The following is a 576716-nucleotide window of genomic DNA, read 5'->3' as shown; positions in this document are numbered from 1 at the left end:
AGGGACTGAAAGTGTTCACTGCCAAGGAATTGCCAAATCACAAGGTGAGGCTATATTTAACATTAATGATGTTTCCAAGCAGTTTTCCCACGTGTTTGTACCAATGTACACTCCTGAATCTGTATATGAGAATTTCAGTCATTGTCCAACAACTTCATCAGCATTTGGAATCACTAGAAAAAGACTCTCAGCAAGAATCTTCTCACTGTATATTCTTCTATACCCTTTGATTCTAGAATATGTATATAAATATATGTTCTATTCATAAACAAATAAAAAATTCTATGAAAGCATAACAAAAATGCAAGTAACAATCGGGAACACATTATTCTACATTTTTCCTTTATAGAGATAGATGGCTTACAGACTTCAGACATGACATACAAAACAAAAACCAGTGCAATGATGTTACCAGGGCATTTACACACTTGCCTGTTGTCCTTTAAAAAGAATCACAAACTTCCAGAGAGAAGAAAAAGGACAAATGTTTACTAGTAAAATAGCTATGAGTGTAAAACTTTCACACAGAACTTTCAGTCTGGAAATCCTAGAATTATAAACAATGATGTGTGGTGTCCTCAGCAAATGCCACCTCTTTATGTGAGAGATTCCATTTCCCTCATCAATAAAACAGGATGCATTACTGCCCAAATGAACTCAATCAATGTTTTCATCACCTACCTAGCAGGTACGGGACACACACAATTATAAGAGGTGGTCTTTACTCTCAGGAAGCTCATAATTCCAGTAAAGAAGAAGAAAGACGGGAGATGTATAGTCACGGCAGACTGTGAGAAGCACCGTAATCCAGATACGCCAAACACACCACAAGAGCCAAGGAAGTGTAGACAGATGCACAGAGCAGAAAGATGACCAGAAAAATATTGTTGAGTTGTGTATCTTGTTGTTTTAGCCTACTCCCGTCTCCACCCCACTCCATCCCATCCCACCCCATCCCACCACTCCCACCCTACCCCCACCCACGTGCTAGTGAATGAACTCAGGGCTTCATATTTGCCAGGCAAGTGCTCTACTACTGAGCTATAGCCCTAGTCCTGAGCTGAATTTTAAGGAATCAGTGAGAATTACTTTAATTGTAAAAGGAGAAGTGTGGTGATATTTTATTTGTGCTGAAATGTGGTGATATTTTATTTGTGCTTTAATAAATAAAGTTTGCCTGGAGATCAGAGGAAATAGCAAGCCATTTTATGTAAACAAAGAAGTCAGGCAGTGTAGCACATGCCCTAAATCCTCTCACTTAGCAGGCAGGATCTCTGTGTGTTCAAGGCCACACTAGGGAACAGAGCCAAGCGTGGTCACACATACCTTTAATTCCAGTACCAACCACAGAGTTCTGGAGGCCTGTACAGAGAGGAAGTGACAGAGCTGGCCAGGAAGAGGAAGTGATGTAGCTAGACAGAGAACAAATCAGATGGCAGAACAACAAGGCATATAAGCCTGGGTAGACAGGAAGTCGCTCTCTTTGGAAGCTGCGGAGTTGGTGAGGTGAGGTTAGCTCGTGGTTAGTCCTATTCCTCTGGTCTTTCTCTCTGGCTTTAACCCAAATTTCTGGCTCTGTGTTTTTTATTTATTAAGACCATTTAGAAATTCATCTACAAGGAAGTGTGTTGTATATTCCACACAGACAGAGCAGCATACACAAGGCCACAGAAGCCACAATGTGCTTAGTACTGCAATACTGCCGTATTATTGGAGTACAAAGTACGTTTGCCACTGGAAAATGGCTCAGCACGTAAAGGCACTTGCTGTGCAAACATGAATCCAAGTTCAATCCTGAGAACCCACGTAAAAGGTGGAAGGAGACAAACCATGCCACAAAGTTGTCTTTGACTTCCACGTGTGGACTGGGGTGCTTGTGCCCCCTCATTGTACACACACACACACACACACACACACACACAAATGCAATAGTGATAATTAGGATTTTAATTAAACATTTTGAAAATTGTGCATTTGGGGTGATAAACAAGGAAGGCTAGGGAAACAAGGATGGGACAGGAACATCATTACAGTATTTGCTTCTAAAGGAAGGAACTTTTATCTTTATCTTGAAAGTTTTGACAAGCCACTGGAAAATCTTAAGCAAAGAAATAAGGTGATTTTCAGAATGGAAAGATGATGGAGGTTTTTGTATACTGCTTGTTTGGCTAAAGAGCCAGAAAGGGAAGAAATAAAGGGGGGAAAGGGATGTCACTGGGAAATAAGAATGGTAAAGAAAAAAAGGTAAAAAGAGACAGAGAAAGGAACTGGCCTCACGATTTTAAAGGTTTATTTATTATTTTATGTGTATGTGCACCTGAGTATATGCATGCATGTCATGTGCACGCAGGTGCCTGTGATAAAGCTAACTGCTAAACATGACTGCTAATGGACACAGATTTCCTGTCTTTGGCTAATGCTATACCTAGACACATATTCTGGCAGAATGATCCTATTTCCACTGGCACTGTCTGAACACCCAAATACGAGAAAGTACCCAGTATCCTTCAGGAATTGAGATTCGAGATAAGTTGTGGCATGTTCAAAAAATTAAGAATAAATGACTTAAAAACATGCAAAACTGTGGATGAATTTCTTAAGTATAATTATGTATGCAAGACGCAGATATGCATGTATCTTAAATAGTTTTCATGATATAAAGTCCTAAACCAGACAAAATGAATCTACGTCATGTGAAATGAGGAGAGGTTACTCTTGGGAATGAAAAAAAAAAAACTATATCAAGGAAAACAGGACTTCAGGACAAAATAAACAAAGACATTCTGGTGGCTTTAAGTTATGTTACTTTAAAGGGATTTTTCCGTAGGAGGTGGTAAACACTAGCTTGTAGTTGGGGACATTAATGACTACCGAAAGGGGAGGGTTTGAGTTGGGCCAACCCCTTTTAACTGCCACAGAATCTAGCATTTCTAGTAAGTGGCTCACGCCTTTGAGCTAACTCGCCCTAGTATTTCCTCTGCTGTGAGACACATGGCTTAGAACAGTACCCAAACAGCAAGATACAGAGGGAACTTGGACTCTGCCTTCTGCAGGTGGTACTGGCATCCTCCCTGGCTGGTCAACTCCCCCAAAGAAGCCAAAGTCACCTGAGACATGAGAAATGTCAAGGACTTTACAAAGCCGTCACTCTCTCCTGGCTAATGGGAGAAACCACAGCAAGGCTAAGGGAATAGGGCCCATGAGAGAAAGATCTAGAAGCCTCTCTCTCTGTGTGTCACTGCCAAGCCTGTTATATCACAAGAAGTCTCCCCCAAGAGGACTGGAATGGACATTAAGCTTGGTCACACCAAAGATGGCCACTGCCTGGGATCTCACTGCGGTCATCTTGGCTGATCACTGGCATTGAAAGAGAGACCTTGAGAAAGATATAAGCACCCTGCAGAACGAGCAGAGGCCCAGGAACTGTGTACAAAGTGTACAGGCAGCAAAAGACCAGCTGGGGGCTGGGAAATGTGGGAAGGTTGCACCAAATCAGTCTTCTTCCAACTTTTTGCCCAAGTCCCATAGGCACAAACACGTATTTATGTCTTGTGCACCAAATCAGAGTCATCACCTGCTGTAGTTTGAGTGCCACTCACTCTCACCAATAATAACGGGCACTTAGTTCTCAACGGCAGGACCTGGCAGACACTGATTGTGATGTGACCACCCTCACGAAGTCATTAATACTTATCTCATGGAATGGTTTGGGCCTCACAGGAGCAGATTAGTTCACTTGAGCAGGTTGTTATAAAAGAGTAAAGCTCGCCACTTGCCCATCATTTTTGTCTTCTCTTGCTATGTAACATCTCTCTCTGTGTACCATGTGGCCATCAATAGGAGCCACTGAAGTGCTAGACTCCAGACCTGTGGACTAAATAAACCCGTTTTGCTTCATAAAGTTCTCAGCCTTGGGTATTTTGATACAGAAATGCAAAACAGACATAACTTATTAAGACATAATAAGTTACAAGACATACTATCACTTTGCCAGTGAGGAAGAAAAAGCATACCTATTATAATTTATGAGACTTATTATGATTTCAGAGTGCTGTACATATTCAAATTTTTATTTAGAGTAGATAGAATATATTTTTGTTTTTTAAATTCTACAACTACATTTATTTACTTTTTTTTTTGTGTGTGTGTGTGCACATTTGCCATGTTGCCTAGGTAGAGGTCAGAGGACAACTTATGGGAGTTGGTTCTTTCTTTCTACTCTGTTTGAATTTAGGTCATCAGGTTTGGGATCAAGCGCCTCTACCCACTGAACTCATATATCTAGCCCTGGAACAAAATCTTCAACAGCAATACCAAGCTTTATTATGAAGAAGCCACTCTAGTATTAATACACTTTGGTATTTAGTACTCTATCCTATCCTATTCTATCCTGTTCTGTCCTACCCTACCCTCCCCTACCCTACTCTACTCTACTCTACTCTACTCTACTCTACTCTACTCTACTCTATTCTATTCTATTCTATTTGTTCTTCTCCAAATAATGGCCATGGTTCTTTAAATTGCTTTCATAATCTATTAATGAATTTCAATCTGTAGGTTGAAAAGGAACATGGTCACAGGCAAAGCATAAGACTTTCCTGAGAACCTGAGGCATTTCACTGAGTCTACTGGTCACACAATAGGACCCAAATGGTAAGTACTTTGCAATTTATTATACGCGTCTCTGAGCTGGACTGCCTGGAAACCCAGGAAGGACCAACACGTAGACATTGCTATGGGAATAATGCACGACAGTGCTCCTGTTGGTGTGCTCTGCTATAATTAAGCCATGAGACATGTCAGCCAGGGCATTTCTGAGTGCTGATTGCAGCATACCTCCTGTATGTTGTAAGGTGTGTGTCCAAAATTAGAGTGGCTGAAAGCCTCTCCAAAAAGTATAGTAATCCTTCTCTGAAACACCCCTGCCCAGGGTGGTAGGCTACTATTTGTGTCAGCCTGCTCAGGTGGGAAGTACACTAACTTTTGTTTTACAAGTCTCTACATATCCAAGTACAGTAGCCAGTTAGAACACTGCACTGTGGCCCCAACTTAAACAGCTTAGAATTCAGTCTGTGCCATCCACTCAAGAGCCTAGGGAGAAATCAGAGGAGCGGTGCTTTGCTCGCACATTGCTGGAACCCTCTGCTATGAGCTACTCATCATGGTGGCGGGGGTGGGAATGTGCCTTGTGTCACACAGATAACCCATTGAAATTCCAGACAGGTTGAACATTTTGTCAGGAGCACAGCAGTAGTGGACCTATGGGTGAGGTCAGAAATAAAAAACAAAACAAAACTTGCTTTTCCAAAGAGTTTCCAGGAGTGTACTCTTTCCAGCAGCTCAGTACACACTGCATAAGCTTACATAGGATTAGCCTGAGCAGAGAAAAGTATTTCTTACTCTTCCTGATTGTTATAAAGTTCCATGTATATCACCTTGAAGATAAAAAAAAAAAATTGAACATCCTCCCACAGGGCAAAGGCATCAATGAAGATAGAACACACAGCAAGAAAAAAATAGTGATCCCCAAACCCAAAACCAGAGTCTTAAAACCTGGAACTTAAAAGGTGGAAGAAGAGTTTCAGTTGGTCTCAAGAACTCTTCTGCTTTCCTTGGGAGATCATGTCCATTGCTGCCCTCTCATAGAAGCTAAGATCTTCCGGATGTTTAGAACCACAACAACAGATTCTTAGGGCTGCGAAGAATTATGGTACAGGCTGTTCATTGCACAAGGGCATCCAGCCAAGAAGATGAGTAAGGCCAAATCCCAGCCTCCACTCCTTCACTCCAATTGTGCATCTTGGGTCAGAATGACTTCTGTCGGGAGGGAGAGGCACTATATGGATTTGTGAAGAGGTCCTATGAATGTGGAGAAAGGGACTGTAATGGGCATCAGTCCACCACACCTTGGATTGCAAGCCACTCTCCACCTACCCCATGGAATAATATGGTATTTTAATTCAGGAAGTGGAGCGTGAGCCCAGTTGTGCATAGACTCGTGATATGTCTGAAATGCAGCTCCAAAACCCAGTTTCAGCCTATTGTTTAGAAATTGCTTTTAAAAATCCTCATGTAACTTGATGAGAGCTGAGGGCTAAGGAGGTCAAACTAGAGAAAGTAATATGTTTTTATACCTTAAAGTATGTTCAAACTAGACTGATGGTCATTAAAATGGACTGTACTTTGGCAGAAATCCTCCCAGGGCCTCCAGCTCTGACCTCAAATCCTAAATTACATAAAGGATATTTCTCCCATCTGGAAAACTCTGAGTTTCCATTATACAACCAGAAGATTGACTATTTCAGTTATTAATCAACTTGATGGATCACTGATAGAAAAGTCAAACAGCAACCACCGTTAGCATAGGCAGTCACTCTTCTAAGAAATGCCAGGCTGGAAACTACATGTTGAAACTCCCCAGTTCTGCCCTGGCCCAACTTCCAGCAAGTTCTCCTGCTTTGTCACAGGACTGTGTGGACTCATGCAAATGGAAATATGTGCTGTTTAACAGACCCACCCTGGTCCTTGTTCCTCTGCTCCTTTCTTTCCCCAGGGGAACGTCATCCCTTGGTTGCTTTTGGGTGACTGTTGATAAACTTCCTTCTCCCTGGAGCCTTTCTCCGTTCCCACAGTGGGAGCCTAGCTCTTGGTCTTTGTGATTGTGGGAACATGCTTACTGCTGTCTCACTTAGAAGTTCTCATCCAGGCTCTTCAGTCTCATCCACCCCCACCGCCCTCTACACACACACACACACACACACACACACACACACACACACACACACACACACACACACCATGGCTAGATTCTCTTCATCTGGGACTTCATGTTGAGATTTCCCAGAAATCCTATCTCTCTGTGATTCTTTCCTCTCTCAAATATTTCCCATTCCCAACACTCCATTGCAACTTCCATAATATTCACACTTCTTTGTTTACCTGTTACTCATCAGTCTCTCCTACTAAATTTTGATCTCCAGTGAGGGCAGGCACTTAATTCCTTTTTCTTTTCTACTCATTCTTATTCACAGAGTAGGTCAGTACTCAAACGCTTGTTGAATGAAGGTATGAAGAAACCTCAAAACATTTAGTTTTTACTTCTAGGTAAAACTTTATACCTTATTGCCCAAATCAGAACACATTTAAGGATGAATGAAAATGCTGATTATTAGTTATGTTAAGATGAAAATGCATAAGCCATGCCATATGATCACCATCTATAGTCTTTCCTGATTTTTTTTCCATCTTTAATAATTAAGTTCACAAGATTCACTGTGTCTTTGGACACACAACCATTTTTGTTGAAGTTCTTCCTCTTCTGGATCAAATATTTTCCTTGATGTTTGCATAGGACAGCTTCAGCCCTGACAGTGATATCAGGCTTCCAGAAGACAGAGTAGGGAGATGGCTTGGAGGGTTTGTAAAGCCTTTGCCAAGCAAGTTTGGGGACCTGAGTTTGAATCCCCCAAACCTACTTAAAAGCTAGACAATAATGCACACCTATAACCCCAATATTTGTATAGCAAAATGGGAGGGTGAGATAGGAGACTTCCTGGAAGCTTGTGGGCCTGCCTATCTGTCTGGTGTAAGCAGAGGCAAACAACAGAGAGACCCTGCCTCAAATTACATAACAGTGAAAATTCACACTTAAAGTTATCCTCATATGCATATATATATATATGTATATATATACATATATATGCACTACGGCGTGTGTGTGTGTGTGTGTGTGTGTGTGTGTGTGTTTGCACATAAAAGGTGAAAACTGACACTCATGATTATTCGTATATATATACACACGCACACACACACATATGCATCATGGCATGTGTGCGTGTTTGCACTAATGCACATGAACACATACATATCACACATAGTATAAACATAGGTAAGGTTGTTTTTAAAGATGGAGTATTCTTCCTTAGTATGGTCTTAATCATGATATCAGTGATAACAATGGCCCCAGTGAGCTGGAAGAAGAAGCTACATCATCTCAAAGCTAGTGAATGACCACTTAAATATTCAGATAAATCTTACTGCAGGACAGCCAGTGTCCATGCCACGTTTAACAGGCCGGGTAACTCTGCCATACCTTCCTCTAGCCTGGGACGAGGAAGAAGAGAGACATCAGAGAAAAGGCTAGCTGGTGGGGAATATTAGTCACTTCTCTTGTTGCTGAGACCAAATACATGGAAAGAAACAAATTAAGGAAGGAGGATTTATGGATTTATTTTGGCTTGTGGTTTACGGGGATACAGTCCATCATGGTGGGAAGTCATGATGGCAAGAGCAGGTGAGGCAGCTTGTCACAGTGTGTCCACAAGCGGCAAGCAGAATGAGATGGATGCTGATGCTTCACTGGCTTCCCCCTCTCCCCTTAGGGTTCTGCATGGGACCTCAGCCCATGGATGGAGCTGCCTCTCAGAGTGGGTCCTCCCTTCTCTTCTATGGAAAGACACACACCCTGAAGTCTGTCTTGTGGGTGATTCCAAACCCAGTCAAGGTGACAGTGAAGATCAGCCGTCACAAGGAAGAAGAGCCCTTGAATTCAAACCCCTCTACACCATAACTGGGAACAGCAAAGAGATTTGCAGCTAAGAGAAACAAAGGGGTCTGAGATAAGTCCCTCTGCTTGGCGTTCCTCAGTCTGCTTTTCAGCTGAGTGACTGAAAGCGTCATACTTGGAGCATTGTCTGCATAAAAGACATAAACATTCTTAACTCTAACAAGTGAACTATCACTACAGCACCTAGCACAGCATGTGATAAGTGCTTAGTAGATCTTGTCATAACATAATCATTATGTATCAAGTCCTGTCATTTTTAACAAAATACTAACATCTTAATATAGCAATAAACTCAAGCGTCCTAGGTTTAAATTCTACTGGTACCATTAACTACCCAGGTAGCCTTTGGGGAGGTATGTAACGGCTGCCAGCCTCAGAAGTCACATCTGTTGATTGAAAGTAAATGAGATCATGCATATGAAATATTATCCCTGAAGATTACCGTATAGTATTATATAATAATAAGCTGTGGAGTAGAATTTTCTAGACATACAGGTGCTAAACCAGAAACTGCAGGAAGTAGAATCTGGGGAGGCACTTGTGGGACCCACATAAGAGTTCCCAGAAGTGAGGCCGGGCGGTGGTGGCGCACGCCTTTAATCCCAGCACTCGGGAGGCAGAGCCAGGCGGATCTCTGTGAGTTCGAGGCCAGCCTGGGCTACCAAGTGAGTTCCAGGACAGGCGCAAAGCTACACAGAGAAACCCTGTCTCGAAAAACCAAAAAAAAAAAAAAAAAAAAAAAAAAAAAAGAGTTCCCAGAAGTGACCATTCATTCATTCATTCATTCAGACAGGGTCTCTCACAAACTTGTCTAGATCGCTGGCTTGCAAGACCTAGGGTCTTCTTCTCTGCCTCCCCAACACTGGATTACAAGCATGTATTGCTGTCACCAGCTTTTACATGGGTGCTGAGATATGCACTCAGGTTCTCATGTGTATGTGACAGAAATCTTACTGACTGAGTCATCTCTCCACCCTGAATTTTACAGAGTCGGTTTCCTAACATTCACATTCTCGTGTTTCTCTTCTTAATATTAACTGGATTACACAATTCACCTTGGTCTGAAACACTTAAAATTTCCCTCTGGTGACCCTAAAGAGGCAACTCCATCAGCCTAGAAGGCTTTTCTGACAGCACACGCTATTTGATTAACCAGGAATGTCTTGTCCTTGCAAAAGCTGTGTGGCTGTTTTAAAACAATGCTGCTAATGACCTTCTTGAATATCTGACTCACTCTATTCTGTAAAACTTCAAACATTAAAAACTCATTTGTAAATCCCAACTTTAATGGTTCTTCAATTTGCAGAAATTGGCTCGGGACACAAAGACCATCCATACCCTTCATCTAAGCCTGTGCACTTTGTGACAAAGCTCTGGCGGTTGTGACATTTGATGACCTGGGACCAATTTCACGCATGCAAATTGGTTCAGTCCTGAAGGATACCTAAATTCATTTGCTTGTGAAAATAGGTGATTTTAAATATCCAGATTGGTGACCCTTTGGGCACTGGGAATGACACCAGGTGATGTGAGAAATGCTTTTCAAAGTCAAAATTGTCCCCTTTTCTGTGAAAACCAAAAAGGCCCCATTTGAGTGCTAAACGAATAACTAGACAGAGTCCTTTGAAATAGAAAGAAATGCCACCAAGTGCAGAGAAAGAAGCATTACTCAAAAAGTTGTAGCAGGGGAAAGGGAAAGGAAATGAAAAGGGAAGAGACGGAATTCAGATTTCACTGGGCATCCCCTACTTTATCCTCACTCGGACCCACCCCCATTGCCCACACATGCCCATCCATTAAGAACAGCAAGACTAGGATACCACATCCTGACTGAAAGGTCAAGAAGCTGCAAGCATCTCTCAGGTCCTTTTGATAGGGCAAGAAATTTCTATGAAACAATCAGTCATTGAAAACCAGATGTTTTGCAAAACCAAGGCCTGTACAAGGCAGCCTCTCCCCTCATGGAGATTGGAGTCTGACAGGAAGTTGTAATAAACCTGGGAGGGAAAAGGGAATGTCACACAAAGGAACTCAGCAAATTCCTATTCGAGAAAACTGTGCTTTGCCTAGCCCCAGCCACACATTAAATCACTTCAGAGCTTCAGAAAAGTCACCACAACCCCAAGATTATTCCTGTTTGTGCAAAATAGGGTCTGGAAAATTACTACACACACACACACACACACACACACACACACACACACACACACACACACACACACAAGCCTAGTTTATGTAAGGACCCACTGGTCAAAAGATGAGACATTTTCTCCAAGAAATCGCGATTCACTCAATGGCTAGGTTTGTGCTAAAGTAGCGTGCTGTGCTGTGGTGGGGGTGGTGAGTGCTTTTCCAATGCTTCATGCTTCCTGTATCCCAGTGAAGTGTTCAGAATGGCTACTTGTATCTTACAGTGGCAGTGGCTGAAAGGGGAGTTTTTCCCTAGAACCCACTTTACTTCTAGTCTGACCTAAGTTCCTACTCGTTTCTTGGCTGATATGTTTTGTAGCCTGTGTCCTGAAAAGAAAATCTAAGTACACAGCCCAGGTAATCCTTAAACACAGACAAGCAAAGAAAGTCACCTCACTTACCCTTACAATCTGCTCAGACCAACCCTGATACCTGGAGTTAGACATAAAGCCCCTAACCCTGATGGATCCGTTGTTGTTTGCCCATTTCCCACTGGTAGAATTCACTAATGAAAAGCCCATTCAATCTTCCAGCTTCCCATGGAGAGATAAATAAAGTGGACTCTGTTTTCATTATTGTCATTATATTTATCATCCTGGCTAAAGAGGGGTCAGAAAGCCATGACCACATCTTCCCCTGCCCAGCTATTATTATTACCCAAAACACAGCAGCACGCATCCAAAAGGATTTCTCAATACCATTGAAACAGCTGAGATAAAAAGGACTGTGGTCCTGGGACTCTCATTCCCAGCATCATTTCTTAGGAAGTCAGTTTGCTGGTTTCTGCCCTGTGTCTCTTCTGAAGGTTCACCATCTTTCAATGCACATTGAATGGAATATTTTTTAATCATTTCAACCATTTCGTGCCATTCAAAGCCTAAAATAAATGGCCCCTGATTTCCAACTCTGAGGACATGTGGCCGTAGGTCATGCTGCCCTGCAGAATGTTAGTGCTATGTAACACATATTCAGGTCATTTTATATAACCACTCATCCCCCATAATCCAGTTCCATCTGGGATCAATTCAGCCCATGACAGTGACATTCTTCTTTTGGGACTCTTGTTCAGGTCTAGTATTCTCAGTTCAACATTTAGGAAACCCCACTTCTCCAGAAATGCTAAGTTGCAAGATCTGGGACAAAATCAAGAGTAAGATAGAGTCAAACAGAGCCAATTGAATCTATCCAGGAATGATGAGAAGACACTTATTTTGTGTTACATAAAAGAGCTGAAGTCATGTTTTTTCATACCACCACCTGGACCTAAATTCAAGACAAGTCAAACATTTGCCAAAGGAATCTGAGTCATGGTGAATATTTCCTGTCTCAGTGACCAGCAGGCCATGTTAAAACAAGCCCCAACTTCTTCTGGAAGGCTTGTTCCACTTCCCACATGAAGGATAATGTAAGAATTCTGTAAGGTCATTTTCCCCATTAGTCAGGGAACAGCCTTGCCAACTGGGAGTCCTCACATGTCTTGCAACATGCTGTCATTGGAAGGGAGATGTCAAACTCCAGGGCAAATGGAAATGTATTGTATAGGCCAAATTGCACTCGTCCCTTGCATAGGGACTGTCCCCAGACAGACTTGGCAGCATCAGAGCACATCTGAAATAAGTTTCCTTCAGCTGTTAACCTGTGGCCACACTTGGAAGAATACTCACAGCAAACAAGCTCTCTCCTTCTACCACCATCACCACCAGGAACCTGATTCTGCCTGCCTTTACTCCCTGAGGGATGGCTGACTTCCTCCTCATCACCACAGGTGGGGATGTGAATTGCTGGGTACCAACTCTTAAGTGAAGAAACAGAAACTCACCTGCTATTTCCCTAAGATTCTCAGGAAAATGGAAGTTAACATGTGACTTTTCCCACTCAAAAGCAGGATTTCTCTCTGCAGTCTCCCAGTGCACAGGCTCTGTTCACTGTCTTAAAATGCCCCTTTTGCTTTTATTTCCCCCCTTAGAGCTTATCTCCTTTTCAAATTCTCCTATGGCTTCCTATTACCTGCTGATAAAGTATCTCGTTTGCCCCTCACTCCAAGTCCTGAGCCATAACCCTCTAAGCTGAATTCTCAGATTTGATTTCATTTGTTTTCAGAAACCCTTCCAGCCTTCACTTGATTGGAATGCCTCTGATCCCTTCCACTCTACTTCCTAAGTTTGCCGTTCTGGATGAAAGGGAATCCTGTGCTATTCTGTCTCACCTCATCCACCTACATCCTATCAACTGAGGGAGTCCTTTTTTTCCCCTAAGTTGCTGTATCAGGTTGAAGGTCTTGGGCTGCAATACCAGACAGGGAGCTGGGTATCTTCAATCGGTGATTTTATTTTATAGCAAACATCACAGACACTCAGGGCTCCAGTTAGACCCCAGACTGCTGCTCCCAAGACCTCCATCAGCATAGGAACAGGATCTAAAACTCTGAATTTCCAACAAGTTTTCTCCCAGTGCTGTTGGTAGCTAGTCACACTTTGAGAACTGCTGGCTTATGTCATTGGGAATGTGTTGCCTCATTCAAGGAATTGGTCATAGTGATTTTCAAACTTGTCTGTGTAACAGAAACAACTGGGAGATTTTTTTTTTAATCCCTAATGATCACACATTCCAACCTGACATTTAAATTCAATTCTGGGATGAGACCAAGGCAAGAAGAGTACAAATCCAACCAAGTTTTAGTCTATTGGTCTAACAGTAAGGGTTGCACTTTCTTGGTTACTCCATCAGTTAGACAACATCATGGTGGACTATGCTTCTCTCTCTTCTGCCTTCCTCTGGTAGCCATCCTTGATAATGTTTTCCTCCTTCATCATCACAAATTGCTTATACCTTTATGTATTTATATATTCAAACTCCACCTTTCCAAAAGCTTCCAATGCTTGGAAGGAAAGCAGGAGGTATTCCTTTCATTTGTCTTGACCTGAACTGAATTATATGACTAGCCCTAATCCAATCACTAAGAAGGGAATGAAGTACTTTTATCATGCTTCTGATTCTTAGCCCCAGGGAACCCTGAAAACTGCCATACATTGGAACACAAACTCAATCAATTCAGAGTGCACAGGATGGGACCCAGATATGAGGAGTTTGAAACTGTTCCTTGGGATATTCTAAAATGCAGGCTGTTTAGAATCATTGACTTTGACCAACCACAATTCATTCATTGCAACTGTAAAGATGCCCACCTAGCCTTTGGGAAAATTTAGTTCTTATACTTAAACAAAATTAAAACTATTTATACAGACAAGAAGCATCAGTCCTGGGCAGAAAGTGCATGAGCCATCCAGATGCTGATATGTACAGCTAATCCCAAGTGCCTGGAGTTCACACCCCCAACAAGAACAGCACCCTGACAAGTACTTATCTCTGTACCTTGCCCAAAGTAGGTATTCAGTACAGGTTTACTTATTAATTGTTTTGCTGATCTGCTGGGAGATTCACTGGTTGTGTGGAGTTCCATTGCCAGGACATAGATTCCACTGCGACCTGCCAGAAGGACGGATATGTCTCCTTTTGAAGTAAGAGATGACATTGAGACTAGGGCTCCCTCTGCTCCTTCATTAGTAAAGATGCTTCTTGACCTTGCCATGGTTTTATGTAACAGAAATTCCACGCTCCTGGTATAAACACATGGCCTGACCCGGACCACGTCAGAACAACAGTTCATATATGCCTGCTTTTGTTCTCAGCATAGTAAAGTCAAAGTGTATCCCTCAAAGTCCACGTAAGGAAATCATCACTGGGGTTCTTTTATGGGATGCCTAATTGAGGACGTTTGCCCCCTCGGCCGTGAACCTGATATTTCCCTGTTGCCCTTACAGGAGAAGTAGTAGAAGACAAGTTGAAAAGACAAGCCATCACCTTTAAACTAAAAGAGTTCGTGGGGAGAGGGCGAGACTGGTTGTGGCTTTAGAAGCGGAAACTCTTTTCTTCAGCAAGATCCTGTGCAGAACTCAGCTTCTCATTCATAACTCCTGCAGCAGGAAACGTGGAGTGGGGTAAGAGGGACTGCCCCGTGCAGGACTCATTGGCCTGTTAACCTGTGGGCTGTTTCACACTGGGCTGAACAAAGAGGTTCTACAGGCCAGGTAAGGTAGTCATTTGGAACTCTTTGCTTCAAGATGGGAGAGATGGTACTTGCTAACTAATCATTCCTTTCCCTGTAATAAAAAGACATTACATTCTGTTACACAAAACTCCATTCTCACGGAATGCTGTTGCTTCTGACTTCTTTTCTTTCCAGGCTCATAAGTAGGCTGGCCACCCCTTATTAATTACCTGATTGTTTAGTAACCAGAGACATTTACTGCTGGAAGACCTTATATTCCTTTGCTAGTAGGACCATCTCAGCTCCAGCAAGTAATGGAATCACATTCACTGCTGTGACCGGCCTCAGAGGACCATTGCTCTCCTGTCTTTTACTCTGAATTGAAAATCCTTGCCTCCTTACTACCTCACAAATGAGAGATTTTTGCAAACCTGTAATTTCAGGGTTGACTTTTGAAGGATTTGGGGAGAAAGTGTGAAATAGTGTGGTCTGGTGGAAATCAGCACACAAACTAACACTCTTCTGAGAGGCAAGGGAATCCCAGTTGATAAACTTTGGAGGCCCCTGGCTGGCAGTCAGCCACACAGTGTAGATTTCGCCTGTGTGTATGTTCAACAACCTTATTTGAGAGCTGTGCAAAGCCAGAGTAGCTTTATGAGGCCAAAGAAGAAGCTGACATTTGCTCTGCCAATTGGCGGTTCCTATAAATTTTGCAAAGACCCTTGCCACACTGTTTATAGACAGACAGCATCCAAGTGCCGAAGTGAGGATCAGATTCCCTTTCCAAAACTTCATTAAGTTATAGAAAAAGCTCAAGTCCAATTGTTACCCTTTTCCCATGAAGATTATTCATAAAATGTGAAATGCCACTACAAGGCATTGAAGATGGGAGCAGTGGAGGGTGTACGTCCCTGAGGCCAACCTTAGCGCTGCTCATTGCCTGGGTTGACGGTCATCCATCCAGGCTCCCAAAGACACCAGCATTTCTCCCCTAAGAATTCTGTCCAAATATAAAACGATATAGAATTTACCTCAAACATTAAAAAAAAAAGTGTAACAAACTTCACTTTCCCTTCCTTTGTAAAATCTGCTATTGCTCAGGGTTCAGGGAGGGGACAGGCTCCAGAGTTGAGAATTTCGGGCTTCTTAGCCACATCTGCTTGGTGGATGGATGACCCATAAGGAAAAGTAGTTCTACTAGTTACTCTCTTACTTCTTGTCTCAGAAGGCAAGAAGAGAAGGTAGCGAAGTTTCTCCTTACTCCAGTCCAATTGCCACCCTGTCTGTCTAGCTGATTAATTCCTCAAATACCTAAGGAGAGGAAGCAGATAAAATCATACCTGAAAGATTGAAGGAACGTGAAGGCTTTCTATCCTGGCTGTTTTCTAAAGGTTTGAAGCAAAATAATGCTCGCTTCCCCGACCCTGCCTCTTTTCTCCTAGTGGGGAGATCTGGGAGAATGTTTGAAGTGAGTATGTGCAGAATGACACTCTGGTAGCTTTCTGAGGTATGGAAGGACTGACTGCCTAGGAGCTTAGACAGGAGGAGGCTGGTCAGGGAGGCCCTGGAAAAGAAGGCAAGGCTAAGCCCTGCTCTGGCATTCCCAAGTGCTTACAGGTGTAGATGACTTATTCAAGTTTTATTCTCATCTCTCAGTCTGGAAAATGGATGACATCATAGATCTACTCAAGGTTTCCAGCACAGGTGGCTAGTTGGAGACTGCCAATAGGAAACGTTGACTGCTCATGAACCTGGCTTCCCAGACTGACAGAATCACCCAAACTTCTTCATTTGCCAAGTGTTTCCCAGGCCACACACCATAAGGTCTGCCATTCTGACTTTTGTTTGTTTGTTTGTTGTCTTATTTTTCAGGCTTTGTTAGTTTGCTAGAAACTGTGAAAAGAGACTATGGATGTGCAAAGTGAAGCCCAGTTGTACATTTGAAACTTTATTTTTGGTAGAGAAACCTGGATGTTAACTAGGAAGCAACTGGAAGTAACATTTTACTTGTTAGCAACTTAACTCTCTCCCTGGTTGTATCTTCATTTTACCTGTCTGTCGCCTGTTGGCTTTGTCAGCCAAGATGGAAAGACTCAATGTGCTAATTTGAAAAGTCTTTTTTTAAAGTTATATCAACAGAACTTTCATACAGTGTTGCATGTCTATAGGTCAGATGTTCATATCTTGGCTGACTATAAAGTTTATTGAAAATGCACTGCCACCGCCTTGAGTAATTCAGCTAGGAACAACTTTCAGGTTTCTTTGAGTATGCTCCTTAACTATTGTCACTATGGATGCTATACCTTGCATTTGTCATTTGCACTTTGAAGCAAGCCCATAAATAAGGGCTGCCTTCCTTGTTTGCACTCAGCATTTCTGCTACTCCCTCCTTATTTGATTTGTAGGGAAGAAACCAACCTCAAGAGGCACAGCTTGATGCTTAGAGCAGGATGGTCATCCACACCTGTAATTCTGAACAGTGATTTCTGAGAACTGTACTTCACATTTCTGCTTAAGGATACTTAACTACACAAGAAATATTTGTATCATAACAAATTCCCATAAGCTACACTTCTAGATAAGAAAGTGTTTTATTCTGGAACCCTCTTCTTTTTGTGTCTCGAAATAATAGACTATTAATGGATTAGTAGATCTTGGAAGTCAAGGAATGATACTAGTGAAATGTCCTAAGATGCCTAATTTCTCTTGTTTTATCCAACCCTCGACTTTTGATCCATTCAAAATCCTGGTATATGGGGGCTGAATTATAGGGTAGCAAGAAATATCCCTCTATGACTATCTACAGGGTAATCTACTCCCCCGAATGTTCCATATAGGTCTAACCCTAGTAAGTGCTCATTGGAGTCTCTACTCGGTCATCTGGATGTGAAGTAAGATCTCAAAGATTAGAAACACAAACTGTAGACTATTGGAAAGACAGTGACTCACAGGCTTCATGACTATTTGTTTCCAAGTGGCAGGAAGTAAACATTCTCTAATAATCATGTAGTGGCTTTCATTTTCTACGGTATCCCATGTATCTTGTGATTAGAGTGTGGGTTCCTTTTCAATACTACTGTTAAAAGAAGTATTGGAAGTGAGCTAGCTACCAAGTTGGGATTGAATTTTTCAATATTAAAAGAACCCTGAGAAATTGTCTAGTAAATTGTTCAGCTGAGAAAACAGGCTCAGTGAAGGCTGTTCCTATGGTTAGTGTTAGTCATCAGCTGGACACATAGGAGGCGGGCCTCTAGTCCCACCTGTGAGGGAGTGTCTAGATGGAAGTCAACCTCTGAGCATGTCTGTGGGGGATTGTCCTGACTGTGTTCATTGATGTGGGATGACCTTAATTGTGTACAGGAGCTTTCTCTTAGCAGGAGATTCAGAAGTGCATGAGAAGAGACAAGGAGCTGAGCCCAACAATGCATACATAATGTATGTATGGATTACTTCATCGCTTTTTGCTCTTCACTGTGGATGTCATGTGACCAGCTACTTCAAATGCTCGCCATCTTAACTTCCTTGCAATGAACTGTAACATGGAATTGTGAGTGAAATAAATCCTTTCTCTCTTCAGTTACTTTTGCTAGTGTACTCTATCGCAGCCATGAGAAATGAAACCAAAATAAGATGTACGTTAAATGAAATTTTCAGCTTTGAATAAGTAAACAACAATAAGTAATTGAGTAAGCAACTTTATTCATAAGCTTGGTAAGATGTTCTTACAAAAAGGTAGTGTGTTCTTAGATTACAGAGAGAAGACAAAATTTATATCTACTCTATCCCCACTTCCCCTAAAAGTGAAGCTTAGATCTGAGATGCCCATGAATATAAAAGAGAGCATCAGAATTACATAGATTTCCAATGTTCAAAACCACCACAAACGATCATGGGTAATATCTTAACTAACTTCTCTGAATCTAGACATGGTCTCAGAAAAATGATACCAGTTGTCCCAGGACAAAGAACAAAACACCCTTCAGATTTCAACATAAAGAGTCCTCAACAGAATCATTTCTTGGTAAGAAATGAAATTGATACTGATAACTTAGAAGCAGCACTTGTAGCTAAGAAAACAAATACATTCCTAAAGATGAAAAGACATTAATTTTCCCCTTTGAAAAAGAGGGAAGGGTGTTCAATCCCTTTCAACCAGATCTATCATATAGGGGTTGGGCTATTAGTATATGTGCTGATTAATTTAAACCATATTTGATAATATTGAAAAAGCCAGTTCTAACCAGAATGACTGAAGGCCTCTGGAATATTCCACAGGCCCAGTGGAGATGAAAATACCCCAAACCATTTAGAGATAAGACCTTGTGGACTTACGGTTCTCCCTAAACTGTGAAGCAGAACTGATGGCCAAGGTGAAGCCAATGAACCCAACAGCCTCACAGGTCACCTACAGTTTCTTTTCATCTCGATTCCTAGTCCAGAGCCCACAGAGATTATTAATGCCTATCAAATTGCCCAGAAATAGTCCTCAAAGTGGAAGAAAGGATGCTTGCTTTGAATTAATTAAATTAAGGGGCATCTCCTGAGGCCAGTGAAGCCTTTATTGAAATGTGTGAGGAAGAGCTAAAACAATCAAGTGGACTTCTTTTTCCTGTGCTTTGTTTCTCTCTATTTCCTTGAAAAGGTAATCTGCACCGAGGTTTGCGCCTACCAGTGTCAGCAGAGAAGAGGGGCATCATCCATAAAACAAAGAGAAGATGAATCTGTGAGAAGTAGTATTTGAAAAGTATGAGGTAGAACACTTGGCTGAATAGGAAGGGAGAACTGGAGGAATTTTATGATGTCACTTATTGACTCTAGTGACTCAGTATATACCTACCATGTGTAAGGGCTTGATGGAGAGGCTATGAAAGAATTACCAACTACAGGAAGATGTTCCAAATAGACCAAAACTAATAGGGAGACAAGTAAACAGCTTTATTAATAAGGACTATGTGTAACAGCACTACATCATATAGCTAGGTTATGAAAGAGCTATAGATTCGTGTACATGTGAGTACTTATACACATGTGTGAATGTACATTCATACATAAACATTAACCTAACACTGAATGCTAAGCCAACAAGGAATTTTCCAAAGTCACATAAATAAATGGTGAAATGGGTGAGATTTGACTCAAGGAGTATGAAATTACAGCTCTCTGATATCTTATTTTCTTTGACTGTAGGTACCCCAGTAGTAGTTTGAAGGAAAATTGCCCCCAAAGGGAGTGACACTATTAGAAGGTGTGGTCTTGTTGAAGTAGGTGTGGCCTTGTTGGAGGAAGTGTGTCACTGGAGGGGTGGGCTTTGAGTTCTCTTTTACTCAAGCTTCACTCTGTGAGTCTCAGTTTATTTCTTGTTTTCTTTTGATCAAGATGTAACCGGCACATGTCTGCCTGCACGCCACCATGTTCCCCACCATGATGATAATAGACCAAACCTCTGAAACTGTGAGCTGCCACTTCAATTAATGTTTTCCATTTTAAGAGTTGCTGTGGTCATGGTATCTCTTCACAGCAAGAGAAACTCTAACATAGATACCCCCTTTGTCTTTTCTGTGTGTTAATACACACATAAGAAGATGTTCATGAAAATATAATTTATATAGTATGTTATTTTAAAGACCTAAGTGTTCTACTAGATGGAATTGGTTAAATACATGTTGATATATTCATGGGAGAGAACACTATATAGCTGTGAAAATTATATTTTCAAAAATTTGTATGAATGCTAGGTAATGAGTAGAATGAGCAGACAACAAATTTTGTGTGTACAGTTTGATGCCAATTTGTTAATTATAAGTTAATACCTGAAATCCAAAATACTCTGAAGTCTGCAATATTCTGAGCACTAATAGGAAGTTACATGTGGAAAATTCCGTCTGATCTCATGTGACAGGTCATACTCAAAACACAAGTGCACCAAAAACATTGTATGAAATCACCTTCAGGCTATATGTATCAGGTACATATGAAGCAAATGAATTTCCTATTTAGACTTGAGTCCCAGTCCCAGGACACTTTATTATATAATGTGCAAATATCCTAATCTTTAAAAAAAATCTGAAGTCACAAGCACTCAAGTGATGGCTATTCAACTCTATTATGAGGCTATTGGAGACAATTTGATTCTTATTGTATAGAAGAATGAGTAAAGAAATGTTGGCTCAGTTATCCAACGAGAAAGCACAACCAATTCCAAATGAAAAGGGTCTCCACGCCAGGTGGTGGTGGTGGTGCACGCCTTTAATCCCAGCACTTGGGAGGCAGAAGCAGGCGGATCTCTGTGAGTTCGAGGCCAGCCTGGTCTACAAAGCAAGTTCCAGGAAAGGCTCAAAACTACACAGAGTAACCCTGTCTTGAAAAAAAAAACAACAACAACAACAACAAACAAACAAAGGGTCTCCAAGTAGCTGCGTGGGTGCCTCTGAAAATAATGCGGACCAGAAAGAAAAAGGTCCATGAGGAGATGAATACAGTTCTCAACTCCTTCACATTCTTACTGGCATTTAGTTAAACTCCTTCTCTAAAGATACCTTTGGTCATCCATCATGGAGTTAGTTTTTGCCTGTCTCTCTTGCCTGGATGAACCCACTCCAGTTGTTGGTCTGGTCTGACTTCGTGTCTATGGGAATCTATGTCAAAATACTTATAGCTCCGTTTGAATAGGAAAGGGTTTTTGAAGGAGTGGTTCCCAGCTATGCTCACCTGAACTCTGTTGTTTAGTTCAAGGCTATCTTTTTGTAAACAATGAGTATCATCTCAATGCACCAGGCCAGGTGATTTTGTTAAAGGAAGTCTGCAGAATTTTGACAGGCAATGGGTACACAGCTTTAAAAGGAAAACAAACACCAGGAAGATGATCAACTAAAAATATTTTTAGAGAAACGCCTTTGTCAAAAAGAGGGGAATGTGAAAGAAATATGAACACTGTCAAAATCAAAATAGAGTCACTCTGACAACTCCAAGGCAAAAGAACAAAAGAAAGAGGAAGGAAGGCAAGAAAGAAAGAAATGAATAAAGGAAAGAAAGAAATGAATAAAGGAAGGAAAGAAATGAATAAAGGAAGGAAGGCAAGATAGAAATGAATAAAGGAAGGAAAGAAGGAAGGAAGGAAGGATAAAGAGAATACAGGTAGGAGGGTATGAAGGTATATTTAGACATGATTGTTCGACAGTAACTACCTCAAAAAGGTCTTTCAGGACTGTCAGATAGCATAGAGACATTTCTATGAATGTCTTATGAATGCAAAAGACATTTCTACACGTGTTTCTGCGAGGCAATATCAGTTCCACCCTGGACTAACATCACTCTTAGGATTCATCACTGTTACCAGGTATTACTGTTTCAAAATATCTGATGCAAACCTCATTTTTGTCTTAAAAACTTTTCTTGCCTCAACCTCCTATAGTATTTCCAGAGTTCACTGTGGTTTACATATTCCCACTTTAAATGCTCTGCTATTTCCAAGGAAATGTCAGTGTTCTTTTGAGAATCTCTAGCTGATTCTTTTTCATTCAGGTTGACACTTCTAACTCATTTTGAATTGAACACATTTTAAGTCAAAAGTGCATCACATCCATGCTACTAAGCATCACCATTTAGCAGCACAGTACACCAGTGTCTTGTCAGCATGCCTCCATGGTCATCTGGCTAGCTGAGAGCTGTTCCTCACTGCCACTGCCTAGCACCATAAATGGTAATCACACTATATGTCCCATTACATATCACTAGCCTCGGTGAAAAAACTTAATTTTTTTTATATCTAATCCCAGTTAAATTAATCCACTTTTACAGCATTGCAAAGCTGAGATATCATTGTTAAGTCATGTATATTGTTTGTGCAAAACTTTTAAATGTCCAGAAGCAATAAACATTGTTTTATGTAATACTTACATGGAGAAAAACAGTAACAAAGGTGCATGGAAACTATACCAGTTCAAATGGTACTGTTTGGTTTTTCATAGGAAGGAGAAAGAATACAATAGGTTTTAGATGGATCTGCTTTGTTTATAAAGAAAGAACGGAGGCAAATGAGGAAAAACGTTAACATTTGTTCAATCTGAGTGATGTGCATAAGGTTTCCTTTACTACTGTCTCTGCATTTGGAGTATTTAATGTCATAAAATATAGAGAAAACCATACACATTGAAAGCGACAATCGGGCCTGGGAATTGAAGCAATCACGATTGGTGGAATAATGTAAACCATTGTAATTTTATTCTCGAAGATTTTCTGTATTTATCAGATTTTCTGTCCAGTGAGACGTTAAATAAAAGTCATCAAAATGTCTTCTTGGAAAGAACCAGTGTTTGGGTGGAGAGAATTGCCATGAGAGGTGGAGAACGCTCCTGTGGGACATTGGTGACTCAGTTGTTTGAAGCAATTTCCACACTTGCTGGGCAGTGTGGCTTCATCTTCAGACACAGGCTGCATGCTCCCTAAACAGGCCTGTTTTTTCTGGTAACCTTCTAACACAGACACCCCAGGCCTTGTATTCAGATGGTGCTGGATGAGGGCGCTGTATTCTTTGGTCCATTGGCTAATGTGACTAAGTTCCTAATGGAATGGGTCAGGACAGTTGAAAAGAACATGCCTTCTCTGGTGTTTCTCTCTTCCCTCTATCTGCTGCTTGGGGTATCTTGAAATCCTCCTTTGAGATGGTCGAGTCATTGTATGGAAGGACCCTGGGCTGGGTCCCAATGCATTACCAAGTTAAGAAGAGTACCCCAAACAGAAATATACTCACTGGATTTTTCAAGGACAAGGGAAACGTCTGAAGATGTGTGTTACAATGACTCCAGCCAATAGGGGAACTTTCCTTAGAATCCCTTCAAGTTTTGACAGTCAGTGACTGCTAAGAGGTACCTGGTCCATTCATTCATCTCTTAATGAAATCCACTCATCTCAGAGGCAAACTAACAAAACCATACATTCTGTATCTATCCAAAAGGAAGGGATTAGTACTCCAATGGATGAGTTGAAAGGATGATGGACAGCAGAGCCAAGAAAAAATTAAAAGTAAATTTAAGTTGTGCAAGACATGAGACTGTGTTGTGATGTTAAGAAGAGAATTTATTCCATATTTGATCTCTCTGTAGCCCTCCAGCCTTGCATGCTATAGATACTTACCTAATCAATTCTTTTTGAGTGAGTGCCTGAATGCTGCTGTCAATGACGGAAACTATCTGCGGTTGGTAAAATTACTCAATCCAACTGCTTGATTGACAGTTTTCAAGTCTTCCCAGATGCAGTTGCTGTAACAGAACTGTCTTAGACCTCAAACTGGTGATTGGCCCAAGTTGGGCATGGATCAAGGCAGGACTAAAAACTGCTCATATTGACCCATCAACTCTGAGTCCAGCAGAGCTATGGGAGACACTGCAGCCACTTTTGAAGTCCTATCAAAGGTAGCAACAGTCACAGCTTCAACTCAGTTACATTTGTCAATCAAGTAGTCACCTTTGAGGTTATCATTATGATAGTCTCAGGTTTTAAATGTTTTAAATGTCTCAGGAATATGCGGGGAGAGCTGCTGTGCAAGTAACTAAATGAAATGATGCTCCTGAAGTTCAGGCCCTGACAAATCCACCCTTCTTTCCAGTCACAGAAACCACAGTAGCTGCCATGGTGTCTGCAGAAGCCACCACATCTGATCCTGGGGGTCACCATGTTACCAAGATGGCTTCAGGAGTCTTTCCTTCAGCCATGACGGCTCACATGTCTCTTTGAGCTGTCATGTCAGGCTCTCCAGATGTCTCCCCACCTTGTCGATGTCGATCTACTCTAGAGAGAATTGTCTCCTATACTCATGACAGGCAACCTGGACAGGCAGGCTCAGTGAACCTGTACAGAAGAACTCTGTGGCTAAGCAGAGAGGCCTTACAGTTAGTAAACAGAATGCACTATGCATGTGTCACCTGACCTTCTGTGGCTATCTAAGCCTTTAAGCCCTGCCCCAACCCAACCCACCACCAAGCCCAGCACTGCCAAGCACTGCCATGTATACTACTACAGCACAAGCCCCATTAAAGCCTCATTGGGCAATCCATGCTTTTCTCTCCAATAGAGCAGGCTGAGCTAGCTGTACCAAGAATGGATGACGCCGGGCGGTGGTGGCGCACGCCTTTAATCCCAGCACTTGGGAGGCAGAGGCAGGCGGATCTCTGTGAGTTCGAGTCCAGCCTGGGCTACAGAGTGGGTTCTAGGAAAGGTGCAAAGCTACACAGAGAAACCTTGTCTGGAAAAAAAAAAAAAAAAAAAAGAATGGATGACATCAGAGGCTGCTAACTTGAGTTGTCAAAAAGCTCCTAAGAGCAGCTTGGAAGCAAAAACTACAGAAGGTAAATGGCTACAGAGAGCAAAGGACTCCAAAAAGACCTGCAGCAAGCAACTGGCCCTAGCCACTGGATGAGTCCCAGAGGGCATCTGGGAACTACTTGCTCTGACTGCTGAATGGCCGTCCTGAGTGGCTGGGAGCTGAGCTATGCTCAGAGCTGTAAGAGGAAGTGCTGAACTCTGCCTATTCTCATGTTCTGTGTAAGCTGAGTAGACCCCTCAGCCCAGCCTTGACAAGATGACTCGAGCACCCATCACTTCGTCGACTCATCTGTGAAGTAAGGGTGAGCATCAGGAAGGCCATGGTAGCAATGAAGAAATCGAGGCTTCTGAAACTGAAGGCATGGCCCAGAGGGACACTCCCTTGCATGCCATCTCTTTGAAATCAACCCCTCCCCAACCTGCAGTGAGGCTTCAGAAGACAGTTCTCCAGTTTTTATTAGGAGCACTGGTGGCTTTGTTAAAATTCACATTTGGGAAACACTCTCCACATATACACATACGCTACTTAAAGGGAAATGGAATCTGTCTGGTTTTGATTCAATTACACCCAACTTGTTAGCATTGTTATATTTATAAGCACCAGCCAGCATCCTCTCACCCCCAAGGAACTCTGTTTTAAAAGCTCCATTTTTAAGTCTAGAGTGCTTTTTCTTTCTTTCTTCTCTTTCTTTCTTCTCTTTCTTTCTCTTTAATTTGCTGAAAGGAAACTGAACTTTAGCAGTAGTTTGAGTTTAGATTTATTCTTAGTACATGACTAACTTCCAATGAAATTGGTAAAAAAATAGACTTTGCCAGTCCTGTTTTTAAAATTTCAGCTCAATTTAATTTAACCTTGAGAAAAGAAAAAAAACAAAAACTTTAACGTTTACAAGCCAAGAGAACATTTGCATGCTCTGGTGCTGTTTCGCTGGGTTGTGGAACTGTCGCCTTGTCAAAATTCTGGTTAGCCACTTGAATGAAAAGTGAAGACATTTACTACAAATTTGCATGGCAATGCCTCTCTGTTGACCCAATCTTCATTTGATTTGGTAGAGGATTTTGGTAGAAATTGCTAAGTAGTTTCATTCACAAAGACAGACTTGGGAAATGACATATAATTATCCAAACCTATACTCAACATGAGAGAAAGCAGAAAGGAGTTGGACGCTCATCTTACTTTAGAGGGCTTCCAGAGTTTTCTACTGAGGAGACGGGGCCTTATTCACTGATATATCATCTTACCCACCAACCCCCCAAAGTAAACAGCGCCACAAGACAATGCAGTTTACTTTCCATTGTGTAGTAATAGGCTTTGTCTGCTATTTTGAAGCTAACAATCGCTCATTGTCTGTGCTGCAGCAAGGTTTAGAAATCAAATTTTCTCACTGGTTCCTGGGAGGAAAGAAACCCTTAAAGCAAAAGAAGAAGTCGTTCCCACATGTGGAGCAGCCGTTCCACTCACTAAGGTTTTGTATTTATTTGTGTTACTGGGAGATGAGCTTACAGCAGCATAGATCTGTGTGTCAATCTCAGACGAGAGAGGCAGTCTCCACTCAAATTTGTGTTGGAAACATATGCAGTTCAGGTGCACTTTCTGGGCACGTTGGTAGATTTGGGCAGGTTTGAATTAAGTACTCATTTGCAAAGAAGAAGCATGTCTTTTCTTCATTTGCACAGAAGGAATTAGACCTTCCCATCTCCCAGCTACCTACCTTACTACTGTCTGGAAGGCAGTGGGTGAATGGCAAACTGCTGGGTTACTTATGTGTGTGTGTGCATGTGTGAGTGTACACACATGCCTGGAGTGTGCCCAGTTGAATTGCATATTTGTACACATAAATATGGAGGCCAGATCTTTTTTTAAAAAGCCATCATTTCTCAGGAACCATCTACCTTGTTCTTTTGAGACAGGGTCTCTCTGTGGGACTGGAGGCACACTGATTAGCTAAGCAAACAGAGATCTGCCTAAGATTACAAACATCTGCCACTACCCCAAGCTTTTTTAAAAAAAAAAACTAGATGGGTTCTGGGAATGAACTCAGGTTCTCATGCTTCCATGTCAAGGATTTTGAGTTATCTGCTCAGCCCAAGAACTGCTAATTTATATCTCTGGTTTGACAGCTTTTTGAGCCAAGTAAGGGAGACTGGTACAAATCAGTCTGGTGGGTATCTATATCCATGTTTTCATATAGCCAAAAGAGCCACAGAACATGTGGATGAAGGTGATAAACATTCTTTGGAATGATCCCTTGTTTATCTTCAGTAGGTCAGTGGCACCCAAAGAGAGAGCCTGCCTACTCAAAGCAAATTATATAAAAACGATGGGAATGGAAATTCCCCAAGTACTAACAGAAGTGAAGTCTGGGAGGGGTGGAATCATATTTATGCTTTATTTGTTTTCTTTCTTTTTCTGAAGTTTTATACAACAAGCTTGTGTATATTTTAAGTTTTTGTTTACAATGAAAGATGAGTATGTTCTTTTAAAAAAGTTCAACCTATAAAGAAGTATATTGAACAAAATGTGAGAGTTCTTTCCATGCATCCCTTAACCTACAGACAGTTTTGTATATAAACCTCCACATTCTGGCACAGATGTCTAACTGAACTCCACAGAGGACCTAGAAAAGATGTCTTCCTCTAGTTTTCCCTATAAACATGCTATGCAGATTCACTCTGACTTCCTTGGCCACTCATGTATTAACTCTCCCAGTTCCCTCACATCCCAAACTGTCTGCAGACCTTCTAGCTCTCTATGCATACAGCAGGCTCTGGCAACCTGAGATCATCCTCCAATCGAAGATTCAGGTCCCAGCAAGGAAAGAGAAGGCTTTGTCCCAGATCAGGTGTATGAATATGAGCAAGAGATCATAAAGATGGGAGTGGCTGACTGATGGCATCTCTTCGGGCGGGGCCTCTTAAGATCTTGGCTGGCTCCCTCTCATGAGACCCAAGGGGATAGATAGCTGGTGTATGGCTGCTGTCACTGTTAGAGGAAGTGCAGCCACTCTGAGATGGCTCCATCCATGTGAGCTACCACCATCTGTGACTTAGAGGAGCCTCCTGACAGCAGACAGACTTGAATTAGAGTGTGTACCTGTATGAACTCCAGCATCCCAAGAGATTGCCTTGAAATTGCCCATATTTAGATGAAGCTAACATTACTATACTCATTCAGTCCTTTTGAAGTTGGTGAAGGCTGATAGTTGCAGTCGATGCCTGTGTTCCAAGTCCAATTTAGATTGTTTTGGAAGAGTAGGCATTGTCAATTTCGTTCTTCTATATATTTTGGGGCCATAGACAAAGCTGAAAAAGAATATTATTGGGCTATCTTGTTATAAACCTCAAAACACCGTATGATTTCCGTAAGTTGCACCATGTTAATGTTCTGAAAATGGTCTCAGTTATCAATGACTCTGTGATCTTTTTGTGTTAGAGGATGGTGAGAGCTGCCTCATTCTTTTTTAATGGCGCTATATCACACCAATCAGCAAATTAAATAGTAGTGAATTTAATTGCTTCCCCATTGACAAAGTTCTTATAATCACTGCTTACATGAATTTTTTGTAGTCACATTTTTGGAGCGAAGCCAAAGATGTAGACGAGACAAACGTTGCTGGAGACTGCCAAAGCACCTCGAGGAGGAATCTATTAATCCTCACCATCTCCAGCAACACACGAGAATGCCCACTTCCCCACACCCGCACTCAACGTGTTCGTAGATCTTCGTCTTTGCTGTGCCAGAAGTGAGCTCACTGCTATTTCATTCTGTATTGTCCTGTTACTAATGAGGTGAGACATCATTCCTCACATTGGTACATTTGTGTCTGTGCTCGGTGAATTGCCTGATCATATATCCTACATCCAGCTTGGGGATTCTGAGGACCTTAGAGCTTTAAATAAGGGGAAGACAGCAAAGTCATAAAGAAAAGGTGAATTATAGCCACTTCATGAGAACTTGGCTCCCTTCTATCAAGACAAGACACTGGAGGTTTCATCGCTTAGATCCTATCACTATTTCTTCCAAAACTCCGCAAGCCTGAATCTGAAATGGGCTGTCTTCCCACACTGAACACATATTAGTAAGATTCCAACCCGTTCTTTGTATGTGACTGACAGCATGCTCAAACAGTCAAGCTATGAAGCCCAAGTGACTTCATCTACGCCTCCTGCACCCTTGGCCTTATTTTTGTACATATTAAAAATCATTAGAGCCATATTGGGTTTAGAAGAAGAACCAAAGCCTGCTATGGAATATCTACCAGTCGTGGCAACATGTCTTTAGACGGGTTAGGTATTCAGTGAAAATATTCCACTTACAGGGTAGGAAAGACATTTGCCAAATAGCCCCAAGGTAATGCATGGAAGAATGGGCAGATGGTTTGAGGCATATCAGGAATAAGATTTGCAAAATAAGATTAAGGTTCTGCTGGAAAGCAACTGTAGTCATTGTAAACAGATGGAACACACCCGCCTTTTGCCACGGGGCAGAGGGGGAAAGGAGCCTGCATCGCCACCTGTGAATTAAAGTTGGCTCACCTAGACACATGGCCTCCGGAGTTTATACAGACCGTGTCCGCTTGTGTGGACCGCACGACGCCTTCCAGGTATGCTGAAGCAGGGAGACTGCATTCAAATTCTCGACAACCTGGTGGTGTTGGCTCTGCTTCGGCTATGTTTGGCAAGTTCATCCGCACCCTGCCTATGTGAACGTAACTACTTCAGGATTTGACCTGTCCATTGGAGAGACCTAGCCTGCTTATTCTAGGACATGTACTTGGGATTACAGGGATCAGATTCTCAACCGAGGAAACAATGGGCTCTCTCCCTCATTTGATTCATCTATATGCTCAGTGAGCCAAACCCCAGGCTTTGAAGGTACAAGGAATAAGTCTGCTTCTGCCGTAGGTTTTAAAATCTCAAATCTCTCTCTTAAAATTCAACTAAGATTTAGAAAGAATGCTCCTTCTGGGGGACATTTTGGCATTTCCCAGGAGAAGTGGCGATGTGGATCTGATGCTCATGACACGAGACAAAGGTACTCACCAAAATAGACAGGGACGCTCAAGGTGGCAATGGAGTTGAGCTCATTTCTCTGCTCCTGACTGTGGATGTGACGTGACTGTGTGCCTTGTGACTTGGACTGTCACCTGGAACTGTGAGCTGAAACAAATCCCTTTTCCCTGTAAATTACTTTTTCAGGATATTTTATATTAAGGTAAAGATATAAAATATAGAAATTGAACCCTGTTCTGGGGTGGGACTGTTCCCTTGGTCTGTCATCGATGCCCTATCTGGGATAAGCAAGTTTCTGCTCACACCATCTCCAGAAAAAAGTTACACAATGACTCACGGCTTTTCCACGTGGGGATTCTGTACCAGTCATCTCGAAATGTTGTCCTAAAACCAGCTGTGTGCCTGTCACATTTGACAGTCACTTAAGGTCACCGAGACTTTGAAGAATTCACTCTATCAGTAAAGTGTGGGTTTTGGATGAGAATTAGAACAATGGAAGGTTACTTACTTATGTTTGAAATACACTCTTCCATTTCAGAGATTTACCTTTTGATTTGCATTTTTCTCCACCATTTTATTATGAAAGTTGTCAAAAATACAGACCATTGGAAGAATTGTGGTCAACAAGTAACATTTTGATGTGTTTGCTTTCTCATAGATCTATACAACTCAAGTTTACTAGTACATCAACCCATTTCTCCAACATATTCCAAAGTTAAGTCGCAAGCATCGATCAATATGCTTCATTGTTAAACACTTCAGCATGCATACTGCAAACCAGGGTTCGATAATTGTTCATTGTTCCTTTTTTAATTAAAATTTACATTGAAAATATATTCAAGTTGAACTGTGCCATATCATGGCTTTCCAGTGTCTCTCTGCAGCTCTTGCTACAGACAGACTATCAACCATGTAACCAGACGTAAGGAGAAAACACAATGTGATGTACCGGCTGACAGTGTTGCTTTCAGGAAATGTGAATGGTTTTTCATCTGACTTTTATGAGTTCACAAACACTGTCTGACATGAGAAGTCAATAAAGATTACAATGTGGATCAGAAATGCCCCCCCCCTCTTTTTTTCTAACCTTCTGAATAAGTTTAAGTGGTGACTTCCCTGAAACAACAACGAAGAAAACAGCTCCTATACTGTCAAGCAGCCTACTGTGAATCAGGTTTTCTCAGTATTAAGTAACTGTGCTGTAAAGCTTAGCAATAAACAGGGCATCACTGGAGACCCCAGTTGGACCATAACCGTAAGTGCTGGTTTCCAATGTTTCTGAGTATAAGGAAAGCCTCATTGCCTATGTCCATTGACCGGTAGGTAACCAGGAAGAGTGCAAACATGTAAAATGGTATTTGTCATCAGTTCTTGTCTATTTAGATAGAAGAAGACTTCACTTGAAAAAGTAATCCTGCTGTTGAAACGAAAGCTTTAAGACGTGAATCTAACCCATCTCCCTTAGCTCAGAGATTGAGAAACGCGAGGCAGAAGAACCAGAATTTCTGCTTCTTTTTTGTTCCAGGCCCATGCTGCTGTGCTCTGGAAGCGCCGAGCTCCTTGTGTGTTCCACGCCATGCTGGGTTTCATAGAGTTTAGTAAAGTCAGATGCCCCCCTCCCCTGTCCCACCCCGCTCCTCACTCCAGCCAAAAAGCCCCAGAGGTTATAAGTGTGACAGAGAGAAAGGTATTAAAGTAGGTGAGGCAGAGATGGTGTAGGTTCTCGATGTCTACACTGCAGATGTGCCCTTGGAACCAGAAATGGGATGGAACAGCTGGTCGCGGGGAGGGGGGGAGGAGGGAAAAGACACTTGACAGCTTTGCCAGGATGCACTTCATGTACAAAGACTTGGCGAGCCATTTCTACGGAGCTTGTCCGACGGTGCCCTTGGGAGCTGTTACAGTTAATTATTTAATTTACTGTGGGAAAATCCTAAACCTTCCACATTTCCATCAACCTGGTTTCCAGACCTTAGGATTTTACCTTCTCATTGGACAAATGCCAACTCTAAATAAAGCCAAACCTCTTGCTAATCTAGACCGCACCAGGGATTGTCCTCTTTAAACTGAGACTGGGAATTATGGAAGTGGAGACAAGATAAGAGCAAGGCAGGGTTTCCTTTAACAAGATAATTGTGCTGCAGGGTGGTGAGATGTGACTCCACGACCAAGGTTGGGTCAAGTGCAGGAGGTGGAGGACAGCAGCTGGATCTGGTTAACTTGGCCCTTGCATCCCACAGCAAGATGTCCTCCTTCTAAAGTGATAAGTATTAGCCACATTACACAGATTATTTAATTTTCTAAGATCTTGGTTTTTGGCATTGTTCAGATTTGGTTCCCTAATACTGGAAGCTCTGGGCCTCCTGGTTCACTGCTTTGAAAATATAAAACATATGACAGGGAAATTCCAGTGAATGTAATAAGAAATTATGCTTATTCAAAACTACCAGTCAATTCAAGTGCACTGCAATATGTGTTTGGTACCACATGTCCAAAACCTGTAAAATGTAGGTGTTGTTTACTCAAACAGTTTGCTGGGCTTGCAGGCAAGGCATGAAAAAATGTCTGCATTCACTCTTTCTGTAACTGTACACTGCCCTTTTTTCTAACCTGGAACTAGCTATTACGGGGCCCGGAGAAAGCTCTTATATAATCCACTTGCTGGAAGGACTTGAAGCTGACTTTTTCATACCATTGCTATGCAGCCCCAAGAAGTCTCATTGGGACAGTTCATGAGACACATGTTCCTGAACAGTTTACTCATTCTCAAAAATAATGCCGCTCTCCTGAACCCTGACTTTATTCATCAGAAAGCTAGATCATGCCGTGTCAATTGGTGTCTGCCCCTAAAAAGCGACCCTGCTCACACTCCAATCATATGTCTGGGTGCCAAGTTGGACCATATTGTTGTGTTCTGGGTTTCTGTTGCTTCTTTTCTTTTTCTTTTTCTTTTTCTTTTTTCCCTAAATTGTCTCCTAGCGATGTTTCTGAGCAATATTCATATAAGCCCAGCAGAAGTACATGAATAACTGGGGTAGTTATTTCTTTTGTAGAGGACGAAAAAGTTCTGAGAGAGAAAAGAACTTACCACCTTTTCTCCAATGATCAATGGAGGTTTCATGAAGAACTAAGCTGTGCACAAAATTACAGTGTTTTAATTTAGAGCAAAATGAATCTTTAATTCTATAAAAGAAAATGAACATTGATGTCACACCTCAGTGGCTCGATGCCGCAGAGACATCTCAGAAGCCCTGTAACTGAATACCAGGTACTTTAAGACTGGAGGAGGGGTCCATGTCAAGTCATAGCTCAACCTGTTTTCACCGGAAGTTCTTTGCTGTTTGACAGTTTATAGCAGCCTCCTGGAGACACTAGCTAGTGTCCAGTGAATTCTCCTGTGCATGCAGCTGAAAGGAAGTGAGCAAACTAAAGACATCAGAATTCAATATAGATCCTTTAGAGTCCTGGGATGTGCCTGGGTCCCTAGCGTCTGCCTTGAGCTGACAAATCAAATTAACCACCTTCCGGGAAGCAGCAGGTGACCAAGTCCATTTAGCTAGTCAACATTTTCTTGTCATCTTTGATGGATGAGCTATTCATGGAATTCCTCTTCTCTCTGAGATGGCCCTTACTCAGATTCCTATTAAGCATCATGTATGCAGCCCACATGACGAGAACGGGGCTCTTGATGCAGCAGGATAATGCCTCCTGAAATTGATTATATTGGTGGTCCAGCTTTCAATGCGAGCTGAGCTTAGGCTATCGATCTGTTCGCAAAGTGTTTCCTTTAATCACTTAACTGGCCATCTTTGAAGATCTTTGAGCTGGCTTCCTGCCCCAGGCTAAACATTAGAACTGAATCACAGATCCATTCCTAAGATGATTTGAGCCAGAGGCATGGTAGAAGTCCTTAGCTGGATGCCCTGCAGATGGTGGAATTGCTATGCAAATAAGGTTTATAAGGAGAGCAGGGAGCATAACTGGTCTAGGAGTTCAGACCAAATCTTTGGAAATAGGACTCCTGGGTCTGTGGACTTGTGAGGGAAAGCGAGTGAGACAAGACAGAAAGGGTACAGGCCCAGCCAGGCAGCCAGTGGGTGAGAAGCCTCTTTCCAAAATGCTCAAGAGGACCCTGTTAACAGGTGCTCTATAACCAACAGCCAGCTCTGTCAACAAGGAATCAAGCATCTTCACAGACAAGGAGAAATCCAGGAAGTCCCAGCTTACTGCAGTGCCCCACTGTGCTGGTCCAGGTATCTCACACAGGACTGGTCTCTGCCGATTTGGTTCAAGGCGGCTCCTGAAGATCACATGACCCAGAGTTCACCTGCATCTTTGTTAATCAGATCCAACTACTAAGAGGACACTGGCCAGTTACTATGGGATGTATGACTACAATCCAGTGATGAAGGTGGGCCTCTGAGCCCAGTCATCAACCAGGGTTCATGTAGACTTTCTGTTGCAATGAACTTTTATCTATTGAACATGGCTACAACATAGAAAATGCTCTTGAATTCTCAGGGTTGCTCTCTCTCTCTCATTCTGTATATATGTATGTATATGGTGTGTGTGTGTGTGTGTGTGTGTGTGTGTGTGTGTGTGTGTGTGTGTGAGTCTCATGACAGAGCAATGTGAAGAAAAGCTCAAGTTCCACAGCCAGAAAGACCTCAGTTCGAATCTTGGCTTTCCAGCTCCTTGTTCTTTTACCTTGAACAGGTTATTTCTCTTTTTGAAACATCACATTTTCCATCTATAAAAGGAGTCAACACCATGCATGTCTGGTGATTACTGTACTTGAAAAGCAGGTTAGATGATGCTGCAAAAATCCACGCACAACACAGTGCCTTAAACACAGTAAGAGCTCAGTGTGCTGGGACTAATAGTGTCTTCGTTACAGAGTTTTCTCAGTATCTAAGTTACATGCAGAAGCATGTGTGAGCACATACACACACACACATATGCACATAAACACATGCAAATACACACACATTCACACACACGAACAGATTTCTTGTGTCCTATTACTTCTAGTTTCTGCAAAATTGAAGTTCTTACTTATGAGCAATGTGGACTTATTTTATTGCTGAAAAGTAAAAAATCTTGAAAATACTTAGCCAGGGCTCTGGATGTATGGTTGGCCACTTCCTCAGGTTTAGAGATGGGTTCAAAGTTGAAGAATGGGGCAGGATAGCTGAGTGGGAAGTTCAAGCGGCAACACCATATTTAGGCATTTCTTGAAATTCTGTCTTCCTCAATAGAATCTTCCTTACATAAAAAGGATATCTAGTGGAAGAGCCATTTCCTAGATGCAGACACTCAGACTGAAGTATGAGGCTACCTCACCAGTGAGGGGAAGGGTGGGGAATGGAAGCTGAAGCCCCCATTGACCATATAGAAACATCCATAGTTATTGTGATTTAACTGTGTAACAGCAAACCTGAATACATCTCTGTCTAATCTTTCTCAGTTTCGTGAATGGGATGATTATTTTTCCTCTCTGAAAGTATGACCATCAAGCAGCAGCCTTTCAAATTGTGTATATTGTGCACACACACATAGGTGCACAAGGGTACGTGTTTATGTGTCAAGGCCAAAGGATACCTTCAGGTAGCATCCTCAGAAAAACTGTCCATCTCCTCTAATCAGGGTTTCTCATTGGCCTGCAGTTCACCAATTAGGCCACACTAGCTGGCCATTGAGCCCAAGGATACTTCTGTCTCTGCCTCCCCACCATGAGGAATGCAAGCATGTTCCACTATGTTCAGTGTTTTATGTGGGTGCCAGGGCTGGATCACAGGTCTTCATGTTTGTGAGGCGAGTACTTTACTCACTGAGCATCTCTCCAAGCCCAGAACGAGGCTTTTCTGAGAGCCTGAAGTCAAGGAGACAAGAAAGGAGAACAAGTTTGCAGGATCATGTGGGGAGAACAGGATTTTCAGACATTTTCCTCAACCCCCAGAGCAATATATATGAATATTATACCTATGAAAGCAGACATCCATATCCACCACACAAATACATCATGCCCCGTTCTTGGCAGGCACCCAACTAGCCCCAGCTGCAGGTTTAAGCAAAACCTCCTAGCAGCCACTTGTGGTGGCCATGAAATCCGATCAGAGGAGAATCATATTCCTCATACCTGTTCAACTTTGAAACCAAAGTCATAGAGCAACAAACGACTGTATTCCCAGGTTGCTGATGCACCGAGTCCAGTGACGGCAAAGCCGGCGTGGATTTATAAACTGGTGTCAACCGAAGTTAAAGTGGGGATTTTCAGAGCCTATGCTTCATAGAAATCAGGAAGGGACTGTAACCACATGCCAACCTCTCTCAGGTTGGTGAAGATACTCTACAGCAGAAAGCAAAGCAGCATGTGCCAAGCTCTAAGACTTCTGAAACGGCCAGGCGAGCACAGAAAATTCAGCCCAGCTCAAGGACAGCCAGAATTTCCACAAAGCTGAAACTCCCTCCTCCTTCCCCTCCAGTCTCTATAGAATTTCTGTTCAATCCAAGCCATGCTATATAGGCAGAAGCATAAGCTGAGACGTCAGCCGTGGTGAAGGGAAGACTCAAGAGAAAGGTAAGGCAAAATTCTTGCCTTCTAGAGCTTAACACACACACACACACACACACACACACACATGCAACACACACACACACACAACACACACACACACACCAGAATACACACAGACTCATACACATCAGAATACACAGAGACACACAGATACCCACACCACAAATAACACAAACACAGAGAGAAACACAACATGAGAATACACATAAACACACACACACAGAGAAACACACACATGCACACATGGTCACACACACACACACACACACACACACACACACACAATACAGGTATGCACACACACCTAAAATGGATTAGAGAAATCTCCATCGATAATGGGGACTGAAACTAGGTCTTCGTATTCATTTGTTCATTCATGAATGTTTCCCATTCATTCATTCATTCATTCATTCAATCGCTTAGTCCTCCAATAGTCACAGCCTGTGTGCTACCATTTACCAGATATCTGCGGCATGGTCATGAGCAAACCAAGACACAGGACCTGAAGCCATGGGGCTGTCACCTGGCTTTCACCTAGTTTCCTCATAGAGCCCATGGTGACGTTTATTGTCTCTTTGCTTTCACCTTTTACACACTCTAGTCAGTCACGGGTTGTCATTCCTCATGGCGTTCCCAATAATCACACCCAGGGCCTCTGCTTTTGCAGGACGACCCGGGATCAGACCCTGGTCACAACTTACATGTGTGCTGTCCTTTCATTCTTGAATCAGTCTTACAAAAAAAATGGTTCCACAAAGCTGATACTCCCTTAGAGCTTGGAGATTATGCCCAGAGAGGTGAGAATTGTACTCACATCACACAACTTGAAAGGCTTCCAATACAGGTGTCACTAGTCTATGCCGGGTTCCCGGAAGACCCGATTGTGTTGCTCCAGGGCTTTAAACAAAATTTCATTAGAATAAAGAGGTAATCTGTTGTTGGTAGGTTTAAAGTTTTTATGCCTTCCTTTTGTAGCTATCAAAAGCAGTTAATCTTGTCAAGTGGATCAACCTTATTTCTCATTGTCCAACAAATGAACAACAGGTTTTTTTTTTCTTTTTAGAGCTAGAAAATTTTTAAATAAATATTAAAACCTAACTCTATATGATTTTTTAAATGAAATGTCTTCCTCTAAAGGCTGATCCAAAGAAAGAGAACAGTTACTCCAAAACACTTCTCCCCCACTACCTCTACCCCCCATCCCACTAAATACGCAACCTCAAGGCCACCATCAGCACACTTGGCAGGAGGTTCCCATGAGCCCCGAAACTCTGCTGCTCAACCCAATCCTCCCTAAGGTGGCCTGGCAGGGGAGGGGAGACCTACCATGATACCCTGACATTTTTCCATGGCTTCTTTGAAGGAACAGCTGGGCCATAATAGAAGGTTACTCGGGGATACCCACAGGTTTGACAGGACCCCATAATTTTAAACAGGGTGGACACTAAATCCATCCAACTCCGGAATGTTACTACTCTCACAGGAACCTGGGCGAAGGTTCTGGTGCTGGCCTATAAATCTCTCTGGCCTAAAATACCCAAAATTAGTTTCTGTGCTGTGGGAACATAAAAATGATATGGCTTTTTTCTTTGACATGTCAGTTAATAAAGAGTGGGAGGTGGAGCCCGGATGCTGACTGCCATGTCTCAGAAGGGTTTACCCCTTAAAAATGGGAAGCGCTTTAATTACCTGTTGGTTTTGTTATATGTGTATGTTATATGTTTTAGGGGTAAAGGGGTCTTATGGACACTCAGGAAATTATATCATTAATTATGCCTGTCAGGATGTTATGTAGCCCAAAGTAATTGAAAATTCTTAGGGTTGATTCTCTTGTTTGTTTTGCTTCCCATTTTCCAACTGTTTTTAAAAGATTGTTCCTAGGTTTCCAGAGACTCTAAGCATTTGGTTAATGAAGAGAGTAAATTATTTTTGTCGGGAATAATTCAACAAAGCAACTGCAGAGGCTCTCTCTCTGTAGTTGACTTTGAATCTTGTTAATTGATGGCTTGCTTAAAGGAGAATTTACTTTCCCAGAGTGTGTGTGTTCCTTAACCTAATATTAATGTCAATTTGAATTCCTGAGCCATGGGGGAAGAGAGGGTGATATGGGAGGGAACTGGGATTTGGGATGCAGATAGGCATTACTCACTTACACCGAGAGACAGGATTATACATCTGGAGTGCCATCTCCTGATGCTGAAACCCCTGGCTATTCAGATAATAGAGTTCGGCCAGCTCTAGGCTACATCAACCAGCAGGTAACCCTCATGGGTGAATGAAGAAAATGGCATTCTGGTTTTGAGTCATATTCTATCTGATTGTTCCAGATCCCATGTCTCTTTTGACCTCTTTGGGTGGGAGAATCATTCTCACATCTTTGGAAGATAAACTCTACCATAAGCACCTCTACTATGCGTCCAACCAGATAGAACTGGCTTTCAGGAAACCCCAAGAGAAGCAGCCACTTAAAGGATATAGAAAAGAGATAGGGTTCTGACTGGCTGGGAAAAGAGAAAAAACATAGACATTTAATCCAGTGAGATAGTCCTAAAGGCTCAGCAGGGCTATTTCCTCCTCATTGCTCAGGTTGCCATCTATGGTCACTGCCACGCTTATTCCAGGAAAAAAGATCCAGAAGTATTTCCATATGGAAGGAGAAAGAGCCTTTAGAACAGTAGTGGCTTCAAAGAATGGAAGAGATTCTGACCCACACTGCAGGTGGGAATATAAATTAATACAAACTTCCTGGAAACCTACTTGGCATAATGTTAAGAAATGAATAAAAACGTTCACACAATCTAAATCAGTAACTTACCTTAAGGAAATAATCAGAGATGGGGATATAGATTTATGTTCAGGAATGTTTATTACTACATTATCACACACACACACACACACACACACACACACACACACACACACACACACACAAATACATACACACATGCTTCAGGAACAAACTAGATATAGACAACAGAAGATTGCCTAAATAGATTCTAATATATACCATGGAATTTGAAAGGGTTGTTAAAAGTCATGTTTTGGAAAATAGTTAATGGCATGGGAAAAATATCCATGTTGCTTGACCAAACTGGGGGACTGTGGTTGTTTTTATTTTCTTTTGTATAATTATCTGTGTTTTCCAAATTTTGATAATGAGCAAGAATTACTTATAAGCACAGAAAAAGATATCACTGAAGAACAAAAAGAAAGAATATTGTTCCCATGCTTCAGTCCAACAATGATTTGAGCTTCATGTTCTTCTCCAGGAGGAACGCGGGATGCTCTGATGTTTGGAAGATGTGCACTAGACATCTACACCGAAACTGACATTGATGTGATGTCCTAGTTCCTTTTCTCTGCAGTCTCCCTGAAAGGAACCCGGGAGAGCATCCTATGGATGCTACTGATGGGTAGCCTCAGATGAACAATCCAAAACTGGTGTGGAGATGGGTGCCTTTATAGCAAATGTCAAGAGGATGCTTCATTTCTTGAGGTCTTTAAGGGTTGCCTAGCAAGGTCACATCCCATTGACGGTGGCCTTAGTCTGAAAGGCAGAACACTAGTTATTAAACAGAGCCAACTGCCCCTCAGCACTGGCCGCCAGTGTAATTGGTGTCTCGCTTTCCCATGCCCTTGTTCCAGGAAATGATTTGGTTGTGTTTGGAGTTTCTGTAAACGGCAGTCACCCTGCTAGAGAAGGTCCATGTCCACTTCCCCCTTACTAAAGTCAGTATGTATTTATCACAAGATAATTCTCCCCCTTCTACCCTCTGGGTTTATACTAGGCCATGTCAGTCACATCACAGGGGGCATGTGGAAGAAGATAAAACTTCCTAAACATGAGAAAAGTTCTGTTGTTAGCCAAATCCCAGGCCCACTTTGCCAGACATTTTTCTCTGAAATTTTCAAGGCCACGTGTTCGAACTGGAAATTTAATACACATGTTTCTGATTCATATGTACACTCAATGCATCAAAATATCATCTCTTTGAAGTCCAAATGGCCTTTTTATAGACTTCTTCCCTAGGAATGGAAACTTGTGCTTAGCCAAGAACTAACAAATTCGAACCCTCCAAAGACAGAGTTCCTTTCAAGGTTCCCAACTTCAGGAGATTGAACTAGACTTTGAAACAAACCCTCCACTCCCCCCAGTTACCACAACATGATCATAAATTTCAAGGCGCTTCACCGTACTGTGCCTTCTTGGTCTTATTCCCATGCATTCATGAAGTCTCCCAGTAGAAGCCAAGTGCTGAAGAGTTGTCTTCCAGGGAATTACCACAACAATGTGGTGAGAAAGACTGATCAGAAGAAGGGAGTCCCCTCCTCTCAGGAACCTGAGAAGAAAATCAAGTGATTGGCCAGATGTGAGAGTGTGGAGACAGAGCCAACTCGAGACCCAGGATGGGATTCCAGCTCTCCTCAGGAACCCTGACAGTAAAACATCAGAACTTCCGTGAATCTATTCCCAAATGGTACACTGTAGACGGGGCTCCAGACCTCCTCTCAATAGATACAATTCTAAGTCCATGTCACCTCTTCAAATCTCCTTTCTGAAGACAATTGGAAACATAAATCAATGCTGTCAAAACTGGAAGTTGGGGAAGAGGATTGGGAAAGATAAGAGAACATTATCCATTTCATGCAATGTTTCCATTGCTAAGTCCTGCCCGCCAGCTGGGCTCCAGAGCCCTGGGCCAGGGAAGGGAGGGGGTGTCTGAGCTAAGCAGACAGGGTCCTCTCTTTGCCTCTAAACTCTTCTATGAGCTGTAGATCCACCACGATGCTTGGCATTTAGTAATCAGCAGTCTTCTATTGACTCAACTGAATGTGTTTATCTAAATAAAATGTAATGGACTACTCTATTTTTCCTTTGAAAATCCCTCCTTTGTCTTTTCATTCACTTATACTTACAACATTTGACTGGAGACTAGCTAGGAGCACCAGCTCCCCAATGTATCCACCATTAAGCCACATTTAGTGAAAATAAATCAAATCTCTATCTTAAGCAATTGGCCTGCTCTCTGTCATTAATCACTTCAAGTGAGCAGATGAACAGTCATTTGCAAATGGGCATAAAATACAGGGACTGTGGCTGAAATTTCCCCTAAGCTTGCCTTGTAAAAATAATAACTGAAGATGTTTATCAGTTCAAAGATAAATGTACCTAAAACATATATACTCATGTCCATGTTAGAAAGGGAAAATTGTGGTTCGACATTCATCCTTTTTCAAATGGCTTCCTAAGGAATGCCACCAACCAAAACCATAATGGTCTTCCGTGGAACATGCAAAGTCAACATGGTGTGCAAGTTGATTTTTAGAGAATTGCTTATCAAAGCTTTGTCAACTCCAGAGCCATAAATAAGATTTCTTCACGATTCAGTTTCCTTGGTGGAATCTACATTTATAAATTGTTAGAAAGCTGACAAAGAGCAAGACCACCAATTCCTGTTCAAATAATGGCATTGCAGTAACAGCCATATGTTTCAGAGAAGCCGGTCACGTGCTACTTCTGTTATCCAGATGGGAAAACTGAAACAGGTGGCCTATTCCATAATGTGCCAGCAAGCCAGATTTAGATCCTGAAGGTCAGCATCTCCTGGCCATGGTTTAAACCTCTGAGTAGCATCACATCCCAAAGTTCTTCCTTCTTCTTCTTCTTCTTCTTCTTCTTCTTCTTCTTCTTCTTCTTCTTCTTCTTCTTCTTCTTCTTCTTCTTCTTCCCAAAGGACTGTGAGAGGCCTTAGGTACAGATGGTCTGGTTCTGTGGCTTTTCAAAAACTGTCCAGCAACCAATCCTTCCCATTCATTAAAATTCTATGCAAATATCCAGGGTGTCAAATCTATGATCCCAGGGATGATCTGGCTGAAGGTCAAGAGTCAGAGGACAGAAACCCCTTTTTCCATTTTATCCTGAATGGACTTAGACTGGCCAGAACACCTCAAAGCAGAGATTGAAAACCTGTGAAATAGTTTATTCCTCAAAAAATCCCCAGAGTTGGACGGTTTGTCTTGGGTCTTAGCTAATGAGAGAATCGGGCCTAAAGCTGGCTGTCTTCATTTTGTTGACGGCTACATCCAGTCCCCCACACCAAACCCCATTAGTAGAAGATTGTTTTCTGAATCAACAAACCCATCACTGCCACTCTGCAGACACCAGAGTCAAAAGTAAAATGATTAATGTGTGCAAGAACGAACTTCTTAGAACAAGAAGAAATCGTAAATAGAAGGTAGTAGAATAGTTTAGATCAAGAATTGGCAAACACTTTCCATAAACAGCCAGATAGTAAATAGTTTATGCTTTGCAAGCCATATGGTCTCTGTCGCAGTATTACAACCCTCACTGCAGCCAGAGACAACATGTAAGCGAACGAGCATGGCTGTGTTCCAATAAAACTTTATTCGTGGAGTCTGAAATGTGAATTTCATATAATTTTCACATGTCACAAAATATTATTCTCTTAATTCCTCCTTCCCAATTTAAAGATGTAATAAGCTGTTAGTATCTCAAAGGCTACAGAAACACAGGCAGATGTCTAGATTTGGCACACAGATGAAGTTTGTCAACCCCAGTGTAAAAGAAAAGTTTGCTTCACAAAACTTAACGCAGACGTGAATGGAATATGAAGGTTCTTTGAGAGACATTCTCAGAAGAGCTCAGACAATGTAGTCACTCTCTGGGCATTAGTATTCAAGAGCCAGAGGCTGAGCAAATCTCCACTGGGGCAGCAGCTGTGGCTCCTTGCCTCTGGTTGAGAACCTGTAGGATCTGCGCTCAGAGAGCTTGGTGAATATATGATGCACACGAAAGCAGAAAGGTCCTCGAGGAACCAGAACTCAAGGCTCCATATATCAGACGCTGACCATCGAAGACTGTAGCTCAGTTCACACTGCTTGAACAGCAAGCCTAGAATTCACTCACTTAGTTAAGTCAGAATCATTCATTCATTGGTGTGCCTCCAGGCAGGACATGTCCAACAGAGTACCATCTGCAGAGCTCTGGTGGAACCAGACTGAGGCCCTAACCTGAGCTCACAGGTAAGTTGCAGAGAAGGGATTCAAGCTCAGGCATGTTTTGGTACTAGACAGCTTGGAGTTTTCCTTTTAAAATTGCCACATTGGGTTCTTCAAAAGGGGATGACTCATAACATTCATAAAAGAGGGAAAAGAGAAAAGTAAAATCTTTCTATATTCGATTATTTTTTTAGAAAAATGAAAGGTTGGTTTACCTCTAAGGTATTTACATTCAATAGGTAGTATTTTAATAGCTTTGTTTTGTTTTTGTTTAAGGAACCTAAAGAGAACAGGCTTTAAGCCCCAAGTCTTGCAAATCATCTGCAGGTAAGTCATTTCACTTTTCCTAACCTCAGTCTTTTCATATATGAAGTAGATATACTAGCACCTAACTTTATAGAAAGAAAGAAATACAGTATCACTAAGCCTCGATCACAGCGTCTAACAAATTCAAGAATGGCCATGACGGTAGGTGGTAATGTGCAGCTGACCTTAAAAATGTGATTTTTATCTTTATCACAGAGATATTTGTACATCATGTTCATTGTGACTCTGTTCACAAGAGTTAGGAAGTGTCCACCAACTGATAAGTGAATAATGAAAATGTGGTACATATGTACAATGGAATTTTATTCAACTGTAAGGAAAAATGAAATGAAATTTATGGGGGAAAATGGACAGAACTGGAAAATATCATACTAAGTGAGACAACCCAGGCTTATCAAGATAAACCACATGTCCTCTCTCACGTGTGGATCCTAGCTTTGAATTTTTACATTTGTGAGTTTAATTCAGAGTCTGAAGAGGTCAGGAAGAGGGACCAAGAGCATGATAAAATGGGAGGGGAAGAGGCCTTAAGGTGTGTGTGTGCTGGGGGGAGGGGAATACTAGAACACATGCGGTATGAAAGTACCGGGTGGGGGGCTGGGGGGGGGGATGGCAGAGGTCAACGCTTAACTGGTCAAAGTGCTGAGAACAATTAGCTGTTGAGTACTCAGCCCTAAATGGGACAACAATATCTGCGAGGATGAGGAAATATCACAGGAGAAAGGGAGAAAAGAATGTAAGACAAGGAAAATGGAAAGAATATTATGAAATGTTACCTTAGTCATGGCATGGCCATTGTACTCATGAATTCACAACAACTCTAGTTACTTGCACAAATCCTGCACAAGATCAAGCCAGTTAATAATTCCAACATGGCTGGAAGAGGGGTCTATGGGACTCCGCCACTAGCTGCAGAACTCTTGACAATTGACGGCCACTGGTGGAGGTGGAGTCATTTTTCTTTGAAGATGTGGTCACTGGTAGGTTGCCCAGGTGCACGTTAGCAGCACTAGTTGGACCCAGTGACTTAGAAAAAAGAAAAAGGAAAGAGGACAGGAAGGCGGGAGGGACATGTGTTAGGGAAGGTAAGATCCTGGGGAGGTGAGAGGGGAAAGTTAGGGGTACATGTGATCAAGATATATTGTATATGTATAAAATTATCAAAGAAGAGATTTTAAAATATTTTTAAGCGTGATTTGTGTAACATTGAATCTCACAAATGTAACCATCTTTGCAGAAATGAATACAGTTTAAAGAGATAGTGTGCCCCTCCTATTGGCCGTTAGACTCTTGAACCAATGGTCCCCAGGTATAGGAATTTTCCTGAGAATCTCATACTAGGAAAAAGGAAAGCCTGGAGCCCTGACATCAGTCAGAAGAGGAACTTGTCTCCCAAGAGATTTCACACAGCCCTGACAGCTTGTCAGCTCACCTTGCAGGGTAGCCTGGAGCTGAGATGGTGCAAAGTGGGACCACACCTTGACAGGATTGGCTATGCATCCTTCCTGCTGTCTGTTTAAACCTAAACCCCACGCAAGGACCCCAAAGACAGACTTAGGGAGTCATTGGGCCTGTTTATTTGCTCCTCTTCCCAATGTGGCCACACTGAATAGATCTCCTTTCTCTGCTTTTCACTGTCACTTGTCTCTTTAATTGGTTTATTGGGGATGGATGGCCTAGCCTAGCTCCTTAGAGTTGCCAGAGCCAAGCTTTGATACTAAAAACAATGGTAACATAAACAAAAGTGGAAAAGTCCACCATGCAGAATGGCAGTCTTTTAATACAATGGGCTATGTTGGTAGAAGTTAGACTCTGAAGACTAGATTTGGCTGAAAGAATATTTACACAGAGCATGAGCACTCTGGATGGCTGGTCAGGGATGATCTATCTGCCAGTAATCAACGTCTTTGGGAAACAGGAAGAACTGTAAACATCACTGTGTGAGAAGCAGGGAGTGAGCTCGTCTGAAGACAAGCCGCAACTGCACAATTTCAAGATGACGTTTTATTTCATCTAAAAGAAATAATTGCACTTATTAAGGTAGTGTTCCCCAATGGATCCGGATCTTGAACCAAATTTCTATCTGTATAACAATTATAAGCAAGAACTGTTTGACTGGGGAAGCCAGAATCTTAAACCTGTTTCCAAACTGTGTCCTAACCCCAACAAAAGGATTTAGGTACTGACACCATCAACGCCATTGAAATCAAATGTTTATTCTTATGATGACTGTGTATATTCATGAGTTCTATTTTTTCTTCTCTTTTTATAGTTATAGATCAAGTGTGTGTGTGTGTGTGTGTGTGTGTGTGTGTGTGTGTGTGTGTGTGTGTATACGTTGTTGTTGTGTAGGTTATAGGAAAACAACTAGGGCTAGCCTCGCCTTCCTTAAAATAACAGAACAGGTTATTTTGACTGATGTTGATTTGATTGATGGAGTCAATAAAATACATCAAAATCACTCACTCTGATTTACTTCACCCTGGGGGTATTAGTAGGGAAGCAAATTCCCCAAACGAAAGCTACATTGCAACCTTACCCTGGCTCGGGCTTCGGTCCAGGCCGATTCAATAGACACACCTCTCTCCTATCAGAACCCTAAAGAGCTATTCATGTTTACAGATCACTGTAGATACAGCCTCATGAAGGCCCACAGCCAATCAGCCTTTTCTCGCCCTCCTATGAGAGGTGCAAAGCAACGTTCTACCACTGGTGTGAGTGCAGAGGTGGATGTACAAAGCTGATTTACACGGGGTGGGGTGGGGACGCTTTAAAAATGTGGTTCTCTTATTCTTAAGTCTTTCTATTGAACATTATATCCAACATCAAAAAAGACACAGCCTGCCTATCCTCTGTGTGTCTTTTCATGTCGAGCAATCCTAATATTTTGAGAAATAAACACTTCCGTCAATAGGCCTGCTGGGAACTGCGGAGTCAAAAAAAAAAAAATTTCTATCATCTCTTAAGTTTGTTTAGGTGTTGGCTGTTTTATGGAATTCCTATCATGTGGCATGACATTAACACATGCAAGTAGAGAAATCAACCTTAGGCCTGCGAGAGATGATTGACACAATTAACCTTAAAAAGATAAACGTAGGGAAAGGAGCACCACACAGAATGGGTGTGACCCGAGTGAAGCCACGTGATTAACTTAGAGAAGACATCCCAGCGAATATGTGGCAGAGCCCAGGTTTAAAGCTAGGATGGTCCTGCCCCCAAGCCCATGCTGTTTCTACAGCACCATAACAGTTTTCCAAAGGCAGAGCCATGAATGCCTGCCAATGCTGTCACACAAGCACATGACCTATAGACAGGATAGTGTCTACAAAGAGTCCTAAAGCATGGCATCACAAAAATGGAGGACGGAACACTAAATGTGAATCGTTCCAATAGAAAAACAAGACCAGAAAGTCGAAAGTCCCCTGAAGTCCATGTCAAAGACAGCAATGGATGAGTCCCTGGAGCCTGGGGTCCAACACGGCTCTGTCAAGCGCCACTTTCTGTAATCGTTCACAAATTTAACAGCCAACCTCAGCAATAATCTCTATGGCCTCATAAATCCAGGTCCACAAAATCAAGCAAATTTCACGATGTTCTGTGCCATTCCATATATTGAATTTCATCATCTGGTGAAGGTTGGGTTCTTCCCCAGGAATAATGGAAGCAATTTAACCACCTGCATTAGTGCTTTCAACTTCAAAATCAATTTTATTAGGTACACGCACTAGGCAGTGGCCAAGATTATGCATTTTGAATACCATTTGCTGATGGTTAAAGTGGAATCTACAGCAGGATTCGAGTATGGCCACTATCCCCTCCTAAACCCAGTGAAACATGATCACAACTGGACTCCTGCCTAGATTTGTTCCCCACACAGTGCCTCAGAGAGCACCTGTCAATCATTTGGAACTGGTACTTGTGCTAAAACCAAGCAGCAAACTCCAACCTACAGTCTTCAGCTAGCAGGACAGGCCACAGAGACTTCGCACAGAACTTCTGTCCCTACCCCTTGTCCCTACCAAAGGTTTTCTGAAAACCTGCCAGAAAATGACTTAGGCTCTAGAAGGAAGAGAGCTTACCCTCCGACCTCAACACTTCAAACCTGACTTCACACCAGTTTAAAACACTTCATGGCACCTTTCCATTCATCCGGTGCTCTGCGTGTTCCTTTCTGTCCTGAATTCTGTCTTTAGCGCAGCCGACACATGCTGCGGGGACTCACAGCTGTCTCCAGAGAGGAGCCCTGTACTTTTTAAACAGCCTTGCTTTGTGACCTGACCTGCAGGCCGGCTGCATACTTCGGTGTTCTGACAGCTAGTCATGTCTTTTGTCCCAGGCACACGGATACGGCAGGGTAGGGAAAGTTCACACTGAGCGCTCACATTTCAAAATGTAAATAGATGGCTCAGTCCGGAGGCCCAGTGCACTTAAGCTGGGAAGACAAAACCTCCCCAAAAAAAGGAGAGGGGTCCAAAGAGGGCTTTTCAGAGACCCCTGCAGGACACAGGGGCTCTGGTAGCCACACCTGGAAGGCCAAATGAGGCAGCTCCACAAGGGACAGGGACCAGATGCCTCATGAGGAGGGGACATATGGTTTTCTTTATCCTCATTCCTTCCTGAGCTGTGGTCCCAGGTTTCTTTCTGCCTTACCTCTTTTCCCTCCTAAGCCCTGCTTCTCCCATCCCTACTTCACCTCTGTCTTCTTTTTTCACTCTCCTCTCCTCCGTGCTTCTTTTTCTTCCTCTTTTTTCTCATAGATGCAATCCAGCAGTTCCTGTTTTCCTTCTCTTTGGAACTCGGTTGCTTCCTTGCAGTTTTCCAAAAATGCTCATAACTGGTTCCATCCCTCGTGTCTAAGGCTCTTCATGGCAATCACCACCTTACTAATTCTACCTGCCTTTAGTGGGCTGTCTTCACAATCATCACACTCTGAACTTTACTAACACATGTAGATTTAGGGATGGGGTAGGCAGGGTTCTGAATTCCGTCACCCCTTAAATACCAACTACAAATGACTAGTGTGTTGTCTTCCTTTCCCTACAACTGTCTAATTTTTATTTTACTTTTTGATATTTTAACTCATTACATTTTCACGATTTTACAAGATGGGTAGTATGTGTTGGTTGTATAAAAGAATGTAACTAGAAAGATCACCTGCAATTCACCCTCCAGAGAATATTGCCGTTTGTGATTGACTTGATAAACGCCACTTCAAGAAAGGTGCTGTTCTTGATCTTACAGAGCCTACATCCAGTGAGGAAAAAAATCAATAAACAAATACAATATAGCATATTAAGAAAAGAACCATTAGATGGAAAATACCAGAAATAAATACCAAAGTTTGAATTGTATACTGTCTGGGGACATTGGGAGGAAGTCTACCACTGCCTTGCCCATCTAACAGGAAGTGTGAATCATCTCATTGTTTAGTGTATATACCTGTGTACGTTACTTACAAGTGGTAGTTGTCAACTTGACATAATCAAGAACCAACTGGGGTTAAAAGTGTCAATGAGAGACTGTCTAGTCAGGTTGGTCTGTGGGCATGTTTGTGAGTACCCTGATTATTTAATTCAGGAGGGAAGACTTGCCCACTGTGGGTGGTACCATTCCCTAGGTTGAGGGTCCTGAACTATGTAAAGTGAAGAAAGTGATTTGAATGCAAGCATATATACATTAATTCCTTCCTCTCTGATGTGGAGTGAGCAACAGCTTCAAGCTTTTGCAGCATTGTCTTCCCTCCACTGATGAATTGTATTCTGGAACTGTTGGTCAAATAAACGCTTTCTCCCTTGTGAGAAAGAGAGAGAGAGAGAGAGAGAGAGAGAGAGAGAGAGAGAGAGAGAGAGAGAAGGCCAATGATTTGTGCTTCTGGAAAATCTCCTGAAGAAAAATAACATCCTGAAAAACAAATAGAAATTGGCCAAAATACAAAATAGGGAAGGGGAAGACAAAAGACAACAATCCTAAAGACAGAGAGCTGGGCACATTCAGAGAAATAAAGGGACTCAATGTGACTGAAAGCTATAGACAACGTCAGTCAACAGACTTAGAGAGTAAGGGGACAGGCACTGGGCCTATGAGCCCCGTGACAATGTTTCCAGAGAGGTGATGTGAACAATGGAGGAAATTAAGGGATGGGAATGGCATGACCTACCTACACTTTGGGTAGACCAATGAGCCTAATGATGAAACTACAATGTCCAATAAACACTGCTTTTTAAAAGTCTCTCTCTTTTTCTCTCTCTCTCTCTCTCTCTCTCTCTCTCTCTCTCTCTCTCTCTCTGTGTGTGTGTGTGTGTGTGTGTGTGTGAATACAGGTATGTGTATGCTGTAGCACAAGCAGAAGTCAAAGGACGACTTTGAGTGTCAGTCTTCACCGTCTACAGTGCCTGAGACAGGGTCTCTTCATTGTTTACCACTACATTTTCCAGGTGAGTTGGACCATGACCTTCCAGGAATTCTCCCATCTCATTTTAGGAGCACTGGCATTGCTGTCCTGTGCTGCTGAGCCTGGCTTTATGTGGCTCTCCCATCTCTGTAGGAGCACTGGGGCTACTGTCCTATGCTACCATGTCTGGCTTGGTGCAGCTTCTGGGGATTCAAACTCAGGTCCTCATGCTTGCCCAGCAAGCTTCTACTCATCCCAAGCACCACTTTTACACAGAACTTTCAGCTTAGAAAACAGAAGAAGGGGAAAGGGAGGGAGGGAGGGATGAGTAAGAGAGAGAATTGAGGGAAGTTACTTGGTTCCCAGTTGTGACCAAATCCCTGACAAGAAGCAACACAGCAGAAAGGATTTATTTGGCTCACGGTTTCCAGGGGGGAAAGTCCATCATGCCAGGGGAGTTAGAAGGCTTGCAGCTACAGCAGCAGGAACCTGCTTGTGTCTGGGCCAATCAGGAAGCAGAGAGGGGAAAAGAGAGGAGAGAATGTCTATGCTCAGCTCCTTTCTCTTTTATGCATTTTCACTCAGTCTGAGACCCCCAGTCTATGTGACACACAACTGTACTTCAATGTAATAACAAAAACAAAAACAAACAAACAAAAAACCTGCATCTGGTGTCCCATGTCTGTAATCTCATCAATAAGGAAGCGAAGGCAAGAGTTCGAGGCTAGCCTGAACCACATAGAGAGTATCACAAATAGTGAGACCCCATCTCAGTGTGGTTGATGGGGCTGGCAAAATGGTTCAGGGGGTAAAAATGGTTGTCATGCATGTCTGACAACCTGAGTCCAATCCCTAGAACTCACAGTGGTGTCCTCTGATCTCCACATTCTCTCTCTCTCTCTCTCTCTCTCTCTCTCTCTCTCTCTCTCTCTCTCTCTCTCTCTCCCCACACACACGGAAGACAGACATGCAATTAACAATAAATAAGGATTTTAAATTTTTATAAAAGAAAAAAAAAACACTGGATCCAAATGACTAAATTAGATTCCCAGTTGTGAGTGCCTTACAACCTGCTGTTTGAAATTCAATACACCAGCCACGAAAAACACCCAGGGGATACCTACCATGACATATTGAAACATTTGAATTTCATTTATAACAATAAAGTAAAAAGCTCAAAAGTCTCCTTTTTGCACTATTTAGACACCACCAAAATACAAAGAATTCAGAAAACAATGAAACTGCTAAAAAGGATATGTTGTGTACTCTGACTTGATTTTTAATAACTTTACAGCTGCTTTCAATTCAAATTTTTTATTGAATCTTCTGTATTAATCTATACTTTGCTGCCAATCATTTTGTGAAGAAATGCACAATTTTGAATGTGCTTGTCTATTTTTTTTCCCACATAGTGTGCGAGCAACAGTTCCTTCTTACGGAAATAGCCAGGAGCTGGTGGGAAACATGTAACCAAAACTCCTTTTTCTGGCTGAATCTTTCCAACTGGCCTTCCCCATGCTCTTTGGGACACTCATGACAATGTGTTCTCAAAATCTCCAAGCCCCACAAGAAGGCTCTGGAGGCAAGAGAGGTACTATCCAAGTAGGGCTGACTACAATCAACATTTACTCATTCATAAATTGGTCGGGTGCTTGGCTTGTGAAGTCAGCCACATGCATTTCTATTCATTGTTGTTATCTTTCTCAAGCAAAGGGTAGTTTCTAAGTTTTCTTGCATCTGAGTTTTGTTTTCTGAACAGCAGATTGTTATATATAAGGCAGATGTCTTCCAGCACATTTCTTGGCTGATATATTTTCTCCGTGATTCCATGAGAGTTTTCTTCACATTCTACAAAGTGGTAGGATCTCCAAAGGAAGACAGTCTAGGCAGCTCAGAAAAGCATTTTCTATTTTTGTGGGATTAGAAGTATCCATCTACCATGGGCCACAGATGCCATGGCTTGGCTTGAGTCCCCTGAATGCATCGCTGGGGAACAGATAAAGGTCTTAGGAGCTTTGTGGTCTTTTCTGAAACTTAGATTGCATCAGTTTCAAAGAATGTCTGACTTCGTCTGGCTGTCCAGAATATCTGCCTAAGTCCCCTTCACTCTTCACATCTGTCTAAACAAGGGCAGAGGGCATGTTGAGTATGATGCAAAGCCAAGAGATAGTATATGGCTCGGGGTGAAAACTCAGAGTCCAAGCAAGAATGACTCCAGACGAACTCAACCTGCTCTCTACAACAGCAGAATTTAAATGTTCTGTCTGCTAAAAGTACATTTGAAAGATGAAATCTTTCCATATGGCTTCATTTTCTTCTATATAAAAGGGTTAGACTAAATTCTGATTTTTGAAAAACACAGCGCTTCGTGTACATAGTGCTGAGACTTGCACTGAACTCATCTGGAAAAAATACAAGCTACTATAACAAACGCCAAATGCCAGAAGTAGCCAGTCTCAGTCTAGTGAAAAGCACAGAAGGGGAAATTTGCTCTGTATAGGTGACAGCAAATAGAGAAAAATCAAATACATCACACCCGAAGTGAACACTGGGAAATTCTAAAATGCATTTTTTATAATTAAAAAAAACTCAGAATCTTCACATGGACCTATTATAGAAGCTTACAGCTGATAGTGATATTACTCAAACTAGACTATGCGTTTATATTAGCTATTTCAATTTAATTCTTGAGAGAAAGAAACTATTGTCCGGGGAAAAGCACACTGTAACACAAAGCTTTGAATCTCAAGTGGAGAGAATCAGCAAAACACACACACACACACACACACACACACACACACACACACACACACACACACACAAATTTAGTGCTGGAGGCTCAAAAACCCACCTTTTATGAGTATATTATAGCAAATGTGTATAGGACGATACTTTCTTTTGGAATACTATACAGCTGCAAACAAAAGTCACATTTCTGTTGGTTGTTTGTCAAATGGCCATATTGTTATACAGGTGAGAGTCTGGTAGGGTCTGGACACCACCAGGAAAAGAGACAGATGAAATAAGAGGGTCAAACCTGTAGCATGAATCTTAAAGAGTCTTATTAATAAAATCAAACCTGAGGCCAATTATTGGGGTGAACACTGGAAGATCAGAGAAGCAGAACAAGCCACAGCTTCCTCACCTCACCAATTCCTCAGCTGGTCCTGTTTCCTCAGACTGGAAGCCTCTCAGTCCTCATCCCAATGGCTCTCAGCTGAACTGCTTCTTGAAAGCCTGAAAGCTTAACCAGCCAAAAGCTTCTAGTTTCTGGTCTTCACACCTTATAAACCTTTCTGCTTTCTGCCATCACTCCCTGGAATTAAAGGCTCACTTTCTGGGATTAAAGGCGTGAGTCACCATGCTTGGCTGTATCCTTGAACAGATGGATTTCTGCCTCTGGAATGCTAGGATTAAAGGTGTGAGTGCCACCATTTTCTAGCCTATGTATCTAGTGGCTGTTCTGTTCTCTGACCCCAGATAAGTTTATTAGGGTGTACAATATTTTGGGGAACACAGTATCACTACACAAACACCTCTCCTATTTTTGGTAGAGTAAATCCAACGTAAGAGAAAAAGAGAACTATTTCTGAGATCAAAGTTAGTATGTTCTAATACAAAGGAACGTATACTCTCTTTTTGTTGTTGGGGTTTGTTGTTACTGTTGTTTTGTTTTGAGTTTTTTGTTGTTGTTTTGGTTTTTTTTGTTTTTGTTTTTTTGTTTTTGTTTTTGTTTTTCCACACAGGGTTTCTCTGTATAACAGCCCTGGTTGTCCTGGAACTCACAGAGATCTGCCCCTGCCCCTGCCCCTGCCCCTGCCCCTGCCCCTGCCCCTGGCCCTGCACCTGCCCCTGCCCCTGCCTCCTGAGTGCTGAGATTGAAGGCATGAGCCACCACACCAGGCTTGGTGTTGGTTTTTTATTGTTGTCTTGTTTTGTTTGGGGTTGTTTTTAATTTTCTGTTTTGAGATAGGATCTCCTATGCCCAGGCTTCCCTTGAACTCTGTGTAGCCAAGTCTGACCTTGAACTACTGATTCTCCTGTCTCACCTCCCTGGTGCTGGGATTGTAGGTGTGCACAACCACACCCAGGTTATGAAGTACTGGGGATCCAACTCAAGGCTTTATGTACACTAGGCAAGCAATTTACCAATTGCCCTACACTCCTAGGCCCCTTCTTACTGTAGTGTGTGTGTGTGTACATGTGTGTGGGCATATATATGAGTATGGAGGCCAAAGCACAACCTTGGGATCATTCTTCAGGTTTTATCTCCTTTTTTTTTTTTTTTTATTTTGAGACAGTCTTTCCCTAGCCTAGAACTTGCCAGGTAGACCAGGCTGATTGACCAGCAAGAGCTTAGGTCCCCCCCACTCCCAGTGCTGGGATGACAAGTGCATACCTCTAGGCCTGGCTGTTTTTAACACGTGTTCTGAAGATGTGCAAGCATTTCATTGACAGAGCCATCTCTGTATACCCACCCCCTTTCTTTAATGTGTTCTCTCTCTCTCTCTCTCTCTCTCTCTCTCTCTCTCTCTCTCTCTCTCTCCCCTCTCTCTGTTCAGGTCAGAACTTTATTTTGGTTGTAACATAAAGAAACATTTCACAGAGAACCTGAATTGCTCCAGGCTTTAGAAAACACTTCATGGACTAATGAGCATAATTCCCCTGTCTCAGCTCTTTCAGATAGCAAACTTGTTCTATTTCCTTCCATGTGCCACCAGATTCCACCCCCTTCCCCTGCCACTATTTCTCCCACTTTGTTTTGTCTTTCCCTTCAGTAAACTCAACACCCCGGTAATTCAATCTCTACTCAATGTCATGGTTGAATCAAATGACTGTCACTCAAAATATAAGCCACAGCTTGAACTACAGCATGGTTGAGTGATCAGGGCAAATATCCACAAATCTGGAATTTCTGGGGCTTTAGCCATGGAACTGTTAAGTGGCTTTATATAAGATCTCCACCTCCAGGGAACAGGTCAAATCCTGTTTGTACTGACTGGGACCAGGCAGGGGGAGACCCTGGGGAGAAACCCTCCACCTGCAACTCTGCTGTTGATGGAGAGCTAGTGGTGAAGGGATTCCAGCAGCCTTGGGACCATACCCCTGACCTCACAAAATGGAGACAGGAATTAGCAAATAATGGGAAAGCTTAACAAAATGTCACTTTCACACCAAGGTAGCAGTTGGAAAAGACAGAGAGGGAGCCCTGTTTAAAGATGGCTTTACTCACACAGTATAAATATTCAGGTTTCCCAGGAGGAAAAAAAAAATCATTTCCATTCCTACCACTAGCTCTACTTAAACAAGTTTGAAGGCCAATAAAAACACAGTGCTGGTTTACAAGGGTGAGGAGAAGTGGACGAAGATGGTGAATCTTCCTTGGGTTCAGAAGTTTAAAGAGAAAATCCTAAGCACAGAAAATGACAAGTTGTATTGATGGTTTTTTTTTTTTATAACAATTCAAGATATGAACCAGGCCCAAGCATACTGTACAAATATTTTTAGACGAAAAGTAGAGACCACTCGGAGGACTAGGGTAGAGGAACACCTGGAGAAACAGATTGCACTCCTGAGCTGGAAGTTACACATACATGAACACACAAACAACCACAGCCTGTGAGCCTGCTGGCCCTTTGCTGTACTGCCTGAGGAGGGTTGAAAGGAGCCCAGAGGAGTTGAAACTGGGGTGAGGAAAATGGGCTGACAAGATCCAGAGCTGAGAGGCCCCATCAGAGATCAGAAACTTTCGCCTAGCAAATTCACTACAAAGTCGGAGACAGGAGACAGACAACTCCTCACCCCATCCTATCACAGAGTCGACACTACATACATTTTTGTAGAATTGAATTGTTAGAGCAAACTGGGTTCGGATGAAGAGCTGGGATTTTTCAAATCCAAAGACCTGCTCAAGCTGAGTGGTTTGGGCAGGAAAGGACTCCAGAATTGAGCAGACTCCTGTGTGACTGACTGAGAGAGAAATGAGAGGGAAAGCCAACAGCAAGAGAAAAAAAAATGATCACAATCAAATGGATGTGGACCATTTAAGTAATTGGGTCAAAGGATAGTAAATGCAGTTCAATTTAGGATAATGTTCAATAAATCGCTTTAAGAAATAACCTAGGGAATACAGGTTAAATGGAACAGCCGTGTAGGAGATTGATCTGCAAGATACAATAAAGAAAATCATTGAAACTAGCCCCCAGAGGATAGCCAGCGTTGCTGAAAAGGTCACAGCTACTCTAACAGCAAGAATTCAGATAGAAAAAAAAATGCAGATAAATTCCCCCCGCCAGACCCAGAGCAGCTGCCCTCATTCACGAACCCTTTTCTGCTGTCCCATGCTAATGAAGACTCACTCAGTTCCTAGACGTTCTGCAAGCTTAATATATTTTAATATTGTTGTGGGCCTTTCCAAATTTTCCTCTTTGGGGAGGGGCTTAGAAAAGTTGGCAATTTGATTCACAGATTTAAAAACTCAAGGTACAAATGTGTAACCTACTTGTCAAATTCTTTATTGGATCACCCTGAGATCCTTGTGCCACAGCTGAAGGGGTCTCCCCTGAAGACATGGGCACAGCATGAAGACAATGCCAGCTAAGAAGGTGAAATGAAAGTAAACCTAGCTTATGCTTGCTTCAGGGATGGAGGGAGTTGGCGGTCATTTGATTGGCATTTGGCTATTTGAATTTAAGCAGGGCTCCTTTAGTTATGAGCAGGAAAGTTTGGAATAGTAGTTCATTTCAATGAACTTCTGCTAAGTATGTGGTGGGCACTGTGTGGGTTCTAGGGCTATTCCTCAGTGAGTGTCACATGTGTTAATGTGTGCATTCACAAGCGCGCGCGCGCGCGCACACACACACACACACACACACACACACTGCAGTAAATACAGCAAGGATAATTTCTGCTGTATGTAAGACATTCTCTCACACATTCTCTGAGTATTAAGTTTAGGAATATATTTAGAGTAATAGATGTAAAACTCAAGAAATTAGAAAAGAAAGGAATGGTTTATGTCTTTAAGATCCAAACAAAGGAAAGATGGGATGAGACACTCCAGTCATTATGCTAAACAAAAACTGGTCTGTTTTCCGGGAAACCAACAGTGTGAGCAATGCATTGCAGCCAACTTCTTTCCATGACTCAGGCTGTCCTTTCGCCCTGGCTGTGGATGAGTTCACTCTGCAGACAGCTGGCATTCACCTGAGTTCCTTAAGGCTAACTCCATCAGAATACCTAGGTATCTGGATACCACTGGCTCAGGAAAACATTGCAGAAGAGGTCAACTCTATGAATCAGGGTTGGCCTTGGATTCTGCTTTTCACTTGACCAGATGATACTTAGCATCTCTGGCCCTCAAACTCCCCATGAACATGATAGGAATAAAGACACAGCCCCGGCCAGGTCTGGGGGCTGGGCTTCCTCATACCAAAGGAAGCACTATATAGCACATGGAGCCCAAGCCATAGTTGTACTCAGTAAATATTAAGAATCGTTGCATGCCACCACACCTGCCAAGTCGTGAGAGAATTTGTGGGAAGGATTGTCTTCCTTCAGTTCATTCTTTCACTGGAATGTCCCTGGTGTGTAGTCAACCATGGAAGGACCTCAATTCGCCAGGGCATTTCAAGAGCTACCTAAGTTGGTTTCTTGTGAGTAAAGGCCTAGATGATTTGCAGTAAGAAAGACCATTCCTCCTTCCAGGAAATACATTTAGTGCTGCCTTTCCCTAAATAATATTGGGAAAGAATCTTCTGCTGTATTCTATACTTGATTTTGTTTGAACCGATTCCTTTTTTTACGTGTGTGTATGTGTGTGCATGCATCTTATTGTGTGTTTAGGTGTACCTGTGTATAGGGGTGCACATGTGTGAGCATGCATGAAAGACCAGAAGATGACTTTGGGTGTCATTCCTTATCAGGGTCTCTCACTGGCCTGGATTTCACCCAGTAAACTAGATTGGCTGGCCAGTAATCTCCAGAGATCTCTGGTCTCCACTTCCCCAGTGCTGGGATGAGGAGTGTGCAGCACCACGATAGCTTTGTCACGGGCATTTGAAGAGTGATACTCAGGTTCTCATGTTTTCAGGGCATTCATTTTACCAACTAAACCATCGCTACATCCCGGACACGAAGCATTCTTAGTCATCATGAAAGACATAGAAGTAGTGGAGTTGGTCATAGAAAAGGAATGACAAGTAGAGGGAAGAATAGTACCCTGAGCTCCCTGACAACAGTGGAAGGGTCAACAGTGACGAGCTTAAGCAACCGGCCAATGACACACAGCACTTTAGAAGGAAAGTGGCAGCACAGTGGCCATCACTTCTATAATATAACCGGGTGTGTCTTTCCCTTTCAGACCCTTAACATCTATCATTTAGCAACACCCAGAGGTTACAGCACCTGAAAACACTGTGGTGGGCTCTCCATAACGTGTTCTAAATGAATAAGCTTAAGACAAGTCAAATCCATAGTACATGGCAGTTCAATAAAAACTGCATGCATGCACAAACACACTCCTCTCTCTCTCTCCCCTACTCCTCTCCCTCTCTCTTCTCCCTCCCTCTCTCTCTCTCTCCCTCATCCCCTCCCCAGAAATATCTAATTCCACTATTAAAAAAAAAAGTTTTGTTCCAAGCTAGCAAAAATTCTAAAATTAGTTCCACTACTCCTATCCAATCATTATCTTACAACATTTTCTTGGTCTCTTTTTTTAAAAGGATAATTTGCCATCCATTCTTAAAAGCAGTTTTCTCCAAAAAAAAAAAATTGATTTCATCATGATTCAAACTTACAACATTTTTAGTAAAGAAACACTAGATAAACACTAGGAGAGCTAATTCTTTGAGCCAAACAACCGAACAGATGTGAGTCCTACCACTTCCTACCTTTCCAAAAGACGTGATTAATGGAGAATTATAGGAATACTCTAATTCTTGTTGAAAAGCTTGATCGATTTATTGGTGCCTGCAGCCAAACGATAACCAGGTCCATGTTTCAAATCACTGAAGAGAACCCAGAATCTGGGGCTCATCATGGTTCTCTCCTTCACTGCAAGTTGTGTGCCAAGAATATTTCCTTCCAGCTCAGCAATCCTCCTTCCTTTCTACATAAATTCTACATACTTTTCCCTTGCTCCTGCCTTGGTTAAGATTTTTTGTGGCAGCCTTGCAAATGATTTCTGTCTTTAGAAGATTCCTTAAAGTTACACCATGTCTCTGCTCCCCATGCTTGAAATGGTTTCCACTTTCTACCAGAATGAGACCTTCCACTAATGTGTCAGGTCAGCATCACTCCCCCAGTAAGCCATCGCTGACCCAGTTATGTCTAGACCAGGTTAGGCTCTCCTGCCCTGTGTTCTCACAGAATTCTGTCTCCCCAGTACTTCATTTTCACACATTGTTATTAATTTCTACTTAATTGTCTGTCTTTCCAACTAGAGTTTAACACCCTGAGGAAAATATTATATATTTGCAATCTGGTGGCTGTTAAGTAGATGAAAATTCTAAAGTTTTATCAGCCCTTATGGTCCAAATTTTATTTCCCCTCATGAGATAAACCACAGTGTTTTTATTAATTGTCCTCTGTAGCTATTTCAGCCTTTCTTCTTTTAGTAGTTGAATTATAGGAGGTAAGGAACATATAACTAGTGAAGTTTTCAGCTTCTCTTGCAGCTATACTCTGGTGAACAATGAGAGTTGACAGGTACAGCTTCTAGCTTGTATCATTTTTTTTTAAAGTTTATTTTCCATTTTCCCTTTCCTGTTCATAAAGTCTAGAATGCAAATGGTGGTTGTCAATCAGCATCATCTAGGGAGATAAAGATACAAGAAGATAGAACACGGGCTGGAGAGATGGCTCAGTGGTTAAGGGCACTGGCTGTTCTTCCAGAGGTCCTGAGTTCAACTCCCAGCAACCACATGGTGGCTTACAACCATCTGTAATGAGATCTTATGCCCTCACCTGGTGTACAGTCATACATGCAGACATAGCACTGTATACATAATAAATAAATCTTTTAAAAAAGAAGAAGAAGAAGAAGAAGAAGAAGAAGAAGAAGAAGAAGAAGAAGAAGAAGATAGAACACAAGACAAAGGAAATCTAATCCCTGAGTGACCTCGAAGAGTCAAACCACCAGTCTACCCAGACCGCTACTCATTTGACACTAACCTACATCAAAGCAAACTTTTATTGATATTTCTGAATTTTCTTCTCTCTCTTTTTCTCTCTCCCACCCTCCTCATTATATATTCACATATTCATCATACCAACTTACCTTAATTACTTATTTGCATCAATTTCTGATTCCTATAGCTTAACTTTGTCTACAAACAGGATATTTTTGAAGTTTTTTTATACAAGCATCCAAGTATGTTTTAGGGATACCATTATGTATACAGGGAGTTCTCAATCATTTAGTATTTGTGTCATTACTATCTATCAATAAATACTGCAATAGAGTATAATACCCATGTTTACCATCTGCACTATAGAGATGCTTTGTTTACTCAACTCATGGCTGCCATACTAATTTGGAATTAAAGAAAAATGTGTTAATTTAGATAGGTTGCCCCTCTATCACTGTGGAACATGAAGAGTTTTATGTCAACAGTACATTCAGCAAGAGCTAACATTTTGTGATGCCTTTTATCCATCCATAAAGCCTCGGAGGCCGAAAGTAAGAGAAGGACAACTCACTTTTGCAGAGTGCTATTGGAAGCAGTCTTTGGATATCAAGTCACACCTTGTATATTTGGGTTTTTAGAAAGTTGACACTTGCTGTTAGAACTAATAAATCACAAAAGGGCATCGCAATGGATGTTTTCATAACACTAATGCCCCAAAGGCTGAAAGAATTCTTACAGTGGCTGGCAAGGATTGCTTTACCTTGCAAAGTTTTTCAGACACTCTAGCAATCACACATTAAGAGTTGGACTCAGCCTTTGCCATGATTGCTGCAGTGGATGTAGGTTTCTTTAAGTGTCCCAAATGAGCCAGGTAAAAATAGACCCTAAAACTACTACCTAGAGTCTTGTCCAGGAGCCAGAGATCCTCTCTTCTACGGGTCAGCTTTGCTTTCTTTGAGTTAGAGCCACAGTGGATGTCATGTTTCCCGGGACTCGTCTCTATGGATAATAATACTACTTTCTTCGGGTTATTTAAGCAAATGTCACCTTCCCAGTGAACCCCACTCTGGCCACCATGTCTAAAACCCCAGGTCTCCCTGATACTTTGCCCTTGCAGCATTATCTGGTGCAGCATACATTTTACAGGTGCCTCTGGTCTATAACCTGTTCCCCTGAATAGACCACAAACTCCATGAGGGCAGGGAGGTAGTAATCGTTGCTTGGTGTTATATTCTAATACCTACACAAGGCACAACAAAGAAGAGAGGCTTTCAGGATACTTGTGAACTGATGAGTGCAAGAAAGGGGATTTGTACATTTTCATTAGGCACCACAGCTCTACATCCTCTGCTCCTGGAGGTTGCTCACACGTTCTGACAGTGCGAGCCCTGTGAGCCACCAGAAAGTCCCTTGATTGCTTTCTTTGTATTGTTTCACATATAACCTGTGGTCAGTACATCAAGAAGTGAGATATCATTATACAAAGGGCAAGTCTCAGTTCAGATGCCCTTAAATAATAATAACAATAATAACAACAACAATAATGGTATTCAGCCTAGCGTAATGGTGTATATATATAGTCCTAGTGGTTCAGGACACTGAGGCAGGAAGATTGCTTGAGCCCAAGAAGTTCAATACCTGCCTGAGCACCATAGAGACTTTCTCTCAAAAAATCCCAGAAGAACAAAGTTTGTTTTGTTTTGTTTTAATAGACTTGCCTTCCATTTTAGGTTGAATTTTTGTCCATTAAATAGATGTTTGTATTGCCAGAACGTGTGACCTGTTTTGAAATTAGGGCCTTTCTAAATGTAAACAAGTCAGAAAGAGATAATTAGGGTGGCTCTCAATCTACTCTGACTGGTATTCTGACAGAAGGGGAAATAATACAGAGATGGACATGCACAGGGGAAGCCATATAAAGACACACCAGGAAGATGTGGTGTGTAACTATAGAATGGTGGAGCTACAGGCTAAGGGATGCCATAAAGATCCCCATCAAGCTCCAGAAGCTGAGAGAGGCAAGAAATAACTTTCCTTTGGGCCATCAGAGAACACACCACCCTACTTTTGTGATGTGAGACAATACATTTCTGCTGCTTTTGGCCACCTAGACCCTTAACCCTAAAAACTGAAGAAACCTTATGCAGGCTTGACAAGGACTCAGATGCTATGGTCAGCTCATTTCTCTACCTCCAGTCTTAGCTATGAGTGAGCAAGCCCAGGATAAACTACTCACGTGCTACCAAGCTGACCATAAGCAGCCTCGAGGACTTCAGTCTTTTTTTCATGCCTACAAAAGAATTTGGCTCTTCCTACAGCTGACTGAAGTCTGGGGTTTGGGTTTGATTCTTGACTGATTTTAGACATGCGCCAAACAGTAAATCAGAGGCTGTATCTAAGGAGACCCACTGTACCAGTGGCTCTAAGGCAACAGAAGCCTAGACGTAGAGATGGGAAGGAACCAAATATGCATCGATGGCTGTTGGCACCCACATGGATCCTCTCAGCACGCAATGTGCTCAGCAAGGCTGCTTATAGTAAATGCCTGTCAGCAATCTCCACGTCCCACTCCATGCCCTCAGAAGCACTCATCAACTCCCAGTTAAAAGGAAAATAACAGATAAATATGTCAGCATCCTTACTCTATGGTCAGATAGCTCTGAGGTGTTCTAGAATGATACCAGAGTTTCCCAGGGGTGTTGAGCTTAGTTGTTCACACTGGTTGGTTAATATATTATCTTAGTCCATTCAGGCAGTTTTACCAATATATTGCCTTATAAGCAACAAAAATGTTTTTCTAACACTCCCAGGTTCCAAGGTCAAGGCACCAACAGATGAGTGTCTGGTAAGGCCCATTCCCTCACAGAAAGCCATCTTATCATTGCATCCTCACACAGTAGAGTGCAGAGAGTTCTCAGAGCTCTCTGTTACAAGGTTAACTCTCGGTTAAGAGGAGAGCTCCCTTCCTCACAGTCTAAGCATCTTCCTTAAACCAACACATTTGGTCAGAAGTTCTACTTACAAACATTAACAGTAAACACATACTTACTCAGATCATAACTCATTCCTTTCATACATTTTCTTCCCCTGTCTTATGTAGCCCCATATGTCTGACCCCACAACACACACACACACACACACACACACACACACACACACACACACACACACACACGCACACACACACACATGCACGCACGCACGCACGCACGCACGCATGAGCACGGTTACATGCGCACAACTAGTATTTCAGTATTGTATTGAGGTTTTTGGATCAGTTCTGCTGACAAGGGCATTCATATCAGTAGAAGATCCAACAAATTGCTAGAGATAGAACTTAGAGTTCCGTGAGGATAGATAGAGAAAGACTGGGACTAGAAAGTCAACCAATTGGTGTCCACCGGAGTCAGTTACTGTTTCTTCTTCTCAGTTCATTATAACCAAGCGCTTTCCTGCAGCTCTGATGAGCAGATAAAAGCACAGAATTGTCATCAGGCCAGGAAGCTTAGACAGTGGGCTCCTTCTTTGCTATGGTGTCTCCCGCCTTCTGTTTTCTAATCGGGAGTGGTTTTCCTTTATCATGTCTAAAGATCCCATTTAATGAAGACTGAGAATGCCAACCTGTGTCTCTCAAGAGTGTCTTTCCAGGAAACCAGGACATGGCATAAGGGAGATCCATCTTAAACCTCTTTCCAAGAAGGCCTGCTGCTAACGGTATCAGAAGGCATACTCAACCGCGTTCCCCATCATTTTACCCAGAGGATAATATTAGACGTGAAAAATCCAAGTTGGAAAGATGCATAGACCATGAACATTTTTAAGTGCCCAGAAACCATGTCTTCCTATCTGAACTAACATGAAAATGTGCTCTCCAGCCATCCAGTGGGGAGGCTCAGGAGTGGTTGCTTTAAGGCAGTCAGCCTTGCCGAGCCCTGAGCCTGAACAGTCTATGGGTGTCAAGCCTCCTCCAATCTCTGCAGAATGTTATGCCACTGTCCCCAATGGCAGAGAAATCACCCCTGGGAAAATCCACTGTGTCTCGAGCAAGCAAAGGCCGTGCTTTGCAAGTGCTGTGGGACGCATCCCTCCGGTTCTCCTTTGTTCTCTGAGTGTAAGCAGATGTTGAACATTCTTCTCATTATCTTGGGATACTGTATAATATTATTATGGTGTCAGGCTATTAGAGGCAGCAGCAACAGCCTTAATTGAGGCTTAGAGCTGAATAGTAAGCATGTAACCTTACTTCAGGGTGTTTGCAAATGCTTTCTGGAAGCAGTTTACAAAGATGTTTTCAATTGTTGAAAACAAGGACCGGTCGGGCCAAGATCAAGTAAGAGTTTCTTAAGATATGGGCACAATAAACGTATTTCTTAGGATCTCAATTTTTTTTTTTCAGCCAGAAGCACAGAAAATCTGTGGGCCAGAAAGCCTCATGCCTGCCACTTCCTGGACTAGTCCAGGGAAAATCTAATGAAACGCTGCGAAAGTTATACTCAGATCTACCGTGATCTCACGGCTGCAAAATTCCACTCTTTCTTTGAAGTGATTTTTACTATGATAATAATTATCTGTCCATGAGTCTGGACTTGGCACTGGCCTATCGCTAGGGATGGGGATTGGGGCACATACGCTTGTGGCCAATTCTCAGCAAGGAAGCACCACACAGAGGCTGTCCATCAATCTTGACCGAGTCATTTGTCTCTCTATACCTGAAGTGACTGGTCTTATACTCCCCTGGTGAATTACAGCTCCCAGATACTTGGTAAGGACTCAACATGATTCTGATGCACAGAGTGGAAGACAGGAAAACCACGTCACCCCAGATTGGTTCCAGGCACAAACTATTAAATGGCCGTTTGAGTCTCCTTTACTGGGTAAAGGAAAACAGAAACAGTGCTTTTTAAAGTGTATTCTGACTGAACAGAGTCCAGCATGCATGGACCTATCTCCCAGGCAGAGGGTGATGCAGGCCACGTTTTTTCTAAAGTCTGCTCTCAAAGAACCCATTCCACTGGACGTAAGAGATTTTTTTTTTTTTTTTGGTTTTGTTTTCTTTTAAAAAATGGATTTTTTTAAAATCACGTACACAGAAAGGAAAAAGCATGGTGTGTTTGGCTTGTTGCTTGATGGTGACCACAGGCAAATTTAGGTGGAAAAAAAATCCAGGATGAACAGTTATAAACTCTAAATGATACAGGGCTTAGAATCTAATTTAGGAATTTTAAATCATGTCTTTCAAAGGAATTTATAATGGAGTAAAAGGTCCAGAGTATTCCTCCCTTCGAGCCTTTTCAACTCTTGAGAATTCTTTTCCATTTTTCCCTAATAAAAAAAAAATCAAAAGACTAAAAGACTGATTTCAAGCAGCTTTTCCATACAGTAAAGCAGGGAAAGAGGAAGAGGTGGGGGCTTAAAAAAAATCATCTTATATTTGTTTTGTTCTGTAGAACCCATTGACAACAATTTGCATAAAATATTATTTAAATAAGTCTTCTTTGAAAAATAAGCGCAATTCAAAGTTGCTAGTTCAATTAGATTTATTACTCAACTGCATCCTTATATTCCCAATAAATCTGCTTTAATGAACTTTTTAACAGGATTGTAACATCAAGATCTTTTTAACAAGTAAAATGACAACCAATACTTGGTACAGCCCATATTTTTCTCTTTTACATCCACTCTGTCCCCGATATTATAATATTGTTGTTGTTGTTATTACATGGTGGAGAATAAACCTACAGCCTTGTGCATGTTGAGTAAATGCTCTAACACTGAACTATATCTACAGCCCATTTTTATTATTAATATTTTAAATTTTGAGACAAGGTATCACTATGTTACCCAGGCTATCCTTAAACCCTTACATTCACTCTGTAACCCAGACAGGCCTTGAACTTACAATCCTGTTATCATCCCCCTGAATTAACTTTTTGCAATTAACTTTTTGGTTTCTGAATTAACATTTTGCAATTATATTAAGGTAAATGACTGAAATTATATATATTCTGAAAGTATATATTCAAAAGAAGGCCACCATGACCAAGATGGTGTGACATGAAACGTAAGTCAAATCTAGCTTGGCAATATTAGCTCTACCACTGTGACATCATGCAAGGGACTTAGCTTCTCTGAACCTTGGAGCTCACATCTGCTAAACAAGGACAATATTATCCACTTCAAAAACTTGAAAGTTAAAAAGAGACTGTTTGGGCATATATTTACTCCAGTGCTAGCCACTTGGCACTTTATTAAACAAGTTAATAGAGATCTCTAGTTGCCAGGCACATGTATAAATTAAGTTTAAAAGCTGGGGTCTAAACTCTAGGCAGTTCAGTTCTATAAACTAAAGACTAAACCACTATGTGGATGAGGTTCATTACGCTCTTAACTGGGGACTCATAAACAGTAAATTATTGCCACAATTGAGACTGTATCAGTAAGCTATTGCTATGTGACAAAACATCCCAACCAAAATATAGTGGCTTAAAAAAAAACGAAAATCAATACTTCTCATTATTCTATAGGTCTCCTGGGTAGCTCTAGTGTTGGGTTATGCTCAGCTGACCTTAACTGGGCTCACTTGTGTGCCTATAGTTAGCTGTCAACTGGCTTCCAGCTAACTGATTTGGGATGGCCACAAAATACCTAAATTTTTCTTATGTGTTTTTCTCTGTCTCTTAGTGACTAGCCTAGTCATGTTACCATGGCTTGACCAAGAATCAACAATAGAAAAAGTCTGTGCCCAGAGTACAAGCTTTATATTGCATTTGACATCCAACTATCCAAAGAAAGCTGTGTGGCTGACTCCAAAGGCAACAGTTGGGTCAAAATACCTCTCCATACTACAAGCGTTTAATAATTGGGACCATTGATACAATTAGTCTACCACAGAAATACTTAAAGTTATAGGAGTAGCAGAATTAAACCTGAAAAATTAATCTCTCAGGAAATACATACCAAAAAACTGTAAGAATCCATGAAGAATTAACGTGCCTAAAATTTCTTTAGGAATACTTAATACAATACAACATAAAATTAAATTATTAACATTTAATAGGGGATCACATTTCTAAATAATTCCACATGTATGTTTACACTTCACTGTCACGGTGTCCCAGGGGCACTTGCCAGGCTTTCTCTAATAGTATCCATTTAGCATCTGTAGGGACTACATTTTTTTATTTTTATAGCACAGATTATGCTAGTGAAAGTGGCAAACATGGGAATATTATGGGTTATTGTAAGAGTGAATTGGTTTTCAAGAGAATCCATCCTAGGTGGGCCAAATTACACAGCTCTGTAATCCCAGATAGGCTGAGGCAGGAGAATCACAAGTTCAATGGCTGCTTGGGTGACTTAGCAAGACACTGCCTCAAAACAAAAATTTTAAAAGAGGGGCTGGACAGATAGATGGATTAGTGGTTGAAAGCATTTGCTGCTCTTGCAGAGGACCCAAGTCCGGTTCCAAGTACCCACATGGCAACTCACAACCTCTTGTAACTCCTGTCCCAGGTGATCATATGCCCTCTTCTGACCTCTGAGGGCTTGCTCCAGCCTTCAAGTGGTGCACACACATGCACTCAGGCACATACACATAAATGCATAAAATAAATAAATATCTTTAAAGGTAAAAGATCTGGGGAGCTAGCTTAGTGGTAAAGTACTAGCCTGCCTCACTCACCTAAGACCCAGTACTGAAAAAAAAATACTGCTGACCATGATGATAATGGTAACAGACTAAAATTCAATTTGTAGAATATCCCATAAAATTAGGAGCCCAAAGTCAGCATTTTTGGATGCAAGAACAAGATGGCATTATTTTAGGGTACTGAGTAAAATGTTCTTCCTGCTAACATGGGTATAGCTATATTATATAGAATAGAACCAGATTACATAAATGTCACTTGAGACAAGACTAACCATAAAGGTTTCTCTCTCTAACATAGCAAAATGGACTTATTGTCTGTTACCCTGAACAAAAGGAAGATTCTTGAACTAAGATATTTGAATGTGTAGTATAATACCACTGCCATCTCTACAGCACTGAAAAGATTACAGTCCTGTGCTTTAATCTTTCTCATTTGTAAAATGAGTATTTCTTTCACAGGGTTGTTACAGGGAGCCAACAGTTGAATATTCTGTAAAGTGCTTACAACACCACCTGTAACATAGCCCTTCATAATGGTTGTTTTTACCATTGGTATCATTAAAGCGAGACCGTTGAGGGCCAAGTCTTTGACATCTGCTGACACAGTCCCAGCGACCGAGCAGATTGCGTGAAGTCACACAAAAAAAGAAGAGACAGAAGCACACCAGTGACAGTGGTACAAGCTTAACTTAGGGGGAGGAGACCTGCAATGGGAAAACACCAGAGCATTTGCTGTCCACACAGACTGGGTGATTATAGAAAAGGAATGGGGGCACGGGGAGAATGAGACTGAGAATTTCCTCTTTTAGGCTCTTTGGCCATTTCTGAAAGTAACCAAGGGGAGGTAAATAAAAGATTGCCAAGTCACCAACAAACATCCCCATGGCTGGTCTTCACTAGGGTTGATAGGAGAGGGCGGGAATCTGCGGAAACAAGTTATTTTCATTCCGGAAACTAAATGACTGTAGTATTGGGAACTGTCACCATTCAACCAAAATGGAGGAGCTTTACAAAATAGCGTGGCACTGGCCACACTAAATACAGACTCTAAAGGCTCCAGTTTGGGAAATGTTCTTTCATTCGTCAGACACTGGCATCCCCTATGGAGGCACACTATCACATCCCAGTTCTAAGAGACACTAAATGATCCCATTGTATGGCCCGAATGTGAATGTCCACCACAGGCTCACTGTGAATTCTTCATGCCCAGTTGGTGGCACTACTCTGTAAGGTTGTAGAAACTTTAGGGGGTGGGGCCTAACTGGAGAAAGTAGGTCACTGAGAGCTGGTCCTTGGGGATATCACGCCCTTGGGCTCTTCTTCCTTCTCTCTGTTTCCCTGCCACCAAGATAACAAACTGCTCGGCCCTGTCACACCCTCCCCTGCAGGATGTACCAGCACCTCTGCAATCATGAGCCCAGATAAATCTTTGTTTTTTAAGTTGTTCCTGTTGGTTATTTGATCATAGCAATAATGGAGTATCTGACACAGAAACCAACAGAAGAAAAGGGCACTAGAGTAGCTAAGAATGAAGTAGAAGATGTTTTACAAATGCTTAGGACTGTGAAAAGATCTGGGGTTTGAAGGGTCGGTAAGGGGGTTGAGAGAGGTGATGTAATAGGCAATGACAAGGTTTCAGAGTAGATGGCAGAGCCAGAAAGTACACTGGTCCTGCCGGGCCACCCTCTGCCTTCAGCTGGTCATTCTTCTGGGGATCTTTTCTGTAAATGAGTAAATCTCCTGGTATTACTGTTTGTTTTATAGTAAACATTGTTAGAATGTATTTTCACAGTACTTTGAAGGAGACATATGTACTTTGCAAAGGTGGTATGGGAAGCATGGAAAAAAGTATTCTAGAAACTTTTTTTTTCTTTTGGTTTTTTGAGACAGGGTTTCTCTGTGTAGTTTTGGTGCCTTTCCTGGATCTCACTCTGTAGACCAGGCTGGCCTAGAACTCACAGAGATCCACCTGCCTCTGCCTCCCGAGGGCTGGGATTAAAGGCATGCACCACCGCCGCCCGGCTCTAGAAACCCTTTGGCATAGATGAGGCAAGACAATGAGCAAATTGTGAGAATTAGTGTGGTGCCTCTTTGCTTTGAACAGAGCAATCAGCTTGTCAGCAAGCAGTTAACAAAAATCACTATCGAAATGAGACCACAGCTAGGCGGTTGCTGCTTTACTTGCAAGAACACTTGAAGGGTTGCCTAGAACCCAGTCGACTGACTGTGTGATGGATCTCCATTCTCACTTGTGTGAACCAAGAAAATCTGCAAAAGGCAGCCAGCTTTCAGGCACTTAGTGTGCTAAGCTTCCCATCAAGGCGTGTTCTTTGAAAAGACACTCTAACTTAATAAAAGCCTGAACTGGAAAACATTGCAATAGAATGACTGTGTAAGAACCAATGCTAAGATGTAGCAAAGGAGAAACCAGATACCTACTTGAAATAAAATATAATTTGTAATTAATTAGTCCGGTCTATATACACAATGAGATTAAAACTGATCTCACTAGAGGAATCTTGTCAAAATCATTTCAATGTTCTTCTCTAGAATCCATTTTCATTTTTAATTTACATAAAATTGTTGTTTGGGCGGTTGACTCTTTGCTTGTTTTTACTCCTTGGGAAGAAAGCAAAGGAAAAGCTAAGCCCAGCTTATGTTTGTATTATTCTGAAATCCCTTGGAGAGGCATCAAAGAGAGTTTACCTTAGTGACAGGTCTCATGCAACAATCCCCATGGTTCTAAATAAGGGCAGGGCAATGAAAGCAGACAAAAGAAGGCAAAGATGCAGAAAGAAAAAGAAGGGGGAAATAGAAAGCAATTTAATATGGCACTTAAAAAAAAACACAGGGCACTGAGTGTTCTTGAGAGCTCCATTGACATTGAGTCACCTATTCTGGGAAAAGAAATCCCGTCTCCAGAAACCACAGCACACATTCATTTATATTTAGGCAATATGTATTGAGAACCTAAGATCAGCACTATCATGGCCTTGTCTTCCAAGAGTGCCCAGTAGTAGGAAACGCATACACATTAGCTAATAATGACGACCTGCAATGGGAAGACAGTACTGGCTGCTTACTCTCCAAGTCGCAGTCATTTGTGTGGTGAGATAGATGTTAGATTCCTGCACATGTAACTATTTGATCAGCTGGCAGCTCTGTGCTAAAGGCAATCCAAGATCTAGATTCATTCCATCCTGTGGCTTCAACATCTTCAACACTTGGTTTCCCAAGTTATATTAAGAACACAAATAGGGAGCTAGGGAGATGGTTCAGCCATTATGTTCATGTGTTGCCCTTGCAGAAGACCTGAGTTCAGTTCCCAACACCCACAGGTGACTCACAACCACCTATAACTCCAGTTCCCGGGGATTGGGACCCTCTTCTGTCCTCTGTGGACAACTACATACTTACTAACATTTAATCACACACATGCATATAACTTAAAAATGATTTTTAAAATAAAAAAGAACACAATAATTAGTGTTAGTGGTCAAAGGAAATATTATCCCCACAGATTTCATAAACATCAAGGGGGTAGTGGGTAAGCATTGTGAAAACCTACAAATACCACAACTTAGATGAAATAATAAGTCATTCATAAAAAAAAGAAAACACAAACACCTTACTAATATTGACATAAAAATGAAGTTTAAAACAAAAATCCTGAATAGGCCTATAGCCATTAAGTAAATTGCAGTTACTATTCAAAACGTTCCCATAAATAAAACTCCAAGCCCAGATGGTTTCACTGGTCAATTCTGGTAAATATTTATGGAGGAAATAACTCCACAAACACTTTTAGAGAATAGAGGAGGACAGAACACTTCCAAACTCATTTTATGAGACCAACTTAACCTTAATAGCCAAACTAAAAACACTATAAAAAATGAAAATTACAAAACTTCACTGGGCTTCATCTCATTCCAGCCAGCTGAAAGAGGAAAGAGAGGTGATGTGTTTGTATAAGAGGGGCTTTCAGGGGCCAGGCTTGGAGATAGGGGACTCTGATGCGGAATATTACTTTGACTATGAAGAGATGTGTTACATTTGTTTATGCTGCAGAATATTTCTTTAGCTATGCAAAGGTGTGTTATATTTTTTAAGCTGCATTTGTTTAATTATATAAAGATGTGTTGCTGCTTCACCTTGCCTGCCTAAGGCACCTGATTGGGCTAATAAAAAGCTGAACGGCCAATAACTAGGCAGAGGAAGGATAGGTGAGGCTGGTGGGCAGAGAGAATAAGTGGGAGGAGGAATCTAGGCTAGAAAGAACAAAAGAGAGAGAATGAGGGAAAAAAGAGAGGGAGACACCTGGGGCCAGCCATCCAGGCAGCCACCAGACAACAGTCATGGAAGAAGCAGGGGAAAGTAGGACGTACAGAATGATAGAAAGGTAAAAAGCCCTGAGGCATAACATAGATGAAAAGAGATTAAAGTAAGTTATAAGAGATATTGGGAGAAGCCTAAGCTAGGGCCGAGCATTCATAACTAATAAGAGGTCTCTGTGTCATGATTTGGGAGCTGGCTGGTGACTCAAAAGAAAGCCTGCTACGGCATGCTGTATTCATTCACATCTTTCAGGCAGACTTCAGCAAGTTGTCTACAAACAGTAGACAAAGTGGGGCAATGTGGTCTGTGTACCCTCAAAATAAAAATGAAGTATATTTGGTGGAGCTAACAATACAATGCAATAAATTAAAATGAAATCAATAAAAATGATTTTAGAGGGCTGATTAAGAACAAGGAAAAGACTGACTGACTGAATGAATGAATGAATGGGCTGTTGGCTGCTGTTGTATATGAACTCGCTTAAAACTGCCTCCCCCTAGCTCCAGATGAGGTAGTATGTGTAGCAAAAGGGACTCTGCTTTACAAGTCACTGACGCACTCTGCTCAGAGTTAACTTGTGGCTAACAGTTGGGTGTGCACTCGCTCAGCTTTTCTGTGGGGACTTGGCAGCAAGCCTGGCCTAGAATTAAACATTTTGGTTCCAGTTCTACATTAGGCTAGCAGAATTCTGCTGTAGTCATTGAGCCCACCCCAACCCGAACTGCCTTCCTTTGTGTCTTTGAGAGGGTGGGAACAGGAGGGACTTGGGGAAGCCAAAAATACATCCTAGTTGGATTTTATGACAAACATTGTGTGGTCTGCCTGTGTACATGAAAAGCTGGTAGAGTTTGTTTTAAAAGACAGGAACTTGTCTTGTTCAAATGTAAGCCACAGCCTCCTCCTCACTGACTAAGGCTCCCATATTCCATAGATCTGTTTTCTCTTATTTACATTCCTCATGCTACTATTTTTCGTTCCTCACTTCCCAGCTTACCACAATATGCCCTATTTCCCTCTGAAGAGCTAAAAGGAAGACACATCTTCAAGCAGTTTCTGAGCATGGCCCAACCTAAACTGTCATTCTCTGAAAATCAAAGTGACTATTGCGTTCAAACACCAGCAGACCACTATAGAAAAGAGGTGTTCATATGGTACTACGGTCAAGAAAGCTGGCGCACAATGACACCCACCCCGCCCCCAGGTCCTCCTAGCTCTTCTGTAATTGCTTCAGTCACCTGATGGCATTTGCAAGCACGGTTCTACTCATTTCCCTGTCCATCACCAGAATCACTTCCACCCTAAAATTCTCTCTGTCCCAGATTCCCTGAGACTTCACAAGCATGGAGAGCAGAGCCACAGAAGGTCTTCCCCAAGTTCCTTGAGGAACCTAGCATGGTATCAGAATAGCCTTCTTGATGCCTCATACATTTCTTGCTGGTGGTGAGATTATCTTCATGAGACACTTGTCTTCAAAGTCAAGTTAAGCATTGAAAGTGTCTTTTATTACTTCTAATGTGTATCAGGTTCTTCTCCAGCTAAAATTTAAGTTCCTTTGGGGAAAACCATGTAAAGTTGTTTTGGAATTTCCACAGATTCACACATGGCCTCATACATAGTTGATACTCAATAAATAGGTGTTTTTTTTTTTAAATTTAGGTCAAACAGGAGTATAACTCCAAATTAAAAGGCAAACATTTCCAAGAAAGACAACAGTGTCAATTTTCTATATCATTAAGTAGCAGCATTTTAATGGTGTTTTAATTAAGACTAAGAATAAAAGAGGAAGCAGGAAACTCAGTAGTGAGAAGAGGGGAGTAGGGAAAAAGGAATCCCTCCCAGATAGGGGGCGTGCTACCATAAGAGACACTTGGTCTTTTCCTTGCATTATTTACAATGGGACTATCAGAGTTCGGAGAACAAACTGCTCCATGGTTGCTAGCACAGCTGAAAAGGCCTTGTGGAGGGAGGGAGACTGAGGGTGAGCCTTGAAGGACTACACTTCGTATTAGTCATCGTTCTCTAGAATAATGGAACTTACAGAATGAATATATATATGGAGAGAGAGAATGGGGGGAAGGAGACTTATTAGAATAATTTATAGGCTTCGGTTCAGCTAGTCCAACAGTGGCTGGTTACTAATGGAAAACACAAGAATCTAACAGTTGCTCAATCCATGAGGCTGGGTGTCTCAGCTGATCTTCAATAGACACTGGAATTCCAAAGAACTGGGTTCTAAGGCCAGTGAAGGATTGGACTTGCTAGTGAGGCAAGGGCAGGCAGGCAAAGAACAAAGCTTTCTTCTCCCACATCCTTATATAGGCTTCCAGCTGAGGTGTGGCCCAGATTAAAGGTGTGTGGTGATATTTCATTTGTGCTGAAATGTGGTGATGTTTTATTTGTGCGTTAATAAATAAAGCTTGCCTGGAGATCAGAGGAAAAAGGCCAGCCACTATAAGTAAACGAAGAAGTCAGGCAGTGGCAGCACACACCCTTAATCCTATCACTTGGCACGCAGGATCTCTGTGTGTTCAAGGCCACACTGGAAACAGAGCCAGGTGTGGTGGCACACGCCTTAAATTCCAAAACTAGTTAACCATGGAGGTCTGGAGGTCTGTACAGACAGACAGAAATTGACAGAGCTGGGTAGGAAGAGGAAGTGATGTAGCTGGACAGAGAGAGCAAATCAGATGGCAGAACAGCAAGGCATATAGGCGTGGGTAGACAGGAAGTTGTGGCATTTTGGAAGCTGCAGAGTTGGTGAGGTAAGGTTGGCTGGTGGCTTTCCCTATTTCCCTGATCTCTCTAAGGCTTTCACCCCTATATCTGGCTCTGTGTTTTTTTATTTAATAAGACCATTTAGAAATTCATCTACAAAGCTGTGTCTTCCTTGCTCAAGATCAGATTAGAAGTGGATCTTCCCACTTCAAATTAAGCAAAACAATCCCTCACTGGTATGTCCTCCATTTTTGAATTTTAGTTAATCCCAGATATAATCAAGCTGACGACCAAAAATAAACATCACACAGTTTGATCAGGTAGATGAGTCAAGGAGAGCTTCTCTGTCCAGAGACCAGCACAAGCAAAGACAAGAGAGCAAGATGAAGTTGCTAAAATGGGGTCTTGAAAACAACTGAAAGAGACCAAAACTGTTAGGGAAATGTGTGGGTGTGTGGTGGGACCATTACAGTGTGGTCCAGTCAAGGGGAGCTTGGAAAGCCTAGGTATGGGATAGAAGGGTATTAAAGACTTACATGCTGGGAGAGGCCCAGGTAGAAGTTTAACTTGGAGAATGCTTCCACCCACCAAGGGGACTATCACCCAGCCCTGACGTTGCTCACCATTTTCCTGTGCAGCTTCTTTGTGAGATCAAGTGCTGTTTGATCAGTTGGAATCTAATCTTTTTAACCTCAATCTGACTGCCAATTAACTTACTCTTCATAGTCCCATCTTATATTTGACAGTCTGCAGTGGCCGAGCTTATTTCTTTATTGTTTGTATAAAGGTCTTTTTTTCTCTCTCTCATTTTGGTTTATCTGAGCAATCTGATGATTTGGAACAAGACAGATAGAATGAATATCTATTATAAAGGAAATTTATAAGATTGGCTTGTGCTATTGCATAAGCTGTTGCCTACTGGACTAGGTAGTCCAATGTGTCCATTGGCTGATGGAGAAGCTGAGAACCCAGGAGCTACTCCATCTATTGGCTGATGGAGAAGCTGAGAACCCAGAAGCTGCTCCGTCTACGGCACTGGACCCCTCTGCAGTCCCACTCTGGCACAGAAGGTCTGAAGGATTCCTGCCTTCGCTCCACACTGGAAGACTGAAGGGGCTGGGTTCTGATTTCAGGGAAGGATAGATGCAGCAGCGGCAACAGGATAGACACACTCCTTAGCAAAAGGAAACTGCAGGCAAGCAAGCAGCCCTAGTGGCCCCCTGGAGCCCCTCTGTACCGGGCCATCGCCGCCCATTTTGTTCCAAGTTTTAAAAAAATCGCATACAAAGAAGGGCAGAGTAACTATGTCTGTTATCTCAGTGCTCAAGAGGCCAGGACAGGAGGATTTATATGAGTTTATCCTGAGCTACATAGTGAGTTCCAGACCAGCCTCAACCGGTATGAGACTCAAAAAAAAATTGTCTCAAAAAATGCAAAATAAAAAATACAAAACATAAATCTCTCATAGAAAAACAAAGTTAAGAATAATTTGGCTACCATCACACTAGTGTTACCAAAAAATAAAAATGTGCCAGGCCCCGGGATATATATGTGAAAGGGAACAGCACATAAGAGAAAGATCATCAAAATGAAGTGGCATCTGGGGCTTCAGAAGAAATCCAGATCAAAAGGAGCCTTCCACCTCCTGCTCCGATCTCCCAGAACCCTGACTCATGTTCTGAGGAAACCCAAAGAAAGGGCCCACATGGAGAGGAACAGGGCTGGTTAACAGAATGAACTGTTAGCCACAGCAGGGCACCAACCCACCAGCCATGTGCATGAGATATTGAGAAGCACATCATCAGGTCTCAGCCGGGGCAACTTCACTGATAGTAGGAGAGCAGAGACAAGGCGTCTTTCCCAAGGGGGAATATCTCAGCCCTAAGAATCTTAGTGTGCTAATCTATTAACCAGATAACACAGTCAGTACGTTGATAGTTGATATAGTACTAAAATATCTTATACCTTTAAAAGATGAGGCTTCTTGTAAAAAGAGAAGATACCAGGCATGACAGCAAATGCCTGCCTTCCAGCACTCAGGAGACTAAGGCAGAAAGATGATGAATTCAAGTCCACCCTGGGCTACTCAGCAAGACTGCCTCAACAGTAACAAAGATAATAATGAGGGAGGAGAATGAGGAAGAGGAGGAGGAGAATGAGGAAGAGGGGGAACAGGAACAAAAAGTTGACAGAGTGAAGAGAGTGGGAACTCCAGGCACTAGAGAGATCTCGAAAGGTTAGATGGGAAATTACAAATTTCAGAACATGAAGACCTCTCTTTAACATCCCTATTTAAACCTGACTCTAGAGCCTGGAATTCGGGTCAAATAGCCATCTACTCATCAACTGTGGTGGTTAATCCCAATTGTCAGATGGACGAGATCTAGAGTCACTGGGAAGCAGGGTGTCAGGGATTGTGGTATAGGTTAGTTGAGGTGAGAAGACCGGTCCATTGTGGGGGGCACCATTCCCTGGGCTGGAATCCCGAATTATATAAATGGAGAAAATGAGATGAGTAGTGCCATTCCTTGCTTTCTGTTACTTGACTGTATATACAACCAGCTCCCTCAAGCTCCCACTGTCCTAACTTCCCCACTATAATGGGCTCTAATATAAACTGTGAACTATCGTAGTAACAGAAAAGTAACTGAGATAACCTACTTTATCTTATATGTAGGTAATGTCTACTCCTCCCTCTTGCAGAAGAGATGGGCAAAAATATTGGGACACAAAAGGACAGGTGTTCTTGACTGTTAATCCTCTAAACTAGTGTTTCTGAGAATATATTATGCACACAAGTAACTTGACAATATTATTTGAATGTGTTTTTTATTTGGGTGTAGTAAGATAGAGCCTGAGTCTTTATGTATCAAATCCTAAATGATAACTTGTGTTACCAGTCTATAGACTACACTTCAGACAGTAGAAACTTGTTCACCACATTAGTGTGGACTTCAATGCCTCTTACAGGCAACTCCCTCCACAAATACTGAGCCTGCTGCAAAGACTGTTTCACTGCCGCACATCACTTTCCCCACCACCGTTATTGTCACCTCAATTAACATCTCCATCCCTATCAGCTCCACTATCAACATCACCTTTACTACTGCTCTCAACCCCCAATGCTACCTCCATCACCACTTCTCCCTCTATTGCCATCAACTCCAAAACCAACACCATTAACACCAAAAACACCGAGTCATCTCTATTGCCTCAGCATTGCCCTTTACAGACCACCACAACCACTTAGATGGCAAATTATTGATTTAGCCAAATTGACTCTTCTTTGGCATCCAAGAGATGACTCAACCAATAGGTAAGGTCAATGAAACTGTGATCATTAAGAACTAGTGGTTTAACAAGCACTTCCATAACATCAGGGAATCCTAGATCCCCCTGAAATATGGAGCCCATCTGATCAAAACAGCTGAAGCACAGAACGAGATTCAAGAAAAAGGCAAGTCCTAACAACAATAGTATGGCTGTCATGAAACCATGGCCAAAACAGCCACCTTCACTTAATCATGTTTGGTCTTACAGAAGAGTTCAAACACTTGGAAGGATGAGAAGCTATAAGCAGGTGGGCTTAGCCTCCCGTTGAAACAGGTAACTCCCCAGCTGCATACAATGAAAAACAGAAAGCTAGGGTTTCTTTCTTTCTCACTCTTTTCCTTTCCCCAACATTTCTAGGATGAGCTGCCAGACAAGCTTAATGGGTGTGTCTATCAAACCCTTAATTCCCTGGTGAATATAACTTTCATCCTATGAAATGAGCAATCTGCCCAAGCAGTAGCAGTATGAAGTTCAAAAACATGTGCCTGGCTAGGTAAGGGTGATCCATATCCACAATGTGGGCAGCAGTGATTTCCTTGTCTAAGCTCCTCAAATGAGCGAGGCTAGGAAGGCAGCAAGTGGGCCCCACCGATGGGAACCTTCTGGGGCGTCAGTAGTGATTACAATGGAGTTCTCTAATTGCTTGTGTGTTTTATTAAGTAGATCCCATTAGAGTCTAAAATCACATGCCATGTTTAAATGTTATTTCTGTAAACTATACAAAACTATAATTCTCCAGTAGAGGCAGGGCGGGGGGAAGAGGCCGTCAAATAAGGAACGATATGAAATGAAATCGTTCCCCTCCTTTGCGAGACAGATGTTATTTTTGGCTCTACTGTATAATGCATTCCATACTCTAGTCTCTTTTTAAGCAAGCAGTAGGAATAGCACATGCTTGCATATAGTGCACCAAAATCCATTATCAGGAAAACTTATTTTTGCTAACATTGACAACCCTTCAGGTCCCTGGTGCAGAAAACCCAAGCTGCCAGCTACAAAGGGAACACATTATGCCAAGGTAGGAATTTTTTTTTCATCTATTCAAAGCGTTTCTTCGATAGAAATGAAGCCATATACTTTCTTTAGACTGTCCTGAGGGCTGACAAATGATTTTTTTCCTCGCTTACCTTTCCTGTGGAGCTCATGTTCTTTTATACTGACAGATATTATAAGATTTGGGTTTTCTTTTATCACCTTTAGAAAAAGGTAGAGAAAGGAAACAAATATGGCACAAACTTACACAGAAAAGAAGTACTTCATCACACCGACTGGGTATTCTCGTTGCATTTATCTTGAAAAAAAAAAGTTTAATGCTGTGTAAATATCAGATGAAACTAGTTAGCTCCAGGGCAGAAAAACTAACCTCTGTATTGAAATATGATGAGAAGAATGCAACCAGAAATGAGTGAAATGTACTGATTGAAGGAGGCCAGGCTTGCCAAACAGTGTGTGGAGGGAGAGACAAATGGTTATCATTAGGTAGATTTAGTATTCAGTTCTTTATGATAGAGAAGCTGATGTTCACTTAAATAATTTGGCCCCAGCCAGTGGGGAGAGCTCTCAGGGTCTGTGAAGGCATTCATTTTATTTTGAGTTTTTAAAGCTGCAAGCATGCCCTCAGCAGCCTGGGGTCAGTGCCCGCTATGATAAGAACTGCCAAATACTAAAAAAGCACAGGCACAGGGGGCAGAGAGTGGTTCCCTGTAAACACTGTTACTCTCCTCTGTGTGGAAGAATAGCAATAGCAACAACTGGGATCTTGTGGTGCCCCAGGATGCCTTATAAGTTCAAGGAAAGTTCTGGAACCATCTGAGTGGCTTTTCACAATGGAGGAAAGCAGAGATCATGATGCACTCAAAGTCAGGGAAAGGATAGTCAGAAAGTAGGAGCAATAGCTTCACAGTTATTTCTCTCTGGGACCATCCACATCTGGGAGTCCAGTTCCCATTACCATCCAAGACAAGACTGGCTATCCTAGAGTGGGGTGGAGTAGAGTACCGCCCTATGATGATTAATCTTGGCTGCTAACCTGGTTGTATCTGGAATCAACTAAGGGGCATGCCTCTGGACTAGTCTTTGAGGGAAGTTCTGGGAAGGGTTAACTGAGGAGAGATGATCCCCAGCCTGGGTGGAACCTCCTAGCAGCAGCCCAGATGTAAAGCGGTCTGAGGACAAACTAAGGCCACGTGCTTGCTTACTGACCCTTCTTGCTAGTGAGCACGTCCATATCCTGCTGCACCTGTAGCTGTCTGTCATCCTTTCCTGACACCAGAACCCATTCTCTTCAGTCTCCCAAGGTGAACTGAAGACCAGCAGGTCTCCAGAAATCCTCTAGTCCTTGGCACCATGTGAGTATTGCTGAGGCATCAATTTAATAGACTAACCAGCCTCTGGGGTCTCAGCCTCCCCAGCAGCAGGTACCCAGCCCTTATCATGTAAGCCAATATCATAAATCTCCTTTATAATATATATTTATTCTTATATGTCTGACACTGTAGAGAGTTCCAATAAGTCCCTGGCTCTCCTATACAAACCTGGCAGGAGGAAGACCTTGAATACCACCATGGTACTGGGGAAACTCTTCTGCTATAAGCAGCCAATCTTTCTTGCTGGTGGTTAGAACCCACAGACGGTCAGACGTCTACTTGGGGGCAGGTCACTTACAGCTTAAGGAGACAGTGCCTGGACACAGCAAAGACTTTCATCCCAAATACTTGCATTTCTTTCTGCCTGTAGACTCAAGACTTTGCTTGACTCTTGAGCCAACAAGGCCTAGAAGCTGATGGATGAATCAGCTTTCATGTCCCTGGGTAGAACTGTTCAGCATATTCTAGCCAGTGCCTCAGAAGGGCTGCAATGGGACTAACTGTCCCAATGTAAAGCATTCTTCAATGTTCCTTTTACTTCTCCCCTCAAGTCTTCCCACTGCTTATACCTTCAAGCAACTTCCCAGGCAGACACATGCTGAACTCTTCATCTCAAAGTCTGCTTCTGAAGGGCAACTGAACTAACACAGCTGCTGTGAGCAACTCCAAGTAATATGAAGCTACCTTTGTAAGAATCTGACACCAATGGGGTTAGAGCAGTGCTTCTCCACCTTCCTAATGCTGCAACCCTTTAATATAGTTTCTCGTGGTGTGGTGACCCCCATCCATAAAATTATTTTCATTACTACTTCATAACTGTAATTTTGCTACTGTTATGAATCAGTGTAAATATCTGTGTTTTCCAGCGGTCTTAGGCAACCCATGAAAGGATCCGTCAACTCCAAATGGGTTGCAACCCACAGGTTGAAAATCACTGGGTGAGAGAGATGGCACAGTGGTTAAAAGCACTGGCTGCTCTTCCAGGGGACGGTGGTTCGATTCCCAGTACCCACATGGCATCTTATAACTATCAGCAACTCCAGTTCAGTATTATATGATCTTATTGGTATTATTTGTTATATAAACTTCCAGTATTATTAAGCTCCATATTTTGCTTAATCTTGACTGTCAGCTCAATACGATTTAAAATCACCATGGGAACAGTTACCTGGGAATGCCTGTGAGGAATTAATCTAGATGAGGTTAATTAAGACTGGAAGACGCACCTTAAATGTGGGTGGTGCTGTTCCATGGGTTAGGATCTAGGACTGGATAAAAGGAGGCGAATAGACAAGCCCAAGCAGTCATTCTCTGATTCCTGACTGTGGACACAATGTGCACAGGCTCTTCCTGCCTCCGCTGCCACCGTCCCTGATAAATCTTACCTGGAACTGTAAGGCAAAAGAAGCCCTTCCTTCCTCAAGTTGCGTTTCTCAAGTATTTTGTCTCAGCAAAGAGACAAGTATCTAATGCAAGCTCATGCCCAATCACATGACTAAACATTCCCCAAATAACTGTAGCCCAATAGCCGATCACAGTCTAAGATAGCACCTGCAGCCACGGTCTTCCTTACCACGGGCATTGGAATTTGGACTGAATATTTTACATGCACACTGTCAGGGTCTTTTTGTTAGATCTTGATGTCGCAGATCATGTGTGATTAGAAGAGAAATTGATCCCCTAAGCTCTCTGAAAGGTTTTAGTGAAGTAAAATTTCACACCCAACTCAGCTACATATGTAAATATTTGTCAGCAAGTAGACAGAAAGCAACCAAGCCATCCCAGCTTCCCGTGCTATTCAGAGTATCAACCTCCACCTGCAAGAAGCATTCACCTGAGACTAATGGATAGCATTGCATAACAGGACTCAGCTGGCCAGCAGGGACCTTGTGAATCAGTTGCTGGACAAAGGACCCTTTAGGGTTACACAGTTAAATGTGCTAGGCCGGCTCCCACCGTTTAACAGAGACAAGTATGAGCATCTCTTCCCAAAACCTGCCTCAATGGCTGTTTACCTCTGTGCCCTGTTTGTTGACTTTTCAGCCTCCATCAGTCTCAGGTATTGATAAGAAAGTCCAGTGTACATCCATCTCTATCACTCCTCAGAGGCTCTGACTACTGCACCTTACTTACTATGCTTGGAACAGGGGGCGTTTATCAGCTTACCTTGTTGAAGCCAACAGGTTAGGAAATTTGAACACAATCTCTGGAATGGCACACACTAGGTAGGGGTTGTTCTATGGTGCCGAAAAGGGCTGGGAATGTGACCACGTAGGCAAAAGTGACCCACCCAAATCTTCCTAAGACCTCCTGTTTACAGAGAATGCACTAGAAGTGAGACACAAATTATATAGGGTGCGAACAGAAGCGAGAGTGCTCACCTCACGGACACAAGTGTGATCATGCGGGCACAGCTTCACTACTCTGAGGTGTATGTACAATCACATTCCATTCTCAGAGCTCATTCACAAAAGGATTTCCCCCTAAAGGAAGAAACAAGTTTTTAAATTTTTTTTAAAAAACAGTGTGTTTACTATGCAATCCAGAGTAGCCTTGAACTTGAACCCTCGTGAGAGCTAGGATCATAAAATATGCACGGCAACACCCAGATCCAGCCAATTCCAGATGGGGGATGTGAATTTTGTACGTGTGTGAGGGTGTGTATGTCCATGTGTCCTTATGTGTATGGAGCCATGTTGAGTGTCTTCGCCTGTTGCTTTCCACCTTATTTTTTTGAGGCAGGTTCTCTCATTGGACCTGAAGCTCGCCAATTCAATAAGGGGGGATGATCAGCAAGCTCCCGTCCCCAGAGATCCACCAGTCTCCACCCCCTTCCCAGCACTGGGATTACAGATCTACATGCCCACCTTTTGACATAGGTTCTAGGGGTCTGAACTCAGATCCTACTGCCTGCACAGCAAACATGTTACTGACAAGCAAGTGCCCAGGCCCAATACCAGATTTGTGACAGTGCATTCACAAAGGGCCCAGACAGCTAGGGTTTTTACACAACCCCTAGTGTGGACCATTCCGTAGATTGTGTTCAAATTTCCTAACCTGTTGACTTCAACAAGATAAGCTGATAAACACCACCTGTTCCAAGCATAGTAAGTCAGGTTCAGTAGTCAGAGCCTCTGAGGAGTGATAGAGATGGATGTACTCTGGACTTTCTTATTAATACCTGAGACTGATGGAGGCTAAAAGGTGAACCAGCAAGGCCCAGGGGGAAACAGCCCTGGAACACAAAACCAGAACAAAAGACCTTTGCAAAGAACAGCTTTGGATTTTGTAGAGCAGTTACACCACACCTTTACTTATTCTTTAATTCTTTGCAATCATTTCTTACTTTTATCCTTATTAATTCTATAACAACACATTCTTTGAGTTTATTTTCTCAGTTGTATCTAGTGCTTTGATTTCAAAGATTAGTTCACTTATTTTTTAATCCTGTTTGTTTTTCCTAATAAGTACAATTATGATAACTATTTCTCCAAGTATGGTTATATCATTGGTTTTTAATATGTACTTTATAAATCATTTTTATTTATTTTCCTTCAATTTAAGTGTTTCAAAGAAGTAGACTTACTGTCTTACTCTCAAGGATTATGGTTCAAAGAGCATACTTGAATTTCTTTCATTTCGCCTAGGGTTTATTGCTTCTGGTTTTAATGCTTGTATGTTCAGAAAACATTGCCCATGTGACCTATTGTTTCAAATTTATTAACTTTCTATAATGCACAATCAGTTTTTCCTGATTTTTTAATGTACTCTTGAAAGAACAAATACTGTTTGTTAGTTATATTTATTAAGTCAAATTTATCTCAAGTCCTTATATTCTTATTTTTAATATACTGATTTATTGATTCCTAACAATGTATGTTAAAGGCCACTCTGATTGTGAAGCCTCCCATTTATCCTCACATTTTCTATTTGTTTATATATTTAGAAGCCCATGTTGTCAGGGTCATAAAGGTTTGTTTGATTAATACACCCTTATATCAATCTTAGTAATTACTGACTTGTACTATCTTCAGTCTGACATTATTATTGCCAAATTTGTTCTATTTTGGTTCTTGCTTTCCTTTTATACTTTTTTTTCCATTTCTTTCATTCCAACCTTTGGTGGCTTCATTCTAGTTGGAGGAGAAAGCAGAACACGCTGTTCTGGGCAGTGTAACCTCCAGCCTGTCTCCTGTGAACTGGGTGAAAACAGAGCGTGCTCTCCCTCAGGCAGAAGAACTTCAGTCAGTCTCCCAGTGAGAGATACATTGATTCACCTGGGGGTCACAGCCACCAGGACTATCCCAGACTCTCCATGTTGACTATCCCTGCCTAAAAGCACACACATGGGGTTGCTCATTGCCTGGTTATAAAAGGTGTAAAGGGGGAGAGACAGTCAGTAAACTCAGATGCTTCTCTCCGGAGCCCTACCTAGTCACCCTGAAGGTGTCCCCGGGCATCCTTGGAACCATGTTCACCTTTGCAGAAATTATTTCTTACATGTGTTTTAAGTTGTGAGTTACTTTTCTTTCTTTCTTTTGCTCTGGTTGGTTGGTTGGTTGGTTGGTTGGTTGGTTGGTTGGTTGGTTGGTTTTTTTGAGACAGGGTTTCTCTGAATAGCCAAAGCTGTTGGCTGTCCTAAAACTAGCTCTACAGTCCAGGCTGGCCTCAAACTCAGAGATCCACCTGCCTCTGCCTCCGCAGTGCTGGGATTAAAGGCATGTGCCACCATGCCCAGCTAGTGAGTTCCTTTTCAATCTGACCTCAGTTATCCTCACCTTTCTTAAGATCATAAAATGGTTTTTGGCTAACATTCCCTTATTGTTGACAATATTGTAGGGGTTTAAGAGCAGGGTGTGGGATCTTGATATTGAACCTCAAACCTTGCACATACTAGACAAGCACTTACCATGGAGCCACATTCTTGACCTTTTGCAATTAAAAGGAAGGGGGTAAGCAGGGTCTCACTAAGTTGCGCAATCTGACCTTGAACTTGTGATCCTCCTCCTTCAATGTATTGGGTAGCTGGGATTAAAAATCTAAACCACCAGGCCAACATGGCTTTAAAGCAATATTTTTGTCATCTTTCTATACTTAAAGTAGGTTAAAGAAGCTGCAAGAGTTTCTATAATACGTTATATTTCCAGTTATTTCTTTAGCTCAAAAGGGGATCCTGGAGCAAAATACAAAAACATTTTAGGGACCTGATATACACTAGCAATTGCTTTCTAGAAGAATTATAAAAATTTACACTGCTGTCAGAAACTTTGCTTATTTCTTAGGACAGAGGCAAAGTTGGATGTTAAATTGTGAGTTTGGTAAAAGTACAAGTGACTGTGGATGTAGCTCAGTTGGTAGAGTGTTGACCTAGCATGTACAAAACCTTGGATTTGATCAGCACTACATACGTAACCTGGGAATGCTGACGGAGGCCTGTGACATAGGCCTGTAATCCCAGCATTCAGGAACTGAAGGAAGGATGATCAGAAGTTCAATGTCATCCTGGACTACATAGTAAATTTTAGTCTAGCCTAAGATACATGAGACCTAGCTGAGAAAAAATTAAGTACAAATAATATATAATAAACTGTGTGCATTTCAAGTATATAATTTGGTAAGTTTGGGCACAAGTGAAATTATCATTATGATCAAGAAGGTGGATACATGAACAACCTCCAGTATTTCCTTCTATCATTTTGCACTCGCTCTCTCTCTGCTCCCGGCCTGATTCCCTCTGCCTTCCTTGGATAACCACAGGTTCTGATTTTCAACAATATTGAATAATTTGTACTTTCTAAAAGTCCATATAAATAGAAAAATAGATAAAAAATATAAATCTCTAGTATTCCAGCATAGTTATTTTGAGATTACCCGTGTTATTGCATATATCAAGAGTTCACTCTTTGTTCATGGCCATGGTGATGTTTTGTTATAAGAATATACAAATTGTCGGGCCTGGTGGTGCATCCTGTAATCCTAGCACTTAAGAACTAAGACAGGAAGAGTGCAGGTTCAAGGCCAGCCTTGCTGCAGGTTGATAGGAGTTGCCTGGGAGACTATCTCAACCATAAATAAAATAAAATGGATACGTGGCAATTCATGTATTCACTTTTCCTTTGTTTTGACTTGGATTCTCTCTCTTACCTAAAGAAATACTGCTGGGGACAAAACCCCACATAACATAACTTAGACCATCTGAGACATACTGTTTATATATCTGAAGTATACTGTTTAATACTGTCAAGTATATTCACATTATTAAGAAACCTATCTCCAGAGAACTTTCATTTTGCGAATCTGAAATTCTGTGCCCTTTGAGCAGTCGTGTTTCTTTTGCCTCCTCCAAGTTCCTGGTAACTGCCATTCTGCTTTCTATTTTTACAAATTTGTCTGCTTTGTTCACGTCCTACGAGTCAAGTCCTGTAGTATTCATTGCTTTATGACTCACTTACTCTACACAATGTCCCTAAGACCCATCCATGTCATGCTGACTGACAGGATTTCCTTCATCCTTCAAGAAGATGATTAATACAGAGAGTAATAGCTGATTAAAGTGTTGGGGTGACTGTGGAGTGCTCAGACCCAAACCCCACAGCTATGTATTGTTCCACCTGGTAAGGATCGGGAAATAGGGTGGAAGAAAGGGAAGTAAGAACTTAGAACTGAAGGATGGTGGGAACCATCGTGAAATTCTGTCTTCTGGACATGGCATGATCATTGTGCTCATGAACTCGGGGAAGCTGTGGCTACAAACACGGAAGCTTTACAAGTTGGGGTCCGTTGACATTCCAGCACAGATAGGGGAAGGAGCTCATGAGCCCCCTTTTGATTCCCTCAGAACATCAGAGGATGTCAGTGGTAGCTGGAGGAGATGCAAGCATGTCTTCAGTAGTGTAGCCACTGATGGATAAATTGTCTGGGCTGCAGTTAACAACACCCACACTCATGCTCATGCGAGCAACTCTAATTAAGGTCCATCAACATCAACGACATCAGCAACAAAAACAGCTACATGAAAGTAGGAAAGGAACTCACTGAGGAAAGTCAGGGGACTAATGAGAGGGATCGAGAGAAGGTGAGAGAGGAAACAACCCAAATACATATATGCATGTATGCAATTGTCAAAGAATAAACCAATCAATTAAAAAATAATAGAGCATTGACATAATATGTGATGATCCCATGGTTTTTAACAGTTGTATAATTAGATTTCCAAAAAAAGTTCATAACAGGAGCACATATGAAGTAGCAACAAAATAATTTTATGGTCAAGGGTCACCACAACATGAGGAACTGTATTAAAGGGTCGCAGCATTAGGAAGGTTGAGAACCTCTGACTTAAAGTAACAGAAATTCATTCTCTCCCCACTTAGGAAGCTGGAAACCCAAAGACAAGATGCTAGTGTGTTTCAGAAGCCTCTCTGACCAAAGGTTAAGAACAAGACTAATTGTGCCTGGGTGTCACCTGCCATCACGTGTCAATCAAGACTATCCTGTTTACAATTGATTTTTTGTTTGTTTGTTTATATTTCAATAGTTTTATTGCTGTGTCTCCAAGTTCACTAATCTTTGTTTCTTCGGAGTTTAATCTTCCACTAATGCTATATAATGTATCTTTCACCTTTCCTAATGTTGCTCTCAGTGCTCAAAGTATGATTTGGACTTTTCTTTCATATGGCAACTTTTTGTTTGGGCACATGGGCTGTTTTAATACTTGCTTTAAATTTGCTGTCTACTAATGATAACATTTTGTCAATTCTAGGTCAGTATTGATTTTTTTCTCATTACAGATTATTTCCCTACTTTTTTTCATGCCTGTTAACTTTTTAAAAATCACATTCTAGCTGTTATAAGTTGGCTGTTGTTTGGTCCGGATATTTTGGCATCTCCACCAATACTTCTGAGCTTTATTCTGGGAGACAATTCAATTACAGAGAAATAGTCTTGCTCTTCTTTGTTGTTGCTTTCTAGTGTCCTTGGGAAGGACAGGGGCAGCATGTGGCCTAGAGCTAATTAGGTCTCTCCTCTGAAGCAAGACTTCCCTGAGAGTTTACCCAGGGCCCCGTGAACCAACGGCAAGGCTCTGCAGTCTGACTGTGGCAACGGCACTATCCCTGCCCTGTGTGAGAAGCAAGCATTACTCCTTGTAGCCCTTCCAAGTGGTCCTTCTCCTGTCCTGGTAGTTACCTCATCGGCACTGGCCACTACCTTGAAAATTATTATCTCCTGTATTATGTCCTTCTTGGTTTCGGTTGAGAGAGAAAACCAAACTTTCTCGCTCTGTCTTGACAGTAACAACAAACTTCTTTTTTGGTGTGAGTAGCTTTGCTTCAAATAACTCCACTATGAAGCACAGATAGGATGCAAAATCCCTGTGGATGGTGAGCTGGGAATGGATTGCAGCCTAACACAGCCTGTCCATATTGCTGCTGCTTCAGAGAGCTCAGCAGTCCCAAGGCTCTCTCCTGGCTCTTAGAGATGCACGGGTCTAATTAAAAAGTCACATGATCAAACTCTTCATTTCTGCACTTGAAGAAACCCAGAGTCGAGATATTTATGTTACCTGCCCATGGTCACATAGTTAACACCTAACCCAGTGGTTCTCAACCTTCCTAATGCTGGGACCCTTTAATACAGTTCCTCGTGTTGTGGTGACCCCCCCAACCATAACATTATTTTCATTGCTACTTCATAACTATAATTTTGCTACTGTTATGAATTGTCATGGAAATATCTGATATGCAGGATATCTAATATATGACCCCGAAGAAGTTGCAACCCACAGGAAGTTGCAACCCACAGGTTGAGAACCTGGGCCTAGACCATAAGATAAAAGGGAATACTGGCTACATCTGAGTAAAGGCCTCATTGCTAGATCTACCTTGGTATTTTTAAGTTTCAAGAAGCCTATGATAATAACAAAAGGGAAAGCCTGGAACTTCACAGATGATCTGATACCTATTGCTCCCCATTATGCCTTCCCTTTGGAGTTCAGTTTATTTCCCAAAGTCCCATCTCCTTGGGAAGGCCTTCAAGTCCAAGGCTTCACTCATAGTCCCTCTAGCAAAGACCAAACAGAATATCAGTACCTCAGAGCTGAAGACTAGCCCAAGCCTCTGAGTCACAAGCAGGTATTGTGTCTACACTTCCTTTCTATCGTAACATCTAAAATCCAGCAGAGTGGTATTCTCAGTGATGCCCCAGATGTTTAAAGAGAGATTCCCCCAGAATGGTGTTTGTGACTATTGTCAAAAATTCCTGGGAACACGGGGGTCTCGATCTCTCATTCACATGGCACAGATTCCGCTTTGCCTTAAACTTCCTGAAGGAGTACAGTGCTTGGGAAAGGGTTGATCAAATAGAAGTGAATGCTCTGAACCCCCACTGAGACGATGAGACAGGAAGGACCCAGGTGCCAAAAGCAGCTCCCTCAGACGTTGACATACTGGATGAGTCTGGATTTGCCACTCAATGAATCTCAAATTCCTTGATTTAAACAGTACTCACAGAACCTGCCCCTGCTTGCCTTCCCGAGAACCTGGGAGCTATAGCTGAATTTTAAAAAACAATTTGTAAATTCCTTGGAGCTCCGTGGAGATAGGATAACATAAATACATGGTACTACTATTGTTAAACATACTTAAATATGGTTAAACTCTCTCTCTCTCTCTCTCTCTCTCTCTCTCTCTCTCTCTCTCTCTCTCTCTCTCTCTCTCTCTCTCTCTCTCTCTCTCTCTCTCTCTCTCACACACACACACACACACACACACACACACACACACACACACACACGCTAACTATCCTTGAATATTTACAATTTTACACCAAGAGGGATTATCTGCAGATTTCTTAGTGTTTTCTCCAATCAATGTTTCAAACTGCGGAATGGGTAAGTGGTCTGGAATCTCACTATACTATATTTCCCTAGAGCTCAGGACTTGGGATCTATTTAAAACACCTTTCACATGGGTGGGAACCGAAGAAATCTCATCACAATGTTATTACTCCTCCACCACCACCACCACCACGTCACTGGATTTCCTCGGAAGTGGTGTCAGTGTGAGACTTCAGCACAGGAAGTACAGTCATCCAGTGACTAGTGACTTGGTTTGAACTTGGAGGCTGCTGCTTAGGGCTGTCCTAGTGTCAGTGAACCATCTGACTTGTCCTATCAACACAGTTAAGTGGGAAGACACAACCAGGAGGCAGAAGGAGAATGAAAATATGCTGACAAGAAGGTCTAACATACTTGTCAATTGAATTTTGTGTTTAGTTCTGAGCAATCAGGGAAAAATGATAAATGTAGATTCCACAACTTCCATGTTTGGGAAGGAAATACTTTCTTTTCCTTGAGGTTATGTTTGTGGTTGTCATCGCCAGCTTAGTTGAGTAGATAAAGTAACCTCAGTTTCATAGAATCATCTCCACCACCACCCCAAAATAAAAAAAAAAAAAAATCCCCTCCCATTGTATCCTAAGTAAGAACTAAACATTCAGATGCCTCCATTTCTCATGGCCAGTGAAATGTCACCATGAGGTCACCCAACCCCACACAGCCAAGGAAATCAGAGCCCAGAGACATTAAATAATATTTCAGAGGCCACCCAGCTAGCCATGACCGGCAGACAGATTAAAAACTTGAGGGTTCCTGACCTCAAGGTCAGCCCCTGGTTTTAGATAACACTTTCTGAGGCTGAAGACACGAGGTACACACACGCATGAGGGTCGGTGTACAGGAACGTAAGAGCTGAACAAAGCCCAAGAGGAACCGAAAGGCAGGGATGCACCCGGCTCTTCCTGGGCACGTGAGCCTTCCTCTCACTCCATCCTCTTCCTGTCACCACAGCTGTGGTTTCAACTGATGAATTAGGTGTGAGGCTAACTTCCCCTTCTGTGAAGAACTTCCCCCCCCCAGTGGGACAGAAGAATCCGGGTGTCTGCGAGATGGTACAGGGTGTTGTTCAAGACACTGATGGGTGACACCTTGCTAGGAAACTCCAGCAGGGTAAGGGCTGGGAAAACATCTGTCTCCAGTGGAGATGGTGACAGCCCCCCACGAGCCTCAGACACAACCCAGGCCTATCAACCCCCAGCTGAAGGAATCTTATCTCTGAGAGGAGGCGCCTCCAGGGAATGGGGTCACCCAAACAGTGTGACCCCAGAGAAAACATTAAGAATACACTTGACAGCAATTTGCAGGAACAGCTTCCTCGTGTTCTAGCCTCAGGAACAGAGTACAAAAGGACCTTTCTACCAGAATCAGTTTTCACCGGTCCTGTCTCTGAAGGTCCTGTGATCTGCAGTTGAGGGCAAGGATGTCTGAGAGAAGTGATAGAACACAAATCTGAGACACCCCAAAAATCCATGCATCACCCTGTAAAGAGGTTTTTGTTTTAAAATCAAAACAATTTGCCTACCTCCCAATACACCCCAGTTCCCATCCAAGTCTTTACCCCCACCAGCCAGGGGGAACAACACTCCTAATAAGCATCTCAAAGTGGTCGTTTTACTTCCACAGTATCTGTACTGCGCCCTAGAACTGAAAGGAATCGTAAGGGCCTCACACTAGAAAAGCAGTACATGTACCGTAGCTAGTTAGTGAAGAGGAGAGGGCTTGGCGCTCCCAACTCTTGCCTTGCTGCTCTCTTATTTCAACTGATGTTTGCTGTGTGCTTAAAAAAAAAAAAAAAAAAAATTAGAAAACATGGTCAGCCATGCCCTGGCTCTGAAACCTTCTGGCTCAGAAACGACATACATCCTTTCTGTTCCCATTCCACGAGACATCTAAGCAAGTCACTAGCCATGACCAATTTCGACAAGCAGGCATGGATTATCCTCTCAAAGAAAGGGCATGGAATATTTGTGAACAGTGAGACATCCTCCATGAGATCCCCAGACAAGCCTTGGTTTCATCCCGATTCTCTGAGTTAGGACCAGCACACGAATCATCCGGTAAAAGCAGCAGCCACGCTCCTCTTTCCTCCACGCAAGCCAGAACATCCTGAAAACATGGACTCTGATGAGGAATGCAGGCCTGACAATTCGCACAGAGTCCTTTAAACCCCTGAATCCTTGAAGCAAATGACCTAAGTTTTCCACATATACCCAAATACTCAACCAGATGGGTCTGTTTCTAAGGATGAAACACGCCACCAGGGTACCACCTACATCTGCCCCCTCTAGCATTCTAGAGCCCAGAACCGGAGTGGCGGTAAGCCCTTCTCTTCCCCCATCTTCCTGTACACACCTTTCCATTACTTAAGGTATATCCATGGCTCTCATTGTTTTAAATCAAGAAATGACCGCCCTCACCACTCTTCCAGTACCAGGCACATTGCTTCTCTTTTAGTGCCCTCAAGTCCCCATGCTTCTCCCACCCAGGGCACCACGTCATGTGCTCCCCACTGTCTAGGCTGCTCTTCCTGCCCTCTTCATCAGGTGATTTTTTTCCTCTCTCTAGTGCAGTGGTTCTCAGCCTTCCTGATGCTGTGACCCCTTAATACAGTTCCTCATGTTGTGGTGACCCCCAATCATAAAATGATTTCCCTGCTACTTCGTAACTGCAATCCGCTACCGTTATGAATTATAATGTAAATATCTAATTTGCAGGATAGCTGATCTGTGACCTCTGTGAAAGGGTCATTCAACCCCCCAAAGGGGTCGAAACTCAGAGGCTGAGAATCACTGCTCTAGATCTTGCTTTGCCACTGTCTTAAGAAAGTTTTCCTTGACCCTCCTCTCAGCAAGTCAGTGTCTACATTACACATGCAACAAATCCCTAGTGGACTCCTCAGTTCCGTGCTGGAGACGTAAAGGCAATGAAACCATTGATGTGTCCGAGAGGGACGGTAGAGAGACCAAAACAAACAAACCAAAACACCTCTGTGAGGTCTGATAGGTGCTAAAAGCAACAAATACAGAGAGTAAGGATTCCAGGGAGGGCACGATTTTAGATAAAGTGATCGGGGAAAACGCCCCCCAAAGGAAAGACTTACCTGAGCGCTAAATGAAGTGAAGGACAGCGCCATGCTACCTAGAGGGCAAAAGCCAGTAACAAGAATAAGAAGTGCAAAGATCTTGAAGACGGAATGTCAGAACTATAGTAGTTATGATTGATTTCATCACTTTGCATCTTATCTCATCACTACTATCATCATATAAAACGTCACTTGTGTTATCTGATTGGTAAGCTCCTTGTTCTTCTACAGTGTTACTCCTAAAGGTATACGGACAGGGGTTCTTAATTCCATGTTGAACACTGAATCCCCTCGTGTTGGGCCTGGTGCCTACCTAGCACACACCAGGTCCTTGATGGTGAGCGTTCGTATAATTAAATGAACAAGTGATGGTTAAATGCACAAATGGTAAAGCAGCTCCCTAGATGACCACAGATCACAGGTGTTGCTTGGCCTCCACCCTTGTCCACTTGGAACTTACCTCCAAATCCCAAGAGCTGCCTCTCCGCAAATCTCCACCAATGACATTGGTGGTGGTGGTGGTGGTGGTGGTGGTGGTGGTGGTGGTGGTGGTTTTTGTTATTGTTGACCAAGATAGCATGTTTGGCTAATGAGCTCCAGAGAGTCAATGCCTCATCCCTATACTGGTGACTAATAGAGTCTTAAGAGAAATAGGCAGCAGCTCCCTCATTCCTCAAATGGGATTTCTCTAAAGACAGAGCCATCTCAATTCTGAGAAATCTCTTGCATTTTGGGGGTTTTGGCAATATTCGGACTTCGGGGGTTTGGGAAATATTTGAACTTTGGGGGTTTTAGTAATGTTCGAACTTGGGGGCTTTGGCAATGTTTGGAGGCCTTCTGAATTGTCACAGAGGCTTAGAGAAGAAGGGGAGGAGATTCTACTTGTGTAGCAATCAGAGGTCTGTTTGCTACTAAACATCTAGCAACCCCAGAGATAGTTGTCTGCAAGAGAGGTTTACCAATCTCAAAACAAAATCACTGGTTCTGAAGCGAGAAATCCTACCCTGAGGCTCCTGTCCTCCACAGCCTCCCAGCATTTTCCAGCAAAGAACAGCTCCAGTTGCTCAAGGTTTGATACGCATCAGTTACTGGCTTTCTTCCCTGCCCTGCCTCTCTTCCATACCCTCTGGGGGTGTTTCCTACGGTCGACTACCAAATAAATGGCTTGCCTTTACATCTCATTTCTGAGGGAATCCTTACCATGACCATCCCTCAAACCTCATCTTCCTCAGCGGCCACCCACTCCTTAGAGCCTTGGAGCTGCTTTAGAAGGTCCCACGGAGTAAGCAGCTCACAAAGACATCTGAAAGGAGCATCAGGGAGACAAGGAGAGTTGGTGCCATTCTATGGAGACTCCAGCTCAGCAGAACCGAGTCTTGCTCCTACGTCTGGAGTACCTCACCATGGAGGAGGTACCTGGGCCAGGACAATACAAAGAAGCTTCTAGACGTGTGTAATCCTGCCCCTGGAGCTCACAGGACCCCTCCTGGGAACACGTCTCATGCTTGAGTTATACCTAGTTTCCCCATGTCTCTCATGACTTTGCTTGTTGCATGGTTGTTGACGACTCTTTGAATCCTAGCCTTCCATGACTAGGAAACAAGCAAACCAAACCCTACCATTCCATGTCCCCACCCCTATGACAAAGCCTTGTGTCTTCTGCTCAGAGCCCGCCCCCCCCACCTCTGTCACTGTCCCCAACAGTCCCAACTTAACAGTGCCGGACAGAGCAGCACCATGGCAGGCTTCTCTGTCCCTTCCCCCTTTTGGTGATCCACCCTCATGGTTCACTTCAGATTTAAATTCGGCACATCTCTCATTTTTATCCCCTAGAAACAAAGAAAAAAAATCAATACGTTTGCTCATTTTCTCAAGATTGACTCAGGTCCAAGTCCGTAACACCTCCATCATCACCACCACCACCACCCCCCATTGAAACACATGAACAAATGCATTCAATCACTGGTTCTATACCGAATACACTACATTAAGGGTAATGGAGAAAAAGATGTAAACTTTCCCTCCTATTTAACAAACATTTTAAGGCATGGGATTTCTTTTTGGACCAACTTTATCAGTAAGGTTCCTGTCACTGTAACAAAATACTGGAGACAATCAATGTATAGAGAACTGGTTTATTTCATGAGTTTGCAGGTTATATAGTCTGTGGTTGGCTACATTGGCCCTGTGGAGACGCAGTACAACATAACAGGAGCACCTAGCCTCACTGGGGAAACCCTCCCCTGTCAGAGCGGAGTTGTTACACTTGCACTGGGGAACCTGTCCCTGGAGCAGGGCTATGAGCTGCTTACAGTGACTTGGTGACATTCCTTGGCTCTTGACTGCCAGGATACCTTTCCATCCAATCTGTGATGCTCACAATGGGGGATATGGCTCAGCAGTAGAGGGCCTGCTGAGCATGCACAGGGCCTTCATTTCAATCCCCAGTACCACAAACAACAACAAAATTAGAATTTGGGTTATTTTCTTTAAGCATCAAAGCTTTGAGAAGAGAGCGGTTTCTTGATATGGTGGTTTGAAAGAAAATAGCCCCCAAAGGGAGTGGCACTATTAGGAGGTGTGGAGGAACTGTGTCATTGTGGGGGTGGGCTTTGAGGTCTCCATTGCTCGAGGTACACTCAGTGCAGTACACAGTTCACTTCCTGTTACCTGCAGATCAAGATGTAGAACCCTCAGCTCCTTCTCCAGCATCATGTCTGCCTGCGTGCCACCATGCTTCCCACCCTGATTGGTAATGAACTAAACCTCTGAAACTGTAAGCAAACCCCAATTAAATGTTATGAGCTGCCATGGTCATGGTGTCTCTTCACAGCAATAGAAACCCTAACTAAGACACTTGGCATTGGTAATTTCAATCTGGCTGGGGTGACTAAGGCATATTGTGTGAACATTCAAGGATCTCGAATACTGGGACTTGGGCACTTTTTTTTTCCCTAAATAATTCAGCAATAGTGTGCTTGGAAGAAAGTTTCCAAAGCCTTGTGAAATTACTATGTATTTGCTCAAGTGAGTCTCAGTAGCCATGAAATCCTAGTTGCCTTGGGAATGAGACAGTCTGTTATTTGAAAACCATGCCATATTTCCAAACGAGAAGGGTTATAGCCGTCATCGCTTGGATATAGTCATCCATGCTGACATGCAGGTGAGGTAACTCTCTCAGAGGGCATTTTGATTTTGTAACTAACTTCCTTCTAGAGTAGTTGAACTGAGGAGGGTAGAGCTTTTAGAAAAGGAGATCCTTTCTTGTCCATTCCTCTTCTGGTTCTCTTGCCCAGGGAGTAAGCCATACAGGCCAAGCCAAGTGGACCCTGAATCTAAAATCTAGAATTCTAAATATAAGAATTCTAGAGGCATACCCTTTGATACACTCATCAATATAGAAGCTAGCTGATCTGCTATCACAGTATGTGCAACTGTTACTTAAGTAAGAAGTAACCACCAAGCATGGTATGTTCCCACAAATGAACAACTGGGTAAGACAGGATCTATGAGTCCTATGCCCTGGAATCTTGTCATAACTAATTTCATGTGTCACTTGGCTCAGCTGTGGTATCCAGTTAATTCATCAAACACCAGTCTAGATAGGTATTTTCTAAATGTGGTCAACATGTACAATCAGTAGACTTAAAGTAAAGCAGGGTTCCCACCATGAGATGAGCAGGCCTCACTCAACCAACTGAAGATTATGATGGCGAGTGGTGAAGTTACTACAATACATTGCAGAAACCTTTTTATTTCGAGCTGCCAGCCTATCCTGTGGATTTGGGACTCCAGATGGTAATATCAAGTTTTTTAAAATTTGTTTTTAACCATGTATATGTGGAGGTGGAGGGATGGTTCAGGTATGCACCGCCCTTACAGAGGACCCAAGTTTGGTTCCTAGAACCCACATTGGGCAGCGCATGGCCACATGTAACTCTAGTTCCAAGTAATCCAGCACTCTCTTCTGGCCTCCATTAACATTGCATTTGTGTGCACAGAGCCACACATAGATAAATATACTAAAATAATTAAAATTTTCAAATTATGTGTATAAGTGTATAACTGTATGGGTATGTGTATGTGAGTGCAGGTGTTCCCAGAGGTCAGAAGAAGGCATTGGATCCCCTGGAGCTGGACTTAAAGGCAGTTGTGAGATGTCAGACATAGCTTCTGGAACCACTGGATGTCAGGCAGGAAATAAACTTGGGTTCTCTGAAAGATCAGTACAAGCTCTGAACCACTGGGCCAGCTGTATTTTATTACCTCTTTCTTGAGTGTCTGGCCTTTTGGCCTACCCTGCAGGTTGAAACTTGTTGGCTTCCAAGAACTTATGAGTCATGAGCCAATACCCCTTGTCTCTTCCTCTTCCTCTGTATACATGGAGAGACTAGACAGAGAGACAAACAGAGAGAGACAGAGACAGAAATAGAGACAGAGAGACTATTATTAACTCAGATATGCTCTATATAAATATATATACAAAAGGTTTATGTATGTCTTTGTATTTAGAAAGGCGTATGTGTGGATGTAGATCTATCCCTGTTCTCTGCAGAATTCTGCCTACTGCAGCCTCTGAGACCGCAGCCCCTCAGAGAGCCGGGTCTGCTAAGGACCCTCCCTGTCCCCAGGCCTCTCTCTGGAAGAGCAGTGACCGGGAACAATCCAAAGGAGGCCGAAAGCTCTCGGGGCAGGAACTTCCTTCAACTCATTTTCCAGGTCTTTGTAAAACTTCTAATTACTAATGCAAGCTCATAAAATGAGCTATTTTAGGAAAATAACCAAACAGAAAGGATAAGGCTTTGGGGGACAGAATCTAAAAGTGATTTAATGATCATTTTAATCCCTTAAAATGTGCTTTTCCATGCAGGCTTCCACTGAATCTGGAAATACCTCTCAGGAATATGGTCATAAATACAATTATTAAGTTCTAGTTATTTGAAGTAAATGGAATAAAACAGAGGAGAAAGAATCAGGCGTTGTTCCACCACCAGAGCCCATGTGATTTCACAGGAGTTCTCTAGGTCCCTGGAATTTGTGCTTTTTAAAATAATTTATGCCATTCAATGATATTAAAGTAAAGTGGATATCTAAAAATAGTTCAGACGAGAACTTGGTGTTTTCATGAGCGGGCCCAGAGTTGAAAACAGTGTACATGTGTGCGTGCACACACACACACACACACACACACACACAGAGGACATAACCTTCTTCTTTCTCCCCATGCTGTATTGCACCAATTAAATATGTGTCATGAACTCATAAGAGATAAATGAACACATAAGGATTGTCATCTGCCATTTTCTGTCCTTCCCTCCCATCCCCTTGATTTTCCCAGCAGAGTCACCTGAAGAATTTGACCCAACTATTTCCTTTGCTTTGTGAACACCTCAAAGACCCAGACAAGCAGATCATTATTACCTCCAAAATGATCATGAATCTCACAGAATTCCCACTCTATCCAACTCTGAGAGACTCTTCTTGTCAATGTATATTTCCGAACTTGGCATTTTCTAGCACCATTTACTTTCACGTCTGCCCTTGTTCTGTTGGAGTCCTGTCCTTGACCTGGCCAAAGAGGTACTTTTGTTTTAGTGTTTCCGTCTGTCCGCAGTTGTGTGATTCCAAGGGACATCTTTAAGAAATCCTGGTAGAACAGCCCCAGTCGTCTGCTGCTTGTGACAATGACGACATCTTTCATGAAGGGAACCATGGAAAAAGAGGAGAAGAAGAGACTAGGGAGATATGGAGGGGGAAGGGGAGAAGGGAACAAGAAGCAAAGGAACCTGCAAGTCTCATGCAGGCAGGACCCCAATCTCATTCACCTTTGAATCTCTACCTATCAACATCCTGCCTAGCACATAGGAAGTACCTATTCCATGTAGCTAGAGTTTTCCTGCCTGGCCCACAGTCAGGACAAATCTCTATCACCTGCCAGTCCCACAGCCGCTCAGACCCAACCAAGTAAACACAGAGACTTATATTGCTTACAAACTGTATGGCCGTGGCAGGCTTCTTGCTAACTGTTCTTACAGCTTAAATTAATCCATTTCTATTAATCTATACCTTGCCACATGGCTCGTGGCTTACCGGCATCTTCACATGCTGTTTGTCATCGTGGCGACGGGCAGTGTCTCTCTGACTCAGCCTTCCACTTCCCAGCTTTATTCTCCTCCTTGTCCCGCCTACACTTCCTGCCTGGCCACTGGCCAATCAGTGATCTATTTATTGACCAATCAGCAACACACTTGACATACAGACCGCCCCACAGCACTTCCATGTCTGGGCTGCCATATGATATGAAGAAGGATGGAAAGGAGAAAACCTATAGGAGAAAGGAAGAATGGAGGGAGGGAAAGAGGAAGGGGAAGGAAGTGGAAAGAGAGGGACAGGAGGGACAAGACAGGACTGTCCCTGGCGGTGTGCAGAAACATTAAATAACGCACACTTTCTGGATTCATGATGACTGGCTTGAATTCCAGTCCTGAAACTCACTGTCACCTTGGGCAAGCTTGTTAATCCTTCTTATCCTACTGTCCTCATCGGTAAGATTATTATAGCTCCTACCTCACTGAGCCGCCATGAGGATTCAATTTAACAATACAAATAAACAACGGTCCAGCAGCAATGCGAACTATGATCCTCCTCCTCATCGCGTATCTTCATGGTGGCGTGAACACAGCACCTCCTAAAGCTGCTACATCCTTGATCTTGGAACTGGGTCTCCCATTCTGAAAATAACCTTGATTTGGTAACCTGTGACCATTAAGAAATCTGTCTGGAGGGTATTCATCAGCTGGTCCCAGGAGGTAGTTTTAACAGGCTGACTTCATGTCAAACAGTGCTTTAAGACACGGTGAAGCACACTAGAAAGGATTGGATGTTTATAGTTTAATTGACTAATTTAACATTGCTTCTCCATGTTCATGGAAGCCGTACTCTAAGAATATGAAAAAGATGTATCTTTTATCATAGAATTGATTGAGGGCAGGGAATTTTCTGTCCCTGAATTAACAGTGGAATGATGGTCCCTTGCATTCCAGGATACTTCCCACAGTCCAAACCCACACAAGTCAGTCAAGGATCAGAGCTTACCAGCACTCACTCACCTGACAATCACACTTCCTTTGTAGCGTGGAGGAATTCCCTTCCTGACGGCAAATGTTCTTCAGGGACGTGCCTGCTGGGCTGGGCACTGTCTCATGGGCACTCAGGGGAACTGACCCAGTAAGCCTGCTCAGAAGCAGATGACCACCATCTCAATCAGAGTAGAGAGCTCAGAGGGGGTTTCTAGAGAGAGAAGATAGATGATGAGAATATTCAGAAGGAGGCCTAAGATGTATATTTGAAGACCACACTTGTCATAGTTTTTCCCATTCAACAATATAACAAATTCTTTCTTTAAAAAAAAAAAACAGGCATGCTGAGTCACCGTCTAGTCACACATCTGTCTCACAAAATCACCACCCTTGGGTTATAATATTTCATTGGTCTTCACCCCGCCTATACATCTCCTAGCCCATGGGCGCTAGTCTCATTATATGACTTTTCACCCATATGAAAACTAGCCAAATGATCAAGACTTGTTTTCAGAATAAAAGAAAGAATAGCAACCGCCTGTGCCATGGCAAATAGGCCTTGAAGATTGCATTAGGTGCCAAGGCTGAGTCAGACCAATGCAGCCAGGACAATGCGCTACACTCATCAGAACCTTCAGTTTGGATGTCCACTGGCATCTTAGTATTGACAGTTTACAAGGTCACATTTTGCGTGATAGTTTGATTAAAGCTAAAACCACACCAAGTTCCCATTATCCCCATGAGGCATGCAAGCTCCTGTCCACTTGCACTGACCAGCAATTCTCCCCCTGACCCTGCTTCCTCTGCACTGTCTTCCAGATCTTGGAAGCTGAGGTTCTTGAAACAAGGACTTGAGATGTAGCAACGGTATCGCCTGCTGTAGTAGGCAGATCAATGTCATACTGTCCCTAAGGTGCCCACCTCCTCAACTGTGGGACTTACGGCTTTATTTATTACACTACACAGCAAGGAAAAAATACAATTTGAATATATAACTAAGGCTATTAGTTATTTTATTTTACAATAAGAAGTAGGGCTGGGGATATTACTCAGTGGGTATAGTGTTTGCCTAGCATGCACAAAGTCCTGAGTTTGATCCCGAGCCCTATATAAACAAGGAGGGTGGCACATGCCTATAAGTCTATACTCAGGAAATGAAGGCAGGAGGATCTGAAATTCAAGGTGATCCTCGGTTACATGGTGAGTGTAGGGCCAACCTGGGCTACATGAAATCCTGTCTCAGGGCACTAAAAGTGAATGGGAAGGCAGAAAAGTCAGAACAAGAGAGGCAGGAAAGTGCTGTGGCCTCCTCTCAGGTTTTCAGACTCAATAGCTCTGGGTGAAAGCTGGAGATTTCGCCTTCTTAGCAAGTCTCCAGGTTATTTTCTGGGGCTGTTGTAACAAATTAGCCAATTGCTGCTGATTTTGAAGATGGAAGTGGCATCCCGGGACAGAAGCCACAGGATGGATGTGGCAGCCTCGAGAACCTGCCATATTAAAGGAAACAGAGATTTCCCAGAGCCTCCAGACAGGAACATATTTCTGCCAATATGATGCCGTAAGACCCATCTTGGACTTCTGACCTCCGTAAATTTAGTAAATGTATAGTGATTTAGGCCACTAAGTTTGTGGTCATTAGTCACAGCAGCACTAGCAAACTAATACACTGGAGATGTTGTTAAAAAGACAAACTCTCCAGCTGCACCTAATATCAATTAAATCAGAAGTTTGGAGGGTGGGGCCCAGTCTGTCTCTCAACAAGCCTCAGGGGCTTCTGATGCATGCTACAGTTTGAGAATCACGCACTAGACTAAGCAATCACAATCATCCTCTGAAGAAAACACATCCAGACACAGATCCCCAAGGAAACTCAACACGAGCAGCTAATGACTTGATTAACCACGATAAAATCTACCAGGCCTGGGCTCTGCCATGACATGCATACAGCAGGGAACCTAACCAAATCTCTGGTGATTCAACCTCCTTGGGGCTCCAGGTCCTCATCTGGAAGACCAGTGGTAAACGTGCCTGCATCCCAGAGCCTTTTCGGGAAGTCTCTTTTGGAATTTGTTTATTATCCCAGCCAGAGTTTCGGCCACAGCAATCACTTACCTCTTCCTCACTGCCCTGAAGTGATATGTGTAGGCAAGGGCCAGAGCCGAGAACCGAAGAGTTCAGATGCCCCATTCTTAGATGAAGAGAAGGATTTGGTAGAAGGGCCAGGAGTTTTTGAGCTTGTTTTTATTTTGTGTGTGTGTGTGTGTGTGTGTGTGTGTGTGTGTGTGTGTGTGTGTGTGTGTGTTTATGTGTATGCACATCTGTGTATGGATGCATATGTGTATGTGTGCATGCATATGTGTAGGACCGTCTCTGATATTGTTCCTCAGGTGCCATTCACTTTATTTTTCTTTTTTAATTAGGACAGGATCTCTCTGTCCTAGCATGGACCTCACCAAGTAAGCTAGGCTGGCTGGCCAGCAAGCCCCAGCGATCTTCCTGTCTCTGCCTCTCCAGCACTGGTATTACAAGCGTGTGCCACCATGCATGGCTCTTTTATTTTTACATGATTTCTTGGGATGAAAATCAGGTCTCTGGGCTTACAAGGCAAAAACCCTTTACCAACTGAGCTCTTTCCAGGCTGGAGTAAAGGCTCGTATTGTCCACAAAGTTGGGTCCATGAGCCAAAGTGTGTGTGCTTGCACAACTATCTCAACATGGTCACTAAGTGGTCAGTCAACCTGTGCTTGAGTTCTCCAAAGAATTCCCCACCTCCAATGGCACACTCTTCCGTTCTGAGAGGTTCTATTGTCATACATCGGGTCCCTTCATCTGGTGACCAATTTTCTTTGGACCTCATGTTTAGTTTTATTTGCACCTACACTATGGTTTTAGTTGCACACTCACATGCAAGAGTGAACTATGGCTATCTTGTAGGCTCACTGGGTGCATTCATGTGTTTTCTCAGGGCTGTTGGCCTCCATTGACCTCAGAGGGAGGCATGTGTGTAAGCTGGGCAGGAGGTAGGCATGGGCCCTGCAAAAGGCAAAGTGCTTTAAAAGCCTTTGATGAAAGGCATTAAGGCTTGAAAGGGTTGTTTCTGAAATACTATACCTCCCTTTTAAGAACTCTTAAGATCTTGAGGGCGATACTCTCTCACCCCAGAAGAATTCAAGCATGAATGTTCTCAGAGCCACCAATTAAGAATCCAATTCCATGTCCCCAGATGCTCATTTCCGCCAAAATTACCAACTTGGGTCTTTTTTTTTTCCCCTTCAAGGAAGAAACTAAGCAATGCTGAATATGATCTCAGAGCTAAATAGCCACTACATGGTATTAACAAATTGAGATGTAAAAGCTCAACAGCTCTATCTAATATGCATAAACTGTAAATAGAAAGAAAACCCCAAGGCACTCTTATATTACTAATTTATTAACCCAATTGTTTTACATAGCTAAATTATGTGTCAGGCACAATACCTACCCTCCTGGGACTTAGAGATTCTGTTTAAATGTCAACTCACCTACATCTGTATAGTCTTATGGCTCAAATCATCTCACAAAATAATTTAGAGAAATTCAATTTATTGAACTGGAATGCACTGAATCTTTGACTCAGAGAGCCACATGATGTTATTTTTTATCCTTAGAGATAGATGCTAGAAATCTAAGACAAAGTCCTCAGTGGTTTTTAGTTGCTGCATGTTAAATATATAATAGAATTCTGTTCTTATTCATATTTTTTGAGGCAGGTTCTCACTATGTAGCCCTGGCTGGTCTGGAACTCACTGTGTAGACCAGGTGAGTCTCTGACTCACAAATATCCATCTACTTCTGCTTCTTGAGTTCTTTAAAGGTGGACACCATTTTGCACAACTTCTTATCCATTTTTTAAATGGAAATTATTGACTTGCATGTCAAGAAGAGGTTATTTAGTAGAGTGCATTGGACTTTTCTGTCCCACTCTATGTTCATTTCACCCAAAGTTCAGACCTGGTAGCCAATGTCACTGGCTGTTGGCAATAATTTTTGAGCCTGCATCATTCCCTGTGACCTCCACCCACTTCTAGGAGCCAGAGTGCTTACTCCACTCAGTGACGAAGTATAAACTATCAACTACTAGCATTCCACTAGTCCCTGTCATCACCCCAAAGTGTTATACTTACCTATGGGTTGATCTCCATACCTATGGGTTGATCTCCATACCTATGGGTTGGTCTCCATACCTATGGGTTGATCTTCACACCTATGGGTTGATCTTCACACCTATGGGTTGATCTTCACACCTATGGGTTGATCTTCACAACCATGGGTTGATCTCCACACCTATGGGTTGGTCTCCACTCCTATGGATTGGTCTCCACACCTATGAGTTGATTTCCATACCCAGTTATGAAAAATCAGATGTTTCAGATGTTAGAACTCTATGAAAGGAGAAGAACTATCCTTCTGGATCATGATGCTGACTGTGACAGAGATCCAAAGAAAGGCTTTAGTAAGACAGATTCCATCTTTGATGAGCCCTTAGAACATCATCCCAAAAAAATACTTCATTACAAAACTTATCCCATGTCCTGCCCTAAAGCAAAAAGAAACCCTCTCAGGCCCTTCCACATCAAGCATAAATGTATAATTCTTGTAAATTTATAGCTTCTCTAATCTTGAAAAGTGGGAAACAAAAGTATAATTTTCATTAAGCAGAGTAGGACTTCCTTATATGACATTGTCTTTCTTAATAACTGGGTTTCTTCCAAACAGAACCAATAGGTTATGTGTGTGTATATTGAGAGAGAGAAGGAAATTGACTTTTAGGAGTTGGCTACCATGATTGTGGAAGCTAGAACATCTGAAATCTTCAGGGCAGGTCAACTGACCAAAAGACTGTTGTATCTTTGATGTTGCTGCTGACATGCAAAGGCAGTTAGTTAGGAGACAGATTTCCCTTTTCCAGAAACCTCAGGCTTTTTTCCTTAAGACCTTCAAGGAATTGCTTGAGGCTCATTCACATAATAGAGACTAACCCACTTTATTCAAAAACTACCAATTTAAATGCTAATCATACCAAAATTATATACACAAAAACATTTTTAAAGTGGGTGCTATACATACTCTGATCTAACTAATTTAACATGCAAAATTGATTGTCCCATCTTACAAAGGATGGTCCATTAGAAATTCAGGGCTCATAAACTCTTTATGGTAGCATCCTCCTGACCTTTCCCTTCCAGGCTAAATAAGCCTGGCCCTTTGACTCTGTTCTAATAGATGGCAGTCTCTGCCCTCCTCATTCCCTCCTAGGCCCTCACCTCCCTGGATTCACACTTAGCTTTTATTTCTCTATAGCTTCCTGGTCTAGATGCGTTGTTGCTTTCTCATGGCCCAGTGCTTAGGTTCAAACACAAGGCATTGTATGAGGGAACCGAACTCAGTCTTCCACACTGGAAAATCAGTGTTTTCTACTTAGTTACCCAAGATCTTAATTAGTTGGTGGGGATTTGTTGACTTTGGGGAGCTCTGTGCCCCCTTTCTGCATTATACCTAGAGTCTAGCACCTACTGTTCTATCTGAATAATTTTTTTTGGCATTCTTTTTCTACAGATTCAACACCTTTATCTTTTTAGAACAAGAAACTAATTTAAAGCTGTTTCTTGCATCATGCTATACCCTGAGGAAGAATCTAGGCTAAGAGGGAGAAATGGCTAAAATTTTCGCTGTAACTCGACTTTAATGCCATGGGGATACTCAACGGCTCTGCAGCCCAGAGACAGAGAAGTCCACATGGAGAGGAATGGACTTGCCAGTCCCACCTCACCAACTACATGACTCAACACTTTCAAAGTAAATCATCTAGTTTCTGTCAAGCCTTCAAATGATTCCTCAAACCACCTTGAAGACATTGTTGAGCAGAGAAAAACCACTTCTAATGTGCCCTGTCTGAATGCCTGGCCTGTAATTGATAACCAGTAGATACTATACTGTACACTATTATAGAAAGGACGGTGTAAAAATGATTTTTAAAGTAAAAATAATAATATATCATCAGTTCAAAGTAAGAGTTATTTCTGTAGAGGATAGTAAACAAAAGGTAAACACAAAAATAATTGCTAAGGAATTAGTAAAACTTTAAGCTTCCTTTGGATGATATTCATTAGGATGGATGGATGGATGGATGGATGGATGGATGGATGGATGGATGAATGATACATAGACAAAGAGACTATTATGGTTCAGTGATGGTAATTCTGTGTATGAGTATGTATTTAATTCAACTAGATTGTGTTAACATAACTTTAAGCACATGTGGCCCAACAAATAGGAACTTAACTTCAACCTAATAATTTTGAAGATGCTTCCTCCCTTCATTCAACATGTTCTTCCAGGTTCACACCCTGAAGAAGTTCTTATATCAGAAGACAGGTACAATATGAGTAGGAGTATTTCATAAGATCAAAAGTCCAACCTCATAAATAAGTAACTACAGATATAGAGCCAAAAGAAATTCCCACAACAATAAGATGTTCAAGGACTTAGTGTGAAACAAAAACAACAGGATAGAAATCATTACATTTCTGTGAAGTCAGATAGTCAAAAATAAACAATATATTGGTTAAAGTTCCCAGGTTTCTCCCTTCCTTGCTCTGCATATAGAAATGCCACATTTGTGGACTAAATATTCTGTGACATCATACCCTCATACAAGCAGCTCTCCAACTCATATTCCATGTTGATGGGCCTAACATGCAATTGCACAGGGTTCAATGAGCAAAGTGTTGGACTAAGTACCAGTAGGCAGGATGCTGGGTGGGCCTGCAACCTCCCCCCACCCCCGGTGAATTATTTCCTTTCTCCTCCCAGATGAACCCCAGGGCTAACATGAGCTACTGTGTTTCTAAATGGCTGTTTCCTGAATTTCCTGATTGGTTAAAGAAGAGGTTACATGCCTACTCAGAGGGAAAAAAAATACAGCAAAGACCTCTAGTGAAATGATAGTCAAGTAATCTCTCCCTCTACCATTTATTATTTTGTATTCTGTTAAAAACACAGCACATATTGTTGGGTCTGGTATATCATTAAATGGTTAGATTTACAACATCTTAATGTTAAATCTAAACCTTGGTATCTTACAGGACAGATCTATATATTTATTACCAAGAAGTAGTTATTCCAGAAGACCTAATTGGGTGCCTGCACTCATTATTTTTCTTGTTGCCGTGGAAAATGCCTGATAAAAGCAACTGAAGGGAAGAAGGCTCATACTGGCTCCGTTTTAGGATGTACACAGCAAGGAAGTGTAGCATGGGGCATGTACAGTAGCTGGTCACATCATATCTACAGTCAGACAGAGAGCAGAGAGCTTTAAATGCTTGTACTTAGTGGCCTTCAATTTTTCCCCCTTTTTCCTTTTTTATTCATGCTGGGGCACTGTCCATAGGATAATGGTACCCACATTCAGGGTGGATGTCCCCTTCTCAGTTAAACCTCTCTGGAAAAACCCTAGCAAATATGGTCAGCGGTGTGTCTCCCAGGTGATTCCAAGCCCAGTCAAGTGGAACGTGAACGCCAATCACCACAGTGCCTCAGTTGCTCCTGCTTCAGAACCACATGATCCCATCCAACTATGAGAAGCTGACAAAGGGGTGTGGGGAACAAATGCAAACAAACAAACAAAACTACCTTGAAATTCATCAACTACCAGTAAAGACAAATCACAGGGAGAAGTCACCGATTGAGGATGTTTTCTGCAAGAGGCAGAAATGGATGGCGATTTTCACAAGAACCTGGGCAGGCGACAGCTCCTTCTCTTCCCTGACATCCTTGCTGTGTCTTCAGCACTCAGGGAAGGACTGCTTGGGCTACTCTGCTATATAAGCTTCTGCTACTTCCCTCTCCATCCTCCACCCAGTCCTTATACATGGTTTAGTCAACTACAAGTCAAATGTTCACACCAAACATTGTTGCTGCAGCCCACCTCCTCCCAATGTCCTGAGCAAGACAAATTTCAGGTAGAAATGTCTGCCGAACACACCCTTTTGTACAAAGTTAGTCCTGCCTATGACAATGTGTTGTACAATATTCAGGAGGGCAGAGGAGATGGGTCCTCTGGCCAACAATAGTGCAGAGTATCTTAAAGGATCAGCCATTGAATGTTCATCACATTCTGGGCTTATCTCTGTCCCAACTCATTTTCATTTTCAAATAAAGTTTGCCAGTCCCTGCACTAAAGAATAATGGGAGGAAACAATCATTTTTAGAACATATGTAGGCTTAATAGTCTCCACATAGTTCCTCCAACTGATCATATTAATGAGATACCAAAGATTCAAAATCACCGAGATTTTTTTTTTACAAGGTGCAGTTTTAGTGCACGCTCCTGGGGTGTGCTTGTTCCATGGAAATGAAAGCTGTCATTCCTCCTTATCTTTCCCTCCTGTGCTTCTTCAAGGGGATCTGAACTCCCAAGAGAACTGCGCAGCCCTAACGTGTCAATTTCTAGACATTCTAGTTGAGTTTGAAATGAGAAGATTTTTAAGTGTTACCAGGAAAGATAAGTAATATTCTCCGTGGGAGAGAGAAGTCAGCTCAGGAAGGGGCAAAATGTTTCTGCTGCAGCTGGCCCCGAAAGTAATCGTTCCTTCCACTCACAAAACTGATTTTGATTTTGCTCAGCCTACTCCTGTTGCAAATAGCTTCTTCATTTGTTTATGGGATTGCTACTAAACATACCAGCTCTCCCCACCCATGGTCTGGAAAATAATTCTCTTGGATTTTTTTTATAAACAAGTTAAATGGAAGAGACTCAAAGAACTCTCTCTCTCTCTCTCTCTCTCTCTCTCTCTCTCTCTCTCTCTCTCTCTCTCTCTCTCCCCCTCTTCTCTTCTCTTCTCTTCTCCTCTCCTCTCATTTCCCTCCCTCCTTTTCCCTCCCTCTCTCTCCCTCTCCCTCCCTCTTCCTCTGAAATTATACACAGACCCTAAACCCCAGCATGCTAAGAATTCAAACTAATCCATCCCATGCTCAGTACTGGGGCTGCTGTTGTTGCACATGCTCAGAACTGAGGGAAACAGGCATCATCTTATTAGTGAGCTTGTCCACACCAAGTGGAATCCCTTCATTTCCCTGTGTGGCCACTTAAAAGAAAAGAATGCAGAATTTGATGGGCTTAGATTCTCTTTCACTCAGGATTCTGTTCTCTTTATGAGCAGACCTTGAAGGCCAGTGCATGTCTACTCCCCACAGCTCCCTATGCCTCTGGCTAGGACTCAAGTGCATCTACTCCTTACCTTTGTACTGAGAAACTAGACAAAAGTCTATTGATAATGTCTGAGAATCAAAAAGTCTAGAAAGGGTAACCCAGAGCAGGTTTTCAAGTTAGGAACAAGTTCCTCTTTAGAAAAACAGCTAATATACATGTTCACCGAATTGAGGTCAACAAGAGAAAATGGGACCTCATCAAACTAACAAGCTTCCATATAGCAAAGGAAACAATCAATCAAACGAAAAAGAATCCCACAGAGTAGGAGGCAATCTTTGCCGTCTATGCATCTGATGGAAGATTAATATCAAGAATATATAAAGAACTCAAAAAAAAAAAAAAAAACAGAGTCAAGAAAACAAATGACCAAGTGAAAAAAATGGGCTACGGATCTGAACAGAGAATTCTCAAAAGAATAAATAAAAATTGCTAAGGAATATTTTTAAATGTGATCAACATCCCTAGCAATAAGAGAAATGCAAATGACAACTGCTTTGAGATTTCATTTTAGCCCAGTGATGGTGACTAGGATTAAGACAGCAACAGACACAATGCTGATGAGGATTCGGAAAGAGATGCTCTCTCCTTCACAGTTGGTGGGATTGCGAGTTCCTGCAGCCATTAAGGAAATCAGTGTGGAGAGTTCACAGAAAGCTAAAAGTGACTCTACCATACAACCTAGCCATACCACTTCTTAGCATATGCCAAAAGGACTCAACATCCATACTTGGGTGAGTCAAACGCATTGGCTCCTTCAATAGCTGGGAAATGGAAACAAGCTACATATCCATCAACTGATGAATGGATAACAGAAATTTGATACACATATACTACGGAATTATATCCAGCTGTAAAGAAAAGGAGATCAAGAAATTTGAAGGTAAATGGGTAGAACTAGAATACATTATACTATGTTAGTCCAGACCCAAAAAGATAAATGCCATGTGTCTCTTATTTGTGGATTTGTCTCTTATTTGTGGATCTGAATCTTTAGCTGTGAGTATATAACCTGGGAAAACCTCAGAAACAAGAAAGTAAAAAAGGACTGTGTGGTGAGTGGAGGAGCTCTAGAGAGACGGAGAGTAGCAAACACGTGTTATGAAGGGAGAAATGGAAAGACGAATGGTATTTGCCTGGGAAGGGGGTAGGGAGGATAATACAGAGGGAAGGAAATGGATGAGGAATAAATAGCACTAAGGATGTTGGGAAAAGTCATAGGGGATCATATTACTTTATGTTTACTTAAAAATACACATAAATATATGTGTGCACATATAGACACAATTTATATGAAATTTAACACTGCAGTGATAATTCTCTCCCTAAGAGCCATGGACAATCTAACAAAAACTCTAGTGCCAGGCATGGTAAACCTCCCTTTGAGTTGTTGGACAGGGGAGTCCAAGTGACTCCCCAAACAATTTGGACTATTGCCACTGCCCTTGCTTGCCTCTCAGAACTTGAAGATAAGTCCCTGTGGCTGAAGACATCACACACTTCAACCTCATGACTTGGAGGACTACACATGGAGCTGACCTGGACGCCTCCTCCCTGAACCGGCTCTCAGTGTCAAAGGTTCTGTGCAAACTGCTGGGGGAGAAAAAACAATCGGTAGTCCTACCCAGCTGTAAAGCCCGTGGCCCACACAATGGTCAGATGGCAAGATGTCCCCAATGGTGCAATCGTGGCATTTTTAACTTGGGAATAATAAACATCTGTCTAATTGAACTTCAGGCCCATTCAACAGGAGGGAATTCACACCCGGCACTCTAAACCTAGCCTGTGACAAATGGTTCAAGAGTCGTGGACCCTAGATGAGAAACCACTATTGCCACTTTCCTAAACTAACATTTTATTCTCAATATTTATCCTTACATCCATGGACAAGTGCAGATCTCACTGCTCATTAAAGAAGCTTCCTTTGGCAGCAGAGGCCATAACAAAAATCCATAGTTGATCAAAATGCAGAGAACAACCGGACCATCGGGTGCTCAACCCTAATGGATACATCTACAACACAACCCCTACACTCAAGGGTCAGGGAGCATCACAGAAGAGGAGGAGAGAAGACTGTAAGAGCCAGAGGACCAGGACACCTGCTGGGAGATAGTGCTTTCTTTATATAACAGGAAGGCTGCACCCAGGAAACCTCACAAACGTGGTCACCTAAACAAAACCTGGAGAACGATACCATCAACTGGCATGCCAGCATGGATGGGGGGATCTCACCAGGCCCCAGCTCTAGATGAAAAGTGACACAGCATTAGAGGGGAAATCAGTTCTCTCCAGGGATGAGAACCCTGATAGATTATCTGATCCCAAGTGGTCAGTCCTAAACAAATGCACATGCTAGCAACACTACAAGGGCCTAGCAGACTATATTTATATCTATAGATGTGTGTGTGTGTATGAGTGTGCAAAAATAGTTTAAAAGGTCATGAATTTTAAAGGGAAGAGGGAGGAGTTGTATAGGAGTGAGGGAGAAATGAAAATTATATAAATACAATACTCATTTATGAAATTTTGAAAAAAAATTAAAAAAGAAATTTAAAACAATAGCCTGGTGGTACATCCTATAATCCCAGACATTCAGCAAGCCAAGGATGGAAGATGGCAGGTTCAAGGCCTGTGTGCACTGTAGAGTGAGCTGACACCCGGGCTGGGCAAATTAGTTAGAACTTCCAACACAATTAAAGGGAAGGATGAAAGAACTTACGAGAAACAGAAGTGATCTGGGCCTCTCGGCCTCACAGAGGCTCCCTTTCAGTCCTCAGAAAACAAATGCCTCAGACTCATTGCGACCTTTCAGTTCCTTCCTTTAGTGTCAGCTAACATCCGACAAGCCAAAACATGTCATTCTTGGCATCCCACAATTCTCCCCAGCGTGTGTGAGCTTTAATTGTGGTATGACATCCCTGAAATGTTTCTATTATAAAACACATCACCTTTCCCGAAGGAGACTCCAATCAAAATGCAAAAGAAAACAATTACAGGGTTATTCAAACAAGAAATACATGGCGGGTCATAAACATAAATTAAGGCAATCAAGAGAAAAATAAAATTTAATGAGGACAAAAAGGAAAAACAACACAGGGACTCCTTGTCTACAGAGGAAGTAAGAAGCCCTCCACTCCAATTCCAACCTGCATCCTACGCCCTGCCCAGCAGCCTGGGGGTCTTGTTTGGTGACACTTCACTTGGACAACCTCTAGCAAGTAAGGAGGGTTCATGCAGGGACAAATTGATGATCTGGCTCTGAGGAAATAAAAACTCTGATTTGTGATGGTTGTTCAATTCCAACGGAACGAAAACTCCCACTATCCACCTATTTCAAATTACCAACAGTTTCATAACGGGCCATTGAAATTCCTGAACATATGAGCTAGTTCCTGCATACCCTGGGTGTCTGGAATGTGAGCAGCAGCTGCTCTAACTCTAGATAGCCATCAGTAGGTAAGGAACAGGGCCTTTGAATGGAACTGGATAAATCTTAGGAGACCCCCACCACCACCACCAAGCTAGCACACCAGTGATGGTGCACATATTCATTACTGCCAAGAACCCGAAGGTCGAACCCATTTGCTGGCTTTGCGGGTGGAATCAAGGAAAGATGTGTGGTTCAGGAAGAAAGTGGGACTCCGGCGGGCATTTTCCAGACACTGGTGAGCAGAGAGGAACTGATTTCAGAAGAGCTGTGGGCATAGAGGAGAGGAAAGCTTTGTAAAGGGAAAGATGGGCACTAAGGGGTGACGGTGAAGGAAATACAGCACAGTGAAACTCCGAAAAGAGGAGCCAGAAACAACTGACTCCTATCACAGCTTTACCTTCAACTCACCTGTCTCTGCCACCGAACTCTCCGAGAAGTCCCACTTAGTTCCCAAAAGAAGTAGCCATGGAGGAAAGAGTTTCTGTCTGGTGTGACCTGTCCCTACCCTGAGAACCACGACCACACAAGGGCCAGGCATGGTCACTCAAACCTATAATCCCCTCATGGCACCCAGAAGGCTAAGACAAGAGAACTGCACAGACTTTAGGATAGCTTGGGCTACAGAGTGAGTTTCTGAGTTATACTCTATCTAAAGAAAAGAAAGAAGGAACGTGAACTCAAGTTGATAGTGCCTCTTTACACATGTGGAACAGCTTTGGAATGGGGGAAGATGTCTTAAAAGACCAGAGGAAAGAAGTCCCCAAAGCAACGTGACTTCGGGTGAATAGATGTGATGATCTGAGGGAATGAGACAAAGCGGCAAAAACAGGTCTTTGAGATCCTAAGTTGTTCCCCCTTTGAATAGGGCTTTGTGGTTTAGTAAACAGAGTGTGCTTCCCATTCCCCTGGGCCCCAGGAACTGGACCCCCACTTCCCCAGATACTCTAAAAAAAACTTGGCTCTCCCAATTGCTTCCCAAGTGAGTCACACACACACACACACACACACACACACACACACACACACACACACACACACTCCTCTTATTGTTACAAGTTTACTAGATAACTCAAGGAAGAGGAGAGCTGCTAAAAATGGGCCATGAGAAAATGTTAGTTACAGAAATACATTTTGTTAAGATAAGACAGAAGCAAAACAGTTCAGTTATTGTGAACTCCTAGGCATCTTATTCTTTTGGAAAAACATCAGTGTACTGAAGGGTTCGTACTTCCTGTTTGTGCATCTATCTGTGGAAATGTCTGGTCATATTTAGAATCATTGAGCAGAAATCGCTTTAAATATTATATTCTACAAATAATCGAGCTCATTTTAGTTTTCATGGTTATGGCTTTTTACTGAATTAAAACTATTAGCTTTTTTAGTGTGTGTACAGTGTATGTGCATGTGTGCATATGAGTGTTAATGTGTGCATGCCACAGTGAAGGTGTGGTGGTCAGAACTAGAACCCGAGTCCTCATGCTCATGAAGCAAGTGCTTTTCCCACTGAACCATCATCTCTCGATCCCCAACTTGGTTTTTAATATAGAAATTTTAAATTTAAAAATCTTCAGTAAAATGAACAAATATGCTTATCAAATACCAATCTCCCCTTCCCAGCTTCCGCTGGCACCTTCCTTATTCCTGCTCTAGGAATCCCCAGTCTCCCATCCTGACGACTGAGCTGCTGGGATGTTAAGCTGAAGTAGATTTAGCCCTGTACTGTGGCCAGGTCTACTGGTATTTTAAAGAACTTGCTAGCAAGGCTTCTCACTAGAAGTGGTGGATTTTTTTTCAAGATTCATTCATAAATAGATATGAGAGACATATAAAGAGCTGTATTTTAAGGAATTGGCCCACACCATTGCAGCTGGCAAGTCGGTTTTGTCAGGTAGACCAGCAGGCTAGAAAGTCAACAGTAATTGACGTCGCAATTCTCGAGGCAGAGTATCTTCCCCAGGAACCTCAGCTCTTGCTCTTGAGGTTGTCAGCTGATTAGATGAGGCCCAGGGGACAGTATCAAGAGTTGTCAATCACATTCACAAAATGCCTTCTTAGCCACATCTGCAGCAGTGTTGAACCAAATAGCAGTACCAGGGCCAAAATGGCACGTAGGATTAGCTCCCCTTCTCAGGAATAGGAATGTCGTTCAGTGGGAAAGAGCTCACCAACTCCCTAGCTCTAGCCCTGGATTACTCTATGACTCATGTCTCCCACCCCAGGGTCTGTGGTTGCATTAATTTGGTAGTTGCTATATTAGCCCATATCATATCTACTCTCTGTGGCTCATTTCTCCCTGTTTGATTATGCAGAATGGTTCTGGATTTTTGTTTTGTTTTGTTTTGGTTTTTTTGAGGCTCTGTCTCACCCATCCTTTATCTGCATTAATATCTGGGTAGATAGGGACAAATTCAGTTTCCCAGAGGGTCCATCTGTATCATCAGTTCCCTGTAAGAAGCTATGGACCAAGCTTAAAAGACAGGGTGTCCACTGCAAGTCATCTACGGACTCTGGTCTATGCTATTCTGCTTTGGAACCTGACCATCTGTTACCCTTAGGAGCCCTCTAGCCATTCACTGTGGCAAGGGACTCTCGGGAAGTCCCATACTAGCTCTTGTAGAGTCTTCCTGAGCGTGACATATTCCATTCACAGCTCAGCTCATTAACTGAAACAGGTTACATGACCACACGACCTACTAGAAGCAGGGAACCACCCCCCTCCCCATGTGATAAAAGAAAATGTGGAAAGATGTCGTGGTGGCCAGAATTGACTGCTACCAACTGACTGCTTACTGAGTCCTTTCAACTGACCCACAGTTCAGAGGCGCACACACACGCCAAGTCCCAGGAAGGGTGAGGCTTTGTCTGAGCTGACCGCCAGCCCTCCTCCACCCTCCCAGGTTCTCCTGATCCTCCACCAGACATTGTCACAACCCCCTCTGCCCACTTGTTCATGCCTCTGTCTTTACCTTTCCTACCACACACACTCAAAAACGACTTTCCAAAACCAGTGCTACAACTTCATAACAAACCATGCTTTGTGCTATACCCACAGTGTTGATATTTTTTCCTAGGCTTTGATTTTCCTTACAGGAATTAACTTTTTAGCTAAAAATTGTTTTTTTTAGTCCACTCAAAAGTATTACTTCCATGCAGGTTTTATAACTTCATGCTAGAAACCCACTTGAGACCAGTGACCAACTGCCCAAGTATCTAGCTTGTCCTTGTGTTTCTAAAAAATATGATGAGAATTATTAAAAATTAAGTTTTTTGTAAATTTATAAATAATTTTATACATTTATAAATAAATTTTTATATATTTAGAAATAATTTTAACCTAAAAAACTAATGAGAAGATGCTATATATAAGATATAATATGAATAATAATATTCTATAATCAAAATAATGCCAACTTTATGAAACAAAATGTTTCTATGTACCACTTTCAGTGATTTAAAAATACTTCAAAATAGTAGAGAATTGCTTTCAGAAAATGAAAGGAGAATTAATATTTTTAAAATAGGAGTGTGTGTGTGCTCATAATTAGAAAAAATTAAGGTTAAGTCCTCATGGATTTTTTTATCCATCCATTACCTTTCTAAAATTTTAATTGCATTTATTTATTTGTTTGTTTACTTATTGGGTGTGTTTGTGTGTGTATGCAAACACGCATGTGCACACGGGGAGAAGGATGCTCATATGACAAAGAGCACATTTTGAAATCAGAGGACAGCTTCTGAGAGCCCACTCTTTTGCCATGTGAGCCCTGGGCACCAAACTCAGGTGTCAAGCTTGAGCGCACACGACTTTACCCACTGAACCATCTTGCTGGCCCCAATTCAGGCCCAGTGCCTTTTAAATCACTATCATAGACCAAATTGTTTCCTTACATGTCATTAAACTCGATTATGAAGTAACGAAAGTCTATCTTATCCTGTTTAAGTAACTGAGGAGGGAGAAAAGGTGGGGGCTGGAAGGGTGCTAAAAGAAGGAAGCAGCCATCATAGATGATTACAGCCACCCTGGAAAACTAGCCAGTCACAGGAACTGCCCCATCGCCAAACCCCCTACTGCCCCCACAGAACCTACCAATGGGAAGGCTTCTACCCTCCTTCCGGAGGTTAAAGCTCTGTGAGCACAGAGGGTGCTGGGAAGTGGAGGTAGTATGTGTGACAGACACAGCACACGGGGCCACCCTGCCCAGTAAGGTGTCCCCTTCAAAGCCTAGACACCACCACAGGCCATCACCTAAGGGTGAGGCAGCGTTCTTGTGTGTCCTGTTGGCTGCAAGTTCTCAAAATGGGTGGAGCCTGTGGCCAGCGTCTTTGTGCAGCAATTTACCCGTGTTGATTTGAACATAAGAGAACGCTGTGCACAGCTCTATCAGATGTGCAGTTCCTGTATGTTCTGAGATATCTTTTTTTCTATAAACTGAGCCAGGAATGTGAGCCCTCAAGGCCCAAATACTTCCTATGGCCCACAAAAAAGAGGAGATAGGGAGACACAGGCTGCTAACTTTATGCATTATTGTATGTCAAAAGCTAACAAAAGCTGTTTTTAAAAGACTTATTTAGGTGTGGCGCACGCCTTTAATCCCAGCACTCGGGAGGCAGAGCCAGGCGGATCTCTGTGAGTTCAAGGCCAGCCTGGTCTACAGAGCAAGATGCAGAACAGGCACCAAAACTACATAGAGAAACCCTGTCTCAAAAAACCAAAAAAAAAAAACCTTACTTATTTTTATTGATGTATACATGTACATATGTGTGCAGGTGCCTGCGGAGTCCAGAAGAGGGCACTAGACCCTATCAGAGCTAGAGTTACAGGCAGTTGTGAGCTGTACATGGGAGTGTTAGGAACCATCTCCAGTCCTCTACAAGCAGAACACACTCTTAACCACTGAGCCATCTCTCCAGCTCCAGGTGCCAGCTCTCATGGTTAATGTGTTGACTTGAGGACACAGTCAGGAGGTGGCCATGGCAAGACCAGACGAGGCCAACAGGCTTGCAGTCCCCACTCAAATGAAATCCATTTGCGTGGTGATCTCCCTCCTAAGATACACCATCCTTTGCTGGGCCTTGTTAAGTGACTGACTCAACAGCACCCAATGCAGCATTTAAAGGCAGCCTCTGGGCATGTGTTTAAGCAAACATTAAGTTTTCAACAATCCCATTTCCACACACTCTAATAGATGCCAACGTTTTAAGTCTCCCAGAGTATCACTACCAGGGAAGCGCTGGGAATCATCCTGGGGAGAAGGCAAGAGAGAGAGCCAGACTCTACTCTTGCTCCTTGGGACCACTCCCCCACTGGGCTTGTCTGAGCACCCAAGCACACTCATACCTCCATGGACACAGCCTGGCCACCTCCTAACCCTGCTGACTGCCCTACAGGCAGCCTCAAACAGCTACAGACACCTTAGATCTTCAGAAACTCTGGCTTTCAAGTCTTGCCTTGGATTTTGGTCAACGTCCAAACTGGAAGCTTAGCTTAATTGGGGGTGGGGTGTGTGTGTGGGGCGGAGCCATGGAGTCAACCCTTCCAGCTGACACCAAACCCTAATAAAGGAAGTGCAGAGCCCGTGCACACCAGTCCAGACTCGAACTTCCTTTCCCTTGCTCAGCCTGGGGCCAAACTCGGCAGCCTAATTACCGTCATTCACATTCCAAGTGCCTTAGCAACTAGGCGGCTGCCTCGAGCAGCAGGTGGAGCTGCTATACTAGCTCCTCAGAGAGTTGCAGGAGACTCCCAGGTGAGGCAACAGACTGTCTCTAATCTATCAGCTCCCAGCCGGACAGCCTGGGTAAGGCTCTGAGGAGAACACTAAGGGTACCACTAAGATCAGCTTGCTGGAAAGAGGAGGAGGGTGTGAAAGAGGAGAAAGGGCTCCTGGAATTTTCTAGACCAGACACCACAGGAGGAAACTTGGTTACATTTGTATGTGTACTAATAATGTAGTTTTTTTTTAATTATCTGTATTCTATGAAGCCTGTCTATCTTAGAGGTGTTTGTTGGCCAGGAGCGCCCCCCACCCCCCACCCCCAGGATTACCTAATTCCTAGGGAGAGCAAAAATGTTCCATTGGGCACCATATTTCACATGCAGCCAAGAAATCTTCCTTTATTCCCATCCCTGACTAGTTGTTTGACTCTCACCACCAAGCCCGTCCTTCTCCTGACCTAAATCACTCCAGGGCCACCAAAGTTAGAGCCCAGCACCAGCCAAAGTGACTCAAACCTATCAGGTCTAAACGGTTCTGCGTGCCCTGTCTCTGTTTCCCTGCGGAATCTACGATAGACTCTTCAGGCTGCTTCCCCCTCTCATTCAGACTCTTCACCTGTGGAATATTCCTCTACACTGTGTGAATATATGTTGCTGTGGTTGGTTTAATAAAGAAGCTGACCGGCCAATAACTGGACCGGGTAAGTTTAGGGGGAGTGCCAAACAAAGAATGCTGGGAAGAAGAAGGGCAGAGTCAGAGTAGGTCTACAAGCCCCACTCTTCAAAAATAAAATCTTTAAACTGGCAGTTCAAATGCCAATAATTTTCCCAGATTTACATATGCATGCATTATATTATATAGTACACATGAAAAATACCAAATGAATGTTATATAGTATCAAAGTAGTTCAAAGTAGCAAGAAAACACTAAGAATGTAAATAAAAGTCAACAAAGAGGACTAGAGAGATACCTCAGTCCTTAAGAGTAGATATTGCTCTTGCAGAGGTTCCAGGTTCAGCTCCCAGCACTCACATGATGGCTCACAACCGTTCATAACTCTAGTTATCTAGGGGATCTAACACTCTTCTGACACCTGCAGACACAAGCATGCACATGATACACATGCATACATGCAGGCAAAACACTCTGACACATAAAGTAATAAAATCAACTCTTTTTTTTTTAAAAAAAAAAAAAAGTGAAAGTCGAGATAGAGCCAATAACAGCTAAAAGAAACAGGTCTGAATGTTCAGGGTCAGGGCTCAAGACTGAGGTTCACATCAACCAGGGAACATACTCTCTTGAAACACACCCCTGTGGTTTCTTCCAGACAGGAGGAACCCCTCTAGCTGGTAGGTACTGACTTTCAGCCCTTTGCCTCGGGCTGCTATTGCCTCCCTCTCAAAAGCACAGCCCAGCCTCATGCACCAGCCCCTTTGCTAATGCCACCATTTCAATGGCCATCATACTCAAAGTCATGTTTCTTTTTTGTATTTTAATTATTAAGAAATTTCAAAGTCATGTTCCTATGAGACTTGACAACGTTCATGAGACTCCATATACTGTCAGCCCATTCAGTCCATTACCCAACAACTGCTTGAGTATCCAGATGACCCAGTCCCAAGAGAATACACTTCTGAGGAGGTCACTCTGGGGCTAACGACTGTGCTGAATGGCCATGCCTTGTCATTCTTTAGTAAATATTGGGAGGCCATTAAGAAAACTACTCCAGAGGGCAGTCTTGCCGTCTTGCCAACCAGAGCAGGGCTGGACCAGCAATGCTCCCCACTGGCTTTTGATCTGTCTCCAGAAAGTTTTCATTGACTGTGTTATATGTGATTGGCTTTCCCTCAAGAACAGAAAAATTTCTAAAGAATTCTCCGTTTCCCATTAGATTAAAAACAAAACAAAACATGTTTCCACTTTTGTTTATTTACTTACTTGACTCTTATGTTTGTTCAATGCTTGTTTTATTGTCCTTTTCTAGGTTCATGACAGGAGAATGTGCTTTGATGGGAACTTCCTGGTAGACAGAGTTCTTTGTTACTCCTAAGGCACCATGACATGGAATGAGTGTAAACTTAAAAATTAGAATTACTTGGGTTTCTGTTACATTGACTAAATTACCTAATACCCCCTCAGAGGGTTGAGATTAAATAACATGGGTAAAATCCTTACCGTGATGCTAGTACATCATAGATGCTCAAAATATTACCCTTTCAAATACCTGCTCTAAAAACAATGCAATGATAGAGTACTTAGCCTCAGATCAATAGTAAACTGTTTAATAATTGACTCTTTAAAGGGATGTTAGCCAGGATGTATTAATTTATGTTGTCATGGCAAAAATCCCAATAGCGTAGTAGCTCAAAACAATAAAAGTTTGTTTCCTGCTCATATTATATCAATAATGCAGAGGTTGGGAGCTCTGCTCCACTGTGATAGTCTGAAAGAAAATGCCTCCCCAAGGGAGTGGCACTATTAGGAGGTACGGTCTTGTTGGAGTAGGTGTGGTCTTAATGGAGAAAGTGTGTCACTTCAGGAGTGGGCTTTGAGGTCTCCTATGCTCAAACTATTCCCAATGTCACAGACCAATTCCTGCTGCCTGTGAGTCAAGATGTAAGAAATCTCAGCTCCTGCTCCAGCACTATGTCTGCCTGCAAGCCATGTCCCACCATGATGATAATGGACTGGACTTCTGAACTATAAGTGAGCCATTCCAATTAAATATTTTCCTTTATAAGAGTTCCTGTGGTCATGGTGTCTCTTCACAGCAATAGAAGTCCTAACTGAGACATCCACCTCACACCTGTTCAAAGACCCAGGCTAACAGAGACTTTACTACATGAACTATCTATCACTCATTGTCTTAGGAGAGCAAGGAAAAGGTTAAGTGTTGCATCCCCCCCTTAAATATGCTTTAGTACAACTCCACTCACATACTGGTCAGACAGAGACATATGGTTATACACAATTTCAAAGGGACAGGAATAGGATATCCCTGTAACCCAAAAGTATAATGGAACTAGAGATTGATGGAAATGCTCATATCTCATGTAGAAGGAACAGAAAGTTATCTCAGCCAGAATGAGAGGCTGCTATGTGCTAGTTCTGAGACCCCAGAGCTGGTGCCTTCTGGAAAGAAGTTACTCAATGTTATCACTGTTAGCAGGAGAGAAAAGGGGGTGAGTTGAGCAAGGCAGAGAATGAGATTGAGTCAGTGACAGATCATGTTGTGATAAGGAATTTAGATATTATTCGGGTTTTAGTGTTTGGGGATGGAGAGTTTGAAGAGGAAGTTGCATTGAAAGGTTCTGTGTAAAAGAGTGACAGGGTCAGAATTATTTGCTCATCTGTTCAATCAACTTTTTGTTTATTGGGTGTCTACTAAGAGCAAAGCATTATTGTTGGAGTTGAGAATATAGTGTTGAATAGAGTTATCTCCATTTTAGAGTTCAAGTTCTGACATCATTGCAGGCACTCCAGCAGGGTCTAGGAATAGACGGGAAAAGGCCAGTTGAAACAGGAAGCAGAGATGCTAGGGAAGAAAGTGTGGTAAAACACAGATGAGTAATTGCACCAGCCTAAACAATAGCAGTGAGGCCAAAGAAGAGGGGACAGATGAAGGAAGTGCCAGAACTCAGTGAAAGAATAAAGAAGTATGGGGGCTTATCGATGACCCTGTCGCCCCCTTAGACATGGATGTCACTGCCATTTACCAAGTCAGAACCTAGAAGCAGATGCGGCTCTATAGGGTGGTGAGGTTTGCCAGGGATACACTGATTTTTTCCCACAGGAGTTCAAGCTGGTATACACTGAAAAGGTATATTTGGGAGTGGGCAGAAGGGAGGAAATAGCACAGGGGGGCTCCTACATCACATAGTGGGGTGTCAGGGTTGTAGAGGACTGAAAACCAACACCATCGATGTCCAGAGGAAAGAAAACCGTAGTGAACAACACATTCAACAGATAGGTATCCATGTGTTATAAACAACTTTGCTCATAGCAGCATTTGGGGGAGATTGTTGGTGACTAATCATTTGAGTATTTCCTGAGCTTAAAATTACTCTTCTTCAAGAATCTGAATCCACCGGAAAAGAAAAAGTACCATAAAGGAATCTATTTGAACATTTGCCAGAGCCGTCACCAAAGTACTATGCTGATAATTATTCTTCAAAGAAAAGGGAAAGCAGTTAAGGACACTGACTTCACAAATATAAAGGTTCAACCTATACAAAAGTGTTTGCAGAGTGGAGACTGTCATGGGCCATAGAAAATGTTTAAGGAAACAAAATTCACTTGGAAACTAAAAATGATCACTAATGAAACAATCACTGGAAAAACAGGAGATTAATGTTGAAGACTTTCCCAGCAAGTGTATAAAAAAAAATAAAGAAACAGAAAAGGAGAATAAAAAGATTAAAAATTTGGACAATCAATCCTGGAAGACCAACTGCTGACTTTTAGAAATTCTAGAAAGAGACTGGAAGAAATTATCAACAAACAGTCCCTCAGAAAGTTCAAAAATTGTAGAATAGTTTTCTAAAATGCAAGGACCTTCCTCAGTGCTTACATAGTGACCTCAAACAACACTGCAGCAGAAAACATAACCAGGAGATTTCATAACATCTAAATTCTGAGCATTAAACTAAGATCTCCCAGGGAGAAAAGAACCCAACATCAAGGAGGTGAGGAAGGAACACGCTTTAAGAGAGAAATGAGAATTATGATTTCATCAGAAGGTGGGTCACAGACCAAACCCCAACTGTCCTAGTTAGGGTCTCTATTGCTGTGAAGAGACACCATGACCATGGCAACTCTTATAGAGGAAAACATTTAACTGAGGTGGCAGCCTACAATTTCAGAGGTTTAGTCCATTATCATCATGGTGGGGAGCGTGGAGGCATGAAAGCAGGCATGGTGCTGGAGCAGGAGCTGAGATTTCTTGACTCACAGACAACAGGAAGCTGTCTGTGACACTGGAAGTAGCTTGAGCATGTGAGACCTCAAAGTCCACCTCACAGTGATGCACTTCCTCCAACAATGCCACACCTACTCCAACAAGACCACACCTCCTAATAGTGCTACTCCTTTTGAGGGCCATTTTCTTTCAAAACATCACACCAACATAAAACAAGGATTCCAGAAGAAATCATATGAGAAAAAATCTCTGTGAAGTTTACTTAGGCAAAGATTTCTTTGACAAGAGGCAAAACTCACTACCTATAAAAATCATGACTATCCTGGATGTAGGTAACTTGGAGACACCGCCACCAAAGTCTGTAAGCAAATCAAAGCTTATGACAAGAGTCTCAACAAGTGTAGCTGGCACACATCTTGTAACAAAAGCACACAGGGCTCTCCTTCCAAGAACAAAAAGAAAAACTAAGAAAGTGAACTTTTAGATGAGTAAAATGCAAACAAGGGCATTTTACAAACCAGGATGTATCACTGACTAATAAGCATAGGGAAGTGCTTAACACGATTACTGACTAAGAAATGCAAAATATTTCAAGGAGCTATCACTCCTCTCTCACAAGGAGGCTGAGTTAAAAGGGCTGACAATGTAGCTACCAGCACCCTAATACATAGAAGGAGTGGAGCCATCTCTGGGAAACTATCCAATCACTGCAGAGTGTGACCTAGCCCAGCAATTCCAATCCCAGGTATTTACCTGAAGAAAAGAGTACATACATCATCTAAAAGACATGTACAAGGATGTTCATAACAGCTTTATTCACAGTTGCCCACATCGGGAAACAACCCAAACATCTATCAAGAGAACAGATAAACTGGGGAATACTACACAGCACAAAAATAAATGTACAACTAATATTCACAATGACATGGTGAATTTCATAGACAAAAGCATGAATAGACTGGACTTGAATAGCATTGAGATATTGCTAGCGAAGTTCATTAGCTAAATAAGGCAGGCTTAAAAGAATGTGACTTCATATTTGAAGTATAGGTAAAGCTTCTGGGCATGTAGTGCACACTTGTAATCAAACCACTCAGGGTGCAAAGACAGAAAGTTCATGAGTTTGAAGACATTCTGGGCTAGTTAGTTAGTTAGTTAGTTAGTTAGTTAGTTAGTTAGTTAGTTAGTTAGTGTTAGTTAGCTAACACTATTTGCAGATAAATTGAAGAAAATAGAAAATAAAAGTACTGAGTGAGGTAACCCAGAGGCAGAAACAAAAACCCCAAATATTCTTTCATTTGTGGATCCCCCCTCTAAACATTTAGATTTGAGTGTATAACCTGGAGTAACCGCTAAAACCAGGAGAGCACAAAGGGATAATGGGATGGGGACTCTCTAGAGAAGGGTGGTGGGACATGTGTGCTCTAAAGGGGGAATAAGAAAATGGGAGGACTTAACTGGGAAGAGTATGAGTATATACACGCATATAAATACTTCTATATATATAGTTTAAATGCATTTATGCAACATGGGGTGATAATGCTCTCCCCAAGATCCATAGATGATTAAACAAATCCCCTGTGACGAAAATGGTAAGCCTCTCTTTGAATTTTCATCCAGGGGAGTCCAAGAGACTCCCCAGACAATATGGACTATTGCCACTACCCTTGCTTGCCTCTCAGAATTTGAAGATAAGTCCCTGTGGCTGAAGACATCACACACTTCAACCTCATGACTTGGAGGACTACACATGGAGCTGACCTGGACGCCTCCTCCCTGAGAACCGGCTCTCAGTGTCAAAGGTTCTGTGCAAACTGCTGGGGGAGAAAAAACAATTGGTAGTCCTACCCAGCTGTAAAGCCCGTGGCCCACACAATGGTCAGATGGCAAGATGTTCCCAATGGTGCAATTGTGGCATTTTTAACTTGGGAATAATAAACATCTGTCTAATTGAATTCCAGGCCATTCAATAGGAGGGAATTCACACCTGGCTCTCTAAACCTAGCCTGCTACCCATGGCTGAAGCGTGGTGGACCCTAGTTGGGAACCCATTATTGCTACTTTCCTAAACTAACATTTTATTCTCAATATTTATCCTTACATCCATGGATAAGTGCAGATCTCACTGCTCATGAAAGAAGCTTCCTTTTGCAGCAGAGACCATAACAAAAATCCACAGCTGATCAAAATGCAGAGAGTAACTGACCAGAGCATGCTCCTAAATAACAGACTTAGGAAAATCCAAAGCACAGAATGAGTCCAGCGAAGTTCTCCACAGCTCTGCCAACAGAGCCCTGGGCTTGACCCTGAACAGCATAGACTCATCTTGGGAGGTTATTTATTTTGATGTAAACTCAACGGTGGGTCACGAAGGGAAAAAAAAAAGCTATAAAGTACATTTCAGGAAATTGAGTCTGCTATGTGAAAGGATTTGTACACATCTTTGAGGAAAATTCTTCATTATCACCCATACGTGGGCGTGAAAGAGCAACTAAAGAATCAGTTGTCCAGCTGCAGCCGAATGCGCCTTTAGATAACTCAGGTAATAGCACACCCAAAGAACCTCTTCCAAGCCTTGTTGAAAAGAACTCCCACTATTCTGTTAGCATCAGCAACATCAGAGTCCTCGTCATGACTAGTTTTCAAACCTGACTCATTTGAAAATCAATTCAAACGTCCCCCTCCAGACTCCCCTACTTCCTAGTAAATTTTATTAAGCAATAACTTCACTTCAAACATTATTCATTTGGAAACTTCAGACAAAACCAGTCCAATTCATGGTACTGTGGATTCCCCCAAAGAAATCAACATACCCCTCACATTTAGTCACAGAGAAAATCTCTGAGATCTGTTGTCTCTAGAGTGTTACCTCCTCCAGAAAGGGATCTTGTATCAGAAAGCAATACCCTAGCAGAGATGAAACTTTGTCATTAATAAAGCCACGTGACCCCAGCCATGCTTCAAGCATTCTGGGTTCACGACCTACAGTTACAGCCAGACTTCATGGCTGGCTCCTGAAGAGAGCTGTTAGCTTTCCTGTGGAAGGTCTGAAGCTTAGTCAAGGGCTTCCTGCCCTGATTTGGCCAGTATAGGAGGATACACTGGTAATGGTGGTACAGGAGCTGCTGTCATCTCCGCCTGGGTGCTCTGGAAAGTATTATCCTACCCAAAGAGGATGAAAGTCTCTTTAAAAGCGTTTATCCTAGTCTACTCAGGGACTGAAGACAAAACCCATAACACATGGGAAGGACCAATATCCCACTCACACTGACTGATATTATCTGGTGTTCTTTCAAAAACATTTGCTTGTAAAAGGAAAGTGTGTTCCCATCTTCCATAGCCCACACCCCCAGAGCTAGTCATCTTTCCTTTCATCTCAAGATCTCATCTGTAAAATGAAGAGCTGAGTGAAATTATTGTTGAGCTCCTATATCACCTAGTAATGACAGCCGTCAACAAGTATCACATCCCAGAATTTCACATTTATGCACACACACACACACACACACACACACACACACACACACACACACACTGCACACAATCTCACAAACATTTAGTTGTTCATTCAGTAGTTATTGTTTGCTATAATGAACATTCTGGTCTTGAAGATATATCAGAAAACAACAAGGATGAAGACCCATATGCATGTAGCTTAGTTTCCATCAGTAGTGAAAGTGAAGTAACAAACCAGTACATGCCTTGTGGTAACAATGGCTACAGAGAGACATAAAGAGACAGAGACAGACAAAAAGAGTCAAATAGTGAGTTCTATTGTATATAGGACTAGGAACAGCCCCTTGAATGTTGATATTATAGAGCAGAGCTCTGTAAGATGTGTAGTAGGGGAGGAAGCCATTGGATAACTGTGGCAAGGGAGATCCGAGTGGGAGCAACACCATATCCAAAGGCACCAGAAAGACTCACCTCGACCTGTTCAATATTCAAGGGACTGAATGGACATTAGCACAGCCGTGTGAAAAGTCAGAATAGCATCACTAGGGGTTTGGAAGAGTTACCCTCATTCACGGTGAGATGGAAACCACAGGAGGGTTCTAACCTTTGGCAAGACAAGATGACCTACACATGCTGTTCCCACTGTTCTCTGTGACAGAAGCTTATGCGGCCATGAATAAAAGCAGAGTGACCAGACAGGACCTTATGGCAACAATCCAATTGAGGAATGATGGTGGTTTGGACCAGGTGGTGACAGGTGGGACTCACAAGCATGGGCTGTATGAAGGGATGAGCGACTGGATCTGCTACTATGCAGTCTGAGGGTGAGAACGAGAAGGGCCAAAGACAATGTCAAGGTTATTGATGTAAATGAATGAAAAGATGAAGTTTGTGTAACTAGGGAAGGTGTGGAATAAATCTATTTGAGAGAGGAGCAGCTAGGGATCTGGATGCTTAATTTTAGATACATGAGTTCCAAGCAGCTTTTAGATGCTTTATGGAAGAGTGATGTGAACACCTCCAGCTTCACAATCTTCTTTGAAGAACTTAAATACAAGCTTCTCTGAAAATGCTCCTATTTTTCACTTAAAAACTCCCTAGAAACTACCTGCACAGAAGGCATGCTGGGAAACATTTAACCACCTGTTTTCCAGTGAGAAAAACAAATCCCTCATTTGCAATATCTGCCAATTTCCATGGTGTAAATACTCCCACTGTGACCTACCAGGGAATGCAGAGAAAAGAGAGATTTTCCCAAACTGGGAGTAGCAGGCTCAGTGTGTTCCCATGGTAGCCTCTTCGCCTACCCTCTGGCCTCCCCTCAAAAGACTCAGTAAGGGAGGAAGCAGGAGGCCTTCAGAGGTGGGAAGGGAGGCTGATGGCTTTAAGTTGTTACCCTTTAAACACCTTTGCAGGGCTTTAGAAACAGGAATTGTGAGAAAGCCCGAGGCATTTCTATTATAAACAGCTGCCTTATTGTAACACATAGATTCGAGATCTGACTTTAATTATCTCTAATGCAAAACAAATTTGCTCTCGAATTTCAGTGGGGGGTAGAATGGGACAGAGGAGGAAGGGATCCCTAGTCCTCGCAAGGGTCCTCAAGTCATTTATAAAAAGGAGAACATCTTTTATATATTTTTTTTTGTTTCCTGGTTTCTGAACTCAATATTCCTTTCTGAATGAGTCAGGGAAAAGTTGAATTGCTTGTTAATTTGAGGGGAGGGAGAAAAAAATGCTTAAGGCTCTAACCTGCCCAGAGAGAAAAAAAAAACGACATTAGGTTTCCATTAGCAAATTCTGTTGTCTGGTCAGCAAATTAATTCTTAGGAAAGGCTTTCTTTCCTCTCCCTCCCTGCAACAGGGTTCCTTACCTGCTCTACAGTTATAGTCAGATGGGGTTATCTTAGATGTTCATGCTGAGGCCCCACACTGAAAGATTCAGGTTTCACTCATATAGGGTAAGACCAACAACCCCCTTTGCAATTCTAATGTGTAGCCAGACCTGAGAATCTCACACTAGAAACTCAAGTCATGAGTGGTTGGTTGGTCAATCTCTTTTCTGAGAAAAGCAGTCACAAACACAGACGTGGACCAGTGAAACAGTTGCCTGAAGACTGGGAACTGGCCAGGTTCTGGTTCTGTTTCTGCCATTTGATGCTGGAAAACCTACTAAGCAATATAGGTTTTTTTTCCAGACAGGGTTTCTCTATGTAGCTTTGTGCCTTTCCTGGAACTCACTTGGTAGCCCAGGCTGGCAATATAGATTTTAGAGGACAGGTATCCACTAGGCTAATAAAATTAAGGGAGCTATGGCATAAGAGTTTCACCTGGGCATCCACTCAGGAAGCCACCTGCAGGACCTGAGCAAGCATGCGTATTTGGAAAGAATGGCAGCCATATTGGTTACTGACTGTAGCTAATCAAATCTGGTTAAGGACTACCAGAACAACACAAGGCGAGGCCCAATGATATGCTCCAAATGGAATCTGTGTTTGGCACAGAGAGGCACATTGATACCCATTCTTAGCTTTCACCAGTTTCTCACACCATTGTTGAATTTCCTGCATTTTCTATCTCACAAGAATGGAACAGAACTAATGCTCTTCAAACCCCCAAATTTGGCATAGACCAGTTATCAGCAGTCAATGGTCAGTTGTACCAAAGCTCTCACAATGGAAGTCTGCATTGTCTCTTCCTTCGCCTGTCCTTTCGATCAGAGCAATCCCATCTCCTCTCTCCAGCACATGTATATAGACGCTCCCCACTCACAGGTGGATACCACAGGGGCACCACAAGAACAAAGAACACACACCAGAAAACAGGCAGAGTGGATGCAGAAATGGATGCAGGGCCTGGTTGTCCAATGGAAAGATCACAACAACTCAGGAACAAGTGTCTAGGAAGCTCTTCAATCAAAGGACGCTGCCCTGCCCAGGGGCATGCCGCAGGATGAGCTGCTGATGCACCTGAAGGGCAGAGTCACTGAAGGAGGCATAAACATCCCCAGGAAACAATAGCTGCTTCCACTCCATGCACCAGAGACCAACCAGCCTAACTACATTTTCGGGGGAGGTTGGAGGACAGAGTGCTGAAATGCCAGTGGTAGCAGAGGCTTTGGACTCAAGGAAAGCAAACAAAATGGAAGCTTTGTCTTTTAAATCGCCACAGAGGAATAATGCAAAAGAAAGAAATAGAGGGAGGAAGGGAGGGAGGGAGGGAGGGAGGGAGGGAGGGAGGAAGGAAGGAAGGAAGGAAGGAAAGAAAGAAAGAAAGAAAGAAAGAAAGAAAGAAAGAAAGAAAGAAAGAAAGAAAGAAAGAAAGAAAGAAAGAGAAAGAGAAGAGTAGAAATCTTTAGTTGGGGCTTTGGTCTGGACAGCCAGATTTGGTGGTGGAGGCAGTAGGGATATGAGTAAAAAAAATCCAATGCTTTTATCAAGAGAGCAGGTCAATGCTGCCAAATGAGACAGGGGACAGGCGTCTGTGTTTTCCTTACCTCTCTCTTTCTCTAAGAACACATGTTACAAATTTCATGGAATTGATGGCGCAGTGACTGTTAGGGCCACCTGTTAACCCTTTCCCAAACATAGCACAGGTCCTCTGCCTACTGTGCTCCCTCTCACCATCAGGAGCGAGCTTTCATGTTGTCTCCCTCGGAAAGCCTCCCCGGCCTCTCTGAGACAGTCTGTGGCCCATCTCCTTCACCCCCCCCCCCCCAGGCCTCGTCCATGCTCTCTGAAGACACGTGGTCATGTTGTTATCTAAGCCCATGTCAATCCCCTCAAGGATACAGGGGTCCAGGAAGAGACAAGCCAGGCCTCACATCTCATCTGTGGTACCTGGTACCTCCCCATAAAGGGAACCAGGGAGAAGGGACACACTTAGGAGAAGATCACAAAGGGGCCACTGATCCATAAAGGACTCTTCATCACCAGGAGAGCGGCCGCCCTTGAGGGAGACATTCCTACAGGCAGCCCATCATCTTTTCTGGAAGTTTGGAAGCGTTGTCAGCAAGATTGCTGCCAACCTCCTTTGTGTCTCTCTCTATTTATACCTTGGGGCCAGGAGACGAGAGGACGCTGTCTTTCCTAAGGACGGTGGTCTCCGCCCAATGCCTTCTCTGTGTTTTTTTTTCTTGGCAAGAATCCTCAGAGTTTAGGTTTCCTCTTGAGAGTAGTCACTGAGAAGGAAATTCCTTCAAAAAGAATTCTCCTGCTGTTTCCAAGGAAATTGACAGAAATTCTAAATATCAGCTTTGTAGTCCTTAAGTCACCAAAACTCACCCTTAAGCAAAGTAACTAGAGCTGACTCAAAATTTTTCAATAAAGTGTTCAGGGGGATAGAAATTAAGAAGTAGGAGCATTCTTTTTAAGTTCAAGGGAGAGGATGTAAGAGCATCAATTCTTTGTATTTTTACTGCATCGTGGGGGTAATGGGGAAAAAAAGAGGACTCGGTAAAATACTTGGGCTTATAATAATGGGGCTAAAGACACACACACACACACACACACACACACACACACACACACACACACACACACGATGTAAAACATAATAACCCAATTTGTTAAAAACTTCAGCACATTACCCTTTTGAGAAATGAAGCAATGGCCACAATAAGAATACACGTATGAGTGACAGGCAGATCTGTATTGACTCCCAAGCCATAAACTACCATCATTGTTACTTTGAGAAAATTCTATGACTTAGCTATAAAGTGAGCCTGACACAGGGCTTCCTGTGCACATAAAAGAACTTAGGCCGTGCCAGGCATGGAGCAGATAGGAAGTGAGCACCGGCAGGGTTACTAGCAGACGCCTCAGAACCATCAGCATCATCAACATTGTGGCAAGAAAGAGCTGAGTATCAGGAATCTAGGAAGGAAGGGAAAGACGGCATGAAGGCATGAGCAATCTCCTGAGTTTTCCCCTGGCTTCATCATGCTGACCAAATGCATCAGCCTTTCTTTCTGAACGATCCTGACTAATCAAAGAAAGATCCAACTGAAGTCATGGAATTTACCAGGAAAGGTTCTACTGCATCCCACCAAGCCTTCCAAACTCATGGTTGAGACAGAAAAGCGTTTCTCTGGTGAATATTCAGTTGCCAACAGAACTCCACCTTCTCAGAGTTTAGTTCTATAAGCTCTGAATTGGGCACTGGCTTCAAGAGGGCTAAAGAACCTGCTAAGAAAAGATTTCATTCTAGAAGTTACTTCAGAGAGGTTTTTCCTTGTCAGACCTCCCCAGGTGTGGCGGAACAGAATAATTATAGAATGAGGCCTCTCGGTAGACCATTTCACAAAATGCCAGTGTCAAGTACCAATCCCAAGTTCATGAACTAGAGTTGAAGAGATTATTCAGTCAGTAGGACTAAGTCCTCCTCCATTTCACTGTAGCTTTTCAGGCACTAAAACACAGATATACGAGCACATGGCATGAGGCACGCATGTGTGTGCACATGCTCTCATGCCTGTGTGAGCACAGGCAACAAGAGTGGGTATGTGGACAGTGATGTGTCCCCGACCTGGGTCTGTCTGTCATGTTAAGGGTACCCCAGGCTTATATAAGGCTTATATACCCCATGCTGAGAAAGAAAGAAGGTAACTGAGCCAACTCCAAGCATCAATACTGATCACGGGGAAGATGCAAATAACTTCAAATGACAATTCACATTATGGCAACCCTCACTTTTCTCTGGCTTTAAAATGAGTAATAGAGATTGGTATGTGGGTCAGGATTTTTTATTTATTTATTATTCCCTTCTGGAGCTAATCAATCTTTAGTTGCTTTCTTTTTAAATAGAAATTGCAATATAATTGCATTGTAAGACGAAGTGATGATTGACAAATTATAGTCAGTAAGAGAAAGAAGCTATGCTTATATGACAAATGTGCTGGATGAAAGAGAGGATAATTGTAGATAATTATGGCTCATCTTGTGTCCATCTCCATCTTATAGACGTGACTCGTCACAGCTATACGGGTACAGGTAACAGTGAACACCAAATGTGTGTATGTGTGGACATATGTGTATGTGACTGTGACTGTCTCAGTTACTTTTGTATTGCTGTGACAAAACACCCTGACCAAGGCAACCCATAAAAGAAAACACTTAATTGAGCATATGGTTTCAGAGGGTCAGAGTCCATGTTGGCAGAGCAAAGGCATGGTGGCAGGAACAACTGAGAGCTCTCTTCCTGATGCACATGCAAGAGGCAGGAACAGTGAGAGTCGTTTGAAATCTCAAAGCCTAGCGCTGGTAACACACCTCCTCCAGCAAGCTCACACCTCCTAATCTCTCCCAAAGAGTTCCAACTGGAGACTTTGGGAGTAATTCAAACATGTGAGCCTGTGGTAGACATGTTTGTTCAAACCACCGCAGTGTCTAAGCATGTGTCTATTGTGTGTATGCATAGATGATAGATAGTACGCAGATAGCTTCTTACATACAGATCACATATGAACACATACAAAAGCATTGAACAATTCATGCATGCGAACAATATGTGTGTGATCTTAGGAAGTTTCCTCTGCACAAAGGATTGTCTCATGAGCCCTGTCTGTGCTGACATACGGCCTTGTTTTAGGAAACATGTTTTCCATTTACATGGTTTATTATCCCCTGGTTGTTTCTTTCCTCAAATAAAGAAACCCTGAATCTCTCTCCCTTTCCTTCCTCTACATCACCTGTCACTGGGGTGACAAACCTCCCCAACATGCTTGGAGGACCACCACTCCTGTGTGTAGACATCTCAGAGTAGCCTGTCTCAGCCCTAAGTGACTCCCTGTGGATGCCAAAATCTTTCTCCACAGGGCTTCTCTCTGCACTGGCAGAGAAGAGATTTTGGTGAAAAGGCTCATGCAGACAGCTTCTATGGGACCTACAACATCTGGATCCAATAACGCCTTGTAATAAAGTACCTCCTGTAGTCTGAGATCAAGTCACATCTCCATCCGCAGTGGAAGTCATCAGTCTCCCTACATTACAGTCTCTTAAGAGGGTATGGATTTAAGTTCTGTCTTTTCTACAAACGGCCCTGGAACCCTCGAGAAAATGGGGGAGATTCTCTTGTCTACTAAAGGACTGTGTCTCAGTCCACTTTCCTGGAGCAACATATACAGTCAGTCTTCTCTGATCATGTGTCTCTCTTCTGCCTGGGAGATGCCCTGTGAGCAGAGGATGGAGTATTCTCAAAGGGAAGAGTGACTTTGCTGCCTATACCCCTTTTCTAGTCATGCTCTAAGTAAGGTCAATAGCTTTCCCTAGAGGACCCAAGGGGATGTTCTTAAGATACCTCCATCACCTTGTCTGTCCCCTGAAACCTCCTCCAGGGCTCTCCCTAATATCTGAAATCCCCCAGCCTCTGCCCAGAGGCCTTGCCATGTCCTGTAGAGTCCAGAATCCTGAAGTCTCCCTCTCAGTTCTCATTAACCTTTATCAGTTTTCTGAGACCTCTAGTCCTAGAAGTGAAAGGCTATGATGTATTAGAATTATTGTCTAATACATTTCCTAGCCAAAAAAAAAGAGTTATTCTTTATCAAGAAGATAATCTGTAGAAGGTAAAAGTGGAGGAGAGATTTCAAGAACTCAATATAGGCTGAAGACAAGCTGGTGAAGGGCAAGGGGGTACTTTGACCCTCCCATGCCACCCTATGTAGTTGGCCATCAACTCCACATCCAGCAAAGTTAAGAGAGATCATGGACCCCTGAGAAGCATATCTTTGAAAAGACAAAGTTAAGTGTTCTGGAACTCTCTCAGAACCACACATGTAGATGCTTTGGCTCCCACATGGAATGTGGGCTTCTTTGCCTAGCAGCACGGGAGTCCAGCAGACAAAAAGCACTTCAGGGCCCAGCAAGCCTCCTGAGCTTTCCCTGGGGCCATCACCAAGGAGCCAGAGTGCATGGAGCTCAGAGGCCAAGTAATCAAAACCACTTCTGGCAGGAATACAAGGGCCATTGGGAAGCTAAGTGAGAGCCTGCCTGGCTGACTTGAGTCTGGAAGGAAGAAGGGGACAAGAAAATTGTGTAGTCAATTGTTAGCAAACAGGCAAGACCCAAGGCTTTGGTCTTAATCAGGTTCCATGAGAAGAAGTTCTGGCATGGTGCATGCCTGGGACCTGCCAAGCCTTGAGTAATGGGAACAAACAGGAGGAAGGAGGAGGAGGAGGGCCGAGAGCAACTGGTGGGGGGAGGGAGGTTAGGCTGTCTCGGTGGTGCCAAACATCTGGGTAAACTGTCAAATGTTCAAGCCCATAGCTGGCCATTTGTGTCTACCGAACAGCAAACACCTCGTCTGGAAATGTCTAGGTCATAGCATGATGAATTTCAACAGCCATTCGAACGTTGCTCAAGGGTATAACCAAGCTTTATTTACTTCAAGTGTCTCCACTTAGTACATGTTTGGCACCTAGTCGGTACTCTGCATGTGTGGAAGGTAAGAAGGGAGGCAGGTTGACCAAATAATTCATCGTCTAAACCAGAATAACCTGGAGAAGAGAGAGTGCTGATACTGGCCCAGGACAATGTGACCACCCTGCTTCATGGTCAGATTTGTGTGGAACAATGAGGCACTAAGAAGGACATGCTTTTGTTGCTGTTTCTCCAAAGGCTATGCTAGACAAGCTTGGTGCGCACAAGGAAAGGCAGGAGTGTCCCTGGGACTGGAGGAGAATTCGAGGTAGAGTAACATCAGGAAGCGGGAGCAGCTTCAGTCCATGTGGAAACAGTGATTTGCGTGAGTAATTCAATCTGATTGATGTTTCAAAAGACCTGCCTGCAGCCATGTGGACAACAAGCGGTAGGACTCGTGGGCAGACCCATTCGTTAGTCAGCTCTCTGTTACTATGACAAAACACCCAAAGGAAACAACTTCAAAGAGAAAAGCTTTATTCTGGTTCATGGCTTCAGAGGTTTTGGTCCAGCGTGACTTGGCATCAAGCTGCTGGCCTATGTTGAGGTAGAACATCGTGGTGGGGAGCATGTGATGGAGAGAAGTTGCTCACTTCAGAGTAAGAGAGATGCAGAAAGAGAAAAAGGAAATGGGGCATAGTTGTATGGTCCCCACAGCATAGCCCCCAAGGACCCTTCCAACATAGCTTCCATCTCTTAAGTTTCCATCACTTTCCAATAGCTCCTCAAACTATGAACCCACCAATGGACTCACCCATTGATGAGCTCAGAGCCCCCATGGTCTAAGCACTACTCAGAAGCCCCTGAGCACTGCTGTGCTAGGGACGAGGCGTTTACACATGTGCCTTTAGGACACACATTCCAGACCTAAACCACAACATTAGCATCAGCCCATTGTGGTTGTCTCAAGAGCCCCATGGCTTGGGCTGATGGATATTAGGAAGGATACCACAGATGTGGTAGAAGGAAGGGGCTTGTCTTAGAATAACTAGGCAAGGCTGAGTTGACAGGGCTTTGCTAACACAGTAGCCATGAGTGGTAAGGTAAAGGAAGCATAAGGGTGGCTGCAGACAGCTATGCTAATGCATATGCTGGCATCCTTTACCAACCTAGGAAAATCAAGGGAAGTCAGTCGCCTCGGAACATCCTCATTGGCCTTCCTATATACAGAGTCACAGCACACTTGACTGCTTTCTGTCTCTTCCTCCTCTTGATCTCCCTCATAGCTCTTGTCACTATCTGAATTGTTTATGGGTTTATCTGGTTAATAACCATCTCCTTTACCAGGTTGCCAGCCCACTGAAAACATGAATTCTCCCTTCATATCAATGTCTTGCACAGCACTCGTGTCTAATCATGCTTAGCAGGTTTCAATCCTGTCTAACTCTAGAACATCTGGATCTATAAAGCTAGGGGACATTGGACAGGTAAGTTTCTGGGCCTCTCTTGTCTCTCATCATTACAGTGAGAGATTTGGATGAGATGCCTAAGGTCCCTTCCATCTCAAACCTCCTAGCACATTTCCTTCCTCCTCAGGACCAGGCGTGTACCCAGTGTCCCCATTTTTCCAGAGCTTGTTTGCTGGGGTGCAACCGCTCTTTCTTTTTCTACATTTCTATCCCTATTACTCATGCTTGGCACATGAAGTCTACACAAGAGGCCAGAGTGCCTTTGCACTAACAGTGACTAATTCGGCAACCTTCTGACAAAAGAGCTCACAAGTTTATCCTCTCGTTTCCTCTTTCCCTCTTCAAACTCCATGTCCAAGAGGGAGCTTTGGAAGGAGTTCATGAAAGCTGCCAACAGCTCTATAATCCCTGGACCTTCCTGACCTTGTACTTGACCCGCTAGAATCTCACACTTCCCTGACCTTTCCTTTCTCCGTGCTAACAGGAAAGAAAGAGCATAGAAAAAAAAAGAAACTGACAGATAACCCCTAACTCCATGTTAGTCACTAATTAAAAAACCCTTTGAGCAGCTAATGAGACGCAGAAGTCAGCACAAGAATGTTGTGTTCAGGCTGGGTTGGTAGAGTTCCTACTGTAGCTGCGTATAATCGCATAGCTTATGCTGAGGGACAACCTTTATCCAGAAAAAAAAAAACAAATCCCTGAAAGCCAGCACAGAAACTTGACTTTGTACTTGACTTCCATGGCCCACAGGGACAGCTGGGAACTACACCCTGCGGCTGTTTCCTGGCCATGAACCCCAAGTTCTGTCCCATGGCTGCCCATCGCTGGCCTCTATTTCCAAACGTGATAGGTGCGTTTATACTAAATACGCATGAAGTCAGCAAAAGCCAATCTCCACAAGAGATCAACTCTGCTCCATTTTTATGCCCCTTCCCAATCTACATCTTCTACCCTGCTCCCTGACCTCTCTTGAGCTATCTCAGGCTAATCCAAGGCAGAAGTCTCCTCTCACAAAGCCCTGTCCCAACCTCCTATTGGAAGCTATGTGATCAGCCAAAGCTAGTAACTGTTTTCTCGGCTGAATGCTCTCTTAGTTACTTCGCTGCTCCTAAGTCTGTGGAGAATCTTAGCTAAATCTCCAAGTCTCTTCAGGCTTGCTTTGCTCAATTTGAAGAAGGGATTAACAGAATTGGTAGCAACAAATGCAATCCCTTCCAAATCTACTCTGAACTCTCCTCACCTCTCACCTACACCTACAGCAGAGGCATGTCTGCCTCTAAGTGTGGACAACTGCACTTTCCTAGATACAGATTTTCTCCATAGCTGTGATTCCAGGTATATCATGCCTCTGCTCAGAATCCTGCAGTTCCCCTCCCATTCATCCCAAGGAAAAACCAAATCCATAGAATGCCCCAGAATCCCTCTACCAGTGCAGGTTGTCTTAGCCTGTTGATGCTACTACAAGGCTCTGAGACCAGGGGATTTGGAACACAGAAATGGCTTCTCCCATTGTTCTTGAGGTCCCAAGGTCAAAATGCCGACAGGTTCATTGTCTGATCGGATCCGGGTCTCTGCTTCCAAGGCAGAACCATAAATACTGTGTCCTCTGGAGCAGGCAACAACTGTTCTCACACATGGTAGAAAGGAATGAAAGCGGCCAAAAGAGGACAAAGTCATTACCTTAAGCCCTTCTAAAAGATACTGATTCCATTCATGAGGACAGAGGCCTTGGCGTGGTCATCTCCTAAGAGCTTACCTTTAATTGGGGATAAATTTCCAGCATTAAATTGAGGGACACAACATACAAATCATTGCAGAATTATAGCCAATAACTTCTCTAACACCAGGCATGCCTCAGGGATTTCACATTCAGAAAAAGCACATACTGGCTGTGTCTCTGACTAAAATAATCTTCCCCAAGTAACAGATAGCTTACTATGTCTATGCCTTCAAATCTGCCCAAACGGCCGTGGCAGAAACCCGCCCCCCCATTTACAATGTCAACCTCCACCAAGCTATCCAGCCCCTTTCCTTACTCTTTTATTTCTCTGAATCTCATGATAACGTTTACTTCTCTACTCTCCCTGGTTTTCATGTCTCTAATGAAATTTAAATGCCAAGAGGGAAGGAAATTGGGTCTCTGTTCTTGAGTGTGACTAGAACAGCGACAGCCATTTAATGTTATTGAATAGATTACTTTGTTAGAAGCTTGCCAAGGGCTGGGGAGACAGCCCAGTTAGTAAACTGAAAGCACGAGGACATGAGTTCAGCCCCCAGAACCTGTATTTTTTGGTTTGTGTTTGGTTGTTGTTGTTTTTATTGAAGCCCAATATGGTGGCAAGTGTTTATAATCCCAACTTTGGGAAAGAGGAGACAGGTGGATCTCTTGACTCACTGGCTGCGCTGGCCACTTTTTAAAGTCAAGTGGACCTGAGCTAGAATTATTTGGAAAGAGGGAGCCTCAACTGAGAAAATGCTCCCACCAAATTGGCCTGTGAGCAAGCCTATAGTACATTTTCTTGATCTATGATAGGGCCCAGTTCACGGTGGCTAGTGCCACCCTGGGGCTGGTGGTCCTGGGTGCTGTAAAAAGGCAAGTTGAGCAAACTGTAAGGAGTAAGCCACTAAGCAGCACTCGTCCATGGCCTCTACATCAGCTCCTGCGTCTGGGTTCCTGCCTTCAGTTCCTGACCTGACCTCCCTTAGTGAGAACCTGTGCTATGAAACTGTAAGCTGAAATAAACTCTTTCCTCCTCAAGTTGCTTTTGGTCATGACATTTTCTCACAGCAATAGAAATCCTAACTAAGATACTGGCCAACCAATGCAGCTTACTGGGAGAGTTCCAGGCCCATGAGAGACTCTATTTCAAAAATAAAAAGGTAAATGGAAAAATATTCAAGGTTGTACACACATATATAAACATGCATACACACATACACATAGTCCTACTAGTGCACAGAAAAATGTGTGCACACAGAGCAGGGGAGAGAGGGAGATAGGGAGAAGGAAAGGGAGAGGGAGAGGAAGAGAGAGAGAGTTCACCAATAGTTACAAGTACATAAAGTTCACCAATGGTTAAGACTTATATCTGCTACATTTGCATCTCAGATTAACTTTTTAATTTTAAGCTATATAATTTTTAGGTTTCTTCTTTGTTTACACTTCAATATGTAAAAATGGGAAAAGTTAATTGGAGCTACTTTGTAGGATTTCCAGTGAGAAATCCATGGAGTGCCCTCAGCACAGTGCCTGGAATACACAGAGTTCTCTTCGGATGGCGTCTATTATCTTCAACCTTGGTGGGTAAATTAAACATTTGGAAACAATCAAAAGGCCACCTGGACTGAAGCTTGGTAAATAAAATGGGTAAATAGTGTCTGTGCTCAAAAGCAGGATGGGAAGAGAATGCAATATAAGTGGTTGTCTTCTGTGGTTCATAAACCAGCTCAAAAAAACAATTCTGGGAAAGAGGGGAGAGAGAGCTATATTCACTGCTTAAGCAATAATATCCAAATGTGACCACCTGGAAGTGTGACACACTCTTGGCTACGTACATTCTGACTTATGTGTTGGTCCCAATGAGCCCTAACAGTAGGTCAACACATCTGCATGTTTCTCCTGCTCCATGTCTCCCTTCCTATCACTTTTCTGTAGCAGAGAATCAAGTGCTCTGAGTATCTGGGTCAAGAACCTGTAGAGAGAGCATGCCAAAGAAACTGTGGGGAGGAGGTCACAGAAAGTGATACTCTGAACCAGACCACTTAGTAACCTGAGTGTCTTGAAGGTCTGGAAATCCAATATGGGAGCAGCAATCAGACATGGGGATGACTCCTTTGTGGAACAGGCTTTCTGGGGTACAGGGGGAAGAGTGAAGAGTTCTCTCAAGAGGGCTAGCATCTAAAACCCTATTAGTGTCTACAGCCTTCATCTTCCTCTCATTCAGCACATCAGAAAACATGGGGTGAGGGTCTATGTCCCGAATGACACTCAGCTCTGCTTCCCTAAGGTGCCAAGGGTAGGCTCTTCCATGTCAGTAGTTCCATTACCCTCCTCCAAGACCAAACATACTCTTCAAATTATATTAGCAGCTCAATGAGGGACCACAGACACCATCCTTCTTTGTTTTAGAAAGGAAGTTGCTGCGTCCCATAAAGAAGGATGCTGGTGTGACAGACACCAGTGGTAACCCACTCATGACCCCTGGACTCCCCTCCAGAGGCCTCCTGCTAACAGTTCTACTGCTAGCATCTTCTGTCCAAGGGTATTCTTGGACAGCAAGAGCATGCTCAGCCCACAGACAGAACACCCGATATGCTGAGTGTTGATAGGTCAGAAATGACCCCACCTATTTGCATAATGTAAGATGGTTCTACGGTTTCTTAGAGGGCCTCAGTTCTAGACATGGTGATGACTCAGCAGTCCCATAGGCAGATCTGCACATAGCATCCTCTCTGTTAGCTTTCTTCTTTCCCTTGCTCACTTCCTCATTGCCAGGGTGGCAGCCACCTGCTGCCTCAGTGCCCTATATAAGTGCAGGTGTGAGAGTGAGCTTCCACGGCTTTCAAGAGCAAACCTTAAACAGGCGATTTGTGAACCTGTTCTTAAACACAACTATTATTGAAAATGAATGCATGTAAACTGCTACATTCTGAATGTCCTCCAAAAGTTATGTGTTAAAGCTTAATTCCCACTGTGGTGATATTAAAGGGGGGAGGTTGGGGGGGCCGGCGGCGGCGGGCGGGCTTTGGGGAACTAAGTCACGAGGTTGGAGCTCTTCTATAGCCATTAAGGGGGCTTCAAAGAATTACCTTAGAGACTTTTTCATGCTTCTGCCTTCCACCACAGGACATAGCATTGCCTCCATCATCATGCAAAGAACACCTTCACTAGACACAGAAAGCAGGTACCTGGTCTTGGAATTTCTAGCCTCTGGAATAATGAGAAACAAATTTCTATAGTTTATAAATTACTTAATCTGTGATGTTTTGTTGTTGATATAACCTCACAATTATGTTTCAAATGTTAATAAATATTTCACATTCTAGTTACTGCATTTTTCTATTGCCTATGCTCTAAGGTTATTAACACAGACTGTATTATTTGACAGAATATATATATATATATATATATATATATATATATATATATATCTTTTCTCAATTCCACACTCATCTACTTTGTATGGATAACTTGAAACCAGTCACAGTGAAATATTAACACTGAAAATGAGCCAATGCTGTAACCCCTGGTTTGAGCTACTTACTGCTCTTTCAAGTCAAAGTGGAGAAGAAAATGTTAGTCATTGGAAATCATTAGCTGGGACACACTGTTGTACTTCTAGAGTGGGGCTGGGGAGACACAACAGTTCAGAGTTTAAGCACTGTGAGGAAGGCAGCCCTGATGAGAAATGGGTGCCAGATGCAGGAGATCAGTTATATTCATACCATAAATATACCCCAAACAGTTTAAATATCAGTTGTATTCATGCCATAAATACACCAAAAAACAGTTGAAGCAAGTCATCTTGCTATTGGAAGAAAGAATTATAAATACAGAAAAGGGAAAAACTACGATTCCTAGTGTTGGTTTAGCATTGAGAACATTTGTGTGAACTTGTGGTTTTCCAGTGAGAAGCTGATGTGCACACATGCATGCCCAACCTTCAGCAATCGGGAGGGTCTGGAACAGCAGCACCCATTCACGATGAGCATATCTCTCATTCCGATCCTCATGTATCATTACTCGTTTCTGCTAAAGGGACCAAGGCTTCTTGAAGAACTAATTGTTCTCAAGGCTGAAAACCAGTGTGAATGATAGATCATCGACCAAACCAGGGACAATTTGAGCACCAGAATAAATAGTTAATTAAAATGTAAACTAATTCATCAGAATAGAAAACCACAAGGACTAAACCAATGTGAATAAGTGGATGAATAAACTGAATGTTAGATCAGAAATGAAATGTTTACATGGTCTCAGAACACCTCCTCGTGGAAAACATATCGGTTATACATGGGGAGAGAAGCTTTATCTTGGAAAAGCCTGACCACTTTTGTTCACTTACTCAAATGAGTAAAGCACAGACCTTGGTACCGCTTGATGGAGGGCAATGAGAAGCACAAAATATGACCTTGGTGACGTCACTGCCAAAAACACATACTCTGAAGACAGTCCCAAGGAAACCTCATGCAACTCCGACCTGAGACGTGCTATAAAACAATTGATACTTCAATGCCACGGCAGTAGAAGCCAACTATGTCCCAACCTGAAGGAAGCCTAAGAAGCATGGAATCTCAATGTTGCCAGGGATCCTGAATGACGTCCTTGCTTCTGGGACATTATTAACACAACCTGCCTAATGTGAGTGATGTGTGGGGGTTAGATGCTAGCAAGGTGTCAACCAGCCTCGGTCATGTTTTCTTTATAGAAGAAAATGTCTCTTTGTAGGAAAAACCTTCTATAATATTTAGAATTACAGGGGACAAGGTTGTGAATCTGCTCTTGAAGGGATTCAGGATAAAATTTTGTCATGCTGGTCTTCCAGCTTTTTTGGAAAGTTTGGGATTGTTTCCAAATTCTAAGAGGAAAGGCTGGTTCTATAAACTGACATCCACATGTCACCTCAGCAGAAGGAGAGAAGGGAAAGTACAGGGAACACTATGTAGGGAGCAGGGATCCCTCCAGAGTTGTGAGCTAGTCATTTAAAAGCCATGTTTGTTTCCATTAGAGAGAAGGAAAAGATGCTCCCCGTATGTGCCTAAGATGTGGAGAGTCGGTTTATCTGCCTGAAAGAGATGCTGACATTTTGTCATCCTCATTAACAACCTCATTCATAGCAAGACTAAAAATGCCTGAAACTGGCCGGGCGGTGGTGGCGCACGCCTTTAATCCCAGCACTTGGGAGGCAGAGGCAGGTGGATCTCTGTGAGTTCGAGGCCAGCCTGGACTACCAAGTGAGTTCCAGGAAAGGCGCAAAGCTACACAGAGAAACCCTGTCTCGAAAAATCCAAAAAAAAAAAAAAAAAAAATGCCTGAAAGTGAGCAATCACCAGGAAGAAAAGCCACCAGCAACTGCTCGATACACAACATGTTAAAGACAAAAAAGGCTCTCTGCCTCTCCATCATCATCCTGCTGATTCCTCACAAGGCTCCTGAAAGGCAGCCTTCACAGTGAGTCAAAAAACAAGAGACCCCAGTATAATCTCATCGTTCCCCAATAGTCTCCAAGAGCACAGGGCATGATGTTGTGCCCCAGTTCCATATGTGGGTAAGGAGTGTGTGGTAGCCACTAGGAAAACCCTAGGTGGGCAGCAGACACCAAGAGAAGATCATGAAAAATACTCTTGTTTGGCTTGTAGTGGCTTCTTGAGAAAAGCAGAGCTCCTGGGAGGATTGGCAACCAGGGGTGGGGTGCTTCCGATAGCAGACTCATTGGTGGATCCTCACGGCCAGAAAACCCAACAACAGTGAAAAAGCACTGGGGATAGGCATGAGCCAAAGTTTTGATCAATGGCTAGCAACCTGGGCTGTACATTGAAATTACCTGGAGGAGAGGAGTGGGTGCAATCTTTGTACCTACACCCTAGATGTAGAGACAGGAGGCCCCGGGGTTTTCTACATCCCCTGGAAAATTCTAATATACTTCATAGGCTGGGAGCCATAGCTCTGTTACAACGAATTTTGTTATTAATAATCTTGAAAAAAAAAAGACAAGAAAGGTTTAGCTGAGCATGAGTCTGAACTCCGAAGAATAACATGGAGGAAGTGCGAACACATTAGCGGGAGCTGAGGAATGAATTCATTTGCTAGGTACAAGAATACACACAGGGATAGAGATGGGGATTATTCATCTTCTTGGAGTACTTCAAGGTGATTTTTCCAAAGCTGGTGATGGCCACGGGTACACCTTATTCATGCTTCCTCACCTTGGTTCTTCTTGCAAGGAAATACAGAAAATTCCAAAGCTGGCAGACCCAGTAGGATATTGAACTGGAGTATTCGCTCCTATGCGTGTTCCTGAGCCAGCTAAACCTAACCATTACAGTATTTCTATCCACCCATTGGCAACAGTGTGTCAATAACTCAGAAAGCAATCAGAGGATTCTTTCTTTGAAATATTCACATTATTCAGCCTAAATATTGCTTTCAACTCTCATCTTGCTTCCAAATTATTTTTAGTGTTTCCCCACTATTCACATTAAAAGAAAAAAAAAAGATTTAATGTATCTGCTTGAAAGTCAAGGTCGCTCACTCTCTGTTTCCAACCTAATTGTTCATCTTTATCGCTCTCTCCCTGCCAGGACAAGTTATCTTTCGCTATCCCAAAATTCTCTGACCCAGTTCGGCTTCTACATGCTTCTTCTTCTTCTTCTTCTTCAAAAGTACGTTTGTAAAAGTTTTCATTTTAAAGGTAATTATTGGTTAACTGTTTTCCCACTAAAGATAATAATGAATATTTAGTCCATAGATAAGAGAATGCTTAAACGTATACAGATATATATATATATATATATATATATATATAATGTCATATAAATAAACACACACATATACATAATGTCATATATATAAACATATATATGGGTGTGTGTTTTCTACTGATTGAAAAGAAAATATCAACCATATTATTGTCAACAAGCATCTCGATAAGCTGATTTGCCCTTGGCTCTAAGCCTTTACCATGCCACTTGGCGACATATCAAAAACTAGAGCATATTCCCCTGTTCCTTTCTCATCTCTTCCTTCGGCCAATGGGCAGATGTGCATAAAAAGCAGCACCCCAGTGTCTCCACTTCTCCTTCTGCTCTTCTGTGGTAGCTTGACTCAAGGCTTGGAGGACGAGCAGCCCATGGAGCAGTGGCTCGAACCATCCAAGAGCCAGTCAGCACCCCGACAAGTCTAAGGAGAACTCAGCTGATGTTAGGACACTCCCACCCCCCAGCTAAGACCCCTGGAATCCAGCTGAACCTTGCAACTGATAATGGTTAGCCCATCTGGACTTAGAAGAACTGCCCAAATAGGTCAGCCTAAACTGCCATTCTCAGATTCATGAATTTAGCAAACACTGACAGTTTGTAGCATAGGGCATTCTGGTAACAGACATCTAATATAATTGCCCCCCCAGATCTACATTGCAATCATTTCAATGAGGTGAAAACAATCAAACAAAGACTAGCTACATACCTAGTGCTGGGGCCCAGTCTCTGCTGGGTGGTTCACCACTGTGTCTGGCAGAGGACGGTCTAGGGGTTGGAGTATATGTGCTGGACAAAGAAAACATCTGGTCGTAACAGCTCCTCTGCTCTCACAGTTTCACGGAGCCACTAACTTGCAAACTTTCTGAAACTTAGAAGTGATCCATTGCTATCATTTACTTCAGTTTATTTTCCCGTTCCGAGTCAAAAATCATGAGCCAGTGCACACGAAACCACGAAGGAAAAAGTTCTTCTGCAAACGGCTTCCCCAAACAGTAGGATGACTCTGCCCATTGTGCGAAGCCATCTCTCTCTCCAGCTGCCAGGCTGCTTCTGTGAGAGCCTGGGAGTAGCCAGCTCCAGTAGCTAGTGTAAAAGCTAATCTTAGAAAACACGCATCACTTCTCCAACCCCGTAATTAAGACCAGAAATCCGTAACTGAGACATTCATAAAAATGGGGTTTCCAAGTGCCAGTTTTGCCTGAGCCTTCTCTAAAATGGGCCAACCTTGGGGAGGCCTGTCTGGGACAGAATGGGCAGGAGGGTGGGCTCTGGGTGGTCAATGAGCTAGCGAGGCAGTCACAACCTGGGACCTTCCAAAGCCTCCTCCCCTTCTGGGCTCACAGCTCAGTCCTTCTCTATCAAGTGTCAAAGCTGACTGACACCTAGCAGATCAAGAGAGGAACAAATTCCTCTGGGTGGCTTTTTAGGGTTCCCTTTTTATTCATGTCTCCAGTGGCCACCCGTAAATGAGAACAATTTTTAACTTCTTCAATGATATTTCTATTTCACCCATGTCATCTTGCACAGATGGGGCCCGTTTCAATCAATGCTTTCCAGTCCCGATACTTGGATTAAAGTCAGAGGCAGTTATTAAACTTATTTAGACTGTGCTTATTACTGAGTCCTGGTTTATTAACATGTTTATTTAGACATGGGCCTAAAGAGGACTGGAAGGCCCAATCTCTCCTGCTCAAAATGCAAACTTTGCTTCTGACTCCAGGCCTAGCAATTTGTCTGGATGAAGTGCTGTTATTGGCAGGTTCTCCTTGGATACACTTTAGGAGTCTCTGTCTTTGATATCACCATGAGGGTAAAACTGCCATATCCACATATGTCTTCAATTGCTACAATATTCATTTCCCTGCTTCCCACCATGGAGACTTTTTCAATCTGTTTAATACTAAGAAGGAGCCAGGTTGCTATTTTAGATCTAACTATGAAATATTTATTGAGGTCTAATTTGCCCAGAGCTATTTGAAACCCTTGAGCCTTAGGAATTGGATTTTTTATTTTTATTTTTATTTTTTTAGAAAAGCGCAGACCCAGAAATTGATCTCATAATGGGAGGAGAGAAGGAGAAAGCCACTTTGATTTGAAGGCTCTGCACACTGGGGCTCCTGCATTAGAAGCCCCTGGAGGGCAAGATGGTAGCTCCGGAACACTTTGTAGAATTCTCTTCAGTCTATGCACACCAGAGCGCATTCTTGAGATCCTACGTCACAAAGCTGGCATTTGACACGATGGAGATCAGTGCCCTACCCAAGCTCACCCAGGGAGACAGCGTCAGAATCAGCGCTGCTTTCCTCTGCTCGCCAAGCCTCCAGCAAACAACTGTGGATGGCATCCACTCAGAGCAGTGGTTCTCAACCTGTGGGTCACAGACCCTTGGGCCTTGAATGACCCTTTCACAGGAGTCTCATATCAGATATTTACATGACGATTCATAACAACTACAGTCATGAAGTAGCAACAAAATAATTCTATGGTTGGGGAATCACCACAGGATGAGGAACTGTATTAAAGGGTCGCAGCGTTAGGAAGGTTGAGAACCCACTGGGTTAGAGCCTGGGACAGAGTGGCACATGAGTCAGAGTGCAACATCTCATAGTCAGTTCCTCTGCTCAGGCACCAGTATTCTTGATGTACAGAGGTTCTCCAACGTGAAGAGCCCATGGCCCACACTACAGTTTCTTAGCCTCAGTTCCAAATGACACTTTTATTTGGGATACAGTCACCCATAAAGGCAGCTTTGTTCAGCTTTATCACACACTTTGACCATATTCCCCCCACCCCCGCCATCCACCCTCCTCTTCTCCCTCTGCTTCTTCCCTCTGACTAATCTCCCACTTTTCTCCAGGGTCACTTATGCGCCCATGTCCATATCTGTACCCATCTGAAGTCTAAGGTCCACAAATGTGACGTCAGCCTGAGTCTGGCTTTTTTCAGCTAATATAGCTCTGGGAAATGACACATAACTTCATTCTTCATGACTGAATAAAACACTATTGTGTTTCTTTATCCATTTCATCACTCTTAAAAAAAAAAAAACCCAAACAGCTCGATCAATAAATAGGCTAATAAGATAAACAGACAGTTCTCTAAAGTCAAGTAAAAAAAAAAAAAAAAAAGGCCAATAAACACATGAAAAAAAAAATGTTCAACATCCTTAGCCATCATGGGAAAATGCAAAATGCAATTAAAACTACAATCACAGTCTGTTGCAACCTAGTCAGAAAGGCTACCATAAAGAAAGCAAGAAACAGCAAAGGTGGGAACCTGTGGGAACTAGGGAACGCTTACCCACTGCTGGACAAGAGTAAAGTAAGTCACCCCAGCCACGGTTCACATCTTGGGATTCTTGTTTCCCAGCATCTTTGGCCCCTAGTGGCTTCTAATTGATTCTCTTGACATTGCCAAATAACCCCTCGACAGCAAAGCCACCCAGCTTTGGGATCGTTGGTTTAAAGGGAAGCCTATCCCCGTGCAGCCTTGAGTGGCATGATGGATTTGTATTAATGATGAAAAAGACAGAAGGTCTGAAGATTCAAAGGGGAAAATGGACATTTTTATTCGTCACTGAATGCTGCAGGTGTATAACCCGTTTATTAGTGCAAATTATGTTCGACCATCTTAGAATGTAACATAATTAATGTCTGGTGGTTAATAAATATTTCATGCATGTGGTATGTGTGCATGTAGATTTGTGTCCATATGTATGTGGCCACACGTGTGTGCAGATGCACATGCATGAATGTGTTTGAGCGTTTGTGCCTGTGGAGACCTGGAGGTGCTCTCCACCTTGTTTGTTAAGCAGAGCCTCTCTGAATCCAGTACTCACTGGTTCCAACTATTCTAGCTTTCCAGCTTGTCCCCAGGGTCCCCTTTCTCTGCCTCCTAACTGCTGGAATTACACGCAGCCCCTTCCCTGCCCAGCTCCTTATGTGGATTCTGGCCATCTCAACTCCGGTCCTCACACTCACATAGCAACAACTTATCTATACCACATCTGTACCGTCTTCACAGCCCCCTAATCTCCAATTAGTACAAATCTTCTAAATCACCCATGTTTTGTTCAGATAACTTTCCTTGATTTTTCTCACTCTGACTGCACTATAGGCATGTTTTTCCTATGTGGTCCTTTAAAAAACTCGTAGCCTAAAAAGAACACCAAAGATACAAACAGAGCAAAAGCAATACCTCGAAATAAAAAAAAAAATAAGTAAAAAAGGAAGTCTTATTGACATCTGTCTTAGCCAGTGTTCTATTTATTGCTATAAAGAAATACCATGACCATGGCAACTCTTATTTTTTTTCATTTTTATTTATTTATTTTTCTATTATCAGTTTGATACAGTATAAATTCTTATCCTAATAGTGAAATATTTCATTGAGGCTTGCCCAGTAATTGAGTAAAACCAAAACTTATTATAAGCCACAGTCATCCTAGGGTCTCCCCTGCTGTATATATATAGCTTCCCTGGTTCTGGGGGTTGCAGTCTGATTGTTCTTTGCTTTATATCTAGAATCCACTTATGAGTGAGTACATACCATGTTTGTCCTTCTGGGTTTGGGTTACCTCACTCGGGATGATATTTTCTAGTGCCATCCATTTGTCTGCAAATTTCATGCTGTCATTGTTTTTCTCTGCTAAGTAGTACTCCATTGTGTATATGTACCACATTTTCTTAATCCATTCTTCAGCTGATGGGCATCTAGCTTGTTTCCAGGTTCTGGCTATTACAAATAGTGCCATGGCAACTCTTATAAAGGAAAATATTTAACTGGGGCTGACTTACAGTTTCAGAGGTTTAGTTCATTATTGCCATGGCAGGACACAGGCAGACATGGTTCTGAAGAGGTAGCTGAGAGTTCTACATCTGGATCAACAGGCAGCAGTAAAGAGAGAGACACTGGGCCTGGCTTGAGTATTTGAAACCCCAAAGCCCACCCCCAGTGACGCACTTTCTTCAACAAGTCCACACCCATTCCAACAAGGCCACACCTCCTAATCCCTGTCAAGTAGTGCTACTCCCTAATAACCAAGCATTCCAATATATGAGCCTATGGGAGACATTCTTATTCAAACCACCACCGCATCTGATATGTTACCAAGATCCAACTCATTTGGATTTATGAGCAGACACCTGGGGTGCATTAGTTTGGATGCGCCTTTCCCGGCAGTGGTTATAGAGAAAGGAACAAAAGACTAGGTATTTCATAGTCCCAGCTACATTTCATTCCAAATTCCCATCGTGAAGAAATGCCAAGAGTCTGGGTCATATAGCAATTTGTAGTTTTATTCCAGTTTCAATTTGAAGTAGGGTGTCTGAGACCTGGTCAAAGGCACACAGCCAACCGACCAGCATTCACTGCAGGGCCCTGGTCTGCTGCTCTTTACTCACCAGAGAAGCATACTATGTACCTGGCAGATAATGTTCCAGATTTTGTTTCTATATTTAAAAGCATGGCCCAGTGAGGGGGGGGAAAATGGCCTGGTGAGTAAGGGCTGACTTCAGGGAAAGTTGGAAAAGCAGTTAGCTGTAGTTGGTAAGGCCTAAAGGGGTCAGAATAGGGACATTCAGTTCTCAGTGGAATCAAGAATCCAGAGGAAACCAAGGACTTACACATTCTCTTATTTTCACTACCTTCACATGTAGGGAGTCAGAATGGATTGGAATTTAGCCATTTGGGATACTAAGCGGCAAGCACACCCTCACTTACTCAGGAGCAGGTACAGGGGTCTGCTAAGCCAAGGTCCGGCCTGATGGGCTCTGGATGGCCCAAGACCACAGGCTTCAGGAGGGAAGAGACAAAGGCAGAAGCCAAGGATCTTTGAGATCTGCCTTCCCAGAAAGCACTTGGGAAACGTGGGGACAGAGGACTCCTGCCACAGTGAGTTCACTGCAGGCTGGTAGACACAAAAGGACACTCTGAAGCCAAGGATAGACCTAAGACCTCCTGTTTGCTTCAAGTGCAGATGAACATTAGCTGCAGAAGGCAAGATCCGAGGTGGGAAAAGCACACCAGGCCTGGAGGGACCTGGGAAATGACCTTCCCAGGGACTAGTAGAAGGCCTGAAGGTGTTGGTTCTCCAGCAAGACCACAGACCAGAAAGAATAGCCATCCCCAAGACCCACCAACCCCTTCTGATCTACTACCCTGAGAGGAACATCATGACCCCACAAAGAACACAGACCCAGCAATGCCTTGGGCGATACAACTTCCTGTCACCTGCCCCCTCCCTAAAACCTGGATGCAGACAGCAGCTGCATATCTTATTTCAGAGGGGCTGCGGAGCGCATCACCTGCTTAATTACATTCCCAGAAGCCGCAGACTTCTGGCTGGTTATGACTTTCCCCTGGGCCAGCATGAAGATGCTTGCACTTGGTTCCGTGGCCTTTCACAAGCTGGAGAGGATCCTCCAGCTGTTTGTCAGGAGCAGTCTCTCCGCAGGTGCCTTCTTCAGCGCTGTTTACACTTCCTAACAGTCCTGCTTGTAACAACACAGCAAAGTGCATGTTTATAAATGGGGAAACATCATTTTGGAGAAGTTAAGCAATTTGCCCAAGGTTACACAATCCGTAAGTAATTTGCCTGGGACAGAACCAAGTCTAAATCCTGGGTTCTGTCTATGACAGTAAGGGATGTTCAAGATCTAAGAAAGATGAAATGTTTAGGACAAGTGTAAACAAGAGGCTAAGCCACTCTTGCTGAGTATTATGGGCCCAGACCTAGCAGCTGGGCCAAAGCCATAGCTCAACACACCACCCACCATGTTGATGCCCATGGCACCCTGAGAGCATCCCTAAAAGTGTGAGCATACCCCACCCCTTAGCCTGAACTTCCAGCCCTGACCTCAGATCTTTGGGATTTTCCAGCTTTGGTGCTGCCGGCCACTCAAAGAAAACCAGCTCGCATCCCCACCCGAGACTTTCGGGTCAAAAACGGTGAGGCCTTCTTGGAGTTGGAAGGCCAACATACAGAATTAACTTGAACACTTGTTCAGAGCCTCATCTCTTAGTTTTGTTGTGGCTGACTTAGCAAATTGCTCCAATTTAGTGGTCCAAAACAAGGGGAGTTTATTATCTTACAGCTATATTTAGGAGTCTGACACAGTTCTCACAGGCTACCCTTGTCATATGCCTGGTACCACTTGCTGGAGGCTCTGGCAGAGAATTCTTTGCCTTGCCTTGGTTCTGCTTTGAGGCTGTCTGCCCTCCATGACTCTTGGCCCCCTTTCTCCATCTGCAAAGTCAGCCAGAGTGAGTTGCATCTCTACCTGCCATCATATTTTTTCCATGGTCTTGTGGCCCCATGATGCTCTTCTGTGTCCCTTTCCACCTTGAGAAACCGCTGGTTCCATTGGGTCTCTCCACTCAAGCTTCTCACGTCAAACCCATCTGCAAACTCCTTTCACCATGAAAGATAACATGATCCCAGGGCTTGGTAACTAAGGGTGGATCTCTGGAGTTCCCTTGGGTCTGACACCTCACACACCCCTGAAGGCTAGAAGCTCTCCTCAGGGTCCCTCTTATACACAGAAGCACTGACAGCTTTACAACTCTGGCCAGGAGCCACCTTGGACTAGGAGTGAGTGGAGGACAGGACCACCCTTCCTCATTAGCCAATAGCTGACTTGAGCTGACTGCTCAAGAATCAGTACCAATTTGGCCGAGGGAGAGCCTCTCCCAGCTGCCTTTGAACCCCATGACCTCAATTGCTCACACATGCCTGTCTAGTGCTTTACTGTTTAATTCAACCCTCCTGGCCATGACTCCCCACCCTATTCCTGCAGGTGGCACAGAGCTCAGCCATCATTTTCCCAGTAGAGTCCGTCGGTCTTCAGTAGCAGCAGCAATACCGTTTATGGTGACCAGTTTGTAAAGGATGCTGCTAGGGGACGTCTGTGTAATCACCCTAGAAATGAAACTGTGCCAAACCACCCAGCATCTCAGGCATCCACACCCACAGGTGAAGGAACCGCCCTCTCCGGGAAGCATGGGGTGGCTCAACCATCAGGGTAAAACTGCCAAACTGGCTAAATAACAAAATAACTCTGGCAAAGGGTTGTCACAGGGAAAACTGCCATGCCTCTCAGCGTCTGGGTCCTGCCACCTCTCTAGTGTCCCCCTGGGTACTGCCCCAGCCTTCTGGTCATGATGAGCCACCACAGCTTACCCTCATCCCCAAGGGTGAGTTAACAATATTTTTGATGAGTCAGTTAGTAAAGCCTCAAGTCAACAAAGACTCAGCCCCAGGTTCACAGAGCTTATAAATGAGAAAGCCAAGTTGAACCAAGTCTGGCTCCTAAAAATCATGTACTTCCTGCTCCATTGCACACGATCCAAAGGGTGATGGCACGGCACAGGCCTTCTCCAAGCCACCAGGAATAACCACTAAAATCACAGCCACCTAGCCTGCCAAGGGCACACAAATTCCAGGCAGCCTGCGGAGCAGTGGTGGTGCACGCCTTTAATCCCAGCACTCGGGAGGCAGAGGCAGGTAAATCTCTGTGAGTTCAAGGCCAGCCTGGTCTACAGAGTGAGGTCCAGGACAGGCACCCAAACTACACAGAGAAAACCTGTCTCAAAAAACCAATAATAATAATAATAACAATAACAATAATTCCAGGCAGCCCTTTCCTTTTCATATCCCCTTCTTTGTGTGAACTTTAGGATCCATGTTTTTGCGGCAGAAGTTGTCATTTTTAAGGTTGCATCATCTCAAGGTTTGAGTATAAAGAAGGGATGGTGGTCAGACACCTAGAGGAACTTACCCAAACACTGAGGTCTGGGTTATATCATTGTATTAAATTTCTGGAACCTAGAAAGAATGAGATGAGAAAAGAGAAGGACTGGATGGTCTTTCCTTGGAATCCTCCACAGTAGTCTTCAGACTGAGAGCTTAACTCATACTATGCACAAATTTCTCCAGACAATGGAAGAAAGCGCTTGCATCCTCTGCACTACCCGGTCTGGTCATTCCTCTGCAGATTCAGATACCCCAGGTGCCTGGCACAGACTGTTTGCTGCCCCTTATCTAAGGGAGCCAATGAACCAGGTTCCTCCGAGTGGGAATCAGAGGCACTGGGACTACTCAGTAAACACACATTTCTGGCGCCAGCCCCATTTCTCATCCACTAAACGTGGCATGGGAACTGGACATATATATTTCTAGCACATTCCCACATGATGCTTCTGAGCTGGAGACCACACTCTAGGGACCACACTCTCAGAATGGCATCCCTGGATTGATGTCAGATTTGGACTTCCTCCCATCCAATAGCCTACACCATTCCCCAGGGTCTGAGATGGCCCAGGGCACCTTTCCCAGATTGTCGTCGAACTTCCTCTCCAGGTCTTGTTGGGATCTTCCATAAAAGAAATTCAGCGTCTCCCCACCTCCTCCAAGATTAGCTCCTGGCTTTTCTCTGAAAAAATGCTAATCCCAAGAGCTAACTCAGAATGTGAGCTGCCTGCTTACCAAGCTGCAACCGTGCTTGGCACTAAAGTTGGCTTAACCATTGCTCACCTGCTGACTTCTCAGGATTTCCTTGTCCCACCCTCGGCCAGCCTCAAGCCTTTCAAGTTGAGTCCTGAATGTTCCTTATTTGCCAGTTGAGGAATTTGGGGTTTCTTCCTGTGTCTACTGCCTTTGGGAAGATCCCCGGCTCCCGCTGTCCTCCATCACACACCTGAGCCAGACTAAGTGGTAAGGACATCTCAAACTGCCTGCCCACAGACGGGGGAGTTTGTCACTGAGGGTAAGAATTGTTGGTACATAACAAAAACAAAAAGCAGTTGAGTTCACTGCATCACTGTTTTTTAATTCTCTACGGGTAACTCTCTCCAAATTGCCGACACCTGTGGGCAGGATCGCTCCCAACACACACCTGGGGACACCTAGGCCATACAGGGCTTCTGTTCTAGAAACTTTTAAGAGAAGAGTCACTGACACAGTCTCTAAGGAGAAGGAATCTGGAGACAGCCCCATCTGTGCCAAGAAGGGAGATGTTACTGACAACTCTCCCCACTTCCGTACTCAGGCCCTCTCCATGCTTTAAAAATCACCTGCACGCTTGCTCCATGTTCCCTGTTCTGGACACAGCACTGCCATCTACACCTGCCCTTCTTCCTGCAGGATCGGTCAGTAGGTCTGTTCCAATGACCTTCCATGCAAGGCAAGCCCTCTTTCGACGTTACCAAAAGGGCAGAACTCTAGGAAGACTGGTGTCTGTTCCTGGAAGATCGTTGTAGTGGGTAGCCATTCCAGCTTTGATCTGGAAGTTCCAACCCCCATTGAGGCTTCCGTAACTGTCATGCCTACAAGGCGGGGCCAAGGGAGGCGCCTGGAGACCCGAGATCCGAATGGGCGAGCTCTCTCTGTTCCTGGACCCTGGACCATGGAGGTTGACTGAGCAGAGCTCCAGAGAACACCGCCGGATTGCAATACACCTTCCCCAGACCCTGCGACCTACCTATCCCTTCATTTGTAAGTTACGCCACTAATAAACTTTCCTTTTAACTACGTGGAGTGGCCTTAATAATTTCACCAATAGATCACGGTCCATGAGCGCCATGAAGCAACGAAAGGTCCCAAGGAAGATGACGTGGGAAAGGTAAGCCCTGGCTACGACCTCTCAGGCCTTCCTAGGCAAAGTGACAGCCCTAGGACACCATCTGTCTTAGTTAGGGTCCTCTTGCAGCGAAGAGACACCGTGACCATGGCAACGCTTATAAAGGAAAACATTTAATGGGTGGCCTACAGTTCAGAGGTTCAGGACATGGCATCATGCAGGCAGACATGGTGCTGGGAAAAGGAGCTAAGAGTTCTACATCTTGATCCACAGACAGCAAAAGGAGTCTGTGATACTGGGCACGGCTTGAGCACATGAAACTTCAAAGCCCACAGCCACGGTGACACATTTCTTCCAACAAAGCCACACCTACTCCAACAAGGCCACACCTCCTAATAATGCCACTCCCTATGGGGACCATTTTCTTTCAAACCACTACACCATCTTTGAATATCTAAACTAAACAACCTGAGCCCCATCCCATGGAAGTATAGAATCCCCTTTGAAACTTCTAAGGCTGAGGGACTTGCAGTCTCTTGGCCACATCACACTTAAATTTTCTTTTCCAGGCACCCTGGGTCTGCCTATCATCTTAATGCCTGCGTGTCTGGCTGCTCCATACATCTGTTTGCAACCTTGACCCACGGACACTGTCCCTTCCCCACCGCATTCCCCAAATGACAAAGACCCCCTGTCATAGTTTTACTAAAGTTTAGGCAGAACAGAAAATATTTTTAAATTAAAAATCACTTATCAGTGTTTTAAAGTTGCTGTCACTGACACAGGGAACTAAAGACAACCCTCCTAGGGCGGAGAGGATTGCTCAGTGGGTAAGACCATTTGTTCTGCAAACAGGAGGACCTGAGCTTGAGTCCCCAAAACGCATGTCTGGGTTCAGTAGTGCATATCTGTAAGTTCAGTTCCCCTGTGGAGTGATGGGAAGCAGACACGAGAGATTCTCTAGAAGCTTGGAGATGCAACTGAAAAAAACAAGAAAGCCTGTCTCAAACAAAGTAGAAGGAAACTGACACACAATGCTGTCCGTGGCACATGTATAAGCAGAGAGAGAGAGAGGAGAGAGAGAGAGAGAGAGAGAGAGAGAGAGAGAGAGAGAGAGAGAGAGAGAGAAGAAAAGGGGAGGTGAACAGCAAGGTTGCATTGGCTCCTCTGTTCTATATGCAATGGTAGAAATACCACATTGAGCATCATCAGTAATATTGAATCATCAATACATGTAAGAAAAAGTTAAAATTAATTTAAAAATAAAATACATTGTGATTGCGCCTCTACCACGTGCACCTTCTCCAGCCACATCTCTCTCTCCTCATTTTCTCCCACATCTGAATGGTGATTTCTCCTTCATCTCCCCACCCTGCAGAGGGGAAGTGGAAAACTCCCACTGCCGCTACAGACATGGTTAACTCTGAACCTCTCCTTTCTCGGGCCATGGGAGCCTTGTTAACTCGTCTGCTTATTAAGGCTTCCTTGGCCAAGGACTGCCTTTCCCTGGCATGAATTCTGCAGCTCCCTGGGCACCGAAGAGCTGCAAGAATCATTTCTGTTTTGGAATATCCCTGTCATATAATCAATTTCCTCTTCTGCCTAAAGCCTCATGTTGATTCCTAAACCATAAGAATCTGGTCTTAGTGCCAATTCACTTTTCTCAATTACTTACAAATACATATGAATTCATATATATATATATATATATATATATGAATATATAACATTGTGAAACCTTTCACAAATGATTGAAAAACCAAAACACGATCCCATCACTCATAGGCACTTCCATTTTCGAATGCTCCGTTCCAATCTGTCTGCCCACACATATGGTTGAGTCATTTATATTTTCTTCTGCTGCTCTTTCATTTTGCATGATCCTAGTTCATGTCTCCATTGCTATTGTTCAAAATGCTGTACGATACTCTCCTGAATCAATGCCTCCCTTTAGCTCCACACTTCCCATCCTGAAAGCGGGGGAACGTGGTCTACCCGGCTTACCGGTAACTAACTTATGAGTTACTAGTCTCACTGTTACCAAATATCTGCCAGGAAGCAACTGAAATGATTTATTTTGGCTTATGGTTCAAGCAGTTGTAACCCAGAAGTGACAGTGGCAGGAACCTGAGGCAGCTGGTCACACTGTATCTGCAGTTACAAAGCAGAGAGAAGACAGAAAGTGGACACCGAATCTCAAGATCGGCACTTAGGAACTGACTTCTTCCTGCAAGGCTCTACCTTCCACAACCTTCCAAATTGGTGCTACCAGCTTGAGTCCAAATGCTAAAACATGGGAGTCTACAGGGAGTCATTTCACATTCAAGCCATAACACTGATGGATTCCAAACAATGTTAATTAACGCCTGGCAGACAGTAGGCGCTCAATGCATCTTTGTTGAATGGGCGTATGAATTAGTGAGACATTCAGACAGTGATTTCTTCATGTCAATTCCGCACACAGAGCAATCAAGTTGGCCTACGTGTGCCCAGACTGTAACTTCTTAATGCTGACAGAATGCAATAGACATCTTTATGTATATAATATTTTTCTCTGACTTAGTTGTTTCCTTGATAGAAAAAAAATAGTGACAACAGCACCTCTAGGCCTTTTGGGCAAGATCAAGTGTTAAAACAGTAGTAGTGTTAGCTGTAGTTACAAATATATTCGGGGGTTTCTTTTCTGTTGCTGTGATTAAACACTCTGACCAAAAACAACTTAGGGAAAAGTGTTTTTTGGCTTACACTTCCAGGTCACAGTCCATTATTGAGGGAGCAGGAACTTAGACAGAAACCATGCAAGAAAACTGATCTGGGGCTTGCTCAGGCTCACGCTTAGCCAGCTTTCTAATACAACCCTGAACCACCTACCTAGGGATGGTATTGCCCACAGTGGACTGAGCTTCCCTGCATCAATTAACAATTAAGACAATCCTCCACAGGCTTGCTCACAGGCCAATCTGATCTGGGTAATTTCTCAACTGAAGCTTCTCTCAGACGGCTCTCGTCTGGACCAAGGTGACAGTCAAAGCTAACTAGGGCAAACTGCTAACATACAGTGGATGGACGCTGCATGCCAGACTCTGTGCTCAGCACTTTACATTATTACATCATTGGCTTCTCACAACATCCCTACAAGAAAGGTGCTAATTATCTCCTTTGTACAGACGAAGAAACAGAACTGATTCATTTGCCCAAAGTCACAGTTTGTTCAGGGAAGAAGTGGGATTTTAACAAGGCCTATCTCAGTCCAGATTCTGAGGACTTAAGCCCTTTCAGTGACATAAGATCAAATTGAAGGATGAACAGCTGGCTCTCAGCACATATAGCCACATTGCTTTAGGAAAGGACTATGTTCTTTATACACAAAAATTAAAGGTTTGTGTATTCTTATATATTTGTAAGATGTATATATTGAGGGTTTTTTAATCAAGAACAATAAGCGTTACCTTTCAATTACAATATAAATCAATTATCACTTAAAGTAATAATTGACTTATTTGGACTTAAATATGCCTTTATACTATTTGTCATTTGCTCTATTCTCTCTCTTTAATCTAGATGATCTTACATTTTTAATTTCATCTTCCCCTTTGTTTAGCTAGGTAGGTATATAATCTTGGAGTCACTTTAGAGGCTACTAAAGAAAAGTTTCTGTTATAAAGTCCTCCGACTTTCAATAAGCACAAGGAATGAGCTCATGTTTCTAGACACCCATTAGCCAACCGAAATAACTCCCATCCTTGGGGCAATTCTGCCCAGATGGTCCTGGGGACACAGACTTGGATGCCCTGGATAGAGGCAGTAGAATTCCCAAGGCATGGGCACTGCTGAGCTCTGTCTCTAAAATATTAAGCAGTTCCTGTTGTTCTCAAGGGAGCTGAATCCAATACAAACAAGAAGGCATATCACTCGATACCCAAATGCATATGCAATCAGTCTGAAGATACAACCTGATCACAGGCTGAAGACAGCGATAGCCCCAACCCTAGTCCAGCCACAAACAAGCCCAGCCTGCCTTGTGATGACCTCAGAAACCCTGGAAGGACTCTGAGAAACAGAACCACCCTTCCATGATCTGTTTTGAACTGTTGCTCAGATGTCTCTATATGATATGACCTCTCTTCAGGCCAGACATTGGAGCTGGAACAAGAATAGCCAAAGATCCCTTATTCTTATATTTAGAGCAGTGGTTCTCAACCTCCCTAATGTGATGACCCTTTCATACTGTTCCTTATGTTGTAGTGACCCCTAACCATAAAATTATTTGTGTTGCTACTTCATAACTGTAATTTTGCTACTGTTAGGAATTATAACGTGAATAACTGATATGCAGAATATCTATGAAAGGGTTGTTTGACCCCCCCAGGGGTCATGACCCACAGATTGAGAACCACTGATTTAGATGATGGTGTGATAAGTTAAGATGTTCTAAAAACTTTAAGAAGAACATGAAACCATGCTACAAACAGCTGGAGCAAAAGGGGTCTGAAAATGACCTCTAAAACATCCCTCACCTCTTCTCTCCCTTCAACGTGTGTGGTGTTGGTGAACAACATGTACGTTCAACACTTGGTGTGGGATAGCAATCATCAAGGACCCGAAGTACACAGTGCAGGCAGTACAGCAGTAAAATAATCCAGGAATTACTAAAACTGACCCCCAAGCACCACATTTGTGACCATGGACACAAATAATGTGACCAGAAAAGCATGCCTGGCCAGCCAGCTTGAAAGCAAGGCCTTGCTGCCTTGTCTGGAATCAGAAAGGTCATTTTGAGGTTAAGCCCAAGTGAATGGTCCATCATGAGATAAACACAGCACAAGCTGGGGCGATGTGCAATGTTATTCTTTCACCTTCTTCCTGGAATTTCAGAGATTGTACAAAACCTGGAATACAAAAGTGGACAAAAATAACTCAACAGAACAAAATCGTGTTTATGGAGAAATATGTACTTAGAGATTCAAAGAAGAAGAAAAAAATCATACTTTAGCTATGGCTGTGGCTTCTTTCATCCCTCATCCATGCAGTTCTCCTTCCCTCAGAAAGGTTGGCCTATAGTTTTCCTTATTTTTCTTTTCTACAGGATCTTATCATTTTTCAAGCTCTTTCACCTAAGCACACACAAACAAAAAACAAGTGGATAATCTCACTGGATGAGAGGGTAGGAAAGCCAGAAAACTCAGAGATTTTCAAACTTTATTAAAAACAAAGAATCTAACTGTGAATAAGTCTTAGCTGTAAGCTGTATCACACATCAGCTGCTACAACGGAACTCACTCTGTAGACCATGCTGGCCTTGAACTCACAGAGCTCTGCCTGTCTCTGCCCCTCGAGTGCTGGGAATAAAGGTGTGTGCCACCACCATCCGGCTTGACTAAACTTTTATAGTTATACATTATATCTACCACCACTAGTGCCACTACCAACCCACCACAACCATCCCAAACATCATCATCATTAATACCATCACAGTCACCAGCATAAATACCACCATCAACATCCATTATCAAACACCCATTACCATCATTGCTATACCATTATCATGTTACCCCCATGGCCACCATGATCACTGTCTTAGGATTTCTATTGCTGTGAAGAGACACCATGACCATGACAACTCTTATACATGAGAATATTTAATTAAGGCTCACTCACAGTTCAGAGGTTTAGTTCATTATAGTTATGGTAGGACATGGCAGCATGCAGGGAGACAAGGAGCTGAGAGTTCTATATCTTAATCCACAGGCAGCAGGAGACTGTGTACCACACTGGGCATAGCTTGAGCATATGAGACCTCAAAGCCTACCTCCAACAAAGCCACATCTCCAAATAGTGTCACTCCTTGTAGGCCAAGCTTTGAAACACAAGAGTCTATGGGGGCCATACCTATTCAAACCACCATAACCATTAAGACCACCATGACTACAGTCATCATCACCACCATCATCCCTAACACCACCACCATCACCATTAATCCCTAACATCACCACAGTCACCAGCACACAACCACCATCCTCAACATCCCATCCTCACCATACAGCCACCACTACCACCACCATGATCATCATTGCCATCACTGCCATACCACCACTACAGACACCACTTGCCACCACAATCCTCACTAGAACACCATATCCTCACCACCCACACTGCCATCGCCACTGTGGTCACAGTCATTACCGCTATTCCAGCTGCCGCCACCACAACAGCCATCTCTTCAGTCCCTCCTAATCTCCTTTCATCTTCATAACAATAGCACCAACTTCATGAGATCATTCCTATTTTACAAACGAAGAGAGAATCATTGAGTGGTTATCAGCTATGGAGAGATTTAAGCCCATGGCCAACTTCAAATTTCCAGTCCTTTTACTATACTACACAGCCTCAGAAGCTGTGTTTCTCAAAGCAAAAGAAAGCAATCAGCAGTCGGTGAACAAAAAGGCCGGAAAGAGCCAAAGCTGTGCTGATGCTAAGAGGTGGGCAAGAGGCAGCACAGCTAGAAGGCGTTAAGAGGTGGAGAAGGGAGGAATTCCATGAGATCCCTCAGAGCAGAGATGGGGAGTACCTTACAGGGAGCAGCTCTGATCCAAAGCCTACTTAGAGTTCAATCAGAAAGTGGGCTTTGCTCCTTCAGGTCCCCAGAGGATCATCCACCCTGTGGAGGCAAAAATCAGGGTCTGAATAGCCAGAGAGTGAAAACAGTTGAGTGTCAGGAGTGACCCCGAACACCTGCTGCTGGTGTCCTGGGTGAGGGCGGCACACATCCCTGCCTGCAGCTGAAAAGCCTGGGGGAGCGACTTGCGAGGGCCCAAGTCACACCCTCAGGACCCCTGTTACTTTTTAGTGTTTCTCATTCTTCCTAGAGTGCAGGAAAGTTTGCAGTTTCCCTGTGGTTGAGCCTCTGGAGTTCCCTCACACTGGAGCTTAATTAGCTGGGCTCTTGAACTAAGTGTCTTTGGATGCTAGATGGCAGTAAAGTGAATGAGATTCCTCCCAAGGATGGAAATAAGATGCATCGAGCTTTGGACCAAAGTATCTATCTGCAGTTTGTTTGAGGAATGGCAAAGTAAAGCATCCCCAAGCTGAAGCCAGGAAGGAAAACAGTAAAGCTGAAGGAGATAGCTGCAGTTTGCCTGAGAGACTGACCGAGACTCGAGCAGGAGGTGAAGTTGGAATAGCCAAAGACTTAACGGAACGAGGGAACTTAAGAACAGCAGCCAAAACTGTTAGCACTTACTTAATAATCATGGTATACCAGGCACTAGGCTCACTTTTAATTGTTTTATTTTCAGTTGAGTGTAAGTGTGATGTGGTGATGGTGTGTGTGTGTGTGTGTGTGTGTGTGTGTGTGTGTGTGTGTGTGTACACACGTGTGCAGGTGTGCTCAGAGGTCCAAGGAGGTCATCAGAACCTCTAGTGCTGTAGTTATAAGTGGTTGTGAGCCACCTGATGTACACATGGCGTAAACCTTGGATTATATTTTAGTATGCCTGTTTAATGTAGATAGTTGTGATGGCAGTGATAATGATGGTGATGGTGATGATGATGATGGTGGTGGTGGTGGTGATGATGATGATGGTGGTGGTGGTGATGGTGTGGTGGTGGTGGTAGTGATGATGGTGGTGATGATGGTGGTGTTGGTGGTGATGATGGTGATGATGATGGTGGTGATGATGATGATGGTGATGATGATGATGGTGGTGGTGATGATGGTGGTGGTGGTGGTGATGGTGGTGGTAGTGATGATGGTGATGATGATGGTGGTGGTGGTGATGATGGTGGTGGTGGTGGTGGTGATGATGATGATGGTGGTGGTGGTGGTGATGATGGTGATGATGATGGTGGTGATGATGATGATGGTGATGATGGTGGTGGTGGTGGTGATGATGGTGGTGGTGGTGATGATGGTGGTGGTGGTGGTGATGATGGTGATGATGGTGGTGGTGGTGGTGATGATGGTGGTGGTGGTGGTGATGATGGTGATGATGATGGTGGTGATGATGATGATGGTGGTGGTGGTGGTGATGATGGTGATGATGATGGTGGTGATGATGGTGATGATGATGGTGGTGGTGGTGATGGTGGTGGTGGTGGTGATGATGGTGGTGGTGATGGTGGTGATGATGATGATGGTGATGATGATGGTGGTGATGATGGTGATGATGGTGGTGGTGGTGATGACAGCAGCTCTTACACAGTGTTAGCCTATCCTAGGTACTATATTTTACTCACCTTGCCTATTTGAACTTCACATTCACTCTCTAAGTTGGGTTCTACCATTTTTACACTTTTGAGTTCTACCTCTTTTACACTTTAGAGAATGAAAGTACAGAGAATTAAAGCCTTACCCAATCTCACATCGTTTCTATGGGTAGAGCTGAGCATTTGAGCCCTAAAAGCCTGCACAAACACTATGGAATAACCAATTTTGTAAAGATTTATTTTCTTTTAAATTACATGTGTATGTGTGCACATGAGTGATGGGCTCCCCTGGAGGTGGAGTTACAAGCCGACACAAGCTACTTGAGGTGGGTGCTGGAAGCAGAACTTGAGTTTTCTGCAAGATTAACCTGTGCCTTTAACCACTGAACCATCTCTCCATGCCCTAGGTTAAGTTCTTTACATACACTCATTATTCTCAAGGTAACAGTATCCAATGGATCCTGATATTTTTCCATATTTTAGCTTAGTTCTTAAACACCCCCCTAAAGCCCAAATGTTGAAAGTTTTGTCCCCTGTTACTGGTGTTATTGGGATGGTATTCCCTTTGGGAGATGAAGCTTAGTACAAGTTAGGGGACTAGGAGCTTGAGTTTGAAGGAGATACTTGAACTCCAGTCCCTGATTGTGTATCTAAATTGTTTTAGTATTAATAAAAAAAAGATTGGAGTCAGATATTGGGGTAAAAACCTGATAGCTCCAAAGAGCAGCAGAGGAACAATCAACTGACCCTGGCTCTCCATGCTTCCCAGATCAAAAAGGTCAAGAATCTCTCTAAACTCCTCCCCATATCTTCCTGTGCCCCTCTACCTGGGTCCTCCAAAACCTCTAGGACTAATTCAGATCGGCCAATCGCTGACTCCGCCCTCTGAATCAAGGCAGACTTTATTGGCAATCTCAGAGTGTCAGTAGGAACAAATATCCGGCACCAAGTCTCTTCCCTCTGTTTCCCCAATGCCATGAGGCCAGCAGGACTCTTCTCTGTGCACTCCCTGCCACAATGTGCAGGCTAGCCACCAGCCCAAAGCACCATGGCCGGTTGATTGTGGATGGAAATCTCTGAGACTGAACATTTCAGCTTGAATGTTCTCTCAAGTATCTGTCACAGCCGTGTAACTCAAATACACTCCATTGTATAGATTGAAGAAGCAAGTAGAGTACCCCCAATCTCTCTGGAAGCTGCAGAGATGAGGGAACTGTGCTTGAAGTGCTTCCTCACGTTATCATATCTTACTATCCCAACCTAGATTTGGGGGTCTCCACAGGTGGAATATACCAAGAGAAACTTTAATACAACTTGGTATAGAGACAGAAGGAGGCTTCCAAATGCTCACTCTTCCCCAACACCTCTCAAGCCTTCGAGTGCAGAGGCCCCACCGAGTCACATGTGATGACCTTTCCAAATAGTTTCATATATATCCATCCACCTAAGACCCAAACCAACATTGTCCCGCGAGCTGAGTCTGAAAATGACATGTAAATAGAAGAAAAGGGCAAAGCCAGCCACACTGTAGGCCGGGCAAAACATCTCAGATTATTTATTTCAAGCATTTTGCAATTGGCAAGACCCAAACCACATTTTTCCAAGCATTCCCTCCCCCTCCCACCCCCACCACAACAGCCCTATTTACATCCCTGACCCATGTGTATTTCCCGCAAAAATACGGTCCATATGTCTCTGATCCATTTACACTTAACTCATCAAATTATTGTCTGCTAAAAGTAGTGTGGTACCTACCCATAAAGCCTCCTGTCTGTGAGGCCATCAGAAGGCTTTATGTCTCTTTTTCTCAGAAATGGGAAACTGTGTTTAGTCAAGGGCAAATGAAATTGGAAAGGCTGGCGATGGCAGGGTGGTTCACAGCATGGCAGGGCCACAAGGAGAAATGGCATTCCAAGATCCTGGAAGACCAAGCCCAGGATCGGGATCAAGTTTGTGTTCAGTCTTGTTGGCAGTCCCTCTGTATGCTGCAGTCCCTAAGGTGACTGAGAATGTAATGGAGAGTGAGTAGCTAGTCTCTGACCTGGGTCATTGGTGATCCACGGTATCGATGGCTTTGGCAGAACTAAGTCACATGGATTCGATTTCAACCATGGAAGCTTAAGAACTTGCAAGGACAGCTTTTCTATTTTCCTTCAGATGCACACACACAAACACATGCAAACACGCAACACACACACACACACACACACACACACACACACACACACACACACACATACACATACACACACACCCCAAACCCAACACTTCTCAAAACAAACAATTACATCTGATATGGTTTAACTCATCCATGTTTTTTTGGCTTTAGCAAAAGGGGTCTAGTTTTGTTTTATTTTTTTCTAATTGCTTAAGTTCAGCTAACTTAGTGTCCCTTAGGAAAACTGATCTATGTAAATGTGATTTAACTAAAGGAGGGTTGAGCTTTCCACATGTGTTTTCCATTTCCTAATCTCCCTGAGCTCTGTACATGGTAAGCAGACTGAAAACGATGGTGGTCTCATTTCAACATCAATTTTTATACATTTTATCTCTCAAGAATGCTGAACGATGCTGGAGAGAATCTCACTTCCTATTTCCAGACAGCCAGAAGCCAGGATTCGTGGAAATTTGGACAGTGCGTTAAGTTGAATGCATGGGAGGAAGCCCCCAAGGATGGTGGCAACCCTCTATGATGTCTACCTTGTTACAATTGGCTAGAAGGCTAGTCAAGACTCATTTGAAATATTCGACTTCCCTGAGTCATGTCAACAAGCATTTACAAATTGCAGGCTGTATTAGTTTTCTCACTGTGTGTGGTGAACAACCACAACTTCTGTTGCTTAAAGTGACTCATGTGTGTTACTTCCTAGTCTCCGAGTATCAGGAGCCCAGGCACAACTGATCAGGAACTCATACAGCTGGAATTGAGGTACTGCTTGGCTGTGTTCCCATCTGAAGGCTCAACTGAGGAAGCCACTTGTAAGCACATTCGGGTGTTGGCAGACACCATTTCCTTGTGGCTAGGTAACAGGGCTTCCTTTTTTCTTCCTAACTATGGGTTGAGAATTGTTCTTTACTCCTCGGAGTCTCCTGCAGGTCCTTCCCCTGTGGTTCCTTCCATGGGCCCTTTTAAAACACTTTCAAAGCCATCAGGATCCCTTTCTCCTCTATCAAGAAGGACCCAGATCTTTTTAAAGGACTTTCACCCAATTAAGACAGGCTCACCCTCACTTTAGATTAACTCTACACCACCTAATCTGGGACCTGAGTTTTATCTACAAAGCCCCTTGGCCTTATCCGTATAACAACTAAATCACAAAGTAACAACCATCTTAATCCCAGATCCTTGTCCCTATCCTCATACATCTTACAGGGTATGTACATCACCAGGGCATCTTGGGAGCTGTCTTAGAATTCAGTTCTGCATACCACACCTCCTTTATGCAAGAGTGTAGCGATATTTTTGGTGAGTCCTACCTTCAAGAAGCACATAAGTAATGAGGTGGTTGATCTGCAGCCAATCACTATTCTGTGAGTTTCATCCTATAATAGAATCGTCTTTGGTGCTCATAAATAGCACAGAGGTGGGTTCGGGAGGAAGACTGCAAGACACTTGGCAGGCAAAGGGGGGAAGGGAGTAGGTGGATTAAATAGGATTGACTTGAAATAGAACAGTGGGCTTAACAAGCTACCACTAATTTGATTTCACTGAGATATCAGCAATGTGCTGGGTATTCTTAGGTGGTTTCTCATTTTTTTACTTCTTTTAAAAACAAGGAAACTAGTTACTCAAAGTCTGCTTTATGGACCAGATGTGCGTGTGTGTGTGTGTGTGTGTGTGTGTGTGTGTGTGTGTGTGTGTGTGTGAGAGAGAGAGAGAGAGAGAGAGAGAGAGAGAGAGGGAGAGGGGGGGATGGAAGGAGGGAGAGTGGGGGAGGAAGGAGGGAGAGAGATTACACACTTACAGTAAAATAACACTAAGGAGGGAATATGTATAATAAATGAACACTCTAGGTCTTTGGGAAGGTACGCCCCTGGTCCCTTCAGTAGGAATACACCCTTCCATTCATGAAGGAATCATTCAATCCAGAAGGGTAGAAGAGAGACCACGCCCACAGTCACAAAAGCAACAGATGCCATGGTGACTCCTGATTCCCACAGTAGCCACCGAAGTTGGCAACAGAGCTAGACACCTCACAGTGCCTTGAGGGTCACATGACCCACTACACACAGAGAGCGGGCATTTGTCTGCCAGTGGAGAAAGGTTCATATTTGGAACTCAAAGTTTCTGACTTTGCTGCCACAATCTGTAAACACAGGGTCAGAGAAAACATGTCTATAGGAAGTAAAGTAGCGTTATGCCAACCCCCAAATATCTCTTGAGGCTTCGGAGACAACAATACCACAGTCGTAATAATGCAACTGCCCTGCATGTAGCTCTGCCCTGGGTGTTTCCCTTCCTTCTCAGCAGCTGGATGCCTTTTCCAGTGATGGATGGCCCAGTGGCCTTCCTGGAGAGCAGTGTGGCAGAGAGAAGACTTGGGGATATAATGCCAGGAGGCCTGGACCCCAGGCTTGATTCAGCTTCTTCTCTCTTTCCCAGCATCACTGGAGGACAAAGGAATTTTCCACAGGATGGATAAGTGAGTTCCCCAGACAACACAAGATGTTTAGTGGCCACAATGCATTTGGACTTTTATTGTTTAAATATGGAGAGTTCTCCTAAGATGTGGAATCCATTAGACCATGGGCCCTGTAGCCAGGATTTCTGGGTTTGAATTCCAGCCTCACCACATGCTTGCTGTGTGGTGCCGGGCAAGGGACTGAACTTCTCTGTGACTCTGTGAATAACCATAGCTCCTGTTTCATGAAGTAGCTGTTGGAGGTCAAGTAACTGAAAAATGTCAAATGCATCCATGGGATTTGGCAGGGAGAAATCATTTCAGTGTGTGCTGGACAAGGAGCTCAGTTGTTAAGACCATGGACTGCTCTTGCAGAGGGCACCAATTCACTTCCCAGACCTGCATGGCAGCACATGATTACCTGGAACTATAGCTCCAAGGAAGCCAGTGCTCTGGATTCCCCAAACACATGCATGCCTGTGCAAAAATCCATACACGCAGACACACCACGTGTACAGAATTGAAAATAGACCAAATCTTTTTTTTAAGAAATCATTTCAGCATTATCATTTTATTATTGGGCAAAATGTCAGGCTGACAGGAAGGCTCAGCTGGTAAAGGTGCTCACCATGCAAACCCAGCAGCACAAGTTCAATCCCCAGAACCCGGGTAAAGAGGGAAGGAAATAACCTGCTACACAGAGTTGTCCTGTGGCCTCCACACTCATGCTGTAGCACGCATATACACATACACACACGGGACACATCATACACATACACACACACAAAAGATTAATTAATAGCATTTATAATAAATTGAATAAGAAGGCCTCCCACAGGCTCATATGTCTGAATATTATCCCCCGTCAGTAGAATTATTGGGAAGGATTAGGAGGTGTGGCCTTGTTGGAGGAGGTGTATCACTGGGGGTAGGCTTTGAGGTTTCAAAAGCCCATACCATTGCATGTTAGCTCTCTCTGCCTTATGTGGCTTGAGATGTGTTTCAGCGCCAGCTCCAGCACCATGCTTACCTGCTTGTTGCCACGCTCCCTGCTTTGATAGTCATGGACTCTAACCCTCTGGAACTGTGAGCCCAAATTAAATGCTTTTTTTTATAACTTCCCTTTGTTGTGGTATCTTTGCAGTAACAGAAAAGTAACTAAGACAACATTTTAAAAATAAATATATACGGAGAGCTGATGTACACATACAATGAAGCTTTGTTCGGCCACGAATGAAATGATGTCACTTCAGGATCATGGACGGAGCCATACGTCATCACGAAATGCAGTTAAGCTAGGCTCAGAGAAGAAAATGTTGCATGTTTCCTCTCATTCAGAACCAAGAATTCTAAACTAATAATGTATGTGATATATGTTTGAGACACACATGTAGAAAGAGGACTCCTTAGGAAGGGGATCAGTGGGAAGAACACAAAAAAGGGTAATGGGGAGAAAATGATGACCATAGTACATTATATATGTGTATTAAATTCAGTCAATTAATATACTAGTAAGAAGTATAAGATGTAAAGTACTTGTGAGGCCTATGCACATGCATGTATAAATACATATACTATAAACAGCTACACACTAGCGCTCATTAAGTACATACTATGTAGTCACATACACAGATACACATGTTTATATATGCACATATATATGCACTATATGTGACTACATTAAAATAAGTAAATATATTATAAAAGTATATGTAAATGTATACATAAAGAGCCACCGGCATGTATGAGGGAAGTCACACTGACCTGGAGTGACCTCCAAAGATGCTGCGTTTGCTCTGTGACTAGCTCTGTCCTTCCCTCACTGATCTGGTTGCTAGCAACCGTGCATGGCTGTGTCTGCCTGACAACATCTGCAATGAGCTGCCCCATTCTTCTGGGGTTGGGAAACCAGATGACACGCCGCATCAGGACGAGGCTAAATGAGCAGGCAGAGCTCTGCGAGCAGGTCTTGGAGGCCATCTGTGCGCAGAAGGCATGGCTTTGATGTCCCTGCCTTGGCAGGTCTGAGGGCAGCACTCAGCACCCTTTCTGGGTCTTCTACATATTCTTAATCTGGTTCCCACTCCATTCACAAGGCCTGTGAGTCAAGCTCCAGGCCACTAAGATGTGGAGTTGGGGGCAAGAGGAGGATGTGCTTAGTAAGGCTCCAGTTCCTGCTCCTGCTTTGTGGTCAATGGAGAAAGCTCTGACAAATGTTTTATACAATGGGCTCAGCAAAGGATGAGGTTAGAGAAAGGGTAGCTCCATTGAGTCAGTAAATAAAGCTGATGACCCCTGCTTCCCAGCACTCTATTTGCCAGGAAGAAAAAAAATGGCATCTGCTCACACACTCTTTACGGTCCACATGAAGAACAAGAGGGTGATGAGCCACGACATCACTGGGAATTAAACATCACAAGAATGCACACAAACGGTGTGCAGAAGAAGCACCTGCGTGGGCTCCCTGCACCTGCGTCTAGGTCTGTATGCTTCATTAATGAAGTTAGAACAGCTCCACAACCGTCACAAAGCCACCAAGCTGAATATCAACAAAAGTCAAAAAACATTTAAGAAATCTAAAATATGAATGATGACTTCAAATGGTCAGGACTGAACTACATGGTTGGAAAAGAGCTATTAGAGTTGATCTGTCCTGCCGCAGCCAAGGATTGGAACCAACTTAAGTTTCTGCCAACTAGTGAACGGATAAAGAAAACATGGGTATGTTTAGAATGCCTCCTATTCTGTGAGATGGAATACTATTCAGTGATCAGATCTTGTCTTGTCACTTGTGGCAATGTGGTTGGAACTAGAAATCATCAAGGTGTCACATGATCTCACTCATATGTGGAATCTAGATAAGTTGACCTCATGGAAGTTGAGAGTACAGCAGTGGTGGGGGCCAGGAAGAACTTGAGGGAGGGGAGCATCCAAGAAAGACTTACCTACGGGGAACACACCTCTGTAAGCCAGTCTGGTGTTTCTATGCAGCAGGATGACTACAGAAGTTGGCAAAGTACTCTACGTTTCAAAAATCTAGACTAGAGGACTCCAAATATCCCCACCCTAAAGAAATAATGTTGGAATAGTTAGGTACACTTACCCTGGTTTGAACATGATACAATGTACACATGAATGGAGACATCAGACGGTGCCCATTCATGGAAGTAATTTTTATGTCTAGATTTAAAAAAAAATAATGAAAGGATGATTCTCCAGAGCTTACAAAAAGCGACTCCACCATTTGATACTATGCTTCTAGTCAGATCTCCCCATTATAGAGAGTTAGGTGCTGCGTCATATCACATGATGCAAGTGTCTCTCGGCAATGTGGAGGTGCTTCTATCTAGCTCGCTCAGTCCTTTCCATTCTAGTTTGCTCTCACCTCATCACTGTACCCTCAGAACTGTCCTGTGGTGAGAAACAGTAAGGCACTGAAGAGAAGTCATTTCAAGGAGAAGAAAGTAAACAAGAGAATGTTATTTCTCTCCCACAGCCACCAAGTCTGGAAGTCATTAGCTCAGGTCTGGTGTGGCACTCGACAGTATCAGAACCCCAGGCCTGGTCTTCATTATTTCTCTGCCATGAGTGCTTCCCATTCTCGAGGTCCTTCCTGGTCCAAAATGGCTGCTTGATCACTAGACATTATGGCTGCATGCCAGACAGTGGGAATACGAAGGGGGGCAAATCCTTCCTTCTTCGAGGAGACTTCTAAAAAATTTCACACACTTCTTCTTCCATTATGTCAACCACAGCTCAGTCACATGGCCACACATAACTTCACAGAAGACTGGCAAATAGAATCTTTATTCCAGAAAGTTCAGTGCCCAGCCAAAGATCAGTTATGAAAAAGACACGTAACAGATACCAGACAAGAAAGACATCCCCTATGACTACTCACCTCCCAATTCTATTCTGGTTTCCTGAGTAATCCTACTCACTTGGAAGAGAGTGGAACCCCACTGTCCCATCTCCTCTTCCCAATTATTTCTTTAAGGATGAATTTTCAAATCTATGAAGAAACATTAAGTGCCTACTGGGATTCATACAATGGAATACTACTCAGCAATAAATAAGGAAACTATTAATATATCGGTGAGTTTCAAGGTAATTATATGCTCAACGAAAATAAACAGACCAAGAACTAGAGAACATGTGTGTGGCTGTTGATATAAAGTTCTAGAAAATGGAAACTAACCTGTTGTGACAGAAAAGAACCAGTGGTGGTCTGGAAACAGTGGGAGAAGATGGGGAGGCTGGCAGAGGTTCCTGAGAACACCTGAGGCTGGTGGGTGTGTTCACTACTTTGACTGTGGTACGGGCTTCCTGGGTATCGACATCTACCAAAACCATCAAATAGAATGCTTGAAATGTCTGTGGTTGACTCTTTACGATTGCACCCTAATAAAAGTGTAAGCTTATCTTTAAAACAAAAATCTCCCATGTGTCTACCCCTGGAAGGAAGCACAGAATGAGCTAGATGTCCTGGCTTCTGGGGGCTCCCGAGGCAGGAAGATACCCTGATGAATAAATCAGGTTTTCTAATGTAAATGGGGTGACCCCCAATCCCAAGCAACTCGGAAATAAACTAAGGCAAGCACCTAGAACCTGCTGCCCTCAAACAAGCCACAAACTCCAGTCAGGTGTAATGGTTTTGTGGCCAGGAGTAACTTACAGGCACATTCCACTGCCCAGAGCTGCCGCTACAGGAAGCTACGGGTGTCTGTGGGGATGAGGGCATTCATATTTTAAACATCCCATGGTAAATTGTATACGATCCACTTTTAGAAATGAAATCCAATGGCATGCTCTCTTTGTATTTCACATCTGTGCTGCAGAGCTGGGCAGGATCAGATGACAGGGACAAGTAGCTGGCAAAAGTGAGTTCTCTGAAGGAACTGTCAGTGAGGCAGCTGTTTGGAATCTGCTGTTTCCAATGACCAACACACTGGAGTCTTGACATCTCTTGGTCCTGGCTTGACGCATGTGCAAAAGTGCAGGCTAAGCTCCAGAAGTCTCAGATGTTGGCCCAAGTCTACGTATGGCAAGAACACTCCATTTTCTCCTCAGTTTTCCCTTCAGGGGCCAGTCCTTAGACCACAAGCTGTTGTTCCTTCCTTTCCTCATTGAGAAAGAGAGAGAGAGAGAGAGAGAGAGAGAGAGAGAGAGAGAGAGAGAGAGACAGACAGAGAGCCAAGTTTAAAATCCATGTTGAAGAAGAAAGACTTTTTTTTCAACTCCCTTGAGGTCTTTCCTTGTTGGACTGTGTAATCTGGCCAGCACTGAGTATATGGAGTGTCCCAAGGAGTTATGTTCCAAGACCCCACAACATAAAACACTTTCCCGTTAGCCTGACACATGCCTGACCCTCATTTAGATTAAGACTCTAGAGCATCTTACATGACACATATTACCCAGAAAGCCTTGCAATGCCAATGATTTAACCTCTGAGAAGAAAAGGGCATGAAAGGGGATAGATATAGGCTGGTCCACGTGGCTCCAGAGCACCAAGTGGAACTGTGGCACAGGACAGTATGAGGAAGATGAGGCTGTGGCAAACTTCAGTGAGGTCGAATATCCTCGGGAGCTGGCACTTTTCACTCTGCAAAACTAACCTGGGTGAAGTGGCTTGTCCCGTGTCAAATGGCCAAGTCATCTTCTTTTATCTGAGTAATGTCTTAAGGCCTGTGATTCAAAGCACCTCTTTCACATTGTCCCTTGATAAAAGTGGATCTGCCTAATGGACCAGGATGTGAAGTATGTTGGCCTGCTAGTGTGACGGCCTCGTCACCCAGAACTTCCCATGCCAAGGACCTCTGCAATTTGAAATAACCCCCCACTAAGTTTTCCCTTTTGCTGGATAGCCTCCATACATTCAAACCACTTGCCCCTTCTCTCTGTCTCTTTGCTAGTGACTATTAATTGTTCAAAGTAAGAAGTTTCATTCCAAGGTACAAGACTGTCTTTCAGCTCTTTCTTTTGAGACAGGGTCAGCTGGCATTGAATTCATGGTAATCCTCCTGCCCGAACTCCCAAGTACTGAGATTACAAGCGATCACCACCATGCCATGCTTTTTTTTTTCTATATGGGAGAGGGTGGAAATTGTGTGCTTTATTAATGGCTGATTTCAGCTCCTTGTGTTATTTTCTTATTATTTTCTCTCCCAGAGTCAGTTCACATTCCTTTACAGTTCTGTGTACACTGCAAAGCATCCACAGCCCAGCTGGATAGGCTGCATTTTCAATGCAATCCAAGGAGGACTTTCTTAGGTCTTATCACACTTGACCTTGTCATCTCGAGTTTTCATCTACAAAGACAGTTTCCTACAGACATCATTTCCTTAGATCGTTTTAGAACTGGCCTGAGATGCTTTGCCAATGAGGAGACCCAGAGCAGTTGCTGAAGTGAAGGGAGAGAGGAGGGATGCATGATGCTCTCCACTATTTTTTCTTCGAATGGCAAGCAACTTGTCCCTCCTATGCCGGTAGGTGCAAGTCTGTGAGACTAAAGTCTGTGGTGTGATGTAGCTCCATGATCACATATTTCCAAGGGGCAACAGGTGGAGATGGAGATGTCAGAATGATTCCATCTAAGCCCAATATGACAATGCTTAAGAACTCATGGCTAAGGGAAATCTCACATGCCACAGAGGCGTGTCACAGTGTTTGCTACAGCACTTCTCTAATTCTCCAGCATGAATACACCTTGCTCTTTGCAATGCAGATCAACAGGTGTGTGTGTGTGTGTGTGTGTGTGTGTGTGTGTGTGTGTGTGTGTGGTGTTGGTTTATTTGCTTTGTTTTTGAGACAGTATCTCACTATGTAGCCCTAGCTGGCCTGGAACACACTATGGAGTCCAGGCTGTCCTTGAACTCACAGAGATCCACCTGGTTCTGCCTCTTGAGTGCTGAGATTAAAGGCATGGGCCACCATGTCTAACTGTATGTGGTGGTTTAAATGAGAAATGTCCCCACAGGCTCAGACACTTGAACATTTGGTCCTCTGTTAGTGGTTTTGTTTGGGAACATTTTAGGAGGTGTGGCTTTGCTGGAGGACATGTGTCATTGGAGGAGGGCTTTGAGAGTTCATAACCTTGCCATAACATTCATTTCTCTCTTAGTTTCATGCTTGAAATTGATTCTCTTAGCTTCCCTCTCCCATTGTTGTACCTGCCCAATGTTGCCATGCCCCTGTATCATGATAGACTCATCCCTCTGGAACCATCAGCCAAAAGGAACCCTTTCTTTCATAAATTGCTTTGGGTCATGGTATTTTATGGCAACAGAAAAGTAACTAACATACTGGGTAAACTCTGAGGAGCAGAAGTCAGTGTCTCTAACCAACAACAGTGTGGGCAAAGCTGGGTCACACCTGTGAGGAGCCACCTGGCTTCCTCTAGCCTTCCAGAGCTCCACTGCAACATGGACTAATGTTGGGGTGTCTGCCAGCTGGGAGACTGGTCATCATAAGCCCACACACTCTACCTCAGGTGTGTCTGCTTTCTGGATCTAGAAGTGCTGATTTTTCCAGAAGGAACTTTCCCTTTGCACTTAAGATCCTGTGTGCTGGGTATATCTTCCTTCTTGTCTAGCTTTCTCTATAGTTTTCCATCTGAAATGTTGTTTCTGGAATCTCTACCTTCCACATGATCCACATATTCTCTCAGTCATACACACAGGTTGTCCCTCCGGCCAGCTTATATGTGGAAGAAGCATTACTACCCCTCTGGGAGGTGGGAAGAGATTGGAAAAGTCTACAGACAGATGGATGTGGCTGGGCATGTGTAGCACAAAAGGCTGCTGTCCAAACACGTGTTCCTAGGGCATGGCTGAGAAGAGCATCGTATTTGTCCTCTAAACGGTCATCAGGCTCCAATCTATTTTTCCTATGCTCTTCCCTAAAGCCCCCAACAAACTAGCTCTCTGCCATATGCTCATCCATTACTATCTCTCGCATCCATCAAGGGAACCTCTGAAATAATGGTAAAAATATATCATCATATATAGCAATGATTACTTACCAGAATTCCTCAAAGACGGAACGTATTTGGAGGAAACATTTAGGTAAACCACAGGGTTAGGAGAGGTGTGATCTCAAAAGTGCATTCAGATGGCAAACAGTGGCCATTGAACTAGTCTTCGTAAAATAGAAGAGAAAAAAATGTATAGCTGATAGGAGGGTAAGCCACTGTTAGCAAGACTGTCATGGTTAATTATCACTGTCAACTTGATGAGGTTTGGAATCACCTAGGAGACACACTCCTGGGCATGTCTGTGAGAGAGTTTCCGGAGAGGTTTACCTGAAGTGAGAAGCTCCATCATGCTATGGGCAGCACCATTCCATGGGCTGGAGTCCCAGAATGAGCAAAAGAGAAGTAGTGAGCCGAGGAACAGCACTCATCTCTGCTTCCTGACTTCAAACACAATTCGAACAGCTGTTTCACAGCCCTGCTCCCATGCCTTCCCCACACGATAGACTGTACCCTCAAATGATGAGACAAAATAACACATGCACTCCCTTAAGTTGCTTTTGTCAGGCATTTTACCTTAGCAGCAAGAAAAGCAATAAAGGAACTAAAGCAATACTAACTAAAGGATCATCTATTTGTAAGCATTCACCACTCTTGCACTGCTCCAATCTCCTTCTAGTAACTTGATTAATTCTTACAATTCTACATATCTTTTATCCCTATTGTTCAAATAAGGAAACAAAGATCCAGTCCAACTTATTACCCTGACCAAGGTCACCTGCCCCTTAACCAGTGGAGCTAATGGATAGTGGTCCGACTCTGGAATCAGTGCCATAAGCCAGTCTGCTCTGTTGCCTCAGTGAGGAAGTCTCTGGTGGCAGTGGAAGACAGCAGACAGAGAATGAAAGGATGTGATCAAAGATAAGCCACTGCCAGGGTCAAACACCACATTCTTTAATGTACTGCAAGAAATGGAAACAGTAGATATGTCACAGTGAGGAACTAGACATTCATGCACAAAGAGGCACATCATAGAAATGATGATGAAGCTGGGTAGGAAGCTGTCTGCTCTGTAATGACACTTTCTTCATCTCCCCTTTGAAATCTTCATTAATGTTGGCATTTCTCATTTCGGGGGTTATAGATTCTTGAGTGGAGGTAGCAGCAGGAAAAGGCTCATGATCCTGTATGCATATAAATATATGTGCATCCATGGACAGATGCAGGGCAAAGACAATTCTAGACAATTCAATTTTTACTTACTCTGCCTTTAGTTACACAAAGAGCATGTAGTTTATTTTCTTTTGCATGGGAAACAGCTTCAATTTTGCAAGCAGAGAGTAAAATGACCAGGAAGACTGGATTTGTATAATAAACATGATATCTAAACAAATACACTCAATGAAAACCCATTGGAAATATCAATTTGCTTTGGAAGCCTTCACTCCTTCCCCATCTTTCCTGCAAAGACAAGTCTAGCAGGACAGTCCCCTCCACCAACAGCTTGAACCAGCAATTCAGAATCCTTGAGATCAGAGTTCATAAATGTGGCTGCCTTCTTTCTACACCAGGAGTTCTCAGTCTTCCTAAAGCTGTGACCCTTTAATACAGCTCATGTTGAGGTGACCTTCAACTACAAATGTATTTTTGTTGCTACTTCATAGCTGTAATTTTGCTACTGTTATGAACTGTAATGTAAATATCTATTGCTGTGGAACAATCATTTTCTATACTATGAATATGTATTACCCTTATCGTTTAATAAAAAGTTGACAGGTCGGTAGCTGGGCAGGAAGTTAGGAGGGAAAGCCAAACAGAGAATGTTGGGAAAAAGGAGGGCAGAGTCAGGAAATCCAGGCAGCTGCTGGAGGAACAAGATATGCTAGAGGACAGGTAAAGCCATGAGTGATGTGGCAATACATAGATTGATAGAAATGGGTTAATTTAAATGTAAAAGCTAGTTAGTAATAAGCCTGAGCTATCAGCTAGCATTTATAATTAATATAAGCCTCTGTGTGATAATTAGGGAAGTGGCTGCTGGTTATTTGGGAACAGGCAGTCGGGACAAAAAACGTTCATTTACAATCTATGTTTTCAAATGGCTTTAGACAACCCCTGTGAAGGGGTCGTTTGACACCACACACACACACACACACACACACACACACACACACACACACACACACAAAGGGATCACAACTCATAGGTTGAGAATCTCTGCTCTAGATCCTCCTGCTGCCCCAGACCCTTCAAAGCCAATTGATATAATTAACTCTTAGGTATAAAGATCAGTCTGGCCAGGAAAAAGCCTCTTGCCAAGAAGTCAGGTAAACAAATCCAGTCAGAGGATCTGTAAGAAATTCTAAATCAGAAAGAAAGTGCTGGTTCCATTCACCTGTTAGTTCTTGTCCCATTCCTTTGTTCTATGGCACTAACATCAGATGACCACCCAGATGGTGCTCATTAAGTGGTGCACCAAATCTTAGCTGTCCAGGCCATCCATGGCATCCTTCCTAGGACAGAATCACATTTATGAGTCACCTGTGACTATTTAATTGATCCACAGACACAAATTACAAAGCTCATCTTCCCATTAGCACCCATGTTTTACATTTTTGTACATTACACACCAGGAAAATGACGACTGTGGGTTTGTTCTCTGGACATCAGGCAAGAGAAGTAAAAGTATTTTGTCATTGATTTGCTATATATTTAAATCTCACAAGTGAACAACACTGAAGCTGTCAATTTAAACATGTGTGGTCCTGTTGGACTTGCAAAACAGACAGCTTTGTATGATGAAATGGGTCATAGGGCCTCAGAAAACAAAAGAAACGGAGCAAAAGAGAAGCCACAGAAAGAATTCAGCAAACAGAGACTGCAAAAGCCTTGGAAGAACAAGCTCGGTGGAAGGTGATATGCAGCTTATTTTCTGAAATCAATCTGGCCCCCCTCCTGAGCCTTTGACACTAGCAAATCAACAAGGAAAACCAAGTGCCCTCCAAATCAGTACTTTTTTAGTATAGAGAGTTTGTGTGAGACTTTAACTTTTCGTCATGTATGTCCCATTGTACCTGGCACTGTTACGTAAGGACATTTTCATGCAATATACTATATGTCAAGCATATGCCCATGCCCTCCAACCTCCCCTTCTCAGTGCTCTCTACTTCTATTCGTGCCCTCTGTTTCCTGAGGGAGTTTCTAATTTTGTGTCATATATACATAAATGATTTTGTGTATCTATATAAAGTCTAAGAATCACAAATGAGAGAAAACATAATAGCATTTGTCTTCCTGAAGCTGGTTTGATTTTCCTAATATGACCGTCTCCAGTTGTATCTGTTTCCCTGCAAGCAACCTAACTTCACTCTTCCTTATTGGTTCCCAGACACTGGATCCAGTCACTGAGAAGTCATTGGATCATGATGGTTCTAGCCTAATCAATGGAATAGTCCAATGGATTCATTCATTACTGAGAGGTGATGGAAGGTTTTAGAAGTGGGACCAGCTTAAAGGAGGTAGGTTCCTGAGAAGACATCCTTGCTCCTTGGGGCTGTCTTGCCTAGGCCTGTCTGTCTGTCTGTCTGTCTGTCTCTCTCTCCTCTCCTCTTTCTCTTTCTCCCTCTCCTACCTCTCCTCTCCTCCTTTTCCAAGCACCATGAAGTGACCGTCTTGGCTCAACACTGTCCCGCTATGGTATTATGCCTACTCTGGGCCCAAAAGCAATGAAGCCAAAGACCATGAACCATGAGTTCTGACACCATGAACCAAAGTAAATTCTTCCTCCTTTTAAATGACTTCTTTGGTCTGTGTGTCTCAGCCACAGAAGGTCTGAATAACAGTGTTGAACAGTTTTCCAGGTTCTTCAGTCTCGCAGGTTTCCTCTCCTCCTTTCCCAGTCCTCCCCAAGGTAATTCCTGAAGAAGAGTTGGTTTCATGGTAGCACGAGAGAGGACCTTGATCTGCATGTCCCATCCACAGGTCCCTAGAGCATTCAGTTCCTTATCTCTACCTTCTATCCAGGAAGCCTTCAATGCTGAAGTCTATGGCTGAGCAACATTTTCTGGTGCTCTCTGGCATGGTCAGGGACCTGCTACCTCAGCCTCCCATGAGCTACCCACTCGTGTGATCTCTAGCCATGTTTTCTATTTGGTATCTACTCTGGCAGTCCCCATAGTGGCAGCTTCCTGGAGCATTCTTCAGCCAGAGCTGCCTATGGCACTCACAGCATACTCATCAGTGTTTGGACATGACTCCTCACTGCAGGAACCTGTCAGCTGCTACAGTGAATCCAGCCATTTAAATAAGGTCCTTGTCATCCTGGATCTATTGGTGACCCCCCAAGAGGCACACCTGTTGGCAGCTTCCTGTGCTCAGGAGACAACAATCACCTGAAGGGTGAGTGTGCACATTTTACACAGAATCATTATTGTATAATCCTGCTATTAACCCTAATAGAATTAATAAAGATCATTATCTGAGCACACTAGTATATATTCTAGAACTTGTGGAAATTCAATAAATTCTTGTCTTTAGTCCATGATTTTATTTTATTTACTGTTCATTTCAAAATCATAATCATAACTAGCAACTCAGTTCCACCTGAAAGAACATAGGAAAAATGTAGTTGTCTTTTTTTACTCTTTGAGGACCCATCACCCAGCTCTCAAATAAACACACAGAGACTTATTATTACTTATGAATGCCCAGCCTCAGCTTGGCTTGTTTTTAGCCAGCTTTTCTAACTTAAATTATCCTGTTTCTCTTTAACTACATTTTGCCTCTGGGATTCTTACCTTCCTTTATTCTATATGTCTTTCTTTCCTTCTTACTCCATGACTGGCTGTGTGGCTGGGAGGCTGGACCCTGGTATCCTCCTCTCCTTCTCTTTTTCTCACTCCTTCTTTGTCTCATTTATTCTCTCTGCCCGCCAGCCCCACTTATTTCTCCCTCCTGCCTAGCTATTGGCCATCCATGTCTTTATTAGACAACCAGGTGTTTTAAGTAACACAGCTCTCCAGAGTTAAACAAATGCAACATAAACAGATGCAATGCATCTTCGCATCACTAAACAAATATTCCACAGCATAAACTAATGTAACACATCCTAAACTATATTCCACAACAGGAAAATGCTAAGTTCCCAGACCTGCAGAGAAAACACACAATACCAGCTGCTGTAAGCAGAGGGCCACTCAGCATTCCCCAGTTGTTCCCATGCTTAGGGTAACTCAGAGACATATGATTAGGATTGTCCTTGGGCATTGATGGTGATCTTGCTGGCCTGGCCATCTCAGAAGTGCTCCATGCCCCTCACAACGTTCAAGCCCTCTCCCACCTTCCCAAAATCCAGATGCTTGCAATCTGAGCACTCAGGCTTGGTAGTGCAGATGTGCAAATGAAAACCTGGGACCTGTTTGTGTTTGGTTCAGCATTTTCCCTGGATAAGATGCCAGGACCTATACACTTCAGGACAAAGTTCACTCAAATTTCTTCCTGTAGAGGCACTTACCACTATGGTGGTTACGGCACGGGAAGTTACCAGCCTGGCAGATTAATCCCCAAGTAATTATGTAAAAACCAGAGCCAGGATGGAGGAAGAAACTTTGGGGGTGGGGATGTGGATACAGTACTCAATTATAAAATTCTCTCCAGTCTCAGAGCATAGAAATTTGGCAGTCATTGGGGCTTTTGTCAGCAAATGGTCTGAAAGAGATGTAGCCTAAGGGCTTGTAATTGATGGTGATGTTGCAGAATACAAAGAAGCTGCCATGGTTGGCTCCAGGAGGAAGGAACATCTGCAAAGCCAGTCCATGGTTTCATTGCATCTTCACATGCAGTGGACACTGGCAAATATTTATCAAATGCCTGTTAAAGTTTAATAAGAAGAGAAAAATGTACCCTGAACGACCATGTCCTCGAGGCCAGTGTTTCCTAACTGGGGGTAATTTTCTCCCTGGGAACATTTATCAACATAGAAGATGTTCTTAGCTGTTGCAGTAAGGAGGGTGTCCTATGGACATCCAGTGGGTGGCAGCAAGAGATGCCACTCAGTAACCTACAAGGCACAAAACAGCCCCCAATAACAAACAGTCATTTGGCTAAGAATGTCAGTAATGCTAAGATTGAGAAACCCTGAGCTGAAGACCAGAGAACCATAAACAGTGGCGTGCTGGTAAACATTAACAGCAGGATCTCCGAGGGAGGGAGGCAGTCCCCATTTGCAATGTTTACCAACTTACATGGTATTCATACGACAACCGTGTCTGATTTCAACCTTACACAGGGTGGCATGAAATGCAGAGCTGAGAAAACAAGACAGAGCAGAACCCAACAGCATCCCACTTCCTCTTAGAGTCTCAGTAGATCTATGTAAGCTCGAGGGTCTGTAGAACAGTAACATCATAAAATGAGCAGACAGTGATGAATTCTTAGCATTCTGCATTTGTTTAAGATGAAATTTACTCAAGTGTGTTCGCGTAGTTAATTTTTATAATGTATTTAACAAGTGGCTTGCAAAGCTACTAAGAATTTAGAATAGGCCTCTGTGAACCCACAGGAACCAACTCCAAAGCACCCCTGACTTGAAATAAGATGCACAAAAATAATCTGAAGGGGGCAGGAGGTCGAAGTGCAAACATTAAACAAGGCCCTGGACCACATGGTGGGTAGTGGATGAGCCGCTGAGGAGATACCCTGAAGTGTGTGATACCTTGTGAGCTAGGAGTAAACAGCCACCCAAAAGAGGAAAGATACTGAGTATGCTCCCTAAGGATTGAACCCACTTCCTGTTCTTCGAAACATCTAGAATCAGCCTTCCTATGCAATTACCTTTAAGCAATTATGCAAGCAAAAGTGATGACTATTTGCCATACAAGATACTGTTCATTCTAGCTGCCAATTTGAATGAACTAAGGGACACCTAGACAGAGGGTAAAACATAATTTCTAGTATGTCTGTGAAGTGTTTGTGGAAAACCCTGGGAAGGACAGAAGGGGCAAAGGAAAGGTGAATTCTCCCTCTTCTGAAGACAGGACACGCTCCTTTTTTCTGCCTTTGGGAACCATCACTTCAAATGCTCAGGCCTTTGGTCTGGGCTGAGTTATACCATTGGCCACCCTGGTTCTCCATTCTTTGAGTTCAAATTGAATTAAACCACTGGCCTCCATGTTCGCTGGCTTACAGGCGACACGTGGAACATCTCAGCTTCCATAATCTCATAAGACAATCCTCATAATAATCTCCCCCATCTACCTGCCTGCCTCCTATTATTTCTGACTAATACACCACACTAAAAACAAAAACAGTATTCCTCCATTCCTTCCCTAATGCAACAGAAGATACAGACTTCAAACGGGGAAATACTGATAAAGCATTTTCTTTCTCTTTTTAAAGTTTTTGGCTCTTTTATTTATTAGGAATATTCTGTCCAAGAGCTACAAAGTAACAATATTCCATTAACCTCCGTCATACATGATGGTTATCGAGGCCATTCATATGCATATTCTGTGAAATCTCATTGTTGTTACTGTTCATGGAATTAATACAGACTTTCCAGGTAGTTAAGGGATGTGGGAGCAGGAACAGCAGGAGGAAATTCATTGGCTCCCAGCATCTGGCAAAGGGGGCGTGGGGGGGGGGAATGGGATGGGGGCGGAGTTAAGACTAAAGCGGTACCTGAGCTTGAGGGTGCCTGCCTGCAATCCCAGCACTCAGGGGGCTGAGGCAGGCAGATGGTGAGTTCAAGGGTTATCTGGGGGACAAAGTGAGTTCTAGGCAACTTAGCGAGACAATGCTTCAAAATAAAATATAAAAAGAGGGCTGGCGATCCAGGTCAACGGTAGAGAACTTGCTTAGCATTGGGGGAGGCCCTGGGTTCAGTCACCTCCATAGCAATTAATTAGTTAATGTATAAATTAATAGAACCAGTGCCTGATAACATGGTGAGTACTCCAAAAGGAGGGGAAGGGAGGGAGGGTGAGAGAGAAGGAGGAAATGGGACAGGGAGGAAGGGAAGGAGGCAGAGATGGGGTGGGGGACTATGGTATCCTTTTCACCTTGGAGCATCTGTGACACGGAGTCACAAAGCAAAAATCTCAAGTCCTGTCTCTTATCATCCCGCCTGTGAGTCCTCATGCAAGTTACTCAAGCGTCAGTCTAGCAAACAGGAAAGCCTCCCGTAGAGGAAGAGCAGCTCTGCACCGCTTATCAGCCATTGCTTTCGCTGTGCTCCCCCTGCCCGGTCCATTTACTGAACAGCGGTTCATCTCAGCCTTGTCTTCGGGTTTCCATTGCTTTGATAAATCACTAAATCAACTTGCAGGGAAAAGCATTTACTTCAGCTCCGTATCACAGCTCCACATCACAGTCCACCGCTGAGCGAAGTCAGGACAGAACTCACGGCAGGAACTTGGAGGCAGGCGCTGAGACCGAAGCCAGGGAGGGGAGCTGCCAACTGGATTGCTTTCCCCAGCTTGCTCAGCCTGCTTTCTCATACCACCCAGGGCCACCTGCTCAGGGGCAGGACCACCCACTGTGAGCTGGACCTTCCTCAATCATCAACCAAGAAAATGTCCTTACAGACTTTCCTAAAGGCCAATCCTGTGGAGGCACATTCTCAGGTAAGATCCCTTCTTGCAGGGTATGGTGGGGTGGTGCAGGCCTTTCATCCCAGCACTTAGGAGAAAAAGGTGGGTGGATCTCTGTGAGTTTGAGGCCTACATAGTGAACTCCAGGCCACCAGAGCTACATAGTGAGACACAGTATCAACAAACAAAAGCAGAATCCTTCTTCCCACCTGAGACTCTAGCTTGTGTCAAGTTGGCATAAAAGAGAGCCAGCAGAATCCTCTTGCTCTGTGCAGAGAGGGAAACACTTCATGATCCCTCCCTTGGCCCCATCAACATTGCCAAATGTCTTCTAGCTCCACAGCAAATGCTGATAATGTCACCCCTGCCTGGTCACTTGTTACATCAGCACTCAGAAGCCCAACTGCTCACAGCCGACACCAGTGTGTCTTCTGTAAACCAACCTAGGCCCTCCAGAGCCCACTGTCACACTCATGTGACGGGCAGGAACAGGGAGAGATACACTAGCCCACTCACTCCTAGAGGAAGAGCATTCTAAGGAATTTTATACCATCCCCACTGAATCCCTGAAGGACTGTTCTCCGGGCACTCTGGGCCACAACCTGCTTAATAACAAACCTTAGAGCTGCTAGAAGACATGAGTCCAGGAAGGTCAGTTTCAACAGCCAATGTTCCTTCTAATTGCTATTTTAGTGCCTTGATTTATTGAATATTCTGAAAATGTCCCTTGTTCCTATAGCCTGCTCCAATAAACGCTTTCTCAGAAGTGTGACTATTCCATAATGGCAGGTCCAACAACAATGTCACCTTGTAAGCTAATGTTTGTTATTTCTTCTCCTCTCTACAGTGGATGGTAGCAAAATTCAACAATGGACTAAGAGAAGACAGACAATAAGCATTCACTTAAAGCTTCCACTCACCTACAAAGGCCAGCAAACATCGTGGATTCTTGTTGATGTTGTTGTTGGGAAACTTCCCAAGTAGAGTGGTATGACTACACAGAGAGAATCAAATGGGGCGACTTTTGTATTTGGCAATGCCTCATAGCTCACAAATCCATTGTCTCCCTGTTTAGTTTGTCTTTCAAAAGGTGACACGTGCCGGGCGGTGGTGGTGCACGCCTTTAATCCCAGCACTCGGGAGGCAGAGCCAGGCGGATCTTTGTGAGTTCGAGGCCAGCCTGGGCTACCAAGTGAGTTCCAGGAAAGGCACAAAGCTACACAGAGAAACCCTGTCTCGAAAAACCAAAAAAAAAAAAAAAAAAAAAAAACAAAAGGTGACACGTGTGTTAATACCCCCCAATAGGAACATAGTGAAACCAAAAGGGTTCCTAAATATAGAGAAGGCAGAAGCCATCCCAGACAGTTGCACATCTGGGCAGCTGTTTGCAGTTAGTAAACACAGCGTTACTAGGGCCTCTTTGCAGAGTTCCCCTACATTGGGGAAAGTTTGCTTCGAAGGGGGCTTTCCCACCTGTCTGAATCCATGGCTGAAGAGCTTGACACCTTATTTTGATAGACGTGTTGTGTAGAGTTCCCAGTTTTAAGTTGTTTCTCCCAGATTTTTGTATACATGTTCCAAATGTCTGAGAAGATGCCTTTGCTGAAGAAGACAAAGGGAGAGAGCCTGCGGGCGGGCTCCCCACTGCTCTCACGTGGACTCTGTCGAACTGCGGCGGATCCCTATGGCAGAGTAAGCGATCAAGCGATATTTGCTGAGCCAACAAAGCATACAAGAGCATTGTCAGCTGTGAACTAAAAGCCACAGGAGAGTCAGAACTTTGTGGGGCTCATCCCCGTACCCTTGCTATCTAGTGCCTAGATTGGGACACAGCAGGCCTACAACAGATCATTGTTGAATGAATAGAGTGATGAATGAATGAATGGGTAGGGATTTAGTGAATGAATAAGCAGATGTGTGAATTAATAAAATGAACAAATTATGGGCGTGTGCTTGGAAAACACGAGCCAAGTTCCTTACCCCACAAAAGTATGAATGGCACAAAGGTACACGCAGAGAAAGGGAAAGAACTGACTTATTTGCCTGATGACTTCACTGGAGTGCCCATTTGGGGACTTAAAATCAGCTTCATTCTGAATCTCTGACAAAGGGTTTTGCAGGATGTACTTAGCAGAGTGCCTGGAATATGACTGAAGAAATATGAATGTTTAAAGACTGATGAATAGAAAAAAATGTTAAAAACCCTACACAACGCTTTGGCACAGTCCTTGACCAGACAGTTGCAATATCTCACTAAGCACATGGCACCTGGATATTTTCTAAGTCTAGCTCACTCATCTTCCGGTGTGTCCTTGTTCACAGTAGGCCCAGCTCCCAGAGACTTTCAGAAGAGTCAGAAATCTTTTTCCCACTTCCAGGCTTCAGCGCCGAGACAGATGAGCCAGTGTTTTACTTTGTTACAGGTGATGTAGGCTTTTTATTTAGAATATGCTCTGAAAACAGTGAGATCTGCTAGGCTGTGTGCTAAAACATATGCTGGGAAGATGGTTCATTGAGTAGAGCAGTGTCCGCACAAGCATTAGAACCCTCAGCATTTGGACTCAAAGAACCTAGACAAACACTGGGCAGGCTCATCTCTCATCTCAGAACAGATACAGAGGGAATCCCTGGTGTGAGCTACACTAACCAAGAACCACAGAACTCGGGCTTCAACAAGAGACTCTACCTCAGTGAACAGAATGGGGAGGGCAGGAGATATGACTCGCAGATAAAAAGCCCTTGCTGCACAAGCTGGACAAGCTGAGTTCAACCCCCAGATCCCAAGGTGGAAGGAGAGGACCAACCTCTGGAAATTATCCTCTGACTTCTACATGTGTATCATCACACACACACACACACACACACACACACACACACACACACACACACACTCAGAATCACACTAAGAGAGAAATCGAGGGAAGCACATGATATCATCCTGTAACCTCCACATACAGGTGCACACGTGCAGGCACACTCACACACATGCAAACACCCATACACATGTATGTCAAACCCATCTTCACAAAAAAAAAAAAATCATAAAAACAAAATGGAGACTTTTGAACTCTGGCCCACAAAGGCTCAGACTCTAGAGTCAGGGTGTGACCCCAGAAGTCTGAATATCAAGCATGTCCCATCATGTGATTCTACCTTCTTTGGTAAACTTTTAGAGGCACCGGGAGAAGAGAAAAGCATACTAGGAGAAAAGGCCTTGTTCCATAAGGCTTGCAAGGAAGTGATTCCAACACTCGGGTAGTTGATGCTATTCTAAGATGTCCTTCAGGGAAACTCTTAAGCCTTCTCTAAATGCACTTCAACTTACTATTATTTAATTGGAAGATGTAACACATATTCTCTCTTCTCTGTGATAGCAGGGAACACACAGAGAGAGGGGAAAAGGAACAAAGGATTTTAGCTTCCCAAAGTCTAAACACTCTTTAAAGAAAGGACCTTTGGACGGAGTCTATGTAGAACACTCTTTCCTTAATATAAAATCTAGAATTTAAAATGATCACTGAAAAGGGAGTCTGGGAGCTGGCTCAGTCAGTGAGGTCCTTGCCTTACAAGCACAGGGACCTAAATTCAATCCCCAGAACCCACGTGAAATAATCTTGCAGTGATGTCAGGCATTTGTAAATCCCAGCAATGTGGCATCAGAGGAAAAGGGATTCCTCATGGGCAAGCCAGCCTAGCCTCCTTGGTGCATTCTAGGCCAGAGAGAAGCTCCATCTCAAAGAAAGATCTTATAAAGTGGACAACATCTGGAGAATACCACTCAGGATTCTCCTCTGGCCTCCACATGCATGCAGGTGTGCATGCACACACGTACCTACATGCACATACAAGCATATCAAAGAAATGAAAGAAAACCAGGAGCAGAGGTTGGGAATGTTGATGCTGAGGGAGAGCCGTGGACCTTCTGGCATCTGAGTCGCCCTCATGATAGAGCCTCAATGCAGGAAGGGCTGAAGCACAGGGAGACCCCACTCAAGTACTGGGATGACAAGTTCCTGCAACTTCATGATTTAGAGACTTGTAATGTAGCTGTCCATACCATAGCTCCTTTGAGAATCCATGGTGTATGCCTGGAAGACAACCTGGAAATCTGGAAAAATCAAGATAAACGGTATGTTAGCATAAAGGATCTTGATGGTTTAAATCCTCAATATATCATGCCTGCATGAAAGGCCTTCTCTATAAACAGAAGCACGACACCACACTGCCTTACACCAAGGTCTTTCGGCTTGTTTTAAAGGGGGCACTATTTTCCACTGGGCATGTGGTTTCTTCATGGTGTTGGATCACACACACACACACACACACACACACACACACACACACACACACACACATACATCCTGCCTATGTGTATGAATGGCAGGAAGCTCTCTGGAAGAATCTTAAGTAGTAAATACCTACTCCTCTTTGTACCCCATTGGAAAGCCTAATGCTACAGACCAGCTGCTGTCTCTCCAGCACCACTTGGAGACCACTCTCTCAATGAGCTGACTGCCAACATCCATTCCCTCTGTGCCTCCCTACCAAGCACCCAGCAATCTACTTGTTTCAAGGCTTCTCTGAATAAACAAATTTGCTTACCATCAGATCTGGTTTCTAAAAACCAACTGGCAAATGCCTATCATTTTACATCAATTATTTAACATATGCGATTCAAGTCTATTTCTATTGACTCCCAATTCTTAGGCAAAGACCTTACAGACTTGGGCATGTTCCCATAGAGTCTGGGAGGCACAGAGGCTGGAGGAGGTCCAGCAGTCATTTGTGCTGTGATGACACCCCTATGCTAGTCTGTTCTTCAATACTATCATGAAATCCCTGGAGCAACTTAGGGAAAAGAAAAGATTCCTTTGGACTCAGAGTTTTGGAGATTTCGGTCCATGGCCAATTGGCTCCATTACTCTGAGTCTGTGGAAACACAGAACATCATGAAAGAGCAAAACCTCACAGCCAGGAAGAAAGGAAGAGGGAGAGAGAGAGAGAGAGCGTACTGCTGCAGGATGTGACCCCCTGAGGACTTGGGTAACACTGCCAGTGCAGATTCCTAGTGGTTGCCCACATGGCCTCTCTCAGTCAGGTTATTTGTTAAGATTTTATTTTATTTGTAGTTATATGCATTATGTCCAAATAGAGGTGAGTACATACGAATGCAGTACTCTTGGGGACCAGAAGAGGGCGTCAGACTCTCTGGAGCTGGAGTCATTATGGGCCACCTGACATGGATGGGTACTGGAAACCAAATTCCCCATCCTCTGAAGAGCACTAAGCACTCTACATCCTGAGCCATCTCACGAGCCCTCAAGCAGTCTTTGCGTGCTGTCTAGGCTTTCCTTGTGCCATTAACACCTCTAGTTTTCTTGGGGTCCCTCACTCAGCACTCAGGCCTCAGCTTCAACTGCGTCTTCACTACTACTGTTTTACCCCAACCCTGCCGGAGGAGGCTACTTGCGGGATCTGCCACCCTGCAAGACACTGCCTGGTTTTCCAGACTTCCCTTTGAAATTTCAGTGGAATCCTCCCTGGTCCCGTAATCCTCACATTCTACACATCCTGCAAACCCTACAGCATGTGAATGACAACGGGCTTGGCGCTAACATAGCGAGCGGTCGTGGGCTCCCTTGAACCATCGTTGCATCAGCTTCTCTTTGCCTGACTGGCTGAACGTGGGAAATCATTCTCTAGGTAGTCTTAGGTGGGTGTGCTTCTCCCCCCGCCCCCAGCAATTCTGCCTCAGAATGTCACTGAGAGAAATTTTCATCTCTGAGCTCGTCCCCACACTTCTACCTATCCACCTGTAGTTGGCAAGTACGATGGATGATCCTCATTGTCAAGTTGGCTGAGTTTGGCATCACCTAGAAGACACACCTCTGAGCGTGTCTTTCGAGTTGTTTCCAGAGGCTCCGCTGAGGAGGGAAGAGAACATAGGCATCACAGTCCCCTAGGATGGAGATCCAGATGGGATAAAATGGGGAAAGGAAGAAGATTAGTAAGTAACACTGCTCATCTCTCCGCCGCTCGGCTGCAGGCACAGAGCAACAGACTGGCTCCCGCTTAAACCACGAGCTAAAACAAGCTCCTCCTCCCCTACGTTGTTACTGTCAGGTTTTGTCACAGCAATGGGAAAACTAACAAAGCAGTGATAGACTGTGTTTGTGTGTGTGTGTGTGGGGGGGGGGGGGTTGTTCATAATCTCCTGACTCTGAGACCCACGCACAGGCAATGGCTATCAACTCCATACTGCCAGCAGGTGTGTGTGTGTGTGTGTGTGTGTGTGTGTGTGTGTGTGTGAGAGAGAGAGAGAGAGAGAGAGAGAGAGAGAGAGAGAGAGAGAGAGAGAGAGAGAAGCTCTGCACAGCCTCCCACAACCAACTAAATGATTAGTCTGATATGATATCATCCTACTCATGTCTTATGGCCCAATCAATAGTCAGCCAAAACCAAGAGGACCAGGACGTGAGTCTTAGACTGTAGATGGAAGTCAAAGATGTAGAAAGAGATAAACAATAACACAGATGAACACCAAGAAGGAAGGAAGGATGGGAAAGGTCTTAGAGACTTATCACTGCTAAGGTCAACACTTCAAGGAAGCCTTCCTACTGACACGCATTGTCTCACTTAGTTCTCACCCAACAGTATCTTCCACTGCCTGGAAAATGCTAGAGATCGGAGACTATATACATCCCAACATATAATTCAGCCTTTATCCAAGCATTTAAAAATAGAATCACACACTTGGTTGTGTAACACCAAGGTCTGGCCAATAAGCAGATACTGCTTTGTCATTTTAAAGAGTGTAGTTTTTTTAATCAATTACACAATCTTTTTTAAAGATTCATGGTTGTCATGAAACCTGCCTGAAACATTATTGGCATAGGGGTCAGGACAGCTTTCACGCCATGGTAATACTTCTGTGTTAGCTGGTCATCACTATAATGAAATAATGAGATAATTAACTTATAAAGACAAATGGTTTATTTTGATTCACAGTTTTGGAGGTTTAGACCACAATATGTTGACTCTACTACTTTGAGGGAAGATAACACATCGAAAGGTGTGTGGAAAACAGAAACTCATAGCCAGGAAGAGAGGGAGAAAGAAGGGGAAAGGGAGAGAGACGAGACAATGTTTGAAAGTTCATTTCCCATTGGTCTTGTAATTCTACATCTATAAATTAATCCTAAGGAAAAAAACAAAATGCAGGTATTTTCTATACTTTTTAAATCAGTGTTCTAAACTAGAAGTAACATAAATGTCTAATAAAAGGGGATTGGTCACAGGGCAGTGGTGACACACGCCTTTGATCCCAGTACTTGGGAGGCAGAGGCAAGCCGATCTCTGTGAGTTCAAGGCCAGCCTGGTCTAGAAAGCGAATTCCAAGACAGCTAGAGCTGTTACACAGAGAAACCCTGCCTCGAAAAATAAAAAAGAGGGCGAGGGAAGATTGGTCAAATAAATATTGCTACCTTGAAATATGGTATATATATTGAATGGAATGGCTCATCTGGCTGGCATGTTGATACAATGGACTATTAAATTGCCACTAGGAATCACAGTTATAAGGGTTATCTAAAACTATGGGCAGAATATACAAAGGACAAAGTAGAATTCTTAATATATACATGAAAATCCTATATGGCGTAAGTCAGACCTATATGGAATTCAGAAGGGATTGTCGTATATATGTAGTTTTCAGGGGGGTTGTATTTTTCTAATGATCTCAAACTCATGTTCCATTGGTAAGAAGAGAAGAACAAGATGAGGGAAGAGAAAAAGAAGAGGAAAAAGGAAACTGGGAATGTAACAGAAAGCAGATGCAGAAATGGTGGTGAAAGGAGGAAGATTTAGCAAGCTCCCTGTAGAGAGAGCCGAGAGCACTCCTTGCCTTCTACCATGGAGGCCATGTTGAGTCATTTCTAAAAGCCTCAAAGAAGCCCATCAAAAGGCAAGGCTAGCTGCCATTCATGAAACACCCAGAAGCTGTGGAAGACCTTCTAATATCTTTCTATCACACTCACACTGATCACTGAAGAAGAAGGCACTGTGAGTGACCACCTGGGTTTCACTAATTGCCCAGTGAGCTGGCTGTGTGGCCTTTGCTCTGGCCAATTCTAAGAGTAGCATAGACCAACAAGTCTGGACCTCCGCTATCTGTGCATCCACCATTGAGGGTAAAAAAAAAAGAGGACCCAGAAGCTGATACTACCAGTTTTCAAACAATTTGTTTCAGCTCAGTGGCTACCCATAAAGAAATGTCATCATTCACCTACCAGAATGAGTTACATTTATTTATTTATTTATTTATTTATTTATTTATTTATTTATTTATTTTGGCTTTTCAAGACAGGGTTTCTCTGTGTAGCTTTGCGCCTTTCCTGGGACTCACTTGGTAGCCCAGGCTGGCCTCGAACTCACAGAGATCCGCCTGACTCTGCCTCCCGAGTGCTGGGATTAAAGGCGTGTGCCACCACCGCCCGGCATGAGTTACATTTAAAGGACTGACATGGGCCAGTAAGATGGCTCAGCAGGTAAGGGCGCTTGCTGCTAAGCCTGGGAACCTGAGATCAAAAGGAAAAAAACAAACTCCTTCACATTTTCCTCTGAGTTCTCATGTGCATGTAACATACACACACACACACACACACACACACACACACACACACACACACACACACACATACACACACACACACAGGATAGATGATACACACATATATACACACATAGATAGATAGATAGATAGATAGATAGATAGATAGATAGATAGATAGATAGATAATAAACACATTTTTGAAGACTGACAATATCAAGTGTTGGCAAGAGTGTAGAGTAACTACTGTTGTCATGAGTTGCTAGTGAGAGCGGAGAAGGGCAAAACTCTTCTGAAAACCATTTTGTTTCTTTAAATGTAATTCCACTTCTAGGTATGGATTTCTAACCAATCAATGTGTACATCCACAAAAAGACTTGTACAGGAATGCCCAAGCTAGCTCAGATTTGTACCATGTCTCCTTTCCCCATGGTGAGTGACTTTTTAATCTTCACAAATATAAGTACCATAGACACAATCACCATCCCCTCTTCTGAAAACAACTGTCAACGATCACAGCACTAGTAACTACCCAGAAGTGAGTGCAAGCAGATTGGGGTGCCCTTCTCACTGAACCTGCACAGCCATCAGGAGTCCGTGTTGTAAATTGGGGCTTACCTTGTTAAATGATTTAAGTCAATCTAACTGACTTTCTATTTCTTCTTGTGTGAAATGGGAGTTAAACTAGCTTGATCCTTAGTCTCGCTTCCAGGTAAATGTTTAGTGCTAAGAGTCTGTGAACTCAGCAGACCATTTCTCCTTAGCCTGTCGGCAGCTATAAAGGGACACTATGCTCCCTCTCACTGCAGTTCTGGCAACTACATTATTAGAGGTCTCAATGAGACTGTGATATTGTTCTACATAGAACTGACACTAACTTAGTTCCAATTTAGGCACTTTTTAAAGTTGGCTTTGGGGATAATACTAAAAGCACGAGGAAAGGAGTAATTTGCTGTAAAATTAAATTCCTCTTATAATGCAAGAACTTTCTTGAATCCATAGCTGAAAATTTCAGTTCCCATGGAAGCACTGTTAGACTGACTGTTGGGGCCTGAGTCTCATCCTCTGTACTCTGCACCTTCCTCACACAGAAAATGCAGTGAGAGGTCAATTCCCAGTATAGCTGCCTCTAGGTATTCACTCAGACAAATCCCATTCCCACAAGAGCCAAGGCAAGGACTGAAATTATCTTATATCTTCTGTTGCTTAAAAAAATCTTCTTAACATTTTCTGAGGATTAAAGCAAACATACTCTAATCTCTTCAAATGAACTTATAGATTTAGTAAATATAACCTTTGTTTATTTCTCTATGATCACTTGTTAGTGTGTGTAAAACCACATGGGTGGGTGGGTGGACAGGTGGGTGTGTGGCTGGATGGATGGATAGTGGACAGACAAATGAATGGATGGACAAATAGATGGATAGGTGGATAGGTGGGTAGATGGCTGGATGGATGGATGGATGGATGGATGGATGGATGGATGGATGGATGGATAGATGGATGGATGGGCAGATGGACATAAGAATGGGTGGATGGATGGATAAATAGGTGAGCAGGTGGATGGACATATATATCAATAAAGGACAGAGGGGTGGTTGGATGAACAGATGAAAACATTAACAATTAGGTTAACATACTATCAATGCATAAATCTAATCTTATCAATAAAAACCAGGAGTCAGATATTGGAGTAAAAGCCTGAAAGATCAGAGAACCGGGAGGAGCAGCCAGTTGCTTCCTACCTCTTCCATTCCTCCAGCCCAAAAAAGCCTAGATCCTCACTCCATCCCACCTTATCACTTCCTGTCTCCTCTCTGTACAGACCTCCAGACCTCTATGGTTAACTAGTGGCTAGCTCCGCCCTCTGACTCCAAGCAAGCTTTATTTGTCAGAACATAAACAAAATATCACATAACAGAAGTCAGGGCAGGAATTCAAACAGGGTAGGAACCTTGAGGCAGGAGCTGATGCACAAGCCATGGAGGAGTGCTGCTTACTGGCTTGCTCAGCCTGTTCTTTTATAGAACCCAGGGCCATCAGCCCAGGGGTGGCACCACCCACCAATGGGCTGGGCCCTCCCCCATTGATCATTAATTGAGAAAATGCCTTACAGCTGGATCTCATGGAGGCATTTCCTCAACTGAGGCTCCTTCCTCTTTGATGACTCTAGCTTGTGTCAAGTTGACACACAAAACCAGCCAGTACCCAAGGCAATCATTAGGTTTTGTAGCTCTATATTCAACATCCATGGCGTATGAAAGAATAATGTGCGCTCCAACAGGCTGGGGCAGCCTGACCCTTATGGTCTTGTCATTTACAGCCCACACAGCCTCTGTCATAGGTTGACTCTACTCATTGTCTGCAGTTTTGATGTCAGACATTCCATGTTCTTGGGGGCTCCACTGTGGCTCAGATGTTACCCTCATAGATCTGCATGCCAGCCTGTCAGGGCTTCCTTCAGAGAGCCTGATCTTGCAATATGTTGCTTGGTCTGGCAGACCTTCCTTTGAAAGGCAGGTGGCAGCCTCATGATCCTGTGGTTCTTGCATCCTGCATGCCTGCCAAACTAGCACCGCTTGGATAATGACAAGATTGCGGCCAGTTTGAGCAGTAGCCAGGACTCCTGGAACCAACATTGTAGTGGTCTTTGAGTGCCTGGATGGCTGAATACTGTTAAACACTTACCTGCAAGCCTCTAGGTGAGCTGTCTTCTCAAAGCATTCTTTTCTGGTTTAACTGCATATCCTACCCACTCACCCCTAAAACAACATTATACTCCGCATTTTGATCCTAATTCTCACTGTAAAGCTGGCTAAACACAGCCAGCAACATCCATGCCAAAGCCTAAGTGCTATGCTGTCTTAAAATTTCCTCCACCAAATTGATCACTGTGTGAATTAAATTTAACATCCTGTAAAGTTCCCAGGATGTGCCCCAGGAATCAAGGTGGGGTATTCTAAATGGGCCTATCTTCTTGAGGCTACAATACTGGGGGCTGGGGAGGAAATGAAACATAAGCAGAACACTGTGTAGTAACCTCCTTTTCCCGAATAAAATTGATCTTTTTAATGTACTCACTATCATCTAATGCATTGTATACTTTTTGATTTTTAGCTTCTTTCTGGTTTATCTGATTTTTCTGTTTATTCCATTAGAATATAAAACCCTGAAAAGGCTGTTTAGTCTCCTTCTGTATCCTCAAAGCCAGAACAGTTCCTGACACAAAGAAATTCAAAAACTATGTTGAATGAGTGAATTTTTTTCAAGTCTCACACTTTTATCCTGGTATTAAAAGATAGAAAATGAAAGGGACTTGAGAGAGAGAAGTGCCTCGCCCTGCTGGCTAAGAATCAAAACCCCACCAAAAGAGACCTCAAAGCCCACCTATACAGTGACACTTTCTCCAACAAGACCACACCTACTCCAATAAAGCCACACCTCCCAATAGTGTCACTCCCTATGAGCTTATGGGGGTCAGTTACATTCAAACTACCATACCATATAAAGGCAGAAAGAGATAGCTTCCTCCACAAAGTTGTCCTCTGACCTCCACATGTGTGCTCCATGGCTCACACACATGCCCATGCACAAACATTACATATAATTAAATAATAATAATAATAATAATAATAATAATAATAATTAACACTGATTTTTTTTAAACTTTCAGGGAGCACAAGAGACAGCTCAGTGGTTAAGAGCACTTTTGCTTTTTCAGCAGACTTGGTTCAGTTCCCAGCACCCATATGGTAGCTCATAATCATTTATAAATCCAGCTCTAGAAAATTGGATGCCCTCTTCTGGCCTCTGTGAGCACCAGGGCATGTGCATAGTGCCCAGACATATGCAGGCAAACATTCATATACTTTTTTTAGTCTTTTAAACAAAAATTTCTGAAGATGATACTCATCTCCAAAAGTATTCATTTCCAGTACCAAATTTTGCAATAAAGATATTCTTTAGGTAAATGACTGTGGATCATTTTTTCATTACATATATTGGAGTATTTAATTGCATCTGTCTATTATGCTCCAGAAACCATATGGAGACAGCTTTCAGGTCCTTCCCATTGCTTCCTTCTCAGATTAGTCCTGTTGATGTGGAGAGTCTATCCACGAATGCAATGTCTCAACTCCTGGCCTGGCTGCAATGCCCTTCATCTGCCCCTGCCTGCTGACTGCAATGCCCTTCATCTGCATATGTCTGTGGAGACAAATGGTGCAATCCCTGGAGTGTTCTCATGGAACTCGTGCATCAGTGTTCCTCTAACCTGATGCCAGAAATGTATCTCGTAATGGGGGGGCTGTGGGGGGGGAGATGTACATGCAGCAACATCAATTGCTCCCCACATCTTCTCACCAGTGAGGTCCTGACTGTCCAGGTAGTGCAGAGACTGACTCCAGTTCACTGTTCTTCCCATTGGCTAGTGATTGGTCTAGGTGTGAGTCTCCATTTGTCAAGGAAATGTGAGGCTGGGGGAGTGGAGCTGCTAGGAGATACTGTCTCCACCAATTAAAGGAAAGAGATCATCTTCCGCTCTGTAGCCTCCCTCCCTGTATTTGGGTCACTATCACGTGAGGACATGGCTCTGGAAATTTTTGACATCCATTTTGCACTGTGTCAGCGATTCCTATGTGCTAACGGACTATAGACAGCCGCTGTCATCAGTAAGCACTGTGTCAATCCTGGGAACGTGAACATCCAGCTAAGGGACTACATACATCTTTCTGGCTTCAGCCACTGTTAATCCAGCCCCCAGCTGCTTGTAACCAAGCCCATTCCTGATTCCAATCATAATACAGTCGATATCTTACATCAGCATGGCACTTTACAGTCTTCAAAACACTTCTGCATCCACTGCCTTGCCTTATTCAATCCTGCCAACAGCTTTGAAAGAGACAATATAACTACTGTGAGCCTTCATTTTTACAAATAGAGATGTAGCCGGGCGGTGGTGGCGCACGCCTTTAATCCCAGCACTCGGGAGGCAGAGCCGGGCGGATCTCTGTGAGTTCGAGGCCAGCCTGGGCTACCAAGTGAGTTCCAGGAAAGGCACAAAGCTACACAGAGAAACCCTGTCTCGAAAAACCAAAAAAAAAAAAAAAAAAACAAATAGAGATGTAGACAGAGCTAGAGACTCTTCGCTTCTGTCTCTCTTGGAGTTTACAAACTATGATCTACGAGCCAAATAAATAGATGAATATTTTTTTCCTTCCTGAATAACAAAAATTAAAAATTGGAAGGATACCACTTCTTGGCATGGACATTTTTTGGTATCCATAATAAAGATGTGTTGGGATTCAGTCACATGCACTCCCATGTTGTCTACCGCTACATTAGTGCTACGATTACAGCTACGTAGCTAGAACCAACTGCATGGCCCCCAGCCTGAAAAAGCTGTTCTCTAGCCCTTTACAGAACGCTCTTTAGAACCCTGCTTTATCCCTGTCACACACACACACACACACACACACACACACACACACACACACACAAGTCTCAAGTTCCAATAAAAACTGTATGGAGTGGTTGGAACAGTGTACTGTGCACCCTAGCGCAATGCCCTAACATTTGGTTTGCTGTTTATCATTTTTTTCATCCTCTATAACCTACTGACAGGATCGTAATCCCCGGACTGCCCAGATAGGAGCAGGCAAATATCTTGACTGACTGTTAATTAATCAGTCTGGCTTGAATTCCTCCTTTAGTAAACACCAGAACACAGCTGTTTAAAACAGTAACAGCCCCTCAATCAAAAAGAAAAATCTAATGCCCCATCAAGCCAGGAGGCAGCAGCTTTTTCTTCTCTGAGATTTGCCATCCTGTGACTGTCGATGAAGCTGCTAAATCTGATACAAAGCTCACAGAACTTCCGGGCAGATTATAGGCTACCATATTATTTAAACCAAGATTACACAAACCAAACATAGCAGGTAAAAATAAGTAAATCATTTTGTTTCTTAACCAATTTCTAGTTTCAATCTATGTAACACGATATTTAATGAATAAAACATTTCACTTAGGTGAGAAAATACAGATCTAAATATTTAACACAGTATGTAGTGAGTTTTTTGTTTGCTTGCTTTTTGTTTGTTTGTTTGATTGATTGATTGATTGTTTTTGTTGTTTGTGGGCTTTGCTTGTTTTGTTTTGTTTGAGCCAGCTTCTCATGTAGCCCAGGCTGACCTCAAAGTCCCTCTGTAGCTGAGGCTAGACTTGAACTCCTAATCCTTCTTGACGCCACACCCCAAAGGCTAGGATTTTAGGCCTACACCACCACAGCTGCCTTTCCAATGCGTACTTTGCATTCATCAAAAATTAGTTGAAGGGAGCCAGAAAGATGGCACAGTCTGTAAGTAAAGGGAGCCAGAAAGATGGTGCAGTCTGTAAGTAAAGGGAACTGTCTCTAAGCACTTGCTGCACAAGCATGAGGACTTGAATTCAGATCCCCAGCACCCACATAAAAAGCAAAGTGTTACGGCACTTGCCTGTAACCGTAGACCTGGGGAGGCAGAAATCGGTAGATCCTGGGGTCTCACTGGCCAGCCAGTCTGGCCATAGGTGAGCTCTAAGTTCAGTGAGAGACTCTGTCTCAAAAGAACAAAGGGGAGAGTAACAGAGAAAGACACCCAGTGTTGACTCTCTGGCTACCACAGAAATGCGTACATACATGCACATACCCCTGAGCACACATGTATGCATACACACACACACACACACACACACACACACACACACACTCAAATTAGTTGAAGGCTGGGGTGTTACCTAGCATCTATAAAAGACTTTGGGTTTTATCCCCAATATCACAAAAAGAAAGGAAGGAAGGGAGGGAGGGAGGGAGGGAGGAAGGAAGGGAGGGAGGGAGGGAGGAAGGAAGGAAGAATGAAAAGAAAGGGGAAAAGGAAGGAAGGAAGAAGGGAAAGAAAAAAGAAAGAAACAAGCAAATTAATTGAACCTCAAAGTTCATGAAACATAAGGAAAAGTATCTTTAAACATCTTTAGCCCATTAATGCCCAGAGTCTACAATCTTCTAAGATTCATCTAAAAATTTTTTCATATTATTATGGCGCTGAGTTAAACTATGTCACTTAGCCTCTGCCGATTTCCTTGAACAGTAGCCACTTAATTCTGGAGCATGTCAACCGTTTTACCAGATAGCAACTCTTCTTGTTGTTATAAAGCAGAAACCATTTACTGCTCACTAAAGAATTTCCTAAGTTTTTTAAATTATAATTATACTCTCCTCCTCACTACCCGCCATCTTATTGAGGTCACGGTTTACCCAAGTGGAAGGTTTGGTTTGGTGCTTCAGAACTCCTGGCTCCGTGACCTGGAGAACTTGATGTTTGCAGCCTCTCAGCTGGCTGGCTCGGCGGTGACTACCCGGACCCTGGAGCTGGCCTGCCATCTCATGTGATAGAAGTATACAGCAACAGAATAAAGACAAGCAGCTGCATTCAGCCCTGCAGGTTCAACCCTGCACCGGCTTGAGGAGGGGTCACTGCATCAGAAGGGAACAAGCTCAGAGAGGAAAAGCCCTCGAGACACCCAAGCAAAGAGTCAGACTGCATCCAACTGGCCCCCACCACCCAACAGAAAAGGAACTGAAGAATGTGCAGACATGTTTTTAAGTGGTGGTTCAAAATGTTCTTTCCCATCCATAAACACCTCCCTTCAATAATAGTATATTCTCTGAAAAAAAAAATAGGAAACCGGTCACTCTGTTACCTAGAGGACAAAGGTTTGACGATGACATGTGAGATTGACTCCTTTATAACTGAAAATGAAAGGTGGCTTGTGTTTGTGTGGACTCTCATCAAGTAATTGCACTAATTAGCTAAGCGTTAATTGCGTTTTAAGATTACATGTTACACATCAGATACGATCTTCAACTAGAGTTAGTGAAACACCCAATTCAAGATCTGACTTCTCATCTGCTCCCTCATTCTGTTATGTGCTGGGAGCTGCTGTCTATGTGACAGACACTAAGGAGGCAAAGAGCAAGATGTGGTCCCTGCCCTCACAAGTCATTTTTTCTAACGGAACCATACATTCTATGCATTTAGTCAAGTGGACACAAGAGTACAGAGCACAGGACACAGGAAGATTGCCCCAAAACACCCCAAATGTATGTTCAAAAAACATAGTCCCCTGGAGGTATCATTCACTTCTTACAGGAATGTTACGATTAGTTCAACACTGAGAATTCTTGTCCTGTGATCAGCATATAAGCTGTATCAGTTAGCTACTGTCATAGCAATGCTGTGTAACAACCACAAAATCCCAATGGCATACAAGTGTTTACTACTCAACTACCCAGAGAGGCCAGAGAACCTTCTCTGCTGATCTTTACCACTCACATGTCTGGGGTAAAGGGGGAATGTCAAATACCTCTCAGCTTATCTAAACTAACTATGACTATAAAAGATGGACCACCACTACTCTGTTTCGAGTATCCCACACCTTCCAGGAGGCTAGCCCAGAAGTGCTCTCAAGGCAACAACAGAAGCTTGAAAGGGCAAGTAGAAGCATGTCAACCTCGGGGATCTTGACTCAAATGGGCACACCCTGGAGACTATTGCATTCTACTGGCCACAACAAGTCCTCATGCCGGTTCAAATTGTGGGATGGAGAAGCAAACACCACCAGTTTTAGTGCAAGGAACTGTAGTCACAGGACAAAGAACATAGTTGCAAAAAAATTTTTTTTAAAAGAAAAGAAAAAAGAAGAAACATTAAGCTGCATTACTGCAGTTTACCACTAAACTGTGCCACAAGAGCAGTCTCTGAAGTTCCTTCTCTTAGTTTTAATCATCTTCTTTCTTCCACTCGAGTTGATTTCAGATGATTTGGTTTATGTCAGAAATTAAACTCATCCTCGACATCAAGGTAGTTGTTCCCTATGGATATGTAGATGCTATCTCATACTTTTTTATGAGTCCTGGAAACTGCCAACACAGAATCTTATGAAAAGAAATGCCTGAGGGGCATTTGTTGGATGACTGAACAGCTATGTATACACATCATAAAAGTGTTTTGAGTGACGGCTGCGTAGTAAGACAGAGCTGATCCTCTCAGGTGACCATTTGACATGGATAATTCCAATATATGTGTTCCTGTGTGTGTGTGTGTGTGTGTGTGTGTGTGTGTGTGTGTGTGTGTAAACCAAAGGCCAATGTTGGATATCTTCTTTAACAATTTCTCCACCAAGCTTTTAAATAACTGAACCGTGTCTCCAGCCCACTCCTGAGTCTTTATTTTTTAAACAACCAATTTCACACAATTTAAATATTCAGATTAAATTAACTTATTGATTGATTGTTATTTATAACATAATTAATTGTCCCTTATCGATTGTTAATTAATTATTCAGATTAAATTAAATGTTCAGATCCTACTCTGCCTACCCAGCATTACAGGACAGAGACTCACATTCGTTGCCTGTTTCTGAAATCCCCTTCCCATTTTTCTGCCATTATTTTTCTCGTAGTAGGGTCATTCTGAAAACACACTATGTGCTAAGTTCCTGCTGGAGATGTAGTGGTCTGAATTTCACTGGGGATGGAGAAATGAAAGCAACCACTTTTAGGAAGAGGAAATGTAGTCACAGGAAGAAAGTATGCAGTCATAAATTTTTTTTTTTAAAAAGTGACGCAGTAAGCCAGTTCACTGCAACAAAGAGAGTGACTGGAAAAGATGAAATAATTGAATCGGAGTTTTACCCCTGGGGAAAAAAGGAGTCTCATAAATTGATCTCAGGTACCTTATGCAAAATTAGTACATGGTTAGGCGATCAAATATTTGCCAAAGAAACTTTCAGAAACCATTGATAACCTTCTCAATGGCTGGGTTGGTGCTGTACCTCACGGAATCGCTCAGAGACGTTTACATGATGGATTCTTGGAACAATAGCCTGCTCAGGCGCTTTGCGTCCTATTAATTCTTTATGTTTCCAGAGCAGACTCTCAAGAAACTTCCCAGCAGCGCACATATGGCGTGTCAGTGTAAATGATGGCCCACGAGTGGGTTAACTGCCTGAAGAGGGGCATTGACTCTTTCAGGTTAGTGTGCTTCCACCTAGAGCAGTGCTGGGGGCAATAATTGACTAAATCATACTCCAGTGGCTGGGAAGAACAAGAACGATATGAATTAGTCCCGGGGAGCAATTTACAAACTCCAAAAACCTGGTTTATTGCCTCATCCAGTCACAGGGTGTCTCAGACAGCGGGAGACTGGGTAGAGAAGCAGGTAAGGTTGTGAGGCAGCAGCTACCTAGTTACACAGCTTGCTAAGGGCAGGGCTGCCCCTCTGATTGCCTGATCATCCAGCAAGCCGTCTTCCCAATTTGGATTTGGGGCTTTTGAGTTAAAGTTTCAGCTAAACGGGGCTGGGATTGGGTGAAGTGAGAGAAGTCCTAAGATGTAAAATGAGGAACCCCACTCCCACCCTCGCTGCTCCTTCAGCGAGGGTGTTGACTTGAAGCGCTCACAGGAGCCCAAAATTCCACGCTTCCATTTGTTTCCATTAAACCCGTCAATGTTTACAAGGACTCATTAGTTGATTAATTCCGTTTTTCCACATTGAAGAAAAGCAGAGAAGGCCTTGGGGGAAGGGGTGTAAGTATAGAGAGGCGCTGCCCTAGTGTTCCTTGCCTAAGTCTGAATGGCCATAAGTCATCCATTTTACAGAAGGAGAGAACATTCTAGATTGAGGTCTACTTACCATGCAATTAACACATGGCAGTTTTAGCTTGAAGATCTAAGGACTGACTCCTTATCTCACAGTCAGTTTTCCACAGTAGCAATATTCTCTAGCTACCTTGTGAATTCCAGCTTCTAAGGAAGGTCCAAGCAGCTTTTCAACACGCATTAGGTACTCTGCAAAAGAATAAAGAGACAGGCTGGAGACTCCGGCAGGAAGCCTGTCACAAGTTCGAGAGCAGCCTGAGCTAATAGTGAGACTCTGTCTCAAAAAGAGACAAACAAAAAAAGAACAGGTGCACGGGGTACCTTGGTTCTCTACTCCCTACCTCTACTACTCTACTTAATCTCCCTTGCCCCCAACACAGAGAGAGAGAGATTGAGAGAGAGAGAGAGAGAGAGAGAGAGAGAGAGAGAGAGATTGAGAGAGAGAGAGAGAGAGAGAGAGAGAGAGAGAGAGAGAGAGAGAGCAGGGATTCAGCACTCTCTGTGCTCTACTTGGGAGCTTTATTACTCTCCAAAGGGCAGCAATCAAACAATTGACCCTGAGGTACCCACCCTGACTGATACATCCACAACACAATCCCTATGCCTAAGGCTCAGGAAACAATTCAAAAGGAGTAGAAACTGTAAGACTCAGAGGACCAGGACCTGCTTTGAGGTGGTGTCTTCTACAAGGGACAGGGAAGCTGTACCCAATGAAATCTCAAAATTATAGTCGCTTAAACGAGACCTGCACAATGGTACCAGCTGACATGGAAATGTGAACGGGGAAGATTTCCTTCCCTAGATGAAGAGCTACAGGCAATTAATGGCTAGAGAGAGAGAGAGAGAGAGAGAGAGAGAGAGAGAGAGAGAGAGAGAGAGAGAGAATTCAGTTTTCTCTAGGGATGAGCCCCAATAGGTTATTCAATTCTAAGCAGTCAGCTCTACACACATAAATAGAAGCATCACTAACTAGGCTCAGCAGATTGTATTCAGGTACACGTGTGTGTGTGTGTGTGTGTGTGTGTGTGTGTGTGTGTGTGTGTGTGTGTGTAAAACAATAATTAAAGAAGAAGAACTCGGGAAGCTGAGAGGGAGTGGATGGCATGGAAGCAGTTGGAACGAGGAGAAAGAGAGAGGGAAAGTGTGTAAATACAATACTTGTGTACGAAATTCTCAACAACAACAAAAAAACCTCAATTCAAATTTTTTAAAAGATAACAATCAATTTCTTGTCAAAAGTTTGCCCCCCACCCCATGCGCTTGTCTTCAAGTGTCACTACCATTAAAATGCCAGTTGATTCCTCTGAATTTTGACTCATTTCTTGCTTCAACAAATTACACTAAGTCACAAGTTCAAAGAAAGACACAGCACCCCTCAGAGTGCCCCCTCCCAAATGAAGCAATCCAGGAGACATGGGCCATTTACTAGGTGCCGTGAATCAGTCAGTTAACCACTCTACCCTCTGTCTTTGCTTGTCTGGTGACATATGGTGACTGGACTAGACGACTCAGCCCCTTCAACCTCTGCATCTCATGACTCCACTGTCCATCATCATTGGAACAGTGTGAACCATCACACTCTCTGATCGGAGTCTTCTTTCTGGAACACAGGAGTCTCATAAAGTAATCCCAGAAACCCAAAACAAAATGAATGGATAATTAGCCAACCTGATCCTTGTAAAAAAAAAAAAAAAAAAAAAAAAAAAAAAAAAAAAAAAAAAAAAAAAAACTTCTGGAACTCATTGGTAAATCCTTCCCAATGCCAGGACTGGTTAATTATGAAAACAATTTGTTCCAAAGAGATTGTATCCTTTTAGTGTTTTTGGGGGGGAGAGGGAATATCATTGTGGTGCCTTTTCTTCTTTTTTTTTATTTCTCTTTTTTAAGTATTCTAAAGACAAATTTATGTTTTCTTCATGAGTAATGGTATCTAGAGTGAAAATGCCTGACAAGAAGTAAACAAGCATGGAACAAATCCCTGACCCATAAAATGGTGACTTTGAAAAGGAAATTGCCCATCTTAATGATAGATTCCATTTCAGCCATCAAGACCCAAATTACAAGGGAATCCAGGTAACCAGGTCCCACCCTCATAGGCACAGCAACAGAAAAATCCCATTGAGAACTCTCCTGGAACTCTCTGTGAATGGCCACAGGCTCATCCCACCCTTTTACATCTAAAGCTCTGAGCAAGAATGTATTCATACTTTGCATGAATCTCCCCCACCTCCCTCTGTACCTACTCCATGAAAGGCTTACCTTACCATAGCCCTTTCCATAGCCCCATCCTACCCTGAATTATTCTTCACCATTTTACTTTTGTGTTTCTCTTCTCAGGGACCTAAGACCCTGGAACACAGATGTTACCATCTGTTTAGACATCTTTAGCTTAGAGATCCAAGAAATTCCCGTGAAGATATGAGTGAAATGGTAAGTTCGCCAGGGATTCAATTATTTGCCCTAGAAGAAGAGATGTGAACATTTGTTTCCTCTGATCCTCAGGAAGGGTTTTCTAGATGAAAAGCCAAGATCTGGGGTCAAAGTAAGCATTCATGGCTGCTGACATTGCTTCTTTATCAGTGAATACTGCTATGGGAGTGGGAACAGTCCTGCAAGTCACTGTCTGCCAGATACTACAGAGGAACAGGTTCAAGTCCAGCATATCCTTGTGTCCTCAAGATGATGGAACCTCAGAGCTAGGGTCTTCCCTTTTCAGTTTTTTTGGGACTCAGAAATTGTAACACCAAGCCGTATTATGTATGCCCAACACACCAAATGCCTGCTTCTTGCTTGTCTGTGTATGAAGTGTTCATTTCAGAAGAAACTGTTCTGTATCTGGATGCATGAGGGTAATCCTGGACATAAATAGAAATATTTATTTCCATGCTCAGTTAAATGTTTTCAGTTTGGCCAGGCATGGTGGCATATGCTTTTAATCCCAATGCTTATGAAGGAGAAGCGCATGATCTCTGTGAGTTCAAGGCCAGCCTGACCTCAGAGTAAGTAACAGGATAGCCAGGGCTACATTAGAGAAACACACACACACACACACACACACACACACACACACACACACAGCCTTAATTTGAGACCTTGAGAGATGGTTCAATGATTGAGAGCACTGGCTGTTGTTTCAAAGTACCCGAGTTCCATTCTCCGCACCCACATCACAGCTCACAACCCTCTATTGTTACAGTCCCATGAGATCTGATGCCCTCTTCTGGTATGTAGATGTACATACAGACAAGACACCCAGATAAATTCGTAAATGAATTTTTTTTAATGTTTTCAGTTTCCTTTATACTACAACTGAAGATAATTAATATGTCAAGAAGCAGTCTCTTGTCCTAGAGGGCCCCAAAATATGTTTCCTACTTTTGCTTTAAAGAAAAAAAGAATTAGCCGGGCGGTGGTGGTGCACGCCTTTAATCCCAGCACTCGGGAGGCAGAGGCAGGCGGATCTCTGTGAGTTCGAGGCCAGCCTGGTCTACAGAGCAAGATCCAGGAAAGGCACAAAGCTACACAGAGAAACCTTGTCTCAGGAAAAAAAAAAAAAAGAAAGAAAAGAAAAAAAGAATTGTAAAATGATTGCCATAATAGACATAGGAAAGTTTTCAAAGCCTTTGGGGATCAAGAGATGCTGGCTTAGGGGTCTGGGGAGGAGGCTCCTCTTACTGCTCAGGTCCCAACACCTGTCAGACTTAGCACCTGTAACTCCGGCTCCAGAGCATCAGATACTCTCTTCTGGCCTCCATGGGCACCTGCACACACATAAGTAAAAATAAAATAAATCTTTAAGCAGGGACAGAGGAGATGTTTAATGGTCTACAACAAAGCCTAGGATGATCTGGGTGCGTTCTGTGCTTTCTCCAGGGTCTCACCAGCGACACACAGAGCAGACTCTAGTACATGAGCACATCATGTACATGTCCACCAAACTAGTTTTCATTCTATTTTACACCATGACTCCACATGACTCTTCTATGACTGCTGCCATGGTTTAAGTGTACAATTTACACACTGGTCGCCCCATTTTGAGAGGTTGTAGAACCAATTGGACATAATGCCTACCTGGCAGAAATACTGCCCTCGTGTCAGAGGAGCGGGGCTTATGGGCTATCTCTGCTTTTTGATCCATTGATAAGTTATGCCTCAAGCTCCCACAACCATAGTTAGAGCCCTGGTCATCATGCCTCCCCCACCGTGAAATCAAAATAGTTCCTTAAGATACTTCTTGTCTGGCATTTGGTCGCAGTGATAAGGAAATAATATGGATGGGTACGCTTATAAAGGAAGGAAGTCTTACCTCATTTAACAGACCCGGATAACAGGCACAAGGCAGGGCAGTTAAAACTCCAAGCGCCTGCCATTAACACATCTTTTTCTGTGTGATCAGCCATGTGAAGAGAAGGTAGAAAGGGACCCCAGGAAGGTTCCTCAGCAAAAGGGCCAAGACTGTGGACTTCGAGATGTGAACAACTTGGACTCAGACCATTGGCCCGGGAATTGTACCTGATCTGGGGTCTGCCTTTCTCCAGGGTGACCTGCCATCTATGAGGAGGCCTGATTAAAACATTCAGTCCAGCTCAAATATTTTGTGAGTGCCTAGCAGCAGTTGCTTTCACTAAAGAAGTTTAAATGTGAGATCACCGGAGAGCTGAGCAGTTGGTAGCTGGCGCAGAAGCCAAGGGACACCAGGAGGAAATCAGGGAGCGAGGAGCTGAATTGCCTTGGCGGCTAAGCCCCCGTTAGTAGGCACAGGCAGATGCCTGCTGCTGAGGGGGTAGCAAGATAACCCCAGCCCAGAGCTGCATCCTGAATGACCTTCCAGTTCCTGGACCTCAATCCAGTTTTCGTGAGACCTGGCTGAGCGGCCTTTCCGGAAGGCTTTTGGGAGACACGTGGCTGAGTGGTGGAGATTCCGGTCAGCCTTCCTTTCGCAGTTAACCCAGTGGCTTCTGTCCCTTACAGCCCCTCATCTGATGAGCACAATTCTCAAGGCCTAAACACTTTCCCTAGCACACGGCAAGTGCTGAATAACTGCGGGTGTCTGAAGGGCCTGCCCATGCCCAGGGAAAAGCCTGAAAAAGAAATCATTTATGGTGTTTTTTTTTTAATTGATTCAAGTCAACTTCGTATTCCAAAATAATGATAAACTGAAAGTGAATTACATTAAGCTTTTCCTTCAGCCCATTTCTAAGGTACATTGCTACCATGCATCTATCAAAAAGGAAGCATCGCACTGTGCAGACAGCGGAGAGCATCCTGCTTTCAGGTGAGGTGTGTTTGGAAGACTTGCTTTGCACTTGGTTTAATCTCTCAATCGCAGTAATGTTGGTAAGAACAATTTTCCTCCCACACTAACTTCACTGACAAGCCTCCAAAGCAGCTGATCTTTGACTCCGAGTACTTGTAATAATATGTGATCCCCCCCCCCACGTTGCCATACACATTTCCCCTATCTATTGTCTCCGCTTCTTCAGAAACACACGCTCCCCAACAACCGGATGACTCATAAAACAAGAGGTGCATAGATGTAAATTGAGCCTGTTTATGCTTTCCCTGTCTCAGACTAATAAAATTAAAGAGATCCTACTAAATTCAGGTCCAGTGGTTTCTGGTGAACAGGTTTCCCTTAGCAGAGACGTACCTTATTTTGCCTCTGTCAAAGACAGAGCGACTTCCATGTCTGTGTGAATACAATGTATTTACAGTTCAGCCACATGCAGGGTGGGCAAAGACTGGTCCGCCTCTCGTCCTCTACAAAGAAGGCTCCTGGCTGCTGCTGGTGTTCAGCTAACCAACAGAAAGAAGGCTGAAAAGGTCTCACCTCTCCCCTTCTCAGAGCTCTGGAAAGAAGGCTGAGTTCCCCTCGCTGGACACTGCGCCCAGCCCTGTCCTTGCTGAGGTCCCCCCAAATACTTTTTCAAAACTCTGGACAAAGGCGGGTTTTGCCCTACCTCCCTTGACCTCTTCCTGATAAAGTGATCTTACGCTTCTGGAATTGAGATTTTGAATGTATGTGCCTACCCCAGGTCTGGTATTACATTACAACAAATGGAAATGGAGCCTAGGACTGAGCAGCCGGCCAGGCTCAGAAGCCTTCTTCGTAGGCTGCCATGTAATACATGATATGCAGAGCCTCTGACTTCAGCCAACAGATATTTGGAGGCCGTGTTGGCCCTACCATGGGGACTAAACTAATGTGTGTTTAGGTCAGAAAGCGAATCAGAAAAGCCACTGGAGGGCACGTCACGCAGTGAGAGTTCTATAAATGCATCCTCACTCGTAGCGTCCTCTGGCAAACACTCTGCTCTCCTCTCCCTGCTGCTCCGCGCTTCTTCTCGGCGCTGGGAGAACTTCGGCAGGCAGTTCGTCTCCTCGCCACTGCCTTCTGCCCTGCAGAAAAGCGGGAGGGCGCGACACTCCAGGAGGACCGACAGCCTTCGACGGGCTCCAGGAAAGCCCCGGGGTAGCCTCCAGCGGGCAGAGCGCCCTCCTTCGGAGCTCCGGACCTCGCCTCCAAGTTGCGATTGCCCCCTGGGGCTGCCGTGAGCTGAGCTCCCCGCGTTTCTGTGGATCTACCCGGCTAGAAGGAGCGAGCCCCGCGGCGGTTCCTGCACCCCCGGGAGGGGCGCTCCGCGTCACCCACTCGCACCCCGAGCCCGCGCCCCCGCAGCTCCCGGAGCCTCTTTCCCCGGATCTCCGTCCCTCCCCCACGTCCAGGCCGCCGCTGCCTCCGGACCGCTCCCCTCCCCCTCTCCCGGTTCCCGCGCCCCCCACTCCCCAACCCCGGCCCCCCGGCCCGGGCTCTCCAGGCAGACCAGCCTGCCCTCCTGGCGCCCTCATGTCTTCAAGGGACAGCCAGCGCGGTTTGACGTGGTGTCTCGTTCGGATCCCCAGGCAAGACCTCGGCATCATCAGACAGGCCCGCCTCATACTCTCAGCCACCGCGCCCCGAGGAGGCGCGGAGTGAGGCGACCGCCTCGGAGCCACCCGCAGCGCCCCGGCCCCGTGCAGCTCCAGCCCAGAGCGCCGCCGCGCGCGCAGCCGTGTCACCCCTCAGCCAAAGTAGGGGCGGCTGCTCAGACTTGGTCTTCTCCGGGTCCAGGCAGCCGGTGTGGGAGGTGTCGGCAGCCTTCGCTCTCCTCGCGGCGGTGGCGGCGGCGGCGGCGGCGGCGGCTGGCACGGTGGCCGCCGCCTCCTGCGTGTCCTCGCTGTCCGGCGCGACCCCTGGATTGCGTGCTCTTGCTCCCGAGCTTCTGGGCGGGGCCCCGCGCTCCTGCCCGCGGTCCGGATGGGTCTCCTGGCTGGGATTCGGGCCACTTGGAGTTAATGTCCAACTGGGGGTCTACGGAGACCGGATCCGAGGTAAGAGGGGGAAGTGTGCTGGAGGGGGACCGAGCGGGGCGGCGGCGGTGTCGTCTGAGGGCAGAAGGGTGCGGTTGAACCCCAAGCGGACTACTAAGTGTAAAGTAGGAGCTCAAGAGACACGCTGAACCGGAGGGACGCTAGCCTTGCCCAGGGTAGGTTGCCTTTTCCGCGTGGGAAAAATATATATATATATGGAGCTCCTGGTGCCCTGGAAACCTGAAAAGTCAGGGGGCGGGGGGCAATTCCCCTGCCTCACCCGGTAGGGCGCTGCTCTGTGCGGTCCCGGCTATCTTAGGACTGGTGAGACTTGGCCATCTACTAACCCGCTGCCGCCAGTGTCTTTTCCAGAGTGCAACTGCAGCGTTATCATAGCTCGGAGTGTAACTTACTGTTGAGCTTGTTTTGGTCTGTTCTGGAAGAAAGCTAAGCCCGGGGAAGGAGGGCTGCAAAGGTGCTGTGAACCTAAAAATAGAGGGCTCACCTCCTCTGGCGAAATCTTGCAAAGCTCCATGCCTACCCTTCTTCTCTCGGGCCTTTTGCTAGCACTTTGTTAATGCCCTTATGCGGGTCGAGGTTAGGAGAAGGGCTCCTTGCAACGCCTCGGCCCCCCGGGGTTCTGTCTGGAAAGACTCTTGGGAACCCTCCAGGTCTCCGCTAGGCCTTCGAGGTGATTGTTTTAATTGCCTCTTCTCCCTGGCAACTATGTGTCTCTTCCCCAAGACATCCCCACTCCGCGTCCCCCCCCCCCCAACACACGCACACTACTTTGTACCACTTTGAAGCGTAGACTCCTCAATGAGTTGGTTTTCAGCCCCACCCAGGGAAAAGAAACCCACGAATCAGGGTTTCCCCGCCTGGAGCCTCTCCTGTGGCAGAATCTGCCTTCAGGGCCCATGAGAGCGCCCTGGGAAGGTTGTCCAAGCCCGGAGTTCGCCAAGTTTGTGCTGTTTGACCGGGATAAGCGCGGCTCTGCCAGTCCCTTCAGGGACTATATTAGAGAGCACTAGACTCACTCTCCCTCCGTATTTTGAATTTGTGTTTGTTTAGAGAAATGCAACTAACCCCCATAAGCGGGCACCTCCTCCCGCCAAGCCTTCAAAAGAGGGATTCGCCGTTTCCTTCTTGCCCTGACCATGCCCACTCGGTTTCTCTGCGCTTTGATGGGGGAGGTGTCTTTTAAACAAGTGACAAGTGTCTAGTGTGCAGGAAGCCCGCGGCGTCTCTAGCTCACTGTTGCAAGAGATTGGAGTGCTCCGGGGCCTAGAACTCAGCCTTGGGTCCTCTAACAAACGGACCCCTCTGATTTGCCTTCAAGAAGCATCCCATAGGTTTCCCCCTTTCTCCAAAGCATCCCAAATTTCCCCCCTTTCTCCATCCTGGGCTGGTCAGTTATGGGGGAGTGATAAGAGAATGCGTCCTTAGTCAAAGACACTGAGCACAGAAGATAAAAGCAACAGAGCTTTTAGTAATGTCTGTCCGGACCCTAGAGGAAACACCCGAGTTCAGAGTGCCCTCTCCTCCCACGCCACCGGGTCTTGAAAGCAAATCCCAAACAAACTTCCCAGCCAGTCAGCTCCAAAAAGGTGCGGGGGCCACTGGCTGGAGGAGCAATCGCCCACTGCAAAGCTGTCTCAGTGACAGAGGATCAGGGTGTCCAAAAGCAGGTTGCCAAGAAACCACCTCAGGTGAAATGCGGAGAGGGGGAATGGGGAAAAGGAACAGAAGAGTAGAAACCTGAAAAGTGAGGATTCGCATAAGGACAACCACAGGTCCCTGGGCTAGTTTGGGGATAGATGGCAGACACAGTGGTTCTTCTAGGGTTTTATATTTTAAAATGATAATTCAGCCTACCCGCCGCACAAGCGCTACAAGGCCCGAGCGGTTTCTGGTGCCCCCTGGTGCCGGGAACTCAGAATCGGTGAGCAGCGGTTTGGCAGTCGCTACCGTGGCTTTCCGCGCATCCTTTAACCCGGAGTCCTGGGACCCACCGGGTGCCCACGTGCGCCGCACAATCCTTTTGCTTTGCTGGGATGAGTTGGTCCCAGATGCAGAGAGGAACCAGCTTTCCAAGCCCGAGAGAAAACGAGGGGTCACTTGGCAGAGCCAACCTCAGAGTGAAAAGCTTGGGCTCCCACAAGAGCCGGTGCCTTAAGCTATTCTCACGCGCCGCAAAGGCCAGGCGTGGCAGGGACAGATCCAGCCGATGCTTTGGGTGGACAGCAACAAAGAGATAAGCAGAGATGGATGCCTCGAGGAGGGGCCCAGATGGATTCATGGGAAGAACCTCCTAGGAGACGCAAACCCCATCTTTTGACCGGAGGGAATGGGGAGAGCAAGTGTCACCAACTAAAGCGCGGCTTGGAAAGAAGCCGGCCTCGCAGCTCTCAGCAAAGAGCGCGGCGGCTCAGTCTCGGGATGGGAGGGAACGCTTTCGGGGTGCCCAAGGCTCCCGGCCTAGGATGAGATGGAGAGCCTCCTCTGGCGAGGCGGAGAGGGAATGTTCCAGTGTTTCCCTCCTTTGCCAACGTCGCCACACTTCTGATTGAGACTCTCCACGTCCAATTTTAAAAGCCCTCCGTAAGCCAAACTGGGAAAAGGGGAAAAACCCTCTTAATGCGGAAGGGAAATCTGGTGCCTCCGCAGCTTCCTGCTGCCGGGCACGGCGATCCGGGACAGCGCCTTAACCCCGCGCCTCCCTGCTGCTTGGGATCGCCAGCCATTTCGCACGCACCCGGGAGCTGGCAGAGCTGGCACCCGGGAGGAGGCGGGAGGCCTCGCCTTCCCCCGCTCCCAGCTCGCGAAGCAAGCGCCTCTGCACTGCCTAGGAGTTTTCCTGGGCCTGCGCGCCGCCGGGAGGGACCCAGAGGCGTCTTTTTCCCTCCTCTGGGGTGTACAAGCCAGCCCGCGCAGCCGGAACCTCGGCGCTGTGTGGTTCTGTCGCTTCCCAATCTCCGAGTCCAACAGCTGCGGAGACAACAGACGCCCAAGGGATGGAAAATGAATTCGTCTCCGCAGCGGTGGGAGGTGGTGGCCGAATTAAACGCTTTCCTGGTGGCCTTATCAAGGGGCCTAGATTGGAATTCTGGGTGGAGATTGTGAGGGGCGGGAGGGATGTACCCCGGAAAGGAGGGAGGGCAAGTGCCTGAAGACTAATAGGAAAGGTGCGGAGAGGATCTTTTGGTTTGTTGGTTTGTTTGGTGTTTACCTGGAAACTGTTTTGCCCTCCCCCATGGAAAATGTCAAGGCTGTTTTATTAAATGCATGGATTTTCCGATTTGAGAATGCTCTCCAGGCAGTGGTCTCCCGACTCTGGAACACTGGGGCTCCTAAAGGCGGGATTAACACCATACCCCTAGGTGATTCAGTCCTCCCATCTGTGGATAGGACTTCTCACCAAGTTCACAAAGCTTTTTTACCTCGCTCACCCCAGACTGTATGACCCTCCTTTTCAGGGACGTGAGGCCTAAGAGTCCAAAGGACTCTCTGGAAAGACGTGGCCTTCACTCCTTCTGGTGCCCGAGGCCTCCTACAGTGTTCAGGATTCTGACGATGGTCCTGGTGTAGCTAGAGGCGCAAAATGCCACCATCTCTGCTGCGAGGGAGGGGATTAGAGCCAAAATTTCACAAAGCTGCAAAAATTAAATCAAGAGCATTTTAGGGTATACCACGGAAGATTTTTAAAAATTCGAGATATGTGCAATCCCTGCCTACTAGCAACGGTCAAACATTTATTGGGCATTTACTGAACTTTTTCATGTTAATGTTAATGATCTTGAGAAGTGGAACTAGCGTTTTAAGCCAAGTCGATGCTTCCGAAGTTAGGTACTTTAACCCAGACACTTTCATGCAGGCCAAAGTCTGCAATTCCACATTAACTTGCTCTGGGTGACAAAATTCTTACTTAGCTGGGATGTTGGAAGGGTGGGCGGCGTGCAGGGCGAGTGTTCCCACCGAGCCTGCATCCTACCTAGTCGGAAGGAAGGCCCAGCTTGAGACAGAGGGGTCAGCTTGGTTTTAGTCCTTGTTGCTTGCTTGGGTGGAAAGCTGGTTCCCAGGGCCTAACTATGGAAGCTGCTAGGTGGGGAGGGAAGGTTTCTGTCCAGGGCCTGGCAAAGGCAGCCGGATAGGGGCTACCCTGTTCACCCCTGAGGGAATATGGAGTGTCGTGCGCCAGTAGAAGCAGCTGGTTAGTGGTTGCAGTATAAGTCCAAAATCTGGGACCTGGGGACTGGAGGGCTGGGAAGAGGTCAGCAGAGGCCGTGTCGGGAATGTGGGCTGCACCTGGGGAGCACCGGGATGAAGGAGCTTTGAGTGGGAGACCTGGGCAAGGGCGGGGTGTTCGGGAGCAGGGCTGGGGAACGGCAGGGAAGCGGCTCGGCAGCCAGCATCGGGGTCCAAGGCGTCGGAGCCTAACTTGCAATGGTGCGGTTCTCTTCCCCGCCGCCCGCCCCGCGCAGGTGCCGCCGCTGGACGGGATTCTAAGATGAAGTTATGGGATGTCGTGGCTGTCTGCCTGGTGTTGCTCCACACCGCGTCCGCCTTTCCGCTGCCCGCCGGTAAGAGGCTTCCCGAGGCGCCCACCGAAGACCGCTCCCTTGGCCACCGCCGCGCGCCCTTCGCTGCCCTGACCAGTGACTGTAAGAACCGTTCCCTCCCCCCCTGGGCCATCATCGGCGGACCCCAGGGCACCCCCACCGCCGCACGCACGCAGCCACCCGGGGCCAGTCTCGAAGGCTGTGAGCCTCCCCACTCTTGGGCTAAGTGGGAAGGGCTCTGAGGCCCTTAAGGGTACTCCTTTGCCCGCTGCAGCCCAAGGGTTCCCAGGTGCCTTGCTTGTGAGTGACAGGGGATCCCTTGTCTAGTGCAGAGGATATGAATAGGGTCCCTTTATCATTCCCATCAACAAATATCCCACTACCACCACCCTCACAACCAAACACCACCAGAGCACACATACACATTGCCCGCCCCTTTTCTCCCCTGCCCCTCTAGGAACACGCCCAGGGGTCTTTCTTGAAAGCTGTTTTACTGTGCCTACCTCCAAAACCTCTTGCACTTTCTCCCCCATCTGCGCAAGCAAGGGGTTTTGTGAAAACCCAGCCAGAGAGAAAACACAGAGGAGCCTCCATCTCCAGGGCTAGCAGCATCTGCCTAGTGTCAAATCTGTTCTGAAGAGTGCTATGGTTAGAAAGACTCGAGGGTGGCTAGTGCAAGTTAAGCTGAAAAGGAGAAGCGTTTCAAACACACCCTAGAATGCTAGCTCAAAGGAAAAAAACTAACAAAAACACAGGGTACTCTTACTTTAAAAACAAGTCTGCAGTTCACTACTCAAAAGCTATAACATGTTCTAGAAGCAAGCAATTACAGTGATGATTTGGTACAATCTACCCTGAGTTCCTCAGAAGTCCATCTGGGTAAAGTGAGGTAGATACATAACAAGTGACAGAAAATATCTAGGCAACAAAGGTAGCAACAGAAAAATAGATATACCCTCAAAATACTCACTCCTACCCCCCACCAACCCCCACCCCCCTTAAAATTGTTGACATTGATGTTTCCCACTTGAACTGTACTGCCCACATCAGCCCCAGGACTGAAATCATCCAAGCATGAAATGTGATGTGCACAAGTTCCACAAAAGCAAAATTTTATAAGGATTTCTAGAGTGATTTAGGGTTAAAAGGGGAACGTAGTTGACCCCTTGAAGTCCCGAGACTTTCCATCAATTAGCTGAGTAAACTCATCTTTAAAGAGTTTCACATCCATCACAAGTTTAGGGTGATCGTACAAACATTTCTCCAGTAGATCTTCGCTATTGGCTTCATTCATCCATTCCTATAAGAGCGGGCCAGAGGGACAGGAACACAGTGGCCAATAATAACAGTTCTTTAATTCAAATGTCAGAGGAGAGAACAATGATCAATTACAAGCTGATTGATTCTTGGAAGTTTAATTGCTGTATAGGTAAACTGTCCACCTGGGCTTGCTAAGTTGAACATTCCATTAAGTCTTACGAGTCAATGGCTTTAGAACTCAATGAATAGTTTACAACTGTCCACAAAAGGGAAGGCTTTTTTTCTCCCACATGCCAGTAGCGACCAGGTCTGCTCCTTGGTGTCCACGCCCCTATCATCCTTTGAGAAGAGACTCATATAAAGAGACTGATGTCCTCTAGGAATGCTGATGTCCACTGATACTGGACTTCATGCCAGATTGTGATGTAACTGGTTTGATGTGTAGCGGGGTGTGTGGACTTTTTAGATGTTTTCTAGGTGGAACCAGTGCCCATTCAAAGTTGTGTCGCCATAGGTTGAAAACACCCTAGGAAAACCTACAGCTTCTGTGGGTTAATCAGCCACCACACAAGGGAAATAATATTGAAGTCCATTGGCTGCATGGAGCCCATGATGATATGACAAGGAATTGCTTCCTCTTTCTCAAATGATACCTAATCATCTGCGGACAAGATTCTGACTACTGATTTTGTTCAAGACAGCAGAACACAACCAGTTCTGCTTTGTCTGTGGAAAGACCCAGTAGAGCCTAGACAGAGAAATTACCCCAAGAGAAACTGAGCTGTGTTCTAAGCCAACTGACTTCTTTCCAGGTATGTTCAATTCAGTAGCAAGCTGTCAGGGCAGGGAAAGCAAAATAATGACAGTGTGCAGACCTTAAATATTCAGCTAGTGTCAGCACACCCCTGCCACAGTGCTGACATTTATATCCTGCACTGTACACGGAGCAACTGGATAAGTCTGGTGTAGAAAAACATTAAGTCATTTCATTTCATTGGAAAATAAAAAGTGCTATAAATTTTGGCCCCTATGGTTTCCTTCAGGTGCTTGGGATTTAGTGATTAAGCAAAAGAGTTTCTGTCACCTTAACTGTCGCTGTGCCACTTCTACATCGGGGCACTGGAACTGGCTCCATCCACTCCACACGTTCACTCTTGAGACTGCATCTGTTCCACTGGGTCCAGTGCAAATTAAGCATCCCAAATTCTTTCCTACATGGGATAAGCTAAGCAAATAGGATTAATAACTGACTTGCTTGTCTCGAGGCCGGGTATGAAATAAACAGGCAGTGACCATTTTAAACTCCCGCAGAAACTTGCTTGCAGTTTGCCTTCCGAGGAGGCATCCAAGACTTTGTCTCTGGCCTCCCTCCCCTTGTCCATGTGTTCCTCCTCCTGCCATTGTTTTCTACAAAGGAAAATTGGAGATAGTATAGGGGAGGGTCTGCAGTGCGGCATATACAGGTGTTGCAGCATTCTGAGGCTAGCGGCATATACAGATGTTGCAGCATTCTGAGGCTAGTGGCATATACAGGTGCTGCAGCATTCTGAGGCTAAAAGGAAAACTTGGTGGTCCTGAGAGCTAAAAGGCAAAATCTAAAGTGCCAGATATCCACGGTGGCAGCAGACAGGTCTGGGGATGCCAGGGCCAGTGTTTGCCCAAACCACGAAACTATATTTTGTATGGAAGGGAGAAACTCTATAGGGGTTGGATGGTCTTCAACCAATAACTAAAACTGATTGTTTTAATTTTTTTAATCATACTGTCAGGTAATTCCTAATTTATTATACTACAATGGGATTACAGCCCTCCAGTTTGGTCACAGGACATGAAATTTTCCATGGAAATATTCTTTTAGATCAAGCTATCAAGTTCTCAGACAATAACCCATAAAACCCCCCATGTTAACCATGGTGAAACTGAACTGTAACTCACAAGGTTATTAAGTATGGGTCCCTGACTTGGGTACCATATCCCATAATACCTGGTGTAAGAGACAAGAAAGTATGAATTGGAGGCTACCTGTATGTAGAGAAACCATTAGGATAGACACTGAATTTAAAATTTAAGACTTGAATGGAGTCAGGCCAGCACTGTACAGCAGATGATGTTAAACTTCCAAATCCAATGTTTTGAGGTGTGGAACTCTCAGTAAGTACTCCCCACTCATTGCTTCAGCCTGTAGAGAGGAGCCAATAGGAAAGGCAAGTCACTACATCAGCAGGAAAGGAAAGGGGATCTGGCACTTGGAAAGGGGCTCTTGAAATTAAAATCTGTGAGGAAGACTCTTTTAGGGTACACTGATCACTTATCTGAGATCTGAGACTAGCATCTTCTTTCTCAGGCCCTAATAATGCTGTTCAGAGAAATGCTTTCAAGGCTCACTGATAATTGATCAGCCATAGGACATTGCACTGGCCATCCACCTAAGCATTATGCTCAGAAGTGCCCATGTTCGCTGACACAAAAGTGAAAAGTTTCTGGTATTTTCCTTTCCTACTGTATGTGTGATTTTTTTTTTTAAAAAACCCAGTACTTGTGGGCTTCACTTAATGAAAATACTTACAGTATAATTAATCATTTGAGCTCCATCAGAAGCCATTTCACATTAAATACCCCTCATATGCCAGGTATGGGCAGCATTCAAAAGGCAAAAATAAATCTAGTTGTGAATTAGAAGTAGACAGGTAGGCAGGTGGAAAGGTGAGTAGACAGGTCATCTGCAAGACAGGTAGATACATCTATCCTTTGGCTAAAGTCATGCTGCCAAGAATCTCTAGCAATGAGTCCAGCTGACATGGTGCATGCCTTTAGTCCTAGCACTCGGAAGGCAGAGGCAGGTGGATCTCTGTGAGTTTGACGCCAGCCTGGTCTACAGAGCTAGTTCCAGGACAGCCAGGGCTGTTGCACAAAGAATCCCTGTCTTGAAAAAAACCAAAAACCAAAAAGAAAAAAAAAAAAGAATTTCTAGCATTGTACTCACTGGGATTTAGAGAGCAGGACAGCAAAAAGTCCAGGTACAGGGATTTAAGAGGTGTTCGAAATGTGGGTAATTTGGAAGGAAAAGGAGAGGGATGTTACAGACTAGAGAGAAGCATGAGGAATTTGTAACCATGCTATAGAAGAGGTGTAGTTGATCATACAAGGGATGCAGCGCAGTGGGCATGAGCTGGAAGAGGTCCTGGAGTGGTGGGAACTGGGAGATGTCTCCCCGGGTGATCGTGGAGGAGGTACTGGAGAGGTGGGAACTGGGAGATGTCTCCCCGGGTGATTATGGAAGAGGTACTGGAGTGGTGGGAACTGGGAGATGTCTCCCCGGGTGATTATGGAAGAGGTACTGGAGTGGTGGGAACTGGGAGATGTCTCCCCAGGTGATTATGGAAGAGGTACTGGAGTGGTGGGAACTGGGAGATGTCTCCCCGGGTGATTACGGAGTGCTCCATCTCGATCTAGAAAAATGAGTTTGCCCTATTTTCAATGGGAGGCAGGTGATAGCAGGCAGCCTCTTCTACACAGCGTATGTATGGCAAATAGTAGTCCACTCCTCATGAGTGGGGCTTTCAGCATAGGCAAATTTTTCACTGGTAGTTTTGTGTTCTTATTTTTAAAAAGCTTCGAGTCACGAGCACGATCAAATCAACCTGCTCACCCTCCAGGGCATGTAAATAGAAACTCACCACTAAAGTTAGTGTCCCGGCACCCTTTGACTATCCACCTGAGTAACCTGGCTTGGAGCAAAAAACTTAATATCCTAAAATCAAATTAGTTTGAGCTCTACTGAACAAGGTTATCTCCATTTTATAGGTGAAGGAGTAAGATCTATCTAGAGAGCTGTTCTAGGTTACAAGTCAAATAGGGCAGGCACATTTCAAACTTCAGGCAGGCTTCTAGTCCCAAAGTCAGTCTTTTTCTTTTTTCTTTCTCATCATATACTGTGATCCTGGGTTAGTATATTAAAAATAATACAAACATGTAGCCAGAAATCTATCAACTAACCCTAAAACATAGATTTCCTGGAAAACCACACAATGGAGCCAGTTGATGATGAGAGATCATTACATTTCCTCTTGGTCCCTTTTCTGACTTCCTCTGGCCAGAGGAGGTCTAAGGCGACATTATTAATGACTACCTCAAAACCCACATCAGAACACATTGGACAGAAATACATGGATTCTGTAAGGATTCCCACAGAACTGGCACAAACTTCCAGGAGACCTTCTGGGAAACACACTTGCTCTTAGATCACTCCCATGCTGCCAGGTGACAGGAAACCTTCAGATGGAGGCAAGACATGACCACAAAAGTTCCCTGGGGGACAGGAGTTGACTCGCAGAAGCAAAGTGTGGGTCACCACTGGGACACGACTACTACTGTGGCTAGCTTGGAGTAGTCAAAGACCACATTTGTGAGGCTTTAACAAAACAGCGGAGCTGGAAAGCCACGGCTTTAACAGTCCATGGTCTTATGGGGGCCTGATGGTCCAGGCCTTAACTCCAACTCCTATACTCAGTAGGCACAGGTAGGAAGGTGATTAATATTGAAAATTATGTCATGTGCACTTTTTGTGGACATCTACATTCTTCTATGATGAGTTTAAGTAGTTATATGTCATTGGTTGACCATTTGGAAAATATATTTATATTAAGATATTTTTGAAAAAAAAAAAACAAAAAACTTGGGCCTGCCAATTTCCTTTTAATCCCTGTAAAACTCTCAGACTAACGAAGGCAGATAAACTAGCTTTTTGATCAGAAGAGATCTGACTTCATAACTCGAATATACAAAGCTGATATGTATCCCATATCACTTCTGGATCTGAATTATAAGAGGACTAAATAAATAGACTAGGAAATAGAACCCCTGCCTGGCCAGCGGTGCCTTGCCAGGAAGAAACATGGAGGCACCTGCCTCAGCATTCCTTGGCTTGTTCATGCAGACCCCTCCCTTTGCAGCATCTATGGAATGGTGATCACCCACCCACCTCTCGCTAAGCTTTGTCTTCTTAGGAGAAATTTCCCTCATTTGTTTTTTCCCTTCAAGCCATGTGAGCCTGCACTAGGAAAGCCACAACATTAAGTACGTTAGCATATGTCTTCTAAGAATAGCACAATGTCTTGCACGAGCAAAATTCAGCTACGAGGTCAGGACATTTGACATCAGCCTAAGGCATTTATCCAACAGATATTCCAGCTTCGCCAGTCCTGGTGATAATGTCCTCTGTATTACTTTTTAAGCCCAGAATCACACGGTACATTTGATTGCCTGGTTCCTTGATTCGTCTTCAATCCTGTAACCAATGACGCTGACATTTGGGGATTGGCTCCTTTGCCTATCCTTTCCCTGGCCACCTCTCAGTTTGAACTTATCTAATTATTTCTATATGATTAGATTCAAGTAAATGTCTTTGAGACTCTGTTCCTGGGTGCTGTAATCTTAAACCAGAAGCACCTCACATCACATGATCCTAAGTTGTCCGTGTCTGAATTGTCCTTGAATGGTGCAGGAGACAGATCCTCAAATGAAATCAGAAAAAATGGGTGTGAGGTACATCTTACACAGTAAGGAACCAAAAGGGCTAAAAAAAAAAAGCGGGGGGGAGGCCAGGGCCAGGGTGGTCACCAGCAGGGCCATCACAGGCCTGAGAGACACAGTAGATGTGAAAATTGAGGAATAGACAAAACCCCATGAAGCTACCCACGGGTGCAGCAGAAAGCTTTCTCATAATATTCCCAGAGGACATGTGCCTCCCGATGAAGACAGGAAAAATCCCATCCGTGGCCATCTGCTGAGTCTGTTGTTGCTCAGAAGGTTCATTGTCAGGCATTTCTAGGAACACAGGAGAGGCAGCACACACCCCTGGGACTGATGATTGTCTCTGTCCACAAATCACTGAGCCAGGGCCTGGACAGAGGTCTGTCCTCTGTAGAATATGCTCTAGAGTCTAAAGTATGATGAGATCCATTCCTGGATCCTCTGTGCTTTGTCTGAAGATGCACAGTGGTGTTTGTTCCCCTGCCTCTGATATAAATATCAATGAAGAGTGATCACAGGCGCAGCGTGTTGGCTTCAGAGAACCATTCTTTCCATTCGCTCCAAGCTCAAACCTCGGCTTGCGTTAATCTTGACCTAAAGGTAGAGTTGACTGTTCCTGTCTTAGGACGTCTTGGAGACACCACATAGCCAGGCTCTGAGTCAGGGCAGCCTGAGCTCATAGTCACACTTGTCCCCAAACCATAAGACTACAACCTGCGACCCCAGGACACTCACATGTGACTCATCTGGTGGCATAAAGGAGAGAGAGAGAGAGAGAGAGAGAGAGAGAGAGAGAGAGAGAGAGAGAGAGAGAGAGAGAGAGGAAGGAATCCAGCATTGAGGTTTTGCAAATATAGTTATCTCCAAATGATGCTTGTGCCTAGTTCTCTGAAGCCTTTCTGAACTCTTAGAGGTTTCTGTGAACATATTAACAGGATAGAAACCCCTTCCTTGTATCTGACTAGAGCAGTGGGTTCTCAGCTTCCTTAATGCTGCCACCTTTTATACAGTTCCTCATGTTGTGGTGACCCCCAACCATAAAATTATTTGTTACTATTTCATAACTGTAATTTTGCGACTGTTGTGAATTGTAATGTAAATATCTGATAGGTAGGATGGTCTTAGGTGACCCCATATGAAAGTGTCGTTTGACCTCCAAAGGGGTCTTATATTTTTGGTTGTGAGCCTAGCCTTTAACGGCTGAGCCATCTCTCCAGCCCTCCAAAGGGGTCTTAACCCACAGGTTGAGAACCACTGAACTATAGGGATCCACCAAAGAAGTTCAGATGATTAAGAACATTTTTTCCCACCTTCTTTACTTCTCTGCCATCTTCTCTTAATCCCTCTTGTTCTCATCCGAGTCCCTAAGGCCCTCGAAGTTACTTTTATTCACTTCTCACCTCTTTCTGGGAAGATCCAGGGGCTCAGGATGTGCCCTAGGGTCCTGTGGCTCCTTGGGATCAGAACAGTACCTTCTTTTTTTTTTTTTTTGGTTTTTCGAGACAGGGTTTCTCTGTGTAGCTTTGCGCCTTTTCCTGGAACTCACTTGGTAGCCCAGGTTGGCCTCGAACTCACAGAGATCCGCCTGGCTCTGCCTCCCGAGTGCTGGGATTAAAGGCGTGCGCCACCACCGCCCGGCTCAGAACAGTACCTTCTAGGAAGGAGAAAGTAGAGACTTTCCGCCAGGTCCCTCTGAAGGCCCTCCCTCAGTCCCCAGTGCCACCTGCTGCTGCTAACACCACAAAGAATTGTTTTCCCAAGAGGCTTTTTTTGCACAATTAATTTTACTGGGTAATTTCTCACCCTCCTCTCTTAAGTCTTTTCTTCTCTTTTTTTTTCTTTTTACAGAGCTCCTGGCGTGTGCTCATTAGCATGGGGTATTTATTGCTAGCTGTAGAGAGCTTTTAGATCTCACCAGGTGTTCATGGATTAGCTAACAAATGGGCATCCTGGTGGGTATTTTCCTGACTTAAAAGCAGGAGAATGGTCATTCCCCCACAGGGAACCATGCTGTATCCTGGAAAATCATTATCACAGCTATAATAAAAGTATGGACCACATACATAGAAACCAGAGCAACTGGAATATGAATAATGAAATTAATATAGTGTTCCCCAAGTGGGTTTTTTTATTATTTGTACTCATGTGTAGTTATTATTATTAAGTTTTCTTAGTTGAGTTGTAGGCTAACAGTTCAAAATATGTATGTGCTATGTTAATCAAAGTAGATGCAGATACTGAATAAAATGGCATATAGTTTGGCCAAGTGGCTTTTAAAATATACCCTGTGTTCTTTTTCTATATTCTGAAGTGCTATACATTCTGATTGGTCTTTTTCTTCTGCCTTGAGGGAATCCAGGCATGCTTTAAAAGAACAGCAACAAAACACTGTCTTTAAATAAACCAGTGTCACTGTTGGTCATGAGAAAAGAGCATGGTCACTCTGGAAAGGGTCAGAATGGCCTTGTGAATTGCCTCAGAAAAATAGATGCTACTGAGCCCCTTCCGATTTAACCAAGTGTAGCCTCTTATCCGCTAGTCTGTTCTGAACTTAAAATAGGAGAACATGATGGTCCTTGGATAAAGGAAGATATACCAGCATTTGGACCTTAGTGATATCTGGTTTGTTTTTTTGTGTTTCGTTTTGTTTTGTTTTCAGTTCAGGTACGAGACAAAATGATGACTTTTAATCAGTGCATAATGATAAAGCTATGCAGAACTCTTCAGGGCACTGAACATTTTCTACACTCTTGCCACACATTTCAGAGGTCCCCGACAGGCAGGCGGTTGACCTTCCAGGTCTAGGACAAGCTATGGAGCTCCCCCAACCCCCAGTGATTGTAGCATTGAGACAGTGAGCTGGAAACGACTCAAATAGATTTGATACAGCAAAAACCAATGGGGAAAGTTGTGATTTTTAAGAAAGTTGTACCTGACTTTTGAGTGGCAGGGGCTGGCTAATTAGAACAGGTTGTTACAGTACATTCTCTCAGAGGCCCATGGGGCCAGTTCTACCTCTACAGGTAGAAACTGAGGTTTGAAAATGCCTAGAACCAGGGCATTGACTGGTATAAATACAGGGTCCTTTCTATATGTCTTTCTGGCTCTTTTCAGTAAGGAATGGGACACGACTTGGTTTAAGAAGACTGGCAATGATTACTTTAAATTTCACAGGCAGGTTCAGCTGAGCTAGAAGGTAAAGGGAAGAGGCCTTCTAGATCCCAGAATACCTCCTGTGGGACTTCACAGTGTAAAGGGGTAAAGGCTAATAGTGGTAACTGAGCTGGATGCTGTCCCCCACATAGGTATCTGGAAGTCAGTGTCTGCTGGCACTTTCAGGCCAAAGCTTAGACTGACCACATCTCAGGACTTCAGAGCTAGGGAGCCCCAAAGGACAGCAAGTTGACCTCAGGATGGCTAAGCCACTAGTCCAAGGTCACATGCTGGTCAGGGACTGACCCAGGCCTGGAATCTCAGGCTCCGTCTTCTCCAACTCTGCAGCAAGAGCTTGGTCACGGGTGCCAGTCTAAGTATGAGAAGCTTCCGGAGCTGGGGCCTCTCTGTCTGAATCTGCCCCCACTGCTGGCTGCTGGTGTTCCGGTTGTGACTGGGAAATTGGCAGACCTGCTTCAGAGTGATATACAAGAACAAGACGGGAGAGAGGTGCCCCCAAAAGGCATGGCTTTTCCCTTCTCGGAGACTCTCAGTTCTGTGGTCCATGGTAGCCTCACTTTGAGATCTACTTCATGTACTTGAGTTCATACTGAACTGTCCCATAGCTGGTGTCTTCATATCTTGCCCTTGTTTCTGCATTAATTTCCCAGGCTTAAAAAGGCTACAGAGCAGTCGCATTTTTACTTAGAAATAAAAAGGCAGCATGCAGCACAAGACCCCACACTGATCTTGGAAACCAAACCAGCCAAATTTCTACTCATTAAGTACGTGGTCATGAGCAAACATGGCTGCCCGCAGCCTTCCCAGTCTGTAAGGAGATGTGCGGAGGTGTTCAGTTCCACGCAGGCTGGCAGTACTATTGTCAGGTCTGACCTTCACGCGGGGAGGCTAAGCAACCACTCCACCTTGATACTCTGTGAAATGCTTCAAGGAAGCGATTATTCAAGACCTCACTTAAGAGAAGATTATAATATGGAGACTTTTTAATGTAATAACAGCCCCATGCTTGTAATAACTTTTCAAAGTGAGTGAAAGAAGATTGTGTTTGCACCTTTCTGAAAGGTACAAATAACTGGTTTCTACGAAACGACATTAGTCGTTCTTGAGAAATTATACTGATCCTAGACTCATGTCTTCATAGAAACAAGCATTTGTGTGTATTTGTGTGTAGAGAAGCATAAGTATATGCTTATGCATATGTACAAGAGACGATTTCTATGTCTCGGACACTTAGGCTACATAACAATGTGTCCTATGCCTGCAGTGAAGGTAGGAACTTCAGATTGAAAACCCCTTCCCCAGGGGATTTTCATGTCCCCAGTCTATGGCTAGCCTCTCCAGGCAGGCTTTGCCTGCCACAACTAACTACCCAGTGTCTCAGGAGCCCCAGTGTGGCATTCCATAACACCTCACCTTCAAGCCTAGCACCATCTCAGAAGTGGGCACTGCCCAGACAAGACCCTCCAGGCACTGATTTCTAGCATATTTATTAACTGTATAGCCAGCTAGACCATGGCTCCCTCTAAGAGCTCAGCACTTTTGTCTTTACTGTTCCAGAGCTCGTGCTGGAGGCTTCACAGGGCTGTGGAGAGTCAGACCCTCCCTCCCACACGATCAGCACCTGTGCCTTCCATAGAGACTTGGCAGGACTCAGGTTGGCCTGGAAAATCTCTACTTTCATAGGGACACTATGGTGCTAGGGTCAGCCCCTCCCCCTTTCTGGAACATTCATAGCTGCAGAAACCCTCCACCATCCTCTGAGTCCACTTCCCAAGGTGGGAGGGACTCACATCCTCATACTTTATAAACAACCTTGGGTTACCTCCCTCTTGGACACAGGCAGGAGATAGGCTAGAGACTGACTGAGATGTTGGTCTGGACAGCATGAACCAACACAAGTGGCCTTGGCGTTAACATATGGCCCACCTAGAGCTTTTAAGAAAAATTTGACATTTTAGCCATCGTAGCCAAGATAACACTTTGAATTTTGCAATTTTTTTTAGCTTAGCTGTTAAAAGGAATGCTCAGAACCCTCACCATTGTTCCTATAAAAATTCAATTGGCTTTACAAAATAGTGACTATCCCAGTCCTTGGTTATTAAGGTGACATTACCATTCTCCCCCCCCCCCCAAATCAAGGGAGATACAGCCTTTGCCGTGAACAGTTTGTTCCCAGAGTTATGCCCTGGTACAGGTTTCATTTGTTTAAATAACACTGTTTATACAAAGGACACATCAGAGTTAAAATATTTGAAACAGAACAATGCCAAAATATTTGCTTACACTCTGAAGGATGACTTCAAGCAACTGAGAATTTTGATATCTCAGAACGTTAGCCTTCAGTCAGACATCGTTCCCAAACTGTATCTGGGAAATGAGCAAGAGTTTGACCTACCTGCTTTCATTGTTTTATTTATTTGCATTACTTTTATTTTATTTTGCCTTTTGGTTGTTAAACGTGTGGTCTTCTTCTGTGGTTTGCAAGTATTTTATGGTAACATTAACGCTGGTAGGGATGTTTGTAGAGCTCATGTTCTGTAACTTTTCGTAGGGTGAGAGCATGCCATTAGGTCATAGTGTAGGAGATAATCTAAACCCCAGCCCCCTTCCTCTCCCTTCAGCTCCGTGAAGTCCTAGAAGGTTAAAGCAACTGTGGACCTCTGAATTCCACATAGGATGTTACTTGCCTGGACAAGGCTAGAAGTTTCTGTAGAATTCTTTTTCTTTTTTTTTTTTTTTGGTTTTTCGAGACAGGGTTTCTCTGTGTAGCTTTGCGCCTTTCCTGGAACTCGCTTTGGAGACCAGGCTGGCCTCGAACTCACAGAGATCCGCCTGGCTCTGCCTCCCGAGTGCTGGGATTAAAGGCGTGCGCCACCACCACCCGGCTTCTGTAGAATTCTTAAGAACAGGCTGGTGAGGTTTGCCCAGCACCCTTCTACAGAATCATTTGGCTACTCATATCCCCTAAACACTAAGCATGATAAAGTGACACTATCCCTTCAAGTGAAACTCAGTGGCACCAAAAGGCCTGGAATTAGGAGTTGAATGGTCGCGTGGTTTGAAAAATAGGATGTTTTATCCTCATTTTTGATTATTAATTCTTAAGCCCACAATTTACATACGTAAAGCTTTTCATATCAACATCTGTATGTTCGTGTTTTTAAGAACATGAAAGAAAAAAATTACCCTCCAGCTCAGTAAAGTCAGGTAAAGGCTGGGCTTGGTGTTTAAATGACATTCCACCTTAGCGTCCGTGCGGAAGAGAGATTCCCATCAAAAAGAGGGATCCTAAGCTAAACCTGTGGTTCAGCGCATTGAACCAGTATGTCCCAGGGACAGAAAAGCCTTCTGTTGCTGTTATTGCTGTTGTTTGAGACAGGGTTTCACTATGCATCTCAGGCTGGCCTGAATCTCACTATGTAAACCACCAAGCTGACTGGCCTCAAACTCACAGAAATCCACCTGCCTCTGCTTCCAGGGTGCTGGGATTAAAAGCATGCGCCACCATTTTTGTTTTGTTGTTGTTGTTGTTGTTGTTTGTTTGTTTGTACTTTTAAGTAAGGTAACCGCAAAACTGAAAGGAGGTTTCAGAGATTTCCCACACACCTTCTGCCTCCACACATCCTCCACTCTCAGTATCAACACCTCTCACTGGAATAGTATTTGCTACAATCACCCAAGTCCATCGGTTACATCGGAGTTTATTCTCAGTGTCGTACATGTATGAGTTTGAAGCAAGTTCTTACAGTATGACTTCATGATGAACCAGAAGCTTGTTAACTTGGTTCTGTGGAAGGGCCAAAAGGAATTTAAAATACGAGAAAAGAGATACACTGTCTCATAATGATGTATAACCGTGTCCCAAATATTACAATATTTGTCCCATGCTAGATTTGGAACTATTAATAATTTTTATTCAGTATTTGTCCCAGATGCCAACCTAACTCAGCATTCCATGTTACATCTGCTGAACACAGCCTATGGCTAAGCTGTGTGACTACAAGGTCTGGAAATGGGGACATTTTTCTTAAGAAGGTTGAAGGTGTTAGAGCCAGATTATGTCCCTGGAGTATTGGTTCAGATCATCACGGGACTCTGGTAATATGAAATTATGTCACGTGTAAGTTCATGAGTTTCTGAAACCAGAGAACTTGACTTTTTGTAACTCCAATGTTTTGTTGTTATCGTCTGTTGAATTTTTGAATTTTATCCTCATTTTTTTATTAATCTTCAGCTGATTAGTAATCAGTCTTAACTTCCATCCTCCCAGGTTCCTAAGTTAATGATCACTTAGGAAATTTTAAATAGAGTCAGAGACCTCATGGTGTGAGTCCTTCGTTAAACAAAACCCTTTTTAAAAAATTAAAAGCACCATTGTATTTTAATTAATCACTTTTTATTTTAAAGGTTTGGGTTTCTATACAAGCATTTTTTTTTTTTACAAATATAAGAAAAAATATAGTTTTTGTACTTAAACACAGACATACTTTCACTTACTTTCTCCTCACTAATTTCACTATTTGTGAAAGAAATAACAAAAAGCACGCTCAGATCACTTTTAAAAAAAGTAGTTTTCCATACTAAAGCAGAATCATTTAAGGATCTGTTGTCTTTTTAAGAAAACTCCCTAAAGGAAGTGCCCTGAGAAAGCATTTCTGGGGAGATGGGAACCAGGCACACTCTTCCGGTCCAGCCCTGGAAATGTGTCCGGTCGTTCCCTTGAGGAAGGCATGCCTGAGAGGCCACTGGACTAAGCTGGGGAGTAGGAGGGAGTCTGAAGTACCAGTACTGCTCAGGGCTTCCCCAGTTCCCCCGACCCCCACCCCCTGAGATTTGGCTTATTTTAGAGCCTTTCATTTTATGGAGATGGAGTTTTCAATAGAAGCCGTAGTTAATTTTCTTAAAAAGTTAATTTTCTTTTCCCCTCTACAAGTGACCGCATTCCTGATTCAGAATTCTATCCCAAGCACGTGTTTGTCATCCATCAGTTCCTGCCTCCGTGGATCTCAAGGCTGAGGTCAAAATGGTCACAAAGCCAATGTGGGCCAGCCGAGACTACAAGGCAAGAGCCTGTCTCAAACAACGACAGGAACACATACAGTGTCTGCATCTTTGTGTCGTTTTTTCTCTTCTAGAGCACAGGAACAAACCAGACCAAGTTAGACCGCGTTAGCATGTAGGGAATTGCATAGGGTGGAAGAACAAGACCAAGTTGGACAGCGTTAGCATGTAGGGAATTGCATAGGGTGGAAGAACAAGACCAAGTTGGACAGCGTTAGCATGTAGGGAATTGCATAGGGTGGAAGAACAAGACCAAGTTGGACAGCGTTAGCATGTAGGGAATTGCATAGGGTGGAAGAACAAGACCAAGTTGGACAGCGTTAGCATGTAGGGAATTACATAGGGTGGAGAACAAGGTGGAGGGGTTAGAGACTCGGGAGGAGTTGCATTTTCAACAGAGGTCAGTCAGTCATGATCAAGTGTATACTTCAGGAGATGTGAGAGAGGTATCTGGTACTGTAAAGAGCAGTGGTCCAGGCAGAGGCAGCCCCACCGAGGCCTGTGTTTAAGCCGTATTTCTTAATCTGGGTGATTTAGCCCCAGAGGACATTTGGCTAAATCTAGAGACGTTTTCATTATTTTGTTATTGGGACAGAGAGTGGTGCTACAGTTTGCTCTTCTGTTGCTGTGATAAATGCCGTGAGCGAAAGCACCCTGGGGGCGAAAGGGTGTACTCCATCTTGTAGGTTACAGTCCATCACTGAGGGAAGGCAAAGCAGAAACTAGAGGCAGAAACCGAAGCAGAGACCATGCAGAAACTCCACTGACCGGCTTGCTTTCAGGCTTGTCTTCAACTTCTTTTCTTATGTAGCTCAGGCCCACCTGTCTAGGGATAGCTCTGCTCACAGGATGGGCCTTCACACATCAATTAACAAAGGAAGGAAGGGAGGGAGGGAGGGAGGGAGGGAGGGAGGGAGGGAGGAAGGAAGGAAGGGAGGGAAGAAGGAAGGAAGGCAAGGGAAGGCAAGGATAAGAAAGGGAAGGTTCCACAGATATGCCAATAGGCCAGTCTGATGGAGGCAATTCTTCTAGTCGAGGTCCCTTTTCTCCAAGTGTGTCCAGGTGACAACCCAGATTAGCCATCACAGGTAGTACTACTGGCATGGCCTGGATAGAGGCAAGGGACTCAGTTTGACGTCTTGTGTACGAGACAGCTCCCTAAAGCAAGAAATGACCCACCCCAAAATGTCAGTAACACGTCGGGAAGGGAGACTGAAGAGAAGTAGATACGGTCAGAGACCACCGAGGCTGGGCACGGCAGAGGCCAGGTCATGTTGACCTCTGGACTCCACATACACACCCATGCTTGCACACATGTGTACACAAACATGTACACTTATATACACACACCCCAAAAAGAGAGGTGGAGGTGGATAAGGGACACAGGTCAGAGACAGAGTTGTTTTAGGCAAGAGAAAAAGGGCCTTAAGTCAGTACTGAAGCAGTTTGTCACTCAGAGCACTCAAGCAATCCGATGCTAATTTTCACATAACAAACAACAAACTCTTGTTTACAATTCCCAGTCTTTTCTTTATCATGTATCATACTTTGTGTGTGTGTGTGTGTGTGTGTGTGTGTGTGTGTGTGTGTGTGTGTGTAAAATCTAGTAGCTGAGCTAGGCACTTACCTAGCACCTCACACATACACCCACCCATACACACACACACACACACACACACACACACACACACACACACACACACACACGGTCAAGTCACATTAACTAGATTTCATTTTACACAACAGGATTCTTGCCGAGTTTTAACAGTTAGATAAGTTATGTTTGTGATAGACACAGTGTAATCTTCCTGAGCTTGCCAAAATACAAAACTCACTGACTCCAACAGCTCTATTGAAGTATAGTTTTCTAAGCCACATATAACCCAAAGTCTGAAATGGGACAAGATGACCATAAAAGCTTAATATCTGATTTAAAAGGGTTAGGTTTTCCCTCTTCTTGGTGTGTATTAAATCCTTCCAGCCGGGCAGTGGTGGCGCACGCCTTTAATCCCAGCACTCGGGAGGCAGAGCCAGGCGGATCTCTGTGAGTTCGAGGCCAGCCTGGGCTACCAAGTGAGTCCCAGGAAAGGCGCAAAGCTACACAGAGAAACCCTGTCTCGAAAAACCAAAAAAAAAAAAAAAAAAAAAAAAAAAAAAAAAAAAAAAAAAAAATCCTTCCAATGGCTATTTTCCCCTTAGTCACCCAACGCAAAATGCTGAAATACTCAGAATCTCAGATGATTGTAAATCCATGTCTTCCCCAGAGGTCTCGAGAATCCTGGTGTGCTCTTGTCTTCCCTCCGTGGGGTCTCCCTGGAGCTCACATCTCTTGTCCTGTTTGTAACCGCACAGTGGGAGCGCTGTGGCAGCTGCAGCATCGCCTGGCTTCCCCCCTGGACCCAAGGCTGCCTCTGTCCCCAGCAGCCTTTCCTTTATGTTGAAATCATTCTGGTTGTTGTTGCTGTCAGAGACACGCCATTTGCCATTTTCTTGTCAGTGAAATATAAATATAATCCACCTTTCTGTTTCTCTAGGTTTGTGGGGATGGGTTTAAAAATGGAGCTGAATTTTAGAGATCTTTGTTTGTTCTCTTTGAATCTGGTCCTACTCAGTCAGGTAGAGTCAAGGTAAACGTACAGCAAAGTAGCAAAGCCAGAAGATGCCACATTTCCTCAGGCTCTGACGCCTAGTTTCTCAATGTTCTCTGATACCCACATACACCAGAATTCTGCAGCAGCTTCAGACAATGCCAAGTGCCTCCATTCCTCCCCAAACCAGGGCACCAAGGAGTCTGGGTTCGAGGCTCAGAAGCTGGATTTCAGGGAGTGTTTGAGAGTGTTTCAGTGAGTGAGAGCTATATTCAAGGCTATAAAACAGGACCTTAGATGTCACCCTGGTCACAGTCACCTGGCAGACGTCACTCACCTGAACAGCTAACCCTTAAAGACTTGTTTCTTTAGGGTTAAGGAACTGTGTCCTCACTACATGACTCTTCTCTTTTGACACGGACAGTTTGCAAAGTGTTAGAGGGTGCATATTAGCCTATGCTTCTGGGGGGGGGGGCACTGTGAACGCTTAGCATAGGTGGATGGTCATTTTGCTGTGGGTACAATTCTAGCTAGTTCCAGTGACGCTTTGACTGAGAAGACTGCCTGAAATGATCACTGTTGTCTCATGGGACGTTTTCTGCTTTGTCGAACAGCCAATATGCCTGGAGATTATCCTGACCAGTTTGATGATGTCATGGATTTTATTCAAGCCACCATTAAAAGACTGAAGAGGTCACCAGATAAGCAAGTGGCAGCGCTTCCTCGAAGGGAGAGGAATCGGCAGGCCGCAGCTGCCAGCCCAGAGAATTCCAGAGGGAAGGGCCGCAGAGGCCAGAGGGGCAAAAATCGGGGGTGTGTCTTAACTGCAATACACTTAAATGTCACTGACTTAGGTTTAGGCTACGAAACCAAGGAGGAACTGATCTTCCGGTATTGCAGCGGCTCCTGTGATGCGGCCGAGACAATGTATGACAAAATAATAAAAAACCTATCTCGAAGCAGAAGACTAGTGAGTGACAAAGTAGGCCAGGCCTGTTGCCGACCGGTCGCATTCGACGACGACCTGTCGTTTTTAGACGATAACCTGGTTTACCATATTCTAAGAAAGCATTCCGCTAAACGGTGTGGCTGCATCTGACTCCGGCTCCAGAGACTGCTGTGTATTGCATTCCTGCTACAAGTGCACAGAAAGGGACCAAGGTTCCCAGGAAATGTTTGCCCAGAACGGAAGATGAGGACCAAGGAGGCGGAGGCGGAGAAGGACGAAGAGGGAGAGGAGGGAGAGACGGAAGAAGGCATCCATCGTGGGAGCCTGGTAGAAGAAGGCCCAGCTACAGAAAACTGGATAGGAGTGAGAACAGCCGTCTGAGCACTCCAGGATGGCAGGTGATGTCACCAGAAGCTCAGGGCTGGTGTCCCTGCTTAGCTGTTGCCAGCGTTTATCTGATAACAGTCCATGGTCACCGATCGCGGTCCGAGTCGCGGATGCATGCAAAGAACCAAGCCAGCCAGCGTATCTCCTGTGGTTCGTTATCACGTGTCTGAAGACACCGGGGGAAATGTGATGATTCTGGTGTCACCTCTTGTCACTACGTTTTACTGATGAAAATAAGAAAGCTGTATTTTCCTGTCACTCAACGGATTCACACCCTGGAAAGGAGAGGGGAAGAGGGACGGAAGCAGAGGCACAGAGAGATCATACCCTTTGAAAACTGAGGCCTGAGGTTTACTATATCCAGCGTTGGGGGGCGGGAGGGATGCTTGGTGGTTGATTTTGAACACCGTGTATGGAGTAAGGGAGAAGTTGGCTAGGAACCCAAAAGGCTGTCCTCCTGCTTAAAAACAAACCAGAAGGCATTTCCTTGATGTCCTCGGAAACAGGAAGCAAGTTGTGGTTATCGGCAGCATTCTCCTAGGAGAGCTAGTGCGGAAGGGCCCCCCGGCTGCCCCCAGCAGGGAGACCTCGGGGCCTGTCGGTTTACAGAGACTGACGTTACATACACAGCTTCATTTATGCGTGGTCACCAGTGACCAGAGAAGCTACTCGATGCAATGCATCTGTTTCAAATACAGAGATATAGAGAAGATATTTATTGAGATTTAAGTTATTGTTATTTATTACCATTCACTAATGAATTTCTCTCTTCTTCCCTTATTTATTAAAGTCTCTTTTCAAAGGTGCCAAAGTATATGTGCTCACAAAATACAAAAAAAAAAAAAAGGGACAAAAGGAAATACTAATTGGGAACAAGGGTCCATGCTCTTCAAAGTATTAAAAGGGTTTTCGCTAGGCAAAAATCACTTACTTTACCTTTATAAGACAATCCTTCACTAACTGCCCCAGATTTCCCCCTCTTTTTGTGGACAGGGTCTCTTGTGGCCTAGGCTGACCTTGAACTTACTGCTTGGTCAAGGGTGAGCTTGGCTTTCTGATCCTCTGACTTCCTGTGGTGTTGGAATCTCAGACACCACACCATAGCTCCACACCCACACGAGGGATGGAAGTCAGGGCCTCATCCCTGCTAGGCGACTCCACCCCAGCCCCTGCTGCTTTTTATCTGTTAAAGGAGCATCTCAGCCCTGCCCCCTCACTGGCAGTCCCAGTGCTGATGCCACCCGGCTCCATCTCATCCTTGCTCCGCCCACTGAGCAGAGAGCCCCCTCCCCCCAGCTCCACTGTCTCTTCTGTCAAGCTCTACTTCCCGTCCACATGTGTGACATCATAACCACATATACAGAAGGCTGAATTCCCCTTGGTAGTCCTGGACTTACTGTCACCCAAAGGTGAAATGAAGGACATGCCAGGCAGCCAAGGCTTATCCCTGCCTGGTGGCACCTCTGCCTCCATTCTTGCCCACCCGCCTACCTCCTCCCTTGGAGGCACACAGGCAGGAGCACATGGGGAATCTTGCCGGGAGAAGCTATCGGCCTTGTCCCTGGCTGGGGCTCAGTTGTCACCTGGGTTCAACATTTGGGATCACTTCTAATCCAATGGGTTATAGAAGAAAGACTGGAAGGAAAGATTGTGGCGTCTAACTGGCCACAGGACATATGAGGCCCATCTTCATGGTGTAGAGGGGAGAGGAAGTAGATGGTGGGAATGGCACCTCTAACTGTCCCCACAGTGTACCCATCTAGCAGCTGGCATGTTAGAGTCCTATGTTAGAGCTTGTTACACAGTTCATAAATGGAATTTTTATGCAGAAATTAATTTATCGCTTCCTTCATGGCTGCCATCCCCCAATGTAGGACCAATTGGCCTTTCTTAAATAATCACGTCAAAACTTCAAAGTAACCAAGAGGTAAAAGTTGCTGGACATCCCCCTCTGCCCCCGACTTCCATGGCCCTAAAGACCCAAGTTATGTATGGTTCCACGCCCTCTGCAGGACTAGGAAATGGAGGCCAGGGCCGCTCTCTCATCCTCTCCTGCTCAAAATGGCGATGCCCTCAGCTGCCTGGCACGATTCAGATGTAGTTCAGGATCCCCTGTTCAATCCAGAGAATCCTGGCAGATGGGGTAGCTGACGTTCCCAGGTCCAGACCCAGCCACCAGCTCTTGGGGGGAGTCCCCTGCTCAGCATTGTCTACACACTGCAAGCAGGTTCTAATGGGAGCAAGCTGCCCCACCAAGTCCACAGAAGGGTAAAGTTTGTGATTTTTTTTCTCTTTAATGTTGTCATCACCATCTGACACAGTAAGGAGCACGCTTCTTTGGAAGTTCTGATCTCCCTGATCTGTCTTGGTCATTTGTGTTATACAACCAAAGTTCTCTACAGACTTTATTTTTGTACAATATCATTTTGTAACTTTTTACAAATAAAAGCTCATTTTTATTGCTTTCTGTGCCATTGTATTTATTTCCTCAAGTACCAGTGAATTCTGGCAGGGCCAGGCATGCATCAGATATTGATGGAGAGCTGTGCCCTTCACCACCATACAGTGCTGTAGTTGGTCAATGACCATACTCAGCAAGTCCTCATAACCAATCACTACTCAGGTGCAGGGAAAGTTGTTCTTCATGTATTCATTCAACAAATATTTATGGTGTGCCTACATTGTGCCAGGCACCGTTCAGAGCCCTGGAGACCCGAAAGTGGCAAGGAATAAATAGGTAAATAAATAAATAAGTCCTTGGCCTTGGAGAACTGAGATTGTTTGGAGGAAGGCATGGTCTTCGATATTGTAGTGTTGTAGTGGCCGGTATGATGGATATTACCAAGAATGCAAGCAGTATACTGTGATTAAAAGTAACAGGAGAGCCTACTTAGAGGTGACCTTGGGACTAAATATAAGAAGTCGTGTCAACCAATCAGAAGCATCTCAGCAGAAACAGCAACCTAAGCAAGACCCTGAGGCAAGCAAGAGCCTAGACAGTCCCTGATTCTACATGGTAATGTAGCAGAATTGCTAGAACTGTGCAGATAGCTGTAGTTTACTGTAGTTTGGTGGGAATAGACTAGAGAGGACATGTGATCATCCTGGACTGAATGAAAGGAGCAGACCACACACACACACACACACACACACACACACACACACACACACACACACACACATACACACACACCCTCTACATTTGGTATATTTGGGCATCGTGGTTTCTGGCTCACCAAGAAAAACAAAACAACCAGTGGCCAACTTTGGAAATTTCATTCAACCAAGAAGAGTAAGTGTGTTGAAAGTTGGGAAATCCTTAAAAATAGAAAAGGGAACTTTCACCATCCCTAGTGACAGTCTTCCCAGGCTCATGCTGCCTGTCTGGCAGCTGGGTCTCTCACAGGTGTGTGTCCTCTCACAGGAGCTGCTCTCATGGGCACTAGGCTCTTCAACTCCATGTGGCTTGCAGTCATGACATCTGAGGAGGGTTTCCTTCTGTGTTAAGCAAGGAATCCTGGGTGAGTACCAAGTGAAGCAGGTTCAAGATCACTTTTAGAAGAATGGATCCACTCTTGCAGGGCATGGTGGCATGTGTCTTTAATCTCATCACTTTCTGAGACTCAAAACCAAAAGGAGTATCTCCTACACAGATTTCTGTTTGAGCTACAACCAGCTTACCCTGAAAACAGAATCCCTGAGAAGAGGGAACCGGAGACATTGCCGCCACCACCATGTGGTCCACCCTTGCAAACGGCAGAGAGGGTCTCAGGTCTCAGCTAGAGGCCTCTGGCTTTTTTCCACCGGGTGATGACATGTCGAATCCTGAGTGTCTTGTTGAGACACATTAGCGGGGTTGCTACTGTAACCCCATGCAATAGTTAACTCATCTTCAGCCTTAGCCACACGACATCCTGAATGAAATTAAAACCAAATGCTGCCAAGTCATCCCTGAGAATAAACAGAGTTGGGGAAATAAGGGAAAACACACATTTAGTCACACACAACTACTCATTCCCTGCCACGCTGCCAGGCCACAGCAGGTGATGGTAATGGAGATGGGACTGGAAACCGGGGAGTGTGGGGGCAGCCAGCGACACTCCCCAGGAGGTAGCTGGTAACAAAAGTACGTAGAAAGTGCCTTGACAGGAGCAACAGGTAAGAGGAAGGGCAGAAAGAAAAATATTACAGAATAGGGTCATCAGATAAAATACAGGCAGGCTATTCTGCTAAAGTTAAATTCAGAAAAACACACATAATTTCCTATTATAAGCGTGTCTGCTCCAATATCTGGGATGTGTGATATGTAAAACATACTCATACTAAAAACATGGGTTATTATTTACCTACATTCATGTTGAATTAAATATCCTGTAGTTTAGTTTGCTGAATCTGGCAGGAGAAAGTGACATTGTAACTGGACCATGGGTGTGGACAGGACATGACAAAGAGTGAGACAGAGTGGAGGCTGGGCTGGATTGGGTGACAGACATTTCAGGCAGTAGAGGTGGTGTGACCCAAAGTGACGGAAGAGTCGTGGGCATTCAAGTCACAGTGTGTAGGAAGGTGGGCTCAGGCTAGACTGCCATTAGGAACAGCTGACGCAAGGCCAAGGGAACACAGTCTTTTTGGAAATCCAGGAAATAGTTTGACTTATGGACATATTTTAAGGTCTATTTTATTCTTGACATAATAATAAATACATATGATCATGAATCCAACACCTACTAAATTAGTATCTATGACAAGACAGGAAAATATGTTTTCTGTTTTGTTTTGTTTTGTTTTTATGGAGAAGATGCTCACAGAGGTGGAAGTGCCTGGAGCCACAAAAGTCCTGATATAACCTGAGTGGCCACTGGCAACATACACTCCCATCCTCAGTTCCCTTCCCTCAAGTTCCCCCTTCTTGCTAATTGTAAAACCAACCTCAACCTTGACAAGGCTTCTTCCCAAAATCCTCTAAGTGGGATTGTCTTCTCAAGATATTTGCATTTGCTAAGAACAGGTTATTAATATCCAGGGTTCGTTAATGACTTTTTTTTTTAAGAAAAGCCAGAATAAATGTCCTAGAGCATACTAGCCACTGAGGGAGCAGAAGCAGAGAGGCAGGTGAGAAGGAAGATGGATCAGGTATGTGGACAGCTGAGGGAAGTTGAGAGATGAGGTGCACCCCCAGGATGTCAGATCACCATGGAGTTGTATAATGCTAGAAAGGGAGGCAATGTTTTGAATGTGCAGAATAAGTTATCTAAACTTGGGAAATTCCTAAAAGCAGCATGTGTAAGACATGTTAACCCCATCCCTGCTCCATTCCTGACTCTCTTTTATGCGTCATTGTGGGATATCTACTACCTGTGAGGGGAAGGTACAGAGATGTGAAGACAAAGGCGTCCAGGAGCTGCCAGATTGGATGAAGAAGCAGTATGAAGACACTGGGGGCCACACAAAGGCTCGTGGAAGTATGAGGGAAGGGTGGTTCGTCATCTGGGTCAGATGGAGTAGTGAAGGGAGTCAGAAATGGCTTCTTGGCGGTGGCAGCCTAGATGACCGCTAAAAGATCTATTAGAAATGTTCCAGATGGGAGCTGGCCAGAACAACCGCAGAGGACAACTCTGAATTCTATAAACACTGTCGGCTGAGTGTGGGCATAGTATCAAACTGTGGACTTTACAGGGTGAGAGGAGATGTAAGCAGCATCCTTACAGACAGGGTGGTGAGGTGAGGCACAGGACTTTACTCTGCCAAGCTCCAGGTCATTGGCCATCCTTGGGGGAGGACCACTTTTGATCTACCTACCTGCCTCTCCATTTCAGTCCCTCAGTCTCCCCAGTTGTGGTGGTTTGAATAAGAATGGCCCCCATAGGCCATTCAAAATATATGAATATTTGAATGCTCCGTCATCAAAGAAAAGTATTAGGAGGTATGGTGTTACAGAGTATTTTTTTACACTGTAGAGATGTGTCTCTGCCTAAGACTCTTTCTGAATGGTTTAATAAAGAGCTAAATGGCCAGTAACTAGGCAGGAGAGAATTGGCAGGACTTCCAGGGAGAGAGAAGACTCTGGGAGGAAGAGAGGCAGGGACGCCAGCAAGACTCAGAGCTAGTCGGACATACAGAATGGAAGAGAGGCAAAAGCCACAAGGCAGAATGTAGATTAACAGAAGCAGGTAAATTTAAGTTATAAGAGCTAGTTCGGAAAAAGCCTAAACTAAAGGCCAAGCTTTCATAATTAATTTTAAATCTCGGTGTCATTATTTTCGGGCTGGCAGTCCAAGAAAGTCCAACAAGAAAGCTTACTACAGTATGGCCTAGTTGGAGGAAATGTGTCACTGGGGGATGGGCTTTGAGGTTTCAAATGCCCACACCAGGCCAAGTCTCTCTCTCTCTCTCTCTCTCTCTCTCTCTCTCTCTCTCTTTCTCTCTCTCTGCCTGCAGACGAGGATGTAGCTCTCAACTACTGTTCCAGTAGCTCTCAACTACTATTCCAGTACCATGATGAAATGGACCAAATCTCCGAAACTGTAAGCAAGCCCTGGTCTTGGTGTCTCTTCACAGCAATAGACCAGTGACTAAGATACCAGCCCTTTCCCTGGCTTACCCTCCCAAGGCCTTAACTTTGTGACTTTCATTCACCCGCATCATCTCTTCAGTGAGGGGACTAGGGCTTCCAGCCCAGCATTGTCTAAACTGGACCTTTGAGCTGTAGGAGTCTCCACAGAGGCTCTGCTTTTTTTGGTACTCACAGTAGGGAAATGCTGTCATGTCCCCTCTCAAGAAGAAACATCCCCACCAGAGTATTAAACAGCTCTCCAAGGAGGCCCATGAAGGAAAGATCCATTTCATCTCATTCAGCCCCAGCATTTCACAATCCTATTTGACCAAGGAGTGTCTCTGGTTTCTAATAGAAGTTTTCTGATGGTTGCAACATAGGAAATACTATTGGAGAATCAAAAGAATGCCTCTCTCGTGGAAGAACCACAGAATCAATTGGCAGATTACTTCTGGGAGGGGAGGTCTTCCAAGAAGTCAACCACAGTTGAACAAAAAAGTATGAGCAAAAGTGGAATGTGCTGCTTCTGAGCTGAGCATTTCGTCAGCATTGAGACCCTCCAGGGCCCTTTTCCCTTTGAACTAGCAACATTTAAGAGTGCGTGGGGGGGGGGCTATTGTCCATTTTAAGAGACTATGAGGAAGCTAGCAACTTTCCAATCGGTAACTAACATGTGAGACATAAACTTTGGTTATTGTAAGCCACTGAGATTTTGAGGTTTGTTTTTGTTTTTGTTTTTGTTTTTTTTGTTTTTGTTTTTTTTTTTACTTCGGTGTACCTTCGCTTATCCTGACAGGTGCACACATTTATGGTGATGCACCCCAGGACCATGAAGAGAAGGAAAATTCCCAAGCAGAGATAGAAAGGATAGCTAGTCCAAGGACTCAAAGGGGTAGAGAAGTAGTGAGAAATAACATTGAAAATGTAGCCAAGGCTCAGATTCTGTAGCCCATAGGGTCTTCTGGGCCATAGTAGGGATTGGAGATTTGATCTTGAGTCTGATAGGAAGACGGCTTTGAGAAAGTCGGACATAGCTAAAGAATTGCTCCAGCTCCTTTGTTGAGGGTTAGATTATAGGGATGGCAAAAGTAGAAGCCGGGAGGCTAGCAGAGAGGCCCCTGAGAGAAGCCATGCCAGTGGTGGTAATGGCTTGCACTAGAGCCTAGCAGTGCTGACAGGCCTGCTCAAAGACTGGGTGTGAGGCAAGCCAAGGTGAGAGAAGTAGAGGCGTGATCTAAACTACGTGAGTCTGATGCCAGTGCAGCCATGCTTTTGATGTGGGTGAGGGCTGGAGTCTCGTCTCAGCCCTGTCATGTTGGGAAGGTATGAAGATCCATGTTCCCTCCTAGCATCCTAACTCCAGGTAGAGAGCAAGGGCCAGTGCAGGGGCGAGGATCTGAGGGAGCCTGCCAGGCCAGAGCTGTGGAATGCCATTAAAATCATGCATGCCAGGCAGGTTGGCTAGGGTTCTGGGATGAATCTGCCACTGCTCCCTCTGACAATGTTTAGCATGAAATAAAAAGTATGGCCTTCAAACATTGCCACAGGAAAGAGTCTTGAGCAAATATGGCCAGAGCCTGTCTGCAGAATGTTCTCAGTAGCTGGATCCCAATCATGACTAGACCTATTTTTCTACTTGGTTTTTCCAAGCCCTACACTAAGGTTCAACTGCACAACTGATTGCCTCCAGTAGTCAAATTCTCCTGCCAATCAAATCATCCAAACCATGAGAGTCCCCACAATATATTCAAAGGAATATTTTCTTTGGCTGGATGTTGTTGCTGTTTTCACCTCCAACTCTTCCCCCTGAACCTAAACTCTGCCTTCATTTATTAGGAATGCTCCATGGAACCTCAGAACACATGCTGAGTAAGCTTTTAGCCCTTTGTCACTGGGGCACCATTGTCCAAGTCATAGCTTCTTCTAGGAAGAACGACGGTCCCTTTTTTTTTTTTTCCATGTTCCAACCTCTTCAGCTGGTATTTATGACTTTTCACTGGGATCCTATGGTCAGAGCTCATTGTGTTTGGGGGTCAATCTGATGACTGGACTCCTTAAGTAGGTGTTTTTCATCAAGACCACTGGCCAGCTCCCAAGTAACCACACAGAGACTTAATATTAATTATAAATACTTGGCCAATAGCTTAGGCTTGTTACTAACTAGCTCTTAAATTAACCCATATTTCTTATCTACCCTCTGCCACATGGCAGTACCTTCTTTCAACATGGCAAGTTCATCTTGCTTTTCTCCACATCTCAATGACAACTCCTGAGACTCCTCTCCTCTTCTTTCCAGCGTCCTCTCAGTTTGACTCTCCCACCTCTACCTCCTGCCTAGCTAATGGCCATTTAGCTTTTTATTAAACCAATCAGAAAGTGCCTTGGAAAAGGCACATCTTCACAGTGAACAAAAAGATTATTCTATAACATCCTTACAGTTATTTCTTGGCACATATAGATAAAATGCACACTGATCTTGTGTTCTCTGATAAGTCCAGGGCTCCTTAAGGGGAGGGACCAGGTCTGTAGGGTCCTGAGCACACACCTCGTGCATTTCACATGCTTGAAAAATCACCCATATTTGTCAGGACTTTGGTTAAAGTGACCTAAACATAGCACAACAAGTTCAAACAATGGAAGAGAATGGATGAGACAACTCAGACAACGGAAGAATCCTGAGGGAGACTCAGCTTTAGAAAAAGTGATCACATGATGCCATGAGGCACAGCCTCTCTCACGCTTTCCTAGCTCACTGTTTTTTTGTTTTTTTTTTTTGTTTTTTTTTCTGTTAGCTTCATTCTCAAACTGTCTTTCCCCGCACAGGAACAAAGATGTGTGGTGAAAACCACAGGCTTAAGTCGGACTCTGTACTTTTCCCAGTAGATTGAGTGAATTTCCCACTTGATAATTCCAGCAAGAATCTTGGGGAGATGATGAATGACCAACTAGAACCAAGCACTAATTTCTTGACCAATTGCTATGATGTAAGTAAGGGATGGATTTTTCTATTCCGGTTGAGAGCATGTGCCTGCTTCTGGTGTATGAAGGTGGGCTTACTCCACCTAAATCACATGGACTAAGAACATATAATAGGTCATGTGGTGGCCTGGATGAGAAATGTCTCCCATAGGCTCATGAATTTACATACTTGGTCCCAAGTCGATGGTGCTGTTTGGGAAAGTTACAAGACCTTTGGAAGGTGGAGACTTGCTGGAGGAAGTATGTCACTAGGGGAGAGCTTTGAGCATTTGTGGCCTGGCCCTCACTTCCTGTTCTCTCTCTTCTTCTTCCTGTACATCCGGGTCTGCTTTCTGTTGCTGTGATAAAGACCATGACCAAAAGCAACTTGAGAAGGGAAGAGTTTATTTGGCTTGCTCTCCTATGTCACAGTCCATCACTGAGGGAGGTCAAGGTAGGAACTCAAGGAAAATACTTGAAGGCAGGAACTGAAGCAGAAGCCAACCTACACCAATCATTAATCAAGAAAACACCCTGATAAACTTCCTATAGGCCAGTCTGCTGGAGGCATTTTCTCAACTGAACTTCCTTCTTCCTAAGTGACCCTGACTAGTGCCATGTTGACAAAAGACTAACCAGCAGATTACATATGGTTGAAATGTGATCAACCAGCTTCCTGCTACTGCTACCATGTCTACCTGTTGCCATGTCTTCCTGCCATGATGGCTTCTACTCCTCTAGAAGTGTAAGCCAAAATTAGCCTTTCTCTTCTAAGTTGCTTTTTGTTACAGTATTTTATCATAGCAACAGAAAAGTAACTAACATGGACTAGGAGATCACACCATTAGTAAAGTGCTTACTGCACAAGTGTGCGTGTCTGAGTTTGAACCCTCAGCACCCGTGTAAGAAGTCAGGTATTGTAGTGTGTACCTGTAATCCTAGTGCTGGGGAGGGAGTGGCAGGAGTAGCCTTGGAGCTTAGTGCCCAGCTGGTCTTGGCAACTCAATGAAGTTCCAAGTTCAGTAAAAGACCCAGTCTCAAAAGTAACGTGGCATGATAGAGGAAGACACCTAACATTGTGCACATACACACACACACACACACACACACACACACACACACACACACACACACACAAAACAAAGGAACAAAGGAGATGAGTCTCTGCGAAGGAAATTTGACTGCTATGACCTGGAAAAGGGGTGAGAGATACCAAGCATGCAAGAACAACAGATGTCCACAACAGAGTCAGGTTTGGGTGATCACATATTCCGATAAAGCAATTTAACACTTCTTTATTCATATCAGTTTTGACAACCATCTGCTCAAAGAAATTAATGCTCTCATCTTGGCTGACTGATTTGGCCATAAGATTGAGTTTACATAACAATTCAATCAGATCAGCAGGGAGTAGGGCAGATGGGTAGGGCACATTTGAGATAAATATGAATATTGGCCCCTTAGTTATTTCCTTTTATAGGAGAAGGGTAGGAAGAGGGAAGAGGAGAAGGAGGAGAAGGAAGAGAAGGAATTCGTGAATGATGGATGGATGGAAGAGATAAATGAATGAAAAGGAATTTACTTACTTGGTTATGCCATTTGTCATACTAAAATCCTACCCTAATGGACCCAGTTATAAAGACAATTCAAAGTTGTTTCAATTAATGGAAAACTCTGTTTACCCATCTCATGTATATTTGTGAACATAGTCACGGTGTATGCCACAGTAATAACTTTGACAGGCAAGTCTATCACTGATTGCTAAAATTAGTGATCAGACGTAGCAAAATGGCTTATCTGGATAACCTCAAATCTCAAAGTATCTCCCAGAAGATATTCATTAATTACATGGAGGAAAACGTCACAGCAGGCATCATTTTATTCAAGGGATCATGGCTAAGGTTGCCAGTAATGAGGTCTGTTGAAGTCATGCTTCCTAATATAGTACTATACTGAGATGGAGACATCAATTCTGGATTGTTTTTTCCAAACACTGTACAACTTCACTTGATTTTGAAAACACATCAGAAAAACTCAAATTGGGAAGCAATCTGCAAAATAACTAGCCAGACCTGTAGAAATATTCCCAAGTTGGAAGGGGACATGGCAGCTAAATCAGTATAATGTCTTGGATTGGATCCTGTAACAAAGAAAGAACATATTTTAATCCTTGCACTGCCCTATCAATACACTGTAAACTGGGGTATCTGATAAACAACAGAACTTATCCCCCACAGTTACACAAACTTGGAAGTCCAAGATCAAGGCACTGATGTCTAGCTGAGATGAGCCTATTTGCTGCCTCACAGAACAGAATGGTGTCTCCTTGCTGTGTCCTCAAATGGTGGTAGCAGCAAGGCAGCTCTCTGGACCACCAAAGTCAGCTCTTGGGAACCCAGTTGTCTGACAGTCAGAATCCTCCCAGGAGCAGCAGAGAGGTCCAGCCAGCTAGAGGCTTCCTGACCATGCCTGAACTGCATAAATGCATTTGACCTGGTGCGTTGGTACTGTGAGATCTGGTAAGCTGAGCTCTTGACTTTCTTACAGAAATATGTCATCATACACCAGCTCTTCATCACTAATGACCCGAACACCCCCATTATCCAGGAAAAGAATTCCCAAGCCTCACATCAAAACAACAAAATTTATGCACAGAAGCAGGAGCTGGGGGGAAGGGAAGAGGTGACCCTTTGACCTCTCCTAGAACTAGCCACTCTTTCTCTAAGGGACAGATGAGTTCTACTTTCCATCTCCCCCCTTTCTAGTCATCCATTTGAGAAGTATTTGCATTTTCTGTCAGGATCTGGAAGACCAGCGCCTTCCCTGTGCCATATCAGAAGGAATCCTTCAAGGACTAAAGCCAGTGCATTGCTGCTTCTGGTCGCATGTGGTCACTAAGACATGACCTCTGCCTTCAAGATCACTCAGTCTCTTGGGAAAGGACAAGGGCTGATTATTCACAATACAGTATAAAACTGAGGCTGGACACAAAGGTACAGGAGTCCAAAGGAGACAAAAAAAAAAAAAACCCTATGGTCCTGGCTTCAGTAACTCTTTCTCATCTTTGGTAGCAGGACCTAGATGACTCTTTGAAAGCAGAAACTGTGCTTCCAGTGCCCAGCATAGACTCGATGCATACATATTTTTAGGCTAAATAAATGAATCATCATCTTCTTAGTCAATTCAATATCTCACTCTTGGAAAAAACATAGCAGAATACAACCAAGTTGTAAGCAGGTGAAAGCTGGGCTTTTTCATCTTCCTAAAATTTTCCTTCCTTATCATTTTTTCTTTTTAGTTGATATAAAACATACCACAATATAAAAATAACCATTGAAGTGTGAATTTTGGTATCATTTAGTTGTATAATCAACACTTCTCTCTAGTTTCAAGGAATTTTTATTACTTCTAAAAACCAGTCTTATCTATTAAGTAATTATGCCCCAGTGCCCCTTTCCTTCTTCTGTCCAGCCCTACTTAACCACGAATCTGTTTTCTTATCCTATTGACTTGCCTGTCCTGGATATTTCAATAGAAAAGGAGTGCTTCTTTCACAGGGCAAATTTTGGAGGTTCATCCATGCTGCAATATGCATCAGGACTTGGGGTGGGGGGCTGAGTGACTTTTTTTTTTTTTTTTTTTGCTTAACCACACATTCATTGATGGACAGCTGGGCTGTGTCTACTCTTCATTATAATGAATAATCCTGTTGGAAACATTTTCATGCAAGCTCCTATTTGGACATATGTTTTTCTTTCTCTTGAGTCTATTCCCTGGACTGGAATTACTGGGTGGTTGTATGGGAGCCCTTGACTTTTACAGGTCCCGGCAACTATTTCTCATAGCAATTTTACCACTTAACTCTCCAGTATTGACATCAACGTTATGATTACAGCAGGTGATATTTGTAGTCGGCCAAGCACTACGTTTCAAATCCACGCTATGAAACTGATGCCATCATTGTCTTCACTTCAAAGATAAAAAACTTCACATCACCATAATTTGCCCAAGATCATCTAGGCAGGAGGTGAAGTCTGTGGGCGGGCAGAAGAGTAAACATAAAGGCAGGAGATATGTAGGACATCTCTACTTAGGAGAGTGTTGTGGAATATTAGTTTAAGATATTTTACATGTGTTTATCCTGTGGCATATTTGTTTAATGATGCAAAGATGTGTTGCATTCTTTTATGTTGCATTTCTTTAACTCTGTGAAGCTGTGTTACTCTGCCTGCCTAAAACACCTGATTGGTCTACTAAAGATCTGGATGGTCACTAGCTAGGCAAGAGAGGGAATAGAAGGGCTGCCAGGCAGAGAGAATAAATAGAAGGAGAAAAAGGGAAGAGGAGGAGCACAAAAAGGAAAAGGAGAGGAGGATGCCAGGAGCCAGCCACCCAGTCAGCTATGGAGTAAGCAGTAAAGAAAGGCATATAGAATGAAGAAAGGTAAAATCCCTGAGGCAAAAGGTAGACTGCATAATTTAACTTAAGAAAAGCTGGCTAGAAATAAGCCAAGCTAAGGCTGGGCATTCATAAGCAAGAATAAGTCTCTATGTGATTAAAACAACAACAACAACAACCAACAACAGGTGAGAACCCTAAACTAAATCTTGAATGCTATGTGAGTATCTTCCAGTAGCTGTGGATGAAGCCCACAATTTCAGGAAAGCAACAGAAGATTGAGTCAACAAGCAGAGGGACACTAATGCTTGGGATAGCCTCGTGGCCTGTGACCAGCCTTGGATGAAGGGATGGATGGAAGGGATAGCCTCCTGAGGGCACAGCAGGTCACATTGCTTTTTTCTTTCATTCTCTGCTGGATAAGGCGCATTCAAAAGCCCACTGCACATGATGAGGAAGATGAGCATAAGGCAGTTAAGTTCCGAGCAGACAAAGTCACTACCATAGCAACGCTTCTAAAAATCAAAACCAGTTATGGTGGCCCAACCCTGTAATTCTAACACCCAGGAGGCTGAGGCAGGAAATGATTGCAAATTTAAAGTCAAACCTTGTTTCAGGGGAGAGAAAAAAAGGAAACAATGCTAGAGAGGAGACAGGTTTTAAAGATAATTGTCTCAACAGAGTTGTAACACACTTCTGAAGAAGAATTGCTTGTGAGGTGGTTAAGAAGTGGTTATGATTTCCCAAGGAAGTTATCAAAAAATGATCCGATTAGCAGGGTTTGGCTAGAGGAGGGCTCTTGATGTTGCTCTTCGATGCTCTTTGATGCTTTTTCTTGATGCTCTTGATGCTCTTGATGTTCTTAGATGCTCTTTGATACTCTTGCTGCTGTTGCTCCTCTTGCTGTTCTTGCTGCTCTTTGATGCTCTTGATACTATTGCTGCTCTTGATGCTCTTGATGCACTTTGGTACTCTTTGATGGTCTTGATGGTCTTGAGTTGCTGAGGAGATGCCCATCTGGTTGGACAGCAGTCAGTGAGGAGAGGAGTGGTTTGACAAGGTTGAGACAGAACCTAGAACAGATCAAGCTGCATTTACAGGTCACCAAGAATCTGGCCTGTAAAGGTACATAGGTGTCAATGGAAGGTTTCAATCTACCCCTGAAGGTCTCCATGGCAGGGTCTGGTTTGTCAGAGATGTAGAGTAGGTTTTGTGAGACTGGTCGAAGGACTAGGTCACTGGCAGGCATATAAAGTTCAGCCCAGAGTAGTGTGACTGTGGGAAGAGCTTAGTGGTACTTAAGAGATGCAATGTTCAATGTGGTAATGAATGGATGTGAGAGGAGAAAATAAATACACCCAGACTTCACTGTGATGTTTGGCTGTGTCCCCCAGAGTTACATGTTAGAAGCTTAATTCCCGTGCAATGGCGCTGGGAGTAGTTGGGTCACCTGAGTTCTGTCCTCACAAATGGATGAATTTGTTATTGAACAGTAGGCTAAAGATCACAGAGTGGGTTCCTGACCCTAGCCTCTCTCACATGCTCACTCTCTGCCATGGAAAGATACAGGAGAAATGCCTTTGCCAGTTGCCAACATTTTAATATAGGACTTCTAGGCTTCCAGAACTTTAGGGAATGGATTTCTTTTCTTAATAAATTACCAAGTTTGGGAAATTCTGTTATGGCAACTGAAAACACACTAATCCAGCCCAGGCTACTGGTACCAGAACCCCCAATTTCCAGACAAACAAACCTTTGGAAAGCTAAGTGACCAAGTAGTTAAAATGTGAGGTTCCCAACCCTCCTGACACTTAAGCTGTCATTATTTCAGGTACATATCAAGTGACTCATCCTAAGGCTGTCATTACCTCACAGAAAACCCATGGCCTGACTTCACATGTTTTCAACGCCAGCACACCATGGCAAAAGCCATATAATGAGAAGGCACCAGAGACAGCGAGTGACATCATGAGCCAAATAGAGTCGCTATTCAAACGTGCACTGTGAACTCCTTACATGATCACCTAATTATAGTTCCTGAGGAAGTGCCGTACAATAACATGCTGTACCGAAGCCAGTGAATACTTGTCAGGGGGCCAGGCGGTCCTTTTAATCCAAGTTGATATGTGGAAGATAACAGCTAACAAGCCCAATGAGGTGCTTGCGGTGGGTCTTTTTGCTGAATAGGTCATCAATCTTTCATCTCTGAAAAAAAGGGGCCCATCCAGCTCACTCACTGAACCAGGCCTTTGCAGAGACCAGACAAACAAGTATGATTAAAAGGACAGCTGACCTACAGATTTCTCCTCCCATGTCTCAAAGAAAGAGAACCAAGAGGTCATAGAGTTCGTGAAAAAAAAATATCTGATATGCAACAAGACACCCACATGTCCATGGCTCCTCTGGTTCACTAATTTGGGCAGGATGGATATCAATTTCTTTCCAAATGTTCTGATTTTAGTGACTGAAATGGTGGTTCCACTCTCCCCTGACCACCCTAAATCTGGCGCCAGGTATTGAAACTGAGTCTCTGCCAGCACAAGGCCAGGCTTTTTCATGGCCCTATGCTGCGTTACAGCCAGTGAGTCCTCAGTTTCTCCAGCAGTCCCAGGACGCTGTCTCTCTGAGCACCACAGCAAGGACTTGACTTGAGGTGAGGGCCTACCACGCAGTCAGTGCAACAGACTGCATGGGAAACCCGGCTGGAATCCAACAGGGGCTGGGGTAAGTAGCATATTTGAATGTTTCCAGAATGGGAGAGACTGGGATTGGAGGGTCACATGTGTTCGAGCCGTTTAACATGGACAACAGACAATTTCCCGAGTTCTTCAGTGAGTCAGTTCAATGAGCAGAATTGTACCGGGTGTGTTGGTTCCCTCTTATCTCCCTGTATGACGTGTTCTTTGTGATGCTTCAGGCCCTCCAAGGCCTTGCTACACTTTCGAGCCTTCAAAGCTGTGTGGTTTGTGTAACATGGCAATGGTATCAGTGCTGTTATAACGACGGGCTTTAGACCCCATAGGTATGGAAGGTACCTTGGCCATTGCCATCGTGTATTATAGTTCACGTGGTTGCTGGGACCCGACAAGTCTCAGCTAGGATTCTTTCTATTCACAAAGAAAGCCTCACGTGTGGGGGAAGATAATGAAGGAATACTGTCTCTGCTTCAAGGAGGCAGGAATCTTCCAGAAGGGTCTGCCTTCTCCTCCATTCCACCGATGAGGAAGGCCCGAGTTTAACCTTCCCTCCAATGGGTGAGACATGGGTTCATCCTGCTGAGTGGGAGGGGAGCACTGTGGAGCCATGGAAAGAGTCCTCACCGAGCCCCACTGTGACGGAGTCACATTTGGTTCCACTTTAGATAAACACGGGAGAGGCCGAGCTGGCTTCCCGCAGCCTGTGGAGTCTGGCCAGGCCCGGCCTCTTCTCCTCACCTCACCCCACTCTCCTCGGTGTATCACTTTCTTCCACCCTATCCTTAGCTCCTGCCACCTAGAAATTTTTCTTCAGATGGGAGGACTGGCAATCAGCCCCCCCTCACTTGTGTGATCAAATATCTCACCCTGAAGACATGCTCAGTCTCCCTGGCCTCCGCTCAGGCCTCCCAGTTTCTGGCCAGCCACCGGCCCAGCGCCCACTAGCCTCTCAGGAGAATGGAACAAGACTGTCCCTGTGCACAGAATTTCTTGGAGGAGAAACAGCAGGTGCCCCCAAGGTTGGCCCTTGGGTCACACACACTGAGAAACTGTCTGTGAAAAAAAAAAAAAAAAAAGGCAAAAGGGCTGGGATTTGAAAGGCCAAGTAGATTTCATGGAATTATTATGAATTGCTACCATTATTGTTTTAGCTGTATGGCTACTACCTGACTTTGATGACAAAGAATTTAAATATGTCTCTTGTGGCTTTCCATGGGGGGGGGGGGATCTCATTAATTTAATGGGTTGGAGCTGCAAAAAAAAAAAAAAATTTCCTGTCTCCCTTAGGCTATAAATTTTTACATAATCCTTTCTGGTTTGACCAACCATATTCAGAACCATGCTACTGAAAAATCAAGACCTTTAAAAATAAAAGCTTTTTATAAGCAAAGTATTGGGGTGAAAAAAAATCAACCTGAACCCCAAAGCTATCTGAGGTTGCTTATTGGCCTCTATACGTCATTGTTCCATGAGCCAAGAATGGTCCAATCCCCAGGTTCACATGCAGATCTATTCCCTAAAGGCAAAGGTGATATTCCATATATTTAACAACCATTATGAAGCAGGGCAAGGACTAATCAGGGAATGGTGGTTTGTGCCTGTCATCCCAGGACTCAGGAGGTTTGTCACAAGTTTGAAGCCAGACTGGGTTACATAGTGAGTACACACTGGGACCCTGGCTTAGAAAGTGAGGGTGGTCAGGGGGAGGTATGAGGAAATCATAAATTGAATGTTGGACTTAGCACAGCAGCGGGGACCTGGGGTCCCTGTACTTCCAGATGGACTCTTATTATATCCAGATTGTGGAGAAATAGGTGGAGAGGTGCCTTTGAAGAATGGCCTGGAGTGTGGAGGACACCCTGGGAGCTCTGGAAGCTATTTACCAATCAGAGCAGAAATATTCCACCAACTTCACAGTTTGCACACTGGTGCCAGTACATGCACCACTATTAGGAGCTCTGCCCAAAGGGACCAGGCAAGAACAGAAATGAGGGGACGGCCATGACTCAGCTCCTGCCCACCACTGATAAGAGCTCATAGTTCTCCCAGTAGAACCTAAAAAGTCTGTACTTCAATTTAGCAAATAACCCATGTTCAAAAAATGCCATATAAGCCAAATCAAACAAGCTTGCAGGAGACCATTTTATTAACTCCGAGGGACACTATGACACCAGTGACAAATGCAATCGAGACCACCTGGACCCACACCAAACTTGGAAGCACAAACCCATCAGTTCTTTACCAAAGTCCCCCTTTTCTCTCGATGCCATGGCCTGCATCCTACTTTGGATCACTTCATGCCTCGCCTATTTGTTGTTTGTTTTTGCTCTTTTGGGGGGGCCCACCACCCAGCTCCCAAATAAATCACACAGGGCAGCTTATTTTTAATTATAAATGTCTGGCCTTAGCTTGGCTTGTTTCTTGCCAGCTTTCCTTAACTTATCCTGTCTACCTTTTGCCTCTGGGCTTTTCCCATTCCCTTACTTCTGTAAATCTTACTCTTACTCCGTGGCTTGCTGTGTAGCTGAGTGGCTGGCCCCTGGGTCCTCCTCCTGCTCTGGCTACTTCTTTTTTGCCTCCCAGATTTCTCCGTCTATATCTTCTCTCTACCTACCAACCCTGCCTATCCTTTCTCCTGTCTTGCTATTGGCCATTCAGTTCTTTATTAGACCATCAGGTGTTTTAGACAGGCCCAGTAACACAGCTTCACAGAGATAAATAAATGCAACATAAACAAAAGTAATGAACCTTAAAAATAATATGCTATAACACCTATCTGATCAGAAGATTGTAAACTGGTGATCTTTTCTGAATGCATGGCCCCCTCCTACAGCAGTGACTTATCTCACTTGGAGGTGTTGTTTTATTATTATGTATTGTTGTATCTGCAGAGTCTAGCATAGCTTGCTATCCAGAGGACACACAATGACCATGAAGGGAGGACAGTAGTCTACTGCTTCTGTCATTTCCTACTATCATATCAAACAGCAGCACCTAATGGTGTCATGTGGTCCTGCAACCAACTTTGACTCTGAACAGAACTTCAGTAAATATGAGTGTACTTTATAAGTATTTCATGTCATGAGTCCCAAATGGAAAACTTCAGGCAATGCATCCGTGGTAGACATGGCCTTTGTGCTGAGTCCCTCTTTCAACTAGAAATATTGAATATTTTATTAAGCATAAGCAAATAGCTCCAATTAGTAAGTTTTTTAGAAAATAGATTTTCTTTCAGAGCAGGTCTAGAGTCATTTCTTATATAAAATTTGATTTCCAAAAATCTAAGTATTTTTTAAGGTGTCAGGAATTGTCTTAAACAGAAACAGTCAGGGAGATGCCCAGTCAGTAAAGCTTTGCAAGCACAAGGACCTGAATGTCAACTCTAGAAACCATAGTAAAAAGTCACTTATAATGTCAGCACTAGTGAGTCCCTGAGGCATGCTGGTCAGCCAGCTAGTCAAGTTCTAGGCCAGTAAGAGAACCTTTCACAGAGAAAGAGATGGGGAAGGGAGAGGGAGAAAGGAGAGGGAGAGGGAGAGGGAGAGGGAGGGAGAGAGAGAGAGAGAGAGAGAGAGAGAGAGAGAGAGAGAGAGAGAGAGAGAGAAGAGGAGTTGAGAGGAGAGAGAGGAAAAAGGAGTGAGAGAAAGGATGGTATCTGAAGTGTGACACTTGAAGTTGTCATCTGACCTCCACACATACATGAATACGCACGCGCGCGCGCACACACACACACACACACACACACACACACACACACACACTTAGAAAAATCTGGTCAGCCTGGGGATGTGGCTCAGTGGATCATTGCTCAGCGTATGTGGGTACTCTGTCCAATCCCAGCACAACAACAAAAGGACATGGGTTTTTTTTTTTATCACAATGATGTGATTGTATTCAACATTACTGAAGTTTATATACCTAAAAGTGGTTAAGATGGTCAATTTTAATACATTTTTATCATAACAAAAAAAGCTGAACAAATACATTTCTAAGAAAACAGAAATGGTACTCAGTGACCCTTCTTCAGAGGAGGAAGCTGGCACCAACAGAAGATAGACAAGGAACAAGACATTAAGAGGAGCCATATACCCTTGGTGCTGATAGTCAGTCCATGGCCCAGACTTGGGAAGCTACACTGAGGGAAAGTAGTTTACTGTGGGAGCCCAGCAAAGCTTCCTAGTGAGATCTGAGCTTGCTTTACACAGCAGGGCTACATTAGGGGATGGCTTGACCACGTGCCATGCATGATTACCAGGTGATTGGGATAGTCTGCACTTGGCTGTGCTGGGGGGAGGTCTTTTGCTCCATTCCTTGGCATTCCTTTAAAAGCCCTTTAGTAGAGACAGAAGGGACTGGTGTGTTTTGACCCAGGCCCTCCCGAGGCTATCTTTGTTTTCTGTCTTTCCTCTCGTCACCTAGGTATCTTTCTTTCTAAATATTTCCCACTTCTCCCTACTCAAGAGTACTGTGGCTGGTCCCCCACAGTTTACTCCTCTCTAGTTTTTACCAACTGACTCTTCTGGGACGCTCACTCATTCAGAAGGTCACTCATTCAGAAGGTAGATTTTGAGTGCCTATGACTGGGGCTCCAGGTCCTGGTCAGTGTACTTCCAACATTCTTGGAGGAGGAACAGTTACCTAAAAAGGCCCACTCTCTGAGGTTCACCAACTAATGGCAACATCCATAAGATGAGGCAATTATAAGGGAGGCCCGTGGTCTGTCTGTTGCTAGAGATGCCCACCATATTCTTGAACATACTGGGTATGAAAGCACTCAATGCCACTTCATCAGTCTCCTACTTACCATGCTCTGCTCTGATTGCAAGAGGTTCTACACCCTCTCTCCCTCTACCCCCCTCTCCCCCTCACCCCCTCACTTCCTCTCTCAAGTAGCATTGAAGAAACAGAAGGTAGAGGCAATGGACAAAAGCCTAGCGGGCAAAAAAATGTAAGTGAACCCCTACTCTCATGGTTTTCCCAAACTGTGAGACTTCTGCTTGTCTATGCTTCTAGAGATCCACCAAGAACCAGTCTTTCTGTGCACAGGATGGATCTGAGGTACAGCCCTGGCATTTTCAGGGGCTTGCAGAGAGTTAAACTGAAGAATGTTGATTGTTTTTTGTTTGTTTGTTTGTTTTGTTTTTTTGAGACAGGGTTTCTCTGTGTCGTTTTGCGCCTTTCCGGGAACTCACTTTGTAGACCAGGCTGGCCTCGAACTCACAGAGATCTGCCTGCCTCTGCCTCCCGAGTGCTGGGATTAAAGGCGTGTGCCACCACCGCCCGGCTCTAAACTGAAGAATGTTATACCCAGAAGGTCTAAAGTAAGAAACCTTATGCTGTAATGGAAAGGGGGCAGAAAGATTCTAAGAGCCAGTGGTTTAGGAAGGACTGGAACAAAATGGTGTTTTATGTGTATGGCAGGACCATCATTCTCATGAACGCGGAAGACTTGGGCTGTCTGCACAAGACCTACACAAGATCAAGCCAATCAACAACTTAGCATAAATAGGGAGGGGCATATAAGCCCCTCCCCCTAGCTGAGGAGCTATTGGCAGTTGATGGCTGCTGGGGGAGGGTGAGTCAGTTTTCTTTGAGTGTGTGGTCCCTTGTAGGTTGAACACGCTCTAGTGGATGGCCCAGTCCTCATACCCATGGGTATATGGACAGCACTAATTGGCCACAGGGGACTATTTTGTTTTGTGAAGTAAGGAGTGGGGACACGGATGGATATGGGGGAAGTTAGGAAGTTAGGAAGAGTGGAAGTTAAATATGATTGACATACATTATACGCCTGTATGACATTCTCCAAGAGTAAACTTAAAATATTAATGATGACTCACTGGTTCAGAGCACTGACTGCGTTTCCAGAGGACCCAGGTTTGGATGGCAGCACCCGGATGGAAGCTCACAACTCTCTGTAACTCCAGTCCCAGGAGATCTGACTCTTCTGGCTTTTGTGGCCACTGCATGTATACGGTGCACAGATACACATGCAGGCAAAACATCCACACACATATAATAAAATGAGGAGAAATCATTTAAACATCATTTTCACACAGTATGTTTTGATCATGTTTTTTTCCACCTCCCAAATCTTCCCAGAGCCTTCCCATCTCCCTACCTTCCTAAATTTATGTTCTTTCTCTATCTTTCAAAACAAAAACAAAGAATGAAAATCAAAACAAAAAACCAATAATACAAAAAAATTCCCAAACAAGACAAAAGGAAACAAAATGTGTGTGTGCGCACATGTGCATGCACATGCATGCACACACACACACACACACACACACACACACACACACACACACAATGGAATTTGTTTTGTGTCAGCCAACTACTCCTGGCCATGGGGCCTGCCCTAGGGTGTGGTTTCCTATAGGTCATCCACCAACCTCTGGCTCTTACCATATAGATGGCTGAGCCTTGAGGGAAAGGGTTTGGTGAAGACATCCCAGTTAGGACTGAGTGCTCCAAAGTCTCTCACTCAATGCACACTGTCCAGTTGTGGGTCTCTCTGTTAGTTTCCATCTACTGCAAGAAGAAGCTTCTCTGATGTGGGTTGAGTGAGGGACAGCTCTATAGGTATAGCAATATGTCATTGGGGTTAATATTATGATTTTTAGCAAAATAATAGTAGTAAATTCCAAACATATTAATGTATATATTAACAAAAAAAATCCCTTACATTAAAGATGAAAAAACTGAGACTGTAAATCAGTAAATTTGCCAAGGTAACAGTAAATTATTGTCTGAGGCTGGACCAGAACTAAGGTTTCTGACTTCTGGTATAATCAATCCCAAACAGGAGATAACCTTCTTTAAGAGACTATTCAGTTAGAGCTAGCCCAATTAAAGGAGGGAATGCAGTCACATAAAAGCCTGAAGCTTTTCATGATCATTTAAAACATATTTTTGGTAACCACCTGGAGTAATATACTAAACGTAACCCCCACACTCCACAATCAAGTATGAATAGGCGCCCATACTTCATGCATTTTATACAGACAGCAGGATGATAATAGAAATACTGCTTCACTAGCCATTGTGTTCCAGACTAGGACTAGTGAACACAAGAAATCAAAGGAATGGGAAATGTCGGTGTGAGAATCCAGAGGACCCCATCCCCATAGCCAACACCACAACGTCATCAATGACATCATCACGCAATAGAGTCCCAACAGCCAGTTTGCAGATAAGGTCTCCAGGCTCAAGTTCACTTTTCCAGACAGCAAGAATGGTGCTGGATGTCATGGCTGGCTCTAGAACACATCTCTGTTGGGTCTCCGCTTCTTCATGAGCTAAATGATTCACGGTGACATTCCTGAGACAGTAAAGTGAAAATCCAAAGATAAAGTGAATGCCAGACACCATTATCAAACAGTGTGTTATTTTAAGGAAGCACACATTTTACCCAGTATTGCCTGCTATCATACAGCGCCCTCATGAATTCGAAGAATGAACTGCTTTGTTCATAAAGCCAAGATCAAGAGATTGCAAGGGGCTAAGGCACTGCTTGGGTCTCCTCTCTCAACTCAGCCATATCACTGCCAAGTGCTTGAAAGAGCCTGAGTAAATATGTCTCATACTTCCTCAGGCTCAGGAGCAGAGAGAATGTGAGTGCTGTATGCTGTCTTGTCTGGGTTTCATGAGGAAGTGCCTGTGACCTCCAGTTTCAGTGTCTCCCAGGACTCTGGTTGAAGCTAAGTACCTGGGGATGGGGCTGAGGACTGGGCCTTTCCAACCATTATCCCAAATGACCAGTGCACCCAGAAGCTTCAGAAGACAGTTCTGCTTGTATTGGCTCGTCTCCCTGTGCCGAGACTCTGGGAGACTGAATGCACAGCTTGTCTCTACCCCTCTCTCCAGGCAACCTTGTTTTCAGCAGCTTGTAAGAGCCCACAAGCCATGAGAGTGGACTGTATAAAGAAGAGTATCACTGATGGCATTTTGGGTTTCAGAAGGGGGAATGGTCCAACTGCCATTTCCCAGAGAATGACCACTGCAACACAGGGCTGCGTGAGAAGCTAGCAATGCAGCTATGACCACAGCTATGTGCCACCCAGACGCTGCCCATGTGCATGACTTACACCCCAGTCATGACTTTGACCTTTGCAGGGTCTCTGGTCTGCATTCTTGAGACCAGATGGCATTCCCTATATTTGAGATATTTATGAACAGTATCCATAAAATGCCACCTTCTGGGGGTACAGAAGCTCTTGATTGCAGGGTCAGCTTATCCACACCTGCTCCCTTAAGTCTCCTGTAAGTCCCTGTGCCTTGGTTTCTTTAGAAGCCAAACAGAAACTCTGTGCTGTCCTGTCTCTGAGGGGAGTGGCCAGGATCAAGAGACAGGATTTGCAGAAAGCTGGGTGGCACAGAGGTGAAACCTCGCCTACGCTCAGATGCCCTGTATGAATTATGTTCTCTGGGGTTTGGGCGAAATTCAAAATGGGCATGTTATGCCACCTGCTGTGGCTCATATTCTGGGTCTTGCCAATACACTCAGGGAAGTGAACTGAAGAGGATCCAGCTGCCCCTTCTCATCCTACACAAACATTTCAGAGCTTGGCCTTATACTGTTTAGATCCTTTCATTCACTTAATTCAAGAGCTCACATGCCGGCTCAGCTGGAGCAATCAGCCCAAGATGGTCTGCTGCTGTGTCTAACGCTGAATAATCCCGGAGGAAGTACAAGGGTCACTTCAGGGGACAGGACAGGGAGGCGGCCACTTCAGTACTCACCACTGAGACCTGCTGGGTCTTCTTTTCCGCTGCTTCCAGGCAGTGCACCCCTTCCTCGCTTCTATGCTTTGCTCTTGGGGATCCTGGGGTGTTTATTTTATCTCAATGGGTTCAAAGCAGCTTCAAGTGATAGTGGTGGTGGGGAGGTGGTTTAAAAGCCAGCGAAGGCAAACACTTGGAGAATGACCTCTGCTTGGAATCCTGCAGAGTCTGGAGTCTTCAGAGAGGTCTCCGAATAATTTGCATTCACCAATGTCTATTTTTAAAAGAACAATGCGAATGTTAAGTAGATATCTCAGCTGCTGAGTAGATTCCAATATGACTAATTATGGCTGAGAAAGTTATCAGGATAAAACAAAGAGATGGATTTCAGTTTCTCTGGTCTGCATTTAAGAGACAAAGGACACTCAGACAACCTCATCTGTCTCTATAAGCCTTTCAAAGACCAACAGAAGGCAAACTCAACTGAGAGAAAATGAGGAATTTAGTTCAGAATTACAGGCAAGTTCATTTTAGTTAAGCTAAACTGATGTCACAGTTGAGTGATTTAGGTCTACCTCACTGGCCCTTTACATAATGAAACCACTGCTACTCACCATCTTGGCCTATGTTTAAGATGAAATATCTCACTTGATCTTGACAACAACCCCCATGAGCTCAGTATTCACATCTCAAGTTTTAGGGGAGTGGGCTACATTTGTCTGCTAAGGCTACTGTAGCAAACTGCCACACATGGGGTAGCTTAAACACAGAAATGTTTTTGTCTCAGTTCTAGAAGCTGGCTAGAAGTCCCAAATCAAGGTGTTGGCAGGTTTGGTGTCTTCTGAGGTAACTGTCCTCCTCAGTGTGCCCTCCCATGCCCTCTCCATGCACACATGCCCATCTCTGTGGTCCTTTCTTGGGTCCAAATTTACTTTTTGCAGGGGAGGGTAGTAATTGTGAAGATTGAAGGAGGGGCTTTATTCATATCATCTAAGTGTCCTGCCACTGAGCTCTGTGTTCAGCCCCTTTGTATACATAGTTTTATTTTGAGGCAGAGTCTCACTAAGTTGCCCAGGCTAGCTTTGAACTCACTCTGTAGATTAGATAGAGCCTCCTGCCTCCACCAGAGTACTATCTAGGGTTTCAGGACTACACACGAAAGACTACCTCAGATTTCCTCTCCCTTGAAGTCAGAAGGGATCAGGACTCACTGTCACAATCTCTTTTAACTTAATCCCTTCTTTTTTAAAATTACTTTTTATTAAAATTTTTCATTTATTGTACATACTGACGATAGTTTCTCCTCCCTCCTCTCCTCCTGTTCCCTCCCCCCACATCCTATCTACCTCCCCTGCATCCACTCCTCCTCCATCTCTGTTCAGAAAGGGGTAGGCCTCCCATGGGAGTCAACAAAGCATGGTATATCTAGTTGAGGCAGGACCAAGCTCCTCCCCTTGCATCAAGGGCTGGGCACTTTCTTTGTTTCTTTCTCTCTTTCTTTCTTTCTTCCTTCCTTCCTTCCTTCCTTCCTTCCTTCCTTTCTTTCTTCTTTTTTTCTTTCTTCCTTCCTTCCTTCCTTCCTTTTTTAATCAGCTTTATTTATATGCTTAAATACTTGAAAAACAACTAGTAAACATAATTAAGAAACTCTAAATTTTTATTTGCTGAGCCAAAACATTAATGAGTAGTGAAAACAAGTCATTAAGGAAGCTTGTTTACACTGTTAATCTAAGGGGATATCTCACATGTATCATCAGAATCTGTTGTTTTCTTGGCTCCACTGAGCATAGAGCCCAGCAGGAGAATTTTAGCTCCATCCCCACTGCTTCAACCTCATAGTTTATGGAAGTCGATCAGAAAGTTTGATTGGCAGCATCTGATTTCTACTGATATTCTTGACATTGACCTCTGCTGTCTCACATTTAATTATGATATAGTTAAATCCTATTTTCAATTCCTACACTGTAGTTGTTTGTTTTTTTAACTCTTTATTCTTTTGGGGGCCTGCCACCAGCTCCCAAATTATCACACATGGAGACTTCATTCTTACTTATAAATGCCTGACCTTAGGTTGGCTGATTTCCACCCAGCTTTTCTTAAATTATCCCATCTACCTTTTGCCTCTGGGCTTTTACTTTCCTCTATTTCTGTATATATTATCGTACTTTCACTCTTACTCCATGGCTGGCTGTGTGGCGGGGTGGCTGGCCCCTTCTTTTCTCACTCCTTGATCTCTCTTGCTTCCTGATCCCTCTTTTTCTCTATTCATTCTCTCTAATTTATTTATTAACATAATAATTATTATTAACATAATAAATAAATTCTCTGTAATTTATTTATAGCCCCTCCTATCCTTTCTCCTGCCTTGCTATTGGCCGTTCAACTCTTTATTTGACCAATCAGGTGATTTAGACAGGCAAAGTAACACAGCTTCACAGAGTTAAACAAATGCAACATAAAAGAATGCAACACATCTTTGCATCATGAAGACAAATGTTCCACCGCATAAACAAATGTAACACATCTGAAAATACTATTCCACACATTGCACCAAATCAGTTGGGGGTGTGTGTGTGAAGGTGGATTTTGTTCCGTTTTGTTTCTTTTTTTTTTTTTATTTAATTCACCCTGCACAGTATTGAGTTTCATTCTGGCATTTTTCTTTTTCTATAATATTTTTATTAGTACTTTGAGACTCTCATATGTGTATGAAATATATTTTGATCATATTCAGACTCCACTCTGCCTCCCACTCATCCAAGATCTACCCCCACCTCCTGACCCCCTCCTAACTTCATGTATTCTTTAATTCTGGCATTTTCAAGCACACTTTGTGTTTATTGATTCTGCCCTCTCACCTTCTCCCCAACCCCTCCACCCTCTCTACTCTTGTGCCCCTTCCACCCAACCAGCACTGTCTCCTTTTGTTTTCATGTCACTTGTGTCCTACTGTCCCTACTTCCCTCAACACCTTCACTCCCCCTCACAAACTTGTGGGTCTGCTTCCTAGTCTCACAATCTACACCCCTGCACAACCACACGTATACAATATAAGTACAAAGAGCTAGGACTTTTATGAAAGAGAATATGAGATTTTTCATCTTTCTGAGTCTGAGTTACCTGCTTTTCAGACTCATCTATTTTCCTGCAAATTTCATTTCAATATTCTTTGCAGCTGAAAAAAAAATTCCACTGTGTATCTACATCGCATTTTTTATCGTCTATTCTTCTGTGATGGACATCTTGACTGCTTCCATTTTTCTTGCTGTTGTGCATAATGCAGCAACAAGCATGGATGTGCAGGTGGCTATCAAGGGATTTTTGGTAGCTATGAAGCTGTATCACAGGAGTATAGCTGGGTCATATGGTGGTTCTGTTTTTACGTTTTTTGAGAAACCTACTGATTTCCATAGTGGTTGTACTAGGCTGCACTGTCAGCAGCAATGATTAGAGATTCCTTTCCCTACATCCTCAGCAGAGTGTGTTATTGTCTCTTATCTTAATGATAGCCCTACAGTTGGGGTTAGATGGAATATCTAAGTAGTTTTAATTTCCATTTCTCTGATGGCTAAAGACATTGGACACATTTTACACCATTTATTGGCTACTTGTGTTTCTGCTTTTGAGAACTGTCTGTTCATTTTTGTCAGTCCATTTGTTGATTGGCAGATATGGGGTTTTTTGCTATTTAATTTTTAACCTCATTCTAAATATTAATCCTTTGTCTGATGTATAGCTGGCATCAATTTCCTCCCATTCTGTAGGCTGTATATTTACTCTGCTGATAGTTCCACTTGCTGTAAAGAAAAATTTAATCTCTTTTGGTACCGTTTGTCAACTCTTGGGTCTATTTCCTACTGGAGTGCTACTCAGAAAGGCTTTGTCTATTTCTATAACTGCAAGCATATTCTCTATGCTTTCCTCTATCAGTTTGAGCATTTCAGATTTTAAATTAAGGTCTTTGATCCACTTTGAATTGATTTTCATGCAGGGTGAGAAAGATGGACTTCCTTTCACTCATCTACAGGTAGATACCAGTTTTTCCAGGAGTATTTGTTGATTAGATTCCCTTTCTTTTCCAGTGTTTGTTGTTGATACTTTTGAAAAAAAAAATAGGTGACCATCACTGTGTGGACTTATCTCTGTGTCCTTCCTTCTGTTCCACTGGTCCACATGTCTATTTTTGTGCCAGTACCAAGCTGCCTCCATCACTATGCTCTTTATATAGTTTGAAGTCAGGCATTATAATACCTCCACTGTGTTCTTGTTAAGGGTTGCTTTGTCTATCCTTAACCACTACCTTAAAAGGCCTCTGTATTAGTCAGTTTTCTATCTTTATACTAAAATACCTGTGAAATAGTCAATACAGGAAGAAGGTTTATATCGACTCACAGTAAGGAGGCTTAAACTATGATTGATTTGGCCTCATTATGTGGGGCCCATAGTGAGACAGCACAATGTGGCAAGGGTGCTATGGTAGAACAAAGCTGCTTACCTCAAAGTCAAGAGGCCAAAAAGAGTGAGGGGTGGGCTGGGGTCTGTCCCACAGTTTCTTTGGAAGGCATGCTCCCAATTACCTGGAGGTAGATACTTCCCAATGGTACTACCATGGGAACCAAACTTTCTATACATAGGGCTTTGAAGGACTCTCAAGATCAAAACACAAGCAAGGTTTTATCTCTAATAATAGAGATAGAATAATTACAATCTTAGGTACTGGGATTAGAGATTCACATAAATTTGCAGATGGTACAATTCAGCCCATAATATGGACACTGAGGCTCACAGAAGTGAAATAACTTGACTCAGCTCACAATACATGACAGAGCTGATATCCCAGCATAGGCCTCTATCATTCCAGTGTGTGATTATAGAACATGGATCCAAATATGGCAGAGCTAAAAGAGCACTGGGTAACGACTATTGGCTAATAGTATATATCCTGGCACCAGTGGCTGAACCCCCAGGGCCTCATATTTCTGGTCTTTAGAACACAGGGCTTGGAGTGGAGGTTCTAATATTCCCTCCAGGGCCACTCATCTTTCTGATTATAGATTATGCACATCACTCTAGAGGCCTTCTGCTGCCTTTACTGGGTTTCATGACACATGGTCGGTCATAACAATGACTTATGGGGTACCCAGTCCTTGGCCTTCTAAGCCTCCCAGTTATAACATTGTTCTTACAGGTAAATACAATCTGCTTGACATGTGTCTGCTTTGCCAGACACAGGCTATGATGCAAAGTCCAGGATGCACTGAGTCAAAGGCAAGCGTCTGTCTGTCAGATCTCAGAAATAAAAGATTCTATGTTTTGTTGTTGTATCCTGTCATTTTGTTTACACTTCTGGGGTGCTGTATAAAGGACAAAATGGAAATATGACTTCATATAAATTAAAATAGTAATGCTTACTGTTGTTTATAATGACCCAAATCTTGGAAGAGCCAAGGAATTGCAGTTTCAGCAAGGTAAGATTTTCACATCTGGCCCTGAAGTAGATGCACTAGGCGTCACTGTCAGACAAAGGAGTGCCATCATATGTAACTCTCTTGATTGACAGCCAGTCTGAGATCTGAGTAGAAGAAAGAATATGACAGATCAACAGGAGAAGGGCTCAGGGCATGACCCAGAGGCTAGCCTCTACTTCCTAGGAGGATCCTTGGCTGTGAGAGTGGGGTGCTGGAGATTCCAAAAGGACTACAGACTTCTGAAACAAACAGGTAGATCTGTAACTTTTTGTTGTGTCTTCTTATTTCAGATCATACACATAGGGCTTTATCTTGAATTAAAAAAAATACTGAATTAGAATCTCAGGATGGGAAAAAGCCTTTGTATTCCTCTTGGTAGAGTCTCTCTGAAAAGAGACATAGGACTTAAGATGTTTTTTTTTTTTTTCACTTTCAAAGTGATTTCAAGTTGTGATCCTTGTAGCACTCCTCAGAGTCACTGAAGAGTCACAGAGATCATATAACTTGTTCATCCTCGGAGGTGAACCCAGGTCTGTTTCTTCCAAAGCTTTACTCTGTGTTCCTCTGAATGATAAGATTCCCCCCACCAAAGAAAGCCAGATTTCTTATTTTGAAAGCAAAATCGGGGAAGAAAAAAGTCTCTGTGCTTTAGAGGCAAGACTGCTGCTGGCCATTTGTCATGGTTAACTGGCTATTTTTCATAAACAGGAGGCAGTAGAGTCAAAGGGACCAAACAGCTCCCCATGAAATGAGCACAATACTTGTTTATGATGGGGGGGCAAGGGCAGAAAGAGAGAGTCAATATCAAAAGAGCCTATGAGAAATACAGAAGACAACTTTCCCATTATTCTAAATTTGGAAAGGTTTCAGATGTTGTCACAGCCAGCATCACGAGGTCCCTTGTGTTGAGCATGGCCAACAGTGAGGCTGATAAGCACTAAGTCAGGGTCCCAGTTGGCTCCAGGAGAAGCTGAGTCAACCAGACCAGAGCCTCACCCAAGACAACTTTAGCCAAATCCTGAATAACTTTCACATTGAATGGTAACTTCTCAAACATGCACAATCAAAATTTCCCTGGTAACAGAGCATCCTCTTGGCTACCACAACAACTCTTGATTATGGGGCTGATATAGACTTGGACCGTTATCCAAGAATAGGATTTTCATACACATTCACTGAGATATTAACAATCTATAAACCCTAAAAGGCCAAAACCCTATTAGTATTTCATAGTTTGACAATATCTCTGCCTCTCCTTTTCCCTCTTCCCTTCTCCTTCTCTTTTAATTAAGCCATAAAACATTCTTCTGGGTGCTAGAGAGATGGATCAGGGGCTAAGAACATGTACTGCTCTTGCAAAGGACCTGAGTTTGTTTCCAGTACCCACATGAAACAGCTCACAACTCCCTCTAACACCAGCTCCAAGGAGTCCAATGATTTTGGTTTCCATGGACACTTGCATTCATCTTCATGCATGCCACCCCACAGGCATAGGTGCATACACATTATCAATCATCGTCATCATCGTTGTCGTCATCATCGTCGTGTGTGTGTGTGTGTGTGTGTGTGTGTGTGTGTGTGTTTTGCCTGGATGCATATCTGTGCACATGTTAATGTCTGGTACCTGTGAAACCAGAAGAGTGCATCAAATCCCTTAGAACTGGAGATACAGATGGCAGTGAGCCACCATGTTGGGGCTGGGAATTAAACCTGGGTCCGCTGGAAGAATAGCTAGTGCTTTTAACAGTTGAGCCATCTCTCTAGTCTCCAAAATTAAATTAAAAAAAATCATTCTGGATGTTGACTAGATGGCTAATACTGTGCCCATTCTACCAACAATCAAAAGGATCATAGTTTATGTCTTTAATATACTCACACAATCATGACATAGCAAATGAGCATAAGTCCCAAACTCATGACTTCATATTTCATGTGAATTCTAAGATACCAACCATGCTACTTAAGACACCCTGATTAATGTAATAAATAGAATTCCATCATATGTTTATCTTTCACTGTGGCTGATGAACAGCAGAGATCTGAGGAGAGGCACCGGATATCTGGTCAGGACCACTCTGTCAGGCAACTATGAGGAAAAAGTCCAGTAGTTGTCAGCCACTCACACTTCAAAGTGAATTATAAACAGTAAAACCATCATTGGTTATTCAGCCGCAAAGATTTGCTCATAGGCCCAAGGATACTTGGAATTAGGAAACTACACATTATCTGTGCATGTCCCAAGGACACAACAATTTGAAAAGCTATAGTAGCATGGGTAACCACTACCCAGTAAACTAGTGGGGTTTGTGTGAGGTGGGGAGTGGACAGGGAAGGAGACAGCAACTTTGCTGCCTTCAAAGAATAGAAAGGGAAAAAAAATACCATTGTCTCCTTGAGATATAATCTCCAGGCTAACCCAAGTCATGTCAGTTATCCTACTCTATAGAGCAAACAGTCCAGAAGTGAGATCAAGTAATCAGATTACATTGCCATAAGAAAAATTCTTAGTGCATCACCTCAGAAGACCGAGAAAGAAGCACCAAACTGGGGGCCAGCTATTCAAAATATAAGAACAATCGCCCAAATTCTAAATTGTACTAGTTGTTTGTTGCTATATAACAAATTGCTTCAAAATTTAATGGATTGGGGCAATTAGTATCCAAATCCACACTAAAGGATACTGGAGAGAATTCTGACATCGGACACTCAACATCTTTTGTGGCTTTACTCATTCATTATTTTCTGAGTCTTTAGTGAAGGGACACGACACAAACCTTGTGCAGCCTCATCTGGATCCAAGCATTTCCTCACATCTTGTTGCTAAGTGTACTTGTTTTCTAGAACTTGCTTTAAAACGTACCACAGATGGAATGGCTTAAAACAGCAGAAATTCCCTCAGAGTTTATTCTCTCATAGCTCTGGAGGCCAGCAATCAGAAATCAAGGTGTGGGAAGGGAAATACTTACTCTTACAGCTCCAGGGAGGAATACTTCCTTGCCTCTTTGACTCCTCCTAACTTGTGGTTGCCACAACTTTTGGCATTCCTTGACTTATAGCTACATCATAATTTCCTTTGTTTCCCCAGGGTCATTTTCTGTGTACGTGGCTCCGTCTGTTTTTATATGGACACTAGCCATTGGATTGCAGACCTTCCTTAATCTAGTATGATCTCATCTTAATTTAATATCTGCAAAGACTCTTCCAAATAAACTCATATTCTAAGGTTCTGGGTGGACGTGGATTCCAGAAGGACCACTATCCAATGCACTGTGCTAGCAGAATTGCCCAGAACCATGTTCTTTCTCGCTAGTTGGGCATTCACCGGCAAAGCACTTAGAGTATAATGCTTGTGTTTAGCAAAGATGAGGTATTCTTCTTGAGCCTCCATGATTCCACTTTTTTAGTATCAGTTTCTAACAAAATAATTGTAGCATCATGAAACACTTAAGGCATGGAATCATTCAAGTCAGCATTGTTAGAATAGCCAGTTTAAAAACAATCTATATTTGCAGTAACAGGTGAGTGATTAAGTAGATGTTACACATGCATAATGGACTAAGAGGCTACTAAAACTGTATATGAAGTTTGTAGTATTGTAAATTTTGCATGTTTAACAAGTGAAAGATAAGCATTTTATTCCTAAGTGTTATTGTAATTAAGCTTTAAGAAGTAGAAAAAAACTACATTCAAGAAAAATATTCAGAGTAAGGCAGTGATGGCATATGCCTTTAATCCCAGAACTTGGGAGGCAGAGGCAGGAAGATCCCTGTGAGTTCCAGGCCAGCCTGGTCTACAAAGTGAGTTCCAGGACAGCCAAGGCTACAGAGAGGAACCCTGTCTTGAAAAACAATATGTGATGGGGGAATGTCTTTCTGTTATGTTGTAAAAATATGTTGCTCTGATTGGTTGATAAATAAAGCCGTTTGGCCTATGGTAAAGTAGCTTAGAGCCAGGCGGAAAATCCAAACAGATAGGAGGAAGGAGAAAGGCAGAGCGGGGGAGACACTGCCAGCTGCTGCCAGAAGAAGCAAGATGTAAAGGTACCGGTAAGGCACAAGCCACGTGGCAAAATATAGATTTATAGAAATGGGTTAATTTAAGATATAAGAACTAGATTACAAGAAGCCTTCGGTGGCCATAGTTTAAAAATAATATTAGCCTATGTATGTTTATTTGGGTCTGAGTGGCTGGGGGACTGGTGGGTGAAAGAGATTTGTCCTGACCTCAGGCCAGGTGGGACACAGGAAAACTTTCAGCTACATAGATAGATAGATAGATAGATAGATAGATAGATAGATAGATAGATAGATAGATAGATATAGATATTCAGAGCTGATTCATTAGAACATGAATGCTACTTGTATTTCAATGGTTGAGTAGTAAAGCTGTTGAGGTTATATTTCTGAATCATACCTTCACAACTCAGCAGCTTCAAATGATAACACTTATTTTCCCTTATTTTGCTCAATTTACATCTTGGTCATATGGGTTGATTCATCTTTGTCCCATGTGATCACAGCTGGTATGACTCTACTGGAACCAGATGATGTGCTTTGTAAGAGGGTAGAAGCCAGATGTGGTAGCTCACATCCATAATCCCAACACCAGCCAGGTGGGAACAACAGGATTGTGAGTTTTGGGCCAGTCTGGGATATATAACAAGATCCTGTCTCAAAAGAGAGGGAGTTCGGTCAGATAGGGAGCTTTGGTTGGGGTTTGTTGAGCAGCAGGCCTTTACTTCCTGCTCAGTTTGGGGCCTTAGTGTTTCTCACATCCTAGCTACCTCATTGCCAGAATAGAGGTCCCAAGAGAAAGAAAGCGCAAGCTTTTTAAGGCCTGGACCTCACTTGGGTCATGTTCAACTGGTCAAATTGCTATAGAACTGGGAAGAATGCCAAAGAATTGTGGCCATGTTAAATATATCAGCATCACCAACTTTTTTCAATTTTTTCATATTATTTGATGTGCATGGGAGTTTTGCATGCATAGATTTCTGTATACCACTTGTGTGCCTAGTGTTTATGGAGAGCAGAAGAGGGCATTTGATCTCCTGGAGTTATAGATGGTTGTGAGCCTCCATGTGGGTGCTGGGAATAAAAATCAGGTCCTCTGGTAGGGTGGCCAATTTTCTTAATTGCTGAGCCATCTCTCCAGGCCCCTTTCCCAGTATTTTTGTATGAGCATGATTGCAAGTGGACACTTGGAAGTACTTTAAAAATTTGTTTTAAAATCTTTTATTAAAATATAACGTAAAATTTCTGATAATTCAGAAATCTTCTTAGAATAGCAAAGTACCCTTTATAATCAAATGTTTTTCCCCAGTACACACACACACACAATCGCTGCGTGTATATCTACTCCACTCACAACGCAGTATAAATGGAGGTGATAGTAGGAGGTTTGTGAGCAATCATGAGAGCAGAGGAATAGATTGTGCTTGGGTGTGTCTTGCTCAGGGAAGGTAATGCAATTCTCTAAGCTGACAGGAAAGGGAGAGGATAGCACATGCAAAGACATTCACTCAGGTGCTGAAGGTTGGGGTCCCGTCTGTGTACTGGACCTCAGAAACATGTGACATCAGAAGTCTACACAAGAAAAACACAAGAAGCTGAATCTTGGAAGTCTATGCCACACAAATATTAGAATTACTGACTCTGGAAGGTTCTTGGCAAAGGAATAAGATGACAGACTTTGGATTTGAATAAATTTAGTTTAGATACATATTTGGTTTAACTCTGAAGTTAATCACGAATGATGGGTTAGAGAAGAACCAGATTAAAAACAGAGATTAGTTATGAAGGAGGCTCCCAAGTGATGGCTGAAGGCTGAAAGAGGGCCTGATTTTTAGTAGGAGAAGGGCAAATGTAAGAGACTCACAGAGCATGGGCAGAAATGGCACATAATTAATGAGGTAGGAATGGGGGTTGGCATCATCATAACAGCTTCCAGCTTCCTTCTTTGAGCAAGTTAATCACAGTAGGGGATATATACACATGGTGGCAGGTAATGAGTTCTGAGAGCCTTGCAGTTGGTGATGTCCACAGTGGTGACAAGATTACAGGTCAAATGAACACCCACTATTTGTCCAGTCCTGGTTCTAAGGTCCTTCCCTCAACAAATTCAAAAACTTAAATCCTTAAATGCCTGCCAACCTTCTGTCAAAGAAATAATTCTCCCTTCAGCTCTAGAGTGACACGGACAATCCAAACGACAGGAAGGCCCACGTGTGGACCACAGTGAGAGAGCCATGCTTGTCCTTGTCTTCCTCTGCCATTCTATCAGAGCAGATGTTGCCAAGACTACTATGATCAAGTGTTTACGCCTATCCCCAATCACCACAGCAACCTTTGGCTGTACATGACTGAGACTTCCATAGGGTGCAATGATTATGTTAGGGTTAGGGTGGTGGTGGTGATGTGGTAAACTCTTGATAAACGTCATCCTTGATGCAATAAATTTATCAATTCTAAGTATGTGGGAGGTGGGACAAAGTATTAGTCTGAGACTGATTTCAGGCACAGTGCATCTCAACAGGAACAGGAAATTGGGGCCGTTTGCTAATTACTGTGTAGAGATCCTGAGTCTTCACACAGCCTTCCACGGCTGTGACCTTGCATAGACTGATTTAGTAGTTGTACCTGTCGTGAGGTCTTTGTGGGAATCCAATGATTTAATGGCAAGAAGGCAAGGTGAGGACTTACCATGTAAACCACATGCAGCTGACACTAGTTCTTTCTCTTATCACCTGTGACCTTATAAGCTTAAGTCACAGAGAAGGAGATGGGATGTAAGTAAGGATGAAGGGGCAAGAATGAAGTTTCTAAGGATTTGTCTACAGAATGGCCAACGCCACGCTATAAACTGTAGCAATGAAAGAGCTGGGTATGAGTTTGCTAAAACAGATTTTTTTTTAAAGGGGTGAGATGAAATGTGTAGAACTAGGACTTTGGGGGCATACTTTGGCTTATAATTAATTTTATAATTACTTAATTCACTAGAACAAATGAGAGCAGGAGGGTAAAATGCAAGTATTAAAACTCAATTGTCTAGTGGGGCTTACTTAACATGCAAAAATGACCCATGTATATGGGAAATTAGCCCATAAAATTTTATTCTATTGACTCATCATTACTTTGGAGAAACTACCAACATTTGTTTTCACTTTCTATTCACAAATATAACTTCTTTTTGTTTTTGCTTTTTTCCAAGACAGGGTTTCTCTGTGTAGCTCTGGCTGTCCTGGAACTCGCTCTGAAGACCAGGCTGGCCTTGAACTCACAGAGATCCGCCTACCTCTGCCTCTCGAGTGCTGGTATTAAAGGCATGCACCACCACTGCCCGGTCACAAATATAACTTCTGAATGATTCTTAATGTGTTTTATTTATATAGCCCTTGTATTTTACAAAGCCTTTCCATCCTAATTGACTATTGACAAAAAGTAAGACAAAGTGATATTGTTAACCGTATTTGAAAATAGTAAATACTTGGTATAGATTTACCATGTGCCAGGTGATGTGCCAAATGCTCCACATGGGCACTTCATCTAACCCTCTTGGCAAAACCATGGGATAAGTATTACCACCTGAGGCCGGAAGGGAGACCCAGGAAGTCAAGTGCCTGCAGCAGTCTGACTTCAAAGCCTGCGCTCCTAGCCCTAGGCACCACAGGCTGCAGAGGACATAATCAGATACATGCTCTCTCCTGGCACAGCCACGCTTTGGTTTGAACTCATCTAATTATTTACAGTCATGTAAACAATGGTTGTGACACTGTACAGAAATATTAAGTTTTTTGATTCTCTGTTTCCACATTATGTTCCTAGATTAGCTCAAGATAGATAAATATCTCATCGTACATTTTCCCCTCTAAGGTTATGGGAATCTGTACAAGATCAGTAATTGTTAAAGTCTCAATACCTAGTAATCGGCTTAGTCTGTTTACATGCGGCACAGTCTAATAACTGCAGTTAAGAAAACATAAACACCGCCGGGCGGTGGTGGCGCACGCCTTTAATCCCAGCACTCGGGAGGCAGAGCCAGGCGGATCTCTGTGAGTTCGAGGCCAGCCTGGGCTACCAAGTGAGTTCCAGGAAAGGCGCAAAGCTACACAGAGAAACCCTGTCTCGAAAAACCAAAAAAAAAAAAAAAAAAAAAAAAAAAACATAAACACAAGCAGCGTGAACATCTACCAATCTTCAAACAACTCAATAACAGAAAGGACAAAGTCTGTTTGAAAAAATGTATTTTTTATTTCATAAGCATTGGGGGGGGGGGGGGAGACACTGCACCCTATCCTCTTGCTCCATGCAAACGGCTCTTAAATGAGGAGATTCTTCAAATTTTTCGTTTTTTCCATTCTGGTTCATTCTTTGATTCTTCGTCATCAGATTCCACTTGGGCAAACATGGTTTTGGGCTGAGTTCTAAAACGAAAGTTAAAAAGAGGAGGAAACTGTGAGCCACTGTTTCTTATATTAGGCGTTGACCCTTTTATCAAGCAGGAGCAAGCCTGGGGAACTGATTGCATTTCAATTATTAAATATAAATCATTAAACTTCTGGCAAAGAAAAGCATAGTGGAAATTTAATTATGTTCAGGAAAAGAGCCAAATATTCTTTTGAAGGTTTTCCCTCCATGGCAGACACTGTATGCTGGCCTTCCCTTAAATGAAACAAAAATGAATCAAATCCAGTGGACCCTCATGTACCATAACCTCCCTCTACTGCCAACTGAGACAAAATGTGACCATTTGGAAGGCAAACTATATGGCCCCACACAAGACCCTACATGATATTTACTTAAACCTACTTGGGTTAGTCTTTGTCTTAAGTACATGTGACTGTGATACAAATGGGAGAATTTGAGTTAACAGTTTCTTACCCGCTAAGTTTAAAATAGTAACAAACATGCAGTGACTTGTACCAGTAAAATTTTCAAGTCAAACAAAGGAGCACCAATTGACTCCCCTCTCCAGATCAATGCGTGGAAATGCCAAGCACTGAGGCCACATCATTGACCACACTGGTAACACTGCCATACAGTATCTCTGCTAGACACCACACAAGTCATCAAGCAATCTCCGTGAGAGGATCTTCTGTGCTTTGCAAGCATACCTGGCTCGATGACATTCCTATTTCACCATTCCAAAGAAGAAAATTCCAAGAAAATATCAGAAGGTTTCAATGTACTCAAGCTACTGCGATCTGTACAACTACCTAGAGCCAAAGCTTTCCTCATACTCAATTCAACTGGTTAAACTCCTTGTCACTTCAAGATACTGTTATGGCATCTACACACAGGTCACAGCTCTAACAGTTCAAAAGGCAGCTGCAGACTTTCATAGGCTCCAGTTACTAGAGAGCAGGACCATGGGCTTTCAAATGTATTGTAGCTAAGCAATTGGTGTTTGCTATATGTTATCTTCTAGCAAAGATGCTAATCACTGGAAAAATCTACAGAGGAACAAATGTGCAAGCTTAAAAAGATCCTTTGAAATAGATACTTAACTTCTAAAGCTATCTGGCAATATTTCACAGGATACCAGCTCACCAGTGTCAACTGTGATAAGACTTAAGTACTAAGATGCAGCAGGGATGCTTCTGGAGATGGATTATTATACATGAAATGGGTGTGGTGTCCCAGGAAAAACACCTAGAGCTGTTTGGTTGCAAGGGTTAATTTGACACAGTCCACCTACTTCCAAAAGTACTTATAGCAGGTTGGTCACCAACCTGACAAGGCCCAGAAAAGAAAAAATGAAACTGTTTAGCAGCAGGTGGAAAGAGTAAAGCTGCAGAGGCAGGAGGCCACATTCTTGTGGGACAGAGATGGAAGTACCGGTTACACAGGTATATGTGTTTGTCAAAACTTGAGATGGCTGCATCTTACACTTCTCTGTATGTAAACTGGGCCTCAATAAAGTTCATTAGTGAACACAATCAAAAGGTTCAGAACTAAGGGATGAGAAGATATATATCTGAACATGAAACTTGTCACTGGAAGCTGAGAAGATGGCTCCACGTGTAACATTGCTTGCTGTGAAAACGTGAGGATCTGGGTTCAAATCCTCAGCACCCACGTACAAGTTGCACAGGTTATGTAGGTGCTATAACCCAGTACCTGGCAAGTCAGGCATGAGGTGGGGCAGGCCCTGGAGGATGGCGGGGATTGCTGGCTGTCAGCCAAGTTCCAGGTTCAGTGTGAGATTCTGTCTCAAGGATCAAGAGCAAGACACCTGACATCTTCTAGCCTCCAAATGTGTGTCTGCACATATGCACACACTTAACACACTCACACAGATACACACTCACACAGACACACACACACACACACACACACACACACACACACACACACACACACACAGCATCAAAGTAGGAGGGGTTTGTTGAGAGAAGGGCCCAGAAGAAGTGGGAAGAGGAGCAGAGAAGCTAACAGGGGATGAAGATGACCAAAATACATGACATACACATAAGACATTACCAAATAATAAAATATTTTGAAAATATTTTGTTAGATTCAACAAACATATCAAATTGTTGGAAAAATGTTAAGTGTTTACTCTAAAGCCATACATTTTTCTCACTGGTTGGTGAAAGTATCTAAAAACCTCCATCCTGCTCCTGGGGTGTGAAGTGGGGGAGCAAGGAGACTAGCAGGACTCTGCCCCAAGGGGAAGACTGTGTCTCCTTAACATAAAGGTATAAATGGATCCAGCTATGGGGAGATATTTCTCATCTGGAGAAGCTGTATGAAGTGACTGAAGATGATAAAGCCCAAAGTTTGGGTTTTAGTCTCAGGCCCATTCTGTAAGAAATAGCCTTTAGGGGCTGGAGAGATGGCTCAGGGGTTAAGAACACTGGCCACTCTTCCAGAGGACCTGGGTTCAATTCCCAGCACCCACATGGCAGCTCACAACTGTCTGTAACTCCAGTTCCAGGGATCTGATGCCCTCACACAGACATGCATGTGGACAAAACACCAATGTGCATAACATAAAACAAATATGTTTTAAAAAGAGAGAAAGAAATAGCTTTATTCCTGAAATGGAAGCATAGGGAAGCAATGGAAAATGGCAGGTGCAGCTCACAGAAACAATCCATGTTGTCCCCGCCCTCCCCCCAGAACAACATTCAAAAAGAATAGTTTAGAACCATTAATAAGAGCTCTTTGTTTGCTAAATAAAGACAAGGCTCTTTCAAAAAGACTCTTGCACTAGCTCATGGAACACCTATGACCTAACGAATGTGCCTTGCAGGAGCACAGCAAAACAACCTTGAAGCTTTCTTCAGAGCAATTCTTGCCTTTGAATTTATTTCCACGAGTTATTGTTTTGGAAACGAGTGGAACTCCACACATGAGAATGATCTTAGCAATCCAATTCAGGTCTATCTTGGGGCATTTTGAACACTCTATTTAGTCACCACTTGACCAAGACAATGAAGAACAGAGATGATTGGGCAATCTCAAACAAAGTTAAGAATAGAACGAGCAGATTTCTTCTCTAGGGAATGGCCTAATTTGCCCTTGGCACACAAAAGTACTATAAAAATAAATCAACAATGCCAAGGAAGAGTGATGAGACACATGCAAATGGACACAGTATTAATGCACTAGAAAACAGTTTAAAGCTGGTCTAGAAACTCCCGCTTTGGGAGCAAAGGCACATCCTTTAAGTCTGTTAAGTGCAGATTGCCCTCAGAGCCACTTATAGAAACAGAATTGGTATACTGATCTTAGCACAGTCTCCACTGGGTACTTCTATGAGAAAAAGTGTGACAAGCCAAACCAATGGACAATGAAAACACAGCAGCAATTCAGAGCTACATACATACATTATTACACAAAGCGCAAGAAAGACATTCTACCTCTTCAAGAAAGCGTTTTCATTGCCCACCATTCCTTATTTTCTAGTTATGGTTTTTTAGGTTTATTTATTTTTATTCTATGAACACGGGTGTTTTGCCTGTGTGTGCATCTGTGCACTATGTGCACGCCTTGTGTCTGCAGAGGCCAGGAGAGGGCATTGGATCCCCAGGAACTGGGATTATAAATGACTATGAGAACTGAACCCAGGGCCTCTGGAAGAGCAGCCAGTGCTCTTAACCACTGAGCCATCTTTCTAGCCCCTTACAGTCTAACCATTAATAGTCAGTCCCTTGAACTTACAGCCTCGTGACAGGTTCATCTCCCTTGTCCTAACCAAGAATCTATAAAGGGAATGGCTTAGAAGAAATGAAGAGAACAATGAAAATCCAGGGGTGTCAGCAGGTTCCTGAGGATACCAGAAGTTTCCAAGGAGAACCTGGTTAGTGTCTGCTTTATGAGATCAGCTTCACCCAGACCTATTCTTTCATTGGCTAATGCTAACCATTTTCATGTGTTAGCCTAAAATCTAGGTGTCCAGAAAGGCTGGTGTGAAATTGCAGCTTCCAGGTTGATGAACTCATTTGGGTAAGAGTTTTTCATCTGATTACATTTGGTAACAGTTCATTGGATTATCAAGGACAGTTACATTTCAGCGGAGTTACTGCCGCCAACCACTAAATCAACGAATCAAACCAGTGCTTGTTGTCTTGCTCTCTCATGTTTCCAGTAGACCCTGCATTTGCTACAAGTAAATGTGATTTCCAGAAGCTAATACAGAAGCTTCTGCAAATGTTCACCAAATCTACAAGTTCTAATTTGGTAACACTTTGTGCTAATTTTTCTTGATTTTTAAAAAAATTAATCTAAAGATTTTGCATTATTTATTTTTGAGATTATAATATAATTACATTATTTCCCCTTTCCCTTTCCTCCCTTCAAGCCCTCCCATATATCCTTCCTTGCTCTCTTTGAAATTATGGTCTTTTTTCCATAGTTCCTGCTACATGCATAAATATATATATTTATATATAAGCATAGAATATATGCTTATATATTCTATATACAACCTGTTCAGGCTGTGTATTTTCAGGGCTGACCACTTGGTTTTGGATAACCAAACGCTCTTCTCTGGGGCAGACTGTTTCCCCTGCTCTCAGCCTTCCTTAGCTGGCTGAAGTTCTTTGTGAGAGTAGAGAGTGGGGACATAAACCAATGGGTTTCACTGATGCATTTGCGTATGTGTGTGTGTGTCATTACACTCCATTCTTATCCGTCTCCCTCCATGACCCTGTCCTCTTCTGGTCTCTTTCTCCCCACACATGGCCCTCCTCCCTGCTTTCCTGTCACACTTATTCCATTATTCCCTTGGATACTTTAAAAGAAATTCTTCAGATGATTTGTTCGACGTGAGTTGTGGTGAGGAGTGTGTACTCCAACAAGACGACAGGAACCCATGGGAAGTGAGTACCCTTCAATGTTTCCATCTCGAGCAACCAGTGATGCACAAAGGTTCCCCACACTGCAATCTTCTAAAGGGCATGTTAGGTTGTATGAGAGACTCCAAGTGTCAGGAGGACTGTCTTTTCTCTCCTGACTGAGCTCTAACCTATGTCTCTGCAAACCCTTCTTTAACACTCAAACCGGGGTGAAGTCATCACAATGTCTTCAGCTGCAATGGAAAGTCCACAGGTCACATTCTTTTTAATTATGGGTGTGCTTCTGATATGATTCACACAAGAAGCAGAAAGCAAGCTCCTGGGTAATAGGAGGAATATGAGGGGAAATCACTTAAAATATTTAATCATGAGTATGTGAGTATAAACCACAAGCTTTTTTGGCTTGGGGCCCATTGTTTATTATGAAGGAAAACCTCAAAGCCAAAGCCAATTATAGCCATGACTCAACAATCTGACACACTTGTTAACCCTGTTAGGATGAATACAGCCTGGTTGAACTCTGACCCAGTCGTCACAATTGCAGAATTATTAAGATTAAATAAAAGGCTTGACCAAAAGATTTAACTTGAAATGGCCCCTTCTGTCTGTGATGAGCTAATCAACATTTTTTTTTTTTTTAAGACACTGGGAATGTGTAAGAAGATCAGAGGCAACAAGATGCTTAAAGATAAAGAATTTTCTACTTTCTTCAGGAAATGAAGGCATAACATTTTGGAAAATAAATACTTCTTGGACTCATAGATAGAGTGCAGTGCTCTATGCCTGAGAGTCCAGAGACTATGAGAGTAGAAAAAGGACAATTATGAAATGTGGGCACAGAATAAAAAATGAAAGAGTGGAAAAACAAACAGAAGAACCCTGTAAAATCATCATTAACGACCTTATTATCAAGTGGGTAAATAAGTAAGAACAATGAAACCTTTAAAAAAAAAAAAAACAAGCCAGAGACAGGCCAGGTCTCATGAAAGCCCTCTCTAACTTCTCATTTATGTGTTTCTAAGTCCATGCCCAGTGAGCCTGGATGGAGCCCTACCCTCCTCTTTTGCAGACAAGGGAAACAGCCCTAGTAAGGCAAGAGCTGCACTTAGCAGGCAGCAGCAGAGCTGGAAGTACATTCAGGGCTTCTGATTCTCGGTCTAGGGTTCCCTCTGCTAAGCCATGCTGGCTCACACAAACATCATCTCAACAACTCAATAGCTACTATTTGCTGCACCATGAGGAGAAACGATCCTCAGTACTTAGAAACCATAAGCCTATCATGAAGGCAGACCATCTATACTCCATCCCAGCTCTGCCACCTGATACCTGTGGGGCATGGTCAAGTTATACATTTCCATCTCCTCATCTACAGAGCAGGGACAATAATACTGCTTACCTTAATGGGTTATGAGGATTATATGATACAACATATTGAGCTTTTTAATAAGTCTGTCACAGTACTAGTACAATGAAAGTCTCATTAGTATTATATAACTTATGTTAGATAATAGGGGCTCTTACTTCATACAACTGACATCTTTTCAAAAGTTCTATGTATAATATATTGAGTAAAATAATTCATTTGTTAAATACAACATTGCAACATGCTATGTTTTCAAATCCTGGAGAGAATTTTTTTTCTCTATAGAAATGATTCATTTATGAGTCTTTTATAACTGAAGTTGTCTAGTCTGTAAGTATGAATTTTCTTAAGGAGGAATAGTTTATGATTCTGAGTAATTACTTTTGTATTATTTTCAAGCATTAGTGTACAAAATCATCACTTTCGGCACTTCTTAAAATGTAGATTCTCAGCTGGAATCCCACAGAGCCTGTTAGCCTGGAACAGACCTGGAAATTCACATTTTAGTCCTCTCCCCAATAAACCCCTCCCTGGCTGCCCACAAGGCAGGCAGTTCATAAAACCAGCCCAAGAAATACTGTCCTCTACACAGGCACATGGTGGACAGTGACAATCAGCACATCAGTATAACTCAGGGGGTAAAAAAGATACTTTTATCTCTGTGGGCTTATGTCTCTTCTTGACACAAATCATCATATAAACCTTTCCTTGCTCATAAGGACTGCTTTAGATATGGCTTATGAATTCAATATGACTTTAAGTGGATTCTTTACAGGTGGGAATGATATTTGAGACCATACACAACACACACATCCACACATCTTGTATTTCAAAAGATAAGCATAGTGAAGTTAAAGTGACTGAACCAGCAGTAACGGCAGCTTATCTGGCAAGAAGGGCAGCCATGGCTGACAGAGCTGTCATCCTGGCAGGCTGCTGGCCAGGCTCCGAGCTCCCACACATCTATCCCTGTCTGATGTGTAAGCTAATAGCATTCTGGATCTACATCCTGCCCCTTCCCCAGCCAGCTCTCCTCCCCTCCCTCCAGCAGCATCTTTGAACAAGAAACTGTAACTGAATCTGTCCATGTGTGGCTGAATAAGAGTCCTCTATAATCCTGCTGGGTTTGAAAACTTTCATGGCTATAACATTGCTAGTGTCAGGACTCACGCTTAGATCCTCAAGGGATGCATGTAAAGCGCTCAGACTTCATTAGCAGCACCGGAGAATATAGGTGAGTATATGCTGTGTGCAGCAGGAAGACTTGTGGAATGTCTAACTATGCTCTTCTGTGTTAAAGCGAGATATAGCAAATACATCTTCATTTCATCACTGACAGAAGTCAATTGCAGTGAAGAAAAACAACCAGACACACGTTCTCAGTTACAGTGACCTTTATGAAAAGATCCTTTTAAATATTAGCTTCCCTTCAAACACTTTGCCACTTGGCAGTCAACAGTATACTGTAGCAAATGAACACAGAAGGAACAGCACTGTGAGCCCAGCTAACAGATTACATGCCACACACAGGCAAGGCCTTCATCTTAGCTAACAGGCAACAAATGCAAGGCACCGAAAACAGATGGAAGGAAAGAGTGGGGAGAAAACGCAGCAGAGAGCTGTATGTTCATCGGTGCGTAGTGCTCGGGTTCGAGGCACTGAGGTTCGTACCGGCTTCAGGTCCTCCAAGCAGCACACTCAAGTAAGGGGCAGCACAGCAGTGTGTTTCCTCCCCACCTAGTACATTTGTCCAACTAAATATAAACCACTTACAGTGGAAGAACCGTCTTCAGGTAGTACAGTCATCAGCGAGCACCATGGGCTTCAATCAATTCTACTGAAATAAACCTGAAAACCCAGATGGATGACTGCCCAAGAAACATATCAGTTATGAAGCCACCTTGGCAAAGTCATAAAATCTAGGCAGACTATGACAGGGGACAGTGGGGAAGACTGGGGATGGTGGGTGAAGGCATTATCTCCACCTTGCCCTCCACAGAAGCACTACACTTTGGCCGTTTTATTAGATAACTAAATATTTACAGAATAGGTGAGTTTTAAAAAGTTATTTTTTTTTAAGGAAGCCAGTCTAACAACCAGATAACAAACTATAGGAAGGTTGTATCAAAATTCATGATATGTAGATCAAAGTAGGAAAATCATGTGATTATTTCAATAGAGATAAAGGAATGTTAAAAAAATTGAAGGGGCCAGTGAAATGGTTAGAAGCACTAGCCATATAAGCCTGACAACCTGAGTCCAACTCCTAGAGTCCAGAGTGGAAGAAGAAAATCTCCTCTCAAAAGCTGTCCTTGGACCGCCACACTTGAGCCAAGGCAGGCCGTGCTCACGGGCATCACACGCAGACACACACGATGATGATGATGATGATGATGATGATGATGATAAAATAACTTTTAAAATGGCTAAAGGAATTAACAGGATTCGGCACACAGACAAACTGGCCTCCGGCCTCTGCAGGCTGGCTGCTCCTCCCCAGGGTCCCTGCAGGCTCCACTCCTCCTTCCAGTCAGGTCTTCTTAGCAATGCTCTGACAACCACATCTAAATTAGCACCTGGGACTGGAGAGCCGGCTCAGCAGTTAAGAGCACTGGCTGCTCTTCCAGAGGACCTGGGTTTCATTCCTAACACTCACATGACAGCTACCTACCATATCTAACTATAGTTCCCTCTTCTGGCCTCTATGGACACTGCACACACATGGTGCCATAGACATACATACAGGCAATACCTATGTAATGAATGCACTGCTTAAAAACTCAAACATAAAAACTACAGAGTGAAGCGAAGCTGGCCCTTTAGTAAAGTGTTGTTATCAGATACTAGAACTGTAACAGAGGAATTCTAGGGCCAAGTTCCTGTTCCAGGTTGCAGCAATGAGCTGCTTTCCAGCAGGCTAAAAAAGCAGACTTCTAGAACTTCATTTTCTTCAGTGATGAGTTAGGCCTTTGACATCTTCCTCTGGATTACATTAATATGGTAGATGTTACCAATACCTAACAATAGCTAACAAGCTGTAAGACATCAACTTTTTGAAGACATTTCAGTGATTTACTTTTGAGAGTAAACACACACATTTGGAACAGTTGGCCATTGAAATGATGTTCATTATGCTCAGGCATCTTGTAGACTGTATCTCTGCTTTTGTTTCTTTGCTCTGTCAATCGGTGGCTCTTTCTGAACTAGGTTTCTTCTAGCAGTAACAGACAACTACTTCATTACAAACAGAAGAGTCAACACAGGCATGATGCAGAGACTTATTGTCAATGACCGTTAACTTACAGATGTGTGCTACTTAGCTGAGCCTGGAGCATGCTGTAGAATCAGGAAGTGGGGATGGGTGCAGGATACACTGCTGAAAGACGGCAGTAACTACTTCCTCTGAAGGACCTCCTACTGGCCAAAGCTGGGACAATATGAACAACCAACCATATGACAACAGCCTCAGAGTTTAACCCACAGAATAAAATAAGCACTTTGAGTTCCTACTAATATTGAATAAAAACTCTGAAGAGCAAAATATAAGAGAAGCAACAACTTCCTTTAGGAGAATGCAACAATAAATACAGAAAACACAAAAGAAAGAGAAAACCACTCTGAGACACCCCAGTCATGGCTGCCACAGGCAAAACTACTGTGCACAAAACCCAAGGGGGAATATGGGAGGAGCAGGATCTGCACACTCTAGAACAGAACCCCAAGAAATGTGCTGATCTAAAACAGAGACAAACTTCACAGGGCAGAAACTTATCAAGCGACTAAAGTCAGCACCATCACTAGTAAGACACAGGGAAGGCTCTGAACTCACTCTCATTTTTTTAACCAAATATGCCCATTTTCACTACAATCATGAGAAAATGCCACACACACCCAAACTGAAGCTGACAGAATCAGTGACCACTATTCAGTAAAGATACCAAGATCATGAGAAGCAAGAAACACAGCAGAGGCTCCTGCCTGGGATAAAGAAAGGACATGAGAGGAAAATCTGATCAAGGCCAAGGAAAGTATGTAGCTTAGTTCAAGTACTACAACAATGATAACCTTGTGATTGTAACAATAGAGACGGGGGGGGGGGGGGTAGGAGGGAGAGAGGGAGAGAGAGAGAGGGAGAGGGAGAGAGAGAAAGAGAGGGAGGGAGTGAGAGGGAGGGAGGGAGAGGGAGAGAGGGAGAGAGAGAGAGGGAGGGAGGGAGGGAGGGAGGGAGGGAGGATGAGAGAGAAAGAAAGAGAAAGAGAAAGAGAGAGAGAGAGAGAGAGAGAGAGAGAGAGAGAGAGAGAGAGAGAGAGTGTATCTTTAAGTTATAGTATAACAATTTAAAGGGAATTCCTTTGGGGATGTCAAAATTTTAAATCTATTATCTTTCGACAGACAACACAACAATATGGTTTTTATAAGGGATATCAGAAGTAGAAAAATGGAAATGTATTTGAGAAAAAAAAATCTTACTCATAAATAAAGATACTGTGAGGTTTAACAGTTGGCCAGTGGTGGCCACTACAGAGAATAATCAATTTATATGGTTATGTAAGGGTTAGCATCTGCCTAAGTCTAAAACTAGTTCTAATAAAAATTTCAAAAGCTAATATTTGAAAATTCAACAATAGTACTTTCCTTGGCATAAATGTGGGTGGTGTGGTAGCATTAAAAACTATTCTACACTCACCTATGCTAAGCTGTTTGAGGAACTCTAAAAGGCTGGGTTCACTGTACAGGGAGAGTTTTATATAGACAGCTCCCTCTATGAGAACTAGCCTGAGGCAGGAGAATGAGTATTGCTGCAACTGAGGCCAACCTGGCTACACAGTGAGACTCTGGAAAGCAAACCAAACTAAAACCAAAACACAATACCCTCACTCCCCAGTCCTTCAGAAGAGACTGGCAAGTCAATATCCTTTGCTTGCTTTTAACCCCCGCCCCCACTGAGGTAACAGCATCACTTTCATGAGGCTTATTCCCGGCTTTAATGCTGATAACAAACTGCTGAGGTTTGAAATTCACCACTTTGGGGTTGTATGAAATAAGCAAATGTCTAGGCTTCAAGATTCTGAATTCCTGGTTCTGTTGTTTGAGGCAGGGTCTCTCACAGCTCAGGTTGGCTTTGAACCTACTCCGTATCTTTAGCTGTAGCTCAGGTTGGCCTCCAACTCACCCCTTCTGCTATCGCTGCTTAGATGCTGGGATCGCAGGCATGCTATCATGTCTACATTTCTTGGCCCATTCTTCGTGCTCAAATATGACATAGAAAAAAGGAAGTTAATATTTCCAAGTCATGTTCTTCCCAATTCATTAGACATAATAATTTCTCTATTTTCATTTTTTATTTACTTTTTTGGTGTTGGGGTTTAATCTATGGCTTTGTATACACTAAGCACATACTGTACCACTGAGCTACACTGCCAGTCCTACTTCTCTATTTTATTTTATTTTTAAAATTTATTTTTAGAATTATCATTAGTGTGTGTGTGTGTGCGAGCGCGCGCACACGCGTGCACACGTGCACATGCCATGGTGTGTATATAGAGTTCAGAAGAAAAATCTGGACAGTCAGTTCTCTTTTTTGCACCTTTCCATGGGTCCCAGGGATGGAACTGAGATCACCAGGCCTACAGACAAGTGCCTTCACCACTGAGCCATCTCTCCAGGCCCTACTTTTCTGTTTTAAACAGCTACTTCCCTTACTTGGAATAAGCCGGCGAAACCCAATATGGGTTATCTTCTGCTGCTTTGGCATGACGCAAAATGGCTTCTCGGGGATTACTGTCATCAGTCTTGTCCAAAGCAATGTTTTTCACAATGTAGGATGACAGGGTGCCCCCGTGGGTTCCAACTCGGCCACCACGACCTGTTTCAAAAGAAAAAAAAATTAGAAACAGAACAAACAGATAACACACCATTACTGCTGTGTATGCTGCATACTGAGCTAAGATCTCAACAGTACTTATATCATCCTTTTAGCTTTCATGGGTCAAAAAGTAAGGACCCATCAGCCTTTAACATTTAAAAACAGGAAGAGGCATTTAAAAAATGTTTTGGTTGATTAATTTGCAAAATGATACTGATATATTAAAAAAAAGAAAAAAGCAATCTCTTAAGGATTGTACTAAAAATTTCTCTAGCATGAACTTACTGAAATTCAATACTAAAAGTAACCACTATTCATCAGCTGCTATTTTAGTTTAAACAAATGTATCTTAGGGCTTTCCACAGTCTATGTACGTTACGTTATAGACACTTTGCTCTGTGTTCTGCAAGAAAACAAGCCATATGAATACACTGACTCTTCCTACTTTTCTGCTCTGACTGCCGAGGCAGACAGCAAGCTCAAGGGCAAAGAGCTGCATCCCACTGGGTCTCTCCCAGCCAGCACGGTGCCCGATAAACAAAATGAGCTGACATTTTACAAAGTTTGTTTCAGATCTGATTTTTAGAAAGATAAATGCATGAATAACCAAATAATACTGGAAGATTAACTTCATAAATTTAGAAGAAAATTTAAAAAAATTACCTACTGCCAGAGCTTTGTGTGGCCAGTAACTATTACAACTTTTAGAGGAAGGAGACAACACTTCAGGCTGAGGCGGCCGCAAAGGTCTTTTGACAGCAATGGATCATTTGGGAAGGCCCACAAAGCAGAGAATACTATTTTCAATGAGCACATGAGTTATGTCCAAAACTGCAGACAGAGGGGCATCAACTGTGCATTGGGGATCACAGTAGGCGAGGCAGGAAATACAAAACTACAAAGGGGAGTCAGTGGACCGCAGAGAACCCTGACTTATAGAAGTGTACAGGGTAGGGGAAATGGTGGAGTTCGGGGGCAGCAGTAACGTGAAAGCCAGGGGATGGGGGATAAAAGCTTGTGTGCAAGACAAAGGGCGGAGGGGTGGAGACGGGGGAGGCTTGAGATGCACCGTCTAACTAGAAGGACTTGAAATAATCTAGGCAAGATTATTATTTAGGAACCTTGATTGGTAGCAGGGAAAGTCCAAAAATAATCAAAATAGAAATACAGATGTTTTCAATGCTGAAAGGGCAAGTAGTTCTAGAGCTGAGGCTCAGATAGACGGACAAGTCAAAGGCTGCAGGCTCAGCTGCCTTGAACAAATAAAAATCACAAGTGATAGTAGAAAATGAAATTCTAGTGCAAGTATCCACCACACTATAGACAGTGTGTTGTGCTACCTTCTGCTACATACGGTCTATCATTTACCTTCTAGTGAAATGGGCAGCTCCATTTTTCACACTGAACTAAGTCATGGTCACTTTTCTGCCTTGTGTGAAACCGAATTCAGTTTGGATCCCAGGCTAAGAGACCAATGTCATATATTAAGCCAATATTGAGAGCAGCAGTTTCAACACTGGCTTCCAAGGAGCCCCAGAGTTCTAGTGAGGTTGGTCACCCACGGCTGAAGCTAGAGAGGAGAAAGCCCCAGGCGTCCTCTCCAGTTCACAAGTAGCTCTATCAGTTTTATACACTGTGACTCTGGTGCTAGAAAAGAAAACATCTGAAAACCTCTAGAGTCCCTCTGAGGATCAAGAAGACCCAGGCCCCAGAGCTCCTACCATCTCTGTCAGGGACACCACCCCACCCTCAGCCCCTGTGCCAGACAGCTGGCTGGGCCCCAGTCACCTGGGCCTGCTACAGGAGGTTCTGGCTTGTGTGACTTCAGGGGGTCCAGTCTGTCCTTCTCCAGCTGTTTCCTCGTGCTTCGCTGGCGGGGCTCACGGAACATGGGCAAGGCGTGAGCTGTGAGAAGTCACATTTGAAAAATTTCATTACAATAATAACCCTTCATCCAAAACACAGCTAATGCATGACTAACTGAAACATGAAATGGAAATCATAATGACAGCCTTCATTTAATAATAAAAGACAGCCTTACTGTAACCAATTAGCCAATTTTGTTTGATACCAGACTCACTGTTCACCTCCACTGGCAGCTAATGGCACTCAGGAAGCACTGTCCTGGAAACACTGGTGAGTCTCATCTCCCTAACCATGCGGTAAAGCCCAGCTGCTGTGGTTTTGAAAAGGAACACTTCAGGGAACCACTTCCTTACTTGTTCTTACAGCACCCAAATACCAATAACACCAACAGTGTGCCTGTCTGTCCTCAAGTTTCCTCAGATGCCTCCTAAACACTGGAATCACTTCCCACGTTTCTGAAATGTGACCACCTCTCAGCAGTGGAGTCACAATCCTGAGTACCGGAAGGGAGGAGCACTCAGCCCACTGGAAGTGGGTAAAGGTTGCCTTGAATGCAGGGGGCCTGAATCTCCCGGCGTGGGCACTTGGCCCTCCTTCCACATGGTTGGTACACAAAACAAGAGGGTAATGACAGTCAGAGGCACATGTGTTCAACTACTGTCAGGTGTCATTCTGTTCCAGAATTAGATTTTAAACATAAAAAGGATATAGATTTAAGGAGAAACCATGTAATATTTTGGGGGAAAGGGTTATTGTGGAATATGAAATATCTATCTTTTTGTTGACTTGGAATTGCTGTCAGCCACTATATATAGATTAAAACCTGTTTTAAAAGAGAACACGTTTTCATGGGACGGAGAAGACAAAGGTTAAATGTAATTTATGATCTAAATAAAACATATCTAACACCCCAAAAACTCTTCCAGTCACCCACTCATACCTTCTGCCCCTATTTCCAGGTAAGGCCAGTCTACATCACTCACAGGAAACCATGCCTGCGGTGAATCAGGGAAGCTAAGCAAGCACATTACCCTCACCACTCCGTCAGCCAACATGACGCGCAGTATTTTTAGGTGGGAAAAACTGCTTTTCACTTCAAATGGCTGGAGGAATTTAAGTGGGCCATGTGTAATTTCATGCGCTGGACTGGCTATGACCCCAACTTCAACACTGCTACTCTCGCAGAGTGTCATGGGCTCTCTTGACTGATCACAAGCCCCATAGAGATCCATCAGCAGGAAGAAGGCCAGCAGGAGAGCAGCCGTGCATGGGCTTTAGACTGAGACACTGGTAAAGTCCACAGGGCCACTCTCTATTACTCATCTCTGTGGCACCCAAGATTTCCTTCTGGACTGATTATATAGGTCTGAGGCTATGGCTTTTGAAACACAGATCTATCAAATTAATAAGGTTTGTGACCCACCTGAGAGAAACCATTCTGCCCTGGTAGGCTTTCTGTTCACACTTCAGATTTTATACAGAAATTCCTGCAAGTGTGTTAGTACATGGTCATCGATTCCTTAACTAATCTCACTTATGAATTCATTGTTTAACATCACACTGCCAGTCCATGGTACAAAAAGACAAACTCAGGGCTCCTAAGTCTAAGCTCAGCATTCCTTCTTGTTTATTCACTGAATAATATGTTGGTCTTTAAAATGCTGTGATAGAATAATGCATTCCGTTCAAACAGGCGCTTCTCATTTGGATGAGGAGTTACGTGAGGCAAGCCTCATTTCTGCAAAAAATCAAGAAGCTAAGTGATGTTGTCATAAGACTTGTACCTGTGTCCACATGATAGGAGATGACGTAACAGATGCCACAACTCTAGGGCCTTTCCAACTTCCAAAACAAGCAAAGATTAAGACAACAGGGAAGAGCGATGTAAGACCGAGAGGAATGCTAACAACAACTTACGGGTGATGATGTAGTCCTGGGTTAGAGTCTCAGCTTGTTTGGCCTTCCGCTGGGTTTTAACCACACATAATTTTGCTCCCCTACAATGAGTTAAAACAAATTATTTTCTTTAGTTCATCTTAGGAACAGGTAGAGCTGAAACACTGAATTTCTAGTTCCATTAGAGACTTCTCAAAACATTCACACACACACGCACGCACGCACGCACGCACGCACACACACACAATCGTACCTCTGTACCTCTGAATGTAGCAGACCCCAGCAGAAATTACTCCATGATAGATGGAGGTAACCCTGAAACACTGGAAGTTCTCGGCCAATGCATTTTTTAAATGAATTTTAAGGTTCCCATACAAAACATGGGTTTCATTGTAGCCTTTTCATTAATCATGAGATGCTTTTAGAAGCAGTCCATGCAGACTATCCTGTCAAATCCTTGGCTTTCTGAGAGAGACCAACAAATGGGGTCTTGATGACAATGATTACTGAACTTTCAGAAATTCCAGTCTACAAGTTGGGGCCCACCCCCAAGCGAAAGGGTGAAAGAGGTGCCAGGGCATTTAAGACACAAATTTAAAGAGAAATCCACAGAAATAATTTAAAATGTAAGATGTTCAAGAAATTTTATAAATTAACCACCCTTTTCACCTTCAAGGTTACAGGACTCCAATTTTAGCCTATGTTGCAGATGAGAGCAACCAGGGTCCTACACCCAGCAGGCCACCAGCTTGGCATATGTTCATATCTCAGATGTCTGGACTGGAGCAGACCTAGCAGCACGGCTCAGCAACTACAGCCCGAATAAACAAACGTCCATTTAAAGTGCCTGCCTCACCTTAGTGATGCCGAGCTCTCTCTCTGAAGAGCATGTAAGTAAGCAAATCTCACAGATCCCAAGTAAAGACAGCACCTCCCAAGTGGGTGTCATAATATAAGGCCACTGTCTTTTTAAGTTAGCAAACTCCACGCTAGTTCAGAAATCTCTGAAGAAGACAGATTTGTCCACTTCTTTTTAGAGCAAAATTATGGTCAGTGCAACTTATTTATAAGGATTAGTGTTCCTTTCCTCTGAAAGCATGTAAGACCTCAAAACAGGCTTATAGGGAAGACCAGGAATTTAGCATGTGAATTTGTATACTAACAGAAAGGGGAAAGACCATCTTCTTTGGGGTGGTAACATATGTCCACCTTGTGGAAGAGAAAATAGAGATACCCAAGGAACTAGATGAGCCTCTCAGGAAGTTTCCAGACCTTGGGATTAAATTGATATGCTTATGTTTGACCTGGGGTGAGCTAGGGGCTGAGGAAAAAGTTCATGTGCTAGTCCCTTCTGTTGACACAGCAGAACCTTGTCAGATATCCAAACTAGTACCTGTTAAAGCCAAACGAGAAAGGTAAGAAAATGGAAAAGCTGCTTCTGTTTTGTGTGAGTGGCCAGTCCCTTGTTTTGTTAATCCCCCACATGTATCACTACTGACGCCACTGTCCAGGGTGTACGAAGAGCAAGCAGAACTTCCCCCACCCTGCACTCAACATTTCAGCCAAAGGACTGCAAATCCCCAGGGAACTTTCGCTTTGAATTCAGTGCAGATCAAGGGTGAGATCTAAATCCCCTTTAAAGCACAATGCTACGAGTCTGCGGCTTTACTTTGTACCAGCTGCCTTTTCTAACAGGGTGGATCCCCATCAAAGAGAGAAAAGAAGAAAAGCAGGGGTGAATCAAAGCCTCCCCAGCTGTTGTCCTCCATCTCCAACAGGCCATTCCTAGGAAATACCTCTGACTTTTGTTGGGGTCGTAATACACTTTTGCCAATCCATTTCCAGTTCCAACCATGATCTGGTTCAGCTTTGGATGCCACAGGCAGCGGACAACACTCTGGAAAGGACAGGTATAGAAGTCAACTCAAGACACCAAATAAAAATGAGGGGCAGGAGGACCCCTGCTGAGACTCTGGTGGTTACTATGTCAAGTGCCAATGTGAGAGTAACCTGCAACTTTTCAGATGCTTTCTTCTGAACCCTAACATTGCATTCTGTAAGTTATGTTCCATCCCGCCTCTTGTTATCCATGTGAAATCCTACAAAAATCTAAGATGTTCACTTCTGTACATGATGACAACCCTCTTTTCCTTGGAACCACAGCTAGGTGGTCCAGTTCCAGGTGAGCCTGGCACTGTGGAATGCTGGCTCCCTGTGAAGCGAAGCACCACAGCAGATTTCGATCTGGGTTTCATGCTTTTTATACACACAATATGTCCCGCTGGACTCAGATTGAGGCCAGGTGGTTATTGTTTTTAGTTCATAAAGATCCAAGCCTCATTAAGTTTTTTTTACAAAAAGCACATATTGGTAGACAATTAATAATCTCTCCCTGCCTGTGAGATAAAACAGCAAAGCCATGACAGAAATAAAGCAGATATCAAATGCGAAGGCTTGATGTTAACCTGATGGAAAGCTATATTTATTTTTTTTTGTTTTGTTTTTTTGTTTTTTTTTTATTAATTTATTTTGCAATACAATTCAGTTCTACATATCAGCCACGGATTCCCTTGTTCTCCCCCCTCCCGTCCCCCTCACCTTCCCCCCAACCCCCCCCCCCCCCATTCCCATCTCCTCCAGGGCAAAGCCTTCCCCACAGACTGAGGTCAACCTGGTAGACTCAGTCCAGGTAGGTCTAGTCCCCTCCTCCCAGGCCGAGCCAAACAATCCTGCATAGGCCCCAGGTTTCAAACAGCCAACTCATGCAATGAGCACAAGATCTGGTCCCACTGCCTGGATGCCTCCCAAACAGATCAAGCCAATCAACTGTCTCACCCATTCGGAGGGCCTGATCCAGTGGGGACCCTTCAGCCATTGGTTCATAGTTCATGTGTTTCCATTCATTTGGCTATTTGTCCCTGTGCTTTATCCAACCTTGGTCTCAACAATTCTCGCTCATATAAACCCTCCTCATTCTCGCTAATTGGACTCCCAGAGATCCACCCGGGGCCTAGTCATGGATCTCTGCATCCAGATCCCTCAGTAGTTGGATGAGGTTTCTAGCACAACAATTAGGGTGTTTGGCCATCCCATCACCAGAGTAGGTCAGTTCGGGCTGTCTCTCGACCACTGCCAGCAGTCTGTTGTGTGGGTATCTTTGTGGATTTCTGTGGGCCTCTCTAGCACTTTGCTTCTTCCTATTCTCATGTGGTCTTTATTTACCATGGTCTCCTATTTCTTGTTCTCCCTCTCTGTTGTTGATCCAGCTGGGATCTCCCGCTCCCCCAAGCTCTCTTTCCCTCAACCCTCGCCTTTCATTACCCCCACTCATGACCAGGCTGTTCATGTAGATCTCATTCCATTTCTCTGTCATTGGGTGATCCCTGTGTCGGAAAGCTATATTTAAAGAGGTGGCTCACTGGAACCTCTGACCCTCTGAATTCATTTCTGGTGAGGAATCAGCGGTGCTCTGGGTCCCAAAGAACCCACGTTCTGAGTTCTCACCACCTGTCTTCATTTTGTTTGGATAGGAGGGAAGAGGTGGGAGGGTCAGCACAAAGAGAACCACAGGGGAATCCGAAGCTAACCCTGGAGGGCACAGACCCCACAGCCCAAGTTCTACAAAGCTCGTCGGGAGCAAGATGAGGGGAAGCGTTGAGTCAACACTGCCCAGCAGTCCATTTCCTGACACGCTCTGCATGTGGACTGAGGGGAAAGAGGGTGCAGTCAGACGCTGACAAGTGAGGTCCTCCTCATGGTAAAATCAAAGTCCTGGAGCTCCGTCTCCTGTGGCCCATGTTCTCTGAGTCACTAACCCTAACTCTTTCATCAAGACGGGAAACTCTGAGATCCCTTTAGGTAGAAATTCTGACTCTCATCTGATTGGCCATAGTCAAATGGCTACAAACCCTTTTCTGATATTCCAGAAGAGCTATGGAGGAAGCTAAAAAGAGCTTGCAAGTTTCTAATTCACATTCAGCAATATTCCAAGGTGTGTGTCACTGAAGTGGACTGAGTCATTCTACAGAGAGGCAGTGTTTGCAGTTCCCCCATTAGAAGTGGGGGTGGGGATATATAACTTGAAAGGGCAGGTTTTCACATTATTTTAGCTTTCTTTTCACACTTTTCCTCAAATCTACGGTACTCCTATCCAATATCTGCTAACGAGTGCTGAAAAGAAAACAAAACAACAGTAACAGGAGTAATACTTGAAATGAATCCATTATATTGATGGTTTGGTTTTCCTTTCTCTCTGGTTTCCATGTACTTAGTTACTTATGGGAAGGGGAGCTTGTGTCTGCCACAGCACATGTGCGGAGGTCAGAGGACAGTGTAGGAGTCTGTTCTTCCCTTCCACTACATGGGTTCCAGGGACTGAAGTCCCCTTCCTGCTGAGCCATCACAGCAGACCCTCTGTCTCTCTCCTCCCCGTCCTTAGCTCTTCTTTGTCACTGCTGCTTTGTGCACACATGGAAGGAACTTTAGGATGCATAGGTGATAAAGTCAGATTTCCTTCCTAATAAAACTGCTCCAGGTTGGCGAGATGGAAGGGAGTATGTCAACAGCTGATGCTCTGCAGGTGCTTTGCCACTGTGACTAATGTGAGAACTATGCCTAGACCACTGAAAACTTCCTGGTGTTGGGTGTATGGAAACATGAGAAGAGTCACAAACACAACCTCCTAACATGTTTATGTAACCCTACCTAGGATAAGATCACCTGAGCCAACACCATCTCAAGTCTGCTTAAATGTCATCACTTTTCACATTGCCGTATTTAAAACTACGACCCTTTAAGCCAGGCAGTGGTGGCGCACACCTTTAATCCCAGGACTCAGAAGGCAGAGGCAGGTGAATCTTTGTGAGTTCAAGGCCAGCCTGGTCTACAGAGCGAGTTCCAGGACAGCCAGAACTACACAGAGAAACCCTGTCATGAAAAAAAACCAAACAATCAATCAATCAATCAAACAAACAAAACTAGACCCTTTAACTCTGTTCGCTCTGCTTTTCTTTTTGTCACAGCATATATCTTTAATGTAGAAATTTCTTTATAGCTTATGCTATGTCTTCTCAACTAGAATTCACGTCCATGGCCAGAGATCTGGATCAGTTTTGTTTGGCAGTATATTCCAGGTGCTCAGATTAGTGGCTGGTGCTCTGCAAATGAGTTAAAAGTTATGGGTCACCCATACCAGAATGGGTTACTTTGTTAAGCAGAGTTGGAAACAATTTTCAAGTTAAAAGTAATTCCTTTCCATGAGGAAGACTTTGATTTCTGTTTCTCACTATTACAGCCAACTATCATACAAATCCAGCAGAGTTGGTTCCCTCCTTCTTGGCGAGAACATGCGCATGAACCAGAGAGCAAGGGAAGGCACTAAGGGGCTTTGAGCGCCTTCAGGAACCCCAGCCCCTGTGAATAGCCCCAGGACAATGTTAAGGGCATGGCTTTAGAGTTCTTTCTCTTCCTTGGTTCTCTAGAGGGCTGGCTAAGCAGTTACAGGTTCTCAAATATGTTTTCAAGTGAGCAGGGTGAAGAACTGGAAAAGATCCACAATGGAGGCCTGATAAATTCCAAGACACCCAGCCAAAGAGGCAGTTTCCAGGGGCAGCAGGTTACTGTTACTCTCTCCCTCTCCACCAAGGGTGTAAATGTTAGAGAGGCAACTGCTTGGGCCAACAGACCAATGTCTGGTTGCTTTCCAGGACGTCTGAAGGCATTTCACCTCTATTCCTGCTCACATCCTTTATCTCCAGAGCTCTAAGACACACCACAGTACTCATAGGCTCAGCATAGGCTCATAGGGACAAGCACATTTACCCTCTTCTCATGCTGAAGCCAGGAAAGGCAAGTAAGAGCCCTTGAACTAAACAGTTACTCCAGAGATCTATCCACTCTGGCAATGAGTCATCAAAGCAGCCAATGAGGGGCCTGTGAGCAGACTAACTTAGGCAAAGGACACTTAAGGCTCAATTACCTTAAGACTGGTTATTAATCAAATACTACAGGGATTCCAAAACACAGAATGAAGAAACAGAATTCAAAGTCAAAGGTGGGTGGGCCTTTTTTGTTTATTAATATTTATTGTGTGTGTTTAGCTAACCTTTGTAAACTTTGCAGCTAATGCGCCTCCATACTTTGTCCTGTCAAGGAAATGCATCTTATAGCAGAGAGCTGGCCATTTGCCAAACCAAACAATCCAAGTCGGCAGCAGCAAGCAGAGTTGCCACACTGCTAACTTGTCAAACATCCATACTGGGCTTTGCTTAACAACAATGGACATGGGCCTGCTAGGAGCAGAACCATCAGAAGACAGATGAGCTATAAATACACAGCAAGAGTGCGATCACTCTCAGTCAACCAGACCACACTCGTTTTAAGAGATGCCTCTTTGGTTAACATGCCTAGACCCATGACACGTACTGATCAATGCTGCAAAGCAAGGGACATTCCCAAATCAAGGGACTAGAGAAGATGCCAGAGTCCCAAGACCTACAATATCAAAGAGAAAGGCTTTACCTCATATTACAACAGCCAAGTGGCGGCAGGCCACTGCAATGCAAGAGCTAGGTTCTGAACTGAATCTGCACACTACACTATAGTGATGTGCTTAACTAAACTGATAAAGTGTTTTAGTCTTTCACTAGTCCATTTCATCTCACTGAAACATGTGAGTCAACCAATGGCTACTGTCAGCTATCAAAGCACAATTCCATTATGGCTCCAAGATAGTTTTGTTTTGTTTTGTTTTTTTTTTAAACCAAAGCTCACCCTTGTTTTATTTTAGAATCTGGGCATGCAGAGTAATCACAAACTGCCCCCAAAGTACTTAGCTCTAGCAGCTGCCACCAAGAGAGTAATGAAGGTTGGAAATCCTGAGCAAGATGGCCAGGATGAGTTACAATAATACATGAATGTGCTCAACACAGAGATCCCCCATCCCTGCAGAGACCGAAAGAAGAGGGGAGAGGAAATGAGTAGCATGTCCTACCAACACTGTCAAGATTCCAAAACAGAAATTTTTGAATTACCCCTTAGCAAAAGTGAGATGGTCACAAAAATTCCAAATAATGATTTCTGTGGTTTTCCTGGTTTAAGTGGAACCATAGAAATGGGGAGAGGAGGGAAAGAAGGGCCATGACTGGACATGTGTTTTAGGACATGTGGGAAGGAACTGTAAGGTACTTGGAACTTTATATTATTATTATTATTATTATCTGACTTTATTACATTTACTAATTTATATATTAGGGGCACATGGGCTGTGGGGGAAAAGTCAGAGGATAACTTTCAGAAGACAGTTCTGTCTTTCTTCCATACATAGCTGGCGGACTGCACTCAGATCATCAGGCTTGGTGGCAAGTGTCTCTTCCCAGTGAACAATCTCACTGGCCCTGGAAGTTTACATTATTTGATATAATTGAGTCTTTACAAGAATAGTGACCTCATTCCATCTCAGAGATGAGAAAACTGAGGCTGTGAGAGAGTAAAGCTTCCGGGTTACATACCGTATACCAGAGGAGAGGGAATGGGCCAGGTACCCCCATCACTCATTTCCTTATGCCATGTACCATGTGGAGCCGTACACTGACTGACGGACGACGAAATTTTAAAGAATTTCCAAACCTTCCAAACTCAGAAGCAGAATCTTAGCAAATTGATTTTAGAAAGGAAAAAAAGGGCTGGGACTGTGGCTCAATGGTAAAATGCTTGACTAGCCTTCAAGTACCTTGCATCTGATCCTAGAAATGCAAGGGGTTGGGGAAAGATGGTACCACTAAAGCCAGAAGAAAAACCTAAGTTCACAAATGTTGCTATAAAAGAACTCAATGCCCAAGCAACATTTTAGATGTGTGCAGCATGTATATCTAAACAGCACCATTAGAGAGAAGCCTGGCATCCGTAATAATTTTATACTTTCAACACAATTATGTTCAAACACCATTTCCTGTTCTTCCCAGCTGCTGACCCTTACTGAAAACCACACTTCATCTGTGTTTTTCACATTTGGTTTTTGTCGTGTGGAAGACGAACAAAGAAGCAAACCCTGATTCCTTGGAAGAACAGGCATTTTCAGTGATTCTCAATAACAGTCTAACATCTGTTCATAAAGGAGATGCCCGCAATCATGCAGCCCTGTGCGCAAGAAGCTTTAGCCTCATGGCCAGCCTCAGGACTACCCAATACACTTAAGTGGCCATGTGTACTGACCTGAAAGGGTAAGTAAGAACACAGATCTAGGTGTCAGCCCAAAACACATGAAAGAAGACAGACACAAATAGGAAGGCACTAGAGAAAAAGTGCTCCAGGTTTCTACAAGCCCATGATTTATTTCACAGAAAAAAGAAAATTGTTTCCTATATTAAAATATTGGGCGAGGGAGGTAGAGGAGTAAAGTAGGAATTGCTTCAGTTCCTCCAGGCTATTCATCTTGTCCTTGTTCCCTCCACTCTCCCACAGCCTTGTTTTTCCCAACTTTGGTATAACACACAGGGGCCTGGGGGTTGGCCTCATCCCTCTGTGCTCAGGCAGTAAATCTGATGAATAAGCTAGAGTCTCCAAAAAATAAAAGTCCTCAACACCCACCTGGTTCCCATAGAAACATCCCCTGAATGGGGAGAGGAAAGCCAGACCTTTCTCTATACTTCTCTTCTCCTTTTCGTCTTTTGAGATAAGTTCTCACTGTGCAGCCATGGCTGGCTTCTCTCCACTATCTACCCTTTTATTCATGCACACCCCAATTTCAAGACAGCCCTACCATAGGCCAGATTTGTCATTTTTCTTGGAAATCTTTTCCCTTCTCTGTCTCAAATAATTCTTTCTTTGATGAACCAGACAGAAGCCTGATGGTGATAGGGAAAACGATGGAACACTCTCATGTATGCAACGCTGCACCTGCCATACCTGACAGAGCAATCCTTCTCAGCCTTCCTAGGGCTGTGTGACCCTTTAGTACAGTTCCTCATGTTGTGCTGACCCCCAACCATACAATCACTTCATTGCTACTTCATAACTGTGACTTTGCTACTGCTATGAATCACATGGTAAATATCTGTGTTTTCCAATGGTCTTAGGCGACCCCTGTGAAAGGGTCATTCCAAGCCCTCAAGGGGTCGTGAGCCACAGGTTGAGAACCACTGCAAATAGAGACACTATGCTTTTAAAATTTCCATCTAATTATCACATTAATTCCCAACCAATTCATGGAAAATATATCTATTAAGATCAACTTACTTTAGGCTATACTCTAAAATTGAGATAACCACTAAAGCAGCAAAAATCTGGAAACTGGTAGTTGTCCTTGATACTAAATGAACCACATCTGTATTTGATAATGAACTTGAAGAATTTCATCACAAGAAAAATTTCTCAGAGAAAATAGAATGTCTGTTGGGTAAAAGAAATTAAACACAACTTCCCTCATCTAATTCAAAACAACAAATGCTAGTTTGCTCTAGTCCCAGAACTTGAGAAGAAATTATGATGAGAAAGGAAGCACAAATAATGACTGGAGAAAGTCTGGTTATTGCTCTTACTGATGAGAGTATGGGAGCAGGAAGCGAGAGGAGAGAGGACACTGAGGCTGGAATCCACAGTGACACTGGCGGGTGGTCTTCCTGCATGGCCCAGGGACCAGAGGGCCTGACAAGGAGAATCCGTTTCACACAACACAACTTCCCATTAGTGGGCACAGCACAGGTTACTGGAGTTTCAGGACAAGGAGGCCTCTCAGACCTGAATGGCATTTGAGGTACTGGAACCTCAGGCTAATCACTTCTGGCAAAGAACGGTCATATCTTTGGATATCACATGCTACCATTTATAAGGACCAAGTTGTAAAAGGGATGGTCGATTCCCTCTGTTTCCTTGAAGGCTATAAAGTTAATGGTCATATTTTTCTGATCTAAGTGAACTAAATTTATTCTTTTATCTTTTTAACCTTTCCTTGTGAATTGTTTTTTAAAATATATTTTTACTTTATTATAAAAATTGGAAATGAATAAAAACATCATTCTCCAAAATTAACCAGAGCCAAAGATTATACAACTTAATTAACTTATGTACAATAAGAACTGGTCTTGTGTCTTTGCAGGCTTCTATTATCTTCAGGAATGTTTTCTCATACAGTCAAAAATTTCCAATGGCCAAATTTTTCCAACCTGATCAAAATTCTTACAACCTAATTTCCACAGACCTAGGCCCTTTATCTTTCCTTGTCAATACTTAGAGATGGAAATAATAATAATAATAATAATAATAATAATAATAACAACAACAACTAGTCCTTTGTTTATCTGAACAAAACACAAATGTATAAAACATATTAAGCCTCTAACTACTAAACAAACAATATATGTGATCAAAGAATGGAAATAATTAAGCAAGAAAAATTTTTGAAAAATGAAAAAGAGTAGACTCTCTTGGTATAGATGAGTTATACAGAGCATTAAAATAACAGTAATTACCTAATAGTACAAGTAAATATGTCTTAAATATCATATTGTTTTATTTAGCCCTTTGGGATCTTGAAAAACCCTCCCACAAGACTATTATCTATGATTCCAGAAGAGGAAAACACTATTCTGAGATATATATTAATTATAGACTACTCATGTCTTCCATACTACATGAAATTGTGAAAATTTCGCCAGAGCTCTGATAGCACAGACTCTTCATCAGGTTGGAGAAGAAGACCTCAGGAAATCCTACGGGACACCAAGTCCTTCACTGGCCCATCAGTGACCACAGGATGGTGCTGCATGGGATGACTGAGCACTAGGCATCATTGTAATATATGTTTATAAATTATTTAAAGACTAATGTATTTTTCTGTTTATTTTCAAGCATCTATAAACCAAGATGTACTCATGCTCACTCACTCGCACTCAAACATGTGCTCTCTCTTCTCTCTGATTTTTTTAAAAAATTATTTTTATTATTTTATGTGTATTTTTTTTTTTTTTGCCTGCCTGCCTGCCTGTATGCCTGTGTACCATTTATGTGCCTGGTACCCACAGAGGCCAGAAGAGAGCACTGGATCAACTAGAACTGGAGTTATCAGCAGCTGTGATCCACCACATTGGTGCTGGGAATCAAACCCGGGTCCTCTGGAAGAGAAGCTAGGGCTCTTAACTGTTAAGCCATCTCTCCAGGCTCTTTGTCTGATTTTATAGACTAGTTAAGTATGTTTGTCTCTAAGGTTATATTATCTAGTGTCTGATTATTTATCTGGCTTTGCCATTCATGGTCAGTATGTCTACACAAGAAATGTACTCACATTTAAACACCTGTTAAATAAAACATAGCTTTTGTGGAGAGAACAGAATACAAGTTTCTACTTAATGAAAGCAGAGATACTGCTTAAAGATTTTGAAGGACTAGAAATGGAAACAGAAAGCATTCTTTGTGAAAGCTGGCACGAATGAACACTGAGGTGAAACACTAAGGAGTAGTTCTAATATATGCTGCTAGAGGCAAATGCCCCCAGAAAACTGACCGATGGCATGTGTCCTCTTTCCAGTTCTCATTCCTCTCAGGAAGCCAGGGACAATGGTGATAGCCCTTCATCCCATCTCACATTGTGACTTCCGAAGTGAGATCACAGTCCATCAGACCATCCTAGGGAAAGTCACTCAGCTATAGGATTAAATCTTAACGCTACTGAAAGCACTATTTCAAAAGTGAATGTCAAGACTCTACTAAGTGTACCTGAATTAAGAATCCACTTGTTAAAAGAAACTAAGAATTGTCCTTTTAAAAGAGACTGAAAAAATGAGATCATAATCATATATTTGTCTCCTAGTCTAAAAAAGGTATTGATTAGAAATTTTAATTTAAAAAATTCTACTTTAATGGGTCTTTTGCCTGCATGTGTGTCTATGCACCATGTGTGCAGTTCCAGAAGAGGGCATTGAATCCCCCGGGAGAGGAATTACATACTGTTGTGGGCAGCTGAGGAGGAGCAGCTAGAGCTCTTAACCACCAAACCATCTTCCCAGCTCCTTGGCTAGACACTACAAAGTGTCAAATGTTAACAAGTAATATTCACTTCAAGCTCAGCATGGTTGTGCACACCTGCAATCTCAGCACTCAGGAGGCTGAGGCAGGAGAATCAGGAGTTTGAGCCCAGAATGGACTACATGTGAATTATTTTTCTTTTTACTTCAAACCACTGTGTATTTTACAATAGACCACATTCATTAATAGTATAACAACCAGAGCAAATTATATTAAACAGAGTTTAGATTGCCAATATTTTTAGAATCTGTAGCAAACCTGGGTTTCTTCCACTGAACTCAAACACAGCTATTTTTAGTAAGTGTGAAAAAGATAATCAATCTCAAGTTTTAAACATGCAGACAAAACAAAATGTGTATTTCTTTCATCAAATTAAAAGGAAATTATACTTATGCTGTGACATTCCAAATTATTTTTTGAAATCATTAAAAAATAAAAACAAAGCCAGGTGGTTGTGGTGTACATCTTTTATCCCAGTACTTGGGAGGCAGAGGCAGGCGGATCTCAGTTAGTTTGAGGCCAGTCTGGTCTACAAAGCAAGTTCCAGGACAGTCAGCAATGTTACACAAAGAAATCCTGCCTCGTAAACCAATAATAAATAGATAGATAGATAAAGACAGACAGACAGGTAGATAGGTAGATGATTGATAGATTAGATAGATAGATAGATAGATAGATAGATAGATAGATAGATAGATAGATAGATAATAAAGGCAAAAGTGAGAGGGATTAGACTGTTACTGTAAATCTTAGTAAGAACATTCCATAATCTAATGCAATAAAAAGTAAAGCAAGATCAATAAAAACATTTTTAGCAAATACCTACCACATACCAAGTGCTGTGCTAAGCATTAGGAATGTCATGCACTTACCACACACATAGCACCTGCAGCCCCCCAAGGGCCCTCCCATTCCAATGTGGTCACTGGAAAATTTAGAATGTCTGAGAAACATTATCAAAGATAATGGAAGTGCTGAGAAAATCCGATCCTCAAGGAAAAGTTTTGTGTTTTGCTTTTTTTTAAGATTAAGTTTGGTTCACCCAGACAAGAAAAGACAGAACAGCAACTTTATAATCGTCAAGGAAACAGAGGATATTGACCAGCTGTTCTCCAAGTCCACGAGGACTAGAGTAAAGGATGTGGGCTCTAAACATGAGAATGTGAGGCTAAAGACAGAGGGAAAGGAACTCTTTGGGGAGGTCGTAAAATTCTTCTGTGAAAAGCAACTCTAGTTTTTTATACAGGGCAGGTAAATCATAGTTCTCAGGCAAAGATATAGATAGCCTCTAGAATAATGTGGAGAGCCTGCAGGAAGTATGCCCGGCTCCAGACGGCAGCCAAGGAAGCAAAAGGAGGTCGCTCTGGAGTGCCATTGCTGTCGGGGAGCACACCAGCAGAGTAACAGAGGTAAGCCACTCTGGGGTGTGTGTGTGTGTGTGTGTGTGTGTGTGTGTGTGTGTGTGTGTCCCCGCAAGCACATCTTCTGAGATCTGCTGCTTCATAGTGTGCTTTTCATTACCACTGTGACTTTTTGAATGTAGAAAGGCTCCTGTTTGGTTTTGGGTAAGATAGAGGAAACACAGACTGCTTGGCCCGTCCCTCTGAACGTGGTTAAAACCAGGACAGGAGGACTCAGGGAATGAAAATCAGTAGGCAGATCAGGGACAAAGTTCAAAGTTTTTACTAATGCAAAAGTGAGCTAGCTACGGTACTCCACCAAGAAGGCAGTAAGTGAATAATAAATAAAATAATGCCCATGACCAGCAAATATCCAAATTTTCAATGAAGACAGAGTCAGTCCAACTGAGTTTTCTTCTCTCCTCAGGCTCTAATACAGTTTAGCACAGCATTACTGATTCTATTTTTACTTAAAATGTTTTGTATTTTACACATTGTGGATTTCTTATACTAAATTGGACTTTAGTTTTCTTTTTATTTTGAGACAGAATTTTCACATGGCCTGGGCTGACCTCAAACTCACTATGCACCTAAGAAAGACCCTGAACCCCTGATCCTCCTGCTTCTGCTTCCTGAGTGCTAGGACTGCAGAAGTGCACACCCAGTGGGTATAGGGTGCTAAGGGTTGACCCGGGCTTTGTGCAAACACTTTACCAACCGAGCTACATCCCAAGCCCCGAACCTAAATAATAATAATAATTATAATAATAATAATAATAATAATAATATGGTGATGATGTTAATTTTGCATGAAGGTGATTTATCTTATTTATATTTTGGAGCTGAACTTAGCACACAAGAGGCTGTGGGTGTGATTGCCAACAAAGCAAAACACACACCAAAAAAAGAAAACAAAACATACTACTAACCATTTAGGAAATTCTTTGCTTTACCCTGCAGGCCTTGGTTCTGCCTTAACTATACCTTACTCTATTATGCAAAATTTAACTTACAATGGGATGTAGGCCTAAATGTAAAATAGAGAACTATACACCTTTTAAGAGAAAATCAGGGAGATCTGAAGTTAGTCAAGAAGTTCTTGGAAGTATCACCAAAAGTATAATCTATAAAAGAAAACAACTGATACATTTGACTTGATTTCATCACAATTTTAAACTTTTGCTTTTTTAGGGACGTTGTTATGACTTGGCAGGTAAATGTCCTTGACATCCAACAACGCAAGTCTTAAGAGCTGAGTTTGATGCCTGGAACCTCTGAGAGGAAGGGAACCAACTTGACCAAGGAGTCTAGTTGTCCCTGGACCCACACATGCATGTTATGGCCTCTCTCTCTCTCTCTCTCTCTCTCTCTCTCTCTCTCTCTCTCTCTCCCTCTCCCTTTCTCTCTCTCTCTCTCTCTCTCTCTCTCACACACACACACACACACACAAAGACTAGGAGAAAATATCTATAAATCACATACTGCACAAAAAAATCTGGTATCTAGAATATAAAAACCAATCTCAGGGAAATGAAATTTTTTGTTTACCCAAAGAACTGCATGTGAAATGCCTATAGAAACTTATCCACAGTTTCAAAAAGATCAAAGTGATAAATATCATTTAATTATGCTACAATATGAAACAAACTATTGGTACACATAATCTGGACTAATTGTAAAAAGCATTCTGTTGAAAAAAATGCCAGTCTCAAAAAGTCCCACACTTAATGAAATTCTTGAAAAGATAACACAATATTGATAGATTAAAAAAATAGTGAATGCCAAGGGTTAAGAGTGAGAGGGGCAGAAGTGGGTTACAGACAGGGTTATATAGAGGATTGGGAAAATGAGATTTTATTGATAGAACTGTTCTCTGTCTTGATTGTGTTGGTGGTGGTTACGGAAATCCATAAATGTTGCAAGAATTTCTCCCAGGGGAGATGTAAATAAACCTAGTCCCCTCCTTACTAGGCACCAATGACAAACCAAAATATGATTCCACCAAAGTCCAACTTCACAAACCAATGAGTTATTTACAGAAGTATGAGTGACCCTAAAGCAGCCATACCACCGAAGTCTCACCCCAGCGTGGATGATGACTTTTCCATAGCTACATAAATGGGAGTCTTCCCTTCCTATCAATGGCCTATAGTTTATAAGGGAACTTCAAATAAGTCCATTCTCAGGGTTCTCTTGCAAGTAGTCAAAGACGGTATGATGAAGATGATGGTTATTATGGTTATATATTATATGTCTTAAAAATCACTCCACTATACACACTCTGTAGAAAAAGGTGAAGTTCATTGCATAATATTTTTTTTAAATAATACAATGGAATCAGCAGTACACTTGTACTATCATCTTCCTTTCTTAAAATATTTCAAGACTTGATAAGGCAGGTACTAATAGACTACAAGGAAATTGATGGCTCCTTTTCTTTCAACACACTTATGTGCCTGCAGACAGACATTCTTCAGATCCTGAGTATTGCTGTTATGGAACATTCACAGCATGGTACCTTCAGGTGCTCTGAAAACAAGATGGTCATTTCACCAAGTCCTTCTAGGACACTAGGAGGCTAACTTAGCAGGCCATTCAAGCTAAGTTCTAGTTACATGCAAACTGTATGTATAAGCAGGTTCCTTCAGGAAACCCCAGGAAAGAGTGCAGTGCCTTCCTGGTGCCACATCTTCTATGTCATAAAGGCAGCGAAAACAGAAAGCTGCCTTTCACTATATTCAATAGTATCTTTTTGCCCTGGCGATTAAAACGTACCCCTAGATAAAGTAGTACTGACTGACGACTGTGTCCAATAGACAGTGAAAAACTATACTAAAAGCCATGCTAGATATTATCGGTTGACCCAGAAAAAGTAACTAGAGAAAAAAGCATGGCAGTGCTACATTGGTCGATTTACATTAAATACTAACATTTTCTACTTATGCCTGGGTTCTTTATCATATTCACACATCTTGGAAGATCAGGAAACAACCTAACCTCTGAAAGCCTGCCTTTCTGTTAGGTAAACTGCCCTATCACTTGGCTATGGGTAAATATTACAGACTTTATTATATACAAATACGTTGATCAGGTTCCTTCTAGGATCTGCATTGTTTAATACTTCAAGAAGTGAATTAAAGTGAAATGTCATTAAGCTGATATCACTTTATTCAAAATGATACATAATTCAAAGCAACTGCTATTGTCTAGGTAACCAGGAGCCTGATTGCTCTACAATAAAAATCAGATAATGGAAAAGCTAGTTAATTCAAAGTCCATATTTTCCATCTCCTTGTGTTTTGCATTAAGAAGTTTCACTATATTTAAGAAGGCAGATAAATGCCAAATGCAGTCTTTAGAGTTTCATTTCTATTGGCATTTACACTGTTGGTAGTTCTGTGCATCACTACTAGTATAAGCCTGACCTGACAAAGATGCTAGTCAACTCCTGTACTTCTAGAAGCTTTCAGGGAGAGGCATTTCTGCCCGAATTGGAACTTTATATCACTAAGACATGATTAGTCTATTCCCAGTAGCAAAGGAAGAACAGATGGAGTCCTCTGCTCCTTCTGAGACAAGCTCTCACATGCAGGGCTTCAGTAATTTGTTTGAAGTGAATTCCCAGATCACATATATCTATATTCAAATGTAAGAACAAAGACACATTCCAAAGCCAACTCTGAGCACTTCTGGAATATCCATTTATTTGAATTACCTTTCTGCTCTCCTCCACAGGCATAAATAAAACAGGATGGCTATAGTCTGAATGGTCATCTCTTATAAATTAAGGTAAATAGCTAGTTTCATGAAGGGTCCTTTATTTTATGGCCCTTTTATATTCATCTATTCTTACTCTTCAATCTCTTAACACTTAAAATATCAGTATTCTCCCCTATTAAGAACACACCTGAGGGGCAGGAGAGATAACTCAGCAGTTAAGAGCACCAGCTGCTTGTCCAGAGATTCTGAGTTCAATTCCCAACAACTATATACCAGCTCACAATCATCTATAATGGGGTCTGATGCCCTCTTCTGGCATGCAGGCATACATGAAGATAGAGCACTCATACATAAAAATATGTAAATAAATAATTTTTTAAAAAAATAAAAAGAATATGAGATATATATAGTGTTATATATAATAAGATGTTAAATATATTGTGTGTAATACCTTTATGGGATATCGCCATTTTACATGCTTAAGGTAATACATATAGCAATTTTACTGAACATCAATGTCATTAATTTTAATGTCACATCTGTGATAAACCAGAGGCCCCCGAGCTAGAACTGACTGAAAGCCTCCTCCCTGAGGACAGCTCTCATGGTACCAGAAGGTGCTGTGCAAGTATCCAAGAGAGGAAAACTACCAACAGCCCTATTTAGCTATGATGTCTATGAACCACAACAATGACTAGCATGGCACGATAACCTAGGGGTGAAAAGTGGCATACGTATCTTGGTGGTGACCAACAACTCTCTAATTGAACTTAAGACATACTCCAAAAGAGGGAATTCTGGAAACCTGGGCAACTACCCAGGGCCTGTGAAGTCATGGATCCTGGTGGAGAACCCACAACCACCACTTAACTAAACTAGCACGTCCAATAACCACATTCTAGATCTTTGTCCTTATACCCATAAATAAGTGTAGTTCTCATCCCTCATCCAGGAAACTTCTCCTTGTAACAGACAGAGACCATTATAGAAAACTACACCTGATCAAAATGCTGAGAACACGTAATCACGTGGTACTGAATCCCAACTAATCCACCTACAACACAACTCCTTGCACCTAAGGTTCAGGGAACATGGTGGAAGAGGCTAGAAAAGATTGTAAGAGTCACAGGAAAAAGATGTCTGCAGTGAAATTACATTTCCTAGAAATATCAGAGAATCTACAAAATTTCAACAACACACCTGCCTAAATGAGACCTGAACAAGGAGGAGCCAATGGACACACTATTATGAAAGGGGAAATCTCATGGTACCCTAACCTTAGACAAAAAAAACTACTGGCAACTAAGAAATGCTCATAACAGGTAAAATACCCTTCTCCAGGGAAGAGCCTTCCAATTTGTTATCTAATGCCAGGTGGTCAGCCCTGAAATATAGATTTCATATAGAAATAAGTAACATTATATTGACTGACCAGATTATATCTACACATGTAGAAATAAATATATATAAAATATCCAGTAAATTCCTAGATGAAGAAAAGTCATGTTACTAACCATTCTTAGATTAAATTTGTAAAAGCGTTAGCACAGTACAACTGAATAAACCATGTCCTAATACTAACATGTTCACTTTTACATTTTCTACTTTAAAAGACAATTCTACTAGTCACTTTACAATAAATTATAACTTGATGAAAAATTATGAAGTTAACTTTTATTTTTTTCAAAGAATGTCTGTAAATAATTCCATATTAAACGGTTTAACTATTATGATTTCTTCTGTCACCTCAAAATTTTGTTTTATCCATTCTTTTTTGCCTTGTGCATAAAAAAATAATGGGAAGCATTTTATATAACATCTAAAAAGCATTAAGGTCCAATGTATACAAAAACAAAAGTGAGCTTGTAAATTCAAAATTCAAGTTATGCAAGACCTAGGATCTCCCCTCAGGAAGCTGAGGCAGAAGGATTCAAACAGAGGTCAAGGACTTCCTCTAGACGGCACAGTTCCAAGCCAGACTGGGCTAACACAGTGAGAACCTGTACAAAAACAAACAACAATAGCTTCAAACTATAAGTTATATTATGGACCACATCTTAGAAATAGGCCAAGCCTACTAGTTAAGTCATAAAGAATTAAACGAGAAGTGTGTGCGTGTGCATGTGCGTGTAATCTGTATGTGTATGGAGGGGTACAACTGGACAAAAGGAAGCATCCAAAAAATAACTGCACCTTCATTGTAAAATGTGTGCAAACATTGTTGAATGCAATAAAAATAATACAATGTAAACATCTGCCATCTCCTACTGAAGGAGCTAAGAGTCTCCACGGTGAGTCTATACTAAATACAATACAATTTAAACATCTGCCATCTCCTACTGAAGGAGCTAAGCGTCTCCACGGTGAGTCTACACTAAATACAAAAAGAAAAGAGTCAGACTGCCACAATGCACAAAGCAGAGTTACAATAGGATGTTTAAAAACAATTTTAAACAAAACATGATGAATACACTCGCTACATTTTATTACTATTGTTGGGATAGAAATTCACTTGGGGTATACCATGGAGTGCATGTGGAGATCAAAAAATGACTTGTAGATTCCACTCCCTCTTTCCACCTTTATGTGAGCTCTAGGAATTGAACTCAGGTCATCAGACTTGTGCAACAAGTGCTCTTATCCCCTGACCCGTCTAGCTGGCCTGCACCTGCTGTATTTTATTTTATTTGTTTGTTTGTTTGTTTATTGGTTTCTCGAGTCAGGGTTTCTCTGCGTAGTTTTGGAGCCTGTCCTGGATCTTGCTCTGTAGACCAGGCTAACCTTGAACTCACAGAGAATCCACCTGGCTCTGCCTCCCAAGTGCTGGGATTAAAGGCGTGCATCACGACCACCTGGCTCTCCTGCTATATTTTAAAAGGCTATTTTTGGACAAAGATTATAGACCACATTTAGTCAATAAGATTTTAATTGCACAGATCATCATCTCTTGGTTATTAATATTTGGGTCCACACTGTATGTTGAGCTTCCTGTCCTAGATTATAACTACTTAAGAGTTTATTCTGTTTCAGGAGAGGGTATTGGAAGAATAAAGCCAATTATGCTTTGCTAAGGTAAATGGACACATCTAGGGTACATTAAATGCCACTGCCTGTGCATTCACTAACAGTACCAACTGTTAGTACTAAGACTATCAGATGCTGCCTTTTATGTAAAGCAAAACTCAACTAGAAGCTCCTCACTCTACTGAATCATGGAATTCCTAAAGGAATAGTGACTGCTGAGCTTTAGTGACAAAAACACCATACAATAAAAGAAGTGGTACCTCACTCCTTTTGACTCTTCTAGCAAAGTGTCCACTCTATCTATTCCAAGGGATGTGTTTATTTTCTTGCATTCCAAGAAGGCAAAACTTGAAGCAACAGGTCAAAAGGGCAGTTTAAAGCCACTTTAGCCTAGCATTCTACTATATAAACAGACAACTAGGCTGTCTGATGCTAACACACCCTCATCACCACCACTCAATCAATGATTTAAAGAGGGCTTTCCACGCTGTGGGGTTCTGTCCTTGTCTCAACGTCTCTCGCCAACTGTCTATTCAACTGGATCTGAAAATCTGCTTCTTTGCTTCTCCAAAATGACTCCTAACATATACTTTACTTGATGAACTTTTTCCTTTGTTAATATCTCTTGGTTTGCTCACTCCTCTTGTATGCTATTACTTAAGGGAATCTTTTCAATCTTCTATACCCTTTCCTATCAAACTCATCAGCAACCATGTCAGCTATGAATTATAACGATTCTCCCAAAACTGTATGTACTTTTTCTTATGCACTAAACTCATTTGCTCATCTATAGTAAAAATCTATACCCAAAATATAATAAAAACTTAAATTTTCCCGTCAACAACAGTGTGTTTCCTAAAGCTACAGATACTGGTAGATACATAAATTTGTTTTGGCAGTATACAGGCCTCAAACTCCATGTTTGAGAATGTTCTTGAATTTTTGATCTTCCTGCCTTTACCTCAAAACTGAGTGCTGGGATCACAGGCATACACTATCACATCCAGTTTATACCATTCAGTTCTAGATACTGAACTCAAGATTTATGCATCTACACAGTCATACTATTAACTGAGCTATATCCCCAGTGTTAAGATAAATTATCTCAGAGAACATTTACTGATAGAAACCTCATTTCATATACAAATGCTCACCAACCTTGTAAATCTAACCCTTTCATTTCAACATCTCTAAAACTTGGTCTGAATGTGTCATTCCTTGTTTTTAAAAAATGGCCACCAAATAAAATCACTTAGTATTCTGGTATCCAGTTCAATTCCATCTCCATAACTCAAAAAGTCTTTGTCCTGTTTCATCTTCAATTCCATCTCCATAACTCAAAAAGCCTTTGTCCTGTCTCATCTTTCGAGGACACAACTTTATTTTGCACTACGCATTATTGTACTTTCTAAACGTTATCTGTGCAGCAGACCCCAAGGATTCCACAGAGAAGAAAACAATGTTTCTACCCGCATGTGATTTAGAACCTGGTTGAAGACACGAAGAACAAATAAGTATATAACATGAGGTGATGAAAGTACCATGGAGAGGAAAAGCAGCAGAGAGAAAACATGATCACATTATGAGACACAGATTTTTCTAGCAAACAGTATGTTCTTCCAACAAGCAAATGAAGTCCAACATGTCTAACATGCAAGCCTACCTATATTTTCCTTAATTTATTTATAGTTCAAGTTAAATTATAATTTAAAAACACCACACCAAGAATAGTACTGGAAATGTACAGTCATTTAGAGCTTACTTCAGAAATAACCAAGTATAATAATTTTACTTTTTAAACATTTTGGGGGAATTTCATACAAGAATACTGAAATTTTACTTTTTGAGATTAAAATTGATATAGTCAATTATTTCTCTTTGATTCTCGTGTTTTTGTTGGCTCCCAGATGTAGCCCTAAAACAGTATTTCAAGAACTAGCAAGTTTCAAATTAAGTCATGATGTTAGACTCCATAAAACTGGAGTCTGAGTCCCTGCTACTTCACATTTGTAACATTCAAAGGCTAGCACGGCTTCAAATTTGGGACCTACACATTAAGACTCCATAGTAATACTAGACGTTAGAGACATGAGCTTTGTGCTGGTGACTTAAACACAGTTGTTCAACTGTCTGAATCACTTAAGTGTATACTATGTCTCAACTGTTTACAAAGAGCTGAAACAACTGGAGAAAGCGACAGAAGAACACTGTGTGAGCTGCGGTATTAGTAAGGATTTGAGCCAGAGAAAAGTGACACAGACATTAACTGCCCTATTTCACACTCAGAAAATTACAATGATTTGCTTTACCATCTAAATAATAAAATACACCTTTAAAGAACTCAAACTGTCTTCTTGGAACCTTCATCATTATTACATTCCACATAGCTCCAGTCTCAGGACACACGAGTGAATGAATGAACAAATGAATGAATGCTAATATCTTAGTGTTTATATAAATATGCATAGAACACTAAAGGTCCTGGGTCTTTTTAAAAATATGTCAGAGCTAAGTATAAATGTTTTAAACTTCCAAATACTAAACGTTTCTAAGTTCAGTGGATGGTAAGCCCTCTCTTATTGCTATGATCTTCGCATGCAGAGTCTTTTCAAAGTCTTTAAAGATGTAGGAAGCAATGATAAACTTCCTTCTGTCTGAAAGCATAACCTTTCACAATTGCACAGAAGCACACATGTTGTAGGCCACTCCTCTTTATGTACTCCATGACCACCAATCTCATCCTTCCTCAGTCTGGTTCAAGGAGAAAGACAACTCAGGCTCAGCTGAACTTTTGGCTAAAGTCTGAGCCTATAAAAAGTATCATGTTGAGGGAAAAGGGACAATGTAGACCAGCCAACCTGCAATGTTGTAAAAAGTCTAATGTTGGCTGGATATGGTGGCACATGCCTTTAATTCCAGCCCTTGGGAGGCAGAGGCAGGCAGATCTCTGTGAGTTCAAGGCTAGTCTGGTCTACAAAGTGAGTTCCAGGACAGCTGAGGCTGTTACACAGAGAAACCCTGTCTCGAAAAACAAAAACAAAAGTCTCTGTTAGCAAAAACAAGAAACTACCACTATACTATAGAGGTCAGAGTTGGTGTTCTATTCAAAACAACAGATGCTAATTTCACTTCATTCTCAGGACTAGATAGACAAAGAAGATACATACCGCATCTGTGATGTCAATTTCATACACCCTTTGGAAAGTCCTGCGCTCAAAGAAGACAAGTTTGCCGTTGCCACATCCCCTTTGAACAGAGGTACCAGTGACTATGAGTTTATCATCAGGACTGAAACAGCAGTCGGTCCTACACAGAGAAGAGTCGGTAAGTATAAACTCATGGCTCTGACAACAGTGCAGCAGTAATGAGTGAACTAAAAACACAGACATCCCCATAAAAGAGCTAATGCCTACACACTGGCTTACACATCAGGCATTTTCAATAATTTGCTTAATCTTCACAAGAATGTTATAGGACAGATGTTCTCCTCACTGTACCAATGAGGAAGCTAACACAGAGAAGTTAGCTAAGCCTTGCTCAGTATCACACAAGGATGTAATACATCTGGGACTCAAATGCAGGCAGTCTGACTTTGTAGTCTGCTCTTAATTTCCACGCCATGACATGCTTTAATGTAAAAAGAGTGTGAGAAACATTCAATTTGGAGTATCTACAGACAAACAAACATCCGATAAAGTCATATTAGCTTTGGCCATTTTCCAAAACTACTTGTACTGCCCTCATCACCGCTATCACCTCCTAATGGTGTCTGCCACATCAAGTCAAGCTCTACGAGAGAGGGAAGCTGCACTTCTAGAAACCAGCTGGTGCCTTTAACTCCTCCACAGTTTTATTATCAGAGTCATGGCCACTTAATCATCAATATTCTACACATTTCCCAAAGAAGTTATGTAGTCGGCATTGTTTTAGCAGGTGTAATGGCTCACAACATTCTGATCTATTCTAAATTGCTGATAGGCTGTTTTTCTTTTTAGCAGATAACGCACAGGCAGTGGGCTGTGCTAGAGTGGGTGCTCTGCTACCACATAGTTTCTCTCCTTTGGTGCTTCTGTTACCTTCATATCCTCCCTGCTGGTCATTATTTAACACAGATGTAAAGTTTCACTTCTTCCAAAATAGAAACCGTTTCCTAGGTACCAATTATAGGACTTAGAGGTTAAATCCCACCTCAGCTGCCTCAGAATAATCTTTGAAAGCTTCAGTTGCCAGACTTAATTGACTGGAGATAACTATGTTTGGTCATTCCGGACAAGACAGTGTGAATAACAAAATGACCTCTGTGTGTATATGACAAATATACATACAAAATTATGGGCAAATAGACATAATTTATCTTCAAAATAAATGTGCAAAATTAAAAAAAAAACTTCTCAAATCCCTTTCCTAGAAGATTTAAAATACTTGATGCAAATTAACATTAAAGGAATTTCTTTTCTGTTCTCCTATGCTAATCAAATAACAAAATATGCTACTTGTGGGCCTGGAGGATGGCTCAATGTTTAAAAGCACTGGCTGCTCTTCTAGAGGACCCAGATTCAATTCTCAGTATCCATATGGTGGCCCACAACCATCTATAACTCCAGTCACAGGGGATCTAATGCCCTCTTCTGGTCTTCTCAGTTACCAGGCACACATGTGGTATACAGGCATGCATATAGCAAAACATTCACACACATGAGAAAAATTGTTTTAACTTAGAAAAGATAATACAACTTACATTGGGAACAAGGTGGGAAGGTCTGAGGCTGAAAATAATGGCTTATTAAATTGTCGGACGTCCCATAATTTTAATGTATCATCACCTAATTGAGGAATGAAGGGAGGGAAAAACAAGTGAATTTTGTACAAAAGGACTCATGCCAGCTTAACGTTTGCTAAACAGTATATAACTATAAAAAGGGGAGGATGGGAAGAAAGAAAGAAAGAAAGAAAAAGAAAGAAAGAAAGAAAGAAAGAAAGAAAGAAAGAAAGAAAGAAAGAAAGAAAGAAAGAAAGAAAGAAAGAAAGATGGATCAAGGGGAGGGACGGGGGACCCAAGTGCACCTAAGCACATTTCCCTTTTTTAATTGTTTGGGGGTTTGAAAAGGCAAGTAGTAGTCGCAAGAATAGTATAAAATTATATGATACTAAGTATCATATCCTCCTAGCAATTCCTTTCCAGATTGATTAGCATCAGTCGGCAGCCCTACAGAACCTGCACCAAAGCTCTACATTAGAGCAGATGGTAGCTCCCTGTGGTATGCTGAGTGCAGCCTGCTTTCTTGGGAAGGCCTTAATTTCAGAGCCATCAGGACTGAAAATAGTTCAGTTCACAACAGATTATTTTTCCCATTAGTATGTGGGTAGAATAATCCATCAACATTAATGATGTAGGCCATGTTATTCCTTGCCCCCCAGAGTAATTCTACTTGTGGCTATTATTCTTCATTTTGCTGGGAAAGTACTACTTTTCCAAGCTGCTTAAAGAGTAATGAACATTCTTTTAAGAATAGTGTTTTTATATTTCTATAGGATTACTCACCAACTCCTGACTAGAACAAGAGCCAAGCTCATGTAAGTAATGTCTCTGCTGTCCTTTCTCCTTAGTGCCCATAGCCTAAGACCAGCCTGTCCTTTGGGTCCAATAAGGAATCAAGATCAGTTGTAAGAGAGACTGGAGAGTTAATAAAACCCATTCTGTCCACAGGCACTCTTCCTCTAAAATCTGACTGTAAGTTCAACCAGGGACTAATCCACACCTGGTTGAACTTAACAGCTTTGTACTCTGAGAACTTCATAAAATTCCCCTTTGGAATGTTACTGTATTGTCACAAGTGAGTTTACAGAAAGATCATCAGCCATGCCCCATGGCTGTTATCTAGCCCCTCCATTAAACATAGTCTTACCCATGTGAGATGGATATAGCAAACAAATCGGGAACAACCAACACACAACCATGAGTATATCTAAGCTTAGAATAAGATACAGCAGATAGCAGCTAGATATAGAATCTCTGCTCCCAAACTAAATTGTGTTAGTGATTAAACTCAGAGAGGGGGAGAGTACTACACACCAATGATCAACAAACAGAGGATTCGAAATGCTGGGCACGGAATGATAAAGTAGGAGAGAAGAAATAAAGGAGGATGGCTGGGCATGTTGATATACATCTGTCTAACAACCAGTATCTGGAGGAGCCAGAGGAATCAAGTTTGAAGCGAGCCTACTGAAGTCACACCTGAGCGACTGTAAAGACCCTGGCTCAAGGAAACCGTGGTCTATGGATGTGGCTCGTGGTAGAACGCTTGCCTCGCGTGTATACACAGAGAATCAAAGAATGTAGGTGACCATTTACAAAATTCCAAAGGCAGAGGCAAAAGCCATCCATGAAGACCAAACTCCTGTGAAATCTGAAGATAAAATAAAAATCCAAAGGGGGGAAGAAACCTAATTTCTAAATTTTAGTTGATTATAAATATATATAAAGTCTATTGCATGTATATACAAGAGCATGCTAAAGCTTGCATGTAGAAGCCGAAGGACAACTCTGTGGAGTTGTTTTCTCCCTCCACCATGTGAGTTCTAGGAACTGAATGATCCTTAGGTCACTAGGCTTGGGAGTAAGCACTTTAATTGCTCAGCCATCTTGCAAGTCCAATTTGTAAATTTTGACACAGACAAATGTTGCCAAGTTGAAAACACATTTTAATAAAAAAAATGACTGGCAAAGATACATTACAGCACAACTAACTTTAGCAAGCACTAAGACATTAGTCTGACATTTGTTAGAGCTAAAGATTATCTATCTTCTTATTTATAGAAACACATCAAAAAGCTGTTTACCTACCTCCACGAGAGGCAAGGACATTACCATCATAGGAAAAAGCCACACAAGAAGTGTCTGTGCCAGGGTCATGAGCCTGTTTATAGTGGAATTTGGGATGAACCTGTGAGCAAACACAAGTAAGGTGTTATCCACTCTTATATTCAGATGAAACATAGTCTGTGCAAAGAACAGTTGATTTCATCATTCAGAAAATTATATACATCTTAGGTGAAGTACTAATTCCATCTGATTGTAGGCTTGTTCCTTTAAAAAAAAATTGAAAGATTTTAACAAATTTTACTTGCTTTAACAAAGAAGAGATAAGTCCTAGCAGGAGACATTTTTTAGCAAGGCCTGAGTAATATAAAATAACAACCAATTTTATATTATGCTTCTGAAGCTATGGGGCTCATGCCCCCACTTTATCTAAGAGATAAAATTAAATAAGATATCAAATGAGCATATTATTTACTTAATATAAAAATGCAGCCGGGCGATGGTGGCACACGCCTTTAATCCCAGCACTCAGGAGGCAGAGCCAGGCGGATCTCTGTGAGTTCGAGGCCAGCCTGGGCTACAGAGTGAGTTCCAGGAAAGGCGCAAAGCTACACAGAGAAACCCTGCCTCGAAAATAAATAAATAAATAAATAAATAAATAAATAAATAAATAAATAAATAAATAAATAAAAAATATAAAAATGCTCGTTTTATTTCTAGTATATTCCAGATACAGTGCACACAGCTGTGGTCCTTGGGCTAGCTAATATGCCTGTTTACTGCGTATGGTGGTGATGGTATCGATGATGATGGCAGCAGCTCTTACATATCCTAGGCACTATGTCTTTTACTTACTCACCTATTTGAACCTCACATTCCCTAATTACACCTTCAATAACCCTATCTGCAAATAAGGCCATTCTGAGAAGGCAAAGATGAAGGTGATGCTTCTACCCCAAAAGTCAGTGATTGCTAGCAAATACTACCAAGTAGGCAAGGGCAGACTGTCACAGCCTTCCTGGTAAGAAAACAATGTCTTCCAGAGTCTTAAATGTATCAATTTCTGAACTTCTCAATCATGGAAGCATTTCATTTTGGTATCAAGGATGAGTGAGTTTTCATGTGGTAGTTTCTAGAGATGACTCATGTCTATACCCCCAGTATTTGGGAGGCTGAGGTAAGAGAACCACTGTGATCTCAAAGCCAGCCTGAATAGGGCAGTCTAGGCTAGTACAGTGAGATCATGTTTGAAAAACAAAACAAAAACAAAATTTAAACAAAGAACAAAAAGCTCGAGGCATGAAATCAAATATTTTAAGGGGAGAAATCTAAATAAATTATAGAAATGAAAATAGAAAAAAATTACTGGTTCTAGAGCCAGCCTGGTTTGCCTAAAATTTAAGGCTTACTAACCTTAAGTATGAATTGGTTAGGATGCTTATTCTGCTTACCAGTTTACTGATCTTTAAAATACACACACATACCTTTCCACATCATTCACACCAACTCATAAAGAGATCAAGTTACACTGAACCACAAGCTTAAGCAGCCTGAAGTGGATGCTGTTTCTCAGAAAGATGATCAAATGCAATTATGCTGCCTAAGTGTAGATTCTGAGAGTAAGAGGAGGCAAGTACTCGGTTACCCCACAAAATGGGCTTACTAACATGTGACTGATCCCCTAACCCTAAGACCCTTAATGAGTAGCAAATCCCTTCTCATTAGGAATCTTTTTTCATAATTGTAAGCAAGCAATATGATATTCCAATCACATGTTTGAGCTGTCCTAGTACAATCTGGGTACAGAAAGAAGCTAGGCACTCGGTAGTGCTCCAGCTGCTACAGATGTCACTGCAAGTGAACTAAGTAGAACAATGCCCTCCTATGTGCAAAGTGATGGGAAGAAACACTGTCCACAGAGATGACACTGTTGGTTGGTTACTGCTTCATTGACCCTCTGCAAAGGCAGGGAAAGTGAGAGAGAAAACCACAGGACTACTTCAGCAACTTCCAAAGGGGGTAACTCCTGCAGCAGCAGAGCTAACACACTGAGCAGCATTCACATTTGTAGAACGCTAGAGATAACCAGTTGTTCAGGCATGGCAGCTCTGTTGTCCTCTGGTCATGGTTCTAGATCGGAATGAACATAACAGAATATTTGAATGGATGTCTCATAGAAAGATGGATCATAGGTAATCTGCCCCCCAAGCTCCAGGAACCCTCTGCTTAAAGACCCATGTTTAGGAAGATCAAGAACTTCCTCTGTCCAGAAAATCTGGCAAATATCACCCCACCCCCAAAAGACAACAAGTATTTCTGATTAGGAGCTGCCCCTACCTGGCTGCTATATCAGTGGGTGGGGTTAAATCTCAGTATTACTAAGCTGGAGCAGTGTTGGGTCTGATAATGGAGAAGAACTATGCACTAAAAGAGAGCAATAATTAGCTAGCAGCTACTGGTAGGAGTCATAGCATATCTTGACTTGGGATTTGGAAGATGCTTAGTCAAAGGAGCTGGGACACAAGACTAAATGAACAGTTCTTTTTGCTAGGTTCGGGTTGGACCTCCATACTGACCCAGAGACGATTTCTCTCGTCACCTCCCTCAATTTCTATCAACACTGTACCTTTCTCACTTTATTTTTGTTCTGTTTTGTTTTTGAGACAGGGTTTCTCTGTATGGCCTTAGCTGTCCTGGAATTTACTCTGTAGACCAGACTATTTTTATTGTGTGCACGTGTGTGGGTCTATGCACATGAATCAGTGCCCACTGAAGTCAGAAGAGGGTATCAGCTTCCTTGGAGCTGGAGTGACAGGCAATTGGGAGTTGCCTAATATGGGTGCGGGGAACCTAGCTTGGATCTTCTGGAAGAGCAGCAAGCTCTCTTAACTGCTGAACCATCCCTCCGGCCCCTCATTTTAATCAAGGGCCCTTCCATATCCTCTACTTCACCCTCCCCAAGACATTTCTGGTCTTGATTTTCTTTCTTCTCTCTCTCTCTCTTTTTTTTTTCATTTCTTTTCTTTCTTGTAAGTGTTGGGAATGGAACCCTTGGCTTAGAGCATGGTAAGTAAGCAACAGCTTTGTCACTGAGCTATATTCTCAGGCCTGTGTGTCTTGTTCTGATCCATATACATTGCTCCTTGACACTAACACTCTTTATGATTCTTGCTCATGAGGCTGTCTATCCCCTCCACCAAGGTCTGTGCTACCACATTTGGGAAGGATGCCCCAGTGGGATGGGCAGACAGCATGATCCAGAAATCAATGAAGCACAAAAGTGATAAACTTAGACTCACTGAAGTCCAAAATGTTGCCCTTATGTTCCTAAATTGGGGTTCCCATTCCAATATCAAATGCTGATCAACTGTGCCTAGAAACTTTTGTTTTCTTCCTATATGTTGAACTATAATCCCCTAAGTCTGCTTAAGCACTGGCTTTGGATAGGGCAACCATAGGTCATGATGGAAACCGTCACTGGCCCAAAGTTGTATATGTGCCCAGAAGAACATCATTTACCAAAACTATCAAGAAATACGCAGGTGGAGGGGTGCCTAAATCACCAAAACATTTTGTGGCAGCTCTTCTCTACAGACCAGGACTAGTCAGAGATAAGTTAATAATGTCCATGGGAATCACAGGGCCTAAATTAATAAAAGCCAGCTTTCAGTGTTTAATTACTTGTGCCAAGAAGCCACAATCATAATGGCTGAGAAAAACAGAGCCGTCCAAGGGGCTTGGATGCACAGGGAGCTGCAAAGATGGCAAAGGGAACACGTCATTCCTAGGGACCAATAATGAGCAGCAGGCAGTGATACTGCTTACTATTTACAATTAAGAAGAGAAATGAACAGAGGAGTAGGAGGATGAGAACAGTTACCCCAATAAAAAGTAATGATCTCTTGCTCTGTTTCCATATTGGAGCCAATTTTCAGATCAGCTGCTTGCCGACATCATAAACAGTCTGATCCTTAAGAAGCGACACTGCTACTCACTGGGATAGGTGCATTCTGTATTCACTTTTCTAATTCTTCCACCAAGGGACTGCTGATCACTCTAGATGTAATCAAATACTGATCAGAACTATAGTGGGAACACATTCATGAATGCTCAGGGTGACTCAAGGACTTCCCACTAGCCTGGCCAAGCTTTCCTAGAGTTGCGATGGAGTTTCAGGTTTTTCCTACTCTTTATTCTTCTCTCCCTGCCTTCTTGGCTTTTTTCCTAAGTACTTGAAGACTGTCAGTCTTTTTCAGTTCCCTTCTCATTTTCCCCCCATTGGCATTTTGGCAATCGATTTCTTAAATGTCTAGCACTGCCTTGGCTTCTGCTTCCCAGAGAACCCTGCTACACACAGACATTAGGAAGCAAGATAAGCAAAGCTCAGTAAAGACGTGCATGTGCTGCCTTGCTGCTTTTGGAGCCCAGTCAATGGTGGGGAAAACATGCATTAGTTTCCTAGATGATCAGAGACATGTGCTCAGTTATCTCCTCAACACAGTAGTTCTCAACCTGTGGGTTGTGTCCCCTTGGGGGGTTGACAGACCCTTTCACATGGGTTCCATATCAGACACACCCTGAATACTTTCATCATGATTCATAACAGAAGAAAATTACAGGTACAAAGTAGCAGTGAAAATAATTTTATGGTTGGGGGTCACCACAACATGAGGAACTGTATTAAAGGGTCACAGCATTAGGAAGGTGGAGAACCACTGCCTTAACATCAATAGGCATGTAGGTAAGGGGTCCAAATGAGTGAGCCATCTTAAACCATCTAGCACTGATTTAATCTCTAGTTAACTGCAGGTGCAATACACAGCCCAGCAGAAATCAGCCATGCCGGCCCAGACAAGAAGTACTGTGTGGTGCCACACAATTTTCTCAGAATTCTTCTCTACTTAACATTTTGCCCAACAATATTCATCCTTAAATAGTCCTATCTCCCTTCAGTTCACCGTGTCTCCCACTTTAAATAACTATGGCACCCTTCTCTTGTCTGTTTTGTGTCTACCTACGGGAGTAAGAATTCACTCTAGCAATGTCTGTTAATTCTGGCCATGGTTACGTTCATATATCCATTGTCTCTAGGAAGTTACAGTTTGTGTCCAATGAATTATAGCCATTTCTTTCATTCATTCTCTGATATGAGTAACACAATTCGTGGATGATTAAAAAAGGAGAAAAGATACTGTTTAGAGATAGCTCATCCTTGGAAGACATGGAAGGACTGGCCTTACAGTGCTTTTCTTTATGGTACTAGAGAAACCCTTCCCCGTATTTACGACCTTTTCTTTCAAGTGGGTCAGGGGCCGATTGTTTCTTTCCCAGGCATACATGTGAACTCTGAGAACCTCTGAGACTCAGAACACAGTATGTTATTGCATATCACATTGCTTACATTCATAGAGCAAACAAATTTTTGAGCACATAAACTTTTGCGCATGGAAACAATATGCTCCATAGTAACTTAACAGTTGTCCAAGTTTCTGAGTTCTTCAAATAAGGGTATGTTCAAAACCATGATGCTTTTTTTCCCTGTCTGTTTTCCCTTCTGCTTTACTTACTGCTGTGACCATACATCTAATAAGAAGCAAATTGGGCAAGGGAGGATTTATCTTACCTCATAGTTTGAGACTACAGGCTATCGTGGCAAGGACACCCACGGCAGCAGAAGCAGCTCACAGATGTGGCTCTAGGAGCGTGCTCACACCTGGGAGGATTAGGATAGGAGAAAGGGCAATGCCAGTACTCAGAGGCTTCGTCCTTTTTAGCCTTTTCATTCAGGCTTATGCTCACATTCAGTCTCTGTTCCTCTGTTAATCCTATCTGGAAAGTCCCTCCCTCTGAGACATACCCCAAAATGTGCCTCACTAATGTTCCCTAATCCAGTCAAATTGAGAATGAGATCAAACCTTCCCTCATCCCATTCATCACTCCCTTTTCCTTTGCTTCCTTTAAAGAAATGATTTAAAGATAAAAGACTACAGAGATGACGCGAGGGTTAAAACATAAGGAGGGAACTTTGGGTTCCAGCACCCACATAAGTGCCGGGTACTGTCCTTTGAATGACTGTAACCCAATAATGGAGGAGGCAGGACAGGAGGAGCCCTGGAGCTTACTGGATGCCCTCCTCTGGCTGCTAGTCCTGCACAAGTGTACACATTTGTATACACAAAACACACACACACACACACACACACACACACACACACACACAAGACCTAACAGTCTATTTACCATTCCCCATAACGTAAAATAAAACAATGAAAAATTCAGGATCCACATTTACAATGCGACATTTACTGAGAACCCTTTGTACACACAGCAAAGAAGAAATAAAGATAAGACATGAGATTTTCTTAAAATGATGAACCAGTTGGGAAAGGGGAAAACATGTATGACCACGACTCTTTCATGAAGCATTTACTTCAGTTACAAGTCCATCACTGCCTCAGGTATGGTGTGCAACTAAAGGCTTAAGTACTGACACTCAGCCAGTGAGGAGGAGCTCATCCATGCCAGAGAACAAAGAAGGCAATTATGCACAGGACTGCATCTCCCAGGAGGGTTCTCCCTCTTCGTCCAGGTTCACTACTATAACCACTGTGACTATGGTTAGAAAGAAAACAACTATGATTTAGCATTTATTTTTCATCTGTGCTTGGCAAAGGGACAGTCCAGCCTTCATTCACAACCAGACTATGTTGCAATTATCCTGTTTGGTCATCTCAGACCAGGTGACTGCAGTGTATGACTACCTAGGGCTCTATGTGGTGGCCAGCTGGAAGCTGCAGCTGTGGGAGAAAGCTCAGCCACTGAGATATGTGAGTCACAGGCAGAATATGACGCCAGTGCTCTGGAATCTTCTGGCTCCCTGTGTGCTTGCAACTTGAAATTCAAGGTGTTTACTTTAGTCTATAAAACAAACCCCTTATGGCTAGGGCAAAAGTTACCTTCACATTAATCTCTCCTCTTATAAACCCTAGCTGAGATCAGTTGGTATACCAGTTAGGTACTCTAGATTTATGTTTCAGAAATGTGGTTGGGGGAGAAGAAAAAAAAAAGCCCAACAAAGGATTTGTGCTTTTAAATGTTCAAGAAGGCATGAAGTGAAACAGATTGTCTTTTCTTGGACTTTGAGACTCTGTTTTATAATCTTGAGATATCGTATAGAGACATTTAAAGTTGGGGATAATGTCTGATTAGATTATTTAAATATCTGGCATGTTTTACTGTTTTGGTTTTAAGCAAATACAATTTTGATTAGAAAAAATGGGGTAACCACTATAGAATTTCACAATCTTCTATAGGTCTCCAAATGAGGACATCACCTAAATCACCAAGAGGAATGATTTAGGAAAGTCCTTCCAGACACAGCCCAAGAACAGGGTTTCCCAGACAATGTTTTGTGTAATATCATCATATTGGAGGGCCACAGCCAAGTAAGCCTGGGAAACTGGAGTTTATTTGCATACCATGGCCTTGTCTTGAAGATTCACAATACACATCAGTATATTAAAATCCAGAGTCTTTTAAGTAATCGTCCTGGAATAAATCAACCTCTTTAACATTCTCCAAAGTTTACTTGACTCTGGAACTATTTTTTCAGATAACATATACCAGCATGGATCGAATTGATATTCTCTGGTCCTGAAGTGAGAAAACCATCTTAAACAAGGATTAGCAATTTTTTTCTGCAAAGGACCAACTAGTAACAATTTTAGACTTTAAAGACTTTACAGATTCTTGTCACAACCATATGCTTCTCCTGAATAGCATGGACAGACACTTAAAATACATGGACAAATGGACACAGATGTGTGTCAAAAAACAAAAAACCTACAAAACAGCATTCACAAAAGGAGATGGCCCGGACTCACTGATTTGTTGACTAGAAGAAACATAATCCTTAAGGAAAAGCCCTCTGCTTACTAAATCATTGTTAGGCCAAATGAAGGCTTCCTTATAATTTAGAAATAGTCTTAATTTATTTTACTGGTGGTGGCAATAAAAACAAAATTATAATGATAATAATAACAGCAGCTTCATTTATTGAACATGTTGCTGCTTAGGACAGCAACACTGCATTTTCTAATTTCATCCTTCATCCTCTCTGGATTGCACATAATTATTTCATTTCACCTACAAGACAACTTACCCATTCACAAATAACAAGAGACTGTCAGAGCAAAAAGTCAAACACTGACCCTCCAGAAAATACACCATTCCTGCTCAAACATCTACTTTCTGAAAAGCTGTCGTGTTTCTTTCTTGGAGTATGTACGGGATAGTACAATGGTAAGAGCCCTCAGTGAAGCCAGTGGCTTTACAGCCCCAGGGCAAGAAGTGTAATAAGAGATTGATAACATGAACTAACTGTTCCTCCTTCAAACTATGTCACTTTACACTACTGTAGACTTATCAGTCTAAGGCAGAAACTAGCTGTCTCTTGTCCAAACGTGGACAATAAAACAAACAGGAACAACAGAAGCAGCCACATGTTCCCTCTTTTCCCAGTTAATGGGAGCTAGACACAATAATAGCAGTAGCTAGCATTTACTACTGAGGTCTACTGTGAGCTACACATTGGCATCCTTTAAACCTATTAACCTTTTGCATTTTCTCATCAGTGCTGTAAGAGCTATCATCACCAATTTCCAAGAAGAGAACTGGCTGCATGATGAGGTAGGGCTAGCTGTCCAGAGTCAGGAGGCATCCAGGTTCGTCCTGGCTCTCAGTTGTAACTAAAGTGGACCTAGACTGCTCATGCAGCATCCCACTGCCCCCTTCCTAGTCTGCTTCTCTCTCCAACAAGGCAAGCGGTAGGTGAAGAGTAGGGAAGTGCAGCAAGCGTAGAGTGCCACCCAGGAGCTGAGCACGGCACCCCTTTCTAGAAACCCATGAAAGGACCACTCACAGCTCTATCTAAATTTGTTCTGAGAGCAAGTGGTGATGAGCGTTTATTCAAGATCATATCAAGAGTCTCTGAAGTAACTTAAAATTTGCTAAATAACAGAAAAGAGGGGCTAGCAATAAGGAAATCCCACCGTGTGGGATATTTATTATCTTTCTCCTCTAGCTCTTCAGTTTCGGGGTACCATAGGGTGGGAATCAGATTGTCTACTTTTCATAAATACAAATGTGAACATAAGTGTGGCTCCCAGTCAGCTCTTTAACTGAAGGGAACTTGAAAACCACCATGCCAATGCCGGAAGCACAGTGCCATGGAATGACCTGCCTAGACAGGAGGGAAAGCCCGTCGGTGCCCCCTTTGAAGTCCAGCTGCCTGAGATTCACTGGCAGCCGACCTTCAAAGAGAGCCGATGCTTCCTTCCCTCAGCCTGGCCGCCAAGCTTCCCGGGCAGCTGGGCGACTTAGCCACTCTCTGCCCAGCTGTCTGTGAACTCTGGCAGTCAGTTCAAGTGAGGAATAGTGAGGTGGTGGGGAAGTAGGGGAGGGAGAAGGAAGAGGGAGGGCGGGTGGCCGGCCCAGTGGCGCCAGGCAAAGGAGGATGCTGGGGTTTCCTGGGAGTCAGCCTTATCAAAGTTAGTCAAAAGACCAAGCTACCAAAGGGAGCACACTCCAGATCCTCTACCAACAACCTGCCAGGGACCAGAGAGATTTCAAATCTGCACTCTTACCAACACTAAGTAAAGCTTAAGTGTGCCCTTCTAAAGACGGTCTGGTTCCCGCAAAAACCAGTCCACTCTCAACATGGGGATGTGCAGAATCGAGCCAGAAGTCAATCATCAAAAATGTACGGTCCTTTCCTGATCCTGAGTTTCCAGTAGTATGAAGTCACTATTTCTTGAGGACTTTGGGGGCTATTTGTCAACCCTGTTGTGACAACCTTCTGTTCCCCTGGCAGCCAATAGCTGGAACAACTCTTTGCGCCTGTGCAGCAGATGCCTGGGGAAGACTGGCTCCTTTGACATAAACACCACCAGTGTTGATGATTCTATCCTTGTGTACTACATTTTAGACATGGAGAAGACTGTTATCAGTGACAGGTGCAAAATGAATACAGGAAAAACATAAACTTTCTAAAGAAGTCTAACCAAGAACAAAAATCTGAATGTGGTAAAGTAGGAGACCATCAAAATGACTCAAAGAGAGATGAATGGGGAGGAAGAACTGGAGGCCATGAGCTAAGATTACAGAATAAGATTTGCATTTTAGAGTTCTCTGCAAACTGGAGACAAATAAAGAGGACTTAAAAGTTAGGGGGGAGCCGGGCGGTGGTGGCGCACGCCTTTAATCCCAGCACTCGGGAGGCAGAGCCAGGCGGATCTCTGTGAGTTCGAGGCCAGCCTGGGCTACCAAGTGAGTTCCAGGAAAGGTGCAAAGCTACACAGAGAAACCCTGTCTCGAAAAACCAAAAAAAAAAAAAAAAAAAAAAAAAAAAAAGTTAGGGGGAAAGCTGATCATAAAGTCTATGAAAGATTTTCTCTATTTTAATTCAATCTGAGTAGAAAAGAAATACATGGATGAGCTGCAACTGTACACTATGACAAAATGAACAAAAGACCTAAATATTCAGCTAGATTAGCTAATTAAGTTACCAGCTACGAAATCTTCTTCCCTGCTGAAAACTATGACCAAGCAACCAGTTTTCTGTTTGTCATTAAAGACACACAATCCAAAACTTATTACCTAAATTTTAAAATGTAATGCTCAGTCCATAAATGGAGCACCAAATAACATTTGCTGAAAGTTAGCTATTGTACAAACAATTATGTAAGGTATGCCAGGTATAACAGGTAGCAAGGTTGACAAAATGGTTGCTTACTGGCTAGGAACTCTAAACAAATACTTATAATAAATAATGTCAGTATCCACAAACTATAGTAAAATCTATGCTTAACGGACACCTTTACCACTGCAGTATAACGGTGATGGCTTGGGAAGGCAGGAAAGAGCAGCCAGGTCAAGTCTGATAAGGATGCTTAGTCACGGTCTCTTCCCCTCCCTTTCCTTATAGACAGTAACTGATAGGGAGCAGAGAGGTGGTGAAGTGGGCAAGAGTCCAGCAAAGCTCCGGGGGAAATTGAGATTCATCATGACAGAGTTCTCTGAATAAGGAAAAAGAGAGGGACTGCCAAGATGAGGAGGATGAGAAGAAACATACATTGAGAAGTCTGGAACGGCACTAACCTATAAAACTGGGGTTTCTCAAGTTGGGCTTCTAGTCGGAGCACAGGAGCAAATAAACCACAGTATAGTGTCGCAGGGGAAAACACAGAAAAGAAACCCTGCTTAAAAAGAATAAGGTGAAAGTCAAATCATCTTTGCCTTGTCTCTAGAGTGTTCCAGAGTTAAAGGGGATAAATGAGCACTTCTGCCCCGAAAGTCGAAGTTGTGGTCAGTGTAATACAATTTCAATTTAGTAGCTCTATGAAAAAGTTGAAACTGCCCCCCTTTTACATGTACAGTTTGCTAGAGAAAATGCTCCTGTAAGTACTAAAAATTAGAATACCAGTATTTTCTTTATTCTAAGCATTGCATTAATTTACTTGATAAAAAGCAGTTCTAATTTCACTGACTTAAGAAACTGATTTGAGAATCTGGAGAGGTAGCTCAGCAGTTAAGAGCACTAGCTGCTCTTGCAGAAAACCCAGGTTCATTTCTCAGTACCCACATGGCAGCTAACTCCAGTTCCAGGAGATCCAACTCCCTCTTCTAGCTTCTGTGAACATCAGGCAAACATGTGGCACATACATATACATAAGCAAAATACCCATACACACAAAGTAAAATAAAAAAGAAATTTAAAAAAGAAGAGAAACTGATTTGAAAGCAAACTGTCAGTTCCTTGCCCTCTAGGTCCCTGGCATCATGAGAAAGAAGACAAAAATCTAACATCTGCTTTTAAAGAAAAATGAACCCTAAATTATTTTCTAAGTGTTTTAATAATATCTTTTCACTGTTAAAAACTTCTTACAGGAAACCACAGCCAATCAAAATGCTGAGTTGTGAAGCCCCACCCCAATGGACACATCTACAAAACACTTCAACCTTACAAAGAACTAAAGGTAACTGAGAAAATCTGGGAGCACTTCCCCAGGGAAGAGTATACTAATTGTTGTCCAGTGCCAAATGCTCAGCCTGAAAACAGAAGTAACATATGGACTGAGCTGGACATATTTAGAAATACATAGGTACATAGATAGAAATATATGCACGCAGTAATAATGAAAGAAGTGGCCACGAATATGAAGGAGACTGGGGAGAAGTAGATGGGAAAGTTTGGAGGGAGGAAAGGAAAGTGAGAAATGCTGTTAATTATATTAGAATCTCAAAAATAAAAAGTAAAAAAGAGAGAAGAAAAGGTGGCGGGGACTTCTTAATTCAAAACAATCCTTATAATATCCTTATGCCTAAACCACAAAATAACACCTGAAAAGTAAAAATAAAATTGTAGTCCCATGTACTTTTTGTTTGAAGAAGAGAAGAGACGGAAGAAATGTATGGGAATCTGTAAGAACCGGTGGGCATCAAGAAATCGGTGGTTTCCAGGGTCTTTCAAAAACTAAGAGGAAGATTTCTCTTATTCACACACAGAAAACAGGAGTGATGACAGCAGAGAAAGAGGCTGCAGCCAAACCCAACCGTCTTCATCTGAGCCAGGCAGAGCGATGCATGCCCTAACCCCAGCACCCAGGCAGAGCGATGCATGCCCTAACCCAGCACCCAGGCACAGCGATGCATGCCCTAACGCCAGCACCCAGCACTATGCTTTGAGGATGGCTACAAATCCATCTTGATTAGAGAGTCAGTCAATATCTGAACAAAAACCTCTTCAACATCTACCTCTTCAGTTCATCTTTATCTTAGAAGACAGTTACTTTCTGCTGCCTCTACACACTTGAGGAAGGGCTGCCTTGAGCTACAGAAAGAAAGGGAAAGGGAAACAGACATATTCACAATTATATTTTAGATTTTGACACTTCTCTCAGGAATTGATAAAATAATAGACATAAAACCAGTAGAGAAACAGCTGACATGCTAAAACCATCAAACAGGTTCACCTAACAGAAGAGAATAAACACTCAATCTAAGTATAAATGGAGCACTTACTAAGATAGACTACCTTCTGTATAACTTCCCCTCAAAATCTTACATATTCAAAGTATATTACCAAGTATACTATCAGAACTGAAAGGAATTAATATTAAACAAATAGTAAAACAGAAAACCAAAGTATTTGGAAATTATACCACATAATCATAAATATTCCATAATTCAAAAGGGAATCACAACAGAAAATTATGATATATTTTGTGTTTGTTAAAACATAAAGGGGGGATTTTTATGGACCAAACATTTCTTCGCCTAAGTTCATGTTAGAATGGTTCTGGTATTTGTATGTGAGATCCCTGCGGGGTTTCTTCAGGATAAATGAATTGATTGGGAAGGATTCCCATGAGGAGGAGGAGGAGGAGGAGGAGGAGGAGGAGGAGGAGGAGGAGGAGGAGGAGGAAGAGGAGGAGGAGGAGGAAGAGGAGGAGGAGGAAGAGGAGAGACCAGCATTGTCATACCCCTACTGAGTCAAGTCAGATCTGAGAGGAGACCCACAAGTCAAGGAGAGGGCCATGACCAGGAACCAAATCGGCCGGCACCTTCAGCTTGAGAAAACAAAAAGCAACAACAACTAAGACCTCAATAAATGGCTGGGCACTGAAACAGACAAAAACCCAACTAAAGGATATTTTTAAAAACATGCAATTATAACAGAAATCCACATAAAACTATCATGATTAATAGTAGATCAATCAAGACAAACACATCAGTGCTATTACTTGATTGCAGTATATTGTTTCACAAACACCTAAGAAGTATAAACAATTTGTTTTTGGACTACAAAGGTGGGTATTTTAATTTTTGCATACACGCTAACCAAGAAAAATTCAGAACACACTTTTTCCTCAATAAACTGAAAAGATAATGGGCTTTTAGATTGCTGTCTAAGAACTAGCTGAAGGCAACCTAATAAATGAATTGTGTACAGATCGCTGAAGGTTCCTCCTACTAGTAGAAAACAAGATGACTATAACAAGAACCTTCCAGTAAAGAGATCAGGTAGCAGTCATCACGAAGGCAAACTACCTAGGCCCCTTCTTCAGGCCGTCCTTGAAATGGTCTCTGGAAGAACATGGGAATACTAAAACTGAAACATTTAACTTTCTATTAAAATAAAACAAAACATAAACTCAGGATTGAAAGTGGTTAGGGAGATAGGTAATGACCAGTCAAATTCTCCTAAATCAATAACTATAACTTTTGAGCATTTGTGAATTCCCAGATTATTCATAAATCAAACGTTAATTCATCCATTCTCCAAATATGTGAAGTATATAAGCACTTCTGAAGCTGGGACTAGAGAGGGCAGAACCCACAAGGGAGTACAAGAGGGCACTCTAGGGTTTCCCACACAACAGACGGAGAAGAAGAAGTGGTCTGATTCTGTCTGAGGGGCAAGAGTGTCTTCTCAGAGGGGGATATGAAGAGTAGTTAGTGTCTTAGCCACTGTTCACTGCTATGAAGAGACACAATGCCCAAGGCAGCTCTTATCAAAGGAATCACTTAATTGGGAGCTTCCTTACAGTTGTGGAGGTTGAGTCCATTATCATCATGCCAGGAAGCATGGCAGTGTGCAGGCAGGAGTGGTGCTGGAGCAGTAGCTGAGAGCTACATCATGCTCCATGATCCATAGGCAGAGAGAGACAGACACTGGCCCTGACATGGGCTTTTGAAACCTCTACCCCCAGTGAAACACTTCCTCCAACAAGCCCACACCTTCTAATCCTTCTAATCCTTTTAAACAGTTCCAATCCCTGGTGACCAAGCATTCAAATATATGAGCCTGTGGGGTGGGGATGGGGGAGAGGCGTTCTTATTCAAACCACCACAATTAGTAAGTCACTACCTACAAAAAGGAGTAAAATGTATTCTCAGCAAAGGCAATACTAGCTTTCTTTCTTTTTTTACTCTAACTTCTGAGATTATGACATAATCACAACATTTCTCCCTTCCCTTTCCTCCCTCCAAATCCTCCCATGTGCCCCTCCCCACTCTCCATCAAATTCATGGCTTCCTTTTTCATTGTCTGTTATTAAATGCATGTTTATATATTTCTAAATATAACCTGCTCAGGAACACTATTTTCAGTGACAGGAATAGAAAGAACAGTACATTTAGAAACAACAGGTAATTATTTACTAGCCTACTAGTAGAGCTCTTTTCACCATTATCTAGGCCTAGAAAATTAGGCCTAAATATTTTCACTGACAAGATACCTACTATGAATGTGTCTTTTTTTAAATAAGTGATTGTAACACTTGTGGAGTAATAAAAGCACACAAAACTAAACAGTTTTCATCTTCAACATAAAATGGTGTAGGAATACCGGACCACATTAACCTATTTGAGCAATTTTAAAACTTATCCATATTAACATTTTTAAAAAATGACTCATTTAAACAAAAACAAATTAACAAGTATGGTTTTCCTGTAACTTCTAGTCTGACTCCTGTTTGAAACTCGTTTCTTGGATAAACACATTATTTATGTAACTGTAGTGAGAACTCCATGTAACACGATTAAACTGTGTATGCCATAACAACTGTCATGAAAGGGTGTCCTGGTGAAATCAGGCAATAATCTTAAAGGAAATACAATCAAATGTTAATCACTTTAAACTTGGGATCCAGTGGTGACAGATCAGACAGTGGCTGCCGCTCCCCTGTAATATCTAACTGGCTGCTCAGTTACACTTCCACACAAGCAGTGAATTCTCCTACATGTGAGGCACTGTGCCAGGACCTGTAGGGTCCAAGAGGACTATGGAGCATTCCTGATCCCAGATCCCTCAACCCTACAAAGACAACAAAATGCATACAAGTGTGAAGGCCAAAGAATAAAATCACAAGATATAATAGTAAACATAAGAGAGTGTTTATTTATTTATATATTTAAGTATTTATTCTTATAATGTGCATTCCCAGGCTAAACCCTTACATTATTTTTTTTTTCTATTCACAAACCCCAATTTTCACATGTGAGAAAATAGGCTATATACCTATATGTAACTTAAATTTAATAACTTCAATAACTTAAATTAAATCTATCCAGTCGGATGGTGGTGGCACATGTCTTTAATCCCAGCACTCAGGAGGCAGAGCCAGGCAGATCTCTGTGAGTTTGAGGCCAGTCTGGTATACAGAGCGAGATCCAGGACAGGCACCCAAACTACACAGAGAAACCCTGTCTCAAAAACAAACAAACAAAAAAACTATCCAGTTTCATTCTGATGTCTGATCTCTACCTAGAACTGATGGAAAATGTTTAGGGTAATTAAAGAAAGAGCAGTCACTTCTTTCCCAGGAGACAGATACCATTCCACCTGGTGGAAAGTAGCTGCCCACAAGTGTGGGAGGAGCTGTTGAGCCTGAGGAAAGTACTAAGTCAAAGGTACTGAGGTGGGAAGTACACGGCATGTTTGGAAATATTAGAGGCTGACTTGGGTAGAACACAGAATGCAGAATGTAAAGCAGGAAGATTAGCAGAGTCAGATTACAAGGCTTTGCAGGGCAGTTAGGACTGCCGCAGTGACTGACAGGGGGACTTGGACTCCAATAACTCTCTTGACCTGGGGTCTAATCAGGTGAGCTATTCTTAGCCGCTCACTCTCAAGCAATGTTTAGCAGCAGGCTTTCTAAATCAGTGGGAGAGGAAGCTATCCAGGGATAAAGGACCCACCCTTCCCCTTCCAAATCTAGTGGCAGACAGCCAATTAACTCCTCTACTTTGTCCCTATAAAAATAAAGCACATTTGATTGACTGATGTTCTCAAAGGAATGTCTGTTGAAAGAAGTGTTGCTGTTTCAAGAAAGGATTTAAGGGACAGGGAAGAATGGGTGCATGGTGTACGAGGAGTTAGAAAGGCCAGTTTCTTTTCCTCCTTAAGTGGGAGTAGAGAAAGCACATGCAAGTTTATGAAAAACAAACACATGTCCAGTTTGTCCTGAAACGCTTGCCTTTTCCTCTACGACAACTTCCCCGAGAGCTCAAGAATACAAAGGAAACTGGGTACAGTGGTGCACAACTGTAATTTCAAAACTCAGAAGGCAGAGACAGGAAGACTGCACCAAGTTCAAGGGCAGCCAGAGCTATACAGTGAGGCATGTGCACACACAAACACACAGCTATACAGTGAGGCATACACACACACACACACACACACACACACACACACACACACACACACACACACACCACAGAGACAGACAGACAAAGAGTCTTTCAATTATCCACGATGCAAAAAAAAAAAAAAAAAACCCGAAACTTCAATCTCATTCTAGCCCATGCCTTGCTCTCAAGGAAAAAAAAAATTATTGCTAATGATAATGGACATTTCCACTTAATGCATATTACTACCTCCTCCAATTGATAGTCCTAGAACTTAATTCATAATTTTTTGTCTCCAAAGATGTAAGCCTGGTCCTAGTCTTCTTTCCAAAAATTAATCTACTATACTTTTATAAATGATTTTATAAAATTTATTTCCATTATTTTTAGTTATACATAAGTGTGGGTGCCTGCATATAGGAATGTGCAAACAAGTGCAGGCCCCCAAGGAAGCCAGAGGCATTGGAATCCTGAGAGCTGGAATTATAGAGAGCTATGAGTTGCCTGACATGATTGCTAGGAACCAAACTCAGGTCCTCTGGAAGAAAAGTAAGTGCTCTAAACAAGTGAACTCTCTCTCCAGCCCATATCCCCAATTAATCTACAATATTTTTATCGGTCACTAGGTATCATCTCTTTATTTTTTTAGTTTTTTGAAGTTATATGGGCCAGACTAGTGCCAAATTCACATTGTAACAGAGGATAGCCTTGACTCACCATCCTTTGTCTACCTCCCAAGTGTTGGGCTTAGAGGCGTGCCCCAGCACACCCAATATTAAGCATTATCTTTGACTTTTACTGAGTGTTCACTGACAATATCTGACATACCTCCTTCTAGCAATTATTACAACATCCATGCCCCTGAGTTTCCAGTCAAAGTCAATAACAACTGTAATATGTACAAGCTTTACAGTTTACAGTCTGAATATGCACAAGCTTTACAGTTTACAAAGCACATGCATATGCATATAACATTGTATATTCTCAAATATACATTGAAATGATTACAAAAGAAAGATGTCAAATCTTATTATTCATACACAAAAGCCACAATGGATCAGAAATGTTAACTGACCCACTTAGGATCACAAATCCTACTTCTCATGATGCTCCCCTCCTTCACATCAATTTTTATAAACCCAAATAAGCAGAAGTTTTTCCTTGCTCTCGCTCCATCCATCTTGTGTGTCTTCACATCAATCTTCCTGAAGCTGTTGATCACATTAATTCTACATGCACAAATGGTCAGGAACTGACATTGCAAAATAAGTAAGTAAATAAATGTCTAAAACAAATTTGTCTGGTCCCAATTTAAAATCCTAAGCTTAGTTCCTGTTCGCTCACTGAAAATCCTTAATTCTAGATAACCCTGAATACTGGTGAAATTATTAAGGCCACTCCATGTAGTTAAAAGGGAGGTTTATTTAGTAGCGTAACTTACAAGTGAAGGGATAGGTGAGTTGCAGGGTCTCGGGAAGGTGTGCCGCAGAGAACTCTGCTCGGTCTACCTCCAGTGTCCAGGGTCCAGGCACCAAGAGAACCCACGCAACCGGATCTCGGGTCTTCAGGGTCCTCTCTTGGCCCCGCCTTGTAGGCGTGACAGTTACCGAAGCCTCAAAGGGGGTTGGAACTTCCAGATCAAGGTTGGAATGGCTACCCACTACACCTGAATGCCCCTTTTCCATTAGAATAATCAATCTTCCACTCTGTGCCTTTGTTTAAGATACTGTTTGAGAGCTTGACTCTTTCCTCTATCCTGTACAATGGTAGTCCAGACAACTTTTCCTATATGGATCTCTTCTAGTGTGCATGTAGAATGCTTCTTAACATGTTTTTCCTTTTTATTTGATTTTTATAAAGTTAGACAAAAAAAAACTATGATTTTAGAGAACTTACTAATGAAAATTCACAATGTTAAGCTTCATGTCCTTTCTAAGTGTCATTTCAAACATCATGTAGAGTCAACTCACAATACTACCAATAAAAAGTAAATTAATGTCTTTTTAAAATTGAGAAAAATCCATTTGGGAAAGGGCAGGGCACATGTGAGGGCACACATGTTGAGGTCAGAAAATGCTCTGCAGAGGTAGATTCTTTCCCTCCACCATGTGGGCCCCAAGGACACAACTCAGGTTGCCAGACCCCACAGCTGAGCCATCTTGCTGGCCCTAATGTCCTATAGCAAAAGTTTAATAGGATCAATAACATTTAAAAGCAGTAAAACTTTAAAAATTGAGCTTGCCTAGCATAGAAAAGAATTCCTGAGTTTGACTCCCAAGCACCATTTCATTAAAAACAGTTAACAATAATAGTAGTAGTAAATTATTGCTTCAAATGATTATTTTTATATATAAAATAAGATCTCAAATTACTTTTCCTTTCATTAAAAAAAGATGTAGTTATGATTCAAAATGCCATGAATAACAAGCTATGACAGAGTAGGAGGAACTCGGTTGTACTTTTTTTCAGTATTTGGTTATTTTGGCATGCAGGGTTGGGGTGCTCCACAGACAGTGTTGAGGATTGAACCTAGGGCTGTGAGCATGCTAGGGAACCTCTCTAGCCCCAAGCCACATTCCAGCCCATAGGGATGCTTTATTCAAAGCCAAAGAAAATCCCCAAACTCCAGATGACACAAAACGGTTATATTGATATTTTATTTTATAGACACTTCTCACAGTTGAGCTGCCAACAGACTGCCACCACAGAATGTCCCCTCCCCTGGAAAATCTTATTCTAAAAAGCAAATATATAGGAATTAATCACAGTGGGTTTTTAAATGATGGCATCATTCTTTATAGTGCAATGGCTTCCTAAAGGCAGAAGGAAATCAGGCCTGAAACCAGGAGGGCCCTGGACATGCCTGAAATCAATGTATGATGACTTTCAGGAGAAGAATGGAGGGGCTTGGAGGTGCAGCTACAGCACTGACTAGACAGGCAGGTTCTTCACTCTTATGATATTCATGGCACATGCTGAAGTCATCTGCCCTCTAATTTGAAAGTAAAATACTTCCAATGCCTATTTATATTACTTTAACATTAGACTTAACATATTCAACAGTTGAGCCCCACCCCTAAGACTCCTACCATAAATAAAGTATACAGTCAACTCCTCCCTCTCACATATACATACCCCATATGATGTTTTAGAATGTGTAAACTGGTAAAAATGATATCTTTCTGAAATGTTCGGAGAGAGTTAAATCATATCCCAACACTACCTAATACAATAATAAATTATAGCATATCTTTAAACATGATGCATACAAATAGACAAAGTAAAAATTAAAAGAAGTAAAGTAGAAAGTGGCAAGGTGGCTCAGTAGGTAAGAAAAATCACATGCCACAAAAACATGACAGCCTGAATTTAATATACAGTTAAATATTAAATTTACCCACGCCCTCCTGATTTCATGTCCTCCATTTATTTATTCATTTATTTTAACCCACTGAATACAAATGGTGCTAACCATATGAACATGGAGGTGCGATTGTCCACTGGGGCATGGGGAAGTCACCAGTGGCCACACACCTAAAGGAAAGATGGCTCTCCTCCCCCTGCAGCCAACTGCCAATAGCTCTTCAACCAGGAGTCAGTTCATGGGAGCCCTCCAATGAACTCACAGAAGCTGTGGTTACCTACACAAGACCAGTACAAGATGAAGCCAGTTAATGTAGTGTGTGTGTGTGTGTGTGTGTGTGTGTGTGTGTGTGTGTGTGTGTGTGTGTTTAATGGCTGGGCATGGTGGCGCATACCTTTAATCTCTGCACTTGGAGGCAGAGGCAGACAGATCTCTGTGAGTTTGAGGTCTGTCTGGTCTACAAAGTGAGTTCCAGGACAGTCAGTGCTACACAGAGAAAACCTGTCTCAAAAAAAAAATAAAAACAAAACAAAAAATTACTGTTTCCAGTTAAGACATTTTAAGATTTCTATCTATAAATTACCCATACCAGAATCTCCAGGAAGGTATTATTAGTACTATTACCAAAAAGCCAAATTCCATTTACTAAATTTTTGTAAAGGTAACAATCAAGCACACTCTGGCTAAGGTATATAGAATAAAACTTGAAGGGCCCCTCCTTAAAAACTGCAGGGACACATAAGAAAAACTGAAGCTGCAGGACTCCGCTAAGAGAAACACACCAAGTAGAACCAAGTTTCAAGATTGGCCGTGATTCTGAACTTTCAGGAGGGCACTCAGAGCTAAAACATAACTTCCTTTCATGAAAAAAATAACTGAGGTTTAGGATTTCCTGTCTGTCACACAGTCGCTATCTGCACATGAGTGCCATAGCTGATGCAGGACAGTGAGGACTAAAAGTGACCTAAGCAGCTAGAGCAGCCTAACAGAGTAGCAGCATTAACCTTACTCTCGCTCATTGGCAGTGTTTCTTGTAAATAGACATCAGTTGTGGCTAGATTGCTTTACTACGAGGCAAAGCTTAGTGAAGTTGCAAATACCAGCAGATTATCAAAAAAAGGGCTGTTGTTTTTCTTTTATGAGTTATAAGCCACCTAAAAAAGCAAGCATTGACCCTGTTTTTAGACCCCATGAGAATTACAGTTTGGGCAGACAGCCTTTCAGTGGGTGTGCCTGGTTACAGTCTGCACAGTGTCACAATGGTCACACTATCCAAAACACAGCTGGAAAGGCCTCACCTCTTGCACTACTTTCTCTGAAACAACTTAAAGGCAACACCTGCTGAAATGAAGCTTCACCTTCCTGTTAAAAATGTTGAGAAGGGAATTGGTTCTTTTCACTTTAGCAAGGATAAAACCAAACACAACTATTTCCCCCAAACACCAAAGGAAGTCATAAAAATTGAAGCATGACAATTATTAATTTTTAGGCTAGTATCCAAAGTAAGACGCTTCATCGTGGCCTTTTCATATATCTGTGCCATTATCCTTTGTTCTCACCTGCTCCCTCCTCCACTCTCCATTCCCTCTCCTCCCCACTCTTCCCTTTCTTCCCCTAGCTAGTCTCCTCATGTTTTCCTGTTACATGTATTCCATTATTCTAGTTCCCACACCCCTTAACATCTATTCCTCTCAAGATGCCTTCTATACTTTTATGACCTACAAACATATATTTGAACACACACAACTTTAAATCTACTACCACACAAGAGAGAAAATATACAGCATTTGTCTTTCTGAGCCTGCTTTACTTAATACAATGATCTCTAGATCCAGGCAAGATTTCATTTTTCTAACTGCTGAACAATTTGCACTGTGCATGTGCACCACAGTGTTTTATCTGTTCATCTGTTGACGGACACTAGGCTGGCTCTAGTCCCTGGCTAGAGTTAACAGTTCAACTATAAACATGGATAGGTAAGTATCTGTATGCTGTATACTCTACTTATTTTATGCTCACCAAAAACAACTATTCCCAGTGAAAATAATATTTTAGTCAGTTTTAAATTACTTTCAGTTTTACCTGGATCATAAGCTTAAGAAGTCACTGGACATAACAATAGTATTGTCTAGTAAATATTAGTGTAATTAAGAATGTTGACTCACTTTATCTATTAATGAACATTTGATGAAATTAAGCTAGTAATCAGGAAATGATCAGTTTAAAAAGTAAATGAAAACATCTTCAGAATGATTGCTTTCCACTCTCTGTTTACTGAAATTCTTTTCCCAATATCACACTTCCTATGACTTCCTTTCTGTTTCTTTTTTTTTTTTTTTTTTTGGTTTTTCAAGACAGGGTTTCTCTGTGTAGCTTTGCGCCTTTCCTGGAACTCACTTGGTAGTCCAGGCTGGCCTCGAACTCACAGAGATCCACCTGCCTCTGCCTCCCGAGTGCTGGGATTAAAGGCGTGAGCCACCACCGCCCGGCTCCTTTCTGTTTCTTATAAGCAGGACAAAGACAACTTTCTCACTTTGGCACTTTGTCAATCAATATAAAGCACATGCTCACTGTGTACTCCTGGGTGCTGTGCCTCCAATAGGGTTCTTATTCTGATTCTAATTATACTTCCCAAGCTCCTGGTTGTCCTCTATAGCTAGTACATCTTTCATCTGAACAATGTAATACTGGAAATGTTCTTTTTGAGTCACTTTTAAGTACGACCCCTTGAATATTTGGGTGTAGGACTACACTCTGGGTGCTCATCTTCAACTGTCCCAATACTTTAAGTTTTCTTAGTAGAGATCATGGTTATAATGTCAAATACACATAACAAAAATTCATACTTACTAAATTTGGTGTATTTATCAAAAATAAGGTGCCTATAGGTATGAGGCCTCATTTCTGGGTCTTCAATTCAGTCCATTGATGAACATGTCTGTTTTTGTACCGATATCATGCTGTTTTTATTACTGTAGCTCTGTAGTACAATTTGAGACAGGGATGGTGATACCTCCAGCAGTTCTTTTATTATTTGGGATTGTTCTAGACATCCTGGGCGTTTTGTGTTGCCATATGAAGCTGAAAATTGCCAAGATCTGTAAAGAACTGTGTTGAAATTTTGATGGGAACTGCACTGAATCTGTTGATTGCTTTTGACAGGGTAGCTTTTATTATGTTACTCCTTCTGATCCGTGAGCATGATGGATCTTTCCATCTCTTGGTATATTCTTCAATTTCTTTCTTCAATGTTCTTAAGTTTTTCATACAAGGCTTTCACATGCTTGGTTAAAGTTACCCCAAGAGAGATGACTGATAGATAGATAGATAGATAGATAGATAGATAGATAGATAGATAGATAGATAGATAGATAGACAGACATAGAAAGAGATTAGTAGAGACAGACAGACAGACAGAAAGACAGACAGATGATAGAGATCTCTATCATATTAGGCTATTGTAAAGAGTATTGTTTCCCTAATTATTTTCTCAGTAAATTTGTCATTTGTATATAGGAAAGCTGCTGATTTTTGTATATTAATTTTGTATCCTCCTACTTTGCTGAAAGTGTTTACCAGCTATAGGAGTTTCCTGGTGGAATTTTTAGGGTCAGTTATGTATACAATCATATCATTTGCAAATAAAGATAGTTTGACTTCTTCTCTTCCTATTTGTATCCCCTTTATCTCTTTCAATTGTCTTATTCCTCTAGCTAAGACTTCAAGTACTATATTGAATAAATATGGAGAGAGTGGACAACCTTGTCTTACTCCTCCTTTGAGTTTCTGTCTATTTAGGTTGATGTTGGCTGTGGGTTTGCTGTAAATCACCTGATATGTCATTTGTATCCCTAGTCTCTACAGGACTTTTATTCAGAAGGAGGCTGGATTTTGTCAAAGACTTTTCTGTATCTAATGAGATGATCATGTGGTTTTCGTGATTGGACTTAAGACCCACTCTATGAGATGGAACCCATCCTTGACACTGCTTGGGTGGCCAAGAAACTGAGACTAGATATGTCTGGGACCTAGGGGAAAACCAAATGCTACTGCTCTGTTAAATGAACACAACAATCAAATGACTCCAAACAACATTCTGCTATACTCACAATCAGTGTCTTGCTCAGCTATCATCAGAGAAGCTTCTTCCTGCAGTAGATGGAACAAATAGAGAGACCCACAGCCAAACGATGTGCGGTAAGTGGGGGACTTTGGATGGAGGACACTAAAGAAATGCCTTCTAAACACAGCAAAACCAATGCACCTATAAATTTACAGAGACTGTGGCAGCATGCACAGGTCCTGGTCAGGTCTGCACTAGCTAGGGTCCCAGCGCACAGAGCTCAGAAGCTATCTCCAATTGTTAGCCACTTGTAAATGAAAAGATTAGTTTTCTCCAACAGTCTCACTGGGGATTTAAATTACTCTTAAGGGAAGGCCCCATGTCCAGCAGTAGACGGCAAATACAAAATAAACTTAATGGCATCCTTGCGGTCTGTCTCAAAATGCTTTGTCGGGGCTCCCCCTTCCCATCCTCCCCCCTTTTTAAATCTTATAGGTTCTTTGTGTGTCTATTATGGCTTCTGGTTTTGTGCCACTATAGGATTTCTGTGTCTGTGAACATGTGTGTCTCTGCACCTCTGTGTGTTTCTTATGCTTCTTATTTGGCCTTTTCTTCCATTTGCTTGTTCATTTTGTTCTACTCTGATTTGCTTGTGTTTGTTTTTGTTTTACTTATTTCATTATTATTCTTTAGAGGCCTGTTTGTTTCCTAACAAGAGAAAGAAAAGGTGTGGGTTTGGATGGGAGGGTAGATAGAGAGAATCTTAGAGAAGTTGGGGGAGGGAAAACTGTAATCAGAATATATGAAAAAATACTTTTGCAATAAAAAATAGAAAAAATAAACTTGATGAATTGTTTTCAGTAATTGAAAACATAAAAGATGGAGTAAGGAAGAAAACAATCAACTCTGCTAACCACCAGGAGGAAAATAGAGAACTATAGGGAAGAAGAACGTCAGGGTACTGGGGCTGGCCAGTGCTAACAGAGGTAAGAAGCAACCTGAAACGAGCCACCTCCAGTCACTCAGTTGCTCCTGAAATAAACAGGTGCTACCATAAGATACTCATGACCAATATGTAGAACACGTGTTTAGCCATCAAAACTACTAGCGGAGAATGCTTATACACACTTACTAGGACCAGACTGAATGGAGTAGAAGGACATGAAAGAGAAATTCTAAGTACAAGAAAGTACACAATGCACCAAAGGAGTAAAAGAGCAAGAGTGAAGGCCACATTTTTCCAAAGGTCAGTAGTAGTGCTAACAGTAGAAGTCCTGAGAGCAAAAGTAAGTCTAGAGATACACAGCAGTGTGCTTGTCATGAATGGACTTCTAGAAGCAGATGATGGACAGCTATGCTGCTCAGTAGGACAGGCCATGTTAAGTATGCAGCCTGGATCTTTAGACTCCACCGTCCTCTGGTGCAGAAGAAGCAATCCTACAGAAAATTTAAGGCTATTACCCATACTCAATTTTCTTCCAGTCAACATCAACTTCTGCACCTTGTGACTATCTTACATTTCTGGCCAGGTCATTGAAGAAAAAGGTCCAGTTGTTTTTAAGGCAATAGAGAGAAAAGTGCCAAATTGGCTTCTTTAACTTTCTCTTTTAAATGGCTGGTCATTTTGTCATTGCATAGACTACTTCTAAATTTGAAGGGACAATTTCCAGCTTACTGAAGTCAAGAATAAGCATTGCTTTAAGATCAAAAGGTAAGTTAGCACAGAAGGCAAGTATCTGTTCAGAGTTTAAACCAAAGTGTGACCTACTTTCAGAACTTTTTAGCCTAAAGGGAAAGTCTTTAGATCTAAATGTCAGCATGTCCTTTTAAAATTATTACTGTGATTATTTTTAACTCCATTACTCGCTCAATTAAAAAAAAACATACAATATGGTCTATTGACCAGGGCTGCTAGATACCACATCAGAAAGAGTAAGATATATCGACAGAATTACTGAGAAAATACAGTGACAACAACTGTCAGGAATGTTCACTCTAGGTTCCAAAGGCATTGGCAATAAAAAGAAGTTTTCATTGTGGAGGCCCTTCATTTCCTTGGTTACATTTATTCCTAAGAGGGAGGGAGGGAAGGAGGGAAGGAGGGAAGGAGGGAGATTAGTATATAGGAAGACTACTCATTTGTATACATCCTAAATATTTGTCCTTATACCCACAGATGAGTATAGTTTTCACCTGCATCAAGGAACTTCTCCTTGCAACAAATGCAAAACATTACAAAAACCCACAATCAATCAAAACACAGAGTTGTGGCACCCAATTCCAATGGATACATCTACAATATAACATCTACACCTAAGGCTCAGGGATTACTGAGGAAGAGAGGCAGAAAGACAGTAAAGGCCAGAAGATCAAGGATGTTACTGTGAGATTATGTCTCCCAGGATTGTCAAAAGCTACACACATTAAATCTTACCAACATGAGTGTCTAACATGACCTAAACAAGGACAACATACATGCTAACCTTGATGGGAGAAAGCCCATGAGGCCTCAACTCTACACAAAGAACTACAGGCAACGAAGGAACACTGAGAGTGGGAGAAATAGTCTTCCCCAAGAAGAGCACACTGATTGGTTATCAAATACCGAAGGGTCAGCCCTGAAACCAAACATAAAAGTAATATGATACAGACTGAGCAGGCTATATACAGGAATGTGCACATATAGATATAGATAAAGATGCATGTAACAACAATTAGTGAAAAAAAGAGGCTGAGAATTTCAAAGAGATTGAGGACGGGTATATGGGAAAGTTTGGAGGGAAGGAGGGGGGAATGATATAATTATATTATAATCTCAAAAATAAAAGAAATTGCTGTGGGATGTTCTGTATGTTAAATGTGTTGCTCTGATTGGTTAATAAATAAAACACTGATTAGCCGGTAGCCAGGCAGGAAATATAGGAGGGACAAGGAGAGAGAATTCTGGGAAGTGGAAGGCTGAGGCAGACAGACACTGCCAGCTGCCACCATGAGAAAATGTTAAAATACCAGTAAGCCATGAGCAACGTGGCAACATATAGACTAATAGATATGGGTTAATTTAAGTTATAAGAACTAGATAACAAGAAGCCTGCCACGGCCATACAGTTTGTAAGCAATATAAGTCTCTATGTATTTACTTGGTTGGGTCTGAGCGGCTGGGGGACTGGTGGGTGAGAGAGATTTGTCCTGACCATGGACCAGGCAGGAAAACTAGCTACAAGAAATAATTTAAAAAAATAAAGGTGAAAAAGAGGATATTAATCTGGAAGGGAGATGGAGTGGGAAGCACTAGGGAGAATTGGAGGGAGGTGGTGGTGGCTAGATGTGTTCAAAATACATTGTGTAAATGCATGAACCTTTCAAAGACTAAAATAATATATTAAAAAGAAATAAACAGAATAGGTATTTTAAAAAGTTTTTTTGTTGTTGGTAGTTTTTACTCTTTGCGGGCCCACCACTCAGCTCCCAAATAATCACACAGAGCTCTCCTTCTGCTCTCTCCTCCCCCCCCCCCCAACGTGTCTCTGCCCCAGGCCTGGCCACACTCTCTTCTGCTCTCCCCCTTCCTCCTAATAAAGCTCTGATACTTGGGGGGAGGGGGATCACGGGGAGACTTACTATTACTTATAAATGCCTTAGCTTGGCTTATTTCTGGCCAGCTCTTTCTAATTTATTTTATCCAGTCTATCTTTTAGCTCTGGGCTTTTACCTTTTTCTATTTCTGTATGTATTTTCTTTCCTTCTTATTCCATGTCTGGCTGTGTGGCTGTGTGGCTGGGCCATGGAGTCTTCCTCCTCTCCTCCTTTTCTCACTCCTTTCTTCTCCCTTCTTCCTCCTATTTATTCTCTCTGCCTGGCAGCCCCGCCTATTTCTCTCTCCTGCCCACTATTGACCATCCAGTTCTTTATTAGACCATCAGTTGTTTTAGGCAGGCAAAGTAACACAACTTCACAGAACTAAACAAATGCAACATAAAAGAATGCAACACATCTTTGCATCATTAAACAAATATTCCGCAGCATAAATGAATGTAACACATCTTTAACTAATATTCTATAACAGTTTTTAGATTCTCCTTACCCAATAAAATGAATATAGCTAGGATGATGGTTCTGAGTTCAAGGACAGCCTGTCCTATACAGTGAGTTCCAAGTCAGAAATCAGTCAAATACTTTTTTTTTTTCATGATTATGTTTTTATGATCACGGTAATTCTCTCTATTTATCTTCACCTTTTTCTAGAACAATTTCTTATACGTGGTACTTAAAGGAAATACATATGTATTCTTTAAAGCTGAAGAACACAGCAAGACTATTCATTAGCTTCTCCAGAGTGAGTAAATTAAAATATTCAGTACAATACAAACAGTAGACTAAAACAAACCCAAATGGAGTAAATCTTTACATAAAGAGAAGCAGCAGCAATCACTGTGCTGAGGCTTTGAGATCCTATCCCTGACTGACCATTGGAAACAGACTCATAATGTGATAGAAACCCAGAGAAACAGCCCCTCAGTTTCAAAATTCTGATCATGTATTAAGACTCAGTGAGGCAGGTTTAATCGTTATCGTTATATTACAAACAAGACTCCTGGTGGATATGAACTGTTATCCATCTCTGAAGACTCATCTAAACTTTCCTCGGAGTTTTACTGTGGTAAGTTAGCAGTCCATTAAAGGAAAGCAGAGTTCTCACTGGGACTGCTGGTAAAAAGCTTAAGAATTACTCTTGGATGCTTTCCTGTCTCGTTTGTGGACCAGGGCCTCTGCTCTGTGGTGTTGCTTACCTGTGCACATTTTGAGTCTCACTCCTTCATTTTCTTGGTTCTTGTGTCCACTCTGGTGTAAGTCTGCTGCATAAGTCTGTCAACAGCTCTAACCTTTACTTGACTTCTGATGCCAGTGTCCTCTGTTGTAGAATATGAACTCCAAAGGCACTGACTCTTTTGTGAGAGGTTCACCAGTTTACCGATGGTGACGAAATTGTTGTGTTTTAGGTACAAGGTGTACCCTTAATTTCTGATCAGCATGTCCTAAGGATTAATAATCAGGCCATTGTTTCTCAAACAACTACTTTAACTTCCCTGTATCGATATAAAAAAGGGAGGTGATATAACTCAGGTAGTAGAGCATTTCATTGCAAATGTAAAAGAATATTCTCTGGATACAGAAGTGTGCATGGGCATTTCACATTATTATTTTGTCTATTCCTACGATGACTATTGTTATTCTCATTTTACAGATGTGAAAAACTAAGTCTTCAAAAGGAGTCAAGCCTGGTGTAGTGGCAAACACCTTCCTCCCAGCAGATGTGGAAGGAAGTCACCTCAGCTACATCGTGAGTTTGAGGTTAGCCAGGGCTACACAAGACCCTGCTTCAATAAAACAACAATTACAAAGCTGTTAAATACTTGCTTACTGTCATAGAACAAGAAAGATTTTATACTAAAGAAACCCAGATCTATTTGCCTTAAAAGGGACTGGCTGCAAGCAATCTGTCTGTCTGTCATGGTTTTGGTTGAGTCCCTGAGGACATTTGCACTTGCTAATGACTCTTTTGTTTCTGAAGCCTATACTTAAGGAGGGGTGCACACACACTACACTCACACTCACATGCACACATACACATGCAAAGAGGGGAGAGGGTAAAGCTGAGGAAGAAAGAACCACAGTGGAAAACCAACGGTGTCAGTTTGGAAAGAGAAACCTAGCCTGAAGCCAAAAATCCTGAGTATTCTGCAGTAGAGTCTAAGGAAAAGGGTAACAAGCATGAACACAAAACCCCATCAATTAGTGATTAATTCACTTACTAAGCCAAGTTGGACATGGAGCTGAGGACTGTACAATACATGAGGCATTCCTTCCTTTTTTCCCTTACCTCACACAGACGAATCTCATGTTAACAGGTGCCCTACCGCTCCAGTCAGGTGTGTCTCATGTCTCCAAAGCCTTCCTATGTCTTTAAATCCACTCTAGTCTTCATTTTCACTCCACATACTTGGTTAGTCTCTTACCATCTCTTACTTTGGACTGGACTTACCCAAAAGCTGTTATCCAATATCTGCCTCTGCCTCTTACCTCAATTTCCTCAAAAAAGACAGAGTCTGCTTGTGTTTGTTGTCTTGGCTGGCTGGCCTAGAACTCACAGAGATCAGCCTGCCTCTCCCACTCAGTGGTGGGATTAAAGTTGAGTACCACCATTCCTGACTTCTAAACTAACTTCCTAATGACTACAAAAAATAAACAAAATATGAGTTGCAGAGATGGCTCAGCACTTAAGAGCACTAGCTCTTCTTACAGAGGAACTGGGTCAATTCCCCAAACCCACATGACAGCTCAAACCATCTGTAACTCCAGTCCCAGGGCTTCCACCAAAACTGCATACATGTGGCACACAGACATGCATGTATGCAGGCAAAACACCTATACATATAAAGGAAAAATAAAGGAAAGCAAATAAACTTAAGGTTGATCATTCTCTCTTGCTTAATACTTCCCTGTCAACACTCACCTTGCCCAGATGTCACCAGAGGGGGTTGAGGATAACAGTGTGTGGTAAAAATAGAGATTAGTCTGAGAAGCACATGTAATCTGTTCATTGTTCTGTGACACACAGAGTTTTTAAAATATTAGAAAATATTTTCCTATTGGGTAAAACAGAAGCCCTTGGTCTTTGCTAATGGGAAAACTCCACAGTAACTAACAACCAGCATCAAATCTGATTGTAACACACTCTTAAGCCAAAACTGCAGTCCACATACCTAGCCTACCCAAAATGACAGCTTAACAGTACACTGCAGCACAGAGCACAGGTTGCTTCTCCCGTGACCAACAGTGATCGGGAGAGTATCAGGCTGCATAACACCTACTTGCCAATCCAGGAAGAGCGCTCCCCTCCCCACAGCCTAGAAGCACAGCTTCTACCTAGTGTGGACTGTACTCACACGCTGGGACAATCAGAAGAATTTTTATTTAAACGATCTAAGTCAGGGACTACCGGCCTGGTATAAGAAGTGCACTTTCTAAGAAGGTGAATATAGGAATACAACAGACCACTTTGGCTTCTATTTTGTGAGGTAAAATTATTCTTTCTTTGTTTTTTTTTTTTTATTTTGGGGTTTATTTCTTTTGGTTTTTTGTTTTTAAACAGGATTTCTCTGTATACCTGGACTTAAATTGTAGACCAGGCTGGACTTGAACTCACAGAGATCCACCTGCCTTTGCCTCTCGGGTGCTGGGATTAAAGGTGTGTGCCACCACTGCCTGGTGTAAAATTATTCTTAATTTAACAATACATGCAAGCAAAGCAGCCATACTTTTATAATAAAAATTTCTAATTTGTAACAAAATAAATATTACATATTTTGTTGTAGCTTTTTTTTGCTAGAATTTCAAACTAGAAGTTCAGTGAACTGTCTAAGATATCCTTCCCTCGTTGAACACAATTTATGTGTGGGAAAGCATTCATGCCCCATCCAAGTATCTTTAGTATCTCCATATGTTTTAACTCAGCATTTGGAAAGCTTTGTTCTGCTACTAAATGGTTTATAGGCAAACCTTCCTAGTTTTAAAAATAAAAATAGCAAAATGTCGTCTAGCTACTAGATCCAGTCAATGACAATTCAATTTAACTTATGGTCACTTAAACTTAGCAAAATATTTTAACTGTATGCCATTTTTATAATCTTGATTCACTATCTCAGTAATAAAATATAATACATAAATATAGTACGGGATGAATTAGTGCCTTCAATGTGTATGGACTTGTCACTATATTTTCCTTAAGGGAAAAACATATAAAATTTAGAAGTACTTTCATTAAGTGGTATCACTTAAAAATACAGCTGGTGGGGAAAGGCCTCTGGTAGTGGCTCCTCATCTTAGTGCTTGAGTCTAGACTGATCTTTTCTCTTCTTCAACCTCTACTCCATGTCTCAGCAACTCCTTCCTTACTGTACTCATTCCTACTGTCTTTCCTGGTTCTAGTTCCTTCCACTCAGCTTTGCTCATTCTCTGTGGGCCAATAGATACCAAACGGGAGTTTTCTATGTTACCCAGATCTTCTATCAGGCAAATAAATCCTTGATAACATGCTTCACCTTTTAACAACATCTCGTAGAGAATCCTCGAGTCTTTCCTGGTTGCCAACCTCATAGTTAAACAGAAGAGTGGGAGTCCACTCCTGAGCCCCTAGAGCTTGCAACTGAAAGCATAGGATCAGACTTCCGGGGAGCAATCAGGACCTACTCAATCTTCTTTAGACACTAGAATCCTAGGCTCGTGGGGCTGTATGATGACCGAGTATACTGAAAACATTTCGAATAATTCTGCGACATAGTGGATGACAATGCTAACTGCTATAATTATCACTACTATTTCTAGTATTGTTTTTGTTGGTATCATTATTATTAATGTTGAGGTGAGTAGTGTTAGGAAAGGGAGAGTTCTCCAGTCAACTACTTAAAAAAAAGGATTTATTTATTTTTAATTTTTATGTGTAAGACTGTTTTGTCTGTATGCATGCATATGTATTGCCAGAAGGGGGAGCTCGATCCTCTAGAACTGCATTTGTAAACCTGTTGTAAGTCACCACATGGATGCTGGGAACCACCCAGGTCCTCTGCAGGCACAGCAAGTGCTCTGAACTGCTGAGGCATCGCTCCAGCCCACCCACCCCCAACCAATTTTGGGGACAATCTGTCTTGCTGCAGTTCAATAACATACTACAAGATTATGAATGTGTGTTGAATAAATGAATGGAAACTTAGTGACCTTCAACTAAGTACTAGGCATTGTCCTATGCTCTTTCACAAAGTTTATCTTATTTGATCCTTATTACTATGTACACATGAAGATCGCTGTTTTTACATGATAAACTGAGGTTTTTATCAAGTCAAAGCTACTTTAGGAGGACAAAACAATACAAAAACATGTGTTAAATTGAGTTAGTCCGGAGTATTTATAATAATAGCTAAAAAGTCTACAGATTACAGACAATTTAAGCCAGTAAAAGTTATAAATACAATCCACTTGTCTATCAATTATTATTAGTTTGACTTTAAGTTTCTTGTTTGTTTGTTTTTTGAGATAGGGTTTCTCTGTGTAGTTTTGGTTCCTGTCCTGGATCTCGTTCTGTAGACCAGGCTAGCCTCGAACTCACAGAGATCTGCCCAGCCCTGCCTCCCGGGTGCTGGTATTAAAGGCATACATCACGGCAACCTGGCTAATTTTAAGTTTTAAATCATGAAAATTTGATCTTTACCACAAAGCTTTATATCATTTGAGAGTAAGTAGTACCTGTATATAGTTTCTTCAAAACTCTGAAAGCATCTAGCTTACTGTTACTAGGATCAAGGATAACAGGGAAAGCGGCAATCATTGTACTATGTAAAACACACTCTGACTTCAAAGATTCAGTTATACAAGATTCCCTTTAATAATCAAGTAAAAGAACAGAGGAATAGAGCTATGCCAAGATATATTTAGATGGGAAAAAATGCCATTAAATATAAATGAATCTCATGATGAGAAACTTGTTTGTAAAATCTCTTTAATTAATCTGAATAACCAGAAAGTCTTGATTTAGTGGTAATTTGTGTTTTCATTTGGGTGGAGGGATGTTAAGACAAGAGTCTCATGTAATCCAGGCTGGCTACAAACTCACTGTGTAGCTGAGGCTGGCCTTGAACTGCTGATTTTCCTGTTTCCCTAGGTGTACACCAGCATGTCCCCCTGCTGTTCTCTTTAATACTCCATGATACGCACTAGCATCCCCTCTTTTGTTAGCATATATTAATTGTAAAAAATACTGGGAACTGCTGATATTTTCATATTTACGTATATAATGTGTTAAGCATCCTTTACCAGAAAAATCTCTGATTCAGACCTTGGTAGTCAACAGTAAGCACTTGGTATTTGCAATTACTTGATTTTTAGGACACTTTAAAGACAGGGACGTTCTCTTTTCTATCTGTGGTTTATTACTATGCTTTCTTTAAGAGTAAGTGGACAGGAAAGGATTACCTGATAGCGATGGGATGCTCTATGGCTTGATAAACCTTTTTGGAGCTGGAGGAAGCTGATAGCTGCACAACACTGCTAACAGCCTAAATACCACCGACTTGTGCACTGTATGTGGCTAATTTTATATTAAGTAAATGTGACTTTGATTTTTTAAGTACTTAGCATTTTTTAAGAAATTAATTTTAACAGTAAACAAAAATGGCGCATAGATAACCCAATAGTTATGAAAGCTGCCGCACACCGAGAGCTTCAGGGCACAGACTTCCTTAAGGACACTGAGCTGAAATGTACAGAGATTTCTGACACTGTGTGAAGCTGATGGGTAAGAATTCTCTAAGTTAAAGGAGGAGCTTTTCAGGACACCATCACCTAGCACATTCTAACTACAGGTGATTCCTAATGTCACAGCAGAAGTCTTCCTAGGCTTAGACAAATATTCCAGGGCAGATAACTTATCTTTTGCATTTACCTACCTCGTAGTCTACATACTTGTAGTCCTCTTTCTCTCTTGCCATGGTCAAGTGTCTTGTTATATTCATGCTGCTCTATTTCCTCCCATGCATAGACTCTTCCTTATGTCTGATTATTCTGTCTAACTTCCTATTTTCCAAGTGCATTCAGCAGCATTTTGAAAGAATTAATATAAGCCTTTCCTACCTTAAAGGCTGCTAGAAAAATCATATATTTGGGCATGCTATGTTTTATAAACTGTTTCTAATTCAATGGGTCATAAAAATCAATATAAGAGGTCATAATCAGCATTTTAAGAAATAGAATAGTGTGGAATAAAAAAACTGTAATATGCTAGGCAGTGGTGGTGCATGCTTTTAATCCCAATACTTGAGAGGCAGAGGCAGGCAGATCTCTGTGAGTTCAAGGCCAGACTAGTCTACAGAGCTAGTTCCAGGAGAGCCAGGAATATACAGAGAAACCCTGTCTCATAAATAGATAGATAGGTAGGTGGATGGATGGATGGATGGATGGATGGATGGATGGATAGATAGATAATAGAGCCATAATATACTACATATTGCAAAATTAGAAAAGGATATGGTAAATTCCTTTTTCAAAGAATGTTTGTATTTGTTTTCTTGGCGGTGGGGACTTAACCCAGGACCATGTGGCAGTTTATACTCTAGCTACATTGCCAGCTTCATTTTTTTCAATTTGATATATCTGTATTTGTGCAAAGACATGTCTGTATTTGGTCATAATATAAAGTGTAATTTGGGGTAGTTAAAAACATACAGCTTTACACAGCATTGCTTTCTCTTTATCATGTCTTCAGATGGATCACATCTAAGAACTGCTTTCAGAACCAGAGAATCATTCTATGTTGGAGCCTTTACTAGCTCCATGCACATCAGTGCAGCCTCAGTCCTCTCCATGCATAGTAGACATAGTGACAGCTATCTATACAGAAACCTGGATGAGCAACTTCAAAGTAAATCTGAATAAGGATTTAGTCCTCCCTAATTAATAACGTAGAAAGGGGGGAAAAAACCACAAAAACTCAGATAAAGAACCAAACTGGTAAATATTTAAAGCATTTTGAAGTATTGAGGTTTAACAGAGTCTTGTTATGCCCTTTAATTTCACTATAACAGACGAAAAGTTTCTGAGAAGTTGCAAGAATTTCGGTCAATTACTAAGTCTTAAGTAATTAGTAGAAAGAAAAGGAAACAGACCAGAGAGGACTCCCATGGCACTTCTCACGTGTTGCACCCCTCCTCCAGTTGCAATGAATCAAAGAGTAGGTTAAACCAATGCACGCAGACCAGAGAACTGCTTCCCAGTTTTGGCTCAGGCTCTGCTTTCTGTATATAAAAGCCCTACTAGTGGCTCTATTAAATGAACATTTAACATTTACTATTTTGTTTATAATGCTTAAAACAGTAATGTTTGGCCTTGTCAGCTTACAAAATAAATCATAGATGTCCTGAAGCTGAGAAACATAGCTCGGGAAATATCTCTACTAGAGAGAGGCATCCCTTATATAGGCCTTCTAGAGACTATGCCCATCAGCAGAGTCTGGCCATGTTAGAGGACATTAACACGTCTAGCCCTAGCTAGACATCTGCAAAGTTCTTTACTTGTGCTTCAAAAAAATGCCAAAAGATTTTTATTTAGTTAGTTTTTAGTTTTAGTGAGCATTATCTCATATTACCAGTTCAAATAATAATCAAAATAAAATTAATTGTTCAAAATTAGCTAAGATAACACAAAATCAAAGTAAGCATCCTCCATTTACTGTAATCCAAATTCTCAACTCCCAGAGTCTATTTACTGTTAGAATACTAAGTAATAAGACAGGGGACAATAAATGTGATTTACATAATCATTTTCCAAATTAAGGCCTCTATTTAATTTTTTAAGGCATGATTTATGGCTGAGCATGGTGGTGTGTACTAAGTGATTGCAGCACTTAGGAGGAAAAGACAACAAGGGATTAAAGTTCCAGCCAGCCTGGTTACACAGTTAGGTCCAGCCAGCCTGGTTACACAGTTAGTTCCAGACCAGCCTGGTTATACAGTTAGTTCCAGACCAGCCTGGTTATACAATTAGTTCCAGACTAGCCTAGTTATACAGTTAGTTCCAGACCAGCCTGGTTATACAGTTAGTTCCAGACTAGCCTGGTTACACAGTTAGGTCCAGACCAGCCTGGTTATACAGTTAGTTCCAGACCAGCCTGGTTATACAGTTAGTTCCAGACCAGCCTGGTTATACAGTTAATTCCAGACCAGCCTGGTTATACAGTTAGTTCCAGACTAGCCTGGTTATACAGTTAGTTCCAGACCAGCCTGGTTATACAGTTAGTTCCAGACTAGCCTGGTTATACAGTTAATTCCAGACTAGCCTGGTTATACAGTTAGTTCCAGACTAGCCTGGTTATACAGTTAGTTCCTGACTAGCCTGGTTATACAGTTAGTTCCTGACTAGCCTGGTTATACAGTTAGTTCCTGACTAGCCTGGTTATACAGTTAATTCCAGACTAGCCTGGTTATACAGTTAGTTCCAGGCTAGCCTGGTTATACAGTTAGTTCCAGGCTAGCCCAGTATATATAAAAACCCTATCTCAAGCAACAATAACAGCAGCATATTTTTAAAGGTGCCTTTTGCTGAATACTTGTGTGTCAACCTTAACTTCAAAAATTCATTAAAATCTAAGTATCTAGCACTCCATTTTCATCCAGGAAACTGCCTAGGTATCTGAAATACCTAGGCAGTCTCCCTGCTCCAACATCTCTTTATGGCTACTCTCCGTTCAGAATAGCCAGAATCATTCTTTTCAAAATGTAACCTGGATCCTGTTATTCTTCTCTTCAAATCCACCCATGACTTCCTATAATCCTTGGAAGAATATCTCACCCCAACTTTTGCCCACCTCCCTACTCACCCCTCCCTTAGAATGAAGCTAGTTTAGCAGTTTGACCCTAACAGACAGAAATAAAAGTTTGTGAATGTGGGAAGAATAACGAACAGGCCTTAGCAGTCCTTCCTTTCTCTTCTTGGACACAAGTTGCCCCAAGGGAGTGATTTTCTGTTCCTGCACTGTCTCCCTTCCGCAGCTCTGGCTAAGGTCCTTGTGGACTCCTGTCCCATTGCAGGATTTAGTCTGTAGGGATTTCTGGCTTTTCCTCTACTCTATCTGTAATAATGGTAAATTCTGGCCTTCATTCATAATGCTTGAGTAATGAGTCTGATTTTCCAATCTGTTTGGTCCCTAAGCAAGGAAGCCTTAAAACCCCAGAGCACATATACACAAGGCACACCCACCTTGTGTATGACTATACAGAATGATCTAAAAATTCCTCTCTCTTTGTGGTGTGTTTAGAGCTGACTCATTTGCTTCATAAACGTTTCCATTTTTGATGACTATTTATTCAAATAAATGTGAGCTATCTACTTTTACACTAGAAAACAATGAGCCCAAACCAGCTTCCTCTGACAGCCATCGAAGAGAGCAAAGCTGGGGTGGACTGCCAGAGGAGGATGGGAGCCGTGAGCTAGGCTTTGGACATGCAGTCTTGATGAACCTGAAGACAGGGCTATGAAACCACCGTCTCTAATTACGATTACATATAATGCGGATGAGAATTCAAGGCCAGCCTGGGCTAAAGAGTGAGATAATTCAGTTTAGAAACAAGTATAGAGGCATGTACGTACAATTCTAGCACTCAGGAATGTGAAGCAGGGGTGTACTGTGAGTTCAATTCTGTGAGTTCAAAGCTAGCTCAAGGTTAGCTTAGGCTACACAGCAAGATCCTGTCTCAAGAAATCAAGGGGGGGGGGGCTTCATCTTGTCTGAATAAGTAAGTCTCTTTGTCTGAATTCAAGTCAGTAAACCATGACAAAACAATCTCATCATTCTTTTGAATCAATTATTTTCAGCACATTTCCATCAGAATTTTTCCTTTTTAGCCATAAAGTGATATCCTAGAGTCAGATATCTGGCTATACAACTTATCAGCTGTGCAATTCTGGGCAAGTCATTACATTTTTCTCTTCTGTACTTTAATTTTCTCATCTAAAACGTTACCTAACAACAGCACTTACTTCACAGTATTGTCCTACAAGGACCAAATGAATGCACATATACGTGCATGTGTGCGCGTGCATGTGTGTGTGCATGTGTGCGTGAGAACATGCATGAGAGTAAATGAAACACTTGGAACATTACCTGACACAAAGTAAATGTTTAATAAATATTATCTATTATTAATACCATATGTTCTGGAAGACAACAGGCTGAAAATACTGTTAGTACAAATAAACATCACCATACACTAAAGGCTAAATTAATCTATAACACACTCATTTGATTGTTATCTCACCCTAACCTTTGCCTACCGAGCTACAACACTAAATACAAAGGAGTGTGAGGCCTGAAAACAGTCCAGTAAACTACTGGGTTCACATTTAAAAACAAACAACTTCCATTTTAAAATCTCATCTTTTTATGAGTGTAAAGTGCTTTGCTATAGTTTGGCTCCTGGTGATGGTGAACTTACTTAACTGATGAGGTAAAATTGGCTCAAGCTGTTGGACAGGGAAGGAACGATTCCAATAGTGAAACGCTGCAGTGATCTGGTTGGTGTCTACCTTATCCTCCCGCCTGTCTTCCTCGGGCTAAACAAGCTCCAGGCTAGCTGGCCTCTATCAGTCTTGCCCTTCCAAGGGACTTGGCACAGTTATTGCCTGTGATATGCTGGTTCATCCTGACTTCTAGAAATATCATTTCAAATAACCCCAATAAAATGTAATGACGGAGTATAGATTAAGAATGGTTCTAGAGTCACGCTGCCTGCACACTCTCCTGTCCCCATGACTCCATCTGGTCTGCTTCAAAAAGGGGTGAGACTACAAACACTCAAGCCTGACCCAGGTAACATCTTTCCTCCAGCCAGGCTCACCTCCCAAAGGTTCCACAAAATAGCACCAGCAGCCAAGGACAAATATTCAAATACAGGAGCCTATGGGGAACATTTCTAATTCAAACCACCACAATGCTCATGAACCAGATGGTCTAGGAATGGCTTCAGTTATGCTACTGGGAAGGCACCCCATTCCTTTTGTGTCTAAATTTCCTCATAATAATAGCATTTGTATCTTAGGGCAGCTATGAGGACTATGAGAAATGTTACATATAAAGCAATTAAGATATCACCTAGGCAGTGATAGTACTCCATAAGAGCAATAATAATAACATCAACCACCACAGAAGGGAAGGAATGAGAGCTCATGGAAAGATCCGCAGCTTATTTCACTTCTTCTAGACTACGGGATCTCTCTAAAACCTTACACAAATCCTTACCATTTTTATTTAATATTTGAAAAATTAGAACTGAAGTAATTTTGGACAGTTTATGCAGCTGTTTTTGTTTTGTGGTGTGAGAGGTTGGACCCAGTATTCCACTTACCTACCCTGAGCCACCTACTGAGATACCCCAGCCCTACTTACCTGCGCTCTGAATTAGAGACATGCTTTTTATGAAAAGCACTCATGGAAATAATTTATTTATGGCACGATCCCTACCCAGTTAGGTTATGAATTCTGTAACTGATAATGTATCAAAGCACCCAGACAGGGCCTGCACAGAGCACCATCTTAGTAACTACTGGCCTACCCCGTTTTCCCTTTCAGTTGTTAAAGTACTTAAGAGTTTTTGAAGAATGGTAGAGTTTGATCCCAGGATACTATTTAGCTTAGGAACTCAGTACTGATTAGTAGCAAATCATACCTGTTTTACTTATATGTCTTGGGTGGCATTTTTAAATTTGTACTCTACTTTTCCTGTGTCTCTTCATATTTTTCTAGATCCTCACTACCAAGCCTAAGAAGAGACAAACATCTATATTTGGATATCTAACACTGCTCTTGGTACTTTTCAGAGGTAGGCTGTTTTTATTTATTTGTTTGTTTGTTTGTTTGTTATTTTTGCCCCTCCTCAAAGTAAGATACCAGAAACCTTTTCCAAATTACTTGGTATTCAAAAGTTGTTGAAAATATTACTTTCCTCCATAAGTTACTACCGTCCTTCCACTTAGAGTCAACATTGTAATGCTCTCACTTGGCTCTCTATAATGGGGTAAAAGCGGTGAAAATTATTAAGATACCTGGCAGAGGACATGGGACAGGAAACAGGGCTGTAAGAGAGCCTTAGCCTCTGGAAGTCCTGTTTAATGACCTTTGTGATACTACCACTATCAGAAAGATGGAGTTGCATTCATAGACTACGGAGTAATTAGATACCAAAAGGTCCTCCATACATTATGTCTGAGGTCGACACAAAGTGGTATGTCACAGAAATGTTAAAAACAAACCTGAAAGCAATTATTTTTGGTTGAAATAATCTCAAAGATAAATTTTTAATGAATTCCTTACACATCTTCACATTTGTAGATAGTAGAAAATGATTAATAACTATGTAAAAATATTTTCCAAGTCAAAGTTATATGACTGTTGAAAAATGCATAATGCATGACAGATTTATCACAAAGCAAGCCTAGAAAAGAGCATGCTATATAATATGGCAAAATATCACAAATTTCTAAAATCTTTTATTTTTAACTTGTTAACATTGCATTTGAAGGAAATTTGGGTTACTGCATTGGGTATAATAAAAAAGGTGAAGAAAAAAGAACTCTCATATTTTTTTCTTCTTCATAATCAATCATAGTACATAAACTTACAAACTATATAAACCCTTACAAAATGAAGTAACGCTCTTATTTTCAGGAGCTATGATAGCTTCAGAAGATGTCCAAACACAAGTAAAATGGAGCAGAGGAATTAGTTCAACTGCTAATATGCGTGCCACACAAACATGAGAGCTGAACTCCATGCTCTGCACATACAAAGCTGGAGTGGTCGCATGAGTCTGTACTCACATGCTGGAGAGGCAGAGAGCCAAGAGGATGCAAGGGACTCTCTGCTCAGAAAGCCTAGCCAAAGGGAGAGCCCCAGGTCCCAGAGACAGACCTGCCTTAAAACAAAGTTGGTAGCCCCAGAGGAACAACACCCAAGGTTGGCTTCTGACCTCCACACACCCATAAACTCCCCTACCCGATACACACACCACAGGAGAGGTACAGAAAGAAGTTAGCAAATATGAGAATTTGGCTGAATTTGGTACTTGAGGTGAGAAAAAGGATCACAAAAGATGAGTTATGAAACTGAAGATAACAAAATAGCTAGATTCACAGAGACACATACTGCCTGTTTTCTCTCCTGCAGAATCTAGATTTATCATTTTCAAAAATGAAAGAAGAACTAGGCCCTCTGAATGTGGGTGACAGTTATGTGGCCAGATCTGTCTGGGGAGCCTCTGGCAGAGGGACCAGGACTTATCCCTGGTCCATGAACAGGCTTTTTGGAGCATATTTCCTAGGGTGGGATACCTTGCTCGGGCTTGGTCCTGCCTCAACTTAGTACATCAGACTTTGTTGACTCCCCGGGGGATGCCTTACCCTTTCTGATGAGTGGATGGAGGGTGGGATGGGGGGAGGTGGAGTGGCGGCGGGGAGTGAAAGGGAGGGAAGAGAACTGGGATTGGTATGAGAAGTGAAAAAAACTTTAAAAAAACTTTAAAAATGAAAGAAGAAGGGGTCTATTTGGAAAGAGAGAAGGCAAGAGATGGAGACGGGAGTGAACATGAGCAGTGTACATGGCAAACACGTGTGAAAACTGCATGATGAAGCTCAACATCTCTACAAGGAATGTACTCAAGTGTTGGTATCTTTTAAAGGGTACATTATGAAAATTTAACAGAAAATAATACTGAAAACAAAATTTTAAATCTTGAGAACTATTTAATATAAGGCAACAGACAGTACCCATGAGCCTTCAAGCAACTCAAAAGCCCCCAGAGCCCTGGTGGTGCCACATTATCTCAAAATATCTGGTTTATTTTAGTTTATTCTTCTCTGTAGTAAACTTATGATCAATTACTTTGCTGGGGACTCTAAAAGAGGTTATTCAACACTGTTTTGAGACTCGAGAGAGAGCCTTTCAGTATGATTTTTGCATAGTGGCTTTGGTAATGTCAGAACTTTTACTCCGTAATCTCAATCCTCCATCTTATTCAAAACAAACACCTCCCTAGAGGCCATAGGATTGTCCACTCTGGCCTCCACCTTCGCCAATTCTGGGTTTTAGGCAAGACAGCACCTGCAGATCATCTCACAGATAATTCTCATTTACTTTTCTTTCATCTTATTCTCAGTGAGGTAATAGGGTTGCAAGAATATCAATTAAAATGTTGCTCAAGTAGACTGACAGGCAGACAGCTAAAGAGGACAGCAAAGAACACATACAGGTGACCCACGCACAGCAGGACAGTGGACAAGGAGAATGCAGAGGAGAGGGAGCAGACACAGAAAGAAAACAAACTCTTTGAGAAGTATAAACTTCATGCATGTCCTATTATGTAATTCTTTTCAACATTAGCATATATTAGTTGTAAGTAATAACAGATTTTATCATGAGACTTTCATGCAGGCATATAATGTGTTTCTTATCACATTCACCCCATTACCCATTTGTCTCCCACTCTTGCTGAACTGGGTGGCTGATAGTTAGCATAACTGGTTGGCATAGGTCTAGAGCAGAGGTTCTCAACCTGTAAGTCACGCACGACCCCTCTGGGAACTGAACAATCCTTTTGCAGAGGTCATACATCAGATACCCTGCATATCAAAAATTTACATTACGATTCATAACAGGAGCAAAATTACAGTTATGAAGTAGTAAGGAAATAATTTTAGGTTGGGGTCACCACAACATGAGGAACTGTGTTAAAGAACCGAAGCATCAGGAAGGTTGAGGACCACTGCTCTAGAGTCAAAGGAGTTCCTCAGGACACAAGGGTCTGTCACTAACAGAGACTGCAGGAAGGTTGAGGACCACTGCTCTAGAGGCAAGGGAGTTCCTCGGGACACAGGGGTCTGTCACTAACAGAGACTGCATTTGTGAGGAAGTGCTTTGCTCAATGTGTGTGAAGTGGATGAAATGAGAGCTCCAGGACTGAATGTGGCAACTACAACAGTTTCACCTACTCGTCACAAACGTGCCATCGCACTACCTTTGGCCCTGGGTAAAAGCTGGTGCTGTGAGGTTTTCTCCCTCGGCTCTCATGTTTCTGTGATTTATATAGTACAGAGAGTTGACATAACAGTTCAGGATTATTTAAAATCTGTTTTAAACCAAGGAGCATTTCCTGACAGTGAGTTTTTTCTTTTCAATGTTTCCAGTTTACACTAATATAATAACACATAAATGAGTAAAATATAACAAATAGGATACAGTAGAGTAAACAATATGCTCACACGTTACTAAATTCCAACAAAACAGAATTAAAGTCTAGGATCAGCAGGATGTCTTGGGTCATAATCCCTAGTAGCTGGCTTAGAAAACTGACACTCACACCTCGTTTTGTTTTCCATAAAACTGGAAACAATAGACGGACATTAGTTCAAGATACACAAGACTGATCTTCAAAAATTACACTCAACTTCATTCTTTATATTTTTATATTTTATATTACTATATATTTTATATTATATTTAAAAATATAATATTTACAAATACAGGTCCTAAGAGAAAGGCACATGTATATACAGCATTCTGAAAACACTACTCTTAAAGCAATTTCTATGTTTAAGTTAGCAGTACCAAGAGACGATGAAAGCCAGTTACTAAAAGATTTACTGCTTGGTTAAAATTCAGTTTACAATTCAAAGGCATTTTAAAATCTCTGTGCTGTTATGAAGCTTTATGGAGTTTACAGTGGAGATGAAAACAGAAATAAAAAGATCTGACAAACAGAAAATGCCAAAGATATTTCCAGCATTATCAGTATGAATTTCCCCCCACCACTACGTTTTACCTTATTTCAACACAACTGACTTAACTAACTCCCTGAAAAGACAAGCATGCTCCCTAGGGTCCTGTTCAAAATGTAAATGTTTTAAAACACAAATGTTTGAGGAACAAAGCTGAATAGATTGTTTTTATTTTATGTACATGGGTGTTTTGCCTGTATATGCTTCTGTACCATGTGTCTGGTGCCGTCCAAAACCAGAACAGGGCACTGGATTCCCTAAAATTGTTGTTACAGGCAGTTGTGAGGCACGTATGGGTACTGAGATTTGAACCTGGGTCCTCTGGAAAAGCAGCCAGTGTTCTTTACTGCTGAGCCCTCTCTCCAGTCTCCTATAATATACATTTTTTTAAAAATTCAAATGTAAGTTCCAGCCGGGCGGTGGTGGCACACGCCTTTAATCACAGCACTCGGGAGGCAGAGCCAGGTGGATCTTTGTGAGTTCAAAGCCAGCCTGGGCTACAGAGTGAGTTCTAAGAAAGGCGCAAAGCTACACAGAGAAACCCTGTCTCAAAAAACAAAAAACAAAAAACAAAAAAAAAAGGTAAGTTCCAGGAGGGCATGAATTTTTGATCAATACTCTTAAAACTCAGAATACTGTCTGGCATATAGTATATATTCAATAAATATTAATTAATAATTTGACAAGAACCTTTTGTTCAAATAAAGAATCCAAACTGATAACATTTGAAGGGGCTAGTCAGATGCACAGTGGGTAAAGGTCACTTGCCCACAAGCCTAAAAAGACTTGATTTTGATGCTGGGACCCATGATAAAAGAAGAAAACAAACTCCAGCAAGTTGTCCTCTGGCATCTATACACACACTATGGCACAGTCATAATCCCCCAACACATCACACAAACAAATAAGTAAATAAAATGTAAAAAGATCTTAAAACATTTGCATGCAGTTTTAACATTGGTAGCCTCAACTCATTTACCTATCAAATATTTCCTTTTACCACCTACACTAATACAAAGGCCTTTTAAAGCTCACTGGTAATCTATAGAATGAGTCAAGGGCTTTCACTTTCACTATTTCTGTAGATTGTATGATTCATTTCAGTTCAAAAATTTATTCTAATACCAAAAACTATAGAAAGAAAATTTTAATCCATTAAAATAGTCTGACATAGGAAAGAATATTAAAATAAAACATTTAAATTACTATAGAAATCATCACAAAACTGAAATAATTTTAGATTTTTCATGACTTTCTTACATCCTTTTAAAAAGTGTTTTCTAGTTCTCTGGTCAGTATTGTTCTGTATTATTGCCAAACCTTTCTTTTCAAAGTCAAATTGAGATTTTATAGAATAAGCTGTAATATGCTTCTTAAATTTTATATCAAAGGAGTGAATTTACTTTAATATTATACTCTAAAAAATTCAGAGCTGGAATGTTGGCTGAAACACTGTTATTATAAAAGCCCCAGCATTGATAAACTAATATTGCAGCTTAAATTATTTTAAATTTGGGAAATTGAAATTCATAGTATTTTAACATGTTTGTCATTATGCTTTGGCTGTCCTTTGCAAAAAGAAGATTTAAAAGTCATTGACTTCAACTGGGCTTGGTGATACACGCCTTTCATTTAGTACTCCAGAGACAGAGGCAGGCTCATCTCTGCGAACTCAAAGCAAGCCAAGTCTAGTGAGTTCAAGGACAGCAGGACATCCAGGGCTACATAGAGAAAACCCTTCTCAAAAAACAAGAGAAAACAAACAAGCTTTGACTCACTGTCAGGTTCCGGTCCCAGATCTGTATGCTTCCGTTCTGACAGGCAGCTGCAACAAGGTTCCCATCTCTACTGTACGTACATGTCGTGGGAATGACCTTTTTACCCTGCATTGTCCGAGGTTTAAAAACATTTTTCTGCTTCTTTGGATTTTCAACTTCCCAGAGCCTTACAGTCCTACAAGGAAAACAGGGAATATCATTTATTAACAATAGATTGAAGGAACAGGTCCATAAAGACTACCTTGTCTTTTAAGGATGTTTTTATACACTATAAAAATGTCACATTCATGAATATTCATAGAAATAAAGTGAACCGGTTGAATGGTATCATCAAATTAAAAGGCAAATGGCAAATTCTACTCCAAATCTCTCAGTTACTTATAGTCCATGCCCTATAATGCAATGGACTCCAAACTCTTATGACCAGGAGAGCTGTTAAGCATATGCCTCCTATTTAATGCACATTAATTTGTAAATTATCTACAAGTATCAGTGAACTGTTCTATATAGTATATAGCAGAAATTGCATTAAACTGAAAAAGAAAAAAAAAATCATGTCCCATTCTGGAGTCCAGACAGAGAGCCCCTGCCTCTGGGAGCTAAGCAGAAACACAACTCTCGGCCTCTGCGCTTCCACAAGCATCTAGTCACAGAAGCCTAGGCCTGGGGCACAGACAGAATAAACTCCTACTCACTACAGGGCCAGGAGCACCGCTCTGGAGGAGGTTCAAATAAAAAAATCATTAGATACAGAAAAACAAAGATCAGGTCAAAACTTCCTGGTAGAAACTATGCAACCAAGACACAGGGGGAGAGGAATCTAATGTTTTATAGCCAATGAAAATATATTTAAAAAGCAAGCTGAAATCAAGGCCTTTTCAAATAGACAAATCTGAGATAATGTACTGCTACCTAATACATGACACAAGATATGTTAAAGGAAGTTCCTAAAAGTAAAATCTAAAAACAAATAGAAGCCCAAATCTACACAAAGAAACTGAAGGCAAACATAAAAGACACTTTAAAAATGTTTAAATCTCTAAAAATTACATGGCTATGAAGCAAAATTAAAGTAACATATTGTGAGGTTTATAATACAAGTTCAAATAAAACATATGACAGTAATAGCACAAAGGTTGAGAAGGAAGAATAGAAAAAGACTCCGAAAAGTTAAAGATGTAGTTCACAAATCTCACCACAATCACTAACACTTATACAACACAAATGTGATACTGGAGATAAAATGTATGTAACAGTAAGTTCTATTAGAATTAAGAAAAGCCAGTAAGAATAATGTGATAAACATAAAACTAATGAGCACAGATGATGTGGACATGAGTGTCCTAAATGAAAGATGCCATCTCTAGAGCTTGACAACATTAAAATGTTAATCAGTTTAGGAACAAATTTACAAAACAAACTTTGACAGAATGGTAAGCAGGGGCCACCTGCTTAGCTGGACTGCTTAGCTATGTGTCTCTTGGTTTTATTTAAACCCTATTCTCATGTCAGGATTCCAGAGATGGACTTGGGGGAGAAGCTGTATCATCCTTCTTCCCAAAGGAACTACACTGAATCAATCTAATTTAAAGGAAATAACCAGATTAAGTATATAAATTTGACAATTTAGATAAAGTCTAAATTGTAACAATCAGAGCTCACTCAAAATATCAAGAATCTACTATTATTCATTTATATTAATTCAAATATATTACAATATATATTCACATAACATAGCATATATGTAACAAGCCAAATCTGTAATTTAAAACCTCCCCACTAGCTGAGTGTGATGGCTTGTTCCTTTAAATCCAGCACTCAGAAGGCTGAAGTAGGGAGCCTGCCACGAGGTTCAAACCAGCCTGAGCTATAGTGAGATCTAGGTCAGTGTGAGCAAAAGTGAGATCCTACCCTGCCAAAAGAAAAAAAAAAAATCCCAATGAGAATACTCAAGACATTACTGTTGAATTCTCTCTAATACTTAAAGATGAAGTAGAAGTTACCATCTTTAATCTAAAAGTCCAGAACCTATAATACTCCAAAATCTTAAATGTTTTGAAGTATAATACCTCTAAGAACTGATTAAAATGATCAAAACTCGGGATTTAGAGTTGTCCACCAAATTTTGTATCTTATTTCAAAATGGTACTAGCCAAAAGTGATGGTACACACCTGTAGTCCCAGCACTCAGAAGGCTGAAGACAGCAGGATTGCAAGCTAGAAGCCAGCCTGAGCTATGCAGCAAGACCCTGTCTCAAAAAAACACAAAAACAAAAAAGCAAACAAAGAAGGCCATACTGCCTAATGTAAGGCCAAACAAGGGTTCAGAAGCAATCAGAGGCAAACCAGAGGGCACAATGGGACTGCAGGATTCAAAGTCATCCACTGGGAGGTAAGGGCTCCAGGCTACAGGGTACCTCAGCAGTGAAACCTCTCCAAGCCTGCCACAGAACCTTCTGGCTGTGCTCTTCAGTGTCTGTATTTCCCAGGCTCATGCACAGCTAATTTCGACCAATGGGGTGTAAATGAGAGAGGATCTCAAGGAAGCCTCTCAGAAGGTTACAGTTCCTTCTTCGTATTCTTTACTCTTTTGGATGCAGTTATCTCAATATGAAGGTGAGTACCATGCATTGTGGATTTAATTTGCAGTTCTAAAATGCCTAGTGATGTTGAGGATTGTTCCATGCACCATTTTTCTTCTTTGGTGAAGGAATTGTTCCAATGTTTGCCTGCTTTCAATAGTAAGTCGTTTATTTTCTTTTTACTACATGTTGACAGCTCTTTATTCTAGACATAAGGTTTGCTTTTTTTTTCTTTTGTTGGTTGGTTTGGGGGGGGGGGGTGCAGGAAGTGGAGTGGGGACACAAACCCAGAGTCTTGCACATGTTAGGCAAGCATACTAAGTTAATCTCCAGCTGTGGATCTAAGCTCTTGATGAGAAATGCATTTGTAAAGTAGCAAGTCTTAACCAAGACTATTACCATGACTTTTCATTTTTAAAGTGTTTCGAATAACAGATTTTAAAATATAATATTGAGAGGGCTGGAGAGATGGCTCAGCGGTTAAGAGCACTGGCTGTTCTTCCAGAGGTCCTGAGTTCAATTCCCAGCAACCACATGGTGGCTCACAACCACCTCTAGTAGAATCTGATACCCTCTTCTGGCATAAAGTTGTATATGGAGATAGAGCACTCATCTACATAAAATAAACAAATATATATATAATAATATGATATATATATGGATATATATATATATATAATATTGATGGACTGGAGAACAGCTCAGCAGTTAAGGACACTTGTGTAGTGTTAAGGTCCTCCTATAGAGAACCAGGGTTTAGCTCTCAGTACCTACATGGCTACTAACAACCTCTGTATCTCCAGTTCCAGGAAATCTGATGACAAGCACGTGGTATGCAGACACTCATGCAGGCAAAACACACATACACATAAAATGAGCAAATCTTTAAAAATTCTTTGAGATTGGGTCTCAAACATCTCAAAATCTGGAACTTTTGATCCTCCTGCCTCCACCTCTTATGTGCTAGTATTATAAATGTGTGCCACCATGCCTGGTCTACATGGTACTGGGAATTGAATCCAGAGCTTTGAAATGCCAGGCCAGCAATCTATCAACTAAGCTAAAACCCCCTTCTTAAATTTTTTATACACTTTATCAGTATTTGGAAGCCACATACCTAAAAGGTTCTTAACTAACCAAAAAGGATAGATTTCCTTTATTTCTCCTGTAAGTTTTGTAGGTTTAAATTTTATGACTAGATCATCAACCTGAACTGGTTTTAATACATAGTCCTAGGTATGGATCAAGGCTAATTAATCTTTTTGCACATGGATGTCCACTGGGACAGCATTATTTGTATCTGAGCATTATAAAGCCTTCCCTTGCTGAAGGTATCCTGTTTTGCTTACTTGTTCTCTATCTCTATTAACTGTTTCTCATAATTAACAATCACAAAAAGTTGAGAAACACTACATGTGTTTTTATTTTTCTGGCCCCAGCTCTGCAGTGGTGAGGATAAATTACAATAGTCAACTTCTCTTTTTTATAACCCAACATCCCCAATGACAGACGGCACTTAAGACTTATGATGTGAAAGACCCCACACAAGTATAAAGAATCATCATGTGGCTTATATAAAGTTCATCATCGCTAAAACCGGGATAATGAGGGGCTGTGAGGACCAAATGAGATTAGGGAAGTAAACATATCTAGGACAATATTTGGAACACAACAGGCACTCAATAAATACTTGTTCTTTTCTGTGTTTCTCCTTAGATCATAAATAAAAAACAAAGCTAATAAATCCAACAACTAAGTATTTCCATTTATTTTAGTTTATTATCAAAATAATGAGAAAGTGGAAAGTAATTTACCTAGCATATAGATGTGTGAAATACAAGCTCATACAACATCTGATAGTGACTAATCACACTATGGTTTTATGGCTCTGAGTCTCTCAATTTATGTCTAAAAAATAGATGCTAAAGTGCTAGGCCATTAGGTATCTGTCAGAACATTTTATGCTGGAGAACACATATTTTGAAACTTGGAGTGAGATCTAGACTTGTAAAATTAAAACTGTGTTTCAGAAGGAAGATTTAAAAATAGAAGAAGGGCCTGCCTGGGCCTTTCTGGACATAAAATGAAAACATCCAGAAGACAAGAAAAAGACACAGGTGGGGTCATTGCATGGCCCCAGGCACAAACGCTTTCTGTCTTAGAGTTTTGGATTGTTTCCAGATACAAGCTCTAAACTTTCTGGCATCTGCTGCATAAATGCATCACGGCACTTGGCAGAAGTCGAGGGAAGCATTAATTTTGCATGGAAATCACTTAGATCTTGGTTTAATTTTTCTCAAAAGACTACACAAGCAACTCAACTGATAGAAGAGTCTGAAACTTTCAGACTCTCTTGGTAGAGAAAAAAAAAGTAAGAAAGGCCTCCTTTAAAAAAAATTAAAGTATTCAAGTTCCACAGAAATGAGGACAATGTTCTAGCTTTTATGTAAACCCACAATAACCTTTATGAATACACACTTGACAAGAAATTCTTATACATATACTTAGTAACTGTAGTGAGAGGACAGTGGTCCCCTTTACTTTCCTGGTTTCTGCAGTCACTCCAGGAAATGTACTTAAATCTGAGGATTTGGAGGTAGAAGCCTCTGATGAGAGAAAACATGCTTCTTGTCTTTCTGGGCCTGGGGTCTGAGTTTCATTCAATACGACCTTTTCTAGCCCCGCCCCCATTTATCTGCAAAGTTCATAATTTCATTTTTCCTTATAGCTGAGTATCATTCCAGAGTGTGTATGTGCCACACTTTCTGTATCCATTCATCGTCATTGGTTGAAGGACGTTTGGGTTGTTTCCACTTCCTATCTATTGTGAATAGAGCAGCAATGAAGGTGGCTGGTAAGTATCTGTGGAGTAGGATAGCGAGTCCTTTCCTTTGGGCATATGAAAGGAGTGGTAAGGCTGAGTTGTTGTGGGATGTTTGTTTACATTGCATGAAGATGTGTCTATGTTTTGCCTCACCTGCCTAAGACACCTGATTGGTTTAATAAAGAGCTGAATGGCCAAAAGCTAGGTCGGACTTCCAGGGACAGAGCGGAACTGGAGATGAATCTATGCGTGCCAGAGACGCCAGTGAGACGCAGAATATGTCATACTTACAGAATAGGAGAGAGGTAAAAGCCACATGGCAGAATGTAGATTAATAGAAACAAGTTGATTTGAGTTTACAAGAGCTAATTGGGACAAGCCTAAGATAAAGGCCACGCTTTCATAATTACTAATAAGTCTCTGTGTCATTATTTGCAGGCTGGCAGTCCCACAAAGCAAAGTCTGACTACACTAAGTCATATGGTAGATTTATTTTAGCTTTTTGAGAACTCTCCAACACTGTTTTCTACAGTGGATGAATCAGACTGCAATCCCACCAATAGTAAAATAGTTTAAGTCAAATATCCCCAGCTGAGCTAATAACGTTTCCTCTAAGGGCCAATGACCATCTCACAAAAATACCTGTCCCATGTATGAGAAGTCCTCTTTGGAGCTGTTGGTCAGAGTTTTCCAAAAGACTCCAAAAATATTATAGGCTATTGTTACTTCCTTGGTCGTCCCCAAGAGGTGGGAAGGTAAGTACTTATTGCTGAAGACACCATGTATTTCAGAAACAGGGCCCAAAAACCCCAGAAATTGAATTGACCCGAAAGCACCATGCAAGTTTCCAAAGGAGGGAAGCAACCAACAATCCTACCAGCTGTGATGTCTATAATCCACAACAAGGACCAACATGAACAATAACCTTAAGGATATGGTAGTGGCACACATACTTCAGTGCTAACACAAGAGGGAAATTATGCCTGGTACTGGGAAGCTGGCCAACTACCCAGAGCTAGTGAAGTCATGGATCTTAGAGGAGAACCTACAAATACCACTTTACTAGACCAGCATAATCCCTAAGTACCTTCTAAATATTTGTCCTTACACCCAGGGATAAATGTTGTTCTGACTCCTCATCAAGGAAACTTCTCTTTGTAACAGATAGAAAACTACAAACAAGTCAAAATGCAGCGTTGGAGACCCAGTCCCAATGGTTAGATCTACAATACAACTTCTATACTTTAGGTTCAGGGATCATGGTGGAAGAGGGGGCAAAAAACTTGTAAAAGCTAGAGGAACAGGAAGTTCTCTATGAGATTGTGTTTCCTAAGAATATGAGAAGCTGTACAAACAAAGTCTCACCAACATGACTGCCTAAACATACCTGAAAGTAGACAGGGAAAGCCCATGAGGCCTCAACCCCACACAAAGAACTACAAGTAATTAAGGAATGCCGAGAGTGGGGGAAATAGTCTTCCCCAGGGAAGATTATATAATTGGTTGTCCAATACCAAACAGTCAGCCTTGAAAACATACATACAGGTAACATTATACAGATTGAGCAGGCTGTAATCATGTGTTCATGATGTAATTACGGTACATTTATGTATGTAACAACAACATTAAGAGGCCATGAATTTGAAAAAGAACAAGGAGAGGCATATGAAAGGGTTTGGAGGAGGAAAATAATAGAAAGAACTAATTTTGAAAAGAAAAAAGATACACAAAGAATGTTTGCAAACTTGTAAAGCTGGCAAGGAGTGAAGCTAGGACTCAGACTTGTTTTAAAGGGGTGATTACTGCTCCCAGATAAGAATAAATGGGAACCAGGTGGTAATGAATGAGCAGACCTGGACTCTTCTGGTGTTCTCTTACTGGAAGGTGACTAGTAGAGCAGTCACGCTCACACTGGTAATTCATAATGAGTGACAAAGCAACAGCTGAACCAGCCATAGACGGGACTTTATAGATCCACAACATAAATGCACAACATAAATGCACAGCTCTACAGTTATTTTTGGATTCACAAATGAATTCTAATTGGAGTCCTCAGAAGCTAGTTCTGCAGCAACCTTTTCCTACTTATTCAGCAATAGGTGCTAAAGGACCCCCTAACCTGTATCTAAGCCCAGTCTACAAGGCCAGTGTACTGTAGGAAAAGAATGTGAGTCCACCAATATGAGGATAAAGGGAAAAGGAACCTTTCTTCTCACTTCAAAATAAATTTTATTTATTTTAAATAAATATTATTTATTTGTTCTTTATTATTGTTTTGAAATATTATTGTTTATTATTAATATTATTTATTCATTTTAAATAACGTATATTTCCAACATAGTCCTCTCTACTTAAAAACTAGCAAGGACTATTTAAACATGAATAGTATTTCTGCATTTAAGATTCAATATGGAGCACCAGCACAAATGGCTTATGAAGAAAAGAACGCACTGGGCTAGCTAGTGTTTCATAGAGTGTCCTCTTTCCACACACACCCAACAAAGAGATTCCCTTATCTTGTTCAGGCAGCACTTTTAAGAGTTAATGAAACCGCTGGGAGGTGGTGGCGCACACTTTTAATCCCAGCACTTGGGAGGCAGAGGCAGGTGGATCTCTGTGAGTTCAAAGCCAGCCTGGGCTACAGAGTGAGCTCCAGGAAAGGATCCAAAGTGACACAGAGAAACTCTGTCTCCTCTCTGCGCCCCCAAAAAAGAGTTAATGAAACCAAAGGCTCTCCATTAGGTTCTATTGTCCTTATTTCTCAAAAAAATAAGGACACTAAAATTTTATATGAGCACTGTGGTTATACTTATCTTTTAAAAATTATATAACTATACGCATTTTTCTTTTAATTTGCTTTAACATATTAATTTACTGCTAATGATTCATTAGCCTAAAAACTTTCCAAGTTTTCTATCTAAAAACTAGCAAGGAGTATCTAAGCATGAGTAGTACTTAACACTGTACCTTTATTCTTTCTGAAGTAAAACCAAAACAAAGTAATTACAAAAAAAATTTTTCCAAACAGATATTTATTTTGACTATTTTCTAAATACTTGGCAAAGATTTGAACAAATAATAGAATTCCAATAAAATTAAAAACCTATGCCATACATATATATAAAGTTTAATAGTAAATATATTATTATCTGTATATCTATGTACCTGCATATCTCCCTATTTTTGATACTGCTTCCCTCTCATGTTGTCATGAAACGTTCTTCTAAATAATTTGCCTCAACTGATTCTTACTGGGGTGTGACTACTGCTCTGGCACTATAGAAACAAGGGTGACCACAATAGGGCTTTTGCCTCCACAGAAATCACATTCTAGCTGCAGGAAATGTCTCCTAGGCACTCTAACAATGCGGGGTCACAATTGAGCAATTATAAATACTTTCTATAAGTCAGGTACTTTGGTGGACATATGAGGATACAATAATGTCAGTTCTCCTGGAATAGATAAAACTCAGAGGACAACATCACATCATGAGGCTACCACCCAGAGAAGAGGAGGCATTTTGGTGGCAAGCTTTGGAACAATTCCTTGGAAGTGGGATTTTTCTGGAGGGCTAGTATTCTCAAGCTAAAATTCATAGACTAGTGTAAGGGGGAAGTAGGGTATAAATCTTAGAAACTGGTGGAGAATTCACAGAGGTTTGAAAAGGTAGCCTCTTTCTGAAACAAAGAGTATTTTGCTTTGACAAGAGCATGAAATACACACTGTAAATGGAAGATGAGATTGTAAAAAATACCAGCATGAGCCAGATTATAAAGATGATCCCATGAAATGCACTGGGATTATGGGATCTATGCTCTAAAAGACTGTAGAACTACTAAAAAGAATGGGTGGCTGGAGAGATAGCTCAATGGTTAAGAGCACCGGTTGCTCTTCCAGGGTTCAATTCCCAGCACCCACACGGTAGCTCACAATTGTCTATAACTCCATTCCAGGGTATCTAACACCTCTTCTGACTCCTGTGGTCACTGCACAAACCCATACACACACAACAAAATGAAAACAAGTTAAAGAATGGCTCAAGTTACTACATCCAACTTGTGTTTTAGAAAGTCACTTGGATAGCAGTGGGGACACTGTCAGAGGAACACATGTAGGTTAGGCAGCCCAAGTGAAAGACGTACAAGTTCTACACCAAAGCAATGGAATGAGGAAGCTAAGAAAAATAACTCTGGGGTAAGCTAGAGGGGTGATGCTGATCAGGCAGGTAGACCAGTACAAGATGAGCCATAAGACACAGGCTGCTAACTCTGTAAGAGGTAATGACAGGTCACAGGTTAGGTGCCTGTGTGACATTCAGATAAGAGTATTCTACTATACAGCTCTAGACCACTGGTTCTCAACTTCCCTAATGCTGTGACTCTTTAATACAGTTTCTCATGTTGTGGTGACCATAAAATTATTTTGTTGGTACTTCATAACTGTGATTTTGCTACTGTTATGAGTCATAATATAATATTTGATATGCAGGATATCTGATATGCAACTCCCAAAGGGGTCATGACCCACATGTTGAGATCGGCTGGCCTAAGCTATAAAGCAAGATGTCACAAACAAACAAATAACACAGAAATAAATCTGGCTAACAGAAAGAGCAGGAAGAGATGCTAGGATGAGGATGTAGCATTCAGTTTGAGTCTTCAATGATTACAAGGGTTGGGAGGTGGCTTTGAGGGAGTTTTAGGCAGAAGAAAAGTCAAAAGCCAAGACTTCAAAAGAAACACAGTATGAATTTCTGTTTAAGTGTGCATTTGTGTGTTTTTGTACACAGGTTTGTATGATTATGCTATGGTATAGGGTGCTAGTGTATCTGAATCTGAAGGTTTCTAAGCAGGCTCCAGTGGGAAAGGCCTTGCAGGATAATGTAGTAGTATTTGTTCCGCTCATGACCTTGGGCTATACAGCCCAAAGGAGACAGAGCTTCGTGCCGTAGTATGTGACTTCTTATAAGGAAAGGAGAGAAGCAAGAAGTGTGCATGGTATCCTAAATAAAGAGCGATGGCAAGATTGCTCAGTTGATAAACGTGCTTGCCCACTAGAATGATGACCTGAGTTTGATCCCCAGAATCCACATGGTGGAAGGAAAGAACTGATTCATATAACTTTGACCTCCACATGCATGCTGAGGCATGCATGACTCCCAAATTAAGTAAATCAATAAGTGTAAAATCTAAGAAGACAGTAGAGCTCTAGTACCATATCTCAATCTACAGCTACAGTATAGACTGACAGAAGCAAGCATCACAGTCGGTAGAGGTAGAAAATGGAGATGCGGGGCAGAGGACAAGATGATGGTGGCCACCACAGGACAAAGGGGGTATGACACATCCCACAGCAATCTGCCTTTACCACTCAGTGCTGCCAGTGCTGCCAGGGGTCACCAGTGCTGCCAGACCAACTGCCCCTGGAACCAGCGGGTGCCAGCAGGATGCCCAACAAGCTGCTAACGCTGAACATGATTATTACTATTATTCTATTTTTAAAGGCTTCTAAAATATAATACATATACAAATTTTCACTTAACCAACCAAATTTAAACGTAGCAGACTCAACATCTGCAAAACAGATTCCAAAGATAAAACTGCATTGCCAAAGAATGATTCAGTACAAATCTGAAAATGAGATAAATATTCATCTCTCAAAAGGGAATAGTTTCTCCTGACTGAAGAACTAAACAATACTTAATCACGTTGTAGAGTTAAGTAGTGAAGTCAATGTTACTTTAGAAGTTTACACTGAAAACAGTGAGTATTTTCAATATCTCTAACAAATTAATCCACAACAAAACTCCTGAACTTGAAGGATTTTTTCCTCAGGAGTCATAGAAAGACAAAATGTGTTTGGTAATCAAAACGACATGCTAATGGTCTGACTAGGAACTGAGTACATAGTGAAATTTGGACTCAAGTCATGAAAGTGCTCACTGACATGTAAGTGCTCATAGTGAAGCAGACACTGCATCAGCACCTCACCATTTAGCACTCTGTGGTGGTTTGAATGAAAATGACCTCCATAGGCTCACAGGGAGTGGTACTCTTAGGAGGGGTGGCCTTGTTGGAGGAAATGTGTCATTAGGGGTGTACTTTGAGGCTTCAAGTGCTCAAGCCAGGTCCAGGTTCTCACTCTTCCTGATGTCTGCCAATCAGAACATAGAACTCTCAGCTACCTCTCCAGCACCACATCTGCAAGCCTGCCACCATGCTTACTGCCATGATGACATTGAACTAAACCTCTGAATTGTAAGCCAGTCTCAACTGAATGTTTTCCTTTATAAAGGTTGCCATGGTCATAGTGTCTCTTCACAGCAATAGGACACTGACTAACACACGCTCACAATGCTCTGAAGAAGGCACTGTCCATATATCTATTTTGCAAAGGGAAACTAAGGTACAAAAGGACTAATAACTAATGTATCTTTCATTTCATTGGAATAATTGAATGCCTGGGGACATATGGTACATATCTACCCAGATATACCTGATGCCAGGGTACACATGGTACATACATACCTGATGCCAGGGTACATTTGGTACACCTCAGGTTTTATAGCATGATCTGTCTACATGGATCCATGATACAAAGTCATAATAATTTCAGATTTACATGTTATAGGTATTGATGGTTTGAGTGATAGTTTTACTTGAGAAAGAATAGTGCAAAATTTCCATATCTATAAACCAAATTCAATATAAAGCTGAGTAGGATTTGTATTTTGCATCTTCAAAGAAAAAGCAGTTGTTATTTTGAAAGTCTTATTACTGTCAAGTACATTATAGGGTACAGAAATGCAGCCTTTACCATCTAATGGAATAAATACTAATTTCTCCTCTGGGTGTTGGAGAGACAGCTCAGTAGTTATAAGCACTGGCTGCTCTTTCAGAGGACTGGGATTTGATTCCCAGCAATCACAGAGCAGCTAACAACTGTCTGTAACTCCAGTCCCAGAAGATCTAACATTCTTTTGGCCTCTGCGGGCACTGTACAAGCATACATGTGTATAAAACATGAATACATAATAAATAAGCAAATGATTTTGGGGGGTTTTTTTTGGTTTTTTTTTTTTTTTTTGGTTTTTTGAGACAGGGTCTCTCTATGTAGCTTTGCGCCTTTCCTGGAACTCACTCGGTAGCCCAGGCTGGCCTCGAACTCACAAAGATCCACCTGGCTCTGCCTCCCGAGGGCTGGGATTAAAGGCATGCGCCCCACCGCCCAGCCAGGCAAATGATTTTTAAAAACAATGGAGATGAACAATGAGCAAACACTTGCAAAAGGACACAAGTGTAAGGGATGGCACCCACCACTGCTTGTCTCAACATCCTGCTCCTTATATTTTCTCCCCTCAGACCTGTGACACATTGCTCATGAGCTAGGCATCTGCCCCAGAATAAGCCTGTTCTATTCTCCTAAGAATGTTCAGGGGTATAGCTTCTCTGTGAGTAGAGGGGTGGTAACAGCATATAGAACACTAAGCAGGGGCAAGGCTGAGTGCAAATGGGCAGATAAACAAGATGGGTCCAGACAGGGTTCTGAAGTCCATTGTGTCACACAGTGTATCACTTGTAGAAACCTATGAACTACCAGCCGAGCAAACAGCACCATCTAAACATCGTTCAGACATCACGACAGGCTGAGCAAGGGCTCGGTGCAGACATGCTGGAAAAATGCTCCTCACAAGGGAGTCCACCGGGAAAATGGAGACTGAAACTCAGCATACTCTGCTTCAGTGAGAGGAGGAAGCCCTGAGTGAGGGAAGTCTCCAGTGTATGTGGATTGGCGACATAGGCATGGCCAAGTCAAGGACCCCAATGCCTCAGCCTCCTGGCAAACGACAATCACTTTCCTGGGTGAGGCTCAGAGAGATGGCAAAGCTTCCCCTCCTGGGCTGAGTGTGAATATTGACAGTGTGTACAGAAAATGTCTTGAGCTTTTTCCTGCCCATCCCTCCCGCCCCCTAGCCCTGAAGACTGCTCCCTTACAGAGACTTCTCCTACTGAGATTAGCAAATCCTGTCTCCTTGATTCAGCTGTGTACCATAAACCCTGCCTCCTGTTTAGCTGTATGCAAGAACCCTACTGTCCTGTCCAGCTGAACATAAGAAACACATAGCAAGCTTCTGGGATCCTACAGCTTCTCCATCATTGAGCCCTACAGTGATATTTCATTTGTGCTGAAATGTGATTTTTTTTTTTTTTTTGGTTTTTCGAGACAGGGTTTCTCTGCGTAGCTTTGCGCCTTTCCTGGGACTCACTTGGTAGCCCAGGCTGGCCTCAAACTCACAGAGATCCGCCTGGCTCTGTCTCCCGAGTTCTGGGATTAAAGGCGTGCGCCACCACCGCCCGGCCTGAAATGTGATTTTATTTGTATGTTAATAAATAAAAGTGCCTGGGAGTCAGAGCTAATAACAAGCCATTTAGCAGAAGTCTGGCAGTGGTAGCACACGCCCTTAATCCCGATCACATGACAGGTAGATAGATCTCTGTGTGTTCAAGGATACCACCAGCATGGAGACACACGCCTTTAATCTCAATAACAACCATAGAGACCTGGAGGTCTGTATAAACAGGCAGTGACGAGGAGGTCATGTGGTTGGGTTTACAACCAATGAGAAGGCAAAACAAAGTCAATAAAAAGACAGACACACAGGAAGTAGGTCTCTTTCTGAGAGGAAGGATGATAGCGGCAGTGAGGGGTAAAAAGGTGGTCTTGGTCTTAGCTCTTGGCTGCTGCTCTGACCTCTTGGGCTTTTAATTCTGCATTTGGCTCTATGTTTCTTATTTAATAAAACCATTCAGAATTACATCTACAGAGCCCAGTCCACATGTTCCTGGTTCTTTATGCCTGTTTGTCTTCTCTTCATTCCCTCTCCACCACAGTCAGGTCAAGCCTCTGGAGCCATGAAAGAACATGGCATTCTGTTATGCTCTCCAGTCACTTGAGGTCTTTATGATTGCACAAACAGATGTGCTGAGAAGTCCACTGTCTGCAGCGTGAGCATTAAGTACAGTAAAGCTAAACAAGTGTTAGGTCCATATTATATCATCATTATGTCTCACCATTATGAGAAGAAAAATGTTTTCAGGTTCATATCAGAAATGAGGTAAGAGAAATAATCTGACCATGGTCAGAGTCACCTCTAACAGAGCTAGGATTGCTTATTTGTGATTGGTTGTATTGGTTTGTAGATTGATTGTAGCAGGGTCTCAAGCAGCCTTGGCTGCATTCCACAAGCTCTGTAGATGAGGATCCTGCCTCCACTTCCCAAGGATTGGGATTACAAGTGTGTGGTAACATGCCAAGTTTATGTGGCAGCTGGAGGTTGAATCCTAGGTTTTGTATATGTTAAGCAAGCACTGAGTTGTCTGCCAACTGAGTTGTCCTCAGCCTCAGAGGTAAGATTTTAATTTTGAACATGGTTCTCTAACATATAAAACATGTGTAGGAACCGCTAGTTGTATGATCATTGTGTAGAGTTGGGCCAGATACTGCTAAGTAAACTGAACGTGCTTGAGGTACTTGCTAGATGCCATGACAAATACTTAGAGTTGTTAGGATCCAGGACTAGCATTCATTTCATGGTTCCCTACGTATCACAACATTTGATTTCATCATTTGCTCTTCACCTTATCCCTATAGTCAACTAATCTAAATAAAGTGTACTTAGGCTCTCTCACAGAAATGAGGGCCAGAATATAACTGCTCAAATGATCCACCATGTAACTGACCAGCCAGATCACCAAATGTAAGGTCAAATATCCCAGGCAGACAACTACTACTTGACTGCATTGTTTGTACAGTTTCATCTGCTTTGTTCGCCTTACTCTCCGGAGCTATCGGTGCGGGGACTTGGTGAACTATTTCCTGACTGAGGCCTTAAAGAGGAGTCATCTGACATTCCACTGCCAGTTGAAGCAGGAACGTTTGTCCCATTGGACACAGCCAGTCTATCAGCATGAGCTCAGAGCCTCAGTCTCCGCTTCCCTACTCTAGACCTATGGGGAGTGTTCTGCATTTTTGTGGGGTAGGATGTAAAGAGAGATCGACAAGTACATGTGTTTTTTATTGCAGTTTACAGTTCCCTTAGGTCAAAGAAATCCAGTAAGTATTTTCTTTTAAAAAAGCTCTGAATAATCTACAGTTTACCTCAGTCTACAAGACCTGAGAGCTGATCTTACATTAAACGTATTGCTTCCACTCCTTTTTAGAATGCCTTTTCTTTACACCTAGGAGTCCTGCTTTGACATGAGTTTGGGTGGGTGGCAAAAAACTTGTTACATGCATGTAAGTACATAACAATGATAAAGACTGAGGACAAAGAAGTCAGATTTGCCTGCTTTTAAATCTGTCCTCCCAATTTAATATGACATCTTAGACAAGTCACTTAATGTCTTCGCTACTTTTCTCCTCCCAATGACAAAAGACGGGAGGGTTTGCTTTACAGCTTCAGAAAGGATACAATGTATCATAGTGGGGAGGGCATAGCAGCGGAAACATGGAGCAACAGGTCCCACTGTGTCCAGTGTGGAGGAGTCCAGTGGTGGGTCAAGAGAAGCAGACCAACCTGCAAGACCTGAAGCCCTGACCCTAAGCTCACTTCCTGCAGTAAACTTCCTCCTCTCGAAAGGTCCCACAATCTTTCAAAGTGGCACTGCCACCTGGGGACCAAGATTCAAATGCTTAAGGCCACTGAGGGCATTTCACCATCAAACCAAAACATTCAGAACCTACATTTCCTAATCTGAAAATGATAGTTTGCAGTCCTTCTAAGAGATTGGGTGAGAAAATATACATAAAGCATTCAGTACAGTAAACACCCAGTTATAAAATTCACTCCTATGTCTACTGTTGGGAAGGCCTAGTTAACCAATGTTCTCTAAGTGAGAGTCTCTAGGCTGGGTTTTGCTTTACATTTTATTGAAAGGAAAAAAAAATCTATATTTTCATGGGGAAGGGGTGTCCTAGAATTCTTAACTGAACATGTTAGTATCATTTTTTGGTCACTAGCATATTTAGAAGGTGAATGTACAGTCTAACTATTTCTGCTGAGCACTGCTTTCTCTAAATAACTCAGTACTATCATCACCCTTCCTGTGGTCCTCAATGCTTTATTTTTTTTATAATGTTGTATTACATATATTACTTTAAGCCTTCTCAAATCCTGTGTGCATGTGTGTGTGAAAGAGAGCAAGAGAGCACGTGTGCACACACGTGCCGCTGTGCATGTGTGGATGTGAGAGGACAACTTCCAGAGGCTGGTTGATCTTCTCTTCTACCATGGGATCTCTGGATGAAATCAGTTCATCGGGCTTGCATGCACGAGCTTTTAATCACTGGACCATCTCACCAGCCCGCAAATACTTTTTTAGGATGGGTAAATTATTTGAAAACAAATAAGTAAACAAGCAAGTCAATAGAAAAATAAATACTGCTGGCTTTGAAGTCAATGGGGACTGTTTTCTTAATTTAAAGATATTTACTACATGGGAGAAAAATAAAACATATTTAACTTTCAAAAGTAGGATTTGTTCTAGACCAGTTTAATCCCTCAAAAAGGAGCTGAATCAAGAGTCAAGAACATAAAACAAAACCCTCAGTTTGATCATGAGGTATTTTTTAAAGATTTATTTTACTTTTAATTCTGTATGGACGGAGGGCTTGTGGACATATAAGTGCAGGTGCTCTGGAGACCAGAAGCACTGGCTGCCCCTGGAGCTGGAGCCACAGGCAGCTGAAAGCTGCCCAACATGGGTGCTGAGAACTGAACTCAGGTCCTCCACAAGAATGCTATGGGCTCTTAACTGCTGAGCCGTCTCTCCTGCCCCAATCATGAGATCTTAATATGAAAAGTAATCAAATAATAGGGGAACACAGTAACAGGCTGTTACTTTGGGGAGAGTGTTTATATTCCAAAAATTCAGTGACTTCTAGAATTCAAAGAACAAGACGTCAAAAGGAAGTTACCCACAATTATGTGTTTCTTTCTATCAGTTCCTGGGAAAAGCAGAAAAACTTCTGTCTTTCTCTTTTTGGACCCACCACACGGCAGGTAACATCCAGGCTGACTTATAGAACTCTGTTTTCTGACCCAGATAAATGGAAATGTGCCATAGCTGTCGTGTGTTAAACAGATGGGAAACCAAAGGGGTTGAGCTGTTGGCCAAAGACAAAGGAAAAACTTTCCAAATGCAGTCCGATGAAGCTTTCCACGGCTGCTTGGCAGTCCAGCCTCCAAATAAACCATCTTAATTTGGTTCACATGTGGAGAGTAGAAAATTAAAAACAGGGAAGTGAAAAATTAAGAGAATTCACAAAATCGATAGAATAACAAAGAGAGTTCACTGCTGTATGTTGATATCAGGAACAGTTGTGTTTCTATGGATACTGTAACTGTATCCATGAGATGTCCAGGGTTGTCTTAGACATATAGCAGGTAAGGGATGTTTTTCTAAGAAAACAGGCATAACCTCCAAAGCATCTATAAGGTAGGATAACATCCTGTTATTTGTAAGTATATTTCCTGAAAATCCTAGAGAATTAAGGAAACAAAGAAGAAACTATGATGGCAAAGCAGAAGTGATCTTCTAAAGAAAAACATTCTGTGAAATGGTAATTTCTTACTTGTCATAAAAGCTGTTTTTTATCCGAGACAGACAGACAGACACACACACATAGACACACACAGACACACACACACACACACACACCCCTACCTGTCCATTATGACCAGTCTATTGAAAATTGTAAGAAAATGAGATCGTGTATAATTATTCACAATAATGAAATAAATAAGTGCAGTGAAATTCAATTCCTTTTTAAAATACTCAAACCTCTAACTTCAAATCTTTAACTTTTCCATAGTCATTCATTGTTAGAATTGCATTGTATATTCTTTTTTTACTCTCCCAAAACTCAATTAAAAAAAAACATCAAAGTCTCATATGTAGCCCTGGCTGGCCTGGAACTCACTATTGTAGACCAGGCTGGCCTTTAACCCACAGAGATCCACCTGTTTCGAAAGCTTTTCTGTTTTACTTCTTCCTTCCTTCCAATCATTCAGAAAATATTTATACACTAGAAGTATGCCAAACACTGGCCTAAGTGCTGAAAATAAAGCACTGAGCAAAACAGCCAAAAATCCACATCACCCTGAAGCTATCAGTCTGGTTACACGCAGTGATTCATTCGCTTGCTCCTTCATGCCAGCACCTCTTCTAATGTGTGCCTTCAAAGAACATAGTTCAGAACACACAGAGAACTGAATAGCAAGCAATTTCAGGGCTAAAATGATGCAGGAAAGCTAAGTTCTCAAATAGCCCATTTAAATAAGAACATATTACACCAGAGAGCCTTTCATCAGATTCAGGTCTGTGCCCACTCAGGAAGCAGTTCCTGCCTTCTCGGGGAAATGTGTCACTTTGTGTTTCTAAGGGCTTCCAAGCTGCATTCCACCTAGAACACTGGTCATACATCATATTTTACTGTACACCTTTCTTTCCCATATTACATTCTAAAGTCCTTGTGGACAAAGTAGGTTTATAAATCCTTGTGCCCCAAACACCAAGAACTATATTTTGCAAATAAGTCCAAGTAATTCAATTGAATTAACTGCATTTAAGAATTAAAATGTTAAAAATGTCTTAATTAAATTAAGTGCAGGTGCTCTGGAGGCCAGAAGCACTGGCTGCCCCTGGAGCTAGAGCCACAGGCAGTTGAAAGCTGCCCAACATGGGTGCTGAGAACTGGCCTCAGAGCACCTGCAATTAAATATTAAAATGTCTTAATCCAGGCTTGTTTTAATCTTCAATGAAACTAAAAACCATTCCAATAAAGAAGAAATTGGTGTTTTATTAAAGTAAGTCAGGTGCAAGTCTGGCCAACGTTACCTCTGGAAAAGCGGCCTTTACTAGTCTACCACTTCCTGACACCACACGGATCTGCTAACAGTGGGTTTCTTACATTTAGTGCTAGAAAGGAAAAGGAAAATGCCCCAAAACAGACAACACAGGAATGCTAGGACACTGACGCAAACACAATTACTCCTGTCTGTGGTTTCCTTCTTCCTCTCTACTCGGTCTGCACCCATGCACAGTCCATAATGCTGCTGCTGTTTCCACCCTGCCAGGACTCCTTCCTTCTACCACGCTCACGTTTTCCATGGAGTCTGGCATTTTGTCTGTACTGCTTTACTGAAATGTAATCCTGTAAGACCAGCAATGACGCCTGGGCTGCCAAAGTGAATAGTTATGCACAACCCTCCATCAGGAGGCCTTTTCCTCTTCTGCCCTTCAATTTTTCTGTCTCTTCTCAGGTACATCTGTCTTTGGTCTTTTAAAAGCTAGTGCTCCAGTGTTCTGAGCAAAGGAACAACTCCTCGTACTTCAAGCACTACCTATATTCTAATTCTTAGTTTTCAGTGTACTCTCTGTGTGTCTACCTAGTTCCTGAGCTCCACTGCACATCTGTAGTTACAGGATCAAACACTGATACATTCTTTAAGAGGCTGAGCAGAGAAGGAAGCAAAGGATGACAGGAGGAGAGAATTAGTACAGTGGATGTGGGCAGTTCCTGCGGCAAGCCATGGGACATGCTGCTGGGACCTCCCTTCAGGAAACAATCTGCTATTCAGCTATACAAAGTGGTTAACTGACCACCTCATCTTGTAGGCTATGGATCCACTCAGCCTTTGAGTCAAGGACATGCTCTTCCCCAGCCTACTGCCGAGTACTGTGGATAGTATGGTCTGGTCATCTCTACGTATGTCAGTATCCTCTAGTGAGCAACCTTTTCTCCAGGACTCCCAGTTTGGTGATCAAAGACCCTTAGACCAGTGTTTTGGTCTTAAGCTTCCCCTGTTCAATCCTGCTTCCTCCTCACTCTACATAGGTATCAGATCTTAACTGGAAGACTTGACCAGCACTAATTCCTTTACCCTGTACCACTCACAGGCAGCCTCAACCACCACCCCTTATTAGCCTCATTCCATTTCAGCACCTACAACCTGGAACACAACATTAAGCAGTCATAAAAGTCCATGGGAAGGCAATCAAGGGAAAGGTGGCCTGCTGTGTTGGTAGTCTTTAGAAATTAAGGAAGGAATAGAGAATGAATTGAGCACTGAACCTGGCAAAATGGGTATTGAGACCGCTGAAGAGGGCACCTCCAGTGGTGCGGTTAGAATCCAAGCTTAACTGGAATGGCTTCTGTGGTGAATGACAGACAAGGAAAGAGACAGAAATTAAAGACAACTTTGAAAGCTTGTCCAAAATGGCAATAACTGAATGAGTATGAAGTACAGAACTCTTCAGTTTCTTTCCATGTAACCTTGGCTGCCCTGGAACTCCCTGTATAGACCAAACTAGCTTCAAACTTTGGCTCTGCCTCCTGAGTGCCAGAATGAAAGGCATGTACCACAACTCAAGGCTGGTTTGTTGTTGATGCTTTGTTTTGTTTTCGTGGGTGGGACCACCCCTGGGTTGGTGGTCCTGGGTTCTATAAGAAAGTGGGCTGAGCCGGGCGGTGGTGGTGCACGCCTTTAATCCCAGCACTCGGGAGGCAGAACCAGGGGGATCTCTGTGAGTTCCAGGCCAGCCTGGGCTACAGAGTGAGTCCCAGGAAAGGCACAAAGCTACACAGAGAAACCCTGTCTCCAAAAAAAAAAAAAAACAACAAAGGAAGGAAGGAAGGAAGGAAGGAAGGAAGGAAGGAAGGAAGGAAGGAAGGAAAGAAAGAAAGAAAGAAAGAAAGAAAGAAAGAAAGAAAGAAAGAAAGAAAGAAAGAAAGAAAGAAAGAAAGAAAGAAAGCAGGCTGAGCAAGCCATGGGAAGCAAGCCAGTAAGCAGCACTCCTCCACGGCCACTTCCTCCAGGTTCCCACCCTGCTTGAGTTCCTGCCCTCACTGCTTTTGATAATGAACTGTTATATGGAACTGTGAGGGAAGTAAACCCCTTCTTCCCCAAGTTGCCCTGGTCATAGTGTTTCATCACAGCAAAAGTAACCTAAAGAAGACACAGGTTTACACAGCATATTTCTCCTACAGTCTCCAACTATCTCATTTTAGGCCCAAGGGAAAGATTGCCTACTAGAGTTGGAATCTGGTCGTGCATATTAATGTTGCTCTCTTGACCTTCATATATAATTTTAGACATACTTCAGTGACAGGCCATAATTCCTCAATCCAGCAATTTATTTTTTGGGATTTTCTGAGGCTGTTATCACTGGCTTATCCTTTTAGCTTTCACAGGAACTAGATACTCTCATCTAATCTGAACTGATCCTTACTTCTGTTGTTTAAGATAGTCATTAAACTCCACCAGCCGGATTCCAATATCTCTTTGTCTTTTCTTTTTCACTACACAGATTTTTTTTTTTCCATTTGTTCAAGACAGGGTTTCTCTGTGTAGCCCTGGCTGGCTACTCAGTCTGTAGACCATGTCGGCCTCAAACTCAGAGATCCGCCTGCCTCTGCCTCCAGAGTGCTGGAATTAATGACGTGCTACCACACCTGGCCACAGATCATTCTTATTGATTCGCAATACTGAGTATATTTTACATAGAAATATACATAAAATTATCAAACTCTCCATCCCTACAAAAAATGTTATAAAAATATAGAAGAAGGTGCGGTACATTAAGCACATTTAGAACTAAGTCATGAGGGAGGAGCATCACCAACTTTCGAAGTTACCATCCAAAATATGAAGTATATGTTTTTTCAACATCATGATGCTTCATGCTAAACCAATAGTAACTAATATACTAGTAGACTCAGCCAAATTCTTATATGTGTACATATGTATGTGTATGTGTATGTGTATGTGTGTGTGTGTGTGTATGCATGTATGTGCAGAAATCAGGGGACAATCTTGGATTTTGCTTATTTGTTTTTCAGACAAGGTCTCTCACTGACCTGACAACTGCTTAATTAGAGTAAGCTGGCTGGCTAGCAGTCCCAGGGACCCATCTGTCTCTGCCTCCCCAGTGCTTTCCAAGCAGGCCCAACTACACATGGCTTTTTTCATGTGGGTTGTGGGGACTGAACCCGGGTCTCTGCTAGCAAGGCAAGCATTTACTTACAGCTCCATTCTAGCCCTCCAGTCAATGTTAAGAACAACTTTCTTCAGATGGAAATCCACTGGGTAACCTAATTATTCAACCTGAAGTGGTTTGGTGTACTCAACCCAAATGGTTACATGGCTTTGGTTCCCTAGAAATTATCAAATCTATTCTTAACCTCCTGGCAAGAAGAGATTCTTTGACTTAAATATTCCAGCACCTTTCTGAAAGAACATTTCTGATCCAGAAACATACTAGTGAGAAAAAAAAAATCTAGTCTATTTATAGCCAATTGCACAAAACTACCTATCTTACCCCATTCTTCAGTGTTATGAAACAATAGTTATTTGGAACGGGATACAAAATGTGTAATCAAAGATATTAGAGAAAGAAGCATAGAATAAAGTTCATACAATGTGTAGCTCAATTTACATATTTTGACTTTGAAATGATTTTAATACGAATTTTGAAATGTTGCTTTGTCTAGGATTATGTCAAACATTCAAATCCATAAACATTTATTGAGTACTATCTACTTGCCAGGCATTCTATGGAATGTTACAAGTTTTTCAAAAAGGTGTGTGATACAAGGTACCAGTCTAAAAGGTGAACTCACACCTGACATCAGAACATACAGATGTGCTGCAAATCCATTATAAGAGTCTTATAAATTCTACTAGAGCTGGGAAAACTAAGCAAGGAAATAATTCTGCTTGAAGACATTTTTACAAGGTTGAAGACATTTGACAAACATCTTGAAAGATAAGTTCAAAAGGAAGAAAAATAGGTAAAGAATACACTAAGTAGAAAAAATTATAGTCCTTACAAAGGGTATGTATGTGTTTCTCCAACCAAAAGACATTATTTCTCCTTGGTGTCACGGAAGTTTTTGATCCTTATGCATATTAACATGCTCTAAGTTTCATGACAATATTTTTATTAATTAGCATATATGAACTGTTTAAAAATGAATAATTGTGACATTTTATACCTACATATAATTTCCTTTCACTATATTTGCCCTCAATTGATCCTCTCATCCCTTCTGCCAATCTTCCTTTTCCCAACAATTCCTTTTTTCCCATGTCTTCCATGATGACCCTAGATATAACATATGAACTATAACATTACATGTTTCTTCCTTTGCCTGTCTACTCAAAATTCTTTGTCTCTTAAATATTGTCTTTTGTAAGAGTTAATCTCTGGTCCTTTTTTCACAAGTGAAAAGCTTTCTGCCTGGTTGATTTCAACCCCTCCCTATATATCCATGAACTTTGAGCCTGTCTTCCACACAAGATTTTCTTGACCTTTAGGGCCCAAATGTTAGCATGCCCCTGGACACTTAAGATTTTCACATATACTTCAAATTTAATACTTAGAAATTTGTCTTCCTCTCAAACCCCACTGTCCTGCTGTGATACACACTTGTCTTGAGCAATACAGCTCAGTAGAGAATACTCATAATGATAATTCAAATATAGTAAAGAGTTAAATAATATTCTGTTGGAAAATATTATTTTAAGGTGTGTTACTTTTGTTTATGTTGCATTTGTTTAACTTTGTGAAGCTGTGTTACTGTGCCTGTCTAAAACACCTGATGGTCTAATAAAGAACTGAACAGCCAATAGCAAGGCAGGAAAAAGGATAGGCTGGGCTGGTAGGCAGAGAGAATATATAGAAGGAGAAATCTGGGAAGAAGAAGAAGTAGCCAAAGAAGGAGGAGGACCCAGGGGCCAGCCACCCAGCAACACAGGAAGCGACGAAGTAAGAGAACAGGAAAAGCCCAGAGGCAAAAGGTAAATGGGATAAGTTAAGGAAAGCTGGAAAGAAACAAGCCAAGCTAAGGCCAGACATTTATAATCAAGAATAAGCCTTTGTGTGTGATTTATTTGGGAGCTGGGTGGCGGGCACCCAAAGAGATAAAGAGCAAAAACGAACAACAATATTCAGTGTATTATAGACAATAAATACATTCTAAAAAGCCCATGCAGCAAATGTTACAAGATTTGCTTTAGATAACTCACTTTACCATAATATCTTATTGACTTCAGAGAACATTGTTCAAATTGCACTATATTCTGTTTGTACACTGTGAATGCTATAGACAAAACTTAAGAAAATTAATAGGCTAGTCCACTGCAGAACTTGTAAAAAGGTTCCCTTAAAGTAAACAAAGGATAAAGTTAGATCTTTGTAATATGCAGGAGAAAATATTTCTACAGTTCAGCAAAAGGATGAGCCTATGGTACCACCCCCCAAACACCTGCCACACAGGTATGGCTCTCTAGAGGATTCACTGAATTACTCACTAACCTTTGTGCCACATGCAGGTAATTAAGTGGGTAGACAGACACACATAAGGAGTTCCTATGACAAGTACGTGTAGCTTGGCAACCCACTGGAAAGAAAATTAGCTGGAAATGGAAAACATGTTTATATCTGCAAACCGCCATTAGTAAAGCAGTTTTCAGCAACTACAAAACCTGCTGGGCTTGAATAGGTAAACAGAAACCAGACCACGCTGCTGAGAAGCTGAAAAGCTGCACATCTTCAAATCCAAGCGGTATTGCTGGGTGCACTTGATCCTTGGACTATATGGCCTACTTTTGCTGGATGACCCTCTAATTTCTGAAAAGTGCTACAGGATCCTCCTGACAACGACCTCTCCTAACTCCAGCATGGGAACTCTTAGCATTTCCGATGTGGATTTTAGAGACAAAGATAGAACACTGAGATCTGCCAAGGCTGAAAAGGGTATCACTTTCAAAGGTTAAAAAAAAAAATCCCCTCCCTGTTTTTTTCTGATGACTACCCAATTACACCAGTCAGGCATTATAACAGGGCAGTGAAATCAGGCTTCTACAGGCACAGACAAACCTGTCTGTTCACAGTGAAAACGTGAGGCACCGTAATAAAATGCATCCTTTGGAAGTTTCTCACAGAGCAGGTAACCTAGCATTAAAAAAAGAATTTAGCATAAAACAAAAGATTCCGAACCTGACAAAAGTGTTATCATTTCCTGTCAAAACCTATTTTGTCATTTTTTAAAGCAGCATAGCTTTTCGATTTCTCATTTTCCATAAAGGCGTCAAGTTATGCAACCAATTTATTCTTAAATTCTGTAGGCAGAACATAATTTTGTAAAGTGAAACCCATTCTTCCTCTGAGAGCTATTATAAAATCCAGCATGTGTGTCTATATATAAGCATGCTCCTGAGACCATGGATTTAGGTTATATTTTGGTGTGCCACAATAAAAGTGCAGTGTGATGACCACACTAACTACTCATTCTCCACCTGCCTAGGCCATCTAGGCTCTGAGCATCTCTTGTCAATGGTCAGCAGTGCTAATGTTTTAACCCTCTTGGTTATCCCCAATTCAAATTATATTTTGAATTTTGAATCAAATAATATTTTGATTTTTAAATCTACAGTAGAACCCTAAAGCAAGGAATGGAATATCTTCTCAGCATGGGGGTTTACCTAGTACCTTAGGTGCTGATGGTATGGTCCTGCTATCACTATTATAAAAGCAGCAAAAAATTGCCATTGCAGAAATAGTCACATAACGACAATTAACTTTTGGAACCTACATTGCATCATCACTTTCAAAATGGAGTCTGAGACTCCTTAGAGCAGTGGGTAGTGGTTCTCAACCTGCAGGTCATGAACGACCCTTCCACTGGGGTCGCACAGCAGATATCCCAAATATCAGACATTTACATTATGATTCATAGCAGCAGCAAGGTTACAGTTATGAAGTAGCAATAAAAATAATTTTATGGGGGGCTGGAGAGATGGCTCAGAGGTTAAGAGCACTGCTTGTTCTTCCAGAGGTCCTGAGTTCAATTCCCAGCAACCACATGGTGGCTCACAACCATCTGTAATGAGATTGGCTCACAACCATCTGTAATGAGATCTGTTGCCCTCTTCTGGTCTGCGGGTGTACATATACACAGAACACTGTATATATAATAAATAAATAAATCTTTAAAAAAAAATAATTTTATGGTAAGGGGTCACCACAGCATGAGGAACTGTATTTAAGGGGCTCAGCATTAGGAAGGTTGAGAACCACTGCCTTCGAGTGATGTTTCTTGAGCGTGTCTTTCTCACAGAATTGTTACACAATCCACTGACAACATCCTCTTCACTACATGTTAGAAGTTTATACAACAGCAGTCTTAGGATGCTCCTAACAGTTCTCTCTTTTTTAATTATCACATCTTTTTTAGTGTGTGTGTGTGTGTGTGTGTGTGTGTGTGTGTGTGTGTGTGTGTGTATAAGTGCAGGAGCACACATGTGGAGGACAGAGGACAACTTGTAGGAGACGTTTGGAGACGCTTCTCTCCTTCCACCAAGTGATTCTCAGAACTGAACTTAGGTTGTCAGATTTGGTAGCAGGCACCAAGTGTGAGTGTGATGGTTCTCATCTGAGCTAGAAACAGGGGACCTATACAGCAGACTTCTATATGAAGAATTCTCTACTCCAGACTAAAAGTTGGCTCAGTGGTTAAGAACACTTGCTGCTACTCTAGAGGACTGGAGTTCAGTTCCCAGCACCCATGTCAGGGAGCTCAACCACCTATAACTCTGGCTCCAGGGGCCTAATACCCTCTCCTGGCCTTCATGGGCACTTGTATACAAATGGCATATATACATACAGAGAAACATAAGTAAAAATTAAATCTTGAAAAAATTCGATTGCCAACCTCAAAAATAATTCTTTTATCTCTCTTATCTCGCGCTCTACTCTCAATTCTTGTATTGATCTAGACAAAACTAGACTAAAATTCAAAAGATAACCAAAAGTAGGTTAGCAATTGCCAGAGGCTGGGATAAAGGGGAAATGGAAGTAACCACTAATAGGTGTATCATCTCAAGATGACAAAACTTGCTCTACAACTTAGATAACCATACAACTCTTGAGTATGTGAGAAGCCGCTGAGCACTGTTTTAAAGGGTAAGATTTATAGTATATAAATTATATCTAGATGAGTGTGCTACCAAAAGCCAGTAACAGAAATATTTTTATTAATTATGTGCATGTTTAATAAAAAATAATTACAGCCTAGTAGTGGTGGTGCACATCTTTAATCTCAGCACTTAGGAGGCAGAGGCAGGCAGATCTCTATGAGTTCAAGGCCAGCCTGGTCTACAAAGCGAGTTCCAGGACAGCCAGAGTTGTTACACAGAGAGACCCTGGCTCAAAAAAACATATATAGATATAGATATATGGTTTTTATATTTTGATTTTATATTATTATTTATTTATTTACATATATTACCGAAACATATATTTACACATATATTTATTTATATACCTATGTAAATAAATAACTAAAAATAATTGCTTATTCCAAAGCAATATGCTGAACATACTGAAATCTTACACGCACTACTTTATGTATCATTTTCCTACGAAGTATCCTAACTTAACTAAATACCTATAGACTTTTGAGAACATAAAAAATGACCCTAAATAACTGAAGATTTTGACATCTAGATGGATCCACTTATAAAAAAGAAAAAGGTTTAAACTCTAGTGGACTCCATAATATAAAGACACCTGTTTTCCTGGGAATTAGCAGTTGTAAATACAGCCAGGGTAAGTAATTTCACACATCAAGCTGATGTGTAATAAAATAAATCAACTCAAGGTTCTTCTTTCATCAAAATAACAAACTCTAATGATAAATGAGTAGGGTTCATCTTGTTAAGATCAAAAGGGAATGGCGTTTGCCTACTAGCTAAGCTATTCCACCGGCTCGGTTAGGAAGGACACAGGGGCAGCCTTGGAGTGAAGCAGCGAAGAGAAGCAATAGGAAGTCCCATGAAAAGACTTGATTCGTCAGGGCTATCATTGCTTTGTAGCTGTGAATTAGACTTGAGTGTGCTATGTATCCAGAGAAAGTGTCCTGAATGCTGTTGACAAAGAACATGACAAACTCTCCCTCAGCTGGTACTTCAAGTTCTCCAGAAGCAGAGCTCTATTAACAGCCCCTTTTTCCCTCTACATTATGTCACTTTGCCACCAAAAATAGTGAGGCATCAAAAAGAGGCAAGATCTACAGGATCTTCTTCTCTTGCTGCTAGATATGTTAATCTCAAAGAATTCAAAAAAGTAATAGTTCTAGTCTATGGTGTTATTATTTCTAAACAGCTAAAAAGTTCTGTCTGTTACTGTAAAACATGGGCTGCACTTACATTACCTCTAGAAATAAAAAACAATTGGAAAAAATATCATCTAACATCAACAGACCAGAATCCTTTCTAACACAGAATTCAGAAATACTGCAGTAAGGGGAGGGATGCAGCTCAGGAGGCATAGTGCTTGCCTGGTGTACAGGAGGTCCTGGGTTTGAACCTCAGCACCAATAAACCAGGTGTGCTGTGCAAGCAGGGATCTCAGCACTGGTGGAACAGAGGAGGCAGGAGGATCAGAAATTCTAGGTCATCCTTGGCTACAGAGAGAGTTGGGCAAAAGGGGAAAGGAGAGAGAAAAGGAGAGAGAGACAGAGAGACTACTGCAATGAAAAAAAGAGGTAAATAACTACCAGCTCCCTAACAAGTCATCTAAACAGCAGCCTCATTTTCATACCATAAATTTTACCAGGTCCTATTATATGGCCATCATATCAACGGGAGCTCACAATTTTTCATCTTCAATCAAAGGACTAAGCAGCCTTCAAAACCATTGAGTTTGCCTACGTGAAGGAAGTAGACACTACACAAAGACATTAGTTGATAAGCAGTTTTCACACTCAAGTCTTCTGATTTTTCTATAAAGTTGTTTAAAGGAACAAAGAAAATCATCCACTAAACTATCTAAAATCTGACCATGCGATTGGTGAGAAGCATCAAACCTAAGACCACGAACACATCCTAGGCACCTCAGGCAAAGGGAGCCTTGACAGCTTACCTATCCTTTCATATGTTTCTTTTTAATTATTTTTAACTTTAATAAACTATATTATAAAGAACTAGCAAAGAGAAAAACATCACATATTGAAATTAACCATACCCCAAATCTATATACATATCAATGAATGTCTATTCTGTTTGAATAGCTATTTAGAAGGATGCTGTAGCAATTCACACTAGGTCTTACACTTTTACTATTGAATATATTTTTATACACTTGCCCACCACCAAAAAAAAACCCAGAAAATCCATGAGAGTCAGAACTAGGAAAACAATTAGCATTTCATCCTCTGTCATCACTGGTGTTCACCACCTGCATTCAAGTCCTTCTTCATCTCCTAATACTAAGCCTTTCTTATTTTCTTTTCTACATGTAATACTGGACCCACATATATATTTGTTTACACATACGTATATTGTTGGCTAGGTTCTACATATGACAAACATTTCATTTTCTTTCTGAGATTGTGTGGTCTTGCTTAATATTACATATTGTAAATCTATCTATTTTCCTGTAAATTTTGTGATTCCACTTTATTCCTTTGGAGCTGAATAGTATACACACACACACACACACACACACACACACACACACACACACACCCCAAATTTTCAGTATTCATTCATCTGTTGATGAACAATTAAGTTTATTCCAATTCTTTGCCTAATGAATAAAGTAGCAATAAACACGGGGTAGGGGGGTGTACAAATTTCTCTTGAGTAAGGTAAGGTGCTAGCTGGGTATATGCCCTGAAGTGAAACAGTTGGTCATATGGTAGTTCTATTTTAAATTATCTGAATATCTCCAGACTGGTTCCAGAATGGCTGTATTAATTTTTAGCTCCTCCAACAATGAGTAGTGGTTCCTTTCTTCCCACATCCTCACCAACATTTGTGGTCGGATTTATTGATGACAGCATTCCAACCAGGGTGAGGAGTTATCAAAAGACTTTCAATGTGCATTTCCCTGATGGCTGGGCATACTGGACATTTTTAAAAACAGTTATTGGCCATTTGGGTTTTTTTTTAAACTATCTATTCAGTTTATTTGCCCATTTGTTGATTGTCAATTCTTGTTTCCTTGGTATTTAATTGTTGAAATATTTTGTAAATTCTACATTTTAGCCCCTCATCTGAAGCAAAAACACATGGAAAAAAAAAGACAGCTATTCAACAAATGGTATCAGCAAAACTGGATTTCTGACTACAAAAGAGTAAAACTAGATTCTTATCTTCCACCCTGTACAAAACCCAATTTAAAATGGATCAAAGACCTTAATGTAAAACCTAAAGCTCTGCAACTTCTAGAAGAAAGAGACTGGGGTAAGAACTCTTTGACTAGAACACCAGTAGCAAAGGAACTAACCCCAAGTACCAACAGATGTGACTACATGAAATCAAGTTTCCGTGTGCAAGTAAACAGCCAGCAGAGCAAACAGCTCACACACAACCAGACAAAATCTGTTTCTCTTTTTCACTATCATGGTTTCCTTCAGCTTTAATTCCATAAGTGACACTTAACACAGGAAACAATTTTATGCATGTAAATACCAAGGCACTTACAATTTCATATGCTATCTTATTTTAAATCAACAGATAGGCTTTTCCTCATTTATTACTTAAAAGTAGTGTGTCATAATGTGAACGATAATAAAAGTGACTCTATTCACAGAGGACTAATCTTTGCCAATACAGTGAGACCTGCTTTATAAAAAGAACTCTTATTATGGTTTGGCCCGTTGCCGAGACCCTCCTACAGTAGATCCTGTCCTTGCTGGGGAAACAAGTTCTAGCAGCCTGCCAACCAAACAGCTGCCAAAGACGAATCCTTCCTGATTCTATTCTACTATCCTCCTTTTCTCCGTGAAGGTGACTTACCCTCTTTACTGCTGTATTTTAAATATGTAGCATATAAAAATATTTTATACAATATTGTTTTTAGCTTAATGTTGAGCATCTCTTTAATCATCCAGGAAGATGCATTGTCTTTCTTGTTTTTTCTTTCAATGTGTAGCCCAAGCTGGCCTCCAGCTGCCCAAAAATCCACAATCTTTCTGCTTCAACTTCCAGAGTGTTGCAACTACCTGGGTGTGACACCACACCTGGTAGAAAGAGAAATATTTATGAAAGAATTTTAAGTATGGATTAATATGTCAACTATAATCATCTTATCCATGTTTCCTATATTAGCTCTAATCTAACATTTTGGGAGAAGCTATAAAGAATACTAAGAAGTACAAAATATACCTGCTTCAGGGCATTTAAAAATCACTCAGAGATAATATTAAGGGAAGAGAATTAGAAAACATTTAAGGGAATTATAGTATAGCTCATTTCCTAATGAGTTCTATACTTTAACAGTACTATGAGATATGGAGAAGCTATAAAAGTTAATCATGACCATCCTTCATACATCTTCTTTTAAAGGATGTATGACAGATTATACTCCATTGTGACACAATTTAATAACGACACATCTACTACTGACATGAGCCTGCCAGTCACCCATGACTGCCTTAGTCAAAGTCAACATCTGACTAGGGAGACTTAATTGTTTTAACTTACTATTTTTTGGCTCAGGCTATATAAGTCTTATTCATGTAATGATAAAATTAGTAACTGGTGAATTATCCCTGGAAGACCCAGTGAAGATCTAATTGTCTTAAAGTTTTAAAAAAGCAGACTGCCTAGTCCCTGTATTTTTTTTTTCTTCCCTTGGGGTGTGTGAGGAGGTATATGATACATGTGTGCCTATGTGTACGGACACCAGAAATCAATCTTAGGTTATTATTCTCAAGAGTCTTTGTCAAGGTGACCTGGAGCTCACTCATTCATGCTAGTCTGGCTGGCCAGCAAGCCCCAGAACCAGTCCCCAGCTCTGGGATTACAAGTGCATGCTTAGCTTTTTACAAGTACTAGGGACTGAACTCTGGTCCTTATGCTTATATGACAAACATTTTACCAGCTGAGCTACCTCCCTGGCTTTGTTTTCTTGAGGGATTTTTTTGTTTTGTTTTGTTTTTTGTTTTGGCAATGAACAACTGAAGCACATCAGATTATTACAATTTGAGTACAAATCCATAAAATTTGAATTGTTGTCGGAACCAATAATAATAATTATATAAGTTTTGTTCAGTAGCAATGGACATAAACTTTATTGATTTGAAACAGGAGCTGGAAAGTTGGCTCAGTGGTTAAGAGCACTGGCTGTTCTTCCAGAGAATCCAGGTTTGATTCCCAGCTTGCACAAGGTGACTCACAACTAGCTGTAACTCTAGTGTGAGGGGATCCAGTGCCCTCTTCTGGCTGTCACAGGCACTGTGTGCTCATGGTGCACATACATATATGCAAGCAAAACACTTATAAAACAATGAAAGAAATTAAAACATTTTTTTTTAAAAAGGAAGGTTCTCAACCTGATATAGTCAGATGATCATTCTTATGTAGCTTACCCAGCAGATGATCCTATATGATTTTTAAACTGGGAGTCCTGTAAAGGGATAGCTATATCTTAGAAATGGTCCAGGTTCACAGGAGCTCAAGAATACTGGTGCTCAGAAAACAATACCCCAAAGACTGATACTTTGACAAGTTGAGTGAGTTTTAGAATACCTCAGAATTAAGATCCCTCTGACCTCCTCTTGATTCTCCCCAAGCCAGGATTGAGACAGAATTTCTGTAAAGTCCCTTTATAATTGACTGTGCAGAAGAACAGAGCTGCCTTCAGTCATACCGAAATTCCCTAGCTGAAGAAGCACAGCTGCAGAGACTCTGTCACACCTTTACCCTCTATTTCCATCCCATGGGATTCTTCACACTGTGGTGTCTGTTCAGCAGCCCCAGAGGCTTCCTCCCAAGCCACTGCACAACCTTTGACCACTGAATTTTCCTAAAAAAATCACATGTATTCCTCTAAAAATACCATCTTACAAGGACTCCATTTGCAGTAAGGCTCGTTAAGGAAGGGAATGGCTCATTTGCCTTTAGCCTACTGGCTATGGGTGGTTTAGGACTTCTGTTGGTCTTTTCTGTGTCCAACACACAGATTGCAAGCCCAGCGCCACTTTGAGATCTTTGGCAGCAGTTAGCTCTGCAGCTCACACACAATTGAGCCTGTATGATAATGAGTATTGAGAGATGGGTAATGCCTGGGGGGCAGTCACAACCTAAGACAGAGCGCCTGTGTGGCCTGGGCAGGCGTCTCCATGACGGGTAAGGTGACCTGCTGACGTCCCACGCAACCTAAGTCAGAAGCTCATTTTTTAATAAAAGGGGGACCTGTAGGGCCCTGGCCCCTGTTTGGCCTTGCTTGTTGACCTTGACCTTGATATCCTCCCTATGCTAATTCCTTGCCAGGTTCCACCCTCCTGAATGCTTAAGGGAAGTTCCTTGTCTGTGTATCCTGCATAATGGGCATTAACAGCTTAGATGCAAGATTGTAAAACATCAGTAGCGAACTTCTACCCTCCGGGGTTCTCCCATTGTGCTGTAAGCCTGTATTTAAGACCTCCTCCCTCCATAAACGGCATTCGGCATTAAAAAAAAAAAACAAAAAAAAACCCAAGCCAGCTGCAGGAAGGAGGGGCTTGGACCTGCCTCAACTGAGTGTACCAGGCTGGCTGACACCACATGGGAGACCTTGCCTTAGAGGAGGTGGGAATGAGGGGTGGATTGTGGGGGAGGACTGGGGGATGGGAGGAGGGAGGACAGGGGAATCTGTGGTTGTATGTAAAATCAATAGAAAATATCTTAATAAAATTTTTTTGTTTAAAAAAATTATCTATAGAAAATGGGTGTGTAAAGGTCTAAATCTTGTGGGTAATCATACTTGATTATTTTCTAAGTGTTGTGATCGCTCCATTTGCTTTATGGATCACTCCATAAAATTTTCTGCCCACCCCCCATATGAGTAGTCTATTATCAGGTTGTTCTACTGAGTCTTCAGAAGCAGAGGGAAACTTCCCTTTACCGCTATAGTTAGGTGGTCTAGCTCTCAATAAAAATGCTCCATTTTAAAGAAAACATATTGCACAAGAGGTCATGGAGATGACTTTAGATAAAGGGGAAAAGAAATGATTCACTGAACAGCAGTGAATAATCTACAGTGATTCCAGAACACGCCCTCTGACCATTAAAGAAAATATAGTATCTGTCTCTATGTCTCTTGAATTAGAGAAATTCGTGATTTATACTAAACGAGAACACTCAGTCTGTATTAGCCTTTCTTGGCTTTAAATTCTCCCATTATTATTGCGAGTTTTAAATTAGCTAACCAAAATATCAGAATCTTGTTCTATCATCAAAGAATTTTTAAATGCTATATGTAATTTTTAAATTTTTCAAAAGCAATAAATACAATGAAATGGACTTCACTAGTCAAAGCAGAAATAGAAAGTAAAGCAGATGACATTTTTAATGTAAAAAGAAAATGACAAAATTAATTAAAGTCACTAAAAGTTAAGCATAATTGATTTATAATTTCTCAAGGATTTCAAAAAACTTGTATTTCTATTAATTAATGCTTTTTGGTAAACAGCACTCAATATTTCTATTCACTTTTACAAAGGCTGGCTCTGGATTCCTATGGGGGTTAAGTGGGATGGAGGGTGTAGAGAAAAGATAAGGGAAGAAAATGAAAGGGAGAAAACAAAAAGGAGGTGGACAGAGGGGAGACAGAGAAGATGGAAGTAATACAAAGTCACGCCAGGGGAAAAGCGTGAAAACCGAATATATATGGTGATATTTTATTTGTATTAAAATGTTATTTGTATGTTAATAAATAAAGTTGCCCGGGGGTCAGAGCTATTAGCAAGCCATAGGAAAGCAGGGCAGTGGTGGCGTATGCTTGTAATCCCAGCACTTGGTAGGCAGAGCTGGGTAAGTCTCTGTGTGTTCAGGGATACAGCCATTATTGGATACACATGCCTTTAATCTCAATACCAATCATGGAAAACCTGGAGGCCTATACAGACAGGCTGTGAGGAGGAGGTCACGTGGTTGGGTTTACAACCAATGAGAAGGCAGGACAGGAACTCTATATAAAGACTTTAACACAGAGGTAGCTCTGGTTCGGAGAGGTAGGACCACTGCAGGAGGAAGGGTAAGGTTTTAGCTCTTAGCTCTGACCTCTTGGCTTTCTTCTTTGCATTGGTTCTGTGTTTCTTATTTAATAAGAAGGTTGGTTACATCGACAAATATATGTACTTATGAGAACTTCAATGGAAGATGAACTTTTAATATTCTTGCTAAGGGGTAAGACCAGAGCAAGCACAGTTGGACATACCAGCTCAAGAATGAGATTGTGAAACGACCTGTTTTTCTCTACTCAAAGTTTATCTCTAAATATGTGCAACTGGAAGATAATGCAGGGAAGAGAAACTTCCACCAAGAAAAAGGTATTTGCAAATGCTGCTGTCACCCTACATCCCTCCCTCAGGAGCACCAGGGTTCTAGGAAGAAACAAATCTAATTATGAGCTATCTTCCTCCTGCTGCTCTAAGATATAGTAAAACAGCCTTCAGGAGCCTTCCCCAGGGTAAGGACCATGGAATATTCCTCTCACTGTATTCATCTAAATGCATGGAATGACTCATTACCAACAGAAATAAAGTAATTGATGGCTGCATTTAACTGAATATGCCAACCACAGAAAAAAAGCATCCAGAAAAAGCTATTGTATGGTTACTGACACTGTTTTTATCATCATTTTCTAAACAACACAGCATAGCAGCTATTTATACAGCATTTGGATTGTTTTAGGGACTGTAAGTAACCTAGGGATAATTTCAAATACACAGGAAGATGTGTTTAGGTTCCCTTAAATACAACAACACTTTTAATGGTAATATAATAATGCAGAGAAAAGAAATAAACTTTCACCAAGTAGTGTTTGTGAACAAAAAAAATTTTAAGAGTCAAAGTGAAATATAATGTATTCAAGCACATTCAGGATGAGGGGGTGAGATGATGGTTTAGCAGGAAAAGCATCTGCTCTGTAGGCTTGACTGCTGTGGGACGGTCTGTATGTGCTCTGATTGGTCAATGAATAAAACACTGATTGGCCAGTGGCCAGGCAGGAAGTATAGGCGGGACTAAAGGAGAGGAGAATTGAGAGAAGAGGAAGGCGGAGAGAGACACTGCCAGCCACTGCCATGACAAGCAGCATGTGAAGATGCTGGTAAGCCACGAGCCACGTGGCAAGGTATAGATTTATAGAAATGGGTTAATTTAAGCTGTAAGAACAGTCAGCAAGAAGCCTGCCACGGCCATACAGTTTGTAAGCAATATAAGTCTCTGTGTTTACTTGGTTGGGTCTGAGCGGCTGTGGGACTGGCAGGTGAGAGAGATTTGTCCTGACTGTGGGCCAGGCAGGAAAACTCTAGCTACACTTCACATTCTCAGTTGATCCCTGGCACCTTTGTAAAGGTCGAGAGAGGTGACTCCAGAACATGGTCCTCTGACTACCACAAATGCACTATGCCAAATATGTATCAATATATATACACATCACACACTCAAATAAATAAATAAAATTTAGAACCAACTACATATACAATTCAGAGTTTAAAAAGTACTTAGCAACCCATCAGAAAAATCAAGACAGTTATCACAGTAAGTCATCCAAAACAAATGACACGTCTTTTGAAAATTACATTCACAAGGGCTTTCTCTGTATCTTAAACCAGAAATTCCTATAGATGTTAGTACTACTAGAACTGGAACAATCAGGACAGTAGTCATATTTAAAGTACAATACAGAGGACACTAGTTCTTAGTGAATGAGATTATTTAATAAAGGAATATTAGTGTCATGATATAGTCATCTCCTGTATATTTCAGAATATATATTGAGGGAGATATTTAATATTCAGAATTAGCACGTACTAGAAGAGAATGTTCTCATTACAAGAAGTCAAGCATTTTTAAACTATAGTCACCTGTCACCATGGACAACACCAAAACTATCTTCTTTGCACTGAGACTGACCCATGTCCTGCTCTTGGCTATCACATGTCCCAGAATGGAGTAATAACTTCAGTTTCCTGCAAAGCAGGTCTGGGAAAGAGAGGGCAGACGGGAAGAACTGGAAATCCTCACCTTGTTTTGCCAGAGTTAAATGAGTTAATAGGAAGTACTTTCGAGGGTGCACCTGGCACGTGACAACTGTTCAGTGAACAGAAACAGCCTCCTGAGTATCTTGGCCTCCTTAAACTCACTGAGAAAAGAAATAGCCCATATTTGGTAAACTCATGTTCGGTTCAGGGTCTGTGCCTCACCAGTGCTCTTTGGACCCATGGCATTAATCATGATAGCTGCTTGGGTGGCCATCAGGATCAGTGATGTGGTTAAAGCTTCTTTAAAATGAACTTCATAAATGTCAAGCACAGTTGTGCAACAACAGCTTACAGTTTCTCATGCTGACAGACCACACATTTCACTCCATATTATACACTCTGTAATAACTACCACCAGAAAGACCCAATTCAATTCACCTGATTTTCCCAAAGTTATTTTTATTTTTTTTAGAAAATGTCTCAATGACTTTATTTCTAATTATGATTCCAACTCAAACAAGACATAAAAATAGTAAATGTTGAATCTCCTCAATAATATATTTTTATATATAATACCAATATATTCTTTTATAACACTAATTTGGATATAAAGTGATTGCCAATTGACTCCCACCATCAACAATGGCTCACCTCAGTCATTTGTTCCATTTCACAGAGTGACCCTGTGTTTAATAGTCTGTATTCTAGACAGGTGAACATGTGAAGAACCTCTTACACTGCTATGGCAGGGTCTCACTGTATCAGTAGTTAAATGACACTTGAATTTCACATATAAAGGCATTTACTTTGACTCAAGTTTCATTACCATCACCTTGATAAGGGCTCCACTTACTCTGCTTTCTAGGATTGACAGCCCCATCCTTTCCTATCTTCCACAAATAACAACTATAAATTCCCCACAGTTCCAAAACATCTTTCTAGTTAAGAAGACTAGTAGTAATTTACAAGAGCTAACACCTGACTAAAATTACAAAATAAATTAAGATAATTTAATGAAATAATAATCTACTGAAAAATGAAATAGAACAGTAATTCAAACATTAGCATGTGCACTTAAGAGTATAGAAGGGTTAAATGTAAATGAAGATAGTGTATGTGTGTGTGTGTATACATTATTTATGATTAAGATATGATATAATTTGAACTCTTGCATGGGTATGTATATTTAAATTTTTAGTGACAATAAAATACAGAGAAATATATTACTAGCATATAGCTTCAAAACCTTGAGAAATTTGTCAAATCAAACATTTGAGGACTTTGACTCTGATACAATTAGAACTGTTACAAGTAGAGATAAGAAAATTTGTTTAATGTTTATAGCTATGTAACACTAACAGTTACTACCTAAATGCTTGAGGATTACAGGAAAAAAGATCCAACAGTATCAATACAATAGACTAGTTATTCTGTGAAGCAGACTGGCTTCCCTATAAAAGCCTCTGAATTTTCAAAGTTTATTGTCTGTAATTCCAGAAGCTGTCAGTCAGCACATGCTAATTGGAGCTAAGGTCCCACAAGAAGAGATAAGGTATATAGTACAATTTAATCAACAAAAGTACACTTCACCAATAATCACCAAAATAAAAATGTACCTAACTATTCCTTCAAAAGAGGGCTGGTTATATAAAACAAATTTTTTTTAAATAATTTTTTTTAAAGATTTATTTATTTATTATGTATACAGTGTTCTGTCTGCACATATCCCTGCAGGCCAGAAGAGGGCGCCAGATCTCATTACAGATGGTTGTGAGCCACCATGTGGTTGCTGGGAATTGAACTCAGGACCTTTGGAAGAGCAAGCAGTGCTCTTAACCTCTGAGCCATCTCTCCAGCCCATAAAACAAATTTTTAAAAATAGAAATAATCTTCTAACATATTTAATCTGTGTATTTAACTTTTGCTTCCTTTTTCCCTGTAAGTCCTTTAAAAAAAATAATAACTTAAGAGCCAAAGAGATGGCTCAGCAGTTAAGATCACTTGCTGCTCTTGCAGAGAGTGGATCCGGGTTCAATTCCCGGCACCCACATGTCTGTAACTTCAGTTCCACAGTATCTATGATGCCATCTTCTGGATTCTGCAGAGATTCCCATCACACTTACACACATTTGGCTAAAACATTCATTCACATAAAGTAAGGATTTCACGGCTTGGTATGAAATTTCATGGCTACCTGGAAGATCCCTTAAACTACCTTCCTTGAACAGTCTTACCTACACTCAACCCCAAATTCAACACTGGACCCATTGTAAAGACTCTTGGTTACCCAATCATATCATCCTCCAAACCCCTCACAAAGCTTAGGTCACACAGATATAGACATGTACATAACTCTTGTTGCAGTGAACAAGAACATGGTACATGTGTTTTATGAGCCAACAATGCCAGCCTGTGGCCACTATTAAATTCAACTATAAGCCAGACACTTACTCAAAGGCCAATATGTGGCAGAGTCAGGTTCACAAGTTCCCACAACTCTATTATACAGATGAATCACTTAGTAAAGTAGGAATAGTCTGGTGACTTTGTAAAACAGACTAATGGCCTTCCATAAATTATTGCAAAGTTAGAATTCCTGTAGACAATGAAGTTTGCAATAAATTAACTGGCCAAAGGAAACAATTGCCTCTTTTTGTAGGAATCTGATGCTGAGGCCCTATGTGAAAAGTCCCTCTAGGAGAAAAGTAAGCCTTTCAGTAATGCTAACACTCAAAACAGCAACAGCAACTGGCTTTTAATGGAATGCTACTGTATGATAAAACTATTCTATACGCAATTATGCTTACACCAGAACATTATTCATAAGTCAACATGGCATCACAGAGAAGTCGGAACACTTGCCAAAGGCACATGGCTAGTAAACAGCAGAGCCTGGACTCAAACCTAGACAATCTAGCTCCAAAGCCCACCACAAGTGCTACATTATTCTATCTTATAACTGAAGAAACAGGAAATATTTTTATAGGCATTTCCTTCTTTAGGTTGGGAAAGTTTTCTTCTATGATTTTGTTGAGTATGTTTTCTGTGCCTTTGAGTTGGTATTATTCTCCTTCTTCTATCCCTATTATTCTTAGGTTTGGTCTTTTCATGGTGTCACAAATTTCTGGACGTTTTGGGTTATGACTTTGTTGGCTTTAGTGTTTTCTTTGACTGATGAATCTATTTCCTCTATCGTGTCTTCAAAAATGTTTTTGAAGCCTTGGAGAAAAGACACAATATTGAATTTGTGATCATGTCCTATACTCAAAAACAGAAGTGGACATTTACACGGTGGGAAACACATTCTATTACGAAAAATGTGTGTACATGCATGTGCGCACGCACACACAATCAAAATAAAATAAAACAAGTTTCAGGAAATGGTACTACATATACAACTCTGACAATTCTTACTCTATTTGTTTAGTTTAAAAAAAGAAAAAAAAAAGCTGATCAAGACTCCAAAAGGGTCTTTCAAAATAGTCTGAGCCAGGATCTGTTTTACTGCCCAGTCATGGACTTTGAAAGAAGATGCCATAAGGCAGATACACATAGCTATGGCCTTGAGATGCTTAACGTAGGGAGGAAAGTGTGGTAATGAAGCCAGACATGAGTTCTAGCTCCTAACTCCACCCTGAAATAGGTAGTGACCAAGCAAATCACTTCCTTCTTTGAGTCACTGCTGTGCCAATTACATAAACAGTATCTAAAGTCCTCACCACGGCACAAATTATAATAAGAAAAAGCTATTTTCTTCCCCACATGCCTTTTCGAGCTTACTCTGTTGGTTTAAAACAGTTTTTACAAAAGCAGGGGTTGGGATTACTTTGAAATAGGAAAGGATCCAGAACAGATATATAACTTACTGAAGACTACAGCACCACTTTATCTGGAAAGAACTTACTCTTCCCCAGATTAGTTTGGCTAACTCTAAGGCTGAAAAGCACCAAGAGGAAAACACTGCTCCAACCCTATGTCCTCAAGAACTCTAATGTTCTAGGAAAAAACAATCCAGTATCAGTCATTCTTATCCTGTGGCTGTAAAAATGTAGTACATCACTGTTCAATGATCACAGGAGACTGGAAAGCATCCCATAGACCATGGAGTATTTCCCTCACTACATTCAGCTCAACGTCTAGTGTCAAATGCATGGTGGGACTCACAACAAGAGAAGTAACATAAATAGAGGTTGTGTGTAACTGAAGATACCAATGACAGAGAGAAAGCATTCAGAAAAAGCTATTGCACGGGTACTGACATTGTATTTATCATCATTCTCTAAACAACACAGCATAGCAGCTATTCACATACCATTTGCATTGTTTGGGGGATCGTAAGTATAACCTAGGGATGATTTCAAATACATAGAAAGATGTACTTAATGTTACACTAAAACATGACATCATTTTATATTAAGGAATTGAACAGTGCGTTTTTATATCTATGGGAGGTTGGGGTAGAGGGATACTATAAGAATTCCCTACAGATGCTAAGGAATGATAGTATTTCTTATAAATTATATAGGTAACATGAAAAACATAGAGATTTGAAGACATACAAAGCAGTTTCTCTGCACATTTATATGCAGATATGAATTATTAGCTCTACTACAGTGTGCTAAAGAAGCCTCATACAAATAGCTGAAAACATTGAGTTAAACATTTTAAAGTCATCAAGTGAATATGCAAACTATGTGCTGTAACAAAGCAATCCTTACAAAACTAATAAAAGATAGCAACTGAACAAAATGAACAATGTTAAATACCACACAAATGGTTAAAGATTAAAATACATATTCATTAAGAGTACTAAAAAAACTCATTAAGTGTTCAATGATACATCTTTATAAAAAAGAATGTAAACAAAGTATTACAAAAGATGAAACAGCATAACGTTTCAGACTCAGAAAAATGGCAATTTTTCTGTATTTTTAAGAACAGAGTAACGTAGAAGAGCTAGATTCTTCTACTTCCTTCAGTCTACAGCAACATACTGTTGTGTTACATCTTATGAACAAAGTCCCTGACAAAGAGACACAGTAGTAGAAAGCACTTCTAGCAGCCACTTAAGATGGTTGTGGAGTCTTTCAAAGTGGCAGTTTCTTGACTCAGTGTAATATGGAATACTGGTGATAAACTTCCCACATTCTCCACCAAAATGTAAAGGTCTACTCTGCACCTGATTTGGACTTCAGCTGTGCATGACTCTGAGACATATGCATTGGTCATTTAAAAAATACTGCTGGCTAAAATGTTGATAGATTTCATTGAATGATTTTTAAAAAGTATTCATTAATATAACCACAATCTCAAGAAAGCTGTTAAATATTGGGTAGCTATCAAGTTTGAGACACATATCAATTCTGAAATTTTTAAATTCACCTTAAAAAAAAAAATCAATGGACACAAAAGCCCCAAATTGTTTTCCTTAAAATGGCATCTGACTTTATTTTTTAAAGAAAAATATTTAACAAAAAACACAGCCTAAGCAATTCTTTCAAGAAAAAAAAAATGATTCAGAAGAAAGGAATAAGCTCACAAGAGAAAACAATCATGTAAATGGTTTTCCTGCTGCAAATTTGGCTGCACCAGAGCCTTGAAGTGCCTTCCCATCTCAGACAGAATAATAAAAAGATGCACGTGGGGTTGCCATTTAACATCCGGATCTCTGTGAGTTCAAGACCACACTGGGAACAGAGCCAGATGTGGTGGTACATCCCAGCACTAGTTAACCATAGAGGTCTGAAGGTCTGTACAGACAGACAGGAAGTGATAGAGCTGGGCGGAAAGAGGAAGTGATAGAGCTGGGCAGAGAGAAGAAGTAAGATGGCAGGGCACAGAAAGGTTTATAGGCATGAGTATTCAGGAAGTAGTTCTCTCGGGCTGAGGATTTCCTAGAGATAAGAACATGTGGCTGGCTTGTTCTATTCCTCTAATCTTTCAGCTTTTACCCCAATATCTGGTTCCAGGTTTTTTATTAATAAGACTATTTAGCAATTCGTGTTACAGGTTTTGTTGCTGTTGTTAATGACCTTTTTCTGTTGTTTGAAACAGGATTTTACCCTAGCCCAGGCTGGTCTGGAACTCACTATGTAGCCCAGGCTGGCTTCAAATTTGCAGAATGCCTCCTGCTTTAGCATCTCAAGTGCTAGGATTATAAGCCTGAGCCATCACACTCATTTTTAAAATACCTCTTTTATAATGCTGTTCACTACATCTAAAGAGGCATCCTCTTAGCCAAGTGGTGGTGGTGCCATGCCTTTAAACCCAGCACTCGGGAAGCAGAGGTAAGCCGAACTCTGTGAGTTCGAGGTCAGCCTGGTCTACAGAGCAAGTTTCAGAATAGCCAAGGTTACACAGAGAGACACTGTCTCAAAAAACAAAACAAAAACAAACAAACAAACAAAAAAAGAGGCATCCTCCCCTGTCTGCACACAAACAACCACTCTTTTTTTAATCTCAGGTTAAACATCAATTCCTCAAAAACCTGTCCTCTCCAAATCACTTTAGGCCTCCTCACAGATCTCTTAGTAGAACATGCTTAGACCTAGTCACTTTTTCATGAGTACTCTGAATGTCTATTGTATTATAAATTCTAAGGACTGTTTCACATGTCTACGGTTAATGGCTAGACCCATGCAATAGTAAGCTGTCAATAAACTTGCTATTTGACAGGCAAGAGAGTTTTATAGCAAAAGCAGAAAGAAAATCAGGAAGCTAAAACTGTCCATTTGCAAAAGATACATTATTCCCTGAAAAATAACAAATCATGTAGATTATGAGAAAGATTTATAATATGGTGCCTATTGGGACACATAAGTAAAGTTGCCTTGGTTGATTAAAACTAGTAATTACTACATAGTTACATAGTATAAACAAAAAACTAGTCTACATTTCTGGCTCTTCTATGTGAAGATAGACCTCTGCACATATTTCTGATGGACAGAATATCATCTTCCACAAAGATACAATGTTTGACTGTTACTGCAGGACTCAAGGGACCACATGAGGTTTAAACCAAGCTGCATAATGTAATATGTGCTTCATGATAAGCTGATACAGCTAACTTTTGTTGTATTCTAACAAATAGATCCAAACCCACCACATGCATCCAAGGGAAGACTGTAATTAATAGTTTGTGAGACCTTCACATTTTCTTCTACTTTATTTTGTTACTATTACAATGGGAAAGACTTCTCCAGGAAAGAGCTACTGGTTTACTGGAAGCACTTTTTTAAAGGCAGTAACAAAAGCTAATGTTTTCATCAAGACAAATTTTAGAAGCATCATCACAAGGAGGGACAGTTTACAAGACAGAAACAGCTTACCAAGTTGTATAAACTTATGAAGTTTAGAAAAAGCAGTGGAAAGGGCAAGACATTATTCACACTTCCTTAAAAAGCATGCCTGTCAACCTGCCACTCTAACTCATGTCAACAGGAAACCAAAAATACGAAGATACTTGTCCACATTAGGGATGGATTCGGCATTATAAGGCTCAATAGAAAAGGGATTAGGAAATAGAATGCAAATAAATTTGGTAATTTTGACCACAAAATAATTCTTATTATATCCAAGAGGGGGAAAATCAGTCAAAACAAAAATAACTTTTTATCTTTCATTATGAGTTTCAAGAATCACAAAATATATACTATGTAAATATCTTTAATTCCCAAGCCCACAATGAAATTCATCTCATGGATTCTCACAGGAGCAATATTCTTCTTCCCACAATATTACCTAATAAGTGGTCAACACAGTACACACCACAACAGTCCTGTTAGCACACATATTCATTTAGAAATACAAGCATGTCTGGCCGTGGTGATGCACGCCTTTAATCCCAGCACTTGAGAGGCAGAGGCAGATGGATCTCTGTGAGTTCAAGGGCAGCCTGGTCTACATAGTGAGTTCCAGGACTGTTACACAGAGAAACCCTGTCTTGAAAAACAAAATAAAAAATAAAAAAAAGAGAGAGAGAGAAATACAGACATTGCACCAGTTCAACTGATGCTACCTTGCCTGAGAAATCCCCAAAAGAAATTCAAATGACCCTCTGTGCTGTGGATATCATTCTGTATAAATAAAACATTGATTGGCCAGTGGCCAGGCAGGAAGTATAAGCGGGACAAGGAGAGAGGAGAATTCTGGGAAGTGGAAGGCTGAGTCAGAGAGACACTGCCAGCCGCCGCCATGACAAGCAGCATGTGAAGATGCCAGTAAGCCACGAGCCACGTGGCAAGGTACAGATTTATAGAAATAGATTAATTTAAGCTATAAGAACAGTTAGCAAGAAGCCTGCCACGGCCATACAGTTTGTAAGCAATATAAGTCTCTGTGTTTACTTAGTTGGGTCTGAGCGGCTGTGGGACTGGCAGGTGAGAGAGATTTGTCCTGACTGTGGGCCAGGCAGGAAAACTCTAGCTACACCTCTGTCAAGTCCTCTGTTAATGGGATACTGGTAAACAAGTATACCCTTCAACCCTTTGTAGAGTTCCACATTCTCCTTTAAAAATAAGTATATAAATTAATAAATTTAAAACAAGTATATAAATTAATAGCTATTCTGAAGTTTAAAAATTTATATTGATTATATTGACATTTTTCATATGGCTCTCAAAAAAATAAGAATACTAATTAGCATTCCCCAGTTTATAATCCTCATGTGCAAATTATTATTCAGTATTGATGCTTCCTCAAAAAAAAAGATAGCTAATTAAAAACTGCAAAAATACAGTGAACTTGGAATTCATCAAGCATTCCTCCAACATTTTTGAAGGTGTAAACATCTTATGCTCTCTGCACATGGAAGTGCAGAATGCATGAACATTTCATGTCAAAGCTGTATAAAACACATCACGGTCAATGTGGCATTAACTGTACTGTCCCTGGACATATAAGGGGCAGTCTCTACCATAATGATAAATCTTGAAAGTACTAGAAAACTTGTTATTAAACAAAGGCTATTCAGGCATAATGGAGACAACCATGTACATGGTTACTTCTAAATAACTCTTCTGACTGCTCGGAAATTCAATTCCTCCACAGTATTTTATTAACTTTTTTGAGTAAAGAATGTGAGTGGCAGGAAGAGTTCTGAATCTGTTTCATTAGTAAAACTGAAAAGTCATGTTACAGGTTTTGAGGTATTATTATCATACATTTATAAGCAGCCTCAATTATGTCACCAGTAACAATAATACATTTCACCTTTAAAGTCAAACATAGAAATTCTCTTCTGCCCAGCATTGATAATACTTTAGACTAGCATATATTTACTTTAAATCACTAAAAATCCAAAATACAGTTAATAAGCCTCCAGACAGTTCTTGTTGTTTTCTGTGAGATGCTAGACAAACCCAGGCTTTGCACATGCAAAGACTCGTCTACCAAAGTGATACCTCCCGGGCCCTCAGACAGTTTTCGATGCATTCATTCAAAATGACCAAATAAATAAAGCCCTAGTTTATGCTCTTAGCAAATCCTAACAAAAGACTTATCTTAGAGCCTCAATTTCTCACCAAGCTGGTGCTTTTCTAGGATCTTAAGTTTCGTAGAGATATGTTTCTTGATAGAAACTGAAATTCTCCTTTAAAACTAAGCAAGAAGACAACAGGGTTGGAAGGTGTCACCTAAGCTTGATCCCCAACACTCACCCTAAAAGGTGGGGAAAGCAGGCACAGCAGTGTATCAAGGAAGTGGAGACAGGAGAATCACAGGGCTTGCTGGTAAGCCAGTCTAGCTGAATCAGTTCAAAATCCAGTGAGAATCCCAGTCTCAAAAAACAAGAAAAGAAAAAAAAAGGGGGGAGATTCATTCCCATTAAAGGATGAAAAGAATAGAAAAATATTACTTTTTACCAGCTAAGACAAATCGTGCCTTACAGTGAATACACATACATGCTACTCTGTTTTCTCTCATGCTGTATTACAAACAAAAATAAATCCACCTCTTGTCCTCTTTGTAGCAAATTTAATTGTGTACAAATAAGTAATTTGGGGCAGGAGAGATGGCTCAGCAATTTAAGAGTGCTCACTGCTCTTGCAAAAGACTCAAGTTCAATTCCCAGCACCCACATCAGAAGGCTCACAACTGCCTATAACTTCAGCTCCAGAGGATCTGACATCCTCTTCTGGCTTCCAAGAGCACCTGCATACACATGGTGCACATAGAACTCGTGCAGGCATATACACATACACGTAAAAAAAAAAAAAATCTTTTTTAAGGGAAACTACTTTTAATAATCAAACACTCTAATTCAGACAATCACTTTAAATATCTGTGGTTGAATTTTAAGTGAAACATTAACACTGTGGTGCTCACACATTAACCTAAATGGTAATATTTACAAGGCAATTGCAGACATGAACGCAAGTTATAAGTTCTAAGTACCACCTGTTTAAGAATTTGTGTCTGAGGGCTCAGTGGTTAAGAGCAGCGACTGCTCTTCCAGAGGAACTGGGTTCAATTCTCAATACTCACAACTGCCTGTAACTCCAGTTCCAAGGGCCTGACACGCAAGGCAAAACACCAATGCACATAAAGCAAAAAATAAATAAATTTTAAAAACTTATGTTTTTCTGATTGGATCTAAGGGCTGTTCCACAGCGGGGAATTCATGCCTAGTACTATAAACCCAGGGAGGTCACAGGTCCTAGGGGAACCTACACTGCTGTTTTGCTAAATGGAAATGCTGTCAAACTGCCTTCAAAATCTTTATGCTTAGACACATAGATTAATGCTGCTCTCAACCTTGGTCAAACAATTTCTTTGTGCAGCAGGCAGCAGTGAATGCTCACTTGGAACTAGTCACAATGCTGAGAATAGGTGAGTTTTGAGTGCTCTGCACTAAACGGGACATTCATATCATCCCTCTCTACAAAGGGTCAGGGAACATCACGGAAGAGAGGGGAGATGAATGTCGGAGCCCCAGGACAGAAAGAAATGCTCTGAACTGCCATAGTCTACATGTGAAAGGTGCTTTTCACCCATGAACTTACAACATCTGTGCTTACCTGCACAAAACCCACACAAGATCCAGACTGTCGATTTTCCAACGTGGATGGGGGTGGTGGATGAGGACCCACCATCAGCTGAAGAGTTAACAGCTAAGGGAGGGAGGGTCACCTTTCATTAGGGGTGTAGACACTGGCAAGTTGCCCATCATCATCTGGTAGGTAACCCCACGCACATGCTCATACACGCAACTGTATTTAAACTCAGTGGTTATAAAAATAAAAGATATGACAGTGGGAGGGGTATGTTGGGAAGGTTTCCCGAGACAGTGGGTGGAACATAAGCAAGAGGATGGGGGCTGAATATGATTAAAATACATTATATGAATGTATAAATTGTCAAAGAATAATTTAGCCAGGCAGTGGTGGCGCACGCCTTTAATCCCAGCACTCGGGAGGCAGAGGCAGGCGGATCTCTGTGAGTTCGAGGCCAGCCTGATCTACAGAGTGAGTTCCAGGAAAGGCACAAAGCCACACAGAGAAACCCTGTCTCGAAAAACAGAAAAAAAAAAAAAAAGAAGAATTTAAAAATTATATTACAGAAAGAATTTGTTCTGATAGCTCTGTAATGTGTTACTGTTGTCTCAAACATACTGACTTTTTATCTACTGTGTGGTTCTCAACATAAAACTGAGTAAACGTAAACTATTGAGAGCAATTATTTTTAACTTATTAACACATATTAATTGTACATATCCATGCCCTTTGGCACAACATTTCTATCTATGCACCTATGCACTAATCATACCCAACACTGGACAGGAAGACTCCTCCTACATGAACTAAATAAATAACAATTAAAGATAACCTACATGTTTCTTGCATTTTAAACCTTCAGTTTGTCAAACTAATACCAGTATATGCACATTTAGGTTATGAAATTAATTTGAGAATCGATTCTCATCTTTGCCGGAACCCATGCAGTGAAGGAGCTTTATAATGTTCCTGAGTAGCCAGGGATAGTAGTGAGCTGCTGACGCCTATAGTCCCAGCTACTCTGGACTAAGTCGGGAGGGATCACTTGAGTCCAGGAATTTGGAAGCATCCTGGGCAATACAGGAAGAATCCTATTTTACCCTCCCTCTAAAAAACAAGAAAAAAAAGTATCTGAACAATGTCTTCTATTCTTAATCTCACAACAAATTTGAATGAAAAATTCAGGATTTTAGCTCTACTGCTAAGACATTTTACTAATTCTCCCCAAAAATTATCTAATACACATAAAATTTTTATTTTTAAATGCATACATATCTAAATAACCCATGAACATAAATAAAAACAAAGGTATTAATTTTTAAATGCTAGTAGCTGGCAATTGTAGGAAATTTCTTGGTTTTAAATTACAAAGAAACTGTAATTATAGCCAGGTGGTGGTGGTGCACACTTTAATTCCAGCCCTCGGGGAGGCAGAGGCAGGAGGATCTCTGTGAGTTTGAGGCCAGCCTGGTCTACAGAATGAGTTCCAGGACAGGCAGGACTGTTTCACAGAGAAACCCTGTCTTGAAAAACCAAAAAAGGAAAAGAACTGTGAATTATGTTTAAAATGCTTATATTAGATGACAGAATCAAAGAATTTATGTAGATATAAGCTATGCATGTTATGACAGGGTCATGCTTTGTTACTTTGTTTAAACGACAGCAACTGTACACTTTGTTAAAATGACAGCATCATACAGAGAACCGCTGTTAACCTAACTCTGTCTTACTCATTCAGCAACCTAGACAATGCAAACCTGCCCAGAATCTGGAAGTCAGCAGGAAAAGCCTCCTAAGAGGATGGCAAAAGCCATGTGCTTAAAAAAAAAAAAAAAAAAAAAAAAAAAAAAAAAGTTATATAAATTGCTTAGTCCCTTTTTTTTTTTTTTTGCTATAATTCTAAAAAAATGAAGGGAAGGAAGGACAGAAGGAAAGAAGGATGGAAGGAAGGGAGGAAAGTAGAAAGGACAGGAGGGAGGGAGGGGAAGAAAAGGAAAGGAAAGGAAAGTCAGATCGACTCCAGCTCTAGACTTCTTGGTAGAAGCAGAAAATTAAAGGAGACACTGAAGTGTTTCTGAAGATCTAGAGTGAAAAGCAACAACAGAAATGGGGAGCCGTCCTCAGAAAACACGATAACTAGGTCTACATTGCCAAGGCATTCTCGGGCACAGCATGCCACAATGCAATAATTTATAAATTATGAAAATCTTAAACTGTATTCAAAACACTCATGAATAATGCAGAAAACCAGCGCTTTTTAAGTTTCCCTCCAAATACCTAAAATAGAGGGGAAAAAAACTTTGAGTTATAGGAAATTTACTTTTTTGAAATCCATTTATGTGAACCATCATTCCTTGGAGAATTGTACAATTATGTTTGCACATGTTATTGATTGTAAAAAGCCAACAGAAATCTGCCTCGCAGCTTTCCAGAAGAAGCCTGCAAAATTCAGTATGTTCCACACATGCTCTAAGGGGAGAGGCTCACCAAGCTAGGAAAGAACCCTTCACATTCACATTAACCCGTAAACCTACACATGAACACCAACTGCACTCAAGGCTCTACACATTCATTCCAGACTCGAATCTGTGAATCAGCAGCCTCCTATTTTACAGAAATCTAAACTTGCTCACAGCTACTTGTAGACCACCCGACTTCCTCTGGTTCTAACTACAAAGTACACACTGTTTCCATGATACCATGCCAAAACTTGGTAAATTTTTAACTGTATAAGTCATCTTTATAGCCTAAATTTAAAAAATAAAATTATAATTTACTGCATTTAATCATCAAAATCATTTATTATTGCTAATCTTCATTTCTGAGGTATGTTCCTGGGAACTCTACCCTGAGAGTGCAATACATGTTATTGGCTGTGGACAAGACAGAGTTGCATTGTCATATTTAGAAGACACTTGGGGGTGTTAGCGGTATTAATTGTTTTGGGTTTTGTTTGTTTGTTTGTTTGTTGATATGATTCTTTGTCTCTTTCATGCGTTTACTCTTTGGTGCTGGACCCTCCAAATGAAGACTAGAGAATCTTTTCTCCACCGATATCTTACACATCCTAGCAGTCTGAGACACACAGAGGAAACTCTAGTATGACAATCCAATGTAGAAAATCACTGACCACTCAAATCTCATCATCTAAGCAGTACTGATATATAGGGCTTAAAATACACTGAAAATATTGCCAAGAAAAAAAAAAACTGATTAAGTGGAGAAAAGGTTGGCTAGTTTAGCTTTTACTCTCATGAATTTCCCCTTTCTACATCTTAAAATAAGCTTTTATAGTGGGAAATGTATGGGGTAGCATCTATATAACCAAATACTAAAAAGCAAATACATAATATTTTTATTTTGAAAGCTCCAAAGGTTTTTAAAGCTAAAGATGGCACAATGAACACCTACACACTTTTTACAATAAACATCACATACAGTTGAACAGTGCATCACATTTGTACTCACAATCTCATCCATGCTCTAATTTTGGTACGCTATGTAAATCTTATACATCTCATTATATTTTGTTCCTATTCATCTTCAGTGTTACATAGGAATAAATGTCTTTCTTTATAACCACAATCCTACATCAATACAACTACCTGTGTAGCTTATAGCTGACGTATAGTAACTCATTCATAAAGTTCAATGGTTTAGAAGAACAAGCACATATTTCTCAGGAGACTACCAGTCCACTGAGTTGTCCCCTCCTAACTGGGTTAACATGTATATTCCATAGTCAGTCCTGGCAATATAGCCCAACTCAAGCTTGAAGTTTTGCTGACTATCAGCTGGTCTAGAATAACCTAAGTTAAGACTGAACTTTTCTCTGCAGATCATTCACCCTGCAGAAGGGTAAACAGGACTTGATCAGACAGCAATGCACAGCCTAAGGGAGCAAAGGCATACACTAACTCTGAAGAGCCTTATGCCGAAAACATACCATTTCTGTGACATTGTTGGCTAGCTTAGACAAAAGGTGTCGGGAATAGCCACCACCTCCTAATGGAAGCCGTTACACAGACAAGTTGTAAAAGGCAAGATGTAGGGAAAGATAAAGAACTGGGGTCATTTTTTCAGTCCTCTGACCCATTATTAAAATGTCCCCAAATGTCACTTCACTACTGCTCTTTGGTTATTTTTTCTTTTCCTGGAAGGAAATGAAATCAAATCAAGATTCACAGGTTACATGACAGTGTAATGCCTCCAATGACCTTCTACTTCAAAGTTACCCCCTAACTTTTCTGTCTCTTCAAAACATTCCCTTTTTTTTTCAGAAGCTAAATAAACTACATTTTAATGTCTACTCATTTCATAGTACATAAAGTTAAACTTAGGGCTGGTGAGACGTCTGAGTCAGTAAATGAGCTTGACACCAAGCATGACAAGCTGAGCGCCCTTCCCAAAGCCCACGTGGCGGAAGGAGAGAACTGACTCTCCGACCTCCACACATGCCTTATGGCAGGCCCATGTCCAGACACATGCACACACATTAGGTAGACGGCAGCTAGACAGATGATAGATAGGAAAGTAGACAGACAGACAGACAGATAGATATGATAAATAGATGTCTAAAATAATAAAATAAATAAAGCCTAAATATATCTTTTACTTATAAGTATAATCATCCTGATTCCTCATGTATTTTGCACGTTATAGATAGTAATATCTTTAAGGATCTAAATTATAATTTCCTTTTATTCTTTAGTAAATCCATTTCCTCTTTTGTAAATTTCCATAAAAGCAATTTATAGTAATACACACACACACACACACACACACACACACACACACACACACACACACACACACACACACAAAGTCTCATATGAAATTTCCCCATGTTCTCCCCGAAAAGAAGGTAGCACTGGCAACCTTTCGACGCTGCTGACTGTTATCTACCTGACGCCATTGCTGGTGAACGTTTAATACTGCATGTGTGGCCTAACTTTCTGCAGACCACTGCAGTCTGTGTTAAAAACTGAACTCTGATGTTTTAAAAGAAATCGATAGCTCTGAACTTCTCCCTGTGACTGCAGAAGTCTAGCCCTCGGCTTACAAACTGCGACTCTGCCACACCACTGGCTCCCCCTCTTTCACAAAAGCCTTGGTCCTCTCTGCAGCCACTGTATTTTTTCTTCACTGAGTTACTGTATGTGTGCCACTGCCCAACTGCTCTTCATAGTCCGTCTCTTTCCTGAGGACTGACGGAGACAGACATTAGTATCCAGCTTAAAAAGCCTGGAATTCATAGACAAACATTTCATAGTGAGTTACTACAGAAAAATAGACAGGATTAGAAAGAAATAAACACTGGGGAGATGACAAAACCTCACCAAAAGAAAAAAAAAGGCATTAAAATGCAAACAGTCAAAAGCTTTCTTCAAAACACAAGCCGCTGCTTCTGCCTCACAGAGTCATTTCCCGCAGCTGAAACTTGCACCAATTCTTCATTATAAAGGAGGGAAAGACTCACTCACCAACTCTTACCTCCACCGTTTGCTTTCCCTTTCACATTATTTAAGTCTTCTGTTAAGGCTGCATGAAATGGGAGACAGAGTGACAGGAACTGTTCAAAGTGAGGGGACTACTCTCCCCAATTGAGGTAGACCACCAAAAGCCTTGGGTTTACTTTACAGAAAAGTAAGGTAACTGTGACAGGTGAGACATTCCATGCATGCCCGACGTGCTCCATGATAGCTAAGTTAGCTGCGGCTCTCACCAAACAGAGGGAGAGCATCGGAGAGCTGGAGGATGTGTGCTTTAATCAACACTGTCTTCCATACACTTCCTTAACAACTTCTGAGTGATTCTGCATTCATTGATTGATTGATTTGCTTCGTGTGTGAGTATGTGTGGGTACGCATGCTACGGTGGATGTATGGAAGTCAGAGGACAAGAGTCAGCTCTCTCCTACCATGTAAGCTCCAGATACAGAACTCTTACCACTGAACAATCTCACCAGCCCTTTGTGGGGTTTTTAAAAGAAAATATCAAAATATATAGATTCACACAGAAAACACCAGTTATTTCATTGTCATTACAAAAATCATCATGAAGAACTCTGAACTCTAAGGACAGGAACTGTTTTTGAAATTTCAACTTAAAATTATATTTTAAAAATGTGCAGAAACATTATACAAAATGGCGGTCAAATCTAACCATTTTAGCTGTGAGAATGCTTTTTTACGAGATGACATAGATTCAAGACAAGGAAAGACTTTTAAGGTTTAACTCAAAGTTAATATTTATAGGGGGACTGGAGAGTTGGCTCAGTTGTTAGGAGCTCTTGTTGCTCTTATAGAAGACTGTCGTTTGGTTCCAAGGCCACATGGTAGCTAACTCTCTGTAACTCCAGTTCCAGAGGATCTGACACCCTCTTCTGGCCTCCACAGGCAGTGCATGCATATGGCGCACAAACATAACACTCAGACAAAATACACATGCACATAAAATAAAAACAAATAGAGCTTTTTTAAAAAAAAGAAAGTTAATAATCATAATTCTGAAGTAGCATGAAAATTCATAGACTTAGAGGTAAATATCAAAGTCTTTCAGACACTAGGCAATTGGGTCCTGGGTCTTTAAAACTACTTCACACCAGGCGGTGCTGGCGCACGCCTTTAATCCCAGTACTCGGGAAGCAGAGGCAGGCGGATCTCTGTGAGTTCGAGGCCAGCCTGGTCTACAAAGTGAGTTCCAGGAAAACAGCAAAGCTACACAGAAAAACCCTGTCTGGAAAAAAAAAAAAAAAAAACCTACTTCACTGTGTTTTATCCTGGAGCTTTAGAGAACACTCAATTGTCAGTTTATTTGTCAGTAATAAATCTCAGTAATACTTCATGTAGGCTTCTGTTTAAATTTTAATTAACAAAAAGAAAGCAGAATCATTCTATAGTTTTATGGTATTCTGCCAACGATTCAATAAAGACTTGCCAAAGAAATCAAGAATTCTTGCTACTATTCATTTTCTATAATCCAATACTGAACAAATAAAAAGCCCTGTATCTTTTTTCAGTTGAAATCTACAAGATAATCACAAAACAATGTGCCCAGATCTACCTTCCAAATAATGTGATCATTTAACTTAAGACAAAATTTTTGGATCTCAAAACAAAGAAGATCCTGAGAAGGAAGCTAATCCTGGATCCCTTTGTGTCAGTATCTTGAGAGTTAACTGAACAAAGATGGGAGATTACCCAATATATTACCCACAGAAGCAGGAAGACAGCTAAAGCAGCAATAGGTAGAATGGTAAGGAGCGTCAATCAGGAAACCCTACACATTCTATTATTTGGTACATAATAGCCCAACGTTTTCCTGCCCTGCATTAGTTTGTCACAGCTGCCATAACAAAATGGGCTGGAGAGATGGTTAGGTAGGTAAGAGTGCTTGCTGCTCTTTTAGGGGAGCAGAGTTCTGATCCTAGCACCCACCTCAGGCAGCTCACAAGCTGTAACTCTCCACTTCCTGGGATCTGATGTTCTCTTCTGGCCTCTGCAAGCACACACACTCATGTGCACAGACAGACAGGCACACATGCACGCACACACACACACACACACACACATATACTTAAAAATAAGATAAATCTTCAAAGTGTCACACACTAGGTCGCTTAAGGAGTATGAATTTATTTTCTAATAGTTCCAGAGACTAGAAGTCTACGATGGAGGTGCTTCGAAGTGTGTTTCTTCCAAGACTCTTCCTAGACAGCTAACTGCTTTTTCACTGTGTCATCCTGTAGCTTTTCTCTCTAGATATGCATCTCTCCCATGTTTTTGTATAAGAACACCAGTTGTAGCCGGGCGGTGGTGGCGCACGCCTTTAATCCCAGCACTCGGGAGGCAGAGCCAGGCGGATCTCTGTGAGTTCGAGGCCAGCCTGGACTACCAAGTGAGTTCCAGGAAAGGCGCAAAGCTACACAGAGAAACCCTGTCTCGAAAAACCAAAAAAAAAAAAGAACACCAGTTGTACTATATTAGGCTCACCTTCACAGCTTCATAATCATCTCTTTTATGACATTAACTCCAAAAACAGTCATGTTCCAAAATACTAAGAGTATTGAGGAACAAAATCCATAATACATGTCCTTCCTACTTTAGACAGATTCTGTGCTGAGGACTCAAATTCTGTTGGTGCCATACCCTAAGCTACTACAAATTACAAAATGACTCCCATCACACTATCAACCCACAAGTAACAATGAATTTCTTAGATAACCATTTTTATCTTCAATGCCATCTGGTTTTCATTACCATTTACTTCCGAGAAAATTTTATTAAATTCTGCTTTATTATGCACATTTCCACTCCAGTAAAGTTGATAAATGAAAAAGATTGCCACCTTCCCTTCTTCCTTTTATTTTTTATTTCATACATACTCTGTTTCATACTGAATCTTCTGGAACTGAAATGTCTCAACACTAATATCTATGACACACATTCAGAGATCCTCAACTTAACCTGTAGAAGTTAGCCCAGAAGAAAGCAGTAAGTGCCACCTTAGCCTCCAGAGGAATCATTTCTCACAAATGCCAATGATTCTTCACTCCTACTACAGCAAAGCTAATTCACAATTGTGTTCCTTCCATGCATGACTGGCAAAAGCTGCCAGAATTCTACCCTCTACTCCAACTGTGCTGTAAAGCCATAGGTTAGCAAACATTCCTGGGGGAATTAAGCACTAAGTGCAGAGCGCTGTAATGACAAAGGAGGTTGAGGTCAATGGCTGTCTACATCATGGTCTTTTTATAGAAACTATGCCTTTTTCCAGTTGTCAAAAATGAGACAGACAAAGAATATCATAAAGCAAGAATGGGGAGCACACAAAACAGGATACCATTGATGGAACCTGCTCACATAATTTTTGCTTAAAGTCTAATTGCCCCTATTAAAATATCCAAGACAGCGAGCTGGAGAGATGGCTCAGAGCTCGGAGCCTTTACTGTTCTTCCAGAGGACGTGAGTTCAGTTCCTAGCATCCACATCAAGTGACTGGTCCAGGGGGATCTGATGCCTCTGGTCTCCATGGGCATCTGCACACATGTGCACATACCTACACTACACATACACACACACACACACACACACACACACACACACACACACACACAATTTTAAAAAATAAAAACAAAATAAATAATAGTGATTTCAGAACCAAACAAAATAATAAAAGAAGAAAAAAATACCTTTAACCTGATAATACAAAGTTGAAATCATAAATAAATAAGACATAAGTTTCCACAGAATGGTATTTTCTTTAAAAAAAAAAAATAGCTGATACTTGAACCTTGGATAAAGGAGGTATGATATAGATGTCCCATTTAAGGCTCAGGGGTCACCTTTAAAAAAACGTTACTTTAGAAAATCTTTTATTTAGTTACTAGGAGAGAAAGATTCTGTTTTCTTCAAGGATATAGCTCCTGGTGGGTTGTTCATGGTCCAGTGAATGGCACACACACACACACACACACACACACACACACACACACACACACACACACACACACTGATATCACCAAAAAGATTCCTCCTGCACAGCCAGAATGTCTCCATGCCTCAAAGAACAATTTGAATTGTACAGAGGGTACAATGACCCATTCTAATCATAAATGACCTTTCATAATCTTTATACTCAGGTAATATTGTAGTATCATCACCTGGAAAACCTCAAGGCAAAGTGAAATTGTTCTTCCAAGGAGAAAGGCATCCCTGTGTTCTTTATAACATGAGGTCTTACATCTACTCCTTGTGTAAAGTGATTTGTACCTTGTATCTGAATCTATAAATCAATCACCATCACTTTGTGTGTGTAATCACTCACCATGTGTTCAAATCCTGGCTCAGCATTTAGAATTAAATACTGTTGGTAAAGTCATAATCAGCTTCCTCATGTGAAATATGTAATCTCATTACTGTCTACCTGCCTCATCAAAAGCTTAGCATACATAAAGTACACTGCTCAGTAGTAACTCAATGTACATTCTCCATGAAAGTTAATTATTATCCCAATGTTACCTCATTGGAAAATGTTAATGTTAGGTTTGGCACTGTTCAATTCCTTGGTTTTTCAAATTAAAATTCCAGGTTTATCAAAATCCTGGTCCTTCACACTTGGCCTAAAATACTTATGTGTCTGTCTGGTTGATATCCATATGAGGCCAGCCCTTTTCTGAAAAAAAAATGAAGAAGAGTATGGGGGATCAGGGGAGGGGAGGGACTGGGCGGAGAGGAGGGTCAGGAAACTGAGGTTGGGATATAATAGATAAATAAATATTTATGTGGCTGTCTTTTGCCTTCCTTTTCAAATACATTTCCTATCATTCTCATCTTTCCTACCAACCTAAAAATCTCAAGCAAGTTATCTTGCATTCCCTCAAATATGCTCTATGGTCTTTCTCATCTCAGGGTCTTTAAGTAACATCACTCTGGCCAGGAAAGCGCCTTCCCTTGTAGCAGCCTCCTTTGCATGATTTAAGGCTCAACTGAAAGGAGACTTTCTCGGGGTCAGGATATGTAGTTCAGTGGTAGTTTGCCTAGCCCTAGGTCTAACCCTGTACCTTAAGAACAACAACAACGATAACTCACTTTATGTATGGCAAATCCTTCTATAATATTCTCCTTTGTGTGTGTGTGTGTGTGTGTGTGTGTGTGTGTGTTCATGCCATGTACACCTGTGGAAGTCAAAGGACCATCTACAGGAATCTACGCTCTTACTCCACTATGTGATCAACCAGGCTCAAGCTCGGGTTGGCAGGCATGGAGGCAGGCACCTTCACCCACTAAGCCATCTCTCTCGTTAGCTCTCTCTAACCTTCCTTTCCTTTAGTCTGACTTTATCTTCAACAACACTTACCATACATAAAACTACACTGTCCAGCTTTGGGCATACCTGTGCTTTTGTCTCATAGCACTCACTTCCAATGGAACACAAGCCATAATGACAGAGACTCAGCGGAGTATACTTGGTGAGCATTCTATGACTGTAACGTTCCACAGTTCAGTCCGTAACTAACTACTATACATCTAAGTCAACGACCAAGAAAAAGGTCAATAGAGCTGTAAGCCACATGAGTTTATTATTCACAGATTTCTCTTCAAAGTGGTAAAGGATACTGTGCTTTAAGTTTAGTAACCCCACACAGAACTCTGGGTGAAGAACAGCCAGCTTCTGCAGTTCGAGGAAAGAAAACGGGCGCATGCTCATTTCAAATGGAAGTCAGTCTTCACTGCAGGGAATTATTAGTCATACTTTCGAAGCTATTTAGATCCTCTTACTAGCATCAATCTAATCCAGTGTGTCCCATGATAAACTCTACTGGAATTTACAAAATCTCTCATTTCCATAGCGTCCATATTTGTTTAAATAAACTTTACACTACAACTGCAGTCCAAGCAAAGTCAAGAATAGGAACACATACATAAACACCAGGATTTCTACTACTCTATTTCTTACTTTACCAGGGTTGCCACGATACAACTGTTAAGAGACACTAAAAGATAGGAGAGCATTCAAAACAGTATCAACAATACTCACGCATCATTTGAGCAAGTCATGAATTCTCCTTTTATTTTGGGATGCCATGAGCCAGTATGAAGCATTGCTGTATGACCCTTAAAGAAGAAAGAGGGGTTGTTTGAAGGGTAAAGCATAAACTGACGTCACACATTTAAAAGTACAGCCTTTAGCATCCTCAAAAGCATACTATTTTAAATTAGCACTACTTTATCCCAATTTCCCCTCATACCATGCTTTATTTCACCTTTATACCCGTCTCTGACCACTCTGGGAACTAGCAGTGCTTACCTTAAGGGGAAGTAGAGTAAGGGGGAAGTAGAGTAGCTGATACATTCTCTTTCAGAAAAAAATTAAAGGTAAACCTCGAGGCAGATATGCCCCTCTTTAAAGCCGTGACCTTTACTTTAATAGACAATAATTAAGGAAACAGGAAGCACTGACAGTCAAGCAAAGCAAGGGATCAAGGAAGGAAATCCTTACTTCCTAAAACTATGTTAGCACTGATTCTACAACCCAGCTAAAGAATAAACATAAGAGAAAATATTTAAGATTAGCAGGGAAATTTTCTCTACCTAACAGAGAACACAAAAATAATAGACTCAAAGCAACATAATGGTCTAAAAATCAGTATACAACCAAATCAACCTGAGTATACATCAAATACACATGCACACACAAACACATCCCACACCACACAATCTCAGGCAGCACAGTTAGGTGGACTCTCATACACAGTAAGTCAGAATCAAGCGAGGCAGAAAAGGGGCTAATGGTTTTTCTGTAGAATGACAGTGTCTCTAACAAAGTCTAAAATAAAACTATTCCTTTAAATTAAAAAAAGCAGAATATACAGATTAAACCAATTTACAAGGAAAAAAACAGTACCTCTCTGGAAAGAATGAATTGGAAATTATACCTAGAGATCATTTCCTGTCCAAACTGTCCACATTTCCCCCAATAGTATTTGGTGTTATCTTAACAATTCTATAGAACAGACAGGGAATGCCAAGGTGGAGACTCTTGGTCGACAGTAAGGAGACATGAATTGAAGCAATACCTAAGCAGACTAGACGAAAAGATGGGGATCTCCTTTCCTGTATCTGAATTTGCAATCTGTATCTAACTCTATTTGCCATATCTACCTGTACTTCAAACATGTATGTCCAATAGGAAAATCTTAATTTACAGTCTCTTATTAATTTTCAATTCATTTCTCAGTTATTCAAGCTACAAACTTAGGAATCATCCTTAAATACTCCCCTAGACCAATCCCCCAATCTTCCAGACACAAATCAAATTTCATCTACTAACCAGTCTCCTGCTGAGTCTATCCAAAATACATTTCAAGTCTCTACATTTTTCTCATACACCACTATGACTCTTCTATTAGCCAACATTATCTCATGTTTCTTCATCAGTTATTTTTTAAGTTAACAGTCTCTAACAGTGTCTCTAACAAAGTCTAAAATAAAACTATTCCTTTAAATTAAAAAAAGCAGAATATTCCACACACCAGGGTAAACCCTTTAAAAACACAGGTTGATGGAAGCTAATGCAGAGCATTGACTGCTCTTGCAGAGGACTCGGGTTCAATTCCCAGCGCCCACATGGCAGCTCACAACTGTTGGTAACTTCAATTCCAGGGGATGTGACATCCATGGCAAAAATTGCACATAAAAATTTTGTTTTAATTTTTTAAAGAAATTGCCAAAGAATAAATTAAAGAAAAAGATACAGTTCTAACGTCACTCCTCTGTATCTAGCCCTTTCCTAGCTCCCAACATCTTTAAACAAGTCTAAACAAATTGTATTGTCTGCTTATTAGTTTTTTTGCAACTTGCCTGCGTTCCTTCCTGCCCAGTATGTACCAGCTGCTGCCTGCCCTTTGGTTCTCTACTACACAGAGCTCCTTCTACAGACAGCGTTCTTTCCCACCTCCTGGAAGCCGCCTTTATTTTCACTTTCTTACGATGGCTTTTCCATTCTTCCAGCCTCAGTTTACAGGCCACTTGATCTAGGAAGAACCCCCTGGCCCTTGAAGTAAACACAGCTTAACCCATTGTTCTTTTCCACAGCACTTATCTCCCTAATAACAGCAATCATAATGTGAGGGTCTTTATTCATTTATTTGGCTTTTGGGGGAAAAGTGAAGTTTTCATACATGAGTATTCACAAACAGATGGGACAATCTAAAATTTAACATGAATGGAAAGGGATGGACCTTGCTGTGTTTCCAATAAGGAAGACATATGAAAGGCTGAAAGGAAAGTAGAGGGGCACATACCCCAGCAATGGACTGAAGGATGGTCTCCCAAAATACATCCTTAACCCAGGTCCTGGGAATCTTGTTTGGAGCAAGAGTATTTTCAGGCATAAAGAAGAATCTCAATAGATACATCTACAGTGCCATCCCTAAGGCGAAAAAGAGAAACACCACAGAAGGTGGAAAGAAGAGTGTAAGAGCCAGGGCACCAAGACAACGGCCTCTGCACAGCATCTCCTAGATATGACAGGGAAGCTGCACCCAAGAATCTCAAAACTATGGTTGCCTAATCATGACCTGCATAATGACAACACCAGCTGCTATGCCAATATAGACTAGAGGACATTTCCCAAGGGCCCACTCCTAGAGAAGAGCTACCGGCAATCAGTGGCTGGGAAGAGAGAATCCATTTCTCTAGGGACAAGCTCCCTGATGGGGTATCCAATCTCAAGAGTTAAGCCCTAAACACATCTACATACAAACAACCCTAAATAGACTCTAGTAGGGTGTGTGTGTGTGTGTGTGTGTGTGTGTGTGTGTGTGTGTGTGTGTGTGTTCGCGCATCTGTCGATATCTGTATTTGAACCAATAATAAAAAGAAATCATGAATTTAAGAGAGAGTGGAGGGGACACTGGAGGAATTAGGAGAAGAAGGCAAGATGAAAATTATGCAAATATAGTACTCATGTACGAAATTCTCAAACAATAAAATTGGAATTCAATATATGTAATTTTAGGCTTAATTTAAGAATCTAACAATCTCTGAATAAGTTATCAATGTGGGTCCTACACCCAGTGGTGAACATTCTCCTAAAAGACAAGAGTAGAGGACACAAAGAGAAGCCTATGTGAAGGTGAAAGTTGATACTAGAGGTAATCTAGTCACAAGATAAGGACATCTAGAATCACCAAAGCAAAAGGAAAAAAGGAAAGAGTCATTCCTTAGAGCAGCGGTTCTCAACATGTAGGTGGAGACACCTTTATGAGTCAAATGACCATTTCTCAGGGGTCCCATATCACATATCCTGCATATCACATATTTATATTATGATTCATAATTGCAGAAAATTACAGTTATGAAGTAGCAACTAAAATAATTGTATGGTTGGGGTCAGCACACCATGAGGAACTTATTAAAGGGTCACAGCACTGGGAAGGTGGAGAAGCACTGCCTTAGAGCCTCTGTAGACAGTAAAATCCTACTTATACCTTTATTTGTGATGTCTGGCCTCAAGAATTATGAAGGAATTAATCATGTTTAAAACCACATTTGTGGTAATTAATTACAATAGTCTGTAGAAAGTAGAAAATATTCTGTTTAAGACCAAAATTATAATTAATGAATTCTAGTTAATACATTTGTTTCTACTTTGCAGTGGTATGCATTAACAATTCTGAACTGCTTTCAATACAATGAAGAATTAATCCAGTAAGGAATTATGCTGAGGTTGGTGTGAATCAGGTTTCTTACTGTTGGAGAAAACAGCTTCAAAAATGGGAAAGGAAAGGATCATAATGAACTTTGTGGTATTTTAAACTAATATGTAGATAACAAATAAACAGAGGTGTTCAAGCATATATGGACATGCCACTCTACCACTCCATGTGTTGAGTATCTGGAAACTATGAAAGAGATCCTGTATTCTAACAATGAGTTTCCAATAAAAGGACCTAGAGCTTCCTGGAGAAATGACTGGCTACAGCACTGCCCAAGGAAAAGCGGAACCTGAAACATCTCACTTTGCAAAAAGACAGCACTGCAAAAGTGCTGGGGTAGGCAAAGGGTTAAAATACAGGCTGGATGAGTGCCATGTCAGGGTCCGTGGTCCCACTGCAGACAGGGTCTATGCTCATGTCAGATGCTCCTGTTGCCATCGAAGGCTATGCAGATACATAAGATCAAGGGCCATGCTGCCACTGGGGGCAGTGGTGACATCCAGACACAGCTGCTGCTAAGAACCATGTTGGGGTACATGGTCCTACCGTGGCTGGGGGTTCTGACCTGGGGTCCAGGTCCTGCATTGCCACTAATGGTCATGCAAAGGCCCAGGGTTGGGGCCACAACCTGAGGCCTTGGTGACATCCAGCAACCACATGGCTGCCGGAACCATTCCCACCTGGGTGGCCATTCCTTCCACCCAGAGCCAGGATGTTGTCCAGGCCTAAGCTGCTGCCAAGGGCCATGTCTGGGTCCATGGTCTAGCCGCAGCTGGGGTCTGAGTTGGTGTCTGTGGCCAGTGTCACCTCAGGAGGCCTTAGGAATCATGCAAGATGAAATCAGAGTGCTATACTGAGCCAGTTCCACCCATCACTGCCCTGGGAAAGCTGGCCTAGCCTCTCGTGGGCCACTATAGCAAGAGAGGTAGCCCTTGCACTCAGGAGAGAGGGCCCCCATCCCTCACCACAGGTGAGAATGAACATGCCCTGAGGGCATGCATGTAGGGGAGCTGATTCTGCCACCGCACCCAAAGGGGGTGGCCCGAGTGGCTCGATATGACCTGCCTGGCCAACACCCAGGCCCACAACTGGGCCTTGGGTTGACCCATCCTAGCATCCACCCCATCTAGGTCCTGCTGGCACTCATGAAAGGACTGTTCCTGTGGAACAGTACCCGCATGATCTCCAAGACACAGGATACCCCAGAAGAGCTCTGGTGAGGATGGTGTACCAAAAGGATCCAGTGAGGATGGTGTACCAAAAACCAGAGGCCTTCAACCAGACCAATGACTCATTGCAATGAACATTGACAGTCAAGCTGATGGGACAAAGGGGTAGACTATATGACACCATCAGGACAGATGAAGAGTTGATAGAGAGTCAGGAGAGAAGGAGAAGCAGAGATTTTTCTGTTTCTGGTGTGGTTTTCTGTTATGGTTTATTTGGCATTCTTGTTGTTGTTGTTGTTGTTGTTGTTGTTGTTGTTGTTCTTCTTCTTCTTCTTCTTCTTCTTCTTCTTCTTCTTCTTCTTCTTCTTCTTCTTCTTCTTCTTCTTCTTCTTCTTTCCTTTCCCCTCCCTTCCCCTTCTTCTTCTTGTTTTTGTTTGTTTGCTTGCTTACTTTGTTTTGCTTTCTTTCGTGGGGGGGATGCAACAGAGATGAGGAGGGAAATGGGGGGACCGGGAGGTGAACAGAATTGGGGTACATGATAAGAAACCCCCAAAGACTCAATAAAGAAGTTTAAAAAAAAAACCAAGGCTGGAGGGGCTTCAACTTCTGGGAAAGTTACAACATCAAAACAAATAATGATAGTAAGGGACTGTAAATCATTGACCACAATAAGAACCTTTGAGTGCATACTAATACATAAGCTAATTATTTAAAATCCCAAGTATGGTGGTAAACACCTCTAATCTGTTCAATGCTACACAGCAGGGAGAGAGACAGAGAGAGAGAGAGAGAGAGAGAGAGAGAGAGAGAGAGAGATTTTCTTACCTCCTTTCATGATGTTAATTGATAAATTTAAAATGATTTTGCAGTCATCACAGAAATAATTTTTCAGACAAGAATCATCAATAAATCTTAAAACTAGTAGAGGAAAACTTGAAACTGAACTTGATATCTGCAGGAGCACAAACTCTCTCTGCAAATTATTCAATAATTATGAAGAAGAAAAACTTTATAGTGGGAAACCCTGATATATACCACCTTGAACAAGTAATCAAAGTACACACCATTGCTATAGTAAACATAGACATCGTGTATTTACATGATGAAATAAAGACACAGTATTATTTTGGTGATAGTCTTAACACAAAATCTGACACTAGGCTGGGACTCACATCAATGCCTTGCTTATCCCTCATCAGAGAAATGTCTTCTTGCACTGGATGGTAATTAACACAGAGACTCACAACTATACAGGGTATAGAGAGAGACTTTGGAGCGGCCCTTATATGGGATGTAAACCCCTCCACTCAAGGCTCAGGGATCTATGTGGAAGAGGAGGCAGGAAGACTGAGAGCCAGAGGTGGTGGACTCCAAGGAAACACCGTCTTCCAGACACAACAGGGCTGGTAAACTCACAGAGATTGTAGCAGTGTGCACAAAACCTGCACAGGCTCAAGCCAGACAAAATCCCAGCACTGAGAAGGGGGAGCAGGCACAAAGTCCCACCCCTAATCAAGAAGCTATTTGCAATTGATACTTGCTGGGAAGGGAAAACCAGTTTTTTCCAATGGAGTGACACTAGTTATATCGACACTCCAGGGCACCATGCCCAGGAGTACTTGGTTAACATAAAATAGACTCCGGGTTTGCTCTTTTTCTATGTGCTTTCTGTTGTATTATTTTTTATCTTTTGTTGTTTGTTCTCTGAGAGGAAGAAAGCACAAAAAGTTGGGTGGATATGGAGGTGGGAAGGATCTGGAAGTAACTGGGGGAGGAGAAAGATTAGGATCTACAGCATATAGCATTGGGTGGTCCTGTACATTAGCGTCGACCAGAGCACACTGGCCCTTTCAGTATTTATTTTTGTCAACTCCTTGGTATATCCTAGGCACCCTTTTAAGGCTTAAAAACTGGGCAACTCAGTGAGGCTCTATATAGTCTTAAAATTTTTTCCAACTCATCCTATTAAGTCCTCCTAACATTTCCCAAGAGTTGCATATCACTGCATTTCCGTTTCATCCCTGGTGGCTAGTAGGAATTCAGAAAATATATGCCAAGGAAATAATTGAAAGCATAAATAACTGATTAAATGAATGAGGGAAAAAAACTTCATCAAATATATTATTTATTTCATTAATTATTGGGTTTTTTATTGCTTTAGAATTTCATACATGTGATGAGTTTTGATCAAGTCCCTCCCATTCTCTCAATTCCCCAGCAATATTCTTATTATTGCAAAATAAATTGAGAAAGGGTACTGAAACCCTAGCTCCTCAGTTGATGAAAGAACTACGGTGTAGTCAAAGATTCTTCGCTCCATTTCCGGTCCGGGAGAATACACACATGCCACCCTATTCTTTCTCTGATTGTCACCAGACTCACTAAAGAGATCATAGGAAATGGTTGTCTGAATAACAAATAAGAGAAGAGAGCAGAATGAGTATGGAATACAGGACTTAAAAAATAAGGTGGTCAGTCTCTGGGGTGCTGTTTACCTTCTGGTGAGCCAATCTTAGGCTCGGGGCCACCACAGCTAACAAGAGTAACCCGGCATGGAAGGGCATGGCTCTCCTGGCAGGGACGAGGCTGTGTGTCTAGGTGGGAGACTGGGGATAAAGTAGGGAGAGATGAACCACCTGTGTGGCAAAGCTCTGGTAATGTAAACCAGAACTTCTTTTCTTTCTTTTCCTTACTCAAACACTTTTAGTCTTCTGAAAATACACCTAATTTGCATCTACAGTTATTTTTAAGATATACAGTTAGTCAGGAGAAAAGACAGGTGAGGCACTGGCTAAGGACCACCACCACCCTGAGCACAGCACTGCTGAGTGAGTTGACCAATGGTAGCAGGCAGGACCTCCAGGAAGGCTTTGAAGCACCTGAGGCATTGCTGGTACATGAGCTTGAAACTGGAATCACTGGATTATCAATGATGAATTGTTTCTGTGGATCCTAGCTCCCAAGTAGCTCAATTTTAGCTTTGCAGTTTTTAACTTAATTTTATTAATTAATTTAATTTAATTTTGATTACATTTTATATCTAAATTTCTCAGATTGCCTTCATCTATACACAGTATATAATCAACTATGACAAAGTCTTCTCTGGGAAATCTGTCTTGCCCTATTGGCTATGCTAAAGCCATGATTTCTTAGGCAGCTGACAGTTCTTGGTTCTAGGGCACAGATGACATTCTAGTTGGAAATAGCCTTGCTATCAGTGGCCCAATTATCTGAATCATTCTCACCAGTTACCAGTTTTCTTTGAAGGCATTAGCAATGTTGATAACTGAACACAACACAGTACCCATCCTCACCCCCTCAGCCCTCTGCATGCTAGTCAGGCACTCTATATTGAGCTCTATTTTCAGCCTGCATATATGTCATTTTATATGAAAGACATGAGCATCTGTGAAATTTGGTTATCCAGTGGGAAAGCAGATGTAGGTCCAATGCCCCATAAATACAAAGGGATTATACTGTGAGTGTGTAAATGAACAGAATATAACCTATAGCCACCATCTGCCAAAGGAAAAAACTATACAAAGACACATAACAAAAGCCAGTAGGTGGGAGCTAGAGAGAGAGTTCAGTGGTTAAGAGCACCCATCACTCTTACAAAGGACCTGGATTTGGTTCTAAGCACCTATAGGGGGGTTCACAAGTATCCATAACTCCAGTTTCAGGGAATATGATGGATGCCCTCTTCAAACCTCCAAGGGCACTAGGCACATATGTGGTACACATACATACATGCAGGCAAAACACTCATACACATAAAATAAAATATATACATCTGAAAAGGAAATTTAAGGCCAGCAAGTAAGAATAGAATTTGAAAAATATTCAAACAATGTCAAAGAAATTTAAAGAAGAAAAAGGCACTTGGGTGATGGCTCAGTCAGGGAAGCGCTTGCCTTGCAAGCACAGGACATGGGCTTGGTCCTCAGAACCTGGAAAACACGGGCATGTGGAGAGGTCTCAGAGGTCCTCAGATGAATGGACACAGGTATGGCCATTGCTCTTCATTGTCTAACAGAACTAGATTGGTAAGAGATTATCACTGAAGACACCACACACTGGTACGGGATACAGAAACGAAGGAAGAATTGAGTTGGAAACTCCTTCCCTGATAGCTAGGATTCACAGTGCCAGAAAAGGCTGTGGAGAAAACTCTAGTCTAACCTTAATCCTGAACTCTGAGAAAACTTGTCTCAAAAATTAAGGTGGGAAAGCAATTGAAGAGGGTACTCCCCGTGTCAAACTTCTGGACTCCACACAGGCTTGCATGGGAGTGTGTATGCGCCTACTCATACACACACACACACACACACACACACACACACACACACACACACACACACAACACACACACACACACACACAAAGAATGACAAAGAGATGCTCATCCATATTATTGGTCATTCAAAGTTTCTATTGGAAATACAAATGGAATGCATTAAATATCTATTATAGTGGCTAAAATCAGAAAATCAACATCCCTCACTGCTAGAGGCTACAACATAAAAATAGGCCCATCCAAAGTCTACACACAAATGTTCAGAACAGCTTTGTTCACATAACTGTGTTGTCAGAACAATCAACAATCCGCTTGTAGGGTGAGAGGGAGAGAAGTCAAGGTCAAGAAGAACTCAAAGGTTTTTTGCTCTATCAGCTAGTGAACAGTGTTGCCACGCTGAGATAGTAAAACACCTGCAGAAACATGAACCTACAAAGAAAAGCCACAATTTCCTTTTTTGTTGTAATGCTGGGTGCCAGTTGTACATCCACTGAGTCTTTCAGTCAGGTAGTAGTAGAAGACAAGGTAAGAGCTGTGCATCTCTAAATGTCAGGGTCAACACTGGGTACTTAAAGCTGTCTAACCAGATGAGTGCAGTCAGAGAGCAAGGAGAAATACTAGACAGGGCTCAGCAACAAGTCTGGGACACTCCAAAATGTAGAAGTTGAATTGTAGCAGGATAAAAAGGAACACTCAGTGAAGCAGGAAGAAAACCAAATCAGTACACATTGCTAGTCAAGGAAAAATGCTTTTTGGAGGCAAATCAGCTATGCCACATACTAATCAGAGTTACAGTACTGTAAGAACTGAGACAGGCCACTGGGTAAGATAAGGACAGATGGCAGGAACACATAAGCGATTTAAGTACAACTAAGAGACTGAAAAATAATAAGTAAATGATAAGTTCATTCAAATATATAGGCTCATTAAGGATCTAATTAACCTTTCTAAGACGTAAATAATCTGCCAATTATTTAAGGAGAGAAAATAATTTTTCAATGATGTGCAGTTAGCAGTTATCTGGGCCAATTTGATCCCATTAAATATCGTAACTGGGCCAGGAACAGCTTTTGAATTACAATAAAAGGAAAACCCTAACAACTCAAGACACACCCAGCCTTTGAGACCTTAAGATACTGAACTTCCTTGGCTTTCCCAGTCGGGCACATTACTTCACATTCCCATTCTTCTGCTGTTCAAACAAGTCCACTGGATTCAGGTATGTCCAGTCTATGGCCCACAGCCCATGTGGACCCCATGACAGCTATGAATGTGGCTCAACATAAAACCATATACTTACTTAAAACACTATGAGATATGTTTTTGCGATTTATTTTTGTAGCTTAATTTGCAGATCTGAGTGTGAACTCTGTAGACAACTTTATATCACAATTATCAAAAGGTTGGACTGGCCTGATCCAAGCAGAGACCTGCCTGATGTTCACAATCTGAGGCACAGCTGGTTTTCTGCCCAGTGAGCTCCAGTTCACTATTTCCCCCTCCCCTTACTCCCAGACTCAGGGATTCTACAGACAGCTCCTACTTAACCATCTCAGACCTTTAAATTGCCTTATCTTATTCAAACAGCAACCCAACATCTTACCTAATCCATCCAGGTATTCAAAGCAGACCCCCCTCAAAAAAAAAAAACCTGATAATTTACAGATAATTGTTGATTAGAACTAAAATAGCATCTTAGAATATTAAAAAATAAGCCAAGAGGAAATGGCATCCAGAAGATGTTAACACAAAGGACGAACACCTTAGCTGTTGAGTAGTCAGAATAAGAACACAAATAAATACATTACATTGAAAAAGCTCCAAAGACTGAATGTTATTTCTTGTTTGTAAAGACAGAAGCATGACAAAGTCAAGGGGAATGTTAAGTGTTCCTGTGTTCAAACAGAGACCAAAATTAGTCATAACAAAATGAAGTTCAACTAAGGATTCTTAACTAGATCTAAACAAATTCAGTATCACAGCAAACACTAGTGGGAGAATTTTAAAGTGACACCTAAGAAACATTAGTGACTAAAACACCTTTTCATCAAATAAATTAGTTTTTGTTTTCCCTCTTTATCTAAGCAATAGGTCTTGGAGAAGGCAAGAATATTCCTTTACTCAATGGCTTTAACACCAAATTGCACAGAAGAATTAAGCATATTCTTGTTTTTCATGATATGCCAACTTAGCATGGAGAACACTATATATCCATGACCAATGTTGTATCATAGAGAATACTATATATCCACGACCAATGTTGCATGTTGTATCACCTACACACACATACACACACACACATACACACACACACATACACACACACACACACACACACACACACACACACACACACACACACACACGAAACTGATCTACACTAATCTAGCCACTCTTGTGACTACTCCAAAGATAGCAACCATAAAAGAACACTCTGCAGAAGTACTATTTGTTGTCAGAGATCCACAAAATAAAAGTGCCCCTGTCATTGCACGGTGAGCTAACAGCTTGCTCCTGTGAAGACATGAAATGCAGCAGGAAGATGCTGTCAACTTACCCTGAGGTTCTTAAGCACAGTCTTAGTAATCACCACCAATGAAATCTGTGTAAGAACATTTTGTTGGGTGTGTTCATAGCTTTAATTTGGGAGTTGGAATACTTTTTCTCTAAAGAGTTGGAAAATAAGTATTCTAGGCTTTGTAGCCCACCTTCTGATACAACTTCTCAACTTTACCATTAGAACACAAAAGGAACTACAAATAATAAACTAATAGACAAGACTGTCTTCCAATAAAACTTAAAAGTTACAAAAACAGGATGGAGGCTAGATTTGGCACACAGGTTATCCCTTACCAACCCAACCCTTGTAATCAATCTACACTCTGTCAATTCCTTCCATGAATCAAATACTCAAAAGTTCACGACCTTCAAACATCTGAGAGACATAAACACCCATATGAGTACATCACAGAGAAATTCACTCTTCTTTGGTTTACACCCCTCCAGTGACCTAAGACATTGCAACAGCACCAACTATGGCTTATTCTGTGGTTACTACAAATGGCTCCTCATCTGAAACCATAAACTCTTAATACTTATTGGTTTGACAAATATCTCTCACCAGATATGATAAGTTCTAGATAGTCCACTTATTATTCACATAACCAGGTGTCTTTCAATTTGTTTAACTTTTCTATTTTCTATATCCTAAACATCAGTCACTGAGCATTCTCATTGTGCCTACAATAAAGAATTTTATTCTGGAACAATTTCCCACTACCCCTCAATCAGAATATTCTACCCAAAACCCAGAATCATAAATAAAACTCAAGAATACCATATTAGGAAAATAAACATTAATAATGGGGAGAAGGATGTATATGGAGGCCAGAAGTCAGTATCAGGTGTCATCCTCAATTGCTTTCCACCTTATTTTTTAAGGCAGGGTCTCACTGAAGCTGAACCTCACCAATTCAGCTAGAATGGCTAGCCAGTGAGCTCCAGGAATCTGCCTGTCTCTGCCTCCCCAACACGAGATCAGAAGCAAGTGTTGCTGTGCCTGGCTCTATTATGGGTGCTTGGGATCTGAACTCAGATCCTCATGCTTGCCTCGAAAACACTTTACCCACTGAGCTATCTCCCAAGCCCTGCAAGACTAAGTCCTTAGGATCCTACTGAAAGCCCACCCTAATGTATTCCAATACAAATGGGGAAAATTGCTCTGCCAGTAGATGGTGGCACTTGCCATTTCCAATCTGAGGCTACTATGTGTAAGTGGATTTTCAGATGAACCTATTTCTATCCTTCCCATTCTTGATATAAAAATATTCTCTATTCACCTTCAGTGCTAATCTTTTCTTTTAGATTTAATCACAATCCTTACCACTTGTTCAAAGATCTTTCTCACCACTTGATATGTCTGAGTTTTGTTTGGTTTTTTTTTTCCAGAATTGTATTAGTTTTCAATTGCTTTGTAGCATATGCCACAAATTTAGAGGGTTATAAGACCCCTCATTTATTGCTTTGTATTTCGCAATGTGGCTGGACTCTCTTCAGTGTTTCACAGATTGAAATAAGGATTCCAAGAGGATTACATTCCTTCCTTGGAGCTATGAAGGAGAATCTGCTTCCAAGAACATTTAAGTGTTGGCAGACTAGAAGTCCTGTGGTTATAGGGGTCAGGTCCTCACTTCTTTACTGTCAACGCATTGGGGAAGAGGAGTACCACTCTTAGCTACTAGAATACATGTCCGGTCCTTGCTGAGTATCCCTCCATCTGCAAGGACAGTAAAGAAAAATCTTGCTCATAGTGTATCAGACAAAAGCCACACTAACAGCTATTTACAAAACAATTTTATCAATATTTCCTGTTGAAACAGCTGAGGATCAGTATCTTGAAACTTGTAGACATTACCTGATGTCACTGAACTATCATCAAAGAGTTCACTGCATGGCTGAGGACTCTACTCTTCTCGTCTTCCAGGGGACCACAGCCACACCTTTGCTCTTTTTCTCCCCACCACACTTTTGGAAGTGATTTGTTAGAGTTGTTTTACACCAAGGTAGACTAAAAATTAAATTACCTAGTCTAGTCTTTTGAGGAGGCTTTCCTTAATCTATCTTTCTCTAGAGATTTCACATAAGCGACAAAAAGAAAGCAGCACCACCTTCACTTTGCGTAGAAACATCTTCAGCCATGAACCAACATTCAGCAGTAAACATTCCTCCACATCAAATCCACTCTACACATAGAATCTTTCTGCCAGGAACCTCAATATATGTCTTTCTGTCTATCTGTCTGTTTTTGAAAAGCAGACTTGCTATATGGCCTAGGCTAGCCAAATTCACAATCCTGCTATCTCAGCCTTTCAAACAGCTGGAATTATAGGAATGCACCACCACACTAGGCTTCAGGAATCAATTTTAAGTGTTCTTCTGTGTAGGCTAAATCCAACAAACATAATCTTTCTTTCCTACAGTCTTGTGCCATATAACTTACTCAGAATAATCATCCTTTTACACTCAAGAGTTCCCATCTACAATCAAGAGAAATGAAGACTCCTAGGAGACTGAGAACTCTCCCTACAACAAAAGCTACAGATGCAGCAGTTCCAAAACTATGTTCTATGGATAACGGCATTGAACAGATGAGTATAAACTTAGGATGTTGGGAGCCAAACTCCTTGCTGCTGGAAAAATGAATTATAAATATTGAGCTAAGAAAGGCTGTGAGATTTGATTAGAATCAGATCCATCCATATCAACTTGTAATTTTTAATATATTTTGTTTTGTTTGTCTCCCTCCTTGGTCTGTCTTCTAGATATAAAAGAAATGACAACCCAGTGACAATGAACACAACTAGTACCCAGATCTTGATTTCTAAAGGGAATCATCCCTTATCCCTTTGGCAGCCATGGGGTTGGGGAGAACACTGGAGAGATGGCTCAACAGTTACAAGCACTTGCTGGGTTCTAGCCCCAGCATCCCAATGACAGCTCATAAACTGAAGTCTACAACTCCAGTTCCAGGAGATCCGATGCCCTGTTTTGGTCTCTGTGGGCACCAGGCACACATATGGCACACAGACAAACATACAAGCAATAAAACTTGTAAAAGGAATTAAAATAAATCAACCAATAAAGGTATCATGGCTACTGAGCCTGGTGGTTCACACCTTTAACCCCAGTACTCGGTGGACAAAGGTGGATCTCTATGAGTTTGAGGGCAACCTGATCTATACAGTGAGCTCCAGGAAAGACAGAGCTACAGAGTGAGACACACTCTCTCATAAATAAATAAATAAATAAATAAATAAATAAATAAATAAACAAACAAACAAACAAACAAACAAACAGGAGCCATAGGTCCCTGAAAGACAGAGCTACAGAGTGAGACACACCCTCTCATAAATAAATAAATAAATAAATGAATGAATGAATGAATGAATGAATGAATGAATAAATAAATAAATAAATAAATAAATAAATAAAATAAACAGGAGCCATAGGTCCCTGAAGAAATAGAGAATTTCAGAACAAGAAAAGCACAAAATGAGACTAGAACTCAGTTTCACCAGAGTGTCGGAAAGTAACCCGACTCCCCAGAATGATACAGATATATCAAAAGGTCAGAATCTAACATTAACAAGTTTCTATTATATTACAAAAAAAAAAAAAAAAAGGTTTGGCTCACAAAATGAAAAGAAATACAACATACATCAAATCATTGTGTGTATTTTTTTAAGAGTTTTGATAGGGACAGGTGGGGGCGGCACAAATCTTTGATCCTAGCACTCCAGAAACAGAGGCAGGCAAATCTCTGAGTCCAAGCCAGCCTGGCCTACACAGAGAAATGCTGTCTCAAAGACCCAACTTAAAAATAAAAATAAAAAAATCGAGTTCTATCTATGACTGAAGCCATAGTTGGGGATAGTGCTACTGCTTGAGGCGGAATGCTTGCCTAGCATGAACGAGGTCCAGACTTGGCTCCCAGCATCATAAAAAGAAAAGAAAAACATTAATTTAATGCTTAAGGAAATAAAAATATACCTAGAATTCACAGTTATTTTAATATTAAAAATTTTACATCTTACGGAAAAGAATTTACTACTAAAAAGACATGACTAATGTATTTGCTCTCCAAGTAGTAAGGGTAATTATTTGGAATGGCTAGACACCAAGAATGACTGCCTGTGTATTTAAAAATAAATACAATCTCTTTGATAATTCAGCTAGTAGATCAGAGGGCTATAGAAAAAATAAAAATAATAAAAATAAAACCAAATACAGCTTTTAAAACATTCCACCCCTAAAGTTCTTATGTCTTGTCTACTCTCCACAAGGGAAGTCCACTTGTGAAAAGGAAATCTCCCCCTAAAAGGTTCAAAGATTTTAGGATCCCCTGAACCAGTCCACTTCAATTTAGTTACATAACTAAGAAGAAAATGGCACAGACTTGCTTTCTGTTGAAAGGGATTGAAGGCAATAATGGAAAGGAGAGAGACCCTAGATGAATTCATAAAAGAAAATAAATTAGATCATATGACTAGATTATATGACTATTACAGTAAGTATTCACTTATTAAAAAACCTACTAAAACACCTTTGAATTTAACTTCATAAAAAGTTTATTGGTTAAGAAGTTCAGATTTATTGAATTATATTGACTTAACAGTCACACATTTCTAGGCTCTATGCCAAGAAGTCACATATGAACCCTAAGTACGAGAGCTGAGAAGTTGAAAGCAACAGAGGAAAATATTCTGTGACGTTAAGAAATGTGCCCAAATTCTGGTTTCAGATAAATATATTTCATTATTCTGTGACCATGGTTGTTAAAAGAACACTTTCGAAAGGTTTAATTAATTATAAGGTGATTCCTGGTTACCGCTGTCCTACTTTTCTAACTACCTAAACCTGCAGAAGTAATGTCCCATTTTCCTAGATAATCAGCAAACGTATCTCAAAACTCAAAAATCTGATTGCTCTCCAAGCCAGGGTCTCTCTCTCTGTAATCCAACTGGCCCAAACCCATCTTCCTCCACGTGCTGGATTTGCCGGCACATGCCATCACAGAACCTGATTTTCATGAAGTATCTCATGGGGAAATCCAACACATGACAGACATGAATCTGCCCCTGTCACTTCTATCCTGCAGGGATGACATGGTTGCTACCTCTTGAAATTAGATACATGTGGTTACCCACAGCAACCTCACAAGACCGGGGGCCATTAACATCTCTCATAGAGGAGAGTAAGGGCTCCTGGGGCAGCACACTAACTGGACGAAGCCCTCCCATTCCTGAGGCTATGTGAGTGGTTTAGTTTCTGGGGAGGGGGAACTTTTCTTTGATAGCAGAACCTCTCATAAATTGTCCATTATCCTGTAATCTCTTACCTATGCCCCAATTAAACCCACTGGTTCAGCAAGTGAAATTTGAGTGTATCTTTTCTTTGGTCTGTCCTTGGTGTCCTGTCTGGAGAGGGAGTCACTAATTCACATCTTCCCAGGAGAAGTTCATGTAACACCTCTATGCAATCCACTTCCGACCCTGAGGTACATGCACATAACTTCTAAAACTGTAAAACACACAAAACATGGCTCCAAGTCTTAAGTGAGATAAACGTTCCGACATCAGAAGTGTTTTTCAGACAAAGTAGACATTAAAATTGAAATTCAACAGTAACTTGGAGGAGAATTACAAATTATTTTTGGTTTTATGCATTTTTCTATAATCGATACTCTAGGCTTAGTTTCCCCAGTGCTGGAATTGCGGCCGTGTGGCACCATGCCGGCTTTATAACCCTGAAGTACTTTTACAGCACATACATTATAGTTATAATTCATATGTGAATAAACACATAAAATGATGTAAAGAACAGCAAAAAAGAAAAAGGCTGTGTATGGTGATCCATGCCTATAATCCCACCTCCCAGGAAGCTGAGGCAGAGGACTGCGATGACTTTGAGGCCTGTCAGAACTACAGAGTGAGACCCTGTCTCAAAAGACAAGCAAACAAAAATAGTCATGAAATAGCTCAGCAGACAAAGGTGTCTACAGCCATGCTAACACTGTGAAACTGATCCCCACAGACAGAAGAGAACCAAGTCCCAAAATTTGTCCACAGACTTCATTCTCATTCTCTCTCTGTGTCTCTCTGTCTCTGTCTCTCTCTCTGTTATATAAATAAAATATAATAAAAACTTTAAGCTGGGTGGCGGTGGCGCACACCTTTAATTCTAGCACTCGGGAGGCAGAGCCAGGTGAATCTCTGTGAGTTCGAGGCCAGCATGGCCTACAGAGCGAGATCCAGGACAGGCACCAAAACTACAGAGAAACCCTGTCTCAAAAAACCAAAAATAAATAAATAAATAAGTAAATTGTTTTAAAAATTAAAAAACAAGGACTTTAAAATTGTAAAAATTTAACACTATAAGTAGAATAACCTGTTGGGCAGTGGTGGTGCACACCTTTAATTCCAGCACTTGGGAGGCAGAGGCAGGGGGATCTCTTAGTTCAATGCCAGCTTGGTCTACAAAGTGAGTTCCAGGAGAGCCAGGTCTGTTACAAAGAGAAACCCTGGGGGGGGGGGGGGGCGGGGGGGGGGGGGGGGGGAATCAGATACACTGAACCTGATGGAAAAGAAACTGAGGAATAGTCTTGAATTCATTGGCACAGGAGACAACTTCCTAAACAACACCATCATGTAGACACTAATATCGACAATTAATAAATGGTACCTCAAGAAACTGAGACGCTTCTGTAAGGCGAAGGACACTGTCAATAGGACAAAACGATAGCCTACAGAATGGAGAAAGATCTTCACCATCCCCACATCTGACAGAGAGCTAATCTCCAAAATATATAAAGAACTCAAGAAACTAGTAAATAATTTCTAAATAAATTCTAAATAATAATAATAAATAAACTAGTAAATAATTTCTAGTAAATAACTCAACAACCAAATAATCCAATTGAAAAACAGGGTACAGATCTAAGCAGAGAATTCTCAGAATCGCAAATGGCTGGGAAACACTTAAAGAAATGTTCAACATCCTAAGTTTCTGCCATCGCTAGGAGAAATTCAGATGCTAAAAAAACATACAGTTTCCATTCACTCTTCATAAAACCCAGTCATCAAGTAAAAAGTCAAACTCCACAGAGAATGCTATACTGAGCAAATCCAGCAAGAGTGAGGACTGGCCACAACGACCACCACACTGGAAGAAGTAGACAGAGAAAGCAAAGGCACGATGCAGAGCAAGAGAGCAGGCATTAAACACACAGCACACAAGCAGAGTAGGGCTTAGGGTAGACAGGGGGCAAAGAGTGACAGAGACACAATGCAATAGCGCTTGAACTGTTACCACCTGAGGGAGGCCTGGCGGACGCCACCCTGAGCAGAAGAACCTCCCCAACAAACTACATAAGGTATTACTGTCTTCAGTCAATAACCTTTAGGATGAATTATTACATGACAAATGAAACTACTTGTTAGTAAATGTGCTGACCAGATAGGATAGGGTACTATAACCCTACACTCAGGAAACTGAGGCAGGCCAAGCATGAAGGAGGAAGAGGAGGAAGAGAGGGAGGGGAGGGAGAGAGGGGTGAGAGGGGGAGGGAGGAGGGAAGTGAAGGAGGGATGGAGAAAAGAGGAAGGAGGAAGGAATAGAGGAGAAAAAGGGAGTGAGGAGGGAAGAGGGAGGGGAGGAGGAAAGATAGTAGGAGTGAAGGAAAAAAGGAGAGCAGAAGTCAATTCATTAACATACAGCTGGATGCTTACCTTGGTGTTGGCCATGTCTACAATATACTGGTCTCCTTTTATACATTCCATTACTTCAAAACCATCTCTGTCAATCACCTTGGCCTGTGAGCTTCCAGATACAACGAGAATCATGTCTCCTGTGTTACTGTATTGTAGTGACTTGATCTGATGGCTATACAAAAGAAAAAAGAAAATAGTCTACTGAAACACAGAGCTTTTTTTAATACTTTCGCTATATTTAGCATGATCAGGAAAGGAAATGTTATACAACTACAACATTAATAATTCCAAAAAGCACAAAATCATCCTCCCAAGCTTTTTACAACCTCCACAGCAACTTACTAAAATCTCCTAAGACTTAAACCTTCAATCCAGTCAACTGCTGCGCCTTCTGGCTATTTTCCAATAACCTTATTTGCAGAATTTTTTAAAGCTATATCACAGTTATGTTATTTTTTAACCACAAAGCTTTAAAAACAAGAAAAAAAAAGAAATGAAGATATTTTCTCTCCACTAGATACACAAGCCCTCTACTTCACTGGAAAGAAAATGGATTTAAGCATTTTGTTGAAGCCAGTTATGAGAGGCTCTGCCAGCCTAGACCACAGAATGCTGGGAGATAAAGCCTATTACCACCTCAACAATGGCCACAAGGTATATATGAAATTTCAGGTCTGAAATAATTGTGTATATGCAAACATTCTAAAGTCAGAAAAATTGGGATTCTCCATTTTTCCCCACAGGCTTTTTCAGACAACTGATAGCCAACCTATAATTACCTGCATGTTGAAGAAATATATATAATTTGAAGTATTTATGGGTGTTTTATAGCTAATTTAATTATACATGATTTTGTTGTTTCCTCTTTGTTTTGATACTATACTCCAAACTTGAGAGCCTGACCCTTCAGCTCCTCAAGTGCTGGTGTGTAACATCACATTCAATTCAGCTTAAACAATTCAAGATTCTAAGAAGAAATACTGAATTATAAAATTGTTACAGAATCTGAAAAAACAGGATTCTAAAATGTTATTTTAAAAACCTAACCTCAGAGCTAAAGAAAGCTATCATCTGAAAATTTTTAATAGGTTAAGTCTGTCACCATTGTTTATAAACTACATGTGTCTCCCTCTCCAAATTTATGTGTGACGGGCTTAGGATATGAGCCCTTTAGCAAGCAATTAGCTATAAATGAGGCGAGCTTTTGCTCACTAAAATAGATTTCTCCAGATATGATTAGAAAATGTGGGGTTGTCTGCGCATGCTCAAGACCTTGTGTTCAGTCCTCAACACCATAAAAATTAAATTAAATGGGCATCGGGCAGTTCCAGGAAAGATGGTTGGTGAGACAGACACTGCATCCCTAGGAGGGAGCCCGTGAAAGACAGTGTCAGAATAAGAAAAAGGAGTCTATTGTAAAGAGAAAAAAACAGACCAAAGACATACATAATGCACAGAGAACATGAAAGAGTGCCTGGAAGTGAGAGAAAAACACAGAGACCAGGCACTCCTGAAAGGAAACAAAACTGACACTCCAGGTTTGCTAAGTTTTGAATATTTCATAAGCACATTGAGACACATCATCCGTGGGACCCAATCCTACAATTTCATTTGTTCCATGTGTAGCTGTGGCCACAGCTGGTGACAGGGTCTACTCCCGAGCTTCCGCAGAGCAGCTTGGAGGGAAGAGAGAACACCACAGGGACAGGACACAGAAGGCAGAGTGAAAAAGATAAGCCAGGTGAGGGATGTAGTCCTCAGGACAAGCCCACAGCCCCAACCAGCCTCAAACCCAGCTGTGGATTTCGTGAGACCATGATCTTCCTCGGGCAGATGGATCTTACTGTAGAGAAATCCAGTTTTGTCATTCTACATGGCTCAGAGGGCAACAGCTAGTGCTATCTTGAAAGACAATTTATTTCATTAGAAACTGAGCTACCTGGGCCAGCAACACAGCTTGCCAGGTGAAGGCACTTGCTGCCATGCCTGAGAACCTGAGTTCACCCCAGGACCCACACTGATAAAAGAACAGAATAGGTTTACAGCAATTTGTCCTCTGACCTCTACACACACATCATGGTATGTGAGTGTGTGTACATATGCACACACACAAATGTAATAAAAAATTTTTCTTAAAAAGCTACTTTGATGATGTCCTGAAAGGAAGGAACCACCAAAAGTAAGGGAGCTTCAAAGTGAACTGTCACAGCCCTGGGTGAGGGAAAACCCAAGAAGGCTTTGATGCACGTGGCAGAAAACAAGGCTGTGGTAGTCTGAATGTAACTGGACCCCATAATCTCAAAGAGAGTGGCACTATTAGGAGGTGTGGCTTTGTTGGTGGAAGTGTGTCACTGTGGGGGTGGGCTCTGAGGTTTCCTATGCTAAGGATACCACCCGGTATGTCAGTCAACTTCCTGTTGCCTGCAAGATGGAGGACTCTCAGCTACTACTCCAGCTCCACGTCTTCCTACATGCCATCATGCTCCCCACCATGATAATGGACTGAACCTCTAAAACTAGAAGTGAGCCACTCTAAATGTTTTCTTTACAAGAGTTGCTGTGGTCATGTTCTCTCTTCACAGCAATAGAAATCTTAACTAAGGCAGTGGCCCAGGCAGGAAAATAAAGAAAGATGGCCCCGCACTCAGTAACCATGAGAGATGTCTTCAACCAAGAAGAGCCTGAGAGCTTGACAGCCCTCAGCCTGAAGCTATTGGGGGAGTCACCTAACTGTTGCTCATTGTTACAGAGCCTGAGAACTCTGGCATTGTAGGGTACACATGACACCAGCTGCAGCATCCCTCCAGCATGGTGACTAGGACCTCAAGAGGTCTCAATAGTATGAAGACTTCGGTGATGTGGTTCCTTTCCTTACTCTGGACATACCTGGAGGAAACACTAGACATGTTGGAGGGGTACAATCTGGAATGTAGAAGAGCCAGCCTAGCCCACAGACTACAAAGCTGAGCAAGGCCAGCAGGAGCCATTGTACACAAAAGAGAGCTACCAAGGTAAAGATGCACTGGAGGACATCAGATGCTGTTCACAGACTCAGCAGCAGATAAACCACACAAACAAGAGTCCACAAGGTCAGCTGACCCTCCCCACTATTGAGTACAACTGGAGTCTCCAGTCTCCACGAACCTAGGAAACAGCTCTCCTGCCTCATTTGTTTACTGTTGTGATCCTGTTTTCTTTGTATTACATGTTAGTAGGGCTTTCACTTTACTGTATTTTTAGTTATTTTACGCTCTGTGTGTGTGTGTGTGTGTGTCTGAATTAATGAAGGAATGAACGAACGAATGAATGAATGATATAGAAATGGAAAGGGGACCGTGAGATCAAGCGTCTAAAAAGAAAAATAACAAGTAATGGAGCACGTGTGACATGAACGCAGACGGAGTCCTACTTGGAGGAGGGAAGTGAACCATCAAGACAGGTGGGAACAGGGGGTAAGACAGTAGGAGAAGTCAAATAAAAGCAAAGTCCAAAGAAATACACGTGTAAAAATGTAAATGTCACAATGGTCCTATTACTCTGCCTGTTAACAAAAAATTAAATTAAAATCTAAGTAGATTTTGCCAGATGGTGGTGGCACACACCTTTAATCCCAGCACTCAGGAAAACAGGGGCAGGTGGATCTCTGTGAGTTCAAGGACAGCCTGGTCTACAGAGAGAGTTTCAGGACAGCCAGGGGCACACAAAGAAACCTTGTTTGGAAAAAAAAGTAAGTAAAGTTTAATTAAAGTAAAAAAAATATTAAAAAGAATAGGCATTGACTTCTTAGGAAGAACGTAAAATTTAAATAAAAAATTTAATAAAAATATTTTGAAGACAAATACATGTGCTGTGGGATGTTCTGTATGGCAAATGTGTTGTTCTGATTGGTCAATAAATTAAACACTGATTAGCCAGTGGCTAGGCAGGAAGTGTAGGCGGGACAAGGAGGAGAATAAAGCTGGGAAGTGGAAGGCTGAGTCAGAGACACTGCCAGCCGCCACGATGACAGACAAACAGCATGTGAAGATGCTGGTAAGCCACGAGCCATGTAGCAAGGTATAGATTTATAGAAATGGATTAATTTAAGCTGTAAGAACAGTTAGCAAGAAGCCTGCCACGGTCATACAGTTTGTAACCAATATAAATCTCTGTGTTTACTTGGTTGGGTCTGAGCGGCTGTGGGACTGGTGGGTGATAGAGATTTGTCCTGACTGTGGGCCAGGCAGGAAAACTCTAGCTACATACATGCATATACATATAATAAAAGAAAAAAGCATGCCCACAGGTACCCTTCTCTTAGTAAAGAAAACTCAAAGCAAGTATGAGCGAGAGACATATAACTGAACAAATACTTAATACACAAGTACATAAAGAACTCTGTTAGCACAGGCATTGCCGTTGTCTTTGGTTGTCTACTATAACTACATGGATAAGACCCTAATGCAGGTTGCAGGACACAGAGATATCAATCTCAAACTAACCAGGAAACTCTCTCCCTTCTGGCTACTTTCAGAGTGCCAGAAGGTGCTCTGCTAGATGTTAGGAAAGAAAAGGTATCAATGGCCTTACCCAATGCTAGGTCAACCTATCAGGGAAGATGTGTCTACTGGTAAAATAGTGGCACGACTGTTATGGGAGTCACCATCTGCCTTCTGATTAGATCTGAGGCCTGCTCCATAGAAGGGAACTCATGCCCAGCAGAGTAAATCTACTCAAAAAGCCAAGGCTACAAAGTTCAGAGGCCCTAGAGAAAACCTATTATTGGTTTGCTGAACAGGCATGAGGTCAAACTGCCTTTGAAATACTTACATTAATAGCCATAGATTTGTACAGCTCTGAGCCTTGGTCAGAGAAGATTCTTTGTACAATGGGTAGCAGTTAATACAGAGACTCATAATTGGTCAAAGTGATGAATAGGGTAACTCTAAATGCTCCGCTATCGACTGATCATATGTTATGGTGGTATTTTATTTGTACTGAAATGTGATTTTAATTGTATGTTAATAAATAAAGTTGCCTGGGGGTCAGAGCTAATAGCAAGCCATAGCAGAGCTGGGCGTTCGTGGCCTTTAATCCCAGCACTTCGTAGGCAGAGCTAGGTAGATCTCTGTGTGGTCAAGGATACAGCCAGCATTGGAGACACACGCTTTAATCTCAATACCATAGTAGACCTGGAGGGCTGTACATAAAGGCAGTGACGAGGCAGTCATGTGCTTGGGTTTACAACCAATGAGAAGGCAGAACAGAAAGTCTATATAAAGACCAACAGACAGGAAGTAGCTCTTTTTCGGAGAGGTCTCTTGGCTTAAGAGGCTAGCTGCAGCAGGCGGGTAAGGCTCTTAGCTCTGATCTCTTGGCTTTCTTCTTTGCATTGGTTCTGTGTTTTTTATTTAATAAGACAGTTGGTTACATCTACAATATGTTCCAACCTCCTCCTGTCCAGTGCTTAGGAAACATCACAGAGGGAGCAGAAAGAATGTAAGTCAGCAAATGGAGAGGAGAGCTGTAAGGTAACGACTTCTGGGAATGATGTGGCTGTTGCACACATCAGCTTGTGACAGTAGTTGTAGTTATCTGTATAGGACCTGCACAAGATGAACACAGTGAAATTCCAGCATGGATGGCAGAGGGGCCCCAAGGACCGACCACTAGTGGGGAAATTACTGTCAGCGGATGCAGCTGAGAGAGGGACTCATTCTCCTTTAGGAATGTGGCTACTGGTAAACTACCCATGCCCCATACACAGGTAGCATCAATAACAAATGGTCTCAGGGTTATTTTACAGAGAGAGACAGAGACAGAGGAAGAAAGAATAGTCATTATCCGAAATATTCAATTTCTCTATCAAATATAAAAGTGAACAATTTTTCTGAGCTCTTTGTAAGCCAGGAATGGTGGCAGATGCCTTTAATCACAGCACTCAGGTGGCAGAGGCAGGAAGATCTCTGTGAATTCAAGACCAGGCTAGCCCATCCAGTAAGCTGCAGGCCAACTAGAGCTACCTAGAAAGACCTGTTTCAAAAAAATTTTTTTAATTAATTTTTAAAAGCTGTTTGTAATAGTTTCCTTTATGAATGTAAGTACAGACATAAAAATTCATTAGATACCTTGTTTTGTATTACTAGACAAGTTCCAAATAAACATGATTTTAACAAAATTCTAGCCTATTTGGTCACATTTACTAAGTTTGTGACTCCAAAGCTTAGTAATGTATCTATACATGCTAAAAGTAACTATTAACTTGTGATTTTTGTTTGTTTTGGGGGGTGTTTTGCTTTGTTTTTCAAGACAGGGTTTCTTTACAGCTTTGGAGCCTATCCTGAAACTTATTCTGTAGATCAAGCTGGCCTCGAACTCACAGAGATCCACCTACCTCTGCCTCCCGAGTGCTGGGATTAAAGGTGTGCACCACCACCACCCAGCAATTTGTGATGATTTTATCTTCTGAAAACAGAATTTACAGAAGAAAAAATAAAATAAAATAAAATTCATGTCTATCTGTCCAGAGATCAAGAGTTATTATTCTATCTGGTAGCTAAGTCATGTACCTCCTTGAAACTGCTTTTCTGTAAAGAGTAAGAAGGAGAGCAGGACATCTGACCTCCTCCTGTCTCTGCATGCTCACACTGACACACACGTAAAAATAAAACAATGTGTGTGACCAGAAGAGATATTTCACTTCAAAGTTCATCATCAACATGTCAGAGTACGTAAGGAAGTGACGCTCTAAACCAAACGCCTGTGGGAGGCAGGTCTAGAAGCAAAGGCCAACCTAATGCCGGGACCTGCAGGGAAGAAAGTACCTCTGGACTCAGGGCATCCTTTGTAAACTACTGAGAATAAGAGCCTTAAGGAGGTTCTGTCCTGGATGGCAAAATTTCAATGTACTTCCCTAGAAGGCACCCTCTGGCCTTACATTTAGGTCTGTCCATAAACTATAAAATTACTTGTTTGAGACTGTGTATGACTTGTTCACTTATTTTCTCTCAGCTCCAAACCCACCCTTCAGTCTCTGCTCTGCAAAAATGGAAATGAACCCTGGAAATACTTTTTCTTTGCCAATCGGCATTTGTTAGGACTGTTAAGTTTCATCAGAAGGTACTAGAAAGACACTGGAGGGAGTATCTAATGTGCTCCTCTTGACATGGCTTTTCCAGTGTCCGGCTCCAGAAACACGTGGGGTTTCTCCACGTCAGGTTCCTGGAGTACATATTTGTCAACAACAGTCCCCTCAGTCTTAGAGCAAAGCAAGACCAATTTCTGGAAAGTTCTACCATCACAGACATACAGCCACTTCTCTTCATTCAGTGATCCACAGCAATGCCCTTTCAAAAAAGGTCTGGATCTCAACCCCAGAGGCTCCTCCTTGAATGCTATATGTCCGCCCCAAAGACAGGGGGTATTTCCTGTATATGCTGTGCATATTCTTTACACTTCTCTTTTTACCATCAATCTTCCATTTTTCTAAACTCTGATTATAGTCAGCAATTCTTATTAAAGTGTTTCTGATCAAATTACATCAGATTTCTATATCCTAATAAGACTCTGGCAGATCAAATTTAGGCAATCAATCAGGAACTGAGAAAATTATAGTCTATTTAGACCAACTGGATTTTTTATATATAAACAAAATACAACAGATCTTTGATAATTAGACATTTGAGACTGCTCAACAAAGGTCTCTAAAGTGAGACTGGGAAAACTTATTCCTGCATGGGACAAATCTCTGTTACTCCCATCGGGAAGTACTAACTTTCTTCAATCCAGTCCTATGTGTTATCACTGTTTTCTGATGATTAATTTTTGTTTTCAAAGGGAAGTCAAAATCTTAAAAATAGCAAAATTTAAGGAGTGGGAGTAGAAACAGGCAATGACTCCATCTCTCTGGCTAACCAAAATGCTGTTTACATTCGGGGGAGACCTAAATTTTCAGCAATCTTACACCAGTATCATTTTGCTTTTTAGTTAGAAAGGAAAGCATTCCTTTTTTTTCATGTGCTCTCTGGAGTCTACTTTGCCCATGCTAAAATGAAAATGTCCAGTACCAACCTCATCATTCCTGCCCCACTTTGCTCTTAATTCTGCCAGCCACTGAGTTAAAAGGACGGGATTAGGAATCATTAGACACAGTCCTAAGGAGAATTAAAGGGCTTGTTCAAGGGGTAGAACATCTGCTCCTCAAATTCCTGCCTATACAACTAAGATTCCGATCAAAGAGGAGAGCGAGAAAGCCAATCTGACAGTAAACTGGAGTCATGAGGAAGTGAATGTTCTCTCGGGGAGTAACTCTGACACCAGAGGATGGCTTAGTAGCATTGCACAATTCTTTCTGTGAAGTTATTCATGGGGCAAAGTGGGAGTATATGAGTGTAAGTGAGGGGAGTGGGAAGGTGAAGATTGAGGATCCTTTTAAGTACTTTTTGCTTGGCTAGCAGAACAAGCTGGGACATGCAAGACAGATAAACACAGCTGTCTAGGGCTGTCACTTGGGGCTCATGAGCCAAGGTGTCCGGCTGTAGTGAAAAGTGCACCGGAATGTGAGTCAGAAGTCTAGAGATCCAAATCCTTGCTCTGCTAACTAGCTGTATGATGATGAGCAAGCCCTTCTGCTTCCCATCATCTTATTTTATAGAAAATCCACAGATGGGAACAGATGGCAGACTAGACAAAGCTGTTCCTGAGCCACACCACTCATATGCTGCCTGGGTAATTCTGCTGAGTACTGGTTTCCTCCATCAAATAAGGGAAATACTAACTTACAGGAATGGGACAGGGTTTCAAAACATATTTCATACTGGTACTGGAGAGATGGCCCAGTGGTTAAGCACTCTGCTCTTCCAGAAGACCTGGGTTCAATTCCCAGCATCTACATGGCTCCTTACAACCGTCTGTAATACCAGTTCCAGAGGATCTGATGCCCTCTTCTGGCTTCTGCAGGCACTGCGCTCAAGTGGTGCACATGCAGGCAAAACACCCAGATATAATATTTTTTCAATATTTAAATGTTAAGAGAATAATATTTAACTTATAGGATTGAGATAAGGATTTAAAGATATTATATGCTGCAGATAGAAAAATGGCTTAGAGATTAAGAGCACTGGCTGCTCTTGAAGAAGACTTGGACTTGGTTCCCAACACCCACATGGGCAACTTAAAACCATCTGTAACTCCAGTTCCAGGGGATCTGACACCCTCTCTGGCCTCTATAGGCAGCAAACACACACTTGCTTCATACACATACATATAGGCAAATACATATATATATATATATGTATGTATATATATATGTATGTATATGTATATAATAACATTCATTCAAAATTAAATAATAACAATATGAATAAAGGTACCTAGTAGAGACTTGAAACAAGTAGTTACTTGTATCACTTCTTAATTTCCAAAGAATAAGACTGTACTGTTACAGTGTAATCACCCCTCAATTCCCAGGAAGGAATGACTGAGCACTGCAATTAACAAAATCTACAGATGCTCAAGTCCCTCACACGCAGGTTTTCAAATTTTTTTTTTTTTTTCAGTTGACTGAATCTGTGGATATGGAACCTGCAGACACAGAAGGCTTACATGTTCAACATGTATTATCTAGTGCTGGGAACAGACCAAGGAAGTCGGAGATGTGTGGTACAACAGCAGGTTTCTATAGGATGTTGTCAGGAAACACCAAGCCAGACCACATCTTTAGGTGCTTTGAGGAAATTTAAAGAACAGATTCACAAAACCAAAAGGCTTTAATGGCATGCCAAAGTCCAACCACCATATTCAGCTGTTATTAACTAAATGAGATATTAATGCATCTTCATCAAATTTCTAATTGGCAAAAAAGAAGGACAAATCATTAATATGTTAAAAGACAGAATCAGGAACTGGGATAATGATTTAACAAATTTAAGACAATGAAATTGAATGAAATATGTAAATAGATTACATATTTCCCCTTTAAAAAATGCACTAGGTGCTGAAGAGATGGCTCAGCAGTTAAGAGCACATACTGCTCTCAGTCTTCCTGTCAGGCAGGTCACAACTCCCTGCAGCCCCAGCCCCGGGGTATCTCTGACACCCTCTTCTGGCCTCCGTGGGCTCCTCCACTCACACAAGCTTACCTGGGCACCTGTATTTCCAATATTCACTGGTCATGTGCAGTGGCTGTCACACTGGGTGGGGAATATAATACTTTCCATAGCACAAGCGGTTCTATTTGCTGGCTAACTATATATCAAGAACAGATCATCAGATTACTTGCCCTGTGGGTGTGTTCAAAGAGGGGATGCAAGACAGAGGTAAAGAAGGATGAGAGGCACCCTATGACTCGTATCAGCTTCATACAGATTCAGGCAGATACAAAAGTTACTGATGTATGACATGCACAGATTAGTATAGAAACATGTATTTTCTAGCTTAGTCTACCTAAAGCCAGTGATAGACCAGGACAACAAACATTGAGACTCTCTATCTCAATTATAGTATTATCCTCAATTAATAAGTTTAATTTCAGAAATTTTCAACTTTGTCATTTTTCATAAATAAAATTTCTGAAATTAAGTTTATTAAAAATTTTTAAAAATCAGCAAGACCTTGTCATTTAAGCATATATAAGTGAGTGAGTGAGTGTGTGTGTGTGTGTGTGTGTGTGTGTGTGTGTGTGTGTGTGTTTTCTACTTCTTTCCATTCAAAGGGTCAAGAAAAACTATGCTTTTTGAATTTTTTTATGAATTATGGAAGTAAGAATTCCATAATTCATATTTGGTCTCTAAATACCATTGCTGCAAAAAGAAAACTGAGCTTCTTAGAGAAGCACTAATTCCAAGACTCAGAAAGAAATATATCAGCAAGTCTACATTGTGCTATCTCAGAAACTAAATCAGCTTTTAAAGATATATAAATTTATGTCAACTTATAGTTAGTGGACAAATCTGGGCAATTTAGACCCAAAAGGAATGGCTGCAACTAACTGAAACTCATGAAAATGTTTAAAATTAAGTACTAGAAGTATATAAAGCCAAAGAAAAGGGAAAATAGCTGTGCCGATGTTGTAGTTATTTTTCTATAGCTGTGACAAAACACCATGACCAAAGCAAATTATAAAAGAAAAATGCTTAAATTGAGCTAACGGTTTCAGAGGGTTGGAACACGTGATGGCAGAGCACATGCACAGCAGCAGAAACAGCTGAGAGAGCACATCTTAATCCATGAGCAAGGGGCAGAGAGAGCTGACTGGGAATGACTGGGACTCTGAACTCTCACATCCATCCCGTGACACACCACTCCAACAAGGCCACATTTCTAATCCTTCCCAAACCATCTGAGGACCAAATACTCAAACATAGGAGCCTATGAGGCCATTCCCATTCATACCACCACAATCAATAAGAGGAATAACTCATTGTTACCACTCCCCTTGGGCTTAAGTGGATATAGTGAAATAATCAAGCACTGCACTTCCACTGCCTCTGAAATAAGAACTGTACTTCAGGATAACCAAACAGCATCAGTAAGTGAGAAAACCTCTTCTTTTAAAAGGAGTGCCACACCAGAACCTGGAAATAGCCTAGATGTCCCTCAACCGAAAAATGGATTAAGAAAATGTGGCACATATACACAATGGAGTACTACTCACAAAAACAATGACATCATGAAATTTGCTGGCAAATGGATGGAACTAGAAAATATCATCCTGAGTGAGGTAACCCAGATTCAGAAGGACAAACATGGTATGTACTCATAAGTGGATACTAGAAGTAAAGCAAAGGATAACCAGACTATAACCCACAGCTCCAGAGAAGCTAGCTAACAAGGAGGACCCTTAAGAGGGACACATGGATCGCTCTGAGAAAGGGAAATCGATGAGATCTCTATGAGTAAACTGGGGGTGGGGAAGACAACTGAGGGTAGGCAATGGGGGATGAGAACATAAGGGAACGACAGGGTCAAGCTGGAATAGGAATGGAGTGGGAGAGCAAGTAAAGAGATATCTTGATAGAGGAAGACATCATGGGGATAGGGAGAAACAGGGTGCTAGGGAATTTCCTAGGAATCCACAAGCATGACCCCAGCTTAGACTACTAGCAATAGTGGAGAGGGTGCCTGGACTGGCCTACTCCGGTAATCAGATTGGTGAATACCCTAACTGTCATCATAGAGCCTTCATCTAGTAATTGATGAAAACAGATGCAGAGATCCACACCTAAGCACCAGGCCAAGCTCCAGAAGTCCAGTCGAAGAGAGAGAAGAGGGATTCTATGAGCAAGGGGCATCAAGATCGTGATGGGGAAATGTAGAGACAACCAAACCAAAGTAGTGGAAACTCACAAACTGTGATTCAATAGCTGTGGAGCCTCCATGATTCTAGACTAGGCCCTCTGCACAGGAGAGACAGTTGTATAGCTTGACCTGCTTAAGGGGCCCCTGGCAGTAGAATCAGGATCCATCCCTGGTGCATGTGTGGGCTTTTTGGAGCCCAGTGCCTATGGTGGGACACCTAACACAGCCTTGGTGCAGGGGGAGGGGCTTGGACCTGCCTCAACTGAAAGTAACAGGCTCTGCTGACTCCCCATGGGAGGCCTTGCTTTGGAGGAGGTGAGAATAGGGGGTGGACTGGAGAGGGGAAGGCTGAGGGGCGGGAGGAGCGAGGAGAGGAGGATCTGTGGTTGGTGTGTAAAATTAATAGAAAATTTCTTAATAAGAAAAAAAAGAGTGCCGCTAAGTTATAGGCAAAATGACAGATTTAGAAAATCATCAAAACATAACCTTCAATGAGATCAATAATCCAGACAGCAAACATCAATGGATAATAAGTTCATCAAGAAAAATAATAGTTATTTACATGTTACCAATTTTCTTCCACAAAGTTTCTGTTAAGTGAAGTATAAAAATTATTTTTCAAAAAAAAATTATTTTTCAAAGAATAAATAAATAAATCATTTTTTAAAAAGTTTATGTGTGGTCTGCCTGCATTACATTTGAGCCAGACATGGTAGTGCATGCCTTTAATCCCAATACTTGGAAGGCAGAGGAAGGCAGATCTCTGTTAGACCAGGCCAGCCTGGTCAACAAAGTGAGTTCCAAGACAGCCAGGGCTACACAGAGAAACCAAAACAAGCAAACAAACAAACAAAAAATCACTTAAAATGAAGAGATTCCTTCATTAGTATCAGTAATACCAATTTAATTTAGGAATCTATCTAAATTTTCTAGCCACTAACACTAAAGCAAAATGACAGTACATGACACTCAGTGTGCTATAGAATGAAGTGTAATCAAGCCTTTACTCTTCTCTAAAAAACACTGGGTAGTAGACAAAGGGGTAACAGAATACCACAAGGAGGCAAAATGCTATAAGCCCATTTATAGTCAAAAAAGAAAGCCGCTAATGGAAATACCACGTTAAGCCCTTTTGGTACAATGCTAACTGACCAACAAGCAGTATGGACCACTGCTTGAATACTGGCCTGATGTATACAATAAACAAAAACACATTATAAGCTGGGCAGTGGTGGCACATACTTTAATCTCGGCACCCAGGAGGCAAAGGCAGGAGGATTTCTGTGAGTTCAAGGCCAGCCTGGTCTACACAGTGAGTTCCAAGACAGCCAGGGCTACATGGAAAGACTCTCTCTAAAAACCAAAACACTACCACATTATACAGCATTATTTACTGGAATATTTTAAAGTAAAGCAAGGAACAAGTTCTAAATAGAAGCATGTTTTTAAAAAATGATAGAAAATGCCTTTAAAACAGAGGTCAAGGTCCAGAAGATGGCTCAGTGGGTAAAGGTGACTCCTGCCAAGCCTGAAGATCTGTGCTAGATTCCCCAGGACCACAAGATGAAAGTTGTCCTCGTTCTTCACGTGGCACCATGGCACATGCATCTACACACAGAACACATGCACACACACACACACATATATATGGAGGGGTGTGTGTGTGTGTGTGTGTGTGTGTGTGTGTGTGTGTGTGTGTGTGTGTGAAGGAAGCTAAGGAAAAGAAATGTATGATTTTATTTTCATTTAATAATGAAATTCAAATGACAACAGCACTATTAGCTCCAAATATGAAAAGAAAAAAAAATATGGAGCTATTAATACATACCACTCACAAGGCTGAAGGGATCGAAAAGCCTTGAAAGAAGCATCCATTCCAGCAAAATCCCAAAATTTAACATCGTAGTCATATCCTCCAGTGACCAAGCGGGCACCTGAGGGATCCAAACCCAAAGCAGAAACCTGTTCAAAACAAGCAAACAAATGAATGGCAGAAGACAAGTTACTATCCCAACCCCATTTCCAGTCTCCACCCCACCTCTATCAGAGAGGCACTGCACGCATGCACCATGAGCCAGTGCTACTTCTGAAAGGCAGTGATGGACAGCATCCTCCATGTTATTTGACTTTATTGTAAATGTTATTTATCTCAAAATAAAAAATATTTATGTGTGTGTGTGGGATGTTGGTATTTGTGTGTGCGTGTGCGTGTGTGTGTGTGTGTGTGTGTGTGTGTGTGTGTGCTGCACATGTGTACATGTGCATGTGTGTTGGAAACAAGCAGATTCCTGGAGTTTACTGGCCAACCACCCTAGCCAAATCGATGGTTCCAGGTTTAGTAAGAGAAGATAAAGAGCAACTAAGGAAGTTGATGTCAGTCCCTGGCTTCTATGTGTACACATACCTGTACATGTGCAGACCATGTAAACCAACTCATTCATTCTCATTCTCTCCCTCTCTCTCAAAGCTTATATAACTCAGATCGGTGTGGTGCACACACCTTTATTTCCTGCTCTCAGGAGGCAGAGGCAAGCAGACCTCTGTGAGTTCCTGGACAGCCAGAGCTACATAATAAGACCCTATCACTGTCTCAAAGAACAACAACAAACAGAGAAAAATTTTAGGGAGGGCAAAATGACAAGATGATGAAGGTTTGTTATTGAGACTTTTTTCAAGGTAGCCATGGTGTTTTGTTCTAGATGAGCTGTTTTCTTGTTTCAGAGGTTGGGGATTGGTTTTGGGGGGTACTTGGGGTTTTTTGTTTTGTTTTGGGGCTTTTGTTTTGTTTTTTGTTTTGTTTTGTTTTTGTTTTTTGATACAGGGTTTCTCAGTGTAGCCTTGACTTTCTTGGAACTAGCTCTGTAGACCAGGCTGGCCTCAAACTCAAAGATCCGCATGCCTCTGCCTTCCGAGTGCTGGGATTAAAGGCTTGTGCCACTACTGCCCGGCTTTTTGTTTTGAGACAAGGTCTCAATAGGTAGACCTAACTGGAACTCAACCTGACATGTTCCTCCTGCCCCTGCCGCCAGTGTGCCAGGATTGCAGGCATGAACTCCCATGCCTGGACTCACAATGATGCTGTAAGAGCTAGCATTCAGACATAGCAGGATCGATGTCAATGCTATAAACATTGCTCCACATAAACCAAAGGGTATGAAAAGTCTGTAAAACAAAACTCAGGCGGGACAAAGTAATCTGCCCCAGATAGAGAATGTGTCCCCTTACACAGACCAAACTAATCCTCAATCCCTGTGTTCCCAAGAGTTGAAGAACACAGAACGTTTAACCATTTCTCCAATGTGTTTTAATCACATTGAAAGAAAATAGAGACTCACAGAAGTGTCAGTATAATTCTACAGATGCTTATTGTAAACATATTATTGAAGAAATAATTACCTTAATTGACATAAAATGCAGAAATAGGTATCAAACTATTGTGGATAATGGTTTAGACTTTTCTGACCAAGAAATAAATTATCTTAAGCTTTCTATTTTAGCTTACTACATAAAATAATAGATCATGTCCTACTCCTGCCCGCAGGCTATCTTTTATTTATCTTCTTGAGATTACAATATAATTATAACATGTCTCCCTCCCCAGTCTCCTTCAGATCCTCAGCCTTTCTTCACTAACTGCTATTGCATGCATATACATCTATGTATATCCAAACGTCTTTCCCTCCAGCCTGAGAACAGACTCTAGCATCCTCATCTTCAGTTCTCTCCCTCACACTTAGAGCACTCACCACTTGCTCAGTCTTAAGCTTTAGATGTGAATCCAGAATCAGCCTATTTATTTGACCTGGCAGTATGCTAACTGTAAAAATGTTTGAATACTTGACAATTTTTCTTATGATTATAGAAAAATATTAAAAATACAGTTTTAATTTAAATTGGTTAAAAATCATGCTCAAGGAACATTTAATAAAGAATTTTTCAACTCAATATAAACCATTGATCTTATATTTTTAATTCAAACTTTAAAAGAAACCCCTACAAAATTCCCATTTTTAAATATTTCAGTCTGTGAGGTGACCAAAAACATCCACCTTTACTATCACCATCAGCAGTGTATTGAAGCAATTATTTAAAAATAGATATACATTATAGAGAAACGCATAAGCATGATATACTATGAACACTGGGAAAAAAAGAAAATCTAAAAGCTATAGCCTAACCTTCCACTCTTAAAAACTATCAAAAGAAAAGCAAGTAAATCCAAATAGAAGCAGAAAGAAGGAATTAGAAAGTTCAGAGTTGTCTTAGTTAGGGTTTTCTATTGCTGTGAAGAGACAACATGACCACAGCAACTCTTTTTTTGTTTGTTTGTTTTGGTTTTGGTTTTTTGGCTTTTTTGAGACAGGATTGCTCTGTGTAGTTTTGGTGCTGGTCCTAGATCTGGCACTGTAGACCAGGCTGGCCTCAAACTCACAGAGATCCACTTGCCTCTGCCTCCCCAGTGCTGGGATTAAAGGCGTGCGCCACCACCGCCCAGCGACCACAGCAACTCTTATAAAGAAAACATTTAATTAATTAAAAACATGAATTTAACTCTTTTAAAGAAAACATTTAATTAATTACAGTTTAAGAGGCTCAGTCCATTGCCATCACAATGGTGGCACACATGCTGCCATGGTTCTGAAGCTGAGGGTGTTACCCTGGCAAGCAGCAGGAAGTCGACTGACATCACACTGAGGGAAGCGTGAGCAAAAAAGACCTCAAAGCCCGCCCCACAGTGACGCACTTCCTCCAACAAGGCCACACCTCCTAAGAGTGCCAGTCCCTTTGGGGGCCATTTTCTTCCAAACCACCACGGGAGTGGAAAGTGAAACAGAGCTCTGTAAACACAGAAAAATTCACAGAACTAGAAAAGTTGGTCTTGTGAATTTTTCAGTGAAAATGAGAAACCTTTACTGGAGTAGCAAAAAAGAAAGAGTTACTAATATTAGGACTGAAAGAAAGAATTCACTATCTGGGACTGGAGAGATGGGTCAGCAGTTAAAAGCACTGACTACACGTCTATAGGACCCACATGCATACCTGATACCCAAGGAGGAGGACCAGAAATGGGCGTTGAATCCACTAGAACTGGAGTGACAGAAGGTTGTGAGCTGCCATGTGGGTGCGGGAATTGGACCCAGGCCTGCTGAGGCATCTTCCCAGCCCCATGGTATTTTTTAAGCATATGTTAATACGAAGAAAATAAAGGCAGAGATTCTCAAATATTTGGGGGAAACTTCTGACTCCTAAAAATCTGTCCAGACCATTTAGGTTCCGACCATAAAGTATTTTTTAATGTAACATTTGTGTATATTGATATTAACCACCAGAAATGAGGATATTTCATTTCATTTAAAATGACATTAAACTGATTATATATAACAAATACATGTATGAAAACAATCTTTACAAGTGAAAAGTTTCTGTGTCATGAGTGATACTACTTTAAGATTCCTATCTATTAATTTTCCCATTTCTGGATCTACCTCTGTTGAATGTTTTCTTCTTATGTGCCATACATCTAAAAATAAATGGTAGTTTCAGTGAAATGGGAAGGTGTTTTTAACACTTTCATTGCATGTGCACACTTTGCTTACTCAACCACCATTTTTAGTAATTTTGCAATAACACACAGTGATTTCACCTACATAGCAAGTATTTCTATTATTAGGCTTTAAGTGACATAAGTAGTTAAATAATATGAAAAAACAATATCATTAACATAATCTTAGAGCAACACAGAAACCATTTAAAGTGTATTTTTTATCTCAGCATTCATCTGCAAAGTGAACAAATTCATGGCTTTCACTGGTATGGGAATAAAGCTAAGGACAATGGGAAATTTTCCCAAGCTACTAAAAGCAAAACTATTATTTGAATGTCTTATAATTTTGCTGTATCCCAGGAAAAGAGGTTCTTAATGCCAACAATAACACTGACAGTAAGTGGTCCCCATGAAAATGAAAGGCATGGCTATTTTGATTGACCGAGAAAGTCACCTTTCTACTTCCGTGATGTCTGCACCTTTCATGACATCAGCCGGCCTTAGAATGGTCTTAGGTTTGTTAATATATTATTAGCTGACTGTTCCAGGAAAGCTTTTTTCTGAAAAAGAGAACAAAAACATTTTAAACTTACCGTTTTAGTGCCATGCTTCAGTGTTATCTCGTGCGAATCAGGAATCCTTTGGACAGGGTTCTGAAACAGGAAGGTTCCATTACATCAGTGAGTAAAATAATGTACATGTGCACCTACACAGCACATCAAAGGGGTGCACTGCTGTGTGCTACTGGTGCCCAGAGACTAAGTAAGACAAACACTCTACCAGAGCACAGCTATTTCCCAGCCCTTCTTTTTCTTCCCTTTGAAAGCCTGAAAAGACTTTTACTAATTGTTTAGTGTGTGTGCGTGCATATGTGTGCGTGTCCATATGTGTGCCATGGAGATACTCATGTATAATATACAACTTGTCCTCTGTTCCTTCCTTCCACCATGTGGGTCACAGGGATGGAATTCAAATCATTGCGCTTGGAAACAAGTGCCTTTACCCACCGAGCCATCTCACCGGCCCCTTTCTCAATCCTTTTGTAAATTTTCTGGCAAGATTTTCTAAGTTGCTCAGACTAGCCTTGAACTTGCTGTGTAGCCCAAAAAGGCTCTGAACTTACAAACTTTCTGCCTTCCTCACGAGTGGCTGGGGATTACAAACATGAGCCACTAGCCACAGTGAAATAAAGACAAACAGAATCTGTGTGTGTGTGTGTGTGTGTGTGTGTGTGTGTGTGTGTGTGTGTGTGTGTGTTTTCACCACAAAGCCTTAGAAGAAAATGGGGAGGAGGAGGAGCTGGAGAGATGGCTCAGCAGTAAGAGCACCCAGCATCCACATGGCGGTTCACAACCACTTTACAACTCCAGTTCCAGGAGATCCAACACCCTCTTCTGGAATCCATGGGCTTCTACACACATGTGGTACACACATACTCACCTAGGCACACACATTCACATAAAAATAATAAATAAATCTTTCTTTTATTGTCTAGACATACTATAATTCCTCTATTTCTGCTTATAAATGATTGGAGCATTCTTTTTGTTCGTTTGTTTTTTGAGACAGGATTTCTCTGTGTAGCTTTGGATGTAGACCAGGCTGGCCTCAAACTCACAGAGATCTGCCTGCATCTGCCTCCTGAGTTCTGGGATTAAAGGCATGCACACCACTTTCCAGCTATAATTATAATTTAATATAAAAAAATGACAGAAGTGTGGAGAGATTAAGTGAGAGATAGCAGAGAAGGATACATAAATAAGATGTCAGAGTTTACAATAAACATTTGATTATGGGTCTTCATTACTTAATCAAATCTTCATTTTTTCCTACTTTCAATCTTTCTCCTGCTATGACTCTTTTCCTCAGCATGTCAACAGGTAAGTATTTCCCATACACTAGGCCTTCAAGCTGCACGGAAAGAGGAGAGTAAGCCTATCTCATGCACACCTCAGCCCAGGCCCTATACCAGTGTATTGCAAATGGGGGATAGGGCATACAGTTGAGGACAAACACAACAAAACAAACAAAAACTCTATCAATTTAATGTACATGTACTGCCTAATGTTTACCTTTTCCTCTACAACTAAGTTTTTCCCACAGTATGGTTTCACCCAGTTCCCTTCCATCTGCCCTACCACTTGGAAGCTGTCATTTTATTCCTAGTGCCTGGCACAGATCTGGGCACACAGAAGCACTGAGTAAATAGTTCTTGAATGAATAAGCAAGTCACTGTAAATGCCCCAGACTTAGCCTGCTCATCTGGCTTTCCAACGGCATTGTGACTACCCATCTCCCCATTTTGAAACTGCCTTTTCCTGAGCGAAAACACCCCAGATAAAAAGGCCAAGAAAGCTGGGTGGTGGTGGCGCATGGCTTTAATCCCAGCACTCGGGAGGCAGAGCCAGGCGGATCTCTGTGAGTTCGTATGTAGATCTAGTTCTGCCACTTGTTAATCACGTCATTAACTTAGGTGGTAACTCTCACTGTCCTCACTGGAAAGCTCTGGATAAGTGTATAGTTTGCTATGAAAGTGTGGTACAAAGCTCTTCATACAGAACGTAACACACAGAAGAGCTCAATCAGCAATGGCCACTATTCATTCTAAGCCTTCTATCTCTCTGGTTATAACATCTTCCTCTTTTTCTAGGCTTAGCTTCCTATTTAACTCTGATTCCTTAAAGATTCAACTCAAACATCACTGGCTCCTGGAAGGATTTCACAACACTTCATATTCTGGGTTAAATAGCACTTCTATGCCATCTCATGACAATCTTTCTTACCTCAGGCACTAATGTCATGTGACACTGTAAAGCTACCTCACCCCTCCCAACTGCTCTCTAACCAAACTGCAAAATGTTAATCTCTTAAAGTTACGTATACTATATTATCTCACTCTGGATCCTCATGCCCAAAACAGCTAACATATGGAAACACATAAAAGTTTTGGGAATGAATAAATAACCCACTATCTTGATGATCAGGTTAGACAGTAATTTTTCATCTAAGTCAAACTTTGGGATTGATGGTTATGACCATAAATAGAAGCAGGCACTACCCCATCAGGTCAGTCCAATGAGAGGCAGCAGACAAGAGTTCCCCAAGAGTGAAAACCTTGTACGAAAATGATTACACCACAACTCAATTCAGGATGAACAGCAGAAAACAGCTATAGTCTACTGCTGCAACAGATTACTAACAGATTAGGAACCAGAAGGGAGTTGAACGAACACAAATAAACAACTGGGGGATTTTCAGTTTATTTCAAAACAAAGACAATGTATTTCAAGGCTTTATATTTTCTGATAAGTGTTACACACAACCTATTTCAGAGACGAAACTATTCCAACACAAATTCAAAAACAATTAAAAGGTCCAACAAATGGGTTCTGGGCTCTCCCTCCACTGGGAATTATATAGGACACTGCTATATCAGGCCGTATGTTTAAGCAACAGTTAGAGAGGAAACTATTGTAACCCTTATCTCATTTTATAACTAATTACTTAAAAGAAGAAACTATTACAGTCTGCCTTTAATTTCTTAACTAATTACTTTTTAATCATTCAGAAATTAGAAATACCATCGCAAAACGAAAAAGCTGGTATGAGAATTATTTCGTTTAATTCAATACAGAATGTGCCTATATATAGACAATTTCTAACACTTCAGCAAAAAAAACTCAGACCACAGAACTTCATATTTACATTAGGAGTGAATTAAAAGTGTTGTTTACATTTAAAACCAAAGTTTTACTGGAAATCGTGGAGGGCATAACTCATAAAAATCCCATATAATTGGCAGAACTTAATGATCTAAAATAGTAGCAATCCATCTTTTTGGAGCGTATCACTTAGTGAGTGTACTTTTTCCAGAACTTTTTACTAATGACTTTGAAATATGGCTTAGTGTGAAATTCACAAGTACAATAAAATATTTTCAAGATTTTGCTGCCAAGGAACATCATAGACTAAATGACTTTAGTGAAGTAATTTATAACAAGAACTCATAACAAAAGCTACAATGGTAATGGAAAAAGGAGATACTCCTCTTGTCTTGGATTGCTTTAATACTGCCTGAAAGGTATTTCCCAGGCTCTTTGGTCTGTCTCAAATAACAACAGTAAGCACATTCAGGCTAACCATACGAAGAACATCCTACAGTGTTTTCAAAGCTTTGCAAATCATAGTCATTCCGGTGAAAAGTCAAGAGTTAAGAAAGCTGTACATGTTTGTTACTAATAGCTGTAACAAAAAGACTACCTGGAAACAAATCAGAATTAAAGCAAACTCTAGCCTATCTCTGAGGAGCCGATAAAACTGACTTAGCATTCCTACATTCCACTGTTAGTCTTACCTTCACTTTACAAACACCTACATTATACACCAAGTGTGAAAGTGATAAGCAGAAGTCCAGTGAGAAAGCTTCTGCTCACTACAGAATATCAGGCCAATGAGACAGAACGGAGAGGTAAATGAAAGGGCTGCAGATACAGAGAGTTCACAGCATGGAACGGTGCTCCATTCATTATGCCTGAGGAAGCAGGGGCAGCTTACAGAACGGGCATCTGAGATGTCTTTAGAAATATGGAGAAGTTCTCTTCAAAATGTGGAAGGATTCTAGGACAGAATTCTATGACTCTGACACTTCTAAAGTTTGAAATCTGTTCCTAACTTACTTAAATCAATGAAGAGAAAAAAGAGTAATAGTGGTTCTATTTATGCTGGGCAGTGGTGGCGCACGCCTTTAATCCCAGCACTCAGGAGGCAGAGGCAGGCGGATCTCTGTGAGTTCAAGGCCAGCCTGGTCTACAGAGCAAGATCCAGGACAGGCACCAAAACTACAGAGAAAAACCCTGTCTCGAAAACAACAACAACAACAACAAAAAAAAAAAATAGTGGTTCTTTTCATAAATCATACTTGGGTGGCAGTGATACACGACCTTAATCCCAGGCAGGCAGATTATCTATGAGTTCGAGGCCAGCCTGGTCTACTGAGCAAGTTCCAGGACAGCCAGTACTACACAGAGAAACCCTGTTTTGAAAATACCAAAAAGTAAAAAATAAAAATAATAAATCATACATATTTGAATGGATAATATCCAGAGTGTGTGTGGTTTTTTTTTTTAACTCTACATCGCAACAACAAAACAACACAACTTAAAACACTGTTGCTCAGTGGCAGAGAACTTATTTTGTGTATATATAAACCTGGGTTCAAGAGTCAGAATCATTAACATGAATGAATGAATGAATGAATGAATGAAAGAAACTGAGGCAAAAGACTTGAATAGGACATTTCTCCAAAGATAACCAAATGGCCAATAAGCTCATAAAAAGAAAAAAATGCAATACTGGTAATGACTCAAAAACCACAAACCTATCTAGGTGTAATGGCATATGCCTTTTATCCCAGCTCTCCCAAGGCAGAGACAAGTGCATCTCTGAGTTCCCGGGAAGCCTAGTCTATACTGAGTTCTGGGCAAGCTATAACTGTACAATTAGACCCTGTGTCAAAAAACAAACAAACAACAAATCTGAGATGGCTCAGTGAAAAAGCACTTAATGCACACACCTGACGTCCTGGATTTGAACCCCTAGAACCATGTCCAAAGAAGAAGGAAGCAGGGAGAGATGGCTCTGCAGTTAAAAAGCACTTACTGCTCTTACAGAGGACCCAAGTTTGTTTCCCAGGACCCAAATACAGTAGCTCACAATAGCCTTTAACTCCATCTTCAGAGGATCCAACACCCTCTTCTGGCCTCTTCAAGCATCTATACTCGGGTGTACATGCACCCCACACAGATACACATGCATACACAACTAAAAATTAAAAATGAATGATGCATCTGTAATTCCAGCACTCCTACAATGAGATGGGAGGTGAAGACAGGAGAATTGCCTGGAGGCTCTCAGGAAACTGGCCTAGAGTGCGCTGCACAGGAGAAACAAAAGAGATCCTGCCTTAACACAGTAGAACAAGAGAAATGACTACTGAATGTTGTCCTCAGACCTCCACAAACATACCATGGCACATATATTATTCTCCTCAAAACACACACACACACACACACACACACACACACACACACACACACACACACACACCTATGTGTGTGAGGGTATGTGCACACGAGTGTAGGTGCCCTGGAGATCAGAAATCACCTGGAGCTCAAGTTATAGGAAGTTGTGAGCTACCTAATGTGAGTGTTGGAAACTGAACTTGGGACCTCTAGAAGAACATTACCCACTCTTAAATGATGATCCATCTCTCTACCCAACACAAACAAACTTTTGAAAAATACATATCAAGGGGCTGGAGAGATGGCTCAGAGGTTAAGAGCACTGACTGCTCTTCCAGAGGTCTTGAGTTCAATTCCCAGCACCCACATGGTGGCTCACAACCATCTGTAATGAGATCTGGCGCCCTCTTCTGTATACATAATAAACAAATAAATAAACAAACATATCAAGATACAAATAGCTATCATGTGGGGAGCAAATGAAGCCCTAGGTGAATGCGCATTGTTGACATGACAATCTATGTCAAGGATGCCAATGCCGCAGACCCATAGGAATGGCAAAGGGTTCCCCTGAGCTGAGAACGGATCAATTTCAGCCAGAACTGGTATATATGTGCAAACATAGCAACAGCAGCTTCCTCATGACAGATGACTGCAGCCGGAGACTGTGCTCCTACAGAGACTCCCCACCAAGATGCACCCCTCATCTGTTCCAAGTGCACTGACTTCCCGGGCTGCTGCAGGTACACGTCCACCTGAGCACACAGCCCACCCATCCCTGTGCCTGCCATTTCTTCAGTCCCTGCCACTGGTCAGCCCAAAGCGGGGCAGGTAGCAGCAATATCACCTCGAACTGCTAAAAGTATGTATTTCTCAGCCACTCTGAAATGTATTCCATAACTTCTCAGATGGAACAAAGATTGCATATAGGTGCCATGGATTTCCATGCTCTGCTTCTCCTGCTGCCACAGATTTTTTGGCTGAGACAATATGCCCTACCATCTTACCCTAGCTTTCTATTCCAAACAAAGTACTTCCAGACATTTAAAACCTTTGTAGTTAAAGTACATCAACAAAGTGACGAGAGCCAGACACACTGGAAGGAACGAATCAATCACATTCCGAAACCGAACAGAGTGCACACCTATAATCCAGCACTCGGGAAGCTGAAGCTGCAGGATCTCAAGTTCAAGACCTCCTGCCTGAGCGACCCAGAAGTCCCGTTTGCTCCTCACCACCATCACCGAAGGAAGAAAGGGGAGACAGAGAGCCCACGGAACTAAGTATTTATGGGGCTGCCAAAATGGCTCAGCAGGTAAAGGCACTTGCCATCAAGCTTGATGACCTGGACCCCAGGACCAACATGGAAGAAGAAAATCAACTCTGCAACTTGTCCTCTGCTATGGAGCACATGTGGGTACACAGTAATGTACGTGTGCACACAATAAATAAACATAAATGTAATAAAAGAGAAAACATTTTCAAATCATGTATTTGATATGAGACTTATGCCCACATATATAAAGAACCCTTATAGTTCAACAATAAAAAGATTATTAACTAAAGAATGGGCAAAATATCTGAATACCATATTTCTCTAAAAAAGATAGTACAATGATCAGTAATAGTATGAAAAGATGTTCAGCACCATGTTTCAGCAGAAAAATTAAAATCAAGACCAAACTAGAATAGTACTTTGCACATACTGAAATGGTTAAAATAAGGAAGACTAATTAATAAGCAGTGGCAAGGACGTGGATCAGCTGAACCTCTACTGACCGCTGGGAAATACTAAGTGACTAAAGCCACTTTGAAAAAGAAATTCACAGCTCCTCAAAGTTTTACAAACATAATTACCATTTGCCATGCAATCTCACTTGAAGACACACCTCTCTCCAAAAGAAAATACAGACCCATACAAAAACTTGTGGATATAAAATGCTAAGAACAGCATTACTCAAAGTAGCCAACAAAATTTAAACAAGAAAATGTCTATCAAATGATGAATGGAGAAATGGGGCTCATTAGGTAATGGAATATTCTGTGGGAATTAAAAACTAATCAAGTATTGATTCTTGCTACAACACAGACGAGCATGAAAACACGAGGCTAGGCAAAAGACGCCACACGAAAGACCACATGCTGGAGGATTCATTCCTATGAGAACAGACGTCCAGACAGGGACATCTGTGGACACGGAAAGCAGACAAGCAGCTCCTCGAGACTGAAGGTAGGGTTGGGGGAGGATAAGGAACAAAAGCTAAAGATCGTAGAGTTACCTTTGAGGGTATAAAAATGCTTTAGAACCAGATAATGAAGGGCTGGAGAGATGGCTCGGTGCTTAAGAGCACATGCTGCTCTTCCAGAGGATCCGAGTTCAGTTCCAGCACCTATGTCAGGTTCTTCCCAACTGCCCCGTAACTCCAGCTTCAGGAAATCTGACACCCCTGCAGCCACATGTACATACTCACACCCAAATACACACACACACATACACGTATTTTAAAATAATAATCACTTTAATTAAAACATTTTAAAGAAGAAAATAACAGATGTGAAGATTATACAGTCCACTGGATATACTAAATACTACCAGATAAATATACCTGAAAATAGCACATTTTAGGATATATGGACTAGATTTCAACAACCCTGCTATTAAAATATAAAGGAGGAAAATAGCAAACCAGATGTATCACAAGGGAGGAGCCATTCCACTCTGTTTTTGAGAAGGAAAGATTTTTGCAGGGGGAAAAAATGTTCTCCTTTCATAGGGAGAAAAAAAACCTAGATTATAAAAAGTGAAGTCTGTCTTGATGAAGGAGGTAGGTCTGCCACAATGTTCCTTACAAGGGTCACCACTCACACAGCCTGCCACACCAACAGCATTGTGCTAAGTATTGGCCAGGATTCAGACACAAGGAAAAGCTTGTTAGAAAAGTCACAGTCATAGGCTGTTTCCAGCTTGTATGGCATGGGGCATGAGGTAAGGGGAGGAGGGGGTTATGGGTAACCCTCAGAGGCTGAAAGGGGACAAGCAGTGAGGTTAATTAAGCACATGAGTATGCGCACATTCCCTAAATCTGAAACCTAACACACCTTTTAACTACTAGGTGTCCATGGAAAGTTACTTAATACTTTTGAGTATGCTTCTTCATCTGTCAAAAGGACTTCACAGAAAGACTGGGTGAGTTAGTTCGTTTCTGCACTTGTTACTTTGCTGCGTCAAGAAAGCATTCCTTGTGGGTCCTATAGGTGTCTGGACTGGAACGTACGTTTACTTCTGGATGATATATGAAAGAAAAGGAGAGCTGGACATGGTGGCCCATGCTTAGAGTCCCAGCACTGGGAAGGCTGAAGCCGCAGAAATGACTGCAGGGCAGGGAGCCGCTGAGATGGCTTAGCCGGTAAAGGCATCTGCCACAAGCGTGACAACCTAAGTTTGCTCCCTGGGACCCACATGGTGAAGGGAGAGAACTGACTCCCTGGCAAGTTGTCCTCTGTCATCCACACATACACCATGGCGTATGCATGCCCACACACATACACACAAATTATTTAAATAAATTAAGTGTGAAAAATAATTAAAGACTGTAAGGTAATTTTCAGCTACCTAGAAACTCTGAGGCTGGCCTGGGACTTTATCTCTAAGATGAAGAAAAACAGTGAGGATGCCATCAGGAAGCAGAGGCAAGCAGATCTCTGTGAGTCCGAGGCCAGTCTAATCTACTGTTCAGTTCCAGCCAGGGCTGTCTAAAAGAAGAAAAAAAAGTGGAAATTATAGAGATACAACACTTTAGCTTGCCAATTAATGGCTTACTTCTTGAAGCATTAACTTTTATGATAGTGAAAAGCAAGACTGTGCCAGTAATTTCTTCATTTAATGAAAAAAAGATCGATTCTTGTCTACAGTGTGCCACATATTGTGAACTACAAAAGAACATCCACTCCCAGATCGGCACAGAATCAGCAAATTAACAGCTGCCCGGAGGCCGCAGGAGTCACGCTGCTGGCCTCGTTCTTGTGTCAAATTGTCTCACAATCAGCTGCATTCCTAGCAGCAAACAGAGTGAACAAATGTCCTTTCAGACAGGGATCAAGGGCTGGAGACTGAAAAAGTGAGTTCTATCGGAATGGCGTTTATACACGTGTGCTAGTCTGTCAATTTAGAACTTTAGGAATACAAAACCAGAACTAGAAAGGTGGGTCAGTCAGTAAGGCGACTGCCACGCAACCATGCGGATCTGAGTTCAAGTTCCCAGCACCCACATTTTGACTACACAAAAAGCCGGGCAAAGTGCTGTGTGCCTATGATTCCAACACTGGGGAGATGGGTAAGGGCTCCCAGGGCCTCCTGGCTGCCTGGGGTAACCGAATCCATGCAAGTCTTCTCATTTACACACACAGACATTGGTGCAAAAGATCAAAGCAGTCTTCTACTTGACTTTCAAACACTGTGTTTACACCTACTGAACTGAAAAGGTGACGGGCCAGTTTCTATGGCCGTTTCCTTCACCATTCTGAGAAGTGTATTGGATCATCACGTGACTTCAGTCCTTTAACTGCAGCCACTAGTTGAAAAGATCAGTTCATAACACAACTAAAACAACTGAGCTTGAGAAACAGGGACGACCTTTTGTTACACCGAATTCATTGCTGAAAGAAGGAGAAGGAGCCACTGCTGCCACCTCCACCTACACAACCTGCAACACCAACATTTGGGAGGCTGAGGCAGGAGGATCACAAATTCAATGCCAACCTTGGCTAAATACTGAGACCCTGACTCCCCACACCCAAAAGAAGTTTTAAGGTAAAATGAAACATAAGTAAACAGCCAAGAGATGAAGTGTATGCAGGAAGAGAGAAGAACGAGAACAGGAAAAGACGGAATAAAAGATGACGAGAAAGGACTCTGTAACTTTACAGAAGGGTGATGGGAGAAAAGGTTCCTGGCTGGGAAAGGTTCGGAGACAGTGTCAGGCATGACACAGAAGGAGAGACGAGACAGTTTTCTGAGTACAGAAGGTAAGGTGCACAGTGGGAAGAAATGGTAAGATACAAACAAGATGCTCATGGCAGTTTTTCACGATTATAAGAGAAGTCAGCACTATGAGATGCAGAGACAGGAGGACCGCTGGGGACTGCTGCCTGTCAGCCCAGCTCCAGACTTAGGGAGAGATGGTCTCAAGGAATAAAGTGGAGGGTAACAGAGCAGGGCACATGATGTCCTCCTCTGGCCTGTGCAGCATACACACAGGTGTATACACCAGCCACCACACACACCAGCATTTAAAACAAGGAAGAGGGGAAGGAAAAGAGAAAGGAAAGAAAGGGTCCTCACTAGCATCACCATTCACATAGCAGGTCACACCACTGCTCGGAAGCCAAAGGACTTGAGTTTTAAGAAAACCCTGCCTGACACTGAGAGTTTAGAATGGCCAAAGCCTTTACAAGACATCCTGCCAGTGTGCGATTATAAGGGCCCCTTAGTGTCTCTAAAGCAAACTGAGAATAGATCAGATCTGCCTTGATTCAATGAAATGCCCAGTGATCACGAGCAAGAACAGCCATTCTTTCATTTCATTCAACAGGTATTCTTTAGGGCCTACTTGATGCCAGGCACCCTTATAGCCACTGGAGACACAGCAGTACAGACACAAGGTGAATGCCCTCACAGAAGACTCATTCTGGGCAGGAGAGACAATGAACCAACAGTGAAGGACGTCAGATAACAGTAGCACTGTAAAGCAGTGAGAAGAGCAGAGGCTGGAGAAGCCACTTTGATATAAAGTAGCAAGAAACTAGAATGTAAGCAAAGATCCAAGGAAGACAAGGGGGCCACCACCAAAAGCTTCGGGCATCGGGCCATATTCAGGAGGGGTAAAAGCAAGGGCTCTGCGTGGAGCACGCTAGCTAGTCGAAGGAAAGCAGGCACAGTGTAGCCAGAGAGACAAGAACAAGACAGGACGTTAAAGGGGATAGAGTGTCAAATCTGTGGAAACCAAGTCAAGTAAGACCTCAGAGGCCGAGGCAAGGAACCTGGACTATTTATCAATGATAGGAGGAACTGGAGGGCTTAGAGTGGGTCATGACAAGACTGGATTTATATGTTTGTTTGTGTGATCAGAGGAATAAGTATTATTTGACCTTACAAATAAAACCATAAATTATAAAGTGCCTGTATATAGAATTCCTGCGAGCAATCCTTATCCTATATATGAATCCGTTAACTAAAAAACTTTAAGATGAAATTTAAAACGGTGTGCTTTAATTAAAAGTAATCGTTCCAGCATTTATCTCAATCTACAACTCACTTGTGCCAATTTGTAGTTGGTATTACTTACTTATCAACGATCTCAGGCTAGGCATGATGGTGCACACCTGTAATCCTAGCACATGGGAGGCAAAGGCAGGCAATTCACAAGTTCAAGGCCAGACCTGGCTTTAAAAAAGGGGGGAAAAAAATCTTTTCCCTTCCACTATAAACAGAAGACAGTTGGAAATGGAAATGGATTCTTGCCAAAATGTCTCTACTTCCCCCTAGTGCCCATTTCAGAGAATGAGGCCTTCACATGAGCATAGTGGAATCACGCTAAGGACCCTGGAAGAAAGCTTCTAGCATCCTCTGCTGACAGAACTCTGCAGGTGTAACCTTTTTTTAATATTAATTTATGATTAATTTGATGTTAAGTCATTAAGCTTTCTCACACTGTCTTAAAACAGCTCTTCAAAGTCACCTTCAAATTAAATTGATCCAATACAATGGAAACAACAGAACCGGCAAGATGAGTCAGGAGATAAAGACATCTGCCGCCTCAGGACCAAACTCAATCCCACATGGCTGTCCTGAGAACTGACTCTTGAACACTGTCCTCTAACTTCCACATGCATTTGCACACACATACACACAAATAAATGAAATTATTTCTGTTTTAAACAAGAGGATAGCAGTGACAAAGGTCAGCATTTTTGTATTATAGTGACCCTTACACTGTTTCCACGAACTGCTTCATTATTGTATCACCTCATCAAAACTTAAAGAGAGCACTCACCACCTGGACTCCCCACTCCTCCCCTGTCATGAGGAAGGAGACTGACCGATACAGGTGGTTCCCAAGGACCAAGTCCAAGGGAATGAAAGACAGAAGACGGAAAAACACAGCGGCGGCGGCCCAAACCCGGACCCCACCGTAGAACGTGCCAGCCAGAGAGTCAGACAAAGTTCATGGAAAACAGGTGGTCACGGCGAAAAAGTCTCTGCTACAGTTAGCCTTTAGTTACAGTCATAAAATTCAGACTGGCCATTTTCTGTAGTAACGTGAAACGGGATAGCAATGAAAACCTCAATAACTCCAAAGCCACCATTTAATTTCTCATTATAACTTTCACCTTGTAAAAAACAGGAGTATGTACAAACAGGAATTGTTTTTAAAAAATGATTTTTCAACTATTTTCTTTGACAATTCCCATCTGAATTGTTGTTTATTCAGTTCCAATAAAAGTAAAAATAACCCGAAAAACAAAAAAAATAAAAATAAATCCTCAAAATTCTACTTGAATGAACAAATTTACTACCCTCCAGATAAGTAAAACTGAACAAAGAATAAGTAAAAAGCAAGTTCATTACTAAAAGAAATTAATATATTAATATTTCTAATCGATTAGGTTAGATAGTAACACTAAACACAAAAGCCAGCTAATTACTAACATGAACTGCGCATATTAAAAAGGGCTGGAGATGACACTCAGTTGGCAGGGCACTTGCCCAACATGTCCAATAAGGCTGTCAGGTCCAAAGAAAACTCCAATTCCCCAAACTCTAAGAGGCAGTCCAAAACCTCAGAAATAGGCTCAACCTGGACCACAGGAGGATTGCTGGCTGTCAGATAAAAGCCAGCATTCTTTAGGTTCCTATCTACCAAGAGGAGTCATTTCCCTCACCTCTGACAGAAGGACATGTGGCTACCTGTGGTGCCCATTAGCATATCAAAGCTCATGCTGGCCTCCAGATGCCTCTGGATTCTCCTCCTCTCTTGTTTTTATCTGCAATAAAAACCTTCCCCTTAACCACACCATAGAGTGGTCATGTAGTCAGTTTACACAGAGGCTGAGTTCAATCTCCAACATTGCAAAATAATAGAAAGCCAACTACTGGGGTTCAAAGTGGTGACCATCAAATTACAGAGGTGGATGAGGAAGGAGCTTTTTAAAGTTCCAGGGCAGTGTGAGCACTACTGCAAGACATTGACAGAAAAGAAAAAAAGGCAATGTAATCATAGTTGGTACTGCAGTTTATATATCCTAACTAGTATATGCTCTGGCACTTTTCTTTCCAGCTCTAGCCATCAGAAACTCATTTTACAAAGTGCTGTGTAGGGTAGCACTCAATGATTAACCACTACACACTGTGTATATTTAGAAAAGGCAGAGATCCTGGTTCCAACAGAAACAGGTTTACTTACATTCCTATGCTCTTAGTTCCATTCTCTATCTCTACTTCCATTTGGATTCATGATTTTAAAAAAAATTATAGAATGTCATAAAATTAATATTTTTATTGTACAAACAAAAAACATTCAATTCCATGTAACAAATTCTCTCTACACAATACTTGCTATTCATAAATTACTGTACCAGAAGCACTGGGAGTTTTTAAAAACTATTAGACTTTACCAGAAAGTACTTATATTTGAGTTCATTACATGTAACTGCAATCGGGAGACAGAAGAGGTAAGTACACAAATAACGATTTAACAAGGGAAACAAGTTAAGTTTGCCACAGCAAGCTGCACCAAGCCTGGGAAACAGCACATGCAGTGGTATCAGGAAAAGTGGTGTAGAGAAGATCACACTTGAAATGGTCCTATGTCTTAGGGTTAATACTGCTGTGACTAAACACACACCAGAACCGAAAGCATGTGGAAAGAAAGGTTTATTTGGTTTACACTTCATCATCATCATCAAAGAAGTCAGCACAGGAACTCAGAAAGGGCAGAAACCTGGAGGAAGGAGCTGATGCAGAAGGCATGGATGAACGCTGGTACCAATTTCTATTCTAATTTGTTGTGGAATAATCTTTTTGTACACTGTGAAGATGTGTCTTTGCCAAGGCGCCTTCTGATTGGTTTAATAAAAAGCTAAATGGCCATTAGCTAGGCAGGAGATATAGGCAAGAAAGCCAGAGAGAGGGAACTCTGGAGAAAAAAAGGGAGGAATCACAAGCAGACGGAGAGAGAAGATGAACATGCCATGTTCAAAAAGTTACTGCCACATGGCAGAGGGTAGATAAGAAATATGGTTAATTTAAAATGTAAGAGTTAGCTAGTAACAAGCCTGAGTTAACAGCTGAGCATTTTTAATTAATAAGTCTCTAAGTGGAAATGTGGGAGCAGCTGCCGAGACACAGAGAAACTCCACCTAAACTAGTTAGAGTTACTATTGCTATGATGAAACACATGACCAAAAGCAAGTTGGGGAGGAAAGGGTTTATTTGGCTTACACTTCCAAATCTTAGTCCATCATTGAAGGAAGTTGGGACAGGAACTCAAGCAGGGTAGTAACCTGGAGGCAGGAGCTAATACAGAAGCCATGAAGGGGTGCTGCTTACTGGCTTGCTCCCCAAGGCTTGCTCAGCATACTTTCTAATAGAACCCAGGACCACCAGCTCAGGGATGGAAAGACCCACAATGGGCTGGGCTCTCCACCATCAATCACTAATTGAGAAAATGCCCACAGTCTTGCCTAAAGCCCAATTTTATGAAGGTATTTTTCAAAGTGAAGCTCCCTCTGCTCTGATGACTCTATCCTGTGTTGACAGAAAACTAGCCAGGTGAGTCAGAATGTTAATCAACAGAAACCAGAGGATGGAAAAGGAGCAGAGGGTTTAATTAGGATCAGCTGAAACCAGCAGATTCCTTTGTCACAGAGATTTAATAGACAAAAGAGAGTTAGTGAAGTCTGATTCACCTGTCATTCAAGGCTTCTATTTTAGCCTATTCTATTGGGTACTAAGTTGCTTATTTGTTGTAGAAACAATGGGGGTAGCACAAAACCTCCTTTCAAAACCGTTGATCAAAACCGTTGAGGGAAGTAGTTTACTGCTGCAACTTGTCTCACCACAGTGCCACTTTCCCTAAGGAAGTATTTAACACGCCCTTTCTCTGTTGAGACCTCTTACTGGACACTCTTCTGTAAAACAAACACAACAAATCAAAGCAATCTCTGCCTTCAATTCTCAAAGAAGCATTTCAATGATTCTGCAAATGAAATGGACACATATCTAGTTAAGCTTAACTAAGATCTTTGCTGAAGCTAGTTTTCTGGAGTGTTCCTTAATTCAATGACTTGCAAAGACTGCACTTCGCCGGGCGGTGGTGGCGCACGCCTTTAGTCCCAGCACTCGGGAGGCAGAGCCAGACAGATCTCTGTGAGTTCGAGGCCAGCCTGGACTACCAAGTGAGTTCCAGGAAAGGCGCAAAGCTACACAGAGAAAGCCTGTCTCGAAAAACCAAAAAAAAAAAAAAAAAGACTGCACTTCATTTCTAAAGAAAATAAGCAAACAGCAAACCAGACAGACAAGAGAATTCACATTAAACTCGCATATGCTGGTATAGGAAGCAAATCCTAAGAGTCTGACAATTGCATTAGAAACCACCATCTTTGGTTTCTGTATTTTTTAAGACAGAGTCTCACTATTTCACTCAAGCTTGTCTCAAACTCATGGCCCCACTAATGTGCAAGCGCACGCGCGCGCACACACACACACACACACACACACACACCCTGAGTCACTCCAGATCAAATCCATGGTAGGCAACCTCTCTAACAACTGAGCCAACCCAGCCACCTTTTCACTCATTTTTGGTGCTGAATAACTCCATTGTTTTGTGTATACATTATAACAAACTGTCTTTTGTTCCCTCGGAGAAAGTAGCTTATGTTCAAAATACATGAATAACATCAAATAAGTATGCTACAGAGAGAGACATATATACAGAGTATACATCACAAAAAACTGTTAACAATGACTACAATCTTAAAATCCAAAGCGAAGATCCGCAACAATGATAGCCAAGAATCAGCACTAAGTACAGACATATGCTTGGGGGATAGCTACTTTACCCACTATCATCCATCCTTTGTATGAGAGGCGTTAAATTTACGTGAATCTTGACTAAATAAATGCTACATTTCTCAAATGGTAGAGGTCAGGCTCAAAATAAGTAGCCTTCTTTATCTCTTCTGTCTTCCTGCTGACAGATCTACAAAAATGATGACTACAGCTTGAATATCCATCTTGAAGCTCCAATAATGATGGCAGAATTTAAAAGAAAAAAAAGTAATTATCTGTGATATACTGGACCTGCAAACTGACTTAATGTCTGATTCGTGGGGAGAGAGAAAGAGATTGCTCTCTTTGCTTAGCATTTTCTGCCACTGGCAGCCAAGTCAACAATGTCCTAAGGAGTAGACTGGGCTGGCTACTTGCCACAGACAGGCTTCCAGGAATGGGATGTAAAATAGTGATGTGAAATACCATGGGTGGCCCGGTGTGAGGAGCAATCTACCATCTAACGGCCAGACAGAAGTAAGCAGCTAAATAAGTTGGGCTAACTAGTTCATCACTGTGGAAAAAATAGAGAAATGTTCACTGACTATTCAGTGGTCCTTATTTTAGGTATTTTCCTTCATATTCAAACACATCAAATGCTAAATTTACTAATGTTGGATGTGATTTGTTTTATAACAGGATCTCTGAATTTTTAAGTCTGTGAACTACATGCTATTCAACCAAATGTTCACTGACTATTCAGTGGTCCTTATTTTAGGTAATTTCCTTCATATTCAAACACATCAAATGCTAAATTTACTAATGTTGGATGTGATTTGTTTTATAACAGAATCTCTGAAGGCAGGAAGATCAGTTTAGTCAGCCCCTTTGGTTTAAGGTAAACTAATATCAATTAATAATCTCACTTCAATGTAGCATTCATGTCAGCTTTTTTTAATGAGCAGAAATGTCTAGAAGAGCAAACATTACATGCAAGTTAACATTTCAATCCTAATTTTAAAGAGAATTTCTATACAGCATCTTTTTGTTGTTGTTTTGGTTTTTTTGGTGTGTGTGTGTGTGTGTGTGTGTGTGTGTGTGTATGTGTTTTAGAGACGGGGTCTTACTATATATATAGCCCTACGTGGTCTGGAACTCAATGGACTTAAAACTCCTGATCTTCCTGCCTTCAGCTCCCAAGTACTGGGACTATAAGAGAGCAGAGAGGTCATCAAAGCCCTTGGAACTGGAGCTACAGATGGTTGTGAGACACCATGTGAGTGCTGGAAATCAAATCCAGGTCCTCTGGGAGAACAGCAAGTGTTCCTAACAGCTCGGCCATCTCTTCCACCCCTAAACAATCCTTTTTTTAAAGGGGAGAGGGTGTCAATGATGGCAAAAATTTGATGCCACCCCTACCCTGCTGCCTCCACCCAGCAAGGGTAGAGCTCGGTTCTCTATATTCTGTATTAATTGTATCTTCCATGGTTTTACTTTTCTCTTCATTCTTCCCAGTTGATACTTTCTTACACCACTGTATCAAATCATCTGGAAGTAGGTAAGATATAAAACTATTCAGCAGTACCTACATTCATATTCAGTGTTGTCCCAGTTTCTCTTTTCATCTGTTCCATGAAAAGTACAAGTTCTTTGAAGTTGGCTGCTTTTCTATATAATGTAACAGTGCTCTGAAAATTTCTGAGCAACAACAAACCTAAATTACTTTCAGACATCCCCAGATGAAGTGCTGCCACTGTGCTGCCTTGCTCTCCTCTCCTAGGCAATGAGTACTACTGTTTGTGACATGACTTGTGCTATGGAGTGTCTAATCCTATAGCCTTGAGAATGCACTGACCTAGATGATCCCACAGCAACCAGTCCAGCTAAGTGGCTAAAACAGGTGTCTAAACAAGAGAAACAACATTGAGTTTGATCTTAGATGTGTTGAATTTAGAATATAGAGCATAGAGCTTCTGTTTCATGAGTAGTCAGAAGTTGGACCGTAATCTAGGCTGCACAATACCCACTCACTAGCTGCCGGGAGTGAACAGAAGTTATGAGTGCAAAAAGATGCAAGAAACTACCCAAGACCAAATGATAAGTAGTCAAGGAGAGGTCCTTAAGAAAATGCCCACGACTAGATTAAGGCAAAGAAATATGAAGTAGTTGCAGAAATGTAAATACTACTGGAGATGGTCTGTTTTATCTCCTATGTGTCCCCCATAACTAGAAAATGCCTGACTGATAGCAGGAGTTTGATAAATACATCTCCTGAATAAACAGTCCAGGGACAGGCAGCAAACCAAACGCTCAAGGAAAGAAAGAAAGAGTTTCAAGGCACAGGCCAACTGTGCTCCATAGAAAGAAAGAGTTTCAAGGCACAGGCCAACTGTGCCCCACAGAAAGAAGAGTTTCAAGGCACAGGCCAACTGTGCCCCACAGAAAGAAGAGTTTCAAAGCACAGGCCAACTGTGCCCCACAGAAAGAAGAGTTTCAAGGCACAGGCCAACTGTGCTCCATAGAAAGAAAGAGTTTCAAGGCACAGACCAACAGCAGTGGTAGAACGAGACCTGAGAAAAGATCTTGGAATTTAGACTTTTTTTTCCCTTTTAATTCTATTTGGTTTTGTTATTGGTTTGCATTGATATAGCCTTCGCTGGCCTAACATGCCCTATGTAGGCCAGGCTGGCTTCAAACTCAAAGCAATCCTCTTGCCTAAGCTTCCGGAATGCTGAAATCACAGGTGTATACCACCACATCAAACTAGATTTGCATATTTAGAGTGTCACTGATCTCTGAGAGGAGTCTCAGTGACAACGGCAGAAGCTGACAGCACAGACCTCAAGATGAACAGTGACGTGGGACGAGTTAGTACTTCTGAAACATCGATAACAGAAAAGATGATCAGAGAGGAGCTTGCAAACAAAAGTGGATTACAAAAAGATTTTAGCATATTCATAAGCTTAGGACAAAAGAGTAAATAAAGAGGAAAGGCTGGGGGAAAAAGGAAAAGAAGATGCAAAAGGTTGATGCTATAAATGTAAATATGAGAGAGACAAAAATAAGAACTCAAAGGCACTTACAGAATGCTCAAGCAAATGGAACATCTGATACATCCTAAATTGTAAAAATGCAGACAGCATCTTGGTAAAACAATTTCTTATAGTTTTGCTGATTATTACCTTAAAACAGTTTCCTGAAAGAACTAAACTGCGCTTCTAAACCAATAAGTACAACAATCTAGACTCCAAGTACAAATGGACAAGATAAAATTACTTCTAAGGCCAGAAATAATTTGAATTTAATGTTGTAATACATGTCAACGACTGCTAAGCAAATTATCTGTAACATATATATGAAATCATCCATCTATATCCCACAATAATATTCATGCTTAAGAGATAATCAGAAGAAATCCTTTGCCTATAGCTCCATTTCTATTGTTATTTGACCTAAGAAGCTGTCAACATCCCACATATTGGAATTAACATGAGAATACAGGAAAGTTACATACTCACTTAGAACCTTAAACACACCATGAAGTTTCCACTCATCAAATATGAAACTATATCATCTGAAAATGGGAAGCCTTCATTTGAAAGTAACATAATTTCTGGGGATCTAAGAAGGCCACTGCAAGGTTACATCCCATTTCAAAATCTTCAAGCTAAATGGTCATCCACCGTTAACAGCCCTAACCTTTCAGAGATTCTGTGCTAAGAATCAAAAAGAGAAAGAAGGAAATAAAAGTGATATAAGGAATCCCCCAATCCCATACTGTCTTCTCTCTGAAGGTTTCACTTATGCCTCTAATGACACTAACGCACTTTGCATTACCATTAAGGGTCACTTTTAAAATCCACTCGTCATGCATCACTAACAGCCTTGCCTTGACTGCCACATCATTTCATACATTTGTAAAAAACTATGAACAGCTTAAGCTTACAAATGGACTTCTGAAGCCCTTAACTTAGCCACACTTTGACTTTCGGCACAGCTACAATTTGGCTTTACTCACACATCAGTTCCAGGTCAAAGCCTGTTCTTCCTTATGAAGTTTCGGTGCTGGACAGGCTGATCTTCCCCCTAATCTAGTGCCTTTGTTGCTTCCAATCACTCTGGCTAGACTCAAACTTACCCCTGACCATGCCCCTAAAAAATGTAACCAGACACAAGGCTCAATCAAATTCTGTTCCCGCTGACACATTTCTTCACGCTTTCTGGATCTTTTTCTAATCAGCTTCATCTTTCACTAGCATAAAAACGTAGCCCTACATGGTGATCACATGACATATATGTACTTTCATGCTATAGCACGTGTGTGTCTATAATATCCTTTGTCCTTCTCTTCTCAGCCTTGCAGACTTCTAATGGTCAGCTCAGTCAGTCATAATAAAATACCAGACTGGAAAACTTAACCAACAGAAATGTATATTCTCATAGTTCTTGGTGCTGGACGGTTATAATCAAGGGGATAGCAAATCTGGTTTCTGGTTGACCTGCTACATTCTCAACAGCTATTCTTTTTGGTCTTGGGAGGAAGGTAAAGAAAAGTAAGCATATATTATCTAGAGTCTCACATTCTTTTGTTCTCTTATTCTGTTGGCTAGGTCTTATTATGAAACCCAGGATAGTCCTGAACTTGTGATTCTTCCGACTCAACTTCTTAAGGACTAGGATTACAGGCCTGCACCATCCCACCCAGCTTTGATGTCTCTTCATAGAAGAACATTATTTCTATGGACTCTTTTGATCCATTTTAACCTGAATTACTTCCTTAAAACCTCACTTCCAAATATAGCCACCCCAGAGGTGGGGCTTCAGCATAAGAATTCTGACCAGATACATTCAATCCACTACCAAACCCACTTTCACATGTCACAGTACTCCATAACTTATCACCTCTTCATCTTGGTTCCACAGAAGTTTGTGTTTCTATAGCACTTTATGGCTTAGATATTTGCTATGGGTTTTGACTGCCTATATATGCTTAAAAAGAAAATAATAGATGAGGGTACTACATATGTTCAACAGATCAAATCTGTTCACTTGTATTATTCAAACCTATCCTTTTTACTAATGTCCTAACAATATCTGAATTTATCATTATGATTGTACATTTGTCAATTTCCCCTTGTAATTCTGTGTTTACCTGACACAAATAGAAATACCTCAGATGCTCAAAGTATTAGGGACTGTCAATTTTTCCTAAAAAGCAAAATGTTCCTTTTACCATTAAGTGATGTCACTCTTACCACTAATTGTAATGACTACTTTTATGTGATGTCAGTTTTCTGACATGAATCATCTAACTTGCTCAGTACGTCTCTGCTTCATTCTGTACTTCTTTACTTTTAGACTTTCAGTGTAACTAGATTTAGATATACTACCAATAATATAATACAATCCCAAAACATTTTTCACTTCTGTAATTCTGAGAATTTGGGGGTTATATGTCAAGTTTAATCTGTTTACATCTACTGTGACTACTGACACATTTGTATTTAGACCTATCATCTTATCCTGTAACAACTATTTATGAAAATCTACATTTTTCTCCCTTTCTGCCTTTTATTGGAATCACTAAATGTTCTTGAATGACATATCAGGAGATTTATGCTGCAAATGACACAGGTAAGAAGATGACATATTTTCAGGAAAGAACTTGAAAACAGTAATAAAGTCAACTAAGGGCTGTGGCCCTAGCTCTGTAGTAAAAGGCCTGCCTAGCATACAAATGACCCTGGGTTCAATCTTTATCACCACAAAATGAAATAAATTTATAACTAAAGATAAATCTGCTTTTAAAAACTATTTTTATACCTATTTATTTGTGTGTTATATGTCTCTGTGCATGTAGAGGTCAGAGGGCAACTTTCAGAGTCAGTTCTGTCCTTTCTACCATGTGGTCCTAGGATGGAACTTGACTCACCAGGCTTGGAGGTAGGCCCCTTTACCAGCTAAGACATAGTCCTTGTCCAAGTCTGATTTTTATAATCCCCATGTGGTGGCTATTCCACTCATGATTAGCAATTTAGCAGGAAACTGTTCTCTATACTACTTTAAAGATGTAACTCCTCCGAATTCTTACATAACCTCTGAATACTTACTTCCTCTTCTCCTTCATCCTCTAATTCATCATCATCATCATCATCATCATCATCTTCTCCTTCTTCCCCGAGAGGTGGAGGTAAAGGGCCCAGGATATCTTCATCCACAGTATTAACTGGTTCTCCTACCGTTTTGGGGGGTAAAGGAGGGCCAATTAACTCATCATCAGAAGAGTCAGAACTGTCTTCACTGTCACTGCTGCTTGTGTCCCTGAAAACACAGAAACAGACACTCTTTGCTTCTGCTGCAGACCCTTTGCCTCTCTCTCCAGGGTATTTCTGGAGACAGCACTAAGCTCTCAGGAAATCCTACCTCTCCTTATAATGGGTAAGTTTTTCAATACGTCCACATTTGCAGTTCAAACACTAAATGAATAAATGTAGTATTCAAATATTACTTTATCTTGCCTGGCATGGTTGTTCACACTTTTAATCCCAGCACTCAAAAAGCAAAGACAGTTAGATCTCTAAATTTAAGGCCAGCCCAGTCTACATGGAGAGTTCTAGTTCCAGGCCAGCCAGGGTTTCAGAGTAAGACTCTGTATAAAAATAAAAAAATAAACAAAACAAAAAACCTTCCTCTACGTCTCTTACTCAATCACTATCCCTTAGAGCTTCATGAAGTCATTATCACCCATAAAAAGACAGGAGAACAGAATTCAGAAGAAAACTACAAAAAACTAACTTGTGAAACCATTGAGCTAACCAATGCCTCTATTAACTGCACTTAAACCAATCGCTGTCACCAAAGGAGCAAATAAAGCCTTCCATGTGAGGAAACTAGCATTACTCTAGAACTTTGGGGCACAAATCCTAAAACACAAAATATTTTCCAATGCTAATCCAAGAGTTACACCTTGTTAATTTAAAGCACTAAATACAGCCTTGCTCTCTCATTCTCACTAAGGTCTCTATCAAGTATCTACAGGCATTCTGAAGTCCACAAGCATCCAATATACTTATATTTCACCCCCAAAGAGCTGAGCAGCCCTAATTGTATAAATCTTTCAAATATCTCAAAAGATTAAAGTATCACTGACTTCTCCCTCTAGTAAGCTCCATGAAAGCAGACATTCCTATTTTGTCCATTGCTCTTCATTGGGCAACTAAATGATGTTTGATATACAGAAGTCACTCCATAGCTACTTGAGGAAAAAATGGAATTTTTTTTTTAATCTAGGTTTAATACTCTAAGGAATACAGTCTAACACACATGTCATCCTTACATATAGAGCTAGCAACTCTCCAAAAAAGATGTAATATGCAGTGACATCACTGTAGCCTTCTACTAACTGGACAGGGTAAGACAGTTCACCATGAGGGTCTTTGCTCTGTGGCTCGTCATATGGCTTGTCACCTCCTCAGAGGCTTCAGAGCACACCTTTCTACCAGTCACCATTAACCTACTTTATTTTGTTTATCTTTATTATATAATGTTGAATTATTATGTTTGATCAGCTAATTAGTTGTTCACGACTGTTATCTACTTCCTTAGTGCTCCTGCTCCAATATGAACATAGTGAGAACAGAGTTCTGACTTGCTAACTGCTATAACCCACTGCCTAGGAGTGTTTACCATGGAGGATGTTCAATAAATAACAAATAACAGCTGAATAACTTTATACTCAGTCATGCACACTGTCCTAAAGTCCAATTTTCCAGCTATATAAGAAGTCACAGACTTTTTAATGCAAGATTATCAGGCCATTGAGAACATTAAACTAAAATGCTGATCCTTAGCAGCTATGGTAAGTTAACTACGTTAACTAGTTCAAAAGTAAGCATTAAACTGGGAACTAAGCTGATCCATGTTAATTTCATGGTTCATTATCTATGCCTAATACTCCCATAAAATCTGGATGGAATGCATTAGCTCCCAATTCCATTTCTGGCTTTTTACTTCTAATATTCCCAGGCCAAAAAAAAATTTTTTTAATTTAACATATTTTCAGTATTCTGAAAAACAAAGTCCATGGAATTATGTTCAAAAACGTCGCTGATAGAAAGCAAAATACAATCCATGTTGAAAGTATCCCTTGATTCAGTGTGGTGCCAAAGCAGGAACTGGAGACTGAAAAACAGGACACACTGGGTAGTAAACAGCTAAGAGTCAAGTCCTCGCCTCTGTTTTCCCAGCAGACTGTTTACAAGACATTTGTAACTGAAGACTAAATGATGCCTATAATCCAATTTTAATTTAGGAAGTAAATTCTTAAGCAATACTCACTACTTTTGCTGTGAATTTCTTAGAAGAAAGGCAAATAACCAAACAGCTTCTATCTTACAAATCAGACAGTAGGTACATGACATTTCTCTGCTAACTGAAGTGATATTCCATTGCCTCAATGATACTTGTCTTTCATGTCAATAAAATGCTTCTTCTTGTTATCATTTTGCTTTTGGTTTTTTTATTGAGAAGGATCTCATAAGCTAAAATTACATGTGCCATCATGAGGTTCACATAACTTTTATTTTTGTTTTTGTTTTTATTTTTGAGACATGGTCTTACTCCATAGTCCTAGTTGGCCTGGAACTCACAAAGATCTACCTGCTTCTTCTTTCCAAGTGCTGGGATTCCTTTAAAGCCAATAAATGTGGAAGTATTAGGCAACTATCTTTTCCTAAACTAAATTTCAATAACATTCCAGATTTTTTAGAAACTATTTACATGTGATACTGACTCCCAATATACCACAAAGGCAAAATAATTAATCATCATCATCATCATCATCTAAGAATTATTTAAGAATATATAAAAGGTGAGTAGGATGACATACACATTTAATCCCAGCACTCAGAAGGCAGAAGCAAGCAGATCTCTGTGACTTTAATGCCAGCCTGGTCTACAGAGTAAGTGCCAGGACAGACAGGGATGCCTAGAGAGATCCTGTCTCAAACAACAACAATATAAAATATATTAATGGTCAGGCATGGTGGTACACATCTGCAATCCTAAGACTCCAAGAGATAAAGGCAGGAGGATTACTGTTGAGTTCCAGATCACTGATAGTTACAGAGCAAGTCTGTGCCTCAGAAATAAATAAATACATAAGTAAATAAACAAAAATAAGATAGTGCGTGTTTTTAGAGCACAGTTTGAGAAGGAAGTGGTTTTTGCTCAGGCTGACCAGAACTTCTGATCTTTCTGCCTCTTCTTCCTGAGGACTGGTATCATAAGCATGTGCAAAAACCAAGAGCTGGGAACACAGCTCAAAAGTGGAACATTCACCCAGCAGGCACAGCCCTTATTTGATCTCAAGTATATCCTTCCCAAACTGTGCTCTAAAAACTAGTGCCGAGTATGCCATAGTGGCATATAACGTCAATCCCAGCTACTTTGGAAACTAGAAACATAGAGAAGCCTCATCTCAAAAACACTGAACCTACCCTCAAAGTAAATAAAATGAAATGATCACCAAATCATAAATGCTGGAACATCCCTAGTATAAAATCTTGAACTCATATTAGATTCTACCATGTAATCACAAAGATGAGCCAGAAATAAATTTTAAAATAGCAAATAACTAGGCTTCTATTTAATCAAAACACATGGAACAAGTATATTTGTATCATTTTTCTCCTAAAACTCTATAAATAGTGGCAAACAGTTATTCAAAAGGGTATGATTTTTTTTCTTTTTGTTTGTGACGCAAAGTTAGATTTTGTTGTTGCTGCTTTTTACAGTTCTCGGATTCCAAAGCTGACTCTCGGCATTTTTACAACTGTCTAAAGTGGAGAAACAGTATAAATAAATGAATAACTACAAAGTGAGTTCCAGGACAGGCTCCAAAGCTACAGAGAAATCCTATCTTGAAAACCAAAAAACAATAATAATAAATAAATAAAACTTTAAAAAATAAATAAATGAATGAATAAATAGATAAATAAATAAACAAAATCTTTTTTGCCTAAATTAGATTATGAACATCTAGAAAAATGAGAGTTTAGGAGGAGAGAAGCCTTCTGAAAAATTCAGGCACCTGGGAGATGGTTTTGAGTGCTCTCTGACTGCACTTGAGCTCGATGGTCTTGGCTCAACATCTTCAATTTGTTTTCTTAATTCTTTCTCTCTGTTCATTTCTTCCTCTTTTTCTCTTGCTTCTGAAGATTAAAAGTAAAAATAATTTCCAACAGTTAGACTTTGGAATTTTTCAATATTAGGCTAAAAATTAAGTCACAAAAGAAAATGTGACTAGAGGAGCTAAGAAAGCAATTAATTAGTTAATTAATTAATCAGTTAATGTGGTTGGCACAGTGCCTACACGATGGGCTCAAAGGCCTGAGCCCCATCTCCAGAACAGCACAAACCAGGTGTGATGGCACACGCCCATAATCACAACACCTGGGAGATGGAGTTCAGGGTCATCAGTCTGGATTTCATGAAACTGTCTCAACAACAACAACAAAAAGCAGGGCTGGAGAGATGCTCAACAGTAAAGGAAGGTGTGGCGGCACACACCTTTAACCCTAAAGCTAGGGAGAGAGAGGCAGGGGAATCTCTGTGTGTTTGAAGCAAGCCTGGTCTACAGAAGGAGACCTCTAGCCAGGGCTCCATAGCAGTCACATCAGGCACATGACTGTAATTCCAGCTCAAGGGGGATCTGAAGTATCTATCTACAAAGATCTGCACTCACATGAACATACCAACACAGAGACACACACAATTAAAAACAATTTTAAAAAGACTTTAAAAAAGTGGCCACTGGGCTGGAGAGATGGCTCAGAGGTTAAGAGCACTGACTGCTCTTCCAGAGGTCCTGAGTTCAATTCCCAGCAACCACATGGTGGCTCACAACCATCTGTAACAAGATCTGGTGCCCTCTTTGGCCTGCAGTCATACATGCTGTATACATAATAAATTTAAAAAAAAAAAAAGTGGCCACTACATTATCAATAACAACAAAAGCTAAACAGCCTATTACAAAGCCACCAGGGGAAAAGTCAAACAGAGTTACAATGTGACATAGCAATCCTACTTCTAGGCATAGGAGAAACTGAAAAGAGAGTCCAGGAGTATTCGTTATTGTTTCTTTTGGTTTTGATTCTTTTGAGACAAGATCTAACTATGTAGTCCTGGCTGGCCTGAAGCTTGCTGTGCAGACTAGGCTGGCCTCCAACTGCCAGCATATCTCCCTGCCTCTGCCTCTGAGGGCTAGTATTACAGTCATGTGCCATCCTGCTTAGCTTTGAAAACAGGGGTTTTCAGAGGTAGTTGTTCACCCAAAATCATAGCAGCATTATTCCAAACATCTAAAATAAGTGGAGCAAATTATTCATCTACAGATGAAAGGTAAGCAACTTGTGGTATATATCCACACAACAGAACATTATAATTCAGTCTTAAAAAGGATATTCTGAAATGGATGAATGTCAAGGAGTCTATTCTAAGTGAAATAAACCAGTCACAAAAAAGAATAAATACTGAACACACCAATGCAAAATGGACAAAATAACCTACAACAGTCAGAAATCTATCAAAAAATATAATACTTAGGGCTGAATAAAAATTGTTATTATTTTCAAATGATATAAAGTTTCAGTTTTATAGGATTAATAGAGTTACAGAGATGGACTGTGGCTACAGCTATTCAGTATTATACACGTAAAAATTGGGACAGATGGCTCAGCAGGTAGAGATGCTTGTGGCTAAGCCTGACCACCTCAGCTCAATCCCCAAGACCCAACTCCTCCAAGTTTTCCTCTGACCTTTGTGCAATGGCCTGTACCTACTGCCCCCCATACACAGACTAAATAAATAAATACATAAATAAATAAATAAATGTGATTTTTTTTTTTTTTTTGGTTTTTCGAGACAGAGTTTCTCTGTGTAGTTTTGCGCCTTTCCTGGATCTCGCTCTGTAGCCCAGGCTGGCCTCGAACTCACAGAGATTCGCCTGCCTCTGCCTCCCAAGTGCTGGGATTAAAGGCGTGCGCCATCAACCGCCCGGCCGATTGTAAAGGTTTTAATGGGAGCTGGACAGTGGAGGCACACATCTTTAATCCTGCATTCCAGGATCTCTGCATTCCAGGCCAGCCTGGTCTACAGAGTGAGTTTTAGGATAGCCAGGACTTTGCAGAGAAATCCTGTCTTGAAAAATAAAAAACAAAGTTTTAATAGTTAAGGCACTGGAAAGATGCCTCAGTCAGAAAATGACTGCCATGCGAGTATGAGGCTCTGAATTTGAATCCCCAGAGCCCGTGTTTTTCAAAGTTGAGTTCAGGTGCATGTGTCTATAGTCTCAGTGCTGGGGAGGTAGAGACAGGCTGATCTCTAGAGCCTGCTGACCACCAGCCTACCTGAATCAGCCCACTCCAATTCGGTGACAGAGGCTCACTAAGAGGAGCTGTGTGTGGTGCCACACACCTTGAACCCAGCCCTTGGGAGACAGAGATAGCTGAATCTGTGAGTTCCAGGTCAGCCTGATCTACACAGTGTGTACCAGCACGGCCAAGACTAAAAAGAGACCTTGCGCCAAATAATAATAATAATAATAATGAGAAGAAGAAAAAGAAGAAGAAGAAGAAGAAGAAGAAGAAGAAGAAGAAGAAGACGAGATTGATGAATGAAGATATCCAATTCACCTTCTGGATTCTATGTGCATACATGCATACACACATAAACACACACACACACCCCCCAAATTTTTTTAAATGGTTGAACTGGCCAGGCATGGTGATGTATATCAGTACTCCCAATACTCCTGAGGCAGAAGAAGTACTACAAGTTCAAGGTCAGCCTTGAACTACACAAGATGCAGTATCAAATCAGGAAAAAAGGTTTAAGATGATAAATGTTATGTTGTATTTTATCACAACTTTATACACTGGAAGAGAAACTATCAACCTAAATGACCAACGGTGAGAAAAGAATTGAACAAAATTATTATATAAAGCATCTCAATATAGTATCAAATACAGGCAATAAAAATGGTGATGAGCATTTATATTATAGTCAAGAGGGCAAAATTGGATCTGTAGCCAACCTGGGCTACAGAGTGAGTTTCAGGACAGGCTCCAAAGCTACACAGAGAAACCCTGTCTCAAAAAAACAAAAAAAAGAAAAAAAACAAACCAAAAAAAAAAAAAAAAAAGAGGGCAAAATTATCAACAGACTGTTAGAATAAATCTCTTTTTTTCTTTAATTCATATTGATCCTGAGAGAATGTTGGGCTTCTAAGACATTTCCATTTGGAAGTTTGTCTTCTTGGCACAAAATGGCCTACTGGGCAAAGAACTGCCCTTTCCTCGACGGCTGACAGTACAAATGCAATGCTGTCCTTTTTGGACAAGCGGGACACAAGGAAAGCGACCACTGTATTCTGCCAAGACAGGGTAAGATGGCCTTTCAGAATTCCTGCTTCTGAAAATGGTCTGTCAGATACTTTAGGCCTGTAGCCAATTTGAATGCACCAACAATGCTGAGAAACATTAGGTGACTGTCCAGGCTGCCAGCTGTCTCAGTCTACTTTTGCAAGATTCCCAAAAGTTGCTTGCATCCATCTACCATTTCTCAGGTACCATTATATTCCTTCTCAGGTCTTTGATGGGATTGAAGACTAGCAGTTAACTAGTTACAACTTAGTAGATAGAACATATTAAGTATTAGATTCAGGTTCTTTAGGATAGGACACCTTTGGAATGATCTTTGTAACATGCCATTTACCTATGCTCTATACTTCTCTGAATTTTAGTATGTGTTTCTTGCTTGATATTGTTTGCATTGGTTGTAGTTCCATCTTATCTAGGTCATTATCCCTCATTATTCCTGGACAATATTTGATAACCATTCCTTTGTATATAGTCTTGTATTAGGTTAGAACTTTCTTATTTAGACAAAAAGAGGGAGATGTAGTGGGTAGCCATTCCAGCTTTGATCTGGAAGTTCCAACCCCCATTGAGACTTCGGCAACTGTCACGCCTACAAGGCGGGGCCAAGGGAGGCGCCTAGAGACCCGAGATCTGGATGGGCCAGCGCTCTCTCTCGGTTCCGGGACCCTGGACGGTGGAGGTGGGCCAAGCAGAGCTCCAGAGAACACCACTGGACTGCGATACACCTTCCCCAGACCCCGCGACCTACCTATCCCTTAATTTGTAAGTTACGCCATTAAATAAATCTCCTTTTAACTACGTGGAGTGGCCTTAATAATTTCACCAATACAAACCTACTCCCCACACATTTTTTTTCTTCCAAAGGTCTTGATATCAATTTTGGATAACTATTTCTCATATTTAATACAACTTTAAATTAGGAGCCTAACTAATTACTTACGGCTAATCTGTACTAATCTAAATAATAGATTCAAATGAATGTAATTTAGCACCTAAAAACTTCAGTCAGCACTCAGTAACCACTTAATTAGAAAGAAAGAAAGAAAGAGAGAGAGAGAGAGAGAGAGAGAGAGAGAGAGAGAGAGAGAAAGTAAATATCACAGTAAGCCAGGCATTGTGGTTCATGCTAGTTATCCCAGTGCTTAGCAGGCAGAAGTAGGATTATTATGAATCTGAGGCCAGCTTCAGCTACATACACACTGAGTTCCAGGTGAGCCTCAGCTACAGAGATCTTGTCTCAAAATAAAAGCAAAAGTCAAGACAACAAAATTACTAAAAATATGAATCTGAATATTTTCTAATGTAAAAATATTCTTAATATTTTCTAATGTGAAAATATTTGACTTATGTATTTATACCAACTCACTAGCCTACCATGTCATGAAGATTCACACTTTAATCTATTTAATAACAAAATACTAAGAAAACAAAATTAGATGTTGGCATTTAAACTATATTAATCACATTAAATGTTGACAATATAGCTACTATGGACCAAGCTGGGCACTCTAATTATGAAAGCAAACAAAAATAAAAAGGTTTAGCCTCAGGAGCTAGAGAGATGGCTCAGAGGTTAAGAGCACTGGCTGCTCTTCCAGATGTGCTGAGTTCAAGTCCCAGCAACCACATGGTGGCTCACAACCATCTACAATGAGATCTGGTGCTCTCTTCTGGCCTGCAGACGTACATGCAGGCAGAACTCTGTATACATAATAAATAAATAAATAAGTCTAAAAAAAGGTTTAGCCTCAAAACATAGAAAATATTATAAACTTACGATATTTTCTAAAGTACTAATGGCACAGGTATGAAATAATTCCAGAAAAAGGTAAGACATAATCTAGGTCAGTGGAAGATGTAGGATTTACCTAGAAAAAAAAAATTCTTGAGGGTTAAAAAAAGACTTTGTTTCTAAATTTTTCTTCAGCATTTTCTCTTTTCAGACTTTAAAACACCCACTGAAATCATATTCAAAGCCAAGGATGGTGACACACATCTGTAATCACAGGATACAGGAAGTGAAGGGAGAAAGATCAGGAGTTCAAGGCCATCCTCAGCCACACACCAAGCTTGAGTTATTCCCTTAAGTATGATTTCAGTTACAACGGCAAATTGTTTGTAAAAGCACCTGCTGCCAGGCCTGTTGAGCCAAGCTCAATCCCATGTCCTACATGCTGGAAGAAGAGAAACAACTTCTGCACGTTATCCTGACCTCCCCACCTACACATATACACACACACACACACACACACACACACACACACACACATACTTCTTCTAAAAGTCAGTGAAATTGCATATCAGCTTTAATTTTATAATCTTAATATAATTTAATGGCCAAGGTTGGGAGAACACAAAAATAATCTTTAACAATGAATAATTTCCCACAGAATGTGATTACTTCTGTATACACATAAATATCCCAAACAGCACACTAAAGCTAAGGAGAACCTTGGTTTATTTTTTTCAACGAATTGTTCAATAAAGATTCACATGTTCAGATCAGTAGAAGCCACAAAGTCAAACCAAGAATGTGGTGCTAGGCCAAGAAAGTTCAACACACTGAATTTATCCACAAACTTTTTTTAATGTACAAACCTTATAATTCCTCAAAACCCCTTAAGTAGTATGCATACATGCTTTAGAAAAAAAAAAACTTACAGAAATAAAAAAGGACACATAGCAGGCCTTTACAAGGTACTGTCCAGTGTTTTAGCCTACCAAGAACTTGCGGAGGATACCATATCCACCTGACAGTTTTCCTATCCAGTTTTCCTCAAGTAGAATGTGGAGTTGCTTTTTAACCCTAGGTTCTCCAACTTGAAATGCCAAGCTCTAACAGGTTGGGCCATTTAGAACCATCTCCAAATAAGAAGGATTTGATTATTAGAGCAGTATTTGGGCTGGTGATACAGACGCAGCTTTCACAAAGCCTTAGGTTCCACCCCCAGTATCACACAAAACCAGGCATTAGTGGTATACCTCTGTACTGCCAGCACATGACAAGTAGAGGCAGTAGGGACACGGCTATACAAGGCAGTATGGTCCAGGCCAGCCTGGGCTACATAAAAAGATAGATAGATAGATAGATAGATAGATAGATAGATAGATAGATAGATAGATAGATAGATATTACTTTAGTTCTAAATTCAATTTAATCTTCTCAAGTGTCTATTGAGAACCTACATTGAGCCAGGCGGTAGTGGCGCACGCCTTTAATCCCAGCATTCGGTAGGCAGAGCCAGGTGGATCTCTGTGTGTTCAAGGACAGCCTGGTTTACAGAGCAAGATCCAGGACAGGCACCAAAACTACATGGAAAAATCCTGCCTTGAAAAAAAAAAGAACCTACACTGCCAGGAACCACATAACTAATTTAAATTAAACAATCACTGTGCAAAGCATTTTGTATAAGACACTTAAACACAGGATTCCTCTGATAGTATAGATACCTATTAAAATCTTTGTTTGACCTGATTTTTGACAAAGAAGCCAAAACTGTACAATGGAAAAAAGAAAGCATCTTCTTTCAAATAGTACTGACATAACTGGATGTCAATATGTAGAAGATTACAAATAGATCCATTATCTATCGCCATGCACAAAACTCAAGTCCAAGTGGATCAAGACCTCAATATAAAACCAGTTACACTGAATCTGATAGAAGAGAAAGTAGAAAGTAGTCTTGAATGCATTGGCACAGGAGATCACTTCCTAAATATAACACCAGTAGCACAGACATTGAGAGAAACAACTAATAAATGGGACCTCCTGAAACTGAGATTTTATAAGGCAAAGGACATAGTAAATAAGACAAAACGACAGCCTACAGAATGGGAAAAGATCTTCACCAACCCCACATCTGACAGAGGGCTGATCTCCAAAGTATATAAAGAACTCAAGAAACTAAACATCAAAATACCTAACAATCCAACTAAAAAGGGCCTACAGAGCTAAACAGAGAATTCTCGACAGAAGAATCTCAAATGGCTGAAAGACATTTAAGGAACTGCTCAACATCCTTAGTCATCAGGGAAATGCAAATCAAAATGACTCTGAGATACCACCTTACACCTGTCAGAATGACTAAGATCAAAAACACTGATGACAGCTAATGTTGGAGAGGATGTGGAGTAAGGGGAACACTCCTCCACTGCTGGTGGGAATGCAAACTTGTACAGCCACTTTGGAAATCAGTATGGCCGTTTCTCAGAAAATTGGGAATCGGTCTTCCTCATGACCCAGCTATACCACTCTTGGGCATATACCCAAGGAATGCTCAATCATACCACAAGGATACTTGTTCAACTATGTTCACAGCAGCATTATTCGTAATAGTCAGAACCTGGAAACAACCTAGATGGCCCTCAACCAAAGAATGGATTAAGAAAATGTGGTACATATACACAATAGAGTACTACTCAGCAGTAAAAAACAATGACATGAGTTTTGCAGGCAAATGGATGGAACTAAAAAATATCCTGAGTGAGGTAACCCAGACTCAGAAGGACAAACATGGTATGTATTCACTCATAAGTGGATAATAAAGCAAAGGACAATCAGACTAAAACCCACAGCTCCAGAGAAGCTAGCTAACAAAGACGACCCTAAGAGGGAACGCATGGATCACCTTGGGAAAGGAAAATAAATGTGATCTCCATGAGTAAACTGGGTGTGAGGGGTGGGCAATGAGAACATAAGGGTACGGGATGGTCAAGCTGGAACAGGGATGGAATGGGAGAGCAATGAAAGAGATACCATGATAGAGGGAGACATCATAGGGATAGGAAGAAACAGGGTGCTAGAGAAGTTCCCAGGAATCCACAGGGATGACCCCAGCTTAGACTACTAGCAATAGAGGAGAGGGTGCCTGAACTGGCTTACCCCAGTAATCAGATTGGTGAATAATCTAACTGTCAGCATAGAGCCTTTCTCCAGTAACTGATGGAAGCAGATTCAGAGATCCACAGCCAAACACCAGGCCAAGCTCCAGGAGTCCAGTCCAAGAGAGAAAAAAGGGATTCTATGAGCAAGGGGCGCCAAGATCATGATAGGGAAATGTAGAGACAACCAAACCAAACTAATGGGAACTCATGAAGCCTCCACAGGACTGGACTAGTAGACTCTCTGCATGTTGGACAGTTGTGTAGCTTGATCTGCTTAAGGGGCCCCTTGGCAGTAGGATCAGGATCCATCCCTGGTGCATGAGCAGGCTTTTTGGAGCTCACTACCTATGCTAGGACACCTCGAACAGCCTTGAGGCAGGGGGAGGGGCTTAGACCTGCCTCTACTGAATGTACCAGGCTCTGCTGACTCCTCATGGGAGGCCTTACCTTCTTGTAGGAGGTAATGGGAGATGGGTTGGGGGAAGGGAGGCTGGAGGGGCAGGAGGAGGAAAGAGGGGGGATCTGTGATTGGTATGTAAAATGAATAGAAAATTTTTCTTAAATAAAAAAAAAAAACTTTGTGTTTGAAATATTTCCAAATACACCCAGATAGCATGGGTTGTTTTGTGTTTTGTTTTTATTTCATCATTGTAACTGACTTTTTTGCCAGGCAGTAGTGGTGCATTCCTTTAATATCAGCACTCGGGAGGTAGAGGCAGGCAGATTTCTGCGAGTTCAAGGCCAGCCTGGGCTATAGAGTGAGTTCCAGGAAAGGATCCAAAGCTACACAGAGAAATTGTCTCAAAAATAAAAAAAATTAAAAAAATTTTAAAAATTTAAAAAAAAAAAAGACCTTTTCAGACATACTAGAGTACAATGTAAAACACACTTTGTCCTAATGTTCCTAAAATCCTTAAGATTTCTTGAATGACAGGAACTGTCTTTTGTTGTTTACTAGGACCCCTTTTGGTCACACCAACATTTACATCACTAGAGTGAGGGAAGGCCCCTAGCCAGCCCCACTACTGTGGGAGTCATTCTATAAAAACTTCTGAAAAGTACTAGAGTTGATAGATCTAGACTTGCTGAACACGTGAGGAGAGTTTAAATAGAGACAGCATGGAAGCCCCATCCCTCCTGCACCCGCCTAACCCACTGAATCACTTCCTGTGGGTGTTCATCTGGACCCTCTAGATCAGCGGTTCTCAACCTGTAGGTCGAAAACCCTTTGGAAATGGCATATCAGACATCCTGCATAGCAGATATTTACACTATGACTCACAACAGCAGCAAAATTACAGTTATGAGGTAGTAACATAATTATTGTATGGTTGGGGTCACCATACCATGAGGAACTGTATTAAGGAGTTACAGCGTTAGGAAGGCTGAGAACCAGTGCTCTCGACTCTTAAAAACCAGTCCGCTTAATTGTTTCCCAGGGGATCAGACAAGGTCACATTCTATATCAATGATTAGCATCCAAAATTAAAGAAATCCTATGGCATCTCTAGGTAGATGACATCAAAACTGAACTGAATTACTGGACACTCAGTTGGTGCCAACAGATCACCTATTTGCTTTATGATGAGAAACTCTCACACATCCTGGTATTACAAGTATTAAGTAGGAAAAACAGTTTAGTTCATCCTTTCAGAAGAGTTGTTATTTTTCTGCACCCTCCCACCCCCCCACCCCCAGTGCACATGAAAATCGGAGATCAACTTCAGGTTTCAGTCCTTGCCCTCTACCTTGTCAAGTAGAGTACTTTTCTTTTGCCACTGAGTAGTACATCAGACTAGTTGGCCCCCAAGTTCCAAGGATTCTCCTGTCTCCATGTCATCTCGCTGTAGGGGCACTGGGATTAGAGCTGCATGCTACTATGTCTAGCTTTCCATGGAGACAGATACATATATACTATTAGACATGGTGGAACATCCCCATAATCCCAAATTTGAGACTAAAATAAGATGGTTGAGAGCTCAAGGCCAGCCTAACGTGACTTAAGACTGTCTCAAAAAACATGAACAAGGAGGTATGTCACTGGTAGAGCACTTGACTAACCATATGCAAGAACTGGGTTCAATCAGCTGCGTGGGAGGGGGCAGGCAATGGAAGAGGGGTAGATACATACTAAGATATTTATTGATGACATAACATGGCTAAGATTTACCTCAAAATATTCAGAAAGGAAAAGCAAATAGAAATAACACTAGCCATGAATGATTATAGTAGCTTATATAAATAGTAATACTTGTAGTTTTTAAACTTCTCATAATGAAATTTTTTTAAAAAGTAGTAGTAGTAGCAGCAGCAGCAGCCACCAGGTATGGCATCATATGCCTTTAATTCTACCACTTGGGAGGTAGAAGCAGATAAATTTCTGTGAGTTAGAAGCTAGCCTAGCCTACATACCAAGTTTCAGACTACATAGTAAGACCTTGTCTTTAAAAAAAAATAGGCGTGATTGCACAAGCCTTTCATCCCATAAGTTTCAGGCCAATCTGGTCTCCATGACAAGTTCCAAGACAGCCAAGACTAAATTGAGAGCCTGTCCAAAAAAACTATATATGTACATAACTGCCTTTTCATCACACATAAAAGGCTTACTTCCAAAGATATTAGTTTCAAGTTCACCAACCAAATTTTAAATGTTACTGCTAAATAATTCACCATTTTAATTTTTGAGCATTTTATTTATTATTTTTATATGTATGAATATTTTGCTTGCATGTATGTCTGGGCACCATATATGTGCAGTCTCCACAGATGCCAGAAGAGGGCGTCATATCCCAGGGACTGGAGTTCAGAGTTGTGAGCCATCAAGTAGGTACTGGGAATGCCACCCAGGTGCTTTGGAAGAACAACAAGTGCTCTTCATCACTCCCCAGCCCCACAATTCATCACTTCAAAACCAAAACCAACTACTGGGCACAGTGGTGAACTCCTATAATATTTGCTACTGAGAAGGCTGAGACCAAAGGATAACTTGGCTCATGAGTTCAAGCCCACCCAGGGTAACACAGTAAAATCCCCATATCTCCATCATTAAAATTGAATTTAGGATATGATCAAGATATTGGTGGAGCCGGGCGGTGGTGGCACACGCCTTTAATCCCAGCACTTGGGAGGCAGAGGCAGGCGGATCTCTGTGAGTTCGAGGCCAGCCTGGTCTACAGAGCTAGTCCAGGACAGACTCCAAAGCTACAGAGAAACCCTGTCTCAAAAAACCAAAAAAAAAAAAAGAAAAAAAAAAGATATTGGTGGCTCATTCCTATAATCTCAGCATTCAGGACACTGAGGTAGACACACTGCCAGAAGTCAAGGCCAGCTAGGTCTACATAGGGAGTTCCAAGTCACCCAGGATTACAGAGTGTGACCCTGTCTCAAAACTACAAACAAAAACAAGAAAATAAACAAACAAGACGAAACACATTAACATGACAAGTACTATCACAGCGCTGATTTAAATCCAGTAGTTCCCAGACTCCAGACCTTCTTCTAGTGTAAGAAAGATCTGAGTTAGATCCAAAGAAAGCACAGCACCAATGTCCTCTGAAGACCCTGAGGTGGGACCTAGAAATGCCAACCATCTGGTATCAAGCCAGGCTGGAAATAAGGCTTCAGTAAGTGTCTCCTACAGCTCATTAAAGCAGGGAGCCAACAGCAGCAGCCACATTCAGTGCATGTCACAATGTTCTATACTGTCTGGGTCAACAAGCAATGGTGACAGCCACCTCTGGCCCAGCCTTCCAAATACTGGTTCCGCTGTAAGCAGGAAAGAAAAAATGAAATGAAAGTCAGATAGAGGCGGGAAGAGAGATAATAAAGAAACTGCTATTCTGCTTCCTATCAATTGTAATAATAGTGAATCCTTATTTGTCCATAAAACACATTTTGTGCTGTTGTTTAAATCTTATGTGCATGAATGTTTAGCCTGCATCTATGCCTATGAATCACATGTGCCTACTATCTACAGGGACCCTAAGAGAGTATCAGATCCCCTGGGACTGGAGTCACAGCTGCCATGTGGGTGCTGGGAATTGAACCCAGGTCCTCTGGAAGAGCAGCCAGTGACTTAAACAGTGATTCGTTTCTCCAGCCCCCATAGAACACACTTTTACAAGATTCTAGTATGTAGACCTTCTTTATCCAAGTAAAATACAAGTTTTGTCATGTTTTAACCGGAAAATAAATGCTTGAAATTTTGCTTCAAAAGCAACCAACAATTACAATCACTTAACAATTCTGATTAAAGATGGATGTTTGTAAATAAAAACAAGTTTTGTTCTGCCTTATCACTGTCAACAATATTTAAGCCAATAGAAGGGAAAATATCTGTGCTTCTTACCCAGTGTTTTCCGGCTTCTTTCCACAGCTGTCCTTCGAGTTTGCTCAAACATGGCCTCCAAGTCAAATGTGCGAGCTTTCTTCCCTAGGAACAGAACAAACATCACTGTGACTATCTTGCAACGAGCTGACCAGAGAGAGGCTCTAGATACTCCAGGTTTTGTTTGTTGGTTTGGTTTGGTTTTTCGAGACAGTGTTTCTCTGTGTAGCTTGCAGCCTGTCCTGGAACTCACCTTGTAGACCAGACTGGCCTTACACTCACAGAGATCTGCCTGCCTCTGCCTCCCGAGTGCTGGGATTAAAGGTGTGCACCATAACCGACCAGATATAGGCACTTCAGTTTTACTGACTGATCAATAACCACTCAGTCTGTCTACCTGACAGCATGTTTCCAAGATAATGATAAAACAGTAAGGGGAGAAAAAAATACAAGTTTAATAACCATTACCCAAAATGCTTGGGACCAGAGTGTTTCAAGTGTCAAGAGTTGTTTGTTTGCTTGTTTTCTTGTTTATTGGACTTCGGAATATTTATACACAGATATTACTAGCTTAGCATCCCTAATTCAAAATATAAAATACAAAACTTTGGGGTTGGGGATTTAGCTCAGTGGTAGAGCGCTTGCCTAGCAAGCGCAAGGCCCTGGATTCGATCCTCAGCTCTGGAAAAAAAAAAAAAAAAAAAAAAAAAGACAAAATACAAAACTTTTTATTGTCAGTTTTTCCACAGATATAGCCTTGCATCATACCACAGGCTAGCCTTGAACTCACAATCCTCCTGTCTCAGCCTCCCAAGTGTTGGGATTATTACAGATATCCACCAACACAGTAAGCCAAAATCCAAAACTTTTGAGAACTAACATAATGCTCAAAAAGTACAAATTTTAGATTCTTAAATTAGGACTGTGAACCTATCGAACAATAACCAGCCAACTTTCTCATCCTCACCTAATTTAGCTAGCTGCCTATATCTTGAAACAACATTAATCTGTCAGAGATAATGAGAAATACCCATACTTTGACAGAAAAACTATCTGACTTTGGGATGCAATACAACAGTGCTTGTCTGGTACCACAAAGCCCAGGGTTTGAGCCATAGTACTGCATACACATGCCTGTAATCTCACAGAATATGGAGTCAAAGGGATCAGAAGTGCAAGATCACCCCTATCTATGCAGCAAGTTTAAGGTGAGCCTGGGATAAGTAAGACCATCTCTCAAACAAATGTATGAAAAATTAAGAAAATAAAAAGAAGGACAATCCTAGTTAGCCCATTCTATTCAAAGAAGCCCTTAAGAACAGTATGTCAGAATTCAAGAGATTCAAAGTCTGAGAAGGAATCAAGGCACTGCAGTTGACTTAAAGCAATGGTTCTCAACCTTCCTACTGCTGTGACCCTTTAAAACAGTTCCTCATGTTGTGGTGACCCCACCCATAAAATTATTTCATTGCTACTTCATAACTGTAATTTTGCTACTGTTATGAATTATAATGTAAATATCTGATATGCAGGATATCAGATATGCAATCCCTGTGAAAGGGTCGTTCAACCCACAAAGGGATTGCAACCCACAGGTTGGGAACCGCTGATTTAAAGGCAGCAACATGAGAATTAAGATATTCTAATGAGCTAAGAAAGAGATAGCCAGAAAGCAAAGATACTTCAATCCGATTACCAAGAACTGTATTGTTCATAAAAGCAACTTCCGTCCTTAACAAAGCTACCAGATTACAGTATATGCATGTTTACAACTGATTTCAGCCTTGATATCTACAACAGGGAAATCAATACAGCTCACATGAACTGGCAACTTAAAAAGTTACCAGATGCCGGGTGGTGGTGGCGCATGCCTTTAATCCCAGCACTCAGGAGGCAGAGCCAGGCGGATCTCTGTGAGTTCGAGACCAGCCTGGGCTACTAAGTGAGTTCCAGGAAAGGATCCAAAGCTACACAGAGAAACCCTGTCTCGAAAAACCAAAGCTACCAGAAAATAAATCTGTGGGTTGTTTTATGTATTGGATCTGGGGGTAGAACCTAGAGCCCTATGCTTACTAGTCAAGGGCTCTCCATTAGACTAAACCCACAATCCTTTGTGTTGTTTTAAAGTGCTACATGTGCAGCAATTTGTGACAGGAGCAGTTAAATATGTATATACAACTGGTAATATTAGTACATTATCATAAATAGAGTATGAAGTTCTCAAAGAACACTAAACATGAGAGGTGAAGCTGTAGAACTGGATCTGATTCCCCTACTTAAGAAGGGACAGAACACTGTTTTTCAGGAGATTACAAAAATAGTTTTATTCATGAAAATGTTAGGATCTGGGGAAATTACTCAGTTAGTGCTTGACACTCAAGCATGAGGCCCAGTGCTCAGAACCCCAAGTGGAAGATCCCTGGAGCTCCTGGCAAGCCAGGCCAGCTGAAATGTGAACGCCAGGCCCAGTCATAGACACTGTCACAAAAATATAAGCAGAAAACAACAAATGAAGATATTAGATGTCAACCTCTGGCCTCCACATGCCTGGACACAAGTCACACACGTATTATATGCACACATTCACAAATATTCTTTTAGCATTATTGATAAAACTCAAAAGATGGATATAGCTACATGCCAGCATGTGAGAGGCTGAGGCGAGAGAATCTCAAATTTCAGACCACCCAGGGATACATAGTCAGACTCTCCCTCAACAAACAAAAATATAAAACCAGAAATTATGTAGGGAAAAATTTTAAGTGATACCAATTTTATTGTGTAGTGTACTCTCTGGATACTAAAATAAACCAAGTTGGGGGCTAACAGTGTAGCTCAGTAACAGAACAAGGGTTTAGCATACAGGAAGTCCTGCTGATTCCTCATACTATCAAATATAAAATCACGTTTTGGGAGAATATAACACATGAAAATTAGCAAAATATTGTCTTAAAAAACAATGTTTACTCATAAGTATGATGTTCATTTTCAATATGCAACAGGAACACTGAAAACCAAATTAATTTTGAAGCCTTGACTTCTTTTTCTTTGTAATTCTCTAAACTTTCTGAAGTGAGAAAGAGCGATTGGATGCCAGGTGGTGGTGGTGCACCCCTCTAATCCCAGCACTTCGGAGGCAGAGGCAGGTGGATCTCTGTGAGTTCAAGGCCAGCCTGGTCTGCAGAGTGAGTTCGAGGACAGCCAGGGCTGTTACACAGAGAAACCATGTCTCAAAAAAAAAATCATAAAACAAAAACAAACAAAAGAAGGAGGGGAGGATGAGGATGGAGAGATGGCTCAGCAGTTAAGAGCACTTGCTGCTCTTGTAGAGGACATGGCTTTGGTTCCCAGCACCCACATGATGGCTCACACCCATCTGTAACTCTAGTCCCACAGGGTTCAATGACCTCGTCTGGCCTCCATGGGCACTGCAGGCATGTGGTGCACAGATTCATCCAGGCAAAACACCCACTCACAAATATATATATATATATATACATATATATATATATATGATATATATCCATATATATCCATTTATCATTTAAAAATAAGAAATCAGAAAGAAAAGTAAATACTGTAACTACCCTTTTATGGACTGATTACTTAAGAGTCCTAGAAGACAGTAAATCGATGGATGAATGAATGAGAACTAGATATTTGTTCCCAAAAGAAATTACAAAACAATTTCCACTCGATTTTTGCTAGCACTAATGTTTTTAACAGATGATTACTCCTCTTTTGAGACTTTTTTAAATCACCTAATAACTTGTCATATCTAGCGTTTACAGAAAGGCTGAAGTGAGGATTCTGAACGAGAAAGACTAACCAAAAGAAAGGAACTAAATAGCCACCATAATATTAGTGAATGGCCACCAATAAATGTCCTTCTCAGACTGGGTCCCAACAGTAACCCTTTCAGTCAAGGTTTCCAAATGTCATCTGAACTGGTCTCAACAAATTAAATGGGACCGAAGCAACTGGGATTTGGCCCGGCAGAAGACGCCGCTCAAATGTGACAGCTCTCCTAAACCTTCAGTTCTTAAGCCCTCTGCAAAGTCGGGCTGGGCTCTGCCCGGGGCAGGCACTCACCGAATCCAGTGAAGCCCATGGTGACCGCCAGCTGAGGGTCGGGTCCCGCCGCGTCTGCGCCTGGCACTGTACAAGAAAGGGAAGACAAAACGGGCCGTCAGCGCGGCGCTCCGGCTCCCCAGCACGGCCCACCACCCCCGCCGGCCGCGCCGAACCCACCTTCGCCGGGCCCCGACTGTTCCATGGCTGACCGAGCCCCACAGCCTCGGCAGAAGCACCCGCGCAAGCAGCGCGCCACTCCCGGCAAGCCCGACAGGAAGTACCGTCTCCCAGTCCGCGTCGCCAAGAGAGGCCGGTCCGCGCGGGGAAGAGAGGCTTTCGGACGCTCGCCCCCTAGCGGTAAGGAGGGAACGCGCTGCCGAGACCGCATCCCCATTCAAACCCTGGAGTGGTCCTGTAAAAAACCATTTGCAGGATATGCCTTTGCGGCAGAGGTGACCGTGCTCGCGAACTTCTAAGAAGTCAACAATATCTTGTTCTTGGAGTGCTACTTTTCCTCTATGATATACATGACGAAGCTCACACAGTTGCTCACCTCCTCCGTGTACTTGAAGAAACCAGTATCTAGATATAACTCAAGCTCTAAGAAGCCACTTCTGTTCTAAGTGCCTGCCCTCAGTCACAGACTCCCACTGGCTAGGCTAGCCTTGTTTATTGAGCAAGGTTTCCAAATGTTACCTAACTACTGTGTTTCCGATTTATTTTGGTTTCTTTACAACTTAGTACCTTACTTAAGCTATGAATTAATGGTATGTCGTTTGTTTTATTTTTAAAGTCTAAAAGAAATACTTGGATGAATAAAAATATTTTTAATCGGAATCTCACTAAGTAACCCATGGCTGGCCTGGAACTCAGAGACTCATCTGTCTCTTACTCCTAAGTGTTGTCTGTAAAGGTGTTACCAAGCCAAGTGAAAATATTTATTAGAGAAGTGGCATAAGCATGCCACAGTGGGCATTTGGAGATCAGAGAACAACTTGAAAAACTATTCTTCCACCCTGTGGGAACTGGGGGTGGAACTCAGGTCACAATCTTAGTAGAAAACACGTTTACCTACTGACCCTTCTTGTCCACTCAAGAATGAAAATACTTTGAAAAATTTACTCATGAGCTCCACTATTAATGTCCTATCTCTATTTCCGTTTTGTTTATCTGTACACCTTAAACGGTAATGATGATCTAATGTTTCCATTGTCCTTGGAATAAAAGGCAAACTTGTTAATAAGGTGGAACTGTAAGTCTGTGACTGCTGAGCATAGACAATGCTGTTTGTTGGACCTCAAGCACCAAAAATACAAATTAAAAAAAAAAAAAAAAAAAAAAACAAGCCGGCAGTGGTGGCCCATGCCTTTAATCCCAGCACTTGGGAGGCAGAGCCAGGAAGATCTCTGTGAGTTTGAGGCCAGCCTAGGCTAAAGAGTGAGTTCCAGGAAAGGCGCAAAGCTACACAGAGAAACCCTGTCTCGAAAAACAAAAATAAAAAACAAAACAAAAAGTTAGCATGGCTTCCAAAACCTTTCCATTCCAACTTTGTCATTTTCAACTGGATCAGCCATCCAGTGCAATAAGCAACCCCAGAACACAGTGTTCTGGAATCTCTGACTCTTCACCAAGCTCTGGGCCCTTGATTCTACCATTCATCCTCATCCAGTGATCAAATTAAACCTCACATGCTCTTGTAAACATCTGTAGACCTTCATACACCTCCAACTAAATAAAGTCCGCCTACCATGTGATAACTTAGTCTTTCTTCCTAGTACAATCGCTGGGCAGGCAGTCTGAGCACTTGTTAAATGAATTAATAAAAAGAAATAGTTCTGGGGCTGAAGAGATGGCTCAGCAGTTAAGAGCACTGACTGTTCTTCCAGAAGTCCTGAGTTCAATTTCCAGCACCCACATGGTGGCTCACAGTCATCTGTAACAAGATCTGGCACCCTTTCCTGACCTGCAGGCATACAGACAGAACACTGTATACATAATCAATAAATAAATCTTAAAAAAATAGTTCTGAAGGCAATAGTTACTTTTCCTTTGTGCAAGATGTATATAATTTGTAGCAACAAGGTTTGTGTCTGTCTCAAGAGATTACTAACCACCAAAGTCACCCTGAACTACAACCAGTAAGGCTAATTTATTTTGCCTACATTAAAATATTACTAATAGTAATATCTCTTCCTTGAGCACAGATTAGTAGAGTAGAACTTTATGAATGAAGTTCGTGATATAACCATAACCTTACACTCAGAAATAGCTATTTCAGTTCCTCAGTAGTCAAGAAGATGAAACTTTAAACTTTATTAAACTTTAAACTGCAAAGCTCTTGAGGGAAAAGAAAACTAGGCAATAGCTATTCCATCACCCAGTTGGAATTGATGCCCATCACCATAAACATCACAAAAAGATGGTTTTGCTCACAATAAATGATAGAGACAATAATTTTGGTACCAGCAGCCTCCACATTAAACTATTGATGTTGTGTTTGTGTGAAACAACTTCATAAACATAACTGTAAAGTGTAATGGGCAATTTTTAATTATCTTGAAGAGAATGAATGTATTCATTAATCAAAACAGGAAGCTACGCAAGCAGTGATTCCCAGTGCAATCAGCAGACCTGCTTAAGACTGCCATGAGATTAAAACGATTTCATAAATAATTCTAAGTTATAATTTGGGAGTTATTTCACTATATCTATTAATTTGAGTGATGAAGCAAAAGCAAAGGTGTGTCAAAAGATAAAATGGGGCACATTAGAATTTTAATTTTTCTGAGCCAGGCAGTGGTGGCGCACACCTTTAATCCCAGTACTTGGGAGGCAGAGGCAGGTGGATCTCTGTGAGTTCAAGGCCAGTCTGGTCTACAGAGTGAGTTCCAGGACAGCCAGGACTGTTACACAGAGAAACCCTGTCTCGGGAAAAAAAAAAATTAGTTTTTCTGAACACTCGGTGATTCATCAGATGGGCAGGGACAGACAGTAAACCATTTCAGTCTCTACCCACTGGGCAAGAAGGAAAGTCCTTCAAGGTTAGTCTGTACTCTCTGATTGGTGAAGATAATGTGTTCCTTGGGTTTACAGGATGGCTCAGTGGATAAGGTGTTTGTCATTCAGGGTAACTACCACTGCCTGGCTCTGTTTTCTCTTCTAGACTGAGTCAATCTCATGTAATCCAGGTGGCTTTGAACTCACAGAGATCCAGACAGATTTCTGCCTCCCAAGTGCTTGGATTAAAGGTATGTGCCACCACTGCCTAGCCTCTATGTCTAATGTAGTGGCTTGTTCTGTTCCCTGATCTTTAGGCAACACTTATTAACTCAACTCCTGTTTAATTCTGTGTGTATTTGCATGTAACTATTAATAGTAACCACGTGGCTCTCCTCCATTTTTTGGCTATAGACCTCATCACGACTTCTTGTGAGCTTCAGGGAGTCAACTTGGATCCAGCTCGAGCAAGAACAGCATCATGCCAGATCCAAGCAGCACCAGATAGTTCCATAGAGCCTGGACAGTGAAGTGAAACAGTCAACTACCCTAGCCAGCACCCCAGCTCTCTCAGGTCCCCCAAAGATGACTGATGCCCCCAGGTCAGCAGGAAGCAGTCTAGAGAACATGGCGCCCTCATCCCGCCTCACCTGCTACCCCGTTCTAACTCCTCACCTTTTTATAATAAACAAAAGGGGAGAATGTTAGCATTTAGGCATCTGTACTGGCCTGTCCTTAGGGTCCTGATAGGATATCTCCTCAGCTGCAGCCACTAAGAGCAACCCCTGTGCGCATTCGCCATGTTTCCTTATAAAAGGCGGGCCTTGCCCACCTCCTGTCTCTTTCTCTTCCCTCACTCTCATCCCCAGGAACTGGTCTCCGTCTCTTCTCTCCTCCTTCTCATCCCCTCCCCTCCATAAACTTCCCACATAGGCTCTGTTGTACGCTATGACTCCTTCCCACCGTTTTTAAAATAAAATATCTTTGTTTCAAAAAGTTTATAACCACCTTGAGCCCTACCTTTGCTATGTGACTACCCTATTATGATTATGACTACCTTCTTTTGCCCATCTTGCACCCATGTCTTTGTTTCAGGAGGGACTAACTTGTTACACTTACGTTCTGCTCCTGCAACCCCATTTATTTTCCCTGCCAAATCCCCCATTTGGAAACCTCCTTGCCTTAATCTATAAAAGCCTTGTCTTCCTCACATCCAGTGCTGACCTCTCAAACCCCGCATTAAAGGCAGGCAGCCTGTGTACATGAATAAAAAAGCTTGTTTTAATTAATTAATTGCTTGCTCTAATTGATTTGGTCATTATGATTTGGGTTAGTGGTCCTTCTCCTCCCATCTCTGGGATTAACATCTGCCTGTAACTCCAGATCCAGGGTGTCAGATGCCTTCTTTTGGTCTCCATGTCCGCACACACACACACATGACATATATTCACATAGACACACATACACATAAATAAAAATAAATCTTTTTTTTTTTTCAAATCAAACAGGACTCAAAGTATCTCTCCTTCAGCAGGCTGATTTCCCCAGTACATATACAATTGACAGGAATTAGCAGAAAGCCTAAGGACTGCAGTATTAAAACAATAAGAAAGCTGGGCAGTGGTAGCACACACCTTTAATCCCAGCACTTGGGAGGCAGAGACAGGTGGATATCTGTGAGTTGGACTCCAGTCTGGTCTATAGAGTGACTTCTAGGACAGCCAGTGTTATTACAAAGAGAAACCTTGTCTCAAAACACACACATACACACACACACCAACAAACAAACAAACAAACAAGACACCTTTGCAAAGTCCTGTAAGTTTAAAAATGTTTTGGACTGGGTGTGTTAGATGATGCTTGTAATCACAGCTATTCTGGTCCTTGAGGTAGGGGGATTGTAAATTTGAATACATTGTGAGTTCAAGACACAGTCAAACCCAGTCTCTTAAAAAAAAAAAAAAAGCCATGCAGTGTTGGTGGCATACGCCTTTAATCCCAGCACTCCGGAGGCAGAGGCAGATGGGTCTCTGTGAGTTGGAGGCCAGCCTGGTCCACAGAGCAAGTTCCAGGAAAGCCAGAGCTACACAGAGAAACCCTAGTGCAAGGGGACACGGGATGGGATGGGACTGGACGGGGCGGGACACAGGACATGGACAGTCGGACAAAAGGACATGGGGGACAACACCCTGAGCAGGTGGGTGGTTGCCTTGTCTACTTAAGTTTCCTTCTGTTGGGGACAGTCTTTCTTCTCTCTAATTGCTCCTCTGAAATGTGTATATATATATATATATATATATATATATATATATATATATATTCCCCAATAGGAAATCTACAACAGAGCCTATCATTATAGTATTTTCATTTTCTTTTTGTTTCTGAGACAGGTCTCACTACATAGCCCAGGCTGGCTTCCAATAGAGGTGTGTGCCTCTATGCCTGGACTTCATGACACGTTTACTTTGTCTGTATCAACTGCTTCAAAGGACAAAAGTGTATTAGTTTGATATTCCCAAGGGTAGGCATGATGCCTGACACAGTAGACATTTTTTTTTTTTTTTGAGACAGAGACTCAAATTTCATAGGCTTACTACAAACTTGAGACGTAGCTGAGGATGATCTTCAACTCCTTATCCTCCTGCTTCTACTTCCCAAATTCTGGGATTATAGGCATGACCTATCTCCCCACCCCCACCCCTACCCTCGCGACTGGATTACACTCTGTACACCATGCTAACCTGGAACTCACCTTGTGAACGAACTCACAGCAATCCTCTTGCCTCAGCCTCCTAATACAGTATTATTACATTCAAGGCGAAAGACACCCCACCTCCCTGACCTTCCAACCCCAAAATGCCACGATGACGGGCCCCAAAGCCAATGACAGAGACACGCACATCGGGAAAACTCTAAGGAACTTGCATTTACCCCCACTGTTTCGGAATGCTGTGAAATTTTGGCTCCCAGGTAACCTGTTTCCCCAACCAGGGACCAATTTCTAACTACTGTCAGAAGTCTTTAGGGCACTATGGTAACGGATGTGTGCACTCCTACACAGCCGTCGTCGCCGCATTCCAACTCGGGGGTGGGGCTCAAGGCCAGGGTTCGGCTCGCGCGGGGTCACCGCCGCGCCGCAGAGCCGCAAGCGTCCCCAGGCCCGCTCGGGCGTCCGCAGCTCCTCCTCCCTTTCCCTTCCTCCCCCGCCCCACCCCTCTCTCCTCTGGATCCCTCCCCTCTTCCCTTCCCCTCCTTCCTTCCCCAGGCCGTCTACAAACTCTACTCCAGCCCCGTCCCTCCCTCCCTCCCTCCCTCCGCCAACGTCCAAACCCCTCCACGGCGGCTTCCTCTTTCCGTTCCTGAAGCAGTGTCTTCCCGGCCCCAGGAGGACGAGCCGGAAGTGCGTCATGACCTGGCGCCCGGCTTCTCGTTTGGCGCGCGCGTCCCAAGGCCAAGTGTTGGGCTCTCTTGGCTTTCCTCTCGGGTCGCCTCGGGTTTGGAGCATCTTCGTAGCGTGGTGTCCGCGCTTGCCGGCATGCCAACGTCTGGGCTGGGCTCGGTGATGGCGGCCTCCACGTCGTCGGCCGCCTCCCTGCAGGAAGCTTTGGAAAACGCGGGGAGGCTTATCGACCGACAGTTGCAAGAAGACCGCATGTACCCAGACCTGTCGGAGCTGCTCATGGTGTCCGCCCCAAGTGAGTGAACCGGCCCGTGGGGCGCCCTGTTTCTCCGCCTAAAAGATTCTAGTCTGATTCTCTGCCTTAGTCCTTATCACTGCATTGGTGCCTGCGAGGACATTCAGAGTTTAGGGCTTGGTTTCCTGGATTTTTTTTTTTTTTTTTTTAAGAACAAGCAAACCCCTTTCAGTTTTCTTGTCTGCGCTTTGTTCGTTGTAGATACTTGAAGAGGTAAGAGCAAGCTCATTAAGTCCAAATGAGAAGAATCTTCCGATCCAGATTCCATTTTTGTCCATTTCTTGTATCAGTTGTGAGCCAGTCAGAAAAGCAAACGAGTTAATTTGGAAATCTGCAGTGTTCTCTCAGTCATGTCTTATGTGTACAGTTAGTATGTTTGTAAGTGCTGGTACGAACCAGTAAGGAAATACAGGAGTCAGAATGCCCAGCTGACAGGGAGGGTAGAACAAAGTCTGTCAACGAACGAGATAACTGGAAAGTATTTGCCTTAACTTTAAAAAAATTGTAACCAGCTAAAGGTTTGTGGAACTGCATTAGTTGCTACAAAGTGACTCTTGAGACGTGAAAGTTGGAGAAAAGCAGAGAAATGTTAAAATACAGATGAAACTTGGTGAGCAAAAACGGAGGTAATTGGCCGGGCGGTGGTGGCGCACGCCTTTAATCCCAGCACTCGGGAGGCAGAGCCAGGCGGATCTCTGTGAGTTCGAGGCCAGTCTGGGCTACCAAGTGAGTTCCAGGAGAGGCGCAAAGCTACACAGAGAAACCCTGTCTCGAAAAACCAAAAAAAAAAAAAAAAAAAACGGAGGTAATTTAAACAGGATAATCCATATGAAGTAGACCAATACATGGTAACGATTTATAAAAATCTTTTGAGAGATTTTTAATCAGAAATACTAGAAGCAAGTACTAGAAAAAAATACTTGACAGCTGCTAAGAAATGGGCTTGCCTTATAGAATATATTTGGCCTATTAGCCACAATCATCTTAATTTGTCTCCTTTAATTTGAACACAAGATATACAGTCCATGCTTTCTGATACTCTTAAATGTATAATCTTTTTACATATACTTTCTCCTCACACTAATCCCTTTCCCTTCTAGAATTTTTTCTCTGCCTAAGAGACTCTTCCCAGATTCTTTCTGTGTAGCCCTGGCTTGTCCTGGAACTCACTCTGTAGACCAGGCTGACCTCTAACTCAGTTTTGTCTGCCTCTGCCTTGAGTGCTCAGATTAAAGGCATGTGCCACCACCACCCAGCTCTTCCCAGACTCTTAGTGAAAGTTTCTAGTTTAAGCCAGGCATGGTAGTACACTTCTTTATACTTAGCACTTAGAAGGCAGAGGCAGGAAGATCTCTTTGAGTTTGAGGTCATTCTGGTTTACATAGTGAGTTCCAGGCTACCCAGAACTATGCAGTGAGAGCCTGTCTCCAAAAAAGGAAGTCTTTAGTTTCTTTGAAAGTTGTTGTTGTTGTTTTGTTGTTGTTGTTGTTGTTGTTTTTCCAAGACTGAGTTTCTCTGTGTAGCTTTGGGTGCCTGTCCTGGATCTCGCTCTGTAGACCAGGCTGGCCTCTAACTCACAGATCCCCTGGCTTTGCCTCCCAAATGCTGGGATTAAAGGCGTGCGCCACCACCGCCCGGCGTGAATGTTTTCTTGACCATTCACATTCTCTTCTTCACAGAAGTTATTCATCCTTTTTGTATTGCTACTTCATTTCATAGGTGCATTGTTGTATTAAAGTTGTATTTTAGTGTGGGCAGTGGTGGTACATGCCTTTAACCCCAGCACTGGGGAGGCAGAAACAGGTGGATCTCTGAGTTTGAGGCCAGCCTGATGTACCGAGTGAGTTCCAGGACATCCAGGGTGGTTACACAGAGAAAGCCTGTCTTAAAAAAACAAACAAAATTGTATTTTATGATTAAGATTTACTTTGAAAAAAAGAAAAAGAATCCCGTGGAGGAGTGAACAGTTATGTGAATGAACCATGTTTCGGGAGGCATACCCATGATTATTCAGCCATGGTAGTCAGTATTTAATGTCAGTTTCTCCCAAAATCTATGTATTCTGAACTAGAGCCTGATAAGGTGCGTGGAATTTTTGAGTTGTCAGCAGGTCTAGTGTTCAGGACCCTGAAGGACAAGTTAAGTTGACCAGCCCACTCCTGCCCCTAGGCTCTGAGTCATAGAGCAAGAGAAAGAAGCACAATAAGAATTCCTTATTGAGAACAGTCTGTGATCCCCATCAACTCCCAATAATATATTGCATTTTGGGTACTATTTGTATGTTACTGTTGGGCTGGAGGAGAAATCCGAAGGGAAAAAGAATGGATTGTTTGGTTTGGACCTTGTTTTGGTTTTTAGGACAGGATCTAATATAACTGGTGCTGGTTTCTAACTGTAGCCAAGGATAACCTTGAACTCCTGATCCTCTTGTGTTCACCTCCTGAGTGCCAGGAATACAGGCATATGCCACTATGCCCAGTTTTTGCTGAGCTGGGAATCACAGCCAGGTATTCATGCATGCTAGGCAAGAACTGTGCTAACTGAGCTCCATCCCCAATCTTGATAACCTTCCCTCATGATTGAAACCAGTAACTGCCCCATCCTGTAACAATGGGATTTCTCAGGTCTACTTTTGTAACAGGTCAGAACTCCTTAATTTCAGAGACATCTGTAGTGGGGTGAGGTGGAGGCAGCTTGAATTGTTTATCTAGTCTAGTTGATGAGTGGTACCTTACTGATGTATATAAATGCTTCATTTTATTCTTTGTAGACTGTCCCACTGTTTCTGGAATGTCTGATATGGATTACCCTCTGCAAGGACCCGGTTTGCTGTCCGTACCCAGCCTTCCAGAGATCAGCACTATCCGAAGAGTGCCCCTCCCACCTGAGCTGGTTGAACAGTTTGGACGTATCCTATTGTTTTTTGTTTAGCTAGTTTATAAATATTAGATTAGTGTTCTTATTATAATTCCTGTTCTATGTTTACATAATGTTTATAAGTTATTTATGAGTTTTCAGAGCCACACATAAAGCTCAGTGGTAGAGCATCTGTCTAGCATGCCCGAGGCCCAGCTGTTCAATCATCATTACCCACTTCCCCCAAAATTTTCAGTCTTGGGTACTGGCATATATTCTGTAATGCCAGTACTCAAGAGGTTGAGGCAGGAGGATTATGGCACTCTTGCAGCCAACCTGGGTTATATAATAAGGCCTTACCTCAAAAGGAGTGCCTGGGTAGTTTGCTTCCTTATAAAATAGATAAGCACGGGTCAGGCATGGTGGATGCACCTTTAATTCCAGCACTTGGTAGGCAGAGGCAGGCTGAATGTTTTTTTGTTTTTTTTTTTTTTTAGTTCAGGGCTAGTGTAGTCTACATTAGAGTTCCAGAACAGACAGAACTACATAGTGAGACCTAGTCTCAAAAGAAAGGAAGGAAGGAATAGAGTAGGCAAGCATGATAATACATCCTTACCCCAGCCATCATGAGGGTAAGGCAAGAGGATTGCAGTTCCCAGGCCAGTTTGAGCTAAGTGAGATTGTCTCAAGAAAAAGGAAAAGTCTTTATCGGCTGGAAATAATTCAACAGTAAAGAGCACTGTCTGCTCTTGCGGAGGACCCAGATTAGATTCCCAGCACACACTTGGTGGCTCACAACTGTCTGTACCTCCAGTTCCAGGAGCTCCAAGGCCCTCTTCTGGCCTTCATGGGTACCAGGCACACACATGGTACACAGACAAACAGGATAAAACACACACACAATAAATAAAATTATTTTTGAAAAAAGGAAAGGGGAGAGAAGAAGGAATGTGGGTGGACAGGAGCCTCATGCATGCCAGGCAAGCGCTGAATCACCGAGTGACACATCTAGCCAAGAGATCATTTTTTAATCATAAGTTTTAAGTCAAAAGCTATTGAACACATTGAGAAAAAAATAATAAAGTTCTTTGGACCTTACATTCATGCTTCCTCAGATATGCAGTGTAACTGCATGATGGGTGTTTTTCCTCCCATCAGCAGAGCTTGGCTTACAATTGACAGTGACATATTCATGTGGAACTATGAAGATGGGTAAGTATGGAAGGCTGAGTTGGAATTCTGTTAACCGTTATTGCTTGTTGCAGGTAGTGTTCTGCTTGTCAGAAGCTGTCTGATTTTACCTTTTATTTATCTTGTCTGGGTCAGTGTTTCCCAATATGCATACCGGTCATCTGGGGGCATTGACATGTGGCTTTGGGGGCTAGGGAGATGTCTCAGTGGTCAAAGTGCTTGCTAGGAAAGCAGGTGAGCCTAAGCCCAGATCCTCAACACTTACATAAGAGCCAGACGTGACTGTACACATGTAACCCCTGCACTTGAGGGGCAGAGGCAGGGAAATGAAAAAAGATACCTAACATTGACTAACCCCTGGCTTTTATACATGCACACACACATATACACAATGTGGATTCTATTTGTAACAATTTCTCAGACCATGTTCTTGGCCCAAGTACTGCCTCAGCCTACTCATGGCAAGCACTCTACCATTGAGCTACATTCCCCAACCAAAGTACTGCTCTTGGTTTTTGTTGTTTGTCAGTTGGTTTGCTTGTTTGAAATCCTGGGATTAAACCTAGTGTCTCATGCATGCTAGGCCAGTGTTCTCTCATTGAGTTATAGCCCCACCTTCCAAGGCATAAATTCCAAGTTTGTTGTCTATAGAAAAGATTATAATATGTTGATATTTTTGAGCCGTTATTTAGCATTTTTTATTTTTTGATTATATTTTATTTCTTTTGTGTACATGGGTGTGGGGGGGCATGGGTTTAGGTGTGTGGATGTGTGTACCACAGGATATATGTGGCAGTCTGAACACAATTTGCATGACTCAATTATTCTCTTTCCACCATGTGGGCCCTGGTGGTGACATTTTAAAAAAGACTCCTTTTCCTTGCATTTCTATGGACTAGGAAGCTGATAATTATTGAAATGGTAATTTGGTTGTTTCATGGTTTTTGACTGTGTGTAAATTAAATATATAGAATATATAAAATCCAAAGTCAGTGTTTTTTAAATAGAGTAATATATTGATCTGATTAGCTCACTTGGCCTTTAGAGGTAAGTTCTGTTATTTCCACTTCATAGTTCAGTTACTCAGTTACCTATTTGAGTCATCTATGTTATCCTTATTGAAATAGGAAATGTCATAGAAGGCCCATGTAGTTAAGCTGTTACTCTTGCATTGAATAACTAATGCTCCTTTTAGAAAGATGCATGTGCATATGAACACATATTTAGAAGACTTAATTGCATCAAAATCATACCATATGACAACTTAAGCCAGGCAGTGATGGTGCACACCTTTAATCCCAGCACTTGGGAGGCAGAGCCAGGAGGATCTCTGTGAGTTCAAGGCCAGCCTGGTCTACAGAGTGAGATCCAGGACAGGCACCAGAACTACACAGAGAAACCCTGTCTTGAAAAAACCAAAAAAAAAAAAAAAAACCCCAAAACTATATTTAACTAGATGGGTGTTTTAGTCATTAGAAATGGTCTATGAATGTGATGTTTCTAAAAAGTCTTCATATTAGTGACATTTTTACTTTTCTATTCAAATCTAACACTCATTCATTTAACAAATACTTACTATTGTCTTGAGACATGGATATGCCTCCTCTTTAACTAGGGTTCAGTGGGTAGACCTTTATTGTGGCAAGAGTTGGCTTTTTTCCAGGGTAAGAGTTCAGGTGGATTTGGATTTGTTTGTTGCTGTAGTTACTTAAGTAGCATGGGTTTCTAAATTCCTTTATACTTTTCCTGCACTAGGATGTAGATTAGACACTGGAGAATTTTTCCTAGTCTCCTCTTAAGTTTTCTGAGCTCCTTCCCAGAGTCCTCTCCACACTGCTTCCCTGTCTCAGCAGGAGATGAGTGTTAACTTGGCAGACAATACTTGCAGCCCAGTCGGACAGATCAGATGTTTAGAATGTTGCTCTAGTTTATCCCTAGAAAGGTCTAGTGCCTGGGCCTTGATCCTTCGCTAGTTTTGTTTGCTGTGTCTGTTCTATATCCAAGTTTATTCAACTAATAAGAGCATTGTGAATAAGGTTTAATTTATGTATATATCCATATATGTATAAACATGTTTTCTTTATTTTGACCAGAGGTGACCTTGCCTATTTTGATGGACTCAGTGAGACAATTCTTGCTGTGGGGCTTGTCAAACCAAAAGCCGGTAAGAAATAAAACCATCAGAATGAGATTATGACTATATACACATAGTCTCCAAACGTTTTAAGGGCTCAATCAAAAAATTCCTATTCTTTCTTCTAACACCTGGCAGCGATCACTCTACTTTACCTACATGAGTGGCTTTTTTCCTGTAGTGTTTGTTACTTTGTGTCCAGCGTGCTTCACTTTAATGTGTCTTCACAGATCATGCATGTTGGGTATCGAATTTCCTTCCTTTTCTGCCAGGTGTGGTGGCTCATGCCTGTAATCCCCACACTGGGGAGGTGGAGGGAGGAGGGTCAGTTCGAGGTCATCTTCAGCTAAATCACAGGGTCGAGGCCAACCTGGGCTACCTCAAATGCTGTCCTCAAAATTTACTTCTTTTGTGTGGCTAGATAATGTTTGCACTGCATGTGTGTGCTACACTTTTTAAATGACACTGTTGAACCAATTATTTCCTGTTAGTTCTTTTCTACTGTTTATGTACGTTAATGCTCTAACAGTAATATTTAAACATCACAGTTTGCTCACCCGCATTCAGACTTTTGCTGTCTACTTAAGAGTTCACTTTACTAGATAACTGTATTTTATTCATGTTAAATGCTGTGGTTTTCAGAAGATAATTTACCTTTGTCTGTTTTGCTGCAGGCATCTTTCAACCTCATGTACGACACCTGCTGGTTTTGGCAACCCCTGTGGATATAGTAATTCTTGGACTCAGCTATGCTAATGTACAGACAGGTATGGTAACCCACTCAAATGCTAGGTTTTTGAAAATAATAATGTGTTGAAAGTTAGTATTATAATGGTTTTCAGTACTAAATCCTCACGTGAGTTTAGGTTTGTTTTTCTTGATATTTTGCTATATGATTAGTATGTGTACTATAGGTGTAGTTTAAGATGAATTATCAAATTATCTTTAGTGAAGCTTTGTGTGCGTTCGTGTGTGTGTGTGTGTGTGTGTGTGTGTGTGTGTGTGTGTGTGTGTGTGCGTGCGCTGCTAGGAATTGAGTTCAGGGACTTACATATAGAGTGCAAGCACTTTCCTACTGAGCCACATTCCTGGCTGCTGTGCTAAACTGTTTTGTTTAAGATTTATGTATTTATTTATTTATTGGTTTTTTGAGACAGGGTTTTGCTGTGTAACCCTACTCACTCTGTAGACCAGGCTGGCCTCGAACTCGCAGAGATCCTCCTGCCTCTCTACCCCCCCTACCCCCCCACCTCCCCCCACCCCCTCCCCCGTGCTGGGATTAAAGGCGTGTGCCACCACAGCCCGGCAAGGTTTCTTTTTATTTTATGTGTATGAATGTTTTGCCTGAATGTATATATATGCACTGTGTGTGTGTGCCTGGAGCCTGAGGAAGTCAGAAGATGATGTTAGATCCCCTAGGACTTAAGTTACAGGCATATTTGTGATTGGCCATTGGGTGCTGAGAACTGAACCCCAGGGGTCCTCTACAAGAACCCCTGAGACTGAGCCATCTCTCCAGCCCCTCAAGCTTTTATGGTAGCTTTATAAAACATGTTGTAGGCATTTGGGATGTTTTGGTAGGAATTCAGTAAAGTTACCAGTTCTCAAGATACTGTGAGCATCATTTTAAACTTCAGAAAGCTAAGAAACTGTTCCCCGCTTTTTCTTGTTGGAAACTTACAGGTTCCGGCATTCTTAATGACAGTATGTGTGGTGGGATGCAACTGCTTCCGGATCCTTTGTATTCTCTCCCAACGGATAACACTTACCTGTTAACAATCACTTCCACTGATAGTGGCAGGATTTTTTTGGCTGGAAAGGATGGCTGTTTGTATGAAGTAGCATACCAAGTAAGCCTTAACATTTACGTATTTGTTTTGTTTTTTTTCTATCTCTCTTGAAGAGGAAAAGAAAAGCTTGTGTTCAGTTTTCTAATTGCATGCTATGTATATTATTAAGGAAAATACACTACAGTCTACTATCACTACTCTGTACCCATGAGACCCAGTCTCCCTCCTAGGTAAAACCCTTCTTTCTTGGGGCAGATGTGGGTATTCTGGAACTTGAGCTCAGAGCTTTACAAATGTTAGACAGGCACCGTGTCTGTAAACTGCATCACAGTTTCCTCACTGTGATAGTCTGCTTGGTATGTGGTTTTAAAGCAATGATCCTCAACCTGTGGGTCATGACCCCCTTCTGGGGTTGCATGTCAGATATTTATAGTACAAGTTGTAACCACCAAAATTACAGTTATGAAGTAGCAACAAAAATAATTTTATAGTTGGGGTCACCACAACATGAATTATATTAAAGGGTGAGAATCACTGTTTTAAAGCATGATACTGACATTGGTATATGTGTATTTATACACACATGAGTAAATACCTATTTACATGTGTGTGTGTGTATACACTAGCAGACAGCATACTTTTGTAAATGTATGTCCTTACTTAGGTTACTATTAGTTATTTTCCCAATTGGCTTTTCATTGAATAATATGTCTTGAAAGTCATTTGTTGTATTTAGGAGATATTTACTCATAGAATGATCTGTAGTTAATTTTGAAAGGTATGTTTCGCTGTACTTAAAATCACTGGTGATTTGTGGAGAGTTAGAGTTTTTTGTTTTTTTTTTTTAATTTATTTATTTACTATGTATATAGTGTTCTGCCTGCACACATCCCTGCAGGCCAGAAGAGGGCACCAGATCTCATTACAGATGGTAGTGAGCCACCATGTAGTTGCTGGGAATTGAACTCAGGACCTTTGGAAGAGCAGCCAGTGCTCTTAACCTCTGAGCCATCTCTCCAGCCCGACTTAGAGGTTTTAACGAGCGTGGGTACAGTCGTTTGTTATATGACTTTACAGGTCCTGTATTGTTTTTCTCCAAGGCAGAGGCAGGCTGGTTCAGTCAAAGATGTAGGAAGATCAACCACTCAAAGAGCTCACTCTCCTTCCTTGTGCCTTCCTTGCTTCAATTCACATTCTCAGAAGATGGTAAGTAGGAAACAAATTGGGCAAATAAAACAGATTTTTGGTACTTCCAGAGTTAACATTTTCTTCAGAAATGTGCATGCTTTGTTAAAATACTTGTCATATTAAGTTGTATTTGTTACGTCTGTTAGGTGTCTCAGAGAGCAGAAGCATTATAAAACAGAAAAATGTAGATTTTAATCTCCAATTATTTTCTGCAGATTTAGGGTCATTCCTGGGTCATGCGCCCCAAATGCCTTTCCCTCAAAACGTGTGTGTGTGGTCTGTCTCTGCATATATGCACAAGTAAGAGAGACAGATTTACATATGATAAATGGTCTAGAATTAATTCCCAGTTCAAATGTATATCTGGGGCAGGGGGTTGTTGTTTGTTTGTTTGTTTGTTTGTGTTTCAAGACAGGGTTTCTGTGTGTAGCCCCAGCTATCCTAGAACTCACTCTGTAGACCAGGCTGGCCTCGAACTCAGAAACCGCCTGCCTCTGCCTCCCAAGTGCTGGGATAAAGGCATGCACCACCACTGCTTGGCATATATCCCTGAGTTTTAACCAACTTAGAAACAAGCAGGTGGAATAATTCTAAGGTGCTTTAAAGTGAAGTAAGGCATTGGAACTTAAAAACAGTTGTATGACTGAACTTTTAGTCACGAGCCCTTCACTTGTGTGTGCGTTCTGTTAGTGTTGTCGCTGTGCTAACAGATTATTTATTTATTTACACAGACTGCGGTGGCTGCCACTGGTGAAGTGACACAGTCTTATGGAGCATGTTGTGTATTTTTAAGTTAGTACGTTGAGTAATAGATTTCATCGTGGCACCTTCTTTCTTTTTAAATTTATTTATGGGTGTATATCGGTGTGAAGTTATGGGCCTATGTATATACGTATATGTGTGTGTGTGTGTGTGTGTGTGTGTGTGTGTGTGTGTGTGTGTGTGTGTGTGTGTGCTAGGAATCAAACTCAGACCTGCAAGAGCAATAGTATGTGCTCTTTACCCTAACTTGTCCCTCCATCCCTTCTGTGGTATTTTCCCACCTAGATGTCCTTGAAAAATTAGAAATGTAGTAGTCTTTGTTTTTCTAGCATATAATAAATAATTTAAGTATTACTGGATGAAGGAATAATCTAAACTGAACATGGTGGCACATACCTCTGATCCCAGTATAGAGACGGGTTAATTTTTGGGCGTTCAAAGCCAGCCTGGGCTGCATAGCAAGTTTGAGGCCAGCCAGAATTACATGATGAGACCCTGTCTGAAAACAAAATTTTAAAAATTAAAAATTAATTTAGAAGACAAAATAAGTTGGTTTTGTATTAAGACAGAGTTTTGCTATATAGCGCAGCCTGTCTTGGTAACTCTTAATATATTTCTCTCTCTTTTTCTTAATTTTTTGAGACAGGGCTTCTTTGGCAGCCTTAGCTGTCCTGGATCTAGCTCCTAGACAAGGCTGGCCTCGAACTCACAGAGATCTGCCTGCCTTTGCCTCCTCAGTGCTGAGATTAAAGTTGTGCGCCACCACCACCCGGCTGTAATATATTTCTCAAACTCTAAGCAGTCCTTGTGCCATTGCCTCCTACAAGCTAGGATTACTGGAGAACAGCATCCAGTACCTTACCTGATGAAGTAAGTTATTTGTGCTGCCCTTGACTGTGTTCCCTAATTTGGTCCTTATGCAGATATTGTAGACTTTAATAAGCAAGCAAGGGAGTAGAGTGTAAATCCTGAATCATCAGTTTTAATTTGTTGTGAATGGACCCTGTGTTCAATTGATGATCCTCAGGGTTTGGTTTTCTTCTTTTGTTTTACTTTTAGATCCTATTGTTCAAATTGAAATTGATAATTCCAGAAATATTTTGTATACACGATCGGAGAAAGGAGTAATACAGGTAAATATGCATATTTGCTACTATTTAAAAATAGAAAAGCATTCCTGTTTTATTTCTTAAAAAATTACTGTGTGTGTGTGTGTGTGTGTGTGTGTGTGTGTGTGTGTGTGTGTACATGTGCATATGCACACCTGTGTGACACAGCTCACATGTGGAGGTGGAGGGCTTTAGGAGTCGTTCTCTCTCTCTATCATAGTTTCTGGAGATGGAATTCAAGTTGTCAAGCTGGTAGTGGCCAGTGCTGTTAGCCAGTGAATTATCTTACTGCTTATAGTGGCCAGTGCCATTAGCCAGTGAATTATCTTACTGCTTACAGTGGCCAGTGCCATTAGCCAATGAATTATCTTACTGCTTACAGTGGCCAGTGCCGTTAGCCAGTGAATTATCTTACTGCTTATATTCCTGTTTTGTTTTGCTTTGCTTTTTTTGGTTTGTTTTGTTTGTTTTTTGAGACAGGGTTTCTCGTGTAGCCCTGGCTGTCCTGGAACTCACTCTGTAGACAGGCTGGCCTCTGCCTCCCAAGTGCTGGGATTAAAGGCGTGTACCATCACACCCGGCACATCCCTGTTTTATGAAGACAATTTAGTCACTCAAACTTACCTGTGTACTGTGAATTTTGTTGTTGTTTGAGACAAATTCTCTTGTAGTTTAGGCTGGCCTTAAGCTTGCTTTGTAGCCAAGGATGATCTTGAAGTCTTCTGCCTCTACCTCCCAAGTATCTGTTATTACTGGTGTGTACCGCCACACCTGGCTTCAACTGTGTGTTTTTTTGATAAACACCTCAAACAATTTCTTAGGCCATTTTTTGTTTGTTTGACTTGCTGAGATTTCAAACATCCTGATGTTTCCTTGTCTAGTAAGTACCAAATTATTCTTTAAAAGAACAAGTCAGGTTTAATATAATGTATTATGCTATGTAATTGTATCTAAAGGAGCACTTTTTTATTCACAGGTTTATGATTTGGGCCATGATGGGCAGGGGATGAGTAGAGTTGCCTCAGTTTCACAGAATGCCATTGTCTCTGCTGCTGGAAACATTGCTAGGTAATATGTACTTTATTGTCAACTTTTCATTGCAGATATGAATATACATACATATTACACTATATATAAGTATATATCATATGTATACATAAGTATATACATTATATTGTATATATACATAGCACATATATGTTATATATACTATACTAAGATTAAATTAGGCCTTCAAACATCTCTAAAAGATGAGTGGTTAAGGAATATCATAATAAATTGTGTTTGAAACATTGTTGCTATAGACTGTCTCATGTTGGTTCAAAACATAAGGTGGTATGTCTTACTGAGTGAAGTATAGTTTTTTGTGTTCTTCTCTCTTGGACTTTTTTTTCCAAAGGTGCTGAGAATCAAACCCAAGGTCTCCCACAGACCAGGCAAGCATTCTGCCACTTAGCTGACTCTCTAGCCTTTTTTCTTGGAACTTAAAGCTCAGGTTCATTGTTGCAAATGTTATAGGTGTTATAGAAGATAACACAGGCCAGCTACTCTTGCAACAGGCCTACATAGTACAAGGTAGAATTTCATAGCTGTAATATCCTCATTTAATTCATGACAAAACAGAAACTAAGTGATACAGTGGCTTCCTTTGCCTTCTTAAAGAGCTAGAACCCAACCTGGAATCTAAGGACTTCTGTATTGGACTCTACACTGATTGTTGAATACGTCCCAAATTCCTTAGTGATCTGTAGACATTCTCCTCACTTTATAATAGAAGTCTCAACTTTTCAGTTTAGATTGTGTATAAACATGGGTAATTGCAATGATCAGATGTCATAATGAAAATCTTCAGCTTTTCCTGCTTATTAATTACAGAAATGTATATTCTGAGTGCAAACAATTAGAAAAATGGGCTTCCTTTTTCTTTATCTTCTGGAAAAATTGCCAAATGTACAAGGAAATGAACAGCATGTTAAAAAGTCATGTACTACCCTGGGTGTGGTGGTCTGTATCTAGTCCTAGACTCTGGCAGCTGAGGCAGTAGGATTTTAACTTTGAGGCTGCCTGGGCTACACAGGGAAACTCTGTCTCAAAACTATTGAATTGATAAAGAACCCAACTGTGTATTGTATCCCGACCGACCAGTTATGATTTGGGATAGCTATCTAAACTCCCCAGTCGCTAGTGTTTGCCTGTTTCTTAACCTTCTGACTAACCAAGACTTTTGGAAGCAAGTAAAGTGAGGGTATCATGTCTTTCCGCTTCCATTTTCTTGTAAGTACTGTGGTCACTTTGCAGAAAATTAGCAAGCAGGCATGGTGGAGCACTCAGAAGGTGGAGACAGGTGGATTTCTGTGAGTCATAGACCAGCCATGACTACATAGTAAGATGCTGTCTCCAAAAAAAAAAAAAAAAAAAAAAAGAAAGAAAGCCGGGCAGTGGTAGCTCACACCTTTAATCCCAGCACTCGGGAGGCAGAGCCAGGTGGATCTCTATGAGTTCAAGGCCAGCCTGGGCTACAGAACCAGATCCAGGACAGGCACCAAAACTACACAGGGAAACCCTGCCTCGAAAAAACCAAAAAAAAAAATGGAAGGAAGGAAGTTGAACTATTGTGACTATGTAATTACATAGTAAACATTTAATTTCCCAGTAGTTCTAAAATTTGGCTTTGTTTCTTTTTATTGTTCTTGACTTAGATTCTGTTTTGCCTGTAAAGTATGGCTCCTCTCTCTCTCTCTCTCTCTCTCTCTCTCTCTCTCTCTCTCTCTCTCTCTCTCTCAATACAGAATACTGTATGAATTTGCATATCATCCTTGTACAGTGGTCATGTGATTCTCATCATTCCAATTTGAATAAATATGCTGCAAAAGCCAGCACAGCTCTAAAAACTCTTAAGACTTTTTTTTTCTCTCCAAATTCTACCATTAGAATTTATGAATTATATTGGTCTTTAGTCTTTTTAATACAGAACGCTCTTCATTCATTGTCTTCTATTTTTCATAATATTGACATTTGGGAGGAAGGTACAGGAGTTATTTATAAAATATTCCAATCTCTCAATTTGTCTTCCAATCTATTGAATTTCCAGTAGTAATGTTTTGTTTCTTAAAACTAAAGCTTCCTGTCATCCAGGCTGACCTTGAATTGCTGATCTTCCTGTCCATTTCCCCAGCACTGGGATCAGAAGTGTGTACCACCACACCCGGCTCTCACTTCTTTTTCTAAGCCAGTACACACAGGTTACATAAAATAATTACATTGCTGCATCTGGAGGCGCTTAATGTCCATTCCCCACTCAAAGTTTTCTCCATTATTTATCTCCTAGTGACAGAGATCTGTTTTCTCTCTTTTAATCAGTAGTGATTGCTGCAGTGGTGATTTGATTCCTTGGGTTTATTTAGCCTTTTTACATGGTCTTTTCAATGGTTTGAGAAGAGGGCTAGTCTTAACTATACATATACTGGAGTCTTGTTACTTCCTACTGCTACTATGTTACTTTCTAAGGAGTTAATCTTATTGATTGAGACAGGGCCTCTATTATATCTCTGGCTGTCCTGGAACTAAGTACATAGACCAGGCTGGCCTCAACCTCAAAGAGATCTCCTTGGCTATGTCTTCTGAGTCCTGGGATTAAAGGCACATGCCACCATACCTGCCTCAGACTTGACTTTATAAACTAGAAATGCACTTGGGTTTTGTTTCCTGTAGGACTATTGATCGTTCCGTTTTTAAGCCGATTGTTCAGATAGCAGTGATTGAAAACTCTGAATCCCTGGACTGTCAGTTACTGGCCGTCACTCACGCAGGTACGTTTGTTTCTATATCTGCCGTGCCTGTTACGAACTTGATGATATTTGGTTTGGAAATTTATGATCAGAAACGTTTTCCCTCCTTCATTAGTTATTAAGCTATGCTGAGAAGTCATAAAATGAGGATTTATTTATTTTTTTTAAATGGGAGATGCTGTTTCCCTACTCATACTGTGATGTGTAACCAGACCTGTAAAGTGACGTGGCTTGTTTTTAGTGACAGAGCCTTAGCTGAGACACAGGTTCCCTTGACTTGTCACAAGCTCTTGCTATAGAACTTATTAAGTCACTACTCAATTCTGTGACATTTTCTAGAAATTTGTTTAAATTGCTAATCTGTGATTTCAGGCCAGTGAGGACAGTGATGTGTGCTTTTGCAGCAGTCTGTGTTTATGTGTGAAGTCTCCTCACTACACGTGTACTTCTGGTCCTTACTTTTTGTTACTGATGCATACCTTTACCCCTCATCAGGTGTGAGGTTGTATTTCAGCACTTGTCCATTCAGACAGCCATCAGCTCGGCCCAACACACTGACATTGGTTCACGTCCGACTACCTCCTGGATTCTCGGCATCTTCAACAGTGGAGAAGCCTTCAAAAGTACATAAAGCTCTTTATAGTAAAGGTAAGTTCTGAAGTACTGTAAGATTTAAGATTAGATTCTTTTTTTTTTTTTTTTTTTTTTAAATGTGCATGAGTGTTTTGCTTACATGTATGTACGTACACCATGAGCATGCCTGGGACCTTGGAGGTCAGAAGAGTGCCATTAGTTCTCCTGGAACTATGGTTTTAGCAAATGGCTTTGAGCTGCCACGTGGGACCTGGGAACTGAACCCAGGTTCTCTGCAAGAACAGCAAATGCTCTTAACTGCTGAGCCATCTCTCAGCACCACTACCACCCACATTTTTATTTATTTATTTTTTTTGAGACAGAGTCACACTGTATAGCCCTGGCTGGCCTGGACCTCTCTATGTAGACCAGGCTGGCCTTGAACTTACAGCGATCTACCTGCCTTTGCTTCCCAAGTGCTGGGGTTAAAGTTGTGCACCATTGTGCCAGGCTCTCCCATCCTGTTGTTCAGTATCCAAACTTAACTTTTCAAGAAGAATTTCTTCAAATAACTAATACTGTGTATCATCACAGCACTTTGTAAATTATAACTTTATTCACATGGCTCATGATAGAAATTAAACCCTTCTAAAGTGTAAAAGTCAGTGGATATTAGTTAATCCAGAGTTGTACAGTGATCACCACTGTCTAACTTGAAAATATTTTCCTTACCCCAGGAAAAAGGCCATGTCCACCAATAGTTGTTCTTGCTCTGGAAAACCTTTGATCTCCCTTTCTTACTAATTTGTCCATTTTGGACATTTCATATAAATAGAAGAATATGACTGGCAGAGAGTTGCGCTAAACACGATGCTTTAAAGATTAATGTTGGTAAAACGGATATTGGGACTTTTTCTCCAATTTAAAAAAATTATCATGTCTGTGGGGTTGGGGGTAGCCATGCGCCCTGGTTCATTTGTGGAAATGAGAGGACAACTTGAGGGTGGCTTCTCTCGTTCCACCGAGGGGGGTTCCAGAAGTCAGCTCAAGTTATCAGACTCGACAGCGAGCCTTTACCGGCTGAGCTATCCCACTGGCTCCTGTTCTGTTTTGAAACAGTAGTTCATTCTGGAACTCAGGCTAGCCTGGACTCACCAAGTAGCCCAGTGCAGCCTCAAAATTGCAGGTCTTGGCTCAGCCTCCCAGGTACTGGAATTACAGGAACCACCATACCCTGGGCATTTCCTTTTTATTGTTGGATAATGTTTAATTGTAGAAATCATACATTTGCATGCTTTCTACTTTGTATTGTGAATTGCACTATAAATTTTTGTGTACAGGCTTTTACAGCGTCATAGGTTTCTTACTTCTGTTGGATGAAGTTGTTGGATCATGTGGTCACTTTGCTTTACCTGTGAATAACTCTCAGATGTCTCTCAAAGCAACTAGGACAGTGTACATTCTTGCCTAGTGTGTAAAGGTGCGCTCACTTTGGTTGTATTCTTTCCTAGTGTGTAAAGGTGCGCTCACTTTGGTTGCACTCTTTCCTAGTGTGTAAAGGTGCGCTCACTTTGACTGCACTTTTTCCTAGTGTGTAAAGGTGCACTCACTTTGGTTGTATTCTTTCCTAGTGTGTAAAGGTGCGCTCACTTTGGCTGCACTCTTTCCTAGTGTGTAAAGGTGCGCTCACTTTGGCTGCACTCTTGCCAATACTTGTTTCTGTTGTGTCTCCGTCCTTGTGGAGATGTAAAGATGTTGAGCAGTTTTCCAGGTGTTATCAACACTTCCCTCTCTCCTTCCCTCTTATTGAATTGAGAGCCCGTTTGTGGATTACCTTTTCATCTGAGTATCCTTCCTATATGTGCTTTATATTTCACTGTTAGGTCTAGAATTTTTTTTCTTCTACTATGTAAATTTTATTTTGTGTGGCTGTATGTGTGTAGGCACATTTCTGCCATGTGTGAAGTCAGAGGGCAGTGTCTAGGAGTTCGTTCCTCCTCTCCCCAAGTAGGTTCTGGGGTCAAACTCGGGTCGTCAGTCTTGATTCCAAGACCTTGACGTTGATGTCCTCTTGCCTGCTTTAGATTGTAAAGTTTATGTCACTTTTCCAACTTTTTAAAGTTGGCTTCTTTTTTAATTAATAGTATTTGTATTCTCTTTGACGCCAACACAAATACAGTCAAGTTACTTTGTCTTCTCCCTCCTTCCCCCCTCCCCCTTTTCTAGACTTAAGTTTTAAACTCAGGAAATATATTCAGGAAAAAAATACTGTTCTTATTGTATATACAATGCAATAAATCCTGCAAGCTCTCTCTTTTTTAAATAATTTTTTAATTAAGAGATTTTCTATTCATTTTACATATCAACCACAGATTCCCCTATCCTCCCTCCTCCCGCCCCCCAGCCTTTGCCCCCAACCCACCCCCTATTCCCACCTCTTCCAAGGCAAGTTCTCCCATGGGGAGTCAGCAGAGCCTTTACCCTGTTACCCAAACCACACAGAGATGCAACAAAGAAAGAGAACTACAGACCAGTCTCCCTCATGAACATTGATGCAAAAATACTCAATAAAATATTAGCAAGCTCTCCTTTTTAAAGTAATTTATTTTAATTTTAAGTGTATTGGTTTTTGCCTGCATGTATGTCTGTGCACCACGTGCGTGCCTGGTGCCCCTAGAGGTGAGACAAGGGCATCCAATCCTCTGAAACTAAAGTTAGAAATGGTTGTAAGCTGCCATGTGGGTGCTGGGGATGGAACCCACGTCCTCTGAAGAGCAGCCAGTGCTCTTAACCACTTGCCATATCATTCCCTGAAAATTGCAGGTTTTCCAAAGTTCCACAGACTAGAATTTAAGAATTGTCCTCTGCCACTTTAATATAAACTACTGGCACTGTATAGTTAACCACTTAAATATGGTTCTGACCTACAGCAATAATGAACAGAAGATTGATGTTACTAATGTTAGTCTTAAGGGCACAATTTGGGTAGAGAAGCTAGAATCAAGCATAGGAGAGTATGCACTGGCACCTGTATCTATTTTTTAGTCATGATGTATTTGATTTCACTGGTACGTAGACTATTTCACTGACTGAGAAGACACTGACATGAAGAAAAAATTTATATACTTAATAAGCTTTTATAAGTTACTAATGAAAATTGATAAGCTTCAAACAGAAAAATGAAAAAAATAAACGTTTCTCTAAAGCACTCACGATAAGATCAATAACATGTAATAAGTGCTTTCTAATGACCGCAGGTTCTGTGTGTGTGTGCACACTTGTGTAGGTCCTGTGATTTCTAATGATCTCAGGTTCTCTGTGTGTGTGTGTGTGTGTGTGCACACTTGTGTAGGGCCTGTGATTTCTAATGATCTCAGGTTCTGTGTGTGCACACTTGTGTAGGGCCTGTGCTTCCTAATGATCTCAGGTTGTGTGTGTGTGTGTGTGTGTGTGTGTGTGTGTGTGTGCGCGCACTTGTGTAGGGGCCTGTGATTTCTAATGATCTCAGGTTCTGTGTGTGTGTGCACACTTGTGTAGGACCTGTGCTTCCTAATGATCTCAGGTTCTGTGTGTGCACACTTGTGTAGGTCCTGTGCTTCCTAATGATCCCAGGTTCTGTGTGTGTACGCACACTTGTGTAGGACCTGTGATTTCTAATGATCTCAGGTTCTGTGTGATTGCAATTGTGTAGGGACCTGCAGACAGCGTCAAGGGTCATTCCTCAGGCTTAACCCACCTCTTTCAGTTTTCTTGAATTTTCTTTTCTTGTTTTGGAAACAAGTCTCACTGGCCTGGAACTCACTGAGTAGGCTCGGCTGGTTGGTCATTGAGCCCCAGGCTTCCGCTCATATCCATCTCTCCAGAGTAGAGATTATGGGAATTGAACCTGAATCCCTCTGCTTACAGGGCAAGCATTTACCAACTAACGTATCTCTCCAGCCATGTACATGGTTCTTTCAAGGCGTTTATTTTTACTTATTTTGTAACTTGTTGAATTAGACCTCCTTTCTGTTTCTTGATGTATATACAGTGTATAGGTCTGGTATTTCCTTTGTTCAGTTTATTTGTAAACATTTTTAGTTATACATCTTATTTTCCCAAACACTGTTTATTTAAAAACAGAGTCCTATTCTTTCCCCATTAGATTGTTTCCACCATTGTATAAATTGTATATACTGTTGATAATTGTTAAAGTTATTGAGAATACAGGTTATTTAGCATCATGTAATAATATTTTGTGTGTTTAACTTTTAGGAATTCTACTGATGACAGCCTCAGAAAATGAAGATAATGACATTTTATGGTGTATCAACCATGATACATTTCCTTTCCAAAAGCCAATGATGGAAACTCAGGTCAGTTGTTTTGAGACTTCCAGTGAAACTAGTGTGTGGTGTGGGTCAGACCCAGAGCTCTGTGCATGTTAGTCAGGAATTCAGTTGTTGGACACATCCCTATTCCAGTTACAGATGTTTTAAATGAGCAGTAGTATGGTAAATAACTTTGTCTATTGAATTGTTGCTATTTTCATAATAATTAATATATGATTAGAAATCTTTGAGGGGCACTGGAGAGATGGTTTGATGTTCGATCATGAAGACTAGAGTTCTGATCCCAGCACCCACATCAGTGGCTGACAAACACCTATAGCTCCACCTATAAGGGATCTGATGCTCTCACCTTGTTCTTTGTTCATCTGTGCACTAATGTGCACATACACTTACCACAGACACAAACATGAGCACATGTATACACAAACTTTTTTATTTAATGTGTCTTAGTGTTTTTCCTGTATGTATGTATGTACACTGTGTGCATCCCTGGTACCCACTGAGGGAAGACAAGTGCTGGGAATCAAAACTGGGTCCTCCAGAAGATCAACAAGTATTCTTATCGACTGAGCCTTCTCTCCAGCTCCAAAGAAAGCAACCTTAATTAAGAGTAAAGAAATGTATCTTCTTAATCCTTATTGTTTGTTTTTTATCTCTGTCAATAGTCACACACACACACACACACACACACACACACACACACACACACACACACTCAGACAAAGAAAATCGTTTTGGCAGTTCTCATTATGTAGCCTTAGATGGCTAGATCTGGCTAACCGTGAACTCAGAGACCCACCTGTCCCTGCCTCCCAAGTGCTGGGATTATAGGCATGTGATACCTTACTTGGCCTTAAAAACATCTTAAAAAGGAAACATTGGGTTGAGCGTGGTCATGCACACCTTTAGTTCCAGCACTCAGGAGGCAGAGGCGGGCAGATCTATGTGGGTTCAAGGCCAGCCTGGTAAAGCTTCATGTTGTAATACATATAAGAATTCAGAACTCAGAAAGATACAAGTGCAGTCCTGATTTGGGGGCAGGGATAAGGCTCGAAATTTAGCTCAACATCGCTTTGGAGGATTGAATAACTTTGGCACTCTGATTTCCTCATGTATAATAGTTGCCATAGTACTTTTCCTCTGTGAAGATACCATGGGATTAAATGAAATCATATACAGAACACACCCAGATCATTGCCTGGACAGAGGAAGGGTCTGATAAATGTTAACTTTCTGTTGTTTTGTTTATTGAGATTGGCCTTACTCAAAAGCCCAGGCTAGTCTGAAACTCAGTGTCTAGCCTTGGCTCATCTCAGACTTCGTGTTCCCCCTGCTTTAGCCTCTTCAGTGCCTGGATTACAGTCATGAGTCACCACACCCAGCTTAACTATTTTTTAAGTAATTTGTATAATATTTGAGTTCTCAATCAGATGTGAACTTTTATTTAAAAATAAAAATATCAGCCACCAAAAATAGTGTGTGACTGATAAAATTCTAGTTTTCTAAAAGTAAGTATACAAGAGACACACTTGGAAAATTTGTATAGACTGGGCATTGAATTAATTAGGGAATTGTCAGCATTCTTAAATGTTACAATGATTCATGGTTTAAGAGAATATCGTTATTTTCTGGAGATCCATTCGGAAGTATTTAGGGTGATGTGTCTTCACTTTAAATGGTTCAGTAGAAGAAAGGAGAGAGAAAGCAGCTATATCAAGACAGTAGTTGTTGAGGTTAGGTGTTATGCATAAAAACGGAGAGAATATCTTAACATTTTCCAGTGCTCGAAATGTGTTTTCTAAAATATCTTAGAATATTAAAACACTTGTTTTTAAAGGATCTTACTTTAGGAGGGAAATAGAACAACAAAGGAGAGCATAGTCTATGGCAGCAAACACCACTGAGTCTGCCAGTTACATCCATCTGTACGGGGACTTAGATGGCCAGTCTCTGGCTGGTGAACTAACAGAGCAGTGGAACGGGTAGCTTATCTTAGGAATGCCTTGTGCTGTAGACTGCGGAGGTCAGCAAGCCTGCTGGTCCAGCCTGCTGGTCCAGCCTGTGCTCCTAGCCTTGGAGACAGAATCAGAGAGACTAGGCTTGGGGAAGCCTGGAAAGCATAGTGAGGGTGTCTCTAAAAAAGGAAGGAAGAGCAAAAGAGACAGACTTCATATAGAAGATGCTGTTTAAAAGAATAGTATAGTAACAAGCTAAATAGGTGTTGAAGATACTCAGGTTACTGGACTTCGGGAAGTTTCTTTGGTTATTTTGTTATTTATTTATTTGCTTATTTATTTTTGTGATTTTTATTTCCTAGAAGCTTTGGCATATATGATTTCAACAAATTATGACAACAGTGTATTTTTTTTTTTCATAGATGACAACCCGTGTTGATGGTCATTCCTGGGCTCTTTCTGCAATAGATGAATTAAAAGTGGATAAAATAATCACACCTTTAAATAAAGATCATATTCCAGTAACTGATTCGCCGGTTGTTGTGCAGCAGCACATGTTGCCTCCAAAGAGATTCGTTCTCCTCTCAGCACAGGTGTGTGCATATCTGCTTACGGCGGAGGCAGACGAGGCTGTGTGCAGGGTGCAGAGGTCTTCTTTTCATAGCAGTGCTGACAATGGAACCCAGGAACTCCTCCTGCAGGCTAGCGGAACACTGTACCACTGAGCCATACCCCTGCTCTGGTGTTATGCCCAGTTTCAGGCACCTAAGGGTGGAGGTGGTTCTTGTAGTCTGTCCCGAGGATGAGAAACGTTAAATTTTTGCATTTTGCTTTCACGTGATTTTCTTAGTTTGTGATTTAACTCTTCATTGAAGAATTTCCCATACAGACAAGTTTAAAGTAGTCAATAACAGTTATTCTTAAGAATTTGTTTTGTACTGGAGTATTTTTTTTTTGAGATTTATTAAGAAAATTAAACAAAACTTGTACTTTCCTCTAGTACATTTATAATTTTATTTTGTTCTTAAATCTTGAATCTGTTTGGAATGTATCCTGGTTAATGGATGGCTAAGGATTCAGCTTTATTTTTGTATGAATAGACATATATAGGCCAACAAAAAATAATAATATGAATAATATAACTAATTCTCTGGTTTGAGGAGCAGCATAACAGGGGCAAAAATACTAATTTTTTGTAGATATGGGAATTGAATATAGGTTGTTGTGCAATCTTTTTGTCTGGTTTATTTTATATTCTTGGAGTTGCTTATTGTTAAATAAGGTAGCAGTCAGTCATTACCGGCCAGGCTTTCTGTGAGTGTTACTGGGGAGAGAACTTAGGGTCTGTGCATGCCAGGCTAGAGCTCCACCCCTGAGCTACATCTCCAGCCCTCCACTAGTCAGCGTGGTAATCGCTTACTTGTCTCTCTCGCTTTTAACTTCTTAGGGTAGTCTTATGTTTCATAAACTGAGACCTGTAGATCAGCTGAGACATCTGCTTGTGAGTAACGTGGGTGGAGATGGAGAGGAGATTGAAAGATTCTTCAAATTACATCAGGTAATTATGCCCTGTAGTGTGATATTTTAAATAAGGCAGCAATAAGGATGTTAAAATTCTTGGTAAATTGGTAGTAAAACATTGTAATACACAGATCTTCTGTTCTCTTTTGTGCTCGAATCAGCATATATGCACTGATACTGAAAGTAGTGAAGTCATAGGACTGCTCCAGACTCATTCTCTGATTTTGACAAATCCTTATTAAGGTGTACTAGTAAGAATTTGATATTGAAGTCGTATGATAAATACACTATTTACTAAAAGCACCAGGCCTTAATTTATGAGCATGCACATGTAGTGTGTGTTCCCAAGCACACTGCATAAGGCAGGAAGTTGAAGCAAAATGTGGAGACATTAGTAGTTAATAGCTGTAACTCTAGTTGATAGATTTAAAACTGAGAAGGCTTAGTTAAAATTAGTACTGTCTAATTAATGTTAAGTGTACTGACCCAGGATTCAAACTACCTGCTGAAAATATTCCAAAAATGGAATGAGAAGCTTGTATTCACTGACTTTAATTTTAGTTTTACTTTCTGCTTTTTGTTAACTGTGCTGTAAGGACTATTACATACTAGCTTCTTTTTTTTGGTTTTTCGAGACAGGGTTTCTCTGTGTAGCTTTGCGCCTTTCCTGGAACTCGCTTTGGAGACCAGGCTAGCCTCGAACTCACAGAGATCCGCCTGGCTCTGCCTCCCAAGTGCTAGGATTAAAGGAGTGCGCCACCACCGCCCGGCTCATACTAGCTTCTTAAAATAGTACCTAGCACATGATAAGTACTCAATAAATGTTGACTCTTGGTGATAATGTCTCAAAATTAAAAAGCTAGACTACAATAATAAAAAATAAAGAGTAACAGTTGATCAGAGCTTAATAAAGAGAAAGCATCTTTAATACTAGTGCCTGAGCTAAACTTTAAATCTGGGCTGTTCACTTTATTGCTATCAGTTGATTTCATTACTGTTGAACACTGGTTTAACGACTGGATGTGTCTTTAATTGTTCCTTACAGGAAGACCAAGCTTGTGCAACTTGCCTTATCCTCGCTTGTTCTACTGCTGCCTGTGATAGAGAAGTGTCTGCTTGGGCTACACGGGCATTCTTTAGGTATTCATCAGGGTGGAGTGTGAGTCTGTGTGTGTGTGTGTGTGTGTGTGTGTGTGTGTGTGTGTTTATGTAATGAGCCACTGTGGGGGGGGCGTTCTGAGAGTTGGACATAGGGCTTTTTGCACATGCTATACAAGCACTAAGTACTCTACCACTGAGCTACATCCCAAAATGCCCATCAAATACCTTAGTAATATTGTGATTATATTTATATATGGAAGACCTGCTTTTTTTTTTTCATTTTATTTTATTTATTTTATATATATATGAGTGTTCTATCTGCATGTATGCCTTTATGCCAGAAGAGGGCATCAGATCCCATTATAGATGGTTGTGAGCCACCATGTGGATGCTGGGAATTGAACTCAAGACCTCTGGAAGAGCAGCCAGTGCTCTTAACCACTGAACCATCTATCCAGCCAGCCTGCTTTTTTGTTTGTTTGGTTTTTATTTGTTTATTTGGTGGTACTGGAAGTTGAATCTAGGATCTTAAACATGCTAAGCTGTATCTCCTGGGCGACTTTTAAAAAAAAAAAAAGTTGTTATTTTTGTGCATGGGTGTTTTGCCTGTGTGTGTCTGTGTAGCTCATGCATGCAGTGCTTTTGGGAACCAGAAGAGTGCATGGATTACCTGTGACTCCAGTTATAGACAGTTGTGAGCTGCCATGTGGGTGCTGAATATAGAAACCAGGTCCTCTGCAAGACTACCCAGTGCTCTTAACTGTTGAGCCGTCTCTCCAGCCATCTGGGTCTTTTATTTTTGCGAGGGAGAGCCTCACCATTCAGCCTGTGGTAGCTGTGTTACCTCTTGAGTGCTGGGGTTAAAGAGACACCACTTTTGGACTACTTTTAAAAATGATTACCAGTGTGATAGCTTAAGGCTTTGCCAAACAGAGGAAATAGGCAAATTATTAAAATTCATTAATAAGAGTGAAATCAAGAAAAATTATACTGCTGATGGAACGGGCTGATTAGCCCACTGCATGTATACTGTTCTCTAGGTTTTCTTTAAATTTTGGTTGAGTTTTGCGCCTTTCACCAGTTTCTCCCCTCCGTCTTTTTTCCTTCCTCAAACATGACCAGTTCTGTTTTACGTGTATCACTGGCACTAAGAAATTCTGAGACAGTAAGGAAACTTGGTGTTGAAGAGAGAGTTTTTTTTTCAGTGCTGGAGATTAAACCAGGACTCCTACTTCCTACTCAAGCATTGCGCCGTTAACCTTTGCCCCAGCCTTCAGAGATTTTCTTTGTGTAAAATACTTCACCAAGAATTTGAAGTATGAGTATGCTGTATAATTTTTAAATTTATAGGGCTGCAGTGATGGCTGAGGAGTTAAGAGCACTGGCTGCCCTTTTAAAGGACCCAGGTTCAAATCCCAGCACCCACATGGTAGCTAACAACTATCTGTCACTCTATTTCAGGGCATCTGATCCCCATCTGTAGACTCCATGTGCAAGGTAGTCCATGGTGCACAGACATAGATTCAGGCAAGACACCTATACACATAAAGATAAATCTTTTAAAAACTAGTTTGTAAATTTACGGCTAATCATATTCTATCAGAGAGACTACAGTGTCATGTCATTAATTAAGTAAACTATTCGTTACATATCTTTTTTTTAGACATTAGTAGAGTCCCTCTAATTTCCTGGTAGCAGTTTCAAATCAACAGTTGTCAAAGAATTATGCTAGGTACAAATCTCATTGTCAGCACCATTTATATAAATAAGCTAAACAGGAACAGGAGTTACCCCAGCTTTTGTAGGATGCACAATTGCTGTGGGATGGTCTGTATGTCAAATGTGTTGCTGATTGGTCAATAAATAAAACACTGATTGGCCAGTAGCCAGATAGGAAGTGTAGGTGGGACTAACAGAGGAGAACTGAGAACAGGAAGGTGGGAGGAGACACTGCCAGCCGCCGCCATGACAAGCAGCATGTGAAGATGCCAGTAAGCCACGAGCCATGTGGCAAGGTATAGATTTATAAAAATGGATTAATTTAAGATATAAGAACAGGTTCGAGGCCAGCCTAGTCTCCAAAGCGAGTCCCAGGAAAGGCGCAAAGCTACACAGAGAAACCCTGTCTCGAAAAAACCAAAAAAAAAAAAAAAAAGTATTAGAACAGTTAGCAAGAAGCCTGCCACGGCCATACAGTTTGTAACCAATATAAGTCTCTGTGTTTACTTGGTTGGGTCTGAGCGGCTGTGGGACTGGCGGGTGACAGAGATTTGTCCTGACTGTGGGCCAGGCAGGACCACTCCAGCTCCACACAATTTAATCGAAGTTGTTCTTTGGTCACACAAATAGGTATGGTGGTGAAGCACAGATGAGATTTCCAGCCACTCTTCCCACTCCAAGTAATGTTGGTCCTCTCCTGGGGTCTCCCATGTATTCTAGTGAGTATGGAACACTGAAATGAAACTGGTTTATATTTTAGAAGAGATGACATACTTTATGCAATAGAGAATTTTAATGTTTTGTTAGTACTTCTGTCTTAGTGATGAAAAGGTCTACACAGTGACTGTTGAATATTTTTTTGTTTGTTTATTTGTTAGGGGGCTTTTGGTTTCTTTTTTGGTTTTTGTTTGTTTTGAGATAGAGTCTTTCTATGTAGCCTTGGCTGGCCTGGAACTTGCTATGTAGACCAGGCTGGCTTTGAACTCAGAGAATCCCCCTGCCTCTGTCTCCCAATGCTGGAATTGAAAGTGTGTGCTGCTACCACTTCTCACAATATTGAATCTTTAATGAATACTAAGAAGCAACATAAATTGTAACCAGTAGTATTTCCAGAGCTCATTTAGTATTCAAAGAGAAAGAGATAAAGAAGAAAATTTCCTTAATCAAGTAATAAGCAAGTCCGTATTGGTGTCTTCCGAATGGGAGAAAGTTGGTTGACGAATTAAAAATAGGATGCATGTCTGATTCTTGGTATGATAGGTAGTGTTATTCCTCAGTCACACTCATAGTATCTCCTTTACATAATCTTGATCAGATTCAGAGCAGTGGGAAAGTATTTTACGAGTCTCTTTTTCATTTGCAGGTTCTCCTCTCCCTGGTGGTAGTGCCTATCCAAATCCACCCCATTTGGGGACACCATCCCATGGTATCTCTTTTCTGTGTTTTAGCTTTTTACTTCTGTTCATTTTGAAGAGCTAACACTATTAATTTATGTTTAATATTTAATGTGAAATATATTAACTTGCCTAATCCCTTAAAAAAATAAAAACAAAAGTCAGAGGATGAGGAGATAATTCAGACGATAGAATGCTTCACATAAGCCTGAAGACCTAAGTTCAATCCTCACAACCCATGTAAAACAGCCAGCATGGTGGTATGTCCTTGCAATCTCCAGCACTGGGGGAAGCTTCCTGGCCAGCCAGCTTGATCTGCTAGCTGAGTTCCAGGCCTGAGAGAGATAGTTTGAACAGGAACAACAACCAAGGTTGTCCTTGGCAGCCCAGATGCATACTTATAATCTTGTTTGGTCTATACGTCCATGCACACACAGATCAGCACACCTGCCAGCACTCAGCTAACAGAAGTGGCATCCAAGCTGGTTTTTGCATTTGACTCTGAATGTATCAGGAACTCCTGTAACAGTGTGGCATCCTCTCACTGGCATATGGAGATTAACTGGGTCCTCATGACTAATTCATTCTTTTTCACTCCCACATTAGAAACAGTTTTGATTGCAGGTTTTCTTACTTTTCATCCTGCCTTGCCAACATGTGAAAGTTTAGCTGAGAAAACCCTTCCAAGTTTACACTTTTTATCAAGCAAAATCAAATGTATCTCTATTGCTTCCATTATCTCTAAATATTTCCCTTTTTTGGTCAGGATCACCAAATGGATTATTGAAATTTCTAAGCATTCTTTCTTTCTTTTTTCTTCTTTCTTCCCTTGTTTTTCTTTGTATGTGTCTGTGTGTCTGTGTCTGTATCTGTATCTGTGTTTGTCTCTGTTTCTCTGTAGCTTTGACTGTCCTGGAACTCGCTCTATAGACCAGGCTGCCCTCAAACTCACAGAGATCTGCCTGCCTCTGCCTCCCGCAGATTTCTTTTTTAACAAACTTATTGAGAATTTCATACATGCATACAGTGTGTTTGAGCATATTTACCCCCAACTCCTTCCAGAACCACTATCCAAAACCCCCACTCCTCAACCTGTGTCCTCTTTTTTTAAATAGCCCGCCCAGTGCAGTTTGTGCTGTGTGTATACTAATGGACATGGGCCATCCACTGTAGCATACAAGGCCCACAACAACTCTTAAACCCAGACAGAAGCCATCAATTGTTAATAGCTCCTCAGCCGGAGGTAGAGGCTCTGAGCCCTTCCCTGTCCCATGCTGGAATGTTGGCTGGCTCAGTCTTATGTAACCAGCCATACTGTGAGTTCCTGATGGAGCAGTGTCCAGAAGACACTGTCTCACCCTGTTCCTCTGACCTCTGGTTCTCACAGTCTTTTTACCCTCTTCCATGATGGTCCCTGTGCCTTCTGGTGGTGGGTTAGAGTTGGGCTATGATGTAGATGTCCCGTTGTGACAGAAGACTCCACAGGGACTTATTCCCCCTTCATTTCACCTTCTTGTGAGTTTCTTTGGTAGCCACCGTCTATGGCACAAAGAAACTTCTCTGATAAGGACTGCGAGCTACACTGATCGTTGGCTATAGAGATGTGAATTAAAAGGCTGCTTGATACTATGTCCATTTCACAAAACAATGGTAGTAGGTTGGAGCTCATGAGCCCCGAGGGTGAACCTAGGATTTACTTTTCCGAGACTTTGGTGTTTGTTTACAGGCGCTCAGCCTCCTACCATGTCAACCCCAATGTACGCTGTGGGAAACCCAGCAATGCAGGCTGCGAGCATGAGTGGTTTGACTGGGCCAGAGATTGTGTTCTCCGGAAAACACAATGGTATTTGCATTTACTTCTCTCGAATCATGGGGTAAGTATTTTGTAGCCTACCTTACTACTGTCCCATTTTCACCTATTTGCAAGAGTGAAATATTCCTAAATCCATATTTGGGACATTACGTGGTGAATGTTTTGGCACTGTTAGCCCTTTAACTGTATTCATTGTTTTATTTCTGTGCATATAGCCTTAGCTTATATCTTCATGCACATTAGTAGCTAGCCCTATAACTGAACAGTATGTATCTAGATTTCAGCTGGGCAGGTCTGGTCTTACATGGCTCACTCATGCATATGCAATCAGATGCTGCAACAGTAGAGTTTTATTTATCCTGGCTGGATTGCTATGTGCTTCGAGGCCCTTTTATCCACTGGTGTGAAATGGGCACATAGTTCTGTTCTCTGTATGGCCTCATCCTTCAGTAGGACAATCAAGGATTTGCCTCTTGCTGGTGGCAGGGTTGCATGAGAAGGTAGAAACTTGGAAAGCCCCTCCGTGCCTGTTTACAACAGTGCCATTCTCTGTCTAGCCTTATCTGGCCAACCTTGATTCAAAAGATGGGAAGGAGTCTCCATCCCTTTAAGGATGGTGTGGAAGTCATCCTGCAGAGGAAATGAGTAGAGGGAAGGATGAATGATGGTGCCCCATCTGTAGTCCTTCCATCCCTTCTAATTAGCTGCTGTGCCTGGATATATATTGATACATGTTGAGATAAATGCTGGTGTGCATGTTATAATTTTTACTTTATATGTAGAAATGCTTTTCCTGCATGTATGTATGTGTACTGCCTATATGCCTGATGACCATGGAGGCCAGAAGAGGGCATCAGATCTCCTGGAAGTAGAATTATAAATTGTTAGCTGTCATGTGGGTGCTGGGAACTGAACCTAGATCCTCTGCAAGAGCAGAAAATGCTCTTAACCAGGGAGTTTTTTCTTCAGTAGGTTTTCATTTAATAAACTCATTCTGTAGTAATAGGGATATGATGTTTGAAAGTTTTCCCACTTTTTTCTTTTCTTAAAATTATACATATTATTGGTGTGTATGCATAATGGAGAAGAAGCTTATGCCACAATATACATGTGGATGTCAGAGGACATTTGTGATCAGTTCTCTCCTTCCAGCTTCACATGGGCTCTGGGGGTGGCATTCAGGCCACTGGGCTTGTACTACAAGTAAGTGTCTTTTCTTGCTGAGCCATCTCTCGAGCCCCGTTTTCTAGGAAACTTAGAACATGTTAAAGTAAGTACAATTATGTTCCTGCAGAAAAGTAACTACATGTTATAAAATGTTGCATTCATTTATAATATACTAATTAAAACTCTTTTTGTTCCAGAAATATTTGGGATGCTAGCTTAGTTGTTGAAAGAGTATTCAAGAGTTCCAACAGGGAGATCACTGCAGTAAGTGATATTATATGTCATCTTGTTTGTATGTAACCAGTAGATGATGTTAAAAGATGGTGTCTCATGTGTCTTCATGTTGGAAGTGAGGTGCAGTGATTGTTCTATCTAGGTGTTGGTGTTCTCACCCTGTACACCGTCCTCTCGCTAGTTTGGGTCTTGTCCCAGTCACTTCTGAGTGCGGCTTTCACAGCCTGCTGCTCCACTTCCGAAGGGTGCTGTGAGGGTCAGAGTCAGCCTAACACTTAGTGTCCCCTGTCTGCTCCCGCTTCTCCTTGGCCTTTATGCAGGATACTCTCACAATTTCAGCACTCACACACTTCTCAAATTGCTCTAAGGAAATTTCTTACAGAGCTTTGTCATCACAGAACAGGTAGGGAAATTTCTTTAGAGAATCTGGAACATCACTTTTGTTTTCAATTCTTTTTAAAATGGTAAAGTATCGGGTATTTTTTGTTTTCCTTTACTGTTCTTTGCTTTCTTGACTGTTCTGGTTTTCTGTCTGGTTTTTTTTTTTTTTTTTTTTTTTTTGGTTTTTCGAGACAGGGTTTCTCTGTGTAGCTTTGCGCCTTTCCTGGAACTCACTCTGTAGACCAGGCTGGCCTCGAACTCACAGAGATCCGCCTGGCTCTGCCTCCCGAGTGCTGGGATTAAAGGCGTGCGCCACCACCGCCCGGCACTCTGTCTGGTTTTTTGTTATTGTTTTTCAAGACAGAGTCTTGCTATGTATTTCAAGCTGGTTTTGATGTTGTGATTTTTCTACTACGACCTCCAAGTACTGGGATTGTACACATGCACTGACATATATAATCAACCCAAATAGTGGTGCTCCTTTAGAGTTCACATTTCTTTCTTTTTTCTTTTATTAATATCTTAAGGGGGTTTTGTTTGTTTGTTTTTCAAGACACAGTTTCTCTGTGTAACAGTCCTGGCTGCCCTGCAACTCACTTTGTAGACCAGGCTGACCTTGAACCGTCTGCCTCCCAAGCGCTGGGGTTAAAGGTGTGCACCACCACTACCCAGCTTAGAGTTCATGTTTCTAATACTAAGAATACACTTTATTTAACATAGTATTTGTTTGCACTTCAGAATTGGCTGAATTAGTGATTAATGACAGCAGAAAGAAGGTTCCCTTGAAGACAAGATGATTGATTAATAGCCAGAAAAGGCCATGAGGATGTGGGTGGTGTTAATATGCTGTACTGGGATCTGGGTGATGACCACAGAAATGTGAAAAGTAATTAAGATGTTTTACTGTAGATAAATTATATGTTAATATTAAAGGAACGGGAAGGGAAGGACATGGGTAACCTTCATTACTTTTCATTTCGGCTAACTGGTTGTTCAGTGGACTTAAGAACTGTAGTGTTTATAAAGATAGCATAGCTCAAAACTAAAATTGTATACAGTCAGCACTGACTCTAATTAGACTTTTTTATGCATACACGTTTTCTATGTCTTTAAACTTGAAACTCTCGCTCTTACAGATTGAAAGCAGTGTGCCTAGCCAGCTGCTAGAGTCTGTGCTACAAGAACTGAAGGGTTTGCAGGAATTTCTAGACAGAAATTCCCAGTTTTCTGGAGGACCACTAGGAAATCCAAAGTAAGAACCAGATTTATGTATTTATTCACTTTTTTTTTCTTTTCTGTGTATGAAAGATGCCTTTTCTTCTTTCTTTGAGGTGCTGAGCTGAAACCCAGGGCCTTGCACATGCTAGGCATGCTAAGCAAGTGCTCTACCACTGCAGTACAGGCCTAGCTGTTGAGTTTTCCTTTCTATTTATTTTGTTGAACCATTAGACCTGTACCATACAGTCTTTTTTTTTTTTTTTTTTGGAGACAGGGTTTCTTTGTGTAGCCCTGGCTATCTTGGAACTCACTCAGTAGACTAGACTGGCCGTGAACTCAGAGATCTTCTCTGCCTCCCAAGTGCTGGAGTTAAAGGAGTATGCCACCACTTCCTGCCAGTCATAATTTTTTTTAAGACAGGGTCTCACTATGTAGCGTTGGCTATCTGGAACTCACCTCATAGACCAGGCTGGCCTCAATATCACAGAGATCTGCCTGCCTCTGTCTCCTGAGTGCTGGGGATTAAAGGTTTGTGTCACCACACCCAGTCTAAGAGCTATCCTATGAAATTGCACTTTTCTGTAGATTCTGGTGTATTCACAAGGTTATACACCATCACTTTTATCTAATCCTGGAATGTTCTCCTTGTACCAGAAAGAAACTGTCCATTATCAGTCCCTCTCCATTTCCTCTCTTCCAGTCCTTGGGACCAGTAATCTGCTTTCTGTCACAGTGAATCTGCCTAAGTTTACCTAAATGAAAATATGCAATATTATTTTTTGTGCCTGGATTATTCCTTTCTGTAATGTTAAGAAAGACTGTGGCCATTTCTATTTTATTATTTCTCTATTTTTTAAAATCACATTTATTTGGAATTGTGTGGGTGGGAGGTGTGTGTGCCATGGCATCTATGTGGCAGTCTGAGTACAAGTTGCCTGAATTGGTTCTCTCCTTCCACTATGCAGGTTCTGGAGATCCTGCTCTGGTCATTAGACCTGGCAACAAGCATTGTCACTTACTAAGCTGTCTTAGCCGCCTAGACATGTTATTTTCTTTTTTTCTTTCTTTTTTTTTTTTTGGTTTTTCGAGACAGAGTTTCTCTGTGTAGCTTTGTGCCTTTCCTGGAACTCACTCTGTAGCCCAGGCTGGCCTCGAACTCACAGAGATCCGCCTGGCTCTGCCTCCGGAGTGCTGGGATTAAAGACGTGCGCCACCACCGCCCGGCGACATGTTATTTTCAACAGCATCCATTCTTTCTAGCCATGTTCTAATCCAGGCAAGCACTCTTTTTTTATTTGACAGCTTCTCCCTTTTCATGGCGACCAGCACTGTGATATAGTTTCATAATCCTATGAATAAACTCTTGAGTTAAATTAAGGAGACTAGCATTGGTGGAGTATTCATAACTTTCTGATGGTCATAAAAACAAAATGACAACTTGACACTAAATTATGCCAAGGTTTTGATAAACTTGTCCTTAAATAAAAAAAGCCCGGTGGTAGTGATTGTGCACACCTTTAATCCCAGCAATTGAGAGGCAGAGGCAGGTGGATCTCTGTGAGTTTGAGGCCAGCCTGGTCTACAAAGAGAGTTGCAGGACAGCCAGGGCTGTTACACAGAGAAACCCTGTCTTGAAAAAAAAAACAAACAAAAAACAAATCTTAAGCTATTAATGAAATACTTCAAAAGCCTGCTGTGAACTGTCTAGATTTTTATCTATTTGTTGTGAATCTTGTTTGGGTTTTCTGGTTGTTGTTTTGTTTTGTTTTGTTTTGTTTTGTTTTGTTTTCAGTGAATGTTTGGCACATTGCAGTCTTCAAACATGAGATTATCTCTGATGCGTTGGCATATTTGGTGACTTGTTAATCCAGCAATAGCATTTGAGAAAGTTGTATCAGCAGGCAATATTTTCAGTTAAACTCGCGAAGTGTAAAGACGGACCCTCAGTCACTGTAGCTTTAGTGGTTGCCAGTTGTTAGTTTAGGGACTAGTTCATGAGCTGTGCAGTCTTGTCTTACTAAAATGAGAAGTCAGACTGAGAGAGAGTAGTGTACGCCTTACAGAATACCTCAGTAAAGCTGTCACACTCGCGCTGCATTTTCTGTTTCAGCACTACTGCCAAAGTGCAGCAGAGGCTGGTAGGATTCATGCGTCCTGAGAACGGAAACACCCAGCAGATGCAACAAGAGCTGCAGAGGAAGTTTCATGGTAAATTATTTCCAATGGCCAGTTCCACCAGTTATACACACTTGACCCCACCAGAGAGTTGTGTTACCTGAGTAGGAAACAATGGACTTCCTTTATTCAGAGCAAGAGTGTCTAAAACCACAAACTTTAATACTAGTATTTATTATTATTAAAGTGCCATCTTTGTGGTTGGGAAAATAAAGCAGCATGAAGATTGTTATTTCCATAATTCAGCTTTAGCTCATAGTATATCAAAGTATATACTTCAAAGATTTACAATTCTTTGCTACCACAGAGCATCATACACTCTATTTGATGAATTTCTTCTTCATCATAGTGACATGCTTCTACCATAAAGTTGGCTGTTTTGGTTTTTATTTCAGTTTTTGACAGTTTCAAACATATTCTACTTATTTAAAAGATAAGATATACATTCTGCTTACTCTCTCCCTCCATCCTTTCTACCTCCCTTCCACTCTAGTCAAACCTCACACACACACCCCTTCCTTTCCCGGCTTTATGGCTGTGTTTTGTTGTGTGGCCTTTTTAGTTTAATCAGGGCCTTCTGGGTGACCATTGGTTTGCAACTGTCCATTGAAGCAGATGGGATCACCAGTTGGAGACACAGCTGAGGAACAGACTCCCCTGTCTCTGAATCTCCCCCTATGGAATACCCATACTCAGCTTACAGCCCCTAAAGTCCCAAGTGTACAGTTGAGCACATTCAGTTATTCACATCGTTGAGCAACCGTTCCCAGTGTCCGTCTCTTGAACCTTTTCATTATTCAGTAGTGAAGCTCAGTATAACCACGACATAGGAACTCTCTATTTTCCCTATCTTCAGCTATTGGCACCTACCAGTCTGCTTTTGTTTTCTGACCATTTGACTACTCTGGGTACTTGGTATAAGCAGTTTTCTTCATTTTATTACTGCCTTACTTCACTTAGCATACTGTTTTTTACATTCATTCATGTTATAACGAGTTAGAATTTTCAGTGGAAGATTGAATAACATTCTATGGAATTATATATACCATATATAATGTTTTATCATTTTGTCCCTTTTAACATATTCTACTTATTTAAAAGATAAGGTAAAATTATCCTGACTGACTGAATTGATTTAATAATGTACTAGGGTATATTAATGTAGGGTTTGAGAAATTCAGTCCTGAGAAGCTTGATGGTGCCTTCCAGAAGGCCTTCCAATTTATTGTTGTTTCAGTGGCACTGTGTTGGAAGTGGTCTCCATGTCCTTTGGTGAGAGCCTTCGAATGTGGCTTACTTAGAAAATGAGACAAGCACACTGCAGTGTTTTTCTTTTTCATGTATACACATGCAAATGTTCTTTGTGTGTATACACACAACTGTATTTCACGAGGGTGAAAACATGAACGTACCAGTGATTATGGTTGCTGTGGTGGAGGCAGGGAGAAACACGGGGATTTCATTCTTAGCTGTGTTATTTGACATAAGAAAACAACTCACCCTGTGTCATTTTATATTTCACTGGTTGTTTTGTCATTAGAGGCTCAGCTGAGTGAGAAGATTTCACTTCAGGCGATCCAGCAGCTGGTCAGAAAATCCTACCAGGCTCTGGCTTTATGGAAACTCCTCTGTGAGCATCAATTTACTGTTATTGTAGGAGAACTTCAGAAGGTGAGGGGATGTGTCCTCCGGGGTGTTTGGTACCCAGAGTGCTTGAGTCTTGAAAAGTTTATGTGTGCCTGATGTGGTGGCACCTGCTTTTGATCCCAGCGCTTGGTCCTGCGGCGGGAGAATCTCTGTGAGTTGTAGGTCAGCTTGGTATACTTGGAGAATTAATTCCAGCACAGCCGGGGCTTTGGAGAAACTCCACCTCAAAAGAAAGAAAAATTGCTGTGTGTGTGTGTGTGTGTGTGTGTGTGTGTGTGTGTGTGTGTGTGTGTGTGTTTTGCCTGCACTTATGTAAGAGCACCCCATGCCTGTCTGTTGCTGCCAAAGGAAGGCATCAGATTCTACGGAGCTAGAGTTACAAACGGTTGTGAGCTTCCGTGGGGGTTCTGGGAATTGAACCTGGGTTCTCTGGAAGGGCCGCCAGTGCTGCTGACTGGCGAGCTGCCTCTCCAGCCCCCTTATGTCTTGGCTGTAAGCAGCATTTCAAGTGAAACAGTGACACTACCCCACCCCCACCCCCGCAGGTTTCTATTGGTGCCCAGAGAGTGGTTATGGTTGTTGTTGAAATTTCTCCTTATTTTTAAGCTTCATTTTTTTGTTTTCCCCTTTTTAAAATTTAAAACTCATATTTAGTTATTGAAAGCTATTTTATTTTCCATGCCAGGTAGGATGCTTTTAAATTTTATCGGATTATGAATTAAGGATGTGTGCTTTTTCAGCCCTCTATCGTTTGTGATCTGTCTCGAAAGCTTCCTTACAGTCCATTGTCAATTATATGCTCGGGAATGCAAATTAGGTGTTTGTCCCATAACTTGCAATATTTACTAGATATTTTTGTTGAAATTTAAGAAAAGAAAATATATCCCTGTAAAATTACTTAGTGGACTATAAATGACTTTACCCTTTAGAACTCCATCTTAGCAAATTTGTCCAAAATGCAGGTCAAATTCATACATTTAATGTTAGAATCCTAACATTATTTAGGAAAAATAAAATGAAAGCACAAGATTCTTTTTTCTTTGTTTGGTTTGGCTTTTTTGAGACAGAATCTTACTACGTAACTCTGTCATATACTCCAGCTGGCCTTCAGCTCACAGAGATCTGCCTGCCTCTACCTCCAAGTGCTAAGACCAAAGGCATGTGCCACCACACCCAGCTCTAGCCAGATTTTTTGAAGTAGCCTAGTGATATTTTGCCACCTGCCAAAAGCAGAGTGGCCTGGTACTAATGCTGACTCTGCCTTGACCAGACTTTTCTCATATATAGAGTGGGCGGATTCACTTAGACCTACATTTGTCTGATTTACCTCCAACTTTATATGATTTTATTGCAGATTTTTTTGCAGTTGTGTATCAGTGGTTTAGTGTATTTTCTTTGTCAGTGCTGGGAATCAAACCAGGGCTTTAGAACTAAGCTGCACACTCTGCCCTGTTTTCTCATTGAAATTACAGTCTGCTGGTATTTAAATCATGTTTTGTTAATTAATGAAATCTCAGCATTGTGCCTCATGCTTGTAATCCTATCATTTGGGAGGAGCAGACAGGCAGATCTGTATTCAAGGCCAGCCAGGTCTACATAAGTTCCAGTCCGGCTCGTGCTACCTAGTAAGACCCTGTCTCAAAAATGGAAACACACACAACACACACACACACACACACACACACACACACACCACACCACACCACACCACACCACACCACACCACACCACACCACACACAAAAACCGAAAGACAGAAAAATTTCACTTTGTGAGGAAATAAATTATTTCTGTGATTTTTGATGCAAGGATTGCTCTCTTTCTAGGACTTTCAAGAGCAGCTGAAGATCACCACCTTCAAGGATCTGGTGATCAGAGACAAAGAGCTCACTGGTGCATTAATTGCTTCTCTTATCAGCTGCTACATCAGAGACAATGCTGCTGTGGATGGCATTAGTTTACATCTGCAGGACATCTGCCCGCTTCTCTACAGCACAGACGATGCGGTTTGTTCTAAGGTAACATGCTTCACTGCTTTGTTTAGTGTTTTCATACATGAGTTTATAGTTTGTGAATGGGAATGGAGAACTCGTGGTTTTTCAATGTATGACCTCAGGGCCTTCACTTAATATGTTCTGGCCTTAGAATCCTCAACTAAAATGGGGGTTGAAATACATGGTTTCTTAAAAATACACGTATACTCTTTTAAGTGTTATATATAGAAAAATCTTTGACAGTATTTTTAGGCCATGTTTTAAAAGGTAAAAGTTATGCGGCTGGAGAGATAGCTCAGTGATTAAAAGCACTGATTGCTCTTCCAGAGGACCAGGGTTCAATTTCCAGCACCCTCACAGCAGCTCACAATTGTCTATAATACCAGTTCCAGAGGATCTGACACCTTGTTCTGACATCCGTGGGCATCAGGAACATGCATGCTGCAGACATACATGCAAGCAAAACACCCATACACATAAATTTTAAAAAAGACAAAGGTTAGCAATTAAGGGAAATCACTTAATTTAGAAATTAAGAAAATTTATCCACTTAGAAATTTGTTTCCTTCCTAAGAAAGTAAGGGAAATCACTAAGACGTTAAGTAAATCTGGAGTGAATCAAAGTTAATGAGGCAATTCTTATTGATCCTTTCCTACAGGTGGAAAAAAAAAAAAAGGTGTCACATGATGAACAGCGTGCTGACCAATAATGTATTGACTAGGCAAGAGCATTCTCAGACAAAGCTATCTGGCTTAACATACTTGGGAGAGAAATTAAGACTAGCTAGGATTTTTTTGGTCAAAAAATTTTCTTCCTAAAATTAAGAAGTAAGTTTGTAGAGTTTTTCTTTATAATGATAATAAACCCCATGTAAATGTAGACAGACTGAAACATATATAGACAGCATCATCTGCCCGCTTGATTTTGTCTCTTTTTAAGCTTTTGTCATCTCTTTAGGCAAATGAGCTTCTTCAGCGGTCCCGACAAGTTCAAAATAAGAGTGAAAAAGAAAGAATGTTAAGGGAGTCACTGAAGGAATATCAGAAAATCAGCAACCAAGTAGACCTTTCCAGTGTTTGTGCTCAGTACCGGCAAGGTGAGACGCAAGCTGCTCTTGGTATCTTTTTCTTGACTCAGGACACATGGCCATGTGTGAATACATCAGGGCGATGGAGTGTCTGCCCAGACGCAGATCTCCTGGCCGCCGTGGCCGGTGATGTTTTGAATTGTCTAGCTTTTGTTTTTCTTGTCATGTTGGAGATCAAATGTAGCACCTGTATGTAAGGCAAGTGCTTACTTATTTCTGAGACAGTCTTGTATGTAGCTCAGGCTGGCCTTGAACACTCTATAGCCAAGGATAGCCTTGAGCTTCCGATCCTTCTGCCTCTACCTCCCAAGCCTGGGATTAGATACATGCTCCTCTGTTTCTGGCTAATATGTAACTTTTTTTGGGTTTGGAATTTCAATCCGTGTCAAATTATACTGCTGAGTTTCACTTTTAATGTGCCTAAAATTTTTTGGCTGATCCTAAAAGTAAAAACTGTAACTGCTAGTACAGATTTAAATCATAAATTTTTTTCCTCTGAAACTTCTTTCTGTTATTTTATATATAAAGTTTCTTTCCCAGAAGGGATTCATTCCTAGCTGCCTTCCAGCCATATTAGACCTTATTTGATCAGTAGACCATCAGATCTATCCTGTGATGCTGTCACCAGACTAGCAAAGGCCTACTAGAAACAGAGCTTTCTCTCTCTTCTGTTGTATGCCTGCTAAGGAACGCATTGGCAGTAGTAGCGAGCTCTAAGCCTGGGCCTTTTCTTCCCATCAGTGCGCTTTTACGAGGGCGTGGTGGAACTTTCTCTTACTGCTGCCGAGAAAAAAGATCCTCAGGGTCTCGGGCTCCATTTCTATAAACATGGAGAACCAGAAGAAGATGTCGTGGGTCTTCAGACTTTCCAAGAGAGGTGAGTTCTCGAACCTTAGCTATTGTTGGGTTTTTAGAGACAGGCCTGTCTTTGTATAAAATTGTGATAGATAGTATAGGGAAGGAACATTCCAAGTACAATCCTTATGAAATTTAATTATGTTCTTACTTAGAAAGAACTGATTTTTATCAAGTCCCGAATCAGGATTATAATTCATACTCTAGAGATAAGATTTTAGTTTTATAAAAATTGAAAAAGCACTTACAAGTATTTTGTGTGTTTATGCATGTGATATATGCACATATGTACATGCACACTTGGAAGCCGGGGGAGACATCACGTGACCTGTTTTCTGTCAGGCTCCAAGTTACTCCTTTGTAGTGTTTCTCACTGAAGCTGGAGTTAGCTGTCAGTCAGGAAGTCCCAGCAGCCCTTGGTCCACACAGTGCTGGAGTTCCTGTGTGGACATAGCCACGCCTGCTCTCTGCCTGAGTCCTGAGGATTTGGACTCCAGTCCTCCTGCTTGCAAGGCAAGCACTTTTCTCGTGCTGAGCTGCCAGCTCGGCCTGAAAAGTTCTGTGTTGTGTCTCGGGGAAAGTCTCAGATATTTCCCTGGGGAGACTGGAATTCTGTGTGAACCAGTGTGGCCTCAAACTCAGTGATCTTCCATCTTCCCAAATACTACTATTAAAGGCATGAAGCACCACACCTGTCCCTTATAAATGGTTTTTGACCTGTAGCTGTGAGATTTTTCTTTCTTTTCTTTTCTTTCCTTTTTTACTTTTAAAGCCTTATTATATTTTTTTGAGATCCCTGATTTGAGAATAAAATTGGCTTCCCCTCCTCCCTAATTTCTGGTTCCAGGTGAAAATAAGTGGGGTTTTGTTTTCAAAAGGAAAATCTTAATTGTTCACAAATTTGTAGAGACTTAAAGAAAAATATGCTAATTAAAAAAATTGTTTTGTGTGGTTTTGCCCTTCTACATTTGACCAAATAGTTTTCAAATCTTTTGAAAAGGCGTGTTGCAGTTTTTGAGGGAGGGATAGAGGATACAGGGTGCTTTAGTTTGGTTTAGTAATTGTTAAAAATTTTAACATTATTTCATGTATATGAGTGTTTTGCCTGCATGTATATGCATCATTTTTGTGCCTGTTATCTGTGGAGGCTAGAAGAGGATGTCAGATATCCTGGAACTAGAGTTATATAGGTTAAGATCTACTATGTGGGTGCTGGGAATTGAACCCTAGTCCTCTGCAAATGTAGCCAGGTTCTTAACCACTGAACCATCTCTCCAATCCCCTAGTTTTGGGTTTTTGAAACAAGCTTCAAAATCAATTCTGCCTCAGCTCTGAGTGTTAGATATATAGAGACAGATATCATCATGATTTGTTTGTTTGTTTAGACAGGGTCTTAAGTATCCTGGGCTCCTTTAACATGAGAAAAATATTTCCTAACTAAATAATGTAAGTGACCCTTTTCTTTTTCAGATTAAACAGTTACAAGTGCATTACAGACACTCTTCAAGAACTGGTAAATCAAAGTAAGGCTGCTCCTCAGTCTCCTAGTGTACCCAAAAAACCTGGTCCTCCGGTGTTGTCATCAGATCCCAACATGCTGAGCAATGAAGAAGCAGGACATCACGTAAGGGACAGGCATGCTTCCATTCTGGAAGTGGGTGTGTTTGAAAGTTCTGCATGGTAGTGGTGGCATAATCCCTGGGAAAGGAAGTCGCGCTTACAGTTGCCACTCAACCTGTTTTCTTACCGGAAGGTTGGGGTGGGGTTGTATCCAGCAAGAAAGCCTTTAACCGTGCTAGTGTTCACTGCTTTGTTTATTTTAGTTTGAACAGATGCTTAAACTGGCTCAGCGGTCCAAGGATGAACTCTTCAGTATTGCTCTTTATAACTGGCTAATCCAAGCTGACCTTGCAGATAAACTACTACAGGTAAAATTAGTGTTTGTACAATAAGTTTATGTTCCTATATATTTCCAAGTAGCAGGACAATAGCTCTTGGAGATGTAGGAAATTAGTGTTCCTCCTGTTTAACATTTTGTGTTAGTATAAAGCTAAGAATTAATTTCTTTTTCTATGGAGCGAAGTAAACTATTGCTTTAATGTTCAGAGGCTGATTTGAATAGTAGCACTGTGGGGTAAGGGTCTCTGGATTAGTAATTAGATTCTGTCTTAAGTCACTGGGTGGCTTCTTTTTAAGTATCAGTGTTCCTTGATTTATAAACTTGAGACCTGGTGTTTGATAGTGCCAAGGGTGCCTTTTGGGCTCAGAGCCATTAACTATGTTCTCAAAGTTCATTCAAAGAACTTTACACTCAGTTTTTTTATTAGTGTGTTATAGAAGGTTCTTCATTAATTGTTATAACGAAAATCATTTGTAACGAGAAAAATAATTTTCCCTATTGATGTTGGATTCAGTTTTGCTTATTTTCACAAAACAAGGCACACACAGAAATACACTGTTTTCTACTTTAAAAGCATGTAGGTGATCACAAAATTTTCCCGTGTAACTACAATTTCTAGATTGCCTCTCCATTTCTGGAGCCACATCTAGTCCGAATGGCCAAAGTGGATCAAAATAGAGTTCGCTATATGGATTTACTCTGGAGGTATTATGAGAAGAACAGAAGTTTTAGTAGTGCTGCTCGCGTCCTATCCAAATTGGCTGACATGCACAGGTATGGCGTGTAAGAGTCTCATTGTAAAGAATGGGACAGAGCTGTGTGTGTGTGGGGGGGGGGGGGGGCGGTTATGTCCATCGGAACCCGGGTAGGCCAGCCTAGGCCTAGCCTGATATAGTGAGGTCTTCCACAAAAAGAGTGGGAGGGCTGTGAGGGTAGCTCACTGGTAGAGCACATACTTAGTGTGCACAGGCCCTAGGCAGTTCAGTCTCCAGGGGCTACCTCCTGAAAAAGAAAGTTGAGAGTTCAGTTATGGCTAGTAGGAAGTGTGTCTGTCTGGGGGCTTAAGGGGTTGGTGGTGCTGGTAATGTAGGTGTGTGTGCCCAAAGCTTTCTTGACTTCCTTGCTCTCTATAAGCACTCAATTCTAAAAGTTGCCCTCACATACAAAATATAAAGTAACCTTCTTAATTTTTGGTATATAAAAAGGCAACTTTCAGTAGAAGTCTTTATTTGTTGCTTTTATAGTTAAGGATTAGCATTAATAGCTCAGTGGTTGTGGCACACGCCTTTAGTCCCAGCATTCGGGAGGCAGAGGCAGGTGGATCTCTGTGAGTTCGAGGCCAGGTCTACACAGTGAGTTCCAGGACAGTCAGGGCTGTTACACAAAGAAATCCAGTCTTAAAACAAACAAACAAAAATGTTTAGTTGGATGGGGGTGGGGGTAGTGGTTACAGGGGAGAAAGGAAAATCTCTTTTACAAACAGGGCTCCTAAATGCACAGAGACCTTTTATGTGTAACTGCAAGGGATGAGCATTGTGCCTGTGTCTAATGAATTATATTGCCAGCCCCCTGCAAAGGATATTTTAGTACTGGTTGATCCGAGAGGTTCCCAATAAGTAAATGAGTTTGTTTTTTTTTTTTTTTTTTTAAATTGAGACTGGGTTTCATGCATCCAGAATTTCAGCCTATCAAATGATTTTAGGGTCTCAGCTGTTCATGGTTGTGAAGGTGGGAGTTGGTATGTTAAAGTAGTCTTGGAGGCCAGTGAAGATGGATATTAGTACTCTGTTGAGTCTCATTAAAGGAAAGTTGTTTCCTGCTGGTCAAAAGAATGGAACTTTTCTGTGGCCCTGGGTGGAGTCATGCCATTCTGATCTGCTCCAAAGATTAACTGTTATGGAGCTGGAGAGATGGCTCAGCGTTTAAGAGCACTGGCTGCTCCTTCAGCACCCACATGGCAGCTCCCAACTGTTTGTGTCTCCAGTTCCAGGGGATCCCACACTCTTACACAGATATGCATGAAATAAAAACAAATCATTTAAAAAAAAAGAATAACTATTATGCACTATTGTGTAACAGTAAGTGTCCTCCCTTAAGAGTTCATTTAGTTGACCTGTCAATCATCTGTCCTTGAGTCTAGACCACAGGAAAACTAATTCGCCTGAAGACTTGCTAAGGACAGGGAGGAATAATTATTCCCTTAATGAGATAATTCCCTTATCCTTGAGGAATCCCCTTCCTTGGTATAGCCACTTTTTTGAGTTAACTGTTTTTCTTTCCTATCTTTCTCTTTTCCTGTCTGCAAAGCTTTGATTTCCCAGATGCTCTGAACTTTCTCATGCTTCTCTGGCTAGCATCCAGGTCACAGATATCCACCTGCCTTAGCCTTTGCCTCTGTCTCCCCTACCCCCTCATGTTACTAATTACAAATAAATTTGGTTTTTCTCTTTTTCTTCTTCATCTTTCTCCCCTAGGCAACTGCCAGGGTGTACAACTTAGTTTACTTGCCCTGATGTGTTTTCTCTTAAACACTGACTAAATGTCCTCAAGATTTCTTTCTACTCCATTTTAAAATTCTTTTCTTAATGAAACAAAAAATGTAAAAGAGGGAACTCCAATTTCCCCAGTAACATGCTTCCCAATGTGGTATACCCCAATGATCCCAATAACAGTAGGATTTTATGTTTTTGACATAAACATGAGTATTTGTTGTCTATAGTTATGAACTTCTCATTAGAAAGCTAAAATAATTGACCAAACATGACCGTGCACACCTATAATTCGAGGCCTGGTGACTGGTGTGGGTTTCAGGCCAGTCAGGGTCTGGATAGTGAGAACCTGTCTTAAAAAAAAAAATTAGATCTATTTAAAAAAACAAAACACTAATTTTTTTTTTACATTTCAGATAGCCAATTGTGTTCTGGTTTTCAAATAGTGTGTCCTACTTGATATATTTGAACCTTCAAATCTGAAGAAACGATATAGCTAAAATTATGGATTTTCCTCCCAGCACAGAAATTTCGCTTCAACAGAGACTAGAATACATTGCTCGAGCCATTCTTAGTGCTAAAAGTTCCACTGCCATTTCATCAATAGCTGCAGATGGTGAATTCCTTCATGAATTAGAAGAAAAAATGGAAGTGAGTACTGAATACTTGAGTGTATGTTATGTAGAGTAGTAGCCATGGTTCCACCACTGTCTCCTCTTCCCCCATGAATTGGAGTTCTGTTGAAGTCATTATTAATTCTAAATGCTTCTGTCAATATGTTTATTGTCATGTTTGGATATAAATCTTATGAAACATAGAGGTATAATTCGGGAGTTTTCCTTAGTATATCAGTAGTTTTTGTTTTGTTTCATGTTCCCAACTGTCCAGCAGCAATGGGGATTGCATGGCATTCATCATTTATTCTGGGGTGATCTAATAAGTAAATGTAAGGAATAGACTGAACTGCTTTAAGATTTAAAAAAATCTGATTGTCCATGACATATTTGACTCCCTTTCTCTGTAGCGTAAATTCTAATTGGTCTTAATAAAAAAACGGAGTCAGATATCAGAGTAAATGCTGAATGATCAGAGAAGTCAAGGAGCAGCCACTCGAGAGACTTCTTACCTCTGCCCAGTCCTCAGACCGAAAGGGGCCGAGCTCCTGTGTCCAACCTGCCTTATCACTTCCTCTCTTAGCCCAGCCATATCACTTCCTGTTTCCTCCTCCCAAGGACCAGTATTAAAGGCATATGCCACCACTGCCTGGCCTCTAGTGGCTACCTCTGCCCTTGGATGTCCAGGCAAGCTTTATTTGTTAGAGCATAAACAAAATATCACATTTTTTACTTCTGGAGTGAACTTAAGTCTTATGGCATTAGCAGCTGGAGGTCCAGTCTAAACATTTTTCGGCCTGTGATCATTGGGTTACTAAAGGCAGTTACGTTGGGCAGTGAGGTGACTTGTCACAGCTCATTTCCTGTGGCACCAGTTACATTGAGAGAATAGTCTCTTTAAGTCTGTATCAGTACACTATCTTCACTTTAGCAAACTGAACTTTTAGACAAGGAATCATTTCTTCAAGTACCTGTTGATATAAAGATTTTTTTTTTTTTTTTGGTTTTTCGAGACAGGGTTTCTCTGTGTAGCTTTGCGCCTTTCCTGGAACTCGCTTTGGAGACCAGGCTGGCCTCGAACTCACAGAGATCCGCCTGGCTCTGCCTCCCGAGTGCTGGGATTAAAGGCGTGCGCCACCACCGCCCGGCTGATATAAAGATTTTAATACACCATATTTTCTGTTGAAACCAGGTCGCTAGGATCCAACTTCAGATACAAGAGACACTACAAAGGCAGTACTCCCATCATTCTTCAGTGCAGGATGCAATTTCTCAGCTGGATTCTGAGCTGATGGACATTACTAAGGTAATAAAAAACCAGTGAAATTCCTGTAATAGGCACTTTGATTTTAGAAATCCCTGTTTGTTGTTGTTGTTGTATCATTTGCTTCATGGGAAAGTAAGTAGAAAAGTTCTCTCTGACAGTTTGTCACTGGACTGACAGGTTCCATCTGGTGCACAGGACTCTGTGTGACTCCTAGAAAAGCAGAGCAGTTCCTGCCAAGCCCATCACTGGGGCAACCTTGTGAGCCTCGTGTGGGAGCTCTGTTAAACCCAGCAGGGTTTTCTGATGGGCTTTGGTGGTTGTCGTTTTGACTTGGTCTCGCTCTGTAACTGCTGGTGTTGACCTTGTGGCAGTCCTGCCTCTGCCTCCCAAGTGCTGGCGTTACAGGCAGGTGCCGTCGCACCCAGCTTATTGGTAGCCTTGTTTTTGTTTAAGTCTCCAGACTTCTTTGACTCTGCACTGTTCTTGCAGTTCCTTCTTCTGTAGACATTCTTGTGCATGGTTCCAGGTTCTCTGTAACACCTTGAGGTGTATCATTCCCATGGCTCTCAACCTGATTTAGAGGACACTAATTCTAGGACATCGAGCATCCTCCTCTAGCTCAGAGCAATAGCATGTGTATGCTGAAACCTGTTTGAGGGCACATACGGAGACCCCGTCTCAAAAGAAGAGTGCCAAAGCTGAAACTTGGAGCCCTAGCACAACTCTGCAATTGGAAAATTCCACACGTGACTTTATTACATCACCATCAAAGCACCCGATGTTATTAAAAATTTTGTGAAATTTCCCTTGGTATGCAACATGTGAATTTCACATTTAAACTTGGGTCCCATCCCCAGTGTATCTCATGTGTGTATGTACATATTTTAAAATATTTGTTCCTAAGAATCTTGTATCATGGCTACTCAACTTGTATCATATTCATATACTTTAGATAAAATATTTGATTATTTGTAATTGAAAGACATACTTCACTATTAATCTCTGAACACTGCCTGTAGTTGAATGTTTAATTTTGGGGTTTCTTCCCACAGCTTTATGGGGAATTTGCTGACCCATTCAAACTTGCAGAGTGTAAACTCGCAATCATTCATTGCGCTGGTTATTCAGATCCCATATTGGTACATACACTTTGGCAAGATATCATAGAGAAAGGTAAGTGTTCAGTTATAGGTACTACCATGTGTTTTTTAGTGACTGGGAAGATACATATATGCCAATATATATATGTATATGTATGTATCTAGGGCTTATGGAAATGTGTTATATATGCCTGATAGAAAGGATGTAGAGGACATATGTATACAGTAAAAAGGTGATTGTACTGAGTGTGACCCTGGTGAATATTTGAGAGCATGCTCAGTGAAAGTATATATAGTTTATTTGAAATATACCCCCTCATAATTATCTAAAACACTTTCTCAAAATCTTGTAACTAGTACTATAATGAGAAATATATCAGACCCTCACAGAAGCACAGAATCTGCTAATTACATAAATGCAAATATTGGTCCTGATGTATTTTGAATCTTGAAGCTATTAAGTAGCCAATGTAAACATTTCACATTAAAGACAATCATGATTTCTGTTGACATGTCTCTTCCAGAATTGAATGATAGTGTAACATTGAGCTCATCAGATCGAATGCATGCTCTCAGCCTCAAGCTTGTCCTCCTTGGCAAAATTTATGCTGGCACACCTCGTTTCTTTCCCCTAGGTAAGCGGTAACCTTGCTGTCTTACAAAACATCATTGGCCTTTAGAGCAGAGAATAGTTTCTTTTTTCCATTTGTCTATTTGCTATTTAGTTCAGCAGTTTCAATTCCAACTCTCCAGAAAGAATCCCTGGAGAATAACAGAACTTGATAGTTGACTATGAAATTTTCTCTAAACAGCTTTCCAAGTTTCTACATCAAGTTTGTAATTATGCTGACTGATAAGTGATATCGTTTAAGTGTTTATACTGTCGGGAAAACCATTGGTAGTGTCAAATAAGAAATTAAAATGACTGAGAGTTTTATATATTGTTTATTGAGATTATTATTGGTTATTGCTCTCTATTACAGTACAGGTGTTGGGGGGGTGGGGCAGCGTTTGGCCGAAACCCAGACTCTCTCTCATCTTCTCACCCTTCCTTGGCTTCTCTTTTCCTTCCTCACTCCTCCCCGCTTCCTTTTTCTGTGTGTGGTGCTTGGGTTTGAACTGGTGTTCTTGTGCATGCTAAGCAGGTTTGTGACCCTGGACTATAGGGACCAGCACTTGGGTTTTTTAAATAGGTTCTGACTATATAGTCCAGACCAGCTTTCAACATGGGATCCTTCAACCTCACCTTCTTGGGTTCTGGGATCACAGGCATGTGTTACATGGATCACATGCCTGGCTTTCTTTTTTTAAAGAACAGATAGACTAAAATTTTAATTATCTGAACTTGTTTCTTGACCAAATACGCTGAGTAGTCATTGTTATGAGCCAATTGCTAACTCACAGTTTTCTTTTTGTTATAAAAACAATAGCTATGAAGTAGGATATAAATACTTATTACGTTGCTTTTAAAAATTGAGAAATAGGAAAATATTCATAATCACACATTAAATCACCTATTTAGTCTGTCTTAGCCTCTTGGGGTTTAGCCCAGGGCCTTGTACACTGAACTGTACACCATCCCTAACTCTTGCTGTTTTTGAAATGAACGTTCAGACTTACAGACCATCTCAAATGCTAAGATCTCTTTGTTGTCAGAGATACTTGAAACTGCACTGCATTCATGCCACTTCAGTGATAGGAAAATCATGAAACTGGCAGCTTAGGAGCATCTTCCGCTCTTTCAGAGGACCTGGGTTTGATGCCTAGCAACCACATAGCAGTTCACATAGAGCTTTAATTCCAGTTCCAAGGGAATAAAGCCCTCTTCTGGCCTCCATGGATTCCTAAACAAACCCAGTACACATAAACTCATGCATAATATACATGCAGATAAAATTAATAAATAAATTGGTTTATGTGGTATTTGGATTTTTGATAAGTATGTGAAAACAGTTAAGTTTGGGACCATTTGACGATCTTTTGGCTTTAGTCTAGATTTTTAACTATTTTAACCCTGTGCTGTGGAGTTTAGAGTAGCACAGGTTCAATGGTTTAACAAGCTCCACAAGACTTCAGACAGTCCTAAGTTCAGTGCCAGCATTCAGGAGGCAGAGGCGGGCAGCACTCTTGATAGTTCAAGGCCAGCCTGTTCTACATAGCATGTTCCAGTCTAGCAAGGGTTACATAGTGAGACCCTGACTTTAAAAGAAAAGAGAAGAAATCTTAGTATTTGCTCTAAGTCTTTAAATAGTAAATTCCCTACTGGCCTGGTGGCATATACCTTTAATCCTAGCACTTGGGAGGCATAGGCAGACGTATCTTTGTGAGTTCAAGACCTTCATGGTCTACATAGTTCCAGGACAGCTGCATAGAGATCCTGCCTCAAAAACAAACAAATAAATTCCACAGTAACCACAAGTTCAAGTGCTGTTTTTTGTTGTTGTTTTGTTTTTCGAGAGACAGGGTTTCTCTATGTAGATTTTGGAGCCTGTCCTGGAACTTGCTTTGTAGATGAGGTTGGCCTCTAACTCACAGAGATCCACCTGCCTCTACCTCCCGAGTGCTGGGATTAAAGGCGTGTGCCACCAACTGCCTGACCTTAGTGATACCTCTTATTCATGATGTTTATATTGGTTGTTTTCAAATTTCAAATATCATAATTATAGATTTGGTTAAAGCTTATTTATAGTAAGACAGTAATGACTATTAAGAATGAGACCAGCTGTGCGGCGCACGCCCTTAATCCCAGCACATGGGAGGCAGAGGCAGGCGGATCTCTGTGAGTTTCAGGCCAGCCTGGGCTACAGAGTGAGTTCCAGGAAAGGCACCAAAGCTACACACAGAAAAACCTGTCTCGAAAAACCAAAAAGAATGAAACCATAATTAGATCTTTTAAAATAGGTATTGGGCCAGGTGTTTTGGCACTTGCCTGTAATCCCAGCAATCAGGAAGGTGGGACAGGAGGGTCAAGCATTTAAGATTGTCCTCAGCTGTGTAGAGAGTTTGAGACCAACCTGCGCTGTATGTGAACCCTGCCTGAAAAAAACCTAAGTACATGAAGGGTAGAGTATTGAAAACTCAATATGTTAATATTTTAAAGTTGGGGTGTCCTTTCTGACAGGCTGTTGAGTGTTTTTAAAATAGAGATGTTGCAGTTATCAAGTCCTCTCCAGTAGTATAATTATTCTCTACATTCTTTCAGAGTTTACAGTTTTCTCCTAATATCTTTAATAGTGTACAGTTTAATGGTTTTAGCACAAACTTTTGTATGCATAACCTGACCCAATCTAATTTTAGGAGATTGTCATCATCCCCCAAAGGAACCCTGTACTCAATAGTTAATCACTTCCTGGTCTTTCCTTGCCTTCAGCCCTAGGCAACTATAAGTTTACTTTCTGTCTCCAATTTGCATGTATATATCTTACTTTCATTTGTTTGAGGTTATTTGTGTTTTGGGGGTTTTAGTCCTGGGGATCACACTTAAGGCCTTCTACATACAAAGAACATGCTCCAAAATGTGTATATTGTTTTTTGTTTAGAGAGAGAATGGGTGCTTATGCACATTCATAAACATCAATATGGAGGTCAGGAAACTTTCCTAAGTATTACTTAGCTTTGTTTGTTTAGAGATAGGGTAGCCTGGAGAGTCCTAGTAAGCTAAGCTGGTTGGTCAGCAAGCCCCAGGAATCCACCTGTCTCTGTCTCCCCACTGCTGAGGTTACAGGCTTGTAGCTCCACATCTGGCTTTTTTACATGGTGTCAGACTTTGTTTTGATGCCTTAAAGGCAACCATGTTCCCAAATGACCTACCTCCTGGCCTCCAGATGTGTTTGAAATTCCTTTTCCGATAGCCACTAGAAACTACTCATTTAATACTAAAACAGTTAGGCAGTTTGCTGAATCAAGAGTTACAGTTCCATATTTCTGGGGCTGGATACTGGCTTAGCAGTGAGAACACTTGTTGTTCTTACAGAGGACCTGAGCACAGTCCCCAGCATCCACATGGGGCTCAAAATGTCTGTAACTGCAGTTCTAGATGTGATGCCTTCTTCCGGCCTCCACTGACACCAGACATGCACATGGTGTACATTCGTACTTGCAGGCAAAGCACTCATCCAAATTTTCTGAATTTTCTTTTCCAGATTTTATTGTGCAGTTTTTGGAACAGCAAGTTTGTACTTTAAACTGGGATGTTGGTTTTGTTATACAGACCATGAATGAAATTGGAGTGCCTTTACCTAGACTACTAGAAGTTTACGATCAACTCTTCAAGTCACGGGTAAGGAAAATAAAATGATCTTCCCTAAGTTTCCCAAGATAGAGAATGAGGTATTTTGATTGCGTGTTTGTGGGTATCTCATCATTTGGGCGAAACGCTTTCAGTGGAGACTGGCTTCGAATGTGTAAGTAAAGTCAACGTGGGACTCTTAACTGAGGGTTGCTTTACTTTGAAATACTAATATTTTATATAGGTAAACATATAATTAACCAGGCAATAGTGGCACACACCTGTAATCCCAGCACTTGGAAGGCAGAGGCAGGTAGATCTCTGTGAGTTTGAGGCCAGCCTGGTCTACAGGGTGAGTTTTAGGACAGCCAGGGAGGGCTGTTACACAGAGAAACTTTTACCTAAAAAACAAACCTAAAAATCCATAAGTATATGCATTTACTCGTGTCTTAATAGATAAACCAAAGTAGGGGCCGTTTCTGGGGATCAGATCTTAGGGCCTTGCATGTGATCGCCAAGTGTTCTACCACGAGACTATAATCCCCCCTTACTTGCTTTAAGCAAACAGAGTCAACAGCACATTTATTCCTATAACCTCATTTTTAAAGAAATCTTTTGTAGGGGATAGGGAGATCTCAGCCTAGAAGTAAAGTGCTTCTAGCCCAAGTTTGATCCAAAGAACCCATATAAAAAACTAAATGCAATGGTGTATGTTTGTAATCCCAATACTGGAGAGACAGAGACAGGTGCATCCTGAGGCCTTCTAGTTGTGCCTTCCAAAGTGTAGGTAATAACAGATTACGGTTCTGTGACAGCTATGTTCTTTTACTCTAGAATCAGACTGCATAAATTCAAAGGAAAATGGGTCACAGCCCATAGAAATACCAGTTTTTTGTTTAATTTCATATTATTTGTTCTAATGATAAATCAGTTATTCTTCCTAAAAAGTATCACAATGTGGTCTTTTATTATTTTTGTTTGTTTGTTTCTTTCTTTTGCTTTCTTGAGACAGGGTCTTACTATGTAGCAATGGCTGTCCTAGAACTCACTCTGTAGACCAGGCTGGCCTCAAACTCACAGGCATCTGCCTGTCTCTGCCTCCGGAGGACTAGGATTAAGGACATGTGCCACCATGTTCAACTTCTAATGCTGTTTAAAGAAATTTTGCTTGGATTCCAAAGTCTTCTTTAACCAACATAAATAAATAGGAAAAATACACGTACACACACATATATTTGATGAGTTGTAAGATAAACTGTGTCTGTGTATACATACATATTTTTTTCTCTTTATAGGATCCATTCTGGAACAGAGTGAAAAGGCCACTGCACCTTTTGGATTGTATCCATGTATTACTAACAAGATACGTTGAGAATCCAAGCCAAGTTTTAAATTGTGAGAGGTAACTATAAATTAAATACTGCATTATAGAAAAAGGTTTAAGTGTTTCTAGTAAGTACCTGAGTAACAAGTTGAGAGTGGATATGGAATGCTCTTAGAACAGTGGTTCTCAGCCTTCCTAATGCTGCGACCCTTTAATACAGTTCCTCCTGTTGTGGTGACCCCCCACCATAAAGTTACTTTCATGGCTACTTCATAACTGTAATTTTGCTACTGTTGTAAATTATAATGTAAATATATAATATGCCTCCCCCAAAGGGGTTGTTGCCCACAGGTTAAGAACCACTGCTCTAGATCTTACAGAGAAGCATTAGAGAACTTCTTAGGTACGTTAGCAATAACTATTTAAGTGATCACCTAACCATTAGCATTAATGAAAGATCAGAAATTTTTCAACCATGGTCCTAAATTTTCTAAAGTGAAAATAATTTACAACTACTTTATGCTCCTTCTTATGACCTAGGACCGAGACATTTCTATTATGTCTTTGTGGTATGATTTCAAGGAAAAGTCTTTTTGAAAGCTGAAAAGGTGTAAATAATAATAACAGGAATCATCCTCTAGTGCCTCCTCAGCTAACAGTCTTCAAATTGAAAATGGTGATTATAAGGTAGCTGACCTCCACCTTATTCCCCTCTCTGTTTCCTGCTACTTACCATTTACTGTGCTCTAATCCTTGCTTTCCAATGGGACTGTTAGAAAGTTAATCAAAACCTGGTCTGAAGCAGCCCTTTGAAGGAAATGGGTTTAAGTATAGAAGGTTGAGGGTCTGAATCAAGGGCTCAGGGATTAAGAGCACTTTCTGCTTTTGCAGAGGTCCTGAGTACAAGTTCCAGCACCCACATAGCAGCTCACAGCACTCACAGCAAGAGCTGCAGGGTTCCTGGTGCCCTTTTCTAGCCCCCAGGGTACTGGACATGCACATGGTGCACATACACACATGCTGGCAAAGCACTCCTACATGCAAAAATAGATGAGTACATCATTGTTTTAAAACAGCAGCAAATGGGTGACGTGGTGTCTTTCCCTTTACAGGAGAAGGTTTACAAATCTCTGCCTGGATGCTGTCTGTGGTTATCTGGTTGAACTCCAGTCAATGAGTTCTTCGGTAGCAGTACAAGCCATCACTGGGAATTTTAAATCTCTCCAAGCAAAGTTGGAACGGCTTCATTAATTATTGTAGTATATTTTTCTGTCTTACATTTTGGTCTGTAAAATAAAAGCTCAGCTGGGTCCAGAAATCAGGTGTTGTAGATCTAAGAATTTTGGTAGAAGTTTGTTTTTAATAAGTGATTGTTAGCTACAAATAGTACTTTGCCAAATGAATTCTTTTTTATGACTGGTTTTTTGTTTTGTTTTGTTTTGTTGAGTAGTTCGGTCCAGGTATGTAGCTCAGTGGTGGAATGTTTGTGCAGATGTAAAATGCCCTGGGTTCAATTTCCAGCACTGCACACAAACACATCAGTTTGCAAAAAACTGAAATAAGATTATGTATGATTCTGACACACAAAGATAAAGTTCTTATTTTAAATTTTACTACTAGCAACAATTTTGAATTCGTATTATTTATTTCCAGGTTTATCTAGTATCAGTGATTAAATCCAGCTCTTGGGGAGGCAATGGCAGACAGATTTCTAGAACTCACGGAGAATTCCAGGCCAGTCAGGGCTATATATATAGTGAAACCTTGTCTTAACAAACAAACAAAAAAACCAAAACACCTTATAGGCTGGGTCTGTTCCCATACCGTTGGATTCTGTAGCAGTCCTTAAGTATGCATTTTTTAACTTAAATTTTAGAAAATTTCCTGAACTACTAATTATCAGTTATAATCCTTTAGGTTCTCTCTTTCTCTCTCTCTTCCATTCACCATAAATATGTACGTTAGATTTTTTATGTATACATTTTTATATATGTATGTATGTATATATGTGCTGGATATGTATGTATTTATATACAGAATAGTTGAACATGTAATAAACTTGTAACACTGTTATGAGTATTTAAAACCTACATGATCAGCCATCTGTGGTGGTGCATACCTTTAATCACAGCACTTGAAAGGCAGAGGCAGGGGGAGCTCTGGAGTTCAAGGCTAGCCTGGTCTACATATTGAGTTACAGGTCAGCCACAGCTGTACCGTGACTACTGTTTCCTTACAACCCTCACTCTCGAAGTGTGTATGCTTCAAGCCAGCAGCAGCAGCAGCAGCAGCATCCTGGATTTGTTACAAGTTAAATTCCTGGGTCTCAGATCAGATCTACTTTGGCATAAACTGCCTGTTTATGTGTTTTAACAGCCCTTCCGATGGATCCAGACTCATGTCACATCAGGAACAACCCACTTGTTGATGCTGCTGTTTTCTGTGTCCTCTCTGATTTGATTTCTCCAGCCTCCTTTCTTACCAATGACCACAACACAAGTTTTACCCAAATTATAGTGGATGAAGCAGAATTGTTAGTAGTTTTGTTGTTTTTTTAAAAAAATATTTGGCCGGGCGGTGGTGGCGCACGCCTTTAATCCCAGCACTCGGGAGGCAGAGGCAGGCGGATCTTTGCGAGATCGAGGACAGCCTGGTCTACAGAGCGAGATCCAGGAAAGGCGCAAAGCTACACAGAGAAACCCTGTCTCGAAAAAACAAAAAAAAAATTTGTTATGTATAATAGCCAGAAGAGGGCACCAGATCTTATTATAGATGGTTATGAGCCACCATGTGGTTGCTGGGAATTGAACTCAGGACCTGTGGAAGAGCAGTCAGTGCTCTTAACCTCTGAGCCATCTCTCCAGCCCCAGTAATCTAGTTTTTAACTTTAATAGTGCTAGGTTGAATCCAGGGTCTTTGTCCTAAGCAAGTAAGTACTCTACCCCTGTAGCTGTATCCTCAACCCCTGAATTACCTTTAATGGGTTAGAATTGCTAAACTAAGTGTTCCAAAGTATTATCAATGACAAAAGGAAGGAGTAAGAATGAGTAAAGCTCACAAAGGAAGAAAAAAGAAAAACAACTCTTTTCCACTCTCCTTAGTTTTTTTTTTTATTGTACACACACACACATATACACACATATACATTTTTTTCCTTTTTTTTTTCTTTTTTTTTTCTTTTTTCTTTTTTTTTTTTTTGGCAACAGTCTCACATAGCCTAGGCTGGTGTCAAACTTCATGCCCACCTAGAGTGATCCTAGAGTGGCCTCTGCCACCTGAGTGCTAAGACTATAGGCATGCTTCACCACGCCCACTTTTCATGGTGCTGGGCATTAAACCAGGGTTCCATAGATGCTGGGTAAGCATCTTATCACTGAGTTGTGTTCCTAGCTCTCACCCCCTCCCCTTTTGGTCAGGGTTTCACTATGTACCCCAGGCTGGCTGCAAGCATACCCTGACCTCCTGCCTCAGTTTCCCAAGTACTGGGAATCCAAGCACGTGCTGCCATACCCAGCTTCCGTTGTGATTTGCGCTGCTGGGAGTGTTAGCTTACGTCTGCTGTCCCTATTGCAAGTCTGGCAGTTTTGTGAAATATAGCTTGGATATATTTCTACTTCTACTTTTACCTTTATATATCTTTTTCCAAATTTTTCTCTTAGAATTCAGATTCCCTTTCACTTACAGTCATTGAATGTATATTTCATAAAGGATCAAAGTACCACAAATTGGGTATCACTACCTCATATTTTTCATCTTTCATTTTCTTAAGTTTAGCTTTTTTAGGCTATAAAATGACTGCATCTGATGTATTAATGGTTTTAGCATTTAAAATTCTGTTTTCTACTTATTTTTAAATGAAGATCTTGTTTAAATGCTTTAATTTGAATGTAGATCCATTATGTTAGAAATACATGCTACTATCTCCAGTTATGTTTTAAGTGTATTTACGCATTAACACATTAATATATATGTTACATATACTCATCTGGGCAAGGTAGCTCTTGCATAATCACCACACTCTGGAGGCTTAGGTAGAAGGATTCAAGTTCAAGACCTGCTTTGGCTTAATGGTGAAACCCTATCTCCAAAAATAGAGAGAGAGAAATGTATAGAGATGACTATACACACATATACACACAGTATCTTTGTATAGACCTGCAGGATACAATGTCAAAAAGGGTGAAATCGACAGATATCAGAACACCGTCCCCTTTATTTTTATAGCACACTTTGTGAGAGCTTAGGAATTTTAGCCCCTCAGCAAATGTTTGCAACGACCTCCCTAAGAGAAAAGATACCACTAGTCCATTGTTGCTAAAGGAGATTATCTGGATGGCCTGTCCACTCCGATTCTGGACTTGTGGTCAGATGTCGCGTGGCAGTGTTCTAGCACACCGTCCACTGTATGGTTACACTTTGTTCCTGGTCCTTGGTCAGTGAGTTACATTTATGCTGTAAATGTTACATGTATTTAGCCGGTGAGTAGAACTGTCATTGGTAGGGCATCTCGGGAAAGTGCATTCGTTGTGGACAGTTGCGTCCCTGAAGGTCTTGGTTGTGATGTACTTGTGTTTCTAGATAGTTTCATTGTGCAGCATGGTTAGGGAAGAGACAGACTACTTACATGTTTGTGCAAGATATATGATGTTGACCTGACAAGTGTGTGTTTGACAAGTTTTTGATTATTAACTAGTCACGTCATTGAACACCTGTATCACATTAGCTTCTGTTTGTTTTATAGTTAGTTGAATCTCAGCCATCTTTCACAGATTGTTCATGCTCTTCCTTAGGATACTTTGTATCTCCATGTTTCCCCTTTCCTTCACTAGAGGAAAGAGCAGTGATACAGTCCTAGCAAAGAAATGAAGAACTGAAGCCCCAAGCCTGAGGTTTTGAAAGAGATTAGTGTTTTCTTGAGTGTTCTCTATCTATATCTTAATAATAAAACTTTTCAAAATACTTTTGAGTTCGCTACTAAAACTTAAACTCTTTAGTTTTGTTTTCATATATAAGTGAAGAGGTTGACGCTAAATGGTAAGACTCCAGACTAAATTTTTATAAGAAGTAATGTTATTTTAAATTGCCTTAATTATTGTTTTTCTTCAAATAGTAGACCTTAACTGCCGTCAGTTTCACTTTCTCCTTTTAAATCATTCCTACCGCACTATGCACCTTGTTTGAAATTAAATAGTTGTCTTACAGCTGCCATCACCTAGTCCTCATATGCCACCCCATTGCTTCTAAGGGGAAACAAATGAAAGAAAAATGATTTTTACATGTTAAGTTAGTTTACTCTGTAGGATCCAGAATCCTGGTAGCGTGTCTCCAGCCCACGCTTGATTGGCTTCTGAGCTTACCTCTGTGGAAGCCTGACCAAGCCTGAGTGCATCCTTCCTCCCTGCACTCTGCCCTCTCTTTGGCTCCTTTATTTTCTGCCTTCTGTCCTTACTATCTAATTGTGTAAATTAGAAATATGGCCGGGCGGTGGTGGCGCACGCCTTTAATCCCAGCTCCAGGAAAGGCTCCAAAGCTACACAGCGAAACCCTGTCTCAAAAAAAACCAAAAGAAAAAGAAAAGAAATATATCATCTTTTTAAACTTCTGACCTCCCTCAAAAATGTATTAGTCACCAGTTTCTAAACAGTTGTGTTACTTAGTACTGTATCAGTCCAGTTATCTCACTAGTTTCAAACGGGAGGGTTTCCTCAGGTGTGGTTTGGAAGCTTGCTGTCGTGTCTAAGTTGTCTTCCCACTGTTTGTTTGACCCCTTCCTTCACTTCTTTTTTCCATATTGACGAGATCTTTTAAAGGTGTAAATTTAATCATTATTACCATTTTTTTTCTTACAAGAAATGATAGAGTGGCAAATGAGGATTAGGTGATGGACAATAAAAGTAAAATCTGGAGCCAGTTCTAGCATAAGAACGCATGGACCGTCCAAAGTGAAAAGCTGAAGTCTGGCTTTCCTCGCGGTTAGATCCGGAGCCTCAGTATCTTCAGGTCTCTAACTCTAAAGTGTCCTTAGTTTCCCACATGCTGGGATTACTGCCACAGACCCCCATCCCTGCAGTCTGCACTTTTCATCTTTCTTCTTTGTCTCTGCAGTCAGCTTGTCCCATAACTCCTGGAGGAGTATGGGCAGTGTTAATGTGTTAGCTCTAACCTGGGAGTGTAGTTCACAGAAAAGGGTCTACGAAGGGCTCAGATTTACCTTGCCCCTGGGAGCCCAGGTTCCGTCAGCCTCAGCAGCTCCTGTGCCACCGCCTCCTGTCCTGGGCCTCCAGCCATGCCAGTCTGGTGCTCACAAACACCCGGGCTGTCTGCATTCTCCCTGCTGCGACTCCTTCATGGCAGAAGGCACACACAGACCCCCGCTAATCGCTATGACTCTCTGTGCTCCTGCCGCCAGCAGCTCCACAATGTCTGCTGCTGCTGCTGCTGCTGCTGCTGCTGCTGCTGGCCGTGGCGGCTTCTGAAGCAGCTGCTCGGTCTCCGACTCTGCTTTCCAGTTCTCCTCTGCATCCAAGGTCCCATGCTCGGGGAAACCAAGGGCACACCTGCTTTACACTACGTTACTTTCTTTTAAGCCTGCATTTCTCAGACTTCCCAAGACCTTTATGACTTACTCATATTACACCTTTAGGCCTAACTTAGGCCTGCATCCTCAGCCTACCTAGATCATTCACTCAGACTCATGCCATCACGCATTCAAACTCACACAACATACCCAGATGTTCACACTTTCAAACTACTTTCTCAGACCTAAAAAAAAAACAATCACAATCTCAAACCTTCACAACTTATATACTTAGTCAGTTGCAGCCCTGACTTTTCACTCCTCTGGCTTTTAAAATATCTTTAGACAGCTGTCTACTATTACCCTGCTCTCTATATACAATTTACTCCCGAGTTCTTCATCATACTTCTACTTTAATCTGAGCCTACCGTTCTCTTGAGGTGTCCTTCACTGGATCCCCTGTATTTGGGTCCACTGTTCAGGCACCACGTTTCAGATCCCACCAGACCTGTCGGACAGTCCTGAATGGGGGAGTGAAGATTGAGAAAAAAACAGATAGGAAAAAGACATAAAAGACAGAGACACAGAATAGGTTCGGGAGGGCTCTCAGTCAATACCACAGCAGCCTCAAGTTTATTTCTCATAGCATTTTTATACCAAAAGCAAGAACAAAAGACCTTATCATGGATCAAGGAACAAACAAGCATAAACACCTCCTTAATTCTCAAAACATCTAGTAACCATGCCTTTGGCCAAACATCCTGTTATTTGGCCTTGAAGAGCAATATATCTAGTAACTATGCCTTTGGGCAAACATACTATTATCCAGCTATAAGGAGCGAAGACAAGCTTGAACTCTGACCTTGAGTCAAGATGGAATCAAGCCACAAGCTGGAGTCTCTGTGGGCTCCCACAGTTAAGTGCACTGGCTTCCAGAGTTTCTGAGTTCAATTCCCAGCAACCACATGGTGGCTCACAACCATCTATAGTGGGATCTGATGCCCTCTTTCTCTTTAATGTCATACATGCAGATAGAGCACTCATATACATTAAATAAATAAATATTTAAAGAAAGAAAAAAAATCAGGATGACCAGAACAGTTTTCAAAAGTAAGGATAAACTTGAGGAGTGGAGAAATGTCTCAGCAGTTAAGACTGCACACTGCTCTCCCCGGGGACCTGAGTTCAGTTCCCAGTGCCCACGTCTCATTGCTCACAACTGCCTGTAAACCCAGGTTTGGGGGGATCCAGTGCCCTCTTTTGGCCTCTGCAAATACCTGCAGACACACAGTATACAAACGCATTTATGAACACACATGTACTTGAACAAAAAATAAACTTGAACATAAACTAATTTCAAGATTTTCTTTCGCTTGTTGTTTTTTTGTTTGTTTGGTTTTTTTTTTTTTCAAGACAGGGTTTCTCTGTTTAACAGCCCTGGCTGTCCTGGAACTAACTTTGTAGACCAGGCTGGCCTCAAACTCCCAAAGTCCTCCTGCCTCTGCTTCTCAGCCATGTGCACCACCACACCCAGCTCAAGATTTTCTTGTAAAGCTACAGCAATCATGTTAAGGTAGTACTGTAGGAACAGATATATTAATGGAAAAGAGTAAATATATGTAAAAAATTGATTTTTAGGAAAGGTATCAAGTTCAATGGGGGAAGATAGGTCAACACAGTACTAGAGCAACTGAATATTTGCATTTTAAAAAATTAGCACTGGACATCGGTGGTGGATACCTTTAACTCCAGCACTCAGGAGACAGAGGCAGGCAGATTTCTGTGAGTTCGAGGCCAGCCTGATCTACAGAATGAGTTCCAGGGCAGGCTTCAAAGCTACACAGAGAAACCCTATCTCAAAACAACAACAACAAAAAGCATTGGAGCTATGTGGGGGTCCCCTTTTTCTTCATGGTCCATTGGCCACCAGTCCACGAGGATAAAGGGGCAGAAGCAGCAACAGAAAGCTTTGTACATGGCCTGTGAACACATCAGAGATAGCTCTCCAGGAGACAGCTTCAGTGAGTCAGCTCAACTTTATTCCAGACAGTGGGGACAGTGGCTTTATGGGGACAGTGGCTGTGGGATCACCTAATTTGAATTAAACAGCACACACCTATCACAAGGCTCCTAGTACAAGTCTTAAGTCCTATCATAAAGCTCCTAGCACAATGTCTAATTACCATATGGGCAGCAGGGGGAAAGCTGCAGGGAAGAGATTAAGTCAGGTATCAGGGTCTAGAGACAGTCTCCAAATAAGGTCAGGTCGAGAACAGGGTGCCTTCTGCTGTGGGGTGGGGAGGGAGAGTCCTCCATGTTGTTGATCTCAGAGAGAGCTGCCAGGCCATGGTAACTGCAACCTCTATCCAGCAGGACGCTGAGCTGTAGCTCAGTTACAATATGTTTAGTGTACATGATCATGCTTCTGAGTTTAGTCCCCAACACAGCCACATAAATTACTGTGCCATATGTAAAGAGGAATATGATCTGCATCATAGAAGTAGGGAAAAAATTATGTCCAGTTAAGCATATTTCTTAGCACTCAAAATGCTTTAATCTGAAAAAAAATTAGTGAGATGGGCCTTAACAAAATTAATAACATCTTTAAAAGACATTAAGAAACTATATAGACAAATCCAAGATGGTTAAACGGTTACCAATTATAGAATGGCTATTCCTGGGGCCCTGAAGTTAGTACACAGCACAACATTTAATTAGTTAATTTGAATGTATATAATGCATGGATAGTACTCTTACAAGTGAATATGGACAAAAGCTTGAAAAAGTTTTCCACACCATTATTCAGTAGGGAAATACATATTCTATAATAATTCCACATGGATGTAAACATAAGTAAAAGATTAAGGACTAGAGAGGACTCAGTGGGTAAGAACACTTGCTGCCCAAGCATGAGAGCCTCAGCTCCACCAAGAGAGACCTTGACAATGGATGCATGCCTTCAATCCCATTGCTGTGGGAGGACAGGACAGGGAGGATCTCTTGGGTAAAAGTGGCCACATTAGTATGTTGATGTAGATAGATTCTTTCAGATATACACTCAAGAATGGTATAACTGGATCTTTTGTTTGTTTTTATTTTTCCAAGACAGGCTTTCTCTGTGTAACAGTCCTGGCTGTCCTGGAACTCGCTTTGTAGACCAGGCTGGTCTCGAACTCAGAGATTGGCTTGCCTCTTTTGCTGAAAATGTTTATCAGACCTAAGAGTTTTCTGGTGGGGTCTTTAGGGTTTTTAATAGGATCATGTCATATGTGAATAGGGCTAACCTGGTGTATTAGTCAGGGTTCTTTAGAGAAACAACTGATAGAATGAATTTATTAATATAAAAATAAGACTTATTAGAGTGACCTAAAGGCTGTGGTCCTACTAATCCAACAATGGCTGTCTCCTGACAGAAAGTCCAAGAATCCAATAGTAGGCTGAGATGTCTCACTAGTCCTCAGTATATGCTAGAATCATGAAAAAGTTGTCTCTAATAGCACCGAACCACTTGGCCTGACTGCTGGGAATGAAACTCAGATCCTCTGGAAGAGCAGGAAGCAGATAATGCACTCTTGAATGAATACAGAATAACAGGATACATGTAAGGAAGATACAAAAACACTTCATTCGGGAGGCAACGTGAAACTAAGTGAATCACACACACACAAAAAAAACCAATGTGATAAAATAAGAGAGAATAGGGCAAATTGCGGAGTAAACTCTCTAAAATGTACTTCTAAACAGCAATAATAAAAATTTAGAAATAACTGGGGCTGGAGAGATGGCTCAGCAGTTAAGAGCACTGGCTGCTCTTCCAGAGGACCCAGGTTCAATTCCCAGCACCCACATGGCAGCTCATAACTGCCTGTAACTCCAGTGTCAGGGGATCTGACACTTTTACAGAGACATACATGCAGGCAAAACATGAACACACATGAAATAAAAAATTATAAAAAAGGATTAAAAATTAGAAATGACACGGAAATAAATATATGATGGGGAATATTAATATTAGAATTTTTTAAAACTTAAACTGTCAATTGACATAACATAGATAAGTACTCAAACTACAGGATAAGTTCTCTCTGGATGTGGTGATTTGAATAGGAATGCTTCCCCCATGGGGCCTGGAGAGATAGCTAAGCACTTAAGAACACTGGCTGTTCTTCCAGAGGACCATGGTTCAATTCCCAGGACCCACATGGCAATTCATAACTGTCTGTAATCCAGCGCCAAGTGATTTGACACCTCACACAGCCATACACGCAGGCAAAACACAAATGCACATAAAATTAAAAAATGAATCTTTTAAGCGAAAAAAGAGTGACTCCTATCTTGGTTAGGGTTTCTATTGCTGTGAAGACACCATGACCACAGCGACTCTTACAAAGGAAAACATTTAATGGGGCTGGCTTACAGTTCAGAGGTTTAGTCCATTATTGTCATGACCCATTATTGTCATGACGGGAAGCATGGCAGCACGCAGACAGACATGGTGCTGGAGAAGGAGCTG

General features: G+C 41.9%; 4 protein-coding genes and 2 long non-coding RNA genes across 14 annotated transcripts; 3 read left to right on the top strand and 3 right to left on the bottom strand.

Annotated features, from left to right (window-relative positions):
- The first annotated feature begins 43436 nt into the window (after window positions 1-43436).
- Window positions 43437-108902, top strand: LOC128113456 (uncharacterized). 2 transcript variants are annotated; one of them, XR_008219480.1, is made up of 5 exons: window positions 43437-43758; window positions 44011-44061; window positions 50382-50495; window positions 79576-79631; window positions 106631-108902. It is a non-coding gene; the product is annotated as an uncharacterized LOC128113456 (long non-coding RNA). The 2 variants fall into 2 exon arrangements; XR_008219479.1 differs by lacking the exon at window positions 79576-79631.
- Window positions 108903-208634: 99732 nt separating this feature from the next.
- On the bottom strand, window positions 208635-212363 carry LOC128113454 (translation initiation factor IF-2-like). Its single transcript, XM_052743186.1, has 2 exons — window positions 209679-212363; window positions 208635-209133 (listed from the first exon to the last, which is right to left on the bottom strand). Exon 1 carries the CDS (start codon window positions 212309-212311, stop codon window positions 211655-211657), a length of 657 nt encoding a protein of 218 aa, XP_052599146.1. The 5' UTR covers window positions 212312-212363; the 3' UTR covers window positions 208635-209133; window positions 209679-211654.
- On the top strand, window positions 212252-238699 carry Gdnf (glial cell derived neurotrophic factor). 5 transcript variants are annotated; one of them, XM_052743185.1, is made up of 3 exons: window positions 212252-212743; window positions 217204-217302; window positions 235511-238699. In XM_052743185.1, the coding sequence occupies exons 2-3, from the start codon at window positions 217230-217232 to the stop codon at window positions 235993-235995; spliced, it is 558 nt and encodes a 185-aa protein (XP_052599145.1). In that variant the 5' UTR covers window positions 212252-212743; window positions 217204-217229; the 3' UTR covers window positions 235996-238699. The 5 variants fall into 5 exon arrangements, with proteins under 5 accessions (XP_052599145.1, XP_052599143.1, XP_052599144.1 ...); XM_052743183.1 differs by having other exon boundaries at window positions 217204-217383; XM_052743182.1 differs by lacking the exon at window positions 212252-212743 and adding an exon at window positions 213743-215770.
- A 16240-nt stretch (window positions 238700-254939) lies between these two features.
- LOC128113224 (uncharacterized) lies at window positions 254940-267209 on the bottom strand. Its single transcript, XR_008219382.1, has 3 exons — window positions 266977-267209; window positions 261583-261838; window positions 254940-260161 (listed from the first exon to the last, which is right to left on the bottom strand). It is a non-coding gene; the product is annotated as an uncharacterized LOC128113224 (long non-coding RNA).
- An 8151-nt stretch (window positions 267210-275360) lies between these two features.
- On the bottom strand, window positions 275361-512456 carry Wdr70 (WD repeat domain 70). 4 transcript variants are annotated; one of them, XM_052743179.1, is made up of 19 exons: window positions 512417-512456; window positions 506267-506501; window positions 506108-506173; window positions 502037-502120; window positions 489456-489576; window positions 485476-485686; window positions 462889-462948; window positions 458579-458712; window positions 444493-444646; window positions 425059-425135; window positions 365077-365251; window positions 318336-318435; window positions 316227-316311; window positions 314656-314794; window positions 293123-293223; window positions 291348-291427; window positions 289353-289469; window positions 287402-287564; window positions 275361-275454 (listed from the first exon to the last, which is right to left on the bottom strand). In XM_052743179.1, the coding sequence occupies exons 2-19, from the start codon at window positions 506481-506483 to the stop codon at window positions 275367-275369; spliced, it is 2172 nt and encodes a 723-aa protein (XP_052599139.1). In that variant the 5' UTR covers window positions 506484-506501; window positions 512417-512456; the 3' UTR covers window positions 275361-275366. The 4 variants fall into 4 exon arrangements, with proteins under 4 accessions (XP_052599139.1, XP_052599138.1, XP_052599137.1 ...); XM_052743178.1 differs by lacking the exon at window positions 512417-512456 and adding an exon at window positions 510268-512284; XM_052743177.1 differs by lacking the exon at window positions 512417-512456 and adding an exon at window positions 511839-512284.
- A 36-nt stretch (window positions 512457-512492) lies between these two features.
- Window positions 512493-569612, top strand: Nup155 (nucleoporin 155). Its single transcript, XM_052743176.1, has 35 exons — window positions 512493-512781; window positions 515552-515689; window positions 516753-516849; window positions 518922-518992; window positions 519637-519729; window positions 520646-520812; window positions 521853-521958; window positions 523762-523835; window positions 524788-524879; window positions 527523-527620; window positions 528095-528247; window positions 532427-532527; window positions 534881-535051; window positions 535906-536016; window positions 537025-537119; window positions 539430-539518; window positions 540163-540225; window positions 541920-542067; window positions 543371-543437; window positions 544925-545040; window positions 547117-547214; window positions 548722-548852; window positions 550654-550845; window positions 551780-551918; window positions 552651-552786; window positions 554235-554388; window positions 554588-554692; window positions 555284-555438; window positions 557675-557804; window positions 558960-559073; window positions 560087-560207; window positions 560659-560769; window positions 564277-564413; window positions 565658-565764; window positions 566799-569612. The coding sequence occupies exons 1-35, from the start codon at window positions 512622-512624 to the stop codon at window positions 566935-566937; spliced, it is 4179 nt and encodes a 1392-aa protein (XP_052599136.1). The 5' UTR covers window positions 512493-512621; the 3' UTR covers window positions 566938-569612.
- Window positions 569613-576716: the final 7104 nt, after the last annotated feature.

This window comes from Peromyscus californicus, unplaced genomic scaffold (genome assembly GCF_007827085.1).
Source record: "Peromyscus californicus insignis strain IS unplaced genomic scaffold, ASM782708v3 Scaffold_18__1_contigs__length_77618521, whole genome shotgun sequence".
Lineage (NCBI taxonomy): Eukaryota > Metazoa > Chordata > Mammalia > Rodentia > Cricetidae > Peromyscus > Peromyscus californicus.
This window is presented reverse-complemented; position numbering and strand designations above follow the sequence as displayed.

What these genes read in the sequence shown, in the direction of transcription:
- LOC128113454 (XM_052743186.1), bottom strand. Translation starts at nt 212,311, where the DNA reads ATGAGGCGGGCCTGTCTGATGATGCCGAGGTCTTGCCTGGGGATCCGA.
- Gdnf (XM_052743181.1), top strand. Translation starts at nt 215,737, where the DNA reads ATGGAAAATGAATTCGTCTCCGCAGCGGTGGGAG. An exon ending in CGTCTCCGCAGCGGTGGGAG is followed by an intron (nt 215,771 to 217,203) that starts GTGGTGGCCGAA and finishes CGCCCCGCGCAG; the next exon opens with GTGCCGCCGCTGGACGGGAT. An exon ending in CGCTGCCCTGACCAGTGACT is followed by an intron (nt 217,384 to 235,510) that starts GTAAGAACCGTT and finishes TTTGTCGAACAG; the next exon opens with CCAATATGCCTGGAGATTAT.
- Wdr70 (XM_052743179.1), bottom strand. Translation starts at nt 506,483, where the DNA reads ATGGGGATGCGGTCTCGGCAGCGCGTTCCCTCCTTACCGCTAGGGGGC. An exon ending in TAGACATGGCCAACACCAAG is followed by an intron (nt 425,136 to 444,492) that starts GTAAGCATCCAG and finishes TTCTTCTTTAAG; the next exon opens with GGTCATACAGCAATGCTTCA. An exon ending in GACCCCAACAAAAGTCAGAG is followed by an intron (nt 291,428 to 293,122) that starts GTATTTCCTAGG and finishes AACTCATTGTAG; the next exon opens with GGGAGCAAAATTATGTGTGG.
- Nup155 (XM_052743176.1), top strand. Translation starts at nt 512,622, where the DNA reads ATGCCAACGTCTGGGCTGGGCTCGGTGATGGCGGCCTCCACGTCGTCG. An exon ending in GCTTGTCAAACCAAAAGCCG is followed by an intron (nt 518,993 to 519,636) that starts GTAAGAAATAAA and finishes GTTTTGCTGCAG; the next exon opens with GCATCTTTCAACCTCATGTA. An exon ending in TTGTGCTCAGTACCGGCAAG is followed by an intron (nt 551,919 to 552,650) that starts GTGAGACGCAAG and finishes TCTTCCCATCAG; the next exon opens with TGCGCTTTTACGAGGGCGTG.